General features: G+C 39.0%; 1 long non-coding RNA gene and 1 pseudogene across 2 annotated transcripts; both read left to right on the top strand.

Moving 5' to 3' along the window:
- Nucleotides 1-132,432: 132,432 nt before the first annotated feature.
- LOC132343365 (uncharacterized) lies at nt 132,433-525,052 on the top strand. 2 transcript variants are annotated; one of them, XR_009492169.1, is made up of 9 exons: nt 132,433-132,519; nt 199,904-200,197; nt 204,945-205,069; nt 215,063-215,220; nt 350,135-350,454; nt 376,971-377,130; nt 422,740-422,894; nt 481,925-482,001; nt 524,929-525,052. It is a non-coding gene; the product is annotated as an uncharacterized lncRNA (long non-coding RNA). The 2 variants fall into 2 exon arrangements; XR_009492170.1 differs by lacking the exon at nt 350,135-350,454.
- On the top strand, nt 492,475-493,453 carry LOC788748 (small ribosomal subunit protein uS5-like; annotated as a pseudogene).
- Nucleotides 525,053-576,716: the final 51,664 nt, after the last annotated feature.

Genomic DNA, 576,716 nt, shown 5'->3' with positions numbered 1-576,716 from the left:
CTTACTGTCTCAAAAACCACTCTCTGAAACTTTTTTCCAATAAATATTTAAGGAAATATATTTTATATCATTTTATAAAAATGTAAATTGACCTAGAAAAAATTAATGTATTTCTCAAATGCAGGTAATAAGGGAAATGGGAATTAGGTATTCTGGAAGAAGAGAGAAATTATGTTAGAATATTAAAATTTTAATAATGTTCTGCTCCTTGCCACAGATGTAATACTTATGTTTGAATCTTAGAATAAGCCTGGGGAATTTTATATTGAACTGGCAAAGAGATTTTCTTTCAGCTTGGGCTTTCTTGTTTTCTAGACTTCAACTGTTTTGTTTATCTGATGCTGTTTTTATTCTTTTATTCTCTTATGCATTTTCTTGCTTTCTCTTTTATTTTTTTTAAGCTCTATTCCCAGAAGATTTTCTTTCAGAATATAGGTGTATTTCTAAGAAAATGGCATAGGGAGTGGGTTCCCCAGAGCTCAGTTCTCAAGAAGTAAAACAGCTCAATATAAATAAAACAAGGAATCAGTTCCAGACTTGGCTGAAAATCTTGACAGAGATACTAGATCCTTAGTCTGCTATTTCCTAACTTCTTCACACCAATTAACACTTCATTTTAGGTGAAAGTGTCAGAAGTTTTTTTGAATGTGAGGTTAATTAAGATTTTAAGACAATTGAGTGTCAGTGTTGGCTGTTTGGTTTGAATGGCACAACTCCAAGAAATTTTCCTTAAAACACATTAGGTCCTGAAATACAGGACACATTCTCAAGATATAACATGGAATAGGCCAGGCCAGCACACTGTTCCTACGAAGTGAGTCTAAGTGTCACCAGATTGATTATTGGAGAGGTCCCAAAGGGGAAAAAGTTAAAATAGCACGCAGAACAACTCTAGCATCATTCGGATAACTAGTATATAAATATTTACTGATGAACCATATATTGTATATTTCAGACCTGCAAAAAATTGAAACATAATACATCAGCCTATGTATACTGATGGACCTGTGATGACAAAGAGATGCCTTTAACTGTAAAGTGTTTACACAGATTCAGTGCTAAAGAGTGTGCTGTGGTGAATTAGCAAAATTAAAGCCTCTGACTTTGGACCCCTGAACTTCATGGTTTGCTTTGAATCTTTGGGTTACCATGGCAACTTCTGCCACCAGGAGACAAGTCCATAGGGGACAGACTCTTTCTCAGGCTTCCTGGCCAATTTTGCCTCACCAATCCCAAAGGGCCCTTACACACAGGAAAGTGCTTATGTTAGCACCCCTTAACTTTGTCATAGACACAAGAAAAGGTCCGGAATTTGGTGATTTATAGGCAAGAAATATAAAGTAGCTTCAATTTTTGCAGTGATTGCAGATGTTGGTTACTAAGGATAGTGTTTTGTTTTTTTAGGGGGTGGTGGCAAATTTTACTCAGAAACTGTGACTGTCTTTGCCAATTGTTTATCTAACATGAGTTCACTGCTGGGATTTCACAGGCCAATAGTGCACAGGATAATGTCACTTAATAAGCCAAGAAAGAAATAACATAGTCTAAACAACTGATAGATTAATTTACACTTTTGTTCCAGGCCATAGGATGTGAAAGGAATCAAGTCCAAGTGTAGTGGAGGTCTACCTTTTCTACAAGCTTGGGTTCCTCAGGAGAGACTGGATCTTGCACACCAAGGAATGACATCCAACTGCCAGCACAGAATAAAAATTCCTTGTTGCTAAAGCATGAGACCAGGGAATTAGGGTGACTGGTGTTGACAGGTAGTCATCTTCTCTGGCTGCTGCAGGGTTTGTCCCACTGCCTGTGGAGGAGTTGCCATTATCACTGCAGGAGCTGCGCCCCAAGGTCTTCAGAGAACTACACCAGCAAAGGGTAGCTTTGCTCAGTGCCAGACTCTCAGATCGCCCTAACTCTGAGTGTTTATCGTCTAAATGCCTTCTTACCATATTTGCTTCTTCATCTGTTTTTATTGATAAGCACCCAGTAGCTGAGCACTGTGCTGTGCTGTGCTAAGTTGCTTCATCATGACCAACTCTTTGCAACCCTATGGACAGTAAGCTGCCAAGCTTCTCTGTCCATGAGATTTTCCAGGCAAGAACACTGGAGTGGGTTGCCATGCCCTCCTCCAGGGGATCTTCCTGACCCAGGGATGGAACCCGCATCTCTTACATCTCCTGCATTGGCAAGTGTGTTCTTTACCGCTAGCACCATCAGGGAAGGGCAGCTGAGCTCTGAGTGCTGATCAAAAGACAACAGATGGGATGATGACATCCTGATACAGCCTAAGCTAAGTCGCTTCAGTCATGTCCAACTCTGTGTGACCCCATAGACGGCAGCCCACCAGGCTCCCCCATCCCTGGGATTCTCCAGGCAAGAACACTGGAGTGGGTTGCCGTTTCCTTCTCCAATGCAGGAAAGTGAAAAAGTGAAAGTGAACTCGCTCAGTTGTGTCCGACTCTTCACGACCCCATAGACTGCAGCCTACCAGGCTCCTCCATCCATGGGAGTTTCCAGGCAAGAGTACTGGAGTGGGGTGCCATTGCCTTCTCCCATATAGCCTACTTCACTCTTATATTAAAACAATTCTACTTCTAAAAATAACTTCTTTATTTTGTGTCTTTGTCATAAATAAGTAGATTAAAACAACTTCACTTAAGTGGTGTAATAAATAAGTGGATTTGAAATTTTAACAATTCACAACAGTCTCCTTGAGGGTCTTCTGACTTTGTGGGCTAGGATCAACTTTGTTTCTCTCTGCTGTGGTTTTATGTTGCACTTTTTGAAATAGAAATGTGTAACCCTTGGGTAACTGATGTATTTTTGCTTAAAGCTTCAGTCTTGGCCTGGCAGTGGCCTACTCAATTCAGTTCAGTTCAGTTCAGTCCAGTCACTCAGTCATGTCTGACTCTTTGCAACCCCATGAATTGCAGCATGCCAGGCCTCCCTGTCCATCACCAACTCCCGGAGTTCACTCAGACTCACATCCATCAAGTCAGTGATGCCATCCAGCCATCTCATCCTCTGTCGTCCCCTTCTCCTCCTGCCCCCAATCCCTCCCACCATCAGAGTCTTTTCCAATGAGTTAACTCTTCACATGAGGTGGCCAAAGTATTGGAGTTTCAGCTTTAGCATCATTCCTTCCAAAGAACACCAAAGACTGATCTCCTTCAGAATGGACTGGTTGGATCTCCTTGCAGTCCAAGGGACTCTCAGGAGTCTTCTCCAACACCACAGTTCAAAAGCATCAATTCTTCGGTGCTCAGCCTTCTTCACAGTCCAACTCTCACATCCATACATGACCACTGGAAAAACCATAGCCTTGACTAGACGAACCTTTGTTGGCAAAGTAATGTCTCTGCTTTTGAATATGCTATCTAGGTTGGTCATAACTTTCCTTCCAAGGAGTAGGCGTCTTTTAATTTCATGCCTGCAAATACATTTCTGTTGCTTTGTTGGCTCTTCTTCAATCTCTCTTGGTGGTTTCTCCAGTTCTAAAACTTCAGAGACTCACAAAGCTCTATTTTCATAAACCATGTGATAACTTTAAATTTCTACGTGCTTGCCCTCCACATCTTATTCAGAATCCTTCAGTATTTGTGACGTCTTATAATATGGAAGGATCAGGTTTTTAATTGCATCATACTGTTCTTCCACATGGGCTGCTGTAGTGTCTCAACTGCCTACCCCTGCTATTAATAGATTTAATTATTAATGAAATATGTATTACTTTGTTAAAAAAGACTCTTTCAGTAGCCACAGCTAGGGTTTCTTGAATTCAAAGGTGGATCTTCTTACAATTGGTAATATATGTTGATACTGATGCTGAAAGCTCAGCCTCTGTGCACCGATGCCAAATAGATTATTGGAGACAGAGTTCTGGGTGAAGTAGAAGTGAATAGTTTTATTGCTTTGCCAGGCAAATAGGGACACAGTGGGCTCCTGCCCTGAAAACCTGTGTGTCCCAACCCAGGAGCATTTGGTGTGGAGTTTTATAGCAATGGTTCAAGGATGGGGCTGCTGATAAAGATTACTCTGTATAGGGCCTGTACTCCTTTAATCTGGTCTCAGGTAGCCTGATGAGTTTCTGTGGTTTCTTTAATCTGGCCTCAGGTGGTCTCTTGAAAAGCTTCTCACGTTTCTTTAAACTGAATGAAGAATGCCAACATCTCCCTTTTTTGGGGGTTCTAGCTCTGTAGAGAGCACCCCTTAAGGCGGGACCAGGCCCCTGCCCCCAGCCTGCACTCCTGTTTCTTGATTGCTCCTCCTGTGCCTCTACATCCCCTCCATCTCCAGATTAGCAACTGTTAGAATCTTACCTTCGGAACTCTGGGAAGGTCACTTGAGTCTGTTCCCTACCAACAATGCTCAGGAGCCCTACAGGGTCCTGCTTGGTTTCACTCCTTGTATCTGCACATATACATACAAATATAAATAAGAATAAGCATATATAATAAGTATATGCTCTTTTCTTATTTTTTTTTAGCCTGAAAAAATTCAAAGGTAGGGATTTCAGTCTTTGGGGGAGTTAGTATTTGCTGGTTGGTCTTCTAAGCCTAGTTACTATATATTTTCAGTACCCATACTTATCTGGATGCTTATACCCTAGACTGTTTCTCTACAATAGTAAATACTCCAAAAAGATACTAACCTCTGTGGTCATAGTTTATCTGTGGAAATATTTATCTAAGAATTTGAATCTAAATCTTTATTCATTATGAGAGAGTGTCAAGCTCACCGCCTTCCTCCCTCTGTCCTGTTGCCACACAGCATCTCTTTCTTACCTAACTTACCACTCACCTTTCTTTTTGGTTTCTGCTATGGCACAAAGAAAAATGTGCAGTCTTGAATTGCTGCATGCTTTTTCAACCTAAATAAGTGATCTGAAATTTTGAACACATATTTAAAATCTTTTGAAAACTCAAGACTTATTTTTCTCTTATAGGAAAGATAGATTATGATACTAACAAGTCATCTTACTTTGAAGGAATTCTCATTACTGGATTATCAGAGATTGAATGAAATGCCTCAAGCACTGACTCATGAATAAACATTTTCAGAAAAATATTGTGTGATTTTAAAAATATTTGATAAAACATGTTGAGATGTAATACATTGGCACAACAGAAAATGGATTGGAATTTTTAAAATTGTTATTTGGAATCATTTTAGAATGTTATCTCATGTCAAAATGTAATGACAATGATAGAACGGGTATAATTTGAGCTATGTTAGTTGTTGCCTTTAACAAAATGTTAGGTAGGAACAGGAATATTAAGTAGGGTTGGAAAGAGTTATACTGTGAGAAGGACACCAGATATGGACAAAGTAAGAAATATAATTTAAAAGATTGGGATAGATAATACATAAAACATTCTGCAGAGTCATTTATTAATAAAGAATAAAACAACTGGATTTGCCTTCTCATTTTAAATATTTCTTAAGCAAAGAAAATGAAGACTCCAGTGGTTGTGATGTTATGACATTCTTTTCCTTAAATGAGGGATATGGTCATTAATTACACAAGTCATTTTTGAATACTTTATTGAGCACCTATTGAGTTAATGGAAGCTTTCCCCATACTGTGGATTTTACAAAGTAGTAATCTAGAGAGTGGCAGAGCTTGAGAGAATCTTGGAGACTGCACTTGAGTATCACCTTTTTAACAAATGAGGAAATAGAAGAAATGTAACGCCCAATCATTGTTCTGAAAGAGCTCATAATCTACATGGGTAAAAAAAAAAAAAGACTTATTCTTATGAAAAAATAGATTAAAATGTTAAGCTAGTATTCCACAATGGTAGAAATAGGAAGTTTTGCATCTAAATCTGCAACATACTAGCTGTGTGACCTTTGGCAATCTACTTAAATCCCTGAAGGCAACCCCATATGGTTGCTATGGATGAGGAGAAACTTATAGGGTTGTTTTGAGAATTAGATGTGATCATGTTTTTAGAATGTTTAGACATAGCCTGAACATGGGAAGTACTCAATAATGGTATATGTTAGCATTATTACCTAGCTCTTGTTGTCTTGGTAGGGCCACAGTAGTATCATAGATGTCAGTTGCCATTGGAAATTGGAGTCTAGAAAGGCAATGTTAAAGATCATTTTTTCCCTTTGATTTCTCTTCTTTCTCTTTCCTTTCTCCTTCCTACCCCTTTCCAAAATAAAATAACACCATAAAATAACTAAAAAACATATTTTCTTTTGTCTTATATCCCACCAGTGTCCTTTGCACTGCTGCCACATACATAGCCACCAAATGTTTATTACCTTAGAGGCACAGGCTCTCAGGATACGGCGACAACTTCTTTGCAGATTATGATGGGTTAGCCTCTGTGACTGAGTCTGTCAGAACAATAGCATGGTAATTCCAATCTTCAGTAATATGCAGCCAGCTAATAGTAGCTGTCAGTTCCTTTTAGAAAAGCTTCACTTTCTTCAACTTTAGTGTTTTGCAAAACATGTTTTTGAAGTAAGTGGTTATAAAATAATTTCCCAGCAAGCTTCATTTTCTGAGGATAAGTAAGGGCTCCTGTCCCTACAGAGATGGAAAGAAGATAACTGCTCAGAAACTCTACCCCTGCTGCAAATATCACAAGGTACACCATGCTACTTTCTGATTTCTAAGTGGAAATTTTTTAATACCCTTCTTTCTCATTTCATTTTTCTTTCTACATGACCTACCTCTCCCTTGCTACCCTTTTTGCTTGAGGTTTTGATTGCCTTGCTGAATTATTTTTCAACCTTTTTACATATTTATTATTCCATAAACCTAGATGTTGATTTTCTTTCATACTTGATTTAATTTATTTTGTGAGTTTGTGTTCAATTTATGGATTTTGAGATAAATCTCTTGCATTGGTTCTTTACACTATAGACTGCATAAAATCTGATTTATAAAACTTCACTTTGTTTTTGATGTAAAAGCAAATAACACATTTGATTTGGCCTTGGTCACATGGGGTTATTAAGGAGGGGAAATGTTTTTGATACTAGTAAAATTAGCTCTTTTGATTTTCAGCTGAAGCAAAGAAGAGGGAAATTGACATTTGCCTGAGTTTGATATTTGAGCTGACTCTGATCTTTGATTATTTTTAAATGTTTATGTAAATTTGAGTCCTGTCTAAGCAATCTACTATTAGGAGAATTTTAGCATATCAGCAACCATAGCAGAGCCAGATGCTTTCAAAACTAAAACCACTTACATATTTTTCAAGAAAAAAAGTTTTTTCACTTAGCATAAGAATAGTGGTGATCAAACAATTTCATTTAAGATTCTGTAGGATTTTCATGAATGAGCTAGGTAAGTGCCTAGTATCTATTCTGTACCAGTCCAGGGCACCCATCTTTTACCTGTTAGAGCCTTCCATATTAAATTTTGTGAGATATATACAGGCATTGTGTATTGTGCAGCATGAGACACAATGTATATTTAAAGGAACTGCTCAGAAAATAGCAAATGGCCTTTGAGAGAGGTGTGGATGCATTTTACCTGCCGTTTTCAACAGTTACACTGTTTTTCTGGATCTCTCTGACGTATACATGTTATTAAACATCTGTTTGATTTTCTCCTGTTAATCTGTTTCAAGTCCATTTAATTCTTAAACTAACCAGAACGATCTAGAAGGATAGAGGCAAATTTCTTCTTTCCTGGCAATCAACATGAACATGTCTTCTCTCAAGGAGCTTATGTTCTTGTGCGAGAAAATAAAATGATTGAATGGATAAGAGGAGGAAAAGTTGTGAAATGTGTCACCATCCATAAAACTTTGCCTGGATTGGAGGATGAGTAAAGCCAGTAGTTTGTTCTCTAATGATAAGAGCTCTGACATTATCATCTCTTTATCTTAAAAAAAAAATCTTAAACAGGAAAACCTGGAAGGATAGTTAATTAAGAGAAAGCTATAGCCCAAACCTCTCCCAAGTGGTTTTGAACTATAAGCTGGTGTAAATTCACCACACTTGAAAATCTTTGGAGTGGGACAATGGAAGTGAAGTTTAAGAGCTAAACTTGGCAGTCATTCATTCAAAGTGGTATTAAATGTAGAAAGCTGAATTAAAAAGTGGCACTGCATAGAGCATGAAGGAAAAGGGCAATAAATCCCTGAGGTACTGTGTAGAAACTACTGATTTTTGAAAAGAACCATCTATTCCTAAACATTTTATGCATTACATACAATATCTTACTTAAGATAGTACTTACTCTAAAATAGCATGTGAAATACTTATAATCTTATTTAATAATATGATTTATTTGAATAAAAAAGAATGTTCTGTTCTAAGATTTGAAGTTTGAAGTGGCAATGGCCATGCTAGTGCTGCCACCCTAACAGCAGTAGCAACAATTACCCAAATTGCAGACTAACTGGGAGACAGTCTGTGGCAAAGGCAAGTTCACAAGGAGTGGCACTTATTGAGCATTTGTCAGAGATGAACTGAGAATCTTTGAGATTGCTCTGATCTCAGGGATAATACCAAGAATCTTTATCTTCAATAAACTTTGCTCCATACACTTTGTTCAGGAAGAGAAACTGAGTCACTTGATGCTTAAGAGACTGAACGCTTGAACGCTTAAGAGATTCCCAGAAATGCATAGGAAAGCAGTATAGCACAGTTCAGGGAAACATAAGCAAATCAAATTCAAATCTCTAAACAGGAATGCTTTGCTTATTTTAAAACCCTTATAACTGTATCTCTACAATAAATCTGCAACTTATCAAAAAATTGTATGAAGTCCTTTCCGTAACCAGAGTCTTGTAGGTATTCCATAGGCCAAGACGTTTTTGAGGGCAACATCCAAGAAATGATATTATGCTGAGCACCATTTGTCAGGGAAATGCATTCAGTCAGTTCAGTCACTCAGTCGTGTCTGACTCTTTGCGACCCAATGGACTGCAGCATGCCAGGCTTCCCTGTCCATTAGGGTCATTTTACATATGTAAGTATGTAGAAGGAAGAGAGTTGCTGACTGTTTCCCTGACATTCCTCGTTCTAGAATTTGCCGCAAATTGCTAAATTAATCCCAGCAGGTATTCTCTGGAGCGACAGCTTTATTTAGGTGTGTGTGTGTTTGTACGTGTGTGCGTGTGTGCATCTGTGTACCTTAATCAAAGCTGATGAAAATCTCTTTCTGTCATATTGCCCCTCTCTTCTAGGAAAAAAAAAATTGTTCTTTCAGCCTAACCTTGTATTTGATAGATCAGATTCTTCATGCTTCATGTCTGATTGTCACATCCAAAAGGGGCCTTATAAATCCACACCCTGTTGTTTGTATTTTTACACCCAGATTTCTCAAATGACACTCCATTGTATTTATGGGGTCTAACTTGCTGCACCAGATGAGGTTTTATTCAGAGGTCAGTGACGTTGGCTTCTTAAGGTCATTTTCAGAAGTTTATTTCTCAGCTCCTTTTGCAAAGTGGAGGGGTGGGATGGCTGGGTAGGTGGGTTGTGGTTCCTAGGAAATAGCAAATGCACACTGATGTGCAGCTCTCTGGCTGTGCAGAACATGGTACTGTTTGCCTCCAGCTCGCTGTTCTGGAGAAAGCATTGTTTGTTAGAGAGAGAAAAGAGGATGCTGCTTCAACCTTGAAGGGGAAGGGAAGGAAGAAATAGCATTTTCTCAATATAAGCCTCTGTGATAACACCAAAATGTGAAACTTTATGAATGCTGTTTGAGAGATTCTATTTTTTGATAACTCAGAAATTGCATTTTTGGCAGGGTGGTTTCAAAAAGGGAACACTAGGGCTTTGATTTGGTCCTCTGTTTTTATCTGCAATTTTAATCTATATACGGGGAAGGTTTTCTTTGACATTTGTAGGAGCATTTCTGAGATTGATGCTGCTGCCTATTATTATACAGGAGAACATTTGATACTAAAGGTTCCCGCAGCTCCCATCAGCTTTCTATAGCAGGTCTGCTCTCCTGACATTTAATGTCCCTTAAGCCTGATATGGTCTGATAACTTCAACATGCAGCAGCTTTAGGGAGAAATAAAGAACTGCGGTATCCTTGATTCTTGGTAGGGACTGTCACTACCCGCATCACCAGTCACCCATCACCCTTTCCCCTTAATAGGTGTGAATTAAAGTCTCAGAAAAAGTACATGCATTGTGTCTGTGTGTATGTGTACCAAACACACCAAGATTAAACCGGATTAGGGAAAAGGTAGTCTTCTTAAAAGCACGGCCAAAGGACCCAGTGTCCGTCACCTTGTGGAGATGTCTAGATGATCTTTCGTAGGCTGACCTTTGAGTGAGAGCAGTTAAATGGAAAAGTTTTCCGTGCCTCAAATATCAGTTTTTCACAATCACTCTTTTAGTCTGTATGCCTAGAAAGAAGTGTCTTTGCTGTAAAGGCCTTAGCTAATAAGAGTTAGGATTAGCTCTCTAACCATAAATCAGAATCCAGGTTGGATCCTGGTGAAATCATTGGCTCATCTGCACCATGGGTGAACTGGCAATGGAATAATCTGTAGATATAAGAATGAAAAATTTCCCTACATCTTGATTTGAAAGCTCTCCAGGATATGTTATCAGTGGAAAAAGTAAAGTGCAAAAAATTGCCCATAGTCAGCTATTTTTGGATATGCGTGTAAAGTAAAATATGCATATTTGCTTGTATTTGAATAAGAAAACACTGGAAAGATATTTGAGAGACTATGTAAAGTACTAAACAATAGAGAGGAAGGTGGGAGGAAGAAATGGATAGGGACAGGGTGGGAATGAAAGCTCTTATTTATAGGTTGTTATATTATTTTAATTGCTAACTACATGAATGAGTTACCTATTAAAATATATAATTTAATGTTTACAAATATCAAGCCCTTCAATTTCATTGGAGTTTCATTTCCTATCTAACATTATTAACTGGACTCTAGGAGAACTGGAGTTCGTATTTGGTTAAGTCCAAAGCTCCCAAATTGTACCGCTGAGTTCACTGAATCATTCTAAGTCAGCTTGGGAATTTGTGCTGCATCACTTGTGCCCCTTTAGCCCATCATAAACTCACAAAGGGCAAGCCTCTCTGGTGACAGTGCCAAGGACAGCCCTATACTCCTGAAAAACACTTCCAGGGCTATGTGTGATATGTCTGAAATAAGAGAAAGAATGATGACCCACTTTCTCAGCAGTAAAGACTGATTGTTTTTTAAACTCATGGCAGTCTATATCCAAGATAATAGTTTATAAGAATACTGTTTTACAGTCCATTGCTCATGAAGAAAATTAACCTTTCTCATTTTAGTCATCTTGAGAACTACTCAATTTCAATACAAATGAAAGAACAGAATTAAGAACAGTGTATGAACTTTCTGAAGTTAGCTTCTTAGCTTAATCTACCCCCCTCCCCCCAAAAAACATTGTTATACTTAGTCAACATCCAATGAATTCAAAACATGGGAAATTTAAAAATCTAAGATTGCTGGAAGTATGTCTTGATAGCTTTGTTAAACTGGGAGTGGAAAATAGAGTTAACTCTTTGATGTCTCCCCAAACCAGCTAGTGCACCTAAGTAACAATATCCTGTGATATAGTTTAAATAACAAAATATCCTGGAGCACAACTTGGAAGATGAACAGGGGCTCAGCTATTACCTGGGAGTAACATTTGTTCAGAAAGAATGTGGCAGAAAGGATATTGTAAGTATAGAGAGATGACAGAGTCAGAAATGAGTCCAGAAAGATGCCTGTTTTACCAGGAGAAAAAATTCAGATGCTTTCTCATGAAATCTAGGTAATCCATGTCATGACTGGACAACAACAGGTGAAATGCTCCATCACTAGAAATTTTGAAAACCGGTTTGGATCAATGAGGGCATTGGGGGAAGAAGAAGAAAAGAACAACTGCAGACCAGGAGTTCATTGTGAAGTGAGCAATTGATTTATAGTCTGAAATATTTAGGTGTAAGTGCTGATTTTTCTGTGTGAATTTTTGGACATTTTAAAAAAAGAGTAAATCTTGATAATTTGATTTTTATTCTGAACGTAGTGGCGACATGTTGACAGGCTATTAACATATCAGCCCGAACATTGAGAAGGAGGGGGAAGAGGAGAGAATACTAATTTTGAGACGGGAATCTGGTCAAGGAAGAGAGGAACACAGAGCTCCTTCCTGCTGTGACCTTGAGGTCAGATGATTTCAGTTCTAACAAATACTTTTCTGTGGAATAGTGATTGCATAGCCCTTGTTCTGCAGGAAGTTACTGCCTGGAGAAATTTTCTGTTCGCTCTTCCAGTTCCAAAGGCAGCTCAGTCCTGGAATGCCTGCCTCCTGATTGGGGTCTGAACTCCTGAACCTTTCCAAGGGGAGGCACAGGAGAGGCAGGATGGTGACTGTCTTCCTTCTAGTTCCTTGGGTCACCTCATCAGGATGTGTCCTGGTTATACCTTGACCGTTACAGATGCATGGCTGGTCATCAGTTAATGGACAGAAGCTCTGAGCTCATTCTCTTCACTTGCTACCCTTCTGATTTTCAGGGAATCCTAATGCAGAAATGCTTTTGGGAGGACAGAGAAAGTTACAAGTTCTACAATTATGAAAATAATTGAGCAACCACTAATGTGAATTTGTATTAAAATAGTCGGGCTCCCAGAGTGCATGCATGAATGATCAGTCCCTTCAGCCGTGTCCTACTCTTTGCAACCCTACGGACTGTAGCCCACCAGGCTCCTCTGTCCATGGGATTTCCCAGGCAAGAATATTGGCGTAGGTCGTCGTGCCCTCCTCCAAGAGTTCTTCCCAACCCAGGGATCAAACCCACATCTCCTGAATTGCAGAGGGATTCTTTACCTACAAAGGGTCGTGTCTGGTTTCTACCCTAAATTTCCCCATTTGTTATTGCATACCGATTGTTTTATACATTTAGTGAAAACTACGACAATTTTTAAAAAATCTGCTTAGGTCTACCAAAAACTGCTTTTGTTGTCCAATCTATGTATTTCTTTAGCTGGATTAAAAAGGTGGGAATTTCTGCAGGATTTTGTTGTTCCAGGGCTTTGTTGTTCTGACTGGCACTCAGGGATGGCCCAAGAGTGCAATAGTGCCTGCCAAGGGTTTCTGCTGTGACCTGTTTTTTTTTAGTGCCTTTCAAGATATTCAGTAGATGGAATAATTATTGTCCCTGAAAGCCCTGCGTAGTGGCCTGGCGTCCCAGGAATTTGCCCAAGTTGCTTTGTGATGGTTGCCTGTCTCTGCCCCTCACTGTGGGGTTTCATGGTTATAATAGGATTTTACTTTTAAGGTAGTAGGCAGGCTGCCTGGCAAAGAATCTACTTACAGAGCGGATGTACAACCCTTCCCATTCCCTTGCTGGGGCTAGGAATCTTTGATTTAGAGAACTACAGCTGCTGCAGTTCATTACTGTCCATTTTAGAGTCAAGCTCGACTGTATCAGTGGGTTACCCCCTAAAGTGCTATCCTCATTGTGATAATAGCTAAGGATATTCCAGACAGGAGGAACGCACACTGCCTTTGGAGCATCACTATTCTCAGCCTTAAGAGGGCTTCCAAATAAGAGCCCAAGTGCTCCCTTATGGGCCAGCTGTCCCCTCTTACAGCGACCCTGTGAATTATGGCTGCCCCACCCAGCTCGGGCTTCTAGGAGTCCAGGCGAGGGGCAAGAGCTTGTATCCATGGTTGCTTCATCCAGAAGTAACTCTGGGGCTCCAAGAGCCATACTGTGGGGCCAGGGGACAAGGAAGCCAGGGCTGAGGAATACATAGGGGCTTGACACATTTATGATCTCTCTGGAGTGTGGTCTCCCAAGTCATCTTCTAGCCACCTTTTTATACAACTCATAAAAAAAGAACAATGTGACACACAGTGTTAACTTGACCTCTGGACCCAGGAATGTCTATTTGAATTCCTCAGAGAAGAATTAACAAAGACACCATATCCAAGGATTACAGAGTTATATTAGAGACATATGTTAGTTGTTCAGTTGTGCCTAACTCTTCGTGACCCCATGGACTAAAGCTGCCGGGCTCCTCTGTCCATAGAATAAGAACACTGGAATGGGTTGCCATTTCCTTCTCCAGGGGCCTTCCTGACCCAGAGATTGAACCTGGGTCTCTTACATTGCAGGCAGGGTGTTTACCATCTGTGCCACCAGGATGACTCAGTGGTCCAGGGCACACAACAGTGAAGTGGGAGACCATGGCCATGGGTCTCTGGTCTTGCCTTTGCTGTGGAGTTGTTCTGTGACTTTGTGCAAAGCCTCTTTGTGCTTTAGTGTCCTCAACTGGAAAATTATGATACTTGTTCATTGATGAGCCTCCTAAAACCTTTTGGAGGGGCGCTGTCAAAGGAGTCGAGGTTCTTCCTTTTCCCACCCCCATTGTACCGTCAGCCCTGCTTCTGTAATTCACCATGTCTTTAAAACTTAAAGTATTTTCATGCCAAACACTCTTCCTGATGCTGCCCTCTTTGTTCATATACACATAATTACAGTGATACTACATATATTAGGCTGCTGAATAAAATGGAAATCTCTTTAAATAATCAATAATATACCTGGCAACTCTTACTAATATAAGTATTAATACAACCATTTATATAACTGTCTTTATGCTCTGCCATATGCTGGGTCCTCTGTTAGGTGTTGCATATTTTAACTCTCCTTCGAATAGCTATTCAGAATATTATTCGGGAGTTATTAGGTGATCAGATATATAAACCCTCATGCAGCCTGAAAGGGAACCCATTCTCCGCTCTGGATTTTGACTTCCAACTTTCAAAATGTCCTCACCTCCTACAAGAACCTGGCAAAGAAAATGACCATAGAAAACAAAGAAAGGAAAACATCCACACATCATCTTAACATACCTAAGAAGATGCTCATATCATCTTGACTCTTGCCCACAAATAAGAGTTCTGAGTAAAGAGTTGTTTTGTTTCCCTGTTTTTTTTTTTTTTTAAGGTTATTATTCCTGTTTTCCATGTGGTAAAACTGAGATTCAGAGTTCATACAATTTATGCTTTTTGTCCAGACATATTCCTTAACCCTCATACAGAACACTTCTTTCTGTCCCTTCTTTTTGCTGTAATTTTACACTAAGTCATCCAAATTTACTGGGAACTCTGGCATCTCAAGTAGGATATTATTTCTAACAGATTCACCAATGGAGACCTTTATCCATCTGATGACTTCATCCACATGACCCACACGTGGATACGTTCTTGATTTCCTGAAGATGTTTAGCTGTCATACTTCTGAACGGATCTCTCCTGCTCTCTGACTACAACCTCTCCAAGGGTTCCCTCACTTGCTTTCTCTCTTCATGGCCTCTCTTTAAACTCAACATTATTCCTAGTCCCCAGACCAATTCATTTTCTCCTCATTCTTCAGCTCTCTCTTTGATCCACCATGTCTGTCACTTTCAACACTCAAAATATCCCCGTTTTTTCTTCCGACTTTTTGTTTTCCTGTCATCAGTTCAGTTCAGTTCAGTCGCTCAATTGTGTCCGACTCTTTGTGACCCCATGAATCACAGCACGCCAGGCCTCCCTGTCCATCACCAAATCCCGGAGTTCACTCAGACTCACGTCCATCGAGTCGGTGATGCCATCCAGCCATCTCATCCTCTGTCATCCCCTTCTCCTCCTGCCCCCAATCCCTCCCAGCATACCTGTCTTTAAAAACTCTAGTTTTGTGCTGTTACCTTTCCTTTGTCTTGTTAGCTCCCACTTGTCCTTCAGGTCTCTGCTCAGGTCTTACCCTCACCCCACAGGTTAGTTTTTCTCTGTGTTTCATGCTCTCACAGTGGCCAGTACTGTTTCTTCAGAGCATTTGTCAGAGTTTCTAATTTTATATTTATTTAATTATTTAATTTATAACTTTCCCCCTTACTATTCTGTAAGCATCATGAAAGTAGAATCCAGGTCTGTTTTATTTACTTGTTGCTGCTCTTTAATTTCAGACTCTGCTCTCTTTAACAATGTGACATCAAAACAGAAACAAAGCAAATCTGCTTCTCTCCTTGATGCACATGCCATATGGCTATATTCCCATTCTTCTTTCTCTCAAGGTATCAGACTTGTGATATTCCTCGTTCACTGGAAACTTTTGATCCTGGCTCAGTCGTTCTCATGTCTCCAGTGGTTACCATTGCCTCATAATTCCAACATGTGAATGGATGATCTATCCAACGCCCTGCCCACTGCACATTTCCATCCACCTCTCATCCATTGTGCCTCCTCCTTTGTCACACTCTGCATCGTGTCATTGTAAAAAATTGAACCACCTCTAAATTTTAATATCAAACAGCCCAGTCTTGCAGTGTCATCTCGGGACAGTCACTGTCCAGATCAATTTGCTCGTTTTCTCCATGCAACAATGTAACAGTCCTTTGATCTCATCCAAACTTCTGGTCCACTGATCTTTTTAGCATTTTCCCGCTTTCATTTCTACTACCATCAATATGAAGACATCTTAATAGGATACTCTCGACTTGGTCATCCTCTGTCCTTATCCTACTCACCTTCTAGTCTATAGCCCCGAATGTGCTTACCTACCTTCCTCTCTATACCTACATCTAATCAGCAAAATATTTCTGGGAAAAAAAAAATCATCTGCTATTAAGTTTCACTCTAAATTCACGTCCACAGTCCTTAAAGAGTCACTCAACGCTAATTCAGAATATGATTCTTGAATGGGCTTACTGTCCTACTCTCAGAAATAACTATATTTTCTTCTCAGAGCTCCTTAACCTATACCTTCTAATTCTCATCTGGTAACTTCACATATACTTAATTGAGAAATCTGAAGCCATCAGATGCAAATGACTCTGTTTCTCTAGGTCCAGACTTAACTTGCAACTACCATCTCCTTTTCCCCATGTACAGGGACATTTGTACCACTCACTTTGTTAAAGACAGATTCCTTCACCTGTACTCTGAGCCCCATCCTGTCTTACCTGCTTAATGAACTTGCTTTTTAAATTATCCTCTTTGATTTCGACCTCATCAACTTTTCACTCCCTATAGGTTATTCCTAAAAACTATGGAAAACATGCTCTAACATGCTTTATCTTTACAACTTTCTTTGATACCTCACCCTTTTAAGCTACTTCCTCATCTCCCTACTTTCCTTCAGGGCCAGATTTCAGTGGGAAAGTGAGATCATCATTAAAAATATTGCATGACCATCACTTCTCACTGCTACCTACACCTTTCTTGTACTCTTTCTCTACCCATTCTCTGCCCCTTCCTTCCTACCTCCTCACTTATCTCTAATTTCCTCATTACATTTCCTATAGCTTATTAGATCATTCTCCACAGAGCAAAAAGAACTGTGTTTCTATTATGCACATTGGACCATATTACTCTGGTGCTAAAAATATATGATGACTTTCACTTTACTTAAAAGTCAGTATTGTTATATATTTAATAGAAACAGTTATTAAAGAAGGAGAGGAAGGAATGACTGAATAGAGAAAAAAATAAGACATATTCCTTTTCTCACAGGATTTACAGTATATTGGGAGACACACTAGTACTCAACAGCTATTCACAAAGGTAACTGCCATTTTTAATAGTATGATAAGAGTACAGACTGCTATGAGAACATGTAAGAGCAATTTCTTCCCTGTAGAAATAACATTTATCCTGGGAACTTAAGGGAGAATGTGATTAGTGAAGTGTAGGGGCAGGCAATTGGGACACTACATGCGAATGGCCTGAGACAGGAAGGAGTGTGCCTCATGGTCTGCGTGGCCGGAACACTGGGACTGGGAAGGAGACATGTAAGAGGCAGGGGCCAGAGAGGTGCACAGGAGTTAGATCCTGTACATCACTTTAAGTGATCTTGAACATCACTTAAAAGATTTTGGACCTTATCTCAAGAACACTTGGATGTCATTGAAGGGTTTTAAAAGATAGTTGGCATTCATTTTATTTTTTTACAAGATCATCCTGGGAACTATATGATAAATATATGCAGATGAAGAACAGATGTAGGTAAATTACTTAACTGCTATAAATTCCCAGTAAAGAGTTGTGGTTTGGACTATAGCGTTTTTAGGAGAAATAAGGAGGAATGGACAGATTCAATATGTTTTAGAAGTTGGGATGACAGAACTTGGTAACTGATTAGGTTTGGAGGTGGGATAATAGCAAGAGACCTAGCTGAGATGATATGCCTTGTCAGGGACAGATCTCAACTTTCTGGCCTGAGTAAATGGATCCATAGAAATGCCAATTCCTACAAATGAGACCACAGGAGGAGGAACTGTCTGGGAAAGAAGATGATAAATTAGAGTTAAAACACTGAAATTAAGGTTTTGTGTGAAATTCAAATAAAATTCGAGACATGAGATTAAAAACTAGAAAATGTCGTTGATGTAGCTCTTTGCCTAAACTCCACACGATTTATCAAATGTGTCTTTAAAAAGAATTTTCCTAAATCTAATCCTCTGCTCCTTTGACCTTAATCTGAGCTCTCATAACCTGTTTTCTAGGTTGTTATACTTAACTGTTTCTCTGGTGCTTTTTTATTCTCCATGAAGTCTATACTTTACAAAGCAGCTAGAATGATCCTTTTCAAATGCAAATTGCACCATGCCACATCCATGCCATACCCTTTCATTGAAGCACCCTCATCTTACTTTTGCCAAAAGACTCTAGAGGAGCCAGCCCTTGTTATCCTGCCCAGACTTCTATCCTGCCCTTCCTCCAGGGTGTACTGTGGGCGTGCTGATCTTCTTCCTGTTTTTTGAACAAGATTATCTCTACTTCCCCCAGTGGCTCAGCGGTAAAGAATCCACCTGCGATGCAATTCAGGAGAGGGATTCGATCCCTGAATCGGGAAGATCCCCCTGGAGGGGGGGCATGGCAACCTACTCCAGTAGTCTTGCTTGGAGAATCCCATGGACAGAGGAGCCTGAAGGGTTACAGTCCATGGGGTCACAAAGAGTCAGACTCGACTGAAGTGACTGAGCATGCAACCCTACTTCAGTGCCTTACTCTTTATGTTCATTCTACTTAGAATTCTTTTCTTCTCTTTGAGTTTTAATTAAAATGTTACCTGACCATTCTAGATAAAATAGGATATTCTTCCAAGCCTGTTAAAATGTATCATTTGGTGATGCCACTGACATTCACAACATGAACCACTTCTTGGCATATGTATATGGCATAAAAAAGGAAGACGCACTCAGTGATTTTTTCCTTTTCTTTACACAAGAGAATATGTTTTTATTTCTTTAAAGATTATTTTGTGGCCTATGATGTAGAAAAGGCACACCAGCAGGAAGGGAGGGTGTTGTACGAACAAAAGAGCTTTATTGCTTTATTCACAGAAAACAGCTGCTGGTTAACATATGCCTCCTCATCTTGATTAATTGAGGAATGAGATAGTGAAAATTGTGACTATGATCATTTCAGAGTGCTGTGTGAAGAAATAGCTATCAAACAAAAGATCCTGCTTTACCATACTGAGGATTTCTGGTTCTTAGGGTAAAGGATCACCATTCCAGATTGTACCGTGATTGAGATGATCTTAATAGTATCAGTGTTAGTTAGACTTCCCATGGAATTGTGTCTCAGTAACATTATCAGAACCTTGAACATCCTGAATCTATCACTTTAGAGCCCATTATTATTATTATTATGCCATGATTGTGGCTTCTGGGACTTTAGTTCCTCCAACTAGGGACCAAACCCAGGCCCTTGGCGGTGAGAGGATGGAGTCATAACCACTGGACCACCAGGAAATTCGCTAGAGCACATTTTTTTAATGTTGAAAATAAAGGTCTCAACTAAAATAGAGCAGCACAAATTGAAATGATTCAAAAAACATTTAGGGCTAGAATTCATGGAATTCAAAGAATTTGATGATTAATTAGAGTGAGGATTTGAGAGAGAGAGAGAAATCTGAAATAAATCCAGAATTTCCAGTTTATGAAGATGGTGAAATTATCCTAGAGATATCATTAAGAAGATCCGATTTGGACCGAGATTTTAGACAGTCCTGAATGAGTTATTTCCATGAAATCCACAAGGAAATTGTCTAGTATACATCAGGAAATGTGGATCCAGAACTTAAGAAAGAATGGATGGTACTGTAATCACCAATAAAGCCAGGGAACCGTAGGTGCTCTCATTAAGAAATTATGTAAAGGGAAAAGAAGGGCATAATGAAAAAGAATGAAATCTGGTAACAACAACATATAGAGTTAACAGAGGAAAAGGAAATCATAAAAGATTCTGAGATACAGAACCAGAAAAACAAAAAACAAACAACAAAAAAAAAAACCACAAGATAATGAAGCAAGAAGTATTGAAAGAGGGGGTGGAAAAAAGGTCTAATTCTCTAAGATGTCAACTTGGATAAAGAATGAAAAGAGGTCAGTGGTTTTGCGTCAGGTAGATTTTGGTGAGCATAACACAAATAGTTTACTGTGAATGAGAGCTGTGCCTTTTTGAAGAGTGAGGAGAACATTGCTGGATATTCCTAACAGATTACTACTAATATCTCATTGGCCAGAAGTGTGACACATGTCCTTTACTAAACCTATCCTTGACAAGAAGAATTTGGATGACTATAGCATACACTACTTCTGACTTACTGACTGAGGTGGTAGGATGTGCACTCCTACCCGAGCACAAAGACTGCCTAACACCCAAAAAAACGTAGGTTCTATAAGCATGGACTAGGTGGAAACTGACAATTGGATAACTAACCAATAGAGTATACCGTGAGAAGGAAGCAAAGTATGTGTGTGTAAGAGAGAAAGAGACAGAGCAAAACAGAGAGAGATGATTTTTATTTTCTCCTTAATTTTTTCCTTGAAATAGATGGCAAGGTCAACTGTTGAGCATAATAGGATAAGGGAGAGGCTGCTTGAAGCTTTTAAAAGGATATACAAATTGAAACTGCATTTATGGGGATTGCAAAAAGTAGTATATGTGTACAAGATAGCTCTCTACCTTCTGGGAGATGTGAAAAACGTTGTCACCAAGGCCAGTGTCATTTTGATTTTTGATTTAACTTAATGCGAAGTCAAATACATGAGAGGTGAAAATGATCCACTTGACCATCCTGTCCTTTTCATGCAGATGCAAACTGCTCTCACAGCAGATGTTTTATTGCCTTGTTCAAACTCGCCTCAGATGTCCTGACTGATGAAATTTCCACAGCTTCCCTTGGGAGCCTACTCCATCTTCCGATAGCTCGGTTGGTCAGGTCACATTCCCTGCTGTCCCGTGTGTCCCTCCTTTAAAAAAAAATTTTATTTTTTTAAATTATGAAAATATGATAACATGCTTATAGGAGCCCATGTCTTCCTCCTTTATTTCCTAGTATTAGACTTCTTCTGACAAAATGACTCTCCTGCTTCTGTGGAGTTTTCACATTCAAGCTTTTGTCATGCCTCCCTCAGTCACTATTTATACCATCATACGTGTTGCAGTTTTTCATTTTTTCCTTATCTGTCTCTTCTTCTACAGCCTTTACTGATGAATACTGCTTTCCCACATATGAATTTCTGAAGACTTTAAAACCTTCTGCTTCTTTTATGAACTATTATGTAATAGGTAAAATATTCTCATAAAATGGACTCCTGGCTATATAATTCTTCTGCTGTTAGGCAGCTTGAATTATTCCCCTTGACTCCTCATTGCTGCTAAAAGAAGCCTGCTGGGCAATCTCTATTATTTTAGGGAAATATATTTGCTATGGACTGAAAGCTTGTGTCTCTTTCAAAATTCATATGCTGAAATCTAATCCCATTTGAGAGGTGATTCGGTCTTGAGGGCTCCATTTAATGAAAGAGACCTCAGAGAACGCCCTTGTTTTTTGCCATGTGATGTTACTTAAGCGTAAAAAGACAACAGTCTATGGAACCAGGAAGCAGATTCTCACCAGACACTGAATCTTCTGACACCTCGATCCTGGACTTCCCAGCTTCCAGACCTGTGAGAAATAACTTTCTGTTGTTTACGAGTCACCCAGTCAATGGTATTTTGTATGGCATTTTGTTACACAGCCCTAATGGGCAGCGCAGAGATGAGCACCAAGAGTAGGATGGTGTTGGAACAAATATCTGAAAGTGTGGAAGCAGCTTTGGAACTGTGTGACTAGTAGAGGCTGGAGGAGTTTTGAGGTGCACACTAGAAAAAGTTCACATTGTTGTGAGTGAGTTGGGAGTTAAAGGTGATTCTGGTGAGTGTTCAGAAAGAAAAGAAAGAAAGAGATGTGGAGAAAGCCTCAGTTGTTATGTGCTAAGGGGCTCATAACAAGAGAGAATGTTAGTAGAATTATAGATGGTGAAGGTCATTCCGACAAGGTCTTAGGTGGAAATGAGGAGTGTTTTGTTGGAAACTGGGGGAAGGGTAATTCTTGTTATTAAGTGACAAGGAACTTGGCTGAACTTGGTTTGTGTCTGGTGTTTGTGGAAGGTAGAACTTGAGTGATGAAACTGGATACTTGGCTGGAGAAACGTCTAAGCAACGTGAACAACCATCCTGATTTTACCTGGAAGCTTTTGGTAAAATGTGAGAAGAGAGAAATTATTTAAAGACCAAATTGTGAATCAAAAGAGAAGCAGAATTTGAAGATTTTGAAAACTCTCAGCCTATCCCTATAGAAAAAAAATAAGCAAGACTGAGAGAGAAACAGGTGTGTGGCCATATGACCATTTGATAAGGAGATTAATCAACCATCTCAACAGAAGCCAGGAGTTATTGAGAAAAACAAAAGGAGAATAATCCCAAAGGCAATTCAGAGATTGTCAGAGCTGCCTCCCATAATGAATCCAGAATGCATGGGGCCACTGGTGCCCGTGGGGACCTCGGCGCATCCTGCCTGTGTTTCTTCACACTGCAGGCTCCTGCTCCTTCACTCCATCGCTGCCTTCCTTGGCTACCCTAGTTGTGGCTCCAGTGGGCTGGAATGCATCTAGGCTGAGTTGTGGGAAAATGACTGTTCCCACCAAGATTTCAAAGGACAAAGCCTCTTAGCACATGCATGGGCTCAGGACTCCAACCCTGGAGAGCTCCGGGACCAGGGAGAGAATTGCTACCCAACCACTCAAACCATGGGTGCCGGCCTGCCCACTAGTGGATGTGAAAGGCAGAACTCCCATTCTAGGGGGCCTGGAGGGCAAAGCATATAAACAAAGAGAATTACAGTTTTCCTTGAACAACAACACCAAGGTTAAGAGCGCCAACCTCCTCCACACCCCCAAATTTCCTCTATTTCACAGTAGAAAACCCAGGTACAACTTTACAGTCAGCCCTTGGTATGTATGAGTCCACATTTGCACATTCATCCAGCCTCAGAACATGTAGTACTGTAGTACATATTTATTGGGAAAAAAAATCAATGTATAAGTGGACCTGCACATTTCAAACCCATGTTATTTAAGAGTTGACTGCATTCTTGAGACTTAAGGTCTAATGGAAGTTGTCCCATTGGGCTTGGGACTTGCTTGGTGGTACTCCTTTCCTATTTCTTCCTTTTAAAATAACAATGTCTAAATGCCTCTATCACCATTGTATTTCAGAAACATATAACATGTTTAACAGATTCACAACTGGAATAGAATTTGCCTGAAGATGCATCATGCCTTGAATTAACTCATATCTGATTTCAATCTTTAGGTGAGATTGTAGACTTAGGTTTTGAGTTGATGACATGTGAGATGGACATGAATTTTGGAGGCTGGGAGCAGAGTGTTATAGACTGAAGTTTTGTGTCTCCTCAAAATTCATATGCTTAATTCTAATTCCAAATGTGATATTTGGAAGTGTTTTGGGGGAAGATGATTAGTTCATGAGAGTGGCGCATGGTCAGTCATGTCCAACTCTTTGCAATCCCGTGGACTATAGCCCACCAGGCTCCTCTGTCCATGGAATTTTTCCAGGCAAGAATACTGGAATGGGTTGCCATTTTCTCTTGCATGAGATCTTCCAGACACAGGGATCAAACCCATATCTCCTGCATCTCCTGCATTGGCAAGTGGATTCTTTACCACTGAGCCACCTGGGAAGTCCCCATGAGGGTAGATATCCCCGCCTCATGAGTGGCATCAGTGCCCTTAGGAAAGAGATCCCAGAAACCCCATCATCCCTTTCACCAGGTGGAGGTTTTGATAAAAAAGATGTTCATTTGTAAACCAGGAAGTGGGCTTTCACCAGACACTGAGTTAATCTTGGGCTCCCTAAGTTCCACAGCTGTGAGAAATAAATACCACCATGTCACCCAACCTATGGTGTTTTGTTAGAGCAACTTGAGTGAACTAAGGCTACATCCTACCTTTTCCTAAGATGCCTGTGCCTCAAATCTCTTTCTTTTTTAAAAAACATATTGCATCTATTGACAAATTAACCTTTCTCCAAACTCTATTTTCATGTCCATTCCCTACCTAAAACTTTTAACACCTACCCACCACCTAGGTGTTGAAGCACAAACTCTTTCACCCGTTATTCCGTTTGCAGTCTGTTCCCAAATTTTTCAAATCCGCCTCCAACATTTTAAATTCCGAATCAGTCAGCTCACTCACAGTATTTCCCTTAACTGAAATGTTCCCTGCCACTTTTCTGCTTATCCAATTACCAGTCATTCCTGTCAGCTGTCTTCAGGTCCCACCTTTTCCGTAAAATATTTCTTGATTTTTTTTTCCTGCCTCTGAAATTTATGCTGTTAACTTCATGCCAGTCACTCATCAAGGCACATTCCCTGGTGGCATAGTTTTACTAGTTGCATGGTTAGTTAATTCTTTGTGAGATTCCTTGAAGTCAGGCTGCATTTCTTACCAATTAGTTGAGCAACTTTGTTCAAGTCACTTAATTTCTCTAAGCTGCAAATTTCTGATTTATGAAAAAAATAATAATCATTTCATATTGGGTTGTCATATTAAATAAATGAAAATATTTAACTATTAAGTGGTTTATAGGCAATTATAATATTTTACTTTTGTTTCCATCCTTCATATGCTTAAAAACAATGCAGATTTATAACAGTTGTTCAATAAACTTTTGTAAAATGAATAGTTAATTTTTTTCTGGCTGCACTCTATATGTTGATGGATCTTAGTTGTCTGACCAGGGATCAAATCTGGGCCACCTCAGAGGAATCACCAAGTCCTAAACATTGGACCACCAGGGAATTCCCAATTCACTTCTGGCAAGTGATCTTTTTCTAAAGTTGTTACCTTCTGGGGACTTCTCTGGTGGTCCAGTGGTTAAGACTCCTTGCTTCTGATGCAGGGGACATGGTTCCATCCTGGTCGGGGAACTAAAATCCCACATGCGGTGTGGCCAAAAATTTTTTTAAATAAAGTTTTCCTTTTTTTTTTTTTTTTCTTTCTCTATATGTTTTCCACATTCTGGATGAAATTGATTTGGTCCCATATGCCTTAGAAGACAGTGATTGCAAATGAATAAATACTCATTGTTGTTTGACTTTGCTGTTTTATGGGAGCTGATTCAGTTATAACTTAGCCTTCAAAGAAGGAATACAGAATAGTAGTTCATGTTTCTTCAGGGGCACTATTTCCATTGGCAATCATCCAGGAAGGATTTTGTCAGAGTTTCCCATTCTTTTGTCTTAAGAATCTTGTGGGCATGGAGACTTTTGGTGGTGGTAACATAACTCAGGGTAAGAGAAGTGAGGACATAAAATTGAACATATGATGGAGAGATAGTGAGAGAAGGAACTTGGAGTAACAATCCACATATTTGCAACAGAAGGATCTAACCAATTTTGTTAGGAATTTATGTTTTGGCTTGAATGAACCATTCTTAAAAATAAATTAAACACATAGCCCTTCGAGTAACCACCTGTGTTGAATTCTGTTAGTTTTATTAACCCCAAACACCTTCTTCCTTTAGCTTTGTTGAGAGTTAGCCAGCACTATCACCTCATTCTAGCTTCTCCTTATTTTATAAAGGAGATAATTTCTTAGAGAAAAAAAAAACTTATATGTCCCTAAAAAACTTGCCAGATTAATTTCGGGGGGATAAAATTAGACTATAGCATCAAAACTGTTGTTTCGTCTATTCACTGTTGACATTAATGAAACTTGGTGTCTGATCAAAGAAGCTGTCATGCGACCCCGTGCCTGTAGGACTCAGGCCTGAAGCACTCTTCTGAACTGAAATATCCATCTCTACGTTTCCTGGCTGGTTTGCCAAATGAAAGAATAGCTGGCTATCCTACACACAAGTTCGTTTTACTTCCTTTTTAGCAGGAAAATCATGCTATTGTAATTATAATTTTTATTATGAAGGTCTTTTCTTTCCCCACCATTTTAAGGGGGCTGAATTTATGGTGTCTGAGAACTGATTAGCCAACCCAGCCAAGCTATGCAACTTTAACTGTCCAAAGAATCCAAAGAGCTCCAATTAACAGACTTTGGGGGGACTTCAAACAGTCAGAGCCTTTGAATGTAAGCCATTCCCCAAGGCAGCATCTACTCGGCATAAAGTAAAGGGGAGATCTGGCAGTTATTCTCTTGATTTGATCAGTGTAGCTAGTCAGGGTTCTATTTCCCTGCTGAATTAGCTGGTTTGGCTGCCTACCCTGATCAAATCAGACAGATAATTGTCCAATCTTCCTCACATTTTGTATCCTATAAACAGAGCTTAGAAAAAGCAGGACTAACAACAGCCAGTAACTGATTGTCCTGCTTTTGCAAGATGATTATTATGCTATTACTAGGCCAATTGTCCAAGGTCAGAATGTTCTGTTGGATTGTGTCAAGGTGATTTCGTTTGGTTTGATTTCATTTCCACTTAGTGTAAGCCGAATTAGCCTTTTCAGGGATGCTTAACGTTGGTTGAAATGTTAGCATAATGCCCCATCCCAATTGTGAAACCCCCCAAAAATGTTTGAAGTGGAAAATATGACATAAAAACAAGGTACCACCTGGGTTTCTGTTGCCTAAAATGTAGCCACTGTTCTCTCCAGTCCATTGAACAGCTCTGTTCAAGAGCCAGAACAGAGTCATACTACAGTAGCATTAATAATTTAGTTTTGGTTTAGCTTCATTAGTTCCTGAGGCCATTGATGATTTTACTACTTATCTCTCAACCCAGGGGCATTTGCTAAGACCAGTTTCCCATTTTTTAAACGATGGCACTAAGCCATAGAAAAGACTATCAAATTGTTATTCTCCTTTTATGAATGGTGACTCAAAGGCCATTCAGAAGTTTTATTGCATGGTTCTCATGGTGCCTCTTTAGAAGGGGGCTTTAATAAAAGCCATTTGTACTCGCTCTGGGGAGCTTGGTCTGCACTGGGAGGAGCTTATTAAGTGGTGTTCCCAAGACAGACCACTGACAGCCTTGTTTCCTTTTCTTCCTGAAACAAGAAAAGAGGAACCAATGGCTTGCCTTGAAAAAGTTGATATATTCATATAATAATGAGAGAAAATTGATCTTGACTTCCTCAGTGTTTCCCTCTTCTGTCATGTGTGTGTGGGGGTGCCCATTAGACTTTAAATACAAACTACATATGTGCATTTAGTCACATGTGTATATAGTCACACACAGGACAGTCATTGCGTAAAACAATACTGGTCACTAAGTCTCTCCTAACATATTTCTTTTTTCCACGTAGTATGTCCATCCTACTCTGAGTATTCCCTCTCACATTTCTGTACAGAACAATTCTTCCTATCTTCCTTTCTCCAAAATGGGTTCAGCACCTTCCCACCCTTTTCCCTCCTGTTTCCTTCATCCTATCCCCCAGGTCCCCAGTCATCAGTCCATTAAACTCAACATTACTTGGTGTTGTTCATGCAAAACTAGCATGACTTCCTGTAAGCTCAGAGAGGTATTATTCATGCCTAAAGGACTTCAACAGAAACAAGTTGATTGTAAGCTTTTAATATCAGGAAAGTACATTGTCAATCTTCTTGGCTCAATATCAGTATTACTTTTTATATGCTGATAAAGGTGGCTGCTAAGCATTAGCTGACCCCACGTTAGAAATTAAGTGAAGCACAGAAGTTTGAGTCTGAAGGTCAGCCCAGGATTTCATTTGAAGGATCTCCTTCTGGTGGTGTAAGTACTGAGTGTGTTTGTGTATGTGTGTGTGACCATGTATGTGTATGCATGTGTCTGTTTGCTAGGAGGATGGCTGGAAAGAGGGGAGAAGAAGTAGTAAAGAAAGGAATTGACTCTAGTAAGGATGGCAAAAATATGACACCTGCACTGAAATGAAAGAGTGGAAGTGTTAGTCACTCAGTCACGTCCAGCTTCCTATGAAACAGAAGACTGCAGGCAGGTTCTTCACCATCTGAGCCACCAGTGAAGCCTGACATCTGTGCTGCCCTTCCCTAAATTCTGCATCTAAGACATGGGTCACCAAGTAAGTGTTGCATTCTTCCCAGCGAGCCAAATACAGCCCCAGCTTGCTGTTCAACATAGCCACTGACAACTGAAATGTATGAAGAAAACTGTTTATACTCGTGACCTAGGCAATCTCTATTCTTCCCTGAAGTCTGTAGATGAATCTGCTGGTATTTTCTTCTGAGATTAAAAACTCTCCTTGTAGGCTTTTAATTCAAAATTAGAATGATCTTTATTCAGGGCCTCTCAGGAATTTTACACAGCTCACGAAGACTTAGGGAAACAGTTCAACTTTTGCTTTTCTCAAAACATCTGTTTCCACTACTAGGAATTTGTATTAATGCTATATTCTTTGTATTGAACTATCCAGGGAATTTCCAAGTTTCGTAATAAGAAGATAGGTATGTGATAGATCCCTTAAGTTCATTAAAATGTGGTGTTTTCTAGAAAATGAAAAGGAAATACAAGTGGCTTATGATAGATTGTGTCATAGCATGGCACAATATTAGGACAAGATTTCATCTTTGATCTAACCCTAATCCTCACACCAAAAGTGTGATTATTCAATATGTACAACATCCAGATATACAGATAATTTTTACTGGGAAAAAATATATGGAGAGGCAGTGGGGCATAGTAACTGTGAGACTGTAGGCAGCTAGCTAAGTTGGAATCCCAGCTTACTAGCTGTATGATTTAGGGAAAGTTATTTCATCTTTTGGTGCTTCCGTTTGCTCATTTGTGAAAAAAAGATATTGATCTGATCCCCTAGGATTATTTTGAGAATTTGTTGATTTAATTCATACTGAACACTTAGAAGACTATGTACACAATAACATTAGGTACCTTAACCATGCAATTAATGCTAAAATTAACAACATAATGCCACTCTAAGCCATATACCACCCAATCAGCTGTATGTATCTTTGTCTTTAGCCACCTGTTGTTTTTCTTTTTTATTCATAGGATACTTAGGATTTTAAGAGGGTATCTTAGTAAGACATGTAATAGAGTAAACTGATTTTGAATCAAAAACATTGTATATACCAACTTTTAGTTCATGACATATGCCACATTCAGTTGTTAAGTGTCTAGCCTCTATTATTTACTATCCTACACTACAAATAAGAAAATTGAGGCTCAGAGGAATAAATTATCATCCCAAGTGACCCAGCTAATAAGAGCCAAACCCAAGTCTGTTTACTCTGTCCTCTCTCTGTTGTATTAAAGCTCTGGGACTACGTGGAGTGAGGTATCTATGAATAAAAGTACTTAAATTGGGAGAATCTGTCTGAATTAGATAGATTCTAATTTTCTGTGGAAAAAAAATTGCATAGAGAAAAATTAGAAAATTAAAAAATTGGAAAATATTCAGATGGCTCATTCAGCTGCCATTGTTTTGTTCTGTTTTGTCTTCATTTTGCTTTTTACTTTTGCACCTGGTTAAAAAGCAATTTGTCAAGTACTCTAAAAAATAACTGGTCAGTTGATAATGCATGGAGGTAGTCTAACTCTTCCAATGTAAATTATTTAAGATTCTATGAATGCCAGTTCCAAGGGAATAGAGAAAAACCTGTCCTAACCACCGGGTTTTCTGAGGTTCAGCATTTCACACAATGGCTACACGAACTTCTTCCCAGGCATATGAATCCAAACTCAGACTTCAGCAGCAATGGCGGTTGACTTGTAATCCCAGGTCTCACATCCATTTTGGGCTTTCTCCAGGCAAAGCACTGAGGGATACTTCTGACAGAATATACAACACAGGACGGCAAAAATAATATCTCTTCTCAGCTGCATTCCTCTAGGCAACACCCCCAAGCCCCTCTACTCATTTCCCTTGTGGTGAGGACAAGCCTTTCTTGAACACCATAGTCTAATTGCATAGCCCCTAAACTACGTAATGACCTCCAGATATTAAACTTTCAAGAGAGAGAAAAATAAAGCCCTTGCAATTGTGATTCTGTACTGAGCGCCTTCAGTACAATTCATCAACAGATAGTTTTCTTCTCCAGGTTGAATGAAAAAAAAAATAAAATAAAATCACTCTAGGCTTCTTCTAGTTCTACACTAAAATATCCCAGAGGGTACAAACTCAAGATTGCTTCACAAATCCTACACAATTTTTATGGATGATGAACAACCCTGTGGGAAATAAATTATGATAGTCAGCTAGGAAATGGAAAATGTCTAAAAATTTCTAAAAATAATGATTACATTTCTCTACTGTTTGACACATAGCCATTTTTACAGAAGCACATGGAGCCCACGTTAGCAAGGGCAGCGGGTGCCCGTTGTGAGGCTGTTCTTTCTGGTGTTCCTCCACCCGAGACGTCGGGGAGGAAGTAGCCTTCAATTTCACATCCTGCAATAGTTCATCTTGCTCTTCTCTCCCAAATCAATCTTCCCTCATGTTTTCTCTGTCTTGGCAATAAAAATACCATTACCATCCATTTTCCTTTCTTCCTGTAAAAATTAAAGCATGCCTCTGAATATTTAAATATTTGAGCTTTAATATATCCCTTTCCTCAAAAATAGAGTGTCTGTTATGATGCGTTATCAAAAATATAACTGAGAGGAATCATCTGCTCTTTTTTTTTTTTCCCCACCCAGGTAAGATAAAGTTCATTAAAGCACACTGAAAACATTTGAAAATACTGAAAATGTAAACACTTTTATTATGTTTTGAAACAGAACTTAAAATTTTCTTGCTTAACTCTTGTTTAATTGATTCTGATTTTCTACTGTGTTTTCTATTTTATACTTCAGAGATATCTTGCACCATAAGTATAACCTTGCATGAAAGATAATTTTGTGTACTGTACTAAAAAAAGTGATGTCTTTTTCAAAATTTCCTTACTCCAGTCTGTTCTCTCTCTAGTACACTCTCAGTGTCTATATAAATTAAGATATCCCCTGTTAGTTACATTATATTGCCTCTGTTTTTTTTCACATAGCAAACTTGCAGGCAGAAGGCACTGCAATTCTTAATTGAAGTGAATCTGGCAAGGGGGCAACTGTCTCACCCAGAGGCTCAGTCTTTCAAAAGATGAAGAAGAGGCTTACATAAAATGCTCCTGTCTACAAAATAAAAGAACAGCACAAAGACAGAATTACAATAAAAGAAATTAGATTTAGTATTTGTTACAGGAGAACAAACTTAGTTTGGGGTGCTTTTTCATAACAAAGGAATAAAGGACTGGTTTACCAAAGCCTGAAGATGCACTATAGAAGTAGACCTACTATTAGAAAATGCAAGCCCAGAGTATCGCTGACCTGCATTTGTTTTATTTGAATTTGTGTTTTTCTTGTTGTCATTGTATGGTATGAGTACAGTATTACTGATTTGTTCTTCTGAAGTCATTCTTGGTACCTAAGAGACTGTGAGGGCTTCTGAGGTGAACTAGTGGTAAAGAGCCTGCCTGCCAATGCAGGAGGTGCCCGGACATGTGCACCCAATACTTGGGTGGGGAAGGTCCCCTGGACGAGGGCATGGCAACCCACTCCAGTATTCTTGCTTGGAGAATCCCATGGGCAAAGGAGCTTGGAGGGTTACAATAGTTCATAGGGTCGCAAAGAGTCAGACATGACTGAAGTGACTTAGCATGCATGCACAAGAGATTGTGCATCTGTGTTGCATCCTAATGTACCTTGATTTTTTCGTCATTTACAGACTATTAGTTTAATTATTATATTTCATTGACCATTTTAACTTTTAAAGTAATGTTTGTGTTTTTCTAAAATTTTGTGGAATTTATCTTACAATATGATCTTTCCAGATACCAGCAACTAGTAAAAATAGAAACATTTTATTCAAAGCAAGGGACTGTTCTTTGTTTTTTTTAAATAATCATCAAATTACTTGCTAACTTAGATTTCCTATGCTACTTCATATTTCTATACTATTTATATTCAGTGATCTTATGAAAGGTATTTCATAACTCATAAGGTAAAAATTCATTGCAAAGTCATATATTGTTTAGGATATTTTTAATTAGTAATTTATTTGTAATTCCTTTAAAAAGTCTTATGAAAAAATATGTAAGCTTTTATACACATAGTGTATATGTGTACCACAGTGATACGAGCTTCTCAAAACTTGTTTGGTGTCTTTTAGAAAATGTTAATAAAGAAATTTACTTATTTTTCCAACACTGTTGAAATTACTAGAAAAACATTACTATGAATTGATTTTCCTTTAGTTTATTGAGGCTTTGTTTATGTTGTTTGTTTTCTTTTGAATTGTTCTTATTTAATTTTGATAATTTTATATAATAATTTATTATAATAATATCAAAATGTACTTACAGTAATTTATTATCCAACTTAAGATCTATCACTAATGCCATTGAATCATTGTGTGTTCTTTTATTTTAAACTCTAGACCTTCTGTATTCTGTTCTATCCTCCCATATTCTAGCCAACTGCTAAATTTTATTACTTCTTTACTTATTTTTTTGAAATTATATACATCACTTTATTTCTGTGACATACAATTCTGAAAGATCATGTTTCCTCTTAGAAATCAAGCATATTGCTGAAGCTTTTTACAACAGTCTTTCAGTAGTAGTTTGGCAATGAAGAGCAATAGAAAAAGTTTTATAGATAATATCACATAGTAATATCATACATGCATATGTATTTTATGATATAAAATGTATTTCTTTATTACTGCGGTACTGTGGGTCACGGTTAAAGAAGTGAAGGCTCCTATTTAGAAGATCCCAGAGAGTTTTATGTGTCCTTGTCTTTTAAACTCTCCAGAGGAGATTCAGTAGGCTGGGAAAGTGTGTTATGGAATACCATTTCTGGCGTTTCTTCATAAAAAATATTTGTTTTCAGAAGCTATGGCAACTTGAATGTGTCTGTTGTTGACACTACTAAATCAGTGACTGAGAATACTGTGTGATATTATCTATCCAACTTTTTCTGTTGTTCTTTATTGCCAAACTCCTTAACTTTTTATTTTAAAAAACTTTCCCACATTTGTAAGTTATTGCTAAAGAATATATTGTTTAAATATATATGTACTCTTCAGGAACTTTCCAAATCTCACATCATAAAAAAAAAAATGTTAATGATTCAGGGTTCTCCATCTGGGAATCTGATCATGTATTTTGGACCTTCTTATTATCTACTTTGTGTCTTTTAACCTTTTTCATATTTTCCTTCTCATTGTTCTGCTTTCTCTTTTTTACTAGTGATCAATTTACCAGTTTATGAATTATCCACAGCTATTTCTAATCTGTTGTTGATTCCTTTCAGGTAAAGTTTTATCCATATTTGTTATTTCTGAAAGTTCTATTTTTAAAATGTCTTTGATAATTTCTCATTTCTTCTCTTTCATTGTGTCTTTATTTCTTTAAATATTTCACATATAGGGAATTTGCTTTTCGTATCTGATAATTCTGGATTCTGAACTAGGTAGTTGGCTATCATGTTTGTCTTCATTTCTGTTGTTGATCCTCATTTGTCAACTCTTGCTTACTTCTGATTACTATTGAATTTTCATTGTGGATACGTATCTTATTGAACCTACTCTGCAGGAAATCTGAAGACATAAATGGGAGATTTTACTCTACAGAAGGTCTGTAGTTTTGCAAGATCCAGGGTCAGTACTAACCTGGGATCACTTAACTCCCTTCAGTGATTTTAGGAATAATGCAAGAGATTCAAGTTTTGCTCCACTTATGCCAGTGTTAGGAGACATGTTCCTTGGATGGTAGTGCTGATCGAGGCATCTCCCTCAAAGTAAATCCTCCTTAACATTCCCTGCTCCATTTACTTCTACTGCTACTGTTTTCAGCTCTATTTTCAGCTGGGTACTTTTCCTCTGTTTTGAAACTTCACTTATGCTTAGCGAACATAACAATTGATTAAAAAGTATATTTGCTATACTTTTCCAAGCTGTGGTTACATATTAGCAGGAGTCTTCCAAGTATCTAGTTTCCCTTCTGACTATTGCTTTTTTTTTTCTACTAGGTGTTAACACTGTGCTATTTAATTTTCAAACTTCAACATAAGTCATATTCCTTATAAATTCATTGAGTTAAAAGACCTATATGTGAAACACAACAAAATTATACATATTTAGCCACTTGACTATTACACTAATCATTCATTTAAAAAAAAAAGCCAATTTTTTTTAAGACCTAGAAATCTAGATATTAGCAACCAGAGATAATTTTTTCCATAATTGTGAGGACAGTCTTTTTTTTTTTAACTTAATAACCCAATTTTGAAGTTTAATTTGCATTCCTGTAGAGGCATTTGGAATACATACAAACCAACAGTAAATTGTTTCTGACATATTTATTAGTTTCCCTTTTCATTAATTATATCTCTTTACTATTCAGAAGATTCCTTTTGGGGAAGCAAAATAACTTGGGAATAAACACAAAACCATTTAATTATCAATTTGAGAATTCTTATTTTTTTCCCTCTGACCATAAAAGAGTTACTTATTCAGTTACATCTTATACTATTGATTGTTTCATTTTATTTAAAGGCAAATTAAATATTCATTATTTTTCTTTGTATGATAAATGTGTCAGTATGACGGTTAGAGATAAAACATGTTTGAAAACAGCAGTTGTTTGTAGAAAACGTTATGACTTTATGTAAGCAAATGACCATTTAAATATAACTGTAATTAATCTTATGTAAATAACTGTAACAAGTTTCTTCTTTCCATGCTCGCATATGCATGATGACTTACCTACAGTCAAAATGTCTGAAAAGTTTAACTATAATGGAAGTAACCGGTGAAAAATCTTTCGCTTGCCTTTGTGGACAGGATATCGGCAAATAGGGACTGAACAGTAACCAACCATTTTGAAAATTTCAGTGTCAGGTATAATTTTGCATTTACATGACCTATTTCTGCTTAAGAGATAAGACTGCATTGTGTGAAGAGGTAAAAATTTCTTTTTTTCAAAGAAGAAATTTATATGGTTTGCATCAAAGGATTAAGAATGAGTATCTGTGATAGATGACTTTTAGAATGCCCTATAAAAATGGTAATTTTTATTTGTTGCCATTGTGCTATGCTCTTGAAAGCCAAGCAGACAGATGGGTGTTCATTATTTTCTTGACTTTTTATATTTGTTGATAATTGTTGTAATTAATTTTTAATCTGAAGACTTGTAAAGCAATGCTTGGGGATTTAACAAACCAAACTTGGATTAATGAAGCACAAACTGTCCAAATATTTTTCCTATATCAAACTTTGCTGAGCAGTAATAATTCTTTCTTTGGGTCAAGGACTGATCCAGAAGCATCTGAGAAACAAGATCCTTTGGAGCAGTCATCAAAAATCTGCACACACTGTAAGGGTAGCAGAGTTAAGGTATTAAAATTTAAAAACTTTTTCTTGAAACAAAAGTACTATTATTTAGTGGGTACTTATTAAACACTGAGTGACCTAATTCCAGGTTTATAATCATAAAATTATTGAGGAACCTTCTGGAAATGTAAACATTTCACATATTAGATGATTCCCACACCTATTTCTCCATATGCAGACTGTGTATTCTGATCTTCCCCTTTCTCCTGTAAGAAGTCAAGACATTTGAGTAGTTTTTCCATAGTCAGCAATAACTGGTGTTCGAAATATGAATCCCCCATTGTATTTCCTGCATTCATAATTCATGATGAAGTTCCTTTTTTCACTTTCATTTGCATGTTAATTAGAAAATTAACAATAATAAAAGATACCACCTATTTATAGCTATGTGCCAGACACTGTGCAAAATGATGCCCAGACATGATCTCGTTTAATCCTCACAACACTCTGAAAGTAAGCTTAATTACCTTTATTTTACAAAGCAGAAAATGGAGACATAGAGACAATAAGTATCTTGCCCAAACACACATCATCAGGAATCCATAAATCCTCAGAAACAAAGCCTTGCCTGTCCTAGAACCTATGTGTGAAATGGTTTAATGTGGAATAGGTTAGCAAACGTGATATGCAATCCCATGAAGTATGACGTATACACGCTTTCCAACCAGTCAGGTCATGATTAAATTAAATTTTGCATCAACTGCAAGATACATCTTGAGGAAAACAGGAGACTCATTCTGTGACAGATACAATAATGTGACTGGATTTCAGTTGTTTTCCTAAGCCTTGAAGGGAGCTTTGGAAAGTGGGATAGATATGATTTGTCAGGCGGACAATGAGAGATTCAAGGGGTAAAGAGAAACCATTCACCCTTGCCACCTTTTTATTTATTTTCTCTTTCCTGTCAAGGAATGGCTCTACATTTTGCTCAGAATAACCTTCTAATCCTTGTCTACAAAGCCACGTGTATTCCTTTATCAAAAACTTGACTCCACGCCAGCCTCCCTAAGGAGCTCTGCCCTGATGATAGCTCGGATAAATGCATTCTCTGCTGCTTCTCTGACAATGACATTCCCCAAACCTTTTTTGCTTAGAATTTTAAACGTTTTCTTCAAAACAACAACAAAAAATTGTACCTGATTTGTCATCTTGTCTTGTGTTTGTAAACTTAGACATTCTTCCAGCTGTTTTGTATGACATAAAGGTCAAGAAATAATTTCATGCATTAAATGGTCAATTTGTCTGGTGGAATAAAGGCTGGAATGTTGAGGGTGCTAAGTCACCTCAGTTATGCTGGACTCTTTGTGACCCTCTGGACTGTAGCCTTCTAGGCTCCTCTGTCTGTGGGGTTCTCCAGGCAAGAATACTGGGGTGGGTTGCTGTGCTTTCCAATGGCTTGTAAAAGGGGTGGAGTCTACAGTTCTTAATGGCAGGTCATTCCCTCATCAATAATTATAACATGGTATATTAGCTAGATTGTGTCCGTGGTGGTGGGCCATCATGGAGAGGGATTCACACTTTCATTGGGAGAGCTGCCAAGGGATGAATGGAGTAAATCTTTATCTTCAAAACAGCATGGAGGAGAGCAAGAAGCTTCTCTGGCGGAAAAACTGACAGTAATTTTAAGATGGGCTAGGTGAGTTCACCATTCCTTTTTTGAAAACATTTCAAGTATCCACCTTTTGCCCTGGGCATGCATAGGGAATCAGGAGAATGAAACGTATATCAAGGCACTACAAAGAGCAACATACATACCACTTGAGGGTCCCAGAATTGTACACAGTGGAACTCTTCATTAGGGGATACAGGTAGGAACTTTGGAGGTGGGGTGGCCTAAGTGACATGAGCATTAGAACTAGAGGACAGTTTGAAAGGTTGACCATCCAGAGGTAAAGAAAATATTCAAAGATGGAACTTGGCACTACTTCATTTAAGCATCCATTTGATATTAGAAAATATAATATATATAGTGCCGAATATTGCACCTGTGAAAGTGAGAGTGTTAGTCACTCAATCATGTCCAGCTCTTTGCAACCCCATGGACTATAGCCTGCCAGGCTCCTCTGTCCATGGAATTCTCCAGGCAAGAATCCTGGAGTGAGTAGCCATTCCCTTCTCCAGGGGATCTTCCCAGCCTCAAACCCAGGTCTCCTGTATTGCAAGCAGATTCTTTACCACCTCAACCACCAGGAAAGCCCCATTATACCTATAATGATGGTATATAGAATAGTAACATTGTTAGATATTATTGCCTGGCAGTTAAACTTCTTGACATAACTTTAGGCCATAAAAACAAGGACTGGTGTGGTATATAGAGCTGAAAGGGAAAAAGACTATGAACGCTTTTTGATTCATAGAATTCTCAGGAATATGATAAATTAAGGGGAGATTCATAAGAATAACATTCTGGTCCCTTTATCGTGGTGATAGCTAGAAAGTTTCAGACATTGCCTAAATAAATTAGCCTTTTCCAGAAATTGTTAGAAATTTTGCTTCTAACAGTTGCTTCTGACACATAGGCATTGATCTCAGCAGCTTTGGAATATACCCTGTTGGTCAGAAAAAGGCAGGCTCCATCCATCACTGTTATAGGAGGAATGTATTCTCTGCAGAATCCTTTAAAGACTACAACAAGTTCACTCCCTCCTATTGGTGGCAGAGTGGGTTGCATTTGTCTGGCAGTTGAATGCGACTCCCCACCAAGTGTAGCACACCCGATCTCTGCACACAAAGAAAAGATCAAGTTGGCCTGCCCCTCTCTTTGGAGCTTGGCGCTCACTGATCTCAGTAGAGTGTCACTGTCCCCTTTATGACAGCCACTCTTTCCCCCGGCCCGCTGAGTTTCCAGACTGCCTTCCTATTGTATGTGTACACAGACTGATTATAAGTTCACCACTTCCTTCCACCTTTTTGTTCAGGGTATTATCTATGACAGATGAGTGCAATAAAGTGAATCCATTTTTTTTTCCCCCTCTCTTGCAGGCAGCACAGTGAGTTCTAACCAACAAAGGCACATTGAGGTGAATCTTTAACGGTGTCACCACTTTGACTTTCATCATTTTCACCTTTCCTTTCACTGATTTTTATCCCTGGAGTTGTAAAACATGGTTTCACATTGTGACCGTCCTCTAGTCCTCAGTAGAATTAGTTACACTGACAAGAACATACTTTTTCATAGGCACTCCATCACAGCTCAGCCTTCATCGCCTCTCTCTCTCTCCACAAATTCTATTTTATAGATAAAAGCTCTGAGTTTCAAAGGATGAAAAATTTTCAAAAAAGTCAAGCTTTCATTTTAAAAAGATAATGCAGTACTAGGAAACTGTTGGGAAAAATGTGATGGAATATTTAGTAAGAAGGGAAATGTTTTCTATATATTAAGAAAAAATCCAAAACAGTATATATGTGATCTTATGAAAGTTTTATTTTATGAACACCATACTAAATAGATACAGAAAAAAATATACGGTTGTTTGCCCGTTTTGTGCTTTCTTTTTTTTTAAGAATATATTTGGCTTTGTAATAAAATTTTTAAAATGTGGAAAGGCAAAAAGAAAAATAGAAAATAGGAAGCAATGAAAAAGAAAAATAGAAAATAGGAAGCAATGAATACCACAAGGTTCTTTCAGATTGTTTAGCCTATGTAAAAATAAATTGAAAAAAATGGTTCAAGTTTGTTGTTTTGTGTAATTGTTTGTTGCTAAAAGGAAAGATATTTCTAAGAGGAGGAGGCCTGTAAGAAATCAGTCAAGGTTACATCCTCAATACTGGGTTTCCCTGTTGGTTCAGATGGTAAAGAATCTGCCTGCCAAAGCAGGAGACCTGGGTTCAGTCCCTGGCTCAGGAAGCTCCCCCAAAGGTGGAAATGGCAACCTAACCCAGTATTCTTGCCTGGAGAATCCCATGGACAGCAGAGCCTGGCGGGCTACAGTCCGTGGGGTCACAAAGGTTCGGACACAACTGAGTGAGTAACACTTTCACATCCTCAATACTACAACTAGTACAAGAATATTATTAACATTGATAGATAATCTATTCTTGACAGATAGCCTTTTTCATGTGAAGTAAGATGAGAAGACTATTAGAATCTGTGTACTTTTTTAAGAATTAAAAGGGACATTTGTGAGATAGATATCTATATAAACAAAGTGCAGTTTTGGTAAGTTGCCTCTGGAGGTGGGCATGGCAACCCACTCCAGTATTCTTGCCTGGAAAAATCCCTTGGACAGAAGAGCCTGGTGGGCTACCGTCCATAGGTCACAAAGAGTCAGACACGACTGAAGTAACTTAGCACAGCACAGCACATGGTAAGTTGAACTTCGTAGGTTTATAATTTAGTAACAAATAAAAAATATAGGCCTGCCAGTTAATATGAACTTCAGATAAAAGACAAATAACTTTTTAGTATAAATTCCTCTGCAAAAACATTATTTATTATTTATCTGAAATTCAGATTTAAATGTACTTCCTATATTTTATTTGACAATTCTAGAACTTAGGAAAATAATTAGGGAATAATTAGGAGATGAGATATATATAGTAATTCTTTTGAAAAGCGCAAGAAAGAAAAGAAGGAAAAAAGGAAGGGAGGGAATGAGGAAGGAAAGCTAAAGGAAATCTTCTGAAGTTCCAAGGAAGGGTGCCAAGCTATCTTCCTACTTTTCTGAGAAAATGTAAGAAAAAAGATGAAATATAGGAAGATGAATATTAGATTGTTTTATAATGTAGGACTTCTTTTTCACAATTGCTTCAAGAATAGCACGCTTTAAAGAAAAACAATTCATATGGTTATATTGAAAACAAAATTTAGGGTTTGATTATATTTTGGATACCATTCCTCTTTGGTTTTCTCTTATGAAATATTTCAGGCATATAAAAAAGTACAGAGAGCAATGTAACAAATTCACTGGTACCTCATCCCAGGTTTAAGTAATTGTTACTGTTTTCCTTCAGGTGGTTTTTTGTGAAGTAAAAGTTAAACGAGAATTGAAAACCTCTCATATCTTTTACAGTCCTTTTCCTCTCATTTCTTCCTTAGACAGCATCCTCTTGACATACTTTATACAAGATCGAGATATATACAGATATTTATATATATGTGTATATCCATGTCCATAAACAAGATATTGTATCACTTGGTTTGATATGTCAAGGTGCCCATCTTTAATTTGCATTATTCACTAAAAATTGCCTTTGACATTTTTCCATGTTGACACGTCTAAATTTGGTTACCATTTACTTTAACAGCTGCACCTTGTGAATGCACTACAACGTATCCATTCCTTCTTGACAAGTGTTCAAGTTGTTTCTAGTTTTGCAGTTTTGTCAGCGATGCCACAGTAAACTTCCTCACGCGCCTCTCTCTAAGCACAAAGCTCAGAATCCCCTGGGTATGTACCTGAACATGAAATTGCTGGGTTATAGCTTATGAGCATCTTCAGTTTTGTTTAGATAGTAACCAACTGCACTTCAAAAGGTGTTGTTAACAAATTTGCTTTCCCACCAACAGCATATGAGATTTCTCATTTGCTCACATCTTAATCAACACTTAGGCTTTTCAGATAATAAAAATTTGCTAATCTGGCGAGTGCTGTTTAATTTGCATTTGCATTCTCTGTTTATGAGGTGAGACAGTGATTTTTCATACATTGATTTGTTCTTCTGATATGCTCCTCAATGGTTTTGCTTTATTGGTTGAGCTGTCTTGGTGTCATTGTACACTTAATTTCTATCTTAGGTCAGGTCGTCTGAAAGCAGAGAATGAAATGAGGATTCTTGTACAAGGAATTATTAGGAGTACACATTTGGGAAAAAAACCTGTAGGGAAGTGAAAGCAGGATAGAGGAGGAGCAGTTCAGTAAGAATGTACTTTCAGATAAAAATCAAGCCTCAACTTCAGGGAACTCTGAGCCATCATTGACACAGCTGTGTCTGTCTTGAGGTAAGGGAGGAGGGCTTTTGTACCTCCAGGACAGAGGATCATAGCTACAGGTCATGTTGGGTGGGGTGGTAATTCCTAGACTCTTCCACTGGGGACAGCTCCCATCACCTAAGGACAATCCTACCTAGAACTTGTGCAGAAATCAGCAGTAAACTGCAGGAACCACGGCAGGCAGTAAAACAACCCCTGAGGGCCTGACACAGGCACCAAGAACATTTTTTCTACGATTGCTATAGTTTCATAATAATTATTTTTCTCTGGTAGGGCCTTCACATTCTTTTCTTCTTCAGAATGAACTTGGTATTTTTGGACCTTTTCTATATGAATCTTAGGTTCCAAAAAAACATGGTATCTTTAACTTTTTTGCATTCTTTAATACAAAGTACAAATTTTTGCTTATATGTTTTATACTTATTTTGTTAGATTTTTTCCCAGGTTCCTAGAAGTTTATGCTGTTATTATGAATGATATTTATATTTATATACAACTTCTAATTGATCATTGCTATTAGTTATAAATGTTAGTATATATAACATTCTTTAATTTTTTTATTGAAGTATAGCTGATTTACAATATTATATTAGTTTCAGGTATACAACAGAGTGATTCAGTATTTTACAGATGTGTTTTGTTGTTTAATCACTGATTCTTTACAACCCATGGACTGAAGCCTGCCAGGTTCCTCTGTCCATGGGATTTACCAGGCAAGAATATAGGAGTGGGTAGCCATTTCCTTCTCCAGGAGATCTTCCTGACCCAGGGATGAAACCCATTTCTCCTGCAGTGGCAAGCAGATTCTTTACCACTGAGTTACCTGGGAAACCCATTTTATAGATTATATTCATTTATAATTATTAATGGCTTTAAATTATTATTTTAATTATTAATTAATATAATGGCTATATTTCCCTATGCTATAAAATATATTCTTGTTGCTTATTTATTTTATATATAGTGATTTGTGTCTCTTAATCCTCTACCCCAATCTTTCCTCTCCCCTCCTTCCATCTCCCTACTGGTAACCACTAGTTTATTCTCTATTATCTATGAATCTGTGTCTGTCTTGTTATATATATTCATTTGTTTAATTTTTTAGATTCTACATATAAGTGATAACATAGAGTATTTGTCTTTTACTGTCTGACTTATTTCACTAAGCATAATATTGGCTAGGTCCATCCACATTGTTGAAAATGGTAGAATTTCATTCTTTTTTATGGCTGAGTAACACTTCATTCCATTCTCCAGTCCATTCTGAAGGAGATCAGCCCTGGGATTTCTTTGGAAGGAATGATACTAAAGCTGAAACTCCAGTACTTTGGCCACCTCATGTGAAGAGTTGACTCATTGGAAAAGACTCTGATGCTGGGAGGGATTGGAGGCAGGAGGAAGAGGGGACGACAGAGGATGAGATGGCTGGATGGCATCACCGACTTGATGGACGTGAGTCTGAGTGAACCCCGGGAGTTGGTGATGGACAGGCAGGCCTGGCGTGCTGCGATTCATGGGGTCGCAAAGAGTCTGACAGATTGAGTGACTGAACTGAACTGAACTGAACACTCCATTGTGTGTGTGTGTGTATTATACATGTTCTTTATCAATTCATCTGTTGGGCACTTAGGTTGCTTTCATATCTGGGTTATTGTAAATAATGCTGCTATGAATATTAGGGTGTCTGTATCTTTTTGAGTTAATGTTCTTGTTTTCTTTGGATTTATACCCAGCGGTGGAACTGCTGGGTCATGAGGTAATTCTATTTTCAGTTCTTTGAGGAGCCTCCATATTGTTTTCCATAGTGGCTGCATCAGTTCACATCCCCATGAGCAGTGTATACGTGTTCCCTTTGCTCCACATCCTCACCAGTATTTATCTCTTCTCCTTTTGATGATAGTCATTCTGACAGGTGTAAGGTGGCATCTCTTTGTGGTTTTGATTTGCATTTCTCTGAGCAATAAATGCCATCCTGTTCATGTATTTATTCAGAATCCTACAATTTTGCTCAACTCATTGGTTCTAATATTTTGTGTACATGTCTTTTCTAGACAGATAATTTAGCCATCTGAAAACTGTAATTTCTTCCTTATTTCTTTTCCTCAGAATCTTGTATTTCATAGGAGGTCTAGTAAATGTTGAAGTGGGAGAATAGGTAACCTTGTTTTTTTCCTGACTTTAAAGGGAATGTTTCTAACCTTTTACCTTTAAACTATTTATCAGATGTCTTCCAGAGTATCTCACATTCTCAGTAAGTGAAGTCGTTCAGTCGTGTCCGACTCTTAGTGACCCCATGGACTGTAGCCTACCAGGCTCCTCCATCCATGGGATTTTCCAGGCAAGAGTACTGGAATGGGGTGCCATTCTCAATAAGTAATACCATGTAAAAACTTCATTAAATTTATTTTCCCCCAAAGTTTAATTCTATGAGTATCTTCATCTATTTTAACCTTGACTAATTCAAAATTCCTATGAATTCTGGTTATAAACTCTGGAAGAGAGTTTAATGTAGATTGCCTAGGAACACTTGACTTCCCAATATAAATGCTACATGTGCCATGCTTACCTTTCCTACACAAGGGCAATGTCATCTCAAATTGCCTAACAAGGCCATGTAAGTGACTTTGTATCAAAAACATTACTTTGGGGGTTGATTTGCACCACTTTATTTTATTTAAGTCTAATTTCAGTCTGTCTGCAATGCAGGAGACCCGGGTTCAATCCCTGGGTTGGGAAGATCCGCTGGAGAAGGGAATGGCAACCCACTCCAGTACTCTTGCCTGGAAAATCCCATGGACAGAGGAGCCTGGTGGGGTACAGTCCATGGGGTCTCAAAGAGTCGGGCATGACTAAGCGACTTCACTTTCACTTTCACTTTCAGATTAGCATTCTAATATTACTTTGAGGGGTTTTTTGGTCATTGTTGTTGCTATGGTCATTTTTGTTTGTCTTAAACAAAAAGTTGTTTTTCTACTTTAATCTTATAATTCAATGAATTGCATTAATACAGTTTCTAATGTGAAGCCTTTCCTACATTCCTGAAATGAAAGTTTGTCACCAAATGTGGTTTGTTTTTAGTAAACAAATTCAGTAAACTGAATTTGGTTTGCTAATAACTTAACAAGTTTAGAGCCATGTTGATAAGTGAGGTTGGGATACATGTTTCTGTCTTGTACTGTTTTCTGGCTTTGATTTTGAAGTTACTCTAGTGACATATATTGGTGGAAAGATAGACTGCGTAATTCATGTTTGTGTGTAATCTTGTGCTTGGAAATAAGAAATGTTCCCTGTCTTCTAGAAAAAGGTGATAATTATTTAATTCAAATTTTCTCTCTCTGGAATCACCCTGGTCTCTGCTGACTGGCTGATTTCTTCCCAAGCCCCTAATTCTCAAAGGAGGGTCTGCAGTGCCATGAGGGGATTTAAGATGTCCACTGATGTGATATCCCTGAATAAGGCATGAGAGCTTTGGAAGCCAGCTAGGGCAGTGCCACATGGCAGAGATTCAGGGGTAGCCTGGTGACTGCAGGCTCAAGGTTTGGAATGCTTCTCTTGGAGAAGTGCTGTAAGGGATGGCTGGGCTGTCACTTTAACCACAGGCTGTGACAAGAAGTGAAGAGCAATGTGCTGTGTATCTGGGTACTGTGATTTTAGACTTTTGCTGACACAAAGGATATCCTTTATCTGATATTGGACAGGTCCTCAGAACTTCACATCTTTCTTATATTAACCCGTGTTAGCAGCTGTCAACCTCCCAGCATCGGGGAGGGGACTGCATAGAAATTTGGTGGCCAAAATCAATTAGGTGACCTTTATTTAACAAAAAGATTCCAGTAAAATGTTTTAAAGCAAAATTTAATAAAAGAAATATTTTTTCTATATCCTTAATGTTTCTTTTGAATGCTTAATCTCTTGGATCTGGGAAAGTAGTGATGATATCTAAACTGGTGGTGCAGTTGTAAAGAATCTGCTTCCCAATACAGAGACAAGAGATGCAGGTTTGATCCCTGGGTAAGGAAGATTCCCTGGAGGAGGGCATGGCAACCCACTCCAGTATTCTTGCCTGGAGAATCCCATGGACAGAGGAGCCTGGCAGGCTACAGTCCATAGGGTCACAAAGAGTCAGACATGACTGAGTACACATGCATAGTTGTTAATTTAAAAAATAATTTTCAATGATTATATATTATATAGTTATAATGTAAGCTGCATACAATTCAGAATTGATATATGTTCCTGGCAAATTGTCCCCTTTATTATTAAGCGATGGCACTTTCATACTGCAGAATAATTTTTCTTATGTTAAAGACTATTTTTCTCCAGTATTAATTGTGCCACATCATTTTTCTTCTGAGCATGATTCCCCTGTTATACCTTTTCCTTGCTCTTTACTCTCAATCTTGTCATTTATTTTATGTCTATTATAATATTAATACAGTTTGATATTAATATTATTTTTACTCAAATTAGGAATCTGTTAACAGACAAGCTTAATATGTGAATATTTATTATGCTTATTGATATATTTGAAATATTTCTACCATTTTATCTTATTTTATGATTTCTTTTTATCTAGTCATACTTGTAATTTTTTGCTTCTGTTATCCTTTTCTTAAGCTTTCTATTGGATTAGATTCTTTTATGTCTTATTTTTTTGTTTTTGAAGCTAAATATTATGCTTCTATTTTTTGTGGTTACCCTTAAGTTTATAAATAATTATAGCTGGGTTTAAACATTCTAAGGTGCTTATCTCTAGACTGCTCTCAAGCAATTGAAAATACTGAACCTCATCTCCAATCTCCCATCTCCATCGTCCATAGAGTTTTACCAAAATAATCATTAGTAGCAGTAGCATTTATATATAATGACTATTTAGATACCAAAATATTTGTCAATTTCTTGCTCATCTTGCTTCTTGAAACCATCCATTTTTCTCATTTCTATTCTGTTCTTCCTGAATTTCATATTTTATCAGGGGTTTGTAAGTAGTAAAATCTCTCAGCCTCTATTTGAATATTTACAATTTTTTTCTTCTTCTTGAATAGGTGTTTAAGAAATGAATTCTATACTGACAGTTATTTTCCTCAGCACTTTGAAGCTATTATCTCAAGGTTTTCTGATTATTTATTTAGATATTCCACATTTTTCACTGGTTACTTTTAAGATTTTTATTTTTATCTTTGAAGTTCTGCTTTTTCATAACACTGTGGCTAGGATTTGTTTTACTTTTTCCACTTTGTATTCATGTTACTTCTTCTTTTGAGGACTTAGAGCTTAACTTTAATTCCAGAAAAATTTTGACCATTATTTCTTCAGTTGTTGCCTCTCCATAAATCTCTGTTTCTTTCTGAATATTCAGTTAATACACATTAGACTTTCTTATTTTATCCTCCATTTCTCCTGACAGTTCTGTTGCATTTCACATTTGCTGTTGCTTTATGCTATATACCAAATGTTTTTAGATGTGGCTTTATTTTGCCTAGTTTGTTAAATCACCTCTATTGTGTTGTGGTGTGTTTGTGTGTGTTTATTTCAGTGGCTAGATTTTTTTTTTTTTAATTTCAAGATTCTCTGAGCTTCAAATCCTCTAGTTTCAAATAATACAGTTCTTTCCTTCCATTATGTCTTCTATCCTGTCTTTAACTTCTATCATAATTACAATGTTTTGAATTTTATAGATTCTTTAAAGTGTTGTATAGTTTCCTACCTTGGGGTGTTAAATCTCCTGTTCTGCTTGCTGACTCTCTCTCTTGGTGAACAGTCCCCCTCCCCCAACAGTGCATGTGTGTGGGGGGATGGGTTTATTTAATTTTTTGAGAACATCTTAAGCTTGGTGTGTGGTGTGTGTGCACAAACAAATTCTTGTGCTCAGAATAGTGAATGTTTCATAAAACAGTTTCATTTTGCTTTTGACAAAGGTCTTAAAACAATGTAATATGATTTTTCCATTTTGGTAATCCAATATAAAATGGTTGGGAACTGATTTTTATTACTAGGGACCCTCGACATAAAGGTGGTTTTTCTTGGATAAAATTAGTGTCCAAGTGGCCTGTCCATGGATTATATAATCTTGATGAAGTCTGTAGAGACACAGACTCATTTTCTCTCTACTTCACCACCCTTAATGCACAGCTTATATCCTTCGACTGTTAGTGCCCAAACTATTGCATCCTTCCTCAAGAGAGGAAGCTAGGGATAGTGGAAGGGAAAAGAAAGTATATTCATTTGCCATCTAAAAGCCTTCAGAAACATCAGACCATAGATAATCAGCCAGAACTCTTCAAGTAACCACACCTAGGTGCAAGACAATCACCTTCCCAACCCCACACTACTACCAGATATACAATTTAACTGGGGTTATCCTCAAGCCCAGTAACATAAGTCAAGTCAAGCCACTCACTCAGTCGTGTCTGACTCTGCGACCCCGTGGACTGTAGCCCAGCAGGCTCCTCCATCCATGGGATTCTCCAGGCAAGAATACTGGAGTGGGTTGCCATTTCCTTCTCCAGGGGATCTTCCCAACCCAGGGATCGAACCCAGGTCTCCTGCATTGCAGGCAGACGCTTTAACCTCTGAGCCACCAGAGAACAGGCATCCTCTTAATAAGCAGGGAAGAATAGATATGTGATAGATACCTAGAGATGTCTGTACAACCCTATCAGGCAGATATAATAAACTTGGACTTCACGTTCATGTGTACTATTGGCCTGCAGTTTTCATTTCTTAAAAGTGATATTTTCATCACCTGTGGGTCTAAGTAATTTGCATGCTTAGCTGGAGCATATTAGGCTAGTAAGTGGGAATTTTCTAATTCCATTTCCCACAGATACAGTCTTTCTTTCATGTTTTATTCCATATGCAGGAGATTCAATTATAACCCTGGCTTTCTTTGAGTTGTACCTATTTATTTGCTTTTCTTTGGTTAAATAGAAAAAGCAACTCTAATATGGTGCTTTAACTAGTTTTCTATTTATTTGTAGTAGCAGGTGAGACTATCCATATTAGCAAAAAACATAGTCAAACTATAAAAGTGGACTTTTAACCTCAGGGCATTTGGTTTCGGTCATCCATTCGTGGACCTAATTCTAAATAAATAAACTGTCTAAGTGATGGTGATACCTCTGCCTCAGCGGAGGATATATTTGGTTGAAAAAATTGCCCTTCACAAATAAATTCATGTATATTAAAAAATATCTTTCTTGTAAATAGCAATATGTGGGAGTGGTGGGAAGGTAGAAGGAAATGGGAAAATTAGAAAAAATAAATAAAAATTAGAGACTCAAAATATATTTATAACTCCCTTAATCCTGAGAAAGGAATTGAGTAATAAAAATGATAGGACTCATCTGCAAATTCTACATGACTACACAGTAGTTAAGAAAAAATCACTGCAAAACATTAAAATATAAAGAGATGCTAGAATTTTTATTAACTTGCATTACTTCAGCAAAGTCACTATTTTTTTCAGTGATGTTTTCCTTCATTATTTGGAGAAGGAAATGGCAACCCACTCTAGTATTCTTGCCTGTAAAATTCCATGGACAGAGGAGCCTGGTGGGCTACAGTCCATGGGGTCACAAAAGAGTCAGATATAACTTAGCTACTAAATAGCAACTCCAGTTAAAAGGTAGAAATAGTCAATGTTTTCTAATTTTCATGATTTAAAAAATTTACAATTTAAAAATCACTATAACTCCAAGCAAAATGTTGAGATACTGTCTTGAAGGTAGCCATTTTGAAAGGACATAACAACCTTATTTTATTTCTGTAAGAATTTTCTCATAAAACAATGTTCCTGATTCCTACTAGCATCAAAACTCTGGAAACTAAATATAGGCAACCCCAAAGGCATCCCTGGTGGCTCATATGGTAAAGAATCTGCCTATAATGCAGGAGACTTGGGTTGATCTGCGGGTTGGGAAGATCCCCTGGAGAAGGGAATGACTATTCTCTAGTATTCTTGCCTGGAGAATTCCGTGGACAGAGGAATCTGGCAGGCTACAGTCCATGGGGTCACAAAGAGTCAGACATAACTGAGTGACTTTCACTTTTGGGCTTCCATGGTAGCTCAGCTGGTGAAGAATCCACTTGCAATATGGGAGACCTGGGTTCGACGGGAGACCTGGGTTCGGTCTCTGGGTTGGGTTGGGAAGATTCCCTGGTGAAGGGAACAGCCACCCACTCTAGTATTCTTGCCTGGAGAATTCCATGGACAAATGAGCCTGGAAGGCTACAGTCCATGTGGTCACAAAGAGTCAGACATGACTAAGTGACTTTCACAAAGGCTATTGGGAAAAATAAGAAAGGCCATAGCAGAATTTACTTTTATCTAATATTTACTATGTTCAGATTTTAAAGGATCTCACAGTCAGAACATATCCTTCATTTATAGTGGTAAAGAAAACAAGAAAGAAAAATGAAGGTTAAGGCTAGGGATTAGGTTTTAGAAGACATGAATAATTATGTTTAATAGCTTCTTGAATATTGTCATTTTAGTCAATGGTTTAATCACTCAGGGGTCTCTATTAAAGGATCTAAAATGTTGGCATTCATACATCTCCAAAAAAGGTAGAAATAGTCATAATTAGGTAGATATACAACTAAGTACCATGCTCAATCCTTCTAATTTGACATATTTTGGGGTATAGTTCCTACCCATGTCCCCAAAAAACAGAAATCCTGTTGAAAATTGAAACAGGATCTTTCAATTACAAGTAGCAGAATATTCAATTAAAAGTAGCTTAATATAGGGATCATTACCTTATATAATAAGAAGTGTCTTTGTAGGACACTTGCCAATTAAGCTACTAAATCAACCAGATCATCATAGATCAAACTCTCTCTAACACAACCAGGAATCATTTTAGTCTTTAGAGTTGTCCCCTTGTGGTCATAGATCTTGCAGTTCTGGGAAACATCTAGTGAAAGAACAGAGAGATATTTTTCCTAAGATCTCCTTGTATTGCAGAAGAAAATATTCCCCAGAACTGTCTCAGCAGACTTCCCTTACATCTTCAGTTCAGTTCAGTCGCTCAGTTGTGTCCAACTCTTTAGGACCCCATGGACTGTAGCTCGCCAGCCCTCCCTGTCCATCACCAACTCCTGGAATTTGCTCAAACTCATGTCCATGTCCACTGAGTCAGTGATGCTATCCAACCATCTCATCCTCTGTTGTCCCCTTCTCCTCCCGCCTTCAATTTTTCCCAGCATCAGGATCTTTTCCAATGAGTCAGCTCTTTGTATCAGGTGGCCAAAATATTGGAGCTTCAGCTTCAGCATTAGTCCTTCCAACAAATATTCAGGACTGATTTCCTTTAGGATGGACTGGTTGGATCTCCTTGCAGTCCAAGGGACTCTCAAGATTCTTCTCCAATACCACAGTTCAAAAGCATCAATTCTTTGGTGCTCAGCTTTCTTTATAGCCCAACTCTCACATCCATATATGACTACTGGAAAAACCATAGCTTTAACTAGACAGAACTTTGTTTGTCTAGGCAAAGTAAAGTCTCTGCTTTTTAATATGCTGTCTAGATTTGTCATAGTTTTTCTTCCAAGGAGCAAAAGTCTTTTAATTTCATGGCTGCAGTCACCATTTGCAGTGATTTTGGAGCCCAAGAAAATAAAGTCTGTCATTTTTTCCATTGTTTCCCCATCTATTTGCCATGAAGTGATGGGACCAGATGCCATTGTCTTAGTTTTCTGAATGTTGAGTTTTAAGCCAACATTTTCACTCTCCTCTTTCACTTTCATCAAGAGGCTCTTTAGTTCTTCTTCACTTTCTGCCATAAGGATGGTGTCATCTGCGTATCTGAGGTTATTGATATTTCTCCCAGCAATCTTGATTCCAGCTTGTGCTTCATCCAGCCCAGCACTTCTCATGATGTACTCTGCATATAAGTTAAATAAGCAGGATGACAATATACAGCCTTGACGTACTCCTTTCCTTATTTGGAACCAGTCTGTTGTTCCATGTCCAGTTCTAACTGTTGCTTCTTCACCTGCATACAGATTTCTCAGGAAGCAGGTCAGGTGGTCTGGTATATCCATCTCTTTCAGAATTTTCCACAGTTTATTGTGATCCACACAGTCAAAGGCTTTCAATAAAGCAGAAATACATGTTTTTCCAGAACTCTTGCTTTTTCAGTGATCCAACGGATGTTGGTAATTTGATCTCTGGTTCCTCTGCCTTTTCTAAATCCAGCTTGAGCCTTACATCTTATTGGGCAGAATTGAGTCATATGCCCAAGCTAGCTACTGGTAAAGTACACTGATTGATCTAACCCAATCAATACTCCCATGCAACTCTTAGGTGCATTAATTCTATGAGCAAAGAAACGAAGGGTGTGGCCATGAAAAAGGCAATCTGTATGATCCATCATAGCTGCATCTACCCAGAAGGGTTTTTCCCTCTGATTCACATCCTATGGACTAAGTCATGTACAGATACAGGGCCTGAAGTAGTCTATCTCTACATTGTACATCTCTCTAAAGGGAAAAATACAAAAACAAAAAACCCTGAACCAAATTTCAAGAAACTTGAAATGGGACAAGAACTACTTCATTTTGTTGCAAATTAGCTGATATTTGTGAAACATCTGAGATAAATTAATAGTGAAGCACAAGAATGAGAGGCTATGAATTCTTGCTCCTAAGGCCCACTAGGCTGCCTTGATGCTCACTTCCAGAACTCTGAGTACTCAGCGTTTTCTGTATTTCCATGAGAAATCTTACATCCCTGTCTACAATAACCTCCTTTTCTCCAATAACTACATCCAGAAATGTTTGCTACATCTTTATTTGAGCTAGTTGTGAACTGTGTTTTCATTTCTTGCAACACAAATTTTCGCCACCTTCAATAAAAAATAGTTACCTGCAAAAGAATGTGGGACATAGAGATTTGATGATCAGGTCTATGGGAACAATGAGACATGCTTCCATATTCCAGGATGGGAAAATAATAATCCGTGATATACAGAGGAAAAGGTTCTCATGAGGCAAACTATGGAGAGGATGGGGAAACATGTAAATAAAGCTTAGTCTTAGAATACCTGACTATGTGTATTCAGAAACAGAGTCTTTATGTAACCTAGATGCAGGAAGACTTCTTTCTGCAGCCAACATGCTGAAGCTGCTTAAAGATAAGGTCAGAACATCATCTTAGAAGATTTCAAATTGTAATTAATTTCCTAGAAGTGCTAGTTTCCATGATAAAGGTTTAAACACAGATTAAAAGAGATTTTGACAATTAAAATAGGAATATTTGAGAGAAATCAGGTATGCCAGAGGAGTTGACAACACTGTTCTTGCCATGCAACACTCAATCTCTTGTTCTTTGGTTAACAGCACCTTGATTTCCTTTTGAGGGGGATAGTCAGGTAAGGTGCCTTGTATTACCTTAGATAAGGGTGGCATATGACCCAAGCTAAACTGATCAGGCTTTCCATCTTGGCTTTAGATCTTGAATTGAGTGACCAGAGTTGAAACAAATGTATTGAAATAAATGATCCAAAACCACAGATTTTTCACCAATGCTAGTTACCTAAATCTCCAGAGCTGCTCTGGCTCTTGCCATTTCTGAGCCAGAATTTGAAGCTTTGCTTTTGATTTGGGGAGGTGACCATATACTTCAATGAGTTATCTATTTGCTTAAGTTGGCTTGTAGTAGATCAAATAAAGTTGTTTGGAACAGGGCAGTGCAACCAACGTGGAGAGAAGTGGATGGATTCTTGATATTTTTATGTATAATCTACAATATTCTGTTATTGGTTATATTTGGAGGTAGAGAGAGAAAGGAATTCAACATCCATTTCAGGCTTGAGCAAATGGTAGTGAGTTATTGAGATAGTGAATAAGGAATGAGAAATAAGTCTACTGAAAATATTATGAGTTTAGTGATAGACATATTGAGTTGTGGTGTCTTTGCCAAAATCAGTAGGTAGTAGGCCATATATGGTCTGCATTTTAGTGGAGGTTTAGAATTGGAATTTTTGGCAGCTGCCAGAATCCTCCTATTACCCCACAACTCCTTGACTTTTAAGATAAGGGCTAACATGGTGGTAAGAGTCAAATGAATGATCTCTGAAATCTCCATTCTTAACAAGTTGAATGTGCATTAAAAAGCATAAAACAAGACAAAACAAAAAACCTAGAGCATTGTAGAAATTGCTGCTGATTTCTAATTTCTGCTAATGAAAGACCTTAGAAATGAATGCATGTTGTATCAGTTAAATATTTATAAAAATAAAGCAATATAATAAATAACCACAAAACCTCAGTGTCAGGTAACAATAATTTCTTTAGATAAAAAATAATTTATTTAACTCAGTTGATGTTAACTCGTATTATTTAAGAAAACATGTGGATCAGCTGGGTTTTCCTGATAGCTCAGCTGTAAAGAATCTACCTACAATGAAGGAGATGTGGTTTCGACCCCTGAGTTGGGAAGATCCCCCAGAGGAGGAAATGGCAATTCACTCCAGTATTCTTGCCCGCAAAATTCCATGGGCAGAGGAGCCTGGTGGGCTACAGTCCATGGGATTACAAAGAGTCAGACAAGACTGAACGACTGAGCATGCACTTGGATCAACTAGGTGACTCTGTTAATTTGGGCTAAGGTCCCTCACGTCTGGGTGGCATGGCTGCTGACTAATCTAGGAAAGCCTAACTTGAGATGACTGGGGAAACTCAACTCTGTTCTGTGTTACCTCATCCTCAAGTTGACAAATGCAGGCATATTTTCTTGGAAAAGATCAAGAGAGAAAATAAGCAGAACACACAAGGTCTCTTGAAATCTATGTCCAAAGCTGGGACACCATCACTTCCACCACATTCTACTGGCCAAAGTAATTCACAAGAGCATTCCAGATCCATGGGGTGGGGAAAAAAAAGACTATATACTTCTAGTTAGAATTATAAAGTCATATGGCAAAGGAAGAGGGTAGATACAGGGTGGGATGGAGTATCAGGACTATTATTTTAAAAATCAATCTATTGCGTATGGTGTTTCTATCACCTTCCTGTTCAATTCATGTTGGCTAGTACACAAAGTGAAAGAGGAGAGTGAAAAAGTTGGCTTAAAGCTCAACACTCAGAAAACTAAGATCATGGCATCCAGTCCCATCACTTCATGGCAAATAGATGGGGAAACTGTGGAAACAGTGGCTGACTTTATTTTTCTGGGCTCCAAAATCACTGCAGATGGTGATTACAGCCATGAAATTAAAAGAGGCTTAGTCCTTGGAAGGAAAGTTATGACCAACCTAGATAGCATATTCAAAAGCAGAGATATTACTTTGCCAACAAAGGTCCGTGTAGTCAAGGCTATGGTTTTTCCAGTGGTCATGTATGGATGTGAGAGTTGGACTGTGAAGAAAGCTGAGTGCCGAAGAATTGATGCTTTTGAACTGTGGTGTTGAAGAAGACTCTTGAGAGTCCCTTGGACTGCAAGGAGATCCAACCAGTCCATCCTAAAGGAGATCAGTCCTGGGTGTTCATTGGAAGGACTGATGCTGAAGCTGAAACTCCCAACTTTGGCCACCTGATGCGAAGAACTGACTCACTTGAAAAAACCCTGATGCTGGGAAAGATTGAAGGCAGGAGAAGGGGACGACAGAGGATGAGATGGTTGGTTGGTATCACCGACTCGATGGACATGAGTTTGAGCAAACTCCAGGAGTTGGTGATGGACAGGGAAGCCTGGTATGCTGCAGTCCATGGGGTTGCAAAGGGTTGGACATGACTGAGCAACTGAACTGAGCACAGTTTTGTTTGTATCCATCAATCCTAAAAGTTTGCCTTCACTTGGCAGGGTAGATTAATACTATTATTGTGCTTTCCAGGGAGAAGTCAACTTTGTAATGGAGTCTATGACACAATGTAATTAATGAAGTCCTTGACTCCCCTAAGACATCCTACTAGTGCACATGATACAAGTTTACTGTAATAATGATGCTAATGTTGATCATCTCTGAAGGACAAAAAATTGAATTCATCTGTCTTGGTAAATTATGTGTCTAGAATGATGAAAACGAGAAGAGGTAAGTCTGACAAAACACAGGGTGCTGATACCTTGCTAGTTGATTGTGGCTCCTTGGTTTTAATAGTTTGAAGGATATTAGAATATTCTCTTCAAAACAGGGATATAAGTTGCATAAATTGGATGCCATCTGACATATTCACCAAGTTAATCAGGCCTAGCAGCATGTTATTTTCAAGTGGGAGTGGTATTTTGTAAGTTAGGATGTCTAAGACGATGAATAACAGGGCATCTTAACTCAACTTGGCCTGAGCAATAACAAAGTTATCGTCTCACATGGGAAGCGCTCATGGGTAGAGGCTCCAAACTCTGCTTCTCTGTGGTTATTTTAATTCAACCTCCTTCCTGTGTCACCATCTTGAGACTTACAGCTTGATAGATGCAGCAGCATTTGATGTCAAAGACAGACATTTTCCAGAGATATAAAAAGCAGATACTTTTTTACTGGTATCTCCTAAAGGAAAGGAAATATTTTCCAGAAGTCTTCATGTTGTTGCTGTTGCTATTCAGTCGCTAAGGTCATGTCTGACTCTTTGCAATCCCTTGGACTGTAGCCCACCAGGCTTCCCTGTCCTTCATAAAGCAATCAGAAAATCCTCTAAAACTGAAAGTTTTTGGTGAAACTTTAGGCAAAGTTTTAGGTAAACCTTCACTCTGATGAAGCTTTAGGTGTAATTGTAATTGGACAGTTATAGACCTATGAAATTAAAAGACACTTACTCCTTGGAAGAAAAGTTATGACCAACCTAGATAGCATATTCAAAAGCAGAGACATTACTTTGCCAACAAAGGTTCGTCTAGTCAAGGCTATGGTTTTTCCTGTGGTCATGTATGGATGTGAGAGTTGGACTGTGAAGAAGGCTGAGTGCCGAAGAATTGATGCTTTTGAACTGTGGTGTTGGAGAAGACTCTTGAGAGTCCCTTGGACTGCAAGGAGATCCAACCAGTCCATTCTGAAGGAGATCAGCCCTGGGATTTCTTTGGAAGGAATGATGCTAAAGCTGAAACTCCAGTACTTTGGCCACCTCATGGGAAGAGTTGACTCATTGGAAAAGACTCTGATGCTGGGAGGGATTGGGGCAGGAGGAGAAGGGGACGACAGAGGATGAGATGGCTGGATGGCATCACTGACTCGATGGATATGAGTCTGCGTGAACTCCGGGAGTTGGTGATGGACAGGGAGGCCTGGCGTGCTGCAATTCATGGGGTCGCAAAAAGTCGGACACGACTGAGCGACTGATCTGATCTGATCTGATAGACCTATGAGCAACTTGGTGTAGATTTTTTTTTAAATCTATTTGGACCCATTCCCATACTGCCCAACAAGCTAAGAATTACTATTCTTAATGTATATTAATACAAGAAAGTCTGCGTTCTCAGAGAATGGGACATGCACTTTGTTCCTAGTGTGTAATAAGCAGAATATAAGCTTCAGGGGAGCAGAACCATGCCTGTTTTAGTCATGGTGCCCAACAAGCACTCAAAAATTGCTGCCTGAAAAGATGATGACCCAATGGAATTTCTGCAAAAGGAAGCTGGAGTTTGTCATCCACTTTAGAAAGTTATATGAAGCCTGACTTTCTTGTATTAATGTACATTAAGGATAAGTACTTCTTAGCTTATTGGGTAGTAAGGGACAGGGCCCATACAAAAAAAAAAAAAAACTTTATCAAGTTGCTCACAGGTATATACCTGCCCAATTACAATTTCACCTAAAGCTTTATCAGGGTTTTTAAATTTTCAGTTTAGAGGATTTTCTTATTGCTCTATGTAACAGCTGGCACTAGTTCTCAGCAGACTCCTAAAATATTGAAACCTCTATTGGGTTTCTTAGTTCAGGCTACAATAGCGAAGTACCATATCATAAACAATAAAAAAAATATTTCTTATAACTCTAGAGGTTGGAAGTCCTTTATCAGAGTCCTGCATGGTCAGGTTCTGGTGAAAACTCTCTATTGGGTTGTAGACTGCCTTTACGTTCTTGTATCCTTATGTGATGGAGAGAGGGCAAGAGAGCTTTATAAGGGCACTAATTATGAATTTGGGGGGGATCATAAATATTCATTTCATAATATTGGGATAAACCTGTGTTATTGTGCAAAGGGAAAGTTATCTTCTTAAACAGAACCATAAGCAGTATTTCCATGGTTCTTTATCTAGAACACATTATATAAATAGCCCACACCCATCCTCTAAGCTCTAGACTTTATGTCCACCATCATACATTAGTTCATAGATGCCTTAATGTTCCTCAAACTCATCATGTTCCAAAACTAAGCTCATAATCTTCACTTTATCTCCCTACTCACTGTCTTAATGCATCACTTAGCCCCCCAGCACTCATCATCGTCTTACTTCCCTCTGTACTTACACCTCATTACACAATCCTTCATCTCCACATATCTCATCTCATCACTCTGTTAACCACCATAACTTATCACCTTGCTCCTAGACTTTCCCAGGATCCACATCCCTTCTTAGTCTACTTTCAGAGGGACATTTTAGAAACACAAGTGTAGTCATGTTCATGCTCCTGTTTAAAACACTTTCGTGGATTCCTTCTGCTTAGAAGATCTAGAATATACATTCTTAAGATGCCTATAAGGCCCTGCAAGGCCTTATCTCGACTTACCTTTCCAGTTTCATTCTATGACTCCTTCCCTCCCTCCCTCCAGCCCAGCCCACTGTTATTTCCAAACAAGAGTCCCTTCCATTGTGGAAGGGCCAATCACTGGTCTTCAGTAGGATAACGTACATTCTCTGCCCCACTTCCTTTTTAAGATCTTCACTATGGACTTAATGACTGCCTTATACATAAAATAATATCGTACCTAAATTACCTCCATTAAGATGTTCTCTCCATGGTGAAAGAAATGAAGAAATACATTGGCATTCATGGATTTATCCATCTAATCTGATGCCCCATAATCCTCTAACATCTGACTGGTTATTCTTTTCATTTCTTTTTCTTGCATATCCATTCATTATTTTCACAAATTTAAGCATCAGCAGTATATTTTAATAGTTTTTGATAAAGTTTTTTACAAAATATATTGCTTTTTGTCTCATTGATATTAATAATACTAAATATTTTCTTCATCCTCCAATGTTGTCAAAATGTGCTAAAAATATGCTGAATTATAATTTAGCAAGGACTTCAGACACTAATATGACTCCCTAGGTTATCTTCCTCAGCTCCAAATGATGCCAGAGCACTGTTGTATTCCTTTTTTCCCTATGGTCTCTTCTTTCAACAGCCATTTATCTTTACTATCAGTGTGTGTTTTCCTGTTTCCCATTGGCTGCCATTTGTTTCAAGCTATTCTAAGTGAATGCAATGTCTTGGCTTCAAAACTTTCTTATAAGTAAAATCTTGCATTTTGCATCTTTCCTTTGAGCTGAAAGGTTTAATTTGTGATTTTTTTCTGGTTTCAGCCTCTTTCCTGGATAATTTGTGGTAGACTGATCTTCAAATAAATCAAGCATAAAATAATATTTTTACTTCCTTACCTGTCACACATCTGTCTAAGGTTGGCATGACATAAAGCTATATACTTTATATTGTGGGAACCACCATAAAATGTGATTATCTCTGAATAATTTGAATGCTTTTTTCATTTGTGTGTATATTTTAGGATAAAAAAAAAAACAAATTCCAGGCAAATCAAATGCTGTTAGTGTCCTATTTATGCCATGATGACACATTTCTCTTTGTAAAATTCCATTCACTATAGTAAGATGTTTATATCGAATAACTTCCTGATGACCGGAAAGAGTTCAAATAGCTTTAAAGATGATCACATGACATCAAAAGATGTCTTGTGAGGTAAGAGCTCTCTGGCTCACTGACTTGGTTTTGAAATAATAAGCATTAGGATCTTAAGTGAGAAAAACATCTGATCATTGGTAGAGGGGTTATGAAAATGAACCACAGATGTGTGCACACCATCTTATTGATACTTTCATTTATAGTAGCCCTGAAATTTTAGGAATGGTACATGTGCAAACGGGTGAGAAAGGAGTGGTGGGGATTCTGTGTATTTGTTTTCAGGGTAGTGTAACCACTCACATTATTCAGCGTGTTTTAGCTTGGTCTTGCATCCTGTACTTTTCTTGGTCTCTCATCCTTCTTTCTTTTGTCCTCTTCTCTCCCTAACTTTCCCATCATCACTTTTCTCTTCCTCTTCTTTTCTTTAACAACCATTGGCCCTCTCCAAAATGTAAATTAATTTGTGGACAAATTATAGTTATGCTTGGAGAAAACAGGAGAAAAACATTTGGCTCCTTCTTCCTATCTCAAGTCCTGGTTATCCCTACTGTGGTTGAATTTCATTTCTAGGATTTGGATCAATAAATGTGTAGGAAACACAAAGCCAGTTTTCTCAGTTTATTGACCTTCTGTTGAAAGCAGACACAGTTTAGCCAACATCTGGACAATATTTGTCAAGGCCATGTATAACCCAAATCCAGGCCAGAGAATGAGTTGGTGCATTTGTTAGTTAAGCCATTTGATGGGTTTATAAATAAGATTAAAAAACAAAAATAAAAAAGCCAGCTGCTTTTAGTCCCATGCTTGGTTTATTTTCAGCAAGGCATTGGTATTCAGGGTGAACTGACATGCATACACCACCTTTTCTTTCTTTTTTGTACCTAGAGGATGCTCTTGAACCCAAGTTTCTCTTTCTGACTAAACCACTTACTGTCTTGGACATTGGCCAGGTTCGGCAGCTGCCTTATCTCTTTCACATGTTCGCTTTCTATTTATTTACAAGGACCATTATAGATTGTCACACTCTCAGATTGACCTGGTAGAGGTGATAAATGGAGGGCCTTTTGGCTGCATTCAATAACTTGGATTTGCTATGGAGGGCAAATGGGAATCAAGGAACAAATTGTTGGAAAGATGCAAGCATGGATTATAAAAGGTCAGTCAAGGGGAGATTGGGGTTATTTATGTACAAGGCAAACAGTGCCTGGATCTTCAAGATAGTGCCAAGTATATACAACGTAAGTGACAAAAAGGGAGGCATTATTCTTGGAATTTGAAGCTCTTTAAAGGTAATACTATATTCAAATTCCTCATTTGTACAGTTGAACATGAAAGATTTCTCGGTGTTATGGGCAGAGGTTGAATGGCACCTGACCCAGGCAGGGGGTGGGGGGGAACCTTGTCATTATATTGTTGAATGAATATATTCTATTACCTTCTTTGTGACATTTACACTCAAATAAATATGTGAGGAAATAGATCCCAATTTCTTGTGGATATAAAGTTAACATTAGCCACAAATTGACTAAAGTGATACTTAAAATCCCTTTTGTATCTTTCTATGGTCCCTGATTTAATTTTTTTCAAAATCAATTTATTCAGTATGATTAGTTATTTAATTTACCTAATTGTTTAACTTCTGTCTTTCTCCTAAGAAGTATATGTATGTGTGTATAAGTTACACATACTTAACCAGACTTTGGAGAGAAGGTTCATGAAAATGCTTTCCCATCAAAACCCACCGTGGTAACACACCTTGAGAAGGAGCCAGATTTCTCATCTTTAGAGATGAAAGGAGAACAAAGGTTTGCTCTGAAGGGGAATTGCTGATTCTCCTTTCAGCTTGGCCAGTACGACCACTTCATCAGACATCACCGAAAGGTGAAATTTTTAAAACTCATTTGCAGTTTGCTTTCAAGTCTGCTAGGTCAAAATTTTAGACGAAGGTTTGCAAAGCTAACTGGCTATTAATTCCTTTGATCAGAATCTAATCAAGGGGTTGTAAAACAAAAAACCACTAAAGTACCCAAAGGAAGGATTTGATTATTGGGCAGTGCCCTGGTGTGTGACCTTTTCTTTACCTTTTCCTCTTGGCCATCTTAAATAGATACACATTATTCTTTCAAAGTCTCCACAGTGACTGATTTGGTTTTTATCTATTCTAAAAATATTCTCTCTCAACAGAGGCCTAATTCTCATATTAAAGAAAACTGTGGAATAAAATGGCATTAATCTATTTCTTTGGGTAAGCAATTTTCTAAGTGTATGAGCTCTTTACAACATTTTATGAGTATGAGTACCTTTATATTTACTTCTTCAAGAGCAAATGAAAATCTATTAATGAAAGAATTTGGTTAATAAATCAGTGAAACTTCAAGAAAATTCACATCCCTTTCTCAACATCTAAAGCTGGAAAAATGTACTACAGTACAGCACTTGGGTTTCTGAAATATTATTTGCCAGTCATTAAAATTCAGGCTGGTGGTTTTTAAAATGTCTAATTCTATGTTTCTTCTAGCCACGTTTATTGCTTGTCTAAACTTCTTTTCAAATTGGTAATCTCGATTACACTTCTTTGAATTTAACTGAAGACAAAATAGCTTGCTTTTGGATGTCTCCATGTAATTACAATTTAATTTTGTCTGGTTGATATGCTAAAGATAATGGCTTCTATTTTGCAAAATGCGACCTAGCTACACGCAACACCACTGCCAGAGCCTACTTCAGATGCAGGAGCCAACTGTTCTCTCATTCCTGCAGAGTTCAGGCTTTCAGATTTTGGCGACATTTCCACGCTTGAGCGGAATGAAAATTTCTCTTGGTCTCTATAAAACTCCAGTCTCCCGACTCAGTGATGTGCATTGGGGAACAGGAGCGGGTTGCTGAGCTCCAGTTGCCTGCAAAACTGGAAATGAGGCTGGCGGACACTTGACTTTTCTACCCTTTCAATCTCTGTCCAATAAGAATATTGCCACTGCGCATGCCTCATCTTGGTCGTAAACAGGGATTTTGGAAGATAGTTACTTGACCGCTCCTACTAAATGTTAATATTACCATACCCTCTCAGAGAAGAGGGTAACGTTCCAGTCTGAAATGTTCAATCTTTTTCTAACCTGAGACCTTCATGGTCTTTTCTTACTGTTAACATTGTCGATCTTATATGGCTTTTTGGTTTCTACCATCCAGATTATCCTTGCCCGTGGAACACATAGGCCTTGTATATTGGTGTAGAAATTGATGATTTCATTTGGAAGGCAGAACAGCAGTGTCTGTCAGGCAGTGCAGGGCTCTGCAGTGTCATAGAAAAGGCACTCTTTCCCCTGCAAGAGTCAGAAGATGGGAGTTCTAATTTGTGATCTGTCAGTTGACTCTGAGGCTTTAGGCAAGTGTCTTCACCTCTCTGGCTATGACATTGCCTCAATTAAATTAACTCCAAAAATTGCTTCCATAAATTTGCCTGATTGATTCTGAAGGGAATTAAAAATAATCATATGCTGACTCATTTTGGATCTTTCTTACTGATTTGTGTTTTCTCTCCTTTTTCCTCCTCCCCTTAATGTCTTCTTGAGGTGATTGCAAAAGAGGGAGCAAGGTGGCAAAGGGAAGTTGATGAAGTCAGTTAATAAGAGAGCGAACACATGTATTGAAATGTGCAAGTGGACACATTTGAAAATTTCCATTACCTTTAGGAGAAATTCCACGGATTCTTTTAAATTCATGTGCATGGATAGTAAAGACACAGGATGATCAAAAGGTAAAATACCTTTCTTGAGATCTTAGTCAAATATCCAGAGAGAGAACCATATGTACAGCCTGCCCAAGGAGTGGGGACAAATTAAAACTTCCTTGAAGTATTAATATAAAACAAACCCCAAAAGTGTCTTAACAGAGTTTCTAATATCTTAAAATTATCCCATCCAATAGAAATTGCTTTAAATTTCATGATTAGTTTAAGAAATAAATAACTTTGGCTAGTCAGTTGGGGTGTACTTTTCTGCTAATGGTTTGTTTTTACACCCCCCCACCAAATTTGTTTATCTTCAGTCATGTATAGATTACAATGAAAACATGAAACCTGGTTTCTGTTTATGTATACCGTTTGTAACTTACTACTTATTTTTCTATAACTGTTGAATGATTCTACTGCTTTTTCATCATTAAATTTGACAGGTGCCAAAATGATAAAAGGGCTAAAAATATGACCCACGTGATAATTGTTTTTGTCACACTAGCTTGACAAACAGTGCAATAAAAATCATGATTTAAAATTCAGCATGGAACTTGTGAAACATGATATCAAGTACTGTATCAAATGCTTGAACATGTTTTTAATTGGCAAAACTTTAATGCCATTAAGAATTTTGCATATGCTTCAGCTAGCTTTTGTGCAGTTGAGAAAAAAACACCAATACCCATCTGTCACTGTGAGTGGGGCACATATGGTCACAGAAGACCTTAAAATACATCAGATGTGGTTTCTATTCTCCAAGGCACTTCTGCTCCAAAAGGAGTTCAGCCACCTTGATATAGCTTCGGCTATTAGAAGTTTAATTTTGCCAATTAAAGTTGTTATTTTGCATGTAACTATGACAATTCTGCCTGTATTCCTTTGATGTGTTATTAATAGTCAGAAGTAAGAATTCTCAGTGTGCATAGACCCTTCTGTTGTAATTCAGATTTCTGAAAACTAAAGGCAGTGGCTCGGCTTTCAGGTAGATGCCCTCTGGATTGGTTAAGTATTCATTGTTGGCGGGGGTGCTTTGTAGATGCACTCTGTCCTTTCTGGAACTGCCCTAGTTTGACTTCCAAAGGCGACTGAAAAGGGAAGTTGAGTCAATATTCCAATCATTTAAAGCCCAAAATACAGATGTGAAAAAATAGAGATTTTTCTGACATGGGAAGGAAGTTGCATAACCAATTCTCATTTATTTACCTAATGAGGGACTTCTCTATGGCAGGCACACTGCTATATACCAGAGATGCAAAAGATAGACTCCTGGCACCTGCCTTCAAGAACATGTGAAAAAATCTAGTGACGAGGGGCAGATACAGAAACAGTGCAGTGTAAATCCCATTATACAGGTACCCAGAGGATGGTGTGGGAACACAGTAAAAGAATGATTCTTAGGGCAAAAATCAGAGAAGATATGAAAGAGAAGGAAAAATAGGAAATTACTGTTAAGGCACATAGGGAGAAATGCTGCTAAAGTCAACAGGAAGGACACACGTAAAGACAGACATGGGAAAGAGTGTGCAGAATTTGTGGAATTGTAAGTAGTCCAGTGGGGGTAGGAAACTGAGAGGTTTATGAGGAAGGATGGGCTGAAAAGAAGGCAGAGACTAGATCACAGAAACTTTTCTGTTTCTGAATTTGGAACTGTATCCCAAAGATATCAGGAATCTTTAAAGCATCTTTGAGTAACCAAAGGGCATAGTCATGTTTCTACATTGTAAAAAGCACTCTGATTTACCATGGAAAGGAGTTGGGATTAGAGGCAGTGAATTTATTTTCAGAGGAGTAAGAGGCAGTGGCATTAGAGTGACAGAAGAGAGGATAAATTAGAAAAAAAAAAAAAACAATTAGATTATGGAATCTATGGGACTCAGACTTACTGATTTCTCTACTAGTTGAGTTTTCCATGTAATGTTTGACTGTCTTTGTTTGCTGTGTCAGCATACCCCTCCCCCACCTCCGTCACCCACACCAGGTCTGGTTAATACAGGGAAATAGAAGGTGGAAACTTGACATTGTGTGTATTCAGATATTCTATAAGCTTGTACAAAGTGAAGAAGAAATGGAGAATTTATCAGTTCAGTTCAGTCGCTCAGTCGTGTCCGACTCTTTGCGACCCCATGAATTGCAGCATGCCAAGCCTCCCTGTCCATCACCAACTCACGGAGTTCACTCAAACTCATGTCCACTGAGTCGATGATGCCATCCAGCCATCTCATCCTCTGTCGTCCCCTTCTCCTCCTGCCCCCATTCCCTCCCAGTATCAGAGTCTTTTCCAATGAGTCAACTCTTCGCATCAGGTGGCCAAAGTACTGGAGTTTTAGCTTTAGCATCATTCCTTCCAAAGAAATCCCAGGGCTGATCTCCTTCAGAATGGACTGGTTGGATCTCCTTGCAGTCCAAGGGACTCTCAAGAGTCTTCTCCAACACCACAGTTCAAAAGCATCAATTCTTCGGCACTCAGCTTTCTTCACAGTCCAACTCTCACATCCATACATGACCACTGGAAAAACCATAGCCTTGACTGGACGGACCTTTGTTGGCAAAGTAATGTCTCTGCTTTTAAATATGCTATCTAGGTTGGTCATAACTTTTCTTCCAAGGAGTAAGAATCTTTTACTTTCATGGCTGCAGTCACCATCTGTAGTGATTTTGGAGCCCAGAAAAATAAAATCTGATACTGTTTCCACTGTTTCCCCATCTATTTCCCATAAAGTGATGGGACCAGATGCCATTGTCTTAGTTTTCTGAATGTTGAGCTTTAAGCCAACTTTTTCACTCTCCTCTTTCACTTTCATCAAGAAGCTTTTTAGTTCCTCTTCACTTTCTGCCATAAGGGTGGTGTCATCTGCATATCTGAGGTTATTCATACTTCTGGCAATCTTGATTCCAGCTTGTGCTTCTTCCAGCCCAGCATTTCTCATGATGTACTCTGCATAAAAGTTAAATAAGCAGGGTGACAATATACAGCCTTGACGTACTCCTCTTCCTATTTAGAACCAGTCTGTTTTTCCATGCCCAGTTCTAACTGTTGCTTCCTGACCTGTATATAGGTTTCTCAAGAGGCAGGTCAGGTGGTCTGGTATTCCCATCTCTTTCAGAATTTTCCAGTTGATTGTGATCCACACAGTCAAAGGCTTTGGCATAGTCAATAAAGCAGAAATTGATGTTTTTCTGGAACTCTCTTGCTTTTTCCATGATTCAGCAGATGTTGGCAATTTGATCTCTCGTTCTTCTGCCTTTTCTAAAACCAGCTTGAACATCTGGAAGTTCACGGTTCATGTATTGCTGAAGCCTGACTTGGAGAATTTTGAGCATTACTTTACTAGCGTGTGAGATGAGTGCAATTTTGTGGTAGTTTGAGCATTCTTTGGCATTGCCTTTCTTTGGGATTGGAATAAAAACTGACCTTTTCCAGTCCTGTGGCCACTGCTGAGTTTTCCAAATGTGCTGGCATATTGAGTGCAGCACTTTCATAGCATCATCTTTCAGGATTTGAAATAGCTAAACTGGAATTCCATCACCTCCACTAGCTTTGTTCGTAGTGACGCTTTCTAAGGCCCTCTTGACTTCACATTCCAGGATGTCTGGCTCTAGGTCAGTGATCACACCATCATGATTATCTTGGTCATGAAGATCTTTTTTGTACAGTTCTTCTGTGTGTTCTTGCCACCTCTTCTTAATATCTTCTGCTTCTGTTAGGTCCATACCATTTCTGTCCTTTATCGAGCCCATCTTTGCTTGAAATGTACCCTTGGTATCTCTAATTTTCTTGAAGAGATCTCTAGTCTTTCCCATTCTGTTGTTTTCCTCTATTTCTTTGCATTGATCGCTGAGGAAGTCTTTCTTATCTCTCCTTGCTATTCTTTGGAGAATGTATAACTAGTGCTATATTTTAGTTGCACATGAGAAAGGATCCTTGATATTTGTATTTTCCTAGCTGTTTTGTAGCAAATTAAGGATGAAACCATCATAATCCTCTCTAAATCATTATTCCTTTTGATGGTTTTAAAGTTCTATTAAGCATTGTTAATGTTTATCCTCAGTTTACCTTAGCAAGAAGCTCTGTACTTGGGCTGAAAAGAGTCAGTTTTAATAAAGTAATAAAGTAAGTAACTGAACAATCATTAGTGATAGTTAGGATAGGGGTTCACCTGCTGTTACCAAAACCCACAATGATGATGATTTTCACAGTCCAGGCATAAGCAGTCCAGTACTGGTGTTTTATTTAGAGACTTGACATTGGTGGGGACAGATTCTCCCCTTGCTTTACACTTCCAGCCATAGGGTGTTCCTTGGTCAGCATGATCCCAGATGGTCCCCTGTTGCCTCCTCATTCCCGCCAGTGTGACAGATTACAGGATGACACATTCTTCCTTTGAAGGACGCATCATTTCCACATCCGTCCAAAATATCCCATGCCTAGAATCTGATCATAGGGCCGCACCAAGATGCAAGAGATGATGGGGGAAATGGTCACATTTTTCTGGGGGCACCTGAGCCCAGTTGAAAATTATGTAACTTTAGCTTGGGGAGAATGGATGTTAGGGGGACAACTGACAGTTTCTGACACAGTACCCCCATGAAATTTTGGAGTCACCCCTTCAGGATGGGCTATACCACATTGTGCTGCTGCCTCTTTTGAACTGGTTTTCAAGAGCAACCAATCCTTTTACAAAGACCTGACTATGCATGATCCCATGTTAGCTGGAGATGGAAGATCAGTCTTTTCCTCATATTGTTCACAGTTTGAGGATGGTGACACAGCGAGTAAGTCAGGAATTGAAACAGACGATGTGAAGAGACAAACTGTATGGCAGGCACTCTCCTCAGAGCCTCCACATCCTGCAGAGCCACAGAATAATTTGCTGAGTGAGTTCTGTGTTCTCCCTTTCACAGAGGGTAATGTTCTTCATCCCTTCCTTACCTTTTGAGATTAAAAGATGGAGCCTTGGAGATCTGAGTTCTTGTCTCTTGCATCAGGGTGTTGTAAAAGGTCCTTTCCCTTCAGGCAGAAAACAAATGAGTCTGGAACTCTGAGGCTTTTGTTTGTGATTCTAGCCAATTGCCTAAAACAGAGCCCTGTCTTCCCTGTGGGGCCAGGAATGGACTGGGGTCCTGAAAGCAGAGGAGCTGACCCCTGAGAAAGAAGGTGAGCTTCATGCAGAACTGTTGGAAAAAGGAGGTGGTGGGGGAGGCCAGGGAGGTTAGGTTGACGGGGACCTGTGTCCCTCTTTGATGCCTTAGCCTTCAGGAGCTCTTATTAGAGTGTGCAGGGCCTTCTCTTCTCTCAGTTCAGTTCAGTCGCTCAGTCATGTCCGACTCTTTGAGACCCCATGAATCGCAGCACGCCAGGCCTCCCTCTGTCTTCATCTCTATCACTTAGACCTTTCACTGCACTGGCCTTCCAAGTGTTTTGCTAGCCAGGCTTGCTCCTTCCTGTGGCCTTCATGCTCCATGTCCCTTCTGTGTGGGCTGCTCTGCTCTGAGTCATGTGGCTCACCTCCTTCCTATCTCTACTCACCTTCTCTGTGAGGCCTTGCCTGGCTATTCTTTGAAACATGTCAGCCCTTCACCCTGATTCTTGTCCATTTCCCTCTTGACTATGTCTCCTTAGCACTGATTCTTTTTTACTTAATTTCTATTGGGAACAGAGGGAAATAGACAGCAAGGAAAGTTAGTTTCGGGCTAGAAGGGACTTTAATCTGCTTGATTCAATACTCTAATTTTAGAAGGATTCCTGGTACATAGTATGTGCTCTATAAATATTTGTTAAATGAATGAATAATGACAAAACCCTCCAAGTCCCAGCTAGATGAATAGAAAGAAGAATCTCCTTCATTTAAATTGACCATATTTGGGATATTGGAACCTCAGTAGAAATTCTTGACCTGGGAATAGAAGCCTTCCCTCTGCTTCCTGGCTAGTATAGGGAAACTTGTATCTGAGTAACAAAGGGCATAAAGTCACATAATTTTTGATTTTTTAAAAATGAATGAGATTTGGCATTTCTTGCACCACAGTGTCTTGAGTAAAATCTAACTAGTTCACTTTGAATGGGCACAGAGCCTGGTCTTACCTCATCCTGCTAGTTCATGCTGGTGCTAGTATGCTTGGAAGTTTGGCTTGAAGATGGCATTAAAGACTTACTGTGGTGCTGATGGGAAGTGAACAGTGGCCAGTGCCTGGGACTACTAGCACGGGGAGCAAAGGGTTAATGTTTTAATACCAGCCGCAACGTAGTTGATGGGATACTGAGAATGAGCACTGTGTGTGCCTATGAGTGCATGTGTGTGTTTGCCTGTGTGTGTATTTAAGAAACAAACATTGTGTTATGTGCACAATGGCCAGTGAATTCGTTATCTCCATTATTGATGTTACTGACTGTGTCAGTGCCTCTTCCATCCCTTTCTGTCTTGAGGTGTGTGGAAGTTTCTCTGTGCCAGTGCCTTACTTTGATAAAGGAATTAAAAATAAGACCTCTTCTCTTTGCTTTTGACTGTTTCATTCTATATAGCCAGTTTTCTTTCTTTGCTCAGTGCTCCCTATGGTCACATCATGTTATAAATTCTTATATAATGAAAGCTGTTGCCTTCTATTTTTTTTCCCCTACCTATTTCCTAGAGAACTCAGGAGAAATAAAAGGAATTGGCCCAGGTTAAGATGACAAAAATAATTATCCTTTGTTTAAAAGAAGCAAAGCTTACATTAATAGACTAATCCAAGTTTATTTAATTTTTCACAGAATTAAAAAAAAAAACTTACCGAAAAATACATAAAATAGAATATTAAAATTCTCAACATGATAAGGGGTTAGAAACAACCATTTATTGACTATGTATAAGGTACCTTATAATAGTAATTGTTCAGTAGTTGAATGGAAAAGTTTATATTACTCATCCCATTTTACAGGGAAAGAAACCAGGTTTCAAGGATTTCAGTTAACGCCAAGGACATTCTGTTAGGAAGTGGTAGAGGCCGGGTTTGCATTTAGATGAGTCTGACTCCAACTAAACTTTCTCCTCTACTATGCTGGTTTCCAACTGTCTTAAATTCAGAATGTTCTTAAAATTTCAGTACTGTACATTCTAAACTGAAATCTCTGTATTTCATTTCTAAGTAAGATCATCTTTTCACTTTGCCAGAAATAATATCTTTGATTGCTCTAGTGCTTGGCTTGTATGAATTGCTTTCCTTGTTTTCTCAATGCCATGCAGGGATTTAAAGTTCCTTGCTGTTCAGAGAGATGAGTTACTTCATTTTTGAAATTCCTACACTGAGTGCGTTTCAAAAGCAAAAACATGTTGTTAAGGGATCAGGCTGTAAATCTGAATCTCATCTGCTCTGCTTACTTACTGCATGCATAATGGTGGCCACATTACTTAATGGTTCTGTACCTCAGTATCTTTATCTGTAAAATGGGAGTAATAATATTATCAATATAAGGGTTAGACTAGTTAATACATGTTAATACAATTAAAATGCTTTAGACAGCTTGACACATAAAAATCACCAATAAAATATTTATATCTACTCAGACATGGCAATCGTTTTCATTTCCTAGAGCACAGGATATTAAAGTTTCATAAGTGTTCTTTCCCTCAAAGTCTTCCTATTAACTAGCTCCTAAAATCAGGGCTCCAGAGGCATGGACCAATGGGTTACAGAAGCGGGGAGTGATGCTTTTTCACTGAAGAGAAAAACATCTGAAAACAGGACTATCTTTCTCTTTTACTTTTAAATTCATGCATCTGTAATGAAAAAATTAATTAATCATCATTGGAGGATTCTACTGTACCCACTCAATATTTTGAAAATCAGTCAATATGGCAGCAGGTTAAAAGCATATCTTGCATTTTCTGTGTGAGCTATCCTACTAGGTAACTGAATAGTGAAAAAAAAAAAGGGAATATTTCTTTTTACAGAAGGATGAATGTATCTAGGAACTGGTCATCAACATTTCCTAAAATCAAAGAGAGACATACAGAGAGATAGAAATCATGTGCTTTCACGTGGGTGAACATACTATCCATAAAGTAGTCTTATCAAAAACCATAATTTATGAGAAGAACAAACATGTAAATCTACACAGAAGGGATACAATCAGCAAAATCTAGAATAGGAAAAACCCTGTGGGACAAATCCTTCATATCGTCAATAAATAAATTCAAATACTGTACTGGATATTTGATAATACTATGAAATTGTCAATTTTCTTAGGTGCAGTAATCATAAATGACTGTATTTATAAACAAAAACAGTCTTCATCCTTTCTTTACAGATAAAAGGACCTGACATCCAAGATTTAGTCCACAATAATGTGGGGGAAGTAGGTGTGAGAATGGGACATGTCTCTTGTGAGAGCTGAACTATGGGCATGCAGAGTAATCAGGATTTCATTATACTGTCTTTATTTTTGTGTATGTTTAAAATTCTCCATAATTTAAAACAAAATTTTTTTAAGTAATCTTTGAAAACTTTAAGTTTACACCAGAAAGCACATATCATTTAAAAGCAAAAGATATGAAAATATTCACTTGAGTATTGTAGTCAATTTGGGTGTGGTTGCTAACTCTAAATTGATTTGCCAATCAGGGAATGAAAAGTTTCAAAACCAGAGGGCATAAACTCCATGGCCACCTTCTTTAGATTCTGAAGTTGTTGAAATGACCACAGTAAATGACACTCCTCATTTCCTGTCAAGACTATAGATCAGTAGGTCTGATGAATGTGTGTGTTAGTTGCTCGGTTGTGTCTGACTCTGTGACCCCATGGACTGTAGCTCACCAGGCTCCTCTGTCCTTGGAATTCTTCAGGCAAGAACACTGGAGTGGGTTGTCATTCCCTTTTCCAGGGGATCTTCCCACCCAGTGACTACATTGCAAGTGGATTCTTTACTGTCTGAGCCACAAGGAAGCCTAGGTATGATGGATATCCACTGGTTATTTAAGAAACATCAAAACACTGAGGCCATTCTTTCAGAAACACAAAGCCCAAACTGTATCTAAGACATATTTTTTCTTAGTGAATTAAAAATACTTAATTGAAGCTTTAGAAATAGGTATAGAAATATTTAAGAAAATTAACCACACACTATTGATATTTTGTTTATAAATCTGAGCATATTTTAACCTTTAACTGTTACATCATTTAAGAGAATTGGACCTGTGAGAATAAGTCAATTTATAATTCCAACTGAACATGTTAACTGCATAAAAGATTCATCAGTTCAGTTCAGTCACTCAGTCATGTCCGACTCTTTGCGACCCCATGAATCGCAGCATGCCAGGCCTCCCTGTCCATCACCAACTCCCGGAGTTCACTCAGACTCACGTCCATCGAGTCAGTGATGCCATCCAGACATCTCATCCTCTGTCGTCCCCTTCTCCTCCTGCCCCCAATCCCTCCCAGCATCAGAGTCTTTTCCAATGAGTCAACTCTTCGCATGAGGTGGCCAAAGTACTGGAGTTTCAGCTTTAGCATCATTCCTTCCAAAGAAATCCCAGGGCTGATCTCCTTCAGAATGGACTGGTTGGATCTCCCTGCAGTCCAAGGGACTCTCAAGAGTCTTCTCCAACACCACAGTTCAAAAGCATCAATTCTTCGGCGCTCAGCCTTCTTTACAGTCCAACTCTCACATCCATACATGACCACAGGAATCATACGTGTCATTTTTTGTTCACATCTTACTAAATTTACTCAGTTTAGACCTTTAAGAAAATATAAGGTTCACCACGGCATGAGTTTAATTTATAAGGGTTGCCATACTAACATGCCTAGGAAAGTTTGTCAGTAAGACAGTTGAGGAACTAAACTAGGAAACATTCAATTTATAAACCCAGTTTTAAATATTTGACATATTTTTTAAAGTTTTTTAAATGGGATCAAATATTAATGAAAGTCTGCCTTATAATTTGCTACATTTAAAATTGACTTTGCCAACAAAGGTCTGTCTAGTCAAAGCTATGGCTTTTCCTGTAGTCATGTATGGATGTGAGAGTTGGACTCTAAAGAAAGCTGAGTGCCAAAGAATTGATGTTTTTGAACTGTGGTGTTAGAGAAGACTCTTGAGAGTCCCTTGGATGGCAGGGAGATCCAATCAGTCAATCCAAAAGGAAACCAGTCCTGAATACTCACTGGAAGGACTGATGCTGAAACTCCAATACTTTGGCCACCTGATGTGAAGAACTGACTCATTGGAAAACACCTTGATGCTGGGAAAGATTGAAGGCGGGAGGAGAAGGGGACAGCAGAGGATGAGACGGTTGGATGGCATCACCGACTCACTGGACATGAGTTTGAGTAAGCTCCAGGAGTTGGTGATGGACAGGGAGCTGAAGTCCATGGGGTCGCAAAGGGTTTGACACAACTGAGCAACTGAACTGAAAATTGAATAAGATTTATAGATGGAAATCAAAAGCTTAAGAAAAACTAGATTTTAAACCAGTAAAGTAACATTTAATATGTGCTAGGTCGCTTCAGTCCTATCTGATTCTTTTCTACCCTATGGACTGTAGCCCACCAGGCTCCTCTGTCAGTGGGATTTGCCAGGCAAGAATTCTGGAGTATGTTGCCATGCCCTCCTCCAGGGGATCTTTCCCACCCAGGAATCCAACCTGCATCTCTTATGTCTCCTGAATTGGCAAGCAGATTCTTTACCACTAGCACTACCTGAAAAGTCCCCATATATTAAATAGTCATGATACTGGATGCTTGGGGCTAGTGCACTGGGATGACCCAGAGGGATGGTATGGGGAGGGAGGAGGGAGGAGGGTTCAGGATGGGGAGCACATGTATACCTGTGATGGATTCATTTTGATATTTGGCAAATCTAATACAATTATATAAAGTTCAAAAATAAAAATAAAAAATAGTCATGTATTAATTTTGAAAACCAAGTTACTTTTCCTTAGTTGTTACATTATTGCAGAAGTATAAGTGGTTTTTTCTGTTCACCTAACCACCCCACCTCGGTCCATCCCCAGGACTTAAAAACAAAGCTCAGGGTTTTTGTTTTTGTTTTTACCCAATTGTTCATCGCAGTTCTAAAAAAAGTTTAATGCAATGAACAGAAATGAATTTTGTAAGCCCTGATAGGAGCGACACACTCCTAAAATGTCACTTTCGCAGGCTGTCAGACGAGGCAAGGGCAGGGGCGGGCGGGGAGGGCTCGTATTAACATATTTCCTAGACGCTCATCTCCTTGGTCCGGCGTAATGGATGCCTCCCAGCTCCCTGCGGACAGGAGAACCCATCAGGCCAGAAGCAGATTAAAGCTCACACACTTCCAATTGGCGGCTTGCCGCAGCTTGCCAGAAGGCTAGAGTTCAGCGCAGCTCTAATAGAGAAGTCTCTAAGCTTCCTTCTCTCCATCTCCCTTTCGCCTTTCTGTAAAAGGAAATCGCACCGTCTGCAACCCTCCGGCCGCCCCCTGTCCTCTCAGTCTGTCCCTGGGTGGCGGCTCCCAGGCTCTGAGAAGAAGGACCAGCCGGGGGCGGGAGTCTGGGGTGGAGGACTCCTCACCTGGGCGAGCATCTCCCTTCCCCACCCTAGCCGATTGCGCTGCGCACAGTGAACTGTCAGCCACGACTGATTTATAAGACCGATTTACCTTCTGGAGAGTGTAATTATGCTCATAGTTAAGAATTAATCAGGTGAGAGAATTATGGAATAGTCATTCTCCAGACTTTGAAGGACACACTAAATGGAGAGCCACCAATGCGGGCTGCCGAGCCTGTGGGCGGGAGCCCTTTGCCACCTGGCTCATTGCAGGGCGAGGTTTCTGGGCTCGCTGTCTTCTTTGTAAAAAGACAAAATGAAAAATCTAGCTGAGTTTCTTCAGAAAGATGATTCCCAGTCACCCAGCTTAAAAGGTGGGGAGAAGATTTTGTGAAAAGAGGGATTCATAGGGACTGGATTATCTCTGAATAAGATTTGGCTGTTGCTTCCTGTTAGAATTATTAGCTTAACTATTTTAGCTTGCTCTGGAACAGACAGCACTTCAGAAATATTTTCTTTCTTGTTTTTGTTAATATGTGTTCCCTTCACCTCAGTTATGTGGCTTGGAGGCTTTCACTGTTCAGAGTTGTGTTCCTTTAAGATGAGGAAGGTTTTTGTTTTGGTTTTTCTCTCTCCTTTTCTTTGTACACAGGGAATTTTCAGTTACTTTGTTTCTCAAGGCGTCTCTCCTATGTCTCTCCTCACCTGCCTTTCAAAGTTAGCATTTCTTTGGGGACAAGGTAGACTACCTTGGATTATCTCCAGGGAGAATCTCAAAGTCTCATGACAGTTACCTTGCAGTCCTATCACATATTCCCTTACTATTAAATTTTGCAGAAAAGTGGCTGCAGTTGAAGAAAAGATAGTGCACATTGAATGAGTTTATTACAGTATCTGAAAACATCCTACTATTTCCATCATAAGACACCATAATTCTGACACTATGCTTCACAGCTGGAAGAAGGACCTGTGTGATGCATAACTCCGGGGGCCTGATTTGCTAGACATTCAAGTACACAAATGAGGCTGAGAATAAGGTTTAAAACAGTCTTTGTATACCATCTTCTGTCACCCCCTTGGCCCTCCATCCTTTTTCACTGACTGGTTGGAAGCCTCTGTTCACTGACCTGGAAATTGCCCTCTACCTCACGGCTATAGGGCTTCTCCTTTGGACCGATCATTTCTTCTTCTCTTTCTTCATGGCATCCTGGACTTTGTTCATCTTTTTCTTGAGTGAGTTATTGGTCCTTAGGCCCCTACTACTCATAGCAGAAGTTAGATCCTGGGAGTAGAGGAGGAGAGAGAATATTCAGACTTTTCAAGAATCAAATGAACAACTCTGTCCATTTCTCATCTGCTTTTTATATTAAAGGTGACTTTTTTAGGAGAAGACATTCTTTCCAACCTATAGATGAGGATGAAAAACAAATTAGATCTATTGGTAATGAAATTTGAATAATGGTACTCCATTGGAGCCACACTCTCACTTTGGTTTCTCGCCATTATTGCTGCCTGCTTTCTGCTCAGCTGTAGAACTCAGCTCTCTGTTCTGCCTGTTGGCAAGTACCCCACTTCCCCCAATCTTCATCCAACCACAAGTCCTACAGAGATTTCAGGGCTAGAGGGAGGTGAAAAGAAGATGTTCTTCACAGAGAGGCTAGGTACCAAAAACCTGTCAGTAGTTCTTATTTAAGCAGAGCTATGGAGATTTACTTCTCTCTCATCATTCTCACCCATTTAGATGACATTCCAACAATCAGTCCATAACTGATTTTTTTCACTTATAACTGTTGCTCTTATCTATGCAGACAGGCACCTGCACTCTTAATTAATTGTCCTGGTGGGACTGTGGGAATAGCATTTGACTGGAAGCCAGGAAACAGGTTCCATTTCTGGCCCAACTCTCCCAACAGCTGGCTGGCTTTAGGCATGTCATTTACCTTTTAGACCTTGATTTCTGTGGATGGGTAGTGAAGGAACTGGAATGGATCCTTCTTTACATAAAATGTGATACTCATGAGGAAGCAGGCTTGGAAAATACCACATGCTCTCCATCTCTTCTTAGTGACCCACTGTGCACATGGACATCAGATTACAGAGAAATCTTTACCATTTGGTTTAACCAAGAATTTCCTCACCCGCTGTGACTGAAGAACTCTCTAACTTGTTTTCTTTTTTCCTTCCTTCCTTCCTTTTTCTTTCTTTCTTTTTATATTTTGCTTGTTAATATGATGCAGAACCAGCATTCTAAGGAACTCCTTGTGGGAAATGCAGGATATTAAATGAACCTTCTCTAGGTTGCTTTGTTTGTTTCTCCTGTATATCTGGAATCTAGACCTACTCAAATGCTACAGTACAGGAACCACAATATATTACTTTAATTATTGCTTAATTATTATATAATTATAGTACTTACAGGATTCCTCAGCACTAGTGAACAATGGACTGAAACAAACAACATAAAATGTGTTTTTTGCTCTAGAGAGGATCATCATATTTGTTTAGCCTTCTTGGAAGTGAGGTGATATGTATTTTTAAAAGTTTACATACAAGAATTTACCACTAAATTCCAATAATATTATATTTCTGCATTTTATTTATTTATCATTCAAAATAACACAAGAATTCTTAACCTTCTCTTATTCCTGAGTCCCATCGACTGAGGAATCTTTCTCAAAGTAGTGGGTCTTAATGATCAACCAAAAAGTATATGGTTGCAAAAGATACATATTAAAATATATTTATCAAAAAATTTTTTTAAATTTTGTGATATATATGTGCTTCTTCATTAATGCATCAAATGATAAGATCTAGCAGTGGATCAAGTAACTGAAATAATTTTAAAATAATAACACATTTCTGTAGCAATTGTAATTGAACAAAAGTGTTAGATAGATAAAAAAATCATAATAGCATAGTATCTTTTGCAGATTATGCTTTCCAAAGATAGTCACAATAGTGCAAGTGAAGACGCTTTCAGATGTCAGTTTCCAGCCATGGAGTCATCCACAACTTTGAATCTGAGATCACATGTAGCATCAAGCAAAGAAATGTCATCTTCATCGTCTTCTGTCCAAATTCCTGACTCACAGAATAAACGAGCGTAATAAAGTGATTGCTTTATGCCTCTAACTTTTAGTGTTTGTTATGCAGCAATAATAACCATAAAAGTACCATGATAAGGTATATGTGAGTTCTAAGAAAAGTTCCCCTACCTGAAATTTTGGTGTCAATAAAGACTGAGGACAATATTTAGCTTTTTGGTTTCAGCAACTTGGTGGTTCAGTTACAAGTCAATGAGATAAAGAGTAGAGGACTAGATAGACTTTTGAGGTAAAGAAGGGTAGAGATTCTGAGCTTCACTGGGATACATTTTCTGTTTCTGATGTCGACCATAATATCAGAGAAGCAGAGGCTGCTCTGTATCACTTTTTTGACTGGCCATTTGAATGATTGAAATGTCAATCTGGATCTCAGAAGGAAATCTTGGGTTTGGGATAAGGCTTGGGGACATCAGCATGTAGAGAGTGGTGAAAGTCACCACCTTGGAGGACTTCATGTAGCATATAGAGAAAGGAAGAAGGAAAAAATACTGGTGAGAGCAAATCTTAGAGAACAAAAATGTGACGGGTAGAGGAAACATGGGGAAGGAAAATGAGATGTGGTCAGTGTAGAGAAGAGACAGCAATGGCGTAGAAATCTTTCATAGTTTTCAAGCTGTGTATGCCATCATCTTCACAGAGATCCGGATGCACATTTGTTTTCTCATGAGTCTCCAAATTAAGAATAAGTTTGTGTTAATGAGTAGTTCTTATGCATGTAAATGAATTATGGGCAGGAAAGAAAGATTGAGAATTGCAGCCATAGGTTAAAATAGCTAAGACATGAAAACTCTGCTAGTTCTGCCAATTAAAATACTTGTAAATAATCTATAATCCCTTTCCTTCTAAGATTCAGAATGGACTTTAACTTTTTCATGGTGACTCAGGGCCTGTTTTGTGAATGTAAGAGAGTGAGCCTTAGAATAAATGACGACTTCAGGCAGTCATTGTAAGGATGATATATTTTTCAAAGGACTCCCATTGCTCTATGGCTAACTACTCAGTGGCTTTATGCCCCTGTCTCTCAGGGGTTATTGTGGTTTGTGGGCTCCCCACACTATGATTTTTTCCTCCTTGGTAGTTTTACTCTCTCCTCTCTTCAGGCACTCCTTCCAGCTGTCTGTGGGTCTACTTCCACTGTGTTCGTGACTCCCAGTTCCCCATCTGAGCTGGTTGTTGGCTGGCAGTCTCAGCTCCTTCTCTTTTTCCGCTGTAACTAGTGTATTAGTTTTCTGCGTCTATTGTAACAAAGTACTTCACACTTTTTGGCTTAAAGTAACACAGATGTATTGTCTTAGAGTTCTAGAGGTGAGAAGTTTGAAATGGGTTTCCTGAGCGAAAACCAAGGTGCTCACAGGACTGCATGCTTTTATGGATGCGCTCACAGAGAATCTGTTCCTTATTCATTCCAGCTTCTAGAAACCAGCCCACATTCCTAGGCTTCTCATCCTCTGTGCATGTCTCAGAGCTGGCACTGTTCGAGTGAGTCCTCCTCATTTTGCTGCCTCTCTGCTTCTCTTCTTTCTGCCTCCCTCTTTCACTTATACTTCATCCACCCCAATAATCCAGGACCACTTTCCCATCTCAAGGTTAGTTGATTAGCAGCCTTAATTCTACCTGCTGTGTTAATTCCCCTTTGCCTAGAAGCATAACATATTCAAAGATTATGAGAATCAAGACGCAGATGTCTTTTGGGGGGGTCGGTGAGGGGGCTGTCTACCTACCTAGGAAAATACTAAAATATTTCAAGAAAAATTAAATTACCAAATAATGTGTGTAAAATCAGCCAAGGTATCTGTATCTCAGAAGACTATAGTTTTGTGGTTGCTGTTTTGGCAGCTGTTTTAACCAGATTGTGGGGTTTTTTTTCTCTTCAAACTTAAAGACTCTTCTGGAAGGTTAAATTTTCTGAAACTTGACCATGAGATCAGAGAGGCAGAGGTTGCTCTCTGTCGATTTTTGTACTGGACCAATTTTTGAAGATTGTACTGTGTATTCAGACAGTACAAGGACTATTTCAAATATTCAACCAGTGAATAACAAATTACTGGTAGTTCTTAATGTTCCTAAGTCTGTGATGTCTAGTGTGTGGCATTTTGAAGTAGATTCCATAGTCATAAGTACCAAGGTCATTCCAGGGTCTTCAGGTTGTCTCTAAATTAGCATTCACTTTCTCCAAGAAGCAGGCATAAAGAAGGATTTTGTTTATGCTAGATTCTGCTCCAGGGTTGAAGTGGGAGCAGAAGTTTATAAATCTATTAAATTGAATTGCCCTGTAATCAACTATTTATCCTGTACTTGAGGGCTTCCCAGGGCTTCCCTGGTGGCTTAGATGGTAAAGCGTCTGCAGGCAATGCAGGAGACCTGGGTTCAGTCCCTGGGTCAGGAAGATCCCCTGGAGAAGGAACTGGCACCCCACTCCAGTACTCTTGCCTGGAAAATCCCATGGACTGAGGAGCCTGGTAGGCTGCAGTCCATGGGGTCGCAGAGAGTCGGACATAACTAACCGAGTTCAGTTGAGGGCTTCCCAGGTGGCGCTAGTGGTAAAGAACCTGCCTGTGATGCAGGAAGCATAAGAGATGTGGGTCTGAGCCGTGGGTCAGGAATATCCTCTGGAAGAGGGCATGGCAACCCACTCCAGTATTTTTGCCTGGAGAATCTCATGGACAGAGAAGCCTGAAGGGCTATGGTCCATGGGGTTACAAAGAGTCGGACACGACTGAAGCAATTTAGCACACATGCACAGGTTCAGTATTCTTTAACAGGGTGGGGAGAACAGTTGTGAAGATCATAGGGTACACCAGGGTAGCCTTGAAAGGACAGCTCCATGATAAACCAATTTGACTTTTGTGAACAAGCCTGTAATTTGGCAACACATGGATTCAGACCAGTAGCCGAAGGATGAGATCTCAGCTCGATCTCTCCTTGAGCCACCGGAGCGGGCCTGAAAATAGTATGGGTATGTGTGAATTAAATGTGGCTAAATGGCTTCAGTTTAAATACAGATGGTGTAGCATTGTGTAAAATGCTAGTTTTGAATCAGACAGAGCAGGGTTTGAGGCACTTATTAGGCTGTGCCATTTTATTGTCTCTGTGCTGCGGGGCTTGCCTCAGGCTTGGGAGATCTGCTACATTTGATCTGTGCCCCAAGGAGTCTGAGGCCTCACCATGTCTGCTTTTCCTGCCTTTTCCTTCTCCTCGGAGTAAGAATTTTCATTATAAAGGCCTCCTTTCTGCCACTTACTCTTCCAGACTCGCTCCCTCTTTTTTATTCCCACACTTGCACAGACACGTGTGCACACAGACACACACGTGTGAGCATGCACACATACACACGTACAGATGAATTTATAATATGATAAACTATTACTCCAGAAGCAAGGATATTTCTAAGTATAAGGATCATTTTATATCAATTCCAGAAGGGTCTACATGGGGTACATCTACATCTCCTCTTTGCAGAATCCCACCCACTCACCTCATGGCAATGACCTGAAGTCACAGATAAAACTTCATTGTCTTCAAAGTTCATTAGTTTTGCAATGTGATAAATTATTTTTAAATATTCTAAGTTTGAGGCAGTGTCAGAGATAATCTAGAATAGGGGTAAATATCCCACTCACTTTTAAGAAAATAAAAACTTGACAGGTGTCTGGCAGCCTTCAGAAGTCTTGAACCTCCTCTTTTTTTAGACATTTTCTTCCGGTTTACTTTAGAGAGAGTTTGGGAAAGTTTGAAAGCATGGATCTGAATTTCTCACTTTACTATGAACAAAACTTAAATATAACCTAAAACTAAGGCTCAGGTCCCCCAGCCGTGGCTCTCCCCTCTGAAACATGCTGCCTGATCCTGGAGATGAAAAGGATGCTTCACTTTCCTTTTCAAGGTCCCCATTGTGTTCTGGGGAGTGACCTACCTGATCCCTATCATGATTAATGTGGTTTCTGAAGCGTGAGATCTGATTATGACCCCATGTTGTTATATTTAATTACAAATCTCATTACGGCCCTGGCCATAACACCATGTAGCCCTCATTGCACTCCGCTTTGCTGATCTGACTGCCTGAAGGTCCATCTTTATGATTTACTCTAAATTGTTTTAGAATCGTAGACTTCTAGAGCTGGAAGGGAGGTTAGAGATCACAAAGTTCAATCCCCTCATTTTACAGATAAAATTACAGTGGCCCCAAAGAGAATAAGTCATCTTCCAAAGGTCACTCGGTAGATGTGGGATAGAAATGTGGGCCTCGGATCCCCAGGCCAGCGGTGGTTCTTCCCATACCACACTGCCCTGCTAGGTACCACACTTTATAACACCATCTCCTTATGCCCCTTACTTTGTACGATATGACAGCTTCATAACTTGCACAGGTTATATGGTACTGTTTTCCCCTTTACAAAGTTAGTTGCAAATTAGATCAGTATCATATTGTATTTTGAGTTTTGAGGTAGAAAATGCTTGGTCAAGATTATTCAGCCTGTTGGGCCTCAGTTTTAGTTTGCTAAAAAAATGCAGACTAACCTACTCTCTCTATGAATAAAAATATGTGTAAAATGATACCTAAGTAAACACAAGTATTGTCAAGTAAATACAAATCCAGACTTACATAAGAAATTTTATTTGAAAAGACACTACTGCAATAGGAGAATGCTCAGACCATAAGGTCTGTAAGCATTTCAAAAGTCAGATAGAAAATGTTTTTTTTTGTTTGTTTTTTAACAAAGAGGAATAAACAAGGCTAGAAAGAAGTGGGTGTAGGGTACAGGAGGAATGTGTAGCATGTGGACAGTTCATCAGGGAATGTTTGTTTTTGTGGTCAGCTGATTTTCAGGAGGGGTCCTTAAGTAGATGCTGGCTGAGGCTGAGGTTGGGTCAAAGTTCAGTCTTGTCTAACTGGAAGAAGCCTGGAAGTTTGGACAAGTCCAGTTAGCAAGTGTTTGTTTGTCCACACTAGTCTATGGCAAAAACAGTTCAGCTATTCAGTTATATGAGAGAAAATGAGAATTTGGAGGGTCTATGTCTAACTTTATCATAGGTAAACAAGGAGGCCATCTGTGAAAATGTTATCTAAGTTATGTGGGGAAGGTTTTTTATTTTACAGTAAGCCATTTTCTGAAACATAAAGGGAGAGGGGACTTATTGACCATAGCTCTTTTCAAGGAGCACAGGGCTCAGGTAAAGTTCAGCATTAATGATGCTTAGTGATTTCAGTAAAGCTTTCTCATATCACATGCCTGGCTTTCTGACTTTCTCCTTGCTTTTGGACAGGGAAAGGTGGTAGCAGGTCTTGGCTTATATCAGAGAAAGTTAATTTACTAATCAACACTTGACAGATACTTCTTTGCCATCTTAAAATGAGCCTAAACACCTACTTATTCTATGGGGTCTCTACGTGAAGGGCATAAAGCATCATTATGCCTTTTTTTCTTCTCTTTATAAACACTGAGTAGTGCTTAGAATTGCATGGAGTAGGCAGGCTCTTTAGGATGAAAACTTTTGGCTCCATGAAGTACAGCATGCACCTTCCGTTGGCTTAGAAGCAGCCCAGCTATGAGTAATAATTCCTAAAATCATGTGAACCCTCTTGTAATGCTCTGCATTGAACCCAACTGAATGTGAGGCTCAGAATGCTGTGCAGTCAATTCCAAGGAGAGGAGGATGGATGGCAGGAGTCATTCCAATTCCCTCAAAATTTCTTGCAAGCCAAGAGGGGAGGCTGAAAGCTTTCCACTGTTTCTAAATCTGCTCCTGAGAATTACCATGGAGAACTTGCTAGCTATGTGAAACACTTGACCATTTTACTATGATGCTAAAAATCTAAAAAGAAGCAAAGTGATTGCTGGAGGTCAGAATATAAGAAAGTTTATTCCATCTTTGATCAAGTCAGTCTTTGCCATTTCTGAACCTCAAGGTCAATAGGTAGTGGGCAAACTTAGTTACTCAATTGAGGCGGGCAGCAAAGTTCAACAGTAGCTGACTTTTTGCTCCTGTATTCATTGTGGAGAAAAAGCAGGGGTTTTTCTTTTCCTTTAAATTTTTTTTTTTTTTAATTTTCACATAGTCTTACTGAGATTTTATTTTAAAATACTAAATAAATCACTGCAGCCAAAGAGAAACCCAGAGACACAGATAATGAAAGTCAAACTTGTTCTGACACTGCATCTTTTGCTTAGGGATCTCACATCACCTTTCTATATTCCTGGACAGTACAGAGGCACACGCTGAGCCTTTTGGCAGGACCCGTGTTACCTGAAGGGTAAGTAGGTCACTGCCTATTAACGGGGCTGGTTTGAAGGCGCTTCAAATCTCTCTGCTCCGTGCCTGCCTGCAATTCTACCAGTAGATTTATTCTTTTGAATAAATCCTGTACTAAAATGCACAATAGCCTGGGGGGAGGAGAGAGGTGAGAGAAATTAATCCGTCACTAGTCTAATTGTGATTCCATTTTTTGGAGCTAATTTGGATTCCAGGCAGGGTGGAAAAGACTTTCTAGGCTAGCTGAGCAGGTCCAAATGGCAAGATTGGCTTGCCCAGGGGCAAGGGTACAGGGTAATCAGACAGCACTTCTCTCAGCCTCCCTCTGTCCTTTCCTTCCAACTCCCTTTCCAAATTTGTCTCTGACCCCGGAGGAAGGCAGTTTTTCCTCCATCTAGTTGAGGCTAATCTCTTCACCTGTAGCGCCCATCACTTCATCTTATCTGAGACCATTCTTCATCACTCATTATCTTGCTTTCCTATAGATCCAATTTCGCTCTCTCCATTGATTCCTTCTATCAGTTTACAAATTAGCATAGATGTTTCCTTTCTTAAAAAAAAAAAAATCAGAACAAATGCCCAACTTTTCAAACAAGAAAGCAAAACATACCAAACCCGCAAATTTCAATTCCTTTTAACTTAGCCACTGTCCTACTTACCCTCGTAGGCAAGCTTTTTAAAGAGTCTCTAAGAATACAACTCCTTACATTGCAAATTATCAAAAAAAAAAAAAAAAAAATTAACAAATCAACGCTCAGAACAAATAACAGTGTTTTGTTTTGTTTTTTTAACATAACAAAAAATCTGGAGTTAGACTTTTACTGGTATTGGTCACTAATGCCATTAAGGATCATTTTACTATTCTGTCATTGTCAGCACAATGGCTTTTCATCCGTAGATTTTTCACTCATGGTGCCCATACAGCTGCAGCAGCATCAGGTATTGTAACTGAGCTCAGATGGAGGAAGTGAGGAAATGGGCAATGCTTTTCACTCTCTAGACTATCCCTCTCCCCACTACTGCCATAGTTATTGTTATGTGAGAAATAAATATGTTTACCTTAGAAGACCCACAGCATATTTCCCGTTAGAGCTCATTGCCCTGGAAGGGTAATCCTTATTTTCAATGGAGATTCAGTGAATGGGTAGTGGTGTTTTAGCTTACCCTGTGGAGATATGCTGAGTGTGCTGTGCTAAGTCACCTCAGTTGTGTCCAATTCTTTGTGATCCTATGGACCATAGCCTGCCAGGCTCCTCTGTCCACAGGATTCTCCAGGCAAGAATACTGGAGTGGGTTGCTGTTCCTTCCTCCAGGGGATCTTCCTGAACCAGAGATAGAACCCACATTTTTAATCAAAATTTTTATTTGAATTAAATAATTTTTGTGATGATAAAATGCAGGACGCTGAGAAAAAATGTTTTATTTAAACTACACAGATACAAAACATTTCTTACATGAGTCTTTTTCATTGCATTTTTAAAGGAAATCAGTTTCATAGGGATGTTGTATTTATAGAACATTAGGAGAGAGAGAGAGAATAGGGCAGAATTCAGACAATTGAATGCATACTTTCTGAAGCTACAGTCCTGATCCTCTTACATAATTCTCTTCAGTGTGTGAGATTTTCAAGTGTATTGAGGGCATGGTGGAAAAAAGATAATGTACCATTTCCAGTAACTGCCAAGTTTGGAGTTCGTATTAATTTCACTGTAAGGAAGCTATAATGTACCATAGAGAACAGTTCATTGGTACCAGATAAATCACTACTAGATCAATTGAAGCTGAGTAAAGAAATACTATGTATGACTTAATGGTAGTGACAGAAGTGGTAAGGTATAATTCGGTTTGGGAAAGTTTTCCATATTTATAGCTCACTTTACACGTTTCCCAGAATTCCAGATGTTCTGTGAATTTTTTTTTTTTTGGTAATTATTTAGAAGAATGTGAATGTGGTTGACTATTTTCAACACAGAAAAAAAAAATGATTATAGGCTCTTTTGAATATTATCTGACCTGGCAAAGAGCTAGCTGCTGAACATAATCCCAGCCCTAATGCTTTCCAGTAAATAACTTGTAGAAGGAGAACAACCCAAGTGCAATTTTTATTTATTTTATAAGTGATGGTTTAGTAAGAGAGGAATTCCAGCTTTACAATCTCCTGTCCTATTCCTTCTATAGTCTTGTCCAGGTGCCAATTGCAAACATTCTTCAGATTTGGGGACTTTTTTTTTTTTTGGTAGCCTTTTTTTTTTTGAGAAATATAATTGGGGAAGTTAAATTCTCAAAACTCAACAAGGGTAAGAAAAAACAAAAGACAGTATTTTGTTTCACACCCATGTCACAAGAAAAAGAATTGTCCTGAAATAAACAAACAACAAAAAGAGCTACCTCGGAAGGTTCATATTTCCTTCTATATTGTTCCTGCTTAGGGAGTTGCTTCTCTCCTTAGATTCTTTTCTAATTTCTGCTGGCATTCAAGATGTCTCTTTTTCTCTGCCTCGGGGCCTGTCTGCTCCCCGAGGCTTTCCTTGTGCTTTTTCAAGTCTCTATTGTTTCTCAGGCTCCTTTCCCCACATCTAATCCTGGAGAACCTTGATAGCCGCTTACATGTCCCAGAGTTTGTGCAATTCATCTGTGCTGGGGAAGGAAGCTCCCTTATTTTATATCTGAGAGGCAGAAGCTGGAGAAGAGGAATAAGCAGGATTTCCAATCAGTGTGTGTATGGGGGCGTTGTCCCTCAGTCATGTCCATCTCTTTATGACCCCATGCACCGTAGCCCGCCAGGCTCATCTGTCCATGGGATTTCCCCAGCAAGAATACTGGAGTGGGTTGCCACTTTTTCCTCCAGGGGATCTTCCCCACCCAGGGATCAAACCTGTGTTCCCTACATCTCCTGCATTGGCAGATGGATTCTTTACCTACCGAGCCATCTGGGAAGCCTCCCAATCATAGTAACTGATGTCTGTTGTCTCACTGTGATCCAGGCTCCTATAAGCGCATGGATGTAATAGTTCACTTAACTCACACAGCAGAACTACATTTATAAATGTAAAAATACTATACATTTATAGTATATTCCCAATGCACAGATGAGGAAGCTGAGCCCAGAGACCTTGGGTAACTTGCTCAAGTCTAAGATGTGTTGGAATTATGATTCAGGGCCAGGAAATGTGGTCTCAGAATCTGCTCTCTTAACATGAGGCAACAGAATCCATATTTGATGTTATGACTTTATGAGCCAAAGCCCTAGCCGTCTTTGCGCTCACTGACTTTGCAGTCTTAAGCAGTTACTATTCACTACAAGTAAGACGAGATCACCAGACCGGAATCCTCAGTGGTGTGACATCACCTTGACTCTATGCAAAGGACCACATGTGCATCTGGAAGTAATACAGACTGTTACTACACAATGCAGTCTGATTGGCTTTGCTGGCTTAAATAAATGAGTACAATTTGTACTTGGAACCAGCTTCCCTTTTTCTGATCCCTTGGCCTGAACACTCTGGATAGTCTGTGTGCTTTTGTCTTATCTCACCCTGGTGATTGGGGGATGTGAAGGTCTGTCGCCGTGGTATCCCTGAGTTTCCAGGGCTTTCACAGGCTCCCAGTAGCAAGAGTCCAAGAACCCTTGCCCTCCTCTTCTGGTTTTGTCTCATCAGACAAATATGTTCACTGCTCTACTACTTCTGACCACGTAGGCCGTGACGAGTAGCATACTTCACCTTTGGACATAAACACGCAATATTTGCTCTGCTTAGTGAGAGTACCTCCAAACCAGAATTTTAAAAGTTTTGCTTTGAAGTTCAATGTCTATTTGGGTTTATTTCACCCACTTTTTTCTTTTATGTTAATTGAGTTCTAAGTAAAATGGAATTGTGTTTTCAATGAAACAAAGACAATTTATTGGGACTGATGAATAGAAACCATCCCATGTGTTCCATTCTGCATTTCCCAGGTGGATTTCCTAAAAAAAATACTGGTAAATGACTGGGCAATTGGATAGTGATGGTTGTGGTGTCTATAGGCTTTCGGATTTATGTACCCTGAACATTCTCATCAATCACGGAGTCAACTGCCCCCAGGGCAAGTTGACGCAGCACACAGTAGCTGGTTATTATCTCTGATCTTTAGATCATAATTACTCCAGAACAAATTAAAGAATACCTAGGAGCTCAGCCCTTCTCTGATGTTTATAGCTTCAGCATAAGAAAATCTAAGGGAAAAAAAAGTTAAATTTGATCTGAACCTAGGGGAAAGAGAAAAGCTTGTATTTCTAATTAAATTGCTGAGTTGGTTTCCAATCAATACACACCTGAAAAGGACTTGAAACAAAAGAAAATTAATATTTGCTTTGGTCTTGCTAGCTCCTTTTTCTTTCTTTCTTTTTTTTTATGAGTTTAAAGCAAAGGGAAGAGTCTCATTTAGATGATACACAGTGTCAGGGATAATAATGAATTTGCCTGCAATCAGAAATATCTCACCTGTTGTCCTAGTGGATGCAAAATTATACCTGGTTGTGTAGCAATTCTTTCTGTATCGCTCCATAAAACTGAACACGAGTAAGTTAAATTCTGTGTATATGTATATAGCCACAGGAAAGATCACAAATTAAAATGAGGAAGCAGGTCGTTCACTATGGGTTTCTAAGAGGTGGAAAGATTAATTCCATAGATAGTACATCTGAAAACCAGTAGTGTTCAGAATATTTCTTTATGGGAAAAATTTCAGAAGATATCCTAAAATGTATAAAAAAAAAAACCTGCAGGTTCCTTGAAAATAAATGTTCGTTCTATGATTTTAACTCCTACCATTTTCCCCTTTGGGGCCACTTCTGGGCATCTTGTGTGAGTCAAGATGCTGAGACATACAGTTTCAGTTATTCTTGACATTCTGACTGCAGCTGAATATTTCAAGTTCAGATGATGAGAAAGGTCTCTATAAGGCATTACAACTGGGTACGTATCAAGACTCTGGTTACACAGAAAAGAAGAGGCAACATTGCTCTATCACAGTAGTGGGCCCATTCCAAGTGGTCTTAAAATGGGGTCTGCTTTTAGATTTTCAATGTATATTGTCTTGAGTATAAATGACAACTTCACTGGGGATTTGAGGAATGTACCTGCCAGTCTGAGGCCTCATTGAGAACATTTTGAAATTGACAGTTTTTCTTTGTTGTTTTTAGCTACCACTGATCTAGAATTCATGGCACCCCACTCCAGTACTCTTGCCTGGAAAATCCCATGGATGGAGGAGCCTGGTGTGCTACAGTCCATGGGGTCGCTGAGAGTTGGACACAACTGAGCAACTTCACTTTGACTTTTCACTCTTATGCATTGGAGAAGGAAATGGCAACCCACTCCAGTGTTCTTGCCTTGAGGATCCCAGGGACAGGGGAGCCTGGTGGGCTGCCATCTATGGGGTCGCACAGAGATGGACACGACTGAAGCGACTTAGCAGCAGCAGCAGCAGCAGATCTAGAATTTGGAGAAGGCAATGGCAACCCACTCCAGTACTCTTGCCTGGAAAATCCCATGGACAGAGGAGCCTGGTAGGCTACAGCCCATGGGGTCACGAAGAGTCAGACATGAGTGAGCGACTTGACTTTCACTTTTCACTTTCATGCATTGGAGAAAGAAATGGCAACCCACTCCAGTGTTCTTGCCTGGAGAATCCCAGGGATGGGGGAGCCTGGTGGGCTGCTGTCTATGGGATCTCACAGAGTCAGACACAACTGAAGCGACTTAGCAGCAGCAACAGCAGATCTAGAATTTATTTATTTTTCATTTATACATTTTGAAGCTTCAAAAACAGAAGCATAGAGGGAATATTATGATGAACTCACGGGTACCTGCCACTCAGCTCTTCATTGTGCCAGTGGAATTGGATCTGGTATTGTCTGTCTTGTCTTACACTGGTTTAGAGAATACAGAAGTTCTTTGGACTCTCTCTTCCTATCAAATAGCCCTGAAAGGTGAAGTCATCACCACTGCTGAGTTCCTTCTTTGTAGCTATCCAGCTCTTAATGCATGTCATCTTCTATCCTAATGCAGTCATTTCCAGTTGTTTCATTTTTCAGAGTACCTTTTTTCTTTTCTTTTCTTTTTGGCACAACTCTTTTTTTGTCTCATGTCTATTTAGAGTTCACATGTGCATTGGGGAGCAGTCATGAGGTCAGGTGTGTCCCCGGGGCACAGCGAAGAAAACCAGGGCAACCAGACATGTGCACAAGCTCCTTTCCAGAGATACCTGTGACATGGAATGAGGCAGAGGGAGAGCTCAAAGATGGAAACTGCCAGGCTTAGTCTATCTAGAGTGTTTCAATAAGCTCCTTATGTATGTTAAACTAGATGCCTCCCCTCAGGCTGAGGCTTTAAGAAAAGCAAATAGATTTCTTTCACAGAAAGATGGTGCTTTTCAGTTGGCTGCCTCTGTGCCGGGCCCTGGGGTGTAGCCAGGTGAGTTTCAGCAAGTCCTTTAAGAACCATTTCTCAGTTCACTGTGGCCTTTTGGGTCTTGTGATTGAAAAACACATTGGCTTTCCAAGCTAGATGCTTTGAGGGCTCATCTCTAAGGTGAAAGTCTTAAAAGCTGAGGTACCAGATTTAGGGTTTAAATCGCTTGCTCCTCAGGGGTTTTGAGTCCCATCCCTACCGTGGGTTGCTATGCAGGGGGTTGGATGTATAGCAAGATTGTGTCTCAGCCTCTCCTACTCATTTCGATGTGGGTTTTTTCTTATCTACATTATGTGCAGGAGTTGCTCAGCTAGCTTAGAGGTTTCTTTCAGAGGAAATTGTTCTGTGTACAGTGTAGACTTGGTGTATCTGTGGGAGGAGGTTAGTTTAGGATCCTCCCATGTTGCAAGCTCAAACCAAAAATCTCAAGTTTTCTTGTGCATCCTAAAGTCATTGCTAAAGGTTCCTTGTCATAGTAGAAGAAACCTTTCCAGATATCTATTTTCTTTCTGCCCAAAATGTTTTCTGCTTCTCTCTTTCTGCTTATAAGATCTGAGGTGTACCCAGTGACTTTGGAATAGCCCTTCATATAATGGAAAGTAGTTACACTCTACTCCTACTATCAAAACTACATTACAGAGTATGAAATGGTAAAAAACATAAAAGGCAAGTTGAAAAACCAAAATTGGTGTGTGCATCCTATGGATATGGATTCTCTCTACTCTGAAATGAGACCAGCTTTTAGACATCAATGATGTAAACAATGACTCACTCGAAGAGGGTTTGTCCATTTTCATAATGTTGCCTGCAGGCACAAAAAGGAGAAACAAATAAGAATATGTAAGACTCATTCGTGAGCAAGAAAGACCAAGCCACAGGTCTTTCTTTTACAAGCATAGCAGGATGCCATGCTCTGCTCTCTTGACCATGTAAACATCGTCCCTTCAAAAGTGGTGATCGTTTTTTCTCATCCCTTTTACCCCCCTTTCCCCACCTTATCCTCTCTCCAAGTGTGTTGCGGGTCCTTCAATAATATTGCTTCAGAAGCATGTTAAGAGTAGCAAACAATACTAGCAAGGTGAAGCTTCTCCCCTGCAAACTCCATTTATTATTAAATAATGCAAAGAAATAGGGCTATTAGATTTCCTGGCTTGAATTTAAGGACCACCAGCATAAAAGGGAAACTGAGTGTTGAACATATGGTATAGCAGCAGGCTGAAGCTGAGACACTGAGAATTGTCTTTGTTCAGGCTGATATAACAGAACACAATAGTCTCAGTGGCTTATAAACAGCAGACATTTATTTCTCACAATTCTGGAGGCAGGAAATCTGATGTCAAGGTGCCAGCATGGTTAGGTTCTGAAAAGAACCTTCTTCTGGCTTGCAGATGACCATTTTCTCATTGTGTTCTCACATGGTGGAGAGAGCAATCATCTCTTCAATGTCTTGTCTAATAAGGGCACTAATCCTATTCATGGGAGCTCCACCCTCATAACCTAATCACCTTACAAAGGCCTAACCTTCTAATACCATCTTATTGGCGATTAGGGTTTCAATATATAATTTTGGGAGGGGGGCACAAACATTCAGTCCACAAGAAGAGAATCAAAGAGGGTGGCTGGACATCTGGAAAGGACTCTATAATGTTTGAAAGGTGATGCAAAGTGATGTTTCTGACCTCCTCTGGACTCAAGGGCACTCCCAGGTCTGTAATAACATGAGTTTACACAGTTTTTTGCATAAGTTCCTAGTCAGAGTGACAAAGTAACATAGAATATCACTGTCAACACTTTGATCTGGAGTCACAGCCAAATGTCACCTTTCTCCATTCTGCATTCTCAGATAGATCCTGTTTATTCATATGCTGATTTTGAGCTTCCTGCTGGCTCTAGCTGATACCTTTGCATCATTGTTTGAGATCCAGAAGGAACAGAGATAATTTATCCAAGACATATCTTTGCAGAATTATGTTAAACTTTTCTCAAAAATATAATAAAAGCTCACTGATCAAAATGTAAACAAATGAAAAAGAACATATATGACACAAAAATCACTCTAATTCCTACATTCAAAGGAATTCCTGTATTATTACCTCTTGCTAAAAATCTCGCTGTAGAATTGATGCTTTCTAATTGTGGTGTTGGAGAAGACTCTTGAGAGTCCCTTGGAGAGCAAGGAGATCCAACCAGTCAATCCTAAAGGAAATCAACCCTGTCTATTCATTGGAAGGACTGATGCTCGAGCTGAAGTGCCAATACTTTGGCCACCTGATGCAAAGAGACAACTCATTGGAAGAGACCCGGATGCTGGGAAAGATTGAAGGCAAAGGAAAAGTGGAGGGGGGCGTGGAGCAGAGGATGAGATGTTACATAGCATCACTGATTCAATGGACATGAATTTGAGTGAATTCTGGCAGATAGTGGAAAACAGAAGAGCCTTGTGTGCTGTAGTCCATAGGGTTGCAAAGAGCTGGACATGACTTAGCAACCGAAGAATAACAACAACAAAAACTTCAAAACTCAATAAGTTAAAAAACGAGTCATTTATTAATGCTCCTGGGTTTACAAGTCAGCTGGGTAGCACTTCTGATTTGGACCGGGGATGGCTGATTTCAGGCTGGGCTCCTTTTTGAATCTATCATTAGCTGATGGGGCAGCTGGGGGCAGCTGGGAGCTTCCCAGTGTCTGGCTGGTCTAGGATGGCCTCAGCATGAATGACTTGTCTCTGTTCCACACAGTGTCCCATCTTCCAGGAGGCTAACCCAGGTTTATTATTTCTCCTGGCAGAAGTAGCATTCTGAGAGGGAAGGGAGAAATGTTTAAGGACCCTTGAGGTCTAAGCTGGAAGCTGGCACCATGTCAACTCAGTTGAATTCTACTGGATATCAAAGGGTAAGGAAATAACCTTTAATTCTTGGTGGTAGATGCTCCAAAGACACATTGCAAAGGAAAAAGTGGAACACTGAGGCTCTTTCTACAATTAACCTACAACTCCTTGAAATTTATGTGTATACAGAGATGTAAGTAAGGTAAGTAGAGAAATATTTATATGAAGATACAGATAAACATAAAATTCAAATATAAAACTAGTTATAAAAATTTATATACATGAAATATATGTATAAGTAACTATGCTTTTAAATATTAATCATTACATAAATTATAATATATAAATGTATAATTATATAATGTCTAATATATATTATAATTATAATTGTTATAAATAATATATACATAATTTATATACTAAGATTATGGACCATAATATTCTGAATTTATTTCATGCTCTACCAGAGCTATTTATTATTTTGTAAAATGTTTGAAAATATTATTCTAGTGGTGCAAAATACCTAATTGTATAAATAAGCTATAATATTTTAAACTATGTATGAGCCACTTTTATTTCATTCAGTTTTTTCAAACTTTCATTCTATTTTAATTATACATTATGGTTAAAAAAAAGCAGTGAGCAATAAATTCTCTTCAAAATAAAATTAAATACTTTTGTAACATGATAAAACACAAAAGGCAATGATCACAAATAACTTAAAAATATAAAATATTCACTAAAGAATTCACAAGTAAACAAACGATAATAAAATCCAAGCCATAGTAAATAATTCTGGGAAAGAGGGAGGGGTGAATTGAAAATGTGATTGTCTCCTTGTCTTGCATGAGAAAAGGCCTTACACAGTATCTTTGTATATGATTCTCCTCTGAAGTACATTGCGTAGAGAAGGTCTCACATATAATGCCATACAGATAGGCAAAAATGTCATAATGGGCTTATTTATAAAAATAACAAAGCTGGAAACATTCAAAACGCCTATCAACAAGAGAAGAGAACAATACATTACGTACAGCAGCAAAATCTAATGAACTCCGCTGTAGTTCGGAGCAGAGCTCTGACACTAGGCTGCCCAAGTTCATACGGAACACCAGCTCTTAAAATCTGCCTGACTACGAGTAACATACTTAGCCACTCCTTATCACATTTTCCATTTTCCTCATCCCAAAGGTGAGAATAGTAATAGGATCTACCTCATTGTTTCTTGTAAACAATAATTGTAAATACATGTGAATTATTTATAATGGTCCCTCACACATAGCTCTCAAATACTGCCTGTCATTTCAGGAAGGGCTTTTTGTTTGCTTGTTTTGCTTTTAGTTTTTTTTTTTTTTTTTTTTCAGATGAGAAAGAAACATATTTTGTTATCACAAATCAAAAAATTGTTAAGTGGCATCATTTTTATCCATCTTGCTTTCAGATACAATTGTTCCCTCCTTGGAAGTTTGTAGTTCCTTCTGCCTGGAATGCCTTTCACTTTATCCACCTAGTATTTCATTTATTTTCTCAAATTTCGTGTTCTCAGTGAAGCTACACTGACCATGCTGTTCAGAATTGCAGACCCAATCTCCATCGCTGCTAGTTCTAATTTCCCCTACTCTGCTCAATTTTCATTCCCCATCTCATCTTCTAAAATACTGTATATTCCCTTTTTAGTTACGCTTAGTGTTTAGCACCTGGCTGATCTCTAGAATCCAAGCTCCTTATGGGCTGGAATTTTTATTTTGTTCAATGTGAATTCAGAAAACTAAAAGAGTGTCTGGCACATAATAGGCACTCAAATTTTTTGTTAAATGAGTAGATTTGAATTCTTACCTAAGAACTATCTGGTCGCGGTCTTGTGAAAGTCACTTAAGTGTTTGAGCCCCAGTTTCCTTCCCTGTTTTTTGGAGATGAGAACACCTGTGTTGGAAGTTTGTTGTAATGATCCAAGGTGACACCTTGGAGGTAGTCCATACAGTTCTGACACATTTATGGGGAGAGAGAATGTAACATCCCCTCGCTGCCCTCCCCTTCTCTTTCCCTACATTATCATCATCGACAGTCTCCATTAAAATTACTGAGCTGGAGAAGGAAATGGCAACCCACTCCAGTATTCTTGCCTGGAGCATCCCGTGGACAGAGGAACCTGGTGGGCTTGCAAAGAGTCAGACACGACTGAGACTAACACTTTCGCTTTATAAATAATGTGTACTATAAAGTTAAAATCTCAAGCATGGATTAAGTGCTAAACGTACAGTGGAAGGCCATGTTATGGGTGAGGAGGGGGGAAGACAGGGAGAGTCCCAAGACGAAATAGGAAAGATAAGAGTGGAAGGTCAGGGAGTGTGGAGAGCCTGTGTTCAGGCTTTGGATTGCTGATGTCCAAATGGATGCCTTGCCAGTGCTTAGCTACTCTCAATTTACTTTCATGTATGAAAATTGGGGATAATAATATCTTCTTTTTGAGTTTGAATGGAGAATTAAATGAGGTAATTTTTGTAATAGCATCTGGACTGTGCTGTCACACAGAACTTGAAAAAAGAGAGTTAGTTGAATCTGAGGAGGCACTTGGTTCTTACCTAGATGAGGAGAATTTCAACATTGAGAGAAGGTGGAAACAGAGGAAGGAATCAGAGAAATTTATAAATGCAATGAGATCCAAGACATAGATGGAGTCCATTTTGGTTCTATGAATTTTGCCTTTATATGCTTCTATAAGAATTCATGAGAATAAAAACATTTGTTTTAGCCAGACAAGGCTAAAGGTCTTCAATTTCATGTAAATGTCTGAAAGTATTCAGGGGACAGTGGCAAACCTTAAGAGCATTTTGAGCATGGAATTCATAAGGTGAGAACTCTGCTTCAGTGAGACCGATTAATATGACAGCAACTGTGCAGGCTCCATTGAAAGAGAAGAGACTCCAGGCAGTGAAACCAATCCCTACTGGGTGCCTGGCGCTTAACCAATATTTGCTGAATTAATTGAATATTAAAGCATGTATTTGCATTTTGTTAGGTGCACTATTCACCATTCTAATTGGTGTCTAGAGACATTATGCACGTGATAAAGCTTTGCTTACTCTTTCCATCTCTGATGCATGTAATGGGAATGAAGAAAATGGACATTTCCAGTGACTCCCAGATTGACATACTGTCTCCTCTTTGCCTCATTTGAAATGCAGTGATTGAAAGTCAAATTTAAAGGCTAGAGAAGATTGCATTAAGTCATTAAATAAAATGTCCCTTGAGGCCAAAGGTATGATGGGATGTAAATAGCCTCTTGTCAGCAATATGGGATTAACCACCTTAAACCTTTTCCTTTTTTTTTTTTTTTTGCCTAACAAAATGATGGGTCTTGCAAAACGGAGCAGGCTTCTGGTTTGAAGTGATCTTTTGTTGACACTTGTGTGCCCTAGTGGAGCTGGCATCCCAATTTGTTGAGTGGGCGCTCAGCCAACTTGCGAATGGGCCTGAGCACAGGCAGCCGGTCTTTGTGACTGACGTGCATTGATTATGCAGGATGTCAGGATAGTAAAGTTGAAATGGCCGTCTGTCCTCGGCTTCTGTGCTGGCCATGGAAGGGATGGGCTGTCAGGAGTCCAGCTTTCAGCTCAATTAATTCCAAAAAATAAGAATTAGCTTCTGCAGTGAATTGCCGCAAATTAATATGCTTAGGAAATCAGAATCGGTAGTCCTCCAAAAGACAGAGCAGGGTCCTTTACTTTATGACTATTTTTGTATAAAGCAAAGGACAGACTTTATAATTTAAAAAAATAAAAGAATCACCCCACCCCCACCCCCAGGCTTTGTTATTTTGCAGTCTCTCTCCCTGCCATGGGTCTGGTTCTAAGCAATAGCTGAATTTTACTCATGTTTTCTAAGACAGCAAGGAAGTCTAGGGCAGTGCCATTTTTAAGTCTTCTGACTTTTTTTGTGTGTGCTTGCTCTGATGAAAAGAAATAATCTAAAGGCACAGAATCAAAACTTCAGCTGTTGGCATATTAAGTCAAATGTTCCAGTTCTAAAGATTCTGGAAGTGGCTCTCTAAATTTTGGGTCTCTTCAGGTTCTTTCTAAAGAGCCCAATAGACGAATCTTATTTACCCATTCCAGAATGCATGTGATGATCTCTTGGGTTTGTATTGTATTGAACCGGCTCCATCAGACAGTAACCTGCTGAAGGGTATCATCCCTTTTTCATGGACATGCCTCTAGTCACTAACATTGTCTGGCATTTGCCAGGTGCTTGGTAAATATTTTTTAAATCAATGTATGCAACTCATTATGCAGGATCTGTTTGGAGGGGTTCAGGGGACACAGAAGAAGGCAGCACGGGGAACAGAAATGCAATTCACTCAACTATAAAGCACCAGGCAAGCGATAGGTTCTTTATACATACCTAGGTATTCCGTACCCAGCTTTTAATTAACAGCTTAGATGTCACTGTCTTTACTCAGCAAATCTTCAAAATGATTCAGGTCTGGTTTAGTTGTCCTATATGTCCCCACCTATCTATCAAGTCTATTCTAATTGCTCATATATAGGCTATGCCTCCTCACAGGACTGCAAAACCCATGAGGGTGGGAACAGCATCTTCCTTGTTCACTACTGTAGCCTGAGGGCCTGTGATATCGCCTACTTCTTTAGTCTCTACAGTGGGTTGTTTGGTTTCGTCTTTACAAGCTTTCCATGATGGAAGCATTAAAATTCAGGCAAGAAAAGTGAGGTTCATAGGTTACATGACTTAAAGTCAAGAAGCTTATAAGTGGCAATTGTTCTTGCTGTTTAGTTACTAAGTTGTGTCCAATTCTTTTGTAACCCCATGGACTGTAGCCCCCCTCAGGCTCCTCTGTCCATGGGATTTTCCAGACAAGAATATTGGAGTGGGTTGCCATTTCCTCCTCCAGGGGATCTTTTTGACCCCAGGATCAAACCTGCGTCTCTTGCGTCTCCTGCATTGGCAGGAGGATGCCTTACCACTGAGCCATCTGGGAAACCCTATAAATGGCAGAGCCAGAATTAAATCCAGATCTAGCCCCAGTCTACATTGTTTCAACTATTCAACACTGCTCTGCTACTTTATGACAGTAATGGTTCTGTGCCTAGAGCATGTGAAATGTTCATGCAAAGAGAAAAATGTTACTAGAGATGATGTGCTCAGGGAAGCCCACAGATCTGCCGCCTGAGATACAGAAGCTTGCAGTCTTATGTTGACCATTCTTAATATAGTAATGTTGCTCCCGTCCCTTGCAACTGCATCTCCTTAGCTTTATGTTTGTTTTCAATATTTCATTTATAAAAGTAAACTCAGTGCCTGGACATCTGGGTATATAGGCAAACAATAAGATATCATACATTTCAATTTCAACATGAGCCGGAGGGACTCTCTATCAAATCAGGCAAAAAGCCTGACTGGAAAGAAGGGATAAAATTTTATCAAGAGAATATATTAAAAAACAGATGGAATTGGGAAATAGGTACAAGAACAAATCATACACGCAATACCTCTGCTGCCCCTAACTATATTGTTTAAGAGTAGACTACAGATTCCTAAAGCCAATCTAAGGACAAAATAAAAGAAAAGTGGACAAACATCCTCAGGGTAACTTTAAGTTAGTCTGTTAAGTCTTTTCCTGTGCTCCCTGTTGCATAGTCAGAGTCTTAGGAGACAAGAAACAAAGTTTCAGAATTTGTTTACTAGCCTAATAGGAAAAGAAGATAGAGAAATAGGGAGGGAGAAACAGAATGCCTTCAGGCTAATGTTACTCAGAGCTACTATCTTTACTAAGGTGGAAGAAAGGGTAACAAAAAAAGTTTAAATTTATGTCTTCTGCATATCAGCCATGACACTTTTTGAAAAACCTTCAAAGATATTTCAAATGTCTCCATTTGTTATCATCTTGGAATAAACATGGCTGAACAACACTGTGCTTTCAGAATTTGTCCTGATAATGCACAAGACAAGGGGTCCAGGTTGATAAGAGTTCTTTTCTTTAATATACTGTAAAGCACATTTATTTTTTAAACCTCTGCCTTGTACATTAGTATGATTTGAGAAGAAATTTGAGATTATTTAGCCCAACATTTCACTTCAAAGATCAGAAGTTTAAACATTTGACAACATTAAGCAACTCTTCCCGCCATGCCCTGCTATCCTGGATCCCTAAAAGAAGTTCTAGATTTAGTGTTGGTTTTATGGCAGAGATACCACCTTTACCTGACTGGTAGTTCTCCCCAGAGGGTCAAAGTTCACAAGACGTTGGTCACCTTGGGTTATGTCAGTCCAAGTTTTCTTGACCTCTTAAGCCAAGTTGAGGTGGTATTACTTGGGCAATACTATAGAGTTCCATGCCCCAGTTTATAATATTAAGTATCTATTTCTCTGCTTCTCAGGTGGCTCAGTGATAAAGAATTCACCTGCCAAGCAGAAGAATTGGATTCGATCCCTGGGTTGGGGAGATCCCTTGAAGAAGGAAATGGCAACCCACTCCAGTAATGTTGCCTGGAGAATTCCATGGCCAGAGGAGCCTGGAGGGGTTACAGTCCACAGAGTCACAAAAGAGTCAGACATGACTGAGGGACTAAACAGCAACAAAATCTATTTCTCTGTCTACAATAATTACTGGGGCATAGTAGGAATGGGCACAGGGAGGCACATATAGGAAAAGAGGAATATAAAAATGCATAGTTTTTATACATTCATGTAAAATAGGGGCATGGGTAGGGGCATATGGGAATTCTCTGTACTAGCTTTTCAATTTTTTGTAAATCAAGCTAAAAAAATAAAGTATATTTTGTAAACAAATAAGTAAGTAAATAAGTAGTAAAGGCTGCAATCTGCAGGGTTTTTGCTGCCTACATTTTCCCTGGTCCCTTAAATGTTTTATTCTAGGTCCAAAGCTGCTTAGCTAACTGAAATCCCAAGTTGATACCTACAGGTAGAAAAAACCTGTTAGTTCTCTTGTAGACTAAATAGAAACCTCAATCCCTAGTGCTTAGAGCTACCTTTAGGTAATATTCTGCAAAAAAAAGAAAAGGAAAGAAACTAACAACAAAAAATGGTAGGGTCTTGTTTGAGTAACATGGTCTCGGAATATTTCTACCTTAAATCTTGTAGGTAGCATAGATTTCCTGAGGCCAGCATTTATAGTGATTCTTTTACTCTCTGAGGTTTCCAAGTAGGATGAATTTTATGTGCAATTATGGATAAGAAAATTATATTTATATAGGGATCATGCTTTGTTGTTATCATCATGATTATGAACCAAAAAAACTAAAATTTGTTTGCATCCTAACCAGAAATAAATAAATAAAGCTACTAAGAACAGGGAGTATGATTTAGGAGGAGAATGACAAAAAAAATCGTTGTTGTGTTATTTTATGTTCAGAAAATGAATACATCGCTGCTTAACGTTATGGAGCAATATAAACCAGCTTCGGCTATTTCTCTTGAGGAAAGCGATGAACCGGTTGAAAGTAAAAAGGATGCAAAATAAATAGCACCGCTAACAGACATGCCGTCCCCTCAGTCGTGTGTCTGTGCATTGTGTGCATCAGAGATGTTTTATTTTGTTGGTATGTACCAATACATTATTCAGAAATATTATGAGCTCATATTCAGAACTATACTTCTAAAAGAAATCTGCAATGAGAGCAAGAACCCATAGCATATTAAATTTATAGGATGTGGAGAAGTTAATAAATCATTTTTTATTAAGGCTAGATTTCCCCCTTTTCTTTGACACAGTGATATATGCATGCAACTAAATATTGTAAACCCAATATTTGGGTGCATGTGGATGAAAGTAAAAATATTCAGCTATTAATAAAAATTATTTCCTAAGGCATATATATTCATGTGGGGGATTAGTTCAGTCTGAGCTCTATTCTTTTAAAAAGAACATTAAAAGGCAAAGTCCTTGCTGCCCAAGTCACCTTCCTCCAGCTCCCTACTTTGCCTCTCTCAGCTGGAAAACTACCTCAATTCTCTCCTCTATTTGGGGTGACAAGACCTCCTGATCCTGTGACTTAAATGAAAAGCTGAAAAGGTTCTTATTTCCTCTCGTACAGAGTCAGCCATTTTGAACACATTTGTATTCACAGTGCTGTTCGCAGTCAGACCAGACTGCATTCCACACGCGGAGTCTCTGATGCTGGAATCAGGGACTGGCCGTGCAGCCGGTCCTGGCGCAGCCGAGTTACCTTCACATCCATCTCTCCCGCAATCTGTAGCCAGAGGACACGCCTGGGGACCTGGGCACTGTGCTTTGTGCAGGCTCTCCCCCTTGCGTTTCCTTACAGATGTGAGCACAGGAGAATGCAAAATGGGGCATTTTGACTACATTAATAAATGCAGGCATGAATGTTGTGAGTGGTACATAGTAAGTGAAAAACAACCGAAATCAGCCTTGGCTAATTATGTAAGGACTGTGGGTAAATCTCCTTCCTCCCTCTCTTCCCAAATTCTACTTTCTCTCTGTGTTCTTAAGAAAGGCATTTGAATTCAGGTTCCCTGTATAGCAATGGTGATTGCCCACATATAATCTAATTTTTTACCACATAAATATAGTTTTCCAAGAGTGCGTGCATGTACGTGTTTGCATAAAATGACTCATAAACTACCGAAAGTCCCAGGAGAAGTGGAAGTGATCCTCCAAAGGCAAAATGATTCTGATGCTATTCACAGTACAGAGACCTTCTAATAGATTATAGACTGCAGGTTGTATTTTTCTTAGGGAAGGATGTTAGGGGTTGAAATACTACTCTCCTGCAGCATTATTGTGAAGTTATGAATCTCTGAGAGAGGTGGTATGAAGTGATGCTTAAAAGAACACACTCGTGAACCACACTGTCTGCTTGAACTGTAGCTATACCACACCCCAGTTTTGCAGCACCAGCAACATTTCATAACCTTCCTGTGTTGAAGTTTCCTGTCTTGTAAGATGGGAATCTTAACAGTCCCTAACTCATAGAACCACTCTGAGTTCTCCTGAACTCCAGAGGGAGTTAAATGAATTTCAATGAGTAACCTGCTTAGAACAGTGTCAGCCCCATAGTAAGGACTGAATAAGCAATGGTGACTGTTACTCCTTCTGGGGACAGAAAAATGGTCTGATTCACCTCAGCCTCTACCCTCACAGTAATAGATCTCAGCATCACCATTTCACCATCTAGGGAAAAATAGTGGCAAGTTTATCCCAGATTCTTGGGAATATGCAGATGTAACCATGTGGTCCTTGTCTTCAAGGAAATTAGAATATGATGGAAAATAAGGTTTCCAGATACTAATATGACAAATGTATATCCTCCCCAAACCAGGTGAATATTGAAGTAGGAATAAATATCTCATAAATCACTCTGGGAAAATGGCACCAGAGCTTTAAAATTATGAAAGTCAAAGCAGAAAATTACCTAAGTGTGAATGAGTATTAGTATCTGCACGACTTGTTTTAAGATCTTTCTTATTTTGCAATAATCCTTCTTCATTCTACTGTAGAAAACACTGTTTCCCTTAATAGGCGTTAAACCAACCACTAATTCCTCCGGTTTCCTGATCAATAGCAAAGCGAGTGCATATGTACATATTTTTTCATGTTGGTTAAAACTCTGTGGACAGATAAGTTATTTCCCCTCTGATGCTGTTTTTATATTCAGGTCTTCTAGGTATCATAAGAAACAAAATTAAGAGTAATATATGTTCATTTTAAAAATAAGCCAAACTAAGCTATAAAATTTTAGATGCCTTTGAGTGTACCTCAAAGAATGTGACATCAGCAGTTATATAATTTTATTGCTGATGTTAAGTCTGTGACAAACTCTCAGCTACAGTTTGCTCTGGATGTCGGAAAATGAACCTTATGAATTTTAATGCCTTTTACTTTTGACATTGATTTATGTTTTGTACAGCTGTACTTTTCTATACACTGATATAAATAAACAGCATCCTTAATAGAACATTTGGAGAATGCCTTGTTCTAAAGTGTTACTTTTTAAACATCAGCTGGAGGTTGTTTAAGTAAAAATATTCAAAGTGTGTACACTAATCACAACAATTTGAAGTGATATAAAGATGTCTATAAATGTTTCTGTGTTTGTTTTACAGATTCAAACTTTTAGGTATGAAAACAGTGTTCAAATAAAGCTGCTAGAGGTGCTTTCCAACACTGCCAAAAACAAAGATGACATGATGATAATCTAATAGACTTAGAGCCAGCAGCTGACAGTGAGTCATTTAGATAGGAGGTGTTTGTGCTCATTCAAGGGCAAAGCTTGGCCTCTAAGATGGGGAAAGAGAGGACACAGAAAGGGATATTTTTCTGTACACTTTCTGTTTATGATTTATGCATCATTAGATGGCATCTTAATGAATTTGACTTTATTCACATAACAGGCATTTGAAAATAAGTTTTATGGAAGTTGTAAGGCACCCAGAGAGCATAAACTTGCTCTCTTCACTACTTCATGTACTCAGTTGCTTCAGTCGTGTCCCACTCTTTGCAACGTTATGGACTGTAGCCTGCAACCTATGGACTGTCCTTGAGATTTCCCAGCAAGAATACTGGAGTGGGTCATCATTTCTTACTCCAAGGGATCTTCTCCACCTAGGGATCGAAACTGATCTCTTATATCTCCCACATTGGCAGGTGGGTCCTTTACCACTAATACCACCTGAAAAGCCCGATGTAATTGTTACCATAAACCAACTTTTCAATGAACTTAATCTTACCTTCTCTTAATTGTAGGTGATGACCTCAAAGGCAAGGGAAGGTCTCCCTCATAAAGAGATTTTGGTTCACATAGCCCCAAAATCTGTTGTTTACAAGTCTCAATGATCAAAGAATTGTTCACAGAAATGAAACTGTCTATGTGTTATCATGAACGATCCATATACTTAGCAGGTATGATTTCACTCCTCAAAATGCAGTTAAAAGAACTATCCTATTCATTTACTGAGTCAGGTAATATGCTCTGTGTCATCACACACCCGGCTACCAGGAAATAAAAATGCCGATCATTTTTAAGGGAAACTTTTCACTCTTGTTAGGGTAATATAAGAACCTCAGTGGTCTCTAGAATATTTCGAGAAAGTCTTGAGGGTTCAGTTGGCACTGATCACTAATGATATTACCCAGTCTTTATGTTCCATGCACTGTTTTGTTTTTCCATGCACTGTAAACTCTTGCAATGAAATAGAAGACATGTCATATGCAGTTGAATTGTGACTCCCCAAATAATCTTTCCCTAGGTTAGTTTTCTGTAAAATGATGGACATTGTATGTTAGTCACTCAGTCGTGTCCGACTCTTTGTGACCCCATGGACTATAGCCCTCCAGGCTCCTCTGTTCATGGAATTCCCCAGGCAGGAATACTGGAGTGGGTAGCCATTCCTTTCTCCAGGGGATCTTCCTGACCCAGGGATCAAACCCAGCTCTCCTGAATTGCAGGCAGATTCCTTACTATCTGAGCCACCAGGGAAGTCCCATGGACACTGTGTACATGCTTACAAAATCTTTTGTGTGGTTTCTTAGCAGCAAAGAACTAAGGAATTGACAAGAGCACTGCTATCCCAAATGGCAATTGAGGGAAAGATATCCTGCCCTAAGACATTTCAGCTTCTTCTGCTGTAAATTGTCTCCAAAGCAAATGGTGCCCCCTAATTGAAAACAATTGTACAGCTGCATATGGCATCTCGGTAGAGCTTAGAGATTTCTTTCTAACTTTGTTTTTCTTAATACTATAGATGTTCAAATTATGGAGCTGAAAGAGGTTTTATGATAATTTGACAGTTAGGAAAACTGAAATATCATAGATAAGAGGAGTAATCAAATCAGTTGGTGAAAGATATGGAATTAAGACCCATATCTCCTTACTCTTCATTGTCATATTTTTCTATTTTGACAAAAGTCTAAAAAACAAATATGGCTTAAAAAACCCTAAACAAAACAAAAGTTATAAACATGATTATTAGAAAGTTAACTTCATTTTCCAAATATTCATTCCATTAAAAGTAACAAAAACAAGTTCCCTATGTTATTTTAAAATACAGTTATTTTCCCAAAAGCATATGTACATGAACTTCTAGGAATGTGTTTTGTTTGGAGCAGAATGTTCTTAGGTAAGTAGTGGTATAAGGTTTGTTATGATGTATGGTGCAGAAGATGCTAAAAGCCATAGCAACTTTTCTTAAGGGATTCCCTCCATAGAGTTACTGAAGAGTGGAGAGAAGTTAGCCACACCCACTTGCTAGGATTAGGAAAAGTGTTTTCAATGACCTGCATAATTTAAAAAATAGTCAGTGTTCATCATGAAACTGCAGTATCATTAAGATGGTGTCTGTCTTCTGCTTAACACCGCCAGTTTATCTTCTCCCTCAGTTTTTCCTCTCTGGGGTTTTCCTTTTAGTCGTTGGTGGGACCAAAGCAGGTTCAATGTCACAGCACTCTGAAGTACCTAATGATGCTGATGGAATCAGCAATACGATGAACGAAGAACAAATGACATCGCTCTAGGTGTAAACATCCTCTTTTGTCTTTTACATATGTTTGCTTTGGATGAAAAACAGTGAAGACTCTCTGGGTTTAGAGACTTAATAACATCTTCTTTCAATAGAGGGTGATTCTTCCAAGGGCAGAACAAATTACATAGATTTATTACATTTTTACTCAGTCCATCTACACTCTACTTCATGCGTTGCAAAATAGAGTATTTTATTCTCCATTAAAGTCTTTAACATTTGTTTTTAACTACTTTACTTTTTATACCTTGAAGAGTCATTTGGGCTATGGAGACTGGTGTTTTGAAGAGATTTTATATTTTGAATGGTTTCTGTGCTTGGTATGCTGGATAGTAAAGACAAGAACAAGGAAAGTGTATATAGACACACACACATACATACATATACATATTCATATATAGCATATATTATTAAGAACAGCTTCTTCCCACCCCTCCCCTATCTGACCTCTCATTTCTATATTTCACATGCATTTTCCTCTTTCCTAAATCAATCTTCTTTCATCTCCCATTTACCAACCAGGTCACAGAAAAGAACAAAACCACCTAACAGGCCTCAGCATCTAGTTATTATTCAAACAGGAACATTTCTAATATCTAACTAGAAAAATGAAGTAAACAAAATGTAAGTACAGTACATTGCCTCAATTTTATATGATGAAATGGGAACAATAAAGCTTATAAGATAATAAAAGTAGCATAATAAACATCATTATGCAGCTAATGGGACGGGAATTAAGGGTGGTAGATTGCTTGCTCTAGGCCTGATGACATTCTTCTTAGCCACCTTGCATTACAAGGAAAATAGAACATTGAAACGACTATTTACTGGCCACAGGATGCTAAGTGCAGGCCCCAGACTTTTTTACTTACTAAGTAATCCAAGACATCATTCAAGAGCTGTGAGGTTTGTTTGTTTAGGAGATACTTTATTCTTCCCTTGAAAATCATGAGAATAAGACAATTGGAATATATTCCTCCACCCCCTCCTTCCCTAATATATTTTCTTTCTTTCTTTTGACTGACATCAACCTTGAACTAGTTGCCATTTATGATGATTTTTTCCCTAATACAAAATTTCCATTGAATTTGGCAACATTAATCCCTAAGCACTTCTTTCTCAAATCTCTGATCTTCCCAGTGGTCTTTCCTTCCTTAGCCTAGTGTCAGGTAAGGGAACAGAATTTCTTGGTTACCTGTCTGGGGAATTTTCTCACAAATTGTCCCATGAGCAGTTTAACCATGTGAACCAAACAGTCTAGTCACAAAATCAGGCACTAATGTGTTCCTCCTATGCCTTAATTTGATTATCTGGATTAACTGATCTCTACTGAGAGATTTTCCACCCCTTTAATGATAAGAACAGTTTTCTCCTGGGAGTTTTCAAGAATGGGGTGGGCTGTCTCTCATTATAGCTGCCAAATTACTCTGAGTGGTGAAAATGAACTGATATTTCAATTCAGTTCAGTCAAAACAGCAACTCTACTTTCTATCTGTGACACATTCTGAGAGCGCACAGGAAAGAAGCACCGAATCTAACTGCTGATGTGCGTGAAGTGCAGTGTGATTTCCTCCAGCCTTAAGACATGAGCCAATGATGTATTTTTATGAATAATTTTGTTTATTTTAAAAACCTGCTTCCAAAGAGGGTTCTTCAAATATATGACATGAGCTAGCATGTCCCCTCCAAGCCTTTTTCCTGCTTGCCCAGGTTAAGATATGATCAACTGTTTTTGTGTGTGTGATATGGTTTCCACTGACTTGATCGACATGAATTTGAGTAAACTTCAGGAGATAGTGGAGGATAGAGGAGCCTGGTGTGCTACAGTCCATGGGATTGAAAATGGTCAAACACAACTTAGCAACTGAACAATAACCTCAAGTGTAGGAACTCATTGGACATTATGGAGCATATGCTCAGCTCATTGAAAAGCCTTTGCATATGAACTGCTTTCAATCCAGGTATTATAATTTTTTAGATTATTTTAGCAACATGGTTATTTGTAAACACAGGATTTTTAAATTACTGGTTATTTTCATTGAGATTTAAACTCAGAATTCTAGCTAAAAGAGATTTTTAAAAATTTTCATTACTTCATTCAGCATTAGCTCTCCCTACCAACTTTAGAATATATATAAATGTCATGAACATGATTTCCATGTCTTTGTCTGAATTATTCACTGAACATTAAACATTGATACAAATATTGAACTGAACATGAAAAAAAATAGGAGTCTAGGGGATATTACTATAAAGGATCCCTCTAGAATGGTGTTTTTTAGTGTTAGTTATTACACAGACTGGAGAAGGAAATGGTAACCCACTCCAGTATCCTTGCCTGGAGAATCCCATGGATGGAGAAGCCTGATAGGCTACAGTCCACGGGGTCGCAAAGAGTCGGACACAACTGAGTGACTTCACTTCACTATTACACAAACTATTTTTTAAGGAGAAAAATTGTTTATCCTCAGTGTTGACTTAGGTTTTTATAATTATTAATGAAATATATGCAAAATGGATCACAAAAAAGCTGAGCACTGAAGAACTGATGCTTTCAAATTGTGGTGCTGGAGAAGACTCTTGAGAGTCCCTTGGACTGCAAAGAGATCAAACCAGTCAATCTTGAAGGAAATCAACCCTGAACATTCATTGGAAGGACTTATGCTGAAGCTGAAGCTCCAATACCTTGGCCAACTGATGCAAAGAGCTGACTCATTGGAAAAGACCCTGATACTGGGAAAGACTGTAGGCAAAAGAAGAGGGTGGCAGAAGATGAGATGGTTGGATGGCATCATTGACTTAATGGACATGACCTTGAGCAAACTCTGGGAGATGGTGAAAGACTGGGAAGCCTGGTGTGCTGCTCCATTGTTTGCCTCTCAGCAGGGGAACTGGGTGTTTGAGAAACAAAAGTAGGAGGCTGACTTCATTTCAAGTTTCGAGCCAAATGAATATTTTATCCAACACAAAATCCATAAATGCATGCATTTTTAAAAGGGTTCCCTCTGCCCTTTACCTAGAAGTTCTTAAAAATGACTTGGCAGGGAGTTAATACAAAAGACTTGGCAGGGGGATCTGGAGATTTCCATCAAGGCCTTTGGAATAGAAAAGGTCTGATTTTCATGTCATGAACTCATAAAAGAAAACCCCCAGTTACTCCCCATAAGCCTCTGATGTCCCTGGTCTCAAGGAGCTTATGGTCTTATGGGAAGAAGTTCAGTTCAGTTGCTCAGTCTTGTCCAACTCTTTGCGATCCCAAGGACGGCAGGGTGACAGGCCTCCCTGTCCATCACCAACTCCCGGATTTTACTCAAACTCATGTCCACTGAGTCGGTGATGCCATGCAACCATCTCATCCTATATTGTCCCCTTCTCCTCCTGCCTTCAATCTTTCCCAGCATCAGGGTCTTTTCAAATGAGTCAATTCTTCATATCAGGTGGCCAAAGTATTGGAGTTTCAGCTTCAGCATCAAGTCCTTCCAATGAATATTCAGGACTAATTTCCTTCAAAATGGACTAGTTTGATCTCCTTGCTGTCCAAGAGACTCTCAAGAGTCTTCTCCAACACCACAGTTCAAAAGCATCAATTCTTCGGCACTCAGCTTTCTTTCTTTTTTTTTTTTTTTTATATACTTAAGTGTTTTATTCATAGGTGCATGGGATTAAAAAGTTCAGAAGCCACCAATTTAGACAACGATATATGAGTTCAGCCTTCTTACTGTGTATCTTGGGTTTGTTTTTTTTTTAATTTTATTTTTAAACTTTACATAATTGTATTAGTTTTGCCAAATATCAAAATGAATCCGCCACAGGTATACATGTATTCCCCATCCTGAACCCTCCTCCCTCCTCCCTCCCCATACCATCCCTCTGGGTCGTCCCAGTGCACTAGCCCCAAGCATCCAGTATCGTGCATCGAACCTGGACTGGCAACTCGTTTCTTACATGATATTTTACATGTTTCAATGTCATTCTCCCAAATCTTCCCACCCTCTCCCTCTCCCACAGAGTCCATAAGACTGTTCTATACATCAGTGTCTCTTTTGCTGTCTCGTACACCGGGTTATTGTTACCATCTTTCTAAATTCCATATATATGCATTAGTATACTGTATTGGTGTTTTTCCTTCTGGCTTACTTCACTCTGTATAATAGGCTCCAGTTTCATCCACCTCATTAGAACTGATTCAAATGTATTCTTTTTAATGGCTGAGTAATACTCCATTGTGTATATGTACCATAGCTTTCTTATCCATTCATCTGCTGATGGACATCTAGGTTTCTTCCACGTCCTGGCTATTATAAACAGTGCTGCGATGAACATTGGGGTACACGTGTCTCTTTCAATTCTGGTTTCCTCAGTGTGTATGCCCAGCAGTGGGATTGCTGGATCATAAGGCAGTTCTATTTCCAGTTTTTTAAGGAATCTCCACACTGTTCTCCATAGTGGCTGTACTAGTTTGCATTCCCACCAACAGTGTAAGAGGGTTCCCTTTTCTCCACACCCTCTCCAGCATTTATTATTTGTAGACTTCTGGATCGCAGCCATTCTGACTGGTGTGAAATGGTACCTCATAGTGGTTTTGATTTGCATTTCTCTGATAATGAGTGATGTTGAGCATCTTTTCATGTGTTTGTTAGCCATCTGTATGTCTTCTTTGGAGAAATGTCTATTTAGTTCTTTGGCCCATTTTTTGATTGGGTCGTTTATTTTTCTGGAGTTGAGCTGTAGGAGTTGCTTGTATATTTTTGAGATTAGTTGTTTGTCAGTTGCTTCATTTGCTATTATTTTCTCCCATTCTGAAGGCTGTCTTTTCACCTTGCTAATAGTTTCCTTTGATGTGCAGAAGCTTTTAAGGTTAATTAGGTCCCATTTGTTTATTTTTGCTTTTATTTCCAATATTCTGGGAGGTGGGTCATAGAGGATCCTGCTGTGATGTATGTCAGAGAGTGTTTTGCCTATGTTCTCCTCTAGGAGTTTTATAGTTTCTGGTCTTACATTTAGATCTTTAATCCATTTTGAGTTTATTTTTGTGTATGGTGTTAGAAAGTATTCTAGTTTCATTCTTTTACAAGTGGTTGACCAGATTTCCCAGCACCACTTGTTAAAGAGATTGTCTTTAATCCATTGTATATTCTTGCCTCCTTTGTCGAAGATAAGGTGTCCATATGTGCATGGATTTATCTCTGGGCTTTCTATTTTATTCCATTGATCTATATTTCTGTCTTTGTGCTCTCACATCCATACACGACTACTGGAAAAACCATAGCTTTCACTAAACGGACCTTGTTGGCAAAGTACTGTCTCTGCTTCTTAATGAGCTGTCTAGGTTGGTCATAACTTTTCTTCCAAGGAGTAAGCATCTTTTAATTTCATGGCTGCAATCACCATCTGCAGTGATTTTGGAGCCACCAAAAATAAAGTCTGTCATTGTTTCCACTGTTTCCCATCTATTTGCCATGAAGTGATGGGACCAGATGCCATGATCTTAGTTTTCTGAATGTTGAGCTTTAAGCCAACTTTTTCTCTCTCCTCTTTCACTTTCATCAAGAGGCTCTTTAGTTCTTGTTTGCTTTCTGTGATAAGGGTGATGTCATCTACATACTTGAGGTTATTGATATTTCTCCCAGCAATCTTGATTCCAGATTGTACTTTATCCAGTCCAGCATTTCTCATGATGTACTCTGCATGTAAGTTAAATAAGCAGGGTGACAATATACAGCCTTGACGTACTCCTTTTCCAATTTGGAACCAGTCTGTTCTTCCATGTCCAGTACTAACTGTTGCTTCCTGACCTGCATATACGCTTCTCAAGAGGCAGGTCAGGTGGTCTGGTATTCCCATCTCTTTCAGCATTTTCCACAGTTTGTTGTGGTCCACACAGTCAAAAGGCTTTGGCATAGTCAATAAAGCAGAAATAGATGTTTTTCTGGAACTCTCTTGCTTTTTCAACATCCAATGGGTGTTGGCAATTTGATCTCTGGTTCCTCTGCCTTTCCTAAATCTAACTTGAACATCTGGAAGTTCACAGCTTGTGTACTGTTGAAGCCTGGCTTGGAGAACTTTGAGAGCATTACTTTGCTAGATGGAGATGAGTGCAATTTTGTGGTAGTTTGAGTGTTTTGGGCATTGCCTTTCTTTGAGATTGGAATGAAAACTGACCTTTTCCAGTCCTGTGGCCACTGCTGTGTTTTCCAAATTTTCTGGTATATTGAGTGCAGCACTTTCATAGCATCATCTTCCAGGATTTGAAATAGCTCAACTGGAATTCCATTACTTCCACTAGCATTGTTCGTAGTGATGCTTCCTAAGGCCCACTTGACTTCATATTCCAGGATGTCTGGCTCTAGGTGAGTGATCACACCATCGTGATTATCTGAATCATGAAGGTCTTTTTTGTATAGTTCTTCTGTGTATTCTTCTCACCTCTTTTTAATACCTTCTGCTTCTGTTAGGTCCATACCACGTCCAAGGGCAAAGAAGAATCCCTAGTAAGACAGTAGGAGGGGTGAAACTGTGTTTAGAATCAAACCCCATACACACCAGAGACACTCAGAGGGCTCAAACATACCTTGTGCACACCAGGATCCAGAGACCCCACATAGTCTGAGCAAGAACTGTGTTTGGGTGTCTCCTGAGATGGTATGGGTTAGCAGTGGACTGCTGTGAGGGAAGGGACTCTGGGTGCAGTAGACCTGGGTATGGCATAATCCCTCTTGGAGGAGGTCACCATTAACCCCATCACAGAGCTGCCAGAACTTATACAGGACTGGGAAACAGACTCTTGGAGGGCACAAAGGGAAACTTGTACGCACCAGGACCCCAGAGAAAGGAGCAATGACCCCACAAGAGACTGACCCAGACTTGCCATGAGTGTCCAGGAGTCTCTGGCAGAGGTGTGGGTTGGTGGTGGCCTGCTGAAGGGTTGGGGGCACTGAGTGTAGCAATGTGTGCATGGAACTTTTTCAAGGAGGTTGCCATTATCTTCATTACCTCCACCATAGTTAGTTGCTGCTGCTGCTGCTAAGCCACTTCAGTCGTGTCCGACTCAGTGTGACCCCATAGACGGCAGCCCACCAGGCTCCGTGGTCCCTGGGATTCTCCAGGCAAGAACACTGGAGTGGGTTGCCATTGCCTTCGCTGCCACTATAGTTTGGTCTCAGGTCAAATAACAGGGAGGGAACACAGCCCCACCCTTCAATAGAAAATTGGATTACAGATTTACTGAGCATGGCCCTGCCCATCAGAACAAGGCCCAATTTCCCCCTCAGTCAGTCTCTCCCATCAGGAAGCTTCCATAAGCTTCTTACCTTCTCCATCAGAGGGCAGACAGACTGAAAACCACAATCACAGAAAACTAACCAATCTGATCACATGGACCTCAGCCTTGTCTAACTCAGTGAAACTATGAACCATGTGGTGTAGGGCCACCCAAGATGGACAGGTCATGGTGGAGAGTCTGACAAAATATGGTCCACTGGAGAAGGGAATGGCAAACTGCTTCAGTATTCTTGCCTTGAGAACCCCATGAACATTATGGAAAGAAGACTCTGGCTTTAAAACAATTAAAACAATCAAGAGACAGAGAAAATAGCAAGTAAAACTGTATAATACAGGCTCAGTGCTGTGATTTGTAACTGAGAAGCAGCCAGGCTGGGCCTTTTGAAGGGAATGGCACTGAGGCTGGTGCTCACTGGAAGGCCAATGTAGTGAGAATAGAACTCTGCCACATGCTGATGCAGGATACCTGGAAGGGATCTTAGCCTCTGCATGGTGGGAAGTCGAGAGCCTGCAGCAGGGAAGGCACACAGTGAGTGTGAGTGCAGTAAAGATCAGCCACATGGTAAATGGAGATAACCTGGGGTCTTCAGAAGCTAGAGTCAGGGAGGCAGCCATATGCTTTGTCCGGGAGGCCAGGCTATGCTGAAGGCCTTGACCACACATGGTTCTGCAGCTCAAGCATTTTGCCTGAGGTTAGGATTCTGGTCTTTTGAGTAGAGATTTTCTAATCACTCTTCAAACAATAGCAGCATTTTCCTGCCTCTTAGAACAATGCACTGAGCCCAGTGCCATCTATCTAAAATGCTGAGAGTCTGTGGCCTAGGAAACCCTACTTTCAGAGGCATTAAGATTCCAACTGCTAAAGGATTTACCTGTTCTGTATCATCCTATGCATTCAGGACATCAAATCCAGGTCCACTATGACTATAGATTTTCTTCATTTCTATCACACGAAGATTTCCCTCTCTTGCTATCAAACTTAGCTATAAATTTTTCATAACTTTTCAGATACTTCAAGTAGTGTGTCTATGTGTGTGATGTAAGGTGAAGGAAGCCTTTTGTATCTTCTTAGTCTAGTATTTTGACTAGAAATTCTTAATTTATGTTTTTAAAAATCTTGAGTATGATCACTCTAATTCAGGGAATTACTACTTGAATAAACATGTTTGACAGGTGACATTAATAACGTTAAACTTTTGTTTAATAATTTAGAACAATTAGAACCCTTTCTTACCAAACCCATCTTTGAAAGATTTTTGAATGGTAGTTTTAATGATGCATCACTTAATGACAGTGTAAAGCATTCTTGTTCATGTTAAAATATGGCTTTGTTATCTTTTGGGGGTTATTTAAAATGAATTTTAATAAATTTCCAGTTCTCTTATTGATAAAATAAGAGACACAAATGGAAAAGGAATTCATTGAGTATCTCTTTTGACTGCTAATGAACTATTGGTAATTGCAAGAACAGAATTAATTCTCCTCTGCATAGGTGCTTTTGATTTTGGAATGTCAATAAAACCATATGATGTGTGATGCCTCAATATTTCTGTAATTTCTATTCAAATTACTTTGAAAATTCAATTCATACACTATGCTTCAACATTATATGGCCTTCCTTTGGCACATGTGTACAACTATTTACACAGATGCAAACAGAGGCAGTGAATTTGCATTACTTGGTATTTAATTATAACATCAGTGTTTGGATAATTCACAGTAAGTTTATATTAATTTCCATAATTAAAATTAAGCCACAGAATTCTAAGTTTCATTAAAGGCTACATTTTGAGAAATATTGTTTTGGGCTGAAGAATCTACTTTTCAACCAAGAGTAGGAGAGTAAGCCTATTAAGAACTTTGTCTTTATAGTGTGAATGAAGGCAAATCATATGGGGATAGTTTAAAATTCTCAGATTTGTCCCTGCACCAACACGTGGCTCTCTTGGTATCATATTCTCCATAATTGGTTAGCATGCCATTTAGACTGAGCCTCTGTCTTAGGGAGAAGTAAATCTAGTAAGATTAGGATTTTTTTTTTTTTTAATTTGGAGAGTTTCAACGAGGATGACATAGTGCTGCTGCTGCTGCTGCTGCTAAGTCGAGTCAGTCATGTCCGACTCTGTGCGACACCATAGAAGGCAGCCCACCAGGCTTCCCCGTCCCTGGGATTCTCCAGGCAAGAACACTGGAGTGGGTGACATAGTAGTTTATCCTAAACTCAATTCCCTTTCTCTGTTATTTATATACACAGTAATACTAAATGAAATATTGAAGATATAACCAAAAAGTTTGTCTCAAATACTACACACAATTCACTGTATACATATGAAATAGAACAGCCATAGAAGGTGGTGAGTTAGGGTAAAATTTGGGCCTTTCAGTTTCCAGGACAGATGTAGGCAGCAGTATCTGGAAGTCTAACAGAGACAAAACACACCATGGTAAGTAGAGTCTGGAGCCTTGATGTGCTCCTGCTTACTAAAGGATGCTGAAGAATCGTTGGCTGACAACTTGGATTCTGGCTTTAGAGGCAGCTTTGGGTTTAGGGAGATGGGGAAAGAATGACGGGGTGCCTCAGGATAAGAAACTGATTCAGACAACTTGCTGGCTCAAGGACTGGATCCATTGATATTATTACCTAATTACTTGGAGCAGAAGTCCCAAAATACCATTTTAAAACTTGAATGTCAGATTAGCGCAGGATGGTGGAGTAGAAGTACGTGCACTCACCCCTTCTTATGGGAACACTGGAATGACAAACAACTGCTGGACAATCATGAACAAAGAAACACTGGAATCTACCAAAACAGTACCCCACATCCAAGGACAAAGGGGAAGCCATGGTGAGATGGTGGGAGGGGCACAATCATGATAGGATCAATTTCCACAGCAGGATGAAATTAATGTAATAAAAAGGAATAGAACTATACGATCAAAAGAGTTTAAAGAAAAACATGTTAAAAGTAGAAACTATGAAAAAGACTAAAATAAAATGTATTAACCAAAATAAAGTAGCATGACAATATTTATATTTTAAGAAAACAGACCTTAAATGAAAAACAATTGAGTGAAATTGTATTGTATATAATATTTAAAGGAACAACCTGACAAGAAAATATAGCTATCATGAATTTGTAAATACCTACCAATGTAACTCAAATATGTATGTAACTCAAAAATGAACAGAATTAGAGGCTGACTTTCAGTATAGTGTGGTATGAGGCATTTAGGGAAAGCTCTCTCCCAGACAAACATCTTTTAAGCAGGTCAAAATTAGCAAAGGCAATCATTTAAAGTCTCCTGGAGGTTGACTGAAGGGCTCACAGCAAATCTGGAAGTATTTATTCAGCAAAACATACAGAAATTCAATAAGAACAATGAGGGGCCATGACATTCAAACTACGACTGCAGCCTTCTCCAGCAGCTCTTGCCTCACAGAAGAACTATTTCAGCTGGCTCAGCAGCCAAGTAGAAGTTCCCATCTCCCACAGCTCCCTAGGGTGAAAGAGCTATTCTGGGTGGTTTTGGCAGCCAATGAACATTGGCAGTTCCCATTTTCCACAGCTATGTCCTGTAGCAGATCTATATTGAGTGACTGGAGGCAGCCAGCCATGCCTGTTCCTCCACTGAAACTCTAAGCAGTAGGTGATATAGGCAGAGAAAGCTGGTTAGGAAGGCAGCTTCACTTTCCTGCTGATCTGTGTTGAAGGAAGCTGCTCTGATAGGCTCAGCAGGTCAGTGGCAGTTCCTATCTCTCCCAGCTTTCTAGAGCAGAAGACCTAGTCTGGGTATTTGTGCCAACTGTGAACAGCAGCCAGTCCTATCCTTCTTGGATCTGGGCTGCAGAGGATCCATCACTGCATGGTGGTGGCAGCCAGTGGTGACACCAGTTTCCCCTAGTTACACACTTACACAGCTCCTACCCTACAGGGAAACTCTAGGTGGGCAGCCAGTGCAGAGAGAGTTCCTCATGTGCTCCAGCTTGTGCTCCTTAGCACCTCCTAGAAAGTGTGAAAATGTTACTCGCTCAGTTGTGTCTGACTTTTTGTGACCTCATGGACTGTAGCTCACGAGGCTTCTCAGTCTATGGAATTTTCCAGGCAAGAATGTTGGAGTGGATAGTCATTCCCTTCTCTAGGGAATCTTCCCAACCTCCCAGCACCTCCCAGGGGAAAGTCAAAGAAACACTTAGAAGCTGGCAATACCCTGCCCTTGCAAAGGGGCCCAAATTTAGGATCAGACTGTGCAGCAATTTAAGACCCAGCACATTGATGTGGAAAAGAGAATTGAAAGAAAGCCTATCTACAGCCACAGATGTCCCCAGTGGTCAGGAAGATTATGTAGACAAATCTGTGTCCTCTGAGGAGAGGTATCAAGAATCCTACACACTTAGAGGGAAATAGGCCTCCCTGAACTGGGCCAGTCAACAGACAACAAACAACAGTAAATAACCTCACAGCAATTAGCAACAAACCTCAGAAGAAGGATCATCATTCAGAACTACTCCAATACATTATCTAAATTGCACAGTTTTAGGAAAAAAAAAAAAGAAACACGCAAAGAAATAGAAAAGTATTGACCCATATGCAAGAAAAATAAGCAGGCAATATAATAATAGAAACTTCTTTCGGGAGGGAGGGGCCCAGACTTTGGGCTTGGCAGATGAATACTTAAGTAGCTGTTATAAATATGACCCAAAGAAAACTGTATTTTTAAAAATGAAAGGATGGTATGGTGACAATATCTAATCAAATAAATAACATCAATAAAGATTACAAAGAACAAAATAGAAGTTCTGGAATTGGAAATTATAATAATGAAAATTAAGAATTCTCTAAAGGAGCTTAACAGTCGATATGAGCCAACAACAAACTTGAAGATGGGTAATAGAGATTACGTAATCTGAAGAACAGAGAAAAAAATGAAGAAAAACAGACCCTCAGAAAAATCTGGGACACTATTAAACATATAGACATGTCTAATAATGGGAATACCAGAAGGAGAGGAGGGTGGGATAGGATCAGAAAAATATTTTTTAAGAAATGGTTGAAAACTGCTAAGGGGCTTAAGAGTAAAATTGAGGAGACAGATCAATGAACTGGTTCTCTCATTATGTTTATGTTGGTTAGCTAATTGATGTCCCATGTTTCTCTGAGGCTATGTTCCAATTTTCCTACAGTGAGGACATTCCTTCAGAAAATTCCTATTCTGGATGCAACTACAGATTATCATACTGAGTGAAGTAAGTCAGAAAGAGAAAGACAAATACCATATGACATTACTTACATGTGATATGATGCAAATGAGCCTTTCTATGAGACAGAAACAGATTCATGGACATAGAGAAGAGACTGCTGGCTGCCAAGAGGTAGGAGGTTGGGGGAGAGATGGAACGGGATGTTGGGATTAGTAAATATAAGTTTTTATATGTAGAGTGGCTAAACAACAAAGTCCTACTATACAGCACAGAGGACTATATGCAATATCCTATGATAAACCATAATGGAAATGAGTATTTTACAAAGAAGGTATATATATATATATACATGCATGGCTGAATCACTTTGCTATAAAGCAGTAATTAACACAATATTATACATCAATTACACTTCAATACAAAAATTCCTGTGCTGTATGTTCTAATGTCCTGAGTTAAAATGTCACTTGCCTTTACTGAGAAGATAACAAATCAATTGGAGAAATCAGTTTTATGCCATGAAAATTATTACATATTTTATCAAAGACGTTAGCTATCTTGTGGTTGTTCACTCTTATATTTGAAACACCCACACAAACTTGTCTATACAGATAATCATACAGGTTCAAATTCACACAATTCTTTGTGGGTTCCTAATTTTATTCTTGTTTTTCACCGGTCTGAGTTCATTCTAACTTTAATATCTTCGACATTAACTTTTAAATAGTCACCAAAATTTCCTGTTAATACTTTGATCAGATCAGATCAGTCACTCAGTCGTGTCCGACTCTTTGCGACCCCATGAATCGCAGCATGCCAGGCCTCCCTGTCCATCACCAACTCCCGGAGTTCACTGAGACTCACATCCATCGAGTCAGTGATGCCATCCAGCCATCTCATCCTCTGTCGTCCCCTTCTCGTCCTGCCCCCAATCCCTCCAGCATCAGGGTCTTTTCCAATGAGTCAACCCTTTGCATGAGGTGGCCAAAGTACTGGAGTTTCAGCTTTAGCATCATTCCTTCCAAGAAATCCCAGGGCTGATCTCCTTCAGAATGGACTGGTTGGATCTCCTTGCAGTCCAAGGGACTGTCAAGAGTCTTCTCCAACACCACAGTTCAAAAGCATCAATTCTTCAGCGCTCAGCCTTCTTCACAGTCCAACTCTCACATCCATACATGACCACAGGAAAAACCATAGCCTTGACTAGACGAACCTTTGTTGGCAAAGTAATGTCTCTGCTTTTGAATATGCTATCTAGGTTGGTCATAACTTTCCTTCCAAGGAGTAAGCGTCTTTTAATTTCATGGCTGCAGTCACCATCTGTAGTGATTTTGGAGCCCATAAAAATAAAGTCTGACATGGTATCCACTGTTTCCCCATCCATTTCCCATGAAGTGGCGGGACCGGATGCCATGATCTTAGTTTTCTGAATGTTGAGCTTTAAGCCAACTTTTTCACTCTCCACTTTCACTTTCATCAAGAGGCTTTTGAGTTCCTCTTCACGTTCTGCCATAAAGGGGGTGTCATCTGCGTATCTGAGGTTATTGATATTTCTCCCGGCAATCTTGATTCCAGTTTGTGTTTCTTCCAGTCCAGCGTTTCTCATGATGTACTCTGCATAGAAGTTAAATAAACAGGGTGACAATATACAGCCTTGACGTACGCCTTTTCCTATTTGGAACCAGTCTGTTGTTCCATGTCCAGTTCTAACTGTTGCTTCCTGACCTGCATACAGGTTTCTCAAGAGGCAGATCAGGTGGTCTGGTATTCCCATCTCTTTCAGAATTTTCCACAGTTTATTGTGATCCACACAGTCAAAGGCTTTGGCATAGTCAATAAAGCAGAAATAGATGTTTTTCTGGAACTCTCTTGCTTTTTCCATGATCCAGCGGATGTTGGCAATTTGATCTCTGGTTCCTCTGCCTTTTCTAAAACCAGCTTGAACATCTGGAAGTTCATGGTTCAAGTATTGCTGAAGCCTGGTTTGGAGAATTTTGAGCATTACTTTACTAGCGTGTGAGATGAGTGCAATTGTGCAGTAGTTTGAGCATTCTTTGGCATTGCCTTTCTTTGGGATTGGAATGAAAACTGACCTTTTCCAGTCCTGTGGCCACTGCTGAGTGTTCCAAATTTGCTGGCATATTGAGTGTAGCACTTTCACAGCATCATCTTTCAGGATTTGGAATAGCTCCACTGGAATTCCATCACCTCCACTAGCTTTGTTCGTAGTGATGCTTCCTAAGGCCCACTTGACTTCACATGCCAGGATGTCTGGCTCTAGGTCAGTGATCACACCATCGTGATTATCTGGGTCATGAAGATCTTTTTTGTACAGTCCTTCTGTGTATTCTTGCCATCTCTTCTTAATATCTTCTGCTTCTGTTAGGTCCATACCATTTCTGTCCTTTATCGAGCTCATCTTTGCATGAAATGTTCCTTTGGTATCTCTGATTTTCTTGAAGAGATCCCTAGTCTTTCCCATTCTGTTGTTTTCCTCTATTTCTTTGCATTGATCGCTGAAAAAGGCTTTCTTATCTCTTCTTGCTATTCTTTGGAACTCTGCATTCAGATGTTTATATCTTTTCTTTTCTCCTTTGCTTTTTGCCTCTCTTCTTTTCACAGCTATCTGTAAGGCCTCCCCAGACAGCCATTTTGCTTTTTTGCATTTCTTTTCCATGGGGATGGTCTTGATCCCTGTCTCCTGTACAATGTCACAAACCTAATTCCATAGTTCATCAGGCACTCTATCTATCAGATCTAGGCCCTTAAATCTATTTCTCACTTCCACTGTATAATCATAAGGGATTTGATTTAGGTCATACCTGAATGGTCTAGTGGTTTTCCCTACTTTCTTCAATTTAAGTGAATCTGGCAATAAGGAGTTCATGGTCTGAGCTACAGTCAGCTCCTGGACTTGTTTTTGCTGACTGTCTAGAGCTTCTCCATCTTTGGCTGCAAAGAATATAATCAATCTGATTTCGATGTTGACCATCTGGTGATGTCCATATATAGAGTCTTCTCTTGTGTTGTTGGAAGAGGGTGTTTGTTATGACCAGTGCATTTTCTTGGCAAAACTCTATTAGTCTTTGCCCTGCTTCATTCCGTATTCCAAGGCCAAATTTGCCTGTTACTCCAGGTGTTTCTTGACTTCCTACTTTGGCATTCCAGTCCCCTATAATGAAAAGGACATCTTTTTTGGGTGTTAGTTCTAAAAGGTCTTGTAGGTCTTCATAGAACCATTCAACTTCAGCTTCTTCAGCGTAACTGGTTGGGGCAGAGACTTGGATTACTGTGATATTGAATGGTTTGCCTTGGAAACGAACAGAGATCATTCTGTCATTTTTGAGATTGCATCCAAGTACTGCATTTCGGATTCTTTGGTTGACCATGATGGCTACTCCATTTCTTCTGAGGGATTCCTGCCTGCAGTAGTAGATATAATGGTCATCTGAGTTAAATTCACCCATTCCAGTCCATTTGAGTTCGCTGATTCCTAGAATGTTGACATTCACTCTTGCCATCTCTTGTTTGACCACTTCCAATTTGCCTTGATTCATGGACCTGACATTCCAGGTTCCTATGCAATATTGCTCTTTACAGCATCGGACCTTGCTTCTATCACCAGTCACATCCACAGCTGGGTATTGTTTTTAGTTTGGCTCCATCCCTTCATTCTTTCTGGAGTTATTTCTCCACTGATCTCCAGTAGCATATTGGGCACCGACTGACCTGGGGAGTTTCTCTTTCAGTTTCCTATCATTTTGCCTTTCATACTGTTCATGGGGTTCTCAAGGCAAGAATACTGAAGTGGTTTGCCATTCCCTTCTCCAGTGGACCACATTCTGTCAAATCTCTCCACCATGACCTGCCCGTCTTGGGTTGCCCCACGGGCATGGCTTAGTTTCATTGAGTTAGAAAAGCCTGTGGTCCTAGTGTGATTAGACTGACTAGTTTTATTTGAGTATGGTTTCAGTGTGTTTGCCCCTCTGATGCCCTCTTGCAACACCTACCGTCTTTGGGTTTCTTTTACCTTGGGCATGGGATATCTCTTCACGGCTGCTCCAGCAAAGTGCAGCCATTGCTCCTTACCTTGGACGAGGGCTATCTCCTCACCGCGGCCCTTCCTGACCTTCAGTGTGGGATAGCTCCTCTAGGCCCTCCTGCACCCACGCAGCCATGGCTCCTTGGACATGGGGTTGGTCCTCCCGGCCACCGCCCCTGGCCTCAGTCCTGCGGTTGCTCCTCCCCGCCTCCGCCCTTGGCCTCGGGCTTAGGGGCGTGGGGTAGCTCCTCCCGACCGCCGCCCCAGACCTCAGACACGGGGTAACTCTTCTCGATGCAGCCCCTGGCCTCAGGCGTGGGTTGCTCCTCCCGGCCGCCGCCCTTGTTACACGCTAGTAAATTTATTGTTGGCGTATTTTAAAAATTCTTGAAATAAACAAAATTAAAGTTATCTGTTCTGTCTCTAGGAGAATTTGACTATGGTAGACTCGTTATGCTTGTTCTAACGTCCATCTAAGTTTTTTCCTTCCCATTAACTAGATTTACCAGTAATTCTACAAATAGTGTGTATACTTAATGTGACTGCAAATAGATTTGAACGTTCTGAAGAAATGTTCTAATCTTCTAAATAAGGCCTAGCATGGAGTTTCTTGACTTTGATGACCTTTTCATGATTGAAATTGTTAGCTCCATGGGTTGAAGAGACAAGGAAGAGAACATTTCAGAATTTAGGATTGGACTCCCCAGGGCATAGGACCCATTCAGGTTCAAAGAAGCAAAGCTGACTCTTGTTTTCATAGACATGTTTGCCTTTATAAAGTATGATGCTGCATTTTCAAATTCACATTATTTAATTAGCATGTAATATATGTAAAGATGTCCAGAGACTTTTTCTTCTTCTCCTTCCTCCTACTTTTCTTCTTCCTTCCCTCCGCTTCTTCTTTCTCTTTTTTTCTATTACTTTTCTGCCTATTTTCTAGATTCTCGTGATCTTTTACCCTTTACTTTTCCTTTTATTCTTTTTGTCATTCTCTTTTGCTGGCTAACTGGTTTCAAAGCATTTCTTTGTAACTAAAATTACCTGGGAGAGGTTGTCTGTATTTATACAAAGCAGTATTAAATTCATGAATCTCACTTCTACTTTTGACTTTACTTCCTCAGCATCCTTCACTGTGCCACCAAAGAATGGTGACCTTGAATGGCATATAGATAAGGAAATTCATTTTCTTTTGCCAAAAGCTATGCTTCCATTGACCTATAGAGACACATAGTTCAATTCCAATTATAGTAATTCTGAACGTTGCAAGACACAGGCATTATGCACTGAAGCATAATTGCATATTAAAAACACTTGAGAGAGTGTACCTAGTCCATAAAGTTGGTGATGGTCCTATTTCTCTCACTGGGATTTTAAACTCTCCCTAGGATATGACACTTGGAACTATAGCCTTCATAAAACAGATGAAGCCATGGAGGCCACAACAGTTCACCAACTGACCCGTGGTCATAACACCCAAGAGAGAAGAACCATAGTAATTGTTCACGTTCATTCAGACTTATCCAAGTCTTCCTCACTGGACCTTGAGTGAGATAACATTAAGTGCTGTCTCCTTTTATTGGAGAATTTGATATTTCACTCTCCAGAGGTTACTGTCTAGGATTTGAGGAGCTAGTTCTCATAAACAGCCTCATGTAAGAAACAATACTGGGTTTGAAGAAAGAGTGTGATGTGTACTATTATCTAAAGACTTGTGTTTTAGCAATGACTTATTGATGCCCACTGGGTCCCTGGAACTTATGCATATCCTACTATCTGAAGGGTAGCTTGAACCCTGAGTCTGTTTTCTGTGGCTGTCTTATGGAAAAGCAACAGTGTGAAATTATCAAAAGACTATGCCAAGTCAAAGGAGAAAAGGAAAGAATGTTCTATAAAGGTTGACAAGGAGGATGACGTGGAGCTTATTAGGATTTAGGAACGCTACTTGTTTAAAAGCTTTTATTATTTCTAGTGTGAATTTTCATGACTGATGTGAGAAGGTGGAGGGGAACAATTTTTTTTAAAAAGCGAAAAAATCCTAGTTGATTCCGTTGGTTTCTTGGCTTGTAAATAGTTACCCTCAAACTGACTGAAATGATCATGACAGGGGCTTCAGAGAGTTGAACAGGGAGCAAAGACATCTTCATTTAGAAAAGTGGAAGGCATTTGGTGAGCAATGGTAGGAGCACAGAGATCATCTGACACGGCAAGATTTATAACTATGGGAACATGAAGGCTCAGGAATCATTCTGAGGTTTGACAAACGCTCAATAGTAAAGCTAGGCCTTGGAAGAGTTCATGTTGATGGGACTGAGTGGAGAGGGAAGAGGTAGAGAGAGAAAAGTAAGGAGATATATCAATCGATTGATTGATAACTAGGCAGAATGACAAAGAGAGAGAGAGTAAGGGAGGAACGGAGAAAGAGAGAGAGAGAACAGAATCACTACAGACCACCATGGAGATGCAGTATTAAGTCTTTACTTCCATTTAGAGGTGTGGAAGTACCACATGTCAGCAGAATCTTGGGAGAGGATGGGACCAATTGATTTTGTAATGCAGAGCTATGGAAAGAGGTGGGACAGAGTGGGGAAGAACTCTAAGTAAACAGGACTCATATTGGCAGCAACTTCTTTAGAGTAAAGGAAACTACAGAAACATTCATCTACCCCTGATGAGTGATTATATGCAATATAATTGATACCTTTAAATATATATATATATATATATATATATATATATATATATACACATACACACACACACACACACAAAGATAATCTGGGGCCAGAAATGTAAGCTTACCCTCATGTCAAATGCCTGTTACTTTGTGTGACAGCTCATGTCTCATATGGACCCTGTTTTTTTGCTTTGAAGCCTGTCTTTGAACCTGTTGCCTCAGTGGAAATGTGAGAGTACGAGCTATCTCAATGAACCTTTCTTTGTTCTCACTCCTTCTAACATCAGCAGGACAAGTACAGAGATGACAGATGAACTATATACCTCTTTTCTACTGTTCTTTACAATCCTAGATGAAACTTAGAGATAAGAGGCCAGCTACCTGTTTTTCTTTCTGAGTCCTATAGTCTGGCTTCCATAGTCAGTGCTGTTCCTGTTCTTTTCTTCTAAGTTAGAGAGTTGGGAAAGTTTCTCAAACCAGGATGCCAGCCATAGAGGAGATAGGAGACTGAACAGAGAGAGGACTCCTTTTCCAGCTGGACCTTAGTCATCATTAGCACAACTAAGGCAGAGAGATATGAGAGGAAAATGGGCTTCCTCTGTCTTCTTAGAGAGCCATTCTATCCCCTGCAAAGAATCTGCCTCCCAGTGCAGGATATGCCAGAGACTTGGGTTCGATCCCTGGGTCAGGAAGATCCCCTGGAGTAGGAAATGGCAGCCCACTTCAGTATTCCTGCCTGGAGAATCCCATGGACAGAGGAGGCTTGCGGGCTACAGTCCATGGGGTCACAAAGCATCTGACACTACTGAGTGACTGAGCATGCACACACAAACACACATATACACATAGTATGTTATATGAACTTTATTAAAATGAAATAAGTGATGTACTCGCAAGTACAGTCAAGGGGCAGCTTGTCCCTCAGTTCAAAAGTTGATACGTGTCATATTTAAAGTGAATATCTTTTACCTGTTTTAGACTCCCCAATGTTTTAGACTCCCCTACCCTGTCATCTGGAGAAGGCAATGGCACCCCACTCCAGTACCCTTGCTTGGAAAATTCCATGGACACAGGAGCCTGGTAGGCTGCAGTCCATGGAGTTGCTAAGAGTCGGACACGACTAAGCGACTTCACTTTCACTTCTCACTTTCATGCACTGGAGAAGGAAATGGCAACCCACTCGAGTGTTTTTGCCTGGAGAATTCCAGGAATGGAGGAGCCTGGTGGGCTGCTGTCTATGGGGTCGCACAGAGTCGGACATGACTGAAGCGACTTAGCAGCAGTAGCAGCAGCAGCAGCAACCCTGTCATCAAACATATTCACAGAGCTGCAGTTCAATATGGGTCTTTCAAAAAAAACCTTAGAGATCAGCTAGTTTGGCCCCTTTCTATGCTTTTCAAAAGAGGAAACTAAGGCATAAAAAGGTTGGCAGATGTTGCCAGGTAGGGGCCAATTAGATGTGGGAAGAATCAGGTCTAGAATCCAAGTCTTCCAATTCTCAGCCTAGCCTTTCTCCTGGTGCTCTGCTATTTCAAGCCATTTGTTATAAGAACTCTTTTAAACAAACAAACAAAAAACTCTTAACTTCTGTCCAACTTTTAGGTCCTCAGTTCAGTTCAGTTCAGTCGCTCAGTCGTGTCCGACTCTTTGCGACCCCATGAATCGCAGCATGCCATTTTATGTCCTCACAGGCTATCAAATCCATTTTAAGTATCTTAAAAATGGGAGTTTTAGGAAGTCCACATATTTCTTTCGGTGCTGTGGGTTTTACTTGTTTCTTTGGTTTGTTGTTTCTTTTAATCTTCCCTCACAGTGAGGTTTTATTACTGTAGAATGAAGCATTTTATAAACTCAGATTTAGATTTCTAGAAAAGACTAATTAAACTCAGATTTAGATTAATATAAAACAGTGGCTCAGGGCTTGGTGCTAGAATTCCATAGCTCTGGTTTAAATCCAGATTATACCCCTTTGCTAATCGTGTGACCCTGGGCAAGTTCTTTAACCTCTTGAAGCCTCAGTTTCCTCACCCTTCAAAATCCTAGTATTAATAACACTTTATCATAATGCTATTGTGTTGATTAAATGAGGTAAAGAATATGTAATGCATTAGCATAGTGGCAGGCTCATAGCAAATACTCAATTATATGTCGGCTTTGTGCATGTGTGTGTATGCTTATATGTGTGTTATGCTTATATGTGTGTTTATGTGTTTATCTGCCAGGAACCACTTTTAGCTTTATTTCTGTGATGTGGGATTAGGACTGATTATGACAGATAGCACTTAGCTCTTCAAGGCACAATTATAAACATGTATAAAAAATAAGACACTTTGTAAGCAAACACAATAGTTTAACGTGTCATTTTGGAGATGCTATTCCAGCATTTTGAAAAGAATGTTGTGGAGAAAGTTAGGCATTTCAGATAATAATAGATATTATGCAAAAAAACGCATCATTAGCTAAATGATTAAGAAAGGCTGGCTTACACAAATTGAAAACCTTTTTTTATCCTCTATAGGATTTCTCAGAGTTTTAACTCATTAAAAGATGTTGTGATGTCCAAAAATGGAATATTTGGCTAGGAAGCTTGTTTGTCTTCAGACAGCTCATGGACCTAGGCAGTCATTTTAGGTAAAGCTGTTTTATTTTTATTCTAGTTGTACACCCACAGTTTAGATCTCTTTTGGAAGTCTCTTGAGGGAATCACCTTGGACTTCTGTGCCACTGAGGCTTAGTTTTTGTAAGATTTTTTTTAATTAACAAAAATGAAGTACATTTTTACTCTGACATCTTAATTTTCCCTTATTTTTATTTTTAATTATGATAAAATGTACTTAATAAAAAATTTAATAGCATAACTAGTTTTAAATGCGCAGCTCAGTGGGTACTCACAGTGAGTATATTCACACTGTTATGCAGCCAATCTCCAAAACTCTTTTCATCTTGCAAAATGAAACTGTATTGCATTAAACAATTCCCCATTCCCTCCTGCCCCCAGCCCCTGTCAGTCACTTTCTGTGTCTATAAATTCGACTATTCTAAATACTTTACATACGTGGAGTCATACGATGTTTGTGACTAGCTTATTTCACTTACCAGCTTCCCTGGTGGCATGGTGGTAAAGATTCTACCTGCCAATGCAGGAGATGCAAGGATTGATCTTTGAGTTGGGAAGACCCCCTGGAGTACAAAATGGAAACCCACTCCTGTATTCCTGCATGGAAAATTCCATGGATAGAGGAGCTGGTGGGCTACAGTCCATGGAGTTCCAAAGAGCTGGACATGACTGAGCAGGCACGCACTCACTATTTCACTTAGTACTGATCGGAAGGATTAATGCTAGCTGTTGTAACAGACTAGTCTGAAACCTTCATTCCTCGACAATGAGGTGCTTATTTTATAATTTATATAGAGACAAGTATGGGTCAGTGATCTTCCTACATTATACCCTTTAGAATTCATGATCTCTAAGGTCACTGGAGAAGAAGGGGATTACAGAGGATGAGATGGTTGGATGGCATCACTGACTCAATGGACATGAGTTTGGGTAAACTCTAGGAGTTGGTGATGGACAGGGAGGCCTGGCGTGCTGCTTGGGATCACAGTCAGACACGACTGAGCGACTGAACTGAACTGAGCTGAAGGTCACTGCAGGTTGGGAAATGAAGAATGGAATAGCAATTAGGCTCCTAACTGCCTCAGCTTTCCCTGAGGTGACCCATACCACTCTTTATTGGAGAAGCCTACTTACACAGAAATATAGGAAGTCCCATGGAATTTGGGGTGTGTGTGCTGACTTTGTGATACATGTTTAGTGAATTTATGCTTGGCACCCCACTCCAGTACTCTTGTCTGGAAAATCCCATGGATGGAGGAGCCTGGTAGGCTGCAGTCCATGGGGTCGCTAAGAGTCAGACACGACTGAGCGACTTCACTTTCACTTTTCACTTTCATGCATTGGAGAAGGAAATGGCAACCCACTCCGGTGTTCTTGCCTGGAGAATCCCAGGGATGGTGGAGCCTGGTGGGCTGCCGTCTATGGGGTCACACAGAGTCGGACACGACTGAAGCGACTTAGCAGCAGCAGCAGCAGCAGTAAACACAATAGTGACTAGTTGTTATGACTTTATTAAATTAACATTTGTTAAGTGCAGCACAAGGTTTGGATGGTGAGCCAAAGTTCAAAAAGAGACCACATGAGGAACTGAAATAGAGATGGTTATTACTTCTAGGTCCTGAAGGAGGTACTTGGCACACCTCCAGAGGCCATGCAGGGAGGTCAGTGGCAAAGTGCAGAGAGAAAAAGGCAGGACTTGCAGCTTATGGTTTCATTAGAGTCAGTGAGTAGAGTGCTTTTGGGTTTCCCAGCTAATGCTAGATGGGTCAATTCAAACCAAAAGAGTTAGGTTTTGGTAAGCCCCATGAGGGGTGGGGGGCGTCTTACCTAAGGGGCATATAAGGCATGCAAGTGCTGGGAGGCATGAAAGTCTGTTGATAACAACAGTGATCAGCGGTCAGGGGACCGTGTTGGGGGAGTCGTATCAGGAACCTGTATTTGTTTGACTCTGAAGCCTGCTCTCTAGTACATGAGCTCGTATTGGGGTGGGGCGTGGGACTAGTGTCAGTTTAAGGACTCTGAAGTTTACTAAACCAAAATAAAAGCAGAGCCAGTGATACCATGGATTAGCTTAGCCAAACTCTCAACACTATCTATATTTGAAAAAATAGCAATAAATATATGTGTGTGATTTATTTAGCTTACAAAACTTGGTGGACATACAAATTCATAAATCTCTTGCAATAACTGTGGTGTATCAGGATTTTGCTGATAAGTTGGTTTCCTATTGTCTATCAATATCAAATAGCACTAATTTTAACTAGAAGAGAATTGAAGTACGAAATTATGCCTTTTTAATTTCCAGATAAGACCAAGGCTAAGTTCAGATGAGTATATTTATTGGTTTTGAAAATCTCTTTGAAAGAGAACTTTAATGGTAATTTTTTTTCCCAGAGTTGCTCCTGTGATGAACTTAATTTCAGTTATTTTGATGTGGGATTTTGGAATTATTCCTTACTATGCATTCTTCTTTGCCTGTGTTCTGCAATAAATTAAGCTTGCCACTTTGATTCGAAATTTTCTGGGTTGGTATAGTTATTTGGACCAATTGATCATGCCTTAAAGTTGTTTTTAGTAACAGAGATATTCATTAACTCTTATGCATAAATCTGAATTACATTCAGTTGAAAAACTCATGGCATATATACTTTATAGCTAATGTTCAATTGTCCATAATAATTATATGAAGACTGTGCCTACATTATACCAAAACATTTGATTAAAAAGTGCTAACCTTATGATACTGACTGTTTAGCATATAGACAAAGACAAAACAAGAGTTATTTGAATGATTCCAACTTATAAAAACTACTGAATTCCATCAAAACATATTATATATTGGAACACAGTGACAGCACATAACACTATTGCTTTATGCTTTATTACAAAGGCTAATTTTAGCCCCTAACATAGTTTGTGGTGGCCTTGTCTAACACATTTGAGAAAAATAGATATTAGTTTCCACCTTGCTGTGAACTCACTTGGGAAGCCTCAACTTCCTTTTTTCAAAAACAAAACCAATATCCAGTTACTTTAAAAATATTTTTGTCAGTAACTGGAATCTATTTAAAATTATATTTCTACAATAAGAAGCATGAAGATAATCCTGCAATATCAGGCTTTCTGATGCATTTTGAACATACTTAAAATTATATATAATCTTTAATTAATACTAGATCAAGTTTTTATGAAGTTATAATCCAGAGTTATGATTTACAGATCACTTGATTTTTTTTTGTATTAAATTTGGAGAATGGATATCCATAATGGATGCGATGCCATAGGATTAGTTGCAGATGTCCATTGGGCAAAGATGTTTAGGAAATTCTCCAACATGAAGAAATATAGGGGTGCAAATTCCCTAGAAGAAACAGGAATAACAAAATCAGTTTTGACCAGATACATATGGATGAAGGAAAAGTTTGAGATTTTTTTGTGCTATTTTCAGGGATTCCAATTACAATATGAAATCTTTGTAGGCCTAACAGATTATTTGCAAAATGCATTTCTCAGCTAAAACTACACATTTTGGTTTCTGTTAGATTAGTTTTTGTCATTCCGGCAGCTGGGCTGGCTCATGCTCATTTAATCACCTTTGTCATTACAGAAACCAGAGTAAAATGACATGCCTAAGTTCACACAAGAGTCAGGGATAGGAAGAAAATTAGTAAAATGTTCCGTCCACTAGCTTCCCGGTTGATACATAATCCACAGAAACATCATATGTTGTTTATATCAAGTTATTTGAAATTCTTCCATGTTGTTTCTCATTAGGAATATGTTTTCCCAACACACTTTTCTTTTTTTTGCTAGAGAGGAAATATGGATTAATTTCTTGCCAGTTCTGTGCATAGTCCTACTTTCGTTATATTAAATGCATTCTAAACATGCTATAGGTTTGTTTTGGATTGTTTATAGAAACATACTGGGAAGGAAAGGAAATGATTGCTAAGCTGGATTTCAGTAAGGGAGTAATCAGAGGCTTTCATAGAGCTCATTTCATTCTTTATTTATGATTTATAGTTGTTTCTTTAACAGCCTGCAAGGTACATGAAGGATCATAAGCCAGAAAACTATGAAAACATACATAAATATTTATTCAAATGTGCTATTTTTCACCTGATAACAATGTCTTTTTTTAAACTCTTCTCTGTCGGAGTGTATTTTTCAGAGCAGTTCACTCAAGTGTTGTTTTTTTTTTTTTCCTTCTGATTTGTTTTGCTTTTATTCATTTTTGCAAATTACTGGAAAAGAGGCAAAAGTTTTATTCTTCCAGAAGAAATTGCACTCACTGCAACTTTAGCATGCCCTAAGTTGAAATGCATGAGGATGTGATAATGATGCTGTCACTACTGTTTCCCGCAGAGCAGAGGTGAGAGGCAAAGCAAGGAAACAATCAGGTCACACATCGAGTCCTGCCTTCGACATAATCGGAAGCATAAAAGAGCCTTGCACAGATCTGGGATTTATAGTATCATCCTCAAAGCAGGATGTGTGTGTGTGCCCTTTTTTTTATTCCTTAATAATCTCTCTAGAGATGTTCATATTATGTCTAACAGTGGATTGAGAAGTGAAAAATTCAAACAACTACAAACAAAAATTGTTTTGATTCCAGTGAACCAGTTGTACTGGCTTTAATGTTTTCATTGTTTCAATGTTGCTAATTTGAGCCAGAATTAGAAAATATGTGCACTTAATGATAAGCCAAAACATCCCTCTTTCAATGGTATTAAATTTAGATCCTATGAAAGGTATAGCATATTGAGAGCATGGTCATCCCAGACATCACTTGGGTGACTGTGTTAACAATGCAGTAAAGTGGATGGGTTCTAGAATCAGAATGCCTGTATACAAACTATGGCCCTGCCCCCTCTCTAGCTGTGTGACCCTAGGAAACTTACTTAACCTTTCTGGAACCCAATTTCTTTCTCCATAAAATGTGAGTATTGACAAAATCTACCCTAGTTTTGTTATTGGAATTAAATGTGCTCAACCATTCAGCTATAAAATGTGTACAGGGCTTAGTACATTCCAGACACTTGTGCTTCGTTGCTCAGTCATGTCTGACTTTTTGCGACTCTGAACTGTAGCCCGCCAGGCTCCTCTGTCCATGGGATTTGCCAGGCAAGAATGCTGGAGTGGGTTGCCATTTCCTTCTCCTGCAGATACTTAATACTCAGGAAAATTAGCTAATATCATTAAGCAAAGTCTCACTAAAGATTTTACAACTGACTGACATCTCATTAGAGAATCCTAGTTAGGGATTCAACAGTTATGTCCAGAAGAACAGTAAGTCCATTAGCATCAAAGGTTCATATTCATACATGCTTTTTGAAGATGCTAAATACAAAATAAGCTCTTAGTGACTGAAGCAAAGATACCTGTTGACTTGCTAAAATATAATAAAGTAATGCATATTACTTACAGAAGAAAATAAAATTGATAAATGTTAGAAATGTTGAACAATCTCTGATTTTCAGTGAAAGAAAAATATTACCTCATCCAAAGCCAAGGCATAGCTTGGTTCAAGGCAGACTCTCTGCACAGAAAAGGCTGCTTATGAAATCTGTGACAGAAATCCCAAGTTATATCCATCACTCTATTTAATAGCAAGAATTCCAGAGGGGATGGAATTTTTTGTTTTGTTTTAAATGTCAAATATTTAATGCTTGAATGCCCATTGCTTAACATTTGCTATCTGGCATTGTATGATATATCTAATATACACCAATATTCATGGAAGTATGAAATAAGAGTAAATATTTTAACAGCAGAAGCAAAACAAAAAATAGTCCCACAGAGAGTTTGTATTCCCAGATATATGTGATTGTCAGTAGCTATCATTCTCTTTGTTTGCAACCTGGCCTAAGTCATTCAATCAGACTTCTCCACGGCAATATTTAACACTAGAAAATAGCATAGAAGCATCCATTTCCTAAAATAAAGAGTAAACATTTTTGAGCATGCAAGAGCTCAGGTGTAATCATTGTGAGGCCTTCTTCAAGACACTACGGGATGCTGATGTTCTGGCGATCAAAAGATGAATAATGTATATAATGTATGAATAATATATATGTAGTTGCTAAGCATACTCTGAAAATGAAAAGTAATGAGAAAGGTCTAATCATTCTCGACAAAATATTTTATGAACCTCCAATAATTAAAACAATGTGATGATGCTATGTGAATAGACGGTTAGTTGAAAGGAATATCCAGATAGATAGATACGTATGTTATACATGTTAAAAGTGCCATTTCAAATTGATGGGGAAAAGACAGAAAGATAGGTTATTCAGTGAATGATATTGTATCCCACAGATGGGCAATACCAAAGAATTTTCAAACTACCATAATTGTGCTCATTTCACATGCTAGCAAGGTAATGCTCAAGATCTTTCAAGCTAGGCTTCAGCAGTATGTGAACCAAAAATTTCCAGATGTATAAGCTGCACTTTGAAGAGGCAGAGGAACTAGAGATCAAACTGAGAGTATGTGTTGGATCATGGAAAAGCAAGGAGTTCCCAAAAAACATCTATTTCTGCTTTATTATGCAAAAGCCTTGACTATATGGATCATAACAAATTATGGAAATTTCTTCAAAAGATGGGTGTACCAGATCACCTCACTGCCTCCTGAGAAACCTGTATGTGAGTCAAAGGCAACAGTTAGAACCAGACATGTAATAACTGACTGGTTCAAAATTGGGAAAGGAGTACAACAAGGCTGTATATTGTCACCCTGCTTATTATTTAACTTATATGCAGAGTACCTCATATGGAATGGTGGGCTGGATGAACCACAAGCTGGAATCAAGATTGCCTGGAGAAATATCAACAACCTCAGATATGCAGATGATGCCACTCTAAGGCAGAAAGTGAAGAGGAACTAAAGAGCCTCTTAATGAAGGTGAAAGAGGAGAGTGAAAAAGTTGGCTTAGAACTCAATATTCAAAAAATGAAGATCATGGTATCTGGTGCCATTACTTCATGGCAAATAGAAGAGGAAAAGTGGAAGCAGTGACAGATTTTATTTTCTTGGGCTCCAAAATCACTGCAGACAGTGACTGCAGTCACAAAATTAAAAGATGCTTGTTCCGTGGAAGGAACCAACCAGTGAGGTTGCTTAGCCCAGTCCGACTCTTTGCGATCCCATTACCCGTAGCCTACTAGGCTCCTCCATCCATGGAATTTTCCATCAAGAGTACTGGAGTGGGTTGCCATTTCCTTCTCCAGGGGATCTTCCCGACAAGAGATCAAACCCAGGTCTTCCGCATTGCAGGCAGACACTTTACCGTCTGAGCTACCAGGATAGCCCCCTTCCATGGAAGGAAAGTTATGAGAAACCTGCATTTCCTTCATTGCCAGGCAGATTCTTTACCACTGAGCCACCTGGGAAACCCATGACAAATCTAGACAGCATATTAAAAGCAGAATCACTTTTCCAACAAAAGTCTGTATAGTCAAAGCTATGATTTTTCCAGTAGTCATCTTCAGATGTGAGCACTGGACCACAAAGAAGCAAATTCCAGGAGATGGTGGAGGACAGAAGAACCTGGTGGGCTATAGTCCATGGGGTTGCAAAGAGACAGACGTGACAATGCCTGCACAACAATTATGAGGCTGCCATTTCCTGTGGCAAGGTAAAATCTAACAGGGTAAAATTTGAAGGCACAAATAAAATCATAAAGGTAAAAGACAACCTATTAGAAAAGAATTTTAAATAATCTTTTATCAAGGAAGAAATGTCTTAGTATGACCCAGAAAAAGCATAATCATAAAAGAACTGATTAATACATATGCCCCTGTAAAATTAAAAATGACTTAATTAAAGAAAATAAAGACCAACTTGGGAAAAAAAATTGCAACTCATATCACAAAAAAAACAATTTTTCTATTATATAAAGAATACCTACAAATTATTATTAAAATGAAAATAGAAAAATTGAAACAGTGCATATACTCACAGAACAGGGATCTAAATGGCCGTAAATATGTAAATAGTTGTACATTATGAGAGAAAGGTGTATTATAATTGCAGAGGAATACTATATTTAGACTGGTAAGTATTAAAAAGATTGACAATGCACTATACCCATAACTGTGTTAGGGAATAATATAAATAAGTATGATTTATATGCTGGGCAATATAGTATAGTCATATAGCAAAGATGAAAAATACCCATATCCCTTGACTTAGAAATTCTGTTCAAAATATTTCTTCTGCAAACTGCAACATGCATATGTACAGTTTATTATTATAGCATCATTTATAATAGCAGAAGATTAAAAACATCAAAATGTTGATGGGGATCAATTGGTTGAGGGGACCAATTAAATACATAATATAGAGGCACACAACGGAAGAGGGAAAGGGGATAAAAATTTTTGTTTCATGTATCGATATGGAAAGATGTCCAATATACAATGAGTGAAAAATGGAACGATCAGAAGAGTACATGCTACCATTTGAAGAAAAAAATGCAAAACAACAAAATGCATATATGTCTATTTTACTTCTCCAGATGCACACTGAAAAACTAGGTAACAGTTTACGGAGGAGAACTGTGGCTAGGGTTATAAGTAGGGAGGGAAATTCATTTTAGACCCTTTTGGCACATTCTTGAATGTTATAGGATTAGTATTTATTTCCTTTAGAATGAATTAAGTTTATATTAAAAATTTGAAGTATTCATTTGTATTCTCAATGAAAATGGTTCTGGAATGGCTCGAATGGAACAGGTTGAGAGGATAATGCCAGGGGAGTGAGACATTGGAGAAAAAACTGTAAAACATAAATGTAGAAACATACACGTTTTTAATAGGTTTGTGCTTGAGGTTCTAGATGAGTGCAATAGGATTAGGAGGATTTTTTCTAAGAAAGGTAATAGATAAGGATTGACAATAAGATAAATATAGAGAATATAATAATTGTAAAGATAGATAATATTACAACATGTTTTCATGTTGTTGGGAGATGAAACACTAGATTTTTTTTTTTTTTTCCTGATAGGAATTAGATGAAAGTACTTGCTATCGGGCTTCCCTGGTGGCTCAGTGGTAAAGAATCCACCTGCCAATGTAGGATGGAACATGAGTTCCGTCCCTGATCCGGGGACATCCCACAAGTCGTGGAGCAACTAAACCCATGCACCACAGCTACTGAGCCTGGGCGCCACAGCTGCTGGTCCCATGTAGCACAACTACTGAAACACCCACACCCTGGAGCCCAGGCACCACAGCTAGGGAGTAGCCCCTACTCTTCACAACTAGAGAAAAGCCCACACAGCAACCAAGACCCAGGACAGCCAAAAATAAATCAACAAAGACAATTAAAGAAAATTTGTTAAAAAAAAAAAGTACTTACTATCTATGAAGACCACTCCTCCATGGTGGCAATCATAATATTGCTTGTGTATCTATTTATATTATGAAAGAGGGTGAGGAGGATAATTGAACAGTTCAGACAAAGTTGCATGGTCATGGGAAAAGATAATCCTGGTGGGGTCAGGAGTATGATATACTATGTCCACCCTGTTATTCCTGTTTGAGGTTTTACCAATATTCATAATATGTGCTGGTTGGGATTGTGAGCAGATGAGGAAGTGACAAAAGACATTCTGTAGGTCTAGTTCTATAAAACAAGTAGAACACCATTACCTTGTGAAAAAGAGGTGAGAAGTTATGAAATGTTTCTATTAAGGATCTATAATTATGTAGAGATTTATTTTGCTTTTCATTCTAATATGCATCCTACTTTTATAATTTGTCTGTAACTTTGGGGGAATTTTATTTTGTTCTTTGAATATGGTCCATACCATCCAATTCACACCCAGCATTCATATCCATTCATATCCATGGCCATTCATATCCACGTCTTCTCTACTCCTATGCCTTTTTGATCTACTATTCCATGGCTTTCTATTTCCACCTTGTGAAAATAATTCCAAGTTTTCACCAATGGGATCTCCACCTTATTCCACTTCAGCTTCATTTTCGGTCCCCTCAACTGACAACACAGATAATTGGGAGGAGTTACTGCATACTGGTTTTCCCTCATAGCTCAGTTGGTAAAGAATCTGCCTGCAATGCAGGAGACCCTGTTTCAGTTCCTGGGTTGAGAAGATCATCTGGAGAAGGAAATAACAACCCTCTCCAGTATTCTTGCCTGGAGACTCCCGTGGACAGAGGAGCCTGACAGGCTATAGTCCAAGGGGTCACACAAGTTGGACATGAGTTGGCAACTAAACTACCAGATAATCATGATGATGTGATCACTGACCTAGAGCCAGACGTCCTGGAATATGAAGTCAAGTGGGCCTTAGAAAGCATCACGATGAACAAAGCTAGTGGACGTGATGGAATTCCAGTTGAGCTATTTCAAATCCTGGAAGATGATGCTGTGAAAGAGCTGCACTCAATATGCCAGCAAATTTGGAAAACTCAGCAGTGGCCACAGGACTGGAAAAGGTCAGTTTTCATTCCAATCCCAAAGAAAGGCAATGCCAAAGAATGCTCAAACTACCGCACAATTGCACTCATCTCACATGCTAGTAAAGTAATGCTCAAAATTCTCCAAGCCAGGCTTCAGCAATACGTGAACTGTGAGCTTCCTGACGTTCAAGCTGGTTTTAAAAAAGGCAGAGGAACAAGAGATCAAATTGCCAACATCTGCTGGATCATGGAAAAAGCAAGAGAGTTCCAGAAAAACATCTATTTCTGCTTTATTGACTATGCCAAAGCCTTTGACTGTGTGGATCACAATAAACTGGGAAATTCTGAAAGAGATGGGAATACCAGGCCACCTGACTTGCCTCTTGAGAAATCTGTATGCAGGTCAGGAAGCAACAGTTAGAACTGGACATGGAACAACAGACTGGTTCCAAATAGGAAAAGGAGTCCGTCAAGGCTGTATATTGTCACCCTGTTTATTTAACTTATATGCAGAGTACATCATGAGAAACGCTGGATTGGAAGAAGCACAAGCTGGAGTCAAGATTGCCGGGAGAAATATCGGTAACCTCAGATATGCAGATGACACCACCCTTATGGCAGAAAGTGAAGAGGAACTAAAAAGCCTCTTGATGAAAGTGAAAGAGGAGAGTGAAAAAGTTGGCTTAAAGCTCAACATTCAGAAAACGAAGATCATGGCATCCAGTCCCATCACTTCATGGGAAATAGATGGGGAAACAGTGGAAACAGTGTCAGACTTTATTTTTGGGGCTCCAAAATCACTGCAGATGGTGACTGTGGCCATGAAATTAAAAGACGCTTACTCCTTGGAAGGAAAGTTATGACCAACCTAGATAGCATATTCAAAAGCAGAGACATTACTTTGCCAACAAAGGTTCATCTAGTCAAGGCTATGGTTTTTCCAGTAGTCATGTATGGATGTGAGAGTTGGACTGTGAAGAAGGCTGAGCACCGAAGAATTGATGCTTTTGAACTGTGGTGTTGGAGAAGACTCTTGAGAATCCCTTGGACTGCAAGGAGATCCAACCAGTCCATTCTGAAGGAGATCAGCCCTGGGATTTCTTTGGAAGGAATGATGCTAAAGCTGAAACTCCAGTACTTTGGCCACCTCATGCAAAGAGTTGACTCGTTGGAAAAGACCCTGATGCTGGGAGGGATTGGGGGCAGGAGGAGAAGGGGATGACAGAGGATGAGATGGCTGGATGGCATCACTGACTCGATGGACGTGAGTTTGAGTGAACTCCAGGAGTTGGTGATGGACATGGAGGCCTGGCGTGCTGCGATTCATGGGGTCGCAAAGAGTCGGACATGACTGAGCGACTGAACTGAACTGAACTGAACCACTGCATATTGGTTTTGGTAGATAAATGAGTAGAAATTCTAGCACCAAGGACAGCACCTGTTAATTGAGCATAGAGTTAATACATGTTTTTAAAGTATTGTTGTTCAATCACCAAGTCTTGTCTGACTCTTTGCTATACCATGGACTGTAGCATGCCAGGCTTCCCTGTCCTTCACTATCTCCTGGAGTTTGTCCAAATTCAGGTCCATTGAATTGGTGATGCTATCCAACCGTCTCACCCTCTGCCAACCTCTTCTCTTTCTTCCCTCAATCTTTCACAGCATTAGGGTCTTTTCCAATGAGTCAGCTGTTCGCCTCAGGTGGTCAAAGTATTGAAGCTTCAGCTTCAGCATCAGTCCTTTCAAAGAGTATTCACGGTTGATTTCCTTTAAAATTAACTGGTTTGATCTCTTTGCTTTCCAAGGGACTCTCAAGAGTCTTCTCCAGTGCCACAGCTGGAAAGCATCAATTCTTCAGCACTCTGCTTTCTTTATTGTACAGCTCTCACATCCATACATGACTACTGGAAAGACCATAGCCTTGACTACAAAGACCTTTGTTGACAAAGTGATGTCTTTGCTTTTTAACACAGTGTCTAGGTTTGTCACAACTTTCCTTCCAAGAAGCAATCATCTTCTACTTTCATTGCTGCATTCACCATCCACAGGGACTTAAAATAACGAGTAACAAAATTTCAAAAGAAGTAGATATTTGTTTAATTTAAGGCAACTTTACTAGCAGAGCTGTCTAACACAGAATTAGGCTTTTCTTTCGAAATGCAAAAGGTTTTCATTCTAGAAAACTAATGCTCAATTTATTATAGTAGGAATTCTTCATTAGATAGGCAGTTCGTCTGATGTGATGATGCCTGAAATCCTTTCCATATCTTAACAGTGTATAATCTTTTGGATTCATTCTCTACTTATTAAAGTTTTGATCTTATGTCTGCATTGCTTGTGAAGAAGTTGACTGGCTTATAGTAAAGTGATATACCCCTTTTTATGCAAGATATTAGTGCTGTATCAAAATAATCTTATCTTAAAACAGTCAACCTGCTTGGGTATTCAACCAGATTTTGCTGGTGGGGGTGTACTGCAGAGCTGAAACAGAGAGTGTGACTGAACAGGCCTCCAGCACAGCAAGGGGAAACCAAGACGAGAGAGGACTTGCTCAGTGGTTCAAAAGAAGGGAGAGCTACTGGCTCCAGACCTGCTCCAGAGAGAAACTCAAAGGAATTCAGCACTGGCAGAACAGAGAACCCCAGGAGGGAGGCTTTGCTCCAAAACAGAGGTTTTTGCTTCAGGAGGAGACTGTTCCAAGAAAACGAAACTGGCTGTTTCAAACCAAAAAAAAAAAAAAAAAATCTGATCTCTTGGCTCTCAGCAAAACAGTGAGTTGAAAAGAAATATTAACTAGAACCCAACTGAGAGAAGGGGATCAAAGTAAACCTACTGCATGTCGAGGAAAAGAAATGACTGTTTCTTATACTTACCTTTTTCTTGCTTTTCCTTTGTTTTATATTTTGTATTTTTCTATTATTTATGGTTGATAAATGTGGTTTGAAACTATAAGCCCTTTTTTGTTTGTTTTCTCTGTATCATTCATATTTAATTCTAGGAACATTTATGGAATGTATATCATGGGGCAGACATTACATAAGGTGCTGGAGTTTAAAAATGAATAGGACATGGCCCCTTCCATGTGGGAACCTAGTGAAAGGCAACACAACTCATGGTCATAGCAGGGAGTAGTTAAAAAGCATAGGTTTTGGAATAAGACAGATTGGGATTTAAATTCTGATTCTATCATTTTTATCTATAAAAACTAATATATGTAAATTCCAATCTTCAGTTCCCTTATCTGTAAATTCTGAAGGTATCTCACAAGTTGTTGTAAATAATAAATGAGATTATGGATGTTATGGAATGAATTAGGTACCCCCAACATTTATATGTTGATGCTCTAATATCCAATGTAACTGCATTTGAAGATAAAGCCTTTGAGGTAGTAAGGATGAAGCCCTAATCTAATATAACTGGTGTCCTTATATAAAGAGGAAGACATCAGAACTCTTCTTCTGTATGAACACAGAGGAAAGAGCATGTGAGAGTATGTGAGAAGACAGTCATTGACAAGCCAGGATGAGAGGTCTTACCAGTAGCTAATCCTGCTGGCACTTTCATACTGAACTTCTGGTCTCCAGAACTGTACAGGAATAAATGTTATTAAAGCCAACCAATCTGTGATATTTTGTTATGACAGCTGAAGTTGACTAATACAATGTATGTATATACGTAGAGAGTGAAGGAAATGGCAACCCACTCCAGTATTCTTGCCTGGGAAATCCCATGGACAGAGAAGCCTGGTGGGCTACAGCCCATAGGGTTGCAAAGAGCTGGACACAACTGAGAGTTAGCACACGTATTTGTAAAGCTAAAAAAAAAAATCCACAAAAAACAAACAGAAAAACAATGCCCAGTACATAATACCTCCTCAACAAGTGGTTAACTACTATGACTACTTGCACTGTTACTACTACTATAGCGACTCAATGAATATAAGAAAAATACTACAGCATCATCTGCATATAATTACATAACAGGAGAAGGCAATGGCACCCCACTCCAGTACTCTTGCCTGGAAAATCCCATGGACGGAGGAGCCTGGTGGGCTGTAGTCCATGGGGTTGCTAAGAGTTGGACACGACTGAGCGACTTCCCTTTCACTTTTCACTTTCATGCCTTGGAGAAGGAAATGGCAACCCACTCCAGTGTTCTTGCCTGGAGAATCCCAGGGACGGGGGAGCCTGGTGGACTGCCGTCTATGGGGTCGCACAGAGTCGGACACGACTGAAGCGACTTAGCAGTAGCAGCAGCAGCAACGGAATTGGAGAATATACTGGAAAGAATATTTTTGACCCACATCTAGAAAAATTAAGGTTTTCTAAATGTGGAGGAAGGCAAAGGTATTTCTAGCAAAAAAAATGAGGAAACATGTTTGGAAGATTTTATTTACCACACTGAACACTAGAAGACATAGTTGGGAAGACCAGATATCAGCTGTAAATAATGGGCCAGAGGGATATCTGGTTTCCTTCTAACTCCATTCTCTGATCTTTTCTCTGTTGCTCTCTACCTCATGACTTGAGTTGTATGAACTATAACTAGACATTCTTATGCCTTCTGGTTTTGACTCCAGTCAATGAAAAACCCAAAGAATATAGCAAAGGGAATGGAGAGAGAGAGAGATCAAGATATTTATTCCTCTGGTTCCCTCTCTGGGAAGTAGTCTTGGACTGGCTATTCCCATTGTTTAGTGATCTTTACTATACGTAATTTGATCTGTTCTGCCTCTGGGTTGCTTTCTTTCCAGGTTTTAGTAAGCTCCTTCTGTTAACTTTATTGCTCTGGGCCTAAGGGTGGCCATAAATCTTCCCTTAAGAGTCCTAGATTCCTTCATTGTCCCATCATAAGTTCCTCATGCTCTGTCTACACCATTGTAATTCATTTTTTGTAAGTAAACTCTCCTAGAGTTTTCCTGATTCTAGTACACTTTATGCTTCCTGTTAGAAATTTACTGATGAGTATTGACTGTTGTATTAAGACTTTACTCATTCGTTTATTTATTCTATCATAAACATCTGTTGAGTGCTTGTAAAGTAGTTCTAAACACTCCCTCTGGTCTCACAGAATTTAAAGTCTTGTATGGCTTCCCAGGTAGCTCAGTGGTAAAGAATCCACCTGCCAATACAGGAGAAGCAGGAGACATGGGTTTTATCTCTGGGTCAGGAAGACCCCCTAGAGGAGGAAATGGCAACCTGCTCCAGTATTCTTGCCTAGGAAATGCATGGACAGAGGGTCCTGGCAGGATACAGTCCATGGGGTTGTGAAGAGTCGGGCATGACTGAGTGACTGAGAACAAACACATGAGATACATACAAGTAAATAGCCATGAGAACATAGTATAATAGCTATTAAAGAAAGTATAAGATGCACAGGACTGTGTAGCAAGGACACTGGACCTGGACATGATTCACAGGTGTGCAATGTGAAGTTGGCACAAGGTGAAAGAAAGCACTGAGGACATGGAGAGGAGGATATAGAAATTTAGTACGTAAGTAGATGATGCTACACTTTGGCAATGACAGGCAGTGAAACATGACAGGGAGTGTACATTTTGTCTAAAGAATTAGCCACAGAAGCCTTGTGGTGAGAGCAGTCCATTGCTTTAGCCTGGATTGATATCTGGATATTGTCATCGTCTTAGGAAGCTTTGGGGTTAATCTGACTTCACTGCATGAAGTCAGTTTTGGTCCTCAATTGTTGCAGGGTGTCTGGGCAGCAGGGAAAGTTGCAAGGTGCAACTGGAAATTATCTTGCTCTCAAATTTGTCTTCTACACTTCAGAAATGACAATATGTTGATTTCTTCTCTACTGCTGTTTCTCATATTTTTTCACTTTAATATTCCTAAAATGAATGATACTGTCTATATTAGTTAGGGTTTGCCAGAGCAACAGAACCAATAGGATGTAGGTATAGGTTCTTATTTTAAGAAAGTGGCTCACATGATTGAGTGGGTGTGTGGGAGGGACATTTGGCAAATCTAAAATCTGTAGAGTAGATTGGCAGGCTGGAGTAACAGGGAAGAATTCATGATGCAGTCTCGAGTCTGAAGGGAGACTGGAGATTGATCTTGAGTCTGAAGGGTGACAGGAGGTCCTTCTTACGGCCTTTGCCTGATTGGATGAGGCTCACTCACATTAAGCAGGGTAATCTGCTTTACACAAAGTCTCCTGATTTAAGCATTAATTACATCTGAAAATACCTTCACAGCAGCACTTAGTATTTGACCAAAAGATTGGGCATCATAGCTTAAACAAATTGACAAAATTAATCATTGCAATAAATGTACATGACCTCCATATTTTCTCCACCTGCTCCCTCATTCAACCTTTAGCAATCTACATTCCAATCCCATCTCTAACCTGAAACATAGCTTCCTCAAAGGGCATAAAGTATTAGTAATTAGTATTACTAATTCCTTATTAGTAATTCCCGTGGCTTTTAAACTCCCTATACCTTTTGGTATGCTTAACTACTTCCACCCTCAAGGAATCATTCCTTTCTTTTTGATTTCTACACAATGTCAAACTTTCTTTTCTTCCTGCCTGTTTGACTAGCTGTGAGCATCCTCCAAGGCTTAGTTATTAGTTCTGGGTTCTCCCCTTCTAGTTCTCAATCTTGGAGAACATATCTATTATATTGATTTTATCTGTCAGGTTGCTGTCTATGACTTCTGGATTTTCTTATGTTTTGACCTCTTATCTAGGAGGTGTCTTGTTATTGTTGTACTTCTTCATCCAATTCCTAAAAAGTCATTAGTTTTCCCCCATGGCTTCTGGCTGTCAATCTTGTAATCTGCTATTACACTATTCCACATTAAACAATTTTGATTATATAGCTCTTCTGGTCTAAGACCACAAGCACTTTGAGTATAAGCTACTCCACCTATTTCCCAAAATCTTTCATAATTTTGTCAACTGTCCAATCTTTTATCCTCTTACTTTACAACTGTCTCTGATTAGGCAAATCTCTTCACTGTCATAGTTCATTTTATCCAGTCCAAATTAGGTAATTTTTTGTGTGTGCTGGGATTACAAAAGTGAAAAATACAAGACAATATACCCTGCTCTTTCTATATTGACAATAGCAGATCTGTACCAGACATGCAGGAAGTAGATAGAGAATTTACCTAAACACAACTCATGCTCATTCAATTCAGCCTATGACCAAGTATTTTAGTACTCATATAAACCAATTTTAGTGGGCAAGTGACTATCTGATGGGGCAGTAGGGTATAATATTAAGGTCAAAAGATGCCAGGAATCAATGTGTGTGTGACCACAGATATAAAGCTTGGCTTCTCTCTCACACGAAATCTCAGTTTTTACTAGCCAATGTTGTTTTAATAGGTTAAAGAGAGTCAGCTTTGCAACAGCTCTAGAGGGATTAGGTTGAACTGCAGGGGTGAGAGTTTATGAATGGCTATTCAACATTGTGTAGCTCCATACACAAAATGACACTCCAGTCAGAGAAAGCCTTGCTCTTTCTCATGTGTCTTCAGTAAGGATTCCGTCACTCACAGTCCTTTACTTCTTCAACCAAGCATTTAATCTTGTTTTCTTTTTGGTTGTGCTGGGTCTTTGTTGCTGTGCAAAGGCTTTCTCTAGTTGCAGCGAGTGGGGGACTACTGTTTGTTGGGATGCACGGACTTCTCATTACAGTGGCTTCTCTTGGGGAACAGGGGCTCTGGCTGCACGGACTTCAGTAGGTGCAGCGTGCAAGCTCAGTAGTTGTGGTTTGTGGGCCCTAGAGCACACGGGCTTCAGTAGTTGTGGCTGCTTTAGAGCCCGGGCTCAGTAGTTGTCATGCTCGGGCTTAGCTGCTCTGCAGCAGGACCAAGGATGGAACCCATGACCTCTGCACTGGCGGGTGGATTTTTATCCACAGGGCCACCGGCAAAATCCCCACGCACTTCAATTTAACCTCTCCTTTAAGGTCCAGCTTCAGAGTTATTTCTTCCACAAAACATTTTGTTTGTTGTTTTCCTGGTTACTCTGCTATCACTGATCTTCTCATAACCATATATTTGATTTCATAGATGATTACGAGACTAGCACTATGCCTGCAACATATTACATGTACAAAAAGTATTTGTTCTGTTTCTTTCCACTCCTTAGAAAAGCGATTCTTATGTAATTATTTGCAATACTTTTCTTTCTTATGTAATTATTTGCAGTAATTTCATTGTGTTAATCTTGTTCTTTTCTAGCAATGTAGTAAGTACTCTTTAGGGTGGAGATTATGTCTTGTACTTACTCTTATCCTCTGACATTAATAGCACAGTGGTTAGAGGGTAGAAGGTGCTAAACAAATACTTTTTAACCGATGAGTGTTTGTTTTTGAGGAATGGAGAGAAGCAAAGAACAAATACTTACTGTACACCTAGTATGTTGCAGGCATAGTGCTGGCAATCACTCTTTCTCTCTCTCTCTGCATGTGTGTGTGTGTGTGTGTGTGTGTAATTTAATGTCAGTGAAAGCAGAGTGAGAGAGATATTCTTATTTCTCAGTTTTCAGATGAGGAAGCAAAGACTTCTAGAAGTTAAATAATTTGGCCAGAATTGCAATACTTTGCTCTGATGTAAACTTTGAGCTTATATCTGTCTGAATTCAAAGCCCATGTCTTGCCAAATCCACCGTACTGCTACCTTACTACTGTCCACTTCCTATAGTGGATGTTATGAGGCACTAGCTAGATTCTCCCTCCAAGAATGAGGCACTTATTCTCCCAGGAGCTGAGACTACAGGTGGTTGAGAGCATTAGCCGTGTCCCTCTCTGGAACTTGCCCTCAGCTAAAGAGAGCAGCCTTACCTGAGAGGATGTACCCTTTCCAGGGGCAGTCCCTATGCAGTGACTGGTCCATGTTGGGACTACTCTGAGTGGTATCCTAATGCCATAGTTCTCAACAGGATTGACTGGACCTGGGGCTACATCGCAGTGTAACCTTTCTCTCTTCCCAATCCTTTCTTCACGATGCTACCCACTACATTTATCTCAGAAGTTCCTCTCAGTAAACTTTTTCTATGTGCATTTCTGCTTCCCAAGAACTCATCTGCAACTTAGGTCATGTCTCAGCTAGTTATTAGGGGAGCATGCCCTATTCTTGTCTCTTAATCATGGAGCAAAAGAAAAATTCTTTCCAAAGGCTTTCAGTAAATACCATGAGTGCTAAAGTTAGCTCTCAGGTATTACCACTACTGTATTTTCCTCCCTCATTGTTTCCAATTCAAAGCAAAAATGTTCTTACCATGAACAGGACAGCATAAACTTTGCTGTCCTCTTCCCATAAAGTAACTCCCTTAAATGCATGCAATCATACAAATCTATTATTGTTGATATATTTGTGAGCAATTTTCCCAGAAGACTGATGTTTAATTGTAGTCCAAATCATTTGAGGTTATCCAGAACAAAATAAAGAATCTGCCCGTGATGCAGGAGACACAGGAGAAACAGGTTTGATCCTTGGGTCAGGAAGATTCCCTCAAGAAGCAAATGGCAACTCACTATAGTATTCTTGCCTGGAAAATTCCATGGACAGAGGAGCCTGGTGGGCTACAGTCCATGGAGTCATAAAGAATTAGACACAACCGAGCAACAGAGCACTCTTGCACATCCAGAACACACGAGGGGAATTATTTTGACTGCAGTTATATACTCACCCTGGTTCTTTTCCAATCCTGATGCCTTTGATTAAAACCAGATTCCACATTCTTGAGTTGTTATTTTGGCATATAACTAGACATTAAGCTGGCATATCACTAGACATTAAAATTTGCTTTTCACAGGCAAATTTTGTAAAAAATCTGTAAGTCATTGCTTGTGAATCTCACAACTCTTTGATTTCAGCTCTTTCATGCTTTTATTGTGTCTGCATAGGAGAACACTCTCACTACACCCGAATGCTACCATGCATGTCCAGCTACTATTCAGACTATGGCTGGAATATTACTAAAACCAGAAAAGTCATTTTTTGTTTTTCAGTTTCTAGGTAAGGCACAATCTACTGACAGAAGTTAGCTTATGCCCATTAAGGCACAGAAATTTAAACACAAGGGCAAAGCAGAAACGTGTACTGCAATATTACTTTCTAAATGCCTCAGGGACTAATGTATTCTTTGCCCAGACACAAGCTCTATCTTGGGTAAATGTAGGACAAGAAAAAAGACTGATGTAATTGTCAAGTCAGAAACAACCTTTCACCTGTAGGAACTCAAATCCTAGATAAATAATTAGAATTTCATGCAAATGAATAGAGAAGAAGGTAGAATAGTTAATGCAATTATGTCTATAGTTATTGATTCTGCTTACTTTCCATTTAGTCCAATGCGGCTGAATAAACCAATGAAAAACTTATCTCCAATTCCCCTTTTCTGTTTGGCTAGGAGTGTCTGATATTTCGCCACTGGTAGTCTGATTATGAGTTTCCCAGGTGGCGCTAGTGGTAAAGAACCCTCCTGCCAAGGTAGGAGATATAAGAGACCAGGGTTCAATCCTTGGGTTGAGAAGATCCCCTGCAGAAGGAAATGGTTACCCACTCCAGTATTCTTGCCTGGAGAATCCCATGGACAGAGGAGCTTGGCAGGCTACAGTCCACAGGGTCACAAAGAGTTGGACATGACTGAAGCAACCTAGCATGCACACATAATCTGATTATACCAGCTTTAGATTTCATTTTGCTGAGTCTTTGGGTTTTGAATTCTATCTTTCTTCACACTATTTCCCTTCTTCCAGCCATCCTACAGGAAGAGATCACAGCTGTGCTGCTATCCTTGACACTGTATCACTGGCCCATCACAGCCAAGCTGTAATATACAGAGGTCCCATCCCATGTAGCCATAATTGGAAACTAGATTCAGTATCAGTGAGGGGGAAATAACAGAGGGGCTCATCATGCATGATTTTTCCTAGACAACATAGAACAAAGGGTACCTATCTGGGTTGAATATTACTAGTAGAGCTCAAAGCTCTAAAACTTTCAGCACCTTGTTCAGAGGCAAGAAAGGAAGCAACACAAGCTCTGGGAAACAGACAGGGGTGACAAGCATTAATAGTACCATTATCTCAAGATAATGTTAAGCTGATAAAATATTTGGCCATGGCCTACGCTTTTATTTCCCATGGAAATATGGGTTTCAAATACCACAATCTATCACGGAATCTCAAGGGGACTGCACATTTTATAATGTATTAAATTCATGTAAACTGCCACTATGAAGACAGAAAATCTAATTTAGAGAAAAATATTCCAGCATAATAAGGAGGCTAAATGGAGGTGGCCACATTAGGGACACACTGGCGTTCTGGCTGACTATTTTCTTAATCAAAGAACATGTCAGTAGGAAGGCCACCAAAAATGATATGGGATTCAGAGCTGTCAGTTATTAGATGCACACAACAGGTAAATTAATATTTGGTGATAGGCTCCTGGTGCTTGAGGCTTGACAGCTTATGCAATGCTATTTTGGCACTACAAATACAGGGAGATCAGATTCTTTGTCATAGTCAACCAAATATCACTATTCCCAGGCTGTCACCAGGCTGTTTAGGAATCTGCATTAACTCTTTCAGGCCACCAAAAGCCTCTTTAGAAATTATTTTTTTTCCAGAAATTTACCACTTACAGGGAGAATTTGCTGGAACAGCTAACTGGCCTGTAGTTTCTGCATTATTATACAATCAAGACTGTAATGTTGAAGGGATCATGCGGACTGCCTTGTATCACGCTCCCACTCCCCTCCATCTGCCTACAGAGTGAGAGGTTGCCTCCGATCACACACGGTGGTGGAGCAGGAAGGAAAGCTCACTTCTATTCCATCAAATACAATTTACTGAAAAAAAAAAAAAGGATAATTTGTGAAATATACTGAGAGGTACTTTCTACTTTGTACATAATCAGATTGATGGGGAACATTTTACAAGCGAAGCAACAAAGACCCAGCAGCCAAGCAACGTGCCTAATGCACAGGCAAGGTGCGAACCGCTATCCGGTTCCACTGATTCCAAGCTCCGTGTTTTGCTCACTACATTGTATATTGCTTGTATTAAAACCAAGATGGCTTGGTAATAAAAGTTTCCTTTGGATTAATGCATTTCCCTGATTAATCTGGTCTTTTCCAAATTAAAAAAATATGAATGTGTCTACATTTTTTTCACACAAATCTTAGTGCAATTTAACTCATGTTTAAACATTGGTTTAATCAAGTCCTTTTTCTCTTCCACTTCCTTCCTGCCTTCATTTCTCCTCCTCCCCCTACCTCTCCTCCTCTATCTCCCCTTTCTTCTTCTTTTTTGCACTCCTTTTTTAGGAATAATACTTCCTAAAGATTAACTTGTCCTTTTCATGTTTATTTCTTGCACCATTCCTACTAAAAATGTCTACACAGTCTTCGTTCTTTATTGGCACCTCATTTAATGTCTATTAACTTCTAAAGGTTATTGAGTCTTACGGACTGTTGTTTATGTAATCATTGTTCAAGTCAAATGCAAAACTGACTTGTGGTTCTTAGTTTTGCAATCACTCAGAAGTAAAAATTTAAAAAATTACCCTTTTAGTTTTAATATAAATGAGTGGCATCTCTTACCATAACTGTCAGAAGCCCTGCAGTATACACTGTCAGATTACACCAAGCTGTAGTTCACTGAATTCTAACAGTCACCAGTTATGAAGGGACAGTTTCCCCACAAAGGCGTGTTTAGAAAATGAACCTTTTCCTATTTAGAAGGTCTAGCTTAGACTACATTACCATCAAGGCCACTAATGATAAGATTTAATGGACACTTTAAATAATTTGTTAGATAAAACTCCTGTAATTGTTTTCAGACAACTCAAGTGACTCAACCCTGGTGGCATTTTTTTTTATTTTTAATTTGAACCTCTGAAACAGTGAGAAAGTATTCCATGAAAAAGGTGCTATGGCATGATCTTATTTTGAACAGGACTGGAGATCTCTGAAAGCGGTCAGCATTGTGGGAGCTTTATGGTAAGACAGAGAAAGAATGTTCTGATCTCTTCCAAAGTAAAATTTCAGGTGTGTTACCACCCATTCCCTCTACCTCTTCTCCAAGTTCTAGAAGATTAACCAAAGCTCAGGCAGGTAGCTATAACACTGATGGAATTTCCAGGGTTGTTGCTATTCCTAGGGTCCCTGAGGAAGCATCTGACTGCAGCAGCAACGAAAGCATCCTAAGACACACTGGTGTTTGTTTGAGTCTCAGCAGGTGGAACAGTGGGGGCTACCATAAGAAGAAGGTTAAAGAATATTCTTGGGCTTGATAAGTTTGAATAAACATTAGGCAGTGTCTCTGTGGTTCAGGAACAAATATCAGATTGGAAAACAGTCTGTACCAGACTCTAACCACTGAAGTGACCAAACTGAACCCATTAGGGTGGGGTTGCATTTGCACTGTGTACTTACTGTATATGTTCAGCTAAAGACAACACACACACGAAGGTTTATAACTCCCTAACATCTCACCTGGCATTCTTCTTGATGTAGAAATACCTTCATGTGAGTGTTTCATGAGCCTATAGTCCCCACAGACATCTCCAAAGGCAAGCATCTCACTTTTATGAGCATGCTTCTTATGATTAAAGATACATATTCCTATTCAGTATGGTCCTTAAAAATGCATGTAAATTATTTCATATGATGCCCACCCAAAGAAACACAGACTTACTATTAAAATGGAAAGGAAATGGTTGTGTTGGACTTACTAACAGAGGGAATGATACTAACATTCTGTGGGTGACTGAAAAGAATTTCAAAGGTAATTTTGATTTTGGAACCTGAATTTTGGAACATTCTGATGAAGTTCCACTCCACATGCTTAACTGTGACATTCAGAAACTGGTTTTTGGAGTAGTCACAAGTCAATGCCATTGGAAAAATAGCTGATAGGTCACATTAGACATAGCCCATCTTTATATTTACATACAACCAAAGCCAAATAGTAAAAAAGAAATCCAAGATGTGAGTACCATTTTCTTATTTCTACTTCTTCTAGACTAATATATACAGAGCTCATTTGTTTGATATTATTAACAACAAGGTCTCTCTCTCAAACACGTACACATTGGCACACATAAATGTACATAATTGTGTCTTAATAGTTCTGTCTCAAAGGAACTTAGAAAATACATCAGAAAGTAAGTAATTCAAAAGATGAGCGTATACTGAAAAGTATTATTATTGGAAAAGCCATTATTCCTATAAGGAGAATCATGAGCCAGAGTCCGTCTTGTGTAGCTCTTGTGAGTCTCTTTGGCTGGTATCATAAAGTAAGTATGCACATGCAACGTAGGGCCCTCTGAAAGGTGAACTGTTTCCACATTTGTAGAATTCTAGCTTCAGAACCTTCACCACAATAATTAGGGGTCCTTGTTAGTCCAGATAGCTTTAGGATTTCATGCGGACAGGGAAATGATTTACTGGAATAGTCTAATCCATACCATAGAAAGACCACAATAAACTTTTTATTGTGAACTCAAGCACAATCACAACAGATTAGAAAAAGGTATATTTATTTTTATATCATTTCACACCAAAAAAATTAGAGAAAACCCTTAGGTAGTTTTTGTCCAAGAGAAAGATCTCAATGTGAGCTCAGTTTGGACGCCCCCTGTTTTTTCAGTATCTAAGTTCTGCTCATTTTTTGCCCATCTACACACAGCTCCTTACCCCACCCCAATCTGTGCTTGGACAACAATTTTGTCTAGTAGAACCATTATTGCTATTTGCATATTTTCAACATCCATTTGTAGTCACTGAAAGTTCACTTCATATATCAAGAATTGATTCTTTTGCTAAAGAGTTTGGTTTTTCCTAAGTGAACTCTAAAATCTTCTCCATCCCTACCTACTACAACAGGAATGGCATGCCTGCTGGCTTGGCTGTGCCCCTTTGTCTCTCCAGCATGGGTTTTATGCTCTTTCAGTTCTTATCGCTGTTTTTGACTTCACTGCAGGATTGGGAAGAGATTATATTCCACCCTATTGACCAGAAAAGAGCTTCCTGATGGAATCTGGACTGTGTAATTACATAAATATCCTCCTGTCTTCAGCAGCTTGAGAGAGTACAGCTTACTTATCTCATAACCAGTGTATGTGAGCTGTTACCACATTCAAAACAGAAATGAAAGAAGCTTTTTCTAAAGCCATTGTAAAAGTTAAGAATATTTATGAGGATAAGTTGAATATATTCTTCACCCAAATCAAATTATCCTTGGCCTTACTGGGGTTTCCCTGGTAAAGAATCTGCCTGTAGTGCAGAAGACCTGGGTTTGATCCCTGGGTTGGGAAGATCCCCTGGAGAAGGGAATGGCAATTAGGAGGCTGACAACTGGACCCCTAAATCCACCATGAAAAGTGAAAGTGTTAGTCGCTCAGTAGTGTTCCACACCCTGCAACCCCATGGACTGTAGCCCACCAGGCTCCTCTGTCCATGGAATTCTCCAGGCAAGAATACTGGAGTGGGTAGCCATTCCCTTCTCCAGGGGATCATCCTGACCCAGGGATGGAAGCCAGGTCTCCCACATTGCAGGCAGATTCTTTACCATCTGAACCACCAGGGAAGCCCCTAAGTCACCATAATCTCTAATAAAAAAAAATATTGGCTGATCTTACTTTCCAGGTTGGTCCCACGCTTTGGGGTTGCTCTTGCCTTCTGAGATGGCCCACACTCTGTCTGTGGAACGTGTATCTCTCTAAATAAAACCACTTTCACTTAAAAAAAAATAATTCAGAAAGTGAGCATTTTTTCCCCATTGTTGTCACCTGCTAGCAAGAAATCTTTGGCATTCTGGAATCTTTGTTAAGAATCTTAAATCTCTAAGGAATAGATTTGTAATGTTACAATATTCTGTAGCATTTAGGTTTCAGAAATATTTCCCACTGGGCTTGTTCAGCCTACCCATTTTTACCCTCTATTTCTGGAGAAAAGTGACATTAAGGATATGCAAAAAGTCAGATTTCTAACTGGGCTTCTGGTTGCTTTTTTTTTTTTTTTCAGTTGCTTTTGACATTGACTATGAAGCAACACCTTGAGAATGAAACTCCTCTCCTACATCTGAATTTATGTTAAGCCTTATGGTAGGGAGGGAAGATGGGGCTCTCTTATATTAAAGGGAAGGGATGCTTGGACACAGGATGAGATGGAATCTAGCCCAGATGTGACATCGAATCCAAGGTCATTTACAAATCTTTGAGACAAAAAGGTAGAAAATCCACACCTGATACAAAAGCAAACTCTAAAGATACCACCAGGAATTTACTTTGTGCATGTATGATAACCTCACTTTTTCTCCACCTTTTGAGTGGGGTGGGCCAGAAGGCATCTTTCACTGCTGCAAACCTGGCTTAATAACAAAGCTATCATTAGTTGATGAAATGGGGCAACTTCTGGGATCACGTTGTATGTATGCTATGGGACTGTCTTCTTCCAAGCTCTAGTCATTGTCAGGTATTCATTTTCTCTAGACCTTTGAGTTAGTACTACTAGTAAATATGTGAATGTAAATATGCCTATTTATTATACAATTCTCTAATTCCTTTAACATCTCAGTAGAGCAAGCTCACTAAAAGATGGTCTACAGTGTAAATCATTATTGTTAAGCAATGATTATTCAAAGGTTTGTAGCATTAAAAAATACTTAAAAAATCATCTGAGGAGCAATATTGTTCCAAATTCTCAGTATTTTTACCATATTGAGGACAATATTCTTAAAAGACCATTCACCCAGACTTTAGTATTAACTGTTAGCAACTCCATTTGCTATTCTAAGAACTAAAATCAAACTTCAATTAAGAAACCAGAACAGTAGAGAGGAGAGAGCTGAGTGATAAATGTTTCCTCATTTCTAGCAACTGGATTATTTTCTTTCACTCAAAGAAATAAGAAGCAGGCAAATCTCCAGGCTGAGCTTTTGGGGGTGAGATTTTTCTCACAACTCTACACCTAATTATCTGTATGTACCATCAGCCGAGATTCTCAAGGTACTGCTTATTGAAACTGACCTGGTGGGCATCCCAGGTCTTAAGGATGAATGAATAAATAACTTTGCTGAATGCTGCTGAATATGTGATAATGTAATTAGTATTCCTGCCAACAGAATTGAAAATGAGATGTTGCATCTCTAGGGACTTTTGTACTTCTCTGTAAATAGTTTCTCTTAAAATGCACAAGATACATATGAGCTAAGCAAAAAGGTTCATTCTAAATTAAAATGCTATTATGCTACAGATGATGTGGATGAAGGGCTTACTGAATTGTCACTCCCAGATTGACAGGGGAAAGCCATCATTTACATATTTTCCAAGCACATTAAGCCCCCAAAGACATCTGGTTTCTTTAAACAACAAAAAAAGCCATTTGGGTTAGCAGTAATCCACTAGAGGGACACAATAGTGATCCATTGCTGGTATCTCCATGTTTGTAAAAATAAACACAGAATTTATTTGATACAAAGGAGAAGGAAAACAAACTGAGATCATTACTTTCTTATAGATTTCCAAATGAAGATTTTTAAAGTATAATGTTTCAAAATCATTACAGATTGCTGCCTCAATTTGTTTAAAACATTAAGGCATTTGCCACATTGGCACTAAATCAAGTCAATCTAATCAATTTCCCCTTGGATACTTCAGTAACTTAGAATTTAAATGTTAATCAGTTCCATTTGGATTATTTACATACAGGTGCATAGGAAATAATCCAATGGATTGTTGCCCAATATTTGCTAGCTAAAACTGCAAAGACAAGAATTATTTTTTCTTCCTTCCAGAGCATTTGCAAAGGATGAGTGAACTTCCTTCAGACTCAGCAGGACTTCCTCAATCTGGCTGTGTTTCAGCTCAAAATGATTTCCTCCTCAGAAACAAGCGCAGGATGTCAGTTCATCTCTCACTAGAAACAAGAATAGAGATGTATGTCTCATGGCTAAAGATTCAAATCAGGAAAATGTCTAGAGAGCAGCTGCTAGTGGGTCCAGTTCCTTTAATGGAATCACTATAAGCTAAAATAAACAAAGGAAAGCAGACCAAACGCTGAGCCAAGAATCAGAAGTGTTGGCCTAACATTGCCACTAACAAACTCTGTGACTATGAGCTAGTCTGGTAAGTTCTCTGGGCTTCAGTTGCTGCCTGTGTAAAGGAAAACAGCTTGAACTGGCTACTCTTTGATTTATTAAAATATGTTGAGTGTTTGCAATTTTCCAGTTCCTGTGATAACCACTGGGACTCCTACTGGGAAACCACCTCACAGAGCCTGTACTCTGGTGCACTAAAGTTGGTTTTCTGGCTCTTTTTTAAAAAAAATAAATTGACAATCTTGGTTGATTATTCTCAAAACTGAAGATTGCCAAAAGTCAGCATGAACTGCCCCTTCTGATATTTCAAAGCTGTGGCTAATCTTGCTTAAATTGTTTCCAAAGTGTTAGTTACTCAATCATGTCCAACCCTATGGACTGTAGCCTGCCAGACTCCTCTGTCCACAGGGTTTTCCAGGTAAGAATAGTGGAGTGGGTTGCCATTTCCTCTTCCAGGGGGATCTTCCTGACTCAGGGATCGATCCCAGGTTTCCTGCATTGCAGGCAGATTCTTTACCGTCTGAGCCACCAGGAAAATAATTAATGAATTTATAAGGATTGGCCTATTTTCAGTATCCGTGGTTTTTATTAGCTAAAGATTCCATAACATCTTACAAACAGCATTTCATAAAAGCTTCCAGTATTGGAGATGGTGTGACCAGTGATCATTTTAGAGATGTTAGCAACACTTACCTGCACAGAGTATGCACAATGCATTTTGGACCTCTTGGCTCCCCAGGTAATATGATTTTTCTCTACTTAGATTGCTTTCCTTTGGTAATCTTTATCCATCCTAAACCAGACTTCTCTTGTTGACTCAGCAAGTTTGCTACTTCCATCACAGAGAATTTTCCGAATAATATTAGTTTCCACTTTGCAAGGTGAACAATTACTATTTAATTGAGCAACTCCATTTGACAGACACTGAAATAGATTCTTTATATACAGACATTATTTCTATAGCCCTAAAGTCATTTCTCATCTCTGTTTCATTCATTCATTCACTCATTCCTTCATTTAACACATATTTTTTGACCACTTATCACAGTGCTCTCCACCTTTTTGGCACCTGGGACCGGTTTCATGGAAGACAATTTTTCCATGGACTGGGGGTAGGGAGAGGATGGTTTGTGGATGATTCAAGTGTATTTCATTTATTGTGCACTTTATTTCTATTATTATTATATCAGCTCCACTCGGATCATCAGGCATTAGATCCCGGAGTTTGGGAACCCCTGCCTGGAGTTATTCTAAGTGCTGGGGATACATTGGTGAGCAAAACAGTCACCGCTTTCAAGGATTTTAGCTTCTGAATAGATAAGTTCATAGAAGATGAGATTCATCTTATTCTTTTCACTTGTTTTGCATGCAGCAGAAATAAATATTTGTTACAAAACTAGATGGCTTGTGTTGAAGAGGCAAAAACACAGAAGCCTGGAAGCAAAAAGACTGTGATATGGGATGGTTGAGAATTATTGTGCAGCAACTCTCTGGATGATTTGATTAAATTAAGTGCTGTTTGTATCACTGTCACTGTATCCACATCAAAAGGACTACAGTTAAAGTAGTCTCAGGAGGGACTGATAACGAAACATGTGCTTTTAAGAGTCCAACTCACCTGCCTGCCTCCGTCCCTTCCTCCTCCTCTCTCTCCCTCTTTTTTCCTTCCTTCCTCCCTCCCTTCTCTCCAACCTTCCCTAATCCCTTCCTTTCTTTATTCTTCTCCTTTTCTTCCAGAATTACCTGAATGCTTTTTATAATAACATTTGTTGTAAATTTTGCATCATTCATCTTAAAAAGTATTAGTGTTAAAGATATGAATGGTAGAGGGATACAACCTTAAATATAAAATCAAAGTATAAAATATCAAATACTGTGATTCAGGACTAGGGAAGTTTTATCAAGGCAAACGGTCTCAATAAAACTTAAGGTTATACTACCTACCAGTGATCAACTGCTTGTAAAGAAATGTTCCATCACTCTTACCAATAAAGGTTGAGAAGTGGCATGATAGTGAAAGTGTGGTCAAAATTTTACTTTTTAGAATAAGAATTTCTTGGCAAGCATTTTCTCAACTCAACATGCATTAACTTTTTTGAAAGGTTAATTGCAGAACCTCATTACTAAGATGGCTGAAAGCCTATTGGCTGGAAAGTTTGATAAAGACAACTGAAAGCAGGAGAAACAAGTCTGTTTTTCTAAGGATACATCCAACGGATCAAGCTTTCATTCCCAACAGCACACAGATTTCCTGACTTTGAATCTGACACCCATAAATATTCCAGCTCAGTAGGTCTTTGGGTTCCCCGGTCTCTATAAATATACCATAGCTTTTGATTGTTTTATGATAGAAGTTTATTTTATTTTATTTTTGCCTGCACAGTTGGCTTTGTTTTTTTTCCTATGCTTTATAGACCCTTGTCTTTTTATTAGTTCAGTGTTCCCTGTTGATTTTGTGTTTTATATTCCTGCTGTCACCACCAGAACCTCACTGTAAACAAGAATGTTGTATCTCAGTGGGTTATTTTCTGTTAATGACCTGTGATACAGTATATAAATAAACCAGCAAGTCATCCACAGGTGCAGTTTATTAGAGTTATTGCACTGTGGCTCTGGTAATGTTCCTCGCTTCTTTAAAACTTTGCTGCTTTGAGAAGCAAAAGGGCCAGCTAGCTGGCAGTTGTGAAGAGAGAAAAATGAGCCTGTCACTTTGCAATGGATGGGAACCCAGCCTAATAATCATCATTTTAATTTCTCAGTGTCAACATCTAGGTTGCTGTATGACTTGAAAAATTCCACCAGGCTGAATTACCCAGATAAAGTATGTGGTCTGGTCCTAATGGCCTTCTCGAGCAAGAGTAGAGGGAGTGTGCAATGGTTCCTCCCCACACATAAAAAAAATAAAACCACAGGAAAAAACACACTATACTGCTCAATTAGAACAAGAGGGATTGTTTGGGTTGCACACAGGTGCATAATGAAGACCGATAATGATAGCTTATTAATGAATTCTCGTAACCCCCGGTGAGGTAGGTGTCATTAAGACTCAGGTTCATGAGGGGCAATGGAGGCTAAGTAACTCACCCAGGGCCATGCGGTGAATCAGTCCCTTTGTGGGAACCAGAGACACCAAATGAGACCCTGCCACACTTCGTGCTCTAACCATTAGATCATGGTCTGTCTTTGTCTGGGGATGAAATTAGCGGAAGCGAGAGTGGAGCTGAGAAGTCCAGAGCTAGAAGGGATATTTGGTAATGGTTTCAGAAGGGGACTGAAAGGTAATAAAGGAGTCTGAGGACACTAACGTGCTTCAGTGAGCAGATAGGTGCTTCTGGCTTTGAAATACATTACAAACAGATTCTGCCACACATCAGAAGCATTCAGGACTTGGAGAAGACAAGGGGAAAAAAAAAAACAGGTGAAATGGAATGTACAGTAGAGGAGACTGATGCTCTGGACATTCTATGCTGTTATGTAGTGTACTTACAACATAATTTATCTCTAAACCTTATCTTATTTGTCACCCTATGTAGCAAATAAGGCTGCAGGCTTTTATGTTACTAATTTTGAGCAGAATGTTAGTAGATAACCCTTTCTCTTTCCTGTTTTCTTATTGTTCATAAAAAGAATTGTATTCACTTATAAATATTTAAAGTTATCTATCACTGGTATTAAAAAAACAATCTCTAAGTTTTAGCCATGGATATCTAAGATGATCCTATTCTGAACTAGCAAAAACAGTCTGTGCATAACAATTCTCAGTAATTTAAGATGTTTAACTAGTGCATGCACAGCCATACCTGTCACTGAAATGATGAGTTTCACTCTGATGCATCTCAATCTTCAAATTTGTTACAGGTCCTTAATCAGACAGACATACTTATTTCTCTTTGCCATGTTTGTTCTGGAAATATGTCTGCTCATTGGAACCACATGATCAGTTAGCTCCACTGTTTTTATCAAATATATCCCAAACATGCAATCCTCGTCATTGCATACAATTAGTTTGGTGAGTTAGCATTCCAATAGAATTTATTCACATTTAGTAATTCAACTGAGAGTGAGCTATTGATGCATAATCTTAGAAACCAAATATTAGCACATAAGTTTTGTAATAGCTAACTCATACCTATCCCATTCCATTCCATTTCTTATTTGCTATCACATAGTGTTGTCATTCGGAGAAGGCAATGGCACCCCACTCCAGTACTCTTGCCTGGAAAATCCCACGGGCAGAGGAGCCTGGTAGGCTGCAGTCCATGGGGTCGTGAAGAGTCAGACACGACTGAGTGACTTCACTTTCACTTTTCACTTTCATGCATTGGAGAAGGAAATGGCAACCCACTCCAGTGTTCTTGCCTGGAGAATCCCAGGGAAGGCGGAGCTTGGTGGGCTGCCGTCTGTGGGGTCGCACAGAGTCGGACACGACTGAAGCGACTTAGCAGCAGCAGCAGCAACAGTGTTGTCATTATTTAATTCTTGGGGCATCATTATTGTTCATCTAGAGAGACAGCACCTGTTACTCGAGAGGCATGTAGCAGAGTAATGGCATTTTTCTTTGTTGTTGCCTTAAATAAGAGAAGCAGAGCTGCCAGAGCATGAAAATTATACCTGAGTTCTGTGTTCAACAATCTTAACTCTCCATTTCTCACCAACACTACTTTTGGGAAATTGATGGTCAAGTACCAAAGGCCTGCACCCATAAGCACTTCTCTCTATGTGAATAATGCTTGAGGATATTTATAGTCTCCTTGTTCTTAGTAATTACACACCAAGACACGGTTAAAATGGTAAGGGAGAGGAAGGCCACTTACAATAATGACTTCAGCCTTTCTCACTTTATGGAAACTCTTAAATTATTATCTAACGTTAAATCTACCAACTACTTTTTTTTTCTTTTTTCCTTTTTCTGGAAAGAAGAAAGAAACACCTATAGTTCTTGCTTTTCACCAAGCAAACTGTAAATTTTTAAAAAAGAATAGGAACATCAAATACTAATTGTAATACCTTTTTAATACCTAATATTTTTAAATTATTACCAATCATAGTGACAGTTAGGTACACAAGTGTCTCTTAGAACTTTTATTCTTCACTGGCCTACCAATTTATCATCTACTTAGAATCTTGCATTTTTATTACACCTAACTTACATTTCGGAGAAGGCAATGGCAACCCACTCCAGTACTCTTGCCTGGAAAATCCCATGGATGGAGGAGCCTGGTGGGCTGCAGTCCATGGGGTTGTGAAGAGTCGGGTACGACTGAGCGACTTCACTTTCACTTTTCACTTTTATGCATTGGAGAAGGAAATGGCAGCCCACTCCAGTGTTCTTGCCTGGAGAATCCCAGGGACAGAGGAGCCTGGTAGGAGGCTGTCTATGGGGTCACGCAGAGTTGGACAGGACTGAAGCAACTTAGCAGCAGCAGCAACTTACATTTTTACTAGTTTAATTCCTAACTTACTAAATAAGAGCAGATAAATGAAAAGTCTTACCTTTTGCCTGCTTTGAGAAATGAGTTAAGAGTGACACTTGAAATAAATGTTTGTATATGCTTGATTAAATGCATGTATGGATGTATATTAACATACATAATTTTTCTTAGTTATTTAAATGACATCTAATATTTCATCAAAAATTATACTTTAATGTAGAAAAAACACTTTCAAAAGAGCCTTCAGAGGTTAGAGTGTAAGATAATTAATGGAGAGAACTAAACCGCCCTGCCCCCCCGCCCCCCTTTTGCTTCTTGCGGTTGAAGCTTCTGGGAGAAGCAGACACCAGGAGGTACAGGGCAAAGTGGTCTCAGGTTGGTAGGAAATGACCTGCAAGAGGTAAATATCACAGTGAACCAAGAGTAAAAGTAGTGAAAGTGTTGCTTAGTCATGTCCAACTCTTTGCAACCCCATGGACTATAGCCCGCCAGGGTCCTCTGTCCATGGAATTCTCCAGGCAAGAATAATGGAGTGGGTAGCCATTCCCTTCCACAATGGATCTTCCCAACCCAGGGACTGAATCCCAGGTCTCCTGAATTACAGGCAGATTCTTTACCATCTGAGCCATCAGGGAAATGATGCACTAATGCTATAGGAAAGTCCTTGTCTGTCTCACAAGAGTGTTGCATGATACACTTACAGCTTTCTTTTTCTGCCTCTACATTATCTCACTATCAATATGCCCCTTTTTTTTTCTTGAACTGGTGGGGAATTATGGTATTAGAAATCACAGTAGCTTAGCTTTTGAAGGGAAATTAGAGATTTACTCAAACTGTCACCTAATGTCTGAATCCGTAACACATTATTCTTGCTGAACAGAAATCCACCTCTAACAGAATAGCTATAGTGATTGTAAATATACTACATGCCAAAGTAGATAGTATTCCAAATCCTGCCTCCCTATAGATTTCATCCATTTGTCTAGTCTGCTCCATGGAATAATCACAGTGAATGGCTCTCTTCCAGGTGTTACACTTCAGAGTTTTGACAGCAGCCATCCCTGGTTAGTTCTTTTTCTTCTGACCTGAGATGCCATGTTACATCAGCAGGTCTTCAGATCACATGGTTATGAGACTGCCCTAACTTCCTGGATACTGTTTTCTGAATACATGCTGGTTTGTCAAGATCCCAACAGTAAATATTTTCTAAGAATGGAAACAGTATTCCAGATACGGTATAATCAATGAAGTGTGTAATAAGAATATTGATTTCTAAGGCCTAGACAAAGGTCCATCTAGTCAAGGCTATGGTTTTTCCAGTAGTCATGTATGGATGTGAGAGTTGGACTATAAAGAAAGCTGAATGCCAAAGAATTGATGCTTTTGAACTATGGTGTTGGAGAAGATTCTTGAGAGTCTCTTGGACTGCAAGGAGATCCAACCAGCCCATCCTAAATGAGATGAGTACTGAATATTCATTGGGAGGTCTAATGTTGAAGCTGAAACTCCAACACTGGCCACCTGATGTGAAGAGCTGACTCATTTGAGAAGACCCTGATGCTGGGAAAGATTGAAGGTGGGAGGAGACGGGGACAACAGAGGATGAGATGGTTGGATGGCATCACCTACTCAATGGACATGAGTTTGGGTGGACTCTGGGAGTTGGTGATGGACAGGGAGGCCTGGCGTGCTGCAGTCCATGGTGTCGCAAAGAGTAGGACATCACTGAGCAACTGAACTGAACTGAAGGCCTAGATATCATACCTCTTTTAAAGCCATTGAATTTGCTTAAATGTTTGATTAGCTTTATCTTAGACTTGGCTCATCGGAGAAGGCAATGGCACCCCACTCCAGTACTCTTGCCTAGAAAATCCCATGAACGGAAGAGCCTGGTGGGCCACAGTCCATGGGGTCGCTAAGAGTCGGACAAGACTCAACAACTTCACTTTCACTTTTCACTTTCATGCATTGGAGAAGGAAATGGCAACCCACTCCAGTGTTCTTGCCTGGAGAATCCCAGGGATGGGGGAGCCTCATGGGCTGCCGTCTATGGGGTCGCACAGAGTTGGACACTACAGAAGCGACTTAGCATCAGCAGCAGCAGAATTGGCTCATAGTAAGCTTGAAGGTGAATTTAACTCAGATGACCATTATATCTACTACTGCAGGCAGGAATCCCTTAGAAGAAATGGAGTAGCCATCATGGTCAACAAGAGAGTCCAAAATGCAGTACTTGGATGCAATCTCAAAAACGACAGAATGATCTCTGTTCGTTTCCAAGGCAAATCATTCAATATCACAGTAATCCAAGTCTACGCCCCAACAAGTAACGCTGAAGATGCCGAACGGTTCTATGAAGACCTACAAGACCTTTTAGAACTAACACCCAAAAAAGATGTCCTTTTCATTATAGGGGACTGGAATGCAAAAGTAGGAAGTCAAGAAACACCTGGAGTAACAGGCAAATTTGGCCTTGGAATACGAAATGAAGCAGGGCAAAGGCTAATAGAATTTTACCAAGAGAACGCACTGGTCATAGCAAACACACTCTTCCAACAACACAAGAGAAGACTCTACACATAGACATCACCAGATGGTCAACACCGAAATCAGATTGATTATATTCTTTGCAGCCAAAGATGGAGAAGCTCTATACAGTCAGCAAAAACAAGACCGGGAGCTGACTGTGGCTCAGATCATGAACTCCTTATTGCCAAATTCAGACTTAAATTGAAGAAAGTAGGGGAATCCACTAGACCATTCAGGTATGACCTAAATCAAATCCCTTATGATTATACAGTGGAAGTGAGAAATAGATTTAAGGGACTAGATCTGATAGATAGAGTGCCTGATGAACTATGGACTGAGGTTCGTGACATTGTACAGGAGACAGGGATCAAGACCATCCGCATGGAAAAGAAATGCAAAAAAGCAAAATGGCTGTCTGGGGAGGCCTTACAAATAGCTGTGAAAGAAGAGAAGTGAAAAGCAAAGGAGAAAAGGGAAGATATAAGCATCTGAATGCTGAGTTCCAAAGAATAGCAAAAAGAGATAAGAAAGCCTTCTTCAGTGATCAATGCAAAGAAATGGAAGAAAACAACAGAATGGGAAAGACTAGAGATCTCTTCAAGAAAATTAGAGATACCAAGGGGACATTTCATGCAAAGATGGGCTCGATAAAGGACAGAAATGGTATGAACCTAACAGAAGCAGAAGATATTAAGAAGAGGTGGCAAGAACACACAGAAGAACTGTACAAAAAAGATCTTCACGACCCAGATAATCATAATGGTGTGATCACTGACCTAGAGCCAGACATCCTGGAATGTGAAGTCAAGTGGGCCTTAGAAAGTATCACTATGAACAAAGCTAGTGGAGGTGATGGAATTCCAGTTGAGCTATTTCAAATCCTGAAAGATGATGCTGTGAAAGTGCTGCACTCAATATGCCAGCACATTTGGAAAACTCAGCAGTGCCCACAGGACTGGAAAAGGTCAGTTTTCATTCCAATCCGAAAGAAAGGCAATGCCAAAGAATGCTCAAACTACCGCACAATTGCACTCATCTCACATGCTAGTAAAGTAATGCTCAAAATTCTCCAAGCCAGGCTTCAGTAATATGTGAAGCGTGAACTTCCTGATGTTTAAGCTGGTTTTAGAAAAGGCAGAGGAACCAGAGATCAAATTGCCAACATCCGCTGGATCATGGAAAAAGCAAGAGAGTTCCAGAAAAACATCTATTTCTGCTTTATTGACTATGCCAAAGCCTTTGACTGTGTGAACCACAATAAACTGTGAAAATTCTCCAAGAGATGGGAATACCAGACCACTTGACCTGCCTCTTGAGAAACCTATATGCAGGTCAGGAAACAACAGTTAGAACTGTACATGGAACAACTGACTGGTTCCAAATCAGGAAAAGGCGTACATCAAGGCTATATATTGTCATCCTGCTTATTTAACTTCTATGCAAAGTACATCATGAGAAACACTGGCCTGGAAGAAGCACAAGCTGGAATCAAGATTGCTGGGAGAAATATCAATAACCTCAGATATGCAGATGACACCACCTTTATGGCAGAAAGTGAAGAGGAACTAAAAAGCCTCTTGATGAAAGTGAAAGAGGAGAGTGAAAAAGTTGGCTTAAAGCTCAACATTCAGAAAACTAAGATCATGGCATCTGGTCCCATCACTTCATGGGAAATAGATGGGGAAACAGTGGAAACAGTGTCAGACTTTATTTTTCTGGGCTCCAAAATCATTGCAGATGGTGACTGCAGCCATGAAATTAAAAGATACTTCTTGGAAGGAAAGTTATGACCAACCTAGATAGCGTATTCAAAAGCAGAGACATTACTTTGCCAAAAAAGGTTCGTCTAGTCAAGGCTATGGTTTTTCCTGTGGTCATGTATGGATGTGAGAGTTGGACTGTGAAGAAGGCTGAGTGCTGAAGAATTGATGCTTTTGGAGTGTGGTGTGTGGTGTTGGAGAAGACTCTTGAGAGTCCCTTGGACTGCAAGGAGATCCAACCAGTCCATTCTAAAGGAGATCAGCCCTGGGTGTTCTTTGGAAGGAATGATGCTAAAGCTGAAACTCCAATACTTTGGCCATCTCATGCAAAGAGTTGACTCATTGGGAAAGACTCTGATGCTGGGAGGGGTTGGGGGCAGGAGGAGAAGGGGACGACAGAGGATGAGATGGCTGGATGGCATCACCGACTCAATGGACGTGAGTTTGAGTGAACTCTGGGAGTTGGTGATGGACAGGGAGGCCTGGCGTGCTGTGATTCATGGGGTCGCAAAGAGTCAGACACAACTGAGTGACTGAACTGAACTGAACTGAAGTGAAGCTTAAAGTTAGTCAAGAACTTCAGACACTTTCATTTATATATAGGCTCCAGAGGGTGCTAGGGGTAAAGAACTTCCCTACCATTGCAGGAGATGTAAGAGTTGTGGGTTTGATCCCTGGGTCAGGAAGATCCCCAGGAGAAGGGCATGACAATCTACTCCAATATTCTTGCCTGTAGAATCCCATGGGCTACAATCCATAGGGTCACGAAGAGTTGTACACAAGTAAAGTGACTTACTAACTAGGTCTTTCATACCCTGCCTTTATGTGTCATAAGATTATATTAATAGATCAAGTATTGGAGATGATGTGGTTTATGTGCTATTATGTGCTTATAAGCTCCCACCTGAAGTATCTCTATTTGTTCATAACCTTGAGAGTTCTCCAGGTAAAATCCAAAACTGGTCCACAGAGACAGATAGCAAGAAAGTCACAAGAAAGAGGCAGATCACTCCAGATGGGCAGAGGGCAGTTTCAATAAAAAAAGGAATTTACATACAAGGCTTGTCTTAGGTGGGCACAGAGGAATAGTATTTTAGAAGTTTATAAAGAGGACTTCCCAGGCCTCTTCCCAGGTGGTGCTAGTGGTAAAGAACCCACCTGCCAAAGCAGGAGACATAAGAGACGTGCGTTCAATCCCTGGGTGGGGAAGCTTCCCTAGAGGAGAACATGGCAACCCACTGCAGCATTCTTGCCTGGAGAATTCCATGGACAGAGGAGCCTGGCAGGCTACAGCCCATAGGTTCACAAAAAGTTGGACACGACTGAAGTAACTAACACTTCTGCTTCCAGAGAGGTCTTAAATGGGTTCAGTCACTGGATGGTCTCAAAACACACTACTCTCTCAAGGCTGCATTCTTGAAACAGCTCTGACTATGGGAACAGTGGTCAGACAAGGGGATGGGGAAGGACTAGGGGATGGGGAAGGACAAGGGGGTGGGGAAAGACAAGGGAGTGGGGAAGGACAAGATTCCCACCGTCCAAGTCCAGCTCTTGGGTTAACTGACAATCACATCCTCTTGATGTGTTCATTTCTGCGTCTTGCACTTTGAGACATATTGATATAGTTTAGTATCTGGGATGAAGGACAAGAATACTTAGGGGATTTAAGGAGATGTCTTATGAGGAACTGTCAAAGGAAGTGGGAAGAAGCATAAAGAAAAAGTGATGTGATAGCTTTTTCTTCTGAGAGCTCTCTTCAAACATCTGAATGGCTGATATCCAAAGGTAGAAGTTAAACTACTGTATGTTAAAACAAGGCAAAATTTAATGCAATAATAGGAAGAATTCTCTTATCATTAGATTTTTTTCAAAAGTGGCATAGGCTATTTTGGGCAATGGTGAAAATGATTTAAACAGTGGAAAAATTACTGACAGAAGATACTGTTAAGGGAATTAATTTGTCTGATGGGGCCTGGGCTAAATTATTTTTTTATATTAATGAGTTTATACATATTTCTGGAACCAAATAACATTAACATTTATCCTCACTAGATGTTATTTTATTACTTCAGCCCAATCTTTACTTTGTCATGTCCTGTAAGCAGTATCATTTGCATTCTTTATAAATGTTGTTTTTATGTTCTTGCTTAAGTTATAGATATAAACATGGGTAGCCACATTTTTCGGAGAAGACAATGGCACCCCACTGCAGTACTCTTGCCTGGAAAATCCCATGGACAGAGGAGCCTGGTAGGCTGCAGTCCATGGGGTCACTAGGAGTCGGACACGACTGAGCGACTTCACTTTCACTTTTCACTTTCATGCATTGAAGAAGGAAATGGCAACCCACTCCAGTGTTCTTGCCTGGAGAATCCCAGGGACGGGGGAGCCTGGTGGGCTGCCGTCTATCGGGTTGCGCAGAGTTGGACACAACTGAAGCGACTTAGCAGCAGCAGCAGCATAGCCATATTTTTAGGGCTCCAGTTGTTACTCTAAACTGGGTAGCATGTGAAAACCCTAAAGGAAACAATTATTGAATATGCATTTTACTATTTTATTCTATAAGATAGTTTAGATTAATTTGTTCATTGATTTTCATCATAGTTCTTTGATCTACCACCTTATAATGCTACACCAATCCAAAGAAAGAAGCAGGGTAGAAGGGTGAAGGGAGTTTGGTATGAGTACATGAGCACACTTGTGCTGACCGTCAATGCGTTTGCTTTCTGACATAGGACCAACTGGAAGCTGCAGCCTAGATAGAGGGATAGGGTCAGGGCACAATGGGCTTCAAGTCTTGGTCTGTTAATGGGGGCAAATCATATAATTAGAGTCCTGGGGCTAAGCAGTGATCATTCAGTCTGAAACACATGAATAGTAAAGAAAGGAACAACCTGGACTGAAAAAGGATGCAGTGGTTTGTAGGAGGTTGAAGATGTAGGAGAATAGAGTGTCCACATCTAGAAAATGACAGAAGCAAGACAGTGGGCAGAGTGAAGGGAGCATTCAGTTGGAGATGAGTCCAAAACAACCTCATGAACAAATCAGCTTCTGCTCGAGCATCCCCTGAGATAATGGGCTTGTTGGTCCTCAGAAGACTGAGCATGTGGTCAAGGGTAGACACTCAAAGTTCTTTTCTGTAACTTTTTTCTGCAATATATTGTTCCTCCTTTTGGAGATTGACACTTTTGCACATTTATAGTCCTAATTATAAGTAATTACAATTTTTCAAATATCCTAAATAGTGACATAGATGGCATTGAAATTATTTCAGCTGAAAAGATATAACTCATATAGACCTAGATACATAAACAGCTTGGTTAAAAGATCCCATAGCATCCCTAAATCCCAAGACCTAAAAGGCTTTGAACCACTTAAATTTTTTCTTAAAGTTTGTGTTAACTTCCTCTTTTAACCTTAACTGATATAAGCCATTAGTTTGACTCAGGGCTACTACCATATAACAGATGCCTTTGTTGAGAATGAATATTTTGTTGCGTTCTTTTTTCTATTTTGTGACTTTGTGTGTAATTGCATTAAGTGACATGCTTAACAGTGAGAAGAAGAAAGGCAGCATCTGTCAATATCAGTCACATAGAGATTGGAGTTACTATAGATGCTTCAGTGTGGTACAGCTATGAAGCATATTATTGAATAGTAAGGTACATCCGGTCCCATCACTTCATGGGAAATAGATGGGGAAACAGTGGAAACAGTGTCAGACTTTATTTTTCTGGGCTCCAAAATCACTGCAGATGGTGACTGCAGCCATGAAATTAGAAGACACTTACTCCTTGGAAGGAAAGTTATGACCAACCTAGATAGCATATTCAAAAGCAGAGACATTACTTTGCCAAAAAAGGTTCGTCTAGTCAAGGCTATGGTTTTTCCTGTGGTCATGTATGGATGTGAGAGTTGGACTGTGAAGAAGGCTGAGTGCTGAAGAATTGATGCTTTTGAACTGTGGTGTTGGAGAAGACTCTTGAGAGTCCCTTGGACTGCAAGGAGATCCAACCAGTCCATTCTGAAGGAGATCAGCCCTGGGATTTCTTTGGAAGGAATGATGCTAAAGCTGAAAGTCCAGTACTTTGGCCATCTCATGCAAAGAGTTGACTCATTGGAAAAGATTCTGATGCTAGGAGGGATTGGGGGCAAGAAGAGAAGGGGATGACAGAGGATGAGATGGCTGGATGGCATCACTGACTCGATGGACATGGGTCTCGGTGAACTCCGGGAGTTAGTGATGGACAGGGAGGCCTGGCGTGCTGCGATTCATGGGGTCACAAAGAGTCAGACACAACTGAGCAACTGATCTGATCTGATCTGATATAAGATTAAAAAATACAGACAGACAAGTTGCTGAAGGATTTTAGTGACCATGATAAATAAAAACTAATAAAATAAAATGCATATGGCAAAACCTAAAATATCTTAACCATTTATGTATCAAGTGAGTTTGACATTAGACAACTATAGGTATTAACTGGTTTATAGGGCTTCCCTGGTGGCTCAGACAGTAAAGAATCTGCCTGCAATGCAGGAGACCCAAGTTCAATCCCTGGTTCAGAAAGATCCCCTGGAGAAGGGAATGGCTACCCTGTCTAGCATTTTTGCCTGGAGAATTCCATGGAAATGGGGTGCCTGGAAGACTATGGTCTATGGGGTTTCAAAGAGTCAGTTGTGACTAAGCGACTAATACTTTCTGTTTTAAAAAAAGATATTTTTTTATTGAAAAATAATTGCTTTACAGATTTTTGTTGTCTTCTGTCAGAACTCAACATGAATCAGTCATAGGCATACATACATACATTCCCTCCCTTCTGAACTTCCCCCCATCTCCCTCCCCATCCCAAACCTCCAGGTAGACACAGAGCCCCTGTTTGGGTTTCCTGAGCCATACAGCAAATTCCCATTGGCTATCTATTTTACATATGGTAATGTAAGTTTCCATGTTACTCCTTCCATATACCTCACCTTCTCCCCTCTCCCCATGTGCGTAGAGTATTCTATATGCCTGTTTCTCCACTGATGACCTGCAAATATATTCTTTAGTACCATTTTTCTAGATTTCTAGTACCATTTTCTAGATTTCTAGGCATTAGGATACAATACTTATCTTTCTGTTTCTGACTTACTTCACTCTGTATAATAGGTTGTAGGTTCATCCACCTCATTAGAATTGACTTAAATGTGTTCCTTTTTATGGCTAAGTAATATCCCATTGTGTATATGTACCACACTTCTTTATCCATTCATCTGTCGATGGACATCTAGGTTGCTTCCATGTTCTAGCTATTGTAAATAGTGCTGCAGTGAACAATGGGATACATGTGTCTTTTTCCATTTTGGTTTCCTCAAGGTATATGCCTAGGAGTGGGATTTCTGGGTCATATGGTGGTTTTATTCCTAGTTTTTTAAGGACTCTCTGTACTGTCTTCCATAGTGGTTGTATCAATTTACATTCCCACCAACAGTGCAAGAACGTTCCCTTTTCTTCACACCCTCTCCAGCATTTGTTTGTAGACTTTTTGATGATGGCCATTCTGACCAGTGTGAGGTGAAATCTCATTGTGGTTTTGATTTGCATTTCTCTAATAATGAGTGATGTCAAGCATCTTTTCATGTGTTTGTTAGCTATCTGTATGTCTTCTATGGAGAAATGCATGTTTAGGTATTTTTCCCACTTTGTGATTGGGTTGTTTTTTTTGGTATTGAGTTGTATGAGCTGCTTGTATATTTTGGAAATTAATCCTTTTTCAGTTGTCTTATTTGCTATTATTTTCTCCCATTCTGAAGGTTGTCTTTTCATCTTGCTTATAGTTTCCTTTGTTGTGCAAAAGCTTTTAAGTTTAATCAGGTCCCACTTGTTTACTTTTGTTTTTATTTCCATTACTCTAGGAGGTGGGTTATAGAGGATCTTGTTTTGATTTATGTCATTGAATGTTCTGCCTATGTTTTCTTCTAAGAATTTTATAGTTTCTGGTCTTACATTTAGGTCTTTAATCCATTTTGAGTTTATCTTTGTGTATGGTGTTGGGAAGTGTTCTAATTTCATTCTTTTACACGTAGCTGTCCAGTTTTCCCAGCACCATTTATTGAAGAGGCTGTCTTTGCCCCATTGTATATTCTTGCCTCTGTCAAAAATAAGGTACTCATACGTGCATGGATTTATTTCTGGGCTTTATATCTTGTTCCATTGATCTGTATTATTTCTGTTTTTGTGCCAGTACCATACTGTCCTGATGACTGTAGCTTTGTAGTATAATCTGAAGTCAGAATGACTGATTCCTCCAGCTCTGTTCTTTTTTCTCAAGACTGCTTTGGCTATTCAGTCTTTTGTGTTTCCGTATGAATTGTGAAATTCTTTGTTCTAGTTCTGTGAAAAATGTCACTGGAAATTTGATAAGGATCGCATTGAATCTGCAGATTGTGTGTGTACTATAGTCATTTTCACAATATTGATTCTTCCTACCTAGGAACATAGAATATCTCTCCATCTGTTTTTGTCATCTTTGATTTCTTTAATTAGTGTCTTATGGTTTTCTGTGTACAGTTTTTTTGTCTCCTTAGGTAAGTTTATTCCTTGATATTTAATTCTTTTTGTTGCAATGGTGAATGGGATTGATTCCTTAATTTCTCTTTCTCATTTTTAATTGTTAGTATATAGAAATGCAAGTGATTTCTGTGTATTGATTTTGTATCCTGCAACTTTTCTAAATTCACTGATTAGCTCTAGTAATTTTCTGATACTATCTTTAGGGTTTTCTATGTACAGTATCATATCATCTGCAGTGAGAGCTTTGCTGCTTCTTTTCTGATCTGGACTCCTTTTATTTCTTTTTCTTCTCTGATTGCTGTAGCTAGGACTTCCAGAATTATGTTGAATAATAGTAGTGAAAGTGGACACCCTTGTCCTGTTCCTGATCTTAGGGGCAATGCTTTCAGTTTTTCACCATTGAGAATACTATTTGCTATAGAGTTATCATATATGGCCTGTGCTCTGTTGAGGTAGGTTCCTTCTATGCCCATTTTTTGAAGACTTTTAATCATAATGGGTGCTGAATTTTGTCAAAGTCTTTTTTTTTGCATCTACTGTGATGATCATATGGTTTTTATCTTTCAATTTGTTCATATGGCATATCACATTGATTGTTTCACATATATTGAAGAAGCCTTGCATTCCTGGAATAGACCCAGCTTGATCATGGTATATGAGCTTTTTGATGTGTTGTTGAATTCTGTTTACTAAAATTTTGTTGAGGATTTTTGCATCTATGTTCATCAGTGATATTGGCCTGTAGTTTTCTTTTTTTGTGTTGTTTTTGTCTGGTTTTGATATCAGGGTGATGATGGCCTCATAGAGTGAGTTTGGAAGTGTTCTTTCCTCTGCAATTTTTTGGAAGAGTTTTAGAAGGATAAGCATTAGCTCCTCTCTAAATGTTTGATAAGATTCTCCTGTGAAGCCACCTGGTCCTGGGCTTTTGTTTTTTTGGAGATTTTTTTTTTTAATCACAGCTTCAATTTCAGTGCTTGTAATTGTATTGTTCATAATTTATATTTCTTCCTGGTTCAGTCTTGGGAGATTGAACTTTTTCCAGAATCTGTCCAGTTCTTCCAGGTTTTCCATTTTATTGCCATATAGCTAGCTGTTCATGATAGTCTCTTAAAATTGTTTGTATTTCTGCATTGTCTGTTGTAATCTCTCCTTTTTCATTTCTAATTTTGTTGATTTGATTCTTCCCTCTTTTTTTCTTCAATCTGGCTAAAGGTTTGTCAATTTTGTTTATTTTCTCAAAGAACCAGCTTTGGCTTTTATTAATCTTTACTATTGTTTCTTTCCTTTCTTTTTCATTTATTTCTGCTCGGATCTTTATAATTTCTTTCCTTCTAATTTTGGGGTTTTTTGTTCTTCTTTTTCCAGTTGTTTTAGGTGTAAAATTGGGTTGTCTATTTGACATTTTTCTTATTTCTTGAGGTAGGATTTTATTGCTATAAACTTCCCTCTTAGAACTGTTTTTGCTGCAGCCCATAGATTTTGAGTTGTCGTGTTTTTATTGTCATTTGTTTCTAGAAATCTTTTGATTCCCCTTTTGATTTCTTCAATAACCTGTTGGTTGTTTAGAGATGTATTGTTTAATTTCCACGTGTTTGTGTTTTTTTCCCATGTGTTACAGTTTTTTTCTTGTAATTGACATCTAGACTCATAGTGTTGTGGTCGGAAAAGATGCTTGATATGATTTCAATTTTCTTAAATTTACTAAGGTTTTATTTGTGATGCAAGATGTGGTCTATCCTGGAGAATGTTCCATGGGCACTTGAGAATAAGGTGTATTCTTCTGCATTTGGATGAAATGTCCTGAAGATATCAATGAGATCCATCTCATCTAATGTATCATTTAAGACTTGTGTTTCCTTATTAATTTTCTGTTTTGATGATCTGTCCATTGGTGTGCGTGGGGTGTTAAAGTCTCCTAGTATTATTGTGTTACTGTCAATTTCTCCTTTTATATCTGTTAGTGTTTATCTTATGTATTAGACGCTCCTATTTTGGGTACATAGATGTTTACAATTGTTATGTCTTGCTCTTGGATTGATCCCTTGATCATTATGTAGTGTCCTTCCTTGTCTCTTGTAATATTCTTTATTTTAAGGTTTATTTTGTCTGATATGAGGATTGCTACTCCAGCTTTTGTTTGCTTCCCATTTGCATGGAATGTATTTTTACATCCTCTCACTCTCAGTCTATGTGTCTTTAGGTCTGAAGTGGGTTTCTTGTAGACAGCATATGTATGGGTCTTGTTTTTGTATCTGTTCAGCTAGTGTGTGTCTTTTGGTCAGAGCATTTAATCCATTTACATTTAAGGTAATTATTGATATATATGTTCCTGTTGTCATTTTCTTAATTGTTTGGGATTTGTTTTTTGGATCTTTTTCTTTTGTATTTTTTGACTATATAAGTCCTTTTGACATTTGTTGTAAAGCTGGTTTGGTGGTAATGAATTCTCTTAACTTTTACTTGTCTGAAAAGCTATTTCTCTATCAATTTTGAATGAGATTCTTGTCGGGTAGAGTAATCTTGGTTGTAGATTTTTCCTTTCAGTATGTTAAATATATCCTGTCATTCCCTTCTGGCCTGCAGAGTTTCTGCTGGAAGACCAGCTGTTAAATGCACGGGGGTTTCCCTTGTATGTTACTTGTTGCTTTTCCCTTGCTGCTTTTAATATTCTTTCTTTGTGTTTAGCCTTTGTTAATTTGATTAGTATGTGTCTTGGCATTTTTCTCCTTGGGTTTATTCTGTATGGGACTCTTTGTGTCTCTTGGAGTTGATTGACTATTTCTTTTCCATGTTGGGGAAATTTTCAACTATAATCTCTTCAAAAATTTTCTCATACCCTTTCTTTTTCTCTTCTTCTTCTGGGACCCCTATAATTCAAATATTGGTGCTTTTGATGTTGTCCCAGAGGTCTCTGAGACTACCCTTAGCTCTTTTCATTATTTTTACTTTATTCTGCTCTTCAGAATTTATTTCCACCTTTTTATCTTCCAGCTCACTGATTTGTTCTACTGCTTCATATATATCTGCTACTGATTCCTTCTAGAGTATTTTTAATTTCAGTTATTGTGTAGTTTGTCTCTATATGGTTATTCTTTAATTCTTCTAGGTCTTTGTTAATTGATTCTTGCATTTTCTCCATTCTGTTTTCAAGACTTCTGATTATCTTTACTATCATTATTCTGAATTCTTTTTCAGTTAGTTGCCTATTTCCTCTTCATTTATTTGGACTTCTGTGTTTCTAGTTTGTTCCTTCATTTGTGTAGTATTTCTCTGCTTTTTCATTTTTTTTTTTAATTTATTGTGTTTGAGGTCTCCTTTTCCCAGGTTTCAATGTTAAATTCTTTCTTCCTTTTGGTTTCTGCCCTCCTAAGATTGGTCCAGTGGTTTTTGTAAGCTTCCTATAGGATGAGATTTGTGCTAAGTTTTTGTTGTTGTTATTTATTTGTTTGTTATTCCTCTGATGGCAAGGCTGAGTGAGGTGGTAATCCTGTCTGCTGATGGTTGGGTTTGTATTTTTGTTTTGTTTATTGTTCAGATGAGGCATCCTGCACAGGGTGCCACTGGCGGTTGGGAGATGCTGGGTCTTATATTCAAGTGGTTTCCTTTGTGTGAGTTCTCACTCTTTGATACTCCCTAGGGTTAGTTCTCGGGTAGTCTAGGGTCTTGGAGTCAGGGCTCCAACTCCAAAGACTCAGGTCTTGATGTCTGGTCATGAACAAAGATTCCACAAGTGGTTTGTTATGGCATTAAGTGAGATTAAAACAAATGCTCCTAAATGAGAAACCAAAGATGAACTCCAGACAAATGGCAGTTACAAAATCAGGCAAATAATAATTAAAATAATGGAATATACATTTACACACATATACCCATAAGCAAAGTCAAAACAGTCCAACAAAAATAAAGTACAATAGATTGACCTGGTGAACAAAGAAAAGCATAAGTTATATCTACCAGTTAAGAGCAGAACTAACTAAAGCACAAACTGGAAAACAAAACTCAACAAGGTGTCAAGTGGGGAATAAAGCAATGAAAATAAAACCAACGAATATGTTGAGAGGAAAGAAAGAACAGAAAGAAAGACTGGATATGTAACGTTAAATAGAGGCAGATGAAGAAGAAAGATTTATATACATTAAAGATTAACTGCAAGGGGAAAAGACCAGTAGGAAAGGCAAACAAAGGAATAGATGTAGAAAAAATATAATAGGTTTAAAAATAATTAAAACTATAAAAAAGAGAAAAGAACAAAAAGGAAAACTCCAGAGAGGTACAAAAGCCCAACATAGAGGCAGAGGTTTATAACAACAATAAAAAATGTGACTGAGAAATGAAAAAGTTCAAAAGCTTAATTAAATGTCACAGTGCCAGTAAAATCGACAACTGCAGCAGAGGTGGGGGGAAAAGGAAAAATAAATAGAAAAAAATATCCAAAAAATCTACAGAACAAGTCAAAGCATAAGAATAATAAATGTTTTTCTTGATTCACTGCTATCAGTGTCCTTCCCTTGCTGGGAGTCACTGTCCACCTAACCTCCCTAGGATGCCCTCCAACACTGTGCTGATCTTGGCCTGCTGTAGGGGCATCTCAGATTCTAATCTGGTCATACTCCTGTGTGTTCTTGCCTTCAATATCCATAGCTATCAGAACTAGTGCATTTTCTTTTGTGGGAGCTCTCAATGTCCTTGTATATATTCCATGGACAGAAAGTCTGCCTAGTTGATCATGTGGGTTTAATCTACAGCTTGCACAGCTGGTGGGAAGGTTTTGGGTCTTCTTCCTTAGCCACACTGGCCCTGGGTTTTGATTGTGATTTTGTTTCCACCTCTGCATGTGAGTCATTCACTGGGGTTTGCTCCTGAGAGTGCCCTGGAGGATATGGGTTTGCCACTGTGAAGGCCGAGTGTGGAGGTGGTGCAGCTGCTTGAGTTTCAGGGGTTCTGGCAGCACCAGGTACTCAGGGGAGTTGGTGGCTAGGGCAGCAAGAAATATAGTGCTCTAGAAGGATATGGTACCAGTATTGGGCAATATGCTCCACTATTCTTGCCTGGAGAACCCCCTGACAGAGAAGCCGGGCAGGCCACAGTCTACAGGGTTGTAAAGAGTTGGACACCACTGAAGCAACCCTGTGTGCATAGATGCAAGACTTTTTTTTTTTTTTTTGCCTGTGGCAGCTCTGTCCCAGTGATAATTGAACGTGAAGGTGGCACAGCTGCTTGGCTAGCGGGGATCCTGGTGGTAGCAAGTGTTCAGGAACTGGGATTGTCTCCACTGCAGGAGTTATGGCCCTATCGGAGTCTTTCTTCAAGCCTCTTGTAGCTGGCGATCAGAAGGCCTCTTTGGCCAGTGTTTCTCCATAGCTCTGCCTGTACAGGCATTTAGAGGCTCTCTTGCTTGGGGTCCTTCTTTGATGTTTGGCACATCAGACACATAGAGGGGCCCCCTGGCTGGAGTCCTACTCTGTAAATTGGTGCATCAGGCACTTAAAGGAGCACCCTGGGTGGGGTCCTGCTCTGCAGTTCAGTGCATCAGACGTTTTATGGGCCAGCATCTCTATTGTTCAGCTGCTGATGCTGGCGTGTGGGGAGAGAGAGGCTATGGTGATGGCTCCACCCACTACATGTGACTCAGCAGTACTGCCTTACTTCCATGGCTTCCCGACTTTCCTCCACAGGCATTTCCCACCACATTCTCCTCCCTCACATCCCCTTGATCCCTTCCAGGGGATCTGCATCCCTCTCCGGGATATGTATGGATGTGGCAAGGACTGTCTGATTCTTATTCCATTTAGGCTGCCATGTATCAGCTGTTTCACTCTCAGCCTTAAATGTTACTCTCTAACTCAGATAATTGCTCTGATGTGAGGATCGGGCCCCTGCTTCTGTTCCCCCACCTGCGGAAGGCATGCCCATTCCTATTAACATTCCTGTTTTTCCCCCTAGTTCCTTCATCCTACTGAGTTTTGCATGGTTCTATATGTTCTTTTCTGTAGGTCAGGTACTCCTGTCCACTCTCACCTGGTGTTTTGCATGCACTTCTGTGTCTGAAGCTGTATTCCTGATGTATCCATGGAGAGAGATGTACTACTAGTCCACCTGCTCCTCCACCAACTTGTCCCTCCAATACTTTCCCTTTAACTAGTTTATTAGTCATGAACAAACTAGAATGAAACAAGGGAAACAGAACATTGAAGATGAAAAGAATATTTAGAAAGTCGTCTAAACAAAATTTAAGAGTGTCATGGCATAAACTTTCAAAAAAATCTGTTGGAAAGAAGTTTACATGAATTATGATGCAGCTGAAAATCACACTGATGGATGTGACAGATTATCTATGGAAAAAAATCCCTGCTTCCTGAGCAAGTTTATAATGCTGATGGACTAGTGCTCTGTTCTTACCAAAACCTTACACATAGCCCGTGAGAGAACATCAGTAGTATAAAGGAATAAATCTCCTAGAAGGCAATGATGTAGGCACACATCAAGTGAAGATGCTGAGGACTGAGAAAGCCAGCATGAGATATTTGGAAGTTTTGAGATTCAGTTCAGTCGCTCAATTGTGTCCAGCTCTGTGACCCCATGTACTGCAGCACACCCGGCTTTCCTGTCCATCTCCAACCCCCAGAGCTTACTCAAACTCATGTCCCTCGAATCAGTGATGTCATCCAACCATCTAATCCTATGTTGTCCCCTTCTTCTCCTGCCTTCAATCTTGCCCAGCATCAGGGTCTTTTCAAATGAGTCAGTTCTTTGCATCAGGTGGCTAAAGTATTGGAGTTTCAGCCTCACCATCAGTCCTTCCGATGAATATTCAGGACTGATTTCCTTTAGAATGGACTAGTTGGATCTCCTTATAGTCCAAGGGACTCTCAAGAGTCTTCTCCAACACCACAGTTCAAAAGCATCAATTCTTTGGTGCTCAGCTTTCTTTCTAGTCCAATTCTCATATCCATACGTGACTACTAGAAAAATCATAGCTTTGAGTAGATGGATCTTTGTTGGCAAAGTAATGTCTCTGCTTTTTAATATGCTGTCTAGGTTGGTCATAGCTTTTCTTCCAAGGAGCAGCAAGTGTCTTTTAATTTCATGGCTGCACTCATCATCTGCAGTGATTTTGGAGCCCAAGAAAATAGTCTTTCACTCTTCCCATTGTTTCCCCATCTATTTGCTGTGAAGTGACGGGACCAGATGCCATGATCTTAGTTTTCTGAATGTTGAGTTCCAAGCCCACTTTTTCACTCTCCTTTTTCACTCTCATCAAGAGGCTCTTTAGTTCTTCTTTGCTTCTGCCATAAGGGTGGTGTCATCTGCATATTTGAGGTTATTGATATTTCTCCTGGCAATCTTGATTCTAGCTTGTGCTTCATCCAGCCTGGCATTTCTCATGATGTATTCTGCATATAAGTTAAATAAGCAGGGTGACAATATATAGCCTTGATGTACTGCTTTCCCGATTTGGAACCAGTCTGTTGTTCCATGTCCAGTTCTAAACGTTGCTTCTTGACCTGCGTACCGGTTTCTCAGGAGGCAGGTCAGGTAGTCTGGTATTACCATCTCTTTCAGAATTTTCCACAGTTTGTTGTGATCCACACAGTCAAAGGCTTTTGCGTAGTCAAGTGTATTATTATGTGGACAGGAAATATTTTTTAACACTGTAAGACCATTGCAAGAAAGCTAAGCTGGGGGAAAAAAATCTGAAATTTTATCACTTCTAGACACAAATCTCTCTAACTTCTTATAAAAATAAATAGTCTTCCATTTAATTTCTCTCAATGAGGCATTCAGCCTTGTGACTGCAAGAGTTTTACTCTGTCCCACTCCAAACTAATATTAATGAGCAACTGTGACACTTGAAGGAGAGGAAAAATGTATTTTCTCTCTACTCATCTTAGATTTATTGGCTGGTTCCCTGAAAGTTAGACTGGCAAAAGACAAATTAACTAGAAAAAACAAAGAGGAATATGGGAACTCCGAGAGATGAGTAAGGGGTAGTTAGAACTCAGGCTTATATAACAACAACAACAGCAAAATAATAATTTTTTAGAAAATTGATATGACAAAGGACTTTGCATTTATAACTTGGCAAATTATGGGAAGGTAAATATATGGGGGAACTAATTGAAGATAAAGGCTATTTACTGAAGTTTGTTAGGCAAATTCCTTTGGTGCAGTCCCTGGGCTGATAGGATTAGCTTTTGTCCTTCATGGCAGAGAGGCAAGGGAGGACATCTTTACAAATTTATGTTTTGCTTTTAAACAAATAAGGGTAGAAGGTTGTTCTTATATCTTTTTCTCCTTCAGTTCAGTTCAGTTCAGTCACTCAGTCGTGTCCGACTCTTTGAGACCCCATGAATTGCAGCACTCCAGGCCTCCCTGTCCATCACCAACTTCCAGAGTTCACTGAGACTCACGTCTATCGAGTCAGTGATGCCATCCAGCCATCTCATCCTCTGTCGTCCCTTTTTCCTCCTGCCCTCAATCCCTCCCAGCGTCAGAGTCTTTTCCAATGAGTCAACTCTTTGCATGAGGTGGGCAAAGTACTGGAGTTTCAGCTTTAGCATCAGTCCTTCCATTGAACACCTAGGACTGATCTCCTTCAGAATGGACTGGTTGGATCTCCTTGCAGTCCAAGGGACTCTCAAGAGTCTTCTCCAACACCACAGTTCAAAAGCATCAATTCTTCAGTGTTCAGCTTTCTTCATTGTCCAACTCTCACATCCATACACGACCACTGGAAAAACCATAGCCTTGACTAGACGGACCTTTGTTGGCAAAGTAAGGTCTCCGCTTTTTCTCCTTAACTGCCTACATTTCAAAATAATCCTTAGCCAAAATGGCATATTTTGGCATATTCTTCTACCCTTCATGTTAAGGGTAGCAGAATGTAGCCCTTTCTTTAAGGTTCTCATGCATTTAGATACTGTAAATATTTATGGACTATAAAGCATGAGTTTAATTAGTTTGAATATATATACGTATAGTAGTGAAGTCACTCAGTCCTGTCCGACTCTTTGCGACCCTGTGGACAGTAGCCCGCCAGGTTCCTCTGTCCATGGGATTCTCCAGGCAAGAATACTGGAGTGGGTTGCCATTTCCTTCTCCAGGGGATCTTCCCAACCCGGGTCTCCTGCATTGCAGGCAGGTGCTTTATCCTCTAAGCCACCACGGAAGGCCATATATGTATTAAATTTTAAAATTTTAGAATTAGCAATAAAATGCTTATCCTCTCTATCTCTTCCATTTATCATTTATTTCTGTGGCATGCTGCACTTATTTGCTCAGTTGTGTCTGACTCTTTGTGACCCTGTGGACTGTAGCCTGCAAGGCTCCTCTGTCCATGTAATCTCGTCCTGGCAAGAATACTGGAGTGGGTAGCCATTTCCTTTTCCAGGGAATCTTCCTAATACAGGGACTGAACTCAAGTCTCCTGCTTTGTAGGTGGGTTCTTTACTATCTGAGCCAAAAGGGAAGCCCTATTTCTGTATACATAAACTATAATAATGTTTATATGTTTTAATGTTTTAATCTGACTTTTGGTGATTATTCCTACATTTTGTTGGAAAAACTTTAATGGCATTGATTATGGGGTGTGTCTCAGGACATGTTTTCTTTTTCTTTTTAATACACAGTATGTGTGTGTGTGTGTGTATGTATATATATATATATATATATATATATATATGTATTGCCTTTATAAAATTAAAAAAAAAAAAGAATTTTGAAATGCTTTTAGCCAGGCAGTTTTCAGACTGTTATTTATATGATTATTTATCTATTGTTTTTCTACTAGATTATAAGCTCCACAGAAATAGCAACTATAACTGCCTTGTTTCCATTTTATTAACAGCACATTTCTACATGCCTGGTAGAGGATAAATATCTACTTAAGAATAAGTTAAAATGAGATGTTACTTCTCAAGTTTTTCCTTTCTTAACTTAAGGTATAATTCCTCTTTATCCTGTTTTTCCACACCTAGTTTGAAGGCTATTCACATTCCTGAAGGTGATTATTGGTTTGCACTCTCCCAGATAGCTGATGTTCCAAGATTCTTTCCCCTAAGCATCAGGCACATCCCTTTCTTCCTTGTTAGGCATCCTGCTGAGAATGTGGTTTTAAAAGTCTTGTTTTCTTTTCTCTTTGAAAGCTTCACCCACCAAGTCTCAGATCATTTTGAGTGTTCATCTTTTCAAATAATTCCTAGGTTAGTGCTAAACTTTTGTGTATGTTCTCGGTTTTGTGTCCCTCTTCCAAATTATTCATGTCCGTATAAAATTTAAACTGATTATACAGCTCTGTGAACAATTGCAACATTTCTTTGAATAGTTTTGTTTTTTTTCATGGATCAATTGCAATTGTGTGGCCCCAGTGCCATTTTCCAGAATCTTTTGGATAAGCCACTTTCTTTCCCAAATCTTTTATCATGGTGCCATACTAATCTTTTCTTTTAACTATTTGAAATGTATGCTCCTAACCTGAAGGGAAAGTAAAATAAATTGAGTTACTAGTATTTGCTAGGTATTACCTAGCTTTTACCAACAGTATCTCATTTAATCCTTATAGTTGGTATTTTTAAAAGTTAAAAGTTGGTATTCTTATTTCATACATACATTGATGAAGAAAGATAAAATAAATTTAATCTTTAAATTTATTTAAAGAGAGATTAAATGCATTTTCCACATCTGGCTGCCTCCAAAGTCACATACTCTCACTTCATTACACTCTTTGTATGTTTAACCACATCTAGCTTTATTTTGCTTATTATCATGAACTCCAAATCAACCTTATCACTCCTACTCAGTTCCTGTACCTTTGACTTAAGCTTGTTTTACTTCACTTGTTAAACAGAATAATATTCTATGTAAGAGTTTTTTGCATGGTTTCTTTTGTCTTCTGTGATATTGCAACTATCACAAAGTTATGAATTTCACATTTTTTGTTTATTTTTCCAGGAGAGTTGAAACTTCTTACCTCTGGCCAAGTTTTAGAATTTAGAGAAGGGATAGTGAAGGCAGGAGTTTTACTGCTGATTGTCTACTATGGCAAATGCTATGCTAAGTACTTATAAAGTAAAGTGTGTCCAGTCATGTCCAGCTCTTTGCAACCCCATGGACTATACAGTCCATGGAATTCTCCAGGCCAGAATACTGGAGTGGGTAGTCTTTCCCTTCTCCAGGGGATCTTCCCAACCCAGGGATTGAACCCATGTCTCCTATATTGCAGGCAGATTCTTTACCAGTTGAGCCACCAGGGAAGCCCATGATAAGTACTTAATTTTTATTAATTCCATCATTTTTTTAGTAATATAGTATTATATTCAACTGATTGTTCTTTTTCTTTCCACTTAATTGAATTAGAATTGATCTTTCAAATAAGCATGACTCATCAAATTCTCTTCTCACTATTACCCCCACTTCTTCCTTTTCACACACATTTGATAAACAAGGCTATAGTAGAGAGATAAAGTTATCTTTTATCCTATGTACCAAATGTATTTAGACTCTGAGACTTGGGATGGAAAATAAAGGACTTTTGCTGTGGATTGTTTAGAATATTAAAGGTGATTTTTCAGGGGGCTTGTCAGCAAGATGGCAGAGTAGAAGGAGGTGAGCTCACCTCTTCAAAAAAAAATATTGAAATCACAACTAGCTGCTGAACAATCATTAAGAAAACTATGCTGGAACCTACCAAGAAAGATACCTTACACTCAAAGACAAAGAAGAAGCCACAGCAATACTGTAGAAGGGGCACAATCTTGATAAAATCAAATCCCATACCTGCTGGGTTGGTGACCCATAAACTGGAAAATAATTATACCAGAGAAGTTCTGACTTGGGAGTGAAAGCCTTGAGCACATCTCAGGGTTACCAGGCTGGCATCTGACAATGGGAGGAGGAGCCCTGGGGGAATCTAGCTTTGAAGGCTAGTAGAGTTTGATCACAGGAATTCCATAGGATTGGGGGAAAAAGAAACTCCATTCATGGAGAGGGCATACAAAGTGTCCTGCACATCAGGACCCAGGGTAAAAAGCAGTGACCCCATAAGAGACCCCAGACTTACCTGCTAGTAATGGAGGGTCTTCTATGTGGTCATGGATGCAGAAGAATTAGATTCTACTACTGTTAATAATGCTGTTGTTTAGTCACTTTTGTGTCTAACTCTTTTGCAACCCCATCAACTGCCACCAGGTTCCTCTGTCCATAGGATTTCTCAGGCAAAAATACTGAAATGGGTTGCCATTTCCTCCTTCCAGGGGATCTTCCTCACCCAGAGATGGAACCCGTAAATCCTGCTTGGCTGGCAGGTTCTTTACCACTGAGTCACCTGGGCAGCCCACTGTTGATAACAGCCCTCTAACAAAACTATTTTTAGAAGAGGTGGTATATTTCCATCATCCCATTATAGACATGAATCTTTTGTCACTAAGTTTAAGAGAATATAAAATGCAAAATTACTTTCTTGTTCAAAATTTCAAGTTGACTTTGTTGTCTAGTTATTGACTGATATAGAGTCAGAGACAATAAGAATCATCTATTCTTTACTGTTGGATTACTTAATAAGGTTACCTGAGTATATGGAAAAATAGTGTACTAGTATACCCTGTAACACATATTATTCTCCATTGTATCTAATATTTCGGATGTATTTATTAATGTAATGCATTTTTCCCATATACCAATCAACTTCATTTAAAGTCTTTGATCAATTGGCAACTTACTTGGCAACCACGTATTCCCCAGGGTTCTTTGTGTACATTTTCTCATATCTGGGGAACGGTTTTACTTTTAGGAAGATAAAGCTCTAATGAGCTCTTATGAATCTTTGTTCAAAGAGGTCCAGTCTACCAGAGATCAGCTAAGACGGTGTCTGAAATGCTAATTACTTGCTGATTAGAAGTCAACACTAGATTGTTTTTTCTATTTCTTGAGGTCACCAGTCAAATTTAAACCATGTTTTAAATTCCACCAAACACCAAAGTCCATCTTTTAAAGGCCATTTTTTTTCTTTTTTTTTTTTTTTGCTGGAAAGAATATTTCAAAATCATGGATTCATGGCTTTCAAATTGTGTGATGAATTAAAAAATAATGCTTTAATAAACCTTGATCCTTTACAAACAATATACCATTAGATGGTTTAAATAATGTACTTGGTGACTCTCCCAATCTAAGACATGTTTTACAGACAATGTGATCATTACTAATGATAGTTGGCATATTAGAACTTAAAAGATTTCTAAGCATTTCTAAGCATTTTTACAAATACAAAATTTTAAAGTAGGTTTAGCAGTTTGAAAACATTTAAAAAATACAAAGAATACAAAAGTGTAGTGAGTCAACCTCTTTAGTTCTTTCTCTCATTGAACTGTAGAAAAATTTCAGCTTTTAATTAGCTGGCAAAAATATGGGAAAACCCATAAACATATATACCTTGAGGTTCTTTTTCATTAGACAGAAAGTAACACCAGCTATGATGCTATTTAGATAAGATGGAGCTTAGTTTGAATGAAGAGTCCATTTTCTTGGGCAGCACAAGGAAAAGAGCAACTATTTTTTGTGTTTATGAGGATACATAATCAAATGTATATCTTGACTTGTGCTTCACTCCTGGAGAGAGAATCCTTCTTGGGAAATCTTCAACGCTTAATGGAAAGAAAGAAAGAGAAGGAAGGAGAGTACAAACAAAGAAAAGAAGGGAGGGAGAGGGGTGAGAGGGAAGGAGGAAGGATTAAATTAATTAAACAAGGAAGTCATTTGACTAATGTGGATGTAATGCCCTAGCAGCCTAGTGAGAAGCCCAAAATCTAACCTTGTGCCAACTAAAAATTGGCAATTGTCATCTACCTGTACAATGATTACACCATGAGCTGCTGTGACCACTGACCTTCAATACACCCTGCAAGGAGTTCAGGTGGAGATAAGGAATGAGGCACGCTATGCTTTGGGTAAAACTGGCAGAACAGGCCTTTCGACAGATATTTTCAGGAGAAGATTTTATGAGCCCAATTCTTGCATCTCCACATATCTAGAGAAGCACTAAAATCATTAACAGTGACATCTGCTCCTAGTGACTAGCAGCAAGCCTCTGCCAAAATGTGTGCTTAACTGCACGCAGTCCTCTTCACTGGGCTTCCCTGGTGGCTCAGATGGTAAAGAATCCACCTGCAATGCAGGAGACCTGGGTTCGATCCCTGGGTTGGGAAGATCCCCTGGAGGAGGGCATGGCAACCCACTCCAGTATTCTTGCCTGGAGAATCCCCATGGACAGAGAAGCCTGGTGGGCTACAGTCCATGGAGTCACAAATAGTCCGACACGACTGAGTAGCTAAGCACATACACTCCTCTTCACTAAAATCATATACTGTATTACACTAATCTTCCCCCAAACCTCTTTGGAGCAGTTTCTCAGAGCTATCTGAAATGCTGTCTCCCAGGCTATAGTTCTCATTTTGTTCCAAGAAAAAACTTAACTCACAACTTTCACATTGTACTTTTTTTTTTTTCCATTTAACACTGTAAATGGCTCAGGGTTAAGAAAATGAAAACCATAAGGACTACCAATAACAAACAGCCAACTGGCTTTAAGCCATAGCTAGTCAAATTTTCCTTACTTTGTTTTGCCTTTTCTTTGTGGAAAGTCTCTTTCTGAATTTGTATGAGCGGTGACCTCCTAACTGCTCCTGTTTGGCACTGCCCAATTAACATTGATATTTACTCAAATAAACTCTTAACCTTTTTACTATGCCTCAATTTCTCTTTTAGCAGAAGTTAAGAAGGAAGATAGATAGATAGATAGGAAGGAGGAGAGCCCAAGAGACAAAGGGAGTGGGGAGGGAGGGAATCATTAAAAAAATATCAAAAACCCTAATATATTTTGTTCCTCTGCATCTTTCAGGTAGAAAAGGATTGTTTCCTGTGTCATTAACAAATGGAAATCTCCAATATTTAGTCAGTTTCATTTTCATGTTAATGCTATTATTTAAAAGTTTCAGGGAGCTCAGGTGTCACTAGAAGTTAGTTTGAAATATCTTAAATTGGCTAGTTTGTAAAGCTGCTGCAGTTTAAAACTAATACTACTGATTGGTTCACCTTATGCAAAAGAGATACAGATCTCCCTGAAAGCTTGTATTTTTCTTTCCTCCTTTTGCGTAGGCTGAATAGAAACTTTAAAATTTAAATTAAAAGAATCTTCTGTCATTCAATTTGGACGTGGGAAATAGACTGCTTAGTCTAGAGAACTTTCAAAGGCCGGATATCTAAATGTATTCTTTGGATGGATTTTTCCTGATGATACAACATCATTTGAATACACTGAAGCCTCATCATTTACCACCTTGGTAATAATTTTGATACAAAAATAGGCCTCCATAGGAATGCAGCTTGAACCAATAACAAGCAACAGTGCTTTCTTTGTGATAAATTGACACTAAAGCCCAATCCTGAAAATCTCTTATATTATTTAGAGGAGTGATCAAAGACACAAGAGAAGAAAGAGCTGGCAGCCTTGTATATTCTCTACTGATGCTGAGATAGTGTCAGTAATAGGGAATGTAGTTACTACCGGGGAGAGCTGGAGAGAAACTTTAAACCTCATATTCATATATCTTCTGGAAAAGTCAGGAGCAGAAGTGAAAAAAAAAAAAAATCAGGACAGTTTCTTAGTGAAGTTCTTTACAACTAGCTATACAAATTGCTGCTCCCCAATAGGATGGGATAAACACCAGTTTAGGTAGAACAAAACAAAAGAATTGGAATGTCACTGAAATGCTGATGGGAATGATAAAAAAATGCCAAGGGTTGGCTAATGAGGGTGGTTTCAGTCCAGGGAGAATCTAGTCACTTCTATTTCCAATTTATACAACATCCTGTTGTCAAGTTAATCTTCTTAAAGTCTGGCTTTATCCACATCACTTTTTGCTTAAAATTCCCTGTGATTCCTCATTCCTTAAAAGAGTTCACGTTGCAGGACAGCTCCACCAAATCACTGGACACATTAAAAGTTGATGACCAACCAAATTTAAATACCATGATATAAAAAGTTTATTGACAACTATCTATACAACTTCCTAAAATATTAAACAGTTATAGCTAGTATAGCATATGCCATTCTAGCAGATCTTAATCATTATAAATATAGTATTAATTCATATATATACATATACATATGCATTTTTCATTATAAAAAATACTTTCTTTTCAGATAAGACAAGAGTTCAATGATCCAACCCTCCATAAGATGTATATGGCAGTGCCTCAACTAAAACACATATTTCCAGTTACTCTTCCATATATATTGCAGCTTGGTGTTTATCTACACTAACTAGATCCATTCAGTTACATGCTTTCTCAGCAATGTTACAGTCTTTTCATGTGGCTCAAGTGGTAAAGAATCTGCCTGCCAATTCAGGAAAAGCAGGAGATGTGGGTTCAGTCTCTGAGTTGGGAAGATCCTCTGGAAAAGGAAATGGCAGCTCACTCCAGTGTTCTTTCTTTTTTGTAACTTTAAACTTTTCATTTGGTATTGGGGTATAGTCGATTAAAAACGATGTAGAAGTTTCAGGTGAACACCGAAGGGTCTCAGCCATACATATGTATGTATTCATTCTTCTCGCACCACCCCTCCCAACCAGGCTGGCACATAATATTGAGCAGAGTTCCATTGCTATACAATAGATCTTTGTTGTTTATCCATTTAAAATATAGTAGTGTGTCCACGATGATCCTAAAGTCCCTAACTATCCCTTCCCCCTGGCAACCCTAAGTTTGTTTTCTAAGTCAGTGAGTCACTTTCTGTTTTGAAAATAAGTTCATTTGTATTATTTCTTTTTAGATTCCACATATAAGGGATATCATATGATATTTCTCCTTCTCTGTCTGACTTAGTTCTTGCCTGGGAAATCCCGTGGACAGAGAAGCCTAGTAGGCTACAGTCCATGGGATCACAAAGAGTCGGACATGACTGGGCAACTGGGCACACGCGCAGCAGTCTTACAAAGGCTTCATCCATGTTTATGCTTCTTAAACTTTTAAGCATTCAAAGAAATAAAAGTTCAAAAATGTATGCAATTTTTATATGATAAGAAGTTAATTTACATAAACATATTTAATCTTAAGTCATAAATTAATGGGTGGCTCAGATGGTAAAGCATCTGCCCACAATGTGGGAGACCCAGGTTCAATCCTTGGGTTGGGAAGATCCCCTGGAGAAGGAAATGGCAACCCACTCCAGTAATCTTGCCTGGAAAATTCCATGGACAGAAGACCCTGGCAGGCTACAGTCTATGGGGTCACAAAGAGTCGGACACAACTGGGCGACTTCACTTTCTTTCACTTTGATAAATTACTAATAATCTTACGTCATAAATTAGAAGATAGGTGATTTTTTTAGACTGTATTGTATGTATATCATAAGTTTTGTGCTTATATCATAACATGATAATTCAGCTTTTATTAAGGGACAAAGGGTAATTATATGTAAATGGCAATCCACTCCAGTACTATCGCCTGGAAATTCCCATGGACACAGGAGCCTGGTAGGCTACAGTCCATAGGGTCGCAAAGAGTCGGACACGACTAAGCGAAGGCAATCAATCAATCAGTGTGTATTCATCTATATCTATCTATCTATCTCTGGGTATTTTACTTTTCCTTCCTTTGTTCCTTTTTGTCAACTGTACTGAGAGTGAAATTTTAGGATGACTCAAGACTTGCAGTTTAAGTCCTTAAACAATCTAGTCCAAATAAATCTTTCCAACTAAATGCTGCTACTTTTCTATATAAATCTTCAACTTTGAGTGCACTATCTCATCACAACAGGACAATCTTCCAGTTTCTCCACGTTATATTGCTTTTCCCATAACAGTACCTAACCCTTGTGTACTCTTTCCAAAACTACCTACTCTATCTTAGTCATGTTTGTCACGCTCTAGTCTCATATAGGCCTTCTTCGATCTCCTGAAAACATGATGTCCAACTCATTATACACTTAACCAGAATCATGTGCATGACTTTGGCTGGTGGCTTGCATTGTCATGCAACTATCCATGCCTTTACCTCCTGCCTCCTCAACTATAAATTCCAGGAAGACAAAAACATGGGCATGCCACTTTCTTAGCATCTAGTGTTAATCTGATAGCTCATGAGGAGTAACTGCTGTAGGAGTAAATAACTTGATAGAGTAGAAATAAATTTGCCAGGTCATCTGGGGGATAATCAGAGTTTTAAGACATTTATTTTTTATGTTTTTGTTTTTTTTAGAGTAAAGAAAAAAGAAAGCAGAGGGATACTGCCTCTGACATCATGAGCATGCTCTAGAACTTTGTTGGAAGTACTATCCGGGCTTATGGGGCTTCCCAGGTGGCACTAGTGGTAAAGAACCCACCTGCCAATGCAGGTGGACATAAGAGGCGTAGGTTCCACTGTGGGTCAGGAAGATCCTCTGGAGAAGGGCATGACAACTCACTCCAGTATTCTTGCCTAGAGAATCCCATTGAGAAGCCTAGCAAGCTGCAGTCCACAAGGTCGCACAGAGTTGGACATGACTGAAGCAACTTAGCATGCCTGCACACACTATCCAGGCTATAGCTGAAATACTTGTCAACATGGCTTTATTAATCACACCTGTGTTCTGGATTTTATTTTCTTGTACTGAAGGCTGAATGAGAGCATGTTCCTCCTAGTACAGGTAGCAGGATAAGCCAGGTGAAGAGTATTACTTTGCAAAGAGAAAGAATAAAGGAGGGATGTAGAAGGCTGAAAAAAATTAACTTGACAGTTTGGAGTTCTTTTTGTAAGGCATAAAACCACTTTCCTACCTAAATCTGAGGATGTTCAAATGATTTCTTTGCTTCTTTAGTCAACTTGAACTTCCTTATTGAGCTCCTAGTACCTGCTGTGAATATAGAATTACCTTCTCAGCAATAGGTAGACCCTTCAGGGTTACAGCCTTGAGAATATAAGAGAGACTGTGGCACCCTTGGGAATCCAGAAAAAGAATCTTCTGAAGTTACTGCTCTTCTGGTATAGAAAACAGCTTAGAAGGTGACTGGGTGAGCTCGGGCCTTGTAATGCATTTTCTTTTCAGTCAAGATAGTGCTGATAGTAGGAAGGTCTTGGTCGCTTTGTTTTTCTTTCTTTTTGATAAAAATAAGGATTTTGCACACTGCAAATATTGGAAAGATGGTTCAAGGAGCTCATCCACAGCAGCGAGGTCATCTGAAAAGGGCAGCAGGAACTGCAACTCATTGTAGGCAGTGTCTATGCCCAACAGGCTCCCCAGTGTCCCTGTTTTGTTGGCTTTGAATGAGGCAGAACACTGTTTTCCAAAAATACTCCCACTTTCATTATGATCATCCTTGTCATTATCATCATTATTGCTATTCTCTGAATCACCCATCAGAGCAAACTTTCACATATCGACAGTGCCTGAATGTAAGCACTTTAGTTACTTTATCAAAACAAGAGTCTGCAGGGTCACTCTGTCTTTGTAACTTCATAGGCAGGGGCCCTCCAATTATAGACAAATGCTCTGAAATTACTTTTGTGTTCCGTTCAAAGACCACATAGATGCATTTTTCTTATTAAATGTAATTCCACGATGAGAGAAAGGCAAAGTAGCATATATACATTAACCCACAAAAAAAGTCAGTCCACATTCAGAATATCCTAATTCACTAGATAAAAAAATTGGATAAAGTTGTCAAAAGTTGGGATATTATGGGACCAAATATGTTCCATTGAAGGCCAAGGTGTTTCTGTACACCTCAACATTTCAAATCAGGTGTTTATTGCCTAAAACAAGTCTGGGAAAATTAATGAGGTAAGTTATTACCCACCATGTCTACAGGTTTCCATTACCACTTATAAAAGCAGGTAGCAATTTCACTCTACCTTAAAGGCATCATTCATTATAAATTATTTGCTTTCAATCATGAGTAGGATATAGGGAAAGGAAAAATACCAAAGAAGGTACTTTGTTAGGGCATAAAAATAGGAGCACTGTGCACCCACATTACATTTTGAATTCAAATGTTTAGTTGGTGACTGGAACCTTGGTATTATCCGAAACCAAACTGGCTTCTTCCCTTTTCTTATTTTTTTTTTTAATAAACGACAGCCTGAGGCATACACTCTTATCTAGAACAATAATTCATATTACACTATGACCTGAGAGGTATCTTCATTTGCATCTTACCTAGGCCCTACTCTTGTTTCAACCATCTGTTGTTGAAGAGTAAAGGTAGGGGTGGGGAGAGAAAGTGTTCCTAGTGGTTAACTCTGTTTCTGACCTGTCAGGGAGAACCAAAAGATAGATTTCTGCTTCCTGTTACCATCCTTGGTCATGGATCTAGAGGGCTTTTGGAAAACAGCAAAAATCACCTTCTATTGATGGCTGACTGTGACCATGCAGGCATCTTTCAGATGGCCAGTCTATATAACCACGTGTGAACACTGCAGCGGCCAATCGTGTAGACAACTCAACTTAGATCCAAATATATTTGCACATACAGATGAGCTTCATATATGATTGCCAGATTTCTTCTTATCCTTGTTATTTAAATTCAGACTTAAACTTTTGTATCACATTTTACTAAAGTACATTATTGTTCCACGCTGGCCTCCGAGGTGAAATAGGCAAGCCCATGAGGCCAATAATTAGTCCTATGGAGACAACAAAGGAGGCTGCAAAGATCATGGAGCACAAAAGTTCCTCAGGATAGTGCTTGTGATGTGAAATACTAATAGTTTGGCATTTTTAAATTGGGGAAAATAAACAATTACTCAAAGCGCTTACCAAAATTAAGTGCAGGACTAATTAAGGCTAGCTTGACTGCTGTAATTTCCTCTGACTCTGGATATAACCCCCACTGGCAGTAGGGGTGCCTGATGGATGTTCTCCTTAGGAAACGTGTGGTCATGTCTGATAAGCATAGGCAGCACAGCATCACTTATTCTTATCAAAGCTCCCCAGGCAGGGAAAATTAAGAGATAGGGATTACCATTTAATCTGCAAGAACTGGGATCTTTTTTTCAGTAGTACTTATAATTTATGTACTTGAATATTTTGCTATACTTAAAACCTTGAAATCTCCAAGTATAAAAATTGCTGCTAGTTTTCTTAGAGTACCAATGGTAGTAACAACTTATCCCTAAATAGATTTCTGCCTTGGAACTGGATTCTTTATCTCAGTGACTAGAATACGTTTTATTTCTGTAACAGATATGGTTTGGGAAGGAATAAAATCTTGCAATGAAATGCATTCTAGTGTCTCTTTTTCTGGTTCATTTGCTCATTCTACAAATGATCAATCATCTTTGCACCATACATTCTGCCGGGATTTGAGGTTATATAGTTTACCTTAGTTAGTTTAAGGTAGGTTTCTCTCTAAGAACAATGAACCACCAAGAATCCTAGATGCCTTTAATGACAAAGACTTATTTGTTGCTGATATGTCTTTAAAGCTTGGCTTTGCCTATGTTCCATGTCAATTATCATTTTGCAATTTAGGCTGAAGGAGCAACTCCTGCCTGTTCATGCTGGTCTTACGATAGTGGGGAAATAGCAATGGCAGAATCACATGGTAGCTTTTAAAATTTCTGCTTGGAAGTGGCATATGTTACATTAACTCATATTTCATCGGCCAAATTAGGTCACATCTACAAGCCAATTGTCAATGAGATGGAAAGAATAATCCTTCTGTCAAGAAGGCCTGGAAATGAGGGGCAGGGAATATTTTTGACAATGATATGATTTACAACACTGCCTAAGGGAACTTATAGTCTAGATGGAAAGCTGAAAGTTATGACACAGAAGTGCTACAGGGCATGCAACAAGCAGTGTTCTGTATTAGCATTTGTTAAGGTTCATCACCTTGCTCCCTAGTAAACATTGCAAATATGTGTTCTGTTGGTAAATGTTTCTGTTTTTCTCGTACTGAGTGAAGGCAGATATTTGCCAAAAGAAAACCAATTTAAGTCAGATTTCATGGTACAAATTAGGGTTTAGAAATGTGGATTAGAGGGATAGTGACTTCTCCATTACCAGACCACATTGACTGAATGTACAATTCAATTGATTATGCAGATATTGACTATTAGGATCACAGGAAGAAAAAACTCTAATGGAAAAAAAATGATTGATACAATAGTCACATATCAATACAACCTCTTGGTCATCTAGTAATTATAGATGTCCTTAAAAACCAAATGAAAAGGGCAAAGAAGTGGAAGCATGTTAAAATTCTCATGAGGTCTCTCCCTGACCTTCATTAGGCCAGTGTTCATTTGCTTTTCGCTCAGGTTTTTGTACCAGTTCATCCAGTTCTATATGGATGCATATCACACATTCAAGTCTAAACCTCATCTGAGAATTTTCATCTAATTTCATTTAATATGAAATGCCTCTAACATCAAATAATAGCTGATAATATTCAGTTGCCCAAAGGGGCTGATTGTTAACTTGTCTGAAAACTTGTGATTCAGTTTAGTCATCCTTAGAATTTATATTGTCAGTAAGTGTATCATATAAATAATTCAACTGCTAAGGAAAGATAGAATCTGAAAATGGTGGAATTTGCAAAACTTTCATTACTGTGTTTAACATTTGATGAGCTCTTAAAACTGAATGCAAAGTACAAAGATTCATTCCTTAATGAAGGAAAGTTTTTAAAATTAAGTATAATATAGTCCTTATACTTTGCTTGAAACTAAAATTGCAAGTAAAATTCAGGCTTCTTCTCAGAGAGGAAATTGAATGACCATTTTGAGAAGCTGATTAAATAGATTTTAAAAGTAATAGGTATATAGGGTGACCCTGTGTTATTATTGAAGGAACAGTACTAGAAAGGGATGTGAACTACACACAGCTCTTGCTTCAGTGAAATGTGTCATCAGATCCAATAACTTGCTGGTGCCAGCTATTCTGAATTTTGAATTTTGAGTGATTTAAGTCAAGTCTTGGTAAATTTGTTAAAAATCAAATCATTTTCTTTCTTCTTTCCTTCATTGATTGAAATATAAGGATAAAACTACAAATATTTAAGAGGAAGAAGTAGGCATTGGATAATGTATGAATAAAACAATCATGGGCCTTGTTCTCAGTAGTTTGGAATCAACTAACAAAGAAAAAATGAAAAAATTGATGTGTGGGTTCTAGGAAAGAGATAAAGCCCCAGTACCTAGAAATCTACATAGGTAGTGAAGGATGTCTTCTCTGAGGAAGTCAACTGTCAAGCTCTAAAGAATGAGAGTTGGGGACAACATGTGTTACAAGCAGAGAAATCAGCTTTAGCCATGTAAAGGATTCAGATTTTATTCAAGTGCAATGGAAAGCCATTGATGAGTTGGTAGGCAGGGAAGTAAGAGGAGATGATTTAGGTTTAAAACAATTGATCTAGCTGTTATGGGAGAATGAATTACAGAAGGGTGAGAATATAGGCAGGGAGATACAGTGGGGGAAACTGCACTGGTCCAGGCAAGACATGATGAGAAATTGAACTAGGAACAGTGAGAGTGGAGATCAAGGCAGGCAAATGGATTTTAAATACATTTTGGAGAAAGAAATGCAGTGTTTGCTGATAGCTGAATATAAAGAATGATGCAAGGGAGGATTTAGGAGTATCTATAGGCTTCTTGCTTGAGCAATTGGGTAGATAGTGCCTTATAATGAAAACATGAGAGCTGGGGAAGAAATCAGTGGGTGGATAGGTGGCAATCAAGGAGTCTATTTCAATCTGTATAGTGGAGGTTATGGTAAACCTGCCAATAGGTGATTTCCAGTTAGATATTTGAACATGGAGCCCAGAAGAAAGCCTTGAGATAAAACGTATTTAAAGTCACAGGGATAGAGTTCATTGATTAAAAAAAAAAAAAAAAAGGTTGAGAGAAGTATAGAGAATCTGAAACAATCTCTGGAGTCATCAAGAAAATGAACAAACAAAAAAACCTGAGAAGGTGTGGCAAAAAATTTCAGAGACAAACCAGAAGGAAATAGTGTCCTGGAAATCGAAGGAAGACAGTATTTCAAGGAGGGCATGATCTACACCCCTGAATATTGATAAGAGGCAGATGAAATGAGAACAGAAAAGAAGCCTTCTTTTTAACAGTGGAGACATCATTAGGAACCTTGGAATAAATAGCTTTTAAGTGGAGTGAGGATGGGAAGATGTAGCCCAATCTGGAGTGGAATAAGGAGTAAATATGATGAGAGTCAATGGAAACAGTAGGTATAAACAATTCTTGAAAAGTCATTCTGTAAAGAGGAATATATAAAAGGGGATATCTGGATAGGAATCTGAGACTCAAAGAGGACTGTTCCTGAAGACTAGAGACTAAACACATTCGTTGCTAATGGGAAAATTTGCTAATGGGAAAAGTAAGGCAGAGAAAGACTTTGACAGTGGAATTAATAAAGAGATGCTAAGCCTATGAGAAGGCTCAATAGGTGGGCAGTTTGATCTTCAATGTTGTAATTCAGTTGCTAAGTCATGTCTGACTCTCTGAGATCCCATGAACTACAGCACACCAGGCTTCCCTGTCCTTCACTATCTCCCAGAATTTGCTCAAACTCATGCCCATTGAATTGATGATGCCATCCAACCATCCCATCCTCTGTTACCCCCTTTTCCTTCTGTCCTCAATCTTTCCCAGCATCAGGATCTTTTCCAACGAGTTGGCTCTTCGCATCAGGTGGCCAAAGTATGGGAGCCTCAGCATCAGAACTTCCAGTGAATATTCACGGTTAATTTCCTCTAGTACTGACTGGTTTGGTCTCTGTGCTGCGCAAGGGACTCTCAAGGGTCTTCTCCAGCATGATAATTTGAAAGCATCAGTTCTTCAGTGCTCAGCCTTCATTATGGCCCAACTCTCACATCCATACAGTTCAGTTCAGTTCAGTCGCTCAGTCGTGTCCGACTCTTTGCGACCCCATGAATTGCAGCATGCCAGGCCTCCTTGTCCATCACCAACTCCCGGAGTTCACTCAAACTCATGTCCATCGAGTTGGTGATGCCATCCAGCCATCTCATCCTCTGTCATCTCCTTCTCCTCCTGCCCCCAATCCCTCCCAGCATCAGAGTCTTTTCCAATGAGTCAACTCTTTGCATGAGGTGGCCAAAGTACTGGAGTTTCAGCTTTAGCATCATTCCCTCCAAAGAAATCCCAGGGCTGATCTCCTTCACGTCCATATAAGAGTACTGAAAAAACCATAGGTTTGACTATATGGACCTTGGTCAGCAAAGTGATAACTCTGCTTTTTAATACATTGTCTATGTTTGTCATAGTTTTTCTTCCAAGGAGCAAGTGTCTTTTAATTTCATGGCTGTAGTCACCATCTGAAGTGATTTTGGAGCCCAAGAAAATGAAACCTGTTACTGTTTCCACTTTTTCTCCATCTATTTGCCATGATTCAATGGGAACAGATGCCATTATCTTAGTTTTTTGAATGCTGAGTTTTAAGCCAGCTTTTTCACTATCCTCTCTCACCTTCATCAAGAGGCTGTTTAGTTCCTCTTCACTTTCTGCCATTAGAGAGGTATTATCTGCATATCTGAAGTTGTTGATATTTCTCCCAGCAATGTTGATTCCAGCTTATGAGTCATCCAGGCCAGCATTTAGCATGATGTACTCTTCATATAAGTTAAATAAGCAGGGTGACAATATACAGCCTTGATGTACTCCTTTCCCAATTTTGAACCAGTCAGTTGTTACATGTAAAGTTTTAACTGTTGCTTCTTCTCCTGCATAGAGGTTTCTCAGGAGGCATGTAAGGTGGTCTGGTTATCTCATCTCCTTAAGAATTTTCCACAGTTTGTGATCCACACAGTCAAAGGTTTTAGCATAGTCAATGAAGCAGATGTTTTTCTGGAATTCCCTTGCTTTCTCTATGAAACAATGAACACTGGCAGTTTGATCTCTGGTTCCTCTGCCTTTTCTAAATCTAGCTTGTACATCTGGAAGTTCTTGGTTCACATACTGCTGAAGCCTAACTTGAAGGATTTTGAGCATTACCTTTCTAGCATGTGAAATGAGTACAATTGTATGGTAGTTTGAATAGTCCTTGGCATTGCCTTTCTTTGGCATTAGAATAAAAACTGAACTTTTCCAGTCCTGTGGCCACTGCTATGCTTTCCAAATTTGCTGGCATAAATAGAGGAATTTCTTCAATAAATAGGGGACAAGGTAAAAATGGATACAGATGCAGAGAAGTGGAAGACGAGGACATATAGATTTATCATTTAAATATGATGCAGAATCATGACCTGAGATGTAGGGAAAGAGTAGGGCAGGAATTTTGACGGAGGAGAAATGTCTAGCAAGCTGTAGTAACATTTAGAAAATATTTACATATATGGGTGTTCCTAATATTTGATAGAGGCTTGATACATGTTGACAAATAGATTAAACTATGGCATTTTCATTTTAAGAACACATTCACAGTTAATTTTCAGATGGAAAACAAAGACAAATTTTTACATATACCAGACTGGGTCCAAAAACACTTTTTGCAAAAATCTCTCGAAGGTTCAACAAGTATAGTCACACTTGTCAATTTGCTCCAGCCATGGCCTAGAGAACATGTCATCAAGACTCCAGATTAGAAAAAAGCAGTCATTATTATACACTTCTAATTGCCCCCAGTCCTCTGCTTCGTGTGAAAAAAGTTGTGAGGTTAAAGGTTTTGCTCAGTAGAAGTTTTGGATGTTTGCATATCAGAAATGCCATAATTATATGCAGATAACCATTTTGGATGTTTTATATGGATGAATGAGATGGTTATACTACTTAATCTGTATTTTTAAAATATCTTTTTCTGTAATCACCTTAAAAAAGCCCCCTTTCCTGGTTCTACTTGAAAACTGTTTTCCAAAACCATTTCCTAAGTTAGGTACTCTGAGTAAAAATGTTCAAAACCTCCTGGTAAGCCTGAGTATTGATTATCTTCTAATCTACTTTTGACTTTGCCTTGAAACTTCAGCCATAAAAGATTTAAAAGATTCTGCCCTTCACTAAAAGCCATCATCTGTAATCCTTGCACTCACCCATTTCAGAATCCAGATGACTGAATGTCACATTCAGTTACCTTTATAAACCCCCAAATCAAAGTTTCTAATATCAGCACTTGCCTCTCATCACTCTTGCTTCTCAACTCCCAATTTATTGGTAATTCTTTACCTCCCCTCGCCACTTACTGTCTCCAGGGTTTGAGTGCTCAGAGCTGCTAAGCAGGCTTCTAGAGTCAAACAGCTTTAAAAGTTCCACAAATTTCATACTGGAAATGGGAAAACATAAAAACAGTGCATGTCAAAATGTCATCCTGTGTTGACAGTAAATCACTTAGCTAACATTTAGTTTGTCTTTTGTGCACTATCAGGAACCAGTGGCTGCTGCTGCTGTGTGTGCGTGTGTGCTTCAGTGTAATTTCTTAAGCCTTCAGAAAATGCTGCAGCTTTTGCCACCATTCTTCTTTTTTAACCTTTTACAAATAACCAAAATTATGTATGGATGTGCGATTTTACTGTCCTTTTCTCTCAAATGCAGGCAATAAAAGTTGATTTGCACTAACAAGCTAAAAGCTCTGAGTGCTACCAGACTATGATGCCTTCCAGGAGGGAGAGCAGCTATTAGATCCTATGATGGTAGAACGTATTTTCACAATAGACATCAAAAAGATTTAGAATCCAAAGCTGGGATCCAATCTATTGTTCAGAAGTCAGCCAGTGTGGAAGAAAAGATTCAACTGCCTTTGATTTCAGCAGAGTCCGGGCGTACTACAGCTGCTGTAATTTCAACCCTTCCTACTCTCTTCCATACTCAGCAGGAATTCTGATTATGGTAGGTTCATAAGGATTCATAAGGTATAAAAATGTTTGGGAAAAAAATATATGCTAGAAATATCCTTTGTTTATGCCATTGGCTCACAGTTGAAATTTCCATTAGTTACAAAGAAAGGTAGAAAATATAGTCAAAGAATATGTTAAAAATGAAAATATTTCTCTGATTATATCCATCTATCCTTCCCAGTTTACATTTAATTGGCACATTTACTAAATTTGAAAAGATACTACTATGGTCCTACATAGAATTGTGGACTAGAAATATAAGGCTGCCAATATGGTAAGATAAATTTAGCCTAAAATATATTGTTCTTTAAAAGATGAAACTGTAACGGCATGGTTTCAAACTTCAACCATTATACAGAATTGCCATGTGACTACTATATAACTATCATGATTGTGCTACTCAAGCAAACAAAAAAGTGTCCCAAAAATGATGGCAGTTCCATGAAGAAAAGAATGTGCCTAGAAGGATGAATATAGTTTATATTGACAGACAGGCTAACCCATTTTAGCATCTTCACCTTTCTCTCACCAATCAAAACCAGGAGGATACAAGTGGAATATTACAATGAGTTTAAAAAGAAATGTTTGCCAAACCATTAAATCACTTCATACAGTATAGACAGGAAGTAGAATGGTAGTAGCCTAAGAGTCTTGCTTTTGGATGAACCCAAATAAATAGTCTCCATGCTTTAATCCAAGCTGCCATTCATTGTAGTGAGTTCCATGAAAGAAATAAAAGCCCTCATACCTAGAAATCTATAGGTAGGTAATGAGGGATGTCTTCTCCGAGGAAGTCAATTGTCCAGGTCTACAAAATGAGAAGTGGGGACAAAGAGTGTTGCAAGCAGAGCAAACAGCTTCAGCTGTGTAGAAGATTTGGATTTTATTCAAGTAAAATCGAAAACCACTGATGGGTATATAGCAGGAAAGTAAGAGGAGGTGATTTATGTTTACAGCAATTGATCTGGCTGTTGTGGGGAGAATGAATTACAGAAGGGTAAGAATATAGGCCGGGAGATACAGTGGGGGAAACTGCACTGGTTCAGGCAAGATGTGATGAGAAATTGGACTAGAAATAGAGTGGCGATCAAGGCAGGCAAATAGATTTTAAATACATTTTGGAGGAAGAAATGCCAATATTTGCTGACAGTTGAATATACAGAATGGTATAGAGGGAGGCTTTAGGAGTATCTGTAGCCTTCTTGCTCGAGCAATTGGGTAGATGCCCTATAGTGAAACGATGAGGGCTGGGAAAGAAATCAGTGTGAGGGTAGGTGGTAACCAAGGAATCCATTTCAATCTGTGTGGTGAAGGTTATGGTAAGCCTTCCAGTGGGAGATTTCAAGATGCAGTTGGATATTTGAACTTGGAGCCCAGAAGAAAGAGGTAAATGGCACTTTATAATTTCTACTCATTTATCAGTGACTTCAGTTATGTTTCTATACATAGAAATGAACACAGATACCACTTGCATGTAGTCTATTTTTTATATAATTTTAGTAGATCTCTCTGTTCCTCTATTATAGAACAGATTAAAAAGTTCATTTGGATTTTATTCTTAAGAAAAAAAATTAAGTAAGTAAGCTATGAGCCCATTAAAAGTAGTGGAAAGAGAGGTCAGCTCTAAGTAAATCCTGTGCAAAGGAATTTATCTTTAAAGTATTCACCTCTTCTGGAAGATGAGAGATTTTCTTAACCAATTAATTGAGACTGTTAACTAAGTGTCATGGCAAACAAATTTGCATTTTACATGAGGAAGCCACTTTTTATTGCAGACTTGGCAGGAACATTATAAACTTGTGTAAAGTGATGATATACCACTTCCAGGATCCCTGTTATGATCCTGGATTATAATCATTAAGTTGTGATTAACAGATTTAAATGCATGCTTTATTGGGGGAAAAAATGGTGGCTGGGAATCAGGGACAAAACAGATGCTGATTCAGGTTCTAAAACAGCTATTCCCCAGCTTCCTGATGAAAGATGAGACTGGAATTTGGCTGTGTGACATCATTATTACTCATCAGGTCAGTAGAGTTGATAACAGGAGGTGAAGAATTTGTCATTAGGTGTTCCTGGGAACCATGAGACTGAACTGAGGTCAGGATAGCAACATCCTGGAGGGAATCTGGAATTTACCTAGTTTGTTACTCAAAATTCACTTGGCCATTAATTGACTTCACTTTAGTTATCAGTATACATATTTTTGCTTAGACCCCTGAATATTAATTTCTTAAGAGGATTCTTTTGTTTATCATTGTTCCACACAAAGACTACTAAAATGATTCACATGTAGCCAGCATTAATTTATTAGAGAAAAATAGCTCCCTAATTTTGTGTGGTAAATTTTGGTTGCAACATTTATCCCACTAAAAAAATCTATATATTTTAATCAATCAGTCAAAACGTATTTATTGAACATTGACCATGTAGTCATTGTGCTTAATGTGTGTGTACTTACATGTGTGTAGTGTGTTCATAATTTATCAATGTTTTTTGAGTGAATAAACATGCACAAAATTCAAGGAAAGTTAACTATAGACTAAATTTGTCAATGAATGCTCATATGGAAAAGGTGAAACTTGAGCCATCCTTTGGGAAGAAATGGGTAGAGAAATAAGGAGCCAGCAATAGTCTCAACATTTGTATGAGGACAGCCATCCAGTGAAAGGACTTGCTTTGACAAGGAGCTAATGTACAAAGTGTTCCCACTGTTATCTTAGTAAACAGCTTGGTCCTCAACACCCAGAAGGAGAGTTCTGACTAATTGTGGCTCCCAAAAAATTGGTAAATTTGGCTCAGATTGATGTTTTGCCTATAGCTGGGATCATCCCCAAGATATTTAACACCACAAAATGAGTTGAACCTGGGGAATCTGGGTAGTTGAATGGGAATGTCAGCTGAACTAAGAAATTCATGCCAGTATCAGAGTACAAAAATCGATGATGCTATTCCTACTAGTAATAATAAGCCTGATGAGTTTATATTTTGTTTTAATAGACAAGGGTTTTTGTTGCTCAGCATCCAATGTGGTAACTTTATTTCCTGGGTGGACATTATTCTTGTTGCTGCTGGTTACTGTGGTCCACAAAAAAAATGAATATGGCTGATTGAGTTTCAACTCTAACATTTGAACCAAAAGCTATTATAAAACTTTTGCAACAAATTTTAAGAACTGAAGCCTGATTCACCACTAATTGATTAAATCTGTCTATGTGTATAAGGTACAATAAGGACAGGAGGAGATGTAGAAATGTATTTACAGTATAAACTTCATTCTATGTTTCTGTACTGTCCACTGTAAAGGATAATTTTGAAAAAAATTTTCTTATGGATATTTTCAAATAAAACCTATATAGAACAGTAAAATGTATCCCCATCAAAAACGTCAGTAATTATCAGTATTTGGCAAGTCCTGTTTCATCTATGTGTACACCCACTTCCTCTCTCTCCCTCAAGGTTTATTTTTAAGAAAATTCCAGGCATCATGTTATTGCATTGGTAAATGCTTTCAGTATTTGTCCCTGAACTGTTAAAATTTTTATTTAAGTAGTAGTAAAACCATGATGTGATTTCAAAGACATCAGGGATACCTCCTCTGTCCTTAATCTGTTTATTTACCAATGTCTAAAATCCTACAAATTTAACATTCTTTGTTGGAGGATAAAATATGAACCACCTCATTGGAATTGTCATAACTAAGACCTTTTCAGTTATGATTTATTGAAGAAAAGGTATTTGAATTTGCAAAAGACAATGACTGGCCATTTTTGAAATTATATCTAGAACAGGCACAGACAGCCTAGAAAGTTTAGAAACTGTGAGAAGTTCCCCAAGATCCTAAAGTCATCTGTTCCTTGAGGGTATAATAGTCATGGATGTGCAAGGTCACAGAATGGTGGGTAGTAGAGACAGGGTTGCAAGCCAGGTCTCCAAAGGCCACCACCTTAACTCCTGGTTTCCCCCGACCCTTTATCCCTTCCTTGGATGACTTTCCTGAGACTGATGTTTAGTCTTCTGTAATGATGCCTGCAAGTGTATCACCTATCAGGCAGAAATAGATCACTCTTTGGGCTTCCCTGGTAGCTCAGCTGGTAAAGAATCCACCTGCAATACCGGGGACCCTGGTTCGATTCCTGGGTCGGAAAGATTCCCTGGAGAAGGGCATTGCAACCAACTCCAGTATTCTTGCTTGGAGAATCCCCATGGACAGAGCCTGGTGAGCTTCAGTCCATGCATTTGCAAAGAGTTGGACATGACTGGGTGACTAAGCACACACACACAAGTGTATCACCCAAGCATGTTTCTCCCTTCTATAGAGTAATCCCTACTCTAAACCCATGTCAATAAAATTCTTTGGATTTCTTTAATGTAGCATAGACATTATGTTGCATATTAAAACAGACTGAAGTTCCAATTCCTCTTTCAAGTGCAGCATGATTATTACTAGCTGTACAGTATTGGAATTCTGAAAATCTCTTCTAAACTTGATTGTTTCTTCAATATTCCCTGAGTTCATTTCCAGTGTGGACTGATGACTGACCTTGAAGGAAATGAACTAGAAGGCATGCATATTATTACAGACTGCAGCTACTTGGAGAGGACTACTGAAGATAAAATTTGAAGTCCCTGTGCCAAACTGAGCAGCCATCCAACCCGATGGGTTAATATAAAATTTACTCCATTTTATAGGGTGGGCTTCCACTGCTCTTCACACGAAAACTTTTCACCTACTGCAGGAAGAAGACTGTGCCCATGAAGCTGATGAGCTGCTGATACATTGAGGACAGAAGATTTTGACAAAATCCCAAGCCACTGCAAGTCACATACTCCTTGGCACAACTGGGACTCATCAGGGGGCAAGGTAGGATATGGAAATCCTGAGCTATCATCATTTAGTTGAAGGAGAACCTGAGATGAACTACATGATTCTAATGAATTTTCTGCTAACTTAATGCAAGTAGGGAAAGTGGATCACCACAGCCCATGTCCTTCTGGAGGCTGCAGTTCTAGAGCCTCATCAAACTTACAGTATTGATTTCTCCCCAATGCCTCCTTCTCCCTGCTTAACTCAATCCCTTCCTTCTTTCCAAGCCTGTCTCAAGCTCCCCTTCCCTCATAAACTTTGTTCAACTCCTATGGCCCTCAGAGATTGTTCCCTTATCTTCACTCTTATTTAACTTACTGTCTTTCACTTTACTGGGAAATTAGAAGATGACTTAAAATTAATTTCTAGGAAGCCACCAATTCAGAGAGCTGACTACACATGAATCTCAGAAATATATTTTGTGTATCTCTGCTTACAGCTGTTTTTGGTTATACATAATGTAAGAATTATTGATGTTAAGTTACAAAGTGTTGGGAATAACAAAAATAGAAATAGCAAAACTGGAGTTCTAGGAGTTCCTATAAGAATGTGTAAAAGTGGGCAGCATTCCAAAAGGATAGAGCTCTCATGTTAAGTGAAATCACCCTCCTGCAAGTTGTTTACTACCTATTGCCCCAGGAAAAGTGACTGAGTGTGGCCAAGAGGTCCGAGGTACCAACCAGAACTCAGCTAATTACGCCAGCACCTGTATCCTTATGCAGTAAGTAACAGATGTATGTATTTTTGCAGTGAAGACAAATTTTAATCATAGATGAGTAACCTGGTCACTGTTTCCCAGTAACATAAAATACTGACAGTCGTTTGACATTTAACTTGTATATTTAACATATTTTTCCATTGGCTTTTTGATTCTTACCTTTCTGCCTAACTAGGTTGTAAGCCCAACTGAAAGTACAGTTTTGCTATTTCTATTTTTGCTATTCACAACACACAACTGAATGTTCTGGGCAAAACAGACTGTCAATACAGTATTCATTTGCCATTGCTGATAATAGTCTAAGCAAACACTGATTGGAGTGCTAAAATGTTTGCAAAGCCTCTTCTTGAGGAGAAAGGTGGTTTTACCTGATAATTCCCTTGTAGCCCACAATCACACATAGAAGTAAAATCGATTTCTAGATGAGTAAGAATAATAACTTAAAATGTCTAATGTGAATAATGGGATATTAAGTCTGTCATTTATTCTACTGTGATTCAAACTATTTAGATCTACTCTAAGTTATCACTACCCCAGACTTTTTCTGGAGATTTTAATCTTAGACTATCTTATAGCTATTTATAGTCAGTAGCTCAAATGGCTGGAAGATAATTCAAGTCTTACAGGTTTTCCTAGAAAAATCTGAGAAAATAAGAAAGCTAAATCATTGCGCTTTATTTCCCCTCAAAATAATATTTAATAAATTGTTATATCTTTAATTTTTGTAAGGTAAATATAGACAAATAGTTACAGAACTTTTGCATTTACCATGAAATTTCTATGGAGGATGTTGTATATCATAGCATTCAATGTCTGCCATACAGTAACCTAACATTAGACATTTCTTTAAAAGTTTGAAGGTAGAAAAACTTTTGGTTCCCATAAGAAATTATATGTATTCTACTCTTGTATACATCCTTGACTTGGATACAAGGAAACATACATAGTTTTTATGCTCAATCCCAAAAACCATATTGAGCTTTATTATTGGTGCATCTGTTTTCTCTCCTTAGCTATGTTTCTGTATTGTTATATTTTACTACTTTTTTAAAATATTTATCATTTTAGAAACTAACAAATCCTTTCTGAAAGGAGGTAGTGAACAAATGTATTAAAATTGAAGTCACTTAACACTAAATGAACAGGCAAGCTCTCAGTGAAAGTTGTCCTAGTACCCGTATGAGCAATGCTGTGACACTCCCCTTTGAACTCCAACTGGGCAGGCCTCTGAAAAGAGTGGATGATAAGAAGCTGTTTAAGAAATCACACCAAACCAGGCTAAAATAAGTAGTTGTACCAGGGGCTACCAGAGTAAATGCTTTTAGACAATGCTGAACTTATTTCACTTAGCATGATACCCTCAAGGTTCATCCATGTTGTTGCAAATGGCAGGATTTCCTTCATATTTTATGGCTAAACACACACACAAATCTCATTTCCTTAATATGTTCACTCACTGATAGTTTGTTTTCATACCTTGGTTATTGTGAATAATGCTGTAATGAACATTCAGTGTAGATATCTCTTTAAAATAGTAATTTTACTTTTTTCAGATATATACCCAAAGTGGAATTGATGGATCATATAGTAGTTCTATTTTTAACTTTTAAAGGAATCTCCATACTGTGTTCCATATTGACTGTACCAATATACATTTTCAACAGTGTACCAGCGTTCCCTTTTCTCCACATCCTCATCAGCATTTCTCTATCTTTTTGATAACAGTCATTCTAACAGGTCTAATATAATATCTCATTGCTGATCTGATTCCCATTTCCCAGATGATCAGTGATGTTGAGCACCTTTTTATGTGTTTGTTACATGTCAATGAATCACATCTCAATAAGGCTGGGGTGGGAGGGGAGAAAATGAACCTCTTTCTGCTGCTACATGCAGAAAAACAGCAGCTGAAAGGGATCTTGGAGATTGAAACACAGGCAAGGTAACGCAGTTTGCTCAAGAAAGCCCAGATAGGTAGTACAGCACTAATTACAGAAAGGGTTTCTTGAATACCAGTGTCGTTTTCTTCGATTTACTCCCAACTGACTTTTTTCTTCTTTTTAAACATTTACTTACCCTTTTAATGAAATTTTATTGGAGTATAGTTGTTTTATGGGCTTCTGTGGTGGCTCAGATGGTAAAGAATCCACCTGCAATGCAGGAGACCTGGGTTTGATCCTTGGGTTGGGAAGATCCCCTAGAGGAGGGCATGGCAACCCACTCCAGTATTCTTGCCTGGACAGTATTCTTCCACTGACAGGGGAGCCTGGCGGTCCACAGTCCATGGCATCGCAATAGTCATGACTGAGCAACTAACACTTGCACTTCGCTTTAGCCGTTTAATAACGTTGTGTTAGTTTCTACTGTACAGCAAAGTGAATCGGCTACACATATACATATATCCACTCATTTTTGGATCTCTTTCCAATTTAGGTCACCACAAAGTATCCAGTAGAGCGCCCTTGCTATACAGTAGGTTCTCATTAGTTATTTTTATACATATTCTAAGTCACTTCAGTCGTGTCTGACTCTCTGCAACCCCATGGACTGTAGCTTGCCAGGCTCCTCTGTCCATGGGATTCTCCAGGCAAGAATACTGGAGTGGGTTGCCATGCCCCCCCTCAGGGGATCTTCCTGATCCAGGGATCGAACCCTGGATTCGATCCTGGAGTCTCTTATGTCTCCTGCATTGGCAGGTGGGTTCTTTACTACTCGTGCCACCTGGGAAGTCCCATGGTGTATACATGTCAAATCTCCCAATTCCTCCCACCACCCCCCCCTTTTCCCCTTGGTGTCCATACATTTATTCCCTATGCCTGTGTCTCTACTTCTGCTTTGCAAATAGGATCATCTGTATTATTTTTCTAGATTCCACATATATGTGTTAATATATATTTATTTTCTGACTTACTTCACTCTTATGACAGTCTCCATGTCCATCCACATCTCTACAAATGACCCAATTTTGTTCCTTTTTATGACTGAGTAATATTCCATTGTATATATGTGTCTTTTCACTTCTTAGGCCATGTTGTCTGATGGTCTGGGCCAAGATAGGCTGGCAACAGGATAGCCACAGGTTCAAGATTTTCTGGAGCCAAGGAGAAACTCTTTGCAGCCCTGGATAGGGAAGAAATTATTAGGCCTCACTGTTTCTGGGTCAGAGACCCTGGATAATAATAATTCTTTCTATATGTTCAGTGACATCTCTGAGTGCCCAGTAATATGAGTGTCAAAAAGGCAAAATCACAGATCATTCTTACTTGCCATCACTTTGAGCCATGGTGAGATGTTCATGATTATTTATTATCCAGACAAATTTGGACAGGAGAGCCCAAGACCAAGACTGATGTTTAGCCATGTGGGAAAGGGCTGGAAAGTCCCCCCAGGGCTGTCAAGAAAAATATCCATTTCTGAAGAAGTCAGTACAGAAACAAATGTAGAGGTTGTCAAGGACAGAATTTGGAAAGTCAAGCCAGGAGGATAATTTTTATTACAAGTGAACATCTGATCTTACAAAAGAAACTTCTCTATTTTTAAAATAAATTTTAGTTTTTTGAGAAACTTACAGAGACCCTGTGCAGAAAATAGAGAATTCCTATACACCCCTTATCCCCATAGTTTCTACTATTATTAACAACTTGCATTAATGTGGTATATTTGTGCAACTGATAAATTAATTGATACTATTATCTAATGACCATAGATTATATTAGGGTTTACTGTTTGTCTTGTACAGGTCACTGGGTTTTCACAGGTGTGTGATATCAGTGTAGTAAAACTATACTATGCTGCTGCTGCTGCTGCTAAGTCGCTTCAGTCGTGTCCGACTGTGCGACCCCATAGACAGCAGCCCACCAGGCTCCTCTGTCCATGGGATTCTCCAGGCAAGAACACTGGAGTGGGTTGCCATTTCCTCCTCCAATGCATGAAAGTGAAAAGTCAAAGTGAAGTCGCTCAGTCGTGTCCGACTCCTAGCGACCCCATGAACTGTAGCCCACCAGGCTCCTCCGTCCATGGGATTTTCCAGGCAAGAGTACTGGAGTGGGGTGCCATTGCCTGTAAAGTACTGTAATGGTGGCTACATAACATTAATGCAAGATGATAATAACAGGAGATATTATGGGGGTGAGAGGTATATAGGAACTCTCTACTTTCTGCATGATGTCTCTGTAAACTGCTCTATAGATTAGTTTGAGACTTGTAGACACAGGTAATCCTCAGATGGGAATATTAGCTATACTGAGAGGACCTCATAGTTGCTATGTCAGTGCTGTTATGGTCTATTGATAGTTACTAGTAGTGGCTCAACATGCAACATGTTTGTTCTGAAGAGTCTTAACTAGTTTCATGGATAGAGAAAGGTCTTGAAAACAATTACTGCAACTGTAAACCAAAGAAACTGTCCAGGTTCATAGTGAACAATAAAATATTGATTACACATTGACTTGGTTAGCCCTGGTTGCAAATGTAAATTAGTAAAATGCCATCAACAAATTTTCTTAAAAATGTAAAGGAAATATTGTGTTCAATGATGTGTGAAAACAAAGGAAAAATACAGACTTTTTAGTGTATTTGAATAGCATTCTAAAATCAGCTACACAGTAGAATAAGACAAACCATCACTTTATTTTACTTCATTTCCAGATATGAAGGGTAAAGATTGTATGGAATCTCGTAGGAATTTTAAGAGAATCAAATAAGATGAATTTATTAATGTTTTCATCACCTATTATTTTAATTATTTCAGTGAATAAAAAAATAAGTCAAACACAGCTCTAGACTTCACGTAGCTTGTACTTTAGAAAACAATAGTACAATTACAAATATCACTGTGAAACAAAGGCTGTGAAGGTAACTGACTTAAAGAGGATACCAACATGGAGCTGCAGAGCAAGGCTTAGCTCTCGTTCACTGTAAAGTACAAGATAGTAAATATTTTAATCTTGTGGACTATACAATATCTTTTGTAACTACTCAATTCTGCTTTTGTAGCACAAAAGCAACCACAGATGGTATGTAAAAGAAGGAACATGGCTGTGTCCCAATAAATATTTATAAAAACTAGTGGCTGGCCAGATTTGTTCTGTGGCTGTAATCTGTCAACCCCTGCTCCAGGGTCTAAACATGAAGAGAAAGAATATTGTGAAAAATAGTTTTCAAATTACAAAGCTCTGTTCAAATGTCAAGTTATTATTCATTGAGTTTATTGAAAACTGATACAGTGTCTAACTTGATGCTAATGCACAACTAATAGTCCCTGGCTGATAAGCCAATTTGTTGCCAGGTGAATCAAGGGAGTCATAATAATTAAGGGTAATAAACCACATTCAACCTTTTCTTAAAGGAAAGGGAAGAAGAAACATATCCTTCATATTTCTTTTATCTTTTTCAAAGGGCTTTATCTTCCCAAGAGTTTAGCGAATTTTAAATACAGCTTTGTCACTTCTCCCTGATGAACTTGGGGATTTAATCTAATTCCCAACTTAATATGTGAACCTCCTATCCCCTCTACCCCTCCCTACCTCTGCTAATTGTACTTGAATCCTAACCCTTCCTGGTGCTAAATGAGGAATTACATGAGTTTTGAAAGTTCAGCCAGTGACATCTTAGTTTGGCAAGTCTCGCCAAGTTCTAACTCCGATTTTTTTTTCTCTTTCTCTTTCTCAGTGATGCAAGCTTATTCAAGTCTGCCTCTCTTTAAAACTTGATTTCCAGTTTTCAGATTTCAGAAAGTAGGTCTTTTGTCTCTCACATTTGGAGCCAAGTAGATGTCTTAGTTGCTCCGTGGAACATTTTATTATCATGAGACTAAACAGTTGACTCATTGGAAAAGACTCTGATGGTGGGAGGGATTGGGGGCAGGAGGAGAAGGGGACGACGGAGAATGAGATGGCTGAATGGCATCACTGACTCGATGGACGTGAGTCTGAGTGAACTCCAGGAGTTGGTGATGGACATGGAGGCCTGGCGTGCTGTGATTCATGGGGTCACAGAGAGTCAGACACGACTGAGCTACTGAACTGAAACAGCTGTAAGTTTTTGAACTTGAGCAGTTTGCCCACCATAGTGATCTCAATGGCAATTCAGTGTCTACTACTTGATGCTAAAATTTGGCTCCTTGAACCACAAATCTATTTTAACAACTTAGACATCTTGACAATTATTTCCAATAATATATATGGAGTAGATATGTAAAATGTTAGCAACCTATTTACCCCATAGTGGAAATCATTAGCACAAGGGGTTTCAAGTGAAGTTACTCATGTTTCTTACTCACTATAATTGATTACCATTATTTGTTTCTGTCCCTTTGTGCATGCATGTTCAATTGCTTCAGTTGTGTCTGAATCTTTGTAACCCCATGGACTGTAGCCTGCCAGGCTCCTCTGTCCATGGCATTCTCCAGGCAAGAATACTGGAGTGGGTTGCCATGCCGTCCTCCAGGAGATCTTCCCGATCCAGGGATTGAACCCATGTCTCCTCTGTCTCCTGCACTGTAGGTGGATTCTTTACCCACTGAGCCACCTGGGAAGCCCTTCTGTCCCTTTATTTGCAGCTTATTTGAAAGTATGATTACTACTGTTCCAAAACAATGCTTTGCAGGGAATTCATATGTGAATAGAAGTAGAAAATGTCATAGCTATGCTAATAACTCCTATGCAAAATCTCAAGATTTGACAAATCCTTTCATCCTATTCTTAAAAGCATCATATTACTAATATGTGTGTTTCACCTCTTTAACAAGGTCCATCTGCATGCATCTTTACATTTATTGCTTCTTATTTATATCATCTTCCCAGATTTATTTCAAACATTAAATGTCTTCTAACTAACGTAAAGTAAGAATCAGTAGCCCATTTTACAATTTTTTACTTGGTGATTTTTCACCAGTATTTTCCATTATTTTAAGAGCTTTAATTCTGCCAGACAGCTAGGTGAAGTTCTGCAATCTATACCTCATACTTGACATTCCAATTCTACAGTGTAAATTTAATGCCTACTCTCATATCAGTAGCTGATTACAATCTCTTAGTGGGTAGGAACCAGAGCTGTTTAATTTTCTATGTGCAGCTCTCAGATGGCAATAAGTTCAGAGATTCACCAAACGTATTTACAGAATGATAAATAGTTTTTGTAGAAAAATACCCAGTAAAGTGAAAAATTATCAATTTTATCCCATCTTAAGTTCAGAGAGAGAAGGAACTAATGGAAGATGCATGTGTAGTTGTCTTGGTCCTGAGGCAAAGACAGCCTCTTTGCCTGCACAGATTATAGAAAATAATCATGTGAGCATCACCCCGGAATATGCACCATCCTGATAATAGAATTTGAAATCATGTTCCACAAGGAATATTTACTGCTCTAGTATAGGAATACTGAGCTTCTTAACTGGAAAAGAGACTCAAAAAGCCTACTAAAAGTTTTTCAAGTTTTAGCTAGTGGGCCACATTTAAGTAAAGGATACTCTTATCCACAACTGGAAAACGCTTTGAATTATTAACCTCATGACTCTGGGCATGCTTACTAGTTCCCTCTGGTAGAAACATTCTATATGTATATGATGAAAAGCAACTGAGGCATCAGAACTGGCAGCACAGCCCAGGAGCTTTCAGGAAAGAAATGGCCAAAGGGCTTTGTTTTAAATAAGCTATTTATTCGGGGGCAGGGGACTTGTTTTTCATATTTTCCCTTTTGTGTCTAATTATCTTTTAGTCTATTTAAGAATTCACATATTTTAATTGGATATCTCCAAACAGGAAAATGACATGTGGAATAGAATTTTATTACCATGAAATTATAGAATTTGGGGGGAAAGTAGACCAAATTAGCATCCATTAATAATTTAATATTTTTGATAAATACAAGTTGGTATATATTAGGATTATAATAAATGACAGAGTGATTTAGACATGTCATTTAGTTTGAGGATTTTTATGCTAGTACAGTGATTAGAGATATATATATATTGGTTGAATTTCTCAAAATTGGTTGGTTATTAACAAATTATAAACTTTTTACTGTTAAGTTTTATAAATATTTATTAACTTGTTCCTAATAGAAACAATGAGCTGAATTAGAGTCATAGACTACCCTCAAAGAACTTAATAGTAGTGTATGTGAGTTCTAGTTTCTCCATCCTTTTGCCAACATTTGGTATGGTTAGTTTTTTAAAACTATAAATATACTAACAGATATGTAAAGATATCTTATTATGTTTTTAAATTTGAATTTCCCTAATGAGTAACGATGAGCAATTTTTGTGGGCTTATCTGCAATTATTTTACTTTCTTTGGACTGTTCATATCATTTGCCTATTTTTTATTGGGTCATTTTTTTCTTATTATTGAGCTTTGGGAGTGCTTTATATATTACTTACATAAGTCCTTTCTCAGATACATGGTTTTAAAATACATTGTCCCAGTATAGAGTTTGTCATTTTATTCCCTTGAGTCTCTTGAAAGCAGAAGTCCTTAATTTTGATGAAGCCATTTTCTAATTTTTTTTCCAAAGATTATGCTTCTATCTAAGAAATTTCTAACCCAAGGTCACAAAGATCTTTTCCTGTGCTTTATTCTAGAAGTCTTATACAGTTTTTCAAGTATGTCTATGATCCATTTTGAATTTCTTTTTGTAGATGACATGAGGTAATAATCAAAGTTTGGTTTTGTGTACGGGTACAAAATTATCCTAGCCCCATTTGGTGAAAAGACTATACTTTTTCACTGAAACACCTTTCAGTTTATTTGAAAGTCAACTGACAACATAAATGTGGGTCTGCTTTTGTACTTTTTATTTGGTTCCCTTCATCTATTTGTCTTTGATGACGTCGGGTACCACTCTGTCTTAATACTGTAACTTTACAATAATTTATTGAGTCAGTTAGTATAACTTCTCTCATTTTGCTTTTCTTTCTCAAAGTTGTCTTGTCTATTTTAGTTCCTTTGCTTTTCTATATGAATTTTAGAAAAGTTTGTATCTAAGAAAAATGTGCTGCAATTTTATTCAGAAAGTGATTAATCTATAGATCAAATCAGGGAGAATTAACATCTTAACAACACTGAGTTTTTGAGTTAATGAACATAGTATATTCTCTAGTTAAGTCAACTTTAATTTTTCTCAGCAACGTCTTGTCATTTTCAGCACATAAATCTTTTACATCTTTCATTAGTCTTTTAACCAGAGAACTGAATGTTTTAAAACTATTATGCATGTGTGCGTGCTAAGTCACTTCAGTCATGTCTGAATCTGTGCAACTCTATGGACTGCAGGCCACGAGGCTCCTCTGTCCACGGGGATTCTTCGGGCAAGAGTATTGGAGTGGATTGCCATATCCTCCAGGGGACCTTCCCGACCTAGGGATCGAAACTGCGTCACTTATGTCTCTTGCATTTACCACAAGCGCCACCTGGGAAGCCCTAAAACTCTTGTAAGTGGTATTTAAACTATTTATTTTTCATTGATTTTTGGTACATAGATCTCATAATGTACAGTCTTGTTAAAAATCCGTTATTAGTTCCAACAGGTCTTTTAGTAAATTAACTGTATCTCCTATGTAGATGGTCATATCATCTGAGAAAAAGGCAAGTTTACATCTTTCAAATCTTGATGCCATCTACTCATTAGGCTAACCTATTAATTGATTAGAACAGCAAGTACAATGTTTGATAGTAGTGATTAGAGCAGACATCCTTGCATTACTCCTGATCTCAGGGTGAAAGCATTGTCTTTCATCGTTAAGTACGATATTAATATTATCTGTAGGTTTTTCATAATGCCCTTCATCATGCTGAGCAAGTTCTCTTCTCAGTCTGCCAGGAGTTTTTATTCGGGATAGATTTGGAATGTTGTCAGAAGCTTATTTAGCTTCTATTGAGATGATCATATGGTTTTACTTTTTTAGTCTGTTAATATAGTAAATTACACTGATTGATTTTCTAATGTAAATTCAACATTTCACTCCTGGGATAAATCACATTTGACCACTGTATGTTATCTTTATATATACTATTGTATTGATTTGTAATTTTTAAAAGATTTTTTGCATCTGTGTTTGTGAGGAAAATTTTATTTCCCTGCAATATTTTTGTGTGTTTGACATCAGAATAATGCTGGCCTTATAGAATAAGTTGGGAAGTCTTTTTTCCCTTTTGATTTTCTGGGAGATTGCATGTAGAAAACTCAATAAAATCAAAAGTTTTCTTACTTATTAAAAAACATTGGCAAACCTTTAGCTGGGCTAATAAGGAGATGACTCAAATGATTAAAATCCAGGCTAAAAGGGGGTACATCATGACCAACTTTTCAGAAATAAAAAGGATTATTCAGTTCAGTTGCTCAGTCGTGTCCCACTCTTTGTGACCCCATGGACTACACACATCAGGCTTCCCTGCGCATCACCAACTTCCTAAGCTTGCTCAAATTCATGTCCATCGAGTTAGTGATGCCATCCAACCATCTCATCCTCTGTCATCCCCTTCTCCTCCTGCCTTCAATCCTTCCCAGCATCAGGGTCTTTTCAAATGAGTCAGTTCTTTGCATCAGGTGGCCAAAGTACTGGAACTTTAGCTTCCCAGCATCAGTCCGTCCAAAGAATATTATGGACTGATTTCCTTTAGGATTGACTCGTTTGATCTCCTTGCAGTGCAAGGGACTCTCAAAAGTCTTCTCCAACACCACAGTTCAAAAGCATCAATTCAATCAAAAACAATCGAAAAGGATTATAAGGAACTACAAACAACTGAATACTAACAAATTAGATAATGTGGATGAACTAGATAAAACCACAGAAAGACATAAATGACTGAAACTGACACAAAAGAAATAGAAAATCTGAACAGATTTGTAAAATAATTAGATTAGTAATTTAAAAACTTCCTGAGGGGCGACATAGAAGTTGGGAAGTAGAAAGTACAAGCTATTGTGTGTAAGCTAGCTGGTCATTTCACATGTAAAGCTGTCCGTACACTACCCAAAATACTTACTGGGGGCAGGCAGAATACAACAATTAATAGGTACCCAAAAAAAGCTGACAAAGATATTTTTCCCCAGAGACGATTTCCTGGGTGGGGAAGATCCCCTGAAGTAGAAAATGGCAACCCACTCCAGTATTCTTGCCTGGGAAATCCCATGGACAGAGGAGCCTGGCGGGCTACAGTCCACAGGGTTGCAAATAGTTGGATACTACTGAGAATGCACGTATATACAGGAGTATACACATTTAATTAACTGATGTTATTATTCTTATTTTTTTCTTAAGAGAAAAAAAACCCAACAGGAATATAAAGAAAAATAGTATGTTAATTTAATCTAACTCTATTTTGTATCATATAAGCGGCATCTAGTAAATACCATATATAATTTCTAATGCCTGAGAAAGAAGGAGAATCAACTAGAGTTGTAACTATTTGTCATTCTTTTGGGCTTCCCTCATAGCTCAGTTGATAAAGGATCTGCCTGCAATGCAGGAGATCCAGGTTCAATTTCTGGGTTGGGAAGATACCATGGAGAAGGAAATGGCAATCCACTCCAGTGTTCTTGCTTGGAAAATCCACAGACAGAGGAGCCTGGCAGGCTACAGTCCACGGGGTCACAAAAGCCGGACACTACTTAGCGACTAAACCACCACCAGTCATTCTTTTTGGGCTTTGTGAAAATTTTCACACATACAGGAAATAATGCCACTGTCATATAATTAGGACATCTCTGAAATGGAGATTTAAAAGGTAGAGGGGAAAAAAAGTCAGAAGAGTTTTTGAATTCCACAGAGGAGAAAAAAGTCAGAAGTTTTTTTGAATTCCACAGCAGAATAAATTGTCTCAGGTACTGTGCAAAGAATGGACTCGTTGGAAAAGACCTTGATGCTGGGAAAGATTGAAGGCGGGAGGAGAAGGAGACTACAGAGAAAGAGATGGTTGGATGTCATCACCGACTCCATGGACATGAGTTTGAGCAAGCTCATGTTGGTGATGGACAGGGAGACCTGGTGTGCCGCAGTCCATGGGGTCACAAAGACTCCGACACGACTGAGCGACTGAAATGAACTGAACTGACTGACCGTGCAAAGTAATCAGAACACGTACAATGCTGTAAACTACTATAAACACACAGATCCACCCATATTCACCCTGTATGGCCTTCCTTCAAAAGGACAGTCTTAGAGACCTGTGCTCTTGGACTCTTTTTTCAATAGAAATTGAGGAAGGGCTGTCCCAGAATTTCAGGCAAAGCTTTACTGGGGCTTATACTGCGGCAAAGGGAAGCTGAAGCAAGAGTCAGGAGCCAAAGTTCGCTCCCCAGGAGTGGGAGCTGGACCCTAAAATGTGGAGAGGATTGGGATCCAGTGGTGAGACGCGAGGCGTCTTGCAGAGGCCCTGCCAGCTGGGGTGTGCAGGGATCATGCGCAGTCCGCCTGCCCCCGCCCACCCCCGCCTTTGCGCCCAGCACTTCAAAGATGGTGGGCATGCTCAGTCCTGCCAACCCAGGAGGGACATGGGACGTCAAAATTGCCCTTTTTGAGCATGCGTGAAAAGCTACTGCTCTCTGGGCACAAGTTGTCTTCGAGGAAGTTTCCGCTCCTGGTTGTCTGTGGTGAGTCATTTTCCTGTTTGTTCACAGAGGCTTGTCCCCGGGCAGTTGTCTGGCAGTGACTCCAGATTCCAGCCTATGTCAAAGGAGTGTGCTGAACTTTATGCTCAGGTGTCTCCTCAGTGTCTCTTTCTAGAAGTTCAGGCAGTTTTCCTACCTCAGAATTTCTGAAAAAGTAAACACTTGCTTTCCTCTCCTCTCTGGACTCTAAAACCGTATATGCATGTATACATATAATTCTGTATAAAGATAATTTCTTGGCTTCCTTTTATCTTGAATTTTTTCAATAGTGACTCACTGGGGAATGGAAATGGAAGAAAGATGCAATAAAAGAGAATGAAAGCATAACAAAAAAGCAAAAGCTTGTTTCTACATAAAGAAGACTCATTTTTTCACTGAGAACACAGGTTGTGAAATGGTAATGTCCAGGCCCAATCTGTCCTCCAGTATGTTTCTGTTCCTTTTTTTTTTTTTCTTTTGGTGAGCAGAAGGTTTTAAAAATATTTTGAGTTGGTTGCCAGCGTTTCAAAAGCAAAATGTTTCACATGAAAATCCAAGTTCCTGGCATCTTTTAAAATACTGGAAGATCCAGAAACAGAAATCTAAATCCCTTAAGGCATCCATGGGCTAGCCAGATCTCAGCAGCCGGAGCACCTCCTTAGATAAGGCCTGAGCCTTAGTGCTCAGCTTACTGCCGAATTCACCCTGTCTGCTTCACTTGTTTCTGTTCCCTGTCTGACCTCTGTGAGCATTTGGGTTTGTGTCCATTTTTTAGACCCACATGAACTGTTTTCCTCTGTTTTCCAGCCAGCGAGTCTCTCAGCCTTCAATTAAAATAAATTGCAGGCCTAGAAGCAGTCTGTTTTTGAGAAATGAAATCTTTAATAATTGCTTTCACAGTTAATATGTAATCACTGAGGAAATTATTGCCATGCTTAAAGCTGCTTTAGGACCCTGTTTAGGAAGAAATGTAGAAAGTCATTCTTGTTTTTCCTATGAACTGCTGAAACAGACCCTCTCTTTAACATATTGGGTGAAATGAGAAAAACAGTATATTTTTTGTTGTTCTGAAAAGGATGACAAAACAAGTGAAAACAGGTGTGTAAACAGCAGTAGGAAGTAATGGAAAACAATATCACTGAGATCACAGAGGCCAGTGTTATTTTATGGTGGCCTGGAACAGCAACTGGAAAACTTCCCTCCTACTCATTGTATTCATAGGCTTCAGTATTCATTTTCCCTTATGAATTAATTTCTTAAAGAGAGTATGAAAGGCTTTCTCCCTTCCCATGGACACTTTGAAGTAGCTTGCACAGAGTATGGGGTATAATAGAGAGCAGTGAGCCTGGCTGAAATGTAAAACCAAAATCAAAATGTGCTTTTGAACATGATGTAGTTCTAAAGGAACTGCAAACCATAAAGTTGAAAACTCCTCTGTTTATGGAATACATCTTTCACATTGAAGAGAAATTCTAGATCCCAGGGAAATCTTTGAAAGATATCAAATTTAAAGACCTTAAGCTATCCTTAGAAGCATTACAACATCAACCTTTTACAAAGTTTTGATCTAAAATCAGTTAAACCTCTTGAGATAGAAATTTCACTGAAACTGAAAAAAGCAAGCAAAATAAAATGCAAGTAGGCAGGTGCTGATTGAGTACAAGTGTAATTGAAGTTCACTGACCTTTACTCCTGAGAGTCCTAAGGATGCACAGCTGTGGGTATGCACACACTATATTGTTAGTGAGATTGCCTTGCAAGAACTATGAGTAAAACCCAGACAAGGGTGATGAGAATGGGTTTTAAAGTATTCTCCTTCTTTGGCTTTAAAACATATATTTTTGCTTGTCTCATTCTTTTGTCATTTAACTTCTAGACTTAAAAAAGACTAGACTTCGTTGAATCAATGTAATAATAAAATGCTTTCACATAAACTGAACCTTTCAAAAAAACAAAAGCAACAGGGAACAGACAACTCACTCAGCTCTTTTTACATTCATTTAAGAAAAAGACCTTCAAATTTTTTGATCAGATAATGTTAGGATATAAGAAGAAGGCACTAAACTCAGATGAATTTATGCCAGGAATTTCTGTATTATTTCACAGTGGATAGGACTCCTGGCGTGCTGCAGTTCGTGGGGTCGCAGAGTCAGACACGAGTGAGCAACTGAACAGTTAAGCACGGAGAGGAATGAAAAATGGAATTGGTGTCACATGGCTAGAAATGGAAAAATATCCAAATCCTCAAAAATGCAAAAATTAGAAACTCAAGAACATAAATTTAATATCAATTGGGTACCAAATAGCTTTCATAAAAGTATATGATGATCATTTAGGGGTAAACACATGCAATATGAGTTTAAGACATAATAGTTGAATCTCAGACTTGGTAGTTTGAGTTAGAATAACTAGAGTTTCTTTTCAAGGAATAATTAGTAGATTGATATTTCTGGAAAAAATGTAGAATAATTAATTTCTTCAAACAATTGGCTAAATCCCCCATGAATTCTTTGAAGAAACTATAGTTCAATACTATCATATGATAAGAGTGTAATAATAATGTAAAGGGAATACAAGAGAATATGATTGGCACAAGGAAGGAAAGCAATGTTTAGTGACTTTAATGGCTATAAATTATAGCACAAAGTATAGCCAATAAAGAAAGTGAATGTGAAATGGTAAAGTAATAAAGAGTGTGATAGCATAAGTAAAATTGAAGCTTGGTAACATTCTGCAACAGAAATAACTCAAGGAGGTACTAAATCCCCAAATTTCAAGCCTTTTAGAAGGAAAGGCAGAGACGCAGTATGAGTTTAGAAAAAAGGTACCAACCTGAAACTGAGTCCTCATGGGCAAATTATGAGTAAGAATAAGAAGATGAAAACAGAACTACTGATGGGGCCATGTGAATGTGTTTAGACTACCCAGCCAGAGAGGGTCGGAGAAGGCAATGGCACCCCACTCCAGTACTCTTGCCTGGAAAATCCCATGGATGGAGGAGCCTGGTGGGCTGCAGTCCATGGGGTCGCTGGAAGTCGGACACGACTGAGCGACTTCCCTTTCACTTTTCACTTTTATGCATTGGAGAAGGAAATGGCAACCCACTCCAGTGTTCTTGCCTGGAGAATCCCAGGGACAGGGGAGCCTGGTGGGCTGCCGTCTATGGGGTCGCACAGAGTCGGACATGACTAAAGTGACTTAGCAGCAGCAGTAGCCAGAGAGGGAAAGAGTGGTGGGTACTGGTTGCAGGTACTGAAACTGCTGTAGAGGTGAGGGGCCCTCATTTTTCTGGAGAGCTGTGAAAACAATTTTAGTTGAAAAATAGAGCATTCCAAAAGTTATTTTTCACCTTTCAGAATAATAGAAATGACAAGGGGAGGTTGTTACCCCAAATTTCATTTTTACCAACATGAACAGTCAGTTTAATTGAAATGACAGGAAGATCCTGGTGGAAAATGTAGTTACTTCAAATTGCATGAGATCTACCCTGTGTCTAACCCTTCTAGGGATTTTTTTTTATTTTTAATTATCATGGATGCAGTAGAAATCTCTTCTGCATGACCTCATTCTCTGTCAATATTAAATTCTTTTTAGAATTTAATATTTAAGTATCTAGGCCTTATAACAAAGTTTAACCCTTCAACCAAAACACATTCTTTTGCTTTTGACAAGCCTGCACCTATGTTAAGACTCAGAGGAAGAAAAAGGAAACATTCTTAACAGTTCTAAAGAAAATAATACTTTGTGGTTCATTTTGAAAGAAATAATGCAAGCTCAGTTACACTGGCTGCAGTAGTAGTAGCTACTGTATAACTTACAAAACTCCAAAATGTCAACTGCTTGTAAATAGAAGCATGTTTCTCATTCGAAGTTTAGTAATTAGTGGTTGGGGTGAGGTAGATTATTCAGGGAGTGGGAAGGGAGCTCTGCCTGGTATAGTCATTCTGGGCCCCAGGCAGATGGAGGCTCTGTTATCTGCATCGTGTGGTTTCTGAGATTGCTCTGAGTGTCAAGAAAGAGAGCATTAAGGATCGTTATTGTTGTTGTTCAGTCACTAAGTCCTGTCTTACTATTTGCAACCCCATGGACTGCAGCATTCCGGGCTTCCCTGTCCTTCACTATAGCCTGCAGTTTGCTCAAACTCATGCTCACTGAATTGGTGATGCCATCCAACCATCTCATCCTATGTTGTCCCCTTCTCCTCCTGGCTTCCATCTTTCCCAGCATCAGGGTCTTTTCCAATGAGTTGACTGTTCGAATCAGGTGGCCAAATATCAGAGCTTCAGCTTCAGCATCAGTCCTTTCAATGAATGTTCAGGGTTGATTTCCTTTAGGATTGACTGGTTGGATCTCCTTGCAGTCCAAAGGACTCTCAAGAGTCTTCTCCAACACCACAATTTGAAAGCGTCAATTCTTTGGCACTCAGCCTTCTTTATGGTCCAACTCTCACATCCGTACATAACTATTGGAATAACTGAAGCTTTGACTAGACAGACTTTGCCCGCAAGGTGATGTTTTTACTTTTTAATATGCTGTCCAGATTTGTCATAGCTTTTCTTCCAAGGAGCAAGTGTCTTTTAATTTCATAGCTGCAGTCACCATCCGCAGTGATTTTGGAACCCAAGTAAATTAAATATGCCACTGTTTCCATTTTTTCCCCATCTATTTGCCATGAAGTAATCCTAGAAGTGATGTATATCCTTTATGCTCTAATTTCATTGACACAGTTGAATGGCTTTATCCTGTTTGCCACATAAATATCAGGGGAACTTGGACTTGGCAAATAGTTCTCAAGTACAGCTTAAAACCATATGTATATATGACTGGGTTGCTTCGCTACGCACCTGAAAGTGTTACAGCATTGTTAATCTGCTGTACTCCAATATAAAGTAAAATGTTTAAATAAAACGGGAAAAATCAAAACAACAAAAAACGTTAAGTGGGAAAATGAGCTATTGATGGAAAACCAGTTAACTGTACCATACTTATATGGAGTTACCTTGATATAGATCATTCAAAATCTGTTAGTGTAAAGATAATACTTGGCTTTGCTGGCACTTACCACTGTTTGTTGTCTGAACAGTGGAGATCCATTGAAAACTACTGAATGTTATTATTTTTTGATGGGAAAATTGGTTTTTAATGTCCTCAAGGTCACTGTTATCAAACAATATCAAGCATTTAAAATATTATCTTACTGAATTGTACAATGTTAGAAATGGAAGGAAATTTGGAGAATGATCCACTCAACACCATTTTCTAACCAACATAACCGCATTATGCAGTTAGGCTGTAAATTTATTGAGTGCAGAAATATATGATCAGTCTTTTTCATGTGCCTAAATGAGATCCACATAAAAAAAGCTAGGCACTTAATGAGTCACATTAACTGTTTCAAGCTTCTAAACTATTAGACACATCCTCACTCTGACATTGTGAGGTGTGCAAAGGGACAATGATAATCTTGCAGCTTGTCCCGTGTGCCTGTGCTGTTTGATTTATGTGTTGTACCTGCCTCCTGTGATGCTGTCTGAATTCATAAATCTGAGTAAAAGAACAGGGACCCATAACTCAAAGAGGATGAGATGGGCTAAACCCTGAGGCTGAGAATGTACTGTGGAATTGGAGCTCTGTTTCCTCATGAATACCCATGGGTATCAAAGTTGCTAAAGGTTAGTATTCATCACAAAGGGTCCCAGTCAGGATACATAGCGGGGTTCCAAGAATACTTGTTTTTCTTTTTTTTTTAATCTTCAGACTTTTGTGTAGTTCACATAACAATTTTTTTGTTTTTGCTTTTTAAAAAATAAGGTAAACTTGATACAATTTATGTTCTACTAAGGTATACCTCTGCATCCTGCGTACCTATTTGTCAGTACCTACTGTGTGCAAGATGTTTTCCTATACAGGTATTTTGGGTAGATAAAAAATTATAAGACACATAGAATAAGCTCTCAAACTTATCATCCAGTAAAGAATATGATAGAGCTCATGAAAAATGGCAATATATGGGCTTTACATGAAAAGGATCATAGGATATAACACCTGGTATTTTTAGAAATTCAGAAGAGAGGGAGTTCCCTGAGGATGAGATAGCAAAGGACTGTGTAATGTAATCAAGATAAGTACTAAGTTCATGCTACAGCCAAGCTGCTTTATATTCATAAAAGCTTTTGGAGTAGCCAAGTCTTATCACTTCTCCAAACTTTAGTCTGTCTTTGAAACCATGCAACTCAGACTGGGACTTGAACCCACTGCCATTTAATTGAGATCACATACCCGATCTCAGGACTTAATGAAGTTCGAGTTCTTCGTGTCTCATCACAGAGAGAATTCAATGAGAAACAGAGATAGGTAAGAAGTGGATTTTTTTTTTTTTTTAAGAGAGAATGCACTCCACAGATGGAGTGTGAGCCATCTCAGAAGGAGAGAGGCCTTGGGTGAAACACATTCCACACACAAGAGTGTGGGCCATCTCAGATGAAAGGCACCAAAATATGGTGCAGTTAGTTTTTCCGGCTTGGGCAATCTCATAGGCTAATGAGTGTGAGGATTATTGCAGCTATTTTGGGGGAAAGAGTGAGGATTTCCAGGAATTGGGTCACCATCCACTTTTTGGCCTTTTATGATTAACTCTGAACTGCCATGGTGCTGGTGGCTATGTCATTTAGCTAATGTATTACAATAAGCATATCATGGGCTTCCCAGGTGGTATTAGTGGCTAAGAACTTGCCTGCCAGTGCAGGGGAGGTCAGAGGTGTGGGTTCAATCCCTGGGTTGGGAAGATCCCTGGACATTCCTGGAATTCCATGGACAGAGGAACCTGGCGGGCTACAGTCCATAGACTCAGAAAGAGTTGGACATAACTGAAGAGACTTAGAACACATGCACGAGCGTGTAATAAGGCTCAAGGTGTGGAAGATTCCCCTGGAGTAGGAAATGGCAACACACTCCAGTATTCTTCGCTGGAAAAGTCCTTGAACAGAGGAACCCAGCAGGATACAGTCCATGGCGCCATAAAGAGTCAGAGATGACTGCGGCACCAAGGTCTACTAAAGCCTAATAGTCTGCCATCTTGGAGCTACTTAGTTCTAACCAGTTTTTGTCGTGTCTTATGTCTATGTTGAACTTCCCTGGTGGCTCAGACGGTAAAGCATCTGCCTGCAATGCGGGAGACCTGGGTTCAATCCCTAGGTCAGGAAGATCCCCTGGAGAAGGAAATGGCAACCCCCTCTAGTACTCTTGCCTGGAAAATCCCATGGATGGAGGAGCCTGGTAGGCTGCAGTCCATGGGGTTGTGAAGAGTCGGGCACGACTGAGCGACTTCACTTTCACTTTTCACTTTCATGCATTGGAGAAGGAAATGGCAACCCACTCCAGTGTTCTTGCCTAGAGAATCCCAGGGACAGGGAAGCCTGGTGGGCTGCCATCTATGGGGTCGCACAGAGTCGGACACGACTGAAGTGACTTAGCAGCAGCAGCATGGCTATGTTGAGCTTCCCTGGTGACTCAGTGGCAAAGAATACACCTGCCAGTGCAGGAGACCCAAGTTAAGTTCCTGAGTCAGGAAGATACCCTGGAGAAGGAAATGGCAACCCACTCTAGTATTCTTGCCTGGAGAATCCCATGGACAGAGGAGCCTGCCGGGCTACTGTCCATGGGGTTACGAAGAGTTGGATGTGACTTAGTGACTAAACAACAGCAAACAACTGTTTGTCACTAAACAAAGGAAAGGCTAAGCTATCCTTTTAAAGGTTGTACCCTGCCCACTTCCCTCCTGTTTCATTCCCCTTCCCTCCTGTTTTACCTTTACTTTGCCCTTATTATAATTAGGTCTGTATCTCAGTGTTTAGTAAAACTTATGCCAAACTTATGAGATTTATGTCTGAAATTTAAGGTTTTTTAATTATTGAAATACAGACATTTAGTTTTCTTCTGTCACAGGCAGTAACCTCATCTCTGCCCAATCACAAATGGATGCTCTGGCTTTTAGGATATGAATGTTAGGCATACCCTTAATTGGTTCATTCAACAAGTAATTTGAACATGAAATATTCACTAAGCTATTATTCTGTGTCAAGCACTATTGTGGTGGAAGGAGCACAGCATTGAGAAGGATGGAGAGAGGTCAGGATGGCCAAGTAGCCTAAGGCACTGTGTTGAGAAGGACAGAGACCCAGCCATCACCATCTTGAGACTTACAGTCTGTGATGTAGACAGTTATTTCCATCAGCAGTGACGTGAAATACTTGGAGGAAGAAAGCACACTATTCCTTCAAAACTATTTAGCAGAGATTCTAGCTTAGTCTCTTGGAGATCAGGAGAGACTTTCTGCAGGAAACCACATTAAAGTGAAAACATAAATGGTATAGAGAAAGTGAGTAACTGAAGACTAATGGGACTTGTGTCCTAGACTGAGAAAACAAGAAGAAAAGGCGTGTGTGGTTTTGCCAGTTTTAGGAAGCTCTGTGAAGTAGCTTTCTCCGCCTAAAAGTAAAGAGATGACATAATCCAGCAGTTCTCAGAGTGTAAACAGGGAGTCTGCAAGGACAAAATTATTTTCATAATAATACCAAGATCTTTTTTTTTTACTCTCATTTTCTCATGAGAGTTCCAGAAGCTATATAACATGTGATATTACAACAGATGGAATCTTGAAGCAACTCTGAGAATCCAGCTGTCTTCTATTAGGCCAGACATTAAAGAGATTTCCAAGAATGTAAAACAATGCACCTTCTCCCTAACTGATTTTGGAAAATAGAGTTTGTAAAAATATCTATGTAAGCATATAATGCATTTATTTTTCTTTTTAAGTAAATTAATAAATACATATTTTTTTTAACATCTCAGTTTTAATAATGTAAATGTTGAGAGATATAATCGACATAAACAGAAGCTATTTTGGGTGGGTCCTAATTAATTTTAATACGGTTAAGTAGTTGAGACCAGAAAGCTTGAGAACCACTAATTTAATTTCTTACTTTAAATGGTGACACTTTGAGAGTGAAAGAAGATACTATTAATAATTATACCAGAGAACAAAATGACATTACATCTCAACTTAAGCTAGGACAATGTTAGTTTGTACAAGTTTTCCTAGTATATATTATTAATAGCTTATAGTTTCACTGTCAAAAATATCCTGATTTAGAGGACCAGCTGTATGGTCACCCTGTATATGAAACTAATTAATGACGGCCTTGTCTTGCACCCATCTGAACTTGCTATCAAAGAGAACTCCAGAACATGAACTTCGCTGGCAAACATATGTGAGGGACCTTGTGGGGCAATTCTGCCTATTACAGACAGACTGGTAGAAAGAAGCAAGGGCAAATTATACATTAATTTTATGTTTTTTATTTTGTCTCAGAGTATGGTATTATGGGTTTAGACATCTTGAGTCTGAGAAAAGCACTGTTAATCTGTGTTTTAGAGGAACAGATTTTTTTGAGCATCCTGCATCAACTCTAGTAGTTACCAGGATATCTGAAGAATAAAATCTTTCCTGTTAAATAACTTCAGCCTTTGAGAGAATGTTGAGAGAAATGAAGAATTCCTGTGCTGTAGTTTATAGAAGGTCACTCCCAAATATGGATGCTTTTTATGAAAACTGGAGGAATTTTTATACTTAAATTGAAATAAGGTCATTGTCTGAGCAGACTCCTTCAGGCATTAAATATATATATAAAACAAACCAAAAAACTACTTAAAGCACCAGGAGGAAAAGGTATGGTGTGTGGTGCTGAATATTTTCTCTCTTTCCCAGAGGTTGAGATAACTTAACATTTATAGAACAACAATGCACAAATCTATAATAAAATACATCACTGAATTGCAACTCAAGATTTTGAGATCAGATACATCCTTTTGGAATATCTCCGAACAAATAACATGAATCCATTATGGATTCTTTTCAAGTGTGTTTTAAGAAGCAATAAAAACATTACAAGCACAATGGGGGGGAAAAAGAGGAAAAAATAAAATGAAAACAAAAACAGCCAGGGAGAGGGAGAAATAAAAATGCAAGAGCAAGAGAGACAGTGATACTCTTCTATGAGCATACACCTTGTTTCTTGGGTACATCAAGGGCTTCCAGCCAAGGGCCATGATGTTATTCTAGACAGTTTTACTGACATAAAATAAGGAGTCTAAATTATGATGAAATCAGAACCAGAAGCCAACCACAAGGGAAGCCATTAACAATTTAACAGGAGGGAGTGTGGATTCTACTTGTCAAAGAGAATATTAGAAGACTGTTTGATATAAAATGCAGCTATCACAGCACTGAGGGTTGGCTACCTCAGCTGGGTTTTCCTTGAACTCCTTGGCTTACAAAGTTAAACACAGACCTGGGTGTTTCACAAGGACAGCTTATCTTATGCCGAAGCAAAAATAACATCAACTGAATAGGAGGAAGGTTCGATTGGATACCTGTCTATCAAATAGTTGTCTAGCAAAGGCAAAGACTGCAGGGAACATTAAGAGGTGAAAGTGGACCTGAGGAAAAGTTCAGGGTTCTTTTTGAAATATTTTATTTTTATTGAAGTATAATTGATATACAATGTTATATTAGAAGATTTAGAATTAGAATCTAGGACACAGTGAATCAAATTCTAGCTGGGTTGCTTCCTGTCTGGGTGATCTTGATACTTTTTTATCCTCTAGAGTCATATCATGCTTCATCTTAAAATGAGAATAATAATATCTACCTCATAAGAATGATGTCAGAATTAATGAACAACAACAAAGAAGGTGCCTACCTCAGTGCCTGGAGAGAGTGAGAACTCTTTAAAAGTTAGCTGTCTCTCCTTACTTATCACCCAGTCTTAATATTATGATCTTTCTCTTTCTCCTTTTCTTTCTTCTCCTCTACATCTTTTCCTCTTTTTTTTTCTTCTGTTCTTTTAATAAAATTTTATTTTGAAGTAATTAAAGATTTACAGAAAAGATGCAAAGATAGTAGGAAGAGTCTGTATATACCCGTCACATAGTTTCCCATTTTTTCTTTTTTAAATTCATTTTTCTTCAGTTTTATTTGAATACATGTTTTCATGTATCTTAAAAATAGATTGCACTCTAGTACGATGTTGCATCACTCTCTTCGCTTGTACTTTCTTCATCCCTTCATGACATAAGCTGAGTATGATTATAATATATAATTATTTATACTCAGATAAATAATCTGAGTATGATTATTAACTTTCTTTTTGGATGCAGAAAACTTTGGAATAATATAGCCTGTAACTTAGGGGGAAGCCAGTCAGGTGAAGGCAAAAGAAAACGGTCAATAAGAGCCCCATGTCAATGTCAGTCTGATGGTGCACTTATATGTATTTGCATCTATATTTACAGATGTATATTGTGTATATTTATATATGTTCCTTAACACCTAACAATAAGTCTGGTAGTTCTAATAATTGGGAAATCATTTCAGCAATGTGATAATTAGGATATAGGATTTACAGCTCCCAGGATAGAAGGTTTAGTTGAAGGGTATGTCCACAGGGGCTTTATGTAGTGTCCTGGTGTACCCCTATGGTCCTGGGTAGTAAAAAGAGGAACTGAGCTGCTTTAGTTTCATCTCCATCTCATGGCCATCCTGGGTCTTTTTTCTCTTTGCTTGCAAAATTATCTCCATAATCTCTCTATAGTTCTCGTGCAGGTTTTCCCCTAACTGTGTCTTCCGCTGAGAATGTTCAGGGCTCTGAAATAGGCACAATAGCCTTATTAATTTTTACCAATAATAAATACTCTTCCCTTGATACTCTATTTAAGCTACATGCCAGGGGAAGACAATGAGTTCAAATGCAGGAATTTACCTAGACCATTATAGATAACTAACTTAATGCCTTTTTCCTGCCTGAGTCAGTTACATTTTAAGAGAGGAAGCCTTACTGTTAAAAAAAAAAAAATTACTACCATACCCAAGAATGGCCTCTAACTTGGAAGTTTAGGCACTCTGGCAGAGAGAAGGAAAAGAGATCTGAAAGCGTAAACTCCCTTGGTACTTCCACAATTGAGGGCTGCTGGAGACACTGAAAAGACATCCAGCTTTTCGTGAGAGTTTGAAATCACTTTAGTTTACTACATTCAAGACAGCAGAGATAATAATGTTTGTGAATAAAGAAAACCATGTTATTAGAGGGTAGGGGAGGACTAGGAGATGACAATAAGGAGGATTGGATGCCAATCTCAGGGACTTTCAGGTCATTTGGAGAGGGTGATGTTATTACACTGTCTTTATCTCAGTGTGAAAATTAAAACTGTCTGGGTTGGTGTCATGAATTCAGTGTCATTTAAGCTTCCAAGACCTGAACCAGGGGAACTCAAAAACTGCCTAAAGCAGTTTTGAAGAGAATCTTGTTTAGTCTACCTGAAGCTCTTGCTCTGGCTGTAGACCTTGGTGTAACATTTTTGGAAAGAAGAAATAATGAAGTGTAATGCTAACGGCTGAAAATGAAGAATGATTTGAAGGTGAGAAAGGATTGGGAAAGAGATAAAGTGTAGTGACAGAAGTTTATTTCATTCCCATCATGAGATTCGGCAATGGTTGTATTGCCTCTTGCCTTCAGTTACCAAGGCCACAAACCATTATTTTCAGAGGCTCATTGCACTGTATGTGCATCAAGATTTGATGGGAAGATAAAGGGTTGCAAGGGAAAAATTGCCTGGCTGTTCCTCTTAATACATTTTCTTTTTCTTCTGGAGAGGTTACCTTGAAGAAGGAAATGCTCATAAAATAATAATAATAATAATGTTAATCATCATCAAATCTTTGTTAGAAAATTGTGCTTATCATATCCCTCCATCTTTTACCTTCCTGTTCTCCATTTTCATTGTCATAAAGAGCATGTATGAAATATTGATAATTCTCTGAAAGTACTGCTGACTTACCTACTAGTGAAACTTTTATTAAAATTTTAATAGACACACACAGAGAAGTAAGCTTACTGACAGAACAAATTCACCAAGATCAACTATACTGTTCAGAGACAATGCAATTTAAACTATATAATGAAATTGCAAACAATGGAGTAAAATAAATGAGAAAAAATTATATTCTGAGATATTAATGAAGGAGGCTCATGAATCAAGCTTAGGTTTTCTCTGAGAAAGATGAACGCACTTGTATGTGGACAGTATAATTTTCCATTTCTTCCTCTGATAGTGCTCTAACTGGCTTTTCAAATGCACTGACAGAACGCAGTTTTTACTGGAGAGGGATTCAGATTGAGAATTCCTTCTTCTCTAACCACTAATAAGCAATGCTAAAAAGAATATGATATTTTTAAGATTTTGTGCATAGTCCATGAGATTAGCTCAGAGTCCATTATTCTAATGTGGTTGTGTAAATCCAGTTTGGTGTTAGTTCAGTAGGAATTGTACTTTGCTGGGAGGTATGCATTTGCTCCTATTACACTTCACGTGCAGCAAATTTTCAGGCTTTCATTGGCTCTCACATTTGGCACTGCTGGCAAAATGCCATATTAAGCAAAGGGAAGAGGAAAAAGCACACAGAGAAGTTGTGTGACCCTGGTCTAGCCAAAACTTCCAGTCCAGAGTTACAATTACAGCTAAATTATGCTACCTAGATTGTTCATTTCCTGATAATCTGAGTTAATGCTCCACAAGGAAAAGAAGAGGAGACTGAAGGGCTTGAGGTACAACCTCCCCATTGACTGCAGACCGACAGGCTGTTTTTCACTTAGACCCTCATCTCAGAGCTGAGATGTGCAAGTGTCTCTGTGTGTGAGGCAAATGTCATTTTAAATGCCATATTTGGCTTATACTTCTTTAAATGTGATCAGGTTACTATTAAAAATAGTATTCCTCTTTCTGTTTGTGTCCATCTCCTCCTGATGCCTCCACTGAAAAGATGTTGTATGTATTTTGATTTAAAAAGTTAAATCAAATTGACCCTGCCATGGGAAAATGGACACTGAATCTTGAAGGGTTAAAGGAACTTCAGAAATGGCGAGATTTTTTCTCCCTAGAAACTGCTTGCTTGAATGATTCCTAAGCTGTTAGGGTTACCATGGTAATTATTATTCTTAAGTGGAGAGGTTTATTTGTGAAGCAAAAAGACCAACAAACTTGTTGCCTGTATCTCTAAATCACTACTCGCAGCCATCTTTAAGGAGGAGTGAACTTTTGAAAGAATTGAATAATGCAGATCAATTTTTATCAGAATATGTGACAGCCTTGCAAAAGAGAAAGATGGAATGTGAATATATTAGGGATATTTACTGAAGCCTCATTGGACGGGCTTTACCATTTATGCCTTTTGCAGGTAGGCTGACAATATAAAGAACCTCAGAATCAACTGTATTTAAGGGGAATCAATTTGTTAGAGAATCTGATATATTGTTTCCTATATGGCTGATCATAATGGTCTTGAGGTTAATTCATTTTAATGTCAAAATGACTCTAAGAGCTTAAATTAACTATTTTTAAATTTTTTAAAATCCTGAATTCATGGCCTCATGAACCTGTTTCTCCTGATTTTAGTGGAAAGAGGCCTGACTAGACATAGCAACAGAGCTCATAGATGACTTTAGCACTGTAGAGCACTTCTGTAAGGTCTAAGGAGTGGTGTTATGAAGTGGGAAGGCTAGATACCCTTCTTCACAAGTGTATGGGCTCTACTACATATAAGAGCAATCGTTGCTGTTATTTAGTCGAGTCTTTAGAGACCCCAGGGACTGTAGCCTACCAGGATCCGCTGTCCTTGGGATTTCCCAGGCAAGGGTACTGGGGTATGTTGGCGTTTCCTTCTCCAGGGGCTCTTCCTGACCCAGGGATTGAACCCATGTCTTCCTCATTGGCAGGTGGGTTCTTTACCCCTAGGCCACCAGGGAAGCCCACATATGAACGATACTATCTCCCAAATTTGGAATAAATTGCATAACTCTAAAGTTAACTCTGTTCTCTCTCTGTTGTACTCAGCTTGTCCATTTAAAAATAAGGCATAAAGATTGGAAAGCCGTCTGGAAGTTCCTGAAAACAGGTATCTCCCTGTACTCTGTACATGCCTTTCCTCTTGCCCTTGTGAGTGTGAAACTGTGGTGGTCTCAGGTGGTCTCTCCTGGTGGATGCTGGGCCTCAGAGCATAAGGAAGAGTACACAGGAGATGGAGCAGGAACCCGGAGTCAGGATGCCTGTGTTCCAGCCCATTCTCATGTGTCCTCCATGAACTTGGCCAAGTTTCTGGATCTCAGTTTACCGTCAATAAAATAGGTGTGATGAGAAGGCCACCTTCCCAGAGGTGGTATTAGAATTAGATGGATTAATACCTATAAAGCTCAGACTTACTCAGAACAGCTCTTGGCACAGTCAAAATTTTATGGGAGTGCCAGTAGCTTCTTAAGGGATATTGCCTTTTTATTATTGTATTCTTTGTGCTTACCCTCAGATTAGTTGCTTGATAGAAGTTTCTTGAAGTAATGACTGAATGAGCCTTTGATTCAATTAAAGGACTCTTTATTTTCTGCTGTGATCGGGCACCCTGCTTCTGGGTGAGAACTTCTGGTGACAGGACGCCTGACAGAGCAGTCCATTATATTTCTGGAAAGCTCTGCTCAGGAACTCTCTTGTCTTCCTGGCACTTCTCTTCTGTGGGCAAAGAAAGCTCGAGCAGGCTTCTTCTGAGGAGAATATGTCTTCTTCAAGCCTGCATGTCCTGACTATAAAAAGCCTGTGGTGTTGGGCAGGGCAAGGAGTGTTGGTTCTCTCTTCCACACGTCAGTGGGCAAGCTGCATATGCCTGACTGAATTCAACAATGAGAAATGAGTTATAAGTTGTTTTTTTGTTTGTTTGTTTGTTTTTGAAGAGAGAGATGCTGATTTCACTTGGCAATTTGATCTCTAAACAAATCATCTTGCCTATTTTGTGGGGTTATTGTTCACTATCCCATTTGACAAGAGGTGTTCGGAGAAAAGAAGACTTCCTTGACATTTTTAAGCTACTGGGATGCGTTTTAATTTGTTTCTAGAGTATTTAATCTGTGAGACCTACCAGGCTGAATAATTTATGTAACAAAACAATGACAACAAGGTCAAAGCAGAAATATGACTTTACAGTGGGGAATATTCATGACATGATGCTATTTGAGATATACTTCTTGAATATTAAAGAGTTTTTTCCTAATGTTATGTTCCAATTAAACAAGTGGAAAGGCATAAGAAAGAAAATTGGATTCATTTTGAATTAAGCAAATTCTAGCATAGCAATTATCATATTTGTAATTGAAAAAAGTCAACCAGTGTCTGTCCACATAAAGTTTAGAGATGGTAGCTGGGAGTGTTTTCTCTGTGACCTGGTTGTGATATAAACTGTAGAGTATGAGGTATTCTGCATCAATAGATCAGATACTCATAATCTGATTTATTCAGTGATACATAATCTCAATTATTTATTTTTGGTTACATTTCAACTTAAAAGGAGAAAGCCAAAGCAACAGAGTTTGCTGCTCAAGGTAATTATAAGATGGCTTATAGAGGGAGTTCTGACAAGATCTAACTCTCTTCTTCCTTTTCTAGCTGATAGGATTTATGCTCTGAAAGGGATAATGGCTTATGTACAGTGGACAAAAATTAGATCATTTCGTGCATAGCATGGGAGAGCATTAGGGACTTAAAAACCTGAATGTTTGCTGACCTCTGTCATCAATTAACACTGTGGTCTGGGGCTAACCACATTAATATTGATACTTAACATTTATTAAGGACTTATTGTATTAGCTAATTAATTCTTGCACCTCTAATCAACAAGCTAAGAATCTTAGTGCCTTAATGTAATTCAGGCTTGTTTCTTGCTCATATCAAATCAGAAGGGATCCATTCTCATTCCAGTTAATGCCTCTGCCATCTTCTAGGGCCTCAAAATCCTCCATTGCATCACTTGCTGACAGAATGATGAGGGAAGCAGAAGAGATGAAGAATGTTACAGAAGTCAGAGGGGGCCAAGCCTGGAACTGATGTTTATCAGTCTGCCCATTTTCACACATACAGAGCTCAGTCACGTAGCCATACCATTTGCAACCAAAGCTAGGAATTATGGAAAAACATGGGCCAAGGAAGAGAGGGCCTGGACGGTGCTGAGTAACCTCAACTAAGCTCTGTAACACTGTGATTAGCTAAGTATCACTCTTAGTTCTCACAATAAAGAAGCCTGAGTTTAGAATGGTAGAGCTGGATTCATTCTTTTGACTTAGTCTGTGCTTTAAGCCCCTTTGCTTCATTGCCTCCTTGGCTTTTGGAAATCTCTAATAATTTTCTTCAATTTCATTACTAAAATGACAGTCTTTGTAATCCCTTTTATATCTCATGAGATTTTGTGAGCACGTCAGGACTTGCCTGCTTTCTGTTAGGGCATCTTTTTATGGCTAACTCCTCTACTTGTATAGTATCTGCCATCTCCTCTTACCCTGTTCAGCAATTCTCTCCACCTTTTTTTTTTTTTTTTTGGTGATATTCTCATCAATGTACAATATGTTGCCATTTCTCTAGTCATGAAGATAAAAACACTTGACTCTACATACCTAATTGACTATTTCCTCATTTCGCTACTTTTTACAGCAAAATATTTTTATTGGCATATATTTGCCTTTTCCAGTTATCCTCCACTTCTTCCTGAATTCCATCCAATCAGTCACCTCCATCACTGCAGCAAAACTGATCTTGGTAAATTCACCTATGACTTCTTAATAGCCAAATCCCATCAATTCATGGTCTTCATCTTATTAGACCTATCAGTATGATTTGACATCATACTATCTCTCTCCTCCTTGAAAGTCTTTCTTTACTTGGTTTCCACAATAGCAGCACTTACCTGGCTTGCTTTCCACTTTGCTGGATAGGATTTTTGTGTTTGTTTGTTTGTTTGTTTTTCTTGTTTTTTCTTCTTCTCTCTAGCCTCTAAGTAGAGAATTACTTTAGGGCTTAATCCTTAGATTAACTTTATTTTCTCCCTTTACATTCACTGCCTTGATGAGCTCACCCAGTCAGGTAGCTTCAAGTATGTACCATCCAGAAGCCGAAGGTCCAGATTGGACCTGAATACATGATCAGTACCTCAAGGTAAAAATGTCCCAAATTAAAGTTCTTACTTCTCCACCCTAACTATCCTGATTCAAGCCTCCACCATCTCTCATTTGGATTATCACAGTATCTTCCTAAACAATCTCTTTGCCTCTTTCTTGTTTAATTCTTACAGTCTAAAATGATCATCTTAGAAATCAGATTATATCACTCCTGTAGTCCATTCATCTAAAGTTCTTCCTTCTTCAGTTCACTTCAGTTGCTCAGTTGTGTCTGACTCTTTGTGACCCCATGGACTGCAGCATGCCAGGCTTCCCTGTCTATCACCAACTCCCGTAGCTTACTCAAACTCATGTCCATTGAGTTGGTGATGCCATCCAACCATCTCATCCTCTGTCATCCCCTTCTCCTCCTGCCTTCAATCTTTCCCAGCATCAGGGTCTTTTCCAATAAGTCAGTTCTTAGCATTAGGTGGCCAAAGTGTTGGAGTTTCAGCTTCAGCATCAGTCCTTCCAATGAATATTCAGGACTGATTTCCTTTAGGATAAACTGGTTGGATCTCCTTGCAGTGTAAGGGACTCTGAAGAGTCTTCTCCAACACCACAGTTCAAAAGCATTGATTCTTGGGGACTCAGCTTTCTTTATCGTCCAACTCTCACATCCATACATGACTACTGGAAAAACCACAGCTTTGACTAGACAGACGTTTGTCGGCGAAGTAATGTATCTGCTTTTTAATATGCTTTCTAGGTTGGTCATAACTTTTCTTCCAAGGAGCAAGTGTCTTTAATTTCATGGCTGTAAGCACCACCTGCAGTGATTTTGGAACCCCCCAAAATAAAATGTCTTGCTGTTTCCATGGTTTCCCTATCTATTTGCCATGAATTGATGGGACTGGATGCCATAATCTTAGTTTTCTGAATGTTGAGTTTTAAGCCAACTTTTTCACTCTCTTCTTTCACTTTCATCAAGAGGCTTTTTAGTTTTTCTTCACTTTCTGCCATAAGAGTGGTATTATCTGCATATCTGATATTGATATTTCTCCCAGCAATCTTGATTCCAGCTTGTGCTTCATCCAACCTGGCATTTCTCATGATGTACTCTTACTTAGTATTGAAACCAGTGTCCTTGTAGTGGCCCCAAAGTTAAAAAGAGCTGATCCCTCTATTGTTGCTATGACCTTATCTCTTATTTTTCACCCCCTCCTTCAGGCCACTCTGGTTGCCCTGGTCTGCTTGCTCTTTCTGGACCTTTTCAGTCATTTTCCCACCTTGGGCCTTTGTACTTACTCTTCTCTCTCTTTGGAATATTCCTCCCATACTTATTTTCATGTCTCAGTTCCTCAGCTTGCTTAGTTCTTTGCTCAAACATACTTTTTCACTGAGGCTTATTAGGAGTATCCCCTGTGCTGGCTTAAATGAGTGTCTGTTTGTTTCAGCATTTACCCTATTTAAATTTTAGCTTTCTGTCATGGCTACACTAATGCATCTCTTTTGAATAACTCAGGTTCTTTAGGCAAAATGCTGTATTTCAAATTCTGAATCCCTTCTCTGCAAAAACAACATCTGAATTCCTGGAGAAGAAGATTATATGGGCTTGTAGAAGTAGCAGAAGTTGACTGTCTAACTGGTGCTATTCATGAGATGTATTTCTAGCTGTGCCCACATTTTTCTGTGGAGTTGTAACTTTAGTGCATGGGATATTGTTACGAAGGGTAGCAGAGTATGCCATCTCAAAATATACAGATCTCTTCGGCATAGGAGTTACTTTGAGCCAATTATTTTGAGAAAGAGTAGATACCAAAGAATCCCTGAGAACAGAAGTTACCCTTTTGTGCAGGATATTTACATTTGTAAAGGAAATCTCCATCTGTATGGGCGTCTCCTTTGTTGTATCAAGAAGAGCAGGGTGACTCTAAATCATAAGAGAATCTTATCAACGGAGAAGATGCAGACTTAAATCTGTATAACAAACCTTATTCTTGTTTGCCATGCTTTCCCTGGTCATTTCCCCATAACTGACCTTGCCACATCTTTTCTTTTATCTGTCTTCCACTGAAAATAAAGGTATGTAAGCTGGTTTGAGCCAGCTCAGGGAGTTACTCATTTTCCCCAGGGAATTTCCATGTGTATATGAGGTATGCATGTTCATAAACTTCTATTTTCTTTTAATCTGTTATATTAGCCCTATATTATTATAGGGCTTTCAGACAAGAACTCAGAAAGGTAGAGGAAAAGTTATTTTTCCTCTTTTTTTGTTGCCATCCACCCGTGACTTCTGAGGATAGTCAACTCTTGACCTTCCTGTCTTGGACAGGGCCTAATGGCCCCCACCTTGCTTATTTAACCTTTTCTATTCTCTTGTGGCCTCCACAAACCCCTTTGAGTCTTTTTCATGTCATCTGTTTGGCACAAGGCTTAGCCTGTCCACCTCATAGTCTCTACCACAGAATCACCTCACCATTCCCCCCCTACTTATACACACTCATCAGTTGGCCCCACAAAAGGTTCCCTGAGTCTTCTAAGTGCATACCACCTCACAGCCATGTTTGACAAGGTATGTAAAATTGGACTATCTCTCCATCTTACCTCTGTGCTGTCTTTTAACTATACTAGGATACGTCAGTCAGTCAGTTCGGTTGCTCAGTCGTGTCTGACTCTTTTGTGACTCCATGAATCTCAGCATGTACTAGGATACGTAGGGTTGCCGTATGCAGCAGTCATGCTTATGAGTCCCAGACCAAGAGCAGGACAAGAGTCTCTCCTAAGAAAACTGGAAAGGGAAAATCAGAATATGCATGTGATCATGCCCATCCTTCTATATCCATTTTAGTCCCAGAACTATTGCACTAGAAAAGATAGTTTGTCCCCTTCTTTTTGTTTTGGCTAAATGCAGGATTGTTCCCCTAATATTGTATTGCTTATTGAGATGGCATCTGCCACCCTGCCCCCAACCTTCTTTTCCCTGAGATTGTAATGGTAGCCTGGGAGTATGGAGAAAATATGGCTTATCAAATAATAAAAACTAATCATCAAGTGCTGGAGAAGACTCTTGAGAGTCCCTTGGACTGCAAGGATATCCAACCAGTTAATCCTAAGGGAAATCAGTCCTGAATATTCATTGGGAAGACTGATACTGAAGCTGAAGCTCTAATACATAAGCTACCTGATGCAAAGAGCAGACTCATTGAAAAAGACCCTGATGCTGGGAAAGATTGAAGGCAAAAGGAGAAGAGAGTGGCAGAGGACGAGGACGAGATTGTTAGAGAGCATTGCTGACTCGATGGATATGGATTGGTGCAAACTCTGGGATATAGTGAAGGACAGGGAAGTCTGGCATGCTGCATGCAGTCCATGGGGTCGCAAAAAGTCAGACATGACTTAGCGACTGAAGAACACAATCCCCAAGAATTTAAAACATAACCAAGATACTGTGCACTCTTATGCAAGTTTGATTAATTCCCACCATCCAAATTCAAAGAAAATTTAGTTCTTAATTTGATGTTCTCAGATAAACTTCAAGTTTAGGAGAGACTGAACCAGTTTTTCACTGAGAGATATAACAAAAGAGTTGGAAAAAAGCATGTGAAGGGCTGTTCTTAGAACAAGTAATTGGAGGAGCTTTTAGTACAGAAAGTGAGGTGCTGGTAGGGCTCATGTAATCAGTTGCTACCAGTACAGTCACACAGGGCCCAGCACTCAGAGGAAACTTGGTTTAATACTCTGTGGTAGCTGCCTGAATGTTCTTAGTAATTTTTAAACAAGATGTCCTGCATTTTCATTCTGCACCGACTCTCTGGACATATGTTCTTACGGTTTAGAGCTCTTGAACAGAGAGACCAGTGTTCGCTTCTTGTCTGGAGCTGGAGACTCACTAGCATCTGCTGATGAGTAGGGCGTGAAGGAGCTGTAGGGGGGAGTACAGTCTGCCCTCCCCAAAGTCTCTTCGACGTGTAGGTCATTTTGAAACTATCAAGGTCCGAAAGATGACTCAAGAAGAAACTTTGACCTTTTCCTTACCTGCCTAAAAGAATTTAGATAGAAGACCTGTTCTAGGAAGGGAGATGTCGTCATAGCAAATGGTAGTATGTGCTAGGTGGGATAGACAGGGGAGAACCTAGCAAAGCCTGTTTATTAAAATTTCTCAGTGTTCCATTGTCTCTGCATGTCCCAGTAAATGTTTACCAAACATTTGTTTTTTCATCTTCCTATGAATTGCCTTCCTCCCCTTTAAAGTCCCCAAATATTACTATGCCCAACATTCTCTTTTGTCTTTAGCTGAAGATAGTATTTAAAGGTGAGGGTTTCAGCCATTTTGGTGAGGTTATGCACTTCCCTGGGTCTGTCCTGTGTACATGTGTTGTTAAACTTTTGTTTGATTTCCTCCTGTTACTCTGTCTCATGTCAATTGAATTATTATATCATTCAGAAGAAATTGGAAAGGAGAGGAAAATATACTCCTCCTCAATAGGAGGTACTGTTCCCCCCAAAATAATGGGGGGAAATGCCTACTTCTGTTACCTCTTGGCTCTCAGAATTTATAGAAGAGGAGGTCAATAAAGAGGACAAAATCACGTGCCTAACTTGAGGTTTTCTCATGTCATAAGATGCACACAGCAGTGATGGGAATAGGGCATGGCTCACCTTTGAGAAATGAGAGTCATTAAGTGATCTAGACCAAGACTGGGAGGCCCCTCTATCACCAGTGTTATTAATTCAAGGAGAATTTTTCCTCCTTTGCTGCTGTTGCTTCTGGAGGAATGAGAACAAGTAAGGCTGCTTAAGGGTTTTAGGCTCAGACAGAGGCAAGAGGAGGAATTCAGAAAGAGGGGCATGGATTGTGATCATTGACTGAAAAATGATTATAATTCAAATTGACTTAATACTTACTCAGAAAAAAAAAAAACAGGACATTCAGAACTATGTTGTATTGCAGAAATCAACAGCTTAGATGAATGTTTACTTAAGAATCAACCAAATAAGTAAAATAGCTCATCTCAGCAATTTGGGTGTGTTCAGGGCTGTTCAGGGGTCATAACAGTATTGTATAGTTTTGAGAATAAAATCAGTTCATGGTATATGCATCTGTGTAGAGAATTCTTAGTCCCACCAATTACAAACATACATATGACTAGTCAGTAGTACATAAAAGCAAACACTATGTATCCACATCTATTTCCTATTGATGCTTTGAAACACATCGACAGATCCACATTCTCTATGAATGCTGACAGTTTTAATAACAATAAAATTGATCAGTACTTGATTTCTCTGTTGGCAGATACTGCTAACCAGGAATAGGAGCCCCACAGAGAATGAGAGTAATCTCCTTGGGATTTTTCAGCCAAGTATTGTTTATTTAGTATCATACTGACCCCTGACATCATAAATACATGAGATAATCTCCAGATTGATGAATGGCAGCATGTTAGGTCTGCTGGAAAAGAAGAAGACAAGTCATCCTTCTTGTCACAATAAGGCAAATAGCCCATGAGACTAACTGAAGACCACTGTAGCTTTAAACAACAAAGGCATTGATTGGAGGGGAAACTAATGCTGAAAGCGAATCCTAGAGATAACTGAGCTGGAGTCAAAGAAACTTCCAGTGAAACACAGAAAACAAAGAAAACTAAAGATGAGAACCTGTGGGACTAGAGATAATAAGAACAGCAGGAGGAAAGAGAGGAAAACATATAAAGAAGAAGAAAAAAACAATAAAAAGAAGATACATAAAAGGGAATGAAAAAGCAATAGAAGATGCCAGAAGTTTTGACAGTGAGGGGTAGGATCTGAAAGAACTTCTGAAAGAAGCGACTGAACTTCCCAATGGGGCACGATCCTTGACAGTGAGATATTAACCTAGAGGGATATCTGTACAGCCCTAAGGCTAACAGAAATAAAAGACACAGAATAACTAAAATTCATGCCCTAGATTGCATGTGTATACTCAGAAACACTCTAGCTACTTCAAAGCAAAAGTAGCTTGAAAAGCTGCATGTTTTAGAAAATGTAATCAAAAGAAATTTTTTGTTTGTTTTGGTTGGTACTGTTATTTTTCTCTCTCTCTCTTTTTTTTTCTTTTGGCATGACATTCAGGCCCCATTAGGTAAGGCTGCATTTAAGAACCATTTTAAGATAGAATTGGCTGCTCTAGTTCTCTATTTTTTTCTATCCATCCACTTCTTTCTTGTTAGTTTAGAAGCTTTGGGTATTGAAAGCATTCCTGCCTTTGATTATTGATTGCTCAGTAGCACTCATAGACTAAGCTGCAGATCTTGGTTTGGGATAAATAGAGTAACTTCTTTCGGAGAATAGATACTCAGTTTAATTGAGCTTCATGTTTTCCCCTGCATTTTGATTTCATCTGTCCATTCCCATATTAAAAATCACCATGCCCATGATAAAACTTAGGTCTGTTGCCTGTCTAGCTAAGAATCTGGAGCTCATTATTTACTTCATATTGTGTAAATTCTAATCAGATACTGGGGAATCTCAGTTTTGTACCTCATTGTCTCCTCAGGCATAATGCCCTACAGTTCTTAACACCACAAAACAACTCCACGACAGAGCTGATTCCCTTGGATTCTTCCTCAGCTGATGCAGACAACGCTTTGAATAAGATAGGGCTCCATTTATTTTTAGCATTTTGCTTATTTATTTACTTTCATGGTGGAGCCAGATAAGAGACTGGGTTCACGCTCAGTGGTAAACATATTGGGTAACCCATTAATGCTGGTGACTAAGCTCTAGCTCAGGCCCACAGGCAGTTCTGTACAGATTTATGGCAAGACATGGTGATGGATAAGTATAGATTCTTATTCATACAAAAGCAAATGAATGCGTCCCATGTAAAAAATAAATTGCACATAAGCTAATTTAAGACTAATCAGAAACAGTCATTCACTCTGGGTGGGAATACTGCCTGAAAGGACCCAATAATAAGTCTCTGATCCTTTGACATATAGATAGCACAATAGAGATGGTGATAAGCATGTTCCTCACCCATAAATAACCCCCTGATGCGATCCCTAATGTGTTGTGAATTCATTGTGGGTTTTTAGGCAGCTGGAAGACACTAATCAATGTAGAAGAAACTTTGCAGTGGTTTCCACTTGGAAGTAAGTATTAATCAAGTCACAATTGTGCTTTAGCTCAGATGGTCTGAATAAAACTTGCTAAAACAAAGTTTCCCAGAAGAAAAAAAATAAAAGTTGTACTGTGGAGGACAGCTTTTCTTAAGAGGATTTCAGAAGACACTGAATCAAATTATCTTCTGATACAATATTTTGCTTTAGTTCAGTGTAACTTACAAAGACACCAGTTCTTACATCAAGAGGATTCATGCATTTGGGAAATGTCTATGCGGGACAATTGATTCAGATGTTTTGGCCCCCCAAAAGTGATTGTTAGAATTCACAATGTAGTGGCTAGAAGTTCAAGAACAAGGTGTTGGGAGGTTTTGTTTTTCTTGAGGTCCCTCTCTTTGTCTTACAGATGACCACTTTCCCTCTGTGTCCTCATGTGGCCATTTCTCCCTGCTGTGCATTTTGTGTTGTCTCTCCCACTTCTTATAGGGACACTAGTCATGTTGGATTAGTGCTCCACACTAAAAGCCTTATTTTAACTTAATTGCCCATTTAAAGACCATAGCTCCAAATATGATTACATTCGGAAGTATTGGGGTTTAGGACTTCAACGTATGAATATGAATATCATTCAGCCCATAATATTCTGTGCACTGGACCCCCCAAATTCATGTCTTTCTTACAGGCCAAATACATTTGAAAATAAACTGATGAAGAGATTTCGAATCAGCCAATGCATAGAAGTCTGAGGATGACTCTGCATTCCCAAGGGGATCTGTAGTTTGAATTATCTGGCTCTGCAATAAAATGAGGATACTTGGGCTGGGGAAAAGAGGAGCACAGAAGCAAAGAAGGTGCCATTTGGGTGGGCTTTCAGGAATGGTTGCCTCTGTCTTTAGAATAAGGTCACAATTGGAAATCATTTTACTGATTATTTAGCATAGTCTCTTCACGTTTAGATGGGGAAACAAAAAGGTGTGAGATGGCTGAAGGCATTCAACTATTTCTATAGCCATGTTTGGTTTAGAATGTGGATTTCCTGAGGTTTAGAATGTGGCTTTCCTGATCCCTGAACGAGGATGCCTCTCTAAAATCATGGACCCTAAAGGGAGCATTGCTGTCTTAGAGTGGCACATGTGGCTGGGAAGACAGTAGCCATCTTCAGTGAGGCCCTGCTAAGAGAACATGGCTTCCTGATGGTCACAGAATGTACGTATTGAATGTGCTGTGCTTAGTCGCTCAGTTGTATCCAACTCTTTGCGACCCCATGGACTGTAGCCTGCTAGGCTCCTCTGTCCATGGAAGTTCATCAGATAGGAATATTGGAGTGGATTGCCATGCCCTCCAGGGGATCTTCCGAACCCAGGGATTGAACCTAGGTCTCCCTCAATGCAGGCAGATTCTTTACCGTCTGAGTCACCAGGGATTTTGTATTGGATACAAAATATCTAATAGTGGTTCCTTTTTTACTTTACCTTTTTGTTTGTTCAGTTCAGTTCAGTCACTCAGTCATGTCCAACTCTTTGCGACCCTATGAATCGCAGCATGCCAGGCCTCCCTATTTATCACCAACTCCCGGAGTCTACCCAAACTCATGTCCATCAAGTCGGTGATGCCATCCAGCCATCTCATCCTCTGTCGTTCCCTTCTCCTCCTGCCCCCAATTCCTCTCAGCATCAGGGTTTTTTCCAATGAGTCAACTCTTCGCATGAGGTGGCCAAAATACTGGAGTTTCAGCTTCAGCATCAGTCCTTCCAAAGAACTCCCAGGACTGATCTCCTTTAGGATGGACTGGTTGGATCTCCTTGCAGTCCAAGGGACTCTCAAGAGTCTTCTCCAACACTACAGTTCAAAAGCATCAATTCTTCCACGCTCAGCTTTCTTCACAGTCCAACTCTCACATCCATACGTGACCACTGGAAAAACTATAGCCTTGACTAGATGGACCTTTGTTAGCAAAGCAATGTCTCTGCCTTTCAATATGCTATCCAGGTTGGACATAACTTTCCTTCCAAGGAGTAAGCGTCTTTTAATTTCATGGCTGTTAGTTGGTGCTAATAGTGCCTACAAGTAGAGAATACTGAAATATCTCAGTTTATCTCCCAACTTTGTAAGTAGCAGCTTAGGCACTATTACCAAATGCCTTCCTCCTTCGCCTCTGTGCCAGCAGTGCATGTGGTACGGCATTCCATATATCTCACTGTATTATAGGCTTTATATGGGCACATGTCTTATACTGGTTTTTATCTGTTGAGCCTTAGCAAAGAGCTACCCACTCAGGTGCTTAGTACATACTACGTATACTTAATTAATATAAAATATACTTTTGTTTGTGTACATACATACATGCATATGTACATTTATGTAGGGGTGTTTGTGTGTGTATGTGTACTTGAGTGTATGGCCTCTTGTGCCTCTAACAACTGACTGCTCAATAGAGGAATAAAGGCTGCTTTCAAAGCAATAGTCCTGGAGAGGAGCTTTAACTCTTGAAGGGTTGGTGGCAAAAACAAGGCCAAAGGTTGGTTCAGTTGGGGAGGATATGTGTGAATAGATAACTTTGTTGGGTGTGCTGTACTAGGAGAGGTGTCATTCATGAGCTTATTGTTTCTGGCCCTTGCTCACCTTGCCCTTGACTTCACTCCCAGTGGCTTCTGGATACATAGTGGCATTGCAGGGCAGCACAGGTTCGTCCATGAATCTTTCCTTAAAGCCTCAGGGAGAATTAATTACTTCTTCTTATGTACTCCTAAAGTAATTAGTTTCTGACTCTATCACAGCCTTTGTAATGTGTTATAAATGTCTGTCTCCCATTAAACTTTGAGTTGCCTAAGTGCATGGGTTATGTCTTCGCTATCTTTGTATCCTTAGTGCTGCTCATGCAGGAGATGAATAAATGAAGGATAAATGCCAGACTTTGACTACACTCCCCAACTATCTGTCTGTCTATCTGTATCTTTCTGCCTACCTACATTTATCTATCTATCTGTCTATCTGTTTAACTCTCTATCTATCCTGTTCTAAGTACTCTAGAGATACTTTTTCAGTTCTCCTAACAACATTCTTCTGCAGAGAAGGAACTTGAAGTTCAGAGAGACTAAATGACTTACTGAAGGCCCCACACATGAAAAGAGGTCAAAGAATTCACACATCAAGTGTGGCTGCAGGGTCCCTCCTCCAACCTCAGTGTGCTGTGCCTCTCCTGGCCTGGACGTTCAACATTGGGACAATTGTCCTTAAAGATGTTAAGATATCAGGGCTAATAATAATGGTTGTCATGTCTGACTCTTTGCAACCCCATGGACTGTAGCCTGCCAGGCTCCTCTGTCCTTGGGATTTTCCAGGCAAGAATACTGGAGTGGATAGCCATTCCCTTCTCAAGGGGATCTTCCTTACCCAGGGATTGAACCCAGGTCTCCTGCATTGCAGGCAGATTCTTTACTGTCTGAGCCACTAGGGAAGCCCCAATAATAATGGGGAGCAGGACAAATCATTTTGACTGGGAATGTCTGTATCAAGAGGCATCTGTTGGTAATTGAGAGATCCCAGAGCTTCTCTTTGGAAAGCCACAAGGAAGGGACAGGCTGATGCAAAATGGATTTTGGAACTGAAGGCACAGAGGTGAAGGATACAGGCCTCCTCTCCTTCCTTGAGGGTTGAGGTATAATAGGAGCAGTTGTTTCCATTTTATGAAACAGAAAATCTTTGACCTGTTCTGCCCTCTGAGGAAATAGCTAAGACAAAGGTTCATTAATTTTAAGGTATTATAAATGAATATTATATCTTTATTATTGCTGTTTATTCATAAGACAGGCCTACTCTCTGCAACTAACTTTAGCAAATATTTTCAGAGGCTGCCAGAAGTTTTGCTCTTGGCTGGTCTTGTGGTTTACTACATAAAATAGAGGGTCAAATACGCTGAGACCTCTGAGATGCTAACCAATCCACTTTTGACAAACCTCTCATTGAATTGTAAGCAGATACCACCAGCCATGATGGTGGTTTAGTTGCTAAGTCATGTCTGACTCGTATGATGCCATAAGCTGTAGCCCAACAGGCTCTCTCTCCATGGGATTTCCCAGGCAAGAATAGTGGAGTGGGTTGCCATTCTCTTCTCCAGGGGATCTTCCTGACTCAGGAATTGAACCCAGGTCTTCTACATTGCAGGCAGATTCTTTACCGACTGAGCTACGAGAGTCAGGCCATACAACAACCGTAATATTGTCTGCATCTCATTACAAATTTAGAAAGTCTGAGAGCAGATTCATAGTTCCTATTTCGAATCCACTGTTAAACCCACAGGAATGTGTGACTTAAAAGCCGGTTTGGTGCCTTGGAGAAGCATGGTGAACAGTTACAGTCAACATTACTCATGTCCTTCAGGGAAATGCTCTTGTTCTTGCTGAAGTAAGGTTCCTGGAGGGAACACTTTGCATTATGTATTCTTCCCTACTCACTCTGATTACTTTTCTTGAAGTTCCCTTGGGTTCTTCCAAACTAGAAACAGTCTCTCAATTCTCAGTGATGCTCTTCAATTCTAGTGTGTGTGAACTCATTTCCATGGTCATTCGCAGATTTAGGGGAATTTAGAGTGGAGTGGTATAGGATGCTGATTGGTAGGCTACAAGGAAGCATCTAAATGAAAATGAGTAGATTCAGGTCAAAGCAACTAATTGGTTGCAAGAACTCTAACTTCCCATATAGGTGAGTCTCCATACTGACTTTACTTACACCCAAGACAGCCTCTTAAAATCAAGTGTTTAGGAAAATATGCTTCTCTAAACATATTCACATGCCTCTCAGAGTGTCTGAAGCCTGGAGGAAAAAGTCTCAATCTCAGACCTGCAGTTTTACTCTTTCAGTTATTTTTTTTTTCTTCCCTCTTTTTTATCGTTGTCTTTCCCTCTCTTTTTCTCCTCTTTTGCCCAAAGGAAGTAAATAATGTTGATGTCTCAAAAAGAGTAAATGTGGAGTCTCAAAAAAAGTGAACTGCAAAAGGCTCGATGACAAAAGTATGGACCGCTGTAGATACAGGGTTTATTTCTGCAGTGAATAGAAGGGATGATCAGGCAAAGCATTCTTTGTTTTTTCCCTCCCTGCCTCTCTATTTCTCTTTTTCCTGCATCTGCAGGCCTTTCCAGTGCTGTCCAGTAGAGCTTTCCATGGTGCTGGAAATGCTATGTGCAGTATCCAGTGCAGTAGCCACCAGCCCATGTTGGCTACTGAGAACTTGAAATGTGACTGTTGTGGCTGAGGAATAGAACTTAAATTTAAATTTGAATAGTAGCCACGTGCGGCTAATGGGTATCAAGTTAGCCACGGCAGCTTAAGTTAGACCAATTATTTATCTCTGACACAATCTGTATTGCTCATGTGTTGAAGAATGAGAGTTGAGGCCCTCTCTAGCTACTCTCTTCTTTACTTTTTTTTTCTTTTTTCAAAATCACTTACTACCAGGGAGAGTTGGTCCAGCTTATGAAGTTTGGTTTGCATCTTGTCCAAACCCTTTTCCTCAACATAAGAGGACTCTCAGGGCAAGAGAGCACTTAGTAGTTTTTCTGAAGACAGAATGCTCCTCTTTGGTTGCCTGGAGACCAGATATTTTCCAGCTAGGGATGCAGGGCACCTTGGTGTGATTGAAGGTTCAGATAGGGCTCATTTGCAAGGCATAGGAGCAGGTGTGTTTGAAAATTTCATGAGAAAAGGCAGAGGTCAGCAACCTCTTTGACCATCTGCAGGAATAAACAGTGTTGGTACAAGGGTCTTGAGCCAAGGAGGCATGAAGAGAAGGCAAAGGAGTGAAAAACAGTTGGTAGGGAAGGAGAAGGAAGATTAAAAAAGCAAAGGACAGAGTCAGAATACTCAGATGGAGAGTGAGAATGCGACTCACAGTGATCTTAGTCGCAGCTCTACCTCTGACTATCTACACCCAGGAAGCCAGACCCTCTTACCAGAAAACCTGTACTTGAATCGGTCACAAATACTTTGTCTCAAAATTTGGCTTGAGCTTGTGGGCAGTTGTGGGTGGGGGCAGTCTGCTAATTCTGTTTATACTTTTCTGCTGCTGCTGCTGCTAAGTCGCATCAGTTGTGTCCGACTCTGTGCGACCCCAGAGATGGCAGCCCACCAGGCTCCACCGTCCCTGGGATTCTCCAGGCAAAAACACTGGAGTGGGTTGCCATTTCCTTCTCCAGTGCATGAAAGTGAAAAGTGAAAGTGAAGTCGCTCAGTTGTGCCTGACTCTAGCGATCCCATGGACTGCAGCCTACCAGGCTCCTCCACCCATGCGATTTTCTAGGCAAAAGTACTGGAGTTGGGTGCCATAGCCTATCTGAATTCAACTCCAAGTGAGTTTAACAACACCTTAGATAGATTGGCTACTATTTTGTGCCCTCTTTTTCCCTTTCTTTTTAAAAATTTTTTAAGCTTGATAAATGTGTCCTCAGTTCCTAGTCACCCTTTTGTTTTTGGTCAGCGTCTATCCTGATTAGTAGAAGAAGAATATGAAACGACATTTTAAGACCAAGACACTAATAAAAGCAAAGACATTTCTTATAAGTCTGAAATTCTGCTAAATCACAGATTTTCTTTTCTTTTTTTTTTTCTGAGCAGTTTGCTTACAATCCTGGAATCATGTTCCTCATATCTGGGAAATCTATTTTACATTGACTTCTTGTATTTGCTACATTTTATATTGACTGGCTTTGCTGTATTTTAAATGTATTTGTGTCTAGACTTGTGGGACTTTAGCTACAGCCAATTTCTACATTATTAAGAGGGTTATTTTGAGTGGCCCCTGTGAATAAACCTAATTTTCCCCTCTGATTAGTACTTAATTTGAAATTGTTTGTGCAATGATGAAATCTTTCTTGAGTTTCACTTCCAGATTCCAGTTTCCATTCCCAGAGGTTGCTTTTGATTACATAAATGCTTTCAGAGTGATTATGTGGGCAAAATTGTATATTAGGTAGTTTTGGTGCTTTCTGTAAGAAATTGTGTTGTTTAGAAAGAAAGGCTGTGAGTTGGATTTTGAGGTTTTAGGTACTTTACAATTACATGATCATTCCTTCTGTTCATTGCAGAAATAAACCCTTTATCTACAGTGGTCCATAATTTTGTCATCCAGTCTTTTGTGAGTCACTTTTTCTGAGACTCCACATTCCATACTAGGAAAATTATTCTATATATATGCATCAAACTTTTCAGTATATAGTTTCCTGTATCTCTCTTTTGAACTCCTACCTTCAATGTTTGTAGTAAATGTCTTAAGTGTAGTCTATTCATTCTATTCCCCAAATCTGACCTAGAAATCATACCACATGACCTCCTATGGGCCAGTGTTTGCACCTGTTAGTTTTTATGCATGTAGTCTGACCCCTGATCTTGTAACTTGGTGCTTGCCTCACAAGTTCACATCTGGAGAGGAATTTTGCCTCAGGATGAATCACACCTTGAGTTTTACCCTTATCTGATTTAGATAATATGCAGATGACACCACCCTTATGGCAGAAAGTGAAGAGGAACTAAAAAGCCTCTTGATGAAAGTGAAAGAGGAGAGTGAAAAAGTTGGCTTAAAGCTCAGCATTCAGAAAACTAAGATCATGGCATCTGGTCCCATCACTTCATGGGAAATAGATAGGGAAACAGTGGAAACAGTGTCAGACTTTATTTTTTGGGGCTCCAAAATCACTGCAGATGGTGATTGCAGCCATGAAATTAAAAGACACTTACTCCTTGGAAGGAAAGTTATGACCAACCTAGATAGCATATTGAAAGGCAGAGACATTACTTTGCCAACAAAGGTCCGTCTAGTCAAGGCTATGGTTTTTCCAGTGGTCATGTATGGATGCGAGAGTTGGACTGTGAAGAAGGCTGAGCACCAAAGAATTGATGCTTTTGAACTGTGGTGTTGGAGAAGACTCTTGAGAGTCCCTTGGACTGCAAAGAGATTCAACCAGTCCATTCTAAAGGAGATCAGCCCTGGGATTTCTTTGGAAGGAATGATGCTAAAGCTGAAACTCCAGTACTTTGGCCACCTCATGCGAAGAGTTGACTCATTGGAAAAGATTCTGAGGCTGGGAGGGATTGGGGACAGGAGGAGAAGGGGACGACAGAGGATGAGATGGCTGGATGGCATCACTGACTCGATGGACGTGAGTTTGAGTGAACTCCGGGAGTTGGTGATGGACATGGAGGCCTGGAGTGCTGCGATTCATGGGGTTGCAAAAGGTCAGACATGACTGAGCGACTGAACTGAACTGAAGTGATATTAAGTAATATTAATATTAAGTAATATTGAGATTAAGATATTTAGATAATATTGAGTTGTTGCTGGAATAGGTTAGGGTCTGAGGGGCTATTGGGTTTGATGAATATATTTGCATGTGATAAGAACATTGAGGGCCAAGGGTTGAATTATGTCTATATCAAATTAATATGTTGACGTCCTACTCTCCAGCACTTCGAAGTAGTACCTTATTTGGAGAGAGAGTCTTCACAGAGGTAATTGAGTTAAAATGAGGGGCTTCCCAGGTTGTAAGGAATCCAACCTATCAATGCAGGAGACATGAGAGACAGGGCTTTGATCCCTGCATCAGGAAGATCCCCTGGAGGAGGGCATGGCAACCCACTCCAGTATTCTTGCCTGGAGAATCCCATGGACAGAAGACCCTGGTGGGCTACAGTCCATCAGGTTGCAAAGAGTCGGACACAACTGAAGTGGCTTAGCACACAAGGGTTGTCCCTACTCCAATAGGACAATGTCCTCATAAAGAGAGGAAATTTGTACACAGAGACATGCATGGGGGGAAGACAGTATGAAGATGCAAAGAGAACGCCATGTGAATTTGAAGACAGTCATCTGGATGTCAAGGACAGGGTCCTGGAGCAGACCCTACCCTTCTAGCTCTTGGAAGGAATCAACCCTACCAACATTTGACTTTGTATTTTTAGCCTCCAGAATGGTGAGGCAATACATTTCTGTTGTTTAAGCCACAGTTTGTTATGATAGCCTATAGCAGACTAGCACAGGAGGTCAGACTGGAATATGGAGCCGACAAGTGGCATATCAGCCTCAGTCACTGCCCCAGATGTCTTCTAGACATGCACATCTATGGTCCCATAAGATAGCTTCCTGAGTCCCTTTTCTCCCGTAAGTTTTTCTGATTTCTAACATTCTTTACAAATCCCAAAGAATTGCCAACAGCCAGTCCCAACTGGGTTATGGCCATAAATTTTCAGTAATGTGAGATGTTAACATCACATTCAAGAGAAATTGTTATTTTTATTATTACTAAAAATATCAATATTTATTGACCATCTGCCGTGTTTCAGGTTATATATATATATATATACACACATACATTTATATGTATATATATATATATATATATACACACACACATATATATTTTAAATTAACTTATTTTGGTTGTGCTGGGTCTTTGTTGCTGCACGTGGGCTTTCTCTCGTTGCAGCGAGCAGGGACTACTTGTCATTGTGGTACATGGACTTCTCATTACAGTGGTTTTTCTTGTTGTAGAGCACAGACTCCAGGTGCATGGGCTTTAGTAGTTGGCGGTACATGGGCTTAATAGTTGCAGCTCATGGGCTCTAGAGCACAGGCTCAGCAGTTGTGGTGCACGGGCTTAGTGGCTCCCTGGCATGTGGAATCTTCTTGGACCAGGGATCAAACCTGTGTCCCTTGCATTGGCAGGCAGATTTTTATCCACTGTATCACCAGGGAAGTCCCAGGTAATATACTGAAATATCAACTTCTTCAATCATTACAACGTTACATAAGGTAGTAGGTATTATTATTTCCTCCATTTTAGAAAGTAGAAGACTGAGAACAGGAGGTTCAACAAATTGACCAAGCTCACACAACTATAACTGACCCTTGAACAGCTTGGATTTGAACTGCAAGGGTCCACTTATCTGGGTATTTTTTTCAGTAGTAAATGCTACACTACCACCTGATCCATGGTTGGTTTTGTGGGTGTGGAATCAGATACACGGGACCCATGGGTTTGGAGGGCTGGGTAAATTATACATGCATTTTCCACTGCTTGTGGTTTGGTGTCCCTCCCCTCTGTGTTGTTCAAGGGTTGGCTGTAGTTAGTGAAGACCTGAGAATCATGAGCATTTGTATGGTCTTCATTCTCTACTCAGAGAATCAAGTCCTAAGATTGAGAAAAAAAAGAATCAGGGTAAGACTTAAGCAAGGAGGCTATGGAGAGCAGTCACTTTTACATACTAGGAAGGTATACCTTAAGAAACAATTCACTTTAAATATTTCCAGTTTTTCTCACTGAGGACTTTTCCAACAGGAACACCGTAACATGGCTAGACATTGCATCAATTCACATTCCAAGCCACAAATAGACCAAAAGCAGTTGCTGCATCAGCTCAAAAGAACATGCTCTGTAATCAAATCCATTGCACTTGATTATTGAATTCCTGCCAAGAAACTGTTTAAAAAGCCTGTTCACAACCATTTGTTTTACAATTTCCAGAACCACTAAAATGACCTCTTGACGACCTGGAATTTTTAAAGATTTTTCCAGTGTTGCCCGAGGACAGTATGGCAGTAAAACAAACAAACAAAAGCCCACTTAGATCTTAGTGATATCTGTGTAGCATACATGCTCTTCATTCATCAAGTTTTAGTGTACACACTATAACCGTTATCATGATATATGGTTTCTGCTGTAAATAAAAGACTTTGGAGGGCACAGAACTGGACTATCTCTGTGGCTTACCATGCTCTTGCTGTGTGTTCTTTAGCAAGTTACCTACCCTCTCTGAATGCCAGTGACCTAATCTTTAAGTGGAAAAGGCACTGTTTATCCCTCAGGTAGATGTGAGAATTAAATAGAATGGTGAGCATAGAGCATCTGGCACATTACTGAGATCATTAATTTTTACTCCATCTTTTCTTCATTCTCATTCTCTCAAGTGCCCAGCATGGTTCTTTGCCCTTATCTCAGCTTGCCAGGGGTTGACATGCAGAACCATGATAACAGCTATACAAATTGTCTAAGGCATGACTCAGAACCATTTTAAAGTCAGTTTCTAACTTGTGTTTTTGTTGGGCAGTGGAGGTAAAGAATGCACATATGATTTTTGGCCTTCACCTGCACAAAGGTGTTCAAGAAATTTCAGGAGAGACAAAATATTTTCCCCATTTTTTCCTAGAGCCAAGGTGATTATCACCATGGTCTCCACTGTGTGTGTGTGTTTGTGTGTGTGTGTGTGTTAAGTTTACACTCTGTAACTATTTCCTTTCTAGGGCCTTGAATTTATTTTTAGTGAGTCTCTGATCTGACCTTCCTTCTTTGATATGCCCTGGTCTACATTCAACTTTTTCAGTAAGTTAAAATTCTGTAGGCCATCAACCATTGGCAGATGCCAGAGGGCCAAATCCTCCTTCAGTGCTTTCACATCTCTCAAGATTCGCCCTTTAAGATTTCTGATATCTATGAATTTCTCTTAATTTCTTGGCATCAAATCAATGAATTAAAATTATTAATTTTTTTCTTTCACATTTTTTCTCTACCATCTTCCAAACAGCAAAAGTTTATTTCCTTCACAGTCCTAGAGGCTGGAAGTCTGAGATCAGGATACCAGCATTGTTTTTGGTGAGCTGAAACCCTTGAGATATAGATGGTGCCCTCTCACTGTGTGCACGTATGATCTCATCTTTGTGGGAGCATGAGGTGGACAGGGTGGTGAGGGGAGAGAGAAAGGGCTTTCTTATAAGGGTACTAATCCCATCATGACCTCATCAAGCCCTGATCTCCACCCAGTAGCCCTACCTTTAAATACCATTAGGGCTTCAACATGTGAATATTGGGGGGGATACAATATTCAGTCCATAATATCCCCTTTCTGAGCCTCAGCTAATGGCTTCATGCTACAGGCTTTATATCACATACACAGCATGATCTTGAATTTAATCATCTATAATATGAGTATAATCTAACTTTAAACATAGTATAAAAAGAGTAAATACAATCAGATCAGATCAGTCGCTCAGTCATGTCCGACTCTTTGCAACCCCATGAATCGCAGCATGCCAGGCCTCCCTGTCCATCACCAACTCCTGGAGTTCACTCAGACTCACGTCCATCGAGTCAGTGATGCCATCCAGCCATCTCATCCTCTTGTCATCCCCTTCTCCTCTTGCCCCCAATCCCTCCTAGCATCAGAGTCTTTTCCAATGAGTCAACTCTTCGCATGAGGTGGCCAAAGTACTGGAGTTTCAGCTTTAGCATCATTTCTTCCAAAGAAATCCCAGGGCTGATCTCCTTCAGAATGGACTGGTTGGATCTCCCTGCAGTCCAGGGGACTCTCAAGAGTCTTCTCCAACACCACAGTTCAAAAGCATCAATTCTTCGGCGCTCAGCCTTCTTCACAGTCCAACTCTCACATCCATGCATGACCACAGGAAAAACCATAGCCTTGACTAGACGGACCTTTGTTGGCAAAGTAATGTCTCTGCTTTTGAATATGCTATCTAGGTTGGTCATAACTTTCCTTCCACTAGATATAAAACAGAGATCACAATACCTGGCACATACCCTTGCTTTCATAGCATCTGACCCAGAGTGGCTGTATGTAGCTGATGACCAACTCCAATGTCAGTCCGAGATACAGGAGGTGGTGCAGCTGTGATCCCATTAAGTTGCATCATGCCATCAAGTTGTTGTTGTTCAGTTGCTCAGTTGTGTCCAACTCTTTGCAACGCCATGGACTGCAGCACTCCAGGCTTCCCTGTCCATCACTATCTCCTGGAGTTTGCTTAAACTCATGTGGATTGAGTCAATGATGCCATCAAAACATCTCATCCTCTGTTGCCCCCTTCTGCTGCCCTCGATCTTTCCCAGCATCAGGGTCTTTTCCAGTGAGTCGGCTCTTCGCATCAGATAGCCAAAGAGGAGCTTCAGCTTCAGCATCAGTCCTTCCAATGAGTATTCAGGGTTGATTTCCTTTAGGATTGACAGGTTTGATCTCCTTGGTATCCAAGGCACTCTCAAAGGTCTTCTCTAGCACCACAGTTCAAAAGCATCAATTCTTTGGCACTTAGCCTTCTTTATGGTCCAATACTCACATCCATACATGACTACTGGAAAAACCATAGCTTTGACTGTATGAATCTTTGTAGGGCAAGTGATGTCTCTGCTTTTTAATACGCTGTCTAGTTTTGTCATAGTTTTTCTTCCAAGGAGTAAACATCTTTTAACTTCATCACCGTCCACAGTGGTTTTGAAGCCCAAGAAAATAAGGTCTGTCACTGCTTCCATTTTTTTCCCCATATTTTGCCATGAAGTGATGGGACCGGATGCCATGATCTTAGTTTTTCAAATGTTGAGTCTTAAGCCAGCTTTTTCACTCTCCTCTTTCACTGTCATTAAGAGGCTCTTTAATTCCTCTTGGCTTTTGTCATTAGGAAGGTGTCATCTGCATATCTGAGGTTATTGATGTTTCTTCCGGCAATCTTGACTCTAGCTTGTGTTTCATCCAACCCAGCATTTCACATGAGGTGCTCTGCATGGAGGTTAAATAAACAGGATAACGATATACCGCCTTAACGTACTCCTTTTCTGATTTTGAACCAGTCTGTTGCTCCATATCTGTTTCTAACTGTTGCTTCTTGACCTGTGCACAGGTTTCTCAGGAGGCAGGTAAGGTGGTCTGATATTCCCTTCTCTTTCAGAATTTTCCACAGTTTGTTTTGATCCACACAGTCAAGGCTTTAGCATATTCAGTGAAGCAGAAGTAGATGCCATCACGAGTTTTCATCATTTATATTACTAGAAAGAGATAGGGTGGGCACAATAGCACAAAATAAAGACAATTATATGTTTTTTTTTTTTTTTAATTTTATTTAATTTTTAAACTTTACATAATTGTATTAGTTTTGCCGGAAACAAGCAAAAACAAAAAGAGAGATGACACCTGGATACTTTCTCTTTTAGACTCACACTGGTGCAAAAAACTGTAAGGCTTCCAGATGGTGAGCTTGAGAAAACAGAAATTAATCACTTCTTTGTACTACAGTTTGAGGATTTAAAGATCTTTGGGGAAGATGTTCAAAAGCTTCATTCCAATTAACCTCAGCCTATTAAGTGTGCCCATCCACAGATCAGAAGCCAAAGAATGGGTTTCAAGGGTGAGAGAGGAAGCTCAGGGAACATGCTGGACCTCTGAAGTCATTTCTCCAGAAAGGAGGAAACTCCAGAGAGAAAAGTGAAGCAGCTCTAACTCAACGTGTATTGGGGATACAGTATAATTCTTCTCAGAGAGCACTGAAATGGGGACAACCTTCTGATTCAATTTTAAAGGCTATTTTGAACTGTGTGACCCCGTTCTGAATTTGATCTGATAACTGAAATGGATTATTGTGTGTCAGTGATGTAGTCTCAGCAGAGTCCTAACCTAGGCCATTTAGAACCCATTTCTTCTCCCTGACACTTTTTTCTCCTGTATAAAAGGAGAAAAAAAAGAAAATGGTATATGGTATTTCCTCTTGTGGATAGTCATCAAGTACAAAAGTGTAGTGATTCCAGTGAAACCTTTGAGAATTAAGAGATTTTAACTGTCCTAAAATATTGCCAAGGAGTACTGTTTTAAAATGTCTCTGTGACCTTTCTGGCTAAATTGAGGAGACGAGCACATTTTTTTCTTATTCAAGAGAAGTGAAAAACTCTCAGTATCAGACCAAGAAAATGAGGAGGAAGGAAAGAACAGAGGTGCGAGAAGACAGGAATATAAGCCACAGAAATCATGTCTATACTCAAATTTTCGTTTTGTGCACTTTCTGTGGAGGACCCTGGTGATTTCATTCCACCTCACAGTACCATTTCCCAACTGTTGGTCCTCTTTTTATATTCTTACATTTTAAAACTAAGCAGGATCTTTTGCCAAAATTAATAACTATTGGGAAAGAAAATGAAAGGATTTGGCCCTTCTCAATATCTAATTTTAGTAATAGGGCCCCAGCTGAGATTGTGAATACCAGAATCCACAGAATTTGTAATTAGTCACAAACGAAATCCCTCCCAGTAGGTGGTATGAGCCTCTTTCCAAGTTTCTGGCTTCTAGGAAGGATGTCATTACTCCTACTTTCTTTAAAATTTCCAGTGGGTTTGGCCAGATAGTAGTACACACACAGATACACATACTCACATAGAATTAGGGAGAGGTAGGCAAAGGTTCATCTTGATTTATTTCGCTCCTCTGGTAATAATTTTGTATGTTTATTGGGTACAAGGCAGCTATTTTATTTCCATTTATTGCAAATAATTATTTTAAAAAGCAATTGTGTTTTCATGGAACTAAGTGGATTTAAAAATATGACAGAAAAGAATAGCAATATAACAGATCTGCTTAAGAGAGCAAAACAAGTCGCCAGGTGTTCAGTAGGTTAATACTGAAATAGTAAGAAGGGGAAGTGCTCAACATGGCAGTGAGGGATACAGATACATACCTCATTCAAACTGCAACTGATTTTCCATATACACAGCTGCTTCGCCTCACTTGCTGTAGGGATGGAAATGCTGATCATGCTGAACAGCTCCCCACTTCTATGAACATTTTATAGGAAAACCAATATCAATAAAGTTCTCTGAAAATAGAAATTAACTTCCCCATGTACAAGCTGATTGGTACAAAGAGGTGTGGAGAGCATACTCCTTCTGAAATTACTTTAAAATTTATTCCTCCTTGTCATAACCCTGCAGAGTAGACTTAAAGAGAAAATGGAAAGAGAATGGCACCACTGAAAGGAAAACCAGTAATGATCTCCCACAAATGAAACAGAATTATTTTTGGACTACTTTTAGAATTAATGAAACTTTCTTTCATAAGAATATATCATTCCCTTAAGTTTGTTTTTATTCATAAATGCCTCTGACAAAGAGTTTTTCAAGTCCTTATATCTGATATTTTTCTCTCCTACATTAGCTGGAGGCATAAGAGGTTGCCCATGTACTCGATAACGGGGCTTGAAAACAATTCTAAGAGAAGAAAGGAGTCTTACAATTGATTTATGTGCTGTATGATTGAATATGTTGTTGTTCAGTCACTAAGTCGTGTCTGACTCTCTGCGACTCCATGGACTGTGGCACACCAGTCTTCCCTGTCCTTCACTATCTCCTGGAGTTTACTCAGACTCATGTCCATTGAATCAGTGATGCTATCTAACGATCTCATCCTCTGTCATCCCCTTCATGACTGAGTATACTACTCCTTTAAAAAAAAAAATGAAGAATATATGTAACTTTGCCTCAGAGTGTTCTCTGAAGTATCAAATCACTGAAAGTTGATGAAAATATGGAGGAAGAGTGTAAAAATAACCACTCATTTGCTCAGAAACAAAATGTTTTACTTTCTTTAAAACTGAGTGTTGCTTTAAGGAATATCTCACACATGAAATTATTCTGCTTTATGTTCAGAAGTTATTCATGAAAGGGGTCTTCAAGGTTTGGGTACTCTCTGCCAGAGTGGTGTATAGACTTTTTACTAAAACTGTTCAAATTTCATAAAGAATATTGATATGGAAAAGGATACAATGATAAGCCCCTTCAGCCATTTCTCATGCTTTTCTACTTGAGCTTAAATTTTTTTTTTTTTGGCAGAATGTGAGGCAAAGCCAGGAGCCATTTTGGAAGATATCCCTTAAGTTGTAAGAAGAGAAAATATTCAGCATAGCATTTTTCTTCTCCGCTCTAAACAAAGAAATTCAGCCAAATTCTCATTCCATTCTACCCTTAAGTTATAACTCTGGCCCCATGGTCAATTCATGAGCCTCTGGATAGCTTACCATGTAGTGCAAAATGTAAAACATCTGGGGAATTCAAAGCACACTGGATTGGAAGGTAGAAAATGTATATCCTACTGGTGATTCATCTAAAACTAGCTATGAGATTTGGGGGAAATCACTTAATTTTCGGCGTCTCATTTTACTTTGAAAATAAGGAGGTTATTGTAGAAAATCTCCGGAGTCGTTTCTAGCTCTATCACAGTGCATTCTACGAACTGGAAAAAAAGAAAAACAGAAGGACATTTACATTAATTTCTCAGTCTATTATGATGTATATAACCCTAAATGGTGAAGGTAAAATTCAAAATTTTTTCCTCTCAAATTTCGTTTTCCTAATTTTCTTTTATATTCACATTAGGATTCTTTAAACTCTTGTATATAATCATACAGAATTTAAGGTCAAATCTGATACTGTGTATTCTCTCATGCAGGTTGACTTCCTTCGTGGAAAATAGCAACTATCCAAGTTTTAAAATTATTCATTCATTCATTTACTCATGAATTAACAAGCCACAGATAGTTAGGGGGAGAACCATTTAGGCAGAGGGAACTATAAGTACAAACACACAGTAATGGGTGTGTGCTCGATATATTTAAAGAACAGTATGGGGTAAGTTCAGGAAGGAATGTTTGTGGAGGTGTGATGGCGGAGGGCAAAGGCTGAGTCGCGCATATGTTTATAGCTCATGGCAGAAGTTTTGGTTTTAACCCTAAACTGTTAAGAGTATCAGACAATACTTACATTTTAAGGGAATCAGTTCAGTTCATTCGCTCAGTCGTGTCTGACTCTTTGTGACCCCATGAATCGCAGCACCCCAGGCCTCTCTGTCCATCACCATCTCCCGGAGTTCACTCAGACTCACGTCCATCGAGTCAGTGATGCCATCCAGCCATCTCATCCTCTGTCATCCCCTTCTCCTCTTGCCCCCAATCCCTCCCAGCATCAGAGTCTTTTCCAATGAGTCAACTCTTCGCATGAGGTGGCCAAGGTACTGGAGTTTCAGCTTTAGCATCATTCCTTCCAAAGAAATCCCAGGGCTGATCTCCTTCAGAATGGACTGGTTGGATCTCCCTGCAGTCCAAGGGACTCTCAAGAGTCTTCTCCAACACCACCATTCAAAAGCATCAATTCTTCGACGCTCAGCCTTCTTCACAGTCCAAATCTCACATCCATACATGACCACTGGAAAAACCATAGCCTTGACTAGACGGACCTTTGTTGGCAAAGTAATGTCTCTGCTTTTGAGTATGCTATCTAGGTTGGTCATAACTTTTCTTCCAAGGAGTAAGCGTCTTTTAATTTCATGGCTGCAGTCACCATCTGTAGTGATTCTGGAGCCCAGAAAAATAAAGTCTGACACTGTTTCCACTGTTTCCCCATCTATTTCCCATGAAGTGGTGGGACCGGATGCCATGATCTTCATTTTCTGAATGTTTTAAGCCAACTTTTTCACTCTCCACTTTGACTTTCATCAAGAGGCTTTTGAGTTCCTCTTAACTTTCTGCCATAAGGGTGGTGTTATCTGCATATCTGAGGTTATTGATACTTCTCCCGGCAATGTTGATTCCAGCTTATGTTTCTTCCAGTCCAGCGTTTCTCATGATGTACTCTGCATATAAGTTAAATAAACAGGGTGACAGTATACAGCCTTGACGAACTCCTTTTCCTATTTGGAACCAGTCTGTTGTTCCATGTCCAGTTCTAACTGTTGCTTCCTGACCTGCATACAGATTTCTCAAGAGGCAGATCAGGTGGTCTGGTATTCCCGTCTCTTGAAGAATTTTCCACAGTTTATTGTGATCCACACAGACAAAGGCTTTGGCATAGTCAATAAAGCGGAAATAGATGCTTTTCTGGAACTCTCTTGCTTTTTCCATGATCCAGAGGATGTTGGCAATTTGATCTCTGGCTCCTCTGCCTTTTCTAAAACTAGCTTGAACATCAGGAAGTTCACAGTTCACATATTGCTGAAGCCTGGCTTGGAGAATTTTGAGCATTACTTTACTAGTGTGTGAGATGAGTGCAATTGTGCAGTAGTTTGAGCATTCTTTGACATTGCCTTTATTTGGGATTGTAATGAAAACTGACCTTTTCCAGTCCTGTGGCCACTGCTGAGTTTTCCAAATTTGCTGGCATATAGAGTGCAGCACCTTCACAGCATCATCTTTCAGGATTTGGAATAGCTCCACTGGAATTCCATCACCTCCACTAGCTTTGTTCGTAGTGATGCTTTCTAAGGCCCACTTGACTTCACATTCCAGGATGTCTGGCTCTAGGTCAGTGATCACATCATCGTGATTATCTAGGTCATGAAGATCTTTTTTGTACAGTTCTTCTGTGTATTCTTGCCACCTCTTCTTAATATCTTCTGCTTCTGTTAGTTCCGTATCATTTCTGTCCTTTATCGAGCTCATCTTTGCATGAAATGTTCCTTTGGTATCTCTGATTTTCTTGAAGAGATCCCTAGTCTTTCCCATTCTGTTGTTTTCCTCTATTTCTTTGCATTGATCGCTGAAGAAGGCTTTCTTATCTCTTCTTGCTATTCTTTGGAACTCTGCATTCAGATGTTTATATCTTTCCTTTTCTCCTTTGCTTTTCACTTCTCTTAATACTCTGTATTAAAAATACTTTTGGTGTTTTTAGGCATCAATGTATGGTTCCTAGTGAGAAAATTTGCATATAGGTGACAGGATAAAGTGAAAAAACCTTACAATATTGAAATTGACTCAAGGTTTATAACAACCATGAAATGCAAGGTATACTGTAATAGAGTACCAAACTAAATGCAGTTTAGTATCTTTTGCAGAAAAATACTGCATTAATTTTGAGCAATGCATATTTTTAAGTACATTAAAATAAAAATTTTATTATGCAAATAACATGCTCCCTAAAATTAATGTAGCTCAATTACATCATTAGATGTCAGAAAGGCATTTGAAAGGGTAGGTTGGAAATAAGTCTTTTGAATGTCACATAAATTTTTTTCACAGCTAATCTCTGAAAAGGAGGGAAAAAATTCTCTCTACTCAGGCATAGAATAGAAGCATTAACAATGGAAAGGTCAGTGCATAATGATGCAAGAGAGAAAAGGCCTGAAGTGCCATATTGATGAAATGAAATAGGGGAAGTTATATAGAAATATTAATCAATCAACCCTTAATTTAGGACCTTTCGGTAACTTGCTAAAATCTTCTTCACTATTTAATATCAAAGAAATGCTAACCAATAAATTTCTTCCATGGAAAGATAAAGCTCAACAACTGTGTATTACAATTCAACATTTCTCTTTCCTTTTAACTTCTCTATATTGCAGATGATACTTGACAAACTAGTTATCCTAGAAGTATTAGATAGCCATCTCATTTTCAGTAGAATTTGACTCTGTAAGTCTAAAAAATGAAGAGTTGATTATACAAATTCCACAAAGGAAAATTATGTATTCATTAAAATTCATGCTTGGAAAGATATAGGAAAATGGTCACAGTAAAATGGTAAGTAAAATTTCAGGCTATAGAACTTTGTGCATACTGTGATCCACACTCTGTGAAAAATAAATACACCTGCATGCATGCAAAGACCAGAAGAAATTCTATTAAGAGAAAAATTGTAGTTATCTTTGGAAGATGAAATGCATTTAGAAAATGCATTTTTATCTGCTTTACTGATTTTACAAGTGTGGTGGTATTTTAAGATTTGCAGTGATATAGCAGGCATTAGCAATAAGAATTTTTCTCTTCTTGACCTCATTCTTACCAAATAATTTACCTGTTAACTATTTCACTTGGTCTGTTAACTTACATGTGTATTATAAGGCCAATAGGAGCTGGAAGGAAGAGAAAAATGAAGAAGCAGTAAAGGTTATAGTGTATAGAATCAAACCTTAGAAAGAAATTTGGAAAGACAATGTATTTGACTGCCTATGAAGCTTACTGTGTTTACATAAAGATTTAATGAAACTTACAGAGTACATTTAGGTAAAGAGAAGAGGAAGAAAGTCACATTAATTCACTGGTTCACTCACTAATTCATTTATTTGTTCAGTAACCATTCATGAGCACCAAATAAGAGTCATGCACTGGAGAGCCACTGATGAATGAGATATGGTACCTGCTTTCAAGGAATTCATGTTTGAACTTTGGGAATAGACAAATGACTATGAAGGCTATGTCATCAATATGGATATATCCTAGACAAATTGGTAAAGCAGTGCATAAAGTCATCCCAGCTGCTTCAGGGTATCCTAAGTTTGAGGTGGGTTCTGAAGAGATGTTGGGAGTTCACGTGATTGATGATGGGAGGAAGGAGTTTTCTGATAGAAGTTTCTGCATGAGAACATCAAGATTTGTGAAAGAAGATGGAACCATTAAGTGGTTTAAAATTTGGCTAGAATGTTGGTGCACTTGGGAGAGTTTACTGCTGTAGATGAAATTGTGCAAGGAGATAGAAACTAGATGAAGGCTTTCATGTTATGTTGAGTTATTGGAGTTTATCTTATAGGCAGTAGAGTGTCAGTGAACAAATGTGAGTAGTATATAGAGGATTTGCACTTTAGAAGGGTCATTGTGGTAGGAATGTAAAAGCCAGACTGACGAGGAGAGAGATGAGTAAGGAGGAGCAGAATATCACAATATTTTAGTAAAAAGATAATGAAGGTCCAGTCTGTGGTAGTTAGAGAATAATGGAAGGGAGAAAGTGAATCAGAGATGTCGGAGGCAGTGATTAAGAACAGAAAATGAGGTTAGATTCAAAATCTATATCCACCACCTGCCTGATAAATGTCAGTATAAGCGGTGATGTGCCACCCAGATGCCCTATGCAGGATATTATTTTCTTAACTGGTAGAAATGTTAGTTGCTGGTGACTCATAATGGAGTAATTTCCTGGGAATTAACTTCAGCAAAAAGGAACTGCCTTGCCCAAGATTATACTTCCCCTTTCTAGAAGCAGCTTGCATTCAATGATTGTTATATTTAGAGTACCAACACCCGGCCTCCATGGCTCAATCCAGGAATATTATAAAAGGCAATCCTAGCTGCAGGCCTCTATTATGAACAGTTTGGATCTTAAGTTGTGAATATATCTTAGTTCAATATCTCCCTTTGCCCAGATATGCTTCCCTCATTCTCTCATAGCATCGTTCCAGACATCATCACTTAGTAAATGTCCTGCACGTGCATCTGTTTCCTGGAGAACTTGACAAGAGACAGTTCATGACAAGAGTGGTCCTAGGAATAGGACCAGTGAGCGGGGCCTAGAGCAGATACAGATGCTATACATATGTCTCCATATAGTTGCTTTTGTCTTCTATAGTTCTCAATGGGGACACCCAGATACTGAAACTGTCTGGGTAGTGTATTCTGTATAGCCTGATAGGGAAAGTTCAGGTATTTCTAACCAAGCTGCTTTATACATGGTCCTAGATCATCATCCAAGAGAAACTTGAACTAACAACCCCTGTATCTTAAGAGAATTCTCTTAATCCCTTAAGAGAATATTTATAAATGCTGTAATTTTCTGGTTATTGAACCAAGCTTGCCATGAGCAAAGCCTGGGGACTCTTGAATAGTGCCTGACCAGGGGGTAGGGCATTCTGGAGCCCCTTTCTTCAAACTATCAAGGACTCCTTCTTTAGTCAAGACCCAAGTTTTGAAAAAAGAAAAGATTCATTAACTATGATGACACACTCAATGCTCTTTTTCCAAAGACTCTCTTATTTCTTGCTCCTTTTAATGGCTTAGTTAAGTCTCTGGGATTCATTTCATTTGATTCTGTGTGTGTGTGTGTGTGTGTGTGTGTGTGTGTGTGTGTATGTAGTGAAGGGGTATTATGACCATACATGGAGATGGTTGCAGACTGTGGGTATAGGAGATGGAGAAGGAAGCAAAGGTATCTGAAAGTAGACTCAAAGTCTATAATATGTTTGCCAAAATATGTCCCAGTTTGTCAACATTTGACTCTTATTCCTAATGAACTGGTCTTAGATTTTAAGTATTATTGGACCAAACTGTTACATATTTCTGTTTTCTAAGAGTATAACTTTGGAATTAGCTTAAGTTTAGTTTAAGGCAATACCGTTTACTAGAAAATACCTTGAGAGAGTATCATATAAACCAATGATCTACTTTGTAAAATGGGATCTCACCTGTGTGTATTAAGATCCAGCATATAAAGCAGTGTAATGACTGGAACATGGGGATGTTTGCTGCTGTATGATCTCTCATATGTTGCTGTAATATACCATGTCCAAGAATGTCAGCCATTGTTCAAACTTAATAGTGAGATCTACTTTAAAATATACACATTATACATGCATACACACATATACACAACACATATTTATATATAGTTGAAATAAATTTTAAATATATCAGAATATTAGATTCATTGGATTAAATCCTGGTTGTGTTACTTAAGTTACTTAATCTCTCTGTCCCTCAGTTTTTTAAAATCTGTAAAATAAAGTGAATTACAGTACCTCCATTAGAGCTTATATGAGAGTTGAACAGTGTTAGGTACTTGATAAAATTATATGTGTTGGTTGCTGTTATAATTATTACCACTTTATCAAGTGGTGATGCAGTAAAGAAAATCAAGTAAAAATAGAATTAAAACAATAGCCAGGATTAGAGCTATCAGCAAATACATGTACCTCTTTTATTTTAACCTAATTTTTACAACAGACGCTCCTCTCTTAATCTCAACAGGGAACAGATTTCACAGCCCAGGAGTATAATTACAGAAAACACTGGTTCCTATGGTCACAAAGTTATACTTGAGATGTACTGAGTAACTGCCAATTTAGACCTCAATGGGTGACCAGGGCATATGGTGATAAAGGATCAGTCAAGAGTATACTGTAATGCTCAACAAACACCAGCAGCTTTGTGAAATTAAAAAAGAGTCACTGTGCTGCTCCATCAGTAAGAAGCAAGAAAATCTAATGTATAACCAGATAAAAATGTCTCATTTTCCCCTCCTTCCCTTTCTTCCTTCTGTAAAACTGTATTGAGAGTCTATTGAGTACCTGTCACGTGTCGGACAGTATGCTAGGTAGTGGGGGTAAAATAAGAACAGACACATCGCTGCCCTCTGAAGCCCACGATTCAGTAGGATTTTCTATGGCAATTTCTGCAGAGGGGGTCTCCTTATAGACTGAATAATCCCAGGACCTCAGACTTCACAATACACAGAGTTCAGCCTGTTCTGTATAACATGGCAACCAATTGTTCTCTCTGCTCATTCAGATCTCTTATTCTTGGGGCTGCCTACCTCTGAGTTCTCCTCACCCAAGATCTTCTACCATATGGTGGAACAGGAGAGGAGATTACATTCCATCAGTCACCTTGGCTTTCTTCTGTCAAAGGTTTTAGTAGGAATTACTGACTACAGTGGTCTTTGAGAATTGTTTGTATGCCAGTGCTCTGGTTTCTTCTTTCCTCTCTAGTGGCTCAGATAGTAAAGAATGCCTGCAATGCAGGAGACCTGGGTTTGATCCCTGGGGTTGGGAAGATCCCCTGGGGAGGGGAATGGCTATGCACTCCAGCATTCTTGCTTGGAGAATTCCATGGACAGAGGAACCTGGCAGGCTACAGTCCATGGGGTCGCAAAGATTCAGACATGACTGAGTGACTAACACTTTCACTTTTCAGACATCAGAATTGGATGTCTGTGAAAATAAAGCCATAAAATTCAGTAGGTTAATTTTTAGGTTAAAGGAACCAATGTTCTTTGTTAAGTTTAGCCAGAGTACTTTATTTGAAAAATGGTGCACTAATTGGACTTTCTTCTGCTTCTTGTCTCATTTTTGAGAACAGTCAATTATAGATCATCAGTGGTCAGAGGAAACAGTAAGAAAATGAATTGAAATACTGACTGGAATAAAAGAAAAAAACCAACTCTACTCTTTAACAGATTCCCCAGTAGGTTAGTTAAAGAGTTGATGCCATTAAGTACATTTTTCACCACTGCAACACTGAAATGCCTGTCCACATAGCTCAGAGCACCTCTGTGGTGAGTGAATTCTAGCCAGACTGCCTCCAGGGGAAGCAGGGCCTGTAAAAATAAGCTGGCCTGTTCTTCTTGCAGCTGCTTTAGGGTATCATTTAAATTAGACGTGGACTAGCGAAGCACAGTAAGGGGAAATAACTTGGTGTAAAGTGTGCAGCCTAGAGTACTGCCCCTGGATGGCTGAGACCTACCTATGGCCACCAACAGTCTGAGAACTCAAGTCCAGGTTTTCTGATGCCTGCTTACTTTGTTGGTTATAGTTCACCCCAGGTTCTTCCTGTAGCATGTGGCATAAAATGTTGACTCTTCTAGGAAGTTTTGTGGTCTTGTGTGTGTGTGTGTGTGTGTGTGTGTGTGTGTGAATATGTACAAACATACATACACACTTTTAAAAAATATTCAGTCATAAATGGAGCTCAGTGATGAGCCAATGAAGAGCAAGCAAAACAATTCAAATACTGCTTTGAGGATGAACACTAACATGATTCTTGTGTACCCAGATTCTTGTGTGCATTCCAAACTTATTTCTTCCTTCTTATTAATGTCTTCTGGTAGGTATAGTTAGTAATGTGCATTAGGGTATGCAAAAGGGCAAAGAGAGCTCCGTAAAAATCTCTTTTGAGGTCTTCCTTCCCCACCAGGTTAGAGAGTAATGAAACTACTAGACTCCGAAGCTGTGTCCTTAACATCCCAGCTGGGGAAGCAATTTATCATGCTCCCCTCTAGGCAGTGGTGTTCACCTTGAGGAACTGAAGACAGACAGTCTTTGAGGAGAGCAGACTCACTCCCCACAGTCTCTCCTTTCCAGACTGTACCTCATTTTTAAAGTGCCCAGCATAGGTAATGGACAGGCGACAGTCTTCTGGTGGTAAGCATTTCTCTTTTCATAAAACTATAGAATAAAGCCAAGGGCAGTGAGTCCATCTCTGGATAAAACTACATTATCTCATTTTTGGTAATTGGCAATTATGTATTGAGTGCCTGCTATGTGGTCCTCTTTATGCAGATAATTTGTGGGATATAGACAGTGTGGATAATATTGCTAAATTCAAAGATTTACTAACCTCCCCCGCACCTCCCGCCACATTTTGGGATGCTGAAGCATACTGCAGGTAAGTGAAATAGTCAAAGTTACTAAATTGGAAGTGACACTTGTAAAATACAAAGTAACAAGAAAACAACAGCAAAAACTTGAATCAAACTTATGTGTTATTAAATATGTAGCATTTTGCTGGTCTGATCAGATCATCCACACTAAATATTACAAATATTTTGCTATAAACAGCCACTTGGAATAGCAAGTAATTGTTCGGAAGATGCCTCCTTAGAGAATGTATATCAGAATCTCCTTGGGCCTTTCTCCTTATAGTAGAGTCTCCAGCAGCCTTGGCATGGCATGATTCACCTACTGAATTACTATCTGCATTTTAATGAGATTCCACAGGTGAATTATGAGCCAATTAAAGATTGACAGGTACTGTCTTAGGAGTCTTTGCAAATATATGTTATTTATGTGAGCACAATTCACTGCATTACTAACAATTATGAATAGGAGTATATCATGGCTGTCATGAATGGAGAGGTAGAGAAAATGTTCAAAGAGCATTTAGATTCTACAGGATGTTAGATCAGGGTAACCTGGCAGTTAGAATTGTATATCCATACACTGTAAAAAAGCAACGTTTAATGCATAGCCAAAATTTCAAAAGAGAAAGAGACATCTCCAGGTGTCATAAACACAGGTGAGACTGAAAACCAGAAGGTACACATGTGTTGAATCTGTGGCTGTTCTGGACTGCGAGGTTAAGTGAGAATTAACAGCTGACAGCTAGTAAGCTTTCATTTCACCTCACTTATGGGACAGAGGTAAAGTCTTAGCCTCTTTAAAGCTAGTTATTTGGGAGTGAAATCCCCACATAAAGCTGGGCCTTTGAATGGCTTTGTCATTAGAGAAAAGGTAGCTTTGGTCTCACCTCTCTTGAGGGATTGAGGTAAAGCATGGGATCGCTTGAGCTAGATATTTGATAGTGAGATGCCTTCATAAATTTGGGACCCTTGGGTGACTTCATCCTCAAATAAGATAAAATCTAGTCTGTAGAACAGGAAGATGGCAAAAACTTTCCTCTAAAGAGGTGGGGAAGGATTTGCAAGTCTCATTAAAAGGTCAGAAATCAAACATGACAGGGAACTCTACTCAGTACTCTGTAATGGCCTACATGGAAAAAGAATCTTAAAAAAAGAAACAGTGGATATATGTATGTGTATAACTGATTCACTCTGCTGTACCCCTGAAACTAACACATTGTAAATCAACTACACTCCAGTAAAAAAAAATTTTTTTAAATCAAACATGAGTTTGAAGTCTGAATTTGTTATCCACTTAGCCCATTAACAAGAAACCAAAATATTAACATAAAAATTGGTCTATGGCTGGTGGTATTAGTGACTTACTTGATAGAAGCAAGTATAACTATTCTTTTTTAAATTAAAAAAATTATTAATTGGAGGATAATTGCTTTACAATGTTGTGTTGGTTTCTGCTGTACAGCAGCATGAGTCAGCACCAAGTATACATATATCCCTCCCTCTTGAGCCTCCCATCCTTCTCATCCCTCTAGGTTGTCATCGAGCACTGAGCTGAGGTCCTTGTTATACAGCAGCTTTTCCTATGGTGGTATAGATATGTTAGCTCTGTTCTCTCAGTCCGTCCCACCCTCTCTGCTTCATCCCTTGCGGTGTCCATGCTCTGTATCTGCATCTCTATTCCTGCCCTACAAAAAGGTTCATCAGTACCATTTCCACTAGATTTCATATCTAAGCATGACTGTTCTTGATGGACATTCTTACCGTGAAGAATGTCTTGTTGTTGTTCGGTTGCCTAGTTGTGTCTGACTCTCTGTAACCCAGTGGACTGCAGCATGCCAGGCCTTCCTGCCCATCACCATCTCCTGGAGTTTTCCCAAGTTCATGTCCGTTGCATCAGTGATACCATCCAGCTATCTCATCCTCTGATGCCCTCTTCTCTTTCTGATCTGTCTTTTTCCAGCGTGAGAGACTTTTCCAATAAGTCACTTGTTCCCATCAGGTGACCAAAGTACTAGAGCTTCAGCTTCAGCATCTGTCCTTCTAAAGAGTATTCAGGGTTGATTTCCTTTAACTGGTTTGATTTCTTTGCTGTCCACAGGACTCTCAAGAGTCTTTTCCAGTGCCACAGTTTGAAGGCAACAAATCTTTGGTGCTCTGCCTTCTTTACGTTCCAGCTCTCATAACTGTACGTGACCACTGGGAAGACCATAGCCTTAACTGTATGGACCTTTGTTAGCAGAGTGATGTCTCTGCTTTTAAACACACTGTCTAGGTTTGTTGTAGCTTTCCTACCAAGAAACAGTCATCTTCTGATTTAATGACTGCAGTCACCATCTGCAGTGATTTTAGAGCCTTAAGAAGAGGAAATCTGTCACTGCTTCCACCTCTTCCTCTTCTATGTGCCATGAAGTAATAGGTCCTGAGCCTGGAAGGCTGCAGTCCATGGGGTCGCTGAGGGTTGGACACGACTGAGCGACTTTACTTTCACTTTTCACTTTCATGCATTGGAGAAGGAAACGGCAACCCACTCCAGTGTTCTTGCCTGGAGAATCCCAGGGACGGGGGAGCCTGGTAGGCTGCCATATATGGGGTCTCACAGAGTCGGACACGACTGAAGTGACTTAGCAGCAATAGGTCCTGATGCCATGGTCTTAGTTTTTTTTTTTAATATTTAGTTTCCAGCTGTCTTTTTCACTATCCTTCTTCACCTTCATCAAAAGGTTCTTTAGTTCCTCTTTGCTTTCTACCATTAGAGTGCTATCACCCACATAGCTGAGGTTGTCAATGTTTCTCCTGCCTATCTTGATTCCAGCTGGTAACTCATCCAGCCAGCATTTCTCATGATATGCTCAGCATATAGGCTAAATAAACAGGGTGACAAGAGACAGCCCTGTCATACTCTTTTCCTACATTGTCTCACATTCTTACAATCCATCTTATGTGGATTTCCAGTGAAAAATTGAACCCGTGTAAAAGTAATGTCACAACATAAACTACAAAATATTTCTAAAAATTATTAGCCTTATGTTAGTGAATAGGTAATAGAATGATTATAGCCTAAAGAACTTGAAATAATAAATGATAGACTTAAACAGAAAATAAAATGAGTATATTGTTGATAATGTCTGACATTAAAATTCAGTGAAATAAACTAGGAGTGATTAAACAGATTTAGAAAATTAAATTTTTAATCTAAATTAAAAACCAAATTAATATATTAAATAAATTAATAACTAAGTATTGAATTGGGGAAGAAAATGCAACCCACTCTAGTATTCTTGCCTGGAAAATCCCTGGAAAATCCCATGGACAGAGAAGCCTAGTAGGCTGTAGTCCATGGGGTCAAAAGAGAGTCAGACACAACTTGGGGATTAGACAACAATTCCAAGAGAAGAATTTAGCTACATATCTCCCAGAATTGATATTTGAAAAGCCAGCAGAATTAATACAAACATATGAATACCCAGACCCTTTGTGGTGAAACTATGGAACACTAAAGCCAGAGAGAAAAAAAAAAAGCAACTAGAGAGAAAAGACAGATGTCTTACAAAAGAGCCAGAATTAAATTGACAGAGTACACAACTGAGTGCAGAAAAATGACAGTATTTTGTCCTTTAAAGTGCCAACCAAAAATAAAAGCCAATCTAGAATTATGTATAGGAATAAAGTACCATAATAAATGAGAGATGAAAAAACAGTATTGAAGATGGTGATATTTTACAAAACATCCTGCAAAAAAATGATCTCAAGACAAAGGAGAACTGATCTCTGTGGAAGTAGTGGGATACAGTAAGCTCTGTGAGCAAAGAATCAGGAAATTGTTTCAGTTAGGAATCCAGCAAAACACTTAATATTTAAAACAGTCACCTCCATAATAATAATTAGTTTGGGAGGTACAGAAAACAACTGGGAAGAAAAGGGTAGTTTAAGAACAACCATCACACATTTAGAAATAATGGTAATTTTTCATCAGTAAAAAGAAGCAAATGAAGAAAAAAGTCCTACAGAATTCAAGAAAAGAAGATAGCAAACTAAAAACAGCAAAAAACTCTATGATAACTTAGAAAAGCACAATAGAATATTACAAAAATGAATCCAGAAGTATCAATAATCACACCAAATGTAATTTTAAAATGTCTTACAGTTAAATAATGAACATTCAGATTAAAATTATTTAGCAATATCTTGCTCATTAGAAATATGCCTAAAATATAATGATAAAAATATGGAAGTTTGATAAAATTTAAGATATATAAAATGATTTCAAAACAAATACTAATAAAAATTATCTACAATATTATCAAATAACAAAATTTAATGCAAAAATATTACCATAAAAAGGGTAAGTATATCAATACATTATTATATTTTATTACTATACATTTTATATATATTACTATAAAAAGGGTTAAATATGTATTACCAAATGAAAAAACCATGAGAAAGATATATGTACTCTATGCTTAAATGCCTGTAACAATTAAAATATGTGAACCATGAACTTCCAGATATTCAGGCTGGTTTTAGAAAAGGCAGAGGAACCAGAGATCAAATTGCCAACATCCGCTGGATCATGGAAAAAGCAAGAGAGTTCCAGAAAAACATCTATTTCTGCTTTATTGTCTATGCCAAAGCCTTTGACTGTGTGGATCACAATAAACTGTGGGAAATTCTGAAAGAGATGGGAATACCAGACCACCTGACCTTCCTCTTGAGAAACCTGTATGCAGGTCAGGAAACAACAGTTAGAACTGGACATGGAACAACAGACTGGTTTCAAATAGGAAAAGGAATACATCAAGGCTGTGTATTATCACCTTACTTATTTAACTTATATGCAGAGTACATCATGAGAAACACTGGGCTGGAAGAAGCACAAGCTGGAATCAAGATTGCTGGGAGAAATATCAATAACCTCAGATATGCCACCCTTATGGCAGAAAGTAAAGAAGAACTAAAGAGCCCTGATGAAAGTAAAAGGGGAGAATGAAAAAGTTGGCTTAAAGCTCAACATTCAGAAAACTAAGATCATGGCATCCAGTCCCATCACTTCATGGCAAATAGATGAAGAAACAGTGGAAACAGTGGCTGACTCTATTTTTCTGGGCTTCAAAATCACTGCAGATGGTGATTGGAGCCATGAAATTAAAAGATGCTTGCTCCTTGGAAGGAAAGTTATGACCAACCTAGACAGCCTATTAAAAAGCAGAGACATTACTTTGCTTACAAAGGTCCATCTAGTCAAGGCTCTGTTTTTTCCAGTGGTCGTGTATGGATGTGAGAGTTGGACTATAAAGAAAGCTGAGCACAGGAAAATTGATGCTTTTGAACTGTGGTGTTGGAGAAGACTCTTGAGAGTCCCTTGGACTGCAAGGAAATCCAACCAGTCCATCCTAAAGGAGATAAGCCCTGGGTGTTCTTTGGAAGGACTGATGTTGAAGCTGAAAACTCTTAATCCTTTGGCCACCTGATGCGAAGAGCTGACTCATTGGAAAAGACCCTGATGCTGGGAAAGATTGAGGGCAGGAGGAGAAGGGGTCGACAGAGGATGAGATGGTTGGATGACATCACCGACTCAGTGGACATGGGTTTAGGTGGACTCCAGGAGTTGGTGATGGACAGGGAGGCCTGCATGCTGCAGTTCATGGGATCACAAAGAGTTGGACACGACTGAGCGACTGAACTGAATTGAACTGAACTGAACAATTAAAATGTTAGATTGAGCCATATAGAGCTGAAATAGTTTTATTTTTTATACTTATTATTTTAATTGGAGGCTGATTACTTTACAATATTGTATTGGTTTTGCCATACATTGACATGAATCTGCCACAGGTGTACATGTGTTCCCCATCCTGAACCCCCTCCTACCTCCCTCCCCATACCATCCCTCTGGGTCATCCCAGTGCACCAGCCCCGAGCATCCTGTTCAGTTCAGTTCAGTCACTCAGTCGTGTCTGAGTCTTTGCCACCCCATGAATTGCAGCATGCCAGGCCTCCCTGTCCATCACCAATTCCCAGAGTTCATTCAAACTCACGTCCATCGAGTCGGTGATGCCATCCAGCCATCTCGTCCTCTGTCGTCCCCTTTTCCTCCTGCCCCCAATCCCTCCCAGCATCAGAGTCTTTTCCAATGAGTCAACTCTTTGCATGAGGTGGCCAAAGTACTGGAGTTTCAGCTTTAGCATCATTCCTTCCAAAGAAGACCCAGGACTGATCTCCTTTGGAATGGACTGGTTGGATCTCCTTGCAGTCCAAGGGACTCTCAAGAGTCTTCTCCAACACCACAATTCAAAAGCATCTATTCTTCGGCTCTCAGCTTTCTTCACAGTCCAACTCTCACATCCATACATAACTACTGGAAAAACCATGCATCAAACCTGGACTGGCAATTCATTACACATATGATAATATATTTCAATGCCATTCTCCAAAATCATCTCACCCTCACCCTCACCCACAGAGTCCAAGACTGTTCTATACATCTGTGTCTCTTTTGCTGTCTTACATACAGGATTATCATTACCATCTTTCTAAATTCCATATATATGCATTAGTTTACTGTATTGGTGTTTTTCTTTCTGGCTTACTTCACTCTATATAATAGGCTCCAGTTTCATCCACCTTATTAGAACTGATTCAAATGTATTTTTTTTTTAATGGCTGAGTAATACTCCATTGTGTATATGTACCACAGCTTTCTTACTCATTTGTCTGCTGATGGACATCTAGGTTGCTTCCATGTCCTGGCTATTATAAACAGTGCTGTGATGAACATTGGGGTACACGTGTCTCTTTCAATTCTGGTTTCCTTGGTGTGTATGCCCAGAAGTGGGATTGCTGGGTTGTATGGCAGTTCTATTTCCAGTTTTTTGAGGACTCTCCACACTGTTCTCCATAGTGATTGTACTAGTTTGCATTCCCACCAACAGTGTAAGAGGGTTCCCTCTTCTCCACACACTCTCCAGCATTTATTGCTTGTAGACTTCTGGATAGCAGTCATTCTGACTGGTGTGAAGTGGTACCTCATTGTGGTTTTGATTTGCATTTCTCTGATAATGAGTGGTGATGAGCATCTTTTCATGTGTTTGTTAGCCATCTGTATGTCTTCTTTGGAGAAATGTCTGTTTAGTTCTTTGGCCCATTTTTTGATTGGGTCATTTATTTTTCTGGAATTGAGCTGCAGGAGTTGCTTGTATATTTTTGAGATTAATTCTTTGTCAGTTGCTTCATTTGCTATTATTTTCTACCATTCTGAGGGCTGTCTTTTCACCTTGCTTATAGTTTCCTTTATTGTGCAGAAGTTTTTAATTTTAATTAGGTCTCATTTGTTTATTTTTGCTTGTATTTCCAATATTCTGGGAGGTGGGTCATAGAGGATCCTGCTGTGATGTATGTCAGAGAGTGTTTTGCCTATGTTCTCCTCTAGGAGTTTTATGGTTTCTGGTCTTACGTTTAGATGTTTAATCCATTTTGAGTTTATTTTTGTGTATGGTGTTAGAAAGTGTTCTAGTTTCATTCTTTTACAAGTGGTTGACCAGTTTTCCCAGAACCACTTGTTAAAGAGATTGTCTTTTCTCCATTGTATATTCTTGCCTCCTTTGTCAAAGATAAGGTGTCCATAGGTGTGTGGATTTATCTCTGGGCTTTCTGTTTTGTTCCATTGATCTATATTTCTGTCTTTGTGCCAGTACCATACTGTCTTGATGACTGTGGCTTTGTAGTTGTCTACAAGAGACCCACCTCGAAACAAGGGAAACATACAGACTGAAAGTGAAGGGCTGGAAAAAGATATTCCACACAAATAGACACCAAATGAAATATTTTTAGATTAAAACTGAAGAAGTCCTGGCCATTTCATATACTTCAGTCCACATATGAAGAAAATACTACTAAGTTCCCAGAAGTAGGTAAATCTATAGTTATAAGATTTTAACAAACTTCTTTGCATTGTGCAAAATTTATACTGAACTGAGCAATATAATTACTAGTCTTTGTCTTTCTTTCCAAGCATGCATGGAATATTTATAGTAACAACTCATGTGCTAGATTTATCATGTCTGAGGCCACGAAGGAATGCTCAACAAACAGCAAAGATTTATATAATACAGACCACAAGTAAATAAAAGCAACAGAAAATAACAAAATAAGAACATCCTCTCCCCATCTCTTTCCAAATGAATTTGGAAATTCACAAATTCCCTTCTAAATAATGTATGGATCAAAGAAGAAATGATAACGGGAATCACACGAAAAAGTTAGAAGTGAAAACTACATTAGGAAGAGTGCACATCAACCTTACTTTATATTTATTGATTCTGTTCTTATGAGAAATTAGTTAGGACTTTTATAAGCCTCAAAAAAAAAAAAAAAAAAAAGATTCTCCCCAGATACGCTCACTGTCGACCTTGTTGCTATTGACTCTAAAGTTGCACCGTGCAGTATGGCAGCCACTAGCCAAATGTGACCCTTGAATACTTGCAGTGTGATTAGTTTGAATTGAACTGAGATGTTATTTATTATACATCGTACATTAGGTTCCAAAGACTATGAAAAAAGACAAAAATCTCATTAATGATTTTTCTATTATATAAAAATGTTGATAGTTCAGATTTGGGTTAAATACAATATGCTGTGCTGTGCTTAGTTGCTCTTTAACCCCTTGGTTAATGGACTCTAGCTCACCAGGCTCCTCTGTCCATGGGGATTCTCCAGGCAAGAATACTGGGGTGGGTTGCCATGCCCTCCTCCAGGGTAAATATATGTATTATCTAAATTAATTTCACTTCTTATTTTTTTACTTTTTTAAGCTGTGACAACTAAAATATATAAAATCACATGTATAATTTGCAGTTACATTGTTTTTCTCCTAGATAATGCTCTTACAGACTGTCCTCTGGCATCTTAAGTTAAAGATCTAATCAGTGATAGAGAAATTTACTGAGGACTGAGAGATGTGGGCCCAAGAGCAGTTCTGGCAGGGAAACCGTGTCCTTGCATTATTACTTCTTAAGATTGGAATGATGGGACCTGTTTTGGTTTCAGCTTTTTGTCGTATAAGAGATGATCCACCGTGTTAGGAAGAATTTCTGCCATAACTTTTTGTTTAGTGTGGTCCATTGACCTCTATGCCTCCTTACATGCTGTAGAGACCAAAGAGAGCCTAAGGAGTGTTCCACATCTGCTCTACTGTCCACCTTCCCTTCCAGTATTCATCTTTTCAAATGAAGGAATTTGAGTCACGTCCAGATAGGGCTTATTATTGTCTATTATCACATAGTTTTTTTCAGAGAAGAATATTGACGTAGTTTTAAGAATTTTCCTTGTCCCTATTTCCATTTGCACAACATGTAACGTGAATAATTCTGTCTCTGAGATGCAGATGACTCTTTCTTTTAATATTCAGGCTGATCCCCATTTGACAGTTCTTCTTGGCATTTCACTAATGGTTGGGAAAAAATGTGGATGGCATAACTTATCAGTAACCTTGATAAAATGTGACCCTTTTGTTACTTTAAAGCTATGGGCTCTTAACTGTGGACAGCTTTGCTTTTCAGGGAACATTTAGCAAAATCTGGAGATGGTTTTTGGGGCTTTCCAGGTGGCGCAGTGATAAAGAACCTGCCTGCCCATTCAGGAGATATAAGAAAGAAAGAGTTAAGTCGCTCAGTCGTGTCCGACTCTTTGCGACCCCGTGGACTGTAGCCCACCAGGCTCCTCTGTCCATGGCATTCTCCAGGCAAGAATACTGGAGTGGGATTGCCATTTCCTTCTCCAGGGGATCTTCCCGACCCAGGGATTGAACCCAGGTTTCCAGCATCGCAGGCAGACGCTTTAACCTCTGAGCCACCAGGGAAGATGTAAGAGACGCAGGTTATTATAATTTAGGAACGTTGTGTGGGGGGAGTGTTACTGGCCAAGGATGCTACTAAACATCCTACAATGCACAGGACAGCCTCCACAACAAAGAATTATCCAGCCTCTAGATTTCAATAGTACTCTAATTAAGAAATCCTTCTATAAGGTAATCTGAGAAAAAAAGTATAGAATTTTCATAAATACAAATATAGAATAATTTTAATATAGATTTATTTTGAAGTATAGTATATAAACGGAAAAGTGCAAAAGTCCTAAGTGGTGGTGGTGTTCAGTTGCCAAGTCATGTCCAACTCTTTGTGACCTCATGGACTGAAGCACTCCAGGCTTCCCTGTCTTTTACCATCTTTCAGAGTTTGCTCAAACTCATGTGCGTTGAGTCGGTGATGCCATCCAACCATCTCATCTTCTGTCATCCCCTTCTCCTCTTGCCCTGTCTTTCCCAGCATCAGGGTCTTTTCCAGTGAGTTGGCTGTTTGCATCAGGTGGGAAAAGTATTGTAGCTTCAGATTCAGCATCAGTCTGTCCAATGCATATGTAGAGTTGATTTCCTTTAGGATTGACTGGTTTGATCTCCTTGCTGTCCAAGGGACTCTCAAGACTCTTCTCTAGCACCACAGTTTGAAGGCATCAATTCTTCGGTGCTCAACCTTCTTTATGGTCCAACTCTCAAATCTGTACATAGATCATAGCTTTGATTAAATGGACCTTTGTCCACAGTCCTAAGTGTACATCTCAATAAATTCTCACAAAGTTATCACATCTGTGTAATATAGTAGCCAGCTCAGGAAATAAAGCATTGCTGATACTCAAGGAGCTCTCTCATGGCCTAGTCTAGTTCTTCTTTCTCACTATAGACAGCCATTATTGTGAATTCTAATTCCAGGTTAGATCTGCCTATTTTCAAATTTTATGGAAATTGAATCATAGAGTATGTGCTTATTGTGTCTGCCCTCTTTTATTCACCTTTACAGTTTCATGATTCTTCTGTGTTGCTATGTAGCAGCAGTTTATGATTTTTTCTTATTTAGTATTCCCTTCATTTATTCGACTATTAAAAGTCACTTGAATATTTTTCAGTTTTTGATTATTAAAAATAGTGCTCTGAAATTTTTGTATATGTACTGTTGTGAAAATATGTACACATTTTGAGGGGCATATTCCTAAGGGTGGAATTGCTGAGTGTAGGGCATATAAATATCCAGCCTTAGCTGATATTGGTGAACAGACTCTCAAAGTGGTTGTATCAATTTACACCCTACCAGTAGTGTGTGAGCCTTGAACCAGTCCAGGTACGTTATGCATGTGTGCATGTATAAATTTATGCATGTATTTCCCAAGCTTAAAATCCACATACTGAGCACCCAGCTAGTTAGAAATAAGAAAGATCATAAGCAGGCATAGTTTCACATCCATTCCAGTCATTAGGTGACTGAAATATGTCCTAATGAGTGATTGTGCTGACCCTATGGATCCCAGGGAGGCAGCATCAGGTGTGGAAAATGTGTATGTCAATAAACCATTTGGAAGAAGTGGTTCTTTGAAACCGTTGGTTTGTTCTCACTGCCTTCTTGCAGCCAATTTAGATGAGCAAACCAAGCACTGCAATCGTATTGTGACAAAAATAACTGGAAGATTTTGATATGCTTGCTTTCCGTAAATGTCACCCAAATGTCTTGCCTCTGAAGCTGGTGTTCTTCTCACTGTGCCGGGCTATTTCCCTGTACACAGCATTTTCTATTGCACAACTCTATTACCTTATGTTAGAGTCCCTCAGACTGTAATGCACTGGTACATAAAAAAGTCTTTTGAATTCTTTAGGTAAGAAAACCTAGAGAAAATAAACGTATATAAACATAATAACAGTATTGAGATTATTTTGACTCCTCCAGCTATTCTTGATGTCATACGTCCTTTGTTAATTTTTTAGCATTGGAAGTTTTCCAGTTTCATGTAAATTAGCATCACAGTCTTATAAACATGTTTCTATTTATTGAATCCCAGGTCAAAGTAATTATACAACAAAGAACAACAGTTTTCATACCAGACTGCCTGCATGCATGTAAATTGGGGCTTGCACCAAGGAGGTAATGAATACAATCTCAGGTTTCATGAGATGAATAAACAAATGGAAAAACTAATAACAGAGCTCCATCCCTCAAATACCCTAACTCCAAGTGTCTTGCTTTTTCTTCTCTATAAAACTAGCTTCTGAAGTTTAGGTATGATGTATTAAGTAGCATGAAAATAAATCACAAAGGAAAAATCTGAGGCCATGTTTCAGGCATACGAGAAAGTGAATTTTCATTTTTTAGAATAATTTGAATGGCCTCACTACACCATGATGATACACATCACATCCCATTGTCTCAGAATAACAAAGGAACACTGAGGAGGTGGGGCAGCATAGCAGTCAAAAGCATTGACTCTGAAATCTAACTGCTTAGTTCAGATATTTTGTTCTCAAATTCAGTAGCCAGTCAGCAAATTACTTAACCTTTTACAGACTCAGCTTCCTATTCTGCAAAATAGAGAAGAATAAAGCACCTATTCCATGGACTTCTGAAAAACTGAATGATATGCAGTTCATCATATGCAGTCAGCCCAATACCTGGGACACAGTAAGAACTCCACAAATGATCGTTGCAGGTGATTGGCTATAATAATACCCATGAGGTGGGCACTGAAGTATTCATCTCCCTCCTACAATGGTGTGCTGCAAACCTGTGTTGGCATGACTCTGAAATTGTATGCAGAAACTAAATGAAGCAGGATATTGGCTGGAATACTCCAAGTCAATTTGGTCAGCTTTTTAAATTGGGAACTTATGAAAAGTAGCATGATAGCCCATCTCATAAGGCAGTGGAGTGGAGTGATTAAGAGATCAAATCTGGAGTCAGATTAATCTCTGTGGCCTATAAAGTGGGCAATCACTCAGGATTTGTGTGTGTGCATGTTTGTGTGTATGTGTGTGTTTGCACCTGTATGTGTATGAGCGTGTAGTCCAAATGCAGTAGAGCTGAAGACTAAGTCACATATGTGGCGCACTTGAAACAGTGGTGTTTACTATTATTATTACTCAACTGACATCTAATTGAGTGCTTTCTAGAAAGGTTGTTTGCTGACTATGTATAGAAAAGGAAGTGATTTCTTAAAAAAGTATGAGAATGACCCCCTGGCCATCACCTCTGGGCCGAGTTCTTATTATTGAGATATCTTCTTGCAGAAATTGCTGAAGGGACTATGGAAAAGCAAATGGTACTTTGAACTGGAATTTGGTCCCAAACTATTGGCAATATTGATAGAACTGACAGAACTTGGAGAAAGTCATTTCAAAACTGTAAGCAGCTTTTCTGTTTCTCTAGAAGTTGAGACTTGAACACAGTGTTGATGTAGAACACTTCTCTGTTTTGAGGAAAATCATCACACGGGCCTTTCAGTTACACAGATCTAAATCACAGGTCATAATTAGAAAGCGGGGTGTTTGAGAAGCTGTAGATGTAGGGAGCTAAACCGTTCTCGGTGATCTTGGAAAAGGTCATCTGTGTGGTAAACTGAATAGCATTTCTGCAAGCTGCTTCATCTAAAATAAAAGTTTCTAAGTATGGATTTAGATGCCTGCAAACTGCTGTTTGTCCTTGTGGAACTGTCTTGAGTCTTATATTGAGCAGCTTCATGGAGGCAATGAGACTCTGAGATCCTGAGACTTTGACAAAGATATGCAGGAATCCTATTCACCAAAGGAACATAAAACCCTCCTGAAAGAGTCTGACATGACTGAAGCAACTTAGCATGCATAGGTGATATGCTCAAGACTGCAAGCCCAGACCTGTGAGACTTTAAAAACTGAAGAAGCTATCAATGTTTTTTAGTAATCTGGAAGCAAGGCATAAAAAGAAGCAGCTTCTCTTGAGTCTCCATCTTCTGTATGGGATCACCTGGAGGTACGATGGCTGGATTCTGACCTGTGGATGTTTTATTGAGCCTGTTCTTACATGATGAATTTTTCCATTCAGTCTCTAGATTGATTTTGAGACCAGAAATGAATATTTCCTCATGAGGAAAAGAGGGGAAAGCTTCATCTGCCTAGGATGTCTTATCTCTAGGGATTCTAGCCAAATTTGAAGACTCTTGGGTATAAGAAGTTCTTCCCTCACTGGACAAGCAAGGAAGCAGGCTTTAAGGAGCTTCACAGCCAAGGGCCTGGTATTGTGGCTTCTCCAGTCATCTCTAGTTGCTTCTGTGAAATAATCCCTGTGTGAACTTCTCTCTTCCTATATCTAGGCCTCAAGTATGAAAAGAGTTGTCTTTCATGCTGTTAAAAAATGGTTAAAGAAGAAAATTTAGGTGATACAAACTTCAATACTTCATGAAGTGGACAGTCTCAGAGAACTGCAAAATGGATAGAAAGTAAGACACTTATATAGGATAAAGTCTAAAGTAAGAGACAAATGGAAAATATCTGACTGGCTGAGGCCACATTGTCAAGCCTCATTTGAGGTGAGCAGGTCCAGAGTTGGCTTGGTGTGTGGGGATTGACTGCCTGAATATATTTGAATTTCTGGTCAACTGCCCATTTGCAAGGTGACAAAAATTATCTAAGTTTTGGTTTGCTGATGTGCCATTCCAGGCAAGAGCTGCTCATATCTTGGGCCTGGGAATTTATTTCAATAATAGGTAGATGGGGAAGTAAGGAGTGCCAGGGGTTACTAATAAGGAGCAGTTCCACTGAGGCGGGCATGGCGATATAGCCTGACCCAAAAGAGTATGTGAAGAACTATGGACAGAGGTTCGTGACACTGTACTAGGCAGTGATCAAGACCATCTCCAAGAAAAAGAAATGCAAAAAGGCAACATGGTTGTCTAAATAGTCCTTACAGATAGCTGAGAAAAGGAGAAGCTAAAAGCAACTGAGAAAAGGAAAGATATACCCATTTGAATGCAGAGTTCCAAAGAATAGCAAGGAGAGATAAGAAAGCCTTCTTCAGCGATCAATGCAAAGAAATAGAGGAAAACAATAGAACGGGAAAGACTAGAGATCTCTTCAAGAAAATTAGAGATACCAAGGGAACATTTCATGCAGAGATGGGCACAATCAAGGACAGAAATGGTATGGACCTAACAGAAGCAGAAGATATTAATAAGAAGTGGCAAGAATACACAGAAGAACTATAGAAAAGACATCTTCATGACCCAGATAACCACGATCCCGTCACTCACCCAGAGCCAGACATACTGAAATGTGAAGTCAAGTGGGCCTTAGAAAGCATCACTATGAACAAAGCTAGTGGAGGTGATGGAATTCCAGTTGAGCTATTTCAAATCCTAAAAGATGATGCTGTGAAAGTGCTGCACTCAATATGCCAGCAAATGTGGAAAACTCAGCAATGGCCACAGGACTGGAAAAGGTCAGTTTTCATTCCAATCCCAAAGAAAGGCAATGTCAAAGAATGTTCAAACTACTGCATAATTGCACTCATCTTATACACTAGCAAAGTAATGCTTAAAATTCTCCAACTCAAGCTTGAACAGTATGTGAACCATGAACTTCAGATGTTTAAGCTGGATTTAGAAAAGGCAGAGGAACCAGAGATCAAATTGCCAACATCTGTTGGATCATAGAAAAAGCAAGAGACTTCCAAAAAAACATCTATTTCTGCTTTATTGACTACACCAAAGCTGTTAACTGTGTGAATCACAACAAAATGTGGAAAATTCTGAAAGAGATGGGAATACCAGACCACCTGACCTGCCTCCTGAGAAATGTGTATGGAGGACAAGAAGCAACAGTTAGAACCAGGCTGGATGAAGCACAAGCTGAAATCAAGATTGCTGGGAGAAATATCAATAACCTCAGATATGCAGATGACATCACCCTTATGGCAGAAAGTGAAGAACCTAGAGTCTCTTGATGAAAGTGAAAGAGGAGAGTGAAAAAGTTGGCTTAAAACTCAACATTCATAAAACTCAGATCATGGCATCTGGTCCCATCACTTCATGGCAAATAGATGGGGAAACAGTGGAAACTGTGAGAGACTATTTTTGGGGGCCCCAATGCCACGTATGGTGATTGCAGCCATGAAATTAAAAGACTCTTGACCCTTGAAATAAAAGCTATGACTAATTTAGACAGCATATTAAAAAGTAGAGACATTACTTTGCTGACAAACATCCATACAGTCAAAACTATGGCTTCTTCAGTGGTCATGTATGGATGTGAGAGTCGGACTATAAAGAAAGCTGAGTGCCAAAGAATTGATGCTTTTGAACTGTGGTGTTGGAGAAGATTCTTGAGAGTCCCTTGGACTGCAAGGAGATCCAACCAGTCCATCCTAAAGGAGATCAGTCCTGAGTGTTCATTGGAGGGATTGATGTTGAAGCTGAAACTCTCATACTTTGACTACCTGATGCGAAGGGCTGACTCACTTGAAAAGACCCCGATGCTGGGAAAGATTGGAAGCAGGAGGAGAAGGAGATGACAGAGGATGAGATGGTTGGTTGGCCTCACCAACTCAATGGACATGAGTTTGAGTAGACTCTGGGAGTTGGTGATGGACAGGGAAGCCTGGTGCTGCAGTCCATGCGGTCGCAAAGAGTCAGACATGACTAAGCGACTGAACTGGGTTGAAAGGGACTCTTAAGGCTAGGATCACAGGACGCTATTGCCAAGTTGAAAGAACTGGCCTGCTGACACAGCTGGGATTAAAGGAAAGTTGATGCCTAACAACATTTGGGCAAGGAAGAGAGCCCCAGGATGCAACACACGTGAAACCATGAGTTTGGCAAGGATGTTAGAGAGGATCTGGCTTTTCAACAAGGGGTAGATATTCAGTTTTTCTAGTAGTGTAGTTTCATTTGTTCTCACAGATAGACCTCAGTAGACATTTCAGTTCAGTTTAGTTCAGTCGCTCAGTTGTGTCCGACTCTTTGCAACCCCATGGACTGCTGCACGCCAGACTTCCCTGTCCATCACCAACTCCGGGAGCCTACTCAACTGCATGTCCATCACGTTGATGATGCCATACAACCATCTCATCCTCTGTCATCCCTTGCTCCTCCCGCCTACAATCTTTCCCAGCATCAGGGTCTTTTCCAATGAGTCAGTTCTTCACATCAGGTGGCCAAAGTATTGAAGTTTCAGCTTCAGCATCAGTCCTTCCAATGGATATTCAGGACTGATTTCCTTTAGGATGGACTGGTTGGATCTCCTTGCAGTCCAAGGGACTCTCAAAAGTCCTCTGCAACTCCACAGTTCAAAAACATCAATTCTTTGGCACTCAGCTTTCTTTATAGTCCAACTCTCACATGCATACATGACTACTGGAAAACCCATAGCTTTGACTAGAAGGACATTTGTTGGTAATGTCTCTGCTTTTTAATATGCTGTCTAGATTGATCATAGCTTTTCTCCAAGGAGCAAGCTTTTAATTTCATGGCTGCAATTACCATCTGTTGTGATTTTGGAGCCCCCAAAAATAGTCACTCACTATTTCCATTGTTTCCCCATCAATTTGCCATGAAGTGAGGGGACCACATGCCATGATCTTAGTTTTCTGAATGTTGAGTTTTAAGCCAACTTTTTCACTCTCTTCTTTCACTTTATCAAGAGGCTCTTTAGTTCTTCTTCACTTTCTGTCATAAGAGTCTTGTCATCTGCTTATCTGAGGTTATTGATATTTCTCCTGGTAATCTTGATTCCAGCTTGTGCTTCATCCAGCCCGGCATTTTGCATGATGTATTCTGCATGTAAGTTAAATAAGCAGTGTGACAATATACAGCCTTAACGTACTCCTTTCCCAATTTGGATTAGATTATGTTTATTTTCATATCACAAAACAGAACAGGGGGAGGGCAACCTAAGAACAACCACAAAATAATTAACCATCCAAACAACCAATGAGACCCAGTTGCCTATGGGCAACGTGAATGCGAAGAGGACTATTTGAGTATGCCTTTATGTATCAGATCATCACGATGGTAGCGACAGGGGCTAGTCCCTTTTAGAAATTTACTTACCAGGATAGTATGTGTAGTGTATTGAGTTTTCAGATTTAGAGCTGACTAACTCAAGAATGACTCTTTTATAACTTAGCACCTAATAGCTAGAGAGATCCAGATCTGCGTTTCTAAAGTAGGTCTTGCTGAACACTTTTGTGAATGGAGAAATATTAACCATGTCTCTGGAATTCTGAAAGAGCTGATACATAAATTAGAATTTTTTTTACAGTTTTGATTTATATTTTTCCTAGATTTTACCCTTTTTACTTTCCAATTGTGCAGCCTCTCTTATAATACTCTTACCTTCTCTAGATTAAGGGTATTACATTCCAGAGAGAAATGTTCTAAAGTGGGAAATCTTGTTAGTGAAATTCTTTTTTAAGTATTTCTATGTCTACTGTTGCTCAAAAGTAATATTTCTTGGGGTGTATTTTCCTACACACGTCTCTCTCTGCCCTTCCAATCTTACCCCTCCCCGTTGCCTCTTCTGTACTGCCCGTATCCCCAGCACACACATGCTCATATCACATCCTTTGCTATCTTCCTTTTGATCTTTGGGGCTCTCATAATTGAGCTTAATCACAGAGGATGAGATGGTTGGAAGGCATCACTGACTCAATGGACATGAGTTTATGCAAACTCTGGGAGATAGAGAAGGACAGGGAAACCTGGTGCATTGCAGTCCATGGGGTTTGCAAAGCATCGGATACGACTTAGTGACTGAACAACATCAACAAATCACAGGGATGATTTTATTAATGAGCTGACATCAGGGCTTTGTTCAGGAGGTGAAATGTCAAAATTATTGATTAAAATGAAATTCGGTGCCTCCATACAGTTTCATGATACATGTGCCCCTGTGTCTTCTATTTCCTTGTTAAAGCTAGAACATTTCTAAATGTTTTTAAATTGAGGAACAAACTGGCATGAAGAACCTCTTTGAAAATATTATTAACATTAACATTAACATTAACAGGGAAACATCTTCACCCTGTGGCTCTGGGGTGATGGGGAAACGGAAACCTAACAGCTCATAGATTTGGAACGTAAAGCATTAGGTTTTCTAGGGATACTTGGGCTTTATCTGCAGCTAATTAACATGAAGTTTTCAGTGGGCATGACTCTTTTCTCAAATACAGCTAGTTTTATCACTTAATATTCATAATAAATATGCTACAGTATAGAAACAGACTCTCTAGAGAGAAGCAGGAAAATTAAACCACCAATCTAAGCAAGCCATGTTTGCCACGGAGCTCGTACCCTTCAGCATCCAGGGTCCAGTAAGCATGGAGGCTGACACACTAAACTGCAAGTAATAATGCGGTCACTCCTGTGGAGCAAATAGGTCAGGACTGCTAGCTGAATCTTCCGAGACGCGCCTGCACCCTCATTCCAGGCACATCATCTCCCACAGTCTCAAATTTTGCCTCGGGTCCCAACACCTGTCTTCACTCTCTTGTTTTTTTCCAATAACATTAACCTCTCTTCCTGCTTATTTTCTCACATATGAAAAGCTGCAGAGCTCTGTGTTTCCTCCTGTTTCCCAGCCCCTCTCTGAGCAATCTCTGTCTTTCCGGGGCATTGAAGGGCCACTCTGGCAGTAAACTAGATGGTTTTAATTAGGTTTAATTATTTTTAAAATAAATTCTGGAGGATTGGGAAAAGCAATAGCCAAAGAAGCATAAAAGGCTTTCTTTAGAATCTTTGCGATGGGTGTGGATACTCAGAAAGAACAGGAGATTTTGTGAACAGGAGACTTTCCCTGCTCCCCTCCCTTTGGAGAGCAGAGGACTGGATTCCTTGTGGAAAGACCCCTACCATCACCAACACACACACACACACACATACACACACACACAAACATGTTTCTCTTTTAGGTCAACCTGGAATAGTGACCAGGTTTATTCTCAGTACAGACTGGAAGCTCTTAGATAGTGCTATTTGTTCTGCCTATGAAGAGGAGCCTGAGGTCATTTACAGGTGAATGAGGAGAAGCAAAGCAAAGATATTAAAGGAATTCTTGATTGATGGAAATGCTGGTTCACAGAATTGGGGAGGATTTTCTTTTCCTCCATAGATTACTTTAAGGAAGATCAGTTAACTCTTGTGTTGTAAACTAGGATCAGTGTTTACCAAATGTATAAAGGGCTGAATAAGTAGAGTTAATCTGAGCAGCAAATTTCTCTATCTACATGGTTTTATCAGTGAAATTGCTGTTTGTCTTTAACCACAAACAAGTTGGACTATTTGGCACAGACATCTTATTCATCCTTATGACTTTCTATTTCTTGCTTTCCAACCATGATGAGAGCCCCAATGAAGTAGGTCAAGGGTCAAGTTGTGTTCTAGGGACTGAACATTCAAGTTGAAATATATACTTCATCAAAAACTCTCTCATTTGGTATGCGGAAGAGGGAAGAGGTAAACTACCCAGGAATGTTCACTGAGTAGACTATGGCTTTCTAAACTTGAGTATATCTCCCTGCCACTTCAACGCCAGCACTAATATTCTGTGTTTGAAAGAAATTAGGTCTATAGGGAAATCAAGCTTCTATATCTCACAGAAATGAAATATTCAATACTCTGCTTTTTTCCATATTCCCTATACATTTCTCAAAGAACATGTGAGGCGAGTTGTAAAATTGCAGATGTTTGGATTATTATTATTTTATTCTTATTATTTGGAGCCTTTATAGCAGTAGGACAATATACAATTTGGAGAAGAAATAGCAATATTGGTAATTTTTGGAATTGGTAGCCAGTAAATGATACCCTCTCCCTGTGTGTTTAAGAATTATTTGAGAAAGAATGCACAAGATTCAGACAAATAAATATAAAAATACAATCTTTATTGATGGTAGAATTGAATTAGCAAAGGTAGGTTGAAAATATGACCATATATGACTTCCTTACACATATCTCTCGGAATTAAATAACTGACAAAGTCACAGTCAGAACCACAGGTTTTCCTGTCCTTATCCCTATTTTATGCCCCCAAGTTGGGGAATTCTAAGAACAAGACCCTGAAGCCCAAGGTCATGTGTTTGCAGGCTCTTTTTCTACCCTTGGAGAAGGAAATGGCAACCCACTCCAGTATTCTTGCCTGGAGAATTCCATGGACAGAGGAGACTGGTGGGCTACAATCCACGGGTCTCAAAGAGTCAAACACGACTGAGCGACTTTCGGTTCGGTTCGGTTTCTACCCTTACTAATGAGACAAGTAATGTTTTTTCCTTTGGGATGAGCAAGTGAATCAGAATCATGAGCTATTTTCCCAAAATTTCCAAGAATAGGAAATAATGTTTCATTGGCCTGGTTGGGCATGCCAAAAAAGGATGAAACTTATTCTTTTAACAGTGAGCCTCTAGAAAGATACATTAATTTTATGGAGGGGTTAGCTATATTACAGAGTTAGTGATGTTTTAGACTTTATTTGAGGCTGATTTATGAACCTTCAGCCAAGGTAAAGAGTTCTATAGTGGGTAACTAAGAGAAACAGACAAACAAAAAGTGATGTCCTAGACCAGTACACAATCTTACTCTTTTTCCTTTCCATTCCTAACCTGGAAGGAAACCTTTACATTTTACTTTCCTACATCTCTTGGGCCTAAAGTCAGTCCTGAGAAGTTTTTTGGTTTTGTTTTTTTTGCTTTGCTGTTACTCATACTTCCTCCTGGAACGATTTACAGTGCTGAAGATACTCTCCCTGCAAAGGATACTCATCTGCACGAATCTTCTCAGATTCCCTCTGCTTCACTCTAAACCTCAGAAGCCAGATGCCCTCAGATTCTCCAGATTTCTCAAGTCTTTAATCCCCATACGTGAAGCACAAAAGACCCGACTTTGAGTTCTGTGATATCCTTTTGTGTTCTTTTGTGTGGCTCAGCATCAGCCAGTATGTCCTCACAACTGAGCTCCCGGCTTCATGCAGGTATCTTTGATTGGCCCTGTTGTGTCAAGCATGGCTAGCTGATCCCTTTCTTGGACCAGTTAGATCGGATTTTCCAGGTGTCTTTGCTCTTAGCTATGCTTAGTTATAACTATGTGACTAAAGTCAAGAGCTAATGAAATGCATAGGAAAGTGATGTACTTTACCTTCATTCTTACCACAATAAAACTACCTATCTGTGCGCCTCCATGGTTTTTCCCCCTTTGATGAGCTAGAATGAAGGTAATACCCAGGGGAGCTGTAGAAGAAACATTTTGAAGGTGGATGAGTCTCCTTTCATCTGGGCCCTTCAGTGGCTTCATGGAGCAGAGAGTTTCGTCCCTCTAAGTAGGAACATCCATTTCAAGACTTTACAGTGGCAGTAAACAAATTTAAGTGTACCAAGCCACTGAAAATTTGAAGTGTATCTGTTAGAATAGATAACGTTAACCTTGACTAATACTCATGAGTATGAGTATTTGTTTCGTTTCATAATGAGTCCCAAATCTCTTTCATCCCTACAGCCAGGCAGCTACCTTCCATCATAGTTGGCACATGGAACAGACCTACTTGCCATTCTTGCTCCAGGGACATCCTTGGCATCTTTCTTCCCCCAGCCTGGGTATTGTTCTGTTTTTCTCTTCCTTTTGTTTTTCCCCAGTGTTAATTATTTCCTTAAAAATTATTCAATTTGCCATAATAAATATTTAAGAACATAATCTATGAGCAAGTTACTCATCATGCTGATTAAGAATATGAGTAAATCTTTCCTCCCCAGCCCGTCTCTTTCTTCACATAATTATCGGATGCCTTCTAGGTCTCCTGTCTATGATAAGGAAAATGAATTCGGCCAGGTTGTGAGGTAACTAATATGTATCAGATAACTGTTATATACTCAGTCTTTTGCTTGATCATGTGGCAAGTTTAAAAGTATAAGAAGGGATCTTTGACTTTAAGAAATGTAGAATTTGTTATGGTAAAAATTGTTCACGTTACTATCAAAAATGCTATAAGATCAAAGAGACAAATTTTTGAATTACTTATCTGTCAAATAGGGCTTCCCAGGTGGCACAGTGGTAAAGAATCTACCTGCCAGGGCAGGAGACCAAGAGACACACGTTCACTCCCTGGGCCAGGAAGATTCCTGGAGTAGGAAATGGCAACCCAGCCTGATATTCTTACCTAGAAATTCCATGGATAGAGGAGCTTGGCAGGCTACTGTCCATGAGGTGGCAGAGTCAGACATGACTAAGCACACACACACACCTGCCAAATACTGTGTAAAATTCTTTCTATATTACCTTTATAATCCTCATCAAATTTTTTTTAAAGGAGAAGAGGAACCAAAACTCAGAAAGTCCAACATGTGTGCTCATACATAGGCAGTGAGAGGTGGAGTCAGGACATGAACTTAGGGATCTGATTGCAGAGAGTGGATTCTTAACCTCTGGGCTGTACTGCATTGTACACATTGTAAATAACAAACTTATCTTGCAATTACTAAGGTAAACTTTTAATAGCCATTATCTCATGTAATTATCACAACAACCCCATGGAGTAAACGCCATTTTTTAATTGTTTTACAATAGAAACTGAGTCAAAGATAGGCCTTGTACAAGGACACACAGCTGGTAGATTGGGGAACTAGCATTTGAAAATAGGCTGTCAGTCACAAGACATTTCTTCCCTAAATGTTTGAAAAAATTTTCAGTTTGTGAGCAAGTGCCAAGAATAGCCCAATAAACACACACACACACACACACACACACACACGCGCACATATCCATTATCTAGATTCACCAATTGTTAACAGTTTCCACATTTGTAGAACCACTGCTAACCACTATAATTATATAGCTGAGTTATTTGATCAGATTGAATGCTATAGGAATTTATTTAAAAATTAAATTAATAGATATGAGTGGCTTTATAGAGGTGGGTCTTAACTAGTTCTTGAAATTTTTAGATAAGTAGAGAAAAAGAAGATGTTCTGAAATAGGGAAACTCTGGGCACAGCAGGATGCTCATGCAGGCATATGTGAAGGAAAGATTTAGGTTGAAGAACCATAGAAAACAAATTTCGGGCAAAATTATGAGTATCTGGAAGCCAAGCAAAGAGTTCAGGCTGATTATCATAGAAAAAAAGGAGCCTCTGACAGCCTTTTCATCAGGAGAAATTGCAGCTAAATATTGGCATTTATAAATAATTAATTTCTTTGTTTTTTAAGAACTTCCACACAATATCACTACTCTGAGGAGTTATAGCACTCTTCTCGTTCTCAGACAATGCTTTGGAAAATCAGTAATCTGAAGAATTATTGCAATGACATTGCATTGAGTGATCCTTACAAAACTTAGCAAAACTGTAATAGAAGGAAAACATGTGTTTGTTTGTTTTTTTAATGATTTCTTTACCCACGTTTAACATCTTGTCTTTGTTCTTCTTAACTATTAATAGGACAAGGAAGAGAACAAATTTCATGCTTGCTGTTATTGAGACTGCAGATATACTGCAGAATGGCATTTTATATTCCAGAATTTTCCCTTTCTCTCCAATCAAAAATTTACCTGACCTGTGCCTGATGTTTTTAAGGCCCTCCTAAGTCATATTATCCAGGCCAGCTAACCTAAAGAATTTAGGTGCTAGCTTATAAAAATATAATGTATTCCTCTTAACCAATGTATAGGGGTGAAGAGATTTAGGAGATGTTAAACAAGCTGAAAATATGGAACCCTTTAAATCTTACCACATAGGTGGCCAAAAGAAAAAAAAAAATGGACCTATGCTGTGTTCATCCCTGAATGTGATCACTGGTTTTAATAAATGGAGAAGTAAAAAGTATGCTGAGCTTACTGAAACACTGAAGGTTTTAGAGTCTCACTGCATTCTAGAGGTGTGGATTCATGGTCACTGAGCAGAGGAGCTGGAAAAGGAAAGCTCTTTTACCACCTGTATCTGAGAGTCACATTGCCTGTACTTCCTGTGCTTGACAGGAGAAACTGAGATGAATATTGCAAAACAAATATGCTGGCCATGTGTATGATATGCTACTAACATTTCAAACATGATGCAGATACATGACACACCTGTCATCCTAACCTTGTAAATCCCTCTGGTTCTCGGGGTGGTGAGTTGTAAACAGTAATGTTTCCAAGTCAGTAGTTTTCTCTGCTATTTCAGGGTCAGAAAGCCTTGGAATAAGCAATAAATACAAAAGTTTATTCTACAGTCTTAGTCAAGTTAAACCAATCTCATGCAAAGATCTAAATGCTAATGCTTCCCCTATACTATCCTTCACCAAAACAAAGCCCTTGGTAATTTAACTTCTGTAGTTATATTGTGAGTTGTTTTTTAAAAAATGTTTGTTTTGTTCATAAATGAACCTAAAGCAAGGTGAATAGTTTTTGATATCATGACTGCAATTTTTTCCTTTTACTTGAAAGTTGATGGCATGCAGGAAGCCTTAATATCAAATCAAGAAACTCAAGAAATGAGTAGTCTAAAACTGTTTCACTGCTGAAAGATTGCAATCAATTTTCAGGCAATCTAAGGTTGAAGCAATGATATAAAAGTGTAATAGTCACTGCAAAACTCTATTGTCCTCATGCCACTTTTCCTTAACTTTTTCTACACATTATTTACTGAATTACCATGAATAGTTCCTTTTAGCATAGTGATTCCATGTTCATTAAGAAATTTACCTTTGTACTAGATTGAAAAGAAACATAAAATAGTCATAAACACCAATAGGTAAAAGATTACTGTCTTAATTTTACTTTTAAAATATTGTCTGTAGCTAGGTAGATAATAATGGAGAAAACATTGCTTTTTTATTGTTAATAAATTGTATTTTTTAGGAGAGTTTTACAGTCACAGCCAAATTGATTGAAAAGTGCAGAGTTCCTATATACCTCTGCCACCACGCATGCACAGCCTTCCCCACCATCGACATCCCTCACCAGAATGGCACCTTTATTACTGTTGATGAGCTTACCTTGACAAATGATGATTACTCGAAGTCCATAGTTTACATTAGAATTCACTTTTTAAAAATATATTTATTTCTGAATGCTGGGTCTTTGTGGCTTTACCTGGTCTTTTTCTACTTGCAGCAAGCTGGGGCTACTGTTCATTGTGTGCAGGCTTCCCATTGCGGTGGCTTCTCTTGTGGAGCATGGGCTCTAGACCTGTGGGCTTCAGTAGTTGTAGCATAGGGGCTTAGTTGCTTTGTGGCATGTGGGACCTTCCTAGACCAAGGACTGAACCCATGTCCTCTACATTGGCAGGTGAATACTTAACCACTGCACCACCAGGGAAGTCCAGATTTCACTCTTGACACTGTACAATCTGTGGCTTTTGACAACTATGTAATAACATTTCCATCATTTTAGTAGCATAGAGAATAGTTTCTCTGCCCTAAAATTTTTCTATGCTCTACTGATTCATCCCTTACTCCCTTCTAACCCCTGCTGTTGCTGCTGCTGCTAAGTCACTTCAGTCGTGTCCGACTCTTTGCGACACTATGGACTGCAGCCTACCAGGCTCCTCCGTCCATGGGATTCTCCAGGCAAGATTACTGGAGTGGGTTGCCATTGCCTTCTCCACTTCTAACCCCTGGGAACCACTAATCTTTGTACTGTTTTTTTGAGACCATCATAGAGTTGGAATCATACAGTATGTTACTTTTTCAGATTGGCTTCTTTAACTTTTTGTAATGTGCATTTAAGATCCCTCTGTTCTTTTCATGGCTTGATAACTCATTTCTTTTTTTACTGCTGAATAACATTCCATTGTCTGGATATACCACAGTTTACTTATCTACCCACCTACTGAAGGACATCTTGGTTGCTTCCAAGTTTGGACAATTATTAACAAAGCTGAGATAAACAATCATGTGCAGATTTTTGTGTAATCATAAATTTTTAATCCATTTGGGTAAAAATGAAGGAGTGCAACTGCTGCATTGTATACAAAGAGTATGCTTCATTTTGTAAGGAGCTGCCAAACTGTTCCAAAGTTGCTGTACCATTTGGTATTCCCAGCAAAAATGAGCGAGAGTTCATGTGTGAGGAAACTTACTGTAGATAGGAAGAGTGACTTCTTTGATAAGCACTTAGGATAAAGAACTAAACACATTTTGCTTAGTTTCCAATGGGATCTTTTTCTATTTCAGTTTCACTATCCATACAGCACAGACCTTTATTCTCAGGCTCCTGCGAGGAGACCTCTGGTTCTGCAGTGTTGTCTATGATTGAATGGTTTAGTGTACCTATTTCAGGGGTAGGATGATAGCGAGGCAGTTTGTCTATAACCCTAATGCCAAATTTTCCATTTGTGTTATTTTGTTTCAAATTCAGGTAGGCAGATAGAATCAATATTGTATATATATATATTGCCCTTCTGAACACCAATGGTAGTATTTTTAACTGAAAAAAATGAATCCATAATATGATAAAATATGAAATCATATACACTTCCTACTTCTGATTCTAATCAGCCTCCCCAGAGTTAAAAACTAGTTGTTGTTTTTTTTCTCCAAGAAATATTCTATGTATAGTTCTGCATTTTATGTGTGAGTATTTTAAATAAGTTGTTTCTTAATGTTCCTTGTTTCACTTAAACATATATCTTGGTGATCATTCAATACATTATATTTGAGAGCTATTTCATTCTTTCTAACTGCAGAAATGTATTCCACGTTACAGCTGTACTAATGTACTTATTTGGCCAGTATCTTATTAATTGATATATAGGCTGGGTCTTTTCTTTAGTTACTGAAACATTGCTTCACTAATACCCTTTGTGTGAGTGAGTACATTTGTAGCCCACATTCCTAGAAGTGAATATACTGTATCAAAGAGTAAGTGCAACTAAAATTTGATATTTACAACTATTGTCAAAGTACTTTCTAAAGGGAATTCTCCTACCAATGGCAGTTGAGAATGCCTGTTTCTCTATAACTTTACTAAAATTGCAAAATATCAAATGTTTTTATCTTTACTTTTTGAAAAGAAGATTCGATTTTCTTGTTGTTGCTACAAATGCCATCAGGATATAGCTTATTTACCTTTTCACTTGATATGAAAATCAAAGCAACAAGAATGTATCAGTTTCATTTAACTCTCTATGAAAGAAGTTTAAAGAAAAAGGTGTGTGTAAATTCTCTTACCCTCACACTTCAACCCCCAAATTCATACATATGTTTTAGGTTTCTTTAAAAAAGAATGCACTTGGATACAAAACATTGTTCTAATTTCTAATATGTGCAGCTCCATTTGCAAAGAGCAAAACTAGCTATAACAGGTATGTAATTTCATGGTGTCTTATATAAGTGGTCATATTTTGTGAGGAGAAAATGCCAATGAGGCATAGTTAAAGGTCACCTATTTTAATGAACCAGTTTATGACTCATGGTTTTACCCTTACTTTTCTTTCTCTTTTTTTGGTAGGTTATACTTTGATTAGCATAGAGATTGTCTAGTAATTGTAGTACTTCAAGTTTAAATAATTCTTTATCCAGAATTAAAAGTTGGTGAATTCTTACAAGCTGAGAGGGGGTGGGGAAGACAAAAGTGAGGAGGGAGGGTTTGGGACAGAGAGAAAGAGGGATTACAAAGGTAAAGTGGGAAATAGCTTAAGGAGAAGAAAGCTTGGGGCTCTGTTTTGTTATCATCCTCCTGAGGTAGGAGGTCTCAGAGAAAAAGAAACAAATCCTGTTTCCAGGCTGAGTGGATGCTGTATGTTTTTCGTGTGACTTCATTTTATCTGTTACATTTACTTGGATTCAGTGTATCTCTACTCCTGACTCTGTTGTTGATAACACATGGATATCTCATCAGCAAAATAGTAATCAACTTAATTCTTCCTAAATAACATTAGTAATAGTTCTCTGACTTATTCTCCAGTCCCCACATCTAACTCTCCTTCCAGGCTTTTAGGTGACATGGGACCTCTGCTCTGATGATTTTAAAAAATAGTATATTGCTGCCTCAAATTATATTTAAACAAATAGAAACTCACATTTACCCAGTATGGACCATAGCAGAGCTTCATACCGTCACTGTGGCTTTCTCTGGGGAAGGTACTAGTTAAGCTTATGTTAGTTGAGAGCCTTCTGTATATAAGGTCAATGTGTTATTTTATTGAATCATCACAAGCCCTGTGAAGTAAGTATTGTTATTCTGGTTTTATAGATTAAGAAACTAAACATCAAGGCCAAGGACATTGTCTAAATCACAGGGCTCAAGTCACCAAAGGCAAGTTTTGAGCCTATCTTAACTTAGAGCTAGATTTTTTTTTCTACCACACTAGTTTGCTTAAATGTGTTGATGTTTGTAGTTTCTGTAAGACAGTGTACACAGAAGTATCTGTTACAGTATTTTTTACCTGATGCTGGGAAAGATTGAAGGCAGGAGGAGAAGGGGACAACAGAGAACAAGATGGTTGGATGGCTTCACCAACTCAATGGGTATGAGTTTGAGCAAGCTCCAGGAGATGGTGAAGAATAGGGAAGCCTGGCGTGCTGCAGTCCATGGAGTCAGAGTCGGACTCGAGTGAGTGACTGCACAACAACAACGATGTAAATGCTCAAGGATAGTGTTCCTACGTGTTTAATGACTTTGAATTTCCTATAATATAGAGTAGACAGAAGTGAACAATTAAATAATTTAAAGCTTACCAGACCTATGAAGAGATAGAGATAAAATAAATAATTATATACTCATGTTCCTACAATGCAACCCAGGAACTGAAACATTTTGTGCTTGCTAAGTTGCTTCGGTCATGTTTGACTCTTTGCAACCCTATGGACTGTAGCCCACCAGGCTTCTCTGTCCATGGGATTCTCCAGGCATGAATACTGGAGTAGGTTGCCATGCCCTCTTTCAGGGGATCTTCCTGACCCAGGGATTGAACCTGTGTCCCTATGTCTCCTGCATTGGCAGGCGGGTTCTTTACCACCAGAGCCACCTGTTAAAGCTGCTCTGCATTATCTGTACTTCTCCCCTGTCATTTACATTCCTTCCCACCCTTTCTTCCATCTTCCTGCAGAGAAAACTACTATCCTGAATGTGGAATTTATCTTTCGCATTTATTTCTCTAATCTGTAAGAAATACAGATATCCCCCACTTTTCAGAAATTTGCTTTACGTTACTTGGCTTTTACAGAAGGCCTACTTTGATATTTGTTTTTGCTAATCAAATGAAGTTGAAGAGGGCTTTTACTTTTAGGAAAAAAAAGATAAAATGTGAAAATAGTGTTCATTGATGGTTTTGCAGTGAGTATTTATAGAGGCAGCACACTCTGAGCTTCCCTTGTGGCTCAGCTGGTGAGGAATCCACCTGCAATGTGGGAGACCTGGGTTCAATCCCTGGGTTGGGAAGATCCCCTTGGAGAAGGAAAAGGCTACCCACTCCAGTATTCTCGTCTGGAGAATTCCGTGGACTATATAGTCCGTGGAGTCACAAAGAGTCTGAAAGAGTGAGTGAAAGACTGAGCAACTTTCGCTCACTCGGGCAGGATGGTGCTGCCAAGCTCCTTCCCTGGGATCTATACTCAGTATCTCAGCATGAAGCTGCCATAACTTTGAACTGTGTCTCTGAGCATCCGTCTTCATCTTGATTTAGTCTGTGTATTCCTTAGCAAGATGTGTCCTGAGGTAATTGTTTCCTTGCTTTACACCATTTCAGCTTACAAAAGTTTTCCTAGGAACACTCTACTTTTGAATAGTGAAAGAAACCTGTACCATTGACCACTGAACAATATGGAGTTAGTTATGGCCCCCTACTCTCCTCTCTTCCCAGCAATCAAAAATCTTCCTATAACTTAACATTTGGTGGTCTTCATCCATGCATTCAATCAACCAAAGATTGTATAGTGCCGTGGTATTTACTACTGGAAAAATACACATGTAGGTGGACCCATGCAGTTCAAATCCATGTTAGGGTCAACAGTACATAGTAATATTTTAGGCTTTTAAAATCTCTGTAGACATTCTATCGTGTAAAATCTCTATATACATTCTATCATTGGCAACATACTCTTTTCTTTCAACTTCATGCTTTTTAGAGTCTTATACCTTTGTACGTATACCTCCTGATTTTAAATGGAAAACATTTAAAATGTTCTTTTGAAATGCTGATAGTAAAAATAATAACAATACCTTGGTCCTATGAGATAGGCCCTGTAACTGAGCACTTTACATATTAATTTATTTAATTTTAAACACTAGATTTGATTATTCTTATTGCTAAAGCTCAGAAAGTTTAAATTATTCACATGAAGTAACAGCTAGTCAGTAGCAGAGCTGGAATTCCAACATGAGTATTTATAACCCTAGTTCTGCACTTTTTTTTCTTTTATGCTGCACTGCCTACCTTTACTGAATCCCAACTTTCATCTCATTCAATTTTCTTCAAGATCAAGGCTCCAGACTCCTGGCCCAGGGCAAGGCACTGAGTAAGAAACAATGATTCCCAAGTGTGCAGAAGCTGCCTTAATAATGCAACCCCCGGGGTTACCATCTCCCCACTGCCTCTCATTTACAGAGGCAATTACCCTCTACCGTGACTGAGCTGCAGAGTGACATTTGGCATCACCTAGGGCACCTGTTTTCCTGAGACATCCTACCCATAAAAAGAAATAACTACTCCATGAATCCATCCCCTACCTAAAACCTAGGCCAATTCACCACCATGCACCATGATTAAAAAGATGCCATAGAAAAATGTAACAGGCCTTCACAAACCAGCGGATGGAGCAATTGTTAAGCAAAATTGCTGAGTCTACAATTACTGCTATTACAAAGTGTCTATTAAAGAGCAGCCTCTGCCTCCCTCTTGACTCTTTCATTAGTACAATACTCCCACATTAGTGCCCCATTATAAACAAGCCCTATCCAAATTTACACCACTCTCCAAATTACATACACAGACTGATTACTGTTTCTTAAAAGAGCAAAATCTGTTTGAGCACTAAATACTCCTTTCCTTTGAGGGTGTGGTGGCTTTATAGTCAGACCATTTTGAATACATGTGGCAACATCCTTTTAACGCAGTAACTGCAGAAGCATGTATTGGTCCTGGAATGTTTCTTCTGAAGCTGAATTCAAGAGCAGCAGAACCCAAAGAGGTGTGTTTTCTCTTCTACCCTGGAAAGGATATTCTGTACTTTTTTTCCCTTCTGTTCTCTGCCTCTTTTCTTTCTTCCTTATTGTTCTCTCTTTCCTTTAGTGTCTCTGTAATTCTCCCATTTTAAATTGCCTGGCCTTTCTGTTTCCAATTATCTTTTCAACCTCTTTCATTAGTAACTTTTTTCTATATGCCCTGTTTTAGCAGTTCGGCCAGTTTGATTCTCACTGTGTTCATATCTCTTCTGCCTGATGGTGTTATGTTCCTCATGATTCCTCAGGGATCTCTGGTAAGATCGTCCTGAAAAGATAATTTTGACACTGGTGAATCTGGTCTGAAATCCATCCTCAATAGAAGTCAAACTTCTTTTCTCACTTTGTCACTCCAGGCCTTTTACTTTCTCAGAACGCTGATTCTTCTCAGACTGTATGTAAGAATTACCCTGAGAATTACTTAGAATAGCCAAACATTTATTTTTCTGTTAGGCTTTTTTACAGATGAAGGATTCTGGTGATTGGGAATGGAAATACAAATACATATTTGTGTGTGTGTGTGTGTGTGTATCAGTTCTTTTTGGAGGATGATTCATATTATGTTAGATACTCAGTCATGTCCAACTCTTTGTGACTCCATGGACTGTAGCCCACCAGGCTCCTCTGTCCATGGGATTTTCCAGGCAAGAATACTGGAGTGGGTTGCCATGTCCTCCTCCAGGGTCTCCCTGACTCAGGGATTGGACCCAGGTCTCTTATGTCTCCTAAATTGACATGCGGATTCTCTCTGCTCTTTTCTTTAGAAACCTGTCCATGCCTTCACCTGCTCCCAGTTGCTTATTTACCACTCCAGTAAAGAGTCTAAACTTTGTATTAATAAACCCACGCCCCCTATCAACAGCTTCTTTTAACCACTTTGATGTCATGGGATGCTCAGAGGGTTTGGGTTTCTCTAACATGCAATGATTCCTAATTTTGTAACTGAAGTTGTTAATTTTTGGTGTCTTTCAATTCTGTTAATAATCTAGTATGTCATATTCATTTTTTACCCTCAAGTTACAAGGCAACCATCCTTATTTATTAGAATGAGATCAAAACTGTAAATAACATCATTGTGATCCACTTTAAAATGCTCCAGTAGCTTCCACCAAGTTCAGCCTGTCATCTAAATTTTTAGTCATGGTGTCTAAGGTTCTCCTGGGCTTCTCGGGTAGCTCAGCTGGTAAAGAATCCACCTGCATTGCAGGAGACCCCAGTTTGACTCCTGGATCAGGATGATCTGGAGAAGGAATAGGCTACCCATTCTAGTATTCTTGGGCTTCCCTGGTGACTCAGACAGTAAAGAATCCTCCTGCAACATGGGAGACCAGGGTTTGATCCTTGGGTTGGGAAGATCCCCTGGAGGAGGACTTGGCAACCCACTCCAGTATTCTTGCCTGGAGAATCCCATGGACAGAGGAGCCTGGCAGGCTACAGTCCATGGGGTCGCAAAAAGTCAGACACAACTGAGTGAGTTAGTGCAGCACAGCACAATATAAGGTTCTGCTTAACAGGGTTCCTGCCTACCTCTCACATAACCTTGGAGCTTGCTCCTCTCTCTCTTAACATGATCCAACCACACGGGCCTTCTTAAAAGTTCTCAGACTCATCATATTCATCCCTGCCTTAAAGCCTTTGCTGCTCCTACTTGCTGTTTCCTCTGCCTAGAAAGTCCTTTCCCCAGATTTCAGAAAGGCTAAATTCTTGTCAATCATGTGCTAAGTTGCTTCAGTCATGTCTGACTCTCTGCAACCCTGTGAACCATAGACTGCCAGGCTCCTCTGTCCATGAGATTCTCCAGGCAAGAATACTAGTGGGTTGCCCTGTCCTCCTCCAGGGGATCTTTCCAGTCCAGGGATTGAACCACGTCTCTGTGTCTCCTGCATTGGCACGTGGGTTCTTTACCACTAGCACCACCTGGGTCTCACCTTGTCAGGCATATCTTAGTTCAAATCCCATCCACCCCTTTGCAGGTCTTCCCTTGTATATATTTAAATACTTGTTGAGTCAATCAATTAAAAGTTGCTAATGCATTTAATTTCTATATAGCATATATTTTGTTTCTGTTGACCTTGATGATGTCATCTACTGTGTCTTTCCATTGAATGAAAGCAGTGGTCCAAAATTTTCTGGTGGGAGGAAAGAGAAAGGCCATTCTATATATTGTGTCCTGGCTCCATCAGATCCTGCAATCCTTCTGTTGTTCTTTTAATGGGATACTTCAGCCACATGAGTAAAGTTTGATAAAGAGATGGAAAAAATAGTGTAATCTTTTTTTTTTTTTTGCATGTTTTTTTTTTTTTTTAACTTTACATTATTGTATTAGTTTTGCCGAATATCGAAATGAATCCGTCACAGGTATACCTGTGTTCCCCATCCTGAACCCTCCTCCCTCCTCCCTTCCCATACCCTCCCTCTGGTCATACCAGTGCACCAGCCCCAAGCATCCAGTATCGTGCATCGAACCTGGACTGGCGACTCTTTTCATACATGATATTATACATGTTTCAATGCCATTCTCCCAAATCTCCCCCCCCTCTCCCTCTCCCACAGAGTCCATAAGACTGATCTATACATCAGTGTCTCTTTTGCTGTCTCGTACACAGGGTTATTGTTACCATCTTTCTAAATTCCATATATATGTGTTAGTATACTGTATTGGTGTTTTTCTTTCTGGCTTACTTCACTCTGTATAATAGGTTCCAGTTTCATCGATCTCATTAGAACTGATTCAAATGTATTCTTCATAATGGCTGAGTAATACTCCATTGTGTATATGTACCACAGCTTTCTTATCCATTCATCTGCTGATGGACATCTAGGTTTCTTCCATGTCCTGGCTATTATAAACAGTGCTGCGATGAACATTGGAGTGCACGTGTCTCTTTCCCTTCTGGTTTCCTCAGTGTATATGCCCAGCAGTGGGATTGCTGGATCATAAGGCAGTTCTATTTCCAGTTTTGTAAGGAATCTCCACACTGTTCTCCATAGTGGCTGTACTAGTTTGCATTCCAACCAACAGTGTAAGAGAGTTCCCTTTTCTCCACACACTCTCCAGCATTTATTACTTGTAGACTTTTGGATCGCAGCCATTCTGACTGGTGTGAAATGGTAACTCATAGTGGTTTTGATTTGCATTTCTCTGATAATGAGTGATGTTGAGCATCTTTTCATGTGTTTGTTAGCCATCTGTATGTCTTCTTTGGAGAAATGTCTATTTAGTTCTTTGGCCCATTTTTTGATTGGGTCATTTATTTTTCTGGAGTTGAGCTGTAGGAGTTGCTTGTATATTTTTGAGATTAGTTGTTTGTCAGTTGCTTCATTTGCTATTATTTTCTCCCATTCTGAAGGCTGCCTTTTCACCTTGCTAATAGTTTCCTTTGTTGTACAGAAGCTTTTAAGTTTAATTAGGTCCCATTTCTTTATTTTTGCTTTTATTTCCAATATTCTGGGAGGTGGGTCATAGAGGATCCTGCTGTGATGTATGTCAGAGAGTGTTTTGCCTATGTTCTCCTCTAGGAGTTTTTGGTCTTACGTTGAGATCTTTAATCCATTTTGAGTTTATTTTTGTGTATGGTGTTAGAAAGTGTTCTAGTTTCATTCTTTTACAAGTGGTTGACCAGTTTTCCCAGCACCACTTGTTAAAGAGATTGTCTTTAATCCATTGTATATTCTTGCCTCCTTTGTCAAAGATAAGGTGTTCATATGTGCGTGGATTTATCTCTGGGCTTTCTATTTTGTTCCCTTGATCTATATTTCTGTCTTTGTGCCAGTACCATACGTCTTGATAACCGTGGCTTTGTGATAGAGCCTGAAGTCAGGTAGGTTGATTCCTCCAGTTCCCTTCTTCTTTCTCAAGATAGCTTTGGCTATTCGAGGTTTTTTGTATTTCCATACAAATTGTGAAATTATTTGTTCTAGCTCTGTGAAGAATACTTTTGGTAGCTTGATGGGGATTGCATTGAATCTATAAAGTGCTTTGGGTAGTATACTCATTTTCACTATATTGATTCTTCCAATCCATGAACATGGTATATTTCTCCATTAGTGTCCTCTTTGATTTCTTTCACTAGTGTTTTATAGTTTTCTATATATAGGTCTTTAGTTTCCTTAGGTAGATATATTCCTAAGTATTTTATTCTTTCCGTTGCAATGGTGAATGGAATTGTTTCCTTAATTTCTCTTCCTGTTTTCTCATTATTAGTGTATAGGAATGCAAGGGATTTCTGTGTGTTGATTTTATATCCTGCAACTTTACTATAATCATTGATTAGTTCTAGTAATTTTCTGGTGGAGTCTTTAGGGTTTTCTATGTAGAGGATCATGTCATCTGCAAATAGTGAGAGTTTTACTTCTTCTTTTCCAATTTGGATTCCTTTTATTTCTTTTTCTGCTCTGATTGCTGTGGCCAAAAGTTCCAAAACTATGTTGAATAGTAATGGTGAAAGTGGGCACCCTTGTCTTGTTCCTGACTTTAGAGGAAATGCTTTCAATTTTTCACCATTGAGGATAATGTTTGCTGTGGGTTTGTCATATATAGCTTTTATTATGTTGAGGTATGTTCCTTCTATTCCTGCTTTCTGGAGAGTTCTTATCATAAATGGATGTTGAATTTTGTCAAAGGCTTTCTCTGCATCTACTGAGATAATCAAATGGTTTTTATTTTTCAATTTGTTAATGTGGTGTATTACATTGATTGACTTGCGGATATTGAAGAATCCTTGCATCCCTGGGATAAAGCCCACTTGGTCATGGTGTATGATCTTTTTAATGTGTTGTTGGATTCTCATTGCTAAAATTTTGTTAAGGATTTTTGCATCTATGTTCATCAGTGATATTGGCCTGTAGTTTTCTTTTTTTGTGGGATCTTTGTCAGGTTTTGGTATTAGGGTGATGGTGGCCTCATAGAATGAGTTTGGAAGTTTACCTTCCTCTGCAATTTTCTGGAAGAGTTTGAGCAGGATAGGTGTTAGCTCTTCTCTAAATTTTTGGTAGAATTCAGCTGTGAAGCCATCTGGACCTGGGCTTTTGTTTGCTGGAAGATTTTTGATTACAGTTTCAATTTCCGTGCTTGTGATGGGTCTGTTAAGATTTTCTATTTCTTCCTGGTACAGTTTTGGAAAGTTGTACTTTTCTAAGAATTTTGCCATTTCTTCCACGTTGTCCATTTTATTGGCATATAATTGTTGATAGTAGTCTCTTATGATCCTTTGTATTTCTGTGTTGTCTGTTGTGATCTCTCCATTTTCATTTCTAATTTTATTGATTTGATTTTTCTCCCTTTGTTTCTTGATGAGTCTGGCTAATGGTTTGTCAATTTTATTTATCCTTTCAAAGAACCAGCTTTTGACTTTGTTGATTTTTGCTATGGTCTCTTTTGTTTCTTTTGCATTTATTTCTGCCCTAATTTTTAAGATTTCTTTCCTTCTACTAACCCTGGGGTTCTTCATTTCTTCCTTTTCTAGTTGCTTTAGGTGTAGGGTTAGGTTATTTATTTGACTTTTTTCTTGTTTCTTGAGGTATGCCTGTATTGCTATGAACTTTCCCCTTAGGACTGCTTTTAAAGTGTCCCACAGGTTTTGGGTTGTTGTGTTTTCATTTTCATTAGTTTCTATGCAAATTTTGATTTCTTTTTTTATTTCTTCTGTGATTTGTTTGTTATTCAGCAGCGTGTTGTTCAGCCTCCATATGTTGGAATTTTTAGTAGTTTTTCTCCTGTAATTGAGATCTAATCTTACTGCATTGTGGTCAGAAAAGATGCTTGGAATGATTTCTATTTTTTTGAATTTACCAAGGCAAGATTTATGGCCCAGGATGTGATCTATCCTGGAGAAGGTTCCATGTGCGCTTGAGAAAAAGGTGAAATTCATTGTTTTGGGATGAAATGTCCTATAGATATCAATTAGGTCTAACTGGCCTATTGTATTGTTTAACGTTTGTGTTTCCTTGTTAATTTTCTGTTTAGTTGATCTATCCATAGGTGTGAATGGGGTATTAAAGTCTCCCACTATTATTGTGTTATTTTTAATTTCTCCTTTCATACTTGTTAGCATTTGTCTTACATATTGCGGCGCTCCCGTGTTGGGTGCATATATATTTATAATTGTTATATCTTCTTCTTGGATTGATCCTTTGATCATTATGTAGTGACCATCTTTGTCTCTTTTCACAGCCTTTGTTTTAAAGTCTATTTTATCTGATATAAGTATTGCTACTCCTGCTTTCTTTTGGTCCCTATTTGCATGGAAAATCTTTTTCCAGCCCTTCACTTTCAGTCTGTATGTGTCCCCTGTTTTGAGGTGGGTCTCTTGTAGACAACATATATAGGGGTCTTGTTTTTGTATCCATTCAGCCAGTCTTTGTCTTTTGGTTGGGGCATTCAACCCATTTACGTTTAAGGTAATTACTGATAAGTGTGATCCCGTTGCCATTTACTTTATTGTTTTGGGTTCAAATTTATACACCGTTTTTGTGTTTCCTGTCTAGAGAATATCCTTTAGTATTTGTTGGAGAGCTGGTTTGGTGGTGCTGAATTCTCTCAGCTTTTGCTTGTCTGAGAAGCTTTTGATTTCTCCTTCATATTTGAATGAGATCCTTGCTGGGTACAATAATCTGGGCTGTAGCTTATTTTCTTTCATCATTTTAAGTATGTCTTGCCATTCCCTCCTGGCTTGAAGAGTTTCTATTGAAAGATCAGCTGTTATCCTTATGGGAATTCCTTTGTGTGTTATTTGTTGTTTTTCCCTTGCTGCTTTTAATATTTGTTCTTTGTGTTTGATCTTTGTTAATTTGATTAATATGTGTCTTGGGGTGTTTTGCCTTGGGTTTATCCTGTTTGGGACTCTCTGGGTTTCTTGGACTTGGGTGATTATTTCCTTCCCCATTTTAGGGAAGTTTTCAACTATTATCTCCTCAAGTATTTTCTCATGGTCTTTCTTTTTGTCTTCTTCTTCTGGGACCCCTATGATTCGAATGTTGTAGCGTTTAATATTGTCCTGGAGGTCTCTGAGATTGTCCTCATCTCTTTTAATTCGTTTTTCTTTTATCCTCTCTGATTCATTTATTTCTACCATTCTATCTTCTAATTCACTAATCCTATCTTCTGCCTCTGTTATTCTACTATTTGTTGCCTCCAGAGTGTTTTTAATTTCATTTATTGCATTATTCATTATATATTGACTCTCTTTTATTTCTTCTAGGTCCTTGTTAAACCTTTCTTGCATCTTCTCAATCTTTGTCTCCAGGCTATTTATCTGTGATTCCATTTTGATTTCAAGATTTTGGATCAATTTCACTATCATTATTCGGAATTCTTTATCAGGTAAATTCCCTATCTCTTCCTCTTTTGTTTGGTTTGGTGGGCATTTATCCTGTTCCTTTATCTGCTGGATATTCCTCTGTCTCTTCATCTTGTTTAAATTGCTGAGTTTGGGGTGTCCTTTCTGTATTCTGGCAGTTTGTGGAGTTCTCTTTATTGTGGCGTTTCCTCGCTCTGTGTGGGTTTGTACAGGTGGCTTGTCAAGGTTTCTTGGTTAGGGAAGCTTGTGTCGGTGTTCTGGTGGGTGGAGCTGTATTTCTTCTCTCTCCTTTTGAAGACTTGGGTTGCTTTTCTGGGTGCCTGATGTCCTCTGCCGGCATTCAGAAGTTGTTTTGTGGAATTTACTCGGCATTTAAATGTTCTTTTGATGAATTTGTGGGGGAGAAAGTTCTCCCCGTCCTACTCCTCCGCCATCTTAGCTCCTCTGTGTAATCTTTTTTTTAAATATAACTAGCACCTGATTGAATCTGTGAGGAGGATAAGAAGGAGGCAGTTAAGCTTTGATGCTGCAAGTATCGAGTATTTCTTAATATCAAAGTATTTCTTTGTGTATTTTTCATAGTCATATAGCTTCTACCGGAGAAGGCAATGGCACCCCATTCCAGTACTCTTGCCTGGAAAATCCCATGGACGGAGGAGCCTGGTAGGCTGTAGTCCATGGGGTCGCTAAGAGTCAGGCACGCCTGAGTGACTTCACTTTCACTTTTCACTTTCATGCACTGGAGAATGAAATGGCAACCCACTTCAGTATTCTTGCCTGGAGAATCCCAGGGACAGAGGAGCCTAGTGGGCTGCTATGGGGTCGCACAGAGTCGGACACAACTGAAGTGACTTAGCAGCAGCAGCAGCATAGCTTCTACATGCCCACAATAAGTAGAAAGCAGAGATTTACTGGGCAGACAGGGTGATTTATGATACCAGCTTATCTTGCTTTCTGCTGCCCTATTTGAGATGGTTAATTAACATTTCTTCAGCTTCTACCACTTTAATTTAAGAGAGAACGATAGTACATTTTATATATGCAAAATGTATTTTCAGCTGTTTACACGTGCACCATATCTACCCATACTTCTTGGAGGGTAGAAACAGCACAGAAAAAGCCTTTTACTTATCATCCTTTTAGACATGGTGTATCTAGTTTCTTCTGCTTGAGCACAAGCCTGACGAGTGTCTTGTCTCTTTACATCTTGTTCTTTACATAGTTCTTGTCTCTTTACATCTTGTATTCTGTGTGAGAATGAAACTGACCAATATGGCCACAAACTTAGAATAGAATTTTAGATACGTCATCACTGACATAATAAAAGCCCTCTTCCCTCACTGCCATGACATAATTCTTTTGATCCAGCCCAAAATAGAATTGGCCTTTTCTTTCCTGTTTCTTTGTCAACAGCTATTTTTGCAAGGTTTTCATTACTTCTTAATTGTTCAAACTTCCTATCTTCATTTTTCTTGTTAAGGACCGATTTTACAAATGAGTTCATTATCTCTACCATTTTAGACTCATCATTAATTTCATGCTCCTCATTTATTAGTGGACCTATTTTCTCTCTGCTACTTCTTTTCTCACTGCAGTATCTGTAAAATGCCATTTTTTTTTTTTTTAGTCCCCTTCACTAGCTTTATTAAGTTCTTTCTACATAACTGGTAGCTTTCCTATGTTTAATTGATGTATCTCTCTCTTTATTCCAAATAGCAATTTTTCTTCATTGAATTTAATATAAGATGGTAAAATACATTTGTATTTACACTTCATATTTGCACACCTCATTCTTCAAATAAATTTTAAATCTGCTCTGGTCTTCTTAAAATACCAACAGAAGTACTAGCAGAAAGAAAACTGAGACAATTCCATATCTTATAAATGAATTACTGTATACAATAAATTTCTTCATCCTTAATTAGTGAAGATATTCATAACAGTTTTATCAATTAGGCTGATAAAGAGCATTATTTAACAATGCCCTTGGCCAGGGCACATAGGAAAGCCAAGGTTAGAATTTTAGTTGCTAAACTGAAGATATTAGCAATTTTAGCAACTGTGGTCATCTGAGGAAAGAATGTATAGGACTGAGGTAAGTAGCATGGACCTAGATAGGGAAGAGCTGGTTCTAGATCATGACCATTCCTAAATGCTTCTAACCAAGTCTCTTGCTCTTTCTGTTTGCTAGAGTTTCTGCATCTTCATTTTGATTCTCACCTTCCTGTATTTCTTAGAAATATGGGGGTAACAATGGGAAAGGGAGAAGATGTATTTGCAAGTAGAGCACCTGGCAGAATCTAGGCAGAAAAAAAAATACTGTAACCCATGATTCCTAATCCAGTGCTCTATAGTAGCGCAATTGGAAAAGGAGGCCTGGGGTTTTCTTGTAGGTTTCCTGTTACATGACTTGTTGACCAATGGGCTTTCTTATTTGTAAAATGTCAGGGCTGAATTGGATGATAGTTAAAATTCCTTTGAAGTGTTCTAGATGATTCTTAAAATTTGAAGTTTATTAAGTCATTCATGGGCTTCCCTGGAGGCTCAGATGGTAAAGAATCAGCCTGCAATGCAGGAGACCTGGGTTCAATCCCTGGGTCAGAAATATCCCTTGGAGAAAGGAATAGCAACCCACTCCAGTATTCTTATTGGGATAACCCCGTAGACAGAGGAGCCTGGTGGGCTATCGCCATTGGATTGAAAAAAGTCGGACCACTGAATGGCCAACACTTTCACTTTTAAGTCATTCACTAGAAGACTTATTTATGCATTGGAATTGTAGGCTCCTATTAAAGTATTTCAGTTTCTTCCTTGGAAATCTAAATGAGCCTGGCTATTTTGTACACCACATATGTTCCAGTCCACAAAAGCAAGTCCTGCGGATCCTGGCTTGTGTTTGATGTTAATACCCCGGGCTCCTGTTTTCCTAACCCCCCAGTGATTTTGTTTATAATCCAGCTTCACTTAGCTCTAAACTTTTGGTGTTTAGGTCCTGACATTGAACTAACCTTTCACCCATCAAGAGTTGGTGCTCTTTAGGGCTCTCTGTTTCATATGCCCTCAGTGTTCTCAACTGAACTAGGACAAATCTTTTACTTTAACCTTAACTTACTACTCAGGAGAGAATTCTCACTTGACTCTAGATCTAAACACGCCATTTCTGCAAGTCCAAACTAGTCCTTGATACACAGGGACCTTTGTATGGCTGGGATCATACATCAGATAATAATTTTTAAATATTTTGTCCTTGGGAAAATTTTTTCAGCCACAGAATTCTGGCATTTGTAAAAACTGCTAACCTACTTTATCAAGTCTACTAAGAAAATCAAATGAAATAATTTCTGTTAAGCTTCTTTGACCAGAAAAGGTCAGTTTTCATTCCAATCCCAAAGAAAGGCAATGCCCAAGAATGTTCAAACTACCACACAATTGCACTCATCTTACTTGCTAGCAAAGTAATGATCTCAAAGTTCTCCAAGCCAGGCTTCAACAGCATGTGAACCATGAAATTCCAGATATTCAAGCTGGATTTAGAAAAGGCAGAGGAACTAGAGATCAAATTGCCAACATCTGTTGGATCATAGAAAAAGCAAGAGAGTTCCAGAAAAACATCTGCTTCATTGACTATGTCAAAGCATTTGACTGTGTGGATTACAACAAACTGTGGAAAATTCTGAAAGAGATGGGAATACCAGACAACCTGACCTGCCTCCTGAGAAATCTGTATGCAGGTCAAGAAGCAACAGTTAGAACCATATATGGAACAACAGACTGGTTCCAAATTGGGAAAGGTGTACATCAAGACTGTATATTGTCACCCTGCTTATTTAACTTATATGCAGAGTGCATCATGAATAAAACCAGGCTGGATGAAGCACAAGCTGGAGTCAAGATTGCCAGGAGAAATATCAATAACCTCAGACATGCAGATGACACCACCCTTATGGAAGAAAGTGAAGAAGAACTAAGAGCCTCTTGATGAAAGTGAAAGAGGAGAGTGAAAAAGTTGGCTTAAAACTCAACATTTAGAAAACTAAGATCATGGCATCTGGTCCCACCACTTCATGGAAAATAGGGAAAAAGTGGAAACAGTGACAAAATTTATTTTGGGGGGGCTCCAAAATCACTGCAGATGGTGACTGCAGCCATGAAATTAAAAGACACTTACTCCTTGACAGGAAAGTTACGACCAACCTAGACAGCATATTCAAAAGCGGAGACATTACTTTGCCAACAAAGATTTGTCTAGTCAAGGCTATGGTATTTCCAGTAGTCATGTATGGATGTGAGAGTTGGACTATAAAGAAAACTGAGTCCCCAAGAATCAATGCTTTTGAACTGTGGTGTTGGAGAAGATTCTTGAGAGTCCCTTGGATAGCAAGGAGATTCAATCAGTCAATCCTAAAGGAAATCAGTCCTGAAAGTTCATTGGAAGGACAGATGCTGAAGCTGAAACTCCAGTAGTTTGGCCACCTGATGCAAACAACGGCCTCATTGGAAAAGACTGTGATGCTGGGAAAGATAGACAGTGGGAGGAGAAGGGGACGACAAAGGTTGAGATGGTTGTATGGCATCGCTGACTCGATGGACATGAGTTTGAATAAACTCCGGGAGTTGGTGATGGACAGGGAAGCCTGGCATGCCTCATTCCATGGGGTCACAAATAGTTGGACATGACTGAGCAACTGAACTGAAGCTTCCTTGTAAAGTTTCTTGTGCATCCCTGTGTGCAAGTCCCTAAGATAATATCTTTTCTGACCCTGCTCCTTATTCTTTTTAACTTATATATGTGTGTACATGTGTGTGTGTGTGTGTGTGTGTGTGTGTGTGTTTTCACATATACTCCCACTTCTTTCCCATTCCCTGAAATAATCTCTATATTTTTTCAATCTGGGCTTCCCAGGAGACCTGAGTTCGATCCCTGGATTGGGAAGCTCCCTTGGAGGAGAGCATAGCAACCCACTCCAGTATTCTTGCCTGGATACTAACAATTCCAATGCATAAATAAGTCTCCTAGTGAATGACCTAAAAGTGAGACTGTTAGCTGTTTAGTGATGTCCAGAGGAGCCTGGTAGACTATAGTCTAAGGGATCGCAAAGAGTTGGACATGGCTAAGCGACCTCTATTCATTTCTCAAGACCCAGCTTGAAGGTTACCTCTTATGTGAAGCATTCCTTTCTCTTCCAGGCAGAGAAAGCCATGTTCTCCTCCATGGTCATTATGTACTTTGTTTACATATTTAGCCATAATTATAGCAGAAGTGGCAGCAGTCCCATGGATAATAGGCTTTAAATACTTCATACATGATTGCATTGTACATCTCTTAGTTCATCCTGAAACAACAATATCAAGAAATAAGTGACCTTGTAAAACATTATAAAATTTAAAGAATCTTCCATTCAGTAAAAAAGGTAACTTTATTAAGGTCATTATGGGAAACTGGGGTTAAATAACTTGCTGAACATCTACTGATTAGAAAGGACCTAACCATAGACCAGAACCTAAGACTTAGCCCTCTCACTCCACCAAATGACCTTCCAAAGGATCACCACAAGGAGATCAGTAGAATCTACTTAAGCAGTTGTGACCAAGGGTGACGAATCTGCTCGCAGAGCTTCACTTTTTTCTCACTGTCATGGTTTTGCAGTGCTATGTTTCCCTCTTCTGTATCACTTAATCTCTTCTGTTTTTGCGTTTTCACTTTTTAAAGTTCTTCATTTCAGTTCAGTCGCTCAGTCATATCTGACTCTTTGCAACCCCATGGACTGCAGCATGCCAGGCTTCCCTGTCCATCACCAACTCCCGGAGTTTATTCAAACTCATGTCCATGAGTTAGTGATGCCATCCAACCATCTCATCCTCTGTTGCCCCCTTTCCTTCCATCTTCAATCTTTCCCAGCATCAGGGTCTTTTCCAATGAGTCAGTTCTTCACAGCAGGTGGCCAAGTATTAGAGTTTCAGCTTTAACATCAGTCCTTCCAATGAACATTCAGGATTGATTTCCTTTTAGGATTGACTGGTGGGATCTCTGTGCAGTCCAAGGAACTCTTAAGAGTCTTCTCCAACACCACAATTCAAAAGCATTGATTCTTGGGGACTCATCTTTCTTTGTAGTCCAACTCTCACATCCATACATGACTACTGAAAAAACCATAGCTTTGACTATACAGACCTTTGTTGGCAAAGTAATGTCTCTGCTTTTTAATATGCTGTCTAAGTTGGACATAGCTTTTCTTCCAAGGAGCAAGTGTCTTTTAATTTCATGGCTGCAGTCACCATATGCAGTGATTTTGAAGCCCCCCAAAATAAAGTCTGTCACTGTTAGCATTGTTTCCCCATCTATTTGCCATGAAGTGATGGGACTGGATGCCATGATCTTAAGTTTTTGAATGTTAAACTTTATTTTTTTTTAATTTTATTTTATTTTTAAACTTTACAATATTGTATTAGTTTTGCCCAACATCGAAACTTTAAACCAACTTTTTCACTCTCCTCTTTCACTTTCATCAAGAGGCTCTTTAGTTCTTCTTCACTTTTTGCCAAAAGGGTGGTGTCATCTTCATATCTGAGGTTATTGATATTTCTCCCAGTAATCTTGATTCCAGCTTCTGCTTCATCCAGCCCGGCATTTCTCATGATATACTCTGCATATAAGTTAAATAAGCAGGGTGACAATATACAGTTTTGATGTACTTCTTTCCCAATTTGTAACCAATTGATTGTTCCATGTCCAGTTCTAACTGTTGCTTCCTGACCTGCATACAGACTTCTCAGGAGGCAGGTCAGGTGGTCTGGTATTCCCATCTCTTTCAAAATTTTCCACAGTTTGTTGTGATCCACACAGTCAAAGGCTTTGGCATAGTCAATAAAGCATAAGTAAATGTTTTTCTGAAACTCTCTTGTTTTTTCTGTGATCCAACAGATGTTGGCAATTTGATCTCTGGTTCCTCTGCCTTTTCTAAATCTAGCTTGAACATCTGGAAGTTCACAATTCACATACTGTTGAAGCCTGGCTTGGAGAACTTTGAGAGCATTACTTTGCTAGCAAGTAAGATGAGTGCAATTGTGTGGTAGTTTGAACATTCTTTGGCATTGCCTTTCTTTGGGATTGGAATAAAAATTGGACTTTTCCAGTCCTGTGGCCACTGCTGAGTTTTCCAAATTTGCTGGCATATTGAGTGCAGCACTTTCACAGCATCATCTTTCAGGATTTGAAATATCTCAACTGGAATTCCATCACCTCCACTAGCTTTGTTCATAGTGATGCTTCCTAAAGCCCACTTGACTTCACATTCGGGGATGTCTGTCTCTAGGTGAGTGATCACAGGATCTTGGTTATCTAGGTCATGAAGATCTTTTTTGTATAGTTCTTCTGTGTATTCTTGCCACCCCTTCTTAATATCCTCTGTTTTTGTTAGGTCCATACCATTTCTGTCCTTTATTTTACTCATCTTTGCATGAAATGTTCCCTTGGTATCTCTAATTTTCTTGAAGAGATCGCTAGTCTTTCCCATTCTATTGTTTTCCTCTATTTCTTTGCATTGATCATTGAGGAAGCCTTTATTATCTCTCCATGCTATTCTTTAGAACTCTACATTCTTCCTTTCTTACAGATGGTAGAACTTTTTAAATAATATTCACGTTAAAACTCTCAGTTTCTCTGTTTGGAATTCCTCCAAGTTTATACTGAGTTCAGAATTATTTATTTTTTTTCTTTTTATTTCCAAGGAAGTTTACCTTCCCTGTAAAAATCCCTTCCTTCAAATTAAGCATCTTAATTTGACTATTATTTGTCTAGTTTAGTTCAGCACTGTGTGAGGGTATTTCTCTAATTTCCAGTCTTTGTGGGAGGAGTTATAGAGCCCTCTGGGTTTGTGGCACGGGCTTCCCTGGTGGCTCAGATGGTAAAGAATCTGCTTGTAATTCAGGAGACCTGGATTCAGTCCCTGGGCTGGAAAGATCTGCTGGAGAAAGGAATATCTACCCACTCCAGTATTTTTGCCTGTAGAATCCCAAGGACAGAGGAGACTGGCGAGCTATAATCCATGGGGTTGCAAAGAGTTGAACATGACTGAGAGACTGACACTTTCACTTTCTGGCTTTGTGGAAGAGAAAAGCATCTTCCAGGTTAATACTAATCTTCAAAAAAAAAAAAAAAAAAAGCCTTTTGCAAAAAATCCTATATGTTCTGGTATTTCCCATGAGCTACTATCGTATTGGAGAAGGAAATGGCAACCCACTCCAGTGTTCTTGCCTGGAGAATCCCAGGGACGGGGGAGCCTGGTGGGCTGCCATCTATGGGGTCGCACAGAGTCAGACACGACTGAAGTGACTTAGCAGCAGCACTATCATATTATAAAACAATATCCTTCTATCCCTTACTCTCAGTTACAGTCATGAGATATTTCAATATTTAACCATGTTATAGCCACTTTGTAGAGGCTCTATCTGCATATTAATATGTTTATTCCCATCATTTTAAAACACTTAGATTGTGTCTCTATTTAATGCCAAATAACTACAATGTTCAAGGCATCCTGTGTGCCTCCTTAAGTAATAATCGGCTCCCAAGGACCAGCTTATCAGGAGAGAATGAGTCCATTACTAATTTATGAGAATATTACACAGTAAATCTTGATCAAGTAGATAATCCAATCAAATTATTTCTATGAAATACCCTCTAAGAAATAGTGGGCTTCCCAGGTGGCTCAGTGGGTAAAGAATCTACCTGCATTGGGGAGATGCAGGCAGATGTGGGTTCCATCCCTGGGTCAGGAAGATCCCCTGGAGGAGGGCATGGCAACCCATCCCCAGTATTCTTGCCTGAAGAATCCCATGGACAGAGGAGCCTGATGGCCTACAGTCCATCAGGTTGCAAAGAGTCAGACGCGACTGAAGCAACTGAGTGTGCACAAGGAAAAGTAGGTGAAAGCCAGATTAATAATCTTGTAGAGACATTATGAAATCTATAACTTGCAACATATGTACTACAAAGTTAACTTTGCGTATTAGAATGTATGACGATCTGAGGTGTTCACAATGATAATTCCATAATTTTCAGTGATCAAAGGAAAATGCATATCTGATCCCTATGGTATTAAGGAAAGAGGAATACTGTATTTGAGAAAGATTTTCAGTAATAAAGAGTGAAATAGAAAGAGGTGTCTGTTTCATCACAGAATTAAATTAACCAGAACATCCCATTCTTCAAGCATTTCCATTAATCAAGGTTTTACTATACTTCTAGATAGGAAGTCTAATCAAAACTATCTGAGAAGTCAGGGTATTGGAATGTCACTTACTAAAGATTTCAAATATACTTTGCAGAGCTTTTAGACTATGACTTTTAGGGAACATTCTCTGTACATTTGCCTGTACAGCGTCACATAGTACCTTAAACAATTGTCACTATAATCTGATTTCCTTGTCAAACAGGAGTGGCCTTATTTCTGTGATTGCATGTGGCTAGATACATATAAAGGCACAATAAAATGCAGAGATATGTTGATACATTCAAGACATGGCTTTAAAAATGAAGAGGTCTTCCTGGAATCAAGATAGCCATGTTTACTGGATCCACTTGCTCTTCAGACACTTGAGTGATTCAGGCAGAGGTGCAGTTTTTGGATCCTTTTGTTTTAAATTGTATCATCCATTACCTAAATGCATTTTTACCCAGCAAGAAATGGCAGAGCCCAGGGATTTATAACATCAACACTCCCAGAATCAGAAAAATGGTGATTCAGCTCATGGTTTCTGAAAAGGTATTAACATGCTTATATATGTCCTTTCCACATCCCCCCCCCCAAATCTCAAATATAATATGAATATTTTATAGTTATGTTTAGTAATGAGCACCCAATCCAACCTTAAAATGACTCCTCTTTTAATTAGCGCATTAGTCACTCAGTAAAAATTGAGTTGGATGAATTATTCAAATAGAATTCAGCAGAGGTTCAGGAGCAAATCTGAGAGACAGTGGAAAGAGGAAACAAGGCTGTCTAGTGTTTTTCACTCACAGAAGGTTAACGGACCCTGCAAAGCTAAGGAGAGGGACTCATAAGGGCTGTTTGTTAATAGAGGCGGCTATAGAATGTGTCTGATGCTGCCAGTGTCTGAGGATGACCTTGAAGCAATGATAAACACCAAGCAAAGGAGGGCAACACATGTTGGTGAAGTAATACTTCTTTATCTTTTGCTTTCATAGCTTAAATTAAAGCCCAAAGAATACTGCTGTGTACATTTTGGGATGAACTCTCACCAGGCATTCACCTAGTGCCTAAAATACTTTGAACTGCACAGAAACACATTCATGTTGAAGTTTTATTGCCTCAGGATAATTCTGTAATTTAGTGCAGAGAAATGGTCCGATTAGCAGTTGGGACCAGCAGGGGGAAGCTAACTGGAGTAAAGAGGTGAGAGAGTCAGAACTTAATTCCTCAAGCACAAAAAAGAAAAAAAAAAAAAAAAAAAAAACTGCTCACGGGAAGAGGAAGTGGAAAAAAGCAGAAGGGAGTAGAAGTGGCAGTGGTGTTTGGAAACAAAAAATGACTTTTAAAATACTGCAAGGCCAAAGTCCATAAAAACAAGCAGGGAAAAATCCCCTCAAGGATTTAGACTTTCTCATGAAATTGTTCAGATGAATGGATGATAAACAAAGCATGAACCCTGCAAGATAGATCCCTATCCCATAGGTTTGGGTGAAGACAAGAAATAACAGGGTTGAGAGGAGAGTAGCCATGAAAATCAGCCTGGCTCTCCAGGTAATTTATCTGCAAAAGACATTTGCTTGAACTATTTATTTTTGGTTGCTATTCCCTTTCCATTTCATGTTGCTTTAGTCAGAGAAAAACACTTGAAGGCAGGAAGCCTGCTGGGTTGTACTTTTCTCACGCTGAGTGAGCCATTTCCCTGGGCTCAGTAGGAACTAGTTTGACTTTAGCCTGATGTGCAACCTTAAGGAGAGATCTTGACTTCAAGAAACCAGGAGTCCTTCAGTGGCTGTTTTCATGAAGTGGGTTAATTTATGACATCCTTGGCTGGTTCCAGCATATTTGGATTACATCGGGGTCCAGGAGTCATTACCTTGTGGCCAAAATCCACATCAGTCTCCCAGAACAGACCCTGATTCACTTCCACTCTCAGAATGCTGCTGCTGCTAAGTCACTTCAGTTACGTCCGACTCTATGCGACCCCATAGACGGCAGCCCACCAGGCTCCCCCATCCCTGGGATTCTCCAGGCAAGAACACTGGAGTGGGTTGCCATTTCCTCCTCCAATGCATAGAAGAAAAAGTGAAAGTGAAGTCGCTCAGTCCTGTCCGACCCTTAGCGACCCCATGGACTGCAGCCTACCAGGCTTCTCCATCCATGGGATTTTCCAGGCAAGAGTACTGGAGTGGGGTGCCATTTCCTTCTCCACACTCTCAGAATGGTCATCCATTAATCTACATGCCCGCCTGAACTGTCAGACCCAATTTAATCTATACCCTTAACCCAGAAATAACCATCATTTGACTCAAGCATACTTTGTTAAGCTTGTTTTTTTGATCCATGCTAATGTGCACTGATGTGTTTATTTCTACCCTTACTTCCCATCAAAATGTTAAGCCTTCCTGAGAGAATGGGAAACAACACTGTATTTGTCATTCTGGGTACCTGCACATAGTCAACAGAGAAGGCAATGACACCCTACTCCAGTACTCTTGCCTGGAAAACCCCATGGATGGAGGAGCCTGGAAGGCTGAAGTCCATGGGATCGCTAAGAGTCGGGCTCGACTGAGTGACTTCACTTTCACTTTTCACTTTCATGCATTGGAGAAGGAAATGGTAACCCACTCCAGTGTTCTTGCCTGGAGAATCCCAGGGACAGGGGAGCCTGGTGGGCTGCCATCTATGGGGTCGCGTAGAGTCGGACACGACTGAAGTGACTTAGCAGCAGCAGCAGCACATAGTCAAACGATAAAGTGTCCAAAATTAAAATAAAGAGTAAATGTGTTTCTCACATTCTCCCTAGGTAAACAATTAACATTTCTGGTAATGATTATTTCAACTTTTATTTCTTGACAAACTTCAGACAGTTCCTAAAAGTATGAAGATTTGAGCATTGTAACCCTGATTTTTGTTAACTGTATTGTTATTGTTTCATTGTCAAGTCATGTAAAATTTATATTCTGACTTATAGATAGTTCTCATTTTATTCATAGGTTGTCTAATAGCTTAAACAGAATAAAGCATTCTTTCTAGTTTATCATTTACATGTTATTCACTCTAGATCTATGTTGTATGACTGAACTTATAGAGAAAGGAATATGATTCTTATGTTGAATCTCTGCTCAAATGAAAAGGATTTGTGTGCAAAGTTTCAATGCATTTCTTTCTAATGTCCTTTCTGTTCTCTTGTTTTTGTCGAGCTCATAATTTGCTGCCTTTGTTTCTTTTGTATCATATTGCCCTTTTCCTTATATTATTCTTCTGTTGCTTTGGAGTGTTGTCTTGAGAGGTTGTACAATTTAGGAGTCCATGCATGCTTAAAATGTCTTTATTTTGCCTTCATATTGGTTGTTGACTTCATTTTAGCTAGAATTCTATTACCTTTCAGCTTGTTTATTTGATTCCTACTAATGTACTTATTGCTACTCATGTTAGCCAACAAGATTTAGGCAGCCCTGAGGAAATAGGACATGGGATTGAACAAATTTGGGGGCAGGAGTGAGGAGAAGGAAGATTAACCTGATATAGTTTGAAAAACAAAGGATCAGGGGCTCAGACAGTAAAGAATCCACCTGCAATGCAGGAGATCTGGGTTCAGTCCTTGGGTCCAGAAGATCTCCTGTAAAAGGGGATGGCAACCCATTCCAGTGTTCTTGCCTGGAGAATTCCATGGACATCGGAGCCTGGCGGGATAAGTCCATAGGGTCTCAAAGAATCGGACACTACCAAGGACGACCACTTTCATCTTTTTCGTGTTTGTGATCTATTGTCTAAAATAAAAATAAGAGGCTTTCCTTTCTCTCCTTATTATAATTACAAAATGATTTGAAACCTGAGCACATTTCAGTTGAGTTTTTCCTTTAACAGTATGAAGACTGTTCTGTTGTTTTCTAGCATCCCAGATTGCTGATGAAGAGTCTGATAGTGCCGTAATTCTCAGTACTTTAGTAGGGAACCTGTGCCCTTTGCCTCCTCTGTATCTTTAAATGCTGATATTTCACCAAGATCTGTGCAAATGTGGATCTTTAAGGTGCATTTTTCTTGATTCTTGGTGGTTTGGTTCAATCAGAAGGGCTGCTAATTACTGTTCTTCAGCTCAGGGAAATTATTTTGTATTCATATGATTTTATTGCTTTTTCCTCTTCCTTCCCCCTGCCCTTCTTTAATTCCTGAACTTCTTCTATGTATCACTCAAGAATCTCATTTTTTTTTTTTTTTTGACATATTCTCTTCTAAACTTCATTCTGGGGAATTTCCTCAGTTTTATCTTTTAAGTTAGACACTTCTTGCTGCTTTTCCCATTTGATTATTTTGTCTCTTCATTAGATTTTCAAAAACAAAAAAAGGCTGTCCTCATATTTTTAATTTAAAGAATAATTATTCACCCACAGTAAATTGTTGTAAATGTGTTTTTTTGAGTTGTTGGAGCCTTTTCAGAGTACAAGGATGACTCACTTGTATGTCAGTTGTCTTTCCTGGAGCTTTCTCTCTGCTTTTTCTTCATTGATCCAGTTCCTCTAGACTCTCTTTCTTTCAGTAAAACTTGTGTTTCACTTGTGGTTCTTTTTTAATCCTTATTTCTACTCCTCCCCTCACCTTCCACCATTACAGAACTATTATGACTTCTTTTTATTTCCAAATATTATTTCTTCCATTGAGGAGGAAGAAAACAGATGTACATCCTCAGTTTGTTTTCTTGAGCAAGTAGATAAGGATAAAGACAGCATAAAAGTTGTTGGGAGGATGCAAAAAAGGAAAAGATGTTGCTTGGATTCCTGTGGAACCTCATTTGGGACAACATGAGAGGAACTGAGTACACTGTAAGAAGGAGGGAACAAAATCAGACTTGAATCAATTGATAATTAGGGGGAAAGGGCAGGAATGTAAAACCTTTCCTAAAACAGAACCTATAAAATTTCAACTAAAGTTGTGTAGCTAATAGATCCAAATGTTAAGTAAGGAGTTTTACAAGTTAAAGTGTTATCATTGATTTGCTATTGGAATGTTGCAAATATGTTTTCAGCAACCCATGAATTTAGTCATGCAGAAATGGCTAGTCTAGTTTTTATTTGACTTCCTGGAGACCTAACCAATCAACCATGGATAAGAACAAGATGACAACTATGAGAAATTCCAAGGTTCCCTTTTCTGTATGATGAAATGATTAATGTCTATTAAATATGTTAGCAAGTCTCCCGGGAAATGGCAACCCACTCCAGTGTTCTTGCCTGGAGAATCCCAGGGATGGGGGAGCCTGGTGGGCTTCCGACTATGGGGTCGCACAGAGTTGGACATGACTGAAGCGACTTAGCAGCAGCAGCAGCAAGTCTCCCCAGTATCAATGCCTGTGATGTTCTCAATTAGTAGATAGATCCACCCATTTTAATGTTTTCTTGTCTACAGAAGCATTTTAATTTTCATCTTCTCAGTAGATGTCAGTTACATCACAGTAAAACCACATTTTGGGGTCAAGATATTTGATAGTAGCTCAGTATAGACATGGTTTAATCCTGTTCCCCAAATTCTTTCATGTCACTAATAACCACCCTCAGAGTGTAGTTTTCTGGCGATATCACCTCCTTAAGAATGGTCCACAATTTGCATGAATGAGACCCAGAAGGGTACTCTCTGAGTTTTAATAATTTTCATGAACTGAGTAGAACTTTGGAGGAAAAGATAAAGAACATTAAAAAACCTACCTAACCTAAAATGTGGAGCTATTCCCAAACAGTGTACAGACTGTGGATGTTCATTTTGTGTGCAAATAAAATCTAATCTTTTTCTCCCTCTCTCTCTCTCTCTCTGTCTTGCTTTATAATGTAGAGCAGCTGTAGCAGTTTGGTCTTTTCCTCTGAGCTCTCTGTTGCTGAATTGAATAGTAACTTGAAACCAATCTGTAGCCCAGGGAAGGAAAACTGAGAAATTAATTCTTCATCCCCTACTCTTTATACCATATGTGTGACCCTTGATTATGTTCACAGGGTCCTATTCAGAATGTGTAATGCAGGCCTAGGAGACAAGGGAGCTACCCTACAAATCAGACAAAAAAGATAACCTTGCAAAGCTTTTGTTTGTGAAATAATACCATGCTGGGTTAGACGTTTTACAAGGGGAAAAAAAGGTGAGAATAATAGGGCTTTCTAAATCAATTTGGGCTTCAGAGTTTCCATTTGGGGCTCACCCACATAAATGAAAGCAATGATATTAAACTTATTTCAACCATTTAATCAATGCTGAATTTAAGTCGGATCATACATATAATAGAAAACACTGCATGATCTCTTCAAGCTGATCGTATTTTTCAGGATGAGGTCATACCTAAAGCTGAAACCATTGTTACTGATTTCAGGGCCTATGTGTTAATTCATATGTGTCCAACAATTAAAAAAAAATTTTTTTGCATGTATCAGATTATTTAAAATGGAACATATTAGGAAATATACACCAATCTATTGTACAAAAATTGCTATATATGCAACATTTCATATGTGCATATATTAGCAATTTTAATACATAAAGAAAGGAACTATGATAATAATTCACTGATCATTAAGAACTTTTATATGATTATATATTTTTCTTGTTAACATAAATAAGCTTATCTACTACTACTTGCCCGTGGTACCTTGGCTGATACCTGATTGGTGTGTAACAAAGTATTAAAATGTGTTAAACAATGTCACTTTACCTTTCTGTTCCTCACTTTTCTGATCTATAAAATAAAGGAGTTAGGATAGATTATATTGAAGTTCTCACTTGGCACATAGGATTTTTAGTGGTACAACTTAGTTTGTTAACTCTCAACCCACCAGTTGGCATAATTTACAACAAACTTACCTTTTCTCATTGGAAATCTTGAGACTTGAGAAAAATCAAAATTGAAAAGCAAAGGGAATCAAACTGGAAAGAAAGAGAACCCATTCATCCTAGTCTCTTATTTCCTTAGATGACTTGTTTTATAAATAGTCCAGAATGTAAATGCTTAAACAGCATGTATATGTCTCTTGTAACACATTCCTTCCGCAATTCAAAAAATTGTAATTGCCTACTATATGTTTGACTCTGCAAGTATATTTCCCATTTGCTTGTTAACCTTGGTGCCGTGTTAAAGAAATTAAAGGCCACTGTTTATAATTAGAAGGAAGTTTTAAAAAGCAGTTGTCCTAGAGGAGCAATGATTATTTTAAATGTAGAGTGGAATGTAAAGTTTACAAAATTATTTTCCAATATAAGTTCATATTTTATAATGTTATTAAGGTATAGTTGACATAAAATTCAATTTACATGTTTAAAGTATACAAGTTGATGAATTTAATATATGTTTATTGATTCCATCATCACAGTCAACACAGTGAAGATTTCTAACACTTGCAAAAGTTTCCTTATAGCCCTTCGTAATCCAGGCTTCTCTCAGCTGTGCAGCTCTCCCCCAGGAAACTACTGTTTTCTCTTGTTGTACATAAGTTTGCGTTATGTAGAATTTAATGTAAATGAAATCATACTGCACGTACTCTTCTTTAACTAGCTTCTTTCATTCAGCATGATTATTTTAAGACGCAGTCTATGTTGTAGTGTACTTTGATAGTTTGTTCCTTGTTACAGCTGAGATTTCATTGAAGGATATGCCATACTTTGTTTACCCATTCATCAGCTGATGGAAATTTAAGTTGTTTCAAGGGTGGGACTACTGCAGATAAAGCTGCTGTGAATATTCCTGCACTAGGCTTTAAGACGGAGAAGGCAATGGCACCCCACTCCAGTACTCTTGCCTGGAAAATCCCATGGACGGAGGAACCTGGTAGGCCGCAGTCCATGGGGTCGCGAAGAGTCGGACACAACTGAGTGACTTCACTTTCACTTTTCACTTTCATGCATTGGAGAAGGAAATGGCAACTCACTCCAGTGTTCTTGCCTGGAGAATCACAGAGACGGGGGAGCCTGGTGGGCTGCCGTCTATGGGGTCACACAGAGTTGGACATGACTGAAGCGACTTAGCGATAGCAGCAGGCTTTAAGAGGTTATATGCTTCCTTTCCTCTTGGATAAATACCTGAGTGAGATGGCTGAATCATATAGTAGGTGAATGTTCAACTTTCAGAGAAACTGTCAAATTGTTTCCAAAGCCATTGTACTATTTCAGTTTTCACCAGCAGTGTGTGAGTTCTGGTTGCTCCATACCACAGATTGGCAAAATATATCCTATGGACTAAATCTAGCCTGCCATCCATTTTTGTATGGCCCATGAGATGGGAATGGGTTTTATATTTTCAAGTGGTTGGAAAAAAGCTTGAAATAACCAATAACACTTTGTAAAATGTAAGGATTGTGTAAAATTTGGTTTTAGTGTCCATAAATAAAGTTTTATTGGAACACAGCCACACACATTCATTTATGCATTGTCTGTGACTGCCTTTGTGGTACATTGTTAAATAGTTGTCACCAAGAGTGCATGGCCAGTGTGGTCTCAATGTCTTTTCATTTTTTGTTATGTTTTTAGATGCAGCTGAAATTTTGTTGACAATTTTGTGTCTATCATTATGAAGACTATTGGTGCATGGATTTGTCTTATTGTAATGATTTTGTCTTGTTTTCATATCACGGTAACGTTGGCTTCACAGAATGATTTAGAAAGTGCTCCCACATCTGTTTTTGAGAAGAGCTTGTATAATAGTAATATCACTACTTTAAATGTTTGATAGGATTCACCAGTGAGTTCATCTGGGTTTGGACTTTTCTTTGTTGAACGATATCTAACTAGAAATTCAGTTTTTCTAATAGATACATGAAAATGGGGTTTTCTATTTCTTCTTGAGAGAGCTCTGGTGGTTTGTCTTTTTCAAAGCATTTCTCCATTCCATGTAAGTTATCACATGCATTAATATGTGGGGTTTAATATAGTACCATTCAAAATATTCCTTTCTAGTCTATTAAATGTCTATAATATCTATAATGATAGTTTTTCTTTCAGATATTAACAATTTATGTATTTCCCCCCCTGTTCAATCTGGCTAAAGGTTTATTATTTTTGTTAATTTTTTTGGAAGAATGAGTTTTTGCTTTTATTCTCTTTATGGTTTTACTTATTTGATTTCTTCTTTTAGCTATATTACTTCCTTCTTCATCTTACTATGGGTTTAATTTGTTCATCTTTTTCTAGTTCTTTATAGTGAAAATGCAGGCTGTTGATTAGAGACCTTTCTACTTACTAATATAAATGTTTGATGCTATAATTTTTTTAAGTACTGAATAAGATGTATACCACAAGTTTTGACATATTATACTATCATTTTTATTCAACATGTATTCTAATTTTTTTTGTGATCTCTTATTTGAACCACAAGTCACTTATAAATTTGTTTTTCAAACTTATATATGGGAGTTTCCAAAGAATTTTTTATTATTTATTTCTGATTTAGTTTGAATTTGGTTGAGAATATTCTTTGTAATATTTCATTACTTTAAAATTATTAAGAGCTGTTTATGGACTTTCAGAATATGGTTTCTCTTAGAAAATGCTTATGTGTATTTGAGAGAAATGTTATTTGGAATGTTTTACAAATATCAACTCGGCCAATTTCTTATAATAATATTTGTGTCTTTTATATGCTGACCAAGTTTTGATTTAATTTTATATATTGAGAATGGAATGTTGAAATGTCTAGCTATAATTGAGGCCCTTCTGTTTTTCCTTGCTGTCTTTTTCAGTTTTTGATTTTATTTTGAAGCCTATTATTAAATGCATAAATTTTTAGAATTCGTATAGCTTATTAATGAATCGACCCCTTTATGAAATAATCCTCTTAATTCCAGTGATATTCATTGCTCTGAATTCTACTTTGATATTAAAATAGCTACTTTAGCTTTATTTTGATTAGTATTTATTATGGAAACTTTTGCTATCATTTTATTTTTAGCTTATTTCTTTAAATTTAAACTGATTTTCTTGCAGACAACATGTCTTTCCTTTTTATCCATTATGATCATCATTGCCATCATAGAAATTTATATTCAATAGGATTATTGATATGATTGGGTTTAAATCTATCATTTTGTTACTTGGTTTTATTTGTCTCATTTTTTCTATTTTTGCCTTCTTATGAATTAATAGTTTTCATAGTTCTATTTTATTGTCTTTATTGATTTATTAGCTATACCTTTTTGTTTTGTTTTCCTCATTGTTTTTTTTTTTTTGCTGGTCATTGCTTTAGTGCTTATAGTATATATTTTCATAGGGTCATGAGCACCTTCAAACAATATTTTTCTTCTTTTCATATACTATAAAACTTTTATAGTTGTGCACTTCCATTTCCTCCCCAGTGGCCTTCTTGCTGTTGTTTTCATACATTTTATATCTACATGAGTTATTAACTCAAAATATTGTTATTGTTTTTGCTTTAAACAGTCATTTATCTTCAAGAGTTTTAAACAGAAGAAAAATATATCTTTTGTATTTATCTGTGCTTGTGTATTTGCTCTTTCTATTACCCTTCATTCATTTTTTTAGATCTGGTTTTCACCTAGTATTATTTTCCTTATGCTTGAAAGACTTATTTTAATATTTTTTATAGTATATGTGCTTCTGGTGATGCATTCTTTCAACTTTTGTATCTCTTTAAAAGTCTTCATTTCACCTTCATTTTTTGAAAGGTTTTTTCTTGGGTTAATAGTTTCCCCTGTATTTTAAAGGCAATATTCCACTCCTGTCTAGATTGTGTTATTTCTGAAAAGAAATTTACTGCCATCCTTATCTTTGTTCCTCTGAGTTCCTCTAATATGTTTTTCTGCTCTGTTTGCATTTCGAATTATGCCTGTCAGTGTTTTAAGCAGTTTGATTATGATGTATCTCACTGTAGTTTTCTTCATGTTTCTCCTATTTCTGCTTCGTTGAGCTTCAGGAATCTGAGTGTTCAAATTTTTTGTAAGCTCTGGAAATTGCTCACAATTATTTGTTTAAATATATTTTCCTGATTCTATCTTCCCATTCTTTCTTTCTGAGATTCTAATTGCATGTAGATAGCTTAATATTGTTTTTGGACTCACTGATGCTTGATTCATTTATTTTCCTTTCTTTATTTTAGATAATTTCCATTTATGTCTTTAAGATTACCAGTTTGTTCTTCTGCAGTATTAATCTTCTGTTAGCCTCATTTATTGTATTTCATCTCAAGAAGTATGATTTGGGTATCTATGTATCTATTTATATGCATGTATGTACCTATAACTGCATGTATGTGTGTGTGATATCTCTTTTTGTCCTGCTTATTTTTCTCTGCTTTCTTGAACATATGAAGTACCTTTCTAAGTGCTACTGTGGTATGCTGCTGCTGCTGCTGCTAAGTCGCTCCAGTCATGTCTGACTCTGTGCGACCCCATAGACGGCAGCCCACCAGGCTCCCCCATCCCTGGGATTCTCCAGGCAAGAACACTGGAGTGGGTTGCCATTTCCTTCTCCAATGCATGAAAGTGAAAAGTGAAAGTGAAGTTGCTCAGTCGTGTCCGACTCTTCATGACCCCATGGACTGTAGCCCACCAGGCTCCTCCGTCCATGGGATTTTCCAGGCAAGAGTACCGGAGTGGGCTGCCATCGCCTTCTCTGCTTCTGTGGTATACTTCCCTACAAATTAAATTATTCATGTCATTTCTAGGTCTGTCACTATTGATTGGTTTATCTCCTTATTTTGATAAATGTCAGATACTGTGAATTTTGGTTTTTGGAATGCTGGACTTTTTTATTCTTTTAAATATAGTGGGGCTTTGTGCTAAGTTGTGTGTAAACAGTTTGATCCTTTCAAGTCTTGCTTTCAGGCTTTGTTAGGCAGATCTAGAAGAACCCTTAGTAATTTAGGACTTAGTAATAGGACTGATTTGGGCTTTTACTGAATCATTATAATTTTGTTCGATTCTCTGTATATTGAAAGGTCTTTTCACTCCACTGTTTGAAAAATCAAACTATCTCTAGTCCTATGGGGTCTCTGAGATTTGCTTGACCTGCTTCTTTTCGGTGGTTCTCTCTCCAGTCTTACTGTTTTCTTCCTGTGGATGTGTTAATGAATATTCAGCTGAAGGTACAGGGATATCCTTTACAGCTCTCTAGAGTTTGCTCTCTCTGTCTCTGCATAGCTCTCTTCTGTCTGGTACTCTGCTTTGTGGATTCTGGCTGCTTGGCCTCCTTGAACTCTGAGCTGTATCTCCTCTACCCAGTGAGACCAGGGCCCCATTTCCTACCGCATATGCACGGGTGCTAAGTCGCTTCAGGCGTGTCTGACTTTCTGCAACCCTACACAGTGTAGCCCCCCAGGCACCTCTGTCCTTGGGATTTTCCAGGCAAGAATTCTGGAGTGGGTTGCCATGTCCTCCTTCAGGGGATCTTCCTGACCCAGGAATCAAACCTGCATCTCATTTCTCCTGTATTGGCAGGCCGGGTTTTTTACCACTGTGCCACCTGGGAAGCCCTTCCTACCCCCACATGTGACCTAAAACCTGCTTTTATGCAATAAGCTGAAACAGTGGTAGAATGCACCTCATTTGTTTCCCTTCCTTCAGGGATCATGTCCTGTCTGCCTATTTTCCAATTGCTGAAAACTGTTGCATATATTTAGTATGATTTTTTTTTTAGTTGATTAAAGTATAGAGTTTTTGTGGGGAGTGGTCACTGAAAATAATCTATACTTGCTGACGTGTGTGCCTACAGCTTATCCTGTATCCAAAACTAACTTATTTATGACTTTTGTGAAAATATTTTCTTTCTGACATAATCCCTTCTGAAGTTATGCCCCAGATTTATGACTGAGAACATATGTGTCTGCCTAAAAACAGGGCAACATAGAAATATGAATAGGAAAATGAGGTGTGAGAAACTAGCTTTACTTCTTGGGACGTCTACTCAAGTCTGGTGGTACCAGGTGCTTTAGATTGATAGGTGAGAAGTTTTAATAGTATAATTCCATCCTTTAGCTCTTAAACTTGGTATACTCTGCTATCTTTGACTTGAGAGTCAGTGACAATATACATAAACACTAGAGGCTTTATCATCAGGTTAGGAGACTCAAAAATCCATTATGGATTCAGCATTTATATTTATTTCTTATTTTTATTCATGGGTCCTCAAGTAGGTGTTAAATGATACAAAGGGAATGGTAGAAATTTCTGTCTTGGTGTGTCAGTCACAGCAAGAGAAAGCCAAGGTTCCATACCAGAGAACGTGTCTCTTGTTTTCATATCTATTTTCCTGCAGAATTTCTAGAAAATAGCCTTGCAATTCGTGGATTCATTTACAGAACTTTTAGCATATGTTAATCCCAAAGAAAAACACTACTGTGCCTCAGAATTGCTTGATTCTACACGCCAGTTCCAGGAGGACATACATTTGGGAGTATAGAATAGAAAGTACAACGCTTGTGCATTTCCTCGGCTCCCTCATTATGATTAGTCATCTGAAAGTTTATATTTAACTTTTAGCCTTATCAGGGATAAATGGGGTTCATGCATTCTGCAACATATAAAATGTATATTTACTATCTATAAAGGGTCGGAAGTTGGAAGTGTTGATAAAGGACCAATTGTTTTTTTCTACTTAAATTTTTTTAAATTTTATTTTATTTTTAAACTTTGCAATATCGTATTGGTTTTGCCAAATATTGAAATGAATCCGCCACAGGTATACATGTGTTCCCCATCCTGAACCCTCCTCCCTCCCCATACCATCCCTCTGGGTCGTCCCAGTGCACCAGCCCCAAGCATCCAGTATCGTGCATCGAAATTTTTAAAAAGATGAAACCAATCATTTTGTGTTTAATAGATGGTAAAGAACTCCCCTGCCAGTGCACCAGACATAAGAGATGCCCATTCAATGCCTGGGTCAGGAAGACCCCCTGGGAGAGGACATGGCAATCCATTTCAAAATTCTTGCCTGCAGAATCCCATGGACAGAGGAGCCTGGCGGTTTACAGTCCATGGGTTTACAAAGAGTCAGACATGACTGAAGCAACTTAGCACAATCACAAGATAGTATTTACAAATACATAAGAAACAGAAATTCCTGAATTTTGAGAATATCTGTGGCAAACCTTGTGACCCCATGGACCACAGCACACCAGGCCTCCCTGTCCATCACCAACTCCCGGAGTTTACTCAAACTCATGTCCAGTGAGTTGGTGATGCCATCCAATGATCTCATTCTCTGTCGTCCCCTTCTACTCCTGCCTTCAGTCTTTCCCAGCATCAGGGTCTTTCCAATGAGTCAGTTCTTCGCATCAGGTAGCCAAAGTATTGTAGTTTCAGCTTCATCATCAGTCCTTCCAATGAACATTCAGGACTTATTTTCTTTAGGATGGACTGGATGGATCTCTTTGCAGTCCAAGGGATTCTCAAGAATCTTCTCCAACACCACAGTTCAAAAGCGTCAATTCTTCAGTGCTCAGCTTTCTTTATACTCCAACTCTCACATAGATACATGGCTACTGGAAAACCCATGGCTTTGACTGTATGGACGTTTGTCAACAAAGTAATATCTCTACTTTTTAATATGCTGTCTAGGTTGCTCATAACTTTTCTGCCAAGAAGTAAGCATCTTTTAATTTCATGGCTGCAGTTACCATCTGCAGTGATTTTGGAGCCCAGAAAAAGAAAGTCTGTCACTCTTTCCACTGTTTCCCCATCTATTTGCCATGAAATGATGGGACCAGATGCCATGATCTTAATTTTCTGAATGTTGAGTTTTAAGCCAACTTTTGTACTCTCCTCTTTCACTTTCATTAAGAGGCTTCTTAGTTCTTCTTCTCTTTCTGCCTTAAGGGTGGTGTCATCTGCATGTCTGAGGTTATTGATATTTCTCCTGGCAATCTTGATTCCAGCTTGTGTTTCTTCCAGTCCAGCATTTCTCATGATGTACTCTGCATATAAGTTAAATAAGCAGGGTGACAATATACAGCCTTGATGTACTCCTTTTCCTATTTGGAACCAGTCTGTTGTTCCATATCCAGTTCAAACTGTTGCTTCCTGACCAGCATACAGATTTCTCAGGAGGCAGGCCAGGTGATCTGGTATTTCCATCTCTTTCAGAATTTTCCACAGTTTGTTGTGATCCCCACAGTTGAAGGCTTTGGCATAGTCAATAAAGCAGAAATAAATGTTTTTCTGGAACTCTCTTGCTTTTTTGATGATCCAACAGATGTTGGCAATTTGATCTTTGGTTTCTCTGCCTTTTCTAAATCCAGCTTTAACATCTGGAAGTTCACAGTTCATGTACTGTTGAAGCCTGGCGTGGAGAATTTTGAGCGTTACTTTACTAGCATGTGAGATGAGTGCAATTGTGCGGTAGTTTGAGCATTCTTTGGCATTGCCTTTCTTTGGGATTGGAGTGAAAACTGACCTTTTCCAGTCCTGTGGCCACTGCTGAGTTTTCCAAGTTTGCTGGCATATGGAGTGCAGCACTTTCACAGCATCATCTTTCAGGATTTGAAATAGCTCAACTGGAATTCCATCACCTCCACTAGCTTTGTTCATAGTGATGCTTCCTAAGGCCCACTTGACTTCACATTCCAGGATGTCTGGGTCTAGGTGAGTGATCAAAGCTTTGTGATTATCTGGGTCATGAAGATCTTTTTTGTATAGTTCTTCTGTGTATTCTTGCCACCTCTTCTTAATATCTTCTGCTTCTGTTAGGTCCATACCATTTCTGTCCTTGATTGTGCCCATCTTTGCATGAAATGTTCCCTTGGTATCTCTAATTTTCTTGAAGAGATATCTAGTCTTTCCTATTCTATTGTTTTCCTCTATTTCTTTGCACTGATCACTGAGGAAGGCTTTCTTATCTGCACTTTCTGTTCTTTGGAATTCTGCATTCAAATGGGTGAATCTTTCCTTTTCTCCTTTGCTTTTCGATTATCTTCTTTTCACAACTATTTGTAAGGCCTCCTCAGGCAGCCATTTTTATATTTTGCATTTCTTTTTCTTGGGGATGGTCTTGATCCCTGTCTCCTGTACAATGTCATGATCCTCCTTCCATAGTTCTTCAGGCACTCTGTCTATCAGATATAATCTCTTTTTTTCACTTCCACTGAATAGTTGTAAGGAATTTGATTTAGGTCATACCTGAATGGTGTACTGGTTTTCCCTACTTTCTTCAATTTAAGTCTGAATTTGGCAATAAGGAGTTCATGATCTGTGCCACAGTCTTCTCCCAGTCTTGTTTTTGCTGAGTGTATAGAGCTCCATTTTTGGCTGCAAAGAATATAATCAATCTGATTTTGGTATTGACCATCTGGTGATGAACATGTGTAGAGTCTTCTCTTGTGTTGTTGGAAGAGGGTGTTTGCTATGACCAGTGTGTTCTCTTGGCAAAAGTCTATTAGCCTTTGCCCTGTTTTATTCTGTACTCCAAGGACAAATTTACCTGTTACTCCAGGTGTTTCTTGACTTCCTACTTTTGCATTCCAGTCCCCTCTAATGAAAAGGACATCTTTTTGGGGTGTTAATTCTAGAAGGTCTTGTAGGTTTCATAGAACTGTTCAACTTCAGCTTCTTCAGCATTCCTGGTCAGGGCATAGACTTGAATTACTGTGATATTGAATGGTTTGCCTTGGAAATGAACAGAGATCATTCGGTCATTTTTGAGATTGCATCCAAGTACTGCATTTCAAACTCTTTTGTTGACTACGATGGCTACTCCATTTCTTCTAAGGGATTCTTGCCCACAATAGTAGTATAATGGTCATCTGTGTTTAATTCACCCATTCAATTCCATTTTAGTTCACTGATTCATAAAATATCGATGTTCACTCTTGCCATGTCCTGTTTGACCACTTCCAATTTGCCTTGATTCATGGACCTGACATTCCAGGTTCCTATGCAGTATTGCTCTGTACAGAATCAGACTTTGCTTCTTTCACCAGTCACATTCACAACTGGGTATTCTTTTTGCTTTGGCTCCGTCTCTTCATTCTTTCTGGTGTTATTTCTCCACTGATCTCCAGTAGCCTATTGGGCACCTGCCGACCTGGGGAGTTCAGTATCCTATCTTTTTGCCTTTTCATACTGTTCATGGGGTTCTCAAGGCAAGAACACTGAAGTGGTTTTCCATTCCCTTCTCCAGTGGACCACATTTTGTCAGAACTCTCCACCGTGACTCATCCGTCTTGGGTGGACCTACACAGCATGGCTCATAGCTTCATTGAGTTAGAGAAGGCTATGGTCCATGTGATCAGATTGGTTAGTTTTCTGTGATTGCGGTTTTCAGTCTGTCTGCCCTCTGAAGGAGAAGGATAAGAGGCCTATGGAAGCTTCCTGATGGGAGAGAATGACTGAGGGTGAAAGTGGGTCTTGTTCTGATGGGCAGGGCCATGCCCCCTAAATCTTTAATCCAATTCTTCTGTTGATGGTTAGAGCTATGTTCCCTCCCCATTATTTACCTGGGGCCAAACTATGGTGGAGGTAATGAAGATAATGGCAACGTCCTTCAAAAGGTCCCATGCACGTACTGCTACACTCAGTGCCCCCTGCAACAGGCCACCGCCGAACCATGCCTCTGGCTGGAGACTCCTGGACACTCCCTGGAAAGTCTGGGTCAGTCTCTTGTGGGGTCACTGCTCCTTTCTGCTGGGCACTGGTGCACACGATGTTCTGTTTGTGCCCTTCAAGAGTCTATTTCCCAGTCCTGTGTACTTTCTGGCAGATCTGTGGTGGGGTTAATGGCAACCTCCTCCAAGAGGGCTTATGCCATACCTAAGTCTGCTGCACCCAGAGCCCCCGCCCCTGCGGCAGTCCACTGCTGACCCTTACCTCCACAGGAGATGCTAAAACACAGTTCTGTCTCAGTCTCTGTGGGTCTCTGGGGCCTAGTGTGCACAAGGTTTGTTTGTGCTCTCAGCGTCTCTGGTGGAGATGGGGTTTGATTCTAAATTCGAATTCACCCCTCCTGCTGTCCTGCTGGGCTTCTCCTTTGCCCTTGTCCCTTGCTGCTGCCACTGCTGCTGCTTAGTCATTCAGTCGTGTCCGACTCTGTGTGGTCCCATGGACTGTAGCCCACCAGGCTGCTCTGCCCATGGGGATTCTCCAGGTGAGAATACCGGAGTGGGTTACCATTTCCTTCTCCAGGAGATCTTCCTGACCCCACCCATGTCCCTTATCTACCTCATCTTCCCTGTCTCTCTTAAGACCTGAGGCATGCACCTTCACTTCCCTTTGGCACTTCTGGCTTCATCACATTCACCTGTCAAGGCCTCAGGCCATCTTGAACCTAAATCCCGGACTCTTCTATTCTTAAATTAATGCAAGTCAGTGTGTATACAAATATCCTTGTTTTATAAATTGATTTCACTTTTTGATTCATGAAGACTGACCTCAAATAGACCCTTGATACTTTCCAGATAGATGATAATATTCTATCTACCACTATCATTTTAAAATTTATAAATCACTTCTTGTGTCACTGAAAAAATTGCAACAAGGAGAAATTTGCCACAATTGTCTACTATCACCTTTATCACATGCTCACAACTTTATACTTTTGCTGGCTGCCTGGTGTTATGAAGGAAGTAACCATGCTCTTGTCTCAGTGCAGCTCCTCCATTTGTCCACTAGGTCCCATTCCCTCTTACTTACGGAAAGATGTCACAACAGTTATTTGATACTTCCCCTCTGAGTCACCACTTTTTCTCCTTTTACTAGATCATTTTCCATCAGCATTCAAAAGTGCTGACATTATCTTGACTGAAAAAGGTCATTATTTTGACCTAATTATTTTTTACGTACACATGTATCTATCCTTTGAGAAATCCTTTTCCCGTTTAGTTTATTACATAACATTGAGCAGATTTCCCTGTGCTGTACAGTAGGTCCTTGTTGGTTATCTGTTTTAAATACAGCAGTGTGTACATGTCAATCCCAAATTTCCTAATCTTAAATCCCCCTCAAGCTAAAACTTCATTTTTATTCTATATAGCGAGATGCTCAAAAGAACCATTTACATGTGTTGTCTCCCATTATTCTTCCTTTATCTTCTATTGACTCCATACCAATCAATCTGCTTTTCCACCTGATATGCTCTGGTAATATCCACCAATTAATCTCCATGTTGCTAAATCTAAAGGTTAACTCTCAGATGCCATCTTTTATCATTTCTCAGTAGTATTTTACAGAGTTGATGATTTCTTTAAAAAAAAAAAAAAAAAACTTCTGCAACATGGCTTCAAGTTGCCACCTTCTTCTTTGGACCTTCCTACCTTACCAACATTAAAAGACGCTTGTTTCTTGGAAGAAAAGCTATGACAAACCTAGACAGCGTGTTAAAAAGCAGAGACATTACTTTGCCAACAAAGATCTGTATAGTCAAAGCTATGGTTTTTCTGGTAGTTGTATATGGATGTGAGTGGACCATAAAGAAGGCTGAGCACTGAAGAATTGATGTTTTCAAACTTTTGTGTTGGAGAAGACTCTTGAGAGTCCCTTGTACAGCAGGGAGATCAAACTAGTCTATCTTAAAGGAAATCAACCCTGTATATTGATTGGAAGGACTGATGTTGAAGCTGAAGCTATAATAGTTTGGCCACCTGATGCGAAGAGCCAACTTATTGGAAAAGACCCTGATGCTGGGAAAGACTGAAGGCAGGAGGAGAGGGAGACAACAGAGGATGAGATGGTTGGATGGCATCACTGACTCAATGGACATGAGTTTGAGCAAGCTCTGGGTGATGGTGGTGGACAGGGTTACCTGGCGTGATGCAGTCCATGGGATCACAAACAGTTGGACACTACTGAGTGACTGAACAACAACCACCACCTCACCAACATATTCCTGTTTTCCACTAAACCTTTCAGGGCTCTGGAGCCCAATGTTCAGGGTTTTTTATGATCTAGCTGTACTCATCTATAAGACACCACCAAAATTTATATTTCCACCTTGAGCTTGCACTTGAACTCCAGGTTTATGTATCTACCTGTTCATTAAACATTACCATTTGGATGCCCAATAAACATCTCAGACTTTATATGACCAAAACTGAAATTCTGATCTTTGTCTCTAATCTACCATCTTCTCCATCTTAATAAATGGTGACTGTATCCCTTGGCTCAGGTGAAAAATTTGGGAGTTATCTTTCATTTCACCCTTTGTTACATACTATATATTCATCCCCTCAGCAAATCCTGTTGGCCTTACCTTCAGAATATGTCCATATTCCAATAGGTTGCCACCACAGTGGTCTTACCAAGAGTACATGTCAGCATCGGTGTTCTGTTGAACGACTGTAATAGTCTAATTACTTATGTTACTGGGGCTTCCCTGGTGGGCTCAGGTGGTAAAAAAACTGCCTGCAATAGCAGGAGACCCTGGGTTTGATCCCTGGGTCAGGAAGACCCCTTGGAGAAGGGAATGGCTACCCACTCCAGTATTCTTGCCTAGAGAATCCCATGGACAGAGGAGCCTGGCGGGCTACAGCCCATAGAGTTGCAAAGAGGCGGACACAACTGAGCGACCATTTCTACTCTGTCCCTCCCACTTAGTACTCTGTACAGTTACTAAACTGGTTCATGGAAAACTTAAATCCGATTCTATTTCCCCCTTCTTCTCAAAAACCACTAATGACCTGCCCTTTCTCTCAGAGTCAAAGCCAACATCCTTACAATCACGTCAGATTGCCTCATGGCTTTTTTCATTACACCCTTCAGCTTTTTTCCAAATGTCAGCTCCACAAAGAGTTCTGGCCACTCAATTTAATATTTTAAAATACACCCCGAGCCCTAGAACTTCCTATTTCTCTTCAATCTTTTTTTCCCCAAAGAACTTACCACATCATTGCATAACATATGTTTATCTATGTAGTTTTTATTGTCTGCCTCTCCTAATAAAATATGAACTCACTGACAACAGGGCTTTTTCCTTTTACTGTTTTGTCCCAGATTGTAATCTTAGTTTCTACAACAGTACTTCGTACTTAATGTTTATTAAAAGAATGAAAGAAATGAGGTTTTTTGTTTTTTTTTTTAATATGTAATCTGGGCAATATATTGTTTTTAAAAATACTTTTATACTTAAAATATTATAAGCTCTGTGAATAAGCTCCCTGAAGGAAGGCATGACAACCCACTCCAGTATTCTTGCCTGGAGAATCTCATGGACAGAGGAGCCTGGTGGACTATAGTCCATAGGATTGCAAAGACATGACTGAAGCAACTTACCATGTATGCACACACGAATATCATATTTTTGATCATAACCTTAGGTGTCCAAACAAATTAAAGTATTGAGGTCTATTTCAGTAGTGGCGTTAATAAAGGCATGTGAGTTTATGTGCATGGGTGTGTTCTTCAACCCCAACTCCTGCCCACAGTCTTTCACTGCTTTGTCCCAAGGTTCCTAGCTTTTCCAAATTTACATACACACAGACACACACACACACACACACACACACACACAAACACACATACTTTTCCAGACTAAGGCACAGTTACCTAACATAGTTCATATCACTTCTCACCAAGGATCTATCATTTCTGCTATGCTCTCTTTACACCCAAGCCATCACCTATGAATTTCCCTCCCCTGGAATGCCCAATGAACAATGCTTATTGTTCCCTTTAACAAATGTGGCCAGTACTGACTTTCTTCATCTGCCTACACTTACAGACGTGAGATTTATCTCAACCTGCCTGTAATTGACATATGTGTGTCCTATGGCTCTACTGTCTTTCTAAAACACTGACCTGGGAAAAGCAACTCTTACCAAATGTTTAACTACTTACCTTCGTAAGTCCGTATTGCTGTCCACTAAGGGGTAAACTCACAATCTAGCTGATTGATGCTCCTCTAAAGTCACGATATCCATCTTCAGTTGGGCTGCTCTGGATTTCCTAATTAGTTCTCACCCCCATTTCTTTGCAACAGCTATTTCCAACCTTCTCCATTCTCCTTAAACCCTCTGTTCCTGCCAATTTGCTTCTCTCCCCACAGCATATGTCCTAGCCTCCTACTTCAAGGAGAAAATAGAAGCCTACCAACAACTTTCTCAACTTCATGCAACTGAAGCAGCTTATTTGCACCCACACTTACCCTCTCCTCCTCTCTTTCATTTCAGTGTGTGAATTAGCTGCCTAATGCTACTTTCCCCACCTGTGCTCTTGATCTCCTCACCTTTTTGGTATTCTTACTGTATGGATCAGGGAGAATTCTTTCTCCTGTATCTTCAATTCTACGATGATTTTTGGCTTCCTTCTCCATCAGTACTAAACCTGCTCACCAAACTTTAAAACAGCCTCTTCTTGATATCACAGTATTATCTCACCACCACCTTTTTTATTATCCTTCTTTTGTAGGTACAGACTTTGAAAGGCTTTACCATATTTGTGGTTATTCATTTCTTTCCACTCATTCTTCCATCTACTATATTCTAACTTCTGCCTCTAGCGCTACACTGAGACCATTACTGTAAATCTAGGATGAAGTCCTAATTTGTAGGAATGAAGAAGGCTCCCTTTTGATTCTCATCTCTAGTCATGCCTTCCTCAGTGTTCACGTGCCCAACCTTTCTCCCTCCCCTGGCACTATGCACCACATCTTAAGTCTTAGAACATATAGTGATCTGTCTCTTTCTCTGACTTTGAGATTTCATGTCTTGTGACTTTGATTGGTTAGCATATTTTGTATTCTTCAAGTCTCACTTGAGACATTATTCAGAAAATGTCTCTGACCTTGATCTTCCCCTAGTCTGGGGTTAAGTTGTCTGTGTATGTTGTCCCATAGCAAACTGAACTTCCTTTTGCATTCTAATTGCTTATTTAATTGTGTATATCTGCCACTAGATTGCAGATTTCATTGTAGCATAAACCATATCTTCTTGTTTGTCATTATATTCTTGGTTGCCTACTACAGAGCTTGTAGTATACATTCCATGGCATCAGATCAGTCATTGTGATTATTTTGTGTTGTGTTGTGTTAGTCACTCAGTTGTGTCTGACTCTTTGTGACATCACTGACTATAGCCTGCCAGGCTCCTCTGTCCATGGAATTCTCCAGGCAAGCATACTGGAGTGAGTAGCCTTTCCGTTCTCCAGGGGATCTTCCCAACTCAGGGATCAAACAAGAGTCTCCTGTACGGAAGATTCTTTACCATCTGAACCACCAGGGAAGCCCTATACACACACACACACACACACACACACACACATATATATATAATTAATATATATATTAATTTAAATAATATACCTTTCATGTTTTCCCATTTGCAAACACATTAGGTTTTGTTAGGCAACAGATGCAAACAAGGGTTACATTGTTGCTATAAATCATCACATTGTTAACATTTTTGGAATTCTAGAGAATCACTTCCATACCTATCTTTGATTACAAATATATTTTCCATTGATATAACCAAATTTTAGTATAATTTCTTGATATTAATATTATATGCATATAAATAATATGCTCCCTTGGTGGCTCAGTGGTAAAGAATCCACTTGCCAATGTAGGAGATATGAGTTTGATCCCTGGGTCAGAAAGATCCCCTGGAGCAGGAAATGGCAACCCACTCCAGCATTCTTGCCTGGGAAATCCCATGGGACAGAGGAGCCTGGCAGGCTATAGTCCATGGGGTTGCAAGAGTCACACACAACTCATAACTAAATAGCAACAATATTTATATACTAGTATAATATAGATATTGGCTATCTTATTACTGTTAGAGTGCCCAGGACATGGGGCCTCCATGATTGCTCTGTGGCTAAAGAATCCACCTACAGTGCAGGAGACATTGGAAATGTGAGTTTTATCCCTGGTTCAGGAAGATCCCCTGGAGGAGGAAAATGGTAATCCATTCCAGTATTTTTGCCTGAAAAATCCCATGGACGGAGGAGCTTGGTGGGCTGCAGTCCAAAGGGCCACAAAGAGTCAGACATGACTGAGCAACCAAGCATGCCCAGGACTTAATTCTTGATCCTTATCCCTTTTCCATCATTGTTTTGATAATTTTAGTGAATCACATTGTTTAAATATTCTATCAGTTATCTATTGCTCTATAACCAATCACCCTCGAAGTTAGTGGTGTAAAAACCAGTTTATTCTTTCATGGTTCTGTGGGGTGACTGGGTAGTTACTCCTATGGTGACACTAGGTTCTCTTCTGCAGCTTTTATTCAGCTGGATGATAGGCTGGAAGGTCCACGGTTACCTCTTATGCAGGTTTGGCAGCTGTTTCTGGCTGTCATCTAAGTCACCTTGGTTCTCTTCCTTGTTACCTCACATCATCCCACAGGTCAGATGATGGAGTTCCTTACAAGGCAGTTTCAGGGCAGTGTTCTAAGAAAGTGAAAAGGAAAGCTCAAAGAACTATATAGACAACCTCCGAAGTTGTATTATCCCTTCTGCCACAATCTGTTGGTCAAAGCAAGTCATGAAACCAATGTACAAGTAAGAGATGGGAAAACAGATTTCACTCCTTGATGGAAGGAGACAAAAGTTATATTACAAAGGTGCAGGCAAACTGGACAGAATGAGCCTGTGTCTATCTACAGGGGGAAAAAAAGCAATTTATATGATAAGGACTATCAAAATTTTATCTTCTGCCCGCATATCCTTTTTAGGATTAGACTTATATATCTGACTGCCAACCTAACATCAAATGGATGTCTAAAATGAACATGTCCAAAACGGAACCCCTCATCTTTCTTACTCTGGAAAATGTGGCTTTACACACCACGTTCACTATCCTGATTAATAGCAAATCCATCCCTCTAGCTGCCCTGGTAAAATCCATGATGTTACCTTTGCTTCATTTCAGTTCAGTTGCTCAGTCACGTCCGACTCTTTGTGAACCCATGGACTGGACACACCAGACCTCCCTGTCCATCACCAACTCCCGGGGTTTACTCAAACTCATGTCCATTGAGTCGGTGATGCCGTCCAACCATCTCATCATCTGTCTACCCTTCTCCTCCTGCCTTCAATATTTCCCAGCATCAGGGTCTTTTCCAGTAAGTCACTTCTTCACATCAGGTGTCCAAAGTATTGACATTTCAGCTTCATTATCAGTCCTTCCAAAGAATATTCTGGACTGATTTCCTTTAGGATTGACTGGTTGGATCTCCTTGCAGTCCAAGGGACTCTCAAGAGTCTTCTCCAATACCACAGTTCAAAAGCATCAATTCTTCAGTGCTTAGCTTTCATTAGAGTTCAACTGTCACATCCATACATGACTACTAGAAAACGCATAGCTTTGACTAGATGGACAACAAAACTATTTATTTGTTGGCAGAGTAATGTCTCTGCTTTCTAATATGCTGTCTAGGTTGCTCATAACTTTTGTTCCAAGGAGTAAGCGTCTTTTAATTTCATGGCTGCAGTCATCATCTGCAGTGATTTTGGAGCCCCCAAAATAAAGTCTGTCACTGTTTCCATTGTTTCCCCATCTATTTGCCATGAAGTGATGGGACCAGATGCCATGATCTTAGTTTTCTGAATGTTGAGTTTTAAGCCAACTTTTTCACTTTCACTCCTCTTTCACTTTCATCAAGAGGCTCTTTAGTTCTTTGCTTTCTGCCATAAGGGTGGTGTCATCTGCATATCTGAGGTTATTGATATTTTTCCCGGCAATCTTGATTCCAACTTGTGCTTCATCCAGCCCAGTATCACACATGATGTACACTGCATATAAGTTAAATAAGCAGGGGGACAATATACAGCCTTGACGTACTCCTTTCCCTATTTGGAACCAGTCTGTTGTTCCATGTCCAGTTCTAATTGTTGCTTCCTGACCTGCATACAGATTTCTCAGGAGTCAGATCAGGTGGTCTGGTATCCTCATCTCTTTCAGAATTTTCCACAGTTTGTTGTGATCCATACAGTTGAAGGCTTTGGCATAGTCAATAAAGCAGAAATAGATGTTTTTCTGGAACTCTCTTGCTTTTTCCATGATCCAGCGGATGTTGGCAATTTGATCTCTGGTTCCTCTGCCTTTTCTAAAACCAACTTGAACATCTAGAAGTTCACGGTTGATGTACTGTTGAAGCCTGACATGGAGAATTTTGAGCATTACTTTGCTAACATGTGAGATGAGTGCAATTGTGTGGAGGTTTGAGCATTCTTTGGCATTGCCTTTCTTAGGGATTGGAATTAAAACTGACCTTTTCTAGTCCTGTGGCCACTGCTGAGTTTTCCAAATTTGCTGGCATACTGAGTGCAGCACTTTCATAGCATCATCTTTTAGGATTTGAAATAGCTCAACTGGAATCCCAACACTTCCACTAGCTTTGTTCGTAGTGATGCTTCCTAAGGTCCACTTGACTTTGCATTCCAGGAAGTCTGGGTCTAGGTGAGTGATCAAAGCTTTGTGATTATCTGGGTCATGAAGATCTTTTTTGTATCGTTATTCTGTGTATTCTTGCCACCTGTTCTTAATATCTTCTGCTTCTGTTAGGTCCATACCATTTCTGTCCTTGATTGTGCCCATCTTTGCATGAAATGTTCCCTTAGAATCTCTAATTTTCTTGAGTAGATCTCTATAGTCTTTCCCATTCTATTGTTTTCCTCTATTTCTTTGCACTGATCACTGAGGAAGGCTTTCTTATCTGTCCTTGCTATTCTTTGTACCTCTGCATTCAAATTATATCTTTCCCTTTCTCTTTTGCCTTTCACTTCTCTTCTGTTCAGTTATTTGAATACCTTTGTCTAGAGTGGCTTTTAAATCAATTTTTCACATAGGGAGAGAAATGGACATGAAAAGTAAATGAAATTATCTAATTTTTGAAGTAGGTATTTTTTTAAAAAATTGATCTTATTATGGATCTAAAAATTATTCAAAACTACTTTCAAAAATAGTATTTTCCTAAAATAAAACTTATATGCATTCTTATATTTTAAAATGTACAAAATAGTAATTTTTGCATAGCTGATACATTCAGTGAATTCTTCTCTGTACACTATAATATTTATAAATGAGAAAAGTACTGTAAGTATTGAGGTCTCTAGGAAGCTCAGAGAGAATTCTGCTAAAAGGAAGATGCTTCAATTCTATTTTTTTAAATTAAAGTACAGTTCAGTTCAGTCCAGTCACTCAGTTGTGTCCGACTCTTTGATTGCAGCGTGCCAGGCCTCCCTGTCCATCACCAACTCCTGGGGTTCACTCAAACTCATGTCCATTGAGTCGGTGATGCCATCCAGCCATCTCATCCTCTGTCATCCCCTTCTCCTCCTGCCCCCAATCTCTCCCAGCATCAGGGTCTTTTCCAATGAGTCAGCTCTTCACATGAGGTGGCCAAAGTACTGGAGTTTCAGCTTTAGCATCATTCCTTCCAATGAACACCCAGGACTGATCTCCTTTAGAATGGACTGGTTGGATCTCCTTGCAGTATAAGGGACTCTTAAGAGTCTTCTCCAACACCACAGTTCAAAAACATCAATTCTTTGGCGCTCAGCTTTCTTCAGAGTCCAACTCTTACATCCATACATAACTACTAGAAAAACCATAGCCTTGACTAGATGGACCTTTGTGGGCAAAGTAATGTCTCTGCTTTTGAATATGCCATCTAGGTTGGTCATAACTTACCTTCCAAGGAGTAAGCATCTTTTAATTTCATGGCTGCAATCACCATCTGCAGTGATTTTGGAGCCCAGAAAAATAAAGTCTGACACTGTTTCCACTGTTTCCCCATCTATTTCCCATGCAGTGATGGGACCAGATGCCATGTCTTCATTTTCTGAATGTTGAGCTTTAAAGCCAACTTTTTAACTCTCCACTTTCACTTTCATCAAGAGGCTTTTGAGTTTCTCTTCACTTTCTGCCATAAGGGTGGTGTCATCTGCATATCTGAGGTTATTGATATTTCTCCCAGCAGTCTTGATTCCAGCTTGTGCTTCTTCCAACCCAGCGTTGCTCATGATGTACTCTGCATATAAGTTAAATAAGCAGAGTGACAATATACAGCCTTGACATACTCCTTTTCCTATTTGGAACCAATCTGTTGCTCCATGTCCAGTTCTAACTGTTGCTTCCTGACCTGCATATAGGTTTCTCAAGAGGCTGGTCAGGTGGTCTTGTATTCCCATCTCTTTCAAAATTTTCCGAAGTTTATTGTGATCCACACAGTCAAAGGCTTTGGCATAGTCAGTAAAGCAGAAATAGATGTTTTTCTGGAACTCTCTTGCTTTTTCAGTGTTCCAGCGGATGTTGGCAATTTGGTCTCTTGTTCCTCTGCCTTTTCTAAAACCAGCTTGAACATCTGGAAATTCATGGTTCACATATTGCTGAAGCCTGGTTTGGAGAATTTTGAGCATTACTTTACTAGCATGTGAGATGAGTGCAATTGTGTGTTAGTTTGAGCATTCTTTGGCATTGCCTTTCTTTGGGATTGGAATGAAAACAAGGTACATCTATAATTAATTTCAAATATGGCACAAGTTCTTTCTTTTTGCCTCCATTAAGAAGACCTTTCTTTAGTAAATATTTTTTACAATAAAAAATTTGTCAAATGATTTTCTCTACATGTGATTCTTTTGAGTTTTTCATGAAATTTAGATGCTATTAAACCCTAGGGCTTTCCGTCTTTATTCCATTGGTTCAAAATATATGTATATATACCCACACATATACATATCTACTTAAAAATAAGAGATCTATGAAGAGAATCTTTCCATGCTTAAGATATTGCATAATAAAGTTGTCAAATTTTAAAATGAAATTATATACATCATTTGACCTATTATAGCTTATATTTTTTTGTTATCTCTTTGCTTTTACAGGAATAATTTTGGAAGTCTTTCTGTTTTCAGGCTTTAATTTTCATAATTAGCTATAATTAAATAAAATCTTTACTAGCTGTGGTTTATTTTATATTAGGTTTTATCATCACTGAATACATCAATTAAAGATTTCCAACTGATTTGAATGAAAATCAACCAACATTAAGAGAACTCACTCCGAAAAAGTCCATTGCCATTTACAACATGGTAGTTACTCACATGGGATACACTGTATTGCTAAAGTTTGTTATTTTTTTAAAAATGTATATATGTATATATATATACATATATATAGTATTTATAATAAATTTTCAGAACTTCTATTTTCTTTGTAAAATATCATCCCAAATTTGGACTTTTGAATTATATATGTTCTACAGTCAATTACAACATATTTCTACTACATAAGGATCTTAATTAATAACATTGTTCTTTTCATTATGATTATAATGCCATATTCCCCAAAATTTGCATTCAGATTTTCACTGCAAAACAAGTAATTTTACTTTTATTGTTGCATCTAACCATGTGGCATTTGAATACCTACAAAGGAGTGAAATTTTAAAAGCTTTAATTTGAACTAGATGAAAAAAGTAATCCAACAATTAGTAGCTTAACTCATTTTCTATTTGAAGAATCTGATGAAACTCATATAGCACCAGCATCACTTAATTATTCACAAATCTCTTCAACTATTGGACCACAAGAAAACTTGAAATAGAAGATAAGCAAAAGTAATTTAAAATAATGAGCATTGATCTAAACGGAAAGCCATTCTTCATTTAGTCATCTATAAATCTACATTTGTCAACTAGGAAGTAATTTGGGGGAAAAGTCTTTGTAAAATCCTTACTGATTTTACATCAGTAAAATCATCATCATCAGGTTTATGTGTTCTGCTTTCCACGTGGCCTGTGGTGTTAATAATACCACCATCGTGCTGGTGCTAAGTCACCGCCATGAGAGATGGTAAATATCAACAAGAGTTTGTAGAGTTGCATATTTATCATCAACTTTCTTGAAGAATGAAAACTCAGTACTTTTTGTTATTATTAAACATGAATTTGTTGTTTTGTAGTTCAGCAAAAGCAAAGTGGGGCTTCCCTTGTGTCTCAGGCACTGAAGAGTCCTCCTGCAATGTGGGAGACCAGGGTTTGATTTCTGAGTCGGGAAGATCCCCTGGAGAAGGAAATAGCAACCCACTGCAGTATTCTTGCCTGAAGGATCCCATGGACAGAGGAGTCCGGTGGCATACAGTCCGTGGACATGACTGAGTGATTAACACAAAACCAAAATAATTTTTTGAAAACTATTATGAAATGGTTTCAAGATAATAAAAAAGATCTAGATTTCTGCCATACAATATGACATATATTAAATGATAAAGCCATGGTAATAAGAAAGCTCAGAATCTTTTCTAGATAGGACTAGTCCATTTCTGATTCCCCCTTTTATTTCACAGGTCATTGTGATTATCAATACTGCTGTCTGAAGATTTGTTGGTACTGTGTGCACACACACACAGACAGACACACACACACGCCCACGAATGGTCAGCAAGAATGACAGTGCTGAATGGCCTGTCTTCTAGGGAGTGTGAGAGTTACCATTCGTAAGGGAGCATACTTCACTTTGTCAAAGGAACATAGGGTCTTCTCTTCACCCCACACTAGTTCATTACTACACCCTATTTTCCCTACCTTCAAAATTTACTCAGAATCTTAACATATCTACAACTTGGCTACCTCTCTGCTTCAAGTAACCATCGTATCTACCTGGATTCCTGAAACAGACTCTTAACTAGTCTCCATGCTCTACCTTTGTCCTTCAACGGTCTATGTTCAGTAGAGCAGCCAACTGATATTTTAAAAAATTTAAGTTATCACGCTTCCTTAACTGTGTTGGAGACCCTGCAGTGACTTCCTAATTAACACAGAGTAATAGTCAAAATCCTTGTTCAGTGTCTAAAATCCCACTCCATTTGGCCCCACTACCCCTCTGAACTCATCTGCTACTCTCTCCCTTTCTTATTTGCTGCAGCCACAGAGGTCCCCAAATATTCTAAACATCTTCTCCCCAGAGGCCTTTTTCCCTAGCTGGTGCTACTATCTAGAGTACCCCTTCCCCAGATGTCCTCTTGGCAAAATTCTCTCACTTTAATCCAGAAGACAGATTCAAATCTCATCTCCTCAATGGGGTTTACCTGACTACCCCACTGCCATCTGAACACACCATATCTTACTATTGACCCTCTGCACTCTGTTCTACTCTCCCCCTTTCCCCCATAGTGCTTATCAGGGCTGATACCACTCCAGCATTCTCACCTGGGAAATCTCATGGACTGATGAGCCTGGCAGGCTACAGTCCATGGGGTCACAAAGATCGGACACGACTGAGCGACTAAACGACATATACTATATTAACTATATTACTGGTCAGTTTAGCTTATCATAATTCTGTCATACTGTGGTAAAACAAAAAGACTACCATGACTTATAATACCAACCTTGTATTTGCCTGGCTTGACTGAGGCTCTGCTGCAGTGTCTTCTTCATTCTGAAAATATCGTGCTGAATTGCCTTTCTTCTGGTACAAGGAGGACAGACAGCAGAAGCTTCTGCTTAGAAATAACACCCATCCCTCCCACTGACATTTCATTAGCTAAAACAAGCAATATGGCCAAGCCTGAGGTCAACAATGTAGGAAGTAAAATCCTCCACAGAAGGGGGCTTAATACTAGTTGATGTTTATTATTTATTGTGTGCTCCTCCCACTAGTACCTCAAGGCCAGGGTTCTTTATCTGTTGTGTTTGTTTTTTCCCTGATAAATATAAGTACCTAGTATGGAGATTGTCACCTAGTAGCTAGAAAGTAAAATTTTATTGGATGAACGAATGAATGAGAGAAAATACAGTTTTCTGTATGGTTTTGCAATGCAAAACCATCCAAAATGTTAAAGAGTTGCCATCATTCTCGTGCACAGTCATTCAGTCATGACTGACTCTTTACAACCCTATGGACTATATCCTGCCAGGTTCCTCTGTCTGTGGGATTTCCACGCAAGAATACTGAAGTGGGTTGCCATTTCCTTCTGCAGCTGATCTTCCCAACCCAGAGATCAAACCCCCATCTCTTGCATCTCCTGCATTGGCAGGCAGATTCCTTACCACTGCACCACTTGGGAAGCTCCAGAGTTGCCATGGCTACAGTGAATGTTGTATCTATTACTTAAAAAAAAAAAGATTATAGGCTTCTCTGGCAGTTAATTTATTGTTGATTTTTAACTTGCAGTGAGATATAAGAATATGCTGGAGGATAATGAATGACATTCATTATGACATTTGTGATCAGGGATGTGGGTTTGCAGCTGGTTCTGTAGCTTTGTTACTGGCTACTTGCCTTGGGAATGTTTATTTTGTTAACAGAATCTGTATAGCAATGCACCTCACCCTAAGGAATGTGTCATGATTAGTCTAGGCCAATAATGGCACTACTTTTCTCCTTTTACTCTTTACAGACTTTGTTCTGGGATGATTTCCCCAAGGAAAAGTTTGCAGAGGACATCTTGGAATTAATTTCCTTCCTAATGAAAGAGAGTTGCATAGTGAAAATACCTTTTTTAGCCTTCCTCTCCCTATCTTCCATCTTGGATGCCATTGGGTGAAGATGACATGATTGGAATTATGGCAGCCATCATGTGACCATGAGGTGACAAAAATGGGGTAAAAACAAACACATGGACAATGAAGGATTGGAGCAATGGAAAAAGCCAATGTCCTTTGTGTCATCATTAAACTCCCAGAACTACCCTGCAATTGCCAGCCTACAGAATTCTTAGTAAGTAAAGAATGCATAATCTTAAACAGTGGTTCAAAACACTATAATTTAGGTATTCTGTTCTAGTAGCTGAATGCATCCTAACTAAGATCACTTGGGTCAAAAAAGCTCATAAACAAATATTATAACATTTCATAGTACAACATGTTTCAAAAATATGTGACATGCGTAAGGAATACAAATTAAGAGAATAATTTTGGCATATTGCCAGGATATTTGATATGATTAAAATACTAGAATGTAAATAAACTAAATTGACTAAGGTTGGCTAGCACCACTGACTCAGTAGATGTGAACTTGGGCAAACTCCAGGAGACAGTGAGGGACAGGGAGGCCTGGTGTGCTGCAATCCACGGGATCACAAAGAGTCAGACACAACTTAGCTACTGAACAACAGCAGCAACAAAAATGGAGGGAATTTTAGGAAATAATTAACTTGAGTTTTACTTACATTGACTCAAAGAAGTAGCTTGAATATTTACTATGTGTCAACCAGCTATTTTAAAACTGCACAGAATCAATCATAAATTGAAACATTCTACTCATGGCTTATCACCACTTTAATGTGAAAGTACAAAATACATAGTAATTATTTTAAAATTTACCTAGCATACAAGCTTGACTTGCAAGGGTCTGGTACTAATTGGAGCTAAATATGGTTTTATGGTTTTGCAGGCAATGGGGCATAACTTTTGGAAGCATCTGTAAATCAATACAAGACTTTGGGAGTTAATGTATCTCCTTTGAAAAATGGAGATTTGGCTGCAAATTCAAAAAGACATTGTGGGTTTCTGAAGGAAACATAAGCTGTATTTGCCCCTGTGGAAAAATGTCAGTGACATGAGCAAGGGAATAAGTGGCATTCCTATTGAATTGAAAAGTGTATTAGTTATGAACCCATTTGACAGTAAATAATAGATATTACCATGGCTTAAACAGGTTTTCTTTGTCTCATGAAGCAGGAAGTTAAAAGTGAGAAATTCATGACTGCCGTGATAGTTCAGTGGTATCATTAGGAGCTAAAGCTGTTTCCATCCTCAGCCCCTCTGTTATTATGCACTTATTAACCCTTATATTTCCTATCTCAAGGTTGAAAAATGGAATTTTCACTTTATGTTGCCACTTCTGGCCAGCAGAAGGGTGAAGCCTAAGCTTCATTAGATTTTGCCTTTTGACTTTAGAAAGAAAATCTGATGACATCTCATTGGCTAGAACTGTGTCATAAGCCTGCCTCTGACAGTAAGATAGAGTGAGAGGCTGAATATTTTAACTTTCTGGCCTTAGTAGTAGATTAATGCAAGGGTTAATATCACAAATGGGCTCTGGAGACTCAACAAAGAGTACAATTATATGGTAAACAGTTATATATACTTTTTGCAGTCTCTCTTGTCTGGAGCTGAGAAAGAACTTTGGATTCTTCGTAAATACAGAAGGAAGATTCCTTTCTTCCTTTCTTCCATGTTTCTACAATATGAACACGATTTATCTTCAGGGTCAACTACATAATTTTTGGTGTCCCGTGCAGAGTGAACCTGTGGGACCCTTACCAATGGTTGAAAAGTCAATTTCCCATTCTGATGGGACTATCACCCCAACCCATGGCAATGGGTGAACCCCACTCCCCATCCGCCATGGGACTGCCACCTCTGTGCTGGGACACACTTCATACCTGGATCAGGAGTGCTTGAGAAAGGTCTACTGAGCTGCCACTGAATGTACCCTTTCCGACTCTTCCAATTCCATTTAGTCTCTAGTTGTGATCTGTGTGTGATCATAATTCCCTACCCTGAGGATAAACCCCTTGGGTGGTTGTAGCTGCGCTTTACACTTTTCTTCAGTTCACTCCAGTCCTGAGCCCTTGACAGATCCTCAACACATCATTAATTGTTATTATCCTTTGTCCTTAACTACAGCAGGTGATCTCTTAACGGTAATCCCAGTCCTGCTATCCCATGGCCAGCAGTGAAGTCCTATCCTACACTGTAGAATAAATGTTTGCATAGAGAATTTTCTGGAGGTGTTCATCATGCTCTGGGTCATTCTTTCTGGGAATATGTCCAAGACTTCATGGAGGACCTAAGGCTACATGCAGCATTCCCATTTTAGGAAGAGCTATACAGACAGAACTCATTTTCTCCCTCCTGAATTTAGATTTAGTTTCTTCTCTAATTCCTATTATAAGCTGGACCCTGACATTGTTTATGTTTTGTACACTGTCACGTGAGAAATAGTTCAGCCATCAAAAAGTAATTAAAAGCAATCCCACCTTTTACTGATATTTCTTGAAGAAGGTCCAAGGGGTTTAATGCATAATTCATGTCAATATCCTCACATTCTGTCACTGCCCCGAAAACCTTGGTGTCCACACCATATAATCCACATCCTACAAAATCCCTTATAGAAGCACATGCTATTTGTCTCCTGGAATCTTGACTGTCTTCCTCACTCTATCAGACTTTCTCTTTCATTTATTTTTTAGTATGAGTGTAGTTTTTCCTGCTCTCTCCACCTCAGTGATATTTCCCCTCCCCAACATGATGCATGGGCTTCCCTGGTGGTTCAGCTGGTAAAGAATCCACCTGTAATGTGGGAGACTTGGGTTCAGTCTCTGGGTTGGGAAGATCCCCTGGAGAAGGGAACGGCTCCCTGCTCCAGTATTCTGGCCTGGAGAATTCCATGGACTGGGGTCGCAAAGAGTTGGACACGACTGAATGACTTGCACTTTCACAAGATGCATAGAAAGGCCCAGAGAAAGGTTCAAAATTTGCCTTCAGTGTTTGGAAATGGAGAGACCAAAAAGGCAGTGCGGGACTTCATTGTGTGAGGAGAGGGGAACGTTTATCATTAAACATCTTTTAAAATTCCCATCTCCCTGAGGATGACTACCCAATCTGCCTGGACTCCCTTCGCCCAGACCAGGAAAAGATCTAACCCGTCTGACTGAGAACACACAGAACTGTGCTTGGGGGCAGAGAGCCAGGATTGGTCTCTGTTTATCACGGAAAAGAGCTCAAGGTACTTAGTTTTAAGCTGCACTGAATCTAGTATCATTCATCTGTTTATGTTCTTTTTAAAAAAAAAAAAAAAGCCTTTAAAAATTCAGTGCAGAACAACAACAAAACAAAAAAGCAAATTGTCCTTTGATTCCATAATGGCTTTTATTCCCCCAGAACTGCAGTGTGCAAATAAAGGAAAGCAAATTATGTTCTGAATTAAACTTTCTCTGCTTCAGCTGGGCTGAGTCACCTTTGACGCTCCATTTTTTGAACAGAGCCGGCTGCACATCTAGAGCTATTTTAAAAGATGTCACGTACCAATTTGCAAACTTCAGAATGTTCTTCTTCAGGCAGGTCATCTAAAGGAAGGTAACTGAGCTGAGTTCAGCCCTATATGTCCCTAGGCTTTGGTTCCCTCCCAAATCCAAAATACTAAAGTATAATCATTACAGAAGCAGGCCTCTCTGGTCCTCTTGGTTGCACCACAGATGGCAAGATGCAATCAGAGGGAGAAGATAAATGCATGAAACTCCTTGCATGTATCCCATGGTAAGGAGATAAGCAAATGGTAAGTAATTTTTCAGTAAACAACTTGAGAATGTTTCTTAGGTTTTCAAATAGCCAAAAACATAAGCAAGAGCCCACAATCTTAATAACTTAAAAACAACCATGGCAGAGTCAGACACAGTGTTATCTGTGGACAGTGATAGAAGAATGATAGCCAATGTACATAATCAGCATCAAGCAGAATGTACAGTACAGTCTTCCAAAGACTGAAGTTCCCATTCTGAAGTATTTCTAAGAAAGAAACTCTCACTTGCAGTGGTTAGAAACAAACTTCCAGAGGAAGCCATGGAATCAATTGCTAAGTCACTTCAGTCATGTCCGACTCTGTGCGACACCATAGACGGCAGCCCACCAGGCTCCCCCATCCCTGGGATTCTCCAGGCAAGAACACTGGAGTGGGTTGCCATTTCCTTCTCAATTAGATACCTTTTATTTTTGTGTGTGTGCATGTGGAAGTTTAAAGGAGATGATTTGGTTTATGGCCTGGGGCATGGGTTTTAGAGTCAGAGAGACTTGTTTTCAAGTCCCAGTCCAATGCTCATTTGTTGTTTGACCTTGGACAAGCCACTTTACCTCTCTGACTCTCAGATTCTTTATTTGTAAGCAATCTTCTGCCTGGGCTTCTCAGGTGGCACAGTGGGTAAAGAATCCTCCTGCCAGTGGAGGAGACATAAGAGACACGGATTTGATCCCTGGGTTGGGAAAATCCCCTGAAGGAAAGCATGGCAACCCACTCCAGTATTCTTGTCTGGAGAATCCCATGGACAGAGGAGCCTGGTGGGCTACAGTCCATGGGGTCACAAAGAGTCAGACAGGACTGAAGCAATTTAGCACGCACAACCTCCTGCTTAGGGTTGTGTGGATCAAGATCATACATTCATAGTTCCTAAGACATTGCTTGACACCTTCAAGATGTGTATCAGTTCAGTTCAGTTCAGTTGCTCAGTCATGTCTGACTCTTTGTGACCCCATGAATCACAGCATGCCAGGCCTCCCTGTCCATCACCAACTCCCGGGGTTCACTCAAACTCATGCCCATCGAGTTGGTGATGCCATCCAGCCATCTCATCCTCTGTCGTCCCCTTCTCCTCCTGCCCCCAATCCCTCCCAGCATTAGAGTCTTTTCCAATGAGTCAACTCTTCGCATGGGGTGGCCAAAGTACTGGAGTTTCAGCTTTAGCATCATTCCTTCCAAAGAAATCCCAGGGCTGATCTCCTTCAGAATGGACTGGTTGGATCTCCTTGCAGTCCAAGGGACTCCCAAGAGTCTTCTCTAACACCACAGTTCAAAAGCATCAATTCTTTGGCAAGATGTGTATAAATGGTAGCTGATACTATCAGTGTCATCATTAATACACTATCTGCTCCCATGTGTTGCCCCTTAGTGTGTTATCCTCATTCATGACTCAACAGAAAATGATTCTTTTTTGACTCAGGCATTGTTGTAGGCCATGAAGACATTGATTTGAGAAGTTGAATATGTGGTGAAGTGGACTTGCACATGAATTTCTAGCACTTATCTGATAATTATGTACAAAGTGCTAGAGGTGTGCCAAGGAGAGGGTCTTGAATCCTGACTGTAAGCTTTGTAGAAGAAGTGACATATTTTCGCAGGTTCTAAAGGGTAAGTAGAAGATCATTAACTGGGCATTGGGATTTGGGGGTAGAGAATTCCAGACACAGAGAAAGAACCATGTGTGTAGAGGAAAACAGGTTTAAGTCCTTTCGCGTGAGTAGTCCTAAGAAACCAGAGTGTGGGTTTAAGGAAAGGGAGCTGGTTGTGGGGTTGGGAGAGCAGAGCAGTAGCAGGATATGAATGGAATTACAGTCAGAGGCCTTGTAAGGCTGACAAGTTTATGCTTACTCTGCGCACAGCATGGAGCCGCTGGGAGGTTCTGAAGCCAGGAAATGTCACAGTAAGATTTGTGTTTTGGAAAGATAATTCTGGTATGTTGTGAAGGGTTTATGTGGGAGAAATATGAGATGAGATGCAGGGACACTAATTAGAAAATTATTGCAAAAAGGCATTTTAGGTCAGAGGCAGTGGAAAGAAAGAGATGAAGGTGTATTTCAGAGACAATAGAAAGGCAGGACTCTGAAGTGAAAATGTTTATACCTCACTACAGAATCTCTTGTATATATTCTAAGACAACTCTTGTGAGTTTTCTTCCCTTTGTCAAGGCAAACATTTCCTAGCCCTTTAACTGTTTCAATTTAGAGTTGCTCTGTCTTCCCTAGCATACTTTTTGTGAGTAATCTATCATTTTCCTCCTTTCAAATAAGGAGCCTAAATTAAAACTGATACTTCAAATTTAGACTCATCACCCCCCACCAACCACATAATGTACATATAGTAATGTATTATAAAATGGCATTATCTTTTTCAAAGTCTTGTCATAATCTTTGAACTTGTGGTCAACCAGTACCCCCAGATCTTTTTTTGCTTTAATAGTTGTTAGGCTACCTTTCAGCACTTAATTTGCATGGTTCCCATTTGTCCGCATAATCTGATAATTTGACAGGCTGAATTAGTTGGGCAGGTGTCTGGGAAAATCCCTGGACAGTTATATTTTAAAATAGCTTATGCTGATGTATAAGTGAAAGTGATTCATGAATTACCACATCTATTAACCTGTTTGGTAAACTGCTGGCATGGACTTCTATAGAGTAAGCCATGGTTCAAAATATTTATCTTAAATCTGGAGTCCAAGACACCTAGCTCTGAAATACCCCCTCCCCACAGAGGAATGTGTGGGGGAAATGGCCAGTCTTACCTAAAAAAGTACTTTTAGACTTCATTTGATTTGTAAGTCATCAACAAGTTCACCTGCCATTTCCAATAAACCTGAGTCATCTATATAAATACGGGATGGTGAAAAAAACTAAAGATTTTCATTGATACACTCATAATGTAACCTTCAGCATATCTTCCTCTCAGATATGCCTTACTCCACTCAAGTGTAAAGTACAGAAGACAGCAGTAAAAATAGCGATAATTCATGGGGGTCATTGTGAGGATTAATCATATTTATGAGATAATTAGAGTTCTGCCAGTCTTATAAAAAACATTATATAGTAAGCAGAGTGTACATGTTTGTTAGCTAAGAAAGTGTCATCCTCTCCATCACTACCACAAACTTATGCAGGCAACCTTCCCCAACCCCTTTCATAGTCTGTGTTCTCTAGCTTACCCTCATTTGAATAAAAATATTTGATCATCCCCCAGGAAACATCGGAGAAGGCAGTGGCACCCCACTCCAGTACTCTTGCCTGGAAAATCCCATGGACGGAGGAGCCTGGTAGGCTGCAGTCCATGGGGTCGCTAAGAGTCGGGCACGACTGAGCGACTTCACTTTCGCTTTTCACTTTCCTGCACTGGAGAAGGAAATGCAACCCACTCCAACGTTCTTGCCTGGAGAATCCCAGGGACAAGGGGAGCCTCGTGGGCTGCCGTCTATGGGGTCGCACAGAGTCGGACTTGACTGAAGCGACTTAGCAGCAGCAGCAGCAGCAGCAGCAGGAAACATTTATTAAGCACCTACTGCATTCCAGACACTGTGTTTAACTTGTGCTTATGCACAATTAAGATAGAATGATTTTTATGGAAAAGATTTAAAATACAGTGGTTTTTTTTAAATGCTTAAATCATCAGTTATAGCATAGGCTATGTGAACAAATCAATGACTCCCAACCTGTGAAGTTATTGCAGTATCTGAGCACCGTATCTGTTTATATATTTTCTTTTAAAAATGGTTACTCGAAGTATGACTGTTGTATATGGTAGGAAGGTGGTGAACATCATGTGTTTTATCCTAAAAATAAGTCCTTAAAAATGTAGCCACTCTTGATCTGTTAGAAACAAATGAGAATTCTTGGGTGCTGAGGTGACTAGAATACAATGGGGATAGAGCCAAACCAATGTTGATAAATAATTATGGCCATATTTATTCATCATGGAAGTTATCTTTGCTAGACTGTTTCAGACATTGTCATCTCCAGCCTTTTTTGCAAAGAGATAATAAATAAATATCATAACCTTATCCACATTTAACTGAGCATATTTGACATACAGATCAATAGAATACCTTTTCTTATGTGTGCCTCCCAGCAACCCCACAGAAACTAGAGGTCAAATAGCCTTTTGAAAACATTGATTTTTTTTCACTGCCATACTATGGTCATTTTAAACATTTCCAATCATTCTTCATTGACAATACTATTATAAGTCAATTTACCTTGCAGTAACCTATACTTACTAAGCTGACCACTGAAATGGTCAGACTAGCTGTATAGCATTCTTTCCTACCTATATCCAGAGTCTAATTGTAATTTTTTCAAACACAGCAGAAAGTGAAGCTGGCATAAGACTGTATCTAATCACCATCCTAGCTCAGAGGAACTTAAACTATTTCTATTCAGGGACTTCCCTGGCGATCTGGTTGTTAAGATTCCACATTTCCAGTGCAGGGGGTGCAAGTTTGATCTCTGGTCCGGAAGTAAGAGCCCACATGCCACGTGACACAGCACTCTCCCTGCCCCCAGAAAAAAAGCTAGTAAACTATTTCTATTCAGTACCACTCCCTTTGCTCCATCATCCCTCCTTCTCTTGGGGTGATGGGTGTTCTGGAATATTGCAGGATTAAATTGCAGGGATAAATTGAAAAGGGCCAAATGAGGTCTGCATCTACAGCCACAGAAGGGCACCACATCCTCTGGGACTGCACTGGGGGTTTCCCATGAGGGCCAGTGCTCCCCTGCCACTGGTGGGAAGGCAGCCCAGTTGAAAATTTGGCTTCGAACTTTGGACAGACCTCACTGGAGCAAAGCCTGGATGTTCTGCAATTATGGTACAGTGTTCACAGAGCTTTTGAACACACCACAGATTACCCTGCTGGAAGTAAGTTGGCTGAGCTATCTTTCATTCCTGTATGAATCCTACAGATTCACCACGTTTCTAAAAATCCTTATTTTCTCTGCTTCTCCCTCTCAAATGCATTGCCTCCATTTTTATGCTTTTGACACAGACATCTAAAATAATGCATCTAATAAAATCTATGCATTTGAAAACACTAAAGGCAGATTGGCAGGCGACTTCTGTTTCCTACTCTGTAAACTTGAGGACACATACCAGGAGCCCACTAACTGCTTGAACAGAGATACTTAAGGGAAAGAAGGGACAGGTTGAGAGGAGTGAAGAGTATAAGCAAGGAGAAGAAAAAATTGATTAGTATTTCAAACAGCTCTACAGTGGCTCAGTTATGCATAGAGGCCTCCCATGGTTCATGGACCCTGGAATGAAGTTGTAAGGATTCGATTCCTCTTCTGGCGCTTGCTCGTGGAGTCACTCTCAACAGGTGATTTGATCTTTCTAAGTCTCAAGGATGTCCTCATGCACAGATGGGAATAACAACAGCTCTCTTTCTCATGAGTTGTTATGAAGATTAAACGAGTAAATATGTAACAGCATGAACATAATAAACACTCAAAAATGGAAACATTTCAACGAACTGTTAGAACTATTAACATATGTGAACTTGTTTTACAGACTCACATATTTACAACCCTAAGAAAATATATTTTACCAATCCTAAAATTGCCCAACAGTTAGGAAGTTAGACAAGTAGTCTTGTTACAGTCTCATAAAGGGTAACTCGTAAGGTTTTGTAAATATTCAGACAAAAGACACTTTGGGACTGAGCTCAAGTTGCAACAGATGTAAAGACAAAGGAAAAGTTCTCAAGTTTAGGGAAGAAGGGTCAGAAACGGGTTGGAAAAGAGATTTCTAAGCTGAGCCAGAATCTTTTAATTCACCTTAAACTCAACCACTCTCTAAACAACTTCCATGTTGGCAGGTTATTTATTTATTTATTTTGCTTTTGTGTTTTTTTGTTGTTGTTGCTGTTTATAATTCTATTGGAAGATATTTTTCATGGGAACATATTTCTGGGTAGAAATAGGAAATCATGGTAAAGCAGGTTTCACTTTGCTGAACTTATTGATTCAATAAAATACGTATGTACATCTGGGCAGGGCAAAGGGCACTCGGCAAGGAGTCAGGCCTGCTTCTTTGTAAACTGCCTTTCTTGGCCCTTTCAAATCCAACAGGGCTGAAAAGGAAAAAAAAAGGGGTGTTCTTTAGCTTCACACAAACTCAGCCATTTTGATGACAAGAAAGTAGTGTTGCTTCCCAACGTGTCTTTGTTCGAGTGATAGCAGGCCCATTGAAACCTCTGATGGAGCTCATTGAAAATAATAGGCCCCATTATCTTCCCTGGCAATGCTGCCACGAGAGCTTCAAACACTGAAATAATGACAGCACATATTGGACATATAGTAGAAAGGCAGCGCGTGATTATGGGCAATTTCTGGCTCCCTTCTACACTCTGCGTCTGAGGAGGGGGCTGTGGGGCAAGATGGGAAGGCACAAAGGATGGGCATTTTGTCTCTGTGTCCTTTGAGGATGTTTATTATCTTTCAAACTTAAATGTTTTGTCTTAACATTTGTAAAAGTGAAATATCAATTTCAGAATCACGGAAGAAACTAGAGTTGGGGAGCAACAGCTTTTTTAATTTAGTATTGAAGTTCTGTCATATTTGGTTACCTGCGGAATTGGTATGAAATTTCTCTCCGAGAGACAGCAGAGGCAGTTAACACAGGGTGATCCGGAGCTCAGTCGATAGACAGTTCCTGGGAGACCACAAAGGCCTTCCTTTCCCCAGGTCGGCTCTCTTTGCAGTCCCTGGTATTCCCAGCAAATCTGATTTTCTAGAGTGCAGAGCAACAAATGGGAAGAGGGAGAAGCCTGGAACAGAGAAAAACATTGGCCCCCAGGAAAACACATGCAAGGTGTGAGAAATTACCAGAAGGAACACTCTCCTGAGGGCTCAGTGAGAGCCAGGCAGGAAAGGGCTCCCCAGGGGGAGAACTAGCTCTGGTTCATTAGAAGTCGGGGGAGGAACCGGGGGAACCTTTTTTGTCACTTGTTATAATCTCTGTGTTTTCAGAAATGAAATGTCTTAAATCCACCACCCAACACACACAGACATTACTTTTTTCTCATCGGAAACAAGTCTAAGGAACACGATGTGCCTTGTACATCACCCCAGAGGCTCCTATTTAATATCAGAACAAGATGGTCTTCCTACTTCTCTCGTGCCTTACTAGATCTGGGGAGAGGCCCGTGGCAGTAACAGCGTCGTCCAGCCACTGTGGAAAAATGAGAAGTGACAGGAAGGAAAAGGATATCTAATAGAAACTGCCCACAAATCTGTCCAGCGGATGAGGCTGGCAGTTACATTCCCCTAGTCCCAGGTAAGGAGCATTGAGAGGCGGCTATAAGGGCTTATTGGGACTTCCATCTATATAAGGAGTAAACTTCCTCTCTCCACTCATCCTTCTGGCATGTGCTTGTCTATATTCAGTCTGGCATGTGACTGCTACCTTCCAGGGACACATCCAGGTGACAGTGCTAGTTATTGTGTTTGAGAGATGTCCCCTTCGGGAGACATGAGCCAGTCTACCTTACCAGCAGTGCGATCGCACACGCACACACACTGATGCCACACGTGGCCCCCCTGTGTCACTCACATTAAACCCCAGAGAGGCCTGAACCAGCAAAAGGCCAGTGAGTGTATTCTGGGCAGCTTGGTGTCTGCATAGCAAGGTGCCAGCTGGGTCTGTACTTCCTGATGCAACCGTGTCTGCAGCTCGACTACAAGCTCCTCCCAAATGATGACAGTTCTGTCTCCATGTCTGGCACCTAATGGGTGCCCTGTAGATATTTTTTGAATTAAACTCTCAACCAAATATAAAAATCATTACTCCTAAAACTAAAATGTAAGATTTTAAGAAAAAAAAAATAAATGTCTTGTTTATATTTTGAGCTTCTTAAATTATGTAATTTTTGCTTTTCTAAAATCTCTTTGAAGTAGAATTCAAGACCCAAATTTCATTATATTTATTAAACTCTATTTTAGTCCCTTCAGCTTTCTACACCAAAACACCAGAGACTTGATATCTTAGAAACAACATAAATTCAGTTCTAGGGGCTGGGAAGATCAAGGTGTTGGCAGATTCTGTCTGGTGAGAGCCCTCTTCCTGGTTCATAGGTAGGGGCTTTTTTTTACTGTGCCCTCATATAGTAAAAAGGCTGAGGGAGCTCTCTGGAGTCTCTTTTATAAGGGCACAGACCTCATTCATGAAGGTTCTGCTTTGGGCACACAGATCTTCAGACCACAGCAGACTCCAAGTAAGTTGTTTTCTCTTCCCTTTGAATCTGGCACAGTATTTTACTCTCTGATCATTTCACTGTTACAGGTGCTTCCCCCTGAATCATCTCTCTCAACAGCCATTTATCTTCTTGTCTACCATGCTTGTTTTGTTCTCTTATCATTTGGGGGGGAGGGAAGTAATGTTTATTTACTTATTTCCTTATTTACATGTTTGTTTATCCTTTAAACAAAAGGGCTGACCTGGTGAATTGGAAGTCTTAATAGGAAAAAAGTTACAAAAAGGGTTCCACTTTTCTGATATCTACAGTTTCTTAACATTGATTAAAGTTTAGTTCAAGAATAACTTAAATGGGATTGATGCTCATTTAAAACATAAATTGTAGGCTGTACCCCAAATCTTCTGAACTGGAAGCCTTAGGGACAGACTCCAGGAGTCCTGTATTTGCAGGAGTCCGTCCAGCTGGGAACATCCCAGACAGTTCTTATCCAAACAAATGTATGAGAATAGTTAGATTTAAGCCTCTGAAAGCATATGTGGACTCATGTTTCTGAGTGAAACTTCCCAATTATAACTTCCAAATAAAATAAGGAAGTTCTGTATCACCTCCCAAAAGCAGTCTCTCAATATTGCAGTGTTTTCTGTTCATAGTGTAAATAACAGTATTGAGGAATTTTCCAAAGCCATAGAGTTTGTTTAAAGTGGCCAGAGGGAAGAGAGGGCACCATGTATCAGAGAACATGTTTCCACTCCTAAGACATGTCTAGAACTGGCTGTGAATTAAAATCTGCTGAGTGTTCAGCAGTGTGGTCAGTTAACAGCACAAACAGAGCACTAACCTTTCAAAAAACAATGCTTAGGGAACTTTTGAATGTCTCCTTCTATTGTACTTAGGTTATTTGATCCTCAAAATGGACCAATTAAATTATTTTCAGTAATGATCATGTAATAACCAGCAATAGTCATTAATTTCTTGGTTTATCTCTTATTATTAAAGCAAAGAAGTAACAACTTAAAAAGAATACATTTTTATTTGTTATCTATACAATTCTAGTTTGATGATTTGGAAGGGTGGTCTTTAAATATATTACTCAACAGCTTGTGGGGGAAAAAAAGAATGTATTTCAATGTTAAGTGAGTTATTCAAATTTGTTCCATTATTTCATGTATAATCTAAAATTTGCACTTACCAGCAATGTGCAGTTCATTTGTTTCACTCTTGCAAATTTTAAACACAGGTACAAACTTCAAATAGTCACATAGACTAAGTGATTCATGGTCTCTTTCTTCATCTTACAGTTATGTGCAGTCATTGTTCATCTAGTATTTAACCCTAGGAATATGCAGAACACAGCATTTGGAGACAAACTTGAAGGTTGTCAAACCATTGAAAACTGCTTTTGAACTAAACTTATGTAGCTCAGTCCACATGTATCAGGGGCTTCTGTGTGACTGAATTCTCTAAAGTAACTTTTATGTATAATGTTTATTAAGGAATAAATAATGAAATATATATGCAGAGTACATCATGAGAAATGCTGGACTGGAAGGAACACAAGCTGGAATTAAGATTGCCAGGAGAAATATCAATAACCTCAGATATGCAGATGACACCACCCTTATGGCAGAAAGTGAAGAGGAATTCAAAAGCCTCTAGATGAAAGTGAAAGTGGAGAGTGAAAAAGTTGGCTTAAAGCTCAACATTCAGAAAACGAAGATCATGGCATCCGGTCCCATCACTTCATGGGAAATAGATGGCAAAACAGTGGAAACAGTGTCAGACTTTATTCTTCTGGGCTCCAAAGTCACTACAGATGGTGACTGCAGCCATGAAATTAAAAGATGCTTACTCCTTGGAAGGAAAGTTATGACCAACCTAGATAGCATATTCAAAAGCAGAGACATTACTTTGCCAACAAAGTTTCGACTAGTCAAAGCTATGATTTTTCCTGTGGTCATGTATGGATGTGAGAGTTGGACTGTGAAGAAGGCTGAGCGTCGAAGAATTGATGCTTTTGAACTGTGGTGTTGGAGAAGACTCTTGAGAGTCCCTTGGACTGCAAGGAGGTCCAACCAGTCCATTCTGAAGGAGATCAGCCCTGGGATTTCTTTGGAGGGAATGATGCTAAAGCTGAAATTCCAGTATTTTGGCCACCTCATGCGAAGAGTTGACTCATTGGAAAAGACTCTGATGCTGGGAGGGATTGGGGGCAGGAGGAGAAGGGTACGATAGAGGATGAGATGGCTGGATGGCATCACTGACTCGATGGACGTGAGTCTGAGTGAACTCTGGGAGTTGGTGATGGACAGCGAGGCCTGGCGTGCTGCGGTTCATGGGGTCACAAAGAGTCAGACACAACTGAGTGACTGATCTGATCTGATATGTGTGTGTATATATATATATATATATATATGCACATATATGACCATCACCACATTTAGAACTCAACTATAATCTCAATGACTGTTTAGGAATTAAGTCAACAGAAATTTTTTTCAGTGGAATATTTTATCATTCTACATTGTTTGAATTACTAATGTGTGTGTGTGTTTAGCTATTCAGTCATGTCCGACTCTTTGCAACACCATGGACTGTCGGCCACCAGACTTCTGTGTCCATGAGATTATCCAGGCAAGAATACTGGAGTGGGTTGCTATTTCCTACTCCAGGGGATCTTCCCGACTCAGGGATTGAACCTGCATCTCCTGCGTTGGCAGGCGGATTCTTTACCACTGAGCAACCTGGCATGGTGGTTATGAAAAGCAGACAGTTTTTAAGTAGGTTTTATAGTAATAAGTTTATAGTAAATGCAATTTAAAATTCTCTGCAAACAGTGCACCTCTTTTTTGTCTGCGCCTGGGATACTAGATCACATTGCACAGCTGTGATTGGGTAGTGGAGAAAGTTCAGCATCTGTATTTGTCTCTCTTTGATGGATCCTGGTAGCTTGCATAAGTTCAGGCATTGAACTATATATCTCATCTTAGTAGAGGACTCCCTGCTTTCACTGGTTGTGTTCCATTGGATGGCGACCAAATGGTGCTGGTAGTGCTGGGCAACTCAGACTTCCTTATTGATACCACTGAATGCAGACATTTGCAGAAATGCACTGAATGCATTTCTTTGCCTGGAAATAGTCACCTGGTTTTATACCATGCCAAGGTGAGTCAGTAATTTTCACTTGGCAGCTTCCCCGTATGTAAACCTGGAATCTGAAGTGAATAGCTACCTTCACCTTGGTGTTAATGTGAAATTAAGTACTGCATGTTTGTTAATGGTAACTAGATAATGAACATGTAAAATGGTAGTACCGTATATTTTGCATCAGTTAGAAATGGATTTGCCTGAAAGCAACAGAAAATTTCTCTGTCATTTAAACAAGGAGGAGTTTATTTTTCCTGTATAATCTAAAAACCAGAGGTTAGCTAATGCTGGTTTTGGTCAGCAGCTCAGTGATGTAAGTAAGGGTCCATGTCGCCTGAATGGTCTTCATCTTCCTCCTAGGATCACAGATGACTGCAGCAGCACCAGCTGCCATACTGTGTTCTAGAACAAAGTAGGTAGGAAGAGGAAAATTGACATGAGATGTGTGTTTTCTTTTATCCAGAAAGCTAATATTTCCCTAGAAACTTACACAACAGACTTTCTTTCAGATCTCACTGGACAGAAGTTTTTATACAACTACGTCTAGGAGTTTTTAAAGTAACAGAAGGGACTGTGGAGAATGGCTTTAGCCAATCATTTCATTATCTCGGGTTGGACATATGTGTGTTTGTGTGCTCAGACGTAAGTTGTGTCCAACTATTTGCTACCCTATGGACTGTAGCCCTCCAGGTTCCTCTGTCCATGGGATTTTCCAGGCAAGAATACTGCAGTGGGTTCCCATTCCCTTCTCCAGGGGATCTTCCTGACCCAGGGATCGAACCCACAACTCCTGCATCTCCTACATTGGCAGATGGGTTCTTTACCACTGTGCCATCTGGGAAGCCCAGAGGTGGGCATATTCCACCCTGAACAAAACAATAAGCCAGAAAAAAATGCTAAGAGGGGTTCATGTCTTCCACATACATTCTGGAGATGTTATGAGGAGCGAGATTTTAGGAGAGAAGAGCAATACGCCACTGTTTGCACTGGACGTGTGCACCCGTGTGTGGTGATAGTGGTGGTGGGAGTTTAACCTTTTTCTTCCTTGATTACTAACTGCCTAGTTTGGGAAAGGACTGGCAGAAATTCATCTGGTATGTGATGTCTTCGAAGTGATGGATTCTCTTAGAGTCAGCCAGTTTTGATGCTGCCCTGTGGAAATCCTGCTTTTCTGGCTTTGCCAAGATAGAGTAGTGACCACAGTCTGTCTTTGCAGGAGCGGGAGCTTTAGCTGACTTTCCCGTCTGTCTCATACTTTATTCTTTGAGTTTTGATACTGAAAGAAGGTATTCTGTATCATCAGTGTGAAGCGCCTATTGGAATGAGAGTTCTAAGACTAATAATTACAGTGTATGGTAGAGAAACTCATTCGGTCTGAGAGGCTTCTGACTTATGTCTTCTCCCTTAATTATGGGATCAATGCACTATGGCATTCCTGTTGTTTCTTGTGACCCACCGTTTCTTTTACATGGTGACACGTGGCATACTTAAATAGGGTATTCATTCCATCATCTGCTTGACTACAGTCCTAGCGTCCCTTCCCTCCCCTCTCAGTAATTGCTCTGCTTACTTCCCATTCCGGAAGTGACTAGAACCTAGTGCTCCGACTCCCTGCTTATTTATAAAGTCAGTGTTTACTTTATTGAATCCATCAGTGTTTAAAAAGGAAAAGAGGAGGACATCAGTGACCCAACTAATGACAAGAGGTCGCAATTTACAACTGCCAGATTGCCAAGTAATTTTGTTAATATCAGCTTCTGAAATGCAAGGAAAAGGTGCTTTTAAAGCCTTTGGTCACATGGCAGGAATACAATCCTATAGGAAGCTAATATTTTTTTTTCTGCATACACAGTAGAGCCTGGATTGTTTACAGTTCATCAGAATGCCTCAGGGTTATATTGCTGCCAACCAACAGATTTCTTTAAGATTGCAATAGATACTGCATATTTTACTATATTAAATTTCTCATTTCTTACTATAGTCACATAAAAGTGAAAGGTCCTTCAAATTAGCTGGAGGACACTTAGTAATAATTTGCATTTACCACAATAATGATAGCTCCATCCTATTTTTTTTTTTTATTGATTATACAGATACCCTCAAGATTTTATTTGTAATCTTGATGGAAGTTTATTAGGTTTCTATGGCTTGCCTTCTGGATTCAAACAGAAGCCATTTAGAAGCTGTCTTTGTTTCTGTTTTTTTTTTTTTTTTTTCAGCCCATCCAAGTAAAATCATTCTATTCTTGGCTATTCTTCCAAATCCGATTCTTTGCCTTGTGGTCCATTTGGAATTAACATGCACTGAACTGTCAATTCCACATAAATTAGTAGGTTTTTAAAATTACTGTGCATCACTTGCTCAGATACTGTGGTTTATCTGAATTCAGGTGAGGTCAAACTTTATTACAAATCCATATTAGGGAGCCTGAGTTGATAAGTTAAAAGTAAAAGCAGCAAGACTTTTTCTTCTTAAAACTTGTCAGTATTAATTGAATAAATACAAGTTATTAGAGACTCAATATTTCAGAAAGATGGCTGTCATAACAAAATATGATACACTGGGTGGATTAAATAAAAGAAATGCATTTTCTCACAGTTCTGGAGTCCAGAAGTCCAGAACAGGATGCTAGCATGTTCTGGTTCTGGTAAGAACTTCCTTTCTGGCTTGCAGACAGCTGCCATCTTGCTGTGATCTTCCTTTCAAGGAGAGACAGAGAGCAAGCTCTGTGGAGTCTCTTCTTATCAGAGAATTAATCCAATCTTAAGGGTCCCATCCTCTTGACCTGTTTACCTCTCAAAAGACCCCCATCTACAAATGCCATCATATTGGGGGTTAAGACATCCACATACGAATTTAGGGGACATATAATTTAACCAGTAATACTGACTAAAATGTATCCTCCAGCAAAAAAATTTAATACTGCTAATTTTGATAGACCAAAAAAAAAAAAAAGTGTAAATGTCAGTTGAATTAGCAAAAAAAGAAAAATAAATCTTCAGATGCTAAAAACAAAGATCTTTAAACAAAGAAGGTAAATTTACACATAAGTTGACTAGAGTAGGTTATTGTCCAACTAACATAATAGATTGGATTTTAGACCCCCCATCAGAGAAAGAACATGAAGCTCTGGACCCAGATAAAGCAAAGTGTTGGCACTATGATGTATACATAAGTCTAAGAACTTGGAAGGGTGGACTAGAAAAGAAAATCATGGTAGAGTTAAATAGACTTAAAAAATATAAGGATATGTTTGTAGTCTGTAAAATAAATCTGAGGAAATTACCAGGTAAAAACAAGAGAAATAAAAATATAGAAAATATGCAAAGGAGTTTAATAAACAAATAAAATAAGGTTGTTCAACATGCCACTAATAGGATTCCAGAAAGAAAAAGATAAACAGGTAATAAATTTTGAAAATTGTCACCTAGGTACACTATGGACCGAATGCGTAATGCCAAAGATACAAGTAAACCGGAGAAGCTAGTAGGCAGAGCGTAGTCAAAGGACCATTTGACTGACTACAGACTCTTCAACTACAGTAACAGGGATCAGATGACAGTGGAATGATATCCTCAAATTGCTGAGAAAAATTATCTTTGAGACTAGAAATTTATATTTAGTTAACCTAGTCTTCAAACCGGAGAAGACAATGGCACCCCACTCCAGTACTCTTGCTTGGAAAATCCCATGGACAGAGAAGCCTGGTAGGTTGCAATCCGTGGGGTTGCTAAGAGTCGGACACGACTGAGCGACTTCACTTTCACTTTTCACTTTCATGCATTGGAGAAGGAAGTGGCAACCCACTCCAGTGTTCTTGTCTGGAGAATCCCAGGGATGGGGGAGCCTCGTGGGCTGCCGTCTATGGGGTCGCACAGAGTCGGACACAACTGAAGTGACTTAGCATAGCATAGCCTTCAAACAGAAGCCCAAACTGATATTAATGAATACACTTCTGGAAGAAAGTACATTATCTTGTAAGTAAAACAGGAGATGCAATAAGCAATGGAATGAATTATATTTCTTATATACTTTTCTGTATGTTTGAAATGTTTCATGATTAAAAATAAAAATTTATAAACACCTTTTTAACTCATGATGGAAGCTTGGTTTTCTGACTCCCCACCCCCACTCTTTGTCTCTCTTTCTACTTTTCTGAAGAACTTAAAACTTATGCAAGACCGCTGAACCATTATGCAGTATAAGAATAATATCTAGGATCTGTGAACTTTCAAGAATATTTGTTACTTGTATACAGCTTTACTGTCTCCAAAATATTTTTTAAAATGCAGTCAAATTTTTAAATGTTTATTAAACTGTTTATCACACAAAATATTGACAACTTCATTAAACATTAAATTCTATGAAAATTCCAGTTTGTAAGAAACATTTTAGATTTTTACTTTTAAGGAATTCCTGAAATTCCAAGTTGATATATAAGAAATTAAGAATCTGCTTACAATTCAGGAGACCCGGGTTCAATTCCTGGTTTGGGAAGATGCCCTGGAGAGGACAATGGCAACCTATTCCAATATTCTTGCCTGGAGAATCCCACGGAAAGAGGAGCCTGGTGGGCTACAATCCATGGGGTTGCAGAGTTGGACATGACTGAGTGACTAACACGTTCCCTTTCAAATAGCTCTTATAGCAAAAGTATTTTTAGAAAATCTTACAAAACAGTTTACCTTCTGAATGCTTCTCTTAACATGGGATATGAGTTTATTAATATGCTTGATATATAGAATATGGTCTCCAAAAATAGAGGAATGGGGTCCATGATGATTCTTCAGTGGCCTCCTTACCAGGAATATCTGTTGTGCAACATGTAGAAAGTATCGATGGATTCGGTCCAACAAGTATGCTTTTTACCCTAACTCATTTTCTTCTTCTATGGCTATCACGAGAATAATGTTTATTGAGTTATCATATGTCAGACACTGTGCCCAGAGTTCCAAGTGCTTTAACTCCTTTAATCCTCGTGACAGCAGTGGGAAATAGGCTCAATTATCTTTAGTTTAAAGATATGGAAATTGCAACTTGGAGAGTTATGTAACTTGCCAAAAATCCCACTGATAGAAAAGTGTTGAAAAGAGTTAGGAAATGAGGCTTTCTGTGACTTCGATGTCTTGCTCCTGCCCCTTATGCTATGCTGACCTCACAATCTCTACAGAAAGTAAGAATATTGTTGGCAGGCCTAATATTTGCCAAATGAATTCAATTCACTTTCATTATCACTTCTAAAGCATTGGACAGAAAAAATTCGTATAGTGATGGCTTGAAATTTCTAGTGATGATGAGAAGGCAAGGCCTTTAAGGGTCCCAAGCACTACAATATTAGAGTGGATTATGGAGATTCTTTTGGTCCCTCTCCACCCTGCATCTAATCAAAATATTAAAAATGCTAAACTGTAAAATTAAGGATAAGATAGCCAGAGTCCAATTTTTTCGGATGATGATTGTTTTTTTCTGAAATATCACACATCAGATTATTTTCAAGAGTCTTTTTTTTTCTTTTAAAGTACCGTAATTTGCTGGTGTCTTAAGGGTTTCCCAGGTGGCTCAGTCTGTCTGCAATATAGGAGACCTGGGTCTGGAAGATTTCCTGGAGGAGGGCATGGCAACCCATTCCAGTATTCTTGCAGAGAGTTCCATGGGCAGAGGAGCCTGGTGGGCTACAGTCCATGGGATCGCAAAGAGTTGGACATGACTGAGCAAAACCACTTGCACTGTCACTTAAGTATAAACTTGGTCTGTGTGATGGTTAATTTTATGTGTTAACTTGCGAGGCATTTTTGGATGAGATGAACATGTATATTTAGTTGGGGAACTGTGAGTAAAGTACATTGCCCTCCATTATGTAGATGAGACTTATCTAATCATTGAATGCCCAAATAGAACAGGAAGAGTGGCCTCCCTGTTCAGGAAGGAATTTCCAGCCGAGTGCCTTCAGATTTCACCTGCACCTTCATCTCTTAGGTCTCCAATTTGGGGTCCACACTGCAGATTTTGACTTGCCAGCTTCCATAATCACATGAACCAATTCCTTTATAACACATCTCTTTATATATATACACATATCCTATCGGTTCTCTTTCTCTGGAGAATCCTGAATAACACAGTCTGTCTACTGGGTAACCCATGTTTCCAAAAAGCCTACTCTCAGTCATGTATCCTAAATCTGCTTTTTTTTTTCTTCTTTTCTTCCAATTAGCTACACTGGGTCTTCTTTGAGGTGCATGGGCTTTCTCTACTTGGGGCACATGAGCGCTTTTCTAGTTATGGCATGTGGGCTTCTCTTGTTGGGGTGCAAGGCACCCCTCTGAGCATTTCCTAAAAGTGCAACCCACCTGCTTCTGGGTTTTCATATCCATTTCAAGCTCATAAGAGACTTGTTTCCTACTTTTTAATATACCAGCTATTTAACTGGTTCTCACTGATTCCGTGAGATCCTCCTACATTTCACCAGTATATAGGGCTCAGTAGTTGCAGTACTCAGGCTTAGTTGCATGTGGGATCTTAGTTCCCTGGATCAGGGATCAAACCCTCATAGCCTGCATAAGAAGGTGGATTCTCAACCACTGGACCACCAGGGAAGTCCCTGTATTTTCTCTTTTAATGTTAATGTTTGAATTTGAAGTCTCAGTATGGTTGCAGAGCATGAAGTTGAGTATTTACTAAGAAAACTGAAGTTTCTCCCTCTTCTATCTATGGTTCTGAGGACACACTCCACAATTTGTCTTTTTCCTCAGGTCTTCTAATGAAATTTAACTTTAGTAACATAAGTGTGAACATGGGCTTTGGAATTAGTCCTTAGTTTTGGTCTCAACATCCTGTGCCCTCAGGCAAGTCACTTTGAGCCCCACTACCAACACTGGCAAAATATGAAGCTCAAAAGAGATATTGTTTGTAAGGATGTTTTATAAGGTGGTGCTAATGCAGGTATTCGATAAATATTGATTATTTAGATTATTATAGATATTATATTATTAAACATGTAAGCATGTATGTAATTCCTCACCTTAGAGCCATAGTTTTTAGCCATTGGTAAGTGAAAGTGAAGTCACTCAGTCATGTCTGACTCTTTGCAACCCCATGGACTATATATAGCCTATGAGGTTCCTCCATCCATGGAATTTTCCAGGCAAGCGTACTGGAGTGGGTTGCCATTTCCTTCTCCAGGGGACCTTCCTGACCCAGGGATTGAACCCTGGTCTCTGGCATTTCAAGCAGACGATTTTACGGTCTGAGCCACTAGGGAAGCTCAGCCACTGGTAAAGATGGATCTAAAAATAACTAATTAAAGGGTCCTTTTAAAGAAGTCCTATGGACCTACAGTGGAAGGGACTTGAGATTCTGCATGTTAATTAAGAGACCCTGAATATGAACTGGGCATAGATATTGCTTTTCAACTATCTCCTGTACCAAGTAAGGCAGCAGTCTTCAAACAACTTAAAACTCGAGAGTAACATATGACTCCTTGTTCTCCAGCTACCATTTTAGTTAGCTTCACTGCTGAAAACTCAGGGCTATTCTTTTCTTGCCTGCTGTCCAGCTACTGAAGACTCTGTGAGTGGCTGTGCTTGATGCCATTGTTCCCTTTCCTCATCTCCTCCCTCAACTGGTCTCACAAATACAAGTTTGGTCACTGCCTAAAAGGCACCCTCTGAGCATTTCCTAAGAGCGCAGCCCACCTGCTTGTGGTTTTTCATATCATTCTCAAGCTCGTGAGAGGCATGTTTCCTACTTTTTAGTATACCAGCTATTCAAAAAGTTCCCACGGATTCCATGAGATCCTCCTGCCTTTTGCCAGGAAAACATCAGAGCATACAGTACAAGGTACCTGTAAAATTCCTTTTTTTGTGTCCAGATATTTTTTTTTAATGTAAAAACAACTTCAGCTTAAAAAAGTTAAATTCCAAAGCCAGCAAGTTCTAGCACTGAGGATTCTCCTCTATTCTCAAGAACAGGGAAATCAAGGGAGTTTCCATTTTAAACCATTTAAGAATCCTGTGCTTTCTGAGTGGAATCCTTGAGAGCCATGACTTATCTTGTGTTTGTCTCAGTGTTTGGTTCTCAGAGACAAGGGTCAAAATGACTTTCAAAAGGCTGGCTTTCCCCGGGGGCTACTTTTTATGTAGAAGCCCTCATCTCATAAACAATTGAATTAGTTCACATTAACCACTATCAATGGCAAAAGTACACAAAACCTAAAGAAATCACCTAAAATAATGTTTTTGAACCAGCTGCTAAATTAAGTAATGTATTTGTTTTATTGCACATTTGCATAATAGGGCAAACTAGAAACTCTCTGTAACAGATGTGCTGGTGGCAGGGAGATTTGATTACTGGCTTCTGTTATTAATCACTGCACGAATCTTAAATGATTTGTTTCTACAGTTTGATCAATTTACATCTCAGAACATACATTTATGTACACAATGTAGAGATGAAGCATCTGTTCACACCTTTCTGGAGGCATCAATATATTTATGGAAATTGAAGTTTTGTTAAACCAAGGCACAGGAAACTTTGGTCAAAGACTGACAACTTTTGGAAAGATCCCATTATTTATTCCTCGTCAAGCTAGTTAATAGAAAACCATTTTAGTACATTATGTTCTGATGTCTATTGTCTCTTTCATGGAAACAAACAAAATATATGCTATTTGAAACTCACAGGATTTGAACCATGGACATTTCTATTTCCTACAAATCACCTCAGAATTTTGAAGAATTAGAGAGTACCATGGTATCATTGAGAACTACTGTATAGAGTTTTGAAAATAATCCTTCTCTTTTTAATTTTATATTTGACATTTCATAATCCTATATCTTTGATTTCCATCAGCATTTTAAATAGGTATAATACATTTTAAGATGGCATGCTTAAATGAAAAAAAAAAGTAAAAATATAAACAGTATAAATACTGTTTCATTAATTTCCAATTACACATGATGAATGTATTGGTTCTACACATAAATGTTTCTCCAATAAGTCAAAGCACTAGATAATATGATTTTTTTCAGTTGTGAGTATTGCAGTTATTTTGTAAGCAAAATTTTTTTAAATAGTTAAAATACCCATAGAATGAAGCTAACATTTCAGCCTATTGATTCCAGGGGCTGATTTATATTATAAGGATTTACCATTTGGATTCTAACATTTCTGTTAATATTTTTTACATTTTCATATATGCAAGCTTGATACATTTTGACCTCTTCCAAAATCACAATAACAACTGATATGGAAGAGGAAGCTTTGGGGATTTTGTTTCTCATACTATTCTGTTTTCCTAGTTTGGCCTCCTATTTCTATATGGTGAGAAATTTTTTTTAAAAAAAAGGAAAAAATAAAAGAACTCAGGACTGAAATTAAATGCATCATTTCTGAAAACTGGATGAAATTTCAGATACAGGCTTTGTTTTTAATGTGTAGGAAAAAATTAAAATGTATATATTTTTCTCAGTCAGAGGCAAGACTGTTATGGTTGCAACCCCTGCCTTTTTATAGTTCATCCTGGGAGCTAATGAAGCATTGCATATTGGTTTCAAATTCAAAGCATATGTAGTCACTGAGGCATTTTTTTCTTTGTACAGCGTGATTTCAAAAGGAGCCCCAAATGTGGTCATCTTAGAAAATGTAATTTGGTCGAGCACTAAAGAACTTTTTCCCAGATGACAAAAACCTTCCCCTTTGAGTTGTCTGTGAGAATACAAACTGGCTGTGAAGTACACTCACAACTCTCTGTGAATGATGTACAGGAGCTGATGAAAATATATTAAAGGACTGGGATGTCAAGGCCATGAAGGGCATTGGGCAAATTTGGATAAATGTGTCCAGGTTTCACTGAATCAGAATCAGAAGTGAGTTAGAGGACAATGTAAAAAGATGTCGAAGAGGATAATATAATCCAGACAACAAACTTAACAGTGTTACATACCCAGAGCCATCTCCCAAGTCATTAACGCCGCTGCCGAGGGTGCCTGCCAAAGAGCCAGATGTCATTCTGTCACATCTTGGCATTTGATGGTTGTCATTTATAAGAGAGAATCGAGCGAGGACTGTAATTAGGTGTGTGCTGAATGGAACCCTTCCTTCCGACTCCTTTGGGGGCTTTTTCTAGTCTTGAACACATGGAGAGCGAAGTAGGGGAACTGATCTGCCCTTCAGACTCCTGAACATCCCTGTGTTTTTTCCTCTGGGGGAAATGTATGGTTTATAGTTTTATTTCATTTTTTCTCCCACACATTAAGCATTTATTACACTCTTTGGAGGTGATAAAAACATGTTCCTGGACCACCCCCCACCCTGAAAAAAAGAACACCTGCACTCCAGTGGAAGAATTGTCATGTTAACAGATCAGTTACAACTATATCATGGCAAGTGCTATGTTAAGGAAATTGGTTTAAAAATGGTGTTGCGGGAGTGTAAAGAGTGGAACAACAGCTCTTTGGAGATTTGGGAAAGGGCTCCACAGAGGAGGAGATATTAAAGGATGAGCAAGCATTTGGCAGGTGGGTGAAGGAGGGGGTGAGCATTCTAGCAGAAGAAATCACTTGTAGACAAGTGATTATGAAATCATTTATGGAAAGGTCTGCTGTAGTCTGGGATTGGTGAGGATTTGCACATGATAAAAATCTGAGGCACATAGACATTCTAGAGGAGAATCGATCGAGTGAGGCAGAGAGGGGAAAACTGCCTATTGAATCCTTCCTTAATTCCTGCCTTTTTTTTTTTTTTGGAAGAATAGTTAAAGAAGGTAAGTATCAATTCATGGTAATATTCCTAAAACTTTGATAATAATAAAAAAGCTAACATCTGAGTGCCTTGTATTCAGAATTATGCTGGTTCTTACCATGACTGTATGAAACAGATTTTATTTTTATTTTCATTTTACAAAGGAGGTAAAGGAGGATTAGAGGTGCTACCTAGCATATTTAGGTTCATCTCACAGGCAGTTAGCAAAGTGAGGAGGAATCCGGAAAGCCTGTGGCTTTGCTTCCAAATACTGCACAATGCATTCCTCCGAAGAGTTGTGTGCTCAGTGAGTATGGACTGTCTTCATGTTGGCTAGAGAAATAATCCTTTAGGTAGAGAGAATGTGACCTAGCATAGGCATACAGAATTATGTATTTGACCAGGAATCAAGCCTGTGCCCCCTGCAGTGGAATTGCGGAGTCTTAACCACTGGACCACCAGAGAAGTCCCATTAATCTACTTTTCTAGATTAAATCTAGAAATGGTAGTGAGAAATAAATTTTTTAAATTAAGACAGAAAATTATCTGCCTCATCCCCAAATACCTTCAACAGGTGCCTGGAGACATTGCCCAAATCAAAGGACACTTTTTTAAGCTTTCAAAATATACTTAGAAATATATAGAGATGCTTATTATATAGTTCAAATGGGGGGATGTAAAACTTTATATGCAATATGGTATTCAAATTTTAAAGGGGTAAATATGAATCAGAAACACATATACATATAAGGTATTATATGCCAAGATAATATTAAACATTGCCTGAATGTTAGGATTGCAAGTGATTCTTTAAATGTTTGCATCTTTCTCCCATTAACAGGTAGAACTTGTGCAAACAGAAAACAAAACACCAAGGAAGAGTGAGTGCATGTGAAGGAACAGACACAAGGTCAGAAGGAACTTCAAGAACCATCAGAGCAGCAGCCCATGAATTCACCTGAGAAGGGCCGAGTCTTCCTGCAAATCAGCTGAGGAATGAGGTATCGTCTGCCATGGGGACACATTAGTTTCACTGGGAGCATCCTTAATAGCCTGGGTCCCTCTATGCTTTAAAACTTTGAATCAACTCTTCTAGTTGGAGTCACCCATTCCACCAGAAGGAAAACTTGAAGCTGAGGTAACAACTGGCTTCAACAATAAAATTATCTCACATAAAAAGCCCCCCTCCCCAAGGAAAAAGGAGTCCAGTAGTCCTAGATATCCTAGAAGAACCCTAGTCTGTGTGCCTTTCTAATCCGCTCCAACTTTCTGCTCAGCACCAAGGCTGCTATAGCCATCCCAATTACCATGTTCAGGCAGGGTGTTCAGAGGCACAGATGTGGGTCCACTCTTTCTTATGGCTTTAAGAATGGAACAACCTTCCTGAAAGGTTGTTGGCAGCTACCTTCTCATATTTTGTCATGTCCACATAGGGAAGTTTTTGAATTGAATGAATTGGGTTTTTTGAAAGTTCGGTTTCCATTTAACTTCCTTTTGGATGTGGGCTATGTCATGTGTGTGTTCAATCGCTCAGTCATGCCCGACCCTTTGCAACTTCAAGAGCTGTAGCCTGCTAGGCTGTCTATCCATGGAATTTCCCAGGCAAGACTACTGGAGTGGGTTGCCATTTCCTTCTCCAGGGGATCTTCCCCGACCCAGAGATAAATCTGGCATTTCCTGCATTGGCAGGTGGATTCTTTATTACTGAGCCACCAGAGCAGCACTAAACAGCACTAATATACTTCTTGGAGACCCAATTTTTGAAGCAATTGACTAAACAGACATGTGCCCATCTTATTAGAGAAAAACAGGAGGGCAAGGATCCTATTCTCTGAACCAGTGAGGCTATAGTCACTGTGCTGAAAGCTCAGTAGGCAATTTCTCTCCTATGCTGTATCAGGTATAGAAGGTGATAGGATTGGATAAACAAACCTTTGCCACAAAATTTTACTGAAACAATGAACCTCTTATTCTCAAAATATCTGCACACAGTTAGTTGGGTTTAACATAACGTTTCTGACCCAGTCCTGCTGCCTACGGTTCTAAAGGCAGCTGATGAAAACTTGGGACTGAGATTGGGCTTGAAGGAAGTGACAGGATGGACTTCAAGAAAGTGGGAGTATCGACTTGGACATGAATGAACCGAACCTTCTTTATCAGTGGACCAAAGTATTTCCTAGCTGTAGAAGCAGCTCCATCCCAAAATGTATGGTCTTCCTGTTCTTTTAGAATTGTTTCTGCTCAAATGCCAACATTGTGTCACAGGAGGGGCAGTGTTCCCCAAACTATGAAATTTATTTTTTTATCCATCTGGGTGTGCCCATGTATTCAGCTTGACCTCTAGCTATACAACGTGAGTCACCGTCTTGGCCAGATTGTTGCCTTTGATAATGAACGGAGCCTAATGGTGTTTCTTAATCAAGCAAGCATTATGCCAGACTAGATCCTGTAGCAGTTAGAGCTCCTTGACACTGCAGAGGAGCAGGTCACATTGCTGCCAGTGCAGCAGAAAGCTGTTCTGGGGAGGGTCATCTGCGGTGTCACCAATGACTGGCTGATGGAGACCTGGGGCGTCCCTTAACCTCATTCCTCTGCAGCCCTCTCCCAAGCCATCATAAAAAAACAGCATCCAAATAGAGAACAAAGTATGTCCTTGGTAAAAACAAATCATTGCTTCCAGCCAGTATCTGAGTCTTAAAAGAACAGAATTCTAATATTCTTAAAGCTCAAAGGGTTAACTTAAAGCAGCCACATCAGTTTGCACAATGAAAGGTTGTTGATTTCTCTTCCATCCTACTACTTCAACCGTGTTCAAGAAAGTGTCATTTCTTCTCTGGGTTACTGCCAACTGCCTTCTAACTCCATACCCTTGTCAGTCCATTTCTTATAGAGCAACCAATGTTCTCAAAAAAATTTAAACCAGGAGGTCATGTCACTTTCCTGCTTAAACTCCTGTAATGTCTTCCCTTTTACTTAAAAGAAAATCTGAGCTCCTCCCCAAGGCCCTCAAAGCCTCATACAACCCAGGCCCATATACCTCTCCAAAATCATCTTTCACCACCTCCCCTTTCGCCAACAGATGCAGCCACGTAACCTTCTATTCATTCCCAGAAAAAAACTTAAGGTCATTCTCACATGACAAGTTTTGCAGAAGCTCTTTACTCTGCCTAAATGCACCCTAACTGCCCTGCTCCCAACACTGTCTGCATGTTCATTTCATCAAGTTCCAGCCTATCATTTCCTCAAAAAATCTATTCCTAACCATTCTACGCAAAATTAGTCTCCGGCTTGTTTCCTTAATGATTTGTAATTCTTTTTTTTTTTGTCTTTGTCCTTATTTCTATAGTTAGAACGTAAGCTCTTGAGTCAGGGTGCCATGTCTGCCTTGTTCTTTTTTGTGTTCTCAGTCTTTGACAGGATGTGACTTAGAAGTCATCAATGAATATTTATTGAATGGCTAAATGTATCAGTGAATTAGGAGAGAAGTAGGAGGTAAAATTCTACCTCCTCTAAAGAATATTTTCTAACTGTGCTACCCAAAGTCATCATGATGGTCTTTTCTCCCTGGTCTCTCTTTTGCATTATTAAGTTAGTTGCATATGTGCTCAGCCACGTCTGACTCTTTGTGACTCTGTGGACTATATATAGCCTGCCAGGCTCCTCTGTCCATGGGATTTCCCAAGCAAAAATATTGGAGTAGGTTGCCGTTTCCTCCAAGGGGTCTTCCCAACCCAGGAGGTTGAACCCACATCTCTTGAGTCTTCTGCATTGGCAGGTGGATTCTTTACCACTAGCACCACCTGGGAATCCCCTTTATGCATTGTTCCCATTATAATAATATTAGCTCCCATTGAATGAGTGCATGTTTTGAATGTTAGACCTACTTAGAGATGTAAGACTTATTTTCTTTCCTGATGATTTAACTAAAGTATAAACAATCGATGAGAAAAGAGAATGACCACAGAAGACTAGAATTTTGAGAGGATCTTCATGAAGGATGCTTTTGGGATTTAAGATCAACACTGAAGGAGGAATTAAGAATTAGAAGCTATGTAAAGGAAAGGAAGGGACACTCAAGGCAGATAGGAATTTTGGAGAGAGGCTGGAATGTGTGAACAAAACAATATTTTATATATATATATATATGTATGTATATAAAAATTTGATTGACAGAAAATGTCTGAACAATTCTTACTGAGTATATGATCTGTCCCATTTATTTTAGCCATTAATTGCATCCTACTTTGTCTAAGTATCTTCATTTGGTGTCTTGAACCATAATTTGAACTGTGTTATTTGTCTCTATCATATATCTATCTTTCTTTCTGAGGAGGAGATTGTAAGCATAATAAAAACAAAGGCCTTATCTCATTCATCTTTGCAGATAAAGAATTTCTAGGACTTACCTGGTGATCTGGTGGTTAAGACTTCGTGTTCTCAGTGCAGTGGATCTGAGTTAGATCCTTGGTCGGGGAACTAGATCCCATAAGCCGCAACTTAGAGTTCTCATGCTGCAACTAAAAATCCTATATGCTGCAACAAAGATTGATGATCCCAGGTGCCACAACCAAGACTGCACAGCCAAAAAAAAAAGAAAAGAAAAGAAAACCCACAGTGGAGCGGGCATGGGGGTAATCTTATTTAAAAACAAAGGAATTTTAGACCATCCAAATTGGGAACCACTCTGGTAATCCTTTTAGCTATGTCTTCTACCTGAGAATGGTGCCTCTCTATGATATTTCACTCATGAAAGATTATCCAGCCTCTGGATAAACTTTTCATAGCAAGATTATTATGAAGCAGTTTGTTTTAATATCAAATATTTTTGTGGAAACAAATGCTTTAATATCTCTCTTCCACTTTCCACCACTAATCCCAGTTAAGTTCTCCGAAATTATACAGGAAGAAAATAATCCACTTCTGCCAGATACTCCCTTGAATATTTGAAAAGCATAATTATCTTCTCTATGCTATATTTTAGGTTAAATATTCCTATTTTTATTGGCTATTCCTTATGTATATTGTGGAGAAGGAAATGGCAACCCACTTCAGTATTCTTTCCTGGAAAACTCCATGGACAGAGGAGCCTGGCGGGCTACAGTCCATAGGGTTGCAAAGAGTCGGACACAACTGAGTGACTAACACTATTTATATTAACACTCACGTTTAAATACATCTATTTTGTTAAACGATTGAATAATTGTTGTAAGTTCCATGACAACATGTACTCACCCTCCTTGTCTCATTCACACTGAATTCATCTTACTTGTAATTATGGCTCATGCACAATAGGCAATCAAAAAATATTTGTTGAATGAATAAATGAAGAAGTAGGAGTATAAGTTTAGGTGGTGCATTAAGCAAGAAAAAGACATAGGAGGCATCTAACTGGAAAGAAAGAAGTAAAACTCTATTCTCAGACATTATTATCTTTGTAGAAAATGTACTGCTGCTGCCAAGTCGCTTCAGTGGTGTCCAACTCTGTGCGACCCCATAGATGGCAGCCCACCAGGCTCCCCCGTCCTTGGGATTCTCCAGGCAAGAACACTGGTGTGGGTTGCCATTTCCTTCTCCAATGCATGACAGTGAAAAGTGAAAGTGAAGTCGCTCAGTCGTATCTGACTCTTAGCGACCCCATGGACTGCAGCCTACCAGGCTCCTCCGTCCATGGGATTTTCCAGGCAAGAGTACTGGAGTGGGGTGCCATTGCCTTCTCCATAAAATGTACAGTATGTCTAAAATGACATAATGTAGTAATCTTGGCAAGGTTTCAGGATACAATATCAAGCATTTTAATTGTATTTTTATATACTGGTAACAAACAAAAGGAAATTATAATTAAGAATACCAATTATAATAACATCCAAAAATATTAGAAACTTAAGGACAAATTTGGCAAAAGATATGTAAAGCCTCTAAATCAAAAACTGTAAAACATTACTTAGTGAAATTAAAAAGAACTTACATGAAAAAAATGACCACCTTTATGGATTGGAAGGCTCAATACTGTTGAGATGTCAGTTTTCCTTAAATTGATCTATAGATTCAACACCATCACAATCAAAATCCTGGCAGTTTTTTTTTTTTTTTTGAGAAAATCAATGAATTGATTCTACAAGTCCAATGGAAATGTAAAAGATGTTGATTAGCCCAAACAACCTAGAAAAATAAAAAAGTAAAATTGAGAGATTAACAATACCTGAATTCAAAACTTAATAAAAAGCTAATAATCAAGACAATGCAGAACTGACTTAAATATAGGCAAATAGATCAAAGAAACAGAATAAAAAGTCCAGTATAGGTCCATATATATCTATCTATATATATATGTATAAACACTGAAGGAAAATTCAATGGAGTAGGGATAATCTTTTAACAAAGTATTCTAGAACTAAAGGATGCGTGCATGCTCAGTTGCTTCAGTCGTGTCTGACTCTTTGTGACCCTATGGACTGTATCCTGCCAGGCTCTTCTATCCATGGGATTCTCCAGGCAAGTATATTAGCGTGGGTTGCCATGCCCTCCTCCATGGGATCTTCCCAACTCAGGGATTGAACCAGCATCTCCTGCATCTCTTGCATTGCAGGTGGGTTCTTTACCACTGAGCCACCAGGGAAGCCCCAAAGGATACTCATAAGCAAAACAAGTAAGCATAAATCCATACCTTAAGCTGGAAACAAAAATTGTTCCAAATGGCTCGTATACCTAAATGTAAAACCTAAAACTGTAAAACCTCTAGAATAACACGTGCAGGGAAATCTTTGTGACCTTGAGTTAGGCCGATTTCCTTAATTAAACAAAAAATATGATCAATGAAACAAAACATTGATAAGTTGTACTTCATCGAAATGATCACTTCCTACTCTTTGAAAGACATTGCTAAGAAAATGAAAGTCTTTAGAAGATACCATTTTTAAAATGGTAGAAAATATCTGAAAATTATGTATCTGATTTGAAAAACTGTATTCAGAACACAAAACTTAATAATAAAAGAAGTAGCCCAATACAAAGAGGACAAAATAACCAACACTTCTTCAAAAATACACTGATAGAAAGTAAACAGGCAAAACCATGCTCACCATCACTAGTCACTAGGAAACACAAATGAAGCTCATACTGAGATACAACAAAACTCTTAAAATAGTTAAAATAGAGATTATATTTAATATTGGTGAGGGTATGTAGGAACTGGGGATTCTCATACACTCTCAAACTGAATGGAAAATCTTAGAAACTACTTTGAAAAACTGTTTTGAAGTTTTTTAAAAAAGTTAAACGTATACTCACAGAATCGCCCAAGGAAAGCATATGTTCATACAAAGACTTCACATTGCACGTTAATATTCAGAGTGGCTTTATTTGTGATGACCCCAGATGGGAAATGATCCAAACATCTATCCATCAGTGAATGAATAAATAAATTTTGGTGTATCTATAAAATGGAATGCTATTCAGCAATGAATAAGAATATAAGTGTACAAAATGCTGTGAATGAACCTCAAAATAATGCCAAGTGAAAAAAATTGAGAAATGAGTCCATACTATAAATATTCATTTGTATAAAATCCTAGAAGATGCAAATTAATCTATTCTGACAGAATGTAGGTGATTGGTTGCCTGGGGTTAGGGTGTCAGGGAGAGGTAGAATGGAAGTATAACAAAAGAGCATGAACAAATGTTTGTTAGGGACATATATATTCATGTTCTTAATTGTGGTGATAGTTTCATGGGTATATGTATTTAAATTTTATCAACATTGACACATTAAATATATGCAGTATATTTCATGACAATTGTACTTCGAAAAGCTGTTTTTAAAAATAAATCAGTTAGGTCTGGATTTAAGTTTTACCTTGTCCACTCACTGTATGCCTTTGGACAAGTTATTTGGCCTCTCTGAGGCTTATTTTTATTATGATTCTATTAGAATCCTTTCAAGCTTCATAGAAGTGATGTGAATGTATGTAATAAAGTATCTTAAATGAGTGAAGGAGAGAGCTCCTACACCAGTGAAATGGTGCATGCTCCAACCTCCCTATTTGTAGCCTTTAATTTGCAAAGAAACTGAAGAGTTCAGTGAGCTTCCACCATGTTCATGTAAATTTGATGCACTGGGAGGTCAGTGAAAGATGCTGGATTGCTAGAAGGACAGAGAATCCCCTAAGATAGAACTTCCCAAGGAGCGGAAGCTCAATGATGGTGCATAGAGGACTAGTTTGCAAGCTATAGCAATGGCTGATGCTCAGACACTCAGTTGTATCCAACTTTTTGTGACCCCATGGACCGTACGTAGCCTGCCAGGCTCCTCTGTCCATGGGATTTTCCAGGCAAGAATACTGGAGTGGGTTGCCATTTCCTTCTCCAATAGTGATGGCTGAGCTCATGCTAAGTTCAGCCATTCTGAAGACAAGTGTATTCTCTGAGGATAGGACTGCTTCAGTATGTTCTATAAACTTTAGTGTCCAAGCAGCTTTATATGGCATATTCTAAACTGAATACAACTGGGGGATGGATCTGCCTCTATATTCAAAGATGCTAGGTCAGTGTTGTGCACCGCTCTTGTATTTCATTGGCAGCAGGTATGGTAAGTTTCCATCCCTAGTGGTAGCAAACAATAGCCAATACTGTTTTATAGATAATGTCAGCATCCTTGGAGAACCCAGTTAACTAAGGTGTGAATTCTCTTTTGGCCAGCGGGAGATATTTTGCAATAAGAAAAAGCTGGGTATTCATCGTAACAAAATGACATCAGTTGTCATTGCTGGTAACAGCTGAGAAACTGAAGTTACAAATAAGAAAAAGAAAAATTACAGTTAAGGTATTTTTCCATAGCATGTCAATAGAATAATACCACATCTTCAAACATAATAGAAACATTTCTTTCCTCATCCAACTCAACTCTTTGGCAGCACTCAATACAGTTACCATCATAGCCTTCTTGAAACGTTTCTTCTCTGACTCCTATGACACAACCCAGTCCAAATTTTTCTCTTACCTATCCAGTTACTTTTTTCTCCTTCGTCTCCATATATGTTTTTCCAACTGTAGTTCTCCAACCCAAGCTTGACTTCTGATCTCCATGTTTTGGTATCCAGTTGTCTAATAGCTCCACGTGGGTACCTCATGCATGCACGTGCTCAGTCACTTCAGTCATGTTCAACCCTTTGCAACCCCAAAGCCCACCAGACTCCTCTGTCCATGGGATTCTCCAGGCAAGAATTCTGAAGTGGGTTGCCGTGCCCTCCGCTAGAGGATCTTCCTGACCCAGGGATCGAACCCTCGTCTCCTGCATTATAGGCAGATTTTTTACCCACTGAGCCATCTGGGAAGCCACATGGGTATATCATGATATCTCAAATTTAATTTATTCTCTTTCTTCCTAAACTTGTCTTCCTTCAGTCTTCAGTTAGTTTAGTTCAGTTCAGTTGCTCAGTCGTGTCTGACTCTTTGTGACCCCATGGATTGAAGCACACCATGCCTTCCTGTCTATCACCAACTCGCAGAGTTTATTCAAACTCATGTCCATTGAGTCAGTGATGCCATCCAATCATCTCATCCTCTGCCGTCCCCTTCTCCTCCCACCTTCAATCTTTCCTAGCATCAGGGTCTTTTCCTATGAGTCAGTTCTTCACATCAGGTGGCCAAAGTATTGGAGTTTCAGCTTCAGCATCAGTCCTTCCAGTGAATATTCAGGACTGATTTCCTTTAGGATGGAATGGATGGATATCCTTGCAGTCCAAGGGACTCTCAAGAGTCTTCTCCAACACCACAGTTCAAAAGCATCAATTCTTCAGTGCTCAGCTTTCTTTATAGTCCAACTCTCACATCCATACATGACTACTGGAAAAACCATAGCCTTGACTAGATGGACCTTTGTTGGCAAAGTAATGTCTCTGCTTTTTAATATGCTGTCTAGATTGTTCATAACTTTTCTTCCAAGGAGTAAACGTGTTTTAATTTCATAGCTGCAGTCACCATCTGCAGTGATTTTGGAGCCCCCCAAAATAAAGTCTGTCACTGTTTCCAATGTTTCCCCATTTATTTGCCATGAGGTGATGGGACCAGATGCCATGATCTTAGTTTTCTGAATGTTAGTTTTACACCAACTTTTTCACTCTCCTCTTTCACTTTCATCAAGAGGCTCTTTAGTTCTTATTCGCTTTCTGCTGTAAGGGTGGTGTCATCTGCATATCTGAGGTGATTGATATTTCTCCCATCAATCTTGATTCCAGCTTGTGCTTCATCCAGCCCAATGTTTCTCATGATGCTTATAAGTTAAATAAGTAGGGTGACAATATACAGTCTTGACGTACTCCTTTCCCGATTTGGAACCAGTCTGTTGTCAACCCACATTTATTCACCAAGTGGTAGGGAGCCCAGAAACCTGGGAATAGTCTCATCCAGTCCATGGTCTGACAATTCTATGCAATAAGGAAATTAATTTGTCATGCTTAAATTGTAGTCTGTGAATTCATAAGCTTTTACATCTTAAAGGTCTTTTCCATGAACTTAAAAATTATCAGTTTAAGAATCAGTTATAGGAAATTTTCAGAGAATCATTTCAAATGTTCTCATAAATAGTATATCGTCTCTCACTTCTCTTTCCTCATATCCCCTATTCTTGCCCACTGAAACATTTGGAGTGTTTATTGGTTTAGACCATTTGTTATAAATACTGATGCGTCGTGCCGTTTATATTGGATTTGGACCGTTTGTGACCACCCGAGGCATTTTCTTTTCTCCTCTCCTTCACTAGTGGCCTTGATAAACCTGCCTGTCCAGGACTGCACTTTCACTCCCAGAGGTAGGGTTACCTTTAGTTGGTGTGGCCACTGGGGAGCAAACCAGAATAAATGGTATTAAACTGAAACAACAGGAGATTTAAGTTACAGAGAGACATGTTGAGAAAAGACACTTAGACACAGAACAAATTTCCTTTGTGAATTTAAGAATCTCATCATCATAAGTTTTTTTTTTTTTTTTAGCATAGTCAGACTGAAGTTCAATAAGAGTCCCCACTTCATAGAGACAATTAAGTCATTTTTCCACGTTAATGAAAAGGTGAGAAGAGTCCATATTACTTGCATATGAGATTTAATATCCTATGAAAAGGAAGCATTTCATGTTATAGCCTATATAAAATTTCTCCTTCTGTTGTTAAGCATCTACTTGTGACTGAGGAACAAGGTTGAAAAACCACATTTATCACTAATGATGGAATTCTGTATCTGTTTTGAATCCTGGACTACACATTTGTTTTGAAGGATTTGTTTGAAGCTATTAGTCTATGACTGTTTTATAAGGCCTAGTGGAGTCATCTATACACACTTAGCACTTAGTTTCTGTTCATAATGCTGTTAAATGGAGTTAGTTCTCTAATAAGTGTAACAATGAAATCACATCTCTTTTCCCTGCAGGCTAAGGCATGATGCATTCTGCTAGCAGAATGGTGGTGTCTATCAGTCAAGGGATTTGTAATTGGAGAGAGAATTCTAGCTGTGGTAGGATAGAGCTCTATATTAGAGTCAGGCTACAAATAGGTGAAATGCGAACTTGCCTTATCATTAATACACTTGTCTTTCCACCTTTATTGGTCAGAGACGCTGTGCAAATCACATCAATTGACTGATTTTTTAATTGTTTTTCTCTTAACCCATCAATTCTTAATTTGGCATCCCCTCTATTGACACATGTCACCATTATTAAGGGCTAATCATGTTAGTTTTAGAATAATGAATATATCACTCTGACATAAACAAATTAACATGTTTAATAAACTTCTCACAGTAATGCAATTCCCCAGCTTTCCTTGGCCCCACCTGTGGCTCTGTAATGTAGTTCACTGGAGGTGATGGGGAGGGAGCAGCGTCCTTCTTCATAATTTTTATAGATGTTGAATGGTGTTGAAATAAAGGTTACATGCCGGTTGCCTATGGGCAGGATTGAATCTGCAGATGTATTTTGTTTGGTCCACATAATGCTGTCAAGATGTTTGATGTAGAACTTTGGTTCTCCTGGTAATGGCTCAGGAGATGGAATTCTCTACTGAAACATTTTGATAATCTCTGTCTAATGATAGTGGCTGGATTGTCGAAATAGATTTTTGCAAAGAGCAGAATTACTGAAAAGAATTAGATTTTGAGATAGTTACAAAACAGCTTTGAGTCCTTTGTCACCATCTATTGTTTACTCCTTTTGGATTACATGATATGCTGCTGCTGCTGCTGCTGCTGCTGCTGCTGAGTCGCTTCAGTCGTGTCTGACTCTGTGAGACCCCGTAGATGGCAGCCCACCAGGCTCCCCTGTCCCTGGGATTCTCCAGGCAAGAACACTGGAGTGGGTTGCCATTTCCTTCTCCAATGCATGAAAGGGAAAAGTGAAAGTGAAGTCGCTCAGTCGTGTCCGACTCTTGGTGACCCCATGGACTGCAGCCCACCAGGCTCCTCCGTCCATGGAAGTTTCCAGGCAAGAGTACTGGAGTGGGGTGCCAGGACCTTCTCCGTGATATACTTCTATCAGTGGCTTTTTTGATTGGTCTCTTATAACTTAAATCTCAGTTATATCCCTTCCTTTTAGCTATGATTTATCCACCTTCCCTTTCTGAGAAGGATCAAGGCATCTTTTGAAAACTTAATTTTCTCTTCTTTACTGCATCATTGCTCTGTTTCTTTAAGATTTGTTTAATCCTCTTTTAGTTGAGTTTTTCCATTCTATGATCATGCTGTGAATTTTTCTGTGTCCTTTTTTGACGATTATTTATCTGATCACATATCATTTAGTCAGTCTATTAATTTAAAAGAAAACATTTATTGAACATCTGCACAAAGGTATAAGTTTCATCAGTTGCCAGGTTCTACATCTTTGTTAACTAAGACAAAATCAAGATCTTATAGACAAATTGTTTTTAAACCATTAATTCTACAAATACAAGAAGGTATTTATAAAGAAGACTCTTCAAGGAACTATGAGAATACAGAAATAGGGGACTGATTCTGCTTATAGTGTATGGAATGTAAGGAGCTAGGTCTGGGAGACAGGAGACTCAAGGAGGGCATCTACACAGAGGTGGTTTCAATAAACCCAGAGGTGCACTTACTAATGAAGCTTATACTTCAGGGCCTTGAGGTTACATGCAACTGGATCTCTTCCAATGTGTTCTTACGGTCTTGTGTTTTGTGCAGTATATTTTACCCATTGATATTTAAGATCATTTTTCTTTTTTTCTTACTCCAGCATCCCCTCCAACACACTTCCTTTTGGTTCAGGTGGGCTTGGAGAGGCCACATCCTTTTTAGAATGTGATTTGGAGGAAGTAGACATGGAAATAGTTTGGGTTAGTGGAATACATTTTTGCGGTTTGCAGTCATATCCCTGTGTAGATAAGTTATGGCTAGCCATCGCAATGTATGTATCAGTTCTAGGCTATCCCTCTAATATACAGTGTCAACTCACTCAGGGTTGGGTCACAGAGGTACAGGGTCAGACTTCATATCTTGATATGAACATTTCCTATGGAACTGACACCATCAGAATGTGGATGGAGGAAGAGAAGCAAGAGTCAAAATGTGCAGAACAAGAAATTAATCTGTGGAAAATTCTTCCAGTCATTCGGTGTATAAAATTTTAAATCTAAGAGGATTTGATCTCATTGATGAGTGGCCAAAATGAAAAAAATAGTGTATTCTCTCCTCCCAGGAATACACTCAATAGTGCCTTAAAATCTTAGAATATATATATATGTATGTATGTATATATATATATATATGAATAATATTAGAGAGGTTTTTCTCAGATTTTCACATTCCTAAAAAATGACATGATCTTATAATGTTATGAAGCGTAATGAATTTTCTATCAAAATATTTTTCATCCATACTAGAGGAAAGATCAGCTTATCTTTGTGTTTTCTCTAGTGAAAACAAGATTACAAAATTGTTGTCATATAAAGAAACAAAAGAAACAAAACAAAAGAAACAAAACAAAAGAAAAAAAATAAAGAATATATGAGCAACAGATGTTGGCAAAACCATATTACAGAGCTGTGTCAATAGGTTGATTAATAAAAACATTATTCTATTTTTTCCAGTTTGGGAAATTTTGTAATATAGTTTTTAAAATGTGTAGTATGTTATCATTTATTTTCTCATTCTAAATACCTATTATACCTAGATCTATATTTATAAATATATAAATATTTATATATTTTTATTTATAAATATAAATATTTATAAATATATAAATATTTGTATTATTTTTCTTAATGAGGGCCCCTAAAATTGTATAAACTTCTAGCAGCACAAACAAGACTAAATGAATTAAACTTCTCCAGGCAGACCTTGAATTTTTCAAGTTGAAGAAATAGTTTGTATAAGATTGATGTCACATATGATGCAAGATCCCACTAAAATTAGGCAAACTCAAGTTGGCCTAAATTAAAGAGTTCAATAAAGAGATATTATTTAAGTGTGAACAAGATGTAGAGGAACCATAAGGCATAGTGCATCGTATCTATTACCTGTTTTTTTATCAGCCCTGAACCTAAAGGTGTGAGGGGAAAACAGCAGTACTAGAACTCAGAGCCAAGAACTTTGGCAAGAATGCCGCATGGATAGGAACTGAGTCTTTGGAAGGCGAAGAGACCAAGGTAACAACACTGGGATGGAGTTGGTGAATTACATACACAAATCCTCTCTCCTTTCACTCCCTCCAATCTCCTGACTCATTCTTCCATTGTCCTAACCCTACTATAGCTAAAGGGAGCTAGTAAGGCCATTCAAATATATCAGAAAGCAAGAGGCAGAAAATCAGGTAGAGATGTGTATAACATGGGTTTGATGAGGCAAACAAAAATATCTGGCTATATATAGTATACATACATACATATATATATATATATATATATATTCTTAATGTATAAGTGAAAGTCGCACAGTTGTGTCCTACTCTGTGACCCCATGGACTATACATTCCATGGAATTCTCCAGGCCAGAATACTGGAGTGGGTAGCCTTTCCTTTCTCCAGGGGATCTTCCCAACCCAGGGATCAAACCCAGGTCTCTCGCACTACAGGCAGATTCTTTACCAGCTGAGCCACCAGAGAAGCCCCTTAATGTGTGTGTGTGTGTGTGTGTGTGTGTGTGTGTGTATGGTATGCTTGCAGTATGTATAATTGCATTCAAAAATGAAATCACACCTTTGGTTATTGCCTTATAACCTGTTTAACTCACTTAATAACTGACAAAAATGATAAACTCCTCTTTATTTGTGTCATGAGGTTTGGTTTTTTTTTTTTTTTTCTTTTAAGCACATCTTCATAGGGCTATGTAGTCCTAAGTTCTGTGGCAGATGTATCAGAATTCATCTAGGTTACTTCAAATTTTTCACCATTATATAAAGACTTGTAATAAGCATTCCTGTAGATCATTTTTAAAATCAACAATATACATTTCCTTAAAACAAATTCAAATAAAATGTCATTGCTTTTGTAATCCAAGGGGATTCCCATTTCAAGTTCTTACCACCAAAGTGGTCTCCAGCGTGACTTCCCTGGTGGTCCAGTGGTTAAGACTCTGTGCTTCCAATTCAAGGTGTGTAGGCTTGATCCTTAGTCTGAGGACTAAGATCCCACATGCTTCATGGCACAACCAAAGCAAAAAAATGCTCTCAGGAAAAATCATGCCTTTTTCCCTTTGCCATTATCCACATATTAATGCTTATTTTCCTCACATCCTGTCCAAGTTACAGGCCCAAATATTTTAAAGACTGAGCTGCGAGCAGACTCCCCTGCCATCTCTCACCCCTTACTGTTTGTAATCTGAAATTCTCTTGGCAGTGAACAATGACTTCCCAATTTTGCATTCCAATGGCTATTTATCATTCTTATCATTGACCTTACAGCATTTGATGTTATTGACTTCAAACCTCTATTTGAGAGGAAGAAAAAAACCAAAAAAAACTCTCTTCTTTTTTGGTTCTTTACAATACCCAATACTGATTTGAATCCTCTCTTTCTGCACTTTCTCTGCCTTCCTCTTTGGTGCCTACCTTCCTGCTTTCTGTTAGGCGTGACCATCTACTCTGGCTCAGGGCTCAGTGGGCTGTGTCCTGGCACAGAGTCCAGCAAGCCCTCATGCCTCTCACATTGGTCTCCTCTTTTCCTTCTCCAACACTCCTTCTCTGATTTGAACGCTTATTCTTTTTACTGGTCCCCCTGCTTCTAGTTCCAGATGTACCTTCCTAAAACATTGCTTTGCTTACGGCAGTTTCAACAGGCTTGAGCATCCTGCATTCCTATTAACAAGCAAACGAAATACAAGCCAGCATTGGCATCTGCCTTCCCCAACTGCTGATCATATAACCTACGTTCTAGTTCTAGCCTCACTGCATAGTTCACTTTTGTTTTCCTTCCATCTGTAATTCATTTTCTCATCTGTGCCCTTCAAAAAATCCTCCCCTTTTCATTAAGACTTGACTCAAAGGCACCTCCTTTAAGAATCTTTCTCTAGTCACCTCCATTAAAAATGACCCCAGTCTTCCAGGGTCTGTATTTCAGACCTCTTTCTATCAACATTGTAGCCAGTTTGGGGAGCCTTAAAACCTCTATGAGATTATAAACTGATTGAAAGTAGAATCAGGTACTGTTTATCTTCCCCTGAGCACCCAACATAGGGTTTTATTGTTGGTAAGTGATTAATAAATATTAAGTGAAAGAGCCAGCCTAGGAGCAATTGTACAGAGCCTTGGAGTTTAAGAATAGTTAGGGAAAGCTCAGAAATAGTCTACTGTGCCAGAAATCTCTTCGGATTGAGTCTTATGAAGCATCTGACTTAAGTAAGTTAAGGATAGGACAGAAATGTAAATTTCATGCCTTTGGTTAAGCAGTGAATACGTCTGAAATGGCTATCTTGGCTGCCCCAGAATTCTGAAAATTGTAACAGGATTTGTATTTCATTGTGAAAGATCCAACAGTTTCCTCACATTCAGACCACTGAACAATTCAAAGTGGAGCACATTCTTTGAAGGTGCATGGCCACGTTTGCCACTGCAAACACCAGGCAGACAGTTGACTTCTCCATCTCCTTTGCTGCATTCTGGCCTTGCCCGGAGGGGACAGACTTCATTGTCCCATTCCCCCAATAGTGTTTCAAAGGGGCACGTTAAAATCATGGAAATGGTTATTAACCATGGGATCAGAAATGGGAAGCAAGGAAAACCTCCTTCCTGTCATGAACAACGTAAATCCATTTTGCCACTTTTAACAAAGGAAGAAAGATGCAGCAGTGCGGTGTGGGAAGCACTCATATGATTTCTGTTCAAGTTCACTCTGTATTTGGCTTTCCCTTCCTGGGTGGCTTCAGGCTAGTCATTTCACTTATTTGTGCATGGCCGTGGCGTGAGGTTAGTAGCACCTCCCCACTCCTACCCCTGCCTCCCGGGCTGGAGGAGCGCCAGTTGCTAATGCTGAGAGGTCTTCCTGGCCTGGCGCTGACTCCCACACAGTGAGATACCCCGTGTAATTTCTCCAGCACCTTTCCCAAGCATGGAAACATCATACGACCCAGCAGTGAACAAGGAGGCGGCGGGAAGCAGCACCAACGGGCGAAATCTAACATGTTCAGGAAAAACAAAATGAAGCAGCAAAGCTCTTTAGAGCAAGAGAGGCTTTTAAAGGGAGTCCTCCCCAGGTAATGTAAGCAGCTGCTTTCTCACCACTCTCACGAGGGCATGCCACAGGGCCAAACAGGCAACCCCTCCAGCCCCGGGAGAAAGAACTGAGCTGCAATAGGGACCAAATCCATTTATTTTCATGTTGCAATAAAAATACTGGATAGTTTGTAAATCACACATGCTCTGATCGCATTCCTTTTAAGAATACACAGCAGATTTTCTTACTCTGGGCGCAGCCAATTTATTCACATAGGGGAGGCGTTTGATCAGCCTCCCTGCACAGGGGTTCTTAGATGAATGTGGCTGCTTGGTTTCTTACTAAATTAGGAGCTGCAGAGGAAGTGTGACCAGAGATGGAGTGCTGGGAAGGTGCAGGAATCTTCATGTGGAAAATTTAGCTTGTGCCCTACAGGGACTATGCAGGTGGGAAACGGCATTCATGTCTGGTCAGTTTTAATTTCGAACACAGCTTACAATCTGCAGTTCAGCCACATGTTGACCCCCAATTAAACCATGCCATGTAAGGCCCCAATGGCATGAATACAGAGAAATCCCATTCTCCACAGCGCTGTCAGGAGCAGAATAGAATGGTAATTTTGCATTTGGTCTTGTCAGCCTGCATTTTAATGCATTTTCTAATATGACCACCTGATCCAGAATCGAACGCGCATTGTTCTCCCTGATAAGCCTAGGGGAAAAAATTCCTCTAAGGCATCTTTGCAAAGGGACTTATCTCTTTAAGTTTGTTGAGTTTCTGAGTAGGTGGAATAGGTTATGCTTTGCATTTCAAGAAATAGAACGAAATGCCACCAACAACACAGAATTTAAATAGTGCATAGCTGGAGCTCAGAGTGTGCTCTTCAAAGAAAATTTGATTTGACCCACACCTGAGATATGTGTTGTTATGACTGTTAATTGGATCCTCAAATCATTTTAAAATGGCCATCAATGCCATGAGTGTTTTAGTTATCAAATGACTAGGGCTAGGTAGTGTTGAAAATCCTATGGTGGCATAGACAGTAAAGAATCCGCTCTCAGTACAGGAGACCTGGGTTCGATCCCTGGGTCAGGAAGATCCCCTGGAGAAGGGAACGGCAACCCAGTCCAGTATTTTTGCCTGGAGAATTCCATGGACAGAGGAGCCTGGCAGGCTGTAGTCCGTGGGGTCACTAAGAGTTGGACACGATGGAGTAACTAGAACTTTTACTTTTCAGGTAATGTTAGCTTTATACATGAAAACAAAATGTTACAGCATAATGCCTTGAAGATCTTGTAACTATATAAGGGAGTGATTAAGAGAACAGGCTCTGTAGAAAGACATGCTCAGTTCAAATCCTGGCTCTGTCCCTTGGCAGAGTGACAAATTCCACCTATTTGAAATGGGGTGATAATAACCTCGTAGGATTGGCTTGAGAGTTAACTGAGATAAATTGGCTTAAGGGCTATGCACCATGCCTTACATAAATTGTGCACATACATAAATGTTTACTTTTATCATGATTAAGGGTCAGATTAATGCGTTTTGAATGCTTGGTAAGTACCAGCAATATTGCCAGTTTCCATCTTTGAAAACTTATGTCTAGGAGAGTAGCATAGTACCTTGTGGTCTTATCGTGAAAGAAGGTTTTATTATTGGAGCTCCCTCGGGTCTCCCTGGTTCATTTAAAGGCTGTCTCCCTTACTGTTCCTCCTCCTGCATACACCCTCCTTCACCTGGGTTACTGCCTCTATTGTAGGACCTGTGACCCTGTTATTCAGCCCCTGAGACTTTTAACCTTTTGTTATTGTGTATATATATTTCCCACATCCCTCTTTTTGAAATAGGCTATACGCTTTTTGAGGGCAGGTAGCACATCTGTATATACATACCACTTTAAAGTTTGATAGGTGCATTTTCTCCTGGAAAACAAGTGGATAGGAACTAGCACTCAGAAAATTAAGTTTGTTGCTGGCAGTATCTTCCCAGACTTGGAAAGAAATTAGAAAACCTTGCATGATTTCCACACACACAGCCTGCATCAGCATTGGTAAGCCCTTAGCCGCTCTAAAGAGATTGTCAAGACAAAAAGACTATACAGATGAGAGGAACAGAGAATTAGAAAGACATTTCAGCTCTTCACGCTTCCACTTTAAGCCTCTCCACAAAGTGTCTTATTCTCTACCCGTGGAGAGAAAGTTAGGCTCATTACATTAATTTATGAATTCAAGGCAGAGAAGCTGTGAGCTGACACCTAAAATCCTATCATTTGTCTATCTATCTATCTATCATCAGTGCCTCCCCTTGGAGTGTGTGCAGAGACACAGCAAATCTGAGGGTATGTCCTCTTTTGTACTATTCTGATCATCTTCATGAGAAAGCCAGTTGGCCATAAACATAACTAGGGCTCCAATGAATACAGCTTGGGTTGCTGCTCTCAGCGGTTCACACATAGCCTTCTGCTTGTACAGATGATCCGCCCATCTCTCTCATTATTGTGCTGCTTGCACAATCATTGAGAAACAACTGCAGCCTCGTGGCTGACGGACCAAACGCCAGCGTGAGGAGTGCATTTCCAGTATGTCTGCCACTGTTTTCTTTAACGATTTTTCAAACGAATACGGTCTCCATCCTTCCGTCCTTTAGAAAGTGTGTGTTGAGCTTCAATGATTTCAAAGCTAATGGTAAAATATGCACTCTGCAGCATCGCTCTGTCAAGAAGATTTGAATCATTATTTGTCCTCTTCCTCTGGACAGACTGTAGGGTTAAATGGTTGGGGTTTTTGAAACAAAAGATTTATACTCCATTTTCTTTCGTACTATCCATCCACGCCTCCTGTAATAGGAGCCGGTTGGAAAGCTCTGCGTCTGGGTTGTCATTTCTCTTGCATGGTATATATTAGAGTCCAAACGACCTCTACACCATCAAGGTTCCACAAACCTTAAATTTAAGCTACCTGCTCCACCAAAGTACCAAAAACAATAACTTTTTTATGTTGCAACAAACATTACATTTAATGAGTACAGTGCACATGTAATGATACAGTGAATCAGTGTGAAGCCTCAAATAATGATTTCTGTTGGCACTATAAAAGGAATGTAATTTTTCTTGTTGAAATACCATTTTTCAGTTACTGCATGAGTGATGTGGTAATTATCCCCTACACCTGGGATTTAAATCCAATCCTACAAGCCCATTTTCTGTTTGCAAGCTGTCAGGCTGATGCATAGGCTTTGTTCTTATCTGGCAGTAGGCAAGGAATCGGTAATTCAGAAACAACAAAGCCACTGATGGGTCATCATGTAATCTGCACTGAAAATTGCAATCTGTAATGAGATTGGAAACACAGATGAGGTGACTAAAATTGATTACCTACCATATCTGAAAATTTCAATTTTATTGCACAAATATGATCAAACTAGTCCATAAGTTTGGGGATTAGTTGAGAAAGAATAAAGATTACTTTTAAATTAGGTGAATGCAGATAAGTTATTTAAATGTAAATTATTTGCTTTATAGCAATATGGTTGGTCTGCAGGGTAATTCAAATGGCCACATATTTTAAGTTCCCTGATGGCATCATTTCTGTCTGGGAGTTCCAATTAAAGATGACATATATACTTTCCGCTCTTAAAGGGAGTACAGCAAAGCAGGCTGTGAATGAAACTCACACCAATCCCCAGGCCACAAAAATTCACCTTTCATAAGCTTATGATGGAAGGAAATAATCATCTAGATATCTTGGGAGCTTCAAAGATCAAGCAGCAGACTGTGCTTGGAGTACTGTAAACATTCCCCCCACGCACACCCTCTGCCCCCAACTTACAATATCTTCCGAGGAGTCAGGCCTTGTGAGTTTAGCTTAGAAGCTAAGATGACACAGGTTCATAGTCCTTTGCTTCTCATAGGAAGCACAAACTTCATATAATCTTGGAACTCTAAGAGATATTGGTGATATTCTGGTCCAACCTCTAAGCTACTATGAACATCTCTCTACTCCTTGTCAGTAACACAACTATAAATCCTACATACTGGAAATCTGGCAGAACTTAGTGATCTTGAAACAAAAGGTATACCTGATAAGGAATCATTATCATGATGTGATTTCAGAAATGAATGACAATGATAATATGTTCATATAATGCCACCAAAATATTTTACCTCTTAGTCTAGCTTCCCAGAAAGTATCTATTAGAGTGACAATAAAAAGCACTGAGAGATCAATTCCGTTTGAGGGAATATCTTCTAACAAAAATATCAAAGCTCAACATGCCTCGTCTTTTAGGGGCACCAAGGCAAAAAAATGTTTTCATCCTGTGGGCTATAGTTGCTATTGCAACTGCTAGAGATTCTCCTATTTTTGAAAGTTTTTTTTTTAAATAGATTATGGAAAAAGAAGAATTCCCCTCTGGCCATTGTATTCATAATCTTTACTCTTAAGTTAGTTGAGGAGCTAGGAGGACACATTAGTGAAGAGTTGGGTCACATGCTCTGAATTACTTTCCAGCATAAATTTCATATTCAGAAACACCTTCAGAATTTCACTGGTTTCCTTTTTTAGTAAAGGTACAGTCTTTTTAGGCCTTTTTCAATAAACCAGTTCTATTCAGAAGGGAGATCTTTCGGAATTTCTCAATCTGTAACAGTTAATTCTTGTTTTTATTATCAGTAGTAGTAGTAGGAGTAGTGGTTACAGTAGCAGCAGCAGTGAGTTTTATTTTACTTTATTTTCATTCTGGTCCTCTTACATTGTGATTTTCCTGTGCAGTTCCTCTGAGATCCATAGAGAGGGTTCAGTGACAGCTCATACAGGATGTAGTCACTGATGCTAATCTGCAAAGTTCCAGAATAACTAAGGTTCTAGCAGTACAAATTAACATTTGCTAGGCTTTATATTCCATTGTTATTTATCTTACCCATTTTGTATTTTCTTCTTCCAAAGTAGAAGGGAAAGAAAGGAAGGAGTTCTTTTTCATTTATTAAACTACAGAAAGGTTTACAACATTCCAAGAATCATCTACATTCTTTGGAACAGCTTTCTTTATTCTTGCTCTTTCTGTTTCAAAAGTTAAACCATTTCCTTCTGCAGTAAACTCATTTTCTCCTTTACATCCATTTGTTTTTCCTCTTCTGAAAATCCCATTATTCCTTTACATGAAAAAGATTTTTAATGCTTCTCACTTCTGGCCTCCAAATCTCACATTCAAAGCATGTAAGAAGAGATGATATCTGTTGTCCCTGCTCCCACATCACCCATCTTTACTTCCTCTAACACAAATCTGACTCCTGGCCTCTCTTTTTTATTGAAACTGCTTATTTCATGAACCCTGGTGCAAGCCACTACAGTTTCTAGCCTGGAGGGCTTCAGAGTCCTAAAGGATCTCTCACTTCCCATCATGCATCTCTAAAATTCAGTCTCCATAAAGTCGTCAGAGTTATCCTTTTAAAACATAAACTTGATGATGTCACTCATGCTTAAACCCTCCACTGGCTTCACTTCACACTGAAAATAAAATCCCAATACCATACTCTGGTCTGCAATTTTATGGTCTCTGTAAATCTCATCTCATACAGTTCTCAGGCTCATTCACTGCACTATAGCCACCCTCTGCATCTTTGAACTTAACCAAGTTGTTCCTGCAATAGGATCTTGGCCATAGCATGTCAGTTTTTTATGGCTGGCTCCTCCCAGTAAGTCAGATCACAGCCATATTACCCCTTCTTCAGAGAGGCCAAACCAATCAAAAATAAAAATATTTTTGAGTCACTTTCTAGTGGAGCATTCTCTTCAAATTCCTTGATAGCATATATCATTTCTGATATTTCTTTTATTATTAGTATTGTCATTTTTTTTTTTTTTATCTTTTCCAACTTGATGTAAGTTGTATAAGAGCAGGGATCTTGCTTGTCTCACTCACCTTGGAAACCCAAACTTTAAAAATCTCATGGCACACAGTGTACATTCAATAAAGATGTTAGAAAAAACATCAATACATCTCCTACTAATTTTGTCTAATTGCTTTTTATTCATTTTTTCACTAATCAATTTTCCATATCTTAATGCAAAACTGATACTGTTGACATATCCCTTCTTGAAATTCTCTTGGCCTTTAAATTCTGTTTTATATATTCTGCATTTTCTTCCTACTTCTTCAGTTCCTTTTCCAGTCCTATAATTAAATGGTTGAGTTTCCCCAGTTTACATAATTGTCCTTCATTTTCTCATTGTCTTTCTTGGGTATTTCAGATACTCCCATGACTCTGATGGATGTGACAAAGAAAAACTGCAAAACTGTACTGGATAAGTTAAACAGAAAAGGAAGACTTTATTCAAAACCTTTGCAATAGATGAGAGATATTGAACTCGACTCTGTTGAGACAAAAGGCAAGAGAGCTTAAAGCAGTGGGGTGAGCTTGTGGAAAACTCATAGAAAAGAGTACTAGGGGGAGGTTGATCAATGTGTATAGACTATCTGTGTTTGCTGATTGGGGCTTATTGAAGTTAGGCTCATACCCTCCCATAGAGACTGAGGGATAAAAACACTATCTTTCTTGAAGATTACATTTCAAAGAGATGGCTCCCAGGTCCTTGAACAAGACTTTCCTGAGTTATAAAACTAGCAAGAGGCTGGGAGAAAATTTACCTCTTGATGGGCCAGACCATAATTTACAATTACACATTTTCTAAAGTAAATGCTCTAAGAAAAATGAAGTTAGAGTATTTAGACTAAAAGAAATCTGTCTAAAGTTTAGTTAGGCTTAGGGGAACATTAAGGTCATCTTGGTTGAATTCACTTATCAGGTTTCTTTTCATATCTATATGTTCAGACCTGATGCCCTGACAAGCTGATAGATATCCTGCATTTTTAGTTGCCTGTTGAATACCTCCAAGTATCCCATTTTCACACCCAACTCTTTATGTTTAAAACCAAATCTAACCTTTCTTTTCTTTTTAAAAATTGAGATATAATTGACATATGCTATCATATACCAGTTTTATGTATACAAAGTAATGATTTAATATATGTATATATTGCAAAATGATTATCAAAATAGTTATCATCTATCACCACACATAGTTAAAATTTTCTTCCTGGGGTAAAAACTTGTAAGATTTACTCTCTTAACAAAGTATACGGTGCACTATCACTAACTATAGTCACTGTGCTATACATTATTTATCCACGACTTATTTACCTCATAACTGAAAGTTTGTACCTTCTGACCACCTTCATCCACTTTGCCAATTCCCTCATTCCCATGCCCCCTGCCTCTGAACCACTAATCTGTTTTCTGTATCTAGATATTCATTTTTGCTTTTTTGTTCTCCAGTTTTATTGAGAGATAATCGACGCAGGTCACAGTAGAAATTTAAGGCATATAGCTGCTGCTGCTGCTGCTAAGTCGTTTCAGTCGTGTCCGACTCTGTGTGACCCCATAGACGGCAGCCCACCAGGCTCCCCATCACTGGGATTCTCCAGGCAAGAACACTGGAGTGGGTAGGCATATAGCTAGATGGTCTAATTTACATGTATTCTGAGATGATTATGAGCTAACATCCATCTTTTAAATATAGGAACAGTTTTAAATAAAGCAAAAATGAGAAATTTTCTTGTGATGAGAACTCTTAGGAGTTACTCTCCTAATATCTTTCGTATATGTCCTCCTGCAACATTAGCTATAATTACCACGTGTCCATTACATCCCTAGTATATAAGTATCTTATTTTTTTATTTTATTTTATTTTTAAACTTTACATAATTGTATTAGTTTTGCCAAATATCAAAATGAATCCGCCACAGGTATAAGTATCTTATAACTGCAAGTAACTTTTGACCACCTTCCTCCACCCTCTACCTCTAGTAACCACAAGTCTGATCTCTTCCTATGTGTTAATTTTTTTTTATTCTTTTCTTTTTTAAGATTCACACAGAAGTGAGATCATACAGTATTTATCTTTGTCTGACCTATCACCTAGCATAATGCCTTCAAGGTCCATCCATATTGTTGCAAATAGTAGGATTTCTTCACTTTTTAATGGTTAAATCATATTCAGTTGTAGCTATAAATATACCACGAATTCTTTATTCATCCATTGGTGAATACTGAGAAAGTTTCCATGTCTTGATCATTAAAAACAATGCTTCTGTGAGCATAGGATTGCAGATATGTTTTTGAGTTAATGTTTTCATTTCCTTTGGATATGCGCCTAGATGTGGAATTGCTAGGTCATATGGTGTTTCTATTTGTAATTTTTTAAGGATCCTCCGTACTGCTTTCTGTGTGTGTGTGTGCTAAGTCACTTCAGTCATGTGCAACTCTCTGTGATCCCATGGTCCAACAGGCTCCTCTGTCCATGAGATTTTCTAGGCAAGAATACTGGAGTGGGTCACCATGCCCTCCTCCAGGGGATCTTCCTGACCCCAGAATTGAGCCCATAGCTCCATGCAGTCTCTTGTGGTTCCTGCATTACAGGCAGATTTTGTATCACTGGGCCATCAGGGAAGCTTCTGCTTTCCATAGTGACTGTACCAATTTATAATCCCACCAACCATATGCAAGGATTTTCTCTCTACTCCACTTCAACATGTTATCTTTAATCTTTTTGATAATTGCCATTCTAACAGGTGTGATGTAGCTTTTATTTCCCTTTCCCTTATGACTAGTGATGTTGATTGAGCATGTAACTATTGACCACTCATATATCTTTTTTGCAAAAATGTCTATTCAGCTCTTGGCTCATTTTTAAATTATTTGTTTATTTGCTATTAAGCTGTATGTATATGTATATCAGATTTAAAGTTTACAAATATTTTTTCCCATTCCATAGGTTGTCTTTTCACCTTGAAGATGTTTTTCTCTGTGTATAAGCTTTATAGCTTGATGCAGTTCCACTTTTTTTTTATTGTTTATGCTTTAGGTGTCATATCCAAAAGATCATTAACGATACTCATGTCAAGGAGTTTCATTCCAGTGTTTTATACTAAGGGTTTCATGGTTTCAGGTCTTACATTATAGTCTTTGATGCATTTTTAGTTAATTTTTGTGAGTAGTATAAGATGTGGGTCCGGTTTTATTCTTCTACATTTAAATATCCAATTTACCTAGTACTGTATATTAATAAGTCTGTATTTTCTCCACTGAGTATTCTTACTTCCCTTGTCAAATGTTAGCTGACCATGTATGCTTAGGTTTATTTCTGGGCTCTTGATTTTCTTCCATTGGTCTATTTGTTTTTATGTTAGCCCCATTCTGTTTTGATGACCGTACCTTTATAGTATATCCTGAAATCAGGAAGTCTGATATCTCCTGCTCTTTTCTTCTTTCTCAGAATCTCTTTGGTTATTCAGCATCTTTTGTGGTTCCATATAAGTTTGAGGAGTGTTTTTTCTACTTCTATAATAAATATCATTATAATATTGATATTGCATTGAATCTATAGGTGGCTTTTAGTAGTATTGACATTTTAAAAATATTAAATGTTCCAATCCATGAATATGAAATACTTTCTCATTTCCTTGTGTTTTCTTTGATTACTTTCACTAGTATATTGTAGTTTTTGGAGTAGAGATCTTTCACTTTCTTAGTTAAATTTATTTTTAAGTATTTTATTGTTTTTGATAATATTATAAATGAAATAGATTTCTTTGTTTTTCACAAAATGTATAGTTAGTGTATCAGAAAATCAGGAATTTTTATATGTTATTTTGTATCCTGTAAACTTTACTGAATTCATTGATTAAATATAACAGTTTTGGGGGAAGGTAATCTTTAGGGTTTTCTACATATAAAATTATGTCTGCAAATAAAGACAGTTTTGTGTCCCTTTTCAATTCTGAATTTCACTTCTTTTTCTTGCCTGATTGCTCTAGCTAGGACTTCTATGTCAAATAGGAATGGTGAGAGTGAGAACCCTTGTCTATTCCTGACCTTAGAGGGAAAGTTTTAACCTTTCACCATTGAATAGGATGTTAACTGTGGCCTTGTAATATATAGTCTTTATTATGTTAATGTATTTTCCTTCTATGCCTAATTTGTAAGTGGTCTTTTTTAAAATTGTGAATGGATGTTAAGTTTTGTCAAATGCTTTTTCTGTATCGATTAAGATTACCATGATCCTTTTCTTTCATTCTGTTAAAGAGATGTGAAGTGTCACATCCGTTGATTTGCATATGTTGAAATATGGGGCTTTCCAGGTAGCACTAGTGGTCAAGAACCCACCTGCCAATGCAGGAGACATAAGAGTTGTGGGTTCAATGCCTGGGTCGAAATAGTCCCCTGGAGGAGGCCATAGCAACCCACATGGAGAGTGGGTTCTTACCTGGAGAATCCCATGGACAGAGGAACCTGGTGGGCTACAGTCCAAGCGGTTGCAACGAGCCAGACAGAACTGAACTGACTTAGCACGCACATGTGTTGAAATATCCTTGCACCCCATAGATAGATCTTACTTGATCATGGTGGTTAATCCTTTTAATGTGCTTCAGGATTTGGTTTGCTAGATTTTTATTGAGAACTTTTGTATCTGTACTCATCAGCGGCATTGAGCCATGCTTTTCTTTTCTTGTATCATCCTTTTCTGGTTTTGGTATTAGTATGTGTGTTAGTTGCTCAGTCATGTCTAACTCTTTGTGACGCCATGGACTGTGGCCCACCAGGCTCCTCTGTCCATGGGATTCTCCAGGCAAGAATACTGGAGTATGTTGCCATTTCCTTCTCCAGGGGATGTTCCCAATTCAGGCATCAAACTGGGGTCTCCTGCATTGCAGGAGCCTGCATTACATCTGAGCCACCAGGGAGTCTCTGATGAAATCAGTATGATCCTGGCCTTCTAAAATAGGTTTAGGAATGTCCCCTTCTCTTTGAAATTTTAGAAGAGTTTGAGAAGGACTGGTTTAATTTTTCTTTAAATATTTGATTAAGTTCACCAGTGAAGCCATTTGATCTTGAGTTTTTCTTTGTTGGCAAAGTTTTGATTACTGGTTTAATTTCCTTCCTTGTATTTAATCTATTCAGATTTACTATTTCTTCCTGATTTAATCTTAGTAAGTTGTATGTTTCTAATTTTTTTTTCCATTTCTTCTAGGTTGTACAGTTTGTTGGCATATAACTGTTCATAGTAGCCTTCTATAATCTTTGAATTTCCATGTTATCTGTTGTAATGTCTCCTTTCTCATTTATAATTTTATTCATTTGAGTCCTTTCTCTTTTCTCCTTGGTTAGTCTAGCTTAAAGCTTTGACAATTTTGTTTATCTTTTCAAAGAACCAACCATTAATTTGATTAATTTTTTCTACTGATTTCCTATTCTCTGTTTCATTTATTCCTATTCTAAACTTTATTTCCTTTCTTCTGGTAACTTTGGTCTCAGTTTCCTTTTTCATTTCATTTGATCCATTGGATGTTCAGCAGAGTGTTGATTAATTTTCATTTTTTGTGAATGCTCCAGTTTACCTCTTGTTATTGATTTCTAGTTTCATGCCATTATGATCAGAGAAGATACTTAGTACAATTTCAGTCTTCTAGAATTTGTTAAGACTTGTTTTGTGGCCTACCACAAATGGTCTACCCTAGATTATGTTCCATGCGCATGTGAGAATAATTCTTTGTGGATGAGCTTCTGATATATCTATGAGTATTATATTTTTTTAAGATTCCACAAATAAATGAGATAATATAGTATTTGCCTTTCTCTATCTTATTTTACTTAGCATAATGCCCTCAGGGTTCATTCATGTTGTATCAAATGGCAAAATTTCCTCATTTTTATGGCTGAATGATATTCCATTGTGTATATGTAGAGAGAGACTATATTTTCTTTATCAATTTTTCATCAGTGAACACAATGCTGTTTTCATGCCTTGTCTACTTTTGTAAATGTGCAATGAACGTGGCAGTGCTAGACATCTTTCAAATAGTGATTTTGTATTTTTCAGAGAAATACCCAAAAGTGGAATTGTTACATCATATTACAACTCTATTTTTAACTTTTTAGAAAATTTCATGCTGTTTTCCATAGTTATTGTATCAACTTAAATTCCTACCAACAGTGAACAAGAATTTCCTCTTCTCTACATCCTCACCAACAATTTGCTATTTCTTATCCTTTTAATAATAGCCATTCTAACTGGCTATTGAAGAAAGTAGGGAAAACCACTAGGTCATTCAGGGATGACCTAAATTGTAAGGGATGACCCTTACAATTATAAAGTGGAAATGACAAGTAGATTCAAGGGATTAGATCTGATAGAAACAGTGCCTGAAGAAGTGTGAAGAGAGATTTGTAACATTGTACAGGAGGAAGTGATCAAAACCATCCCCAAGAAAAAGAAATGCAAAAAGGCAAAATGGTTGTCTGAGGAGGCCTTACAAATAGCCGAGAAAAGAAGAGAAGCAAAAGGCAAAGGAGAAAGGAAAGATATCAGATCAGATCAGATCAGTCGCTCAGTCGTGTCTGACTCTTTGCGACCCCATGAATCGCAGCACGCCAGGCCTCCCTGTCCATCACCAACTCCTGAAGTTCACTCAGACTAACGTCCATCAAGTCAGTGATGCCATCCAGCCATCTCATCCTCTGTCGTCCCCTTCCCTTCCTGCCCCCAATCCCTTCCAGCATCAGAGTCTTTTCCAATGAGTCAACTGTTCGCATGAGGTGGCCAAAGTACTGGAGTTTCAGCTTTAGCATCATTCCTTCCAAAGAAATCCCAGGGCTGATCTTCAGAATGGACTGGTTGGATCTCCTTGCAGGAAAGATATACCTTTCTGAATTCAGAGTTCCAAACAATAGCATGGAGAGACAAGAAAGCCATCCTAAGTGATCAATGCAAAGAAATAGAGGAAAACAATAAAGTGGGAAAGACTAGAGATCTCTTCAAGAAAATTAGAGATACCAAGGGAACATTTCATGCGAAGATGGACCCAATAAAGGAGAGAAACAGTATGGACCTAACAGAAGCAGAAGATATGAAGAAGAGGTGGCAAGAATACACAGATGAACTATACAAAAATGATGTTAATGACCCAGCTAACCACAGTGGTGTGATCACTCACCTAGAGCCAGACATCCTGGAATGTGAAGTGAAGTGGGCCTTAGGAAGCATCAGTATGGACACAGCTAGTGGAGATGATGGAATTCCAGTTGAACTAATTCAAATCGTAAAACATGATGCTGTGAAAGTGCTGCACTCAATATGCCAGCAAATTTGGAAAACTGAGCGGTGGCCACAGGACTGGAAAAGGTCAGTTTTCATTCCAATCCCAAAGAAAGGCAATGCCAAAGAATGTCCAAACTACTGCACAATTGCACTCATCTCACACGCTAGTAAAGTAACGCTCAAAATTCTCCAAGCCAGGCTTCAACAGTATGTGAACTGTGAACTCTCAGACATTTAAGCTGAATTCAGAGAAGGCAGAGGAACTGGAGATCAAATTACCAAAATCTGTTGCATCATCGAAAAAGTGAGAGAGTTCCAGAAAAACATCTATTTCTGCTTTATTGACTATGCCAAAGCTTTTGACTGTGTAGATCACAATAAACTGTGGAACATTCTTCAAGAGATGGGGATACCAGACCACCTTATCTGCCTCCTGAGAAATCTGTATGCAGGTCAAGAAGCAACAGCTAGAACCAGACATGGAACAACTGACTGGTTCCAGATTGGGAAAGAAGTGTGTTATGGCTGTATTTTGACACCCTGCTTATTTAACCTATATGCAGAATACATCATGTGAAGTCCTGGGCTGGATAAAGCACATGCTGGAATCAAGATTGCCAGGAGAAATATCAATAACCTCAAATATGCAGATGACACCACCCTTATGGCTGAAAGCCAAGGGGAATTAAAGAGCCTCTTGGTGAAAGTGAAAGAGGAGAGTGAAAAAGCTGGCTTAAAATTCAGCCTTCAAAAAAGTAAGATCATGGCATCTAGTCCCATCACTTCATTGCAAATAGGTGGGACAACAGTGGAAACAGGGACAGATTTTATTTTCTTTGGCACCAATGTCACTGCAGATGGTGACTGCAGCCATGAAGTTAAAAGACACTTGCTCCTTAGAAGAAAAGCTATGACAAACTTAGACAGCATATTAAAAAGCAGAGACATTACTTTGCCGACAAATATCCATACAGTCAAAGCTATGGTTTTTCCAGTAGTCATGTATGGATGTGAGAGTTATACCATAAAGAAAATGGAGTGCCAAAGAAGTGAAGCTTTTGAACTGTGGTGTTGGAGAAGACTCTTGAGAGTCCCTTGGACTGCAAGGAAATCCAACTAGTCAATCCTAAGGAAATCAATCCTGAATATTCACTGGAAGAACTGATGCTGAAGGTGAAGCTCCAGTACTTTGGCCACCTGATATGAAGAGCTGATTCATTAGAAAGGACCCTGATGTTGGGAAAGATTGAAGGCAGGAGAAAGGGATGACAGAAGATGAAATGGTTGGATGGCATTACCAACTCAATGGACATGAGTTTGAGTAAGCTCCAGAAGATGATGAAGGACAGAGAAGCCTGGCTGCAGTCCATGGCATGGCAAAGAGTCAGACAAGACTGAGCAACTGAACAGCAGCAACAACATTCTAACTAATGTGAAGTTATATCTTTTGCGGTTTTGATTTGCAGTTACCCTTCTTTTCTTTTGAAGTGTTTCTTACATTTATCATTTCCTTTTCATTTCTACTGTCACGGCTTTTATTAACTAAATGCCATTTTAACCCTTTTCCCAACTTCATTCTTTGGTACTCAGTGGTCCTCTGGTAAGTTTCCTAAAATACTACTCTAAGCACATCCCTGTTGTATAAAATCTTCAATGACTCTCCATTATCTGCCTGGTCCTAAGAATATCCACTCTAGAACTGGAAATACTCTTTAACACTCAAGTTGTCAAGATTTTTTAGTTTTATAAAAGACCCTACTGATTTTAACCACTTAGGGTTACTGGAGAATTCTTAAAATTGTAGTAAGTAAGAAAAATAGTAGTAGGAAGAGAGTGTGTCCCAGATTTATTGGAATGGTGCCTTGACAATGGTGTAAAAAGTGATAGTAAGAAAGACAATGAAAGAATTTAAGAGGGAAAGGCAGTATCTCCATTCATGGTCTTTAAAAATCTTCCATTAAGTCAGATCTTAGTGTTTATCTTTTTGTGGTCCCCAGTCCATATGGGCTTATTCATCTTTTAATGTTTTCTACTACCTAAACCAAAAGCAACTTCTATCAATTTATAGTCATGCAAACAAAACTGGGAGCCATCTTGTGAAGTGACTCCTGGAAATTTATTCATTGGTCAATCCAGTCGTGTGACTGTGAAATACAATTACTCACAAACTTGTCTGCATTCAAGAAGAGGTGGTAAAATCAGCTACTTAAGCTTCAGTGAAAAGAAAACACTGGGATTACTAATGTTCCTTGCAGAATCAGTTGTAATCACAGATAGCCATGGAAGAGAAAATGCAATTCAGAGAGAAATGTACTTATGTTTTGCTGAGCCCACTCCTCAGGTGTCTTTGTTCTTCATTTTCCAGGGCATTTTTTCATTTCATTATTATTTTTTATGGTAAAAATCAGGATGAACATGCCATTCTAGGCACTTAGAACACAGATGCCAAGCTTCTCCATATGTGTTTATGTATATGCATTAAGTATTCAAGATTGGCCTATGGATAGTCAGAAAAAGGAAAAGAATTCACAGAAACTAAATTGGTCATTGTGTAACTAGGTAGCTTCATTTAAGGACTAGAAGGCCACTAGATCAAGAAATATCCCCAATTCTCTCAGTATAGAAGAGTTATCTTTTCTGAAATACAGGCATAACTTACTTTATTGTGTTTCATTTCATTGCACTTCCCAGATATTGAGTTTTTTTCAAGTTGAAAATTCATGGCAACCTTGCATTGGGCAAAGCTATCAGCACCATGTGTCTAATAGAATTTACTCATTTTGTGTCTCCATGTCACATTTTGGTAATTATTACACTATTTCAAATTTTTTCCTTATTATGGTATTACTGTGGTAGTCTGTGATCAGTGATCTTTGATGTTACTGTTGCAAAACGATTATGACTTGCTGAAGACTCAGATGGCTCATTTTTAGCAATAAAGTATTTTTTATTTAAGGTATATACATTGGTTTTTAGGTGTAATGCTATTGCACACTTAATAAAGTATCAGTTCAGTTCAGTTCAGTCACTCAGTCGTGTCCGACTCTTTGTGACCCCATGAACCGCAGCAAGCCAGGCCTCCCTGTCCATCACCAACTCCCGGAGTCCACCCAAACCCATGTCTATTGTGTTGGTGGTGCCATCCAACCATCTCATCCTCTGTCGTCCCCTTCTCCTCCTGTCCTCCATCTTTCCCAGCATCAGGGTCTTTTCCAATGAGTCAGCTCTTCACATCAGGTGGCCAAAGTATTGGAATTTCAGCTTCAACATCAGTCCCTCCAATGAACACCCAGGACTAATCTCCTTTAAGACAGACTTGTTGGATCTCCTTGCAATCCAGGGGACTCTCAAAACTCTTCTCCAACACCACAGTTCAAAAGCATCAATTTTTGGTGCTCAGCTTTCCTTATAGTCCAACTCTCACATCCATACATGACCACTGGAAAAACCATAGCCTTGACTAGACAGACCTTTGTTGGCAAAATAATGTCTCTGCCTTTAAATATGCTGTCTAGGTTGGTCATAACTTTCCTTCCAAGGAACAAGCGTCTTTTAATTTCTTGGCTGCAACCACCATCCACAGTGATTTTGGAGCCCAGAAAAATAAAGTCAGCCACTGTTTCCACTGTTTCCCCATCTATTTGCCATGAAGTGATGGCACTGGATGCCATGATCTTAGTTTTCTGAACGTTGAGCTTTAAACCAACCTTTTCACTCTCAACTTTCACTTTCATCAAGAGGCTCTTTAGTTCTTCTTCACTTTCTGCCATAAGGGTGGTGTCATCTGCGTATCTGAGGTTATTGATATTTCTCCTGGCAATCTTGATTCCAGCTTGTGCTTCCTCCAGCCCAGTGTTTCTCATGATGTACTCTGCATATAAGTTAAATAAGCAGGGTGACAATATAGTTTAGCATAAACGTAAGTTTTATATGCCCTGGGAAATAAAAAAATTATATGAATTGCTTTATTGAAGTGAGTGATCTAGAACAAAACCAGTTTCTCTGGGGAATGCCTATAGTGCTATTTTATTGAGTTTTTCAAGATATGGAGTCAACTATAATATCTAAATCATTTTATATTTTTAACCAGTGGTCTCTTCTTAGATACATTTAATATAATATTAATTCAGTATTTTTAGTTTCTATGCATTGGTTTGGAGTTTCATTTTTATAACATTCCTCACATTTTCTGTCTAAACAAAAATTCATGCTGTATGACTGTACATCAGTTATTAATAAGAGGTGAATTACATGGGAGAACAACATTCACTGCGAAGTCTAATGCTTGTAACAGTCACTTTCAGGATTTCAAATAAAATGTGCTACTTTTAAATACCAAAATACCAGGATGTATCACCAAAAATATCAGAATTTTTTTCCTTTTGTTGTTTAATATTTCACTAGTTAAGATAATGCTTACTACCCAACAAATAAAGCCTGAATCTTAGTGACAGAATTCAATAGAAGTTTATTTCTTAATCAAGAAAAGTCCATTTGGCAGAGTGTTTTCTAACGCCAATCTAGTCAGTGATATCTAGCTTGTTGGTGAGAAGAGAGAGAGTAGAGAAGGCACACCTGCTTCCTAAATGTCCTTACCTGGAACTAGCACAAAGCAGTGAGAACTAGGCCCATGGTTCCATTGGGTTTCAAGGGATCTGGAAAATGTAGTCCCTGTCCAGGCAGCTGCTGCCCAGAAACAGTGCTACAGCATGAAATAGGATCAGAGATCTTTGGTATCCAGTTAGCTATTTCTGCCACAAATACCCTTATTTAGGCGTTTAAGCAAAATTTCAAAGCTCAGTTATTTACAGCTTAAAATCAAGATCAGTGACTCTCTGTAACTGTGTAAACAGATACACATTTGCATAGATTGAAAGTTTAGACAGATATATATCTGCATAGCTGTATTATTAAAAGTTTGTTTTGGAAAAATACTTTTCCTGAATTTGAAGCCTTCCAAAACTAGTATGGAAATTGATATCGGTTATTCTGCAATAGAAGTTCCATCTACATGAGATAAAATTGAAGAAAATAAAGAAATCTAATTTTTAAAATAATATGTACAATCCATTATAAGTTTAAAAATATTTTTCAATAAATAGTTCATTCAGGTTCTAAAGTAAGTATAGTGAAGAAAGTGAAAGTGTTAGTTGCTCGATCGTGTCCAATTCTTTGTGACCCGATGGGCTATAGCTCCCTGGTCTCATCTCTCCATGGAATTCTCCAGGCGAGAATACTGGAGTGGGTAGCCATTCCCTTATCTAGAGAATTCCTTATCGAACCTAGGTCTCCTGCATTGCAGGCAGATTCTTTATCATCTGAGCCACCAGGGAAACCCCTGAACTCTAAATAGGCACAGACATGAGACAAAAAAAAGAGTTGGACCAAAAAAATTGAGTCAAAAGAAAATACTTGAAACTAGAGAAAGGGTTGAGAAATTATAGTCAAAATTATAGGAGTCTGGCCCATAGGCTATCATTCTTGGAAGAAAGCCATGGCTATTTACTTACAAACTTCCTATGGTTGCCTAGCAGAGTTAAGTAGTATGCCCTACAAAGTTGAAAGCATATTCTATCTGGCCCTTAATAGAAAAATTATACTGCTCTCTGTACTACAGAAATAATTGTCTCTTCACCTTTCTACCAACTCATGTAAAGTCAGGAACAGGTTTATAAGTAGCTAGAAAAATTTGCACAAAAATACTTTTAATTGAATAATTACGTTTGACATACTTTGTTTTTAATCTTACCATTAAAAAAATCACACATTATTTTATTTTCAGTTTTAATGACTGATCAAATTCCCTTCATTTTAGATAATAATTATCATATTATTAGGGGCTTCCCTGATGGCTCAGTGGTAAAGAATCCGCCTGCTGTGCTGGAGACCTGGGTTCAGTTCCTGGGTCAGGAAGATCCCCTGGAGAAGGAAATGGCAACCCACTCCAGTATTCTTGCCTGTGAAATCTCATGGACAGAGAAGCCTGGTGGACTACAGTCCACGGAGTCACAAAAAGTCGGAAACGACTGAGCAACTAAACCCCTACCACCACTAGTCAGGTACCTTAGCGGGCAGGTTTCAGTTTTTATCATATTATTTGGATAATGTATTATCTGCTAACAATTTGTACTAGAAAGATAATATACTTTAATATATTATAAATTTATGTTTTAAAACACGTAATATATTTATCCATTTTGTATTTAAATTGTATTAGATGTGTGGGTTGATAAAATATGTATAAATTCTAGTCAGAGTACATTCTCATTAAGCCTCAGTATTTCAATCACTGGGAAATTCCCACTATTCTATTGATATGGGTGTTCAAGTTAAAGGAAGAGTTAATCAAGCTATACTTTGAAATCACCTATCCATTCATGTACTGTGTCTCTGACAAACATAGAAACCTCCTTTTAAGAAACTTCTGGAAATGGTTAGTAAATAAAATCAGTGGGGACTGAATGAACAAAGAGTCTCTAAAGTCTGTGGATAGAAATTAGAATAGAATTGTCACTTTCCTTCTCAGAGGTGGATATGAGAAAAGCTGATCAGTGGTGGATATTACTCAGTGACTACAGGGACAATTGGAAGTTCAGATTCAGATTTCAATTAGCTAAATCACCTTGGAATGGTGTTTCAACTCCTCTCACTGAACTTTCATTGATTCAATTATTGAAGGAGGAACAGACTAGTGGTTTCTCATATACTTTAATATAAGTTTGTATATTTCAGGGCATGCTTGCTCTTATAGATAGATGACATAGATGATAGAGAGACAGATACATAGATAGATCTTCCTTCGTAACAGATGACTTTGAGAAAAGGTGATCAGTAGTGAGTGTTATTCATTATTGCTGTAGGAAGAAGTGGAAAGAGAAATGGTGTGAAAGGCTGGGCTTTAGGTTTCCAGAGTACAGATTCTGACTTTGATTTTATGTTTAAATAAATAAAGGGAGAGAGAGTGAGAGAGCCTTAGAAACCCTTCCACTCCACAATCTTACAGAACATAAAATATAAATCGAATGATTGAAGTGGAGGATGATAGGGCTAGGTGCCCATTTTCTATTCCACCCATTCTTTTCTGTTGCTCTTGAGACTCTTTTTAGGAATCTCTAATGGAAAGCAACATTTGAAAATGACTTTCAAAAATAATATCTAACCTTTTACCTGCTACATTGTTTAAAGTCCCTCTTTGTTAGTGAAGCCTTCTTGACCCTTTTATTGTTTTCCATCTTCTACCTTGTCTCCCATTTCTGCAGCACTTCTTCTGTTTAACTCTTTCATATCCTGCATGTTGAAAGCTTGTCTATGATTATAATGATTTCTTGAATTTTTATTTACTTTATTTTTTTAACATGAAAAACATTTTATATTGGGGTATAGCCGATGAGCGATGTTGTGATAGTTCCAGGTGAACAGTGAAGGGACTCAGCCATCCATATACAGGTATCCATTCTCCCCAACCCCTCCGCACCCAGGCTGGCACATAACATTGAGCAGAGTCCCATGTGCTATGCAATAGGTTTTTGTTGTTATCCATTTTTAATATAGCACTGTGTACATGACCTTCCCAAAGTCCTTAACTGTCCCATTCCCCTGGCAACCATGAGTTTGTTTTCTAAGTCTGTGAGTCACTTTCTGTTTTGTTAAATAAGTTCATTTGTATTATTTATTTTTAGATTCCACATATAAGGGATGCCATATGATATTTCTCCTTCTCTGACTGACTTACTTCACTCTGTGGTCCCATCCATGCTGCTGCAAATGGCCTTATTTCATTCTTTTTAATGGCTGAGTAATATTCCATTATATATATATATATATGTATATATATATACACATATATTTATATGTATATATATATATATACACCAAATCTTCTTTATCCATTCCTCTGTCGATGGATTTTCACTTTCCATATTACATTTTACTTTAGTCAGAAAAATGGAAAAATGGAGCTGGCTAATCAGATTGTTTAATACCATGGTACTCTGTACCATTTGCCTCTTCCCTGTTTTTTTCATTATTTTTTTGTGTAGTTATAAGGCTTATGAGAATGTTTAACAGTATCCATTGCAGTCAGGCAAATAAAATTCTTGCATCCTGCTACTATAAAGAATTCTGGTAATTATCACTCATCCCCAAAAAATGAATGACCCAAAATGGAGTATTCTAGATCTTGAAATTGTAATTTTGCATTACAATAGGATTGTGCTGGAAATGCACTCCAAGCTGATTGTTCAACTAGCATACTGTGTAGCAAAAAATGTTTCCTATTTGGGTATTTGAAATAAATGAACAAGATCACTAAATATAATGGCTACTCAAAATTTGGAAATAGAAACAAATGGGCATGCGTATGTGTGTGTGTGTGTTGAAATAATAAATCATATTTATGTCAGAGAAGATAAGTGAACTTCAATCTCAAGATGAACCCAGCTAAGTTACCTAGATACCGTGAAAGGTCTACTAAGCTATCCTGAGTCTTATTTGTACATTACTGTCAGGTAAAGCAAAAAAGAACATATTTCAGCATTTGAAATCCCTCTAGTGACTAAATTGCTTATCTGTAGCTATTTTTCAAAAGCCATAAAATCACTTGACGTATTGAAAACAAAATGCTCCATTTTGGTAGTCTGGAAATATTTATAGGGACCTAAAAGTTAAACTGTTGTCTTTATATAAGGTTCTTATCGATGCATATTCAATAGTGCAGTAGTACTCTGCATTTTATTTCAGTGATGAAGATACATGATCCATCCATAGCATCTTACTAGTTGTTCCTTAGTATGATGGCCTTTATTTATAAGATAAGTGATGGTGAAGAGAGCTATCATCATTGACTAGAGAATAGGATAAAGCTACCAGGCCCTAATGGTGATAAAATGAACCTTGGCTACTTTAAAAAAATTCTTGTAGTAAGAGTTTTATATTTCTGGCTATGGTGAATTAATTTGTAAAGACTAGCCTTTCTTCCTGTAAGAATAAGTAAGACTGGATAAGATGAAGAGAAGTCCATTTGAATGCACTGGAAATAGTACAAAGTCAGCAAGGACTACAGAGGCTGAGATCTTAGAGAAATACTAGAGAGAATGGAGTAACAGAGAGGTGAGCTTAATATTCAGATTTGCTTTTTCCTCCTAGTGTTTATTCATTCATGGAAGTGGCCAAGGAAAAGCTAAGCAAAACTTTATTCAGTGTCCTAGAGCTTGGGAGACAAAAATTGGAGTTCGGTCAGTTCAGTTCAGTTCAGTCGCTCAGTCGTGTCTGACTCTTTGCGACCCCATGAATCGCAGCACGCCAGGCCTCCCTGTCCATCACCAACTCCCAGAGTTCACTCAGGCTCACGTCCATCGAGTCAGTGATGCCATCCAGCCATCTCATCCTCTGTCATCCCCTTCTCCTCCTGCTCCCAATCCCTCCCAGCATCAGAGTTTAGGGACTGTCAAAGTGAGATGCCTGGGCTTCTAATTGGGATTTCTAAAGATACATCTTGTGAGTGTGAGAGTGAGAGAGCTGTGGAATATCTTATGAGAAAGAGCAAATCAGAAAATTGATCAGCCTTCTTGAAACTGAAACCTAGCTTTAATCAGCTCAATCACAGATTGGATTAATACATTTTCCTCACAACCTAAAATTGTCAAAAATAAAAACAAAAACTATTAAATCCTTGATAGAAGAGGACAGAATCTTTCAGACTCTCAAAATATGACAGTTTTCACACACAGTGATTATTATTTAGTCAAAAGTTACCATACACAGCAAAAAACAGTGCCAAATGGCAAAAAATAATGGGAATGTAAGTGATAGTAGGAAGACACCCATGAGAGATACAAATTTTGCAATTATTAAACACAGACTTTTAAATAACCATGATAAATATGTCCAGGAATACAGATGACAAGATGGGGAATCTATTAAAAAGAATCAAAGTTATGGAATTGAAAATTATAATAATCGTAACTAAAAACTCAATCTATGGATATAATAGATACAATAAATCTCTTCTTGCCTATTTTTCTATCTTCCACCACTAGCAATATAAGCAGTTTATAGAATATAAGTTTTATGAGAACTGAGATTTTCTTTGTTTTTCTGCAACATCTTTAACAATACCTACAAACTGATGGATATTCAACAAATATTTTTTAAATGAAGGAATTAATGATGGCTTGAGTGTGTGTGTGTGTGTGTGTCTGTGTCTGTGTGTGTCTGTGTTATTAGTTGCTCAGTCATGTCTGACTCCTTGTGACTCCATGGGCTGTAACCCACCAGGCTCCTCCGTCCGTGGTATTCTCCAGGCAAGAATACTGGAATGGGTAGCCAGTCTCTTCTCCAGGGGATCTTCCTGACCCAAGGATCAAACCCAGGTCTCTGGCATTGCAGGCATATTCTTTTCCATCTGAACCACCAGGGAAGCCCAATGATAGCTTGTTACTGCTAAGTCGCTTCAGTTGTGTCCAACTCTGCACAACCCCATAGACGGCAGCCCACCAGGCTCCCCGTCCCTGGGATTCTCCAGGCAAGAACACTGGAGTGGGTTGCCATTTCCTTCTCCAATGCATGAGAGTGAAAAGTGAAAGTGAAGTCGCTCAGTCATGTCGGACTCTTAGCGACCCCATGGACTGCAGCCCACCAGGCTCCTCCATCCATGGGATTTTGCAGGCAAGAGTACTGGAGTAGGGTACTTCTCTGATGATAGCTTGGTAAGAGGCAAATAAAGTGGCCTACCCTTTTTTAAGGCCAGAGTTGTAAGCAAGGAGATGAGAAAGGAAAGACATGGGCAGAAATATTTGTTGGCAGAAGGGCAGCAAAAGATGAAGATAGGACAGAGTTGCAGATTCATAGACAAGCCTTCACTCAATTTGGTCTCTTATTTGCCACCCTCTAATTCTCTCAACTCCCCCATGATAATGAGACTTTGTTTGGGTATAGATAGAAATGGTTAAAGACCATCTGTTATTATGCACCTAGTAGGCAATCATGGGCTTCCCGGAAGAAACAGTGTTACTAACTTGGTTCAAACCTCAATAGGAGAAGATATTAATAGAACCAGTAAATGTCCAGATAAAACTTTCCTCATTCAGATGGTGCTGTTCTCCGAACCTCTCATAGAGGGGTTGCAGGGAAATCCTTAGAATCCTCTACAGCCCAGGGGAACAAGGTTTACATGAACTACTTTTCAAAGGACACAAGAGGTCTCAACTTAGGTGGCAGTTTGTAATATTTGTGGATTCAAAATTAGATGGTATAAAAGGAGCCATAATAATTGGAAAAGAATGCGGGGATTAAAAAAGGTGAAGAACACAGGCAGGAACCAAGTAGCCCAGGCAGTTTATAGGCAATGGTTCTAACTTCAGATCCTTCTATTATGGCTTCTCTAAATATCTTCAAATTAACAGTAAGAGGGAAAGAAAAGGATTAGCTTTAGCTACAAAGTAGTTAGACTATAGGAAATGTTGAAAGCAAAAAAATAAAAGGCTAAAGTTAAGTATCTCCAAAGAGCTTTTCCTATCTCCATAGCACACACAATTTTCTGGGAACTTTCCCCATTGATGTATAGAGATTATTGTTAGATGAGCTCACCAGTCTAGCCTGTCATCTGGTTTCTTGGCTTTAATTTTCAGTTCAGTGTTAGTGGTGTCTCTGTGAGGCTGGTGCAAGACATCTACTTGGACCTTAGCTAGGTCAAAATGGAAGAATCTGAATGGGCACAGTTGAATAACAAATCCAGGTCCAGTGGAAGGAGAAATGTTGGGGGCCAGGGCCAGGAAGCCACTCCTAGAAGAGCCAAGAAGACACACCAGAATCCCAGCAATCAAATACATGAGACACCCTCCCCTTGGCAATTTGGGGTAAAAGCTGACTAGAACGAAAGCTGGTCAGGGGCAGGCACTCAGGTCATACAAGGGCAGTTTAGAGTATTCTCTTTAATTTATAGGGACTAGCATTCTTTGTTCGGAGAAGGCAATGGCACCCCACTCCAGTACTCTTGCCTGGAAAATCCCATGGACAGAGGAGCCTGGTGGGCTGCAGTCCATGGGGTCGCTAAGAGTCCGACACGACTGAGTGACTTCAATTTCACTTTTCACTTTTCACTTTCATGCATTGGAGAAGGAAATGGCAACCCACTCCAGTGTTCTTGCCTGGAGAATTCCAGGGACGGGGAGCCTGGTGGGCTGCCATTTATGGGGTTGCACAGAGTTGGACACGACTGAAGCAACTTAGCAGCAGCAGCAGCAGCAGCATTCTTTGTTAAGGTCTAAGAATGGCCTCTTCAAACTCTGCTTAAAGGGGCAACTTGCCCTTTCACTGTATCTTTTAAAATACAAAAGTCATATTGGGTAGTTGGATCTTCTCTCAGTCCCATTCTCCAAAGCAAAATAGAGCAATTAAAAGAACACTGGAGGTGTGTGAAAATATTAATGCTTTCCAGAGTTTGAGTGATTATTTGTGCTTAGCTTATCTGTGCTTTTGCGTAGTCCCAGTCATTAAGAGGTGTTGTTTTAATAGCTGAGAAGAGGGGTCTCTTCATTGAAACATGGCAAAGAAGGAGGAGAGAGAAGTTATAATGACAGTGGCTAGAAGGATTCTGGACAACTCTCTGTTAAAATTATGCAAAAGAATCCACATACAATGCATACATATAAACACATACACACACAGTGAAATACAAATGATTCTACTGGAGCCCATTAGCGATTTATTTTATTCCTTTAAATCAGTGCCTTGCAATCCAATAACACACTATGAAACTGGGTAAGGGGGCTGTTTTTGTCACTCAGTGTGTCATGGTATAATTTTACCTATCATTATTTCAGCTGAAGGTGGCATTTAGGAGTTCATTAGCAATTAATAGAGCCCGCCATTGCTCAGAAATGATCTCAGATATTTAAGGAAAGCATTTAGTTTAGATTGACAGTTTTTCGACTCTTAGGATGTCTCTAAAACAAACAAACTAAAAAGTTATGGTGAATTCTATTAAGAAAAGTGTATTTCATGTAAATTTGCCATAAGATGAAAGCCTTCATGACAATGAAACATAGCTTTCTCTCTCTCTCTCCCCCAGCAAGCTTCATTTCCCTATCAAAAGAGAGCAGCGCTTGCAAGGTCTGAGTAGAAGACTCCTACCATTTTTCAGCACCGTCACTCTCTTTCTATGTTTTGTTCATAATGGCAACTGTCTGGCTTGATACATTGGTTCTGATGCTTTCACCTGCTTGTTGTCATTCAGGTGCTAAACGAGGAGGATGAATATGTATAATTCTTTCAAGAGTGCATGAGAATGACCCATCTTGGCATATTTTATGACATATCCCACCAGACCCTGATTATTTTGTGAAGTTGGCATTCCAGTTAAACTGGTTGGCTTTAATAGCTTTTGCCAACTTCCTCTGAGCATATGATTAATCAGTACAATAAAATGAGACACTCTAAAATGCAGGATTGATGCATGGGTAAGGATTTTAAAACTTTCATTCCTTTATCAGTCATTTGAGACAGTTTTAGTGGCTCGTTACCGGAAAGTATTTTAGGAAATCTCCCCCTATTTGATCACTGTTGCCAGTATTGTATAGCCTCTCTGGGGAGAAACGATCTTTTGATTTTGATTAAGTCTTTTTCTTCTAGAATGAGGATGAAGTGTTTTCTTCTTTGGAGCCGTGTCAGGTACCTTTGATAGGTAATAGAAACCAATAGCAGCTGGAGAAACTTAGGCCAAATTACTTTAAATGGCCTCCTGAGAAGGAAGTGTGGGCTTAAAATTGGAGAAGCCTGCTCTATATATGCCTATTGCAGGGTGCCAGGAAAAACACACTTAAAGTTGGAAACTTGCAATCGCTTTCATTAATTCATTTATTTCATAAATTCTTAGTGAGCTCTGCATGTCAGGGACTAGGATAGAAATAACAAGTCAATAGTGAGTCTCTGTCCTTAAAATACTCATAGTTCAGTTGTAGAGGAAGACGAATATATGGAATCTTTCTGAGTTTAATGGGTGGAAGGAAAGTGTTCATAGAAATCAACTGGTAATCATTCAGACCTTAGAAATGCACTTTCAGTAAATGCCTTAGCAAAGATCATGGCTTCATATCGATGACTTCAAGAATCAACAAATGCAGACCAGATCAGTTAATACAGAAAGAAAAAAAAAAAAAAGCATATATTATAGAAAAGAAGAGTCAGGTTGGACTCTTATTCTCTTAGTCACATCATTTAAAATTTATGGTCATTTCCTTACTGTGAAGGTTTAGAGTTTCATTTAAGGATACACTATATATCTTACAAATTTAGTTTTTTTAAGTATGTCTATTGGAGTCTATACACTTTTATTTAAGATTGTTAAGCCATCTTCATAAAATTATTTTTGTCATCTTCACACAATGCCAAGTTAAAGAATCTTTTGGCTATTGTACATACAATACTGGAACCTGGTGAACAACTTTAACTAGTAAGATCAAAATTGTGGTTCCCAGTGGCACCATTTGCAGAATCCCATCTCATTTGGCCAAATATTGCTAAGGCAGGGACAGAACCACCATGGTTTTCCACTCTTAACAAGGTCTCTTCGTGGGAGATAAATGAAAGAGGATTCACAGGAGTGGAGGGAAAGCTAGGAGAAGATTCAAAATTTTCTAAAGTTTTAGGACCATTTATCGTGTTTTGCTGCTTCTCAGCAGAAGTAGCAATACTGATTCACCACAATGTGTGTTGTATGTCTCTTCCAAGATCTCTTTGTGTTCATCTTCATTCCTCCTACTGGCAACAGGAAGGAATTGATGAAATTTGTAGCTCCCTTTATATTCCATCTGTCCACAGAATCACCCCCAATAAGCCTACTATCTTAGTAAAATCATGTTTGTAGGAAAGTTTCCATTCGTTTCCACTATCTGTCCCTCTCCCTAACTGAATTTGGTCCCTAAATGCCCCATGGATATCCCTGCTTATTACTTTTTTTTTTTTTAATCTCCAACCAAAACAATAAATGATGACTGGATAGGCTAAAACATGGGAGCTAGACAGTTACCTGCAAGTCATAATCCCTCTGTGCTACCTCCCTAACCTCAATTGATTTCATAGGATAATAACAACACGGAGAGCAGCCTGTGAAGGAAAAACAAGTTTCAAAAGACAAAGTTTACAAACAATAATAGTAGTTAGTGTTTAACACTTACTTGATGCCAGCTGCTGTTCTGTTTGCTTTAGAATATTATAGCACTGAGCCTTAGCTTATTTAATTCACACATGCATTCCCAGTATGTAAAAGAGCTAAGATTTAGGCCTGGGTAGTCTGACCCTTGGAGAAGGCAATGGCAACCCACTCCAGTACTCTTGCCTGGAAAATCCCATGGACAGAGGAGCCTGGTGGGCTGCTGTCTCTGGGGTCGCACAGAGTCAGACACGACTGAAGCGACTTAGCAGCAGCAGCAGCAGCAGCAGCAGTCTGACCCTAAAGCCATGTCCTTATACCTGGAGAGCAAGTTCTTTTTCATCCTACTGTCTACTTTCTCAAGCAACTCAAGGGGGGTGCAGAGTGGCAGCTTTAGCTTTAGATGAGGGGGTGCTTTTGAACCTCTTTCAGGGCTTTGAATCTGAATTAATTGATCATTTGATATTTATGAAGGAGTCAGTGCTGGTGAAAACAGGTTGTGTCTAGGAGATAGAAAGGGCTCTATTTTCTTAGTGCTGTGTTGACTAGATTACAGAGTTAACTATCTAATTGCCAATTTTAGAAAAAACAAAAACTCTGTGTCAGTTATGAAGTAGGTTGAAAATATGGAATAAGTGTGTATCCATCTCACCTTCCCTTCCAGATGCCACTGGATTTAGATGAGGAGCTCCTTGGAGACAGAGACTCACTCCCTGCTTGTCCAGGACCAGTTTATCAACACAAAATTAATTGTCTCTACACCTGTTCATTTCATGGGGAGACTGAAAATAAGAAGATAATCTCTGTAGACTTCCAAAGGTAAGATGCTGCTGAATGCTTGATTTTTTTTTCACAGAAAGTAATAAATGGAAGTGCCTAAAATTAATACACAGTTTTCAAAACAGAACCTTGGAGACACCTTTGATAAGCAGACGCTGACTTAACTGAAAACAAATACATGGGGCTTCCAAAGCTGAGAAACAAAAGCCTGGGTTTCTCTGCCCAGTTAAACAGTTACATTTCAAAAGAGGCAACCACAAATGGTAAAAAAAAATTTTTTTTCCTTTAAATCTATAGGGAAAAGACGTCTGATACTATCCTCAGCTTTTTGGTCTTTTGAGTTCATTTTCCAAATCTATACAATAAGACAGTGAGAATACAGTAGAAAAATGTATCCAGGAAGGAAATAAGTGCATTGGGGAATTGAATGAAAATGATAAAAATCACTCACATTTCTTTTTGTAATAATTAAATATGAAGTGGAGTGGAGAGTGGCAGATGAATTCTAATAGTAATTGAATTAGCACTTAGGAGTTATCTTATCTGCATTGCCACAATTCAAAAGTTCCACAGTTGTTTTCTCTCAGTCCGTATTATACTAATTACGCCTCTCATCCTTCCTGGTGTTGACAGAAGTAGTTAGTATGCATGGAGAGGCACCCAGCTCTCCTAAAGGGGTCTGGTCAGTACTGACTCCACATCCTCCTTGAAAATGCCATCTGCTTCTTTCCTACACAGCCATGGGGGACCCTTCCCTCCCGCTTTTGGAAAAAAGAACATATGTTTCTATTTGATATGATAGATGGTCAGGGAGAAGGGGCAGGCCCGGAAGTGCATCAGCATCCCCTTCTGGGACGCGCTCGGCTACCGCCGTCTAGCAAGTTTGTCTTGGTTTCTGTGTTTGAGAAAATCCTGAACTTCAGTTCTTGTCAACTCCATCTCCAAAAGTATCTGATTCTCTGAAAGTAAGTTCTCTCTTTTTTGTGTATCTTCGGGGATCCCAACTAGTACATGTTGTTCATGCAAGATACACTTGCTGATAACTTATTTGAACGTGGATGTTTGTTATCAAATTATTCCTCCTTTAATATTGTTTTAGTATGCAATATATTCATTTCATGGAGAGGAGAACATTATTAACCCATGCTTTCCAGTCAGTTTTAATTATTCTGCCTCTGATCATCATACTTTGTTTTGGTTGGGAAATATAATGAAAGGTGATTCTGACTATATAGAAGTTCTTTCCAATTTGACTATATGGAGAAGTATTTGTTTTGTTTTAGCAGTATCTAGTTGGAAGGCTGAATTTGAGGAGTGGGAATTTTGCTTGGTAGAATCTTTCTCTCTTACTGTTCTACTGTAATAGTTACAGCAAAAAAAAAAAAAAAAAAAGAGGGGGTATTAACTACATTTAACCTAAGGCTTCCTCTTAGTATCTTCTGCTTTTGTTAGGTCCATACCATTTCTGTCCTTTATTGTGCCCATCATTGCATGGAATGTTCTCTTGATATCTCTTAATTTCTTGAAGAGATCTCTAGTCTTTCCCATTCTGTTGTTGTCCTCTATTTCTTTGCATTGATTACTTAGGAAGGCTTTCTTATCTCTCCTTGCTATTCTTTGGAACTCTGCATTCAAATGGGTATATCTTTCCTTTTCTCCTTTGCCTTTAGGTTCTTTTCTCAGCTATTTGTAAGGCTGCCTCAGACGACCATTTTGCCTTTTTGCATTTGTTTTTTCTTGAGTGTGGTCCTGATCACTGCCTCCTTTACAATGTTAGGAACCTCCATCCATAGTTTTCAGGCGCTCTGTCTTTGCCAGTGGACCACGTTTTGTCAGAACACTCCACCATTACCCACTGTCTGGGTGGCCCTACACAGCATGGCTCATAGTTTCATTGGATTAGACAAGGCTGTGGTCTAATCAGTTTGATTCAGTTCACTTCAGTACAGTCACTAAGTCGTGTCCGACCTTTGCGACCCCATGAACCACAGCACGCCAGGCCTCCCTGTCCATCACCAACTCCCGGAGTTTACCCAAACCCATGTCCATTGCAGAGAAGGCAATGGCAACCCACTTCAGTACTCTTGCCTGGAAAATCCCATGGATGGAGGAGCCTGGTAGGCTGCAGTCCATGGGGTCGCTAAGTTGGGCACAACTGAGCGACTTCACTTTCATTTTTCACTTTCATGCTTTGGAGAAGGAAATGGCAACCCACTCCAGTGTTCTTGCCTGGAGAATCCAGGGACGGGGGAGCCTGGTGGGCTGCTGTCTGTGGGGTCGCACATAGTTGGACATGACTGAAGCGACTTTGCAGCAGCAGCAGCAGCAGCATGTCAATTGAGTCGGTGATGCCATCCAACCACCTCATCCTCTGTCGTTCCCTTCTCCTCCTGCCGTCAATCTTTCCCAGCATCAGGGTCTTTTCCAGTTCTTAACTGTTGCTTCCTGACCTGCATACAGGTTTCTCAAGAGGCAGGTAAAGTGGTCTTTTATTCCCATCTCTTTCAGAATTTTCCACAGTTTATTGTGATCCACACAGTCAAAGGCTTTGGCATAGTCAATAAAACAGAAATCGATGTTTTTCTGGAACTCTCTTGCTTTTTCCATGATCCAGCAGATGTTGACAATTTGATCTCTGTTCCTCTGCCTTTTCTAAAACCAGCTTGAATATCTGGAAGTTCCTGGTTCATGTATTGCTGAAGCCTGGCGTGGAGAATTTTGAGCATTACTTTACTAGCATGTGAGATGAGTGCAATTGTGCAGTAGTTGGAGCATTCTTTGGCATTGCCTTTCTTTGGGATTGGAATGAAAACTGACCTTTTCCAGTCCTGAGGCCACTGCTGAGTTTTCCAAATTTGCTGACGTATTGAGTGCAGCACTTTCACAGCATCATCTTCCGGGATTTGAAATAGCTTAACTGGAATTCCATCACCTCCACTAGCTTTGTTCGTAGTGATGCTTCCTAAGGCCAACTTGACTTCAGACTCCAGGATGTCTGGCTCTAGATGAGTGTGAGTGATCACATCATTGTGATTATCTGGGTTGTGAAGATCTTTTTTGTACAGTTCTTCTGTGTATTCTTGCCACATCTTCTTTATATCTTCTGCTTCTGTTAGGTCCCTACTGTTTCTGTCCTTTATTGAGCTCATCTTTGCATGAAATGTTGCCTTGGTATCTCATTTTCTTGAAGAGATCTCTAATCTTTCCCATTCTATTGTTTTCCTCTCTTTCTTTGCATTGACCACTGAGGAAGGCTTTCTCATCTCTCCTTGCTGTTCTTTGGAACTCTGCATTCAAATGGGTATATCTTTCCTTTTCTCCTTTGCTTTTCACTTCTCTTCTTTTCACAGCTATTTGTAAGGCCTCCTCAGACAGCCATTTTGCTTTTTTGCATTTCTTTTTCTTGGGGATCGTCTTGATTCCTGTCTCCAATACAATGTCATGAACCTCTGTCCATAGTTCATCAGGCACTCTGTCTATCAGATCTAGTCCCTTAAATCTATTTCTCACTTCCACTGTATAGTCATAAGGGATTTAATTTAGGTCAGTTTGATTAGTTTTCTGTGATGGTGGTTTTCTTTCTCTCTGTCCTCTGATAAGGGATAAGGATAAGAGGCTTAAGGAGGCTTCCTGATGGCAGAGACTGACTGAGCAGGGAAACTGGGTCTTGTTCTGATGGGTGGGGCCATGCTCCCTAAATCTTTAATCCAAGTGTACTGGAGTGGGTTGCTATTTTCTACTCCAGGGGTTCTTCCAGACCCAGGGATTGAACCCTCATTTTCTGCAGTGGTGGGCGGATTCTTTACCTCTGCTCCACTTGGGAAGCCCCATCTATATCACTGCAACTAGTTTACTCCAAAAGTCATTCTCTGCCATTGTAATTTGACTCATAAATCGTTCTGTCTTGTCTATTACCCTTAGTTTCTGGCCAGACTGAGATTCAATCAAGAATAGATTTTCAGTCTCCATTGAGACCCCAAACTTGATTTTCACATTCTGATCTACCAAAATGTAAACCAGACTGAGAGACGATGCCTACACCCTGCCATTCAATAAAATGGATATTGGAGATAACAAGACTTTTTAGAATGAGAAGCACTAATTTCAAAGTATACTTACTTTTTAATCTTTAAAATATTTCTTGGTATTTTAAAATGGTTCCAAAATAAGATATAAGATGTCAGTTTTGGCAATCTTTGATAGAAGGGCTAACCTGCCATAAAGTAAAAATATGATCCTGAATTACTTGATTAGATCATCTGTATTTATCAAATTCATTACTTACTAAATCTACCTTCTTGCCTAGACTTGATGGACAAGGCAGTAAGTGTACAGGCTTCAGAAAGAACAAAACTGTAAATGTTGTAACAGAATGAAAGATTTAACACCAAACAGTGTGATTAACTAATGGAGCTGCGTTGCAAATGGCAGTGCAACAGGAAAATCTTTGCAATATTGTGAGAAAAAAAATATTAAGATGGGTAAAATGTATTAAATTCTACAAATGAGAAGGAAAAAAGTTGCAAGGAAGAAAACTTAAATTCTAGTGCAGGAAAATCAGCTTAGTGAAAATTGAAAATGCATGTAATAAAACTAATTCAAGCAGGATATTAATCTTGTGTAAAAAAGATAAAAGCATGTTAAACCCTGATTGTAAAATATTAATGTGCTAAACCATCATAAAACTTCACATATGCCCTTTAGTGATAGTATTGTTCATGATGATAAAAACTTATTTGCAAATTCTTCTTTTATGAAGTCTGGAAACAGAAAATCTGAAAAACGACTAATGTAGACATCTATGGTGTGTAAAAGACAGGAAATGGTGAAGGTTAATGAGGTTCAGGGTAACTGGTCTCTTGACATTTAGTTATGTGACCATATCAAGGACCCTCTGCAGTCTGTGAGTGTGATGATTCCATGTAATAGAGTTTGCACCCTAATAAACTTGGGGTATTCTTAACTCTATTCCTGGTATACTGATGGCCCAGAATGCTCTTGGAATTATATTTACCTTGGTTCACTATAAACTATAAGGCACCTACATCCCTAGACTTTATCTTTCCACTGAAGCTCTATTTATGGAAAGCAAAGAGAATATGTATCCATCCTTATTTTGCTTTTGTGTTATTTTATTACTGGTTTTAAATTGCAGGGCTAGATTTGCTGAAATTCTGTGATAGCTCAGGGCATTGTTTTTGTGTAATAGAGATAGCATTGTATAGCAGGAAGAACTGAACTAGATGGTGAAATTGACTTGACCTGTATGTTTATACCACTTACAATAGGATATTGATTAGTTTATCAAACTTCTCTGGGTCATGCATGCTTCATAAGAAAAATTCATAAACACACAAATAGGAATAATAAGTAATAATTTGAAGTCACTCAGTTGTGTCTGACTCTTTGTGACCCCATGGACTGTAGCTTGCCAGGCGCCTCTGTCCATGGGATTTTCCAGGCAAGAGTACTGGAATGGGTTGCCATTTCCTTCTCCAGGGGATCTTCCAGACCCAGGGATTGAACCCAGGTTTCCTGCATTACAACGAGACTCTTTGCCATCTGAGCTACCAGGGAAGCTGCCTCTAAAATTTCTGTCATGCTTCATGTGCTCAAATGTAATAAAATGTATTAAAATGTTTTCTATTACTACGGTTTTCTCTGCTTAGAAAGTTCTACTGTCTGAGCTCCCACACATTTCAAGATTCATTCATCCATTTTTATGTAACTGGAATATTTCCCTTCTTCCCCTATATTTAAGCAAATTCTGTTTATGTCTTGAGGTCCAGACTACATCCTACTTCCTCTATGAAGCATTTTCTAACTGCTCTATTACACAGTGATCAATCTCTGGACTATGTTCCTTCTCTGAACTTATGTTATAATTAATGCCTTTCCTTTTCTGGTTGAACCATGTTTTGTTTCCCCCTTGATAGTGGGAACAATGACTTGTACTTCTCTTGTATCTCACCTTCCTCACAACCCCCTAAAAATATTTAGCATGTTACTACAGTCTATACTCTCTTATATATTAATAATTAAGAGATAATCCTTAATAAATCATGGTTAGCATGAATAAGCTTAAGACAGGCTCCTGTGGTCATGTCACACTGAATACTATTTGGATTAAACCACCAATAAATAGAAGCATTTATAATATATTATTTCTAGATTAGGTGAAGAAGCACCTTGGACGTGATAGATCAATAGATAGAAAAAACTCCAGACAATTAAATGAAGTTTACTTTTATCATTTTTAAGACTTTTCAAACACTGTTGACTTTGGGAAAACATAAGCATATATTGGCAGTGATTTAGTTCTCCATTTGACATCATAGATCCATATTTTGTTTCTTCTTATTTAGGATGTATGTTTTCAGATACCATGAAATTTAAATAATCTGATTATGTTTTGCAGACCTCTTTTTTTTTTTTTTTTTTAAGGAGTGTTTATTAGCAGAAGGCATTAGGAGCTGCATTAGTGTTCTCCAGAGAAACAAAACCAATAGGATAGATCAGATAAATAATAGATAGGGGATGACAGATAGGCAGATAATTGGTGATAAGAGGAGATTTATTAGAGAATTGACTTACTCAGTTATGGAAGCATAGATGTCCCAAGATCTAGTGTCTGTAAGCTGGAGACCCTGAAAAATTGCTAGTGTAATTCAACCTGCGCCTCAAGGTCCGAGAACCAAAGCAGTCAGTGTCCAAGGGCAGGAGATGTCTCAGCTCAGAAGGAGCACATTTACCCTTCTCACGTTTTGGTTCTATTCAAGCCCTTAGTGGATTGGATGATGCCTGCCCACATTGGTGAAGTCCATCTGCTTTATTCAGTCTCTACTACTCAATTTAAATGTTAATCTTTTCTGAGGACACACTGGAAATAATATTTTACCAGCTATCTGGGTGTTCCTTAGCCCAGCGAAATTGATCCTTAAAATTAACCATCACAGTAGCCATGTTGATCACAGGAAGAGACCTTGTAAGTCTGTGACACCAGTTAAAAACGTCAGATTTTTGTAGAATGAAGTGTATTTAGCACTTAATTGTATGTTGTTTGTATTGGCCGCTAATGTCTTACATGTCTGATCTTCCCAGCCCAGTTGTAAGCATGTCTAGGTGTTTCTTTCACTGTTTCTAACAATGTTTGATGCTTACTGTTGACATATAGTGGAAAATATCAGTTTAGTAATTAGGAGACTGAGTCCTAACCCAACTCTATCTCTTACTAAATCCAGTGAGGCAAGACAAACTACAAATAACACTGGACTTCAGTTTTGTTTTCTATTAAGTGACAATAATTATACTTGCCTTGATTAATTCATAGGCTCATTCTAAGGCTTGAGTGAGATATCAGATCTCAACAGTCCTGTTGAGTTTTTAAGTCCTATACAGAAATTAAGTGCTATTATTCTGATAGCTGATGTCCAAAAGTAGTTTTTATTTTGTGTGGTATTATTATAATGAGATTGGTAGCTAAATATTTGGTTTTCTGAAATAATTTTTTGTTCATGATATGAAAAATAAGCAGTTTCTATATCAGTACCATTTTTTAGATTCCATATACATGCATTAATATATGATATTTGTTTTTTTCTTGCTTACTTACTGCATTCTGTATTACAGGCTCTAAATTCATCCACATCAATACAAATGACTCAATTTCATTCCTTTTTAATGGCCAAGTAGTATTCCACTGTGTATATATATATATATATATATATATATATATATATATACCACATCTTATTTATCCATTCACTTAGTAGTAGAAATCTAGGTTGCTTCCATGTAGACATCCAGGTTGCTTTCATGTCCTGGCTATTGTGAATAGAGCTTCAGTGAACACTGGGGTACCTGTATCTTTTCGAGTTATGGTTTTCCCACTGTATATGCTCAGTTGTGGGAATGCTGGGTCATATGACAGTTCTGTGTTTTAGTTTTTTAAGGGATCTTCATACTGTTCTCCACAGTGGCTCTATCAGTTTACATTCCCAGGGTAGGAAGGTTGCCTTTTCTCCACAGCCTCTCCAGCATTTATTGTTTGTAGATCTTTTTGATGATGGCCATTCTGATTGGTGTGAGCAGAGCCAGACTAGAGATGCAGATATGGAGAACAGATTTGTGCACACAGGAGGGGAAGACCAAAGGATGGGATGAATTGTGAGTGTAGCACTGACAATATACACTACCATGTGTAATACAGATAGCTACTGGGAAGCAGCTAAATAGCACAGGGAACTCAGCTCAGTGCTCTGTTATGATCTAGGTGGGTGGGATGGGGGCTTGGGAGGAAGGTCCTAGAGGGAGAGGATATATGCATACATATGGCTGATTCATGTTGTACAGCAGAAACTAACATTGTAAAGCAATTATGTTCCAATAAAAAATCAGTTTCTAAAATATTTCATGTAATTCTAATTGTAGTTTATAGACCATGAGAATTGAAAATATAATTTTATATATTTCCTCATATTGATGAGATAAAACCTGCTTTATCTTCTGAATAAGAAAATGTTTCTTTAAGCAGAATATTTTTCATAATTCCAACATGTAGATTCATGGAATTTTCCATAAAGGTGAGAGATGATATACTAGTTTTTCCCAAATCTCTTTCAACACATATTTTGAAAACCTGAAAAATTCAACTTAAAACCATTAAAATTTTCATTGCTAACATTTTTATTCTCTATTCTTATTTTCTGAGGATTAATAAAATATTATGACTCAATATGGAACTCTACTAAATAACTTCTTCATTGCCTGTAGGTGAGTGGAGGCAAATTCCAGTGACTAGATTGTTGAGTATAGTATAGCCAAAGGAGGGAATATATGTAAGTTTTGATTTTTTTTTTTACTCCTAAGAAGTCAGCAGAAGGGTTCATGTAAAAACTTTCCTATTCTTGGTCACTGGATGCCTAATATAAAATCCCAGAACTAGAACTATGCCAAGGGAGTGTGTCAGGCATTTGTTAAAAAAAAAAAAAGTTCTTCTTTGCCATTACAAGCCAACTCATTCCTATATTAGTGAACCATAAATAAAAGAACACAGAATATATCAGAAACAGAGGAAGGAAGAAATTTTAAAACTTTCTTCTATTTCATGTCTTTATCCTTCCCTTAACAGCCAGACTTCTTAATTACAGAAGAGTACGTTTAATAAGACATTTTTCTTTTCTTGTTTTCTGGTTCCAACATGAGGCACATGGGATCTTAGTTCCCCAGCCAGAACCAGGGATAGAACCTGTGCCCCATGCAATCCACGGAGTCCTAACCACTCTACCGCCAGGAATTCCCAGAGACACTTTTCATTATACAAAAAGCTGTCCCAGTCCCATGACACCACTGGAACTTCTTCTACTGAAAGTCATATATGCTTTTTTTTTTTTTTTCTCCCAGTAAAACAAATGGAAACTTCTTAGAACTCAACTTACTTGAAATCTCAGCAACATTGAGCACCACTGATGACCTCCTCCTTTTTGAAGTACTTTCTTCTTTTGACCTCAGTGACACCCAATTCCCCATGTCCCTGGTTGTTCCTTTTACAGGCATCCCTTCTCTGCCTGAAGATCAAATGTTTATTTTATTGAGGGTTCTGTTCTCTTCTAGACTTACATAATTTTCCTGTGGGAAATCTCATTCAACATTTATATGCTGATGACTCTTAATACAACAGAAACTTCTTCCTGAGTTTTAAACTCAGAAAGCCTAACTGCCTTCAGCTCATGTGTATTTTCCCGTCCTACTTCAAACTTAAATTGTTCCAAAGTGAATTTAGTATCTTCATCAACTCCAAAGTCTACTCTCCCTTCTCTGTTCTCTGTCTCAGTAAATAGTATCATCATCCATCTGCTTGCCCAAGCTGGAGACTTGGTGAAATCTTCATCTGCACTTTTTCCCTCCCTGCCTCATGTCCAACCTGTATCAGTTTTTTTTTTTTTTTTTTCCCTGTCTTTAATTTTAGGCCTGTATGAATAGTACTGTGACCCAGGGAAAGGAAGTGTGGAGAACTTGAGTCCCCTCAGTCTTTGATATATCCTGTCACTTCATATTTCCCTGGGACCAGAAAAGCATTAAAATAATTCCAGATTACATGTACATAATATTTTTAAGAGCCACTAATCTCCTGCACAGATTGGGAAGACTAACATAAAGCAGCAGCCTAAATTTCAGAGTCCTTTAGGTTTGAAGTTAAATTGTGTGGCCCAACTGTGTCATACTTTTGTCCCATTGACTGCCCTACCACAGATCTGGCCACCATCACCTCTCACCTGGATCACCTTTGCAACCTCCTAACAAGTATTTCTGCCTATAGATTTACACCTCTGGTCTGTGTTTCACACTGCAGTTAGAGTGACCCAGAAGTATTTGAGAATGAAAAGAAAACAAATAATTGTAAATATCTTAGAGGCTTTTGCATGTGAAAGCTCATCCCCAAATAAGGAGATTTAGTTACTTCCCCAAATAAGGAGATTTAGTTGGTTGTAAAAAAATTCCTGGATATATAAATGCCCATTAAGTATCAGAAAGTTCTTTTTCTACCACATTGTAAAACAAAACTCTTATCCCAACTTAAAAAACAGTGCTAGATACTACTGTCTTATTTCTTAAACACTTTATTTCATTAGGCCAATGGTTTGTCTTTCTGTGAGATGTATCACTTCTAAAGCTAAAAAAAAAAAAAAAAAACAAAAAAAACCCCAAAAACTAGCAATGACAGTATTCTTTCAATGACCATATATTGTATGTTTGTATATAACCACATATGGGGCTTCCCTGGTGGCTCATTTGGTAAAGAATCCTCCTGTAATGCCAGAGACCTGGATTTGATCCCTGGGCCAGAAAGATCAGCTGGAGAAGGGATAGGCTAGTCACTCCAGTATTCTGGCCTGGAGAATCACAGGACTGAGTGACTTTCACTTTCAACCATATATGTAGTCATAAATAGTGTATAATTAATTTTCATATTAAATTGTGTATAACCAGTCCATCCTAAAGGAGATCAGTCCTGGGTGTTCATTGGAAGGACTGATGTTGAAGCTGAAGCTCCAATACTTTGGCCACCTGATGCGAAGAGCTGACTCATTGGAAAAGACTGGGAAAGATTGGAGGCAAGAAGAGAAGGGGACAAGGGAGGATGAAATGGTTGGATGGCATCACCAACTCAATGGACATGGGTTTGGGTGGACTCCGGCAGTTGGTGATGGACAGGGAGGCCTGGCGTGCTGCGGTTCATGGGGTTGCAAAGAGTTGGACACGACTGAGCAACTGAACTGATACTGATACTGATAAATACTGATAAATACACATTATTTATAATTAGTGTTATATACTTATATATATGTGTGTGTGTGTGTGTGTGTGTGTGTGTGTATGTGTGTGTGTGTATATATATATATATATATATATATATATATATATATATAGGCTGAGTCCCAGGTGGCTCAGTGGTAAAGAATCCACTTGCCAATGCAGGAGACATGGATTTGATCCCTGGGTAAGGAAGATCCCTTGGAGAAGGAAATGACAACCCATTCCAGTATTCTTGCCTGGAGAATTCCATGGAAACAGGAGTCTAGCAGGCTATATAGTCCATGGATTCACAAAGAGTTGGACATGATTGTGTGTGTGCGTATACACACAGGATTATATGTAGCTTACATGATCTTAAGAATGTCCTCATAAAATATTTCTATGGATATTTTATAATGTAACATAATTGCATACAATTTATATAATTATATAAAATTATTATTAAGAATGTTCTAATAGTTCCTCCACAGAGAGGGTTGCAATTACATCATCTAATCTCCTCCATAAATCTTTATGACATCCCATTTCTTTTCAGTCCAACAGAGAGTTTATTTGTGATGTTTGAGACTTTTCCCAGTTTAGTTTGGGTGCAGTCAGCTTTACAACCTTTGTGTTTACCACTACATGTTCTCCATGGTTGGGCACAGCCTGGATACATAAAAGCAGACCCAGTGATACAAGAAATACAACATACAATTTTCTAGCCCTGCTCCATTTTTATAGGCTACGATGCTATAGAAATGCTTGATTTCCTGGGCTATATTAATTGCATTTAAGCTTTCTTAAATTTCTTACACCACCAAATTTTAATTAAGAAGCTGTAATTGGAAAATTTATAAACTAAGCCTACTGTTTTTCTTATTCTGAAACTGAAGAGAAGTCTATTCCATGACATCACTACTAAGGGATACCGTGTGCTGTGCTGTGCTCAGTCGCTCAGTCGTGCCTGGCTCTTTGTGACCCCATGGACTGTAGCCCGCCAGTCTCCTCTGTCCATGGAATTTTCTGGGCAGGAATACTGGAGTGGGTTGCCATTTCCTACTCCAGGGGACTAAGGGAAATTAGGGAATTGTAATTCATCAGTATGTGTATTGTCCATAATTCTCCAGTGATGAGGTAGGTGTACAATGAAGGTGATGCTCATCACTAACAGACTTTTTCTTTTGTATCAAGACCTGTATGATACAAAGATGAAAAATAAAAGTAACAATTATGGTCTCAGCCTTCCTGAAAGCGGACAGTGTACAGACATTTACACAACATGTACAGACATAATTACAATGTAAAGCAGAATCTAAAAATAAGAGCAGCCATTTATTGCTAATTCTAATATATGCTGAGAATTACGAAAGGTATTTGTATGGATAATCACTAATATTTACCAAAAACCAGGGAACAAAATGGATGCTTGGAGAAGTTAAATTATTTGCCCGTTTAACCAGTTCAGGATTTAAACCTAATTCCATATGCTTGTCTGTCCATAAAATACTTGCTACTTTATAAGTTTCAGGGAAGAGATTCTGAGGAAGTTTTGTGTGGGTTCAAAGTAAGTTGTGATTATCCCTAGCTGATACTGCAAGGGAGAGCTTACAATAAAGACTTCAGTGTTATTTATGTCGAAAGAGTTAGTGACGTTTCCAGAAGAAGGTGAGCGTTCCGGGTAGAAAGAATAACAGGAAAGGCACAAAAATAAGAGGTGAGTGTGTACAGAAAGCAGAAAATTACATAGATTTATGTAGATTTTATGCAGATTGAGTGGAGGATGGAAAGATGAGTTGTGCTTAGTTTATGGAGGGGCTAAGCAGTTAGGACTTAACCCAGTAGGCTACAGCGAGCCATGTATGTTTTCTGAGGAACATTTTGACTGAAATGTAATTATACTCCAGATTTACCTGGCAACAGCATGTAAATGGACAGGTGTGTGGGAGGGGAGCCTGAAAGATAATTGTGACAGGCTGTTGATGTAATAGGATAATGATCTGAACTGGGACAATGGAAGTAGGAAGGGGAAGGAGGGACTGTGTACCATAGCTGTCTTCCAAACTCCACAAACTCAAAGGATTCTTACCACTCATCCTCAAATAATAGATTGTGGTTTGAAACATGACAGGTCTAGGAATTGCAAGCCGTAGGAACTAAATGGTTCCATTTAGAGCCATAGTACTTTTAATTATTGACCTGCCTTAAATTCTGTAAGGTAGAAACATTCAGAAGAAATACTCTTATGCAGCCTGAGAGGCAATTTACCACTGAAAATGGATGGTTCTCTCTGGAGTAGAAAGGAAGAGTTATTAAATGGTATAATCAAACCCTTAGGTATTTTCTTGAGGTCCCAGCATAACTGGTAGGTGACTTAGACTTCTAGACTGCAGGTTTCTCATTTGGAAAATGTGTATAGTAATAATTATCCTCCTTGCCTCTCTTGGCTTTTGTAGAAAATCAAATGAGATAATTAATATGGAAATACTCTAGAAAATGCAAAATTCTGTTTTTAAGTGTAGGTACTATTTGGTTTATGCCTCCTCGTAGTTCACATTGCACTGTATTAAGCCCACAGTAGGGGCTGGAAATATTTGCTGAGAGAGTGGGTGTACACAGAAGTTTTGTCAGGAGAATGACTCTTGTACCAATGTGTAGTAAAGGTATACTCCAAAGTATACCCATGCTTTGATACTATGTGCTGGGTAGTAAATGTGTTCCGTTCAGTTCAGTCACTCAGTCGTGTCCAAATCTTTGAAACCCCATGGACTGCAGTACACCAGGCTTCCCAGTCCATCACCATCTTCTGTAGCCTACTCAAACTCATGTCCATTGAGTCGATGATGCCATCCAACCATCTCATAGACTGTCATCCCCTTCTGCTCCTGCCTTCAATCTTTCCCAGCATCAGGGTCTTTTCCAGTGAGTCACTTCTTCACATCAGGTGGCCAGAATATTGGAGTTTCAGCTTCAGCATCAGTCCTTCCAATGAATATTCAAGACTGATTTCCTTTAGGATTGACTGGTTGGATCTCCTTGAAGTCCAAGGATTCTCAAGAGTCTTCTTCAACACCACAGTTCAAAAGCATCAATTCTTCAGTGCTCAGCTTTCTTTATAGTCCAACACTCACATCCATACATGACTACTGGAAAAACCATAGCTTTGACTAGATGTACCTTTGTTGGTAAAGTAATGTCTCTGCTTTTTAATATGCTGGCTAGGTCGGTCATAGCTTTTCTTCCAAGGAGCAAGCATCTTTTAATTTCATGGCTGCGGTCACCATCTGCAGTGATTTTGGAGCCCAGAAAAATAAAGTCTCTCACTGTTTCCATTGTTTTCCCATCTATTTGCAATGAAGTAATGGGACTGCATGCCATAATCTTAGTTTTCTGAATGTTGAATTTTAAGCCAACTTTTGTACTCTCCTCTTTCACTTTCATCAAGAGGCTTTTTAGTTCCTCTTCACTTTCTGCCATAAGGATGGTATTATCTGCATATCTGAGGTTATTTATATTTCTCCTGGCAATCTTGATTCCAGCTTGTGCTTCTTCCAGCCTGGAATTTCACATGATGTACTCTGCATATTAGTTAAATAAGCAGGGTGACAATATACAGCCTTGGCATACTCCTTTCCCGATTTGGAACTAGTCTGTTGTTCAATGTTTAGTTCTAATTGTTGCTTCTTGACCTGCATAAATTTCTCAGGAGTCAGTTAAGGTGGTCTGGTATTCCCATCTCTTGAAGAATTTCCCACAATTTGTAGTGATCCACACAGTCAAAGGCTTTGGCATAGTCAATAAAGCAAAAGTAGATTTTTCTGGAACTCTCTTGCTTTTTTGATGATCCAACAGATGTTGGCAATTTGGTCTCTGGTTCTTCTGTCTTTTCTAAACCAACCTTGAACATCTGGAAGTTCATGGTTCATGTTGAAGCCTGGCTTGGAGAATTTTGAGCATTACTTTGCTAGTGTGTAAGCTGAGTACAATTGTGCAGTAGTCTGAGCATTCTTTTGCATTGCCTTTCTTTGGGATTGGAATGAAAACTGACCTTTTCCAGTCCTGTGGCCACTGCTGAGTTTTCCACATGTGCTGAGTGCAGCATTTTCACAGCATCATCTTTTAGGATTTGAACTAGTTCAACTGGAATTCCATCACCTCCACTAGCTTTGTTCATAGTGATGCCTCCTAAGGCCCACTTGACTTCACATTCCAGGATGTCTGGCTCTAGGTGAATGATCACACTATTGTAATTGTCTGCATCATAAAGATCTTTTTTGTAGCTCCTCTGTGTATTCTTGCCACTTTTTCTTAATATCTTCTGTTTCTGTTAGGTCCATACTGATTCTGTCCTTTATAGAGCCTGTCTTTGCATGAAATGTTTCCATGGTATCTCTAATTTTCTTGAAGAGATCTCTAGTCTTTCCCATTCTGTTATTTTCCTCTATTTCTTTGCATTGATCATTGAGGAAGGCTTTATCTCTCCTCACTATTCTTTAGAACTTTGCATTCAAATAGGTATGTTTTTCATTTACTCCTTGCCTTTAGCTTCTCTTCTTTTTTCAGCTGTTTGTAAGACCTTGTCAGACAACCATTTTGCCTTTTTGCATTTCTTTATCTTGGGGACGGTCTTGATTACTGCCTCCTGTATAGTGTCACGAACCTCTGTCCGTAGTTCTGCAGGCACTCTGTCTATCAGATCTAATCCCTTGAATCTATTTGTCACTTCCACAAATAGATTCAAGAGTCTTCTCCAACACCACAGTTCAAAAGCATCAATTCTTCGGTGCTCAGCTTTCTTTATAGTTCAACAAATCATAGGTCATACCAGCATGGTCTAGTGGTTTTCCCTACTTTCTTCAATTTAAGTCTGAATTTGCCAATAAGGAGTCCATGAGCCACAGTCAGCTCCTGGTCTTGTTTTTCCTGACTGTATAGAATTTCTCCATCTTTGGCTGCAAAGAATATAACCAATCTGGTTTCTGTATTGATTATTTGGTGATGTCCATGTGTAGAGTCTTCTCTTGTGTTGTTGGCAGTGGGTGTTTGCTATGACCAGTAAATGTGTACTGCAAAGTATATGCATGCTTTGATACTGTGTGCTGTGTAGTAAATGTGTACTATAAAGTGTACCCATGCTCTGATCCCAAGTCATAAGCCTTTATAGAAAGAAAAGAAGGATGCAAGGCATAGTGATGACCAGCTCCATTGTAGAGACATGAAATACAATGCAATACTATTGGTTCACTTTCTGCTGCTGCTGCTACTGCTGCTAAGTCGCTTCAGTCACGTCCAACTCTGTGCGACCCCATGGACTGCAGCCCACCAGGCTCCTCCATCCATGGAATTTTCCAGGCAAGAGTACTGTAGTGGGTTGCCATTGCCTTCTCCATCATTTTCTGCTAGAGATCCTTTAATGCCTAAAGATGTAGAACTACAAAGGAAAAAACTCTAGTAAAGTAGGCATGTAGGTTGTAGACATTCTCCCAGAGATAGCAAAAGATTGGATCTCCTACAGCAGGTGCTTCATTGAACTATCCCTGGGGGAAGATGGGGCAGAAAGAGGACTGTCTTAATTAGTGTGTGAACTGTGAAGGAGGAAACACCACTTCTTCCTGTGACATGACTTTAGTACCCTGGGCATTGTTAAAGGGAAAGACCAAAAAGTGATGTTCAAGGGAATGAGGGAAAGCCACATCCTTTCATTCACTCAACAAATACTTATTGAGTATATAAACAGGCATTGAAGGAAATAAAGCATGTGTGAGGTAAAGATGCTGTTCTCCAGAATTCACTGCCTTCAACTCATGAACTTTGAAGGTATAATGATGAGGAATTAATTTATAAATAAGCACATAATAAATTGTGTTTCTGACAAATAATGAACACAAATAACATTCAGCTTTTAAGCTATAAGAGGAATGTTTCAATTCTGAATTTGTTTTCACCAAATTGAAACACATTTACTCTATAACAGATGGAGCACAAAGGAAATAAAAATTAAAAGAGGGATGAAAATGAGTAAGTGTGTTTTTCATTTAGTTATTTCTACCCTAAGACAAGTCTTCTTTGATTATCAGGACACTGGTTGAGTTTTGATTTTAAAAATAAAGTAGCTACTGTCCAAAACTTTCAAATAGTAGGTCTTCATTTTTGAAGGTCATGGTGAACACTGTATTTAATAGCTATTACATTTTGCATAAAGGGTGTGGATATGTGGAACAGTCTTCTACAGAGATACAAATGGAATGAAAACAAAATCAGAGGAATCCAGCTGAATCCACATTTGGATACAGAACAAATAAAAAGGCACTGACATTGTAGTTCCAAATGGAAAACATTCACAAAGAAGGAAGCTAGGGAATATAAATTTTTGAGGCGAATTTGGCAAAAGCCGAGATCATCTGTTTCCCATGATCTAACAGATAAGATAAAATTTTGCTTGTCCTTTTCATTTTCAAATGCTTTCTCATTTTTAATCATGCATCTATTTCCAATATATGGGATTTATATATAAACATGTAGCGAATCGCACAGGTAAGATTGAACAAGGAGAGCTGACATGGAAATAGAAAAAGACCAAAGAGGCAAGGAAATAGGAGACAAGATGCACTAAAGGGGAGGATTACCCTTGGGTTTGTTTTTCATTACTTTCTTTTTTCCATTGACTAAAATATCATTTTTCTATCTTGAACATAAATCCTTGTCTGGGGTCACAGCTATATTTCCTTCCAGTTTAGATGACATATTCACTCATATTTTGTATTTCATTTTGTGTTGATCTGTAATCTTGTAGCATTCTTATTTACAGGAAGTCGTAACTTCAGATAAGAAAGCCCTCTTGTTTGCTACGGATACAGACTTATCTAAAGCATTTATTTAGTGGCATTTAAAAAAGTCAATTGTGAATTTTAATATTTATAAACATGCTACTCTAAAAATAGGTGCTGATTTTTTTTTTTCCAAATTTGGAAGCAGGCAAGGTATTTACTTGGAACACCTTTGAGGGGTATGTGTCGGTTTTCAGTGTGATAACACCCACCATCATACAGCACACCTGCACTTCCCTAACAAAGGAAAACATTGGAGAGTGCTCACTTCAGCGTCGTTCAGACTGTTGCCCTTCGCCAACATTTTGGAAACAGAATAATGGTATCTAATAATTTCAGCCAAGCTAGGTATTTATCACAGCTTCAAACAGACAGTAATTCACTTATATTTATTTTCTCAGAATGTAACACTAGTTTGAATTAAACATTATGATACATACCTACACTAGTATAAACTATTTTTTTAAAATTTTCCTAGTCAAGATTTCTTTCTCCAAGAAGAAAATTAGACAGGTGCAGCACACCAAATGAGATGAACTTTGTCCTCAAAGAAAATTGGTTTTTCCTTTTCAATTTCATTTCAAAGAGATCTGACAAGTGTGGCTTTGAACAAACTTTAACAGCACAATATCCTTTGTGTAAGTTTTCCCTTGTCAGCTTTTCCATTCCAGCAGGAACTTAGAACAAAGTGGATGTTGCCCTTTGAGTTGAGAACTTCATCAGTTGAATGAACACCAGTATAGTGCAGTGAAATTGAGGGCATACTCTCTCCTCGAATCTCAGCAGTGCAATGTCTCAACAAATATAATTTCTCTATCTGGTGTAAGGAGACACCAGCTATACATTCAGTTTCATACATTCGCCATCCTTTTTTCATAGTAAAAGCCAAACTATTTGGCAATATAGCCACTTGAAACTTTTACACATTATGCAAAAGAACCTTCCATTGTGTGTGGAACACAAACACAATATTTTGTGATGTTGTTTGGAGCCACACCATTTTATACCAACGTCACAGGGAGCTTGAGGTTAGAGGTGCAAAATCAGACTTTCAGGTACACTCTGCTTTCTTTATATGCAAAAGAAAAAAAAATAGGTTTTTCTCTTTGTTTTGCTTTGTTTCATTTTTAACATGTAGTTTTGTGACCATTTGAAAGTAAAATTCAAAAGCAGAGAAAAAATACAGGAAGCTGCTTCATAGAGATTCTAATCTGTATTGCACAAAAGCTTGTTATGGCTACTCATTCCTTAGAGTTTTAGATTGTGTATAAATTGTGCTATTTTATACCGGTTACAATCCTCTTTGACAAGTGTATTTTTTTTCAGGTACTCTCCTAACTTTCTAAAGGTTTTTTTTATTACCGTTGCCCCTTGCTATGTTTTTATTTCTCTTGACTCCAACTGTTTCTTTCATCTTCTTTTTTTCCCTGTGCATTAATATTTAAAGACTGTACTAGTGTCAAACATTCATGTAGAGACAACTTAAATGCAAAGTGGATAAGGTTACAGAATAAGTCCATGCCCAATTTAATTACAGCATTTTGATTAACACAGATTGTAAGTAGTTTGAACTAAGAATTTTAAGTTGTTCAGCTTGAATATTACAAAGGCTAACTAGAGATGAAGTGTAACTTTGACTCAGAAACTGCCAGAAAACACTCTGATTAACCAATTTAGATGTACTATCTAATTAAGGATCTAAATATCTTTGGATCACAGAAATTCATGTTTATTGATAAGATAAAATATTTATTACCCAGAGAGCTGAATTAGCAAAAAGAACAGCTTTAATCAGGTGCTAACTCCCAGAGAAAAGAACATTGGTTGAAACTTGATAATATAATACTTGGGAGCAAACCTGGCTTGTTTATTCAAAGGCCGTGCTTCTTGCCAGCAAACTCAGTATCCTTGAAAGGTTAGAGTTGATGAAGTCTGTGGCCAAGTTTCTAAATGGGTTCGATAGATAATGACCGCCCATAGCAATTGCTAATTGAGAATAATGACTGGCAAGGAAGAAAGGGCACAGATCAGATCAGGGATGGAAGAAAACTGCTCTGAAGCAGGGGCCAGAAAACCCTCCAAGGTAAAGGGGAGAGAAACTCAAGCCTTTATATTTACTAAATAAACTGCCATTAGTTGAAGCCAAATTGTTTTGATAAATACAATATTTTCCTAAACAATTATAAGTGTAAAGAAGGTGAGGATATATTATAAGCTCCTATAATATAATTCCTAGTTCTTGCCAAATGCCTACACAGAGAAATCACTATATTTACAACTTTTTTGTCTTGAGAAAGATGAAAACAGAGGTTCTCTGATTTCTGTTATATTTCATTTTGTGTTAACTTGTTTTTGTTGTTCCTCAATGCATCCCAAATAGAGATGAAATCAGGTGTGAGTTATGCAAAGAATGAACGCAATATTAAATAAGGTGATTGTTCTTTAAGTTCTAAAATTTTAAAAGCACCGTGAACACGGAGTTTTGTACTCATGGATTTTATAGGTAGAATATGGTTTCTGATAGAGTAAAATCACATGAAAGAGCATGCCATATTTTATGTATTTAATCATATTAAAGACAAACTAAGTTCCAATACCTTTTTAAAGCCAATACCTTTCCAAAATGGGATAATTATCCAGGTAGAACCATTTGCTTGTTGGTAATTCTATTCAAATTATAATTAAAACATAAGACATACATGACTCACACAGACATACACAAGCCCCATTCTAGTTTTGCAAACTCTTAACATACAAAGGATGAAGTCTAAGATTAGAGTAATGACAAATATTTCTTGTTTGGATGACCTTTACCTGGTGAGACTTACTAGAAAATGTTTAGAAGGGGAGATGCTAAAACATTTATACATCTCATGATTATAGTTCTTGGCACATATGACAGCTTTGTTTACTTTAAAAAGGAGATTTTCTAACTACAGAGAAGGTATATTCTGCATGTCAGATCCTGTAGTTAGAATCACTACTGTTCTGGGCCCTTACAGTTTGCCAAAAATGTCAATTTAAATGCCAGTAAATGCAATATTAAGAGAATCAGGAATGAAAAGTAGGCAGCTATTCAATATAAACGTGATAATCCAACCATTTCTTAACCATTTTTTCATAATAGTGAGCCCTCTTTCTGGTTTCCTCTCCCTTTGTTTGGGCACAGTATAGTAATTGCTGCCAAGGCTGAATAATATACTTATTCCCTAGAAATTAGAGTTCAATATATTATCCTATTAAAATAATATATTACAGCATTACCAGCATCATTATTACAAAAATGGATTCAGAGCAATAAGCCAAATTTGACCAGGGGACTGTGCTGCTATAAATCTACAGGAATCACATGAGGCGTGGTGTTGCTGACCAGAAATTTTCTGTGCCCAGGCCTCTTGAGACATGTTAGTTAGATTCGTGGGCATAGGACACAAACTTGTTAAGCAATTCTGTCGGAGTGCTATAGAGAAACCATTTAAGTAGATAATGTCCTTCAAGAGCAAAAAAAGAAAAAAAGTTCTGTTGAGATCAATATCCACTGATTTTTATATTTGGAGGAATATCAAATAGACATTAAAGTAAGACTTCTAAAATGACTACATGTAAATAGTGACAAGCTTTGCAACTAAATTTAGTGCCCATTGTGATTACAAATTATTATAACTTATTGCCTGTAACTGAGGTCTGGTTCTATGCAAAATTATAACTCAAATTCAAAAAGTAAAAGTAAAGTCGCTCAGTCGTGTCCGACTGTTTGCGACCCCATGACTGTAGCCTACCAGGCTCCTCTGTCCATGGGATTTTCCAGGCAAGAGTACTGGAGTGGGTTGCAATTTCCTTCTCCAAATTCAAAATTATAACTCAAATAAAATTTATCTCTGTGTTCTCCATGACTTGCATTTCTACTCTACTTTTCGACTGGCTACTTTCCCCACTAGCTACTTGATCTCTTTTATCCTAGGCCCAGTCATCTAGGGTGCTCACTTTCTTTATAAGAAAAAAAGTAACAGACTGTTGGACTTGGAAATGTTCTTATTTAACTTACTCAACACACTACTTTTAAAAGTAAGGAAAGACATTCTGACGTGTTATCTGAATCACTCAACGTCACTCAGATGCTTCATAGCTGATTCTCAAACAGGAAACCTCCTTTGTTGATTGATAAGATGCAGTATGTTCCCCTGGCATTGTTTTCATTAATAGGTAAATCATTAAGCCAAAAGTGTATATTACTAATTGTGAAAATGTGGGTCACATCAGTGCAGTGATTCTGTGTATGTGTTCGGTGTCCGATGGGGCTTAAAGTGGAAGCCTAGCAAAGATAACTTTGTATTTTGGAAAACCTCCACCAGTGATTCCTGTATATAGAAAGGAACATGTTTCTCATGGACCCATCAACATTTTGAAGAGTAGACAGAGCTCTTGGTTAATGCCTATGTTTTCTTGAAAAAAATAGACCAGTTGATGGATGTCATGGAATTCTTTTAAACCTCGATTTCCTTCTTTAAAGAAAAATTAAAAATTTGGTTCCTTTAAAGTTCCATCAGTAGTTTACAAATTACTTGACAAATACACAAATTAGTAATTCCCTTCCTCCTTGTGTAATTTATCTGTGAAGTCTGTCCACATTTGAGTGCATATGTGCTTTTAGCACGATCCAGAGCAGCACTTCACAGACATCAGTTTGTGTAGACAGCTCCTGGGCCAGAGATGCTGTAACTCTAAAAAGCTCCCAAGTGATGCCCATGCTGTGCCTCTAGGGGCCAGGTGTTGCTATAGACTGAAGAAAGGATGCCAGCCTAAGGATCGTAACGTTTTGAATTTGAGTCTGTGTCCTAGTTCTGTGTTTTTAGGAATATACAAATATCCTTATGTGGCTCTTCTAACTACCTGGGCAACCTAAGATTTGTGTCTTTACCTATAAATGAGAATTATCTTGCCTTTGCAGCTCCTGGAATTGTTGAAAGATCAAATGATGTAATGCATTGAAATGCTTCATAAATTACAAAGTGCTGTGTCATTAATGTTAGTTATTAACATGTTATATCAAAGTCCTCATCTAATTCAACATAGCACTAGTCTGTGAGAACCAAAATTCCCTGGCAGGAAAAAAAAAAAAAAATGGGGCTTTGTCTACCCTTTATTAAAATCATACAATAATTTTTTAGGAAATATATGGCATCTGGAAAGGACTCCATCCTTGATTACTAAAAATGCAAAGTTAAATAAGAATAATAAAACCTGTCATATTGGCAGTTATTTTCTCACTATGATCCTTAGTGATGGGTAAGGTGCAGTGAGATGGCCACTATGATATACTGCTGAGGAGAGTGTAAATTGGTACTCAGTTTCTATAAAGCATTTGAAAAATATGTGTTAAGAGCCTTAAAAAGTGTTGTTAAAATCAGTAACTTCACTTCTAGGAATCTATTTTAGGGAAATAAGAGATATGGTAAAAATAATTTATATATCAAAGAACAGAATTATTATCATAATCAACTTTTGCATGATCTAAATGGCCAAGAATAGGAATACTGCTAAATAGATCTGGTGTATCAAATATAATGAAATATAAAGGCAGAACTTCATTCAGAAACACTTGAACTTTCACATTTTCAATTCACTAGATAAAAACAAAGTGGCTATCCACCAGAGCAAATTTTGTGAAATAGGAGAGCCTTAGTATGCAGTAAAATCTCAAATATTTTAAATATTTATTAATATTTTTGACCTTGGTAATATCACTTCTAGGAATCTACTTGTTCCCCTTCTCACAATTGAAGTAATCTGTTTCATAAAAACATGCCTAGTTCTAGGATTCTGTTAAGTCTGCACCAACTTGTGAGAAAATGTAGTTCAACTACCATTCTTTAAAATTCACAAGGTGGCATGTTTTAGGGCCTTTGCACTGCCCCTGCTTGATATTTTTTGATAGTTTTAAAAGAGTCCTTTATTCAAGAGATATTTATTGATACTTAATACATATCCAGTATCACTCTGGGTATGATGGATAGGAATTTAATGATAAATACAGATACAACTTTAACTTGGGTCTCGTAAAAGGAGATAATACAATTTAGTCATATGTAATACAGCATGACTGCAATAATGTAGCCGTAAGGGAAACACAGAAAACCTGATGAAAGACCAGAGTGGGTGACTTGTGGTGAAGCAAGAATAAAATGGTTCTGGTGGAAAGTAGCCTAAAGAATGAGTAGGACAGGTAAAATGGGCAAGAATGCAAGGAGATTTTCTGATATAGAAATTTATAAAAAACAAATGTAACAAACAAAATTATGTTATATCCAGGAATATTGGAATCTCCTAGATTACAATCTAATCTCCTAGATTAGATTCCAACAGTGGACAGTTTGGGGGAAAAACTCAAGGAAGTTCAATGAGATCAGATCAAATCATCAAGTACCCTGAATTTAAGGCCAAGTATTTAACTAATCTTAGAGGGAATGTGAAGTCACTGAAGGTCTTTAAGAGCAAAATAGCACAAAGTCAGACTTCAGGAAGATGATTCTGATAATACTGTGCCAAAGAGTTTTGTAGGAAATTGTATCTAGGAAGTTTATACAAGAGACAGACAAAATTCCAAACCCATCTCAATAAACTATTTATGTTGCTCTGAAAAAGTTTCTTCCTCTCCTTTGTGGGATTTAGCCTACCACCAACATAAATAGACCTTTGTGTGAATTAGAAAAGGAGCCGTGTGGGTCAGGCAGCACCCAGGAGCACACTGCAGAACCAGACAGCACATTTGTACAAAGAAAACACTTCCTCCAGGTCACTGAGTAGATTCTGGCAGTGTGATGTGTGTGGGGAACATGTTGAGTGTAACCCAGGTTGGGTTTTATCCCTCACTCTCCACTTAGCCAGGCATGGAATCATGTTCACCTAGCATTGAATTGAGACTATTGATCCTGCCTTTAGGATTGTGGTTAAGTCATATACCCAGGTGTTGTGGAGACTTGTATTAGATGTCCAATGAATAACAGTGAAGGTGATTACAATGGTGATGGTGATAGTGAGCAGCAACAGTAGTAGTAATTTTAGTCGTAATGTTTACTGCTGATATCTTGACTTGGGCTTAAGGGCTTCGACTAATAGTCAGAGAATGGAAGTGAACAGGTGAATAAAAAATGCAAAAGTAAGAGTGGATGGTACTTTATGACTAGTTGTATCTGCAGAGTGAGAGAAAATACGTCAATGCTGATTTTCAGCTTGGTGAACGAAAAAAGAGTGATGATGCTCCAGACGGAAATAGTGAAGTTAGAAAGAGCTATTATGGGCAAGATGACAAGATCTGTTTTGCTTTGTGTTGTGTGTAAGGGAAACAGTGAGGTATCCCAATAGAAATATTCATCAGGTGATTGAAAATATGGGATTAGAAGTCAGTGTGAAGATGTAGACACACTGAGATCCAGGTGCATAATAAAGCTTAAAAATTGATGTGATCACTGAAGGGATGGTACATAAAGGCAGGAGAACATGGACAGAAGATTCCTCTATGCATTTATTACACGTTATCTACTGCAAGTTTCAGGTGTTGCCATTCAGAGCATATTTGATATGATAAAACTCTCACATAGAGGGACAGTGCACCTCTGTAGAATCATACAAGATGGTCCTGTTTGAGGATTTCCCATGTTTAGGAGATGATAGAGGAATAAGCACGATCCACTTTGTCAACATTCAGAAAACTAAGATCATGGCATTAGTCCCATCACTTCATGGCAAATAGATGGGGAAAAAGTGGAAACAGTGAGAGATTTTATTTTCTTGGGCTCTAAAATCTCTGCAGACAGTGACTGCAGCCATGAAATTAAAAGACACTTGCTCCTTGGAAGAAAAGCTATGACAAACTTAGCATATTAAAAAGCAGAGACATAACTTTACTGACAATGGTCTGTCTAGTCAAAGCTATGATTTTTCCAGTCATGTATAGATGTGAGAGTTGGACCATAAAGAAGGATGAGCACCAATGCTTTCAAACTGTGGTGCTGGAGAAGACTCTTGAAAGTCCCTTGGACAGCAAGGAGATCAAATCAGTCATTCCTAAAGGAAATCAACTCTGAATATTCATTGGAAGGACTGATGCTAAATCTGAAGCTCCAATACTTTGGTCTTTGGCCACCTGATTCAAAGAGCCGACTCATTGAAAAAAGAGCCTGATGCTGGGAAAGATTGAGATCAAGAGGAGAAGAGGGCAACAGAAGATGAAATGGTTGGACAATATCACTGACTCAGTGGACCTTAATTTGAGCACACTCTGAGAGACAGTGGAAGAACAGGGTAGCCTAGCACGCTGCAGTTCGTGGAGTCACAGAGTTGGACACAACTTAGCAACTAAACGATCTTGTCTGAAATGTAGGGGGTGGCCACAGAAACGAAAAGAAAAGGAGGGACCTCCCTCTTCAATTGGTGGAGCTGTGGTCCCAAAAAAGTGCATTAACCTTTGTTGCTTTTCTGTCCTCTCTCTGTCTGTCTGCCTTTTGGCTCCCAATGCGGTCACGGAAATGCATGGCAAAATGAGGTAACTAGAGGCTCAGATTTTTAGCTGGATAACCACACAGGGGAGCCCTAGAGAAGAGGAAACTCAGAGAGATGGCAGAGAGGGAGAGCCTCAAGATAGCTACCCCATAATATTGTTTATGAACACCTTCATTCACTCAAGCTGTGCATGTATGGATCTAATCAGCATACCAGAGACTTTGAGAATCAAACTAACAGATCCCTGCTAACAGTGGTTCATATGTAGGGCAGATCTGAATAACACTACAAAGGTTTTGAAAACTGAGCTGCCATGGGAACCACAGTCCACAGAAGCAAAACTGGTTGGAACCTGCAGATTGAACTTAACCATGCCAATTGCCTGCTAAAACAAAAATCCTAATATTTTCCATAAAATTTAAATAGGTCCAGAGTCCTATAATATTCAGAATGTCCAGGACACTATCCAGTATTACTCAAGATATATTAAAAACAGGCAAAACCTCAACTCTTATGGGAAAAGACAATAGTTACCAGTGATAAGAAGACACAGGTGCTGGATTTTCTGACAGATACTTTGAAGCAGTTAATATATAAGTGCATCCATGAAAAGATCTTCAACATTGCTAATTACTAGAGAAATGCAAATCAAAACTATGAGATACCACCTCACACTGGTCAGAATGGCCATCAATAAAAAGTCTACAAATACTAGAGAGGGTATGGAGAAAGGGAATCCTCCTACACTGTTGGTGGGAGTGTAAGTTGGTGCAGCCACTTTGGAGAATAATATGGAGATTTCCCAAAACACTAAAAATAGAGTTGCCATATGAACCAGAAATCCCTCTCCTGGGCATGTATCCAGACAAAACTATAGTTCAGAAAGATACATGCACCCCTGTGTTTACAACAGCACTATTTACAATAGCCATGACAGCTACTTAAATGTCCATCAACAGATGAATGCATAAAGAAGACGTGGTGCATATATACAATGGAATCCTACTAAACCATAAAAACAACGAAATAATGCCACCTGCAGCAACATGGATGGACCTAGAGATTACCACATTCAGTGGAGTAAGTCAGAGAAACACCAATATCATATGATATCACTTATACATGGAATCTAAAATATGACACGTACAGGCTTACCTACAAAACAGACTCACAGAGGACAGACTGTTGTTGACAAATGGAAAGGATGGTGGGGTAGGGATAGAATGGAGGTTGGAGTTAGCAGATGCAAACTAGTATATATGGAATAGGCAAACAACAAGACCCCACTGTATAGTATAAGGAGGTAAATGCCCTGCTGCTAAGTCGCTTCAGTCATGTCCGACTCTGGGCGACCCCATAGATGGCAGCCCACCAGGCTCCCCCGTCCCTGGGATTTTCCAGGCAAGAACACTGGAGTGGGTTGCCATTTCCTTCTCCAACGCATGAAAATGAAAAGTGAAAGTGAAGTTGCTGAGTCATGTCCGACTCTTAGCAACCCCATGGACTGCAGCCCACCAGGCTCCTCCATCCATGGGATTTTCCAGGCAAGATTACTGGAGTGGGGTGCCATCGCCTTCTCTGACTAAATGCCCTATCCTTTGATAAACTGTAAGGGGAAAGAGTATAAAAAAGAAAATATGTGTATGTATAACTGAATCACTTTGCTGTATAGCAGAAATTAATACACTGTAAATTATACTTCAGTGAAAAATCCAAACCATTAAAAGTAAAACCAAGCTTAAAAAAAAAAGATATATATATATATAGTTCAGTTGCTCAGTCGTGTCTGACTCTTTGCGACCCCATGAATTGCAGCACACCAGGCCTCCCTGTCCATCCCCAACTCCTGGAGTTTACCCAAACTCATGTCCATTGAGTCAGGGATGCCATCCAACCATCTCATCCTCTGTCGTCCCCTTCTCCTCCTGCCCCCAATCCCTCCCAGCATCAGAGTCTTTTCCAGTGAGTCAACTCTTCGCATGAGGTGGCCAAAGTACTGGAGTTTCAGCTTCAACATCAGTCCTTCCAATGAATACCCAGGACTGATCTTTAGGATGAACTGGTTGGATCTCCTTGCAGTCCAAGGGACTCTCAAGAGTCTTCTCCAACACCACATCTCAAAAGCATCAATTCTTTGGTGCTCAGCTTTCTTTATAGTCCAACTCTCACATCCATACATGACTACTGGAAAAACCATAGTCTTGACTAGACAGATTTTTGTTGGCAAAGTAATGTCTCTGCTTTTTAATATGCTGTCTAGGTTGGTCATAAATTTCCTTCCAAGGAGTAAGCGTCTTTTAATTTCATGGCTGCAGTCACCATCTGCAATGATTTTGGAGCCCAGAAAAATGAAGTCAGTCACTGTTTCCACTGTTTTCCCATCTATTTGCCATGACGTGATGGGACTGCATGCCATGATCTTCATTTTCTGAATGTTGAGCTTTAAGCCAACTTTTTCACTCTCCTCTTTAACTTTCATCAAGAGGCTCTTTAGTTCTTCTTCACTTCCTGCCATTAGGATGGTGTCATCTGCATATCTGAGGTTATTGATATTTCTCCCGGCAATCTTGATTCCAGCTTGTGCTTCTTCCAGCCCAGCGTTTTTCTCATGATGCACTCTGCATATAAGTTAAATAAGCAGGGTGACAATATACAGCCTTGATGTACTCCTTTCCCGATTTGGAACCAGTTTGTTATTCCATGTCCACTTCTAACTTTTGCTTCCTGACCTGCATACAGATTTCTCAAGAAGCAGGTCAAGTCGTCTGGTATTCCCATATATATATATGTGCTTCAGTAAATAATGACAGACAATCTTGAAATAAATGGAGAAATAGAAAGTTTTAGCAAAGAAGTGGGCTTCCTCAGTAGCTCAGCTTGTAAAGAATCTGCCTGCAATGCAAGAGACCCCAGTTGGATTCCTGGGTCAGGAAATTCCCCTGGAGAAGGGATAGGCAACCCACTCCAGTATTCTTGCCTGGAGAATCTCCATGGACAGAAGAGCCTGGTGGTCTACAGTCCATGGGGTTGCAATGAGTTGGACACAACTGAGTGACTAAGCACAGCAAAGTATAAGATATGTACAATACTCAAATGTTATTTATAGAACTGAAATACAATAAATGAAATAAAAATCTCACTGGATGGACTCAATAGCAGATTGGAGACTAACTTAAATCTGAAGAGTGAACTTAAATGGTTAATAAAGATTATCCAGTCTGAAACGTAGAAATAAAAAGAGCTTTAAATATAAGCCAAGCCTTAAACCTATGGGATAATATAAAAGACCTAATATTTGTGTCATGAAGAGTCCTAGAAGAAGAGGGGAAAGAGTGTGATGTTTTAAACAATAGTTGAATAAATAATGAGTGAAAGGTTCACATTTTTGGTTAAAGATAAATATCTCCAGTTTGGGGGAACATGACAAACATCAATTGTAAACCCCAGTGTAAACCTCCAAAAATCTGTGCTTATACATGGCATAATCAAACAGTTGCAAACTAAAGAAGATGAATACAGTCTTGAATGCAACCGAAGTAAAATGGTGGATTTCCTGGAGGGGAACAGTATTCACACGAAGATGAATTTCTCATCAGAAACCTTGGAAATGAGAAGGAACTGCCAAAATAGCTTTAAAGTGCTAGCAGAAAGCAACTGTCAACTCAGAATTCTACATCAGGAATGAAGGTGAATAAAGATACAACATGGAGAAATTTTTTTTTGGATGATGGAGCTGTTCTATATCCTGATTCTGATGATGATTGCACAAATATATGTGTGGTGTGTCACTTTCATGGTGTCTGACTCTTTGTGACCCTGTGGAATGTAGCCTGCCAGGCTCCTCTGTCCATGGGATTCACTAGGCAGGATTACTGGAATGGGTTGCCTTTTCTTCTTCCAGGGAATTTTCCTGACCCAGGGGTCAAACTTGCCTCTCCTGCATTGGCAGGCAGGTTCTTTACTACTAGTGCCATCTCGGAGCAAATGTATACATATGTTAAAAATTTGTAACACTTCTTTTACATCAGGAGTAATTTTGCTGTATGATAATTAAAGATAAAATTAATAAAGAAAAATAATGAATAAGAATCTAAATCCAGAAAATAAATGTATCTATAGATGATTTGATTTTAACATACTGTTTCCCTCTCACCACTATATTCTTGACCTTTCACTAAGTTTAGAAAGAGTGACATCATAGAAAATATTTAGTGAAGAGGTGATATTATGATTATTTTTGTAATTAAGTAGGATAGCTTTTCCCAAAACAATAAATTCCTAGTGGCAATTTGGAAATGATATTCAGTATTTCAGGTCATTAAGATATCATTTGTTGAATACAAATGCAGTAACTTAAAAACTGACAACCAGTGGCTGATGAACCATACAAGGCTTGTAAGAGGGATCTCATTGATCAGTAACTTGGAAGCCATCTTGTGCTACTCACCATGGAATGAGTGGTGAGTGTCACGATCAGAGCTGCTAAAAACAGTGTCAGCAAGAATGAGTTAGGAGCAACTGGTAGAATTGTTTATGTAACCCTACACTTTGACTAATAACATACTTGACTCATCCATGGTCATTTTATGGGTCACGGCAACATTTTTAAAACATGGTTCTGGAAGACCTAGGGTTTAGTATGGGTGCCGAGTAGCCTTGCTGGTGAGGCTGTTACGAGACCAGGTAGTTGTTTCCAGCCACCACCCCAGCCTCAGCAACGCAGGCTCCAGTATTTGGTTTCTGTAAAATATTTTCTTGAAAATAGGGTTGTATTTCTAGAGGGGGAACAAGCATTGTATGGGTCATATTAAGCACTGGCCCACATAGAAGCATTCAGCCAAAAACAGGTGTACAAGTAAAAGAACCACATTCGGGAATTGCTTCTTAGAAGAACATGTGAGAGACTTTAGGAGCAGCCGGCTTCTTCAGGAAGTTCACGGACTGCTTTAGGAGAAGCTACTAAAACAGGAATAAAGAAAGAAAAGAAAATGCTGAGGAAGCCTATTGGAGAATAGTACATCCAGTGTTGAAAATCAGAGAGAAACATACAACAAAATTTTGGATTTCCTACTTGACCCACATGCAGATGAACCCAGCGTGCAGTGTTACCTTCTGGATTCTCAGCACAAGTGCTTTGGAGCCACTTCACTGAGAATGTGAAAGAGGTTACCGAAAATGTGGGAAAAGAGAACGGAAGGGGCGTGTAATGACAAGGAGAGAACAATGCGGGCCTGTGGAGGTGAACAGTTTTAAAATCACTAAAGAATACAAAGAAAAACAAGAGATTTTAAAAGGTATGATTTGAGAGCTTAAAAAGGGAGAGGATGACTAAAGAGAAGAACAGTGGTTCTCATACAGCCAAAAATGAGAGTCAGCCATGACAAGTGGGGTCTGGGCCAAAGGAAAGTGGGTAGAATTTTAGACTTATCCCATCCTCACAGGAACAGGTCCATATGCCTGCCACAGGGTTAATAGATACTGCCGCAGCCACAGTTGGTCTAAGAGACTCCCACAAAATCGGGGCTATGACCTCAGTCTCACTTCTTCTAAGTGCTTTAAAACATGAGGGCCAGGTGTGTAGCTGGGGTTTAGGGGCAGCGTCGACTCACAAGAAAAAAGTCCTTTGGTCTTGCTTTTAGTAGCAGAGATAAAACATTATTTTAAGAATCTAAAAATAAGAGGTTAGCAAGGAAAAGAAGTTGTTTCTCAGGTCATGTTAACTCATGGCAGGAGGAATAGCAGGAAGTGCCAGAGAAGGCATTGACTATTTGAAGACAGACCACTATAGATTTCTCCCATCTCCAGCAAAAAAATTCATTCAGCAAGTCAAAAAGTAACATGTCTTCTGTGTTGTGAAAGTTGAAAACTTTTAAAGCTGCTTTTCCAAGAGCTGCTGGTTACAGAGGATTTGTATTTGGGTTTACTTTCTTTCTTTGTTTATGTTTAAAAGCAAGTTTTTTGAACCCAGTGATTTTCCTTGTGGTCTAGCAGGTCAATACATGCTTTGGAAATTTTAGAAAGCATGTTTTATTTATTTTCTCAACCAACCAAAAAGCCCCTTAGGAACCATTGTAGTCTGTTGGTTAAGTATGGTTTCATTCATATGCTTCTTAAAGGTCTGTTATTTACAGACAGACAGTAATGACTTTATCTGAGCTAATCGAGTTCATTATGTCATTATATATTTAGGGCATGTCCTGCATTCAGAAAAAAATCCCTGTGAGAACCCTGTACAGAGTGCCAAGAACCACAATAGTATTCATCAAATTTCCTGATTGTGGTGTTACATGCATTGTTTTTGTTTTTATTTTTTTCTCTAAGCAAAGATTGGCAATTCACTTCTTGCTCCAGGAGTACTCAAGCAAAAACAGTTCAGATACCTGGTTTCAATTACTTTCCAGTAACCGTCCAGAACTTGTCCCCAGCTGAACAGGTAACAGTAGAGACTTTTGGACATTGAGCGGTGTCAAGGGAGAACACAGACACAAATTTGTCACTACAAAGTAACTATCAGCTATTTGGTATCTGTGAAGTGCATTGCTTTTGGGGTCCCCAGACAGAGAAGAGATTTTAGGAACTGGGCAGTGCTCATTTCCACTTAATCTCAGTTGGGCTTCTTATAAGAGATTCTTTAAGTTTTATTTCCTTCATAACCACCATATGACCCAGCAATCCCACTCTTAGGCATATACCCTGAGGAAACCAAAATTGAAAGAGACACATGTATCCCATTGTTCATTGAAGCACTATTTACAATAGCTAGAACATGGAAGCAACCTAGATGTCCATCGACAGATGAATGGATAAAGAAGTTGTGGTACATATACTAAATGGAATATACTCAGCCATAAAAAGGAACACATTTGAGTCAGTTCTAATGAGGTGGATGAACCTAGAACCTATTATACAGAGTAAAGTGAGTCAGAAAGAGAAAGATATATACCATATTCTAACGCATATATATGGAATCTAGAAAAATGGTACTGAAGAATTTATTTACAGGGCAACAGTGGAGAAATAGACATAGAGAATAGACTTATGGACATGGGGAGAGGGGAAGAGAGGGTGAGATGTATGGAAAGAGTAACATGGAAACTTACATTACCATATGTAATATAGATAGCCAATGGGAATTTGCTGTATGGCTCAGGAAACTCAAACAGGTGATCTGTATCAACCTAGAGGGGTGGGATGGAGAGGCAGATGGGAGGGAGTTTCAAAAGGGAGGGAGTATATGTATACCTATGGCTGACTCATGTTGAGGTTTGACAGAAAACAGCAAAATTCTGTAAAGCAATTATCCTTCAATTAAAAAAAATTTTTTTTAAAGGTTTAAAAAAAAAAAAAACAAGTTCTGGCTTATTTTTTAAAACACTGATACTCCTTATTGAACTTTTTTCCTTGTAGCTGAAGGAACGAGACTTTGGTAAAATATTTATTTTATTGGCTGTATGTTAATCTTTTGTATATATACATCCCCAAGATACCACCCTATGGGAAGTGAAATCTAAGGCAAACTCAGAAAAAGTGGTTATGAATGGATATGAAGGAGCCTTAAAACAGATACATGTAGATGATGGGGCAGTAAGTAAGATACACGATGCAGCCCTTTAAACCCTTGCCTATCAGGGATGTCCCCAGCGAGGGGCCCCTTAGGTTTTGGCTGCTTGCTGGGCTCCATGCCTTGCTTTGTGACACTTCTTAAATGCTGTGTCACATCTCCTATTATTTGTTGAATTTTGGGGCATAGTCATTGACCCTTTAAAGTGAATGAACTGAAAGAGTAAATAGAAAATAGATCTTTGTCTGTTCACCACACTTCAGATTAAGATCTATTTTCTATTATTCCTTCTGTTTGGGCTTCACTCATAGCTCAGTTGGTAAAGAATCCACCTGCAATGCAGGAGACCCCAGTTCAATTCCTGGGTCGGGAAGATCCCCTGGAGAAGGGATAGGCTACCCACTCCAGTATTCTTGGGCTTCCCTTGTGGCTCAGCTGGTAAAGAATCTGCCTGCAATGTGGGAGACCTGGGTTTGATCCCTGGCTTCGGAAGATCCCCTGGAGAAGGGAAAATAAATCTTAATCTGAAGTGTGGTGAACAGACAAAAGCTAGTCAACAAAACTCTGGTGAGAATGCCTTGTAGGAGGGAGTCATAATGAAACTGACCAAAACAAAGACAGCAATGACTTCCGACTTGCAGAGGGGAGGTGTAATGCTCTAATCTTTCAGGTCCTGACCCAGCTCCTCAAAGCTATGCTAACATGTATTCAAATAGATATTTTAAATAACAAATGTGAAGGGGGCATGAGCAAGTGTGAAGGTCTTGAGGACGATAGATGCTTAATTTTCCATTTTCTACATTTTTCTTTTGTTTCAGACAATTCCAGACTCCATTCCCAATTTTTTTCTCTCTATGTGCAAAAACGAAGGCTTTGTGCACTCTGTTGCTATGGAAACAGGAGAGAGAGAAACAGTTTATGTATTTCAAAAGCTGTCAGCCTATATGCTGTGGATTTTGATAACTAAACCTACATGTGAGCCATCTTTTCTCTACTCCCAACGCCCAACGCTATACCGTTTATTTTATTTTATACATGTGTGTATATGTTGCTTGAGAAAATTAAGGATCTATTTATTTAGCTGTGGTGCAATCTATTTTATATTTAATTTAATGTCCAGGGGACAGAGAGAGGCTTTGGTGATGCAGTTAGAGAAATATAAAACTGTTCTTAATAAATGCTTACTAAATCAGAATGAAGACAGAGTTAGCAGGCATCACAACTCAATCTATTGGCAAAATAAAAAAGATTGAAGCTCTATTAATTTTAAAACAGATCTGAACCTTGCTTGGCTTATATTTCATATAATGTAATGTCTGCTATACCCTCTTCAGCTCTCTAATAAAAGAGCTATTTTGAAATTACAAAATACACTGTGTTCTCCCCAAGAGAACCCAGTTCAATAGCTTATTGATTTTCCCTGGCATCCTTACTCCGGTGTGAAGGGGTTTCTGGGCTCCTGGACCTGGAAGGCGAGAGTTTGTTTGTAATTGATTCAGATTCTGTTCAGCAGAGCACTCCCCACCACCCCTAACCAATGAATAGTCTTTATGATGGTCCAGCCCATTAAATGCTGGCCTTCCTACTATTCTCAGTTGCTTTCCAGCACTTCCTAATATTTTCAAGAAAATGACTGCCATTGTAAGGTCATTTTTATCAAGTTTAGATGATGCAGTTAAGTGGACCAGGAAAAATACTTAAGAACTTCGACCTTCAAATCTAGAGTACACTCCAGTAGCTAAAGGGTCTGTTGGGCTCTCTGCTCTAAGGCCCGCTTTCCCAGTCTTTATAACTAGATGATTCACTTGAGTCTGAAAATCAGGTCCTTGTCTAAAAGTGTCTGTTTTTACCCCTTCATGAAGACATACTAGCAATAATTGATCTAAGTGTGTATAAAGGATAAGTGAAAGATGAATGGGAAAATGAAGTTAGTGATGCTCCCTACTGTCTTTTTTTTTTAACAAGAAAATGGAATGTCTTTGATCTTAACACACACACGCACATACACACACATACACACACACACACACACACACACACCTCTTAAGTTCAAAATCTTTTCATCACAGTGTTTCAGAGTTGTAGTAACTTAGTCTCCTTGTCCAGTGTAGTTACTTCCCCAGTAAATGATAATGGTTACAGAAAGATTAGTAGGACTTTCCAAAGTAAATTATTTTGTTATTCTTAATAACCATAGACATATATAGTCCTTTCTCCTCTAAGAAACTTGAAGCATCCAATTGACCTTATCTCACAAATACCCTGTTTCTGAGACGTGATACACTTTAAATTTCCATTAAATTGCTGGGGGTAAATAAAACCCAGAGATATAAAATAGCCCCAGCAAGACATTTGTCAAATTGTCTGTAATTATTTACAGGTAAAATAGAAAAACAAAATCTGACTGATTAAATCTTAAGTATGTAAATTATAGAATCTCCATTAATTTGGAGAAAGGTTTTTACAAAGTGTCAAGAGATTCTGTCTCTGTGGCTTTGTCCTGCTCACATATTTTGCCAACTACTTAGATCAGAGTATTAAATGCATGATTATCAAATTTTCAAATGGTATATTTTATGCTATAAGAAATTGAAAATATATTATACTGTAGCATCTGATTTCAAAAAGATACTATCTTGGGACAGTGGCTAAAGCCAACAAAGTTAAGTTTAGTAATAATGCACGTGCCTAATCTTTGATTTTTTTTTTTAAATAGAAACATCTGTGAAAGAACATCTAGGGAAAGATGTAAATATTATTTTTATGGATTTTAATAACAATAAAAGTATGAATTTGTCTTGTGTTCAGTTCAGTTCAATCACTCAGTCGTGTCCGACTCTTTGCAACCCCATAAATCACAGCACGCCAGGCCTCCCTGTCCATCACCAACTCCCGGAGTTCACTCAGACTCATGTCCATCGAGTCAGTGATGCCACCCAGCCACCTCATCCTCTGTCGTCCCCTTCTCCTCCTGCCTTCTAAAAATAGGAAAATGGCTTGGGCATAATTACGATATTCTGAATAAAGAAAGTGTTAGTTTCTCTGTAATCTAGCTGGTCAAACATTCTCTAATAGGCTCACCCCACTGATCTTGAGAATCACCTACAGATACAGAATCTCCTGGGGAAGAGACTCAGGCTGCTCACTAAGCGCAGGCGGCTGCAACGACCTGAGCACTAAGCGCAGGCGGCTGCGATGACCGGCGCATGCGCGAGAGGAGCTACCCCATGTCTGAGGTCAGGGGCAGAAGTCGGGAGGATCCCATGCCCGAAGGGCGGTGGCCAAGAGGAGCTACCCCGCGTCCGAGGTCAGGGGCAGTGGAGAGAGGAGTTACCCCGCATCCAAGGTCAGGGGTGGCAGCTGGGAGGAGCAACCCCACGCCTGAGGCCAGGGGTGGCGTCCAGGAGGACCAACCCCACGCCCGAGGCCAGGGGCAGCGGCTAGGAGGACCAACCCCATGTCAAAGGATCGTGGCTGTGCGGACGCAGGAGGGCCTAGAGGAGCTGTCCCACGTTGAAGGTCAGGAAGGGCGGCTGTGAGGAGATACCCCTCGTCCAACGTAAGGAGCAATGGCTGCGCTTTGCTGGAGTAGCCTTGAAAAGATACCCCACGCCCAAAGTAAGAGAAACCCAAGTAAGACGGTAGGTGTTGCAAGAAGGCATCAGAGGGCAGACACACTGAAACCATACTCACAGAAAACTAGTCAATCTAATCACACTAGGACCACAGCCTTGTCTAACTCAATGAAACTAAGCCATGCCCGTGGGGTAACCCAAGACGGGCGGGTCATGGTGGAGAGATCTGACAGAATGTGGTCCACTGGAGAAGGGAATGGCAAACCACTTCAGTATTCTTGCCTTGAAAACCCCATGAACAGTATGAAAAGGCAAAATGATAGGATACTGAAAGAGGAAATCCCCAGGTCAGTAGGTGCCCAATATGCTACTGGAGATCAGTGGAGAAGTAACTCCAGGAAGAATGAAGGAATGGAGCCAAAGCAAAAACAATACCCAGCTGTGGATGTGACTGGTGGTAGAAGCAAGGTCCGATGCTGTAAAGAGCAATATTGCATAGGAACCTGGAATGTCAGGTCCATGAGTCAAGGCAAATTGGAAGTGGTCAAACAAGAGATGGCAAGAGTGAATGTCGACATTCTAGGAATCAGCGAACTGAAACGGACTGGAATGGGTGAATTTAACTCAGATGACCATTATATCTACTACCGCGGGCAGGAATCACTCAGAAGAAATGGAGTGGCCATCATGGTCAACAAAAGAGTCTGAAATGCAGTACTTGGATGCAATCTCAAAAACGACAGAATGAGCTCTGTTCGTTTCCAAGGCAAACCATTCAATATCACAGTAATCCAAGTCTATGCCCCAACCAGTTATGCTGAAGAAGCTGAAGTTGAATGGTTCTATGAAGACCTACAAGACCTTTTAGAACTAACACCCAAAAAAGATGTCCTTTTCATTATAGGGGACTGGAATGCCAAAGTAGGAAGTCAAGAAACACCTGGAGTAACAGGCAAAGTTGGCCTTGGAATACGGAATGAAGCAGGGCAAAGACTAAAAGAGTTTTGCCAAGAAAATGCACTGGTCATAACAAACACCCTCTTCCAACAACACAAGAGAAGACTCTATACATGGACATCACCAGATGGTCAACAGGAAAATCAGATTGATTATATTCTTTGCAGCCAAAGATGGAGAAGCTCTATACAGTCAGCAAAAACAAGACCAGGAGCTGACTGTGGCTCAGACCATGAACTCCTTATTGCCAAATTCAGACTGAAATTGAAGAAAGTAGGGAAAACCACTAGACCATTCAGGTATGACCTAAATCAAATCCCTTATGATTATACAGTGGAAGTGAGAAATAGATTTAAGGGCCTAGATCTGATAGATAGAGTGCCTGATGAACTATGGACTGAGGTTCGTGACATTGTACAGGAGACAGGGATCAAGACCATTCCTGTGGAAAAGAAATGCAAAAAAGCAAAATGGCTGTCTGGAGAGGCCTTACAAATAGCTGTGAAAAGAAGAGAAGTGAAAAGCAAAGGAGCAAAGGAAAGATATAAGCATCTGAATGCAGAGTTCCAAAGAATAGCAAGAAGAAATAAGAAAGCCTTCTTTAGCGATCAATGCAAAGAAATAGAGGACAACAACAGAATGGGAAAGACTAGAGATCTCTTCAAGAAAATTAGAGATACCAAGGGAACATTTCATGCAAAGATGGGCTCGATAAAGGACAGAAATGGTATGGACCTAACAGAAGCAGAAGATATTAAGAAGAGATGGCAAGAATACACAGAAGAACTGTACAAAAAAGATTTTCATGACCCAGATAATCACGATGGTGTGATCACTGACCTAGAGCCAGACATCCTGGAATGTGAAGTCAAGGGGGCGTTAGAAAGCATCACTACGAACAAAGCTAGTGGAAGTGATGGAATTCCAGTTGAGCTATTCCAAACCCTGAAAGATGATGCTGTGAAAGTGCTGCAGTCAATTTGGAATGCCAGCAAATTTGGAAAACTCAGCAGTGGCCACAGGACTGAAAAAGGTCAGTTTTCATTCCAATCCCAAAGAAAGGCAATGCCAAAGAATGCTCAAACTACCGCACAATTGCACTCATCTCACACGCTAGTAAAGTAATGCTCAAAATTCTCCAAGCCAGGCTTCAGTAATACATGAACCGTGAACTTCCTAATGTTCAAGCTGGTTTTAGAAAAGGCAGAGGAACCAGAGATCAAATTGCCAACATCTGCTGGATCATGGAAAAAGCAAGAGAGTTCCAGAAAAACATCAATTTCTGCTTTATTGACTATGCCAAAACCTTTGACTATGTGGATCACAATAAACTGTGGAAAATTCTGAAAGAGATGGGAATACCAGACCACCTGATCTGCCTCTTGAGAAATTTGTATGCAGGTCAGGAAGCAACAGTTAGAACTGGACATGGAACAACAGACTGGTTCCAAATAGGAAAAGGAGTTCGTCAAGGCTGTATATTGTCACCCTGCTTATTTAACTTGTATGCAGAGTACATCATGAGAAACGCTGGATTGGAAGAAGCACAAGCTGGAATCAACATTGCCGGGAGAAATATCAATAACCTCAGATATGCAGATGACACCACCCTGATGGCAGAAAGTGAAGAGGAACTAAAAAGCCTCTTGATGAAAGTGAAAGTGGAGAGTGAAAAAGTTGGCTTAAAGCTCAACATTAAGAAAACTAAGATCATGGCATCCAGTCCTATCACTTCATGGGAAACAGATGGGGAAACAGTGTCAGACTTTTTTTGGGGGGGGGCTCCAGAATCACTGCAGATGGTGACTGCAGCCATGAAATTAAAAGACGCTTACTCCTTGGAAGGAAAGTTATGACCAACCTAGACAGCATATTCAAAAGCAGAGACATTACTTTGCCAACAAAGGTCCATCCAGTCAAGGCTATGGTTTTTCCTGTGTTCATGTATGGATGTGAGAGTTGGACTGTGAAGAAGGCTGAGCATCGAAGAATTGATGCTTTTGAAATGTGGTGTTGGAGAAGACTCTTGAGAGTCCCTTGGACTGCAAGGAGATCCAACCAGTCCATTCTGAAGGAGATCAGCCCTGGGATTTCTTTGGAAGGAATGATGCTAAAACTGAAACTCCAGTACTTTGGCCACCTCATGCAAAGTGTTGACTCATGGGAAAAGACTCTGATGGTGGGAGGAATTGGGGGCAGGAGGAGAAGGGGACGACAGAGGATGAGATGGCTGGATGGCATCACTGACTCGTTGGACGTGAGTCTGGGTGAACTCCAGGAGTTGGTGATGGACAGGGAGGCCTGGCCTGCTGCGATTCATGGGGTCGCAAAGAGTCGGACACGACTGAGCGACTGAACTGAACTGAACTGATACCAGAAATGGGAGGAGAGTTCAGGAGGAATTAAAGCCTGTTCCATGGAGAGTATCTGATAGAGGTGTGATGCTGAGCCTAGACAAAGGAGACCAAGGGAAGACTGATAGTTGTCCTCACTATTTCCTCAGAGACAAAATTAGGACTGATGTTTTGAAGTTACAGTGGCCAGATTTTTGTGTGACATAACTTAAAAAAATATATTTATGTGTTTTTATCTGTATTTGGCTGCGCCTGGTCTTAGTTGCAGCATGTGGGATCTTTTTTTTTTTTTTTTTCCTTTTTAGTTGTTTCTTGTAGGATCTTTAGTGCAGCATCTGAACTCTTGGTTGTAGCTTGTGGCATCTAGTTTCCTGATGAGGGATCAAACCTGGACCACCTGCATTGGGCATGTGGAGTCTTAACCACTGGACTACCAGGGAAGTTCCAGTGGAATACATTAAAAACTTTTTAAATAATCTTAGTACTCCAAAGAGAAATGTTTTGTTTCTGTGGATAGTGAGTGCTCCATGGCTGGATCCAATTTTCAGATGGATAATTAAATTATTTAGCCTTTGATGTCAGTTCTGAATTTCATCTATAACACTGTGATTATAGAATTTGCTCCAGAACACATGATAATTATCCCCGGCACAAAATAATTAAATATATAATGGACTGATACATTAAAACATAAATCCGTAATGCATCTGGACAGTTGAATGTCTGGAGCTTCAAGTTTGTCTGCCTAGCATATGTGACAGGAGTTTTTGTTAAACTCTTCTTCACTTCTAATAAGTTGTAAATATGGTGACTGCAGCCATGAAATTAAAACACACTTGCTCCTTGGAAGAAAAGCTATGACCAACCTAGACAACATATTAAAAAGCAGAGATATTACTTTGCCAACAAAGGTCCATCCAGCCAAAGCTATGGTTTTTCCAGTAGTCATGTATGAATGTGAGAGTTGGACCATAAAGAAAGCTGAGCACCAAAGAATTGATGCTTTTGAAGTGTGGTGTTGGAGAAGACTCTTGAGAGTCCGTTGGACTGCAAGGAGATCCAAACAGTCCATCCGGAAGTAAATCAATCCTGAATATTCATTGGAAGAACTGATGCTGAAGCTGAAACGCCAATACTTCAGCCACCTTGATGCAAAGAACTGACTCATTGGAAAAGACCCCAATGCTGGGAAAGACTAAAGGCGAGAAGAGAAGGGGATGATAGAGGATGAGATGATTGGATGGCATCACTGACTTGAGGGACATGAGTCTGAGCAAGCTCCGGGAGTTGGTGATGGTCGGGGAAGTCTGGGGTGCTGCAGTCCATAGGGTAACAAAGAGTCAGACACAACTGAGTGACTGAACTGAACTTAACCAAAATATGTATGTACTAAGGCAGGGTGGTCCTCATATCTATCACTTTGATGTAGGTGTTCTCTTGTAGATTCATCCCAGTTACCACCTGCCACAATTGTCCTGCACATTGAATGGTAGACAAAAGAAATTCAGAATGGTTGCCAGGGCCTGGGAGAAGCCGTAATGGGAGTTAATGTTCAATGAGTGTAGGGTTTCAATTCAGGAAGATTAAAATATTCTGGTAACGGATGGTGGTGGTGGTGGTACAACAATGTGAATGTACTTAAAGCCACAGAACTGTATCCTTTAAAAAGTTAAAATGGGAAATTTTGTTTTATCTTACCACAATAAAAAAAATCAAAAAGAAAACCTCAGATATTCTCACTCTGAGTGGCTGGGTTTGCCCCCCAAGGCAGTATCAATAATTTGGTGAGGATATCCAAAGTAAAATCATCATTCTAAAACTTTGCCAGATTATCCTGGGCCTTCCCCTTTTCATTCAAGATTACGTCTCCTTTTGAAAGTATATGTGAACACAGGGACCCAATATACAGGTGCACCTAGAGTATACATGAGTGAAGGGGAAAGGACCAGAATCTAGCTCTTTTAAACTCAGTTTTTTGTATTCCATCTATGATGAGATAGAATATGCAGATGACAGCACCCTTATGGCAGAAAGTGAAGAGGAACTAAAAAGCTTCTTGATGAAAGTGAAAGAGGAGAGTGAAAAAGTTGGCTTAAAGCTCAACATTCAGGAAATGAAGATCATGGCATCTGTTCCCATCACTTCATGGGAAATTAGATGGGGTAACAGTGAAAACAGTGTCAGACTTTATTTTTCTGGGCTCCAAAACCACTGCAGATGGTGACTGCAGCCATGAAATTAAAAGACGCTTACTCCTTGGAAGGAAAGTTATGACCAACCTAGATAGCATATTGAAAAGCAGAGACATTACTTTGCCAACAAAGGTCCATCTAGTCAAGGCTATGGTTTTTTCAGTGGTCATGTATGGATGTGAGAGTTGGACTATGAGGAAAGTTGAGTGCCGAAGAATTGATGCTTTTGAACTGTGGTGTTGGAGAAGACTCTTGAGAGTCCCTTGGACTGCAAGGAGATCCAACCAGTCCATTCTGAAGGAGATCAGCCCTGGGTGTTCTTTGGAAGGAATGATGCTAAAGCTGAAACTCCAGTACTTTGGCCATCTCATGCGAAGAGTTGACTCACTGGAAAAGACTCTGATGCTGGGAAGGATTGGGGTCAGGAGAAGAAGAGGACAACAGAGGATGAGATGGCTGGATGGCATCACCAACTCTATGGACATGAGTTTGTTTGAACTCTGGGAGTTGGTGATGGACAGGGAGGCCTGGTGTGCTGTGATTCATGGGGTCACAAAGAGTCGCACAGGACTGAGTGACTGAACTGAACTGAACTGAACTATGATGAGATAACATTAACCATTTATCTGTGGAAAAGAAGTGGGGTTACAGAGTAGGGATGTTGAGTGAAGAGTACTCACAATGAGCTGTGATTGCTGTTAGATTAATTTACATATGTTGGATAGTATGGACTTACTCCTGTTTATAGTATAAATCCTCATACTTTATTATGCAAGAGATTCACCCAGCAGAGCTTAATTGAAATTCAGATTTATAGGCCCCACCTAGTGATTCTGATCCAGTTGACCTTGGACTGGGGAAATTAACTTTTTAAAAAGAAATGTAGATGTTTATGAAGCAGTTAGCTGAAGAAGACATTTGAGAAACACTAACCTAGCGTGTAGCTCAAAAATCCTCAAATCTCTCTCAGGATCCCTGTTTATTTTTAAAAATCATTGAGGACACCAAAGAACTCTTGTCCATGAGAGTTATATATATCACTATTTACTGAATCGGAGAAGGCAATGGCACCCCACTCCAGTACTCTTGCCTAGAAAATCCCATGGATGGAGGAGCCTGGTGGGCTGCAGTCCATGGGGTTTCGAAGAGTTGGACACGACTGAGTGACTTCACTTTCACTTTTCACTTTCATGCATTGGAGAAGGAAATGGCAACCCACTCCAGTGTTCTTACCTGGAGAATCCCAGGGACGGGGGAGCCTGGTGGGCTGCCGTCTATGGGGTCGCACAGAGTTGGACACGACTGAAGCGACTTAGCAGCAGTAGCAGCATTTACTGAATTATAAATACTTAGAAAATTTTATTTAAAATAACAGCAATAAATCATTACAGGTTATAGTCAACATTAATTTGAAAAAGCTGTTTTTTAAACAAAAAAACTTAGGGGGAAGATGAACCTTGTTTTGCATTTTTGCACATCCTAATGTCTGCCTTCCCTGGTGGCTCGATAGTAAAGAAACCGCCTGCCAATGCAGGAGCTGCAGGAGACATGGGTTCAATACCTAGGTTGGGAAGATCCCCTGGAGGAGGAAATGGCAACCCACTCCAGTATTCTTGCCTGGGAAATCACATGGACAGAGGAGCCCGGCAGAGTATAGTCTATGGGGTTGCAGAAGAGTCACACATGACTTATAGACGAAACAACAACAAATGTCTATCTTAATAGAAGACTTCTGATTTTTCACGTATATTTCTATATTGAATTTAATGAAATATATTGTTTCTATTGAAATACATCAAGAAGATTGGCCTCAAACAAATATTTAATGGGAAAAAAGAAGGATATTTTAATAACATTTTCAAGTATTTGTACATATTGCTCTTTGGTGTTACACTGAAACTCAGAAAGTGGTCATTTCTAAAAGTTTAGCTGCAGTGAGAAATCTGAAACCATGTCAAATTTTGTGTGTTCTCCTTAGCTTAGAATACATTCAGTTCAGTTCAGTTCAGTTGCTAAGTCGTGTCCGACTCTTTGTGACCCCATGAACCGCAGCACACCAGGCCTCCCTGTCTATCACCAACTCCCAGAGTTTACCCAAACCCATGTCCATTGAGTTGGTGATGCCATCCAACCATCTCATCCTCTGTCGTCCCCTTCTCCTCCTGCCCTCAGTCTTTCCCAGCATCAGGGTCTTTTCACATGAGTCAGCTGTTCGCATCAGGTGGCCAGAGTATTGGAGTTTCAGCTTTAGCATCAGTCCTTCCAGTGAACACCCAGGACTGATCTCCTTTAGGATGGATTGGTTGGATCTCCTTGCAACCCAAGGGACTCTCACATCCATCATGATCACTGGAAAAACCATAGCCTTGACTAGACGGACCTTTGTTGACAAAGTAATGTCTCTGCTTTTGAATATGCTGTCTAGGTTGGTCATAACTTTCCTTCCAAAGAGTATGCATCTTTTAATTTCATGACTGTAATCACCATCCGCAGTGATTTTGGAGCCCCCAAAAATAAAGTCAGCCACTGTTTCCACTGTTTCCCCATCTATTTGCCGTGAAGTGATGGAACCGGATTCCATGATCTTCATTTTCTGAATGTTGAGTTTTAAGCCAACTTTTTCACTCTCCACTTTCACTTTCATCAAGAGGCTCTTTTGTTCTTCTTCACTTTCTGCCATAAGGGTGGTGTCATCTGCACATCTAAGGTAATACATTAGCTTGCCTTACACTTTGTATGTATCTTTACCCATGCATATTGTTGTAATGGCAGGCATTAATTTGTGAAATCTTACTTTTTAGTTATACAAACCTTCTAAAATTGATATATTTTTATCATGCGACAGCAAAGAGTCATACCACATTTATTAATTTCACCACTGTTCTTAGGAGAAAAGTCTTAACATACAGAGAAACTTCCAAGTTTGTAATAATGGATAAACTTTTCCCATAGTTCTAATTATTATGTGAAAGCTTGAACGTTATAGCTTGCAACAAATGCTGAAAGTTATTTTCCTTGAAGAAACAAACTCACTTAATTTTAGAAAAAATGAATGGCAAATACATAAATCTGTCAGTCATTCTTTCAAGTGTTTTAAAAATAAATTTTTCATGAAAATGGTAGCTAGTTCAGTTTGCAACTCAAAAACTGGTACTTTTTCTTGAGACAGCCATTTTACTTTCGTGTACAGTAAATATGCTTTATTCCTATTTCTCATTTCATGATAGAAATATTCATCAGATGTGTATTCATAGATTGAGATTTAATGAAATTACTAACTTTTACAAACTTTTCTAACTTAGAGGATATGTTGGTAAAGAATGTAATAACTACTAGTATATTTTGGCAGTGCTATGTTGATCCGTCGTAAATTATAGCAGTTTTTCCCACCACTGCTTTTGGTGACACTATGCCTGTGGACTGTGAATTTCGCAAGTGTTTCTCATGATCAGTTTCTCATGATCAGTTTCCCTAGATCAGTCATGCTCTCATGACCTAACCCCATCAGATTGGGTCCTGGTTAACTAGTTTCTCTTGAGGCCTTGTTAAGCAAAGAGTGTTCTATTTCAAAATCATTCCTTTTCCCCACCCCTACCCTGTAAGAATTATAAAAAGATTTTTATTTACTGTGGCAACCTGGTTAAGGTAGAACTTACAAAACTGTGAAGTTGCCCCTGTGACTTGGTCCTCCTGGAGTTTTAGCTCTCAGAACTTGTTCACACTCAGCCTCCAGCAGTTCATCAATTACAGTCCAGGTTTTGCTACTCTAGCACTGCTTTCCACTGCATTTTCTGCTCTGAGTCTCTGCTCTGTGACTCCTTGTATTCGCCTGTCTCTCCAGTCTTGGAGCTTGTGTCCTGACCTGTCTTCGAGATCCAAGAAGAGTTGATATTTCAGTCTGTTCAGCTTTTTTGGTGGTGTTAGAATGAGCGGTGATGTGGAAAAAGCAGAAGTTCCCCATCACTGCCTTTGTATTATCTGTGCAAAACCAATAAAGTGAAAAAGGCAAATAACACCTTAGTATTACTTTGAAAAAATTTTGACCTCACAGACCTGAAAGGGCATCGGAAATCTAGGGGTCTGCAGACTGTACCCTGAGAACCTCTGATGAACCCCATCCAGTGTTCATGTATTGAGGTTTTCAGGTTGAAGTTAATGCTATTATTACCATGAAGACTCGTTGAAAAAGACCCTGACGCAGGGAAAGATTGAAGGCAGGAGGACAAGGGAATGACAGAGGATGAGATGGTTGGATGGCATCACTGACTCAATGGACATGGACATGAGTTTGAGCAAGCTTTGGCAGTTGGTGATGGACAGGGAAGCCTGGCATGCTGCATCCATGGGTCTCAAATAATCGGACACGACTGAGCAACTGAACTGAACATGAAGAGAGAAGCTAACATTTTTGTGCCGCAAAGTTTTTGAGTTTCAAATATATTTCTTTCAAGCCTCACCAGAAAATGAGAGTGATAATACTTATTATTATCTCCATTTCACAAGTGAGGGATATGAGGTAGAAAGAAGTTAAGACACTCACCCAGGATCACAAAGTTGGTAAGTGTCAAAGTAAGAATTGTCCTTCAGACCTTTTTCTGGAAGTGAGAGATGTGTGCAATGGGAAGAGGCATCACCTAGGAACTGAAGCCCAGGACATCTGAGATGGTCCACCAGCAGGAACAGTGGATGGAAAGTTATCTATCAAGGTTATGCTTGCCTGGATAAACACTATCAGCCTGTCTTGACAGTACTTAGGTTTTAGTTATTAATGGAGAAAATACCTGTTCTATAAACATCTGTTTCCTTACTTTCATCATTTTCATTTTATCTCACTTTGGTTGAAGAAACTTAACCAAATCCATTGCTTTAGCTTTCTTAGTTTTCTTTACAGATGATCTTTTACAATGAACTTTATCAACAGTCACTGCCTACTGACTCAGATATGTAAAAAAAATATAGGTACATTTATGTGTCTATTCAGTATAAACTAGAAGAGAGCCTTTGCCTCTAGACATTAAAAGAAAAGATATACCATATAAGAAACTCTATGTGACTCCAGAGAGTCACATATTTATTCACAAATATTAGAGAATAAACCATTTATGTGCATCTGTTCCCCTCATTAGAGGGACCTAGTCCACACATAAATGCCCATATTCTTTCCAAATATTTAACACCCATTCTGCAACTAAAATCGTTTGCTTTTCCATATATTTTGATGTTTCCATTTCATAAGGAGACTAGTAGGATTCAAATAAAACTGCCATTTACTCAGTATCTATGTTATGCTCAAGCTAAGTCCATTCTGTTTTTCTCCTTTCCCATCTCATAAGTCTTTTGAGACAATTCATGTCTAGTGACTTCTACTGTGACTTTATTGACATATCTGTACTTTCCATCTGCCTTCAAAAGAAGAAATTGAAGCTTAGAGACGTTGAGGGACTAGCCCACAGTCATGCAGTTTTAGCCTGAGACTTCTAACACCAAATCCAGAGAAATATGAGAACAGAACAAAAAAAGAAAACTGCATAGTTTTGTTCAAACAGTACAGTATAGTTAGAACAGGCTGGTAACATTTATCCAGGCAAGCTGCTTTGGTCTATCCAGTAGACCCTGTATCTTTTTTTTTTTTTCCCCCCAGTAACCCTGTATCTTGAAATAATAAAACACCTATGAGCTGATCAGAGCTAGCTATCTCTCAGCAGTTGGAGATTTTCTTTTTCTTCCAAACAGTAATGAATTAAGAGTTAGAATATGTATGAATGGTATAGAGAAAGGATGAGGTACAATGAAGCCGTTCCCTTCTATGTAATTTACTCTAGTTTTCTTTTCCATGAGCCCTGAGGTTGCTTCAATATTCTCCCCAACATAGAACTCCAAGAACCACTACCAATTGATCACAGTTAGCAGTTCAAGATGAAAGCAGTTTTCTTCTTTGGTTTAAAGTAAGTCTTCATCATTGTAAAGGACTCAAGAGCTATTTTCTCTTTTAGAATTACATATTGAAAGGTCACATTTCTGAGCTGTGTATGTTTAAGATTAGATGGATGCTCATTATCGTAAAAGAAATAGTCCGACACTGCTTAACAGGTTAACTCTGTACCTAATCACACAGACAGGGTAAATTGTCCATTGCCAGACAGCATCTGTGCCCTCTTCTCAGAACCTTAATGCAGCCACTTGCCACTTGTTTTTCTCCTGTGCCCTTCAGTAAGTCAAGGAAGGTTAGCGTCAGAGCTCTATACCACCGGGATCCAAAGAAAATGAGTCATACACACCTGAGCACTGTGAGCTCCAGCCCAGACATCCTCTCTTGCTCACTCATCCGCCCTTGCCTGCATACTCAAAAAAAGAAAAGGACAGAGTTGAAATCTTGGATGAGCTTCCCAGAAGAAATCCCTCAGCTATACTAACAGGACTCCTAAATCAACTGGCAAATTCCCTCAGGCTTTTCAGAAAAGTTAGGCAAGGTCTGCAGATAAGCCTCTAATAAAAATTAAGGTGATTATTCATTGCAGTACAATAGGAGAACCACCATTCCCTGGTAGGCAGCAGGGAATGGTACAACCCAACAGCTGTGCACTAGCATCGAAGCTCTCCCTCGGGTGCTTTCAAGCCTCAGTCAGGACAGTGATGAGGGAACTACATTGGAAATATGGAGCTTCTGATGGCTCAGGTGAGTTGGTCAAAATCAGAAGAAAAAAGGAAAAAAAAATCACACTTCAAAGGGTTGTCTGTATTAAGAAAAGCACAATGAAAGAGGAGAAGAGAGAGGGCAGCCCCACACCAACTCTATCCTGGAGGCTCTTCTTATCATTCTGCTCCAGTCCCTGTGATTATGAGGAGGGAGGGGAAGCACCCACTAATCAGGGCAGTGTGGTGTGCTATTCACAAGCTCATAACTGGCAGTAAAACAGAAAGGCCCGTGTCTGCTCTGCTGAGTAATTTCCACACTGAGGCCCTGAGCAGAGATGTTGTGTCATTTGTAACATCTGCCTTGGCATCCAGGAGCCAAAGTAAGCTAGTTAGAGAGTTCCACTGCTTCTTTCTCCCTCCTCTTATGACAAATCTAAAGGACTCAGGGTTATTTATAAAGAAAACTAGTCTGAGCTCTTCAGAGAGTTGTCAGTTTGATGCAGGTGAGACAGAAGAGAGGATTGGAAGTTAGGAAGACACTCTGGCCTCTTATTTACCTAGAAAAGAGGGGAGAGTAGCATCAGGTGTATATGGAGAAATCCTCAAGTATCAAAGCAGAAATAGGAAGAGTAGAGGGGGGGGGGGGTCGTCAAAACTGCACAGGTGGGAAGATGGTCTTTATGCCTTATTAGTTTTCAAGCTCTTCACAATGTCTCAGACAACAAGAGTGAACAATTTTTATATATGAGACAAAGCTCCAGGAGTAATGGGGCTTCCCAGGTAGCTCAGTGGTAAAGAATCCGCCTGCCAATGCAGGAGATTCAGGAGACAAGGGTTTGATTCCTGCGTTGGGAAGATCCCGTAGAGAAGGAAATGGTAATTCACTCTAGTATTCTTGCCTGGAGAATCTGATGGATAATGGAAACTGGCAGGCTGCCGTCCATGTGGTTGCAAAGCGTTGGACACGACTGAGCACGCATGCACACATGCTCAGTAGCAATGATGGGGCTCGATACTAACTGCTAATTTCAAAAGTAGTTGGTTTTTAATTGTAATCTTAACCTTTCCTACTTATCCTAAAACACAGATTCTAGACCAGTGCTTCTCACTCTTAATGTACATACGAATGACCTGGAGATATTGTTAGACCAAGGATTCCGATTCTGAAGCTCTCGGTGGGACTGAATACAACTTCCAGGTGATACCTATGCAAGTGGCCTGCAACCCCAACCCTGCTCAGTAGCACAGTACTGCATAACACATTTTTGGGCCACAGCAGCATTTATTAAAAAGCCTTCACTTTTTCTTTCTTTCATTACCTTGACTTAAAAAAAAAAATAGAGGGTCCAAAGTGCAGTCATAGCATATGAAGCACATCTTATGGAGAGCAAGTCTCATTTCTCACATAGATGGGAGAAGCAAAGCAGTGAAGGAGGACGCCACCCAGGCATGAACAGGTGTGGATGGTCACTTTCTTAGGAGCTTGAGGGTCCAGTAAAGCTTTAGTGGGTGTTTGCCCAAGCTATACACCTGTGCAACTGACTGCATGTTTAGAGAGCCCAAAGAAACTGGAAAATGGAAATATGAAACCTCTTAACAATTTGGCACTTAGGAATTATTTCCACATAATACAAGGAAAGTCAGAGCCATTAGGCATTCTATCCAACAGTTCAAGTCCCAAGGACCTTTCATTGTGGTTTCTCTTGGCCTTGAACTGTTGATTCATTGAACTAGTGACTCTCAGCTGATAGTTTCTTTGATGCAAACTCTAATGCAGGGACTAGGGATCACGCAAAACTTGAAGAAGATGTAGAAAATGGCATCAAGAAGCCTTTGGAAAGCTGGAGAATAGAGGATCTAATGCACTTCTTAAAAATTTGATTTTTCTATTATTGTCCTTCAAAATCTCCACAAAGCAGTTCTTGCCTCAGCAGTTCCTAAAAGGCTGGCTACACACAGCAGCCAATGCTATATTGAAGACTTGCTGGACCAGAATTGCCAAACAGTAATCATTTTAATGACATTTATACCGAATGATCTCACACTGAAATGGTTTTAAACTTTTCCATTGTTCTCTCTGTGTGTTAATTGTGGAGGGGTTCTGCCTCATAGCTTCTCTGAGGATTTTTATCAGTGTTCCTGTTTCCATTCTATATGGGAAGACTGGGCAGAGAGAGGTTAAGTGACTGCCTAAAGCAGGAGTTGGAGTCAGTGGCAGTGCTCGGGACCTCTGTTCTCATCCTTAACCACTGAGGCATCCTGGCTCTGTCACCCCGACTTCCTGCACACACCAAGCCTGCCAACCACTGTAACAGCCCGTGACAGCCGAGTCATGATGAGCTGCTATGTTGGGAAAAGAAAATATAAGCCAGATTCTCATCCTATATAACTCTAGGGGAACTTTAAATTGCCAGATGTCAATCTGGAACCTTTCCTGAGTGGGAAGCTTGCAACACACAGATGGAAAACACGGTTCCCTACGGAGGATTGGGCTTTAAGGACACATTCAAGGCAGACCTCAGTCCAGAACACAGGAATGGCACCTGGCTCTCCATGACTCAAAGTGTCCCTTTGCTGTATGTCATTTAATCTTTCCAGACACCAGATCTTATCTCTAGAGGGGATTTGTTTTCTCATTTGCCTGTGAGTCAGAGTACTGTGTTGGAAAGATAATAGGCTTTGTTATCGTCAGACTTGGACTTGTGTCTTGTCCCCACCTCTCATTAACTGTGTGTCATTGGACCAGCTGTTGAACCTTGCTGGGCCCCACTGTTCTCATGTTTCAAAATTTAAAGCTTCCAGAAGCAATTTTCACTATGATACAGGGTTAAATGTGACGGCATAACTAAAATGTTGCTGTTGTATAACAGACTCCCAGTGCATGCCCTGTTTCTCTCCTTCTTTGTTGATATTCATGAAGGAGATGTCTTGGAAATATTTGGTAAAGGCAAATAATGTTAATACATTAGTCCCATTTAATATGCATTCACTCTGGGTCAAAAATGTATCAACAAGTTATCTCATAAAGAAGCAAGGTAATTGAGATAAATTAACTGGAAAAATGGAATGCTAAAGAGGGGTTAGTTAATTGTCCTCAAATAAATGAACTGCTTTCATTCAATAAATTATGGTTTCTTATTAGTTTTCACCTCTGCTGAAAGACGCAATGAAATGTGTGTAGAATCGAGTAGTGCATAAAGAAAAACCTAATAATAATAATAATAATGGTTAAAATCCAGAATCTTTTTCTTGGAGACAATGCCCAGAGGTTTATGGAAAGACAGATATAGTCCCATTTTAGGGCAGCAGAATCAATGAGAACCTGCAGTTACACTAACATTCCTAAAATAATATATGACAAATATGGGGAATTATTTGATTAACTAGAAAACTATTAATAAGAAGAAAGGGTTCACAGAGACAGCCTAATATTGAGAGGAAAGGATGAGTTATTATTTGTAACTTTCCTTTTCACCTTACCTCCCAAGAAAAGGTATTTATAACTGCCCTCTTTACCTTAGATAAGTTTAGTCTAGTCCTCGGTCTCCTCATATGTAAGTGGGATTGTTGAATTACCTTATTTTAGGATAATTTTTAAGCATTTGGTTTCTTTCTGATTTAAGATGTCTCTAGAATTACAAAATAAAGGGATATTTTCATACTTTTTTTTTTTTAGAATCAGACATACTTTGCAAGATGAAGTATGTCTGAAATACAAATTTTCATCTATCTAAAAATGACGAAGCTACTTTTCAGTTTGGAGGCAGGATGATGGATTCGAGGTCACAGTGCACATTGCATCTATGCCTGCCATGCAAATGTTCAGTAAAATTTTTTTGAATAAAATATTGCACAACCAGATAATCTCAGACAGTAGCTCTACAATCTTTACAAGGACTCATTCAGCAAACCTACTCTGTGGCAGGCAGTATATCTGTTATTTGCAGTGGTATTTGGATATAATATGAGCACCAAATTTAATTCTTTAAGAGTACCCTCTACTCAATTAAAAAATTTCCCAGTACTCTCAAGGGCAAATGAAATCAGGTGATTTTATATACTAGAGTAGAAGCTGCTAAGGACAGTTTTCTGACCTTGATATGCAAGTTTGTCTCTTCAGTAACCGAGGCTCTCAGAGAGGAGAGTTGAGGTGAACTGGAGGATTTGTAAAATTCTGAGGATAAAGGAATTTTCTCTCAGTCTTCAGCAAATGAGGTGATGGGCACTAAAGCAGTGGTAACTTGGAGAGAAAAATGAGATTTCTGGTAAATGTGGACCTTATTAATGAATCACTAAATTGTTTCAGCTTACACTGAAAAAGGTGAAATGGATAAGGATGAACAGTAAAGATGTGTGCAAGTAGATTTTCATGGGGATTTGACATGCAGACTGATTTTCAAAGGCTTTGACTCAGAGGACTCAGAAAGTAAAGCCAAGGAAAAAGTAGGTGTATAGAGTGAGTCTCTTTTGGTGGGTGAGTGAGTCATACCATAGGTTTCTTTCCTTCAAATAGTATTGTCATAGCGTCTGCTTAAGTTATTTGATCCAAGCTTTAAAAAGAAATATAGCAAGGCTCCCTTTCAGAAAAAAGACCCTAAGGAGTTTAACAGAAATTATGGTTTCTTTTCATCAACAGTTCTACGAGTCTTACTGCCACCAGCACTAATTACTGTGGCTCACAAACCCTGATCTCCTTCAGTTTAAGCCCTCAAGAATACTGAGAGCCAAGCAGTGAAAATCCAACACTGACATGGGCTTTTTGCTCTCATTTTAAAATGCATTATGTAAGAGGGAGAATCCTTATCTGAAACTACAGGTTTGAACACACCGTACGTCTTAAATTAGACCTCTCTTTGAAGCTTACTTACAGAAAGGTAGATGGGAACACAGATAGAGCTGAAAGTCAGATTCTGGGCCCATCCTGCAGTGCCTTTTATGTGAGAGGGTTAGAAAAAGATGAGCAAAAACTGAAAAACTATAGACACTAAATAGCTGTGTTTATTTGAGGAAGGGACGTCCATTGTTGAGAACATTTCCTTGAGATTTGTTCTTTGGAATTGTGTCCTTATGAGAACTGAGGTTAACTCTTCCTGGGAGGAAAATATTTCCTATCATGAGAGAAATTAAATTAACTCTTTTACTCACAATGCTGTGCAAGATAGAATTGTAGCAAATGCTAAATGAAAGAACTATCCTTCATCTGAATTTTGCAATGTTTAGCTTTTTCTTTCTTCTAGGACAGCCTGTCCCTCTCTCCATATAATTCGTATGCTTACCCCATTCTATACTTACCATCTCTTTACTGGTTTTCCCTCTCTTTTACTCATTATTTGTTACAACTTTATTATACGGGGCATGATTTAGAAAATATGTCCAACATATATGTGTTCAATACATACTCTGCTCAGTCATATCTGACTCTTTGCAACCCCATGGACTGTAGCCTGCCAGGCTCCTCTGTCCATGTAATTTTCCAGGCAAGAGTACTGGAATGGATGGCCATTCCTTTCTTCAGTGGATCTTCCCAACCCAGGGGATCGAACCTGGGTCTCCTACATTGCAGGCAGATTCTTTACCATCTGAGCCACCAGGGAAGCCTTTTCATTTTTAAAATTTATTTTAATTCTTAAGTTGACTCAGTATTACAGAGTTTATAACGTAGAGAGACCAAAATCATCCATAACCTTACCATTCAAGCCAGCAAACATTATTTTGGGAAAGGAATGCTTTTTGGAGGAAACACAAATCTAAAATTAAATGTCATTTTACATTTTTAGGTAGAAAGCACAAAATCATACTCAGAGTATTCTTAAAAACATATTTGCTATATTTAAATTTCCTTAAAAGCCATCACACTTCATCAAGAAGTCTTAAGTGGGTGAAGATGATCTTGTTTAGCAGATGAGGAGAAAGAGCTTCAGACAACTATTGCAGTGACAAAGAATGGATTAGATTTAAAATGATCCTCCCAGTCCAGGCTCAAATAGTGGTGACATACTTCCCTTTCATGGGCTGGGAATGGGTCTGGAATTGTTTCTTGTATCAGAAGGTTGTACTGAAAATTGCCTTGAAAATATTTTCTAAATTGTAGGTGTGATGAGAAGTCTTTGGGGACTGTGTCTTTTTTTTTTTAAACCAGACCCCAATTTTCAAAGGTGAATATGAGAATAAAGTATATCCAGGCAGCTCCTTGACTATTAAGAGTGGAGATTCATATCCATGTCATTTTCTCTGTATTGGCAGATTAGGTCACAGGTCTCTGCTTTACAGATGCATTACCAGAGCCCTTCATGAGCAGTATAGGCAAATGTAATTTGACTTTTCATTTTTCTTAGTTTAGAGCCTATATAAAAATGATGGATATTATAATGCCAGTAGTAACCTGGGTGTTTTATCACTTGATTTTTTGGTGTGGCTCTTGTACTTTTATATGAAGCTAGGTATAATCACCAAAATGAGTTTTTAATGTAATTTACCCATATCATTGTGGTTTCTGTAAACAAACAAACAAAAAAATTAAATAGATTTGACGTCTACCCCCTGGTGTTTGGTGAAGACACAGAGTTTGGCTTAAGATTCAAAATAACCCTTCCTCTTAGATCAGGCAGTTGACTCTCATTTTTGCCTGTTTGTGTTAGAGTAGATTCAGTGGTATCAAACCCGTGCAACATGATTAACCCAAAAGGATCAGAGGAGGAAAAGTTTGTTTGTTTGTTTTCTGCTTTGAATATTTGATAACATTTTTTCTTCCATATTATTCATACAAATTTGTTCAAAGTGAAAAAAATTATTTAGGTAACCCATTTTGAATAGGTTGAAAGGAAGATAGGTTGAAACCCATTTGGGTAGGTGATTAACTGGCCCAAGAAATTTTTCAGAGCTAGAGTTACTTTTCACCAGATCTCTTTTCAGAATAGCTTTATGTATTAATCATGCCAATATCCACACTCTGAGAAAACCACTCTACAGTTAGACAAGAGAGACCAGGAATTGAAACCAGTTCCTCAAACCACTGGAATCAATCAGTTCAGTTCAGTTCAGTCGCTCAGTCCTGTCCAACTCTTTGCGACCCCATGGACCACAGCACACCAGACTTCCCTGTCCATCACCAACTCCCGGAGACTACTTAAACTTATGTCCATTGAGTCAGTGATGCCATCCAGCCATCTCATCCTCTGTCATCCCCTTCTGCTCCTACCTTCAATCTTTCCCAGCATCAGGGTCTTTTCCAATGAGTCAATAAGACTTATCAATAAATTGGATGTGATTGATAAGTAAAAGGAGGATTTTAGGATGAAACTCAGATTTCTGACTTGGAAACAGGATATAAAAAGTAGATTTTATCATGAATTTCATTTTAGGTAGATCAAACTTAGGATGTCTATGAGAAGTTTATTAGGATATATTATAAATGGGTCTAGAACTAAAAAATGAGGTCTAGTTCTGAAATAGATAATTGTGGGTCATTAGCATATAACCTAAATTGAAGGGTGTTTAGCAGATTAAATGTGATGGGGCCAGAAGAGACACTTTAATTGTGGGGGGGGGTAGGTCCTGAGCTTAAGATACCACCCAACTGTGAAGGTGATCAATGGCAGATCAGAGCTGGTTGCTGGAGTGGCTCTCTTGTCACCATGCATTCCCTCTCACAACGGAGGCACCGGCAGCAGCCCTCTGCTTTGAATGGGGCAAAAATATAAGACAAAGACTGCAGAAATGCAACCCCCTTCCGTCAAAGATCACTTAAGCGTGCCAATAGATAGAGGTTCTGGTTATCATGGCATCCCAAGGAAATATCCCCCTGAGTCAGCTCTTCCTAGTCTGGGGGCTGAACAGTGAAGATTATGGGTAGATTGAGAAGGCAGGGCGGTGCTCGTCCCTTCTATACGAATGGAGCATCTCATACTGACCATGTATAGGGCTAAGACTAAAATTAGGCAGTCTCTGTCCCAAACCTCAGTCTCAAAGGCTGCTTCTTTATTATTCTAACACTCTTCGTTTAAATATAACCTGGTTTTTAGTCTACAGAGGTATCTATTAAAACAAAAAACAGGTATACCTGGGAGATGCCACACTTTGAGAACATGTTATGAATTACCTGGATATTATAATGGCAAAGGTATTGAACTTAAAATCAGAATATTTCACTCTAATTTCCTCTCCTACTATGGTCATTTTCCTTTCCCAGGCCTCTCTGTCCAAGCTTATAATAAGTGATAGAGTTACATGAGATAATCTCTAAGATTTGTTCTCTAAACATTTCTGGATGAAAGTTGGTTGATAGCCAGCCACGTGTAAATGTTTATTCATATGCTAACTCGATTCTTCAGCTATTTGTTTAATGATCACGCTAAGCACACATTAGGTGCTCCAAGGATACAGAGATAAATAAAGAGCCTGGAGACTAGTGGAACTGAGATATATATTTTTCCCTAGGTGAAAATGTATTTTCTCAAGAACCATTTCTTCAGGTTGTAGGTCCTTTTTTTATGAGTCAGACTTGGCATGTGGGGTTGGAGGTTGCTGGAGAGTAGAAAAAACATTTATTGTCCAAAGTGATGTCCTGAGAAACTAATCTTGAAACTGTAGATGCTGAGGGTCACAACATAACCACACTTCGGGGGACTTTTAACAAAGAGTAGTGCCAATAGATTGCAGTTAAATAGACATCCTGGTAACAGAATGATCTAAAATCAAATAGCAAGACTCTACCTCTTAAGGTAAGAGTCAGAAGATACTCAAAGGTATAAGAGAAGAATAGCCATGTGGTTTTAGGGTCTTTCAGTGGGTATGGAGCCATGTCTAGATAAACGTGTCTAATGCGTATGGATCTGTCTAGTTGGTATGGTTTTACATGGTATCTGGAGCCGGTGTGTACCTGCTAGAGCATTCCTATTCTTTCTCAGACTCTTTCTTCTCCACTGTTCCATCAAATGGGATATAAATAAGAGCAACTTTACCTATTTTAGGAAAAATGCAGTATAGGGGAAAGGAGCAAGTGCTAATGAGAGAGTTGAAGATCAGCTTTTTAAACCAGAATTATCTGACTGAGTGGTTAAACTTGCTTTTTTATGACATTATTTCTTTTTTCTTTTATGTACATTTCTTGCTGTTCAAAATCCCCACTTTCTTCTTTTGGTAAGAGGAGTATTTTTTTTTTTTTTTTCTTCCAGGGAACTGTGCCTTCATCATTCCATATGACCCTGACGGCTGTGCCCTCCTCAGCCAGTGAGAGAACCCGTGACTCCTGGTAAGTGAGACTGGATTTCCTTGGCATTTAGAAGTATCGGAGTTTCAAAACACATGCTTTGAGAACAGCTGATGCAGAGTCCTCCATGTTGCAAACCCCAGTAAGAATGCCCTTCTTTTGACTACGTTGAAGCAACTTTGGATCCTCCTTTCCCAGAGCCCATTCATTCCCTCTCTTCAGTTCTCTTACCTGTCCAGTATTCTGTGAGTAAATTCCTCATCGGCTTATGCTAGACAGTCTAGGCTTCTCCTACTCACATTGTTATAGATTGCATATTTCTGTCATCTCAAAATTCATATGTTAAAATGCTAACCTCCGATGGGATGATATTAGGAGGTGGGACCTTTGGGAGGTGATGTGATCATGGGGGTTGGAACCCTCACCAATGGGATTAACACTCTTATAAAAGAGACTCTGGACAGCTCTCTAGCCTCTTTCCACCCTGGGAGGATGCAGTGAGAAGTATGCACATCAGAAGAAGGCTTTCATCAGAGCCCATTCATACTGGCACTCTAATATCAGACTTTCAGCCTCTAGCACTGGGAAAAATAAAATTCTGTTGGTATTAAGCCACCAGTCTATGGCACTTTGTTAAGGCAGCCCACACTGACAGAGACACATATTAAGTAGATAAAGCCTCCTCCATGTATATCTCAATGCAGTGAGCCCTTCCTATTCAGAGGAAGGTTAGGAAATATATCTGAAGTATTCTCCAATTTCTCGAGGCCAGAATACTGGAGTGGGTAGCCTTTCCCTTCTCCAGGGGATCTCCCCAACCCAGGGATCAAACGCAGGTCTCCTGCATTGCAGGCAGATTCTTTACCATTTAAGCCACAACGGAAGCCCTCCTATTCAGAGGAAGCTTAGGAAATATATTTGAAGTAGATTTGGGGGGACAGAGTAAATGATTCTAAATCATCTTCCTCAAATATGTATAAGGAAGAACAATGAAATTCAGATTCTTGAAGGTCTCCTCTGTTTGAAGGGCTTCCTGGTGGCTCAGTTGGTAAAAAAATCCGCCTGCAATGCAGGAGACCTGGGTTCGATCCCTGAGTTGGGAAGATCCCCTAAGAAGGGAATGGCTAGCCACTCTAGTATTCTGGCCTGGTGAATCCCATGGACTACAGTCCACGGGATCACAAAGAGTTGGATATGACTGAGCAACTTTTACTTTGTTTGAAACCTTGTTTATAACATTTCCGTTCTAAAGAGATTGGTCCTGAAAACAGAAACCCCTCTTAACAATAGAGGGGCTTCTTTGGAGGTGTTGACAGGGCTCTGCTCATGTCCAAGAGCTACTGCAAGCAGCTCTTCCCCCTTTTACTGCTGGGTAAAGTGAAAGGTCCAGACGTTTCTTCAGCTTCTGCTTTGGTTCATGAGACAAGGGGTTCCATTATCTTCTACTCTCTCTTCAGACTTGTCTACAAGTCATTTATTATATTACAGCATTTCCAAAATTTAGCAAATTCTTGAAAAGAAAGATTTAATCTTTTCAAGAGAAGCTGGAGAAGATTTATGGACGCCTATTCTTAACATGTCACAATGTGGCTTGGCTGCTAAATTTACTGGGACCGCCTACACAGCTGAGGATTTCTGTGACTGCTGGAAATAATGACTTTAGGAGGTAACCAAACAGCATTAGAGAAAAATATTTGAGAGAAAACAGATTTTTCAGGTTACAGAAGGATTTCTCATTTTATAAAAGAACATTGCATTTTTAGGAGCTCATTAAGTTGTTTTCCCTTATGTTTGACCCCAAATTAGAGTTTAGAGTTCTTAATTTTCTCTTCTAAAATCATCTGCAAGATATTGGGAAACTTGAGTTTCTAAGTCTTCAAAATGCCTTACACAAAATGAAAGCATTAGTTCTTAAGTAGTATTATTATGGAATAAATTGAATTTTGTTAGGTTGCCTTTTGTAATCCTTATTTTTTTTCTGTGCTTAATCATTACAGGTAATTTAAAAATAAATACTTCTGCAAGTGAACCAATAGAAATATTTCACTGTCATTGAACAGAAAGCTAAAAGCCTAATTACTGTATGTATTGAACGTTCTTCTGTGGTAGTAATTTCTTCACTCTTTCAATATCTTTATTTTCTTTATTTAACATCCACAATTTTTCCCTTTATATGCTGGCTTTTTTTTTTTTTTTTCCCTTCTCCATTTTGTGGAAGAAAGTGGTACTCTGTTATACAAATATGCTCCCTATTTCCTTTGAAACTGTGTTCAGTCAGTCCCTGCAGAAAGAATAGGTAATGAAATTCTATCTCTCAAGTGTATGTAGACATATCAATCACTTTAAGTGGAAACAATCGTTCCTCTGCCATTTAGAGCCAACATCTTTGAACACAGAAGCAGTACTATTGCTTTCTGTTACTATTTTTAGTTTTTCCATAGTATGCTTAGGTTTACATTCCATCCACATGCTGCCGAGGTCAAGAAAAGCAGATTTCCTGATAACATTTGATTTGAGCAAAGGGAGTGATAAAGGCGCCTTCTGTAATCTGGGTTTAGAGCCGACTGAAGATGTGGACCCCAGAGGAGGAGTCCAGCAGCCCCGTGCTCTTGCCACCCCACAACCATTCCCAGACCTCTGCCCAGGCTTGGTCAGCAAGCACAAAGAGTTGTAGCTCTTTATTTTGCCTTTGACACCCAGCCCTACCTACTCTAACTTCTGCTTCACAATCCAGCATTTTTTTTTCCTCCCTCCTACGTGAGCAGAATTTGGACTGCCACCTTTTTCCTTAAGAATCATCATACATGTTAAGCTTTTGTCATAGTCTCCGTATTTTAGGAAGCTGACACCAGAAGACACAGAAGATAAGGCATTCGACCTCTTTTATTCCAACTATTCCGATCCTTCGTGCCTGCTCTCCCCACCATAGACTTTAAAACCCACGCCTGTTTGAAATGCTGCTGGCTAAAAGCATGCTCCTGATGAACGGGAGTCATATCATGTTAGCCCAAGGCCCTCTAGTTACTGTGAGGCGCTGCTGTCTCTACCCACGGCACTGTCGCTGTGAAGCAAAGAGTCTCTCGCTCCCGATCCCCAGATACAGAGCAGTATCAATGCAGAAATATTAAAGAGAAAATTAATAATTTATATCAAAAATTCATTTGCAGCTGCACTTCAGTGAATTAATTACTTTTTGTCTTTCTCTTTTTATTCATTCCTCTCTCTTGTTAATGATCGACTTAGAACTAGGAAGAGGAAGAAGTAAGTAGGGTGGGAAGAAGTGAGAGCTGGGAGTCTCGTGCTGCGAGAGCAGAAAACACAAAGGAGACCGTGCTTTAATGTGGGTGCCCTAAGGGACCTGACAAGTGAAAAGAGATAGGTTAAACTTAATCCCATCTTCTCTACCCCAAAAGCAATAGGAAAGCATTTTACCCTGTTATAGATTCTACTTAGTATTTTAGAAGAGGGGAAAATTAAAATCCAGCCAGCCAAAGTCCCAAGTTATTAAAAAGATTAATCTGTTGTTTATCACTACATCTTGTATGCAGTTCACTTCCCTGTATGCTCATTAAAATAGTACAGCCACGCAGACAAAGCGATTATACAATAATGCTCAAGGGTTAACGGAGCTTGTGTACTGCCTTCCAGAAGGGTTGGGGTAGGGGCAGCAAGTTTTACATAACACTGGCTTATCACAACTTGCCAGATGACACTAAGGTAATCTTAGGGCAAGGTTCAAATTCATAGCCATTTTAGTCATTTTCTAAACTAAAAGGGAAAAATCGGTCAGGGAAATTTTACTTGCCAAATCCCAGACGGAGGCAAAGCAAATAGATCCTTCCCATGTTTAAAGCATTCATGGAACAGGAAGACAGTTCCTATCATACTATTCCAAGCTACCATTTTAAAGCAAGCAAAAAGATGTACTTCTTAATATACCTTATTCTAAGTAGCCATTTAATGGGAGAAATAACCTTTGTACTAACAAGATTTTGAAAATGAATGTAAAGGCAGACACTGAGTTTTCTCCAATAATCTTATTGTTCTGGCACAAGATGGGTAGCCATTTGAGTACCAAATGATCCCCTCGGGGATAAACAGTTTCCATGGGTGTGAATGAATGTTCTGGTATGTGTATCAGCAGAATAGGGGATAAAGTTACGGGAGAAGTTGGAGAGAGTTCGGTGTTTCATTTTATCCCAGAGATCAGAGACTAGGAAAGGAAGAGAAGGAAGGACGTTCAGCGAGGGAGAAGGACTTCAGGAGCCAATATTAATGACATCAGAGGCAAATGCTCTTCTCTTCAGGTCAGTGCGAACTACCAGCAGGGGAGCCTATTGAGTCCTCTCTAAAAGTTGTCCAGCTTGCATCGTAATGTTGTGCCCCAGGCTAGTATAGTCTTTTGTCACTGCTTTCACATGACCTAACGTTATCAGGAGCCCATCAGCTAATTCCAAGTCTGTGGTCTGGAGGTTGGAATGGGACATCACCATCTAAAAAGTGGGTCTTTGCTTGAATTTCTAAAGCATGCCTAACAGATAACCAAAATGATCTGTTCTAACAGTCTTGGTAGAAAAGATTTCTCCTCCCAACGTTGAAAACTCTTCAGATCACATGAATGCATAATTACACCAATGTTCATTTATGTAACTGTTTAAAGAGACCTGTCTGAAGAAGACCTGTTCAATATCATTAAGGCACTTATAACCTCCATGCACTAAATATAGTGGTAAAATTCCACTGACAATGAATGTGCACTTATATTTTCATCTTCCCTAGAATTCTTTATTTGAAAATGTATCAAAAAAAGCAACTCATCCTATCAGACAATAAGAAACTGAAAATCTGTACCTAAGATACACCTTTACTGTCCCAAACAAATGTAGAATAGCATTTGATAATGTAATTTTTAAAAAATGGTCTGTTTGTCTGTTTCCTATTTTGTATGTTAAAAGTAGCATTAAACAGAATAATCACAAACTTTCTCCAGCATCTCCTGGCAAGTGATTGCACCAGCAGGTGGAAAATTTGGTAGACATCTTTGCTTCCTAATTCCTGCAGCAGGAACATTTAGAACAGTATAATGATTGGCTTTAAGGAATCTTGTGCTTATGAAAAACTAACCTGATTCTGCTTTATGCACTCACATTTCATCACCAGCCAGACTCTTCGCACACCCTGGAAGCTCCTGGAGACTTTTGACTACCTAGTACTGCCCTCATGTGGGCCAAGGGTGTCACTCTTACAAGGAACTACCTGCTTTCCTTTTTTGACATTTGCAAAGGGAAGTCAAAATCATGATTTTTAATAGTTTTTAGTGTATACATTGATCTAAAATTTCAGTTGAAGCAGAACTGCTTTCTAGTTTCTAAATTAGTCAGAAAAAAAATACTTGGTATGCCTGGAAATAAAGAACAGTGGAGAAGGATAGGCAAATCTAGGCCAGTGTTCTCTCTCACCTGGGATTCTTGTTTTCTCCACCCAGAAGGTCAAATCTCAGCTGAATCAGTATGCAGATCACATACACAGCAACCACAGTTCCAGACTAGGGAATGTGCTAATTGGCTCACCCGCTCGAAGAACCAGGGTACCAGGCGTCTGACACACCACCTCTGAGGGAAGCAGGGCTTAATGCAGGACAAAATGTTCTTGCCACTCTGCACTGTCTCCTATCCTTGCTTCTAGCAAGCAGTCTGGCCATATGCAGTGGTGACTAGAACACTTTCATAATTATTTCCCTCTTTGTAGCTAATCTGTACACTTGAGATGTTAGAATGCAGTCTAATTCAGACGAAATGAAAATTAAAGCCAGTACCCCTTCAAGCTTTCTTTCCTCATACATTTCTCCTGTAGTGTTCCAAAGAGTGCTCTAAATGGTGTAATGCGTTCAAAAGGTAGGTCACACACTTAACATCAGTGGTGTTAACACTCTTTAGATCTGTTCTTAGCATTGGGAATATGATTAAAATTATATTCCCCTTCCAGACTGCACAAGAAACAACACCGTTGGTTGCTGCATATAATTCCCTCCACTATTTGTCTCAGGATTCCAACTCACAAACTGTTCAGTTGTTCTCTGAGATTCTATCGGGAAGGGACGGAGTGCTTTTGAGAAGGAGCATAGAGTTTCATGAGAGAATGCTTGCTCAGTTCTCAGAAACCCTAAGATCCTTGAGCTCTCTGAATCGGAAGCTGTCTTCCTGAATCATGTGGCATCCATGGAGCTGATGCAATAGGAATAGGAACATACCGCAGCCATCAGTTGTTGATTAACTCTGATAACTTACCCTGCCTAATGACGTGGAGGTCTTTCATGCTTCCACTGCCTAATGGAGCTCATTAGATGTACACTTATTAAATATTCAGATAATTGTGGTAGTCATAATAGTGGTAATGATAGCCACATGATGACATGATGAAGAAGAAAGCATCCTTGAACTGGAAAGTTTTCATTTTGCCAAAGAACGTCAAAAGAGCTTAGAGGACTTCCGTGAGCCATGTGCAGAACACACAAAGGTTATTTAGTTGTTTCTTTGCTTTATAATTTTTTTAAAAAACTAAGAGTAATCATCTTGAAGATTTCCTGGGATCACCTGGCTACGCAAAAATGCTGCCAGTTCCCAGACAGCATAGATAACTTTCTCTTGATTTGGGTTTGTATTTTGAACAAACCTGAAACTAGCAATATAAAACTCTGTCTCAGCATTGTAATTTACGTTCTGCTTCAGTTCTTTATTTATGATAGTTAGATTTTAGGTCAAATACCCTTGTGGAGCCAAAAACCTTACAATAAAGAGAGACTTCAACCTCAACTAAATCAGACCTTTTTTCCTAAACAAGTCTGTTGCTGAACATTTTTTCTTACTAATGTTTTTCAACTCTTATGTTTGTCAGAGTCTCCAAGTTTGGGGCAGGATGAGATGTGAAAATGTCAGAAAATTCAAGAAAACTTCTATTTTGTAAGACTCAAAAGGATTTGATAAGAATATGAATTGTCAGTTTTGCTCATCACTCAGTTCTAAAAATCTATACTCAAAACCTTTCATGTCTGTCTTATCCCTCACTAGCATCAAACATAATAAAATCAAAATAAACTTCTGACAAAAATGAGGTTTCAAAATTTTACCATGGGTTTCTTTTCTGTTTGATTTCTTTTTGATCAGCACCAGTTACACTAGAAACAAACAAGTTCCTCCTGAATCCCATTTTGTCTCAGCAGTACTCCTAGCAGGGAAAAAATAAAAAGCAAAGACAAATATGGAAATGATGCTAAGATATTTCTCCTGTCATCTCTTTTAACAAGTTCATAAAAGCAATACCCGTGTTGGCTTTATGATTTTTCCAAATTGAAAATAAGATAGATAATACCATAAGGCTCAGCTTTTGAATTTGTGGTGATCTTGCTCTTGCATTTAGAAATTTTATATCCCTGACAGTTCAGTAGCACTATTTTCTCCTTTCTCTTAAGTCTAATGTAAGTCTAATGGGCTCACTTAAGCTTGTAATGGACAGCTTAGGAGTTTTTACTCTGGGGTTTCAATCCTGGGAGGTGACAATAGCTTGTTTGCATTTGCTTTATAAATTGGCTGCTTCATGGTAGTGAAAAGCAATCTTTTGCTGTCTATACAATTATTATGACGCTTCTTCAACACGATGTGCTCACTGACACTGGTTTACCTTTTGCAGCCCTAGGCTTGCAACCTGGTGGTATTTGAATGTATTTGCTCCAAAGAAGCTGCTGGTCTTATGACAGCTTTGCAATGTGGAATGAGCTGAAAGCAGGTTCAACTGACCCAGTTACAACAACATCCCTGAATCTGGAGATTCTTCTGGCTTCTGATGGTTGCTTTTCTTATATTGTGGAAAAGTCCACAACATGGCTAGAAAAAGAGAAAAACATCTTTGACCAAGTCTGCACTAGAGGAACTTGCCAGAGATCTTTTACTATTTTCTTCTTTTGTCCTGAGCAAGAGAGTCAGGGATAACAAACCATCAGGAATGTATTTGTGACAGTTGACTATTAACAGTTGACTATTCCAGCTAATGTTGATGGAAGAGCAACAATGGTACTTCTAAACTTTCTATTTTGTAGTGGATTGTAGGTGGCAGTCTGATCAAAAGAGATAGCAGAGGAATTGTGTGATCCTATTTGGCTCAGACGATAAAGCGTTTGTCTGCAATGCAGGAGACCTGGGTTCGATCCCTGGGTTGGGAAGACCCCCTGGAGAAGGAAATGGCAGCCCACCCCATTATTCTTGCCTGGAAAATCCCATGGATGGCGGAGCCTGGTAGGCTACTGTCCACGGGGTCGCAAAGAGTCGGACACAACTGAGCAAAGGGAAAAAGAAGAAGATTGTTTTAGTAGTAAGACTGTATGTCTATGAGGGGATAACACCAGTTGGCCTAAAGGAGATTATAGACAGTTGTGAAAGTCTTCCACTCTTACCCTTTGTCACTTCTAAAATGCACTGCTAGTTTGGTGACCATTTTGAAAGGTTACTCTTTGATTGTTTTTATATTTCACGATATGTAATAATTAGAGGAAAATAAATATAGGTTCTAGAAGGACTGTTCATTTGAAAGAGTAATAACCTAAGCAAGTGTGGATCAAAGTAACCTACCTGATGAAAACAAACCAAAGTATTTATTTGTACTAGTGGCTTTTGCTCCAGTTCCCTCCATGAGATCTGAATTAGTTCTATTAAATCTAATTCCCAAAGAAGCTTTCATTTTCTGGGTCCATCTGCCAAAATGGATTGCCATTGGTGATGGACCCAGAAAATAGTAAGCATGTGGAGCAAATGTGCTACACATATGTCATCTGCTGCTGATAGAGGAGTAGACATATTGCATAAGATTTCTTTGAAAGGAAGAGCAAACTAAAAACTAGCTATTGAATTTCTAGCTACATGAATTTCTTATCAGTGTTGAGGTGCCATGAGGGTGAACATGAACATTCTTCCTTACAAAGCCACCCAACAGATAGAAGAGGGAAAAACAATTCCAGCATTCAGAAAAAGAAGTCAACAGCTGACTCTTGTGCTTTCCCTATGTTTTCTCCAGAGCTCTATGGGGAATATTCTGTGCTGGTAATTGTTCCTAATCAACTGAATGAAAGAGAAAGCAAAAATAAGAACAACTCCTTGCTGTATATTTACTATAAGCTCAGTTCTCCTCCAAGATAGAGGACACCAAGACGAATCTTAGAAATGATCTTTTTAGACATTTCCTCCCACCTATTACCCAGTTTTCCCACTTGCTCTTTTTTGAAAGTGCTTTTAAAAATACTTTCCCTGCAAATGTATGCAGCTTAATAATCTGATAATAATAGTATAATCAGCATAATCTTTAATACTCACTCTAGTTCAACCTTTGCCAAGTTCTAACCATGCTGTAAAATAGATATTGAATGAGTAGAACAGCCCATCTCAGTCACGTCACTTAGAAACAGAACCACCACCATGAGTGTGTGATAACACTTTGAAAGCTGGTGCTTTGATCAAGGTCAGAGTTGGGTTTAAAGGCATGACACAGGAACAGACAATGGTAACTTTAGACATGGGGAGAGAGGAGATGGAGTGGCTAAACTTCATTAGTGGTAGATCACTAGGAGAAGACCCCCAAACCCCTGTCCCTGAGATCTGTAAAGACATGGAGTTCAGAAGCACTTCCGCAAGGACGTGTTTATTACAATCATGTACTTAGCCCACTACTTAGACCACTCCACATGTGTTCTTAAGCTGCCCCTCTTTGTCACTAACTTGAGTCATACTTTATTCCTTACAATCTAAGAATCCTCATGAGAGGCACTCAAAATATTTTCACATCTGTGAATCACTCAGACTTTGAACCAACCCTCTTCTTTCAAAGAATGATTGGAGTAGGTGGAAAAACAAGAAAAGAAGAAAGTTAGGGAAGGTTCTGCTATTCTTCTGGGATAGATATGCCCAAATCCATAATTGTAGGCTTTCATCTGCTTATCAATTGTGTGTCTTAATGAGCATCAATTTTCTGTGTGTCTGAAGTAAATTGTATAAACTAGGAAGTTTTGAAAAAAACAGGAACCATAATGAACCTAGGATTAAAACTGAAAGTGATTTGTGCTTCTGATTCTTTAATGTCTGTAAGAATATTTGAGGTGAGTGCTCATAATGTAAGTTCTGATTTCTTAGGTGTAAGATGGGCCTAAGACTTTGCATTCTTACAGTCTTCCACGTGATGCCATTCTGATTGATCATCTGTCAATCACATTTTGAGTAACAAGGATGTAAAAATGAAGGTGCAGCTGCACAACCAGTCTCATTTATGCTTTGTAGGCTCGTGAATAAAAATGACCATTAAAACCAGATCAGGTCACCATTTCTGATCTGTGTGGTTTTGAGCAACTCATTTAACCCATTTAGCTTCTTCATTTGTAAAATGATGATGATATTTCTCTTGCTCTTCTCCATAAAAATACAAAATAGTAGATGATGCTGGTGCTGCAAGAGGGCTCGAGGCCCTGGGAGCCCTGGAATGGGAGGCCACAATAGCCTCTGTGGAGGCTTCTGTAGTGGCATCTGGGACCCAGGTTTCAGCTCGAGAGCTTATGGAGGCAAGGACAAGGAGTGGCTCCCTGTCACCAAGCTGGGCTGCCTGGTTAAGGACATGAAATCACCTCTTTGGAGATCTGTCTCTTCTCTTTGCTCATCAAGGAATCACTGACTTTCCTGGGGGCATCCCTCAAGGACAGAGCTTTGAAGATTGTTGTAGAGTGGCTCACTTGTGTCCAACTCTTTATGACCCCATAGACTGCAGGGCTCCAGGCTTCCCTGTCCTTCACCATCTCCCGGAGTTTGCTCAAATCATGTCCATTGAGTCAGTGATGCCACCCAACATCGCATCCTCTGTTGTCCCCTTCTCCTCCTGCCCTCAATCTTTCCCAGCGTTTGAAGATTATGGCTGTGCTGAAGCAGACCTGTGCTGGCTAGTGAACCAGGTTGAAGGCATTTGTCCCCACTAGGGATTATGACAGACATATTGCTTTGGGTGTCAAGTGTTCTCAGGAGGTAGCCAGGGCCATCTGTGGGACCATCATCCTGGCCAGCTCTCCACTGACCCTGTTGGATGAGGCTCCTATGGTAACAAGATCAGCAAACCCCATACCATCCCCTGCAAGGTGACTGCCCGCTGTGGCTATGTGCTGGTGCCTCTCATCCCTGCCCCAGGGTTACTAGCATCATCTCAGCCCCTGTGCCCAAGAAGCTACTGCTGATGGCCAGAATTGAAAACTGCTACCCTTCTGCTGAGGGCTGCACCACCACCCTGGGCAACTTCACCGAAGCCACTTCGATGCCATTTCCAAGATCTACTGGCAGTTCACCCCTGATCTCATTATAAAGTGTTCCCCAGGTCTCCATATCAGGAGTTCACTGACCACCTTATAAAGACCTACACCAGACTTTCCACGCAGATAACCCAGGCTCTAGCTGGTAGCCACCACCTAGATTTATGAGAAAAATAAAGTGAATGAAGCCAGAAAAAAAATTTATCTTGCAGGGTGATTCTGAGAATTAAATGATGTAACATATAAATTTGATATTAGCTTTTAAGCAAATGACATTTTTCTAATCAAAAAGCATTTTGAACAATATGCAGTTTCCAATAGTAAGTGTCAGAGGGGAAGAAATGCATGATTTCTGACCTAAAGAGTTTGTAAACCAATAAGAGTAAAAATCAAAATGTCTATAAATTGCTAAAATAGAATATACGTCAAATAATAAATGTCATAAGAGAGGAAAAGACAAAATGCTCTGGAGTTGATAGAAGGAAAGGTTGACTGAGGGATGAAAGAATGAGAAAGATGGAGAAATAAAGGAAGGCTTCAACAAGGAGTTTGCATTTGAACTAAACCTTAAAAGATAAGTAAAAGTTCAGCAGGCAGAGAAGATGAAGAGTGTCATTTAAAGCAGAAGTAACAGCTGTAGACACCATGATATTGTGAAAAACAGTGGCCTTTTAATGACATTTCCAGAATTCCAGTGTGTCTAGAACTAGGTCAAATTGGGAGAAGAGGAGGAAGATGAAGCTAGCGGCACCCAGAAGGGAAAAATCTCATATGCTGTGCTGAGTTCCTGGGACGGACAGCACCTCCCTCCTATTACAGATCTCATCACACATTATCATAATTATGTATTAGCTCAAACATGACTCTGTACCTCGACTGCAAATGTCTGACCCATAACAAGAACTCAGCGAATTGTTGTTGGCAGAATGAATGTCCAAGTGTTACAGAGAGTTTCTTGCAGTAGGATTAAAGGCCTTAAATAATATTGCATAGCTAGATCCCATAGTGCCTATTCTGCTTGTCCTGCAGTGACCCCAGCCTACAGATTTGCTCCAGCGTAAATATACTCCTTAGACACCCAGCATTTTTTATTTGGAATGATTGTTACATTATATAACAAAACAACCATCCCATTATACGACCCATTGCATGCATTCCATTTGGCCTCCCTGTGATGCTTCAATCTCTGAGTGGCGCTTAAGATGGTAAAGGTTGAGAGACGCTATTATACTCTAAGCAGATTGAGATCATCAGATGAAAACTATGGTGTGTCAGCATGGCATCCACCATGGCTTGTAACGCAAAGTTCAGTAATATAGCTTCCAGCTACTAGTTGATTAGAACAGCTTTCTAGGCTAGGACGTCTTAAACAGGCAGAAGCATGGGGCTGCTTACTTCCTCACAGAAGCAGAGTGGTAGTCTCCAGTGAAGGATATGATTTCAATACAGAAATTTTGCTTACATCTCACTTCATTTCCATTCCATCTATTGATTTTTTTTTCAGGATTGTGCACATGTATTGGAATACCTTTATTAAATCCCCCAGGCATTCCAAGTAAACACAAATAGAATAAAATTAGGAACAACTGTAAGAGAACAATTGTAAGTGGACTTTGCCTTCATATTATATTAGGAATAGAAACCTTGAATTTATCAGATGGAATCATTTAAGGGCTGGCTCTAAGCAGAATGGGAAAGAAGGCAAAAGCTTATTTTCTGAGGAGAGATGAGAGTGCAGAGGTCAAGGGCATGGGCTGGAGGTAAGCTACTTGGATTCCAAACCTTACTTGAAGATTTCCTAGCTTTGTGATTTTGGTTACATTGTTCAATCTTTTATGTTTCAAGCTCATCCTCTATACAGTAGAGATTATAATATTAGTTAATCCATAAAGCTATGGAAAGTTAATCCAGGAAATATTGCTTGGAATAAAGCTGACGCACAGTAAGAGCTTAATAACTATTAGCCGTTCTTATAGTCTCCAGGGTCTCTACCCCACTAATTCAGTAACTATCCCCTACTTCCAGACTCCCTCATTCCATATTTCTGGTGCTCCCCTGTATCTTCCTTCTTCTCATTTCTAGCCAGAGTTTGAGTCATTTATGTTTGTGTAATTGTGTCCCCACAAAACATTGCCCCGACGGAATCCTTTTTATTTACCTCTTATTTCTTACTGTAGAAAGAAAAGTGCTGTTTTTAAAAAAATAATTAGGGAATTCACAATGTTTGTAATCAAATGAGAGGCCTATTATCCCAGCCCGTACCTAAAGCCTCTGAAGTCACAGCAATATACATTCATTCATGCAACAGATACTTATTGAAGTGTTCTATGTGTCAGAGACTCCTGGATGTTCAGAGAGGGCAAAGATAACAAGGCAGGGGAGATGCTCAGTATTAACTGGGGAGCGTGAGAACACCAGGAAGGGGAATTTAATCCAGTCTGCTGTAGGGGAGGACATGGCAGTAGGAAAGACTTCTCTTCATCTATCAATGCAGAATCCCTCGGATTATTTAATGATGAGCATCAGTTTGCCTCTAACTAGTTAGAGGACAAAGTCTTCTTTCTCTTCTCTCTAAAAATCCTGGAACTATATCCCTCCACACTTTTACAGTGCTCAAAGGACAGGGGGGAAAAAAATCTAATGTTTCCCTACCTCATGTACTGGGGACTTGGGTCACAGAAGGAAACCTTTGCTTCAGGCGTTACTTACACTGAAAACAGCATGAGTGCGTTCATGCATTCACTTCTCTTCCCTGTGCCTCCTGCAAAGTGCTTACTGAGCACACATAATCCATGTCAATAACGTTAGGTAAAATGGAGTGTATATTAATAAAAGACGTTGTGTCTCTGTTCATGTGGAAATTAAAGGTTGTTGAAAGATGAGATGTATCCTACAACAGAAATAGTTAAATAACAATGAAATGAAACATAATTAATTCTCAGTGAATTATTCTATCAGTGATTCTTGATGTTCTGGAACAGACATCGGTTAAGATAGCACATACTGAAAGTTTCATCTCAAGCGCCACTTCCTACCAACTGGAAGTAAATGGCTGGAAAACTGTGTAGCCAGGGATTATCTTACTTTGCCAGACTCAGAAGGAAGTAACTTTGGGACTAATGTTCATCATGCCATAGGAAGGGGAAGTGTGAGCACTTGCCACATCTTTGCCATGGTGTGCTGGCTATGTGGGCTTCCCAGGTGGTTTGGTGGCAAAGAATTACCTGCCAGTGCAGGAGATGCAAGAGACGTGGGTTCAATCCCTGGGTAAGGAGGATCCCCTGGAGTAGGAAATGGCAACCCGTTCCAGTATTCTTACCTGGAAAATTCCATGGACAGAGGAGCCTGGAGAGCTAACAGTCCATAGGGTCGCAAAGAATCATACAGGACTCAGCATGGCACAAGAACTGGCTACATAGTAAGTTACATAATAGCAGGATGGTTAAGAAAAGATTTTTGCAGTCTAAAAGACCTGAATTCTGCTCTTTGCTAACTCTGTTGTTCAGTCACCCAGTCATCTCCAACTCTTTGTGACACCATGGACTACAGTGCGCCAGGCTAACTCTGTGCTAATTCTGGGCCTTGGGCAACTTATTTAACTTGTCCGAGCCTCAATTTTTTTAAATGAAAAGTGGAGGTACTATTGTTTACCGACTCTCCCAGATGGGTCCCCAGCAAAGGTCTCTCTGCCTGGCACCGTTTGTGCCAATAGCAGACTGCATTTGGTTCAGAAGCAAAGGGAACGCTTTATTCTTTAATCAAAGAATGGAGATTTGCAAAGTTGCACTGCAAGTTCTTCCTTTGTGTAGATGGGAGAGTGATTGGATGGATCCATCTTTAAGGCATGAGGGATAGTGGCCAAGTTACTAAGAATGGAGATTTGCAGAGTTGCACTGCAGAGTACCTGCTCTCCCTAAAAGACCATGGCCTGCGGGGCTGCTTTATTTGGTTTTTGTCCACAGGGAGCGAGTTGAGTTCTCACGGTTGTGTGTAGGTGCACACTGCTCATGCTTTCAGATCCCAGTGCCCAGCGCGGCGACTCCACCTCCATCCTGAATTAAGGTGTCAGGGGCACAGAGCTTCTGCTCATAGATCCCCAAACTGAGATTCTAGGCACAACCGTTTTTCAAGAGAACCACTGGTCTGAACAGTCAGGTGCAAGGCTGCTGCCCGCAGTAACCTATGAACAAGTGACACCGAGTGAAGCATAAAGGAAAAGAAAAAGGTTAGACTTTATTATCCAGATTCTAATCTTATTCCCCAGAAGTTGTTAATGGGTTTTGCCAGTGACAAATCCCTCCTCTGTCTTTTGTCCTGCTCCTTATTCCTCCTCTCATCTTCAGTAATTACTTCCTGCTAATTTGAGGTGTCATCGTAACCCTGGGTGAATGAACAGAGCTTCTCCCCAGCTGCCTTTATGTCTGTTTGATTGTGACCAGGCCTCACCCCTGACCATTTGTATCCCTGGGTGACCACCTTTTGGAGACAAAGGATGTCAAGATATATTTAAGATATATGGTCCAGATATTAGCAAGAGAATTATGGTCACATGTCACATTTTTCCTAAAAATGACGGTGCCCAGATCTTTTGCCTGTAGGCACAAGTGTGCCCTGATGGTGAGGCTCAATGTCGTGGTTGAATATCCTGGGTCTCCCTTGTGTTGTTTTTTGAAAGATAAGAACTTCAGGTCAGAGAGGGGTTCATGTGAGTAGTCAAGGGGTTTATTGCCTCAAGTTGTCTCCCTCAAGTGTCTTCACTCAAGTGTGATGTGCCCAGAGTGATCCCTGCAGCTTCAGGACTGAGTGTGTGGTTAGAATCACCAAGGCAGGCCCATTCCATTTAGGAGTGAGCTGACCTTGAGGGCTGCTGGTTTTCCCGGTTTTCAGATTCACCTAGTCTCTGGCCAGAAGAGGTGGAAGGCCTGATGGCTGGGTGCTGGCAGCACTCAATTAGCATTATGGTATGAGAGATTTCATGGTTTCTCCTACCTAGAAGGCATACTTGAGTGGTTTCATTTCAGCGGGGCTAAGGTGTCCTGTCTCAGATTGGGAAATGGGTCTACCATACACGAGTTCAAATGCACTTAACTTTAACTTACACCTTGGAGCTAACTGCTGCGAAAGTAGGGCAGTCAGACCAACTTAGTCCAGTTTTCTTTAGCTTGACTAAGGCTGGTTTCAAGGTCTGATTGGATCTCTCTACTTTCCCCATCAGTTGGGGTCTCCGTGCTGAATGGTAGCTCCATTTTATGCTCAGGGCACTCGTTATCCCCTTTGTCACTTGAGACAAAACTTGGACCGGTATGACTTTGTAGAAATCCTGGGAGCCCAAACCTGGGGATTATTTCTTTAGGTAATGTCTTAGCCATTGCAGCCGCCATTTCAGTCCTAGCAAGGAATACTTCTGCCCACCTAGAAAACTAAGTCTCCTAGCACCAAGAGATACTTGAAAGTGCCCAATACTCTTGGCATGACAGTGAAAATCTGCCAGTCTTCTCTAGCATGTGTCCCTCTGGTTGCGTAAGTGTTACCTGGGAGTCTCTCGGCGAGGAGGGGGGGTTCTGGTGTTGGTGCTGTTCATAGTGCAGATGAGGCCTGTCTCAACTATCCAACTGACTACGCTTTCCATGCGAGAAGTTACCACGACCTAACTAGCCAATTACCTAGGCTTCCCTCTTATAGTGAGTTCCTTGATGAGCCTCCCTGAAGGCTTGACAAGCTACAGTTTGAGGAAAAAAGTATCGCCCATGTTCGTTAACTAGCCACACATGGCCTCCTAGATGTCTGCTGAAGCTCCATCTTCACGCTTTGTCTAATTCTTCCTTTGTGTAGATGGGAGAGTGATTGGATGGATCCGTCTTTAAGGCATGAGGGATAGTTGCCAAGTTACTAGCTCTGGGGCCACCCTTCCGGCAGTTGCGTCTGCCTTGTTATTTCCCTGTGTTACCTCTGCATCCTCTTTTTGGTGACCCTTATGGTGAATCACTATTATTTCTTTGGAAGCTATACTGCTTTGAAGAGCTTTAATATGCTTAAGCCATGTTTTACTTGTTTATTCTCTGCAGTAAGCATACTTGTTTCCTTCTAAATAGTCTCGTGTATGTGTAGGATGATATGTGTAAGCATACCAGGAATCTATGTAAATATTTAAGATTCTCCCTGGCCTGACTCCAGAGCACAGGTGAGGGCTCTCAACTCTACCTTTTGTACAAAAGTTCCTGGGGTAGACTTCTTGCTTCTGTGACTTGACTCTGGAAGGTCACTACATATTGCTCCAATTTTTTTTTTTTTTTTTTTTTTGCTCTCTCATAAAGCTGCTTCCATCTGTGAACCATTGCTCTTAGGTGTTTGGGAGAGGCTCACTTCCTAGGCTAGGGTGACAGGAATAGATCGTGTCTAATGGAGAAGGCAATGGCACCCCACTCCAGTACTCTTGCCTGGAAAATCCCATGGATGGAGGAGCCTGGTAGGCTGCAGTCCATGGGGTCGCTAAGAGTAGGACAGGACTGAGCAATTTCACTTTCACTTTTCACTTTCATGCATTGGAGAAGGAAATGGCAACCCACTCCAGTGTTCTTGCCTGGAGAATCCCAGGGATGGGGGAGCCTGGTGGGCTGCCGTCTATGGGGTCGCACAGAGTCGGACACAACTGAAGCGACTTAGCAGCAGCATGATTTCTATACAGTGATGCTCCAGGGCTCCTGTTTCTGTGAGTAGCAGGGTGAGAGGATTTAGTGGGTGACAGGTTTATGGTTGTCCCTGGGTTGTCTAAAAGCATAGACTGAACTTGAATCAAACTTCTGGAGTATAGCCATTGTGTTCCCTTAGAGCTTTACTGCTACTGCTAAGTCACTTCAGTCGTGTCTGACTCTGTGCGACCCCACAGACGACAGCCCACCAGGCTTCCCCGTCCCTGGGATTCTCCAGGCAAGAACACCAGAGCTTTAGTGAACCTGAACCTGAGGTGGAGGCCATATAGTGATTGGCTGACCAAGCATTAACTTTTCAGTCTTCTTAAGCAGAGTTGTTAAGTAGCTGCTACTGCCCGTAGGCAAGGAAGTCATCCCTTAGCAGTTAGATATAATTGTTTGGAGAAATAAGCAACCACTCCAGTAAGGGGTCCCAGTTTTTGAGCTAATACCCTAAGGGCAGTTCCCCTTCTGTCATGAATGTATCAGTCAAACTGCTGCTGCTGCTGCTAAGTCACTTCAGTCATGTCCGACTCTGTGTGATCCCATGGATGGCAGCCTACCAGGCTCCCCTGTCCCTGGGATTCTCCAGGCAAGAACACTGGAGTGGGTTGCCATTTCCTTCTGCAATGCATGAAAGTGAAAAGTGAAAGTGAAGTTGCTCAGTCATGTCTGACTCTCATCGACCCATTGGACTGCAGCCTACTAGGCTCCTCCATCCATGGGATTTTCCAGGCAAGAGTACTGGAGTGGGATGCCATTGCCTTCTCCGGTATCAGTCAAAAAGTTTAGCTAAATCTAGGAGAGCCAGAACAGGGGCGTAAAGTAGTTGGTTGATCAATTCTTGAAAGAATCCTTTGTATTCTCAGTTCTATAAAAGTATTATTATCTTTTCCTTCGACTTTTCGTATAGAGGCTTACCTATTAGACCATAAATAGAGACCCAGATGCCACAAAATCTGGCTATCCCCAGGGAACCCTTAAACTGTCTTACAGTTTTAGGAGGGGCAGAGCTACAAAAAGGCTTCTTTGCTGGGATAGGCTTTTCTGACCTGTAAGAATGAAGCATTGTCTTGGACACCTTTTATCCTGTATTGACTAGGTTGTTCAGGGTGGTTAGCAATTTTTTCAGGGGTCTCTATAAGTTAGAACTGGCAATCAGAATGTTGTCTATATTCTGGATTCCCTTCTCCAAATATAGATCCTTTAGGTGTTTAGCAAAAGTTTCCCCAAAGATGGTGGGGGAATTTTTGAACCCTCGGAGCAGCAGTACTGTTTTTCATTTTTTATTTGGCTGTGGGAGTCTTAGTTGAGGCATGCAGGATCTAGTTCCCTGACCAGGGGTCAAACCCGAGGCCCATGGATTAGAAACGCAGAGTCTTAACCCCTAGGCCACCAAGGAAATCCCTGTATTGTTGTTTTTGTTGTGTGTTTGGGTCCTGCCACTCAAAAGCAAAAATTTCCTGTGACTCCCATTTCTAATACAGAAAACCAGGTCCTGGTGAACAGTAAAGTGGCCAGCAGGGTGCAGGGGTTAGACACTGCTGGGTGTATATCCTCAGTGGCTTCATTGACTGCCTAGAGCTCCATACCATCTGGTATTCCCCTTTGGGTTTTCTTAACAGGACGAATGGGGGTGTTACAGACTGACTGACATGGTCTAATAAGTCCCTGGTCAATTAGGTCCTGTATAACAAGGCAGTGCCCGATAAGGCCTCTCATTGGAGAGGGTACTGCTTTCCTTTGGGTCATGTATGTCCAGGTTTACATGGGCTAACACAGGCCTGGTGCCTGCAGCTCATTCTACCTGTTCTTGGGTCCAGACCTTGGGATTTAGTCCAGAGAGATTGACTTGCTCTGTCTGGGAGCTTTGTCCTTAGACATTAGCATTATCATCCTGTGCCCTTTGTCTAAAGGGACACCAGTCTCTAATTAGTCTCCCATTAGGTGAACAGTAGCCCCTGATTTATGTCTTCCTGGCAGGGATATAGGGCCTTGGGGGGCATATAAGAATGTGTGTTTGTCCAGTTTACATCCTGATGGCTCTGTGAATACCTGTTCTTGGGACTTCCCTGGTAGCCTCATAGTTTTACAATCCCTGACTTAGTATTCAGAAGGGAGTAAAAGCACTAGTGTCAACTAAGAATTGGACAGGCTTTACTCCCGTGTTCAACGTCAGCTGAGGCTCTTTAGGGGTCAACTGGACTTCCAGGTTAGGAGCCCTTAGCCCCTTCGTTCTATATTTGCACCATCTACCTTCAAGACCGGTGGCCAGGATTTGCCATTTCTGTCCCCTTTGAGGGTGGCAAAAGCATTGTCTCTTCCAGGTCCTCCTTGTTTACATATGGTGCCCTGTTTGGGTTCCAGTTTCCTTGGCTTGCTAGCCCTTGGTGGAGACTGGAGATCATTCACTGGAATCGAGTCTCAGTAGGTGGTTAGTCCAGATTCCCGTCCCAACCAGTTGACATTGGAGGGCGACTGGTGTGTGAGCTGGCCTCCAGACTTTTTATCTTCTGACTTTCCTTTCTGTACATCTTCATTATTAAACACCTGGTAGGCAGCCTTGGCTAGGCAAGAAGTAGAGGTTATCTGGTTCTATTTCCAGTTTCTGAAGTTTATACCTAATGTCAGGGGCGGTTTGTGAAATAAAATATGATCTCAGGATTGCATTCCCTTGCAAGGACTCAGGGTCAATGGAAGTATAGATTCAGAGGCATTCCCCGAGGCACTGTAGAAATGCCAAAGGGTTTCTGTTGGCTCCTGATTGATTTCCTTTATCTTATTCCAATGGGCAAGTTTCTCTCCTGCTGCCTGGATTCTTTTTAGGATCTTAGGATCATATTTTTATAATACATCTTTCGCCCTCTTTCTCCATTGTCTCAGTGGTCCCAGTTAGGTTTGTTATCTGGGACCTCTTGATTCCTCAGTCTGAATATAGTGTGACCTGCATTGTTTCTGTTTTCTGTGTCTGCTTCATCTCATGCTTTAGGAAATACCATAGGGTTTTCTTTCCTTTTTAGGAATACTTTGAGGAGCTCTAGATGTCAGCCCAGGTCGGGTCATGGATCTGAAAGATTCTCCTACTCAGATTCAGGAATGTCTCTGGCTCCTCCCTCAATCCCTCACTAGGACTTTTCCAGTTATGCAGATCAGAAGTGGTCAATGGGATGTGTACCTGAATGAGCCCTGCTTCTCTATCAGGGACCTGCCTCAAAAGGAATACTTTTCCTAGAGGGTTGTGGACCCTGACTGGTAATTAGTACCACTTTGTGGACTTGCTAGACTGGGTTCTAGGGGAGAGGGCTTGTTATGGAGGGAGCCCCTTGGGCATGTGGCCCAAATTGTGACATAAGAAGGAAGAGGGAAGGGTGGGAAGAAGTTAGGGTGATAGGGTTAGGGAAGAGATCAAGAAGGTCCTCATGGGGAGGGTCAAGGGACTGGTAGGAAGCTTTTAGTCTCCTTTGGTATTTCCTCAGTGGAGGAGAACAGGCATCCCTTTTGAAATTCTTTGTTCTGATATAAGACCATAACAAACTAGACATAGGAAATTTCATCCCATTTCTTTTGTCTCTGACATGGCAGGTCCAACTATAAAATGGTGTTGTAATTTAGAGACCCATGGACAGGCCACCTTTCCCCATCTCCTAGAAGTACTGGGGCCAGGCTGTATTACTCATGATTACATGTTTTGGGGCCAAGGAGTAATAACTGAAAAACTTCAAATACTTCAGGATGTACCCTAGTGGTCAGTCCTTCAGTTTGGTGGACATTTGTTTCTCTGTCTCTTAGATGTTCTATTATGAATTTGTTTCCAACTAGCGAGGGAGTGATTTGTTGACATGCAAATGCGAAAAGATTTTGACTCAAATAAGATTGTCTGATTCAGGAGATTTGGAACCAGCACCACACTCTTAATTGGATTCCTCAAAAGACCATAGTAGGAGGTGTCTGAATAGTACACCTGATATAACTGGGGTTCGCCTTGTAGTTTGAATTTGTAGTTTGAATTTGCTTGAGAGTGTCAGTCCCTCCCCAGTGAGAATGTCCCATGAAGATTAGACGGGGCCACATCTGAGCCAAAGCAGCTTAGCAACATTAATCCCTGACTGGTTTGCTCTGTTAGGGAGTATCCTGTCTGTCTGAGACAGCGGTTTTTTCCTCCTTTCAGCTGAAAAGGAGTTTTCAGAGTTCACACAAAGTGAAGGCTAGAAATCAGAAAGGATTCCCACGGGGTACTCAACAGATCGCGGAGGCAGCTGGTATCCTATACTGATACTGGGAGGAGAGCCTGTGGAATCTCAATCAGTAAAGAATCACCCAAGGTTCATCTCATAAGCAGTGTGAGGAGGAGAGGTTGGGTGGTGGGTGTTTCCTGTTCTTGCCAGTAGCTCCTGGGGCTTCCCAATAACGGGGCTCCTGATCTTGTGAGTGGCTCACAGGGTTCCCCAGCACTGACTAGAAGAGATCGAGTTACTGGTTGCACACCTGCCTTGACACGTTTCATACTCAGGCATCCCTTGTGCCTTTCCTTGAACTCAGATTATGTGTCCTCATTCCATCTTAGGCAGTCCTCATTACCTGAGCCTTTTCCCAGCCTCGCCTCTTGGCTCATGAGGTTGGCTACTTTTGTTTACGAAACTGAAAGGGCCTATGGAGAATGCTACTGTTGACTCCTGGGCATTGGTGAGAACTATAAAGCCCTGGGTGTAGCCACTGCTGCCTTGCACAGGAGTCAAGATGACAGGGCTACTGGTGAAAACAGTGGGCAAGACTGCTGCAGCTCTCTCTTATCCACAGATCCTCAGCATCCCCAGGTGCCTGGGACCTCAGGAAGACCAGCCAGATGCAGCAGGCAGGCACACATGAGATTCAGTCTCTGATCCCCAGTGATGCCACAATATGGTGCATTCAAGAGGATACTCTGGGGCCAATGCTGTACCACTTGGATATCAGGTTGCTGGTCCAAGTTGCTCTGGATTTGACCAAAGGCTGCCACCCTTCTACCCCATCAGAGTGAATGCAAAGACCAGAGTCAGTCATCCTCATGTAACCTCCCAAAGCCTCTGCCATCCTGTCTCTGGAGCTGGGGTGAGTCAAGAGCCTAGTGGGTACATGCAGATGGAAAAGGCCATGATCTATCCCATCTGGGTCACCAGAATTTTGTTACCTCCCCTCCTGCGTTGGTCCTAAACAAGGGTCCTTCTACCTAATATCATTCAATAGAATTCAATTCAGAAGCAAAGGATAGCTTTATTCTTTAATCAAAGAATATAGAGCTGCAAGCTTATACTCTGGAGTACTTGCTCTCCCCAAAAGGCCATCAGTGAGGCTCTTTCATAGGGTTCTCGTCAGTGGAGAGGAGGCAGAATTCTTACCGGTCAGTCATAGCTGTGCTGCCCGTGGCACTCCAGATTGAAGTACACACAGTCTGCCTCCACCATCCTGAATTGAGGTGTCATGGTCCACGAGCAGAAGTGATGGGCGCAGCCATTTCACACTAGAAACTTGATCTGAGGTGCCACGTGCAGGGCCTATGCATGTGGCACTCTATGAGCAAGTGAAACTAGAATGAGCACAAAGGAAAAGAAAGTTAGACTTTATTGTATCACCTAGATTCTGTTTTTATTTCCCAAGAATTATTAATGGGATTTACCAGTGATGCTATTATCTCATTCAATTAAATTCCATGAAAGAATCACATGTCTCTCATTCATCTTTATAACCCTGGCACGTGGCCCAACAAATAGCTGTCCTGTCCACCTGCCTTTACACATACACACACTCACACATGTTGGAAAAATTCTTTGAAGAAATCGGGACTTGAGAAGAACTTTAAAGAACAGGTAGAATATTGAGACTTCCCTGGTTGTCAGTGGTTAGGAACCTACCTGCCAGTGCAGGGAACATGGGTTGTTTCTTGTCTGGGAACTAAGATTTCACATGCCGCAGGACAACTAAGCCCGTGCGCCACAACTGCTGAGCCTGCGCTCTAGAGCCTGCGAGCTGCCGCTACTGAAGCGTGTGCACCCTAGAGCCTGTGCTCCACAACAGGAGAAGCCACGGCGACGAGAAGCTCGCCCACCGGAACTAGGAAGTAGCCCCTGCCCACCGGAACTAGGAAGTAGCCCCTGCCCACCGGAACTAGAAAAAGCCCGCTCACTGCAGCAAGAGCCCGTACACCACAACGAAGAACCCGTGTACCAGAACGCAGAGCCTGTGCACCATAACGAAGAGCCCGTGCGCCACGACAAAGACCCAGCAGAGCCATAAATTAAAAAAAAAAAAACTAATAGAATTCAGAGGAAAATACTGTAACCAACACATAAATAAATTTTTTAAAAGAATGGGTAGAATATTAATACATCAATGAATATGAGAAAAAAATTACTCCTTGAATAAAAAGACCTGGTAAAACATGGAAACCAAAATGACTATGACAGGGACTAAAGAGGAGACAGGAAAGCCAGAAGGAAAAATAAATAGCATCCAAACACCTTTAATTTTGGAAGACGCTAAAATCATCTCATCTTTTTTTTGTTTTGTGAAGCAAGAAAAGTGAAGCTCAGAGAAGTTGAAATAGCTTACAGTGGTAGACATTGTGAGATTACAACCCAGATTGCCTGACGCATGTTTCAGTGCTCACTTGAGAAGGGACTGGAAGAAAATGCTGGGAAGTCAGTCAGAAGTCATATGGTAGAATTCTCCATGTGCAAAATTCACTCCTTACATAAGAGGATCTCTGTTATCTGTTACCAGCAGTGTAAACAAGGTTAGAATGAAGTTTCCTGGACAGCCTCTTTGAGAAGCATGACCGGGAAAACTGGGGTCACAGAGCAAGCACCATTGATTAGCAAGCATGGTTCCTGAGAGAGCATGGACTTAAAAATGCCAAGCTAATTTAGAGGGAAACAACCCAATTGTTTTGGTAAGGGGAGACACTATGGACTGATTGCTTGATTGAAGCAGAGACTGTATGCCAAAGAGAACTTCCTCCTCCCTGAAAATGCCCTATTGTGTTTGTATTGTGTCCAACACTAACAGAAGGTAAAACCTACACAATACTACTACGATGGTTACTTTGGCTTTTTTATTTTTTATTTTTATATTTCTATTACTCACAGAATCTATCCCTCTGTGTTTATGGCCAGATATATTCTTAGTCTTATTTTATAATGGAGCAACAATTAAATATGATTAGCACTGGTTTCTTGACCACCGTTGTTTCAGGTATTACACTTGATGCTGTCCTAAAATGTGGAATCAGCACCTGACATCTTCCCCAGAAAGGTAAATGTTTTCAGGTATTACACTTGATGCTGTCCTAAAATGTGGAATCAGCACCTGACATCTTCCCCAGAAAGGTAAATGTTGCTCATTTTTATTTGTCATCTAATAAGTAAAAGCCAGATTTGGAGGTGGAAACTTCAGAGTGCAGTTGCTTCATCCTGAGAAAATGTCGGTGTCTGTTTACATCCAGATATTAATGGAATAATCTCCCAGATCAGTCAGAGTACTCGAGACACATCAGTAATACATATGCCCCCATTGTTCTTAATTAGCTTCTGATTAAAATGTCTTCTCATGCTCTTCAAGCTTAATTGTTGTCATTGAGATCCATGAAAGTACTCTTGCAAAGATTTCTGCATCGAGAGTTAGAGGCAGGGGATCTATAGTGAAGCACCATGTCCCTGGGAAGTTTTTCTCTCTTTCCTAATTATAATCAGTCTCTGACTGCCATAATATAAAAATTGTAATACCCAGGTAATGGACACCCTGCAAACATACTGTGGCTGTAATATCTGAGTTCTTCGGGCAAAGGGTCCCTGCAGGAGCAGTCATTGTGCTCAGCAGTGCTCAGCAGTTCCATCCAGAAGTTTCTTCCATCAGTTGATGGTGTTTACTCCTCTTTTCCATTGGGATGTAAGCATCGCAGAGCAGCAGTTAGGCCTAAATTCCAACATGGTATTCCTTGCCGTGGACCTTCAGATTGCCTACTCTACATCAGTTTCACCTCTTAACCCCCTGTTAACAGCATTAGTTTTCCACCTTGGGAGCATATCACAATCTACCTGAGAGATATTTTTAAAACCACTGATCCCTAAGGATTATCCTTGACTAGTTCAATCTGAATCTTTGTGCAGAGGCTAAGAGCAAGGGCTCTGGAATCAGTAGCCCAAGTTTGTATCCTGGCCCTACAATGCAAACTTGGGGGGTTTAAGCTCTCAGTGCCTCGGTTTTCTCAAGGATAAAATCAGGTTGTAACAGTACCCATCTCATGGGAGTATGGTGAAAATTATAGAGTAAATGTTTGTGAAATACTTAGAAGAGTAGTTAACACATATAAACGTAATTTAACAATTTGCTATGATGGTGATAGAGATGATCATGATCACCATGATGGGAATGAAATGGTTGATCAAATTGTGTTTGAAGTCCACCCTACCTCTGAAAATTTAATAGTAAAGAGCCAACAAACTGCTTCCATTTTTAAAGCCTTTTTGTGTTCATTTTTCCTATTATTTGAAGCTTCTTAGGCAGGGCTGAGAAGCCTGTGGGTAGTGCATGGATACTACAGAAACACCACCAGGCTGACTTAAATGAATTCTGGCTCCAATTGCTACTCTACCTAAGGAGCATTGATTTCAGAAGACTTTGCAGCACTAATTTTATGACATATGAGAGTCTGTGGAGTTGACATCTGATAACCACCAGCTGAAGCTCCAATACTCTGGCCACCTGATGTGAAGAGCAGACTCTGGAAAAGACCCTGATGCTGGAAAAGACTGAAGGCAGCAGAAGAGGGTGGCGGAGGATGAGATGGTTAGATAGTATCACTGACTCAGTGGACATGAACTTGGGCAAACTCCAGGAGATAGTGGAAGACTGGGAAGCCTGGCGTGCTGCAGTTGATGGGGTCGCAAATAGTTGTACATGATTTAGCGACTGAACAACACAACAGCTAATACTTTTCACTCCTCAGTTTTATTTTTCTAAGAAATGAGGAGGCTAAACTAGAACTTGAAGGATAATCAGACTTAAGGAGCCCATGTTTTTATTACTTCCTGGAGACCAGGGGCTAAATTACCTCTTCGGATAAGAGCATTAGTGGGCCAAACTTTGTAGTGACTTGCACACAAGCTTTTCTTTCTTTTCAAAAGTTAGTTTCCACTCTGTCCCTGAGGATGAATAGGAAGGAAGTGTTCAATGCTTCTGATTTTCAGAATGGAAACCATGGCAACAGGAGAAAACAATTCCAGAGTGGTAGTGATGAACACAGAAATTACCTGTCTTTGTTACATGTTTGGAACAGAGCCATTCTACAATTGATCTGTGTATCTTAAGAGCCTATATACACAGCACTGAAATAGTTTCTTAAATAGAGGAGATGTAGAAGCAACATTTTAAAATAAACTGTCCCTTGCATCTGGTTACCTCCCGTGAAGCTCATCCAAGATTGGTTGCGGTAACCTGAGTGTGCACATCAGGGTTTTAGACCATGGCCATGCAATTCCCAAACATCCATGTGAGAACTGAATTCTGAAGCAGAGAATACAAACCAGTTAAAAGTTTATTGAGGCTGACAAGTGGGTTTAGTTCAGCCTATAACTTACTTTGAATTGAATTAGAAACCAACTTTTTAAATCAGTTTGCAAGTAAAAATTGTATTTTCCAGACTGTGGAAAAAGTTGGAAGATCTGGTAACCCTGGGCTGACATTTCCCCATGGCAATAATAGGCTATTACTGACAGGCAACTGCCCCAAGACTTACCCAGCTTGCTGCAGTGCCTACCCCACCTAACATCAGCTGAACATGGAAGCTGACGGTGTTTATTGTCCAGCTTTTGCTTTTTCTGCTTCACTCACTTCTTCCAACTGCTTGACCCTTGTAGATACTTGTGTTTGCAACCTTAGCTTGTCTTTAAACTTTGTCCACATCCAAACTGATAAACCTGAATTCAGTTTTTTAAAAATTGAACAAAAGTGTAGATGGTACAGTGAGTAGGGGTGAGGGGTATTGGCTACATGGTGCCATCCAATGGTTTAACTGTTTTACTTTCCGGAAATCTCCAGTGATGCTCTATAGACACAGAAATGTAGTTAATTATATTGAACTTGTGGTCTTAGACCTCTGTGTGTCACAAAGAAGCGACAGTCTTCAGATCACCTCCTGAGATGAATTGAGGAAGAGTTTTCTGGCATAGAACTCAAATTACTTTATAGATTAGCCTGAAGCCTTCTCTGCATTTTCCTCATTTCCTTTATGGAGCTTAAGTCAGAAATAGCTTTTCTAGTACCGTCTATTAGAAGCACATGAAATGTCAAGCCAGATTTATGGATTAAGAAATTGACATTGGATCATAATTCAGTTTAGAGTAGAAGGAATGAGAATGCCAAAAATGACTTGGAGCCAATTCCTTTTGTGGTCACAACAAGAACAACAATAAAAAGAGAGTGTTGGTTTCTAAGTCAAAGCCCCTCGTCCCTCCACTCCTGCCCTCAACTCTTTTTTGATACGTATACAAACTACACAAATACAGTATATACAATTAAAATGGACACCTAAAATCTCCTTGCTATTTAGCATTTTTCCCCTACATACCTAATTCAGAAATTCTCCTTTCTGACCACCATTTCTTTCCTTATTTCCCAGTTCCTCACTTCTACTGAATTCTGCTTTTGTATGTAGCTATCTCTTTAACTAAACTGTGGCTGCCAGAGGGGAAACCCATCTTGTTCATCATTGTTATCCCAGGTCCTCTGCACACTACTTGAACACCGTAGGAGCTCAAAACCTATTTGTAGTTACATGAATAATCGGTGAACTCCAGTCCCTCAAGCTGCTGCTGCTGCTGCTGCTAAGTCACTTCAGTCGTGTCCAACTCTGTGTGACCCCATAGATGGCAGCCCACCAGGCTCCCCCATCCCTGGGATTCTCCAGGCAAGAACACTGGAGTGGGTTGCCATTTCCTTCTCCAATGCATGAAAATGAAAAGTGAAAGTGAAGTTGCTCAGTCATGTCCAACTTTTAGCGACCCCATGGACTGCAGCCTACCAGGCTCCTCCGTCCATGGGATTTTCTAGGCAAGAGTACTGGAGTGGGGTGCCATTGCCTTCTCTGGTCCCTCAAGCCCTATCTCTAATTCCAAGATCCCAGCCTCCTTCTTGTTCTGTTTGCCTCACTACAAAACCTGAACCCTATGGTCAGCTATGTTAGTGAATTCTTACATTTCCCTGTCTTCCGTCTCCCTTGACCAAGTTCCTAGACTGTCAATAGTTGGTGGGAAAAAAATTTAAAGGTATATTTATTATGTCTAAAGAAACATACCTTATAAAATAGTAACTGATGTTTCATGAGCATATGTAATGATAGTATTCAGTTAATTCTTATTGACCCTGACACAGGGTATGTCCTCCAAATGTTCCAGATCTTCAGCGTCCCCAGCACTCCATACTCGTCCTCCTCAAGCGCATTAGATGACCTAACCTACTTGTGAACTTTAGATAACCCAACTCGAGTTCCCTTAGCTCCCTGTTTCCCTTTTCAGAACATCATTGCATTATTACTTCCTTTATTTTTCTGTTTGTCCTTCTTTGTCAGCTAAGTGATGCGCTTACTCATTGGTTCCTTTCTATCCCATAGTCTCGAGAACCTTTTTCTGACTCTTTCTTCTGTGTGTCCCCCTTTGTTTCCTCTTCCCATTTCTCTCTTCTGTTTTCATTTGTTGTTTGTCTGTTGTAGTTTGACGTTCATCTGCTTCACATGTCAAAAGTAGCTCTTTTGAAGGTTCATAATGTCACAACTGTCAAAGCCAAGCCTTTTTAAATTGTATTTCTCTTAAACGTTTGCATTTTAGCACCGTGTTTATCACCTTCTTTTTACATCCTTTTTAACAATAACTTTTAGGATACCATCGCATTTTGATTCCATTACTTTTTTGATTGCTGCTGCTGCTGCGCTAAGTCGCTTTAGTCGTGTCCATCTCTGTGCGACCCCATAGATGGCAGCAGTTACTTCTTACCAAAATCCCATTTTTGGCTTCTTGTCCTACACTGTTAATCACACAGACTCATAACGAACTTTGATTCTCCCCTTGCCTTTGTATCCCTTGTGCCATCAGTGCCCAAGTCTTAAAGTGTTCTTTTAGGGGGCAAGATACACATTTAACTAGTTGTGTTGCCATGTATTACTCAATTGGAACATTTCAGTCTCTTCTTAGAAGCCTGAGATGTTCAAGGTGCATACTCTGGAAAACCTCAAATAAGTAATAAATTAAAATCAAGAATGCGGCTGAATCTGAAAAACAGAAAAGCAGTTTTGTATTTGACATATGACAAGTGAGATGACAGTTAAGCATATTTATCTTCTAGCTCTACTTTTGGATGGGGATTTAGTTCGGAGAAAACTCATACTGTATGGCCAATCTTCCCTTCACTCCTTTGCCATGGAGGGGACAGAAAGGAGAAATTAATTCTATGTATGAAAGAGGATAGTTCTTCCTTGCAAGTGAGATAAACACAACTCAAACAAGCTTAGGCTAAAATGGGGGATTTATTGGCAAGAATAAGTAAACCTGGGGAAGAAAAGCAATGACTCTGGAACAACCGGAACAATGGACTCAGATAGCATGGCTCCTTATCCCTGGCCCATACTTCTCTTTCAGTTCAATTATATTCTCTTTGGTCAGCTTTATCGATGATGCTTGAGTCATAGCAACTGGAAACTTGGTTCACGTATTCTCACTTTTTCCAACAGAGAAAAGAGGATATTTTCCTCTGTTCCAGTTAAAAAAAAACTAGGAGAGACTTTGTTGGACCAGCTAATATGTTAATCCTCATATCATTTTGCTTGGTTGGGCATATAGGGCCATATAGGAAGCTGGCAGCTCTCATTCACTTACAGTAAGTTTCATAAGATGTGGGCCTATGACCTCGCTCAAGCCCACATCTGTCCTGATCCAGTACATGATCCCTATTTAATAGAAAGATCATTTAGATTTTCTCTCAACATTTAAGTATCTTTTCTTTAAACTAGGGCAGTTTGATTTTAAGCTTTATTTGAGTTCAGAAAATTCGACTTATCCTAGTTTAAAAAATTGGTATTTCATGCATTTTGGCCAGTGGGTTGAAAGTGAAGGATTAAATGCAGACTTTCCTAGTCTTAGTATCTCAGAAATCAAAATTACTTCAGCAGAATTCTCCAAATGGATTATACGACAGTGGTACTTGTGTGCACTTTACAGATGGCAGAAAATTTCGTGAAAACTCTTAGAACTGCCCATTAGGGCTGACCTGAGGTTGAATTAACATCATGCTGGCACAGGCCTGACAAAAGCCCAGGTGTAGAGTCACGCCACTTCTCTGCTCTTTCCACCGCCATTGTAGACATTGTCATTGCCACCACCTTCCTTCCTCTTGAAGCCACTAGGAACTCTTGTTTTTCCATCCCTAGATTTGAGCTCAGGAATATGAAAGAGGGGAAAGAATGTCTTTGTCTAAGTTCCACATAGAGTTTTCTTTCACATATTACAATTCACTGTATATAATATCTAAATAATTAAAACTTATATCAAAGACCTGGATAACATACTTATAAATCCCAGGTCCTGTTTTGACAATCTTTTGTCAACAAGGCCTTGAAGGGAGGGAAAAAAAATCAGCATAATAGGGTTATAAGTAACTACATGTGTCTAAGAAGAGATGTAGTGGAAACTTCTGACAGCCAAACAATCAAATACAGAGATGGCTGCCAGAGACCTCCATGGTCTTCTCAGAGATCTTCTTTTTTGGGTGACGTGATTGAAAACAATTTTCTATGTAAGACACAAAAGCCACAGTTGAGAAGAATAATAAAGGGTTACAGCATCAGAAAATTTCTTTCCAAGCCATCTAAAAACACAAAGGCGGACAAAAATCAAAGCTTGGAACAAGCCGACACATAACCTAATTCATGAATTCAGCTTGCCTCAGCTCCGGCTGCAGCTTTTTTTTTTTTTTTAATTGGATACTCAAGGTCAGTTGTTGCAAATCAGTAATTGGTGATCTATTGTGTTAAACTCACATGAGCAACAGTCAATTCCTGTAGCAGCAACTGCTTTAGGAAGAAATTGCCCTTCGTGCCTTCAGCATCCCAAACAAAAATAATATACTAATGTATCTGCTAAGTACTGATGAGAAGGATGTAATATGCATTTCCGCAGAAATGTCTTGCAATTTAGGATTAATTAATGTCCAATTATTGTAAGCTGTAACTAATAAATTTTAAAAGTCAGCTCTACACTTCCATTTTGTAATGTTTTTATAAAATGGAACATTAGACGTTTTTAATCTTGTCTATTCCTGCAAAATACCCCAGATAACATGCTGTTTTGCATTTCAAATAATATATACTCATTTAAATGCAAAACCAGGGTCCAATCAGAATAAGATGGCAATCAAATTACAATATTCAATGACGAGTTTTCCAAGCTGACTTCATTAGTAAACTATCATGAATTTCAAGATCTTACAAGGTTTCTATTTGTTTGTACAACTGCAAAGGGCTCAATTATGGAGCTTTGAGAGAGTCTAAAAATAACATCAGACTAATTAAAAGTTTCAACAGGATTTGGGCTAGCACTCTTTGGAAACTCTTTTTAATCTGTTCGGCTTTCCAAATGGACTTTGGAAGCTACAGCTCCCTTTTAAATATGTTAAAGTAAAAACAACTGTTGAAGGAAATACAAAGGAGTTTGTAGCCTTCCTCTTCCTGTACCTAAAATGACAGAGGCCAGTGCAGCTCTGTGTAATGAGACTTGGCCAGTGGTGAGGGCGCTGCTTCCACATCCTCCTGGACTCTTAAGGGGACTCAGCTCATTTTCTGTCATTATTGTGCATGTTGAAAACAAGCTGGGGAGAATCTGTAGCTTCAAGTTGCTGAATCTTTGAAAAACTCAGGCAAGAGGTTCAGTCTTTGAAGTCATTTTCCCTTTGGGAGGTAAGATCCAGGTAATCAGGAAAAACTCAGGAGGTCGGGCTATTATGATAATGTTCTGCCAGTGCAGTTGTGGCTCATGATGTTCCATCATTTGGATCCTGGAACTTGTGGAGACTCCCAGCAGAGCTTCCATCTCAACAGGTGCTTGCTTTGACAAACAGGACAGTGGCAGGGTGGGGACTAAAGGCACCTAGAAGCTGAGACTTCCCTATTCATCAGAGAGTGCAGCAGTGTGGTTCATTAAAAGTGGTTTTTATTTTGTTCTTTTCCTTTACATTTCTCAGTTTGAACTGTCTTTTTTTTCTTAAGATATGAGGTAAAATGTTAGAAAGTTATTGTTTGCAAAAACTGTTATTTTTTCACTTTAAGGAATCACAGAAATGAATTTCACTGATTTCAAGGCTTCCAAAATTGTGTAGATACTACATTTACTGAACTCCTATTCTGGAGGTTATATAGGTACCAGGGCATCTGTCATTGCCACGGAAAAACATTAGAGTGAGCTATCAGCTTGAGGAAGAGTACAGCCCTGTAATTTGGTCTTACGAATACATGCGTGCTCAGTGATGGCTGACTCTTTGGTCCCCAGTGGGCTGGAGCCCACCAGGCTTCTCTGTCCATTCAGTTTTCCAGGCAGGAATACTGGAGCAGGTTGCCATATCTTTCTCCAGGGAATCTTCTGGACCCAGGGATTGAGTCCTAATCTCTTGCATTGGCAAGTGGATTCTTTACCACTATACCACCTGGGAAGCCCCTTATGTTGTATTCATTAACGTGCAAACCAGTGTGGCAAATGGTGTTTTTGCTCCTGTGCCATTTAAATGAACAAAAGGAAGATTGTGACCAAGGCAACAACATCATCATTAAACCGAAGGAGGTAAGTTGTGCCTGTCAGATCTTTGGTGTAATAGTTGTAAGCCTCATTTCAGAGGCTGAATTTCCTTTAGAGGACTTCCTTCATAGTTAAGTGTTTTTAAGGGCAATAACCCATGAATAAAATATCTGTGAGTGAGGGAACTCTAAACTCTTATAAAGCTAACTCAGTTATCTATGCAAATAGAAGCAGGGGTTGCATAAATCAACAACTTCCAAAGTGATTCCCTTAGTTTAAATTGAGCCAATAATTTCTACATTTCGTCTTCTGTCTTCAACAAAACGTCTTTTTTTTTATTCTCCCTAACCAGAGCTGTAGCTAAACAACAAAACAAATCAGCTTGAATTTCGTCTCACCTTCTTTTTTCATCCCCAAAAGAGTCTGATCAATGGAAGTGGTAAAAGTATACAAACAAAAGGCCTGAAAACCTCACCAAATAAATAATCAATCCTTGAAGAATCTAGTATTGAGTGAATTCATATTCTCTTTTTCATCAGACTCATATCAATAGTTAGCAAATTCCAATCTTAAGGCTATCCAGAATCCTGACACAAATTACTTAGTGCTTGGATTTGCTTGTATAGGGTTTTCTGTGTGACTGGATTTGTGCCGAGTACAATCTAGATTGGTCTTTACAGAAGAAGTTATCTCAAAGGTAAGAAAAAGGACTGAATGATCAAAGAAAATAATAGAGTACCATAAAAAACACAGAAGCCTTTTAAAAAGTAGCTAAATCCTGTGGAGATTGTTTGTAGTAGTGGGAAAAAAAAGTACCATAAAGTCCAATAGGTGAACAGAGATAATGAGGGAAAAATATGCCACACTATTTCTATCAAAGGTATATCAGAAAACATGTGAGAAAACTATCACTTTGTGAAAGTATTCAGTTCAGTTCAGTTCAGTTGCTCAGTCGTGTCTGATGCTTTGCCACCCATGAATCACAGCACACCAGGCCTCCCTGTCTATCACCAACTCCCGGAGTTCACCCAAACTCATGTCCATCGCGTCAGTGATGCCATCCAGCCATCTCATCCTCTGTAGTCCCCTTCTCCTCCTGACCCCAATCCCTCCCAGCATCAGAGTCTTTTCCAATGAGTCAACTCTTCTCATCAGGTGGCCAAAGTATTGGAGTTTCAGCTTTAGCATTAATCCTTTCAATGAACACCCAGGACTGATCTCCTTTAGAATGGACTGGTTGGATCTCCTTGCAGTCCAAGGGACTCTCAAGAGTCTTCTCCAACACCACAGTTCAAAAGCATCAATTCTTCAGTGCTCAGCTTTCTTCACAGTCCAACTCTCATGTCCATACATGACCACTGGAAAAACCATAGCCTTCACTAGATGGACCTTTGTTGGCAAAGTAATGTCTCTGCTTTTCAATATGCTATGTAGGTTGGTCATAACTTTCCTTCCAAGGAGTAAGCGTCTTTTAATTTCATGGCTGCAATCACCATCTGCAGTGACTTTGGAGCCCCCAAAAATAAAGCCTGACGCTTTTTCCACTGTTTCCCCATCTATTTGCCATGAAGTGATTGGACCAGATGCCATGATCTTCGTTTTCTGAATGTTGAGCTTTAAGCCAACTTTTTCACTCTCCTCTTTCATATTCATCAAGAGGCTTTTGAGTTCCCCTTCACTTTTTGCCATAAGGGTGGTGTCATCTGCATATCTGAGGTTATTGATATTTCTCCCGGTAATCTTGATTCCAGCTTGTGCTTCATCCAGCCCAGCGTTTCTCATGATGTACTCTGCATAGAAGTTAAATAAGCAGGGTGACAATATACAGCCTTGACGTACTTCTTTTCCTATTTGGACCCAGTCTGTTGTTCCATGTCCGGTTCTAACTGTTGCTTCCTGACCTGCATATAGGTTTCTCAAGAGGGAGGTCAGGTGGTCTGGTATTCCCATCTCTTTCAGAATTTTCCACAGATATGGGATAATGTATGACCCCATCTGGAAATATTGCAGAACACTCCTATTACATGTTACCTACATGCCATGTTCTTTTATGCTACTTACAGTTTGAGACCACCTTACATATGAATGTAGACAGTAATATCCTTAGGGGTGATAAGAAAAAAAGAGCTATCTTATCAAATAATTTCTATTTTTAAAGGAAGCTTGCCCCATCTAACTTTTGAACATTTTAAATCTCTCTTGACTATTAATGTAGAACAGATTTTAAACATGGTTACATAGCAGTTTCCTCATTGGGGGCACACCTGTACTTTTCTAAGAAAAACGCTATTAGATGAAATTGGAATCATAAATGAAGATAAATCATGCTTTTAGAAAAGAAGTGATGAGTAGAGAAATTAACCCAGTTTGTCAAAAGAAAATGTGGACTATGTGCCTATTCTTAGAAATAGCTTTGCCTTAACGAGGAGAAAGATACACATATGAACACACATGAGTGTTTGTCCTTTTAGTATCTGCTCAGCATTTGCATGCCTTTCCCAACAGAAAATTCCTGGATCCTTCCTGGGAATTATCTTTTTTCCCAATGAATACTAGAAGAACCTCTTTCCCTTTACCTGTTTGGTGGGTATATGAGCCTTGCCAAGTCAAAAGGATGTTCACTCCCTGGAATCTAACAGGAGCAACATGATAAAGAGACAGAAATTGCTTGGAGTTCTCTACTGAGAGTCAGCCTCCTGGTCAGAATCTCTTGCTATTACAGTTGGCCTTCTATATCCACACTTTTTCCAGTAGGGGATGTAGAGGACCAACTGCACTGTGCTGTCTCATGTATGGGATTTGAGTATCCTTGGATTTTGGTATCCACAGGGGTCCTAGAACCAATCCCCATGATGCTGAAGGACTGTATTGTGTTTCCTGCTCTTTTTTCCTAGCGCTGCATTGGTACCTGTTCACTCTTAAGCCCAGGTCTTCAGGCTCCTATACATTCTCTGAGTTTACTATATCTGTCCCATAAATTTCCTTTTGCTAAAGTTAGCCAGAGTCCATTTCTGTTGCTTTCAACAAAAGAATTATGACATATGGAATCTTTAAGGCAGCTTAGGAACTGAGAGGACATAAAATGTAGAGTGAAAAAGAAAGGATCAATGTCAGTAACACAGAATTTTAAATCAGACCATTAAATAAAGAAAGCTGTTGTATGTCGGTCCTCACACTTACTCCAGGAGTCTTGGGAGGTAAAAGTGATGCTGAGAAGACAACATCCCCCTGAAGGGATGCTTTCCTTAATGCCTATGCCTGACAAGCACTTCTGTCCTCAGAGAACACTCTCTGTGAAGGACTTAGACCGATGGACCTCAATCTTTTTCCACCCCAGCACACCACGGGGAGGAGGAAGAGACCCATCAACACTGATGTCCCCTGGCAGCAGTGATTCTGAGTTATGGAGGCAGATCAGAAAGGGTGAGGGGGCTGGAAAAGCCCTTTGGGTGATTGGAAATCTTCTCTTCCCCCACACCTGTCAGCTTTAAAAGACAGCTGCTTTTGATGTTAGGAGACAAGTTGGAATAAATTTGGAAAGTAGGATTAAGCACTGATTTAAAAAAAAAAAAAGACACCAAAAATATACCAGCAGTAAAACATAGGGTAGTAAGTTTTAAAAAACAGTTTGGTGTTAAGTTTTTTTTTTTTTCAGCCGCATTATTTTAAGCTTGAAAACAATGAGGCACAGAGAACTAGAACTTTCCCAGGATTATATAGCCATTCTGCTAAGGCAAGAATTAGGGCTCTTGTTCTTAAACTGTGGCCCTTTGGACTCAGAAGTCTACATACCTTTTTAAAAATCTTTCTCCAAATAATATTGTTTCTTAATATGTAAGAGTGGTTACTTACCTGTCAAAGATTCATCATGGTATATTAATAAAAATAAATAGCAAAGCTCCAATTTATAATCTACCAGAGGCTCAAATTAATTTTACATTAAAGAAAATCACTATCAAACTTTTTATGTGATAATTATGTGACAGAATATTTAGGAGCACATCTGGGTATAAATTGAAGTATTTTAATATTAAAAAAATGAATACCAGTCCACATTAAAGAGTATAACTTTGAGTATATTTCATATGCCCTCTGAGATAAGACAGTATTATGAAAATCTACATGTGAAATTGACTTCAGTATAAGCTAGACAGACCACTTTTTTTTTACACAAAAACCATTCTTTCTGTGTTTTTCCAAAGTGAAAGTACGTGTGCCATTTTAGATAGTCTTTGGAATTTTATTCTGAGTAAGCTTTCATTCTTCTGTATTTTTTAATGTGTAGAGACAGCTGATAGAGTTATCAAGCCGTTACCATTTTATGTTTTCCTGTGCATTTTTTTCTTTCTATTTCGTATCATTCATTGATGATACAAACAGACTTGTCTTTTGACTAAAATTCCTTTTTTATGGTTCATAATTTGTGAATAGCATGGTCTTCTGTGATAAAGACCCATGAAAAGCATCATTATTCTACTTTTACCTCTATTGAACTACATGTTTCATCTATTAGAATTTAAAAGGTTCTTCCTTTTTTTCCCCCCATTTCCGTGTCTGGCTATAGTCCTCTAATTCATCTCATCTCTATTACCTGGTGGGATAAGGCTTTGACTTAAACTGTGGGTCCAAAAAAAATCACATTATTTAAATTATCTTTGACAATCAAAATATATTCCCAGGCAATCTTATTATTTTGGTGATGGTGGCAAATGAGTATCATTTAGCACTTCCAGTGCCAATCTGATCTTTCATACCCATTGCCTCCGGTAACGCGTTGCTATACGAGATGTACTGAAATAAACTATTAATATTTGTTCTTTGGTTCTTTCAGTCCTGAGTTCTTTATTTGCTAATGGGGTTCCACATGCTTTGCTTTTCAAAACTACTGTAATTGCTGCGTAGAATAGTAACTGTTTGGCTGATCTCACATGAACACTGACCATTGTAGTCTGCAATACAACAAATGAGTAAAAATAGCTGCAAAAGAGGTTTTAAAATGAAGTTATGAGATTTTAAAATGAAGTTATGTTCAGAGTGGGGAAAGCACAATTTGGATTGGAGATTTACAAAAGCAAATAACCAAGACTTTTCCAAGTTCCTGGGACCTCCACAAACTCCTGAGCTTTGGGGTTTAATATCTGGAATATGCCAGAGCACTTTCAAAAGCCTGTGCCCAGGCATGAAGAGGAATATTGTGTATTTTTATTCCATTTCAATCTGTTAATAGTGGTGCATGTATACTGAACTCCACTGGCTAGAAACTTCGTTCTGTTTTCCCTGACCTCCCAACTTTGACTCATCCATACTGATTTCACTTTGTTACTTGCATATTATTTACAAAACACCCAGGAAAAGATAGAACTCAGAGTTTAAAAAATGTTTGAGTAGAATTCCATTTAAAAGAGTACAGAGCCAAAAGGAATATTGAGAAACATTTAGTTAATTTCTCTACTTCTGCAGAGCAATGCCTTAGACCATGTCTGAAAGGCAGAAATTAATTTTCCTTGTAAAAACCATAAACAGAAGGTAAATAACACAAAATTTTTTGATGACCTGTTTAAGGATATCTCAGTCATTCCTATTAGAAAAAAATCTTGTCAGACCTAACAACTTCATATCAAATATCCTAATTAAAACACACACACACACACACACAAAGAACAGACCTTATTATCATGCTGTAATGAAAACAGCCCTGGAATCATAATCTGAAGTTGTAAGTCATTGTTTCTTCCTAGCTGTGGGCCTATTTCAACGCACTGAACCCATGTGAGTCTGGATTTCTTCTTCTTAGAGAAGAATTATATCAGCATTATTTGTTAAAGAATCTATTCACTTGTTTAAATTTACTGTCATCACTATCATCCTCAAGGACAATAACCTGCTCAATACCTACTAAGTAAAGGGCCGTTTGCTAGCTAATGTGAAGAACAGGTCTATAAGGTCTCTGCTAAGAAGAAGCTGAGCACTTAGTAGAGAGAGGACATGCTTGTGCTAAGTCGCTTCGGTCATGTCAGACATTTTGCGACCCCCATGGACTGTAGACTGCCAGGCTCCTCTGTCTGGGGTATTCTCCAGGCAAGAATACTGGAATGGGTTGCCATTTCCTTCTCCAATTTGAGCCTATAGAGGTTGACACAGTAGTCATCATGGGACTTTCTTTCATTGCTTTCCTTTGTGAGATCTTATATTTTCAGGACACCATGCTTTCTTACTTAGATTACTCTTTGTTTTAATGAACCACACCCTCCAGTAGCCTCCAGTAACACAGGTCAGAGTCTCTCCTTCAAATCCGAGCTACCGAAGAAAAGAAGGGGTCATCATTTAGACAAGCTGATTTTCTTAGTGTGGTCTCAACTGGTTGCAATATCATGAAGAGACACTTTGTGTACTTTTTTTTTGTTGGCAGGGATAGTATATCTATTTGGTAATGAAAAGAAACTCAGTGGTCGCCTTCTTTGTCTGCGGGTGTAGTAACTCTTGTGCACAGGGATGGTGGGATGAGTCACCAAGGATCTGTCTGGTGTGCACTGATCTGATGTTTCCATAGGTGATGCAAATGTCCTTGGAAACTGGCTACTTAGTCATTGGACCATCTGGAAAGGCAGCCTTAACCCATGGAAGATCCTTTCTTTTCCCCGCTTCACCCCTAGCTGCAAGACCCAATTAGGCCTAGCACCACCAGACCGGTTCCAATAGTTGAATCACTACAGGGTTCGCATTCCCAGTGGGTATCTCTTCTGGGAGAGCCAGTGACCCCTTCTTTGCACTTATGACATAACACATTAAGTCATGAGTGAAAAAAGTAAGTTCTACTGACATTCAAAGGAGGAAAAATACATTCACTGGAGTAGCCAGAACGTCAGCACATTCCTAAGGACTGTCACGTGGCTTTTGAAATGAAGATAAGGCCATAAGGAGGCTCATTCCTTAAACACAGTATTCGGACTGAACAGAACTTAATTGGAAGTAAAACGAACTCTTCTATTGCCTTTCATTAGAAATGACATCACCCATTTATTCATTCAACAAATAATGACGATTTCTCTATAGTGTGCCAGATTAAAGAATATAAATTAAAGTAAAATGTACTTGTATTCTGATAGAATCTTGTAGTTATATAGAAGGAAACTGACTGAAATGAAAATAAATCAAATCATTTTCTCTCTTGACCCAAATGAGAAATGTAAGAGCCAGAATTCCAAATAAGTCGTGACTGGTTGCACATACAATTCTTTTTCTCCATTGTAACTCACTTTCTTTCCCATATTCCATTTTGTTCCTCTTTCTCTGTCATACCCATACAGGCATATGCAGGCATAAAAGTAGCAGAGTAATATTGAATAATTAACTCAGTGTTTTGTTTTTTTTTTAAATCCTTTTCCTCAATCTGTTTTCTCACCATTCAAGCAGAAGGAAGAGCTTACCATATACAGTGAACTGAAAGAAGAGCTAGTGTGAAAGAACAAAGGGTCAATTTATTAGATTTTTTAGATAGATTTTGAAAATCTCTAGCTAAAGTAATGATCTTTAAAGTCATGGGTTTTATTTTCAAGAGCCAAGTACTTAAGAAAGAAAATATTTCTTTTTTTTTCCACTTTCTTATTTCAAACACTTAGTTTTATATACTAAGAGACAAATTGCAGAGCATGAATTTTAACTAAAACCAGCATTTCTCAAAGTGTGGTCTGCATATCAGAAACATCTAGGGTATGTCATAAAAATGCAGGTTATGGAGCCCTACGCTGAGTCTAAAAGGACAAGGACAGGAATGTGAATTCCAGTAGCTTAATTATCTTTACCTGTAATAAATTTTGAGTAGTTCTGCTTTTATTACAGAAAAGATACAATAAAGTAGTCCTTTTTTTTTCCCACTCAAATAGAGATAAGAGGCCCACCAGAGAGCAGACTGTTGGAAGCACATGACTGGTGTAGAGTGATTTGGGGTCTTTGAGCAAGGCGTAGAACTCCACCCGTGCTAACCAGGGGAGATGGTGGGATAGCAGAAACACCGCTGGAAAGCTCCAAAGCGGACAGGTCGAACGATGGTTTGATTTCCAGATTGTTTCACCTCCAGGATGCCGCAGACCTCATTAGAAAACCCATTTCACCATCACTCCAGACTAATAGAAGAGCAATAGCCAGTGAAGGCACAGATAGAGATGTACCTTAGAAAGCCTCACAGTCCTGTGTACACCAGGGGGCACCTTCAGAGGGTATAATGGTGCCTGAGAGGGTGGGCAATCAACATGAAGATCTTGCAGTTAGAGTAACCAAATGGTCAGAGTTGAATTGTGCTGCCCCTCCTCTAAAAGATATACTGGAACCTTAAACCCTAGTTAGGACTTCACGTGTAGATAGACCTGACCTGTAGATAGAGTCTTTACAAAGGCACTTAAGTTAAAATGAAGTTATTAGAGTGGGCTCTGATCCAATATAATTGTTGTCCTTTTTAAAAATGAGAAATTTGGATGCAGAGAGAAACAAACATAGCAGGAAAACAATGTGAAGGAGAAAACAAAGAGGAAACAGCTATCTCTAAGCCAAGCAGAAAGATCCGAAATAAATCCTCCCCTCACAGCCCTCAAAAGGAACTGGTTCTGCTGACACCTTGATTTCAGACTTCTAGCCTCCAACATCAAGTGGAAATGAGACTTAGTTTGCAGTCTTGCAGGGGAAATACAGCTTGGAAGGTCAGACTATGATTCTTTCTGTTCTGAGACCCTCTCAAATTTACTCAGGGTTTTCCACTGATCTTTCTGTCATCTGATAGTAGTGAGAATAACAAGGCCAGAGACTATAAAGTCCAAGACCAGGTGAGAAGTGCCACACCTCAACTAAAGGCAGACAGCAGCACAGATGGCTTGCAAATTCAGTGTCTCTCAGATGCCTGAAGAGTACATAAATCCTTCTACTCTGCCCTGGGTGGAAGGAAAGTGGATCAGGGAGAAAATCCTGAATAGAATGTGTAGTTTCCAAAATACTAGTTCTCATAGGAGAAAGTAACAGTGTCATCTCAACTCTGAGTCACCCTCAGCAGAAATGAGAACTTGAGAGGTTAACCAGGCATAAAGAAACAAAATATGAAATGTATTTTCACTTAAACTAAGTTTGTAAAGAGTAAATACATATGCTATTTTCATTTCAGGAAATAAACTTGGCAAGTAAATGATGAGAATACAAGGGTGAACATCTCTGTTTATTAATTGACAAATGGTGCTGATGCAAGATGAAGCACGCTGCATACGTCATTGCCGTTTCTTACATCAGACTCACAGGTGGGTATTAATAATATCATCAACCTTCACCAAATCAATAAACAGGATTGTCAAGATTGTATCAAGTCATTGTTAGTGGCTGGTGAGTAGATATCAAACTCAGATCTATTTGCCTCTAAAAAAGCCAAGTAACTGCTTTTTATTTGTTAGGCCCTAATGTGTTTTAAGGGTTTCCCTGGAGGATCAGATGGTAAAGAATCTGCCTGCAATGCAGGAGACCTGGGTTCAATCCCTGGGTTGAGAAGATCCTCTGGAGAAAGAAATGGCAACCCACTCCAGTATTCTTGCCTGGGAAATCACATGGACAAGAGAAGCCTGGTGGTCTACAGTCCATGGGGTTGCAAAGAGTCGGACATGACTGAGTGACTGAATACACAACATGAATGCACAATATGTTTTAAATAGAATAATGTCAGAGTGATATTAAATGGCAATAAATAGTTCCATAAGTGTCATAAGAAATGCATGAACAGAATGAGATAGGAGCAGGGACTCTGCTGCCAAAGGTCTCAGGAAATGTCGTACTGAAAAGTTTTTTTTTTTTTTAAAGCTGTGTTTGAGCTATGATAAGAGTTTTGGAAGCAGTGAATGGGAGGGAAGGAAGGTGTTCCAGGAGAAGAAAGTCAGAAGCCAAGCCTGGGCGTTATGAAACATTGTGGCTTGTGCAGAGGAAGTTGAGAAGCTGGACTGTCTAACCACAACATGGGTCTGCCAGGGAGCAGGTCTACCCTGGGGAGGTGGGTTGAGCGAGGATGTGAAGGCATTGCAGACTCATGCAGTTCTATAAGTACAGAAATGCTTGTGATCAGATTTGTGTTAAGGAGGAATTAAGGGAAAATGGAGTATAGGCTTAGGGAGATGAACATGTGGTGGGAAGACACAAGGTAGGGGCAGGGTTGCTTTGCAAAGATCTGGGAGAAACATGACAGGGCCGTAGAGGTCAAGGCACAGATTTTGGAGTCCCTCTCGAAGTGCAGTTAGCAGAAACTGGTGGCAAACGGTATGTTTGGAGTGCATTGTTGTTGCTGTTCAGTCACTCATTCATGTCCAACTCTTTGTAACCCCATGGACTGCAGCACGCCAGCCTTTCCTGTCCTTCACCATCTCCAAGAGCTTACTCAAACTCATGTCCATTGAGTCAGTGATGCCATACAACCATCTCATCCTCCGTCATCCCCTTTTCCTCCTCCTTTCAGTCTTTCCCAGCATCAAGATCTTTTCTAATGAGTTGGCTCTTTAGAGCCAAAGTATTGGAACTTCAGCTTCAGCATCCAATGAATATTCAGCATTGACTTCCTTTAGGATTAACTGGCTTGATCTCCTTGCAGTCCAAGGAACTCTTAAGAGTCTTCCCTAACACCATAGTACAAAAGCTTCAGTTCTTCGGCACTCAGCCTTCTTTACGGTCCAACTCTCACATTCATACATGACTACTGAAAAAACCATAGCTTTGACTATACAGACCTTTATTGACAAGGTAACAAGGTACATAATTAGGTCTTTATTTTGCAAGATGGGTGGATTGGGATGACTGTAGACATTACAGGAAATTGAGGCACACCCTCAGTGCAGTCATCAGCATTCGTATAAGATCTTTCAGGAAAAACTGTATACAGGGAGAAGAGAAGCTAGCCAAGGAGCAGAGGCCAAAAGAAGAGCAACATCTAAAATCTTCAGTATAATGGAACTCTTGGCATGTCTTCACTCAGACTTCAAGATATTTTTTTTTCTTAACAGCTCTGAATATTCAAGAAATGTAAGGTTTTAATGGAAAGAGTTCTGACGTAGTAAGATTTCAGTGCCAAATTTGCCACTAATTAATTATGTGACCTTTGGCACATCATTTAATGTAAGTCAGACTTGGCATCCTCATCTGTGAAACTAGATCTCCAAGGTCTCTTTTTCCTGCTTTCAAATGCAGTGATTCTCACTGGATTAGTTTCTTTGATTAGAGAATTTTAATTGAAGCATATCATAGGCTATTGTGCCATGTGCTTCCCAAATGTGAGTGATGGGAAAAAACATTTTAATGATGATCCCAACTTCATGACTCCAGAAATTTCCGACTTTTGCACCTCAAAGTCATCAGTAATTAGACCTTGGCATTTCTCTCTATTTCTACCATTACAGAGAACAAGTTCCACAGACTAGAAAAATGATGCGACACACTGGGAATACAAGAAAATTTGTCAGGACTAGGTGGAAGTTTCCTCAAATTGTCATTTTAATTTAGTGACATAACAGTCATCATTAATAGTGTCTATGAAGAGAGATGCTACATAATGTAAAATTTTCTTCATTATTTGAAGAGATTATGTTCTAAGTAGGATATAACATCTGAACATTGAATTCTTACAACAGCAATGTAAAATCTTACAACAACAGTCTTCCAAAAACAATCTCAAATCACTCAGCCTCTGGGCTCTGCAATGAGGGAGAGAGAGAATGAATCCCAGAGCCTTTCCCCCACGCCCCGGATCCTCCCATTCCAAGTGTTATACATAATTTTAAAGCCCACCATCTTATACTTAATGTTCCTCAAAGAGAGAAACTCTTGAGTTTGTCTTATGACTTACTGTAATAAGATGACCCACTTTTTAAAAGGTGCCCCACTCTCTCAGAACCCAGAGGAATTCAGGTGAAGCCTTTGCGAGGTGGATTAACAGCCCAAAACACAACCTTATGCCAAGCTCCTACGTCAGAGAAAATCATTTCAACCTTCATCCAGAAATTAAATGGTTATTGATTGATATGGAAGATACTGTAACCTTTCAGATTAAATTAAGAAATGTTGCTGAACACAATTAAAGTTTTTCTAATGTAAAGCAGTTTGCAAAGTGCATTTTTGACTAAATTCCATCTCTGAGGTTAATTACCATGTCTAGGGTCCAGGAATAATAGATTAAGTGGAAAGTTGGCTCCAAAAGTTAAAGAATGGGAAGAAGCAAGAAGTATCCAGAAGTGATTTATGTCCTACTGATGAATTTGAGGGAGGAAAGCCAAATAACCACACCAGGCTTCTATGCTAAAGGGTTTAGGCCAAAGGAATGGTATAAAATTAAAAGGGTATTCATTTCTTCTCGTGGAACAGGGGCAGCTCCACATTTTGCACACACTTAGAAATTCTCTCATTCTTGTTAGTTAGGCTAAAGTCAGAATGTCTTATTGAGTGTGCTGGAGACATCCTAGGCAGTTTTATTCTGAGGAGCTCACAGTTCTCAATGGAGATCAATGTGGAAGTGATGCTGAAAAGCTTGGCCTCTGTACACAGGTGCCAAGTTGATTCTTGGAGACAGAGGTTTAGGTGAAGCAGGAAACAATAGCTTTACTGCTCTGCAAGGCAAAAGGGGACACAGCAGGCGCCTCCCCTGTGTATTCCAACCCAGGGCTCTTTGGTGAGGGGTGTTATGGCAATGCTTCAAAGGTGAGGTTGCTGATAAGATTATGGTGTGTACAGGGCCCTTGCTCCTCTAATCTGGTCTCAGGTAATCTTTTTTTTTTAATTTATTTATTTTAATTGGAGGATAATTACAATATCATGATGGTTTTTGAGCTTTTCTGATTCCTTTAGACTGGCTCAGGTGATCTTTATGGTATGAAGAAGGTTGACATCTTCCATTTGCTGGGTTTTAATTCTATAAAGTACTTAAAGACGTGTTTATATGACTGTGCCGCCCAAGGCTGCACCATTGTTTCTTGGCTATTTCTCTCTTAACTTTGCATCCCTTCCATTCCCCGATTAGCAACTGTTCAGATCTCCCTTTGGAATTTACCCTTTGAGACAATCATGGAGGCTGGAGTCTGTTCTCCACAAGAAATGGGGGACACGGAAAGGTTTCCATGCCCAGGAGCCCCATAGGGTCCTGCTCAGTTTCAGAAGCTCAGTTAACTGTATGAAAGTGGGCAAGAAAGGATTGTAACCTCTTAACCACAAAATCTGTTTCAGGCTGACAAGAGCAGGGTGATAACTCTAGAGAAGCTAAAAGGATCTGAGGTTTTGTCTTGAATATACAAGATGTCCAGCTTAACTCTACCCCTTTTTTCTCATCTGTAAAAATGAGTTGGGCTGAATGCTTTCTAAAGTTCTTACAGTTCTATAATATGCATTAATAATATTTTAAAATTAGAAAAATAAAACATAAATAAACATCTTTAAGCTCAGTTATGCATGTCCTTGCTATGATCCTGCTTCACTAGAACCATTCTAGATAAAGAGCATGCACTTTTAGGGAACTCCAACTAAACTTGTTTTCATATAAAGCAGACTTCCAAAAAGAGAAGCCAAGAATGGGCCCTTTAAAAGTGTAGCTCACTGCAAAAACAGCAAAGAATATGTACTAAAAAAATAGACTAAAAGGCCTTCATGACACATTCCATGAAAAGATGCCCTCATAACTTTTACCAGTTAATTGATGCATAAAAGGTTGTGAAGATTAATGTACATCAAAATCAAAACTAAATTGAATTTTTGACATTTTTGCAAATACAAACCCCAAAGAATACATAGGTGCCTTTTGATTTGTCACAGCTGGAAGACTCCGAATCATGAAGCGCTCTAGGAAGGGCCATTAAATAGCGTTAGATGGTTTGTCAGTGTGGAGGAAAAGTAATTGAAGAACCAAACTGTGTGTATGGGCATTGCATTTTAAAATATTTACCAAACACAGATAAAGTGAGTCTTTTTCTTCCACAACTAAAGCACTAAAGTGTTGATTAGGTAGTCAACAGGAAAATTTTATAATTTAAATTCTTTTTTAAAAAATTCAGTCAGGTTAAATAATCTTCGCTTAAAGATATTTCTGGTCTACATTTAAAAGAAATACCATCTAAGCTATTTGCTTTTAATGGGGAGAGAACAGATTTAAAAACCAACCACTGATCTGTGAGAATGACATTTGAAAACAGCAGTGTAATATGGAAGAAGGGTAAAATAAGAACCAAAATTCTTAGTACTGGTTCAATAAGACTATGAATTTTGAAAATAATTTCAGATGACTTTTTTCTGGTACTCTTAGCCTCAGTCATAAAGGCAGTCTTTTTTTTTTTTTTTTTAAGAAACAGTGATGAAATAAGCAAGTGTTAGAGAAGGCAATGGCAACCCACTCCACTACTCTTGCCTGGAAAATCCCATGGACAGAGGAGCTTGGTGGGCTGCAGTCCATGGGGACACTAGGGGTCGGGCATGACTAGGCGGCTTCACTTTCACATTTCACTTTCATGCATTGGAGAAGGAAATGGCAACCCACTCCAGTGTTCTTGACTGGAGAGTCCCAGAGACAGGGAAGCCTGGTGGGGTGCTGTCTCTGGGGTCGCACAGAGTCAGACACGACTGAAGCGACTTAGCAGCAGCAGCATATCATTAAGTCAATGAGGTTCCCAATTTTATTCTTTGGAAAAGAATACAGAATACTAATAATACTACTGATGAAGTAAGTGAAATGCTTTTTGAAGTAGATATCAAATGAGGAACATGTAGATCAATACAAGGTCTATACTGAGATTCAAACACACAGGGCCCACAGGTGAGCTAATCATAGGGTCTGTGGGTTTCCCAGTGGTCTCATGTGCCCCAGGAAGAGGTCCATTGCAGCTTATGAAAGCAGTCCAAATAGTTGGATTCACCTGATTCTACTCATAAGAACTTAAGGTTCTTCTTTCCTTCTTAGGTAGGGTTGTTGTTTTTTTTCAAATATATGATTAGCAAGTAGACTTGGCTGACAAAAGCAAGCCAGGAAGGGACTTGCATTTAGTAATTCCAGAAAGCTCTCCTAACTATCTCCAATATCTTTATTTTCAGTGTTTAGTAGTTGGCAAAGTACAACTGTTCACAAGATACAAGGGTCAAAACCATAAAACAAACCTGGTTTTGAAAAGCTAACTTTACATAGAATGGAAGGAAGACACCGTTTCTATTCTTGGAAGGACAAGAGTATTTTGTTTTAATCACTTGCGAAGGATCTGAAACTCTAAAATTCTAAATGAGGTTAATAAATCAAGAAGAGTTAATATGAAAACAAGTTTCATAATCAGCTTGCAAATAAACACTGCTGCATATTCTATTAAGGTTAGTCCCAGAGCTGAGGCAAATCAGAAGAGATTTTTCATATATTCCCACAGTTCAAAGCTTTTAGGTGGAAATAGATTATGAGAAAACATTTTAATAAACAGCATCACTATTTAGTAAAAATGGTAATAGCAGAAAGCAATCAAAAGCTATCTAAACAGAAAGTCCCTTCTCCCTGTATGACTCCATACTCTTCGGACTAACTGTATTTTCAGAATCACCTGCAAAGGAAATCTGAGACAACTAGTCATTACCCACAGAAGTTGCTCCTACTACTCACTGAGCATGAAGTACTTACTTACATCCCAGCTCTTGCAGTTAAGAGTCTGAATAAACTTAGATTTCTCTGATGATTCCCCACCTTTCCCCTAATGCTAATAATCTTTAAGAACATAAGCAATGTGACATGAGCTTTCCTACATACCCCAATGAAGATTCCATATTTCTACATTTGGTAGGTAGATGACCGAGTTAAAAGATAAAATGGTGGTTTTAGAAAACATTAATTATTTCAATTTTAAATACAAATTGTTTGTAGGAAGTTCAGGTAAGATTTTGGTTCTTGAAAATGCTTTTCAAGAGGGCAATATTAGATAGTAGTTGCAGCCACCCAAAAAGAGATGATAAAGTAAAAAGAAAGTTGAGAACTAAGGTGTACAATCATAGTATTTAAATTCAAGGAGAGGAGTGGGGAGCTTTTAAAAAAGACCATGAACAAGCAGTAAGAGTCATCAGTTAGGAGAAACTCAGATAGAGATAAGAGACTTATTATTTATCAAATAGGAAGACTTTTGAGTAATATAAGAATAAATAGTATCAACTGGATATCGACAATATTGGTGACCCTAGAACATACTGTTTCAATGGGAAGTCATTGTAATAAATTGAAAAAAATGAGAAGTGAGGAGTTGAAAATAGTAACCATGATACTTAGACAGCCCTGGAATGCATACTCCAGGGACGGAGAGATATAAATTTTAATCCCTCTTCAAACATTGAAGGTATGGCCTTGAGCAAGTGAATTAATATCAAACAGCTACAGGTTTCTCTCTGTATATTTGGGGATAGTAATCTGTGGTGTTGGAGAAGACTCTTGAGAGTCCCTTGGACTGCAAGGAGATCCAACCAGTCCATTCTGAAGGAGATCAGCCCTGGGATTTCTTTGGAAGGAATGATGCTAAAGCTGAAACTCCAATACTTTGGCCACCTCCTGTGAAGAGTTGACTCATTGGAAAAGACTCTGATGCTGGGAGAGATTGGGGGCAGGAGGAGAAGGGGACGACAGAGGATGAGATGGCTGGATGGCATCACCAACTCGATGGACGTGAGTCTGAGTGAACTCCCGGAGTTGGTGATGGACAGGGAGGCCTGGCGTGCTGCGATTCATGGGGTTGCAAAGAGTCAGACACAACTGAGTGACTGAACTGAACTGAACTGAATAGTACCACCTAGAGTTTTGTGGAAATAAAATGAGATATTACAACTAATCTGCTAGAATGACACCTGACATGTGGTAAGTACTCAATAAATGTCAGCCCTTATTTTGAGATGGAGTAGGAAATGGCAACCCACTCCAGTATTCTTGCCTGGAGAATCCCCATGGGCAGAGGAGCCTGGTGGGTTATAGACCATGGGGTCACAAAGCGTCAGACGCGACTAAGCTACTAACACATTTATTTTGAGAAGAAGAAAAATATAAAGTCAAAGGTGAGTAGTTTTTGTGTCCTTCACGACTTTGTTTTGTCTTGGAATTTGTGTGAATAGACGTGTCTGTGTATATGGGTATATGAATGTTTTAGTTGGGGTTAAATTGAGCCCATTTATAGGCTAAAGAAAATCTCGTCTTGTATGGATGTGAGAGTTGGACTGTGAAGAAAGCTGAGCGCCAAAGAATTGATGCTTTTGAACTGTGGTATTGGAGAAGACTCCCGAGAGTCCCTTGGACTGCAAGGAGATCCAACCAGTCCATTCTGAAGGAGATTAGCCCTGGGATTTCTTTGGAAGGAATGATGCTAAAGCTGAAACTCCAATACTTTGGCCACCACCTGTGAAGAGTTGACTCACTGGAAAAGACTCTGATGCTGGGAGGGATTGGGGGCAGGAGGAGAAGGGGATGACAGAGGATGAGATAGCTGAATGGCATCACCGACTCAATGGACATGAGTCTGAGTGAACTCTGAGAGTTGATGATGGACAGGGAGGCCTGGCGTGCTGTGATTCATGGGGTGGCAAAGAGTCAGACACTGAGTGACTGAACTGAACTGAACTGAAAGAAAGAAAAGAAGTGCATGAATTCTGCTTAGTTAGGGAAGGAAGAAGAAACTTCAAAGAAACTTCTACCTGAGAATTGGGGGAAAAATGATAAGAATTTCCTGATTATTTCCCATACCTCATTAGCTCTGGTTTGCCCCAGTGGGCACAGACTCAGCTCCCTCACAGTTCAGCTTGTGCCGTCTCTCCCCTGAATGAACCCCCATCAGCATCCCCATGATACAGTGTCACAAAGGGCTTGAAAGATTATGGTGCATGATTTTGAGATAAGATACTGTCAGCTAAAGGTAAACTGAAGCCTACACAGAATGAATTTGCTCTGGACATGACTGATATCACAGATAAGGGAGGCCAAGAAAGTGTAGTTGGTGAATAAGAGTCATCTGACACAATTCACCCATTGAATGTTCCTGCCTTTCATTAAGTCCAGTCCTTCAAAGGACTTGATAGGGGAAGGGTTTGTGAAACAAGATCCCCTTATTCTGCTATAAGGATCATGAGGCCTTAATTCCATCACCTATTTGAAATTTTCTCAAGCTGAACCATAACTTCAACTAGTCTGACTGCTTGCCTATGGTGACATAAACCTTTACCCCGAAAGGTATGATGCCTCAGTGGTTTTGCCATTGTTGAATGGCAGCTGCCATTTACCAATGTGACTAGGTGGGAGGAGAAGGGGAAAATAGAGGATGAGAAGGTTGGATGGTATCACTGACTCGATGGACATGAGTTTGAGCAAGCTCCAGGAGTTGGTGATGGACAGGGAAGCCTGGCGTGCTGCAGTCCAGGAGGTCAGAAAGAATCAGACACGTCGGAGCAACTGAACTGAGGGTTAAAAAGTAGCAGGGAATGTTCCAGTTAATGCCTTTGGTTCCAGATAGTCTCCTTCCTGTCCTTATATGTAGCAACATTCCTAGCATCTCATGGCTCAGGAGCTTCTTCCTTGGTCTGCTGGCATGGACACTAGCATGGCCATCCTAAAGTGACCTGGAAACAACCATAGAGTCAGCGTCAGTAGAAATCTTGAATCTAGCAGAAAACCTAAACTGTGGCATGAGATTGCAGAGGAAACTCACTAGACCCACACCCATGCAAAGCCCATAAGTACAGGAAAATCAACACAGTCTTCAACCAACAGGGAAAGTAGGGGTGTTACCCCTTGTCAGTTCTCTGTTCTTTGATAGGAGTCACCTCTGGGAATGAAGACCTCTAGGTCTACATACCTTAAGGTTGAAAATACAAATTCTGCAAATGGATCCCTGGAAATGGTGGTGAGAGAGCCAATCTTACATCCAAGGCTTATTTTCAACCTGGGTGTTGTAAATTTTGAGGACACAATGCCGTATACTGACTGTTGATTTAGCACTTCAACACTCAGGGTTTTGTTTCTAGACTAGCACCCAAATGATATTTGAATAGGCTATTTTCATCCTCACTGACTGCTTCTGTGGAATACATGTATTTATGCTAGGACTAGTCTGCTCCATGGTCAACAGAGTGATTGCTATAAATTGGGTCCCTGATTTGAAGACAATATTGTACAAAAAACCATCCCAGTCAATAAGGCATTGTATAAGTTCTCATGTGATGGTGGGGTGGAGGAACATGGGCAGAAAAGGTAAAAGCAAATCTGGAGTAGATGTCAGTCCCCTTATAAAGTCTTGCTGCCACTTCCAAGGTGGACAGGTTTTGGCAAAATCTCCAAGCCGCCCAAATGGCTGGCTGGTTTTCTCCGGGATAACACCATAGGGAGAAGTCACCATTAGTCTTTGATGCTGACAGTCAGGTATTCAGATGTGTATTAGCTAGATCAGTCTTGGGAAGACAGTTCATATTTCTCAAACCATCTATCATTTACACTCTGCCGCCTTTGCCTTTTCTTCCATGGCCTACTGTGTAAGCACTGCAACGACTAGAGAGAAAAGCTATAGCTCCACAAAATAGAGCATGGGAAACCTTTCAAGGCTAGACTTATACTTTCTTTTGAAACCCCTGAGTCTGATTTTGAGCAAAATCTGCGCAGTAGCTGCAGGAAGTGAGTGTCTCTCTAGACGCTGCCTTGGAAGACCTTCTGTCTTTCATAGCATGTCCTGAGATGATAGTTGTCTGATCTAATGTTGTCATTTTCTTGGCTCAGTTCTTCCAAAGTGCAAAACGTCAGCCAACTTCATAATCATAAACTCAACGTTGTCCACTGATGTGTCAGAACCATGGAATAGCCCAGTGCTTTGCCTTCCACTGCCCCCCCGCCCCCAGCCCCCAGCCCCCCACCACACATTTGGCCTATTCCAGGGCCTGTGCATCAGCTTCCCTGCCTCCCACACCATGGCTGGGAAGGGCCTCATGCAACTTTTGATGTGTGACTGAGGGAGATGCTGTCAGAATGAAGTGAGTCAAAACAAACTCGGAACTCCACACCTGGAGTCAGGCACATTGTAGAGACTGGAGAAGCTGCACAAGGGAGAGCCGGTTCAGAGGAAGGGAGGAGAACATGCAGGGAAAAGATCAAATGAGAGGCATGTGGGGAATCTGGAGCTAGATTCCATAATGGCAGGGTGTACAAAGAACTTGTTCTTGGGCAGTGATCTTATTTCATTTACAATTTAGTACACTCCTACAGTATAAAGTGCTTTCCCATGTACTTCCCAAATCTCCAAAAGCACAAAGCCAGAAGGCCTAGAGGAAGTGAAAATCAAGAGACTTCTTATCATGCCTCTCCCCAGAAATGGGAGAAATATCAGAAGAATATTCTAGAATTCTAAGTAATGGGATTTTCTTTTTTTTAAGTGAGAGTGTTAGCTTCTCAGTCCTGTCTGACTCTTTGGACAGGACTGTAGAGCACCAGGCTCCTCTGTCCATAGAATTCTCCAGGCAAGAATACTAGAGTGGGTTGCCATTCCCTTCTCCAGTGGATCTTCCTGACCCAGGGATCAAAACCGGGTCTCCTGCATTGCAGGCAGATTCTTTACCATCTGAGCCACCAGGGAAGCCCCATAATATTCATAACCGAAAAGTATACAAATCCTAGGTGTATATTCATAAAGTGAGGAACCCTTTATAATCAATACTCATATTTTTAAAAAATGAGTCTCACTAGCATCACAGAAGCCTGCTTTGTGCTCGCTTCTAATTCCTACAAGGGTAGTCATAATTTCTAACACCATAGCTTGGTCTTGCCTCTTTTTGAAACTTGCTCAAATGCAAACCTAAAGTTGGGGCCAGGTTTCTCTCACGCAGCACTTTTTGAGATTCTGCAGGCCATGGAGTTTTTTGAAAATTAAGCTGAAGACCCTTGACAGCTATGGCTTTGTTTCCCACTTGGCTGTGAGGGCCCAGCCTGCGTTTTATTCATCTTTGTCTCCCCAGCACCTGGTGCAGTGCCTAAGATCATGATAAAATAGTACCATCTCTTTTTATCCACCATAGGATTGACTAAAAAGCCAGCCTTTTATCAGCCCATTATAAATGTGTGTTGATTCTTAGATGGCAAAATTATCTTTAAATATTAACTTATATCTCTAATGTTGCTACTGACATCTCAATTCATAAATGCCAATCTTTAGTATATAATCTATACATGCCTATTTTTCTTTGTCTATTTAGCTTTTATTGAGAGAGAAGATTCTTAGTTTTTCAACCAAGAGTCTGGAAATAGTATTAAGTGATGAAAGGGACCTAGTGATGATGTGATAGGGAAGGAAGATACTCTGACTTCTAATATGAATACAGCAAATTATGAGAAGGATTGAACATTACAGAAGTACTGAATTTTCTACAATCTCTTTTTACAAATGTACCAATTTTTTTAATAAAGTTTTCTTAGTTACAACTGTAGACCACACTGAAATTATAGATTTAGGGATTTTGATACCATGTTTATCAAAGATGAAAGCAAATTTTATAAATTTAAGCAAAGAACACAAAAGCTAATCAAGATTTTACAGTGACTATAATTACTAATTATAATTATAGTTTGTTTTGTCTTAGTAGAAGCTATATATGGGCTTAAAGATTATGGAGACATTGTTTATAAGTTTCTTATTTTTCTATAATAGAGAACACAGTCTAGCATGATTGCCATGAAAACCCATTCTCTTCTTTATTGTAAGTTTAATAGTAGTGCTGACTAAAATGTATATAGCTATAACTTAGATATAGTAATAGCAATAGCGTAATAGCATGCTAATGATTACATAATAATAGCATAACTAGTACTCATTATGTGCCAAGGTTAATTCTAAGTACTTTATACACTGTATGTTAAAATTAAGTATTTATATATTAACTTAAATATTGACATATTTAATCCTATACAGCCCTATGAGGTAGGAACTTCATCTCCATTTTACAATTAAGAAAACTGAGCCTCTTAGAAATTAATAAACAAAATCATATACTAGAGGCAGAGCCAGAATATGAATTCAAGCTTTAGATTCTATGGTTTTAACCACTATGCTGTTCTGCTGCTGATTAAACTAAAGCAAGATTTTTCTCATTGGTATCTAGCTTTTTATGAGAGGACTTCAACAGGATTCTCCCAACCAAATGTCTCTTTTATATGAACCTCATGAAATCCTGGCAGATAATGTATAAAAAGTCTGGAAGAGGGGCAGAGAGGAGGAAAAATGAAGAATAGGCAGATACCTCTGAGTTGGACTTGGAAGGCAGGGTGAAGGAAATGGGGAGTGTAGATAAGCCAGCTAAGTGTCTTAGACAGTGTGACTCTGGGTACCCGCCCCAGCAGTAAGAAAATAATTCTGAACATAACTCCCAGAAGAAGGAATGTGAAAATTGCATAATTATTAATAATCTAGTCTAAAATATTAATTGTTTCCACAACAACATAGATATTAAATCTTTGCTTGGCTATCAGATCATTAGAATGAATATTAAAATATTAAAAATTAATACAACCACATTAATTTTTTTAAACAGGAGATAAGTCACTCTAACGATCTTAAGCATTAGAATGAAAACTGAAGGAAATTAATAAAACTAAGTGACCAATTCTGGGGTGATAATATGATGAACGAATTACTAAGCAAGAAAAGTGAAGAAATCTAATTACAAAAAAGAGACATATACTCCAAAGTGCTGGTCTATATATCCAAATTGCAATTCTGTCCCTCCATCTCTCCCCACATTTCTATTCCTTTCTGCTTTAGAAACAATGCTGGTAAAGAATTTAATTTCTTGGGCAGTACCTCTTGGAGTTAACTTCTCTGAGACTCTCACCAGGGCCTCTAAGACTCATATGTATAAGTTTATTAATTGATATTTTATCATTAAAGAAAGATATATTATTAATTAAACTAAACTGGATGTTACAATGAAGTCCCAGACCTCCCAAATCCTGTGTGGAATTAATAATACATTAACATTTTTAGGTAATAAACACAAATTGGAAAAGTGACTCCATGTCCCAAGACACATATGTGGAATCACTTATGCAACATTAATGAGCATGTAATTTATTCAAGACAAGAATTCTTAGATGTTATTCTGCATCTTTATGTAGTTTGCCATTATGTGATTGACCCAGAGCATGTACACAACATATATTCTAAGGGCTTTAACCTTCAGAATTCAAATTAAATATATGCACTTTGTACACACCTCAAGAAATGTTTGGCAGATTTTAGAAAATATGTTTCAAAGCATGAAATCAACTTTCTTAGAAAAGCATATTATGAGTTTCATATTAATAAGCCATATAAATTTAGCAAAATTTCATCTTATATTTGAGAGAAATATTTTGAGTGTGGATGAATCAAGGATTTATTAATTATTTTTAAATTTCCAATTAAATTTGACAGCATAGTTTAGACATTGTCTATATGACAATTGGAGATTACAAAAAAATGGCATCGTATGACTATTGTCAAAAAGCTTATAAGCTTGTTGGAAAGACCCTATCTAGGGCTATATAGTACAAATACCACAAAAGTATAATGTGATATTTTGTCTAGTGTTAGAATGTATTTTGGTAAAAATGAGAGAGATTTCCATTTGACCAGAATGGAAGTCTTTTTTTTTTTTTTTTTAATTTTATTTTATTTAACTTTACAATATTGTATTGGTTTTGCCATATATCAAAATGAATCTGCCACAGGTATACAGACTGAAGTATTATATAAAAGTCAGTAAGGCTCCTGGGTAGCTCAAATAGTAAAGAGTCTGCCTGCAGTGCAAGAGACCAGGGTTTAATCCCTGGGTCAGGAAAATCACCTGGAGAAGGGCATGGCAACCCAATCCCATGTTCTTGCCTGGAGAATTCCAAGGACAGAGGAGCCTGGTGGGCTCCAGTCCATGGGGTCACAAAGTGTTGGATATGACTGAACAATTACTACTTTACTTTATATCACTTGAAGGCTCCTGAGCAGGGAAGAGTAATACCAATGTGAAAGTAAATTAGGTTGTGGGAAGCTTGAATGAAAAAGTCTCTAGGAAGAGTGCAAAGCCCCAGAGGACCTAAATGAAAATGCTCCTGTGCCCTGAACCAAAGGCAAGGATAAAAGGAGTTTGCCCCAGGGCTTAGGTGTTCACTCAACAATTACTTATCACACTTGTATTGTGTACCAGGCAGAGTAGTAGGCAAAGATTCCTGACCTCCTGGAACTTACTTTCTAACTAGGAGAAACAAAACTATAGTCAGTAAATATAATATTAAGTACATGGCTTGATAATCAAGCAGTTTAGAAGTGATAAGAGATATGGGGGAAATAGAGCTCAATGGGGGGATTGACGATAAAGGGGAGAGAGTGGGTTGTACATTTAAAAGTTAAGTAGGATAGGCTTCGTTAATAAAGTATCAGGTGAGCAAAGACTTGCAGACGTCTGGGGGATGAGTGCTTCAGGCAGAACAGTCAGCACAGTGGCCCTAGGGCAAGGGAAGTACAACTCAGAGGAGAAACAGCAAGAAATTCACTTGGGGAAGTGAGTCTGGGATGGATCCAGCCAGGGGACACTAATAGGAGATAGGATCACCAAAGTAAAGGGGCCAGACCATGTAGGGCCTTGTAGGTAACTCAAACAGTAAAGAATCTGCCTGCAATGCCAGCGACCTGGGTTCGATCCCTGGGTCATGAAGATCCCCTGGAGGAGGGCATGGCAACCCACTCCAGTATTGTGGCCTGGAAAATCCCATGGACAGAGGAGCCTGGTGGGCTGCAGTCCATGGGGCCACAAAGAGTTGGACATGACTGAATGACTTAACACACTAAACAGTTTCAAACAGATTAATGTGTGGTATTACCTTAGATCTTAAAAGAGTTACTCGGACTGCTGTGTTGAGGATAGATGATGAGTGATGTTGGGAAGGTACAGATTGAAATAAATTATGAGACTTGCAAACATCCATGTGAGTCATGTGGCCTGGCATAGGATCGTCCCAGTGGAAGTGGAGAGAAATAATCAGAATTGTTTCCAAATGTGTGTGTTTGGAAGCCTCTGGAGATAATGGGGTGACCAGGTGCTAATACAGTCTCTGGACTTGATGAGACAAGCAGGGGAATGTTTATTGTAAAGTCTATTCTGTAAGAGAAGGCACATAGCCAGTTCAAGGTAGCCTTGAAGACAGGAGGCCAGAGTATACATCCTTTGACCTCATTCTCCTCTGATCCTTCCCTTCTCACTAGATGCTGCTAGAAGGCAGGGGGCACAATCTATCAATGTTATCCATACAGGTCAGCCCCATTGCACCAAAAGGAGTAATGGAGAAAAGAGGGGCTCTTGAAGGGCAAATGAAACGTAAATGGTACCCATATCCTGGAAGCTGAATGAAGACAGTGTATCAAGGGGGATGGAGTGATACGTTGTGCCAAAATCTGCAAGGACCTCAGACAAAATGAGGACAGAGATCTGTTACAGGGTTTAGCAATGTGGAGTTCACTGAAGAACATGAAAAGTGGAGTTCTGATAGAACACTGGGCACAAAAGCTAGATTAGAGTAAATTGAAGAGTGAATGGGAAAAAAATTGAGGGCAGGGTAGGAACAACTCCTTTAGAGCCCAGCAAGAACTTCAGAGCCCTGTGCTTAAATGTTAGAGTAGCAGAAAGAGTTTATGTGATGAAGTAAGTTGCTTCTGGATGCAGATGTGGCTGGGATAGAAATGACAGTTACATCATCATCCTTGGCCTCTTTCACCTAATGAACATCTCAAATCAATGTGGGCTGCCAAGTTCATGCCTCCAGAAAAGAAAGCTGGTAAAACACATATTTGCATTGTTATCTTTTTAATACACTTTGCAGTGCTTTATAAATACCTCAAGAGTAAGATGACATAAAGAACTTGAACTGCTCATTCTTGCCTATTCTTCAATATAAAACTATGAAGCCTATGTACTGGTTTCAGGTAAGTAGTAAAGGCTATTGTGATAATACAGGCATAAGGTACTATAAGCCTGGCCAGGGTAGTGGAAGCAGAAATTAAAAAGGTAAGATTTTGGAGATAGAGTAATTAACATAACTTGCTTTTGACCAAATGTCTCCTTAAAAGTCATATGTTGAAATTCTAGCCCTCAGTGGGATGCTGTTAGGAGGTGGGCCTTCAGGAGGTAATTAGGTTTAGCTGAGGTCATGAAGGAAAAATCCTCAAGATGAGATTAGTGTCTTTATGAGAAAAGAGCCCTGAGTTTGTGTTCTCTGCGACACAGAGAACACATAATGAGAGAATGGGCGTGTTAAGAACAGAAAAAAGGCCCTTAGTAGATATTCAATATGCTGGTACCTTCATCTTGGACGATCTGAGCACCAGAACTGTAAGAAATAAGTGCTTGTTATCTAAGTCAGTCTATGAAATGTATTATACCAGCCCGATCTGATTAATACCAAAAGATGGCTAAATGACTGGGTATGGGATTGAAAAATGAGGAGGAACCAATGTTTTTCCTGGTTTTCTTCAACAGTCAGGGAAAATTGTGATTCCACAGACAGAAGCTTACAATTTTTAGTAAGAAAGCATAGGAAGGAGTTAGGAGAGCACTCAGAGAACAGCTGGTTTGAAATAAAGATTCCTTTGTTGAGTGTAGTCTATGACAAGCGCTGTAATACACACACCCGTGAATATCATCTGATGGAAGAGCTTAAACATCATAATGAGAGAGAGGATGTGAACTCGCACCTAGGCATTACATAAATCCCCCTGGTGGGGTGCTTGGGAAGATGAAAATGGGGAGAGAAGCAATGCAGAGAGGCTGGAATCCACACCCTGACGCTTGTGCAATTAGTCTTCAGAAACTAAATCTTTGTCTTTGTGTTTGCTATTCCTTTTTGTTTTTCTACCAGTTCATGGAATTTTGATTCCTGATTTTTGTCTTTTGTATCACTAGTTTTCACTTCCGACTTTTGGTTCTTTAGAAAGTTTTCTTTCTACGGCATCATTTAGGCCAGAGTTAAGGCTATTGAAAGTCATAAGGCAAAGGACAGATCCTTGTGACAATTACTGTTGAGTGTTCAGAGCAAAAGGCAGATTGAAGGAGTTAAGGGTATGGCAATGAAAGATGCAAATTCAAGATGCAAATAAATAAGGAACACTCTTTATTCAAAGAGCATAATCCTCAAAGTAGAAGATCCTTAAAAAAGAACCAAAAAGGGGAAAAGACCTTGATCTAGTAAGCTTGTATTTTTTGATTCATATGATGAAAGATTAGTATATAAAACAATCAATACTTTTTCTGTATACTAGCAATGAACAGTATGAATTTCAAATTGAGAAAACTATATTATTCATATTCAAATAAAAAAGTATTTAAGAATAAATTTAACAAAAGATGAGCAAGACCTGTGCACTGTAAACTACAAAATATTGCTAAGAGAAATTAAAGAAGATCCATAGAGAGACATTGTAGATTCATAGATTGGAAGACTCAATATTGTTTTGCTTTACATTTTTATTGGAATATAGTTGATTTATGATGTTGTGTTAGTTTCTGCTCTACAGCAAAATGAATCAGTTGTACATATATCCACTCTTTTTAAGTGATTTTCCCATGTAGCTCATTACACAGTATTAAGAAGAGTTCCCTGTAAGTTCTTATTAATAATTCTTATCATAATACGGTAGGTTTTTATTAGTTATCTATTTTATATATAGTAGTGTGTATATGTTAATCCCAATCTCTCAACTTATCCCTACCTTTACTTTTCTCCCCAGGTGACCATAAGGTCATTTTCTACATTTGTGACTCTATTTCTGTTTTGTAAATAGACTTATTTGTAACATTTTATAGATTCCACATATAAGTGATATTATATGATACTTGTTGCTCTCTGTCTGGCTTACTTTACTCAGTATGGCAATCTCTAGGTCCATGTTGCTGCAAATAAGCTTATTTCATTCTTTTTTATGGCTGAGTAATATTCCATTGCATAAATAAATGTGTCACATCTTTTTATCCATAATTCTGTCAATGGATATTTAGATTGCTTACATGTTCTGGATATTGTAAATAGTGCTGAAATGGACATTGGGGTGCATGTATCTTTTCAAATTATGGTTTTCTCTTGGTATATGCACAGGAGTGGATTTGCAGGATCATAATCATTTTCTTTTTAGTTTTTTAAGGAACTTCGATATTGTTCTCCATAGTGGTTATTTACACATTACAGTTTGCATTACTACTAACAGTGTAGGAGGGTTAAGATAGCTGTTCTCCCCAAATTTGTCTATGGATTCAACACAAAAGTCCTGAAACAAAGAAATCCTTAAAAGGAGAAGAACATAGAACTTATACCATCCACTTTCAAAGCTTACTGTAAAGATTCAGTAATCAAAACTGTGCAGTTGGCATAGTAATAGACAAATACATCAGTGAAATAGCATGCAAAATCTAGACATAAACCCTTAAATTATGGTCAGTTGATTTTTGACAAAGATGTCAAGGCAATTCATTGGTGAAAGAATATAGTCTTTTCAACAAACGATGCTAGGACAATTAAATATTCATATGCAAAAAAATAACTTAGACCCTTGCTTCCTATTGTACATAAAAGTCAAATAGACATGTTGTAGACATAAATACAAAAGCTAAAATTATAAAATTTTCAGAGAAAAATGGAGAAAATTCTTTGCGATCTTAGACAAGGCAAAGGTTTCTTAGGTATGATATACAAGGCACATTCCATAAAGAAAAAACTGGAAAACTTCTACTCTTTAAAAGATACCACTAAAAACAAAATGGTGAACTGTAGACTGAGAAAAATAATTGAAAATAATATACTTAATAATCTGAAATATATAGAAGCTCTTACAGCTCATTAATATGAATACAGACAACCCAATTTAAAAAGTGGCAAAATAGTTCACCAGAGAAGATATACAGAGGCTAACAAGCCCTTGAGAAGTGCTCAGCACTGTTAGCCGTGTGGTCGTTGTGTTGTTCAGTCACTGAGTTGTGTCCAAATCTTTACGACCCCATGGACTGCAGCGTACCAGGCTCCTCTCTCCTCGCCTATCTCCTGGAGTCGCTCAGATTCATCTCCATTGAGTTAGTGATGCTATCTAACAATCTCATCCTCTGTTGCCCCCTTCTCCTTTTGCCTTCAGTCTTTCCCAGCATCGGGGTTTTTTTTCAATGAGTCAGCTCTTCACCTCAGATGGCCAAAATATTTGAGCTTTGGCATCAATCCTTCCAGTGAATATTCAGGGCTGATTTTCTTTAGGAATGACTGATTTGCTCTCCTAACAAACCAAGGAACTCTCAAGAGTCTTCTCCAATACCACAGTTCAGAAGCATAGATTGTTCAGAGTTCAGCCTTCTTCATGGTTCAACTCTCACATCTATACATATACTGGAAAAACTGTAGCTTTGACTATATGGACATTTGTCATCAAAGTGATGTCTCTGCTTTTTAATGTGCTGTCTAGGTTTTTCATAGCTTTTTTTTTTTCCCCAAGAAGCAAGCATCTTCTAATTTCATGGCAACTGAAGCGACTTAGCAGCAGCAGCAGCAGCAGCAGCAGTCACCATCCACCATGATTTTGGAGCCCAAGACAATAAAATCTGTCACCGCTTACACTTTTTCCCCCTTTTAATTGCCATGAAGTGATGAGACAAGATGCCATGATCTTATGTTTTTGAATGTTGTGTTTCAAGCTAGCTTTCACACTCTTCTCTTTCACCCTCATCAAGAGACTCTGTAGTTCCTCATCACTTCCTGCCATTAGAGTGATATCATCTGCATGTCTGAGATTATTGTTATTTCTCCTGGCAATCTCAATTCCAGCTTGTGATTCATTCAGCTCAGTATTTCACATGATGTGCTCTGCCTAGAAGTTAAATAAGCAGGGTGACAATACACAGCCTTGTCGTACTCCTTTCCCAATTTTGAGCCAGTCAGTTGTTCATCGTCTGGTTCTAACTGTTGTTTCTTGACTGGTGTACAGGTTTCTCAGGAGACAGGTAAGGTGGCCTGGTTCCATCTCTAAGCATTTTCTACAGTTGATTGTGATCCACACAAAAGTCAGTGAAGCAGAAATAGATGTTTTTTCTGGAATTCCCTTGCTTTCTCCATGATCCAGTGAATGTTGGCAATTTGATCCCTGGTTCTTTTGCCTTTTTTAAACCCAGCTTAAAAAAGGGAGCTCTTGGTTCACATATTGCTAAAGCCTAGCTTGAAGGATTTTGAACATTAGCTTCCTAGCATGGGAAATGAGCACAATTTTATGGTAGTTTGAACATTCTTTGGCATCCCCCTTCTTTGGGATTGAAATGAAAACTGACCTTTTCCAGTCCTGTGGCCACTGTTGAGTTTTCCAAATTTGTGGACATATTGAGTGTAGCACTTTAACACATCATATTTTAGGATTTCCAGCTCAACTGGAATTCCATCACCTCCACTAGGTTTGTTTGTACTAATGTTTCCTATGGCTTACCTAACTTCCACTCCAGGATATCTGGCTTCTAGGAGAGTGACCACACCATCGTGGTTATCTGGGTCAATAAGACCTTTATGGTATTGTTCTTCTGTGTATTCTTGCCACTTCTTCTGAATCTCTTCTCCTTATGTTAGGTCCTTGCAGCTTCTGTCCTTTATTGTTCTTGAAATGTCCTTTATACTTGCTTGAAATGTTCCCTTGATATCTCCAATTTTCTTGAGGAGATCTCTAGTCTTTCCCATTCTATTGTTTTCCTTTATTTCTTTGTATTGTTCATTTAAGAAGGCCTTCTTATCTCTCCTTGCTGTTCTCTGAAACCTGCATTCAGTTGAATGTATCTTTCCCTTTCTCCTTTGCCTTTCACTTCTCTTCTTTCCTTAGCTATTTTTAAGGGCTCCTCAGACAACTACTTTGCCTTCTTGCGTTTCTTTTTCTTTTCTTCTTCTTCTTCTTTTTTTTTTTTTTTTTGCATTTCTTTTTCTTTGGGATGTTTTTGGTCACTGCCTCCTGTACAGTGTTACTAACCTCTGTCCATAGTTCTTCAGGCATTCTGTCTACCAGATCTAATCCCTTGAATCTGTTTGTCATCTTCACTGAATAATCACAAGGGATTTGATTTAGGTCATGCTTGAATGGTCTCATGGTTTTCCCTTCCTTTTTAATTTAAGCCTTAATTTTGCAATAAGGAGCTTATGATCTGAGCCACAGTAGCTCCAGGTCTTGTTTATACTGACTGTATAGAGCTTATCTATCTTTGGCTTCAAAGAATATAAGCAGTCTTTTTTTGGTATTGACCTTATGGTGATATCCAAATGTAGAGTTGTCTCTCGGCTTGTTGGAAAAGGGTGTTTGTTATCACCAACATGTTCTTTTGACAGAACTCTGTTAGCCTTGGCCCTGATTCGTTTTGTACTCCCAGGCCAAACTTGCTTGTTATTCCAGGTATTTCTTGACTTCCTACTTTTGCATTCCAACCCCCTATGATGAAAAGGACATCTTTTTTTTTTTTTTTTTTTGGTGTCAGTTCTAGAAAGCGTTGTAGGTAGGTCTTCATAGAACTGATCAACTTCAACATCTTCAACATCAGTGGATGGGAAATAGACTTCAATTACTGTGATATTGGATGGTTTGCCTTGGAAATGAACTGAGACCATTCTGTCATTTTTGAGATTGTTCCCAAGTACTGCATTTCAGACTCTTGTTGATTATGAGGATTACTCCATTTCTTCTAAGAGATTCTTGCCCACAGATTTAAATATATGTTCACCTCAATTAAATCCTCCCATTCCTGTTCATTTATGTTCACTGATTCCTAAAAAGTTGATGTTCAGTCTTCCATCTCTTGCTTGATCACATCCAATTTACCTTGATTTATTGACCTAACATTCCAGGTTCCTATGCAATATTTTTCTTTACAGCATCGGACTTTACTTCCATCACCAGTCACATCCACAACCAGGTATAGTTTTTGCTTTGGCTCTGCCTCTTCATTGTTTCTGGAGCTGTTTCTCCACTCTTCTCCAGTAGCATATTGGGCACCGACCGACATGGGGAGTTCATCTTTCAGTGTCATATCAGTATTGTTCTTTATAGCATGGGACTTTACTTTCACCACCAGACACATCCACAGCTGAATGTCATTTCCATTTGGCACAACAACTTCATTTTTTGTAGAGCTGTTAGTAATTGCCCTTTCCCTGCTCTTCCCCAGTAAAATATTGGACACCTTCTGACCTGAGGCGCTTATCTTCCAGTACCGTATCTTTTTCCCTTTTCATACTGTTTATGGTGTTCTCTAGGCAAGAAAGCTGGAGTGAATTGCCATTTCCTTCTCCAGTGCACCACGTTTTATCAGAACTCTTCACTATAACCGGTCTATCTTGAGTGGCCCTGCACAGCATGGCTCATAGCTTCAACTTACATAAGCCCCTTTGCCCCAGCAAAGCTGTGATCCATGAAGAGGTATTAGCTATGAGGAAGATCCAAATAAATATTTCAGTGTGATATGGCTACACAGCCATTAGAAGAGCTATAATCAAGAAACTGGACAATACCAGGAGTTATTAAGGAACTTGGGGAACCTGGAACTGTCGCATGTTGAAATGAGAATGTAAAATGGTATTGACATTTTAGAAGACTGTTTGGTAGTTTCTTAATAAACACAAACTTACCACATGACCCATAAGTTCCTCTCCTCTCAATTCCACTATCTACCCAAAGTGAAAACTTTTGTCCATTCAAAGACCTGAATGTAAATATCCATAACTGTGTTCTTCATAATAGCCCACAAGTACAAACACGAAGTGCCCGTCAGCTTGTGAATTCATAAACAGTGTGTATGTTCATATGATGCAATATTATGTAGGAATAAAAAGAAATGACTTGCTGATACATGCTACAACAGAGATGGACCTCAAATCATTGCACTAAGTGAAAGAAGCCAGACACATATTGTTCCCGTGAAATTTCTAGAAAATGTTGTTCATGTGAAATTTCTAGATAAGGCCAAACTATAAAGAAAGAACAGTAATTGCCTGGGCTTAAGGGTGACTGCGAAGAATGTCTGTAAATTGGCCCAAAGGACAGTTATGGTTTGATGAAAACATTCAAAAACAAGGTTGCAGTGTTGACAGCAGAACTGTTTACATTTACTAAAAAATTATTAAATTGTGCACTTACAGTTCTTGAATATTGGTAGTATGCAAATTACATCTCAATAAATCTGTTTAAAATTCAAGTAGATTTTCAACAAAGGGCAATGCATCAGTATTCACATGCATGGTCAGAGTATTTGAAATACAACTTTAATTCACCCCAGAGATATGGTACCTAAGGAGATTTTGCTTTGCAGTGCCTTGTTAAAAATAATTTTACTACTCCCTTCTTTACAAAGAGAGTTGAAAAACCTACATCAATAATTAGAAGACGTGGTATTTTTTATATTTTGACAAATAAGTGTGTGATTGAATATTTAAAATAGCTCATTAAAGCTAGTTAATCAAGTATTTTTTACATGACATCACCATCTGTGATGTTAAAAATGAATTACTTTTTTTTAAAATGAAGTAACCAGTTGATTGAGTCAAATACACAAAGCCTTAATATTTTCCCAGAAAATTCCTTTCTTTATGCTATCTTAGTATTTTAAGATAATGATAAATGCAAATAAAATATGGTACTAAAATTTCTTCCATAATCTCACCAGAAGAGCATTTTATTTGTTTCAATTTTAGTTGTAGTACAATACCCACAACATAAAATTTGCGCTCTTAGCATTTTTCAGATCAGATCAGTCGCTCAGTCGTGTCCGACTCTTTGCGACCCCATGAATCGCAGCACGCCAGGCCTCCCTGTCCATCACCAACTCCCGGAGTTCACTCAGACTCACGTCCATCGAGTCAGTGATGCCATCCAGCCATCTCATCCTCTGTCGTCCCCTTCTCCTCTTGCCCCCAATCCCTCCCACCATCAGAGTCTTTTCCAATGAGTCAACTCTTCGCATGAAGTGGCCAAAGTACTGGAGTTTCAGCTTTAGCATCATTCCTTCCAAAGAAATCCCAGGGCTGATCTCCTTCAGAATGGACTGGTTGGATCTCCTTGCAGTCCAAGGGACTCTCAAGAGTCTTCTCCAACACCACAGTTAAAAAGCATCAATTCTTCGGCGCTCAGCCTTCTTCACAGTCCAACTCTCACACCCATACATGATCGTTGGAAAAAACCATAGCCTTGACTAGACGAACCTTTGTTGGCAAAGTAATGTCTCTGCTTTTCAATATGCTATCTAGGTTGGTCATAACTTTCCTTCCAAGGAGTAAGCATCTTTTAATTTCATGGCTGCAGTCACCATCTGTAGTGATTTTGGAACTCAAAAAAATAAAGTCTGACACTGTTTCCACTGTTTGTCCATCTATTTCCCATGAAGTGATGGGACCAGATGCCATGATCTTCGTTTTCTGAATGTTGAGCTTTAAGCCAACTTTTTCACTCTCCACTTTCACTTTCATCAAGAGGCTTTTGAGTTCCTCTTCACTTTCTGCCATAAAGGGTGGTGTCATCTGCATATCTGAGGTTATTTATATTTCTCCCGGCAATCTTGATTCCAGCTTGTGTTTCTTCCAGTCCGACGTTTCTCATGATGTACTCTGCATATAAGTTAAATAAACAGGGTGACAATATACAGCCTTGATGTACTCCTTTTCCTATTTGGAACCAGTCTGTTGTTCCATGTCCAGTTCTAACTGTTGCTTCTTACCTGCATACAAATTTCTCAAGAGGCAGATCAGGTGGTCTGGTATTCCCAAGGGTATACCAATATCTCTTCAAGTCTTTGCTTTCAATTCTTTTGGGTATATACCCAGAAGTGGAATTACTGAATCATATGGTAGTTCTATTCTTAATTATTTAATTATTTTCCATAGTGGCTACAGCATTCCGTAGTCCCATCATCAGTGCACAAGAATTCCAATTTGCCTATATTCTCACTAATACTTGTCACTTTCTCCTTCATTTATTAAAATAGTAACCACCCTTAATGTGTATTAGGTACCTTAGAACACAGCATTCCTGACCCATTTCAGTATTACTGTACCTGACTGATAGTAAACTATTGCTGATCAAACTTTATGAACTTAACCTAATGGAATATAACTAAAAGGTTCAGTTGTCACATTCAGAGTCGTGTGTTAGGTCCTTGCAGTATCCTTGCAGGATATGCTCTGCACCAATTTGGAAACAGTATATTGGAGCAATACTTCACCTAGAAAAAACTTGAACTCTAAATGGGATCAGCCTGAAAGACTTTTTGAAACCAAAGTAAAATAAAATCCAAAATGGATTCAGTGTTTTAACCATGGACTATTTCTAATCCCATAAATAAACAAAGCAGATCAAGTCAGAACCAGATCCACAAAACTCATAAAATCTTTCTTTAAAAAGTGAGGTATTTGATACATTTTTTTGAAATAAATAAGAATTACGTAATATTTCATTCAGGTCAAGTATCTGAATGATAGTGATGTTGGCGCTCCGAATTCTGGCTGCAAAACTTCCTATGTCCCATCCCGTTCAAGCTTAGATATTAACACGTGAATTAGTGTATTTCTGTTTTTTGCTTATTATGGTACATTTTCATGGAACATCAGGGATTCTTGGTCAATATTCATCTTCTTTGTCAGCTAGTTTCCCCATATCGTTTCAGTTGATCTTTGTCTCCTTCAGCAATATCTTCTCACGTAGATTTAATTTTGAGAGTTCTGTTCTCTGTTTCTGGGTGTTATGTTTTTTTTTAATTTCCACCTTTTTTTGTTTTTTTCTTGCCAAAATAGAGGTACTTATTTTGGGGTGTCAGGCAACAGATTCATACAAATGCATGTTGCTGACAATTGTCCTACCAACTTACAGTCTAACAAAAACTTAGCAGTAAGACTGATCCTGATGCCTGATTAACAGGTCTCTCCCTAGTGCACAAGGCAACCATCAGCAGCAGACCCACTTCTCCCAGGAGAGTATAAACATGACAGTAAACGGTCTACATCAAAGGCATTTCAGTTCCGCAACAAGCCTTTCTGCTCCGGGTAAGTGATATACACCCAAACAAAACATTAATCAGAAGACCCATTTCATGTCCCTTGGGGAATCAAAGCTATAGCAGGCTATATCCTGCTCTCTAACTGTGATTTTGAACATTAAAAGAGTTCCTTTAAGGAAATGTAAAGGCTGAGAAAAAGCAACACAAATTGAATAGGGATTTCATGATATTATGAAGTCTCGCTGTGAGTAAACATGAGAACATTGTAAAAATTTAGCTTTTTTAATTAGGCCCATCAACTCAGACTATGTTTGAGGCCATGTCTGACAGGTCTCAGCTGACAAAGAGTTGAGGATAGTAGAGAATATGGCATTGACGTTGTTCCCAATAAGGGCCCTTTGGCCTGTTTGGGTGAAGTAGTTTGTTTATTCATTTGTTATTTCCTGCTATAATATAGAATTAAAAAAAAAAAAGAATCAGCAGTAAAGTGTGAAAGTAAGACATGCAGAAGTAGCATTTGCTTTCCAGGCATGTGGAGAGGGCCAATGTGGAATTTTCCAGCTCTCCACTCATGTCTGGAAATGTGGGTTTTGAGTGTGTTGATGGAGGCCACCTAAAATTAATGGTGCCTAATCTTTGGTCTGTCATCCTAATTTGTACTCTAGTGAAAAACAATGGCTTCAGTCCATCTGGTATCCTACCCTTTATTCTTCTCTTCCACTATTATCTCTCAATCTGTAAATGTTAATATGCAAGATAGGTCCCAAGAAGGGTAGAGGCTGTGAAGATTGTGGCAAGTTGTAATGATTTGGCCATGTGCTTTCCTGACTGTCATATAAAAGGTGAAAACAAGAGGGTAGCTTTTGGAGTAGCTAGGCTTTTCCTTGACAGAATTAGAGGAGAACAGTTCCTGCTGAGGTTTTGACAACCCAGGAAGAAGTTAAAGCCTTAAATGCAAGCTCATTTGCCTGCTTTGCTTATGACAAGATGGTACTCTTATCATAAGTGTTAAAATGTTCATATTTGTGCTAAACTAGCACATAGGAGGTAGGTTGTTTTTTTAAAGAGAGATGCTGAAGTTTCAATACTTTGGCCGCCTGATGTGAAGAACTCACTCATTGGAAAAGCTCCTGATGCTGGGAAAGATTGAAGACAGGAAGAGAAGGGGATGACAGAGGATGAGGTGGTTGGATGGCATCACCAACTGGATGGACACGAGTTTGAGCAAGCTCCAGGAGTTGGTGATGGACAGGGAAGCCTGATGTACTGCAGTCCATGGGGTCGCAAAGAGTCGGACATGACTGAGCGACTGAAGTGAACTGAAATATTTCCTCACCGTCTTTATAATTTGAAAGTGAATGAACATACTTTAAATCTGAAAATAGATGAAGTCTGAGGTTGACTAACTATGGTTGTTCATTGTTCACTCACTGAGTCGTGTCCAGTTCTTTGTGACCCCATGAACTGCAGCAGGCTAGGCTTACTGTCCTTCATGATCTCCTAGAACTTGCTCAAACTCATGTCCATTGAGTCAATGATGCCATCCAACCATCTCATCCTCTGTCGCCCCCTTCTCTTCCTGCCCTCAATCTTTCCGAGTATAAGGATCTTTTTCAATGAGTCAGCTCTTTGCATCAGGTGGCCAGAGTATTCGAGCTTCAGCATCAGTACTTCCAATGAATATTCAAGGTTGATTTCCTTTAGGATTGACTGGTTTGATCTCCTTGCTGTCCAAGGGACTCTCAGGAGTGTTCTCCAGCACCATAATTTGAAAGCTTCTGTTCTTTGACTCTCAGCCTTCTTTATTGTCCAACTCTCATATCCATCTATGACTACTGGAAAAACCATAGCTATGACTATATGGACTTTTGTCAGCAAAGTGATGTCTCTGCTTTTTAATACACACTCTAGATTTGTCATAGCTTTACTTCCAAGGAACAAGCGTCTTTTAATTTCATGGCTACAGTCATGGTCCACAGTAATTTTGGAGCCCAAGAAAATGAAATCTGCCACTGTTTCTACTTTTTTCCCATCTATTTGCCATGAAGTGATGGGACTGGATGCCATGATCTTAGTTTTCTGAATGTCGAGTTTTCAGCCACCTTTTTCACTCTCCTCTTTCACTCTCACCAAGAGGCTCTTTAGTTCCTCTTTGCTTTCTATCATTACAGTTGTTGATATTTCTCCTGACAATCTTGATTCCAGCTTGAGATTCATCCAGCCTGGCATTTCACATGATATACTCTGCATAGATATGGAAGCAATAAATTATTTTTAGAAATCATGCATTCATAGAAACATAATGACAGGTGTCCTATAAAGACCATGAAGTATCTCTTACAAAGTTAATGAATGTCTTTTCTTAAAAACCAAAATCAAAACAGAAATCTTTCTGGGGAAGTGAATCTTATTCCTAGTAATTATATAATCTTCCTTTTGAGCTATTAATATTTTCATAAAGAAGTTACTCTTTTCATCTCATAGTAGCGTCTTTTACTTAGGACATTCTTGAACACCCTAGAGCCCTTCTCTTCCAACCAAACAAGTAATCAAGAAACATTTGTGTCTTTGTTTGTCTATTTTGTTCTGGTGAGGAGGAATTTCATGGAAATGGAAGAAAAAAATGATCTCTTCAATTTTTCCTTACCAAGGAAACAGACAAGCCCAGACTTAGTGAACAACTTTCATGCTATGAGTTATATAAATATTAAATATATTATAAAAATCTGCATATATGCATTAACATCTTTATTGCATTCTTAATAGTGAACCGTTGTACCATATTTTTCTTAACTTATTCTTATTTTTTTTAATCTTTAATGTAGAAGGAGATTGATTACTGAAGTCTATGGTATGACATTTTTCTTTTATTAATAGTGCAAATTTCAAAAAATGCACATTTTATTAATTTATTTTTTTACTAGCTTTTTGCAGAAAGCAATGATTCTGTTATATTCAGAGCTAGTCAGATACTCATTGTAATATATTGGTCAAGTTTATGTTTCATACTAAACATTTTTGGTGACAATGTTTAAATAACTCAAAACAGAAACAGGAGAAGATATAAAGAGTTTGTTAATAAGATTTTAAAGAAACATAGGGTGATTTGCATCTCTTAATCTTGAAAGTAAATATCTGAGGAAGATTTAATGTCGTTACACTGTTCTAAAACAAATGAAAAAATGTGTCCAGTCTATGAAATACAATTGAGCTAAATAAGTTTTTTCACTGAGTCAGGTTAATACAAACGATTAATCTAGCAATTATACACAGATAATCTTAAAATGGCTCAGAGGACAATGAAATGATGAAGATTACTATTTACACTGAAAACAGAAGGAGGGACATTAAGTTTACTGTAGTAGTATGGAAAATTGCCCAGGAAAAATTATTTAAGATTTCACTTTGTTTGTAGAAAAAAAGGAGAGTATCTGTAAGAGGAAAAAAAGAATGTCTCATTTTTGTTAAAATCCTTGATTAAAAAATCAGATAATAGTTATTTATATTATTAACTCTTCTTATTGTTATAGAGATAAAAATATCCATTATAGTATTTGACATGGTATATTGATATGTCCACAGGTCTAGGAAATGCTTGGTTTTGATAGACAGCAGTCCATATACTCCCTGAGGGGAAAGCAGGAAAAAAAAAAAAGCTATAAATAAAATGTGGTATCCAGTGTTCCTAGCTCTTAGGAAACGGTGTACATTCACCTTCCCTCTAATATTATCTAATATGTTTCTTTACATCTTATAGGAGAAGACAGAGAGTAAGAGTTGGAGGAATTAATTTTCTTTAAGATAAAATCCAAAGAATATCTACCTAACCATTTTAATATTTTAATACATTTACTGAGCAACTCAAGTTTCTTTACATTGCCTCTTCTAAGCCACATAAGAAGAAATAATAGGACAGGATGAACAATCTTGAATTCAGTAGTATTGGAGATAAATTATAAAATATATTGGTCTTGGCATATGCCTATAGTATTGATAGGAGTATATATTAATATAATTTTTCACTGGGGAAATATGAAAATATACTCTCTAAAAAGGTCACATTCTTGAAATAGTTATTTTACTGGAAAAAATAATTTCTAAAGATATATAAGTCGGCACTATAGCTGACAACATTTTTTAGTAGGCAAACAAAAAACAAAGTGTCCCAAATATTCGGCAATGGTGAAATGGCTTTTTAAATTATGGTGTTTCTATCTGATAATGTTATACATAACTTAAAATTATTTTTCAAAAAAGATGAGATATGTTGAATAATATTTATAGAGTGATATAAGTTGAAACACCAGACACAAAATTAAACAATAGGGTATAATTATAAATTTATAAAAATATAGTTAGAAGTAGCTAAATCTGTAGGGTGGGATTTGGGCTTTTGTTTCTTCTTAATATGTTTCTAGAGTTTGGCAATGAATATGTATTAGTTTCTGGTCAGAAAAAACACTTATTTAAAAATATTTCCTCCGTCAAGTGGCATAATAAGCAAGTAATCTCACTTGTTGGCCCAGTGGTAAAGAATACACCTAGAGACACAAGAGAAGCGAGTTCGTCCTCTGGGTTGGGAAGATCCCCTAGAGTAGGAAATGGCAACCCACGCTAGTATTCTTGCCTGGAAAATTCCATGGACAGAGGAGCCTAGAGGGCTACAGTCCATGGGGCCGGAAAGAGCTGGACAATACTGAGCATGCATGTATTTTCCCTTCCTTTCAAATCTCACCTGTGATAACATAAATATCATTGCAAGTAAGGAACTCTGAAAATCTTTTAAGATCTGGTTATGAACTATAGGCATGACACATCAGATTGGAGGCAACCACAGGATTTCTGGATGTGGACAGATATGAAAGAGGGCAGGCAAAAATCAGAAACCAAATACCAAAACAACAGCATCGATACCCATACATGATTAAAAACTTCCATTAAAAATGAATTTAAAAAATAATGAACATCCAATCTAGAGAGGCGAAACAAAATGCCTTCAAAGGAAATATTGAAAACTCTTCTCAATTGAACAGAGGCAAAAGTAAAAAGAAGCAGAAAAAGAATGGTATATAAAAAACACAAAATACAATGATAGTCATAACAAATATGTCCAATGGTATGCTGCTGCTGCTGTTGCTGCCAAGTCACTTCAGTCGTGTCCGACTCTGTGTGACCTCATGGATGGCAACCCACCAGGTTCCTCCATCCCTGGGATTCTCCAGGCAAGAATACTGGACTTGGTTGCCATTTCCTTCTGCAACGCATCATGCATGCTAAGTCGCTTCAGTTGTGTCCGACTCTGTGCAACCCTGTGGACAGCAGCCCACCAGGCTCCTGTGTCCACGGGATTCTCTAGGCAAGAATCCTGGAGTGGGTTGCCATTTCCTTCTGCTAGTCGTATGCTAAAATATGTTTAACAGCTGTTTTCTTTGGAAGAATAAAAGGCCCTGGTTTGTGGAATTTGTGAATTTCTATGGTGTAAATAATTCTACCATGCTGCCATAGCCTATTTCCAGTACTACTGTGATGTCACTGAAAGCAGAGAGATGTGCACAATCAGTTTTTGTGCTGTGGTACAGGCTACATCCTGAAACCATTGAGTATATATGAGTAAATCACAGTGCAGTAAAAAAGAAATGGGAATGGAAAAAATTTTCCTATTCAAAGGTAAAAAATGTTAACAGGTATCTGCTTCCAATTATTCTTCATACACAAGATTTGAAAATTAAGAGTTAACATATACCATAATATACTAATCAGAAAAAAATAGACAACATATGCACTGAGATTGAAAAAACAAATATATCAGAAAAAAATACTCAAATTTTACTGCAAAATGCACCAAGGTATAAAGGCATTAATAGAAAAAAAAAAAAATAATAAGATATCGCATAATAAAAGAAACAGTTCCCAGGATATCAATATCACAAGTTTGCACACACCTAATAATACTGCCTCAAAAAAAGTACAAAGTCAATTCTATTGAAACTAAAAGGAGAGTTTAACACATTTCTATCAGAAACTTATAAATCAAGTATATAAAATAGCATCAGTGAACTTAAACTAATAATTTTTTATTGACTCAATAGGACATAAAAACATTTTGAAGCTCACATAAAATATTTACAAATTTCACCAATTAGTAGCTCAGAAAAAGAAGTCTTAGCATATTTCAAAGAGTAAATAATATACAGGACATTTTATTACAATTTAATTAAATTTGGAATCAACAATTTAAAGGTGGTAGCATTTTTATGTTTAAAAATTAAAAGTGTTCTTCTAAAAAGCAATGAACTAAAGAGGAAACCATAATAAAATTACATATTTTAAACTTGGCAACAATAAAATATTTACAAATCAAAACTTGTGGAAAGCATCTATTAAAGTTTATTGCTGTACGACCCAGTAATCCCCTTGCTGAGCATACACACCGAAGAAACCAGAATTGAACCAGACACGTGTACCCCAGTGTTCATCGCAGCACTGTTTATAATAGCCAGGACATGGAAGCAACCTAGATGTCCATCAGCAGATGAATGGATAAGAAAGCTGTGGTACATATACACAATGGAGTATTACTCAGTCATTAAAAGAATACATTTGAATCAGTTCTAATGAAGTGGATGAAACTGGAGCTTATTATACAGAATGAAGTAAGCCAGAAAGAAAAACACCAATACAGTATACTAATGCATATATATGGAATTTAGAAAGATGGTAACGACAACTCTGTATGCGAGACAGCAAAAGAGACACAGATGTATAGAACAGTCTTTTGGACTCTGTGGGGGAGGGGGGGAATGATTTGGGAGAATGGCATTAAAACATGTATAATATCATATAAGAAATGAATCGCCAGTCCAGGTTTGATGCAGGATACAGGAAGCTTAGGGCTGCTGCACTGGGATGACCCAGAGGGATGGTATGGGGAGGGAGGTGGGAGGGGGGTTCAGGATGGGGAACACGTGTACACCCGTGGCGGATGCATGTTGATGTATGGCAAAACCAACACAATATTGTAAAGTAAAAAATAATAATAATAAAAATTAAAAAATAAAAAAATGGAATACTAAAGATACCATGCTAAACTAATTACAATTAATACAACTTTATAGATGATTCTCAAAAAAAAAAACAAAAAAAAATCCAATATAGGGAAATACTTGCTGGAAATGAAGTTTTGTAAAAGTGGAAAAGTATAGTGAGAAAAAGTAAGAATTAGAAAAATGCTTTAAAGAGAAATTGACACTTGAGCTGCATTTTGAAGAATAAATAGAAATTTGTCAGGATAATTTTGGGGAGGACAGCATTTGAAGTGAAGGGAGCAACGTAAGTAGTCAGCAAAATATTAAAGAACATGATGTGTTTGCGGAAGCACAAGTAATCTGGTATTATGAGACATTGTGTCAGGGGATAAAATTGGAAAATAAGTGGTGATCATGTTGTCTAACGTACGTTTCTGTGTCTGACATGCAGTAAGGCCAAGCAAACTGAAACACTGGCATTTGGAGCAGAGAAAAGTTTATTGCAGGGCCTAGCAAGGAAAGCATGTGACTTGTGCTCAAAATACTCAAACTCCCTAATGGTTTTTAAGGGAGATTGTTTATTTATTTAGGGAAGATTTTTCAAAGGGAGAAGTTGGGGTTAGGGCTGCAGGGAGGGTGGTGTTCCAGGGACCTTGTGCTCAGCCTGAAGCTATCATCCTGCCTCCTGGATGGGGGCCTTAGTTCCTTTAGAAGAACTCAAAGATATATACTATGTATATTCCTTGAGGGGGAACTAGGGCTCTGCTTTATTGGTAAACTATTGTTTCTTAACTACATTTCCTTTGTTTCTGCATTCCTTCACCTCCCTAAGCAGTAACCCTTTGAATCTACCCTTTGCAATTCAGAGAGAAGGTTTAAGAGACTTCAGTTCTTGCAAACAATAGATGGGGAACCTGGGAAAGCCCCCACCCCCAACCAGGGTTCTGCTTGGTTCTGCTTGTTCAATCAGACATTGAAGATTTTTCTTTTAAAAAATACTAAATTTCTCAGATTTTAACCCTAAAGTTATTGATAACACATTAGAATATTAAACAGGTACATGGCAGGGTCAGTTTTGCATTTTGGAAGGATCATTATGGTACCATCATGAAGGAGTGATAGTTGCAGAGATGGGCATGTTAAGGAGGTGACCAGTCTAAAGCACAGTGATCAAGAATGAGGCTATTGAAATTATCCGGATGTGATATGGTATGTCCTGCATTAGAAGAGAGACAGTCGAATTAGAGAAAGGACAAGAGAAATGACAGTGAATGAGAATGTCACAGTTGATTAAAATATGGAAAGCAGGTGAGAAGAAAGGGCCTGGAATTAATGTTTGATCTCTGTCTTGGGTGGTTCGTTAAATGATAGATTAGTCTTCTGCTGCGAAGTCCAAGAGCAAGGTGCCGGCAAGGTAGGATTCTTTCTGAGGTCTCTTCTCTTGGCTTTTCAGTGGCTGCTACAGGCTCACATGACATTTTCTTTTGTTTACCTGAAGGAGAGAGAGAGAGAAAGAGAGAGACCAAACTCCTTGAAATCTCTTTTCAAGGCATTAAACCCACCACTAGGGCCATACCGTCATGACCTCATCTAACCCTAATTATCTCCCAAAGGCTCCACCTGCAAATACCATCACTTTGGAGTTAGAGGTTCAACATATGAATTTTTAGGCCACAGTTCACTCTTTAGCAGATGTTAATATGAAAATGTGAAGAGTAATAAAGGAGAAAGACAATTTGCCCAGGAGGAATAGGGGGTAAGGCTAAAGAGTATCAGTTTAGCTTTGGATATGATGGTGTTTAATTTTGAGTGCCTTTAGGAAATGCAGGTGAAGATTTCTGGCAGACAGCTGGTTATGTAACTAGAATTTTCAGAAAGTGATGGGGGAGTGAGGGGTGAGATGTGATTTGGAAGTATTTATTTATTGCTTGTATAGATATAAAGGAACAAGTGTGATAAAAAGAGGGCCACAGATGGATCCCATGGGAACACTGAGATGGCCCATACATAGAGAAAGAGTGAAAGAGACTGGGAAGAGGCTGAGGGGTGGGAAGAGAAACGAATCTGTGTTGTCATAGAAACAAAAATATGATTGTTATCAGCCATAGAATGTTCAAATAAAGATTTTATTAATCTGATTTGGGCATTAGAATGTTATTGGGGAATTATTCCTAGGACAGTACCTCCATCTTAAATTAACTTTCATTGATTTAGTTATGCCCATCTCTTGCTCCAGGCTTCGTAGGTGGAGATAGTGGTAAAGAACCAACCTACCAATGCAGGAGACATAAGACTCATGGGTTAGATCCCTGCTCAGGAAGATCCCCTGGAAGAGGGCATGGCAACCCGCTCCAGTATTCTTGCCTGGAGAATCCCATGGACAGAGGAACCTGGTAGGCTACAGTCCATGGCGTCGCAAAGAGTTGGACACAATTGAAACGACTTAGTACACACACACGTCCTTTTTTCCACTGTGCCTAAGCATGACCCAGAATAGTCCACCTGCTACACTAGTTCTGATAGTGCAGAGAAGGGCCTTGTTTGCTCTTAATGGTTAGCCCAGATAGTAGAATCTCATGCTAAATCAGCACCTTTTCAGATGCCCTCTGTGACCTGAGGTTGATTTTCTCTATTCCAGACCACTGTTTTGAACAAACCTTCTATGACCTTCTGCTTACTGCCCCCTTTTCTCTGATTGCCAGCGCTGTCCCTTGTGCATCTTATCCTGCTACTTCTGGAAGGAGATCCCTGCTCCTTTCTGGATGCTTTGCATGTTTGATACATTCTGTTTCATGACCTGCTCTTTCGTTCCTCTGTCCCTTTCACTTTTGGAGAGTATTCTTTCAGCAGAGCCTCCTGACTCCTTAGAATTGCTTTTATAAGGCAGTTACTGCTGGTGTTTGCAAGTTCATCTTTAATTTTTTTCAAAACCAAAAAGGAAAAAAAAAAGATAAAGGAATTGGCTTCAGCTCAGAGGAAGCATTCTGGGAAGAGAACGCATGCGGTCCTGTGATTCTGCATCTTAAACAGGGGCCTTTCCTCATGATGAGAATTACCTTGGCCTGGGCTGAGCCTTCCCAAAGGACCCTTTCCACTTAAGCTTTTTATTAAAAAAAAGTAAATTGGGATTATTGTATTCCCTCACTTTACATTGGAAGTAAAATTTTTAAATTAATTGTGGCCTAAACTGATAGCAAACAGAGAGGTTCTGATAGCAGCCTGGCGGCCTCTTGTTTAGCCAGCAGAGATTTCAGTTATTGCTTCTGGGAATGGCTTGGCTGAGATATTTTTAATTTACATTTTTTTCTTCCTTCTAATGAAGGATTGAATTATGACTTACGAGAAAATCCCCAGTGTCTTGGGGAGAGAGAGAGAGAGATGTTGACTAACTTCCTCTGACTTGATTGGAGTGCAGTTATTTATTTGAAGCTAGTTTTAAGTCACAGGGGTGGCATTCTGAAGGATTTCTGCACATAAGGGAGCACTGTCCAGAAAATGTCGTTGGCTCCCCTCAGGAGCCCACTGTGCTCTGACTTCAGTGGGCAGTGTTGTAAAAGATTAGAAGGGCGTCTCTGTACCAGTTACTCACACTCCTGGAATGTCCATCCCGATTGGACCAGTCAACCAGGTTTCAAAGTCAGAAACAGCTCTGGCCCCTCTGAACCTGCCTCTGCCTTAGCAAGTAGGGAATTCCAAATGGTAGCCTCTCCATATAGCCACCACCTGCTAAAGGGAACAATCCCTAACAGACAGAACAGATTTGTAAATGGTAATCTCCGCTGTAACAATCGCTCTCTGCCTGCTACATAGTGGGAATGGTAAAAATGTGGATGTTGCAAAACATAATTACTGGCCTGGAAATGTTCCTTCTGTGGCAGATGGTATGATCAAGAGCAGAGACAGACATGTCCTTCCGCAAACCAAGGGTAATGGTTACACAATAGGCTTAGGTAAGAGCCACTAGAGGAGGTAGCTTTAGGTAAAACTCAGTTATGTGTATTAAAAGAACCTCTTTTAATCCGGACAGCTCAAGGAAAAATCTCTCTTGAGGACACCGGGCTTGAGTCCCACTACCAGCACAGGATGCCCGGTGTGCGCTTCAAGAACAGAGTGGCTGTGTCGGGTTTCTTGTGTTCTAAGGTAATGCATTCTGGGTGTTTCCATATTTCAGGGAAAGGATTTAAGAAGAAAGAAAGCAACACCAAAACTGAGAACAGAACTCGAGCATAATGACCTTGGAAAAGCATTTGGTCTGTGCCTCCAGTTTTCTGAAAGCAGCTTTCAACTGCAAAAATATTTTTTGAAGTTGCCGATTAGAGAAATCTGTCCTGAAGCTTATTCCAGTTTCCTTCTTGCTGCAGTGCCAACCAGTATATGGTATCTCATGATGCACATCCCTTTGTTTAGCCCACCTTACATATAACTGCTGCGCTCCCAGCCCTTCCTGCAAAGACAGAGCATTTTCCTAAGGATTGGATGAAACGCACTGCAGATTCAGTTAATGCATTTTTTCTAAATGCAAGAATTTTTTTTTTTTTTCCCCAAGCACTGAGCCAAGTAACACATGGAAAAGAGCCTTTAATGTTTTGTAGAAAACAGTCCCCATTTGGTAATGTACATTGCAAGTTGAAAGATGGCATCCTGGCTTTTCCAATCGGATCTAAAAGACTCACTATTTCCTATTTATTGTTTCTGTTTGGCAGAGCTCAGATTCTTAAAAGCAAGAGGGAGATAATTTCCTAAAGAAATTGAATTTTCTTTCTGATAATTAAGGCCTTGAGAGTCCAATATTTAGAAAAGCTCCAACCGAAAGAGGAAGAGTAAAAAGAAACATTTTATTTCTTGATGTCACCCAAGTTAAGCCTAAAAGACAATGGAAAGTAGTCTCTCTTCTCATATTGGTGCAGTCATCAAATTATTTAGATCACCTGGTACATAAATAGTTTTGCTCTTAGAATTTCCTATTTGTTTCAGCTGGACATACTGGTAGACAGTAACTACCCATGAGAACTACCATGGGTCTCTCAACATTATAAACTCAACAGATGATTTGGCAACAACCACAGTGTTGATGATCACTGTTCTGCACATCCAATGACTAGTATAAAACCACTGACAAGGGCAGTTATCCTTGCTGCAGTCCTAAATGAAAGAGGTATGAGTGAGAGCAGAGCCAAGGGAAATAGGTCCACCATACTCTAAATGCCACAGAAGAGACGCCTCCATGAAGATTAGAAAGAAATGATAAGCATGACGCTGTGGCACACTGATGTCAACTCAATGGTGGTTGCCGGTCTGTATGTTTATGAGGATACCCATAGTAGTATTCAGGTTTTATGCCAATTTTTTAATGAATTGGAAGCCCTGTATTCTTACTTTATTTTGTTAAAAGTATTCAGCTGAGGATAACCCCATACAAAATAAATAATGTATTTCCACACCTTAAAAAAGGGTGAGATTTTAGATAAGAAAGTGCTCTTCTCAGGAGCACGCTTATTTCCTCAAACGTTGTGTCTTTCCAATAATTGTAGGGGAAAACAAGTAGTAAAGTAATAAGCATATTTTTGTTTTAATATTTTTTCCTAATAGTACTAAGATTCTTTGGACCATTTGTACATAAAGGACCGGAGAGGAAATGGCTGTCATTCATCCCAAAGCCTGAAGCATGGTCAGGATCACATGTCATTTGGAAACAAAAGAGTGTAATGCGATGTGGGTAGTCCCCTCACCTGTTCTGTTCTCCTTCAGAGGTGGAAAACATGCTTTTCTCTTCTTTCCTATAAATCTGCAGTGTAGACTTGAGAGCCTGCACTCTGATTCCTTTGGTTCCTTACAGTCTTTATTGTGTGTGCTGGGCTGTGCTTTTATATTATGAATGATGTTTTAAAGATTAAGACTCTGGACAACGTGCCATATCTTACTTATCATGACAGCCCCGGAAGCAGGGTAATAGGGAGTGGGGAGTCAGAGAGGGCTGAGTGAGCTTTTGCCCACGGATGTGACTTCCTATGGATAAATGAGCATGAAAAAGCAGAAACACCTTTTCAAAATATAGTCGAAATACTGTTGTCAAACTACCAAGCTTAAATTTACACTGTGTAATATCTGTGACTGACCTACTGTCTAACTGCTTGCAAATGGTTTCTCCTCCAAGCAGAAGTAGGTAATGAGAATTTTATTCCAGCAATTCTCTATTTCAAACAGAATTCTGTAGGAGGTGCCGGTCTCTTTATACATTATTAAATCTCTCACTGAGGATTTTTTCCCCTGAAATCTGACCTAAGGTTTTCATTGGAAACTATTGAATTCTGAGTTGATTTGGAGTGCCTAGCAACTTAGATGAGCTGCATCAGTTTGAGTTAGATTTCATGTTGCACGAACTAAAGTGTGTTTCCAGTGTCTGCCAGAAAAATCTGGGACCTTCTGTCCTCTGCCAGCCCCACCTCACTGTGCCATGGCTGTGCTTTATTCAGCAGCATGAAATGGGTGCCCTGTTTCCAGCAGAAATGAGTACTGAGTAGGAAGCCCTCTCTTCTCTACTTGCATGATTCCTGCCAGAAGATACACGAACCTAAAGAAGCTAGTCGTTTGTCTTCGCTCCATCCCGTCCTTCTGTGTCCCAGCTCACACCTGCTCTACAAGGAATATGCTGCCAGTTACCTAAATGCGGTCAGAGAACTAAATAGGATCTTGATAAATAGGGGAAACAGATGGAGGCTAGAAGCTTTTGCAAAGTTAAAAGAATGGTGTGCTTAATAGACTAAATGCTTAATAGCAGTAATAGCTGCCAACTCACTACATAACTCACTAATATGCATGAACTGTAGCAGCAAAAAAGTGACTGCCTTCGGTCTCAAGGACTTTCCTAAAAATTCAAGGTTGTAAGAACCTAACCTAGAGAATAATTACTTGTCCAGACGTGATAACAGACTCTGGCAGAACAAAAATGACAGCTTGATTCACAGACAAATATAAGTCGGTCTTGGATGTCTGGCTTCCATTTTTCTGAGGAGAGATAGATGTCTTTAAAAAGCCTCAGCAGTGAACATCCTGTCAGTTTAAAAGGTCAGACACTGAAGTGTATCAGAAGAGATGATGCTGCACACACCATTGAGAGAAAAGAAATTGATTTCATTATCCTCGTTCATCTGCTATGGATTAATTCAGTTCCCAATATTGTGGCAATCAAGGCACTTTTGTATGCTGTCTTGACCTAATTGAGGAACCAGGTAATAAACAGCAGTACCAGGCAGGAGGGCAACTATGGCTGAGTTAAAAATCCTTAGAAATAAATGCCGTTTGGAACAGAGTTGGGAGTTTATGCAGTCAACTGCAAGTGACTAAGAAAAAAAGAGCACAAATAAAAAACAACCCCCAGAAACACTTCCCTGTATGTCAGAAAGTGAATTTGCGTTTTGGGTAGCCAGTAAGCCACACCAGGGCTTGAAAACAGTCCTGTAAGAGACATTTTGCTATTCATAGGGGACAGTATAGAAGTGACTGAGGGGGTAGAAAAATGCTGGAAGACTGGTACCTTCCCATGTCAGAGGGCTGAATTTCTGCCAGTCCAAACTTCTCAGTAGTTTAAATGCCACATCTTGAAAGAGAATACAGCAGCTCCTCCTAAACCAGCTGCTTCTGATTTTCTGTTTGCTCCATCACTCCAGCTTAAAACCTTCAACATCAGGTTAATCTGGTCATCTAGGACCCCTTAAATTACTTGCCAGTTTATGTTCATTCTGCTTCCAGTGAATTCACAATGTCTTCTTTATCTCTTCCTTTCTTTCTACTCCCACTTACATAGTCCTCACAGAAGCCCTTATTACTCCTCACTTGGACAACTGTAATAGTTTGCTGTCTCCTCACCTACCCTTTCCAAACACTAGTGCAGTCTACTCACAACTGACATATTAATCCTGCTAAAGTCTTTCTTTAATCATATCCACCTCTTGCTCTAAAATGTCAGATGGCTTCCCAGTGACTACTAAATTAATACTAAGTTTTCACCCTAGCATTCAAGGCTCCCGAGGGTAAGCCTTAGCTGCTCATTTGTGCCTATCCCATTAGTCTTCCATGCCCCTTATGCTCTGGTCAGTCTAGACTGTGAGTCAATCCTAAGCCACATTTCCTGAGTAGCTCCATTTGTGTTTCTGTTCATTCTTTTCCTTCTTCTTGGGATGTCCTTTTCCCTTACTTTAGCTCAGAATCCAGCCCATTCTCCAAGGTCAGTCATGAAACGCTTCATAGAACACTCCCTGACTTTCCTCTACTGAACATAATTTATCTCTGTTATTTATACCTCTCTTATGGCACAGATCATAACACCATGGAACAGTTTAAAGATTGCAAGGACTTAGAATAAGAAGACCTATTCTACTTTTGTCTCTTATGAATTGGGGCAAGACATGTAACCTTTTAAAAATCTCAGTTTAGATAGTTAAATTCAACAAATATTTATTAAGAATCAACCCTATGTTTGGAATGTGTCAATGAACAAAACAAATACCTTACATTCTGGGAAGAGGAGACAAACCCGCAGACATTTCAAAATGTACAAAGTTAGTGAATAACTGGTATGGCATGTTGTAAGATGATCCTTAGTATGATTTTTAAAAAGCAGAAAAGAACACAGAAGATGGGAGAGGCAGAGGCAAGTTATCAGGGTAGGCCTTATTACAAAAATAGTATTGAAGCAAAGTCTTAAAGGAGGCAAAGGAGTTCACCACATGTCTATCTGGGGAAAATGCAGTCCCAGCAAAGAAAACAGCCAGTGCAAAAAATTAGGACTGACTGGAGTGGAATGAGTAAGGAAGAGACTAAAGAGGGAAACATTTAAAGAGATAATGAGAACAGAGAAGAGACTTGAAGGGCCTTGCAGTCCATTGCAAGACTTTTTATTTTATTCTCAGTGTGAAATGGGAGCCACTTCAGGTTTCTGGCATATCCAAGTAATCTGATGTGCATTTTAGAAGGGCCACTCTGACTTCTCTGTTGTGACTGTGGTGGACAAAGTGGAAGCAAGGAGACCAGTCAGGAGTGTATATATGAATATGGCAAGACATGCTGATGGTTTAAGTGAGAACAATAACAATGGAAGTAAGGAGAAGTAGACAAAATCTGGATGTATTTTCAAGGTTTCCTTATGGACTGAATGTGATATGGAAATAAAGAGAGAAGTCAAGATTGATTCCAAGATTTCTGGCAAAATGGCACAATGGAGTCACCATCAATTGAGACGGGGAAGACGGGGTAAAGCAATTTGGAGAGGAAGGCAAACATTAGGGGTTCAGTTCTGAACTTACTTGGACTTTGAGATTTCATTTAGGCATCCAAGCTAAAAAAAAAAAAAATATATATATATATATATATGTATATATATAGGCAGTTGGAGGTATACAGCTATAAGATGGGAATAGTAAATCTTACATTATTCAACAGAGTTGACCTAAAGATGAAATATGATGAGATTATGCATGCAAATTTTGTATTACTTACATAGGCTATCCTGTGTTTCCTTTCTGTTATTATTTAGTGTTTTTGTATGTAATTTATGTCTGATATGTATTCTGAATCTTCTTGAAGCCAAAGCTATGATCATTTTATTTTTCACTCATTTTGAAAAAAACATGTGTTGTTTGTCTCTTTTTATAAAAAATACAACTTCACTGGAGACAATAGTGACAGATGTTAACCAAACTTACTGCGGTGATCGTTTTTCAATATATACAAATATCAAACCAGTAACTTCTGTACCTGAAGCTAATATATTATGTCAATTATACCTCAGTAGAAGAATGAAAATGTAGAAAATAGCAATAATCATAAAAAAACAAGTTAAAAATAACTACCTGTCATCACATCACTCGAAGATAAAAACTGATAATATTTTGGTATATCTTTGAACTTTACTTGATTATATCTTGGTGGTTTCTTACTTTGGGTGTATTCTTCCCTCATGATATTTGTTAATATTATAATCTTTCTCACTAACATTTTTAAAAATATTTACTCTTTTGAATTAAAATATATATTTCAGGTTTTCAAAAGATAGACCTGTTTAAAGGAGACATACAGAAATACATACTTTTCTGATTTCTTTACAACTTTTTTGTTCCCTTGGTTAGTTACACCAACACTTAAATCTAAGATTTTCAAGTCACAATCTTTCTTGACATTGTATCTTCAATATTGAAAAAAAATAGCTGTTTCCTCCCAAAACCTATGCTAAAGGTTTCTCAGTAATTGCTACATACACACTGATGTCAGCTGTGTGATTGTTTTTGTCATGAATTTTTAACCTCACTCCTGACTCTATTTTATGTTTCAATTCTTATTTTTCTTTGTTCCTATACTACCTAATTGCATTTTTTGTGCCTTTTAAAGTTTAAAAAAAATCTTTTTTTGGAGGAAGTGTCAACCGGCCAACCAACAACAAGTGTGTTTATACCATGGAAGCACAAGCTAGATATGAATGACTGTTAATGGTCTCTAGCTCCCAGATGAGAAGGAAGAAAGAATATGTATGCACAGAATGATGACTTTAAGTACTCTTCTAGTTCTGGATTTCATAGGCTTTAGAAATGATGTAATTTTGCTTTCTTAGATTTGTATTTCTTAGACTGGATCATTATGGAAAAAAAAATATATTCCACAATTATTTTCTAGTGGGAAGGGTAAAAATAATGATTAATCAAACATTACTATAAAAGCCAACACCTATGTTGCCCAAGCTGCAATGTATATATTTATTGTCATTATTAATATGATTACATTTGTATTTCGGACAGTCATTTGGCTCAGTATTAATTTTTTCTTTTGGAGGAGATAAAGGTTTATGGCAGGGCCAAGCAAGGAGAAGGGGGCAACTTCAGTATTAACAGTTTAAGGTAAAAGTGTCTCCAACCTTTTATCCAATTTCTGTCTTCTAGCAGAAAACCTATTCATAGTACTAAATTATACTTATAATATAGGGACTATTATATATAGTATTACTATACTATATATAATACTATCATATTATTATATATTATATATGATACTATTATAAATATTATATATTATACTATATTATATATACTATATAAAAATATAGTAAAATTATACTATAATAAAATATAGGCAGACAGGTAATTTACTTCTAGTAGTTTGGTTATCCAAATATTTAATACTTCAATAAAAGAAGGTATTGCATTAGTGAAAAAAATAATCTCCAATCCTCCTGGGTTCTTTCTGTTCAGATATAAATAATTAATATTTATGAGGAAAATAATAAATAGATATGAACATCTGCACAAAATATCATATACAATTTGAAAGAAAATGAAGTCTAAGCCTAGGGTAGCAATGGATAAGAAATAGACAAAGGAAATATGCATACAGAACTCAAACATCATCTCAGAGCATTAGGAAACTTTAATATAAATGTGAGTCCATAATTATTAAAATTAACTCTATTTCTATGGTCTTACACTACCTATCGTTTTTGCAGAGAAAATGGTCTTGATAAAGCAGCAAAAATATAATAAAAATTATCTTGTGATGAATATTGTCATACTGGGTTTTACATTACTTTAAACTGAGGAGTAAAATAAAGGTTAAAAAGCAGTATTTGGGAAAACAAAGTCATAAGAAGTTCATTTTTAAAGGGCAGGGCAACCAGATTAAGCATAAAGTGACAGCGTTATTTTTGTTTGTCATTAAGATTATTACAACAGTTGCTGTACGTCTTGACTCACCATTTTGGTTCATACTGAAGCATCGTTCTTTTTGAGCACTGCAAACAGTACAATCAGCGGACAAAGAGACAGCAGTGCCCAGATCTAAATCACTGGCGCTGAACTCAGGGAGAACACTCAGGGAGCAAACAATTCATTCTCATTTCTAGTTGGCTAAGTTACCTGGGGTCCACACAAGGACAAAAATTAAAAGATGTAATGGATGGCATATCCTACAATATGTGGTCTGGCAGACAGAGTTCTGAGCATCAGTAGCTGCATTCTTGCAACAGGCAACAACAGTCATGTGCTCCACATCTAAGGGGTTCCAGCTATTAATTTGGGTGACAGCTCCCTTTTGCCAATATGGATAGTCTACATTGAGCAGGACTGCTGGTGAAAAATTTCCTTAGCGTTCTTGAGCAGGTAGAAAAGAACCTCTCTCTCTAACCTAATACCATCCTTGCCTATTATCCAAGATCTTTTTCTATCAAGTTTGATTCTGATCCCCCGTCACAACTTGTAGAAACATTTCAAACAGAGTGGTCTAAATATGCTTAACTGTATCTTCAATTTGGATTCAAAAGGAAAGTTACTTAGAGAACAATGTCTATGACTTCAGGGGCATACATAGAAGTAGAAATAAATGGACTTTCTAGTAGATTAAATGCCAAAACTAAATTGAAGTATTTCATATGCTGGAGAAAAAGGTAATTTATAACATATGTGCCACAGATTATGGTGAAAGTTCTGGTAATAGTAAGTCAAAGCCACTGTTGATTTAAATGACATATTGTTTCCTTTTTTGTTGAGGGTTCATATTTTTCATTTACTGAATTTAATCTTTTTTTTTCCTATATGAGGAACAGATGAATCATAGCTCTACAAGTGCTGCCTGAACTAATAAAAACTAATAATGCCATTTGCAAAAATGGCCAAAAGTTTTTTGGGTTTTTTTTTTTTTTTTTTGTAAGATTTTTATCTTATATGTCTGCTGCCAAATGCAATCATGTTTTAAAGCAAGCACTAGGTATGCCTCCTCTTCACTCAAGAGTAGAATGATAAAAATCTTTGTACTCCAAAGTGCACTCTGAAAATGGGACAGTCTGTCTGGTAGACCTGGATACATTCAACAGGATCTGCACTCCAGCGGATGCACTGGTTTTGTGCAGGGTTCATAAATGTGCCTACTTACTACCTTTCAGAAAAAAAAAAAAAAAATTGTCAGAAGTGGGCTTCCTGGAAAGACTTTCCTGATTTCATAGAGATTAGGTGAGTATTCAGAGAAGGCAATGGCACCCCACTACAGTACTCTTGCCTGGAAAATCCCATGGATGGAGGAGCCTGGTAGGCTGAGGTCCATGGGGTTGCTGAGAGTCAGACACGACTGAGCGACTTCACTTTCACTTTTCACTTTCATGCCTTGGAGAAGGAAATGGCAACCCACTCCAGTACTCTTGCCGGGAGAATCCCAGGGTCGGCGGAGCCTGGTGGGCTGCCATCTATGGGATGGCATAGAGTCGGACACGGCTGAAGTGACTTAGCAGCAGCAGCAGCAGGTGAGTATTAGGATGAGTATTTCAGGAAACTGGAAGAATTCAGACTACCACGCACTTGATTGGAAATAAGTGGCTGAACACATCCATTCCCCCTACCACTAAAATGATAACAATAAAATTATACAAGAAATTAATAAATCTATAACATTTGTGGCAATAAGAAAGACTGCCCGAAATGTCTAGGACAGTTGAAACAATGTCTGGAAACTGGAAAGCGACCCAAAATCCATATGGCAAAAAATTATCACAGCGCATAGGCCTGGTTCCTTGTTGTTTAGTCACTCAGTTATTTTTGTCTCCTCTGTGACCCCATGGATTGTAGCCCACCAGGCTCCTCTTATCCATGGGACTTCCCAGGCAAGAATACTGGTGTGGGTTGCCATTGACTTCTCCAGGGGGTCTTCCTGACAGGGACTGAGCCTGCATCTCTCAGGTCTCCTGTGTTGGTTGGTAGTTTCTTTACCACTGAGCCACCAGGGAAGCCTAGGAAGCCTTAATTAGGGTATAAAAAGGAAAGAAAGAAAAAGGCAGAGTAAACATGTTGTCAGCAATACCCTAGCCTGGTGATAGCAAGAAAAAGAATTTGGAAGAATGCAGCAGGGATACAACAGCATGTTTCAAATATTGTTAGTATGGAAACTGGAGTACTGTGATAGTATAAAGGTAGAAGCTACAACTTGGGGCTTTCCTGACGTAGCAGTACTCTCATTCTGGAGAGCTGCACTGACCACTGACCCTCAGGAAGTCTGAGTGGGGAAGTTGTGATACAATCCAGCTGTGTCCATTCACTTATTCTCTCCATCTCTTGAACCTCTACCTCTTCTTCACAACATTTTTGCTATCAAATTGTAAACCAGGATAGAATAATTGCTTAAAGGACCAAGTCGAGAGTCACAATCTCTGGATTTAATCTAAATTTTGCCAAGTTAGTAGCTGTGCAACACTACATGATTACTTAAGCTCTCTTTACTTCAATGTCCTTTCCTGTAAAATGGATTTATATTAGTATCTACTACTAGGGTTGTTGCATTTTATAAACTAGTATATGTACTCAGCACATAGATAAGCACTGTATGTTTGTTTTTTTATTATTATAATGGAATTATGGTTATTAATTTGAAAGGAAGAGTTGAGAAACTTAGTGTAAGAAAACAGGAACACCGATGAGAAATTATGAAATAAAAGAGATTAAAGAAGAAAAGACAATTAAGAATGTTAAAAGATGTGGAAAATAGGTTCATCTATGTAGTCAGATTTCCACTAGCAAATGAAAGTGAGAAAATTATGAAAGAAATAGAAAATGTCCCTGAGTGAATATCTGTTATTAAATTAAAAGAGATTCCCGAGTACAAAGAAATAAAATTTTATTCCTGTGAGTTTGCAATGCAAAAAAAAAAAAAAATTAAAAAGAAACACAAACTGTCTTATGAAATTTCATAAATATAAGAATCAGGAGGAAAAAAAAATTCTGAAATTTTTCAGAAGAAAACTACAGCTTACCTAAACATGAATGAAAATCGAACTTGCTTGAGGCTTCTCATGAGCAACATTGGAAGCCAGAGGTCAATGATGCATTGCCTTCAAAGTTTTTCAGGAAAATGACTTTGAAAGAAAATAGTATGTCCAGCTAAATATCAATCAAGCGTGGCAATAAATACACACACACACACACACACACATATATATATTTGCAGGCATATGACTTAAAAAGTGTACATCACACAACTCAGATGTATTTTTTTTGAAGGTAAGCTTAGGCAAAAAAAAAAAAGGAATTGAAATAAACGCAAGATATAAGAGATGAGGAATTGGGGAATAAACCTAGATTGTCATTAAAGGATATTATGAACTGAGTTTGTTAGTAGAAGTTACACATAGCAGAAAGTCTTAACTGGTTTAAACAATAAGAAAATTTATTTGAAAAATGAGAACATTATGAGTTAGTGAACCACCAGGGTTGATTAATTCATTGGTTCAATTTTGTCACCAAGAATCCAATTTCTTTTCAATTTTCTACTTTGCCACCTTCTGAAAATTTCCCTGCTAGGATCACAGGATGGCCAATGCATTTCAGATGTCACATTTAGATATGAGAAAGTCCAGCAGGGGAAGGGGAGAGAGAGAAAAGGGAGTCTCTTCCTCTGTGTTCACCCCCTTCTCTCCACTTTTATTCAGTAGATAAAATATCCCAGAAGCCTCTAACATATTCACTTTTATTTATCATTGGCCAGAATAGAGTATTTGTATATCCCTAAACCAATCACTAGCAAGGAGAATAAGATTATCATGATTGTTTAAGAGAAAACAGAAAGTTTCCTGAGTGTATGCAGCAGGTCCAAGTTCATCAAACTGTGTACAATAAATATGTGCAGTTTTTTTACATCAATAATATCTTAATAAATCTGTTACTTTTAAAAATTTTTATGTAGTTAATTTTTTGAATTTTAAAAATGTTTGGTTGCATTGGTTTTTCATTGCTGTGCATGCGCTTTCTCTGGTTGTGACAGCCGGACACTGCTCTTCATTGCGGTGTGCAGGTGTCTCGTTGCGGTGGCTTCTCCTGCTGTGGAACGGGTTCCAGGGCACACGGGCTTCAGTAGTTACAACACACGGTCTCCACAGTTGTTGCGCGTGGGCTGAGTTGCCCCATAGCAAGTGGAATCTTTGTGGACCACGGATTGAACCTGTGCCTCCTGCGTTGGCAGGTGGATTCCAAACCATTGGACTGCCAGGGAAGTCCCTGTTACTTGAAAACTAAATAAGTAACTAACAGCAACAAATATGACCTTTTTCTTCAAGGAACATGGGAAAGGATAGATGTTAGACTAAGAAACATGATTTACAATTGAAATTGGTGCAGATGTAGATTTACAAATTCCACTGGTGCATGTTAGAACCCAAAGTCAGTAAGCCCTATGAATAATATTCTTGACAATAAAATTGATACCTTTACATGGGTTTTTTTATTCAGATGATTATGATTAACGATTAAGAGAGGAAGGCATATGCCTTTTCTGTAGAGAATAAGAAGAGAGCTAGGGAGTTAAAAATTCTAAGAAGAAGGGGGAAAAAACATGTATAAGGGCATGTTTCAGATATGAAACATGATAAAATATGGTCTGAGTCTAAGCATGGGAAGTGTCTGACTCAGTGTCCTGAACGATAGACCCAACCCCACTGGTTAGGTAATTTAGAAAAGACTGACAAATAGCTGAGTTAACAAGTAGTCATTTTGGATTTATCAGTTCTCCATGATATATTTTTTTGGTACTCTGAACATCATTTATCTTTTTTATAGGCTATTTTGTTTACATATTAATCAATTTCTTTTGTAAAATCATCATGAAAGTAAGTGTAAGTTTTGAAAACTATTCTTTACAATCAAAAAGGTTTCAAATTGTTTGATATTTACATCACATAAGCACTTTCTTCTGATTTCTTTGAGAAAACGGACTCAGTTTTACTCCCTGGAACCTTAAACTATTAAAGAAGTACACAGTTTAAACAAAAATGAACTCAAACTATGATCATAACTTTAAGAAAAAACTTTTAAGAGTTAATATCTATTGTGTTGAAGAAACAAAGTTCAGACATCTTTTTCAGGTTTTTTGCTATAACTAAACTTAATAAAATTAAAAACATTTTATTTTTGTGAAATTTAAAAAAAAATTCAGTTCATTGGCCAGCACATGTCTGCATACCTGTGGTGTAACTTATCGAAATTGGGCCTCTCAACTATCTTGATAAAGCTGAGTATCTTAATAAAGCTGCACTTCTTTTTCAGCTGTGATTTTCCACCTCTGTGTGGGTTTGACTCATCCTGACCTTAGGTATTGCAGGGGATAGTCAAAGAAGCCAAAGATGACTGGTTGACTTCATGGACCCAAGCAAATGAGACACTCGGGTTTCTGCCCTCTTGATAACTTTCACCTACCCCACACATGTAAAAAGAACATACACACCCAGCAGAGGAAAGCCTGTCCTGCAGTAACCAGGTTTTAAAGGATTAGTTAGATATCCTCTAGATAGATAGGCTAGGAAATAAAGTTAGAGAGTAGGTTGTCTCTATAAAAACTTAAGTTCAAAGGTTTCGTCAGTGAGTGAATACAGTGAGTTAAAAGGAAGCATATAGGTATATGAGTATTAAATAACTTAAGAGCTACATAAACTAAAACACTTCTATCTCATGCAAACTTTCTGAAATAATCCATGTAAAATTGCTTTGGAGATTGTAGAAGAATACTGTTAATGTAATTATCATATTTCAAATATAGCTAGATTGTCAGATCATTTAATGTATAAGAATGAAAATATTTCTTAATTTATCTTGAAATCACTTATGTGAACTACATACCACAAAGTTGAATTAGTGTACTTTTTTTTTTTCACATCTTTTTAGATGAATGGGTTATTATCAATTTCAGTCCCTGTTGCAAATAACAATTTGCTGCAGGGAAGGCTTGAATTTTTTTTTTCCTCTTTCCGCCTTAATTCTTCACAGAGAAATACCTAAAATATTTCTCAGTCACGTCCCTTCCTACTCATTTCATTACTCTTCCTTCTAGAGTTCATCAGCACATCACACCTAAACTAACTGCCGCCCAGTGTCCCAGCTTGGCC

This window comes from Bos taurus, chromosome 21 (genome assembly GCF_002263795.3).
Source record: "Bos taurus isolate L1 Dominette 01449 registration number 42190680 breed Hereford chromosome 21, ARS-UCD2.0, whole genome shotgun sequence".
In the NCBI taxonomy this organism is placed as follows: Eukaryota; Metazoa; Chordata; class Mammalia; order Artiodactyla; family Bovidae; genus Bos; species Bos taurus.
Note: the sequence above shows the minus strand (reverse complement) of the source record. Positions and strands in the feature narration are given on the sequence as shown.